Consider the following 540,992-nt stretch of genomic DNA (forward strand, 5'->3'; position numbering starts at 1 on the left):
GTGCGAACCCCTCAGAAGTGGCCACATAGGCTGGCGGTCTCTGGAGGTGTCTACAGAGCTCCTGGCCCCAGCTGGAGGCCAGCTGCCCATCGCAATAGCAGGTTCTGGGTTACTGCAGCCCCTCCCTTGCTTCTCCTTCCCCCGGCAATGAAGCCTTGGGCCTTTGTTCTCAACCAACAGGAGTGTGACCAGAAACCCACCCACAGTTTAATTACAGTCCCACTCAGTGGCCACAGGCTGGCCACCAACCTCACTCAACCTGCTCGGCTTTGGCCCCACGGGGCCTCCAGCCCAGGCCAGCCCAGTGCAGCTCCCCCCCACGTTCAGGGTCACGCCAGCTTTGTTCTCAAAAGGACCTACATCTCCCCTGCCCTAGTACCTTCAGCTCTTGTTCTGCACAAAACATAAATGCTGTGACCCCCCTGGAGCTTGAGTGACCCCGATACAGCACTGCTGCTGTGACAGGCTGCGTGCCAACTCCTAGGCTTTCCTGAAGTCCCCGGAGTCAGATGTGATTCCCAGCTCACTTTTGAAAAACACGATTCAGTTTATTTTGTGTGAGGCACGTTTTGCCTTCACGTCTCTGTTCGTACACCACACTGTATGCTCACAGAGGTCAGAAAGAGGGCACTGGGGACCTGGAACTGAAATTGTGGGTGCTGGCAATTGAGCCCAGGCCCTCTGCAAGAGTCACCAGTGCTCTGCTGAGCCATCTCTCCAGCCCCGCCTCACTTTCTATTGTTCATAAGTATGTGTCTGGTCACCTGCTAAAGTCTGTGGGGGATTATGTACTCAGAAAATTAGCCACCCTTGTCAGACAGAAGGAAGCACCATCATAAGGTTGTGTCATTTACAGTCCCTTATACCTTCCCAAGGGCTCCTACCAGGGCTGTAGGTGGACTATTGCAATTTGTTCAGTGACGATCTGGTTGGTAGGTGACTTTCCAGCTGAAGGTAGACACCTCAGGAGCATGGCTTCCGCTTACAGCAAAAGCTGGAGAAAAAGAAAGAATGGGATGTCACCAGAAGCCTGGCCAAAAAGAAGCAACTAAGGTCCTCTTTGAGTCCTCTCAGGCATTTGCAAGAGAGAGCCCATGGGTTGCCATAACCTCTGCTCAAGTAGGCCTGTCCATCTCAAGGGCAACCCGGAGGGCTGGACCTTAGAAAAGTTTTTGTGTTCTCCATGAGGGAACCATCTTGGGTCTCTCCTTTCCCTCTGGAGGAGGCGGACTCGGCCCCCAGTCTCCAGCACAGTATTTTTCAAACAGGTGAAAACGCTGTGGACAAATGACCACCTGGTTGTGGCCAAGGGGAAGCCCCGGCGTGTGTCCCTAGGGGTATGTCACTGGCGAAGGCGTTGCATGCAACCTGTCTCTCCATAAGCTTCACCCTGACCCTTGGCCTGGGCAGTGGGGACCAGGCCTCAGAAGCTTGGAGTGAGGGGGCCTAGAAGGGGGGGTCCGGTCCCAGCTGCCCAGCTATGGGCACTAACAGGCCACGCCAGGGGCTGCAGAGATGGGAGAGACCACCACCTGCTTTTCCTTGTTTTGTTTTCAGGGCACTAATTACTGTGCTGAGCTTGGAGCTGCCTAATGAGGCCGTTTGGATTTCCTGTTGTTCTGTCTTCCCAAGACCCTTAAAGGGCCAGCATCAAACTGGGAATATGCCCTGGGTGGGACAGCAGTCTCACGGGGTGAACACAGAAGGACTATCTCTGGGCTCAGCCTGGGCAATGAGTTGAGGAACCTGTTCCATTCACTGTTCCCTTACCCCCTAGGAGTGCCCACCCAGAAGTGCCCTGACCGGAAACAGGAGCCTAAGAACCTTGTGGTTTGGCCAGGGCTCAGGGTGGGGTGAGGGAGGCAAGAAAGCCAGAACTCAGGAGGAAAGGCCGGTGATGTCACCGGTGCCCAGACTGTGAGAACCACTGCAGCACCAGGCAGGAGGGAAATGCAGTGACGTCCTGTCGTGTGCCCCCCCTTTCCCACTGAAAATAAACACTTGTTGTCTGAGAAACCTGAGCCACTTCTGAAGGGCAGACTGCACACCAGGCTATCCCTAATTCAATCTCTCCGTACCATAGCAGCACGGCCTGCAGAATGCGTCCAATTCTTTTGCACTTTGTGGTTCTCCTTGGCTACCCCTAAGAAGCCAGGCACTGGGAATGTCAGGGAGTTCATTCACATGCATACCACAGACTGCAGATAGGCCAGTAGGCAGGTGAGGAGTCTCCATCTGTCTGCTTGAATCTCCCTCAGATCTGAGGACCTATCTGGGCCGAAATGTCCAGGCTGCAGATTCCCCTGGGTACCTAGGAGGCCAGGCCTGCAGCACCCTCCCCTACAGACAGGGTGACGACATTGTTGTTCTTATACTACATGGCCTTCCGCCTGAAGTTCCGGCTCCTAAATGGTGGGAATAAGGGTCCCCGGGACAAAGCCGGCCTGGTTCCCGCAGCCACCTCAGAATGGACGGAATCCCCATTGTGTATGGTCGCCCCATGCCCGCCCTCACTTACCCTCACCGGACATGCCAACAAACAGCTCATTGAGCCTGGGGAGGGGCCGGAGAGACAACAATGTCCCCCAGAAAGCCATGGTAGTGAGCTCAGCCGGGGGTGGAGGCTATCATGGAGGGCGATGATCTCAGCCTTGGGTGAGTTGGCCAATGTGACAGGCTGACCTGAGCCTGGCACCCCAGTGAGGCTGAGAAAGGCTGACCCTGCAGCCTCACTCTGACTGCCCCACCCCCATGCTGGGAACGGACCAGGACGTCCCATATTCTTTTTTTTTCTTTTTTCTTTTTTTTCGGAGCTGGGGACCGAACCCAGGGCCTTGCGCTTGCTAGGCAAGCGCTCTACCACTGAGCTAAATCCCCAACCCCCAACCCCGAGGTCCCATATTCTTAAGCTGCACCTGCCCTGAGTGCCAACCAGGTGCAGCTGGCAGGTCCTTGGAACCCAGGGGGGATTGTCTTAGGTCCAAGAGACAGGCGGACACTTCCTTTGCTGTTCCATTGCGGAAGACATCACGGGGGTCCAGACCAAACGGCTCTCCCAAACCAGCTGCCCACACTGATCACAGTAGAACTTGCAGATCAACCAGCAAATTGTACTTTCTATGACCAAAGCTTCTAAAGAGACTGGGATAATCTTGCAAAGTGTTGAAACCTGGCTGGGAGATAGTCAAGCCCTTAAACAGCACAGAACAGGTCTAAGCGCTCCCGAGAGCTCACCTAACACTAAACATGTGTAGAGACACAGCCGCAGGGCACTCTCCCAAGATACTTTTGTGGACTCCAGGCTTGAGTTAACACTTTCTCCTCTGCTGCCCAAGGCTCACTCACCAAGAGGACAGCCTTTGACTGAAATAGAAGGAATTGGGGTGCTCCAGTATGTGACCAAGCTGCCTCCACTCTACAGAAGCTGGACAAACCAGAAGCAGGTTTGAGAGTTTCATTTGGAATAAAGGGGGAGTGTGTCTTTGTGGGTGAGAGTTTGGAACAGTGCCTGCCTGAAAGGCATGGGGACTAAACCCAGAAGGTCACTGGGGCTCTGGCATTTTAGAGAATCCAGCCATGCAACCATGGAAGCTGTCAACTCGGGAACAGACCTGGGCACTTGGATAAATTTGGTCCCCAGCCTCAAATGCAGGAAAGTTTTGTGTCTTTGGCCTCTCTGCACCGCCCCACTCCACTAAGGGGTAGCCATCCAAACACATCTGCTCAATGGAGGCTGAATTCACCTGCCTTGTGAGTTTCCATATTCTGATCACCAAGCTCATATCCAACCTCACAAGTTAACTCTCTGTCCTCTACCCGACTCTGCCAGCAACACCTGCTTATTTCCCCTCTCATTCTGGGCCTCCCGGCACCCTGTTAGGAATGTTCTCCTTCCCTCTTTCCAAGGACAGCTCTCGGGCTGGAGAGATGGCTGTGTGGCTAAGGGTGTTTGCCGCTCTTCCAGAAGACCAGAGTTAGGCTCCAAGCATCCAGGTCAGGAAGCTCACAACTACCGATCCAGGTGCTCTGGTACCCTTTTCTAGCACCTGCATACATGTAGGAAGCACGCACACAAACACAACCACGTAAGTCAAATAAATAAATATAATAAAGTTCTGAGGTTTGGTGGGTTTTTTCCCCAGATCTAGTGTAAACCCTGCCTCACCCACAAATCTTCCTCTGAGACTTGGTTCCATCAGGCTACCTACCACATTCTTTTTTTTTTTCTTTTCTTTTTTTTTTCCGGGGCTGGGGACCGAACCCAGGACCTTGTGCTTCCTAGGCAAGCGCTCTACCACTGAGCCAAATCCCCAACCCCTTTTTTTTTTTCTTTTTTTTCCGGAGCTGGGGACCGAACCCAGAGCCTTGCGCTTGCTAGGCAAGTGCTCTACCGCTGAGCTAAATCCCCAACCCCCAGCTACCACATTCTTTTTCTTTTCTTTTTTATTCTTTTCTTTCTAGTTTTCTTCTTTCTTCTTCTTCTTCTTCTTCTTCTTTTTTTTTTTTTTTTTTTTTTTTTTTTTTTTTTTGTTTAGTTTGTTTTTGCAACATAGCTTCTCTGTGTAGCCCTGGCTGTCCTGGAACTCCCTATGTAAACCAGGCTGGCCTCAAAGATCCACTTGCCTCTATTTTCCAAGTGCTGGGATTAAAGGCTGCCCTTGGCTTTTATGTGGGTTCTGGGGATTCAAACTCCAGTCTCCTGATTATACAGTAAGTACTTTACCTGCTGATCCACTTTTCCAAACTCCTACATTCCCTTACCTGTGCTTCCGTCTTCTTTCCCCTTCCCATGAATGCAAAGTCACATCCTGCATGCCCTTGTGGCCTCACGAGGTAGCTGTCCTCTTGAGGTGGCTTTTGTACCTAGTCTTTCAGTGTATGTTTCCTCCCGTGCTTGGACTTCCACACATGCATATGAACTCAGTGGGGCCTCAGGAAAACAGACCACAAACCCATAGTACCATGCTCTGTGTATGTGTGTGAGTGTGTGTGAGTGTGTGTGAGTGTGTGTGAGTGTATGTGAGTGTATGTGTGTGAGTGTGTGTGACTGTGTGAGTGTGTGTGACTGTGTGTGTGTGACTGTGTGAGTGTATGTGAATGTGTGTGACTGTGTGTGTGTGTGTGTGTGACTGTGTGAGTGTGTGTGAGTGTGTGTGAGTGTGTGTGTTCTACTGTGGATTGAACCCAGGGCTTCATGCACACTAAGTACATGCTTTACCACTGAACTACACACCCACACTCTTGGTTGCCCTCTTGATGGATTTGTCTTAGCTACCAGAGAGCTACAGTGACAAGAGGAGGTATCAAGGCCGTTGAAGAGCAGAGAAGGTGGGCAAGAGGCACATGGAGGTTCTCAGATGCCAAGATAACTCCAACAATGGCTGTGCTCCTGGGACGGAAGCAGGGCCCTGGGAGAAGGGTAAGCGGCTGCAGAAGTGTTGCGGTCTTGCTATTTACTGCTGAGTACACAGTGTTAGCTGCACATAATGGAGACCCTGAGTTTTCACCACAGCTTAAGTATTTCAGTACCCAAACCTTGATTTTTCTTACAGTAGTACTCACAGGGCTGCAGGAAACAAAAGTGGCATCTTTGGCATTTTCCTTGTTAGTGGGCAGGAGGTTCTCTGTTAACCCCAGACAGGTCAAGTTATTCATTAGCAAACATCAGTATGCAATTCTCATTAGCTCCAGGGGAGAGTTCAACTTGGATTAGTGACTGGGATACACAGTGTAGACACTCTGACACAGGAAGTCCTCCCGTATGTCTAACCTAAATCCTTCCTGCCACCACTGAAGCCCATTTCCTCTTATTCTGACTGTGCTGAGAGAAAGGGAGAGCTGGCCACTGTGTTCTGCTTTAGACCCATCACCTATATGACTGTGGCAGCCAGCTCTCTCCTTAGGTCTCTCCAGGGAACAGTGACCTCTCGGCTCAAGCAGCTGTTCAGAGTTGGCACCTGTCCCCAGGCCCTGTCCCCAGTCTCTTTCTCTTTATGTGAGAAATATGCAAAAGTACTTCCTGGTTCAGGTCTAACCCTTCCTTTCAGGAGACTGTGGGGCACTAGGGCTGAGTAAACCCCACTCCTCGGTTCCTGTTGGTAGACAAAGACAGGGGTGTGGCCCTATCCCCCACCTCGCTTGTCCTGGGTGGCAGTTGGGATCAGAGATCAGAGATCATGTCAGGAAATGAGAAGGCAGAGTTGCTTCTGAGAGATGAGTTGGGCATTCACAGAAGAAGGTGTAGGACACAAAAGTACCCAGGGACTCTGAGGGGTTGGGTAAGGATGAGCTTGAGAACTAAGGGAAACTTGAAGTACAAAGGAGTGTTGTGAGGAGGCAGGAGACCTGGACAGCCTTGCCCTAGGAAAGGCCTCTGGGGGGGGGGGGGCAGTGCTTTCCCTAGGGGGAAAGTAAGCCTGTAGTGAAGATCAAAGGGCCAGCCTGGCTAGAGTAGAGGTCAGCCAGGCAGGGTATGGGTCAGCCTGGCAAGGGTAGGGTCAGCCTGGCAGGGTATGGGTCAGCCTGGCTAGAGTAGAGGTCAGCCTGGCAGGGTATGGGTCAGCCTGGCAATGGTAGGAGTCAGCCTGGCAGGGTAGGGGTCAGCCTGGCAGGGTAGGGGTCAGCCTGGCAGGGTAGGGGTCAGCCTGGCAGGGTAGGGGTCAGTCTGGCAGGGTAGGGTCAGTCTGGCAGGGTAGGGGTCAGTCTGGCAGGGTAGGGTCAGTCTGGCAGGGTAGGGGTCAGTCTGGCAGGGTAGGGGTCAGTCTGGCAGGGTAGGGTCAGCCTGGCAGGGTAGGGGTCAGCCTGGCAAGGGTAGGGTCAGCCTGGCAGGGTAGGGGTCAGTCTGGCAGGGTAGGGTCAGTCTGGCAGGGTAGGGGTCAGTCTGGCAGGGTAGGGGTCAGTCTGGCAGGGTAGGGGTCAGTCTGGCAGGGTAGGGGTCAGTCTGGCAGGGTAGGGGTCAGTCTGGCAGGGTAGGGGTCAGTCTGGCAGGGTAGGGTCAGTCTGGCAGGGTAGGAGTCAGTCTGGCAGGGTAGGAGTCAGTCTGGCAGGGTATGCCTGAGCAGATGAAGCAACGTCTTTGGAATCCACAGGATGAAGAAGTCAAGCTGAGAGGGTGAACCGCTCCCCTCCACCTGCCACATTCTTCAGCCCAGATTGCATTGGATGCAATGACCATTTGAACACTGAAGAGCACACATCAGGAGGCCTCCAGCCTGACATGTGTTTTCGGTTTGAGATTTTTTTTTGTTGTTGTTCTTCTTCTTCTTCAAGACAGAATTTCTCTGTGTGTAGCTCTAGCCTGGAACCTGCTTGTAGACCAGGCTGGCTGAACTCACAGATGTGCCTGCCTCTGCCTTCCAAGTGCTGGAATTAAAGGCATGCACCACCACACATGGCTAGGACTTTTTCCTTAGACAGGATCTTATTATATAACCTTTGGTGGTCTGGAATTTCTTCTGTACGCAGAACAGACAGGCCTTGAACTCATCTGTTTGCTTCTACCTCCCAATTTTATTTTGATTTTTCAAGTGTTTCTGTGTGTGTGCCATGTGTAGATCCCTGAGGGAGTTAGAAAAGGGAGTCAGATATCCTGGATCTGGAGTTATAGACAATTGCAAGCTTCCTAACATGGGCCCTGGCAAACACATTAGGGTCCTCCAGAAAACTTGAAAGTGTTATGCAATTAAGGATGGCCTTGAACTCCTAATCCTTCTTCTTCTGCCTCCATGTGCTGGGGTTACACTACTTCTGGTTAAGCCCGTGGTCCCTCAGTGAGGTAGCCCTGAGCCTTCCCCTCCTGTCCCATGCCTCCCTGCTCATTGGTAGAGTATGGACAGGAAGGAACTGGGGAAGGGGAAACCAGGGCTCTGGGCAAAATGCCATGGAAGTTGCCTTAAGCCCCAGCCTCCCCTCTGGCTGGAAATACCCGCTGGCTGTGTTGTTCCTGGACCTGGCTTTCCAGGCATCTCCTGGGTTTGGCAGATGTGGCTGAGGCAGCTGGGGGGACGTCGTCAAGTTGGCCTTTGCTACCAGGTTTACCTCAGTTCTGCCAAGTCTGTGCCCGTTCCACCTTCTTTCCTTTTAACCAGCACCGAAGAGGCCATAAGAAAGCTTCCTACTCAGTACACACAGTCAAAAACAAGCTTCTGGAATCCTTGGCTTCTCCTCTCAGGCCTACTGTCTCTGCAGGCTCTAGATGCTCTTTTTTTTTTTTTCTTTTCTTTTCTTTTTTTTTTCGGAGCTGGGGACAGAACTCAGGGCCTTGCGTGTGCTAGGCAAGTGCTCTACCACTGAGCTAAATCCCCAACCCCGCTCTAGATGCTCTTAATGAGAAAGAAAACTCCCCTCAGTTCCAGGCTCCATGCGCTCTGGGAAGGCCAAGGAAACTATGAAACTATTCCAGGCCCTAGGTGCCTGGGACCCTGGAAGAGGAGATGGGAGACCTTCCTGGCCTTAGGAGAAACCCAAGCAGCACTCTACCATGCCCAGTAATCCTGCCCACTTGGGCACCCTTTATATAACATATGTTGGGTCATCAGGCATGAGCAATCAGCCAGTGGACAGTGAACCCAGGAGGTGGGCTTTCGTAGAGGCATGAGAAAAGCTGGGCCCCTCTGGGTGGCCGGCACCCTCACTAATTAGATCATCCAAAGGTGACACCTCTTCCTTTCTGCAGATCACAGTTCTGAAAGACCAACATCAGCAGTAGGGTTGTCTCGGTGAGAAGGTATCCTCTAGAAGGTCAAAGTCTAGGCAGCTATTCTCCGGGTTGTTCAGGCAAGAACCTTATCACAGGCCTACAAAAAAGGCCCTGAAACCTTGACTTTTCTCTCTCTGCTCTTTCCCCTCCTCCAATCTGCTCCTCTTGCCTCTTCCCTGAGGAGTTTGTCTGTCTGTCGGCCTTTTCCTCTGCCTCTGAAATTCATTTGTGCCCCGCCCCCAAGGTGGCCTCGGGTTGTCTTCATATTGCCTAGAGGGAAAGAAAGGAACTAAATTACTCTTTGAGTCTTGCAAAATGCCTAGTCCCATACAGTCCTTCACACTCCCGGGTCGCTACTATTAGCACGTTGCACAGATAAAAGAACAGAAGTGACTGTGGTTAAGTTTCATGGCCAAGTCCGAGTCATACTCATTCAGCAGACTAAATGGCTGACACCCCAAACCACCTCAGTGCTCTCCTTGCTCAGTCCTCCTCTTCAGACTTCAGAGTCCATTGTGACTTAAGATACCACGCTCCTCTTCTCTCCCTAGTCCTCGGATTTTATCATCAGTTCCTGCATCCTGTTCCTTCCTTGAAGCCCCCCGGCTAGTCCTCCAGGCCAATGCTAAGTCATCATCTTCCTCTCTCCTCCCTCCGCCTCAGGCATCTTCTCTGGGGAATCCACTCTGACCCTGGGCAAAAACTCCTAGTACGCAGTTTCTCTAAGGGGCAGTAGGGAAAAGTGCGCCGCGCTGCGGGGCGCTGCTTGCTAAGCGGGAAACCGGTTCCTAACCGCTGGCGCCCCTCAAGGGGAGGGGAAAGGGCGGAGGTGCTTCTGCGGCGGCATCTGTCCGAGGCGGGCGGGAAGCTGCTGCATTAAATTGTAAAATCGATTTATTGACCGGCAGGTGCGAGCAGCGGCAGATGGAGAGCAGCGCTGCCGGGGCGCATCTGCGGGGAGCGGCGGCATCGATCCTGGCCCCCCTCTGAAACCGTTCGTCTTGGGCCTTTCTGTCGGTTCACTCCTAAAAGCAGGGCCAAGGTCCGAGAATCTGCGGCGCCTCAGTGACTAGAGTAGTTCATTTCCCTTCCCCTACCCCCTCCTGGCCTCAGGGCCCGAGCTGCGCCCCCATGACTGCCAGGCTCTGCCAGCCCCACTGCCCCAGTTGGCACGCGGCGGGCCAGCCTGACGCGTGGCAGCGCCCTGCGGCAGATGAGGCACGCGCCGGCCTCATTTCAATGTGAATGGATCGAATGAAGCAGCCATGTGGCAGCAACAGTTTGCAAATCTCCCCGCCTTCTGTGCAGCTCCCCGGCCGCGGCTCCCAGCACGTGGCCCCTTCTCTGCAGCGACCGCAGCAGTGTCTCTCAAGGCTTAAGTGCCCCGCCCCAGGCAGGCCTTCTTCCCCGCCCCCAGCCTGTCCTGCGGGCGCAGTATCCTCGTCTCTACCCGGGTGCTGTGTGCCAGGTCCAGATCGCTGTCCCCTGGGAAGGGTAGCGGGCGAGAGGAGAGATAACACCGCGCTGGAGGTCTCGGAGCTGCTCTGGTGGCCCTGGGGAGCGCTCGTAGGCTTCCAGCTGGGAAGGAGGCCCGAAGCCACCAGTAACCTGTGGCCAGTTTGGGGACATGCCTGAAAGACAAAAGTTTTTTCCAGTTCCGGGGGCTGGTTCTGCATAGTGGGAGAAACTGAGAAGTAACACGCACAGTGGCCAAGAGGAAGGAATACTAGAAGCAGAAGACTTGGAGGGAGAAAGGCTTTGCCTGGCCTCCCCACTATTCTGGCTTCAGAGTTGGGAAATGTTGAGGGTGCCGTGGGGTTGAGAAGTTGTGCGCCCAAGAAATGGCTGTAGTTTATGGGAACCCAGAACCACATGGCTTAGAGACCCATGGATCATCTGCATCAGGGTCAGAGTCAGCTGTCCCTGACTAGAGACTATGTGCTTCTGTAGTGGCCGGCTACTACTAGCCTCACAACCTTCCATTCCTCTGAGTAACCAGAAGGGCATTGTCTTTCTTCCACCTGGAGAGTCGGATCTTGAACTCCTAATTACGGAATGACAGAGAAGGGTTCCAGCTGTGTGGTCTGCAGAGACACCGGGCACATCGTCTTGAACCCTTCATGTCTAGCAATGTGGGTAAAGTTTGATCCCAGCAGATGGGAACTCGAGCAGGGACCCAAGACTAAGTAAGGGTGGTGTCTTGACGAGGAATATTGTAAACAGGTGCTTCTGGGGAAGAGAAAAAAAATAACACCTTCCTTCCTAGGTCATAAATTGTCTAAGTGGATGATTCATATTCTCAATTTCTGAGGAAAATCGTGACTCCAACTTTTGTTTGGTCCTTCACTATTTGCTAAATATTTTGGCACATTAATGTGTATGAGGATAGACCACTTCCAAGAATAATAGATATCCCGTGTGGAAGTAGACGTCTCCCCTGAGAGTCAAGCAAATGCCAGCGTTAGAGTTTTTACGAACTCTCAGGCTAGGATTTTGAAAGCTAAGAGCCATGTGAGGTTGCAAGCCCAGCTCCAAGAAGAGAGGGAGCACCCTCTGGCATTCTGGGCAGGTCTACAGATGCATGGAGGATGCAGAAAGAGAGGATTTGGAAGAACACTTGCCAGGACCGCCGGGAGGTACGCCCCAAGCTCCCCCTCCCTCGGGCCTGGGACTCGGCTTGCCCCTAACCTACATTAACTCGCTAGTGCAGCCTGGGCCCATCTGCCGGCCCCCGCCTCACCTCGGTTCCCCACGCCAACCCGCTCGCGCCAGATGGTGGCTGGGAGGGGTGGCCGTGCGTGGGGGACCCCGGAGCCTGTCGCCTCACCTCACCCCACCCCCACCCCACGCTCACAACATCATGTTTCTCACCCCCCCCCCTCCGCAATGCTCCATCACCACCACCCAAGTCAAAAAATCAGACCATGTTCATCATTGGCAGCTGTTGGGCTCCACTTCCCCCTACCACGGCCTCCCTGGGGCTGGATCCGCGTCCTTGCTCTCCTCAACCCCCGCCCGCACTGATCTTATCGTCCGACGACAGCCAGCCATCACCACGCGGGCGGGCTGACAGCTGAAGCCACAGGGCCCCCACCGCCCTCAGTGGAGAGGGAGAGAGGGAGAGGGAGAGGGAGAGGGAGAGGGAGAGGGAGAGGGGGAGAGAGAGAGAGAGAGAGAGAGAGAGAGAGAGAGAGAGAGAGAGAGAGAGAGAGATCTAGCACCCCCAAGACTAGGAGAAGCCAGCCCTCCCCGGTCTGCGGCCTCAGGGGAGCACGATGGGTTCTGGGAAAGCAGCTGCAGGGTTTGCGCTCGGAGGCCACCCGGGAGAGGCGCGCGTGCGACATGGGTGAAACCGCCCGAAACTCAAACAACTCTGTGCGCCTCCAGTTCCACCCTACATCCTGCCCTGTGCGGAGAGATCTAGGCCCGTTCAGCCTCAAGCTCTCTCACCTTGTCTCTCAAGTAGCCTATGGAAATTCTGGAATTAAGAGAGTTTCCTCCCTATTCCAGCGGAGCTAGGGGACGCGGGTGGGGGCCAAGATGGGGCTATGGAGCCCAAGCGTGACCCAGGTGAGATAGGCACTGAGGGAACGACTAGAACCTCATTACCATACAGCTGAGGACGCCCCCTCCCCACTACTTAGAGAGCCACTCCCCCACCTCTCTTTCGGACCACTAGTCCTGGCTCTAGCAAGAGCCAGGAGGGAGTGGGGGTAGGGGACAAAGAAAGAAGGCACGCGCTGGGCACGCCCCGCTGCTTGAGAGTGACACGCCTACCAGGTGCAGAGAAGACCAGAGTCTTAGACGCTTGGCCCTTTGCCTTGCTTGGAATGGCCACGGAAAGGTTAACGCGTCCGATGGCTTCCCTGCGGTGTTGGGGACGCGTAGTGGGTAGGCACACATAGGCTGGAGGCCAGCGAGGCAAGAGCCTACCTAAAGTTTGGGAAGGAAAAGGAGATCCAAGTCCCCCGGCGCTTGTTTTCGCTTTCCTAGTTTAAGTTTTCCCCACCTACTAGAGAACTGTAGGTATCTAATGCCTGGATCAGGTGCACCGCCTACGGGGACCCCTTAGAGTTTCCACCCCCAGGACCATTCGGGAACCACCTCACCTCCCGCCGCATCTCTGGGCTACCCTTCTAACCTCTGGTGGCGAGGGTCTCAGCCTTTAAGCAGACGATCTCTAAGGGCTGGTCGCCGGGCACGCGCAGAGCTGGGAGCCCAGAAGTTGGAAGAGGGGCGGGGACCTGCGCCCTACTGGCTGGCTGACAGGGGGAGCGGCGGGGGCGGAGGCCCCCTCCGGTGGGTGCTGGGACTGTAGCCACTAGAGGCCTGGAGGGGAGGGGAGAGTGACCGTGAGTCTGTCTGACTGACAGGCTGCGAAGAGGAGCCAATATATATAAGAAAGGCTCCGGAGCGAGCAGGTTTCAGTAGCGGCGCTGCTCGCTGGCCAGGAACCCGTGGCCAAGAGCCGCAGCCAAAGCCTCTTGGGTGCAGTGTACTCCCGCACTAGCCCGCTTGAGACCCTAGGATTTGCTCCAGGACACGTACTTAGAGCAGCCACCGCCCAGTCGCCCTCACCTGGATTACCTACCGAGGCATCGAGCAGCGGAGTTTTCGAGAAAGCGACGAGGGAGCAGCGTCCCGAGAGGAATCAGCTTTTCAGGAACTCGGTTGGCAGACGGACTTGCAGGAGAGCGACATCCCAACAAGCAGATTCAGAGCCCCCGAGTGGAGAGGACACCCCAAGGGATGACGCCTGGGTCCCGGAGCGCCTGTCGCTGGGCGCTACTGCTGCTGGCGGTCCTGTGGCCGCAGGTAATGTCCCGCGTCCTCTCCGCCCCCTCCCGCAGCGCTCCGGGCTTGTGTCCCGGCGCCAGCTGAGCCTGACCGCCCTCCTCCCTCCTTCTCTCCGTCCCTGTGCAGCAGCGCGCGGCGGGCTCCGGCATCTTCCAGTTGCGGCTGCAGGAGTTCGCCAACGAGCGCGGTATGCTGGCCAATGGGCGGCCCTGCGAGCCCGGCTGCCGGACTTTCTTCCGAATCTGCCTTAAGCATTACCAGGCAACCTTCTCCGAGGGACCCTGCACCTTTGGCAATGTCTCCACGCCGGTATTGGGCACCAACTCCTTCGTCATCAGGGACAAGAATAGCGGCAGTGGTCGTAACCCTCTTCAATTGCCCTTCAATTTTACCTGGCCGGTAAGCACAGCCTAAATGCACTGAAGGAAACAGAAGGGAGAACCGGACACAGAGCCCCTTTCCTAAGCGCTCCCCGGAGAGCCCCAAGGGCTCTTTCTCTCTTGCCCCCCCCCACCCCCGTTCTCTCAGGGGACCATCCCGGAGAGGCTTTCATTAGTCTTTCTTCCCAGTTTCTTCCCTTTCCTTCTCCACAGTTCTTGGGATACAAATTTCATTGCCAAAGCCCCAAGGCTGAACTGCCCGCCCACCCCGGCTCTCACTTACACTCCCGCATCCCTCATCCCTCCCCTGCCTTCTCATCTCGCGCGCTGCACTGCTTGAGCACCAGTTATGTTGACCCGAGCTCGGTAACTGTATCCTGCAATTAGATTAATTAAACAGGCTGCTGCGAGGCACCCCCTCCTTTCCCGCTCTACTCATATCGCTATCTCTATGTCCCCCACCCTCCTTTTCCTTCCCAGGGAACCTTCTCACTCAACATCCAAGCTTGGCACACGCCGGGAGACGACCTGCGGCCAGGTGAGTATCTAACTAACTCCTCAGCCACAGGGGGGCGACATCACACAGCGCCGAAAGAGTTAATCAGTTCTAGGTGGGGTGGGGGCCAGGACGCTTAGCTTGGCCCGAGCTGCGCCTCGCGCTGGACGCTCGGATTCCGCTCACTGCCTGGACTCAGAGCACAATTGCGTTTCCTGCGGGTTATTTTTGGCGTGGGAACGCGGGGAGCACGGCGGTGAGAAAGGCCGAGGCTGCCAGCGCCGCTGACGGGCCCCTTCCTGTATTTTACACCTTTTGCGAATTCCGCTCCTTTGGAAAGGGAATAATGGCTTTGGGATGTTGTTCTGACACAGAGGAAAAGGATATTTCACCAGCACAACAATTCTCACTTTGAAAAGGAAAAAGAAAAACCATTACCTACCTCTAGAACAGAGCCCCCGAAGCACACCAAAGAACCCTTTACTCCCAATTCTCGAACCAGAAAACCTCCCCCTTTACTTTTTTTCTTTTTTCCATTTTGACCTCTTTTCCTCTTTCCCCTCCGTATCTGCCTCCACAACCCTAGGATATCTTAACATCCGTCTATTGTACCTTTTTTGAATGCTATCGAGCCCCCTGCACATGCACACACCCAGGGAAACTAAGTAACAAGATTCTGGGACCCTCTGGCCCCTGCTTGCTGGCAGGTGGAGTTAATCTGGGTAATTAGTTAGAGTGTTAACTGACTACCATGGTCACAGCTAAAGAAACAGTTGGCAGCAGTCAACTCTTGAGTCAGGTTCTCTGACCAGAGCCTCTCTCTATAGAGACTTCACCAGGAAATTCACTTATCAGCCAAATCATCATCCAAGGCTCCCTTGCTGTGGGTAAGAATTGGAAATCAGATGAGCAAAATAACACCCTCACAAGACTGCGCTACTCTTACCGGGTCGTCTGCAGCGACAACTACTATGGAGATAGCTGTTCTCGCCTGTGCAAGAAGCGCGATGACCACTTCGGACATTATGAGTGCCAACCAGATGGCAGCCTGTCCTGCCTGCCGGGCTGGACTGGGAAATACTGTGATCAGCGTAAGCAGCCAGGCCCCCGCTGGAATAGAAGGGATGGGATTTTCCCAAGAAAGCACTATCTAGGTGTCTCAGTTTCCCTCCGAATGGGTCTGTGCTGCCTACTAGCTGGCTCTCAGGACCACCTGGGGATGGCGTACCCTTGCCCTAAGAGCCTCCTCCCCGGTGTGCCTAAGCCTACAGGGTCCATATTCTTCATTCCCTCCAGCATAGTGCTCTTCCCCTTGTCCCTGGTTCCCTTTAAGATAGCCATGGCTCCTCTTGGAGGCCAAGTGAGCCCCGGAGAACAGGAGATTGAGATTGAGGCCTCAGAGTCCATGGTGCCCCAACCTCATCCAGCCTATGTCTTTTCTTTAGCTATATGTCTTTCTGGCTGTCATGAGCAGAATGGCTACTGCAGCAAGCCAGATGAGTGCAAGTAAGTGGGGACAGGAAACGGGGAGGAGGGCTCCCCTGTGAGCAGGTCTCCCACCTTACAGCTTCCTTCTTGTCTTAACAGCTGCCGTCCAGGTTGGCAGGGCCCCTTATGCAATGAATGTATCCCCCACAATGGCTGTCGTCATGGCACCTGCACCATCCCCTGGCAATGTGCCTGCGATGAGGGCTGGGGAGGTCTGTTTTGTGACCAAGGTGAGTGAGAGAAGTAGGGATGCGGTGGCAGGGCCTGAAACTAGAGATGGTGACTGAACCCCTTTCTTGGTGGTCCATAAGTGACTTTTCTATTATTGGTCAATGACAAGTCTCCAGACTGTGTGTGTGTGTGTGTGTGTGTGTGTGTGTGTGTGTCCGCGCGCGCGCGCGCGTGTGCATGCGGGGAAGGTATGAGGTATGGAACTCAGGGTGTCTCACATATTAGGCAAGCACTGTACCTGTGAGCTCTACCACAGCCCACTCATGCTTTTAAAGGCTCTTTACAATGGACCTATAAAGGGATGGTGGGACATTCTTCTCCAGGCCCTGAAGAGCGAGGGTGACTAAAGAGGCCAGGGCTAACAGCTTGGCAGCCTGCAGCTCAAACTCATAAATTCTAGCATGACTAAAAAGAAAGGGAAGCTGAGCTCTGTCCCTCTTTCTGCCTTGTAGTTACCTATTAACCCCCGAGTGTTTGCTCACCTTCCAAGGCTGTTTGAGCAGCTCTCCCCTAAACAGCTGTGTGGTGGGGTGTGCTCGATGGCCACCCTGGGCTGTGGCCAATCTGGGCCTCTAGGTAGAGGGAACATGGAACTGCCTTTTTAGTGTGGCCAAAGCCACCTGCCTTTCCCCAGTGACACTTGCCAGGCAGCTGCCCAAGCTCACATGGTCTCTACCTGATATTTGAGGGTTTCCACTCTTGGGCCCACATAGGAGTCTTTGAGCTCCAACCTTAGAGAAGGGACCTTTTCTTCTACATCCCTGTAGCCAGCTGCATCCTCCCATTTTCAGGGTCAAGCACTGTGCCTGCTGCCATGGCAACACCACATGGACCTGGAGAGGATGGGGAGTGGGTTTGCCAAGCTGGAAAAAGCTTGCCTAGGTCCTGACTTGTTGCCAGCATGGAATTCAGTCCATTCAGCCCTTATATGTTTTTTATGTTCTCTCTCTTTCTCCCTCCCTCCCTCCTTCCCTCCCTCCCTCCCTCCCTCCCTTCCTCTCCTCTCCTCTCCCTCTCCTCTCTCTCTCTCTCTCTCTCTCTCTCTCTCTCCCCCCCCACCCCCGACACACAGAACTTCCCTCCTTTTTCTGCTACACACACACACACACACACACACACACACACACACCTCTTTCCCTTTCTGTCATCCACATTTGCTCCCAGGTGACACAACCATATACTCATTGTCCGCAAACATAACCCTTACAGTCCCTCTGTTTGCTTTGTCTGGCTCTCCCTCTTTGTTTTTCTCCAACAAGAAAACAAACAGCTATCATTCAAAATACACTTTTTTTTTTTTTGGTTCTTTTTTTTGGAGCTGGGGACCGAACCCAGGGCCTTGCGCTTCCTAGGTAAGCGCTCTACCACTGAGCTAAATCCTCAGCCCCCAAAATACACTTTTAACACCTCCTTTAGAAGATGCCTGGTACTGCCTATGGTGGCTCTCATCCCTGCCCCCCTACTCTGTTCACTTGTTGGATTTTAATTCCTCCTTCTAGTCCTTCCAGGCCTGCACCTCCTCTGTAAAGCCTTTCCCGACTTCCTCATTGGCTAGGGGCCTCCTCTTGATCCTGCTCTGACTGGAAGTGTTTGTGAGCATACCTAGCAGGACGCTGACCAATTGTGCTTTGTTTCCAACATTTGTTATATGTATTCAGTCTATATGTAGTTTCAGATGATTTAACACTCAGGATTTCACTAGCAGAGAGTGGAGGGATGCTTGGGCCTTAAACTTTTGAGTTTAAGCTTCTTTGGGCCAAATACAGGGTGGCCTTGCATGGAGGTGGGAAGAGTTCCTGGTCCCACTCAGCTGGTTCCTTCCTGTCTCCACAGATCTTTTTTTTTTTTTTTTCTTTTCTTTTTTTTGGAGTTGGGGACCGAACCCAGGGCCTTGTGCTTGCTAGGCAAGCGCTCTACCACTGAGCTAAATCCCCAACCCCTGTCTCCACAGATCTTAATTACTGCACTCACCACTCTCCGTGCAAGAATGGATCAACTTGCTCCAACAGTGGGCCGAGGGGCTATACCTGCACCTGTCTCCCAGGCTACACTGGTGAGCACTGTGAGCTGGAACTCAGCAAGTGTGCCAGCAACCCCTGTCGAAATGGTGGCAGCTGTAAGGTGAGACCCACATCAGCCCAGTAAGGCACAGGTCTAACCAGGTAGCATCTAGGCAGTCATTGCTTATGCATGCATGGATGGGCACTCTGGACAAGCAGAGGCTAGGCACCAACCTCGTTTATCCTTGTCCTCTCCCCAGGGTCTAACTTTAGCCTGTTTATGTTCTTTCTCCAGGACCATGAGAATAGCTACCACTGCCTGTGTCCCCCGGGCTACTATGGCCAGCACTGTGAACACAGTACCTTGACCTGTGCGGATTCACCCTGCTTCAATGGAGGCTCCTGCCGGGAGCGCAACCAGGGGGCCAGTTATGCCTGCGAGTGTCCCCCTAACTTCACTGGGTCCAACTGTGAGAAGAAAGTTGACAGGTGTACCAGCAACCCCTGTGCCAATGGTAAGCCCTTTCTCTCACCTTACTATCCTGATGAACTGGCCCCAGGGTCAGAGAGCCTGAGAGAATCAGGAGGAGAGAGACCTGTCTGCTGCTCTGGGAAGACTGACTGAAATGGGCTCCTCTGTGCTTTGGAGTGTGAAGAGCTTTATGCATTAAGCAGGGTAGGGCTTTAGAGAAGGAGGTCAGCAATGGGTCATAGGTGAGGGTTAGTGTCCATCCGCCTGATTTCTATTCTTATTTCCATGGATGAGCCTTGACCTGATGAGGCTAGCTTGTGACCTTCTTGAGCAAGCCTTGAATTAGAAAGAAGGATGTTGAAGGCTTCACATCCCTTCTCAAGGAAGGCCAGTGATGGTTAGAGCTCTGTACCTTGAGGCCTCATCTTCCCTCACACTCCCCTAGAATAAGTGTAGCACAAAGAATCTGGAATACCCAGAGCTTTTTGATAAGTTAACAGAACACGTTGGTAATCTTTGTACACTTAGTCAGCAGGTGATGGTCTATGAGACAGGCAGGCAGCCACTCAGGAGCCAGCAAGGGGCTGGGAGTGGCAACACAATCTGTTCTCACTCAACTCCCTTGAGCCACAGTTTCATCATTCCTGAATGGGAAAATGAAACTAAGTGTCTTTGGTGCGAAGATTAAGTTAAATTGTAATTGCACCTGCGGGATAGTGAGCGCTTCCTGTGTGTGGTTCTACCTTGTGTCTTTCCCTACCTGATCCTCAGAGCTGCCTGTGAAAGGATCAAATTCTCCAGTTTAGCAGGTGAGGAAACCAAGGCTAAGGGATCAGGTAAAGCTACAGGTGTCGGATCCCCGGCTAGAGAGATCAGGCCAAGCATATCTGTCTTACCCTAAATTCTTAAGATGCCAGTAACTATTATCCAATAGCCTACGGAAGCATGGAGAGCAAAAATCACGGCAATCTCCAGGGCTTTGGAGCCTTTGCACAGTTCTCTTTGTAGAGAGCTCTATGTTCATGCAGGCTGAACACATGGAGGTAGAAGAACTCATGGATGAGGCCTCATTCCCTTCACCGGGGAATTCACAGGCTATTGCTGACTTAGGACCTGTGTCCTTACAGGAGGTCAGTGCCTGAACAGAGGTCCAAGCCGGACCTGCCGCTGTCGACCTGGATTCACAGGCACCCACTGTGAACTGCACATCAGCGATTGTGCCCGAAGCCCTTGTGCCCATGGGGGCACTTGCCACGATCTGGAGAACGGGCCTGTGTGCACCTGCCCTGCTGGCTTTTCTGGCAGGCGCTGCGAGGTGCGGATAACCAACGACGCCTGTGCCTCAGGACCCTGCTTCAATGGGGCCACTTGCTACACTGGCCTCTCCCCAAACAACTTTGTCTGCAACTGTCCTTATGGCTTTGTGGGCAGCCGCTGCGAGTTTCCCGTGGGCTTGCCACCCAGCTTCCCCTGGGTAGCTGTCTCCCTGGGTGTGGGGCTGGTGGTACTGCTGGTGTTGCTGGTCATGGTGGCAGTGGCTGTGCGGCAGCTGCGGCTTCGGAGGCCCGATGACGACAGCAGGGAAGCCATGAACAATTTGTCAGACTTCCAGAAGGACAACCTAATCCCTGCTGCCCAGCTCAAGAACACAAACCAGAAGAAGGAGCTGGAAGTGGATTGTGGCCTGGACAAGTCCAACTGTGGCAAACTGCAGAACCACACACTGGACTATAATCTGGCCCCAGGATTCCTGGGGCGGGGGAGCACGCCTGGGAAGTATCCTCACAGCGACAAGAGTTTAGGAGAGAAGGTGCCACTTCGGTTACACAGGTAAGCCACACCTGGAAGTCCAGAGCTTGGCCACGAACCCTTATGTAGTTTGACTGGGTTTCACAGGCTGAGCGGGAGACTGGCATCAGGCCCTGGCTACTTTTAATCAAGTAAGATCGTGGTACTGACAGTAAGATACTCCAGCTACATTTCTATAGGGAGCCAGGCACCATGGCACACACTTGTAGCCCTAACTACTTAGGCTAAGACAGGAGGATGATAAGTTTGATGCCAACTTGGGTAACATAGCAGCAGATCATGTCTCAAAAACACTGACATGGCTCAGAGGGCAAAGGCATCGCTGCCAAGCCTGCTGACTGAATCTAATCTCCAGGATCTACACATTAGAACGTGTCCTTGGACTCCCACAATGCAGTGACACACACACACGCACACGCATGCACACACACACATGCACGCACGTGTAATCATTTTTAGGAATTCTGCTAGGGATCCTTTACTAGGGAGGTCTTTCTCATTCATTCATTCAGTCTTAACTCCCAAACACAAGTGTCTCATGACTGCCATCTTTCTGCAGTACAGCTTGTCTCTAGTGACAACACTGGCTTTTTTCTAGGCCTAAACTTTTATAGATTGACTCCTGTAGCTCCCTTAGGGCCTAGTCTAACTCCCTGCCCCTGAAGGCCAGCATTGGCATCCTCAGCTGATGTCTCTCCCCTGTACCACGGCAGCACATACCCTTTAACTCTCTGGGATCTAGACTAACACCTCCTTGAGCTCCAGGCTCTCCCCTTCCTACTCCCTCATTCTTTTTTTTTTTTTTTTTGGTTCTTTTTTTGGAGCTGGGGACCGAACCCAGGGCGTTGCGCTTCCTAGGTAAGCGCTCTACCACTGAGCTAAATCCCCAGCCCCCTACTCCCTCATTCTTACCTGCCTGTCTTATGTTCCTTCAGTGAAAAGCCGGCATGTCGAATATCAGCGATATGCTCCCCCAGGGACTCTATGTACCAGTCAGTATGTTTGATATCAGAAGAGAGGAACGAATGTGTCATTGCCACAGAGGTGAGTTGTGGGCTGGCCTTCCCTGTCAGCATGTCCCTTCCTGCTCTGTGTGGATGGAAAAAAAAGTGTCCTGGTCACTAGCAACCTCAATCCTGATGGGGTCAGTCAGGGATCTCTTCCTTGGTATTTAATGGCTCTTGGGTACCCTGCTGGCTCCATTGCCTTAGAAGGAGTGATACAGGAGCCAGGTGGTAAGCCTGACTTGGTAGCTATACCATCGAAAGGGACATAGTCAAGGAGCCAGAGAAAATTCAGATAAAACTATCAGGAGCTATTTCCCATTTGCTTTTGGGTGAAAACAGTTACCTGTGTCTGCCTTTCTACTCACTTCCTCCATTGAACCCCATTCTCCCAGACACTTGTGTGTCCTACAGCAGAAGACTGAGGTGCTATTTCTCCCTCAGCTGTGTCTCCTAGGGAGGCCCAGAGCACCTCTGGATCATTGCCTATCCCCAAGATAACCAATTTTTGCATTTTCTCTATGTTCCCCAGGTATAAGGCAGGAGCCTACTCAGACACCCAGCTTCGGCCCAGCAGCTGGGCCTTCCTTCTGCATTGTTTACATTGCATCCTGGATGGGACATCTTTAGTATGCACAGTGCTGCTCTGAGGAGGAGGAGGAAGAAGAGGAGAAGGAGGAGGAATGGCATGAACTGGACAGACTGTGAACCTGCCCAGAGTCGAGCCACTTCTGCACACCTTCAGGAGTCTGTCTGGCCTCAGATGGGCAGCGCCATCAAGGGAAGAGTCAAGGGGCCAGAGGAACATCAGTTGAGCTGATATCTAAGGTGCCTCTTGGACTTGGACTTGCTCTGCCAACAGTGGTCATCGTGGAGCTCTTGACTGTTCTCCAGAGAGTGGCAGTGGCCCTAGTGGGTCTTGGCGCTGCTGTAGCTCCTGTGGGCATCTGTATTTCCAAAGTGCCTTTGCCCAGACTCCATCCTTACAGCTGGGCCCCAATGAGAAAGCAGAGAGGAGACTTGCAAGGGACAGGCCTCCTGTAGGCAGAACAGCCTTGGAGTCTGGCATTTAGCAGGAGCTACCCTGCAGGTGAGGAGAGCCTGAGGGGGCTGGTGTGAATCTCGCCTCTGACCACAGCAGGTGGGGTGCCACCTACAACCTCTGGGCGAGAGTTGGTCCTCTCCCTGGTCCTGGTGCCTCTGGGCTCATGTGAGCAGATGAGTTTAGGGCCCCCTTTGCCAGCCAGGGGTACAGGCCTAACTGGGGAGCTCAGGGCCTTTATGCTAAAACTCCAATAAGGGAGAGAGGGGTGGTGCTGTGGCCTAGGCCCTTCCTTCCCTCATACCCATTTCTGTGCCCTTGAGCCTGGGCTCTACCAGTGCCCACTGCTGCCCCGAGACCAACCTTGAAGCCGATCTTCAAAAATCAATAATATGAGGTTTTGTTTTGTTTTGTAGTTTATTTTGGAATCTAGTATTTTGATAATTTAAGAATCAGAAGCACTGGCCTTTCTACATTTTATAACATTATTTTGTATATAATGTGTATTTATAATATGGAACAGATGTGTACAGGAATTTATTACTTCTTGGGTCCTGTCTTTGTAATAGCAGAGTAGGGATCTTTTCCCTGCCTTCCTATCCCAAGTTCAAAGCCCTTTTCTTTTCATTGTCGAATGGCCCTGCTGGAACCCTAGGGCCTGTGCATGCTCGGGTTAGGCATGTTATGTGGAAGGGTGGTGTCTCAGTCCAGTCTTTGAGGAGCCTTGCTTTGGTCACCTGATCCCCAGCCTAGGTCAGCCTTCCTATGCCTGATGACTTTATGACTGGGTGCTACTACTCCACTTTAAGTTCCACGGGGCTATTTTCCCCTGACTGGAATCTCTTTCCCTTTCCCCCAAGCCGGAAAAGAAGCTATGGGTGCTTTGATTTTCTCCCATTGAGGAAGATTTTCTCATTATTTATTCAAAAGGATTCTTTTATTAGATAATGAGTGAAGTCCCCTCTGGCTACTTCCTCCTACCGCCGGGGCATTTGGGTTGCACTGGCACCTGCACTTCTGAGTCTAGTGCGGAATTGGTTTGAGATGAGGAATGGTAGGGGATTTGCCCTAGGTTTATCTTTCTTGAAGTTGGCAGAGCTGAGGGGACTGGTGAGGCTACAAGAAGGGGAGGAGTCAGAGCCTTCCCTGAGTCTGTTGCTCAGGCTGAGACACTAATGAGGGAGTTTCCAGTCTACTCCATGCCAAGCTTCCTCTAAGGCACAGGATAGTCCCTAGGGTGCTGATCCTCTCTCTGCGGCCACTAATATACCCCATGTCAAGCAAATTTCGGGGAAAACAACAACAACAACAACAACAACAACAACAAAAAGCCAGCCCTAAGCCAGTGAAAAGCTTTGCAGAGGCTCCCAGCCTGTTTATAGTAAAGCAAAACAGACCCTACAGATGCCTTTCTCTTAGTGGAATCCAACTCTGGGAGACGAGCCACTCCCCAGCCCAGGCTCCAGCACGGTGAACAGGATCTGGGTGCTTACTGGAGTCCCGGGAGTATGCACACGTTCCACGGCTTGGTCCTTGGTCCCTGTTGCTCTACTGCACACACAGGGTATCAAACAGGAAAACATTCAGGGAACGGTTCCCACAGCCTGAGCCGACAGCAGGGGGAAGAACAACACGACCTCACTCTTCCTGCCCAAAATGAAACAGGAAAGCGGCTCCTAGGCTCTGGGGGGGCGGGGGAGGCTGGGCTGGGACAGAAGTGGAGATGACGAGGCTCCCATGTGGGGGACAGGTAGGACACCCGCAGGCCTGCACGTCCACACCACTAGGCTAGGCTACATTGCCAGATGGTCAGAGAAGAGCCCTGGAGGGGTCCTGGTGGCTGGCTCAATCCATTTACTACCTCTGATACCATAGCCAAGGAGCTGAGAGGGGCTTTCTGGGGCAAGTTGGAACGGGTGCAAGGGACTTAGTGTGGTATGCTTGTGGGGGCTCCAACCTGCAGCTCATGCCAGGCCTTCTTCCCAGTAACTCAGAAGTGGCCCCAGTTCTCACTTGGAGTGTGAACGAAATGTTATTTTCTCCCACCACAGAGGTAGGATATTTAAGGGTCTCTGGATCACCCCAGAGTCCAAGGCACTTGGCATTCAAACAAGATTAGACTCTCAAGAGCCTAGCAAACGCTCATCTTTGTATGTTTTATAATAGAATTAGAGTTTAGCAGTTCCTCAGTAGCTTGGAGTTACAGTCCTGCCTAAAGAATTAGTCTGACCTCCTGGTGACCCTCGGGCCTGAGGACAGCTGCTTTTCCAGAGCTTGTTGGCTGGTGACCACCTGGAGATCCTTGTGCTCTGGGTTGGGAGGGGCTGCAGTCATATACCTCTCTTGGCTAGCCTAGGCAGAGCCACAGTTGATCTCATCTGGGGGCAAATGACGGTACAGTGATTCCGACCCACTTCTGCTCAGGCTAGTTGAGGCTACTAAACTTAACCAACGTGTACAGTGTTTCACCTCTGCCAGCGGCCCCACAGAACCCTCCTTTGGCTTCTCTCCTCCCTGTTATCTCCACGTGGGTCTGCACCATCTGTGGGCCCAACCCTCCACCCCCGTGTGACCTGCTGCATTCCGGGAAGGAGATGGAAGTGATTCACTCAGGGAACTGTGACTGTCCCTTCCCGGGGAGGGGATGCTCCTGGGAGACCCCAGAGGTCTTTTCCCAGGGGCCGCGCCCACCACCCCACGCGTTCCACTGTGGCCTAGACCGGATTGGGCAGAGGAAGAGGCAGGTGCGCCGCCCGCCCGCCAGGGTCAGCCCTCCACCTGCCGCCACTGCCGGGCGCCCGAGAGCGCTGCGGCTCCCCGCCCTCTGCTCTTTGTTACAGCTCGACTTCCTGTTTGTGGTCGCCGACCCCGGCTTACTTCCCGGGCCGGGAAGCCGCTGAAGGCCACGAGTTTCTCGGGGACACTCCCACTGGGTCCAGCCGCCTGCCTCCTCCGAGTCCCTCCCCTAGCCCGGGAGCCCGCGCCGGGCCGTAGCCGCGGGAAGCAGGAGCCTCGGCGGGTGTCGCGGCGGGACGGCAGGGTGGTCGCCAGACACTAGAGGGCGCTGCGCGCCTGTCGAGGCTGTTGTCCCTCTGGAGGCTCCTGAGACCGCTCAGACCGAAGCTGGGGTCCAGTCCAATAATCTTAAATCAGCTTGTGTCTCTGTCCCACAGAGCTCGGTTCTGGTTCTGTATTGCTAAGCTCAGGGAATAACTGGAAGGAACCCAAGGAGATGCTTTCCTCCAAATATTGTCCTGATGTTCAGAAAGCAAAGACTCTTCACCTGCTTGCCGAATCCCCATCACCTTCCGGCCATCACCTGCAGGTGGTCATTTTTTGACCTGGATGGAAGAGAGCAGGTCTGAAAGTGTTTGCGCTAGTGGCTAAAACTAAACCTCCTTCCAGCACCATCCCTCACTGCCAAGTGTTCTGGGACATCCATTTTCTCATCGCTCTTTGAATTCCTATATTTAATATAGGCCAGACATTTATGGCAAAGCATAGTTGCTTACCTGAAGAGACTAACCAATTTTTTTTAAAGATTCATTTATTCATTTATTATATATAAGTACACTGTAGCTGTCTTTAGATACACCAGAAGAGGGCATCGGATCTCTTTACAGATGGTTGTGAGCCACCATGTGGTTGCTGGGAATTGAACTCAGGACCTCTGGAAGAGCAGTCGGTGCTCTTAACCAGTGAGCCATCTCTCCAGCCCAAGAGACTAACCAATCTTGAGATGCTAAGTATTCAGTTATTGATTGATTGACTGACTGACTGACTTACTGACTGGTTGAGTCAGGGACTTAGATTAGGCTGGCCTAAAATTCTTTAAGTAGCTAAGGATGACCTTGTTTTGGGGTTAGGAAAAAGGGATAAATACAATGGAAGTCACTTTTTTTTTTTTATTCTTTTTTTAGGAGCTGGGGACCGAACCCAGGGCCTTGCGCTTGCTAGGCAAGTGCTCTACCACTGAGCTAAATCCCCAACCCCGGAAGCCACTTTTAATAGTGAGCTACAGTGGTTTCAGTTGCAAGCTGCTGTGACTTCAGGATTGTGTCCTACAGAGGACGAGAAATGAAAACTGGGTACTCCAGAGCTCAACACTTGAACCAACACCATTAATCAGAAAGAAAAGCAGGGTACAGTAGTGCTCAACTTTAACCCTAGCACTTGGGACAAAGAGTGAATGAGTTCTAGGCCAGAAGGTCCACACAGCAAGTTCCAGGACAGCCAGGACTACACAGAGAGAGACCCTGTCTCAAAGACTCACACAATAACTATAATGAGAAAGAGAGACAGAGACAGAGAGAATCACGAGGGGTTTCAAGAGAGGACATTGCCTGGGTGACAAGTGCCGGGGTGAGGTTATGTGTTTTTTGAATGTTCACAGAGCAAAGAAAAGAGTAATAAGTGACCCCTACCTTTTGCTTGTGCACAAGATGACGTATTTCTTTCTTGGCATTAGAGCGATGTTGTGAAACACTACAGCTATTGAGAGCTGTTATCAAGTGAAAGGTCTTTGGTTTGGGAAGCACCTGCCAACAGAGGGACTTTGATCCCCGGAACTTCTATGATGATGTCAGAGTCTTCCCCAGGCACTAACTGCCTAACTTACCCTTTTCTCCTGTCTCCTTCATCCTCATCTCTGGTAATCCTAAACGACCTTGGGAGGAGGTAGAGCAAAAAGATCAATGGAATTACTTCAGGCTGAGGAGGGGCGTTGACTATTGACATCAGTTAGGACCCCATGGTAGAAGCTAGGTCCACCTCAGGTTGTGTGGATGTAATATGTATTCCAATAGTCGTATTGTTGTTCTGCAGCCACATCATAAGACCACACACATATCGAAATGAGTATCATGTATGATAGGTCATACAGGAAGGACCAAATCCTGTGCACTCTTCCTTCTAGGATCTGACCTTGCCAAGAACCTCGAGCCATTAAACAAACCTTTTCAGTGTATCTTTGGTTTTTGATAGTTGTTTGTCTTCTCCCCCTAAAGTTCATATTGTTAACAAGTAACAGATTTCATTAATAAGACTGCAAGTATCACTCACCTGAGCAGTGAGAAAGTCTAACGCCTTTGCTTGTTTGTTTGTTTGTTTGTTTTAATTGTATGCATATGGGTCTTTTTACCTGCATGTATGCCTGTGGACTACATATGGGCCTGGTGCCTGCAGATGCCAGAAGAGTGTGTCAGATTCCTGGGGACTGTAGTCACACATGGCTGTGCATAGTTAAATGTGTTCTGGAAATCAAACTAGTGTACTCTGAGAAAGAAGCTAGTGCTCTTAACAACTGAGCCATCTCTCCAGCCCATCTGGTTTGAATATCCTTGGCTCAGGGAGTGACACTATTTAGAGGTGTGGCCTTGTTGAAGTAGGTGTGGCTTTGTTAGGGTAGGTGTGTCACTGTGGGCGTGGGTTTTAAGATCCTCGTCCTGGTTGCCTGGAAGCCAGGACTATTGGACTTCAGATGAAGAGGCAGAACTCTCAGCTCCTCCTGCACTGTGCCTGCCTGGGTGCTCCCATGCTCCCGCCTTGATGATGATGGACTGAACCTCTGAACCTGTAAGCCAGCCCCAATTAAATGTTGTCCTTATACCAGTTGCCTTGGTCATGGTGTCTGTTCACAGCAGTAAAACCCTAAGACACCTTCCCTTCAGTTTCGAAGAGAATTTAGGGACTTGAAGGCCCAAGGAAAATGTAGGACTTGGGAGAGAGTATGAATATTTAATTGGAATTTAAGTAGTGAAACTAGTAATTGTGAAGAAACTCTTAAAGATAGCCCCAACTGTCACAAATGGATCTGCAGAAGAACTTTGGGATGTAGTGAATTAGTCACATTTAGGGCGTCAGCTCACAGGAGAGAGTACTTGTTTTAGAAAGGATCCCAAGTTAGAAAAGCCTTCTGATGGAGGAGAATTTGGACCTTCATGGTCTGCATATGAGGGAAGACATTCACTATGCTATACTAACCAGGCCAGAGAATGAAGAACATTAGGTAAAGACAGAAGCCAGGGATTAAAAAATAAAAGCTGGGGTTGGGGATTTAGCTCAGTGGTAGAGCACTTGCCTAGTAAGTGCAAGGCCCTGGGTTCGGTACTCAGCCCCGAAAAAAAGAAAAGAAAAGAAATAAAAGCTAACGCCAGAGGTGGGGCCCTACCTGAATCCGAAGTGTTTTGCTGGAATATTGCTCTGTCTGAATAGCCCAGAAGGATTCCAGGGACCCCGTGGGCTAAAATCTGAAGGTCTGCTCTGGGAGACAGTCATCCACATAGATAGGGTGATGGCAGGTTGAGTGTCCACAAGGTTTAGAACAGATTCCTAAAGTAAAGCAGTAGGCATAGTAGACAGAATAGCCAACCCAGAGCTCACATCTTCAACCATAAACATTAAACACCCAGAGAGAGAGAGTGCAAATCTTTGAACTCTCAAAGCTTTCCCGCAATGGCATACTTCTAGCAATGCCACAACTCCTAAACCTCTCCAACAGCACCTTCAACTGGGGCCTGAGTGTTCCAGTGTGGGAGACAATGGGGGGCACTTACCATTCAAACCATCACAAGGACTGTCCCTGAATCCCTGGGGGTGAGGGCAGCTGAATAACCTGGGATGCACGGTCATCAAAGGCAAACAGCTATTGGGAATAGAAATATAGAGGTGTGTGGAAAAGGGCGCCCATTAATCCATTTGGAGTTCTTGGGGATCTGGGCCAGGAGATTATATGATTACAGCTTCACTTGTAAATCTGAGGTCCTGGACTTGTCCACATTCTCTGTAAGGTTTCTCCCTGTTATAGGGACTTTTACTAGTCCTGCTGTTTTAGCTAGGGTATGATACAAGCACTGTCCTGCTTTAGATCTTCTTTAAAATGTTATTATTATGTTATTATTATAAAATAATATTATTATTAGGTTGTTTTGTTTTCTTTTCTGAGGCAGAGTTTCTTTGTTTATTATGTTGTTATTATTATTATTATTAGTGGTAGTAGTAGTAGTAGTATTGACATAGGGTTTCACTATGTAGCTGTAATTGATCTGGAATTTGCTATGTGGACAAGGATAGTCTTTAACTCACAAAGATCACCTGCCTCTGCCTCCCAAGTGCTGGAATTAAAGGTTACTACCCTTGGCTTTATTTTTTTAAATGATATACATGCATGTAGATCTGGGTGGGCATATGTGTACCTGAGTCCAAGTACCCACAGAGACCAGATGGTATTGTAACACTGGGAATGGCCTCCATGTTTGAATACTTGATCTCTGTTGGTGGAACTGTTTGAGAAGGATTAGGAGGTGTGGCTGTGTTGGAAGGGGTGTGTTAATAGGGTTGACTTTGAGGTTTCAAGCGTCTCCTGCCATTCCCAATGCTCCCCAGCTACTTCCTATTGTGGATCAAGATGTGAGCACTAGATGAGAGCACTTGGCCTTTTCTGTCACCATAACCTTGCTCCACCATCATAGACTTCACCCCTCTGAAGTCATGAAGCCAATTCAATGATTTTTTTCGTTCTTTTGTTTTCTTTTCTGAGGCAGAGTTTCTTTGTGCAGCCCTGGCTGTCCTGGAACTCACTCTGTAGACCAGGCTACCCTTCAACTCAGAGATCCTCCTGCCTCTGCCTCTCAAGTGCTGGGATTAAAGGCCTGTAGCATCGCCATTGGCTTTCTTTTATAAGTTGCCTCAGATGGTGTTTTGGTTGTAGCAATAGAAAACCTAGTGTAAGTCCCTACCCCGAGCTGGAGATACAGGCAGTTGTGATCCTCTTGGCGTGGCCTCTGGGACACAAACTCAGATCTTCTGCAGGGATGGTAAGCAGTGTTAACCTCCAGCCAGCTCTCCAGCCTTGTGCCCCAGTGGTTTGTTTTTTTTTTTTTTTTGGTTCTTTTTTTTGGAGCTGGGGACCGAACCCAGGGCCTTGCGCTTGCTAGGTAAGCGCTCTACCACTAAGCCAAATCCCCAACCCCATCTCAGGCACTTTTACGAAGGCATGTAAGAAGAGGAAATGTGACCTGGTTTCATTCTGACACAAAGAAATTTAGGAGAGGAAGAATATTTGACTTACAGTTCCTGGATATAGTCAACTATTTTGGGGAGGTCAAGTCAGGAACTCCAGCAGCTGGTCACATCCCATCTACATCTGGACAGAGAAAAATGGTTGTGCCCACACTGCCTGCTTTCTAGCCAGCTTTAGCTTTCTACCACCAGGATTCTCTGCCTAGGGAATGGTAATACCCATAATGGGCTGGGTATTAATTGATATATCAATTGACAATCAAAACAATTCCCTAGCCAGGTAGGTGCCTTTAATCACAGCACATGGGAGACAGAGGCAGAGGCAGAGGCAGAGGCAGAGGCAGAGGCAGAGGCAGAGGCAGAGGCAGAGGCAGAGAGGCAGAGGCAGAGGCAGAGAGGCAGAGGCAGAGAGGCAGAGGCAGAGGCAGAGGCAGAGGCAGAGGCAGAGAGGCAGAGGCAGAGAGGCAGAGGCAGAGGCAGAGGCAGAGGGAGAGGCAGAGGCAGAGGCAGAGGCAGAGGCAGAGAGGCAGAGGCAGAGAGGCAGAGAGGCAGAGGCAGAGAGGCAGAGGCAGAGGCAGAGAGGCAGAGGCAGAGGCAGAGGCAGAGAGGCAGAGAGGCAGAGGCAGAGGCAGAGGCAGAGGCAGAGGCAGAGGCAGAGAGGCAGAGGCAGAGGCAGAGGCAGAGGCAGAGGCAGAGGCAGAGGCAGAGAGGCAGAGAGGCAGAGAGGCAGAGAGGCAGAGAGGCAGAGAGGCAGAGAGGCAGAGAGGCAGAGAGGCAGAGAGGCAGAGAGGCAGAGGCAGAGAGGCAGAGAGGCAGAGGCAGAGAGGCAGAGGCAGAGGCAGAGGCAGAGAGGCAGAGGCAGAGAGGCAGAGAGGCAGAGAGGCAGAGGCAGAGACAGAGGCAGAGGCAGAGGCAGAGGCAGAGGCAGAGGCAGAGGCAGAGGCAGAGGCAGAGGCAGAGGCAGAGGCAGAGGCAGAGGCAGAGGCAGAGGCAGAGGCAGAGGCAGAGGCAAGTAGATGTCTGAGTTTGAGGCCAGTCTGGTCTACAGAGCAAGGGCCAGACCTACAGAGAGAAACAAACAAAACAAACAAACACCCCCCAAGCCCCACCAAACACACACACACACACACACACACACACACACACACACACACCCCAAAACAAACAAACAACTAAACTAACAACAACCAAACCAAACAAAAATGGGCTGGAGAGATGGCTCAGCAGTCAAGAGAACCTGCTGCTCGTGGAGAGAACCTGAACTCAGTTTCTGAACCCCGTATTGTTGCTCACAGGCATATGTAACTCTAGTTCCTCGGGGTCTGATACCCCTTCTGGCTTCTCTGGGCACCAGGCACATATATGGTACACATATATACAAGCACGCAAAACACTCATATACATAAAATGAATAATTATTTTTGAGATAGGGTCTCACTACGTATTTATGGCTATCCTGGTACTCACTATATAAACCAGGTTGGCTTTGAACTCACAAATATCCACCTGCCTCTATAAACCAATCTCTATAAAACCAAAAAGAATGCCGGGAATACAGCTCAGCGGTAGATTATTTGCCTGGCATATAGAAGCCCTGTCCAGACCAGTCTGTGAATTTCCTGCTAAGAAGAGAGAATAAGAAGGCTAGAATTTGCCTCTATTGAATCAATTTAGCCTGATCACATTTCTAAGCCACTCAATTCTTCAGAGCTGAGTCAACAGAGAGACAGCCTGTGACGCTGCCCTGTATACAATGGAAAGTAGTAAATTTTAAACAAAAATAATTAGTCAACCATGCATCAGACGTTGGTTAAAGGGCTTCAGCCCTCGTTAAGCCCACGAGGTGAATGCCATTCCTATTATTTCACAGTTAAGGACGTGGATGAGCAGAGACAACATACTTAGGGTTATACATATGGAGTGAGACTCAAACCCGAGCTCAGAGCCTATGCCTGGGCGGGCTGGGCATCCTACTGACATCAGCAGTTCTATAAGGTAACGTTACCCTTAAGCATGATTAATTTATGAAATTCTTTATCTCTGAAAACAAATGCTTCTCCTGTCTCAGATAACCGTGCACGTTAGCCACGGCTGCTGATCCAAGTGTCTGGAATGGGAAGTGCTTGCTTTTAAGAGAACAATAAGGAAAAGTTAATTTGGGAAGATCCGAAAGAGGAAGCCGCCAGGTGCACATCATGTGCCCGACACATGTGACTCTGCAAAGTGGAGGTAATGCTTCGGCCATCATCACCTCCAGGGAGCTGGTGCCTCTGTGGGCATGACATCAGCAGCCCTCCTGAAGGTACCCTAGATGGAAAGCTGAGATGTTTGCTACATGAATGGCTTACTGCCTGGGAGAGGATGTTGACAGAGAAATAAGGACTGGGACTGGGCAAAGGTGACAACAGGAGGGCATTGAAGATTCCCCTTAGCCAACTAGTGCTGAGCTTGAGTTGAGTGAGATAATACCCTGGCCTTCAAGGTAAGAGCAAGTGTTTGATCCCTTCCCTCCTCCCTCCCTCCCTCCCCCTTCCCTGCCCTTCCCCTCCCCCTGTTCCCTCCTTCCTTCCCTCTCTGCCCTGTCCTTCCCTCTCCCCTCTCTCTCCTTCTTCCCTGTTCTCACTAAGTCTGTGGATCTTCTGCATGCTATCACTGGATTCACTCCCCTGGGCCTTCAGAGATGAAAACATTTTTGGGGAACTCTCACTTTAATGGAAGAAAGATACCCAAAGATTCAGTAAGGAGGCTTGGAGCTAGGCCACCTGTGTTTAGACTCAGGATCTGTAACCACACTATGCCGCTGTGAGTTGTATGTCCGACTTTCCCGTGTCCTTATCTGTGAAATTATATTTACCTTCTAACAGAATGAAGAAGTTTATAATTCTTTTTATTTATTTTGAAACAAAGTCTCATTATGTAGCCCTGGCTGGCCTAAAATTCCCTGTATAGACCAGGCTAGCCTCAAAGCCACACCTGCATCTGCCTCCCAGGAGAAATTTATAATTAGAATGGATACTGCCAGGCACATGGGAAAATAGCCAATAAATTATTGTTTCTGGTATGTAAGCAGGAGCTGCAGAGGATGGATAAACAGAGTGACTAAGGGGTTGAAAGAACATAAAGCAAGTATCCACCTCTGTCTGGATAGCATCAGCTTCAGGATCTTTGGTTGGGTAGGAAGAGGCCTGAAGACCAACATCATGGAGGCTGTGTTCCCCAGGGGATTGAGACACATGTGCCTTTTCATTTAATTATACATTATAGTTGAATTTCCATGCTAGTAAGTACAGGCACATAGAATTGTTTCCAATGGAGTCACTGGTTTAATAGGCTGTATCAACTTTATGTTACTACCTGTGGTTGGATGTTTAAGTGTTTCTGTGCATGTGTGCCTGTATATGTATGTCTGGTACTTTGTGGGTTCTTCTTCCTTCCACCCTTCTTTATCCCCTTTCCCCACTTTTTCAAACCCCCTAACACGAGTAAGAGAGAGAAAAGGATACAGGGGAAAGGGGGCAACATTAGCCTTGAACTCCTTCCTGCTGACAAGTTCCTTGGGGGCAAGTTTGATCTTTGCTGTCAAGATGTCTAATCTCTTCTTCTCATTTCTTCTGCACAAACCACCATCCAGTCACCCAGGCCCTTCCACCCGGGCTCCAGCATTTACATATCCTCTGAAAGTCCCCAGAGTTCCAAATGTCACACACTTAAGGAAACTATCTGGAGCTGGCAAAATCATATCTCTGCTAGAGCAGGAGGCAAATCATAGTCACCTGCTGTGAAGCCGCGCCATATCCCCACACCTGGGATTAAAACAAAAGTGTATTCCTGTAATATTTCTGTGTTTTTTAAAAGAAACCACTATTAAAATTTTCACTGCACATTTCTGCCATGTGAATTGAGCACAATTTACTTAAACATTTAACTAATTTTGGATAGTTATGTATTTCTTCCTTTGGTGTTTACTACTTACTCATCAGAAGAACATTAATATTTAAAAGTTATTATTATTATTTAAAATTTACATTTCAGGATGGCATCCCCATACTTGGAAGGCAGAGGCAGAGGCAGGCAGATCAAGTTCACGTTTGTGGTCACTGTGGTCTATGTAGGGGGTTCCAGGCCAGCTGGAGGTTCATAGTGAGACTCTGCCTCAAAAAAACAGAATACATTTCAGATCGGAGGTGTAGCTCAGTTGGTAGCATGTTTGCCTAGCATATACAAAACCCTGGGTTTCATCCCAGAATTGCACAAATCAGAGTTGTTGACACACGTCTGCAATTCAGCATTAAAGGTGTAGAAGCAGGAAGATGAAAGGTTCAAGGTCATCTTCAGCTACGTAGCAAGTTCATAACAGCTTGGGACACACACCAGATTCTGTTACAACAGGCAAAAACAAACAGAAATGACATTTCAGGACCGATGAGATGGGTCAGTGAATAAAACGGCTTGCCACAAAGCTTGATGACCTAAATTGGCTCTCGGGGACTCCCAAAAGTTGCCCTGTGACCTTCGCACACGCTCAAGTGTATATACTTACCCACACACACAAAGTAAATAAAGAACAATCATCTCGTCAAACATCACCTATGCTTAACTGCAACACCCACATCTCACTCAACACTAGTATTAGATGTCTCCACCATTATTCAGGCATTTTTTCCCCTGACTTGTTTATTGCAAAAGGATTTCACACAGTAGACCAGGCTTACTTGGAACTCACTATGTAGCCAAGACTAGCCTCAGACTTGTAGCCCCAGACTCCTGCCTCAGTTTCCACAGGGCTGGGGTTCCGGTCCTGAGCCACCACACCCTGTGTTTTTTTTTTTTTTTTTTTTTTTTGGTTCTTTTTTTCGGAGCTGGGGACCGAACCCAGGGCCTTGTGCTTCCTAGGTAAGCGCTCTACCACTGAGCTAAATTCCCAGCCCCCTGTGTTTGTTTTTAATAGTTTTACCATTGTTCATGTGACTGTGCATGTCCTGCATTTTTGGTTTACTATGCAGTCATCCGCATTTTTACTAGAATGTCTTCATAATCTGTACTGATTTTCAATGAAGTTAAAAAATAGCCTTGTTGTTTTGAGACAAGATCTCACTATATAGCCCAGGCTGGCCTTAAATGCACGATCCTCCGGCCTCAGCTTTCCCATGTGCTGGGATTACAGATGTGGGCAATCGCCCTTGGCAGAACTAAACTTCTTTTAAAAAAATCTTATCTTTTTAAAATCCCAACCAGAGTATCAAAAACAAAGTCCAAATTTTCTGCCATCTGTCTCAAGACCATGGTGGAGCAGAGGTGCCCACTTCTGAGCATTCTCGAGAGCTTTTCCAGATCTCTCCATGCAAATAAGCACACACAGTCTGCTGCTTTTCTGAGAGCTGAGAATGAAACTCAGGGCTTCACACATGCTAGGCAAATATTCATCTCAGACTTTTTTTTTTAAGTTGAGAAATTATATTAGGTTATCTTACAACCTGTTTTTCATGTAATTATACATCATAGCTAGTGTTTCAACGCCAGTAAGATGGCCGCGTAGAATTGTGTCTAATAGCTTCACAGATTTAGTTAGGTGTACCAACGTTGTTATCATATATGGCTGGATACTTGCTTTCTCTGTGTGTCTCTGTGTACTTCTGTGGCGTGTGGATTGACAACTTACTCAATGCTTAACTATTTTTAGGTATTTAAGGATTTCCTCCTTTGCTTTTGCTGCCATAAATAACAAACATTAAAATATCAGGCACATGGCTTTTGTTCATATTTTTGAACACTTCCCTGGGGTGGAATGAGGGGGTCACGGTTTTTTTTTTTTTTTTTACTGATTCATATTTTCAACAATGCATCAGTTTTCCATCTCCCACCCAAGGTGGTGAGGGAAGATTCTTTCTTAGGGGCTATTTTCTGTAAGAAGCGGCAGAGAGGGAGTACTAAGAGGGACTGGCAGAGAGGAGGGGAAAGAGAGGGGAGAATAAACATGATGGACCATGGTGGCAACGAGGAAAATTACCACATACTATACCACTTTTCTCAACAATTTTCCATTCGGAAAGGTAATGTGTGGTCCTCATAGGGAACCCAATCCTGGGCCAGGCATATCCCATAGGTATAAAGCACATTAGTGTGAGGACATGTGTTCTATTCCCACCAACAGAAACAAACAGAAGTTCTTCCAACTTTTAAGAATATTTTGCACTCCGTTCATCCATACATTTATTTATCTAGAGACATGGTCTTGCTTTGTAGCCCATGCTGGCCTGAATCTCCAGGTCTCTGTACTCAGCCTCCTTAACACTTTCTCTGAGTTCCAGGATGCATAGTGAATTCCAGGTCAGCCCAGCTAGAGGTGGACACACACACACACACACACACACACACACTAGAGAGAGAGGGGGGGGGAGGCAGAGAGATAGAGGAAGAAGGAGGAAAAGGAAGAGGAAGAGGAGGAAGAAGGAAGAAGGAGGGAAGGAGGGAGGGAGACACTTTGGGGATGAATCGGCCCTGTTTTTATAATTTTGGGGTTAAATAAATAAACACACTGACAGTTTCCACTACCAGGGAGCTCACTCCTGTTCTTCATCCAAGTGAAAGGCCTTCTGCTCTGTTTCCCTTTCCCATTGAGAGATGCCCAAGAGGGGCAGCCTCTTGCTGCTGCTTAGGGAGTCAAACTCTGCCTCCCCTCCAGCCTGCAGTTTGGGGTGGCACTGGCTCCACCAGGTGCAGAGAAGGTAAGCTGTTGGGGAGACAGCTCCTGAAACCTGCCAGTGGTGGCTCTTGCAGGGTTCGGGCCAGAGAGTAACTGCCAAGGAGACAGCTGGTGCCGGACTGCCCACGTCGGTGCCAGGACACATATCCACTGCCTGGCAAGAAGCTATGGGAAAGGGGTTGAGGATTTAGCTCAGTGGTAGAGCGCTTGCCTAGGAAGCGCAAGGCCCTGGGTTCGGTCCCCAGCTCCGGGGAAAAAAAAAAGAAAAAAAAGAAAAAAAAAGAAAGCTATGGGAAAAGGCTGTAGCTGCGCTGCCTTTAGCTCTCTACGCTCTCCTTAACCAACATTCTCCCAAACCTTGGTACCTACATAAATTGACCACTGATGCAAGATCTTAAGCTGGAGAGAACGAAACTCATAGCCTTGGAGTGAAAGTGGCACTCTTCTCTTTGTGGCCTTGCACCACCGGTGCTGGCAGCCATCCTCAACATGACTGCTCTACCCTAGGGCAGTTTTGGCTTTTCTTCTAACTCGCCTGAACTCTGGGGTCTCACATTTGGCCCAGGCGTAGCCCTCACGTGAGGCCTGCAGGCTTGTACCACCCAGCCTGACTCAGCTGCAGCCTTTGCAAAAAACCTTTACCACCCCGTGACTCAGTTTCTCCAACTGTTCACGTGGGCAAGAGCGTGAGGCACCACAGTGGAATGCGGAGGGTGCTCAAAACAGCTTCTCTGCAGTGCGTGCTTTTAGGCGGGGCACCAAAGGCAAGAATTCATGCCACCCAAAGCATTCTTTCTGGTCGTGCCCTGCACCGGCCACTGCTTTGGGCGCCAATGATTCTGCCAGGTGCACTGCCGGACCGCGGCGGAGACAACGGTCAGACCATTGACAGGGCCTTGCGGGGAGACGGCGGGTGCGCGCGCCAGTTCCAGGCCGGTTTCCAGTACCCGCAGCCTGACGCAATCTTACGCACCCTTGCTGCATGCCAGTTCTGGGGAAACCTTCTCCGCCGTTGCATCACTCCTGCTAGGTCTGCCATGGAGGAGGAGCCGAACCAATCAGCACGCGCGTTGGCCCAGGGGCGGGCTGCTCTGGTACCCACTCGGAGGGCGGCGCGGTTAACCGAGAAGCAACATCCAAAGGTGATTGGCCAGAAAGAGATTTGCCCCGCCCCAATCACCGGGACAGCTGGAGGCAGTCAGAGGGCCTTCCTGGCCGGAGGGTTTAAAGAGCGCCTCTGGAGGGACCACTCAGCTGGAACGACCGATCGGTGCCAGGCCAGGTGTACGCGTCCGTCGGTCCTTCCGTGCCCGTGCCGGAGACCAGCCCCGGAGGCCGCCCGGGCCCGTCCCTGCGCCCGGCACCATGAAGCAGGAGTCCGCAGCCCAGAGCACCCCGCCTCCTTCACTGTCCCCTGCACCATCCGCGCAGCCTTCCTGGGAGGATGGCGACCCCCAAGCCCTGTGGATTTTCGGGTACGGCTCCCTAGTGTGGAAGCCTGACTTTGCCTACAGCGACAGCCGTGTGGGCTTCGTACGTGGCTATAGCCGACGGTTCTGGCAGGGAGACACCTTCCACAGGGGCAGCGATAAGATGGTGAGCATCCTTCTGTACCCAGAGGACTGGGGTGGGGTTGGCAGGAGAGTGGGCACCCAAGTCCTGGAATGTCAGGGACCCTGGGTTAACTAAGGGAAATGTGTAAACCTGGTTTGTGGGGTTTTTTTTTTTTTTGTTTTGTTTTTGTTTTTGTTTTTTTCCTTTTTTTTTTTTTTTCCCCGGAGCTGGGGACCGAACCCAGGGCCTTGCGCTTCCTAGGTAAGCGCTCTACCACTGAGCTAAATCCCCAGCCCCCAGGTTTGTGGTTTAAATGTGTGTACCCAGGAATCAGGTTGGTGAGTGCACCTGTGGATTCTTGAGCTGGGCCACCCACTGTTTGTCTCTTCCATATCTGTCCATCACTCCACGTCACTAGATGAAAGGCCTTCCCCAAGGCTTGGGACATGGGCTGGCGCTCTTGGCTGTTGACAGAGACAATTACTCTTCCTCCTCTTCTTCCTCTCCCTCTTTCTCTTCTTCCTCTCCCTCTTCCTCTTCTCTTCCTCCTCTTCTTCCTCTCCCTCTTCCTCTCTTCCTTCTCCTTTTCCCCCTCCTCCTCGATCTTACCTACTTCTTGCTATGTGGCCTCAAACTTATGACAAACCTCCTCCCTCTCAGTCTCTGGAGTGCTGGGACCACAGGCTCAAGTCACAACAGCATTAAAGCTCAGTCCTCCCCCCCCCCCCCCCCCGCTCTCTCTGTGTCTGTCTCTCTGTCTCTCTGTCTCTGTGGTGTGTGTGTGTGTGTGTGTGTGTGTGTGTGTGTTTGTTGCTGGAGATTGAACCTAAAAACTTGATAGGCAAGTGTCCCTGCCACTAAGGTACATTCACAGTCCTTTTGGAAGTGCTAATATCTAATTTGTCTTTTTCAAAATCTTGCTTTCCTGTCTAGCCTGGCCGAGTGGTGACCCTCCTTGAAGATCATGAGGTAAGTGTTCAGTCAAGAGGGGAATCCTGGGATCCAATATATCAGGGTGCAGAGGGTCAGAGCTCTTGTGTGGGATGAGTGAAAGTACAGCCTAGCTCACTCTGTGCTTGGAGAATCACCTGAGGGTCTTGTTAAGATGGATCTCTGTGAGTTCAGAGTTATTCTTGGCTATGTAGTGAGTCCAGGGTTAGCCTGTATTATATGAGATTTTGTCTCCAAACAAAAATCAAGGGGAATAGGGTGAAAGGTATTGCTTCTGGGCAGCTCAAACAAGTCAGTTTTTTAAAAAATGTAATGGAGAAATGGCTCAGCAACCAGAAGCACCTTCTGCTTTTCCAAAGGGCCTAGATTTGATACCCAGCACCCACACAGTAACTCACGATCTGTAGCCCCAGGCCCAGAGAATCAGACTCTTCTGGCCTCCAAGGTCAACAGGTCTCCAGGCACACATAAAATTTCAAAATTACACTTATTTGATGTGCACTCATGTGCGCGTGCTACAGGTCAGATGTGGAAGCAAGAGGACAAATGTAGAAGTAAATTCTTTTCTCCTACCATACCTGCCCTGTCCCCAGGATTGAACTTAGGTTGTCAGTTCATCAGGCAAGGTAGCAACTACGTCTACCCCTTGAGACAGCTCCCCACTTCCCCGACCTCTATCATGGAACACAGGTGTGGAGTGTCTAGGCAAACATTCTAGAATGAAGGTGGGACCAGCAACGAGCGCTGTGACTGACTGGAGGTGTCTCTGTCTTCCCCCAGGGCTGCACTTGGGGTGTGGCATACCAGGTTCGAGGGGAGCAGGTGAGCGAGGCACTGAAGTACCTGAACGTGAGAGAAGCTGTGCTTGGTGGCTACGACACTAAGGAAGTCACCTTTTATCCTCAAGACACCCCTGACCAACCCCTCACAGCACTGGCCTATGTGGCCACCCCACAGAACCCTGGCTACCTGGGCCCTGCTCCCGAAGAGGTCATTGCCACACAGATCCTTGCTTGCCGAGGCTTCTCTGGCCACAACCTTGAATACTTGTTGCGTTTGGCAGACTTCATGCAGCTCTGTGGGCCTCAGGCACAAGATGAGCACCTGGAAGCCATCGTGGATGCCGTAGGAAGCTTGCTGCCCTGCTCTTACCTCTCTGAGCAGCCTCTGGCACTGATCTGAGGAGCCTTGCTCCTGCAAGGAGTGTCCGGTGGATACTGGTGGACATCAGCATGCAGTACTTGAGATAGACTTGATGGACCTAGAGAAAGCTGAGAAGGCATGGCGGGTGGCCAGGGGACTTTGTGTCTTATACCCCTGCCTGCTTACTAGCCTCCAACTCTTCCTTCATTGACCCTGACTTATTACTTGAAACTTTATTTATTGCACCATGTTGGTGTGGTGGGCAGGGCAGGTGGGGGACCTGCCCTGGATGTGGGCCCTGCTGTGCGGTGGCTCTGCCCTAGTCCTCTGGTACCAACCAGAATCCCCCCACCCCCATTGCTGCTGCTAATCCCACACTACCCAGGCCCCCACAGCCCCAGGGAGCCTCCAAGAGCCTTGATCCTCTGTCCACCCAGAGTACCCCAACCCTGGTAACATCACCTGCCCATGTTCCTGGCCTTTTGGATGAGGGAGAGCAGAGAAGGAGGCGAAGTAGCTCTTCAAGGACCAAGGTCCAGCATCCCTCGTCATTGACCGAGTCCAGGGCAGAGCTGGATCCTATGCACAGACACAGCATCCCCATGTTTTCATTTCCTTATCCCTCTGTCTGTCTGCTTGTTTGTCTGGATCACTTCCTATAGACCCATTGATCTGTTCCTGGGAAATGTCACTACAGGTCCTTGTCTGTTCTCCGTTGACCCACACTGTCATCCATAAACTATCTTTAATTACCTTTGCCGGAATATGGTTGGTCTCTGTACAGGGCTTGGGAAAGTGAGGGGTAAACCTTGGAAAGGCTCCCAAGAATGGAAACGCCTCTTTCCTCTCTTCAGCCTTCTCTCAGGGCCTAGGCCATGGGCCATTCTAGGACTTGGTATACACAAAGAATGCCTAGAGTTCATCTACAAACCTGTGAGCAGCAAGCTTGCCCCTGCCCCCGGGGGGGGGTGTCCTATGCCTCATTTCCCCCAGCTGTCAGGAAGACTGGTTTGTTGAACTCAGGCTACACTTAACCTCCATCTTTAGGGCCAGCCACTGTCTTTTTCCGAAAGCCAGTTCAGATCATGGGCTCTTATGGAAGGAGCACTTCAGCTGGGGTATAGCAGTGACGACTTCTTAGGCAATGCCAAGGGAAGCATCCTATGGCCTGAAATTGATGTTCCTTTTCTTCCCAGTGTTTCAAGGGGATGTAGTATGGCTTCTGATCCTGACCTATCAGGTCACCCACAGTGGTCCCTTTCCCCCTGCACCTTGCTACCCCTGCAAGTCCCTAGATGTTGCTTATCATACCCTGGGGACACATCACCACTCCCAGATCTTATCCTGACCAGGAGTTTCTCTATCGGAAGTGAATGACCTCCTAGAGCCTCTCCTAGTTGATTGCCTTAACAGCAGGACAGTCTGAGTGCAGGCTAGCCCCTCCCCTTACTGCTCAGTGCCAGGGAAGGAAGCTCTCAGAATTGCTCTAAGCTGTATCTTTAGAGGATGCTGTCTATAAGTGGTGGATGGGGCAGGCTGGGTGATACATGTGCTACTGTTTTTGTGGGCAGTGCCCCATGGGTCTGGATGTGTCTATCAGGGTCATCTCTGAGAAGCTGGGCAGGCCGTGTGCCCGGGAAGAGCGCCATGCTGCGTTGTGTTGCCTGTGTTTTGACAGCCTCATGTCTTGGCTGCTGAGGAGAAAAGCGTGGACTATAGCCACGTTCTTCTGGGAACCCAGTCAGGACAACACAACAGGAGGCAGTCGGTGTCAGGGAGCCCTTGGCAGCCATACCCCGGTCCTCCTGGGGCAAATCAGGACGCTCTGGATTGGAAGGCAGCAAGTTAAGATATGACTGACAGCACACATGGAATACAATTCTGATTGTTGTTTGGGTTGTGGTAGCAAAGATTGAACCTAGGCACTCAAGGCCCTTATAACTTGACAAGTGCTCTACCACTGAAACACATTTGCCTTTTTAAAAATGCAATTTACTTATTTTAATGTGCATTGGTATTTTGCCTGCATGTATGTCTGTATGAGGGTATTGGATTCCCTCGAACAGGAGTTTACAGGTAGTTGTGACCTGCTGTGTGGGTGCTGGGGATTGAACCGGGATCCTCTAGAACAGCGGCCAGTGTTCTTAAACACTGAGCTATCCCTCCAGCCCTACCTTTTCCTTTGAAACAGGGTCTTAGTAAGTTGCCTGGTCTTGTACTCACTCTGTAGCTCAGGCAGGCCTTCAACCTACAATCCCGTGCCTTAGTGTCTGGAGTGGTGGAGGTTGCAACCCTACCCCACAGGGCAATACTTAAGCTACCATTCTTCCAGAACTGTCATGCACAGTTCTCAGGGTATTGATGATGCAGCATGAAGGAGTCTCCCTCAAGGAATCTGGAGTCTAGAACTAGTGGTGACAAGTGACAATTTTTTCGTAAAATGTGACTACCTAAACAGGTCCCCTGACTCAAGTCAATGGATGTCAGAGAAGGCTGTCTGGGTGAGGGAGTCCAGAAGGGACCTCTGGGGACAGTGATTCATGGAACACTGTGTGCCTCAGGGGAGACAAGGTCAGATGGGCTAGCACACAGAGGTAACATGGGGCTAAACAGGTGGTAGCCCAGATGCTGGCCAGTGGGGTGAGTTGTGTCAGGCTGTGGCTGCACATTCCTCCTGAGTCAGTGGAGGGCCCTGCTGGACGTGAGCAGGAAAGTGGTGTGCATAACAAACCCTGCTGCCTGGTAAGATTGCTGGCTGGAGGTAAAGGGGGCAAGCCACATATACAGGAGTGGATCTGAGAGCTTAGAGTTAGGCCAAGAGGAGTAGGTGCTGGGTTGGAGGAAACAGAGAAAGGGACGACAAAGAAAAGAAAGCAGCTCAGGGGGCTGGGGATTTAGCTCAGTGGTAGAGCGCTTACCTAGGAAGTGCAAGGCCCTGGGTTCGGTCCCCAGCTCCGAAAAAAAAGAACCAAAAAAAAAAAAAAAAAAAAAAGAAAAAAAGAAAAGAAAAGAAAGCAGCTCAAATGCAGACTCCACTTCCTCCCCTAGACTTTGTCACCTACACTAGGGAACCTCAGGGATGGGAAAGCAAGATTGGTAGCAGGCACTGGAGTCAGGGGCAACTAGGTACCCCAGGAAATCTGGCTGCCACAAGGAAAGAGAGACTTAACTGAGGGTATAGAAGGCACATGAGTTTCAGGCCCTTTATAAACAAAACAGAGTGAGTATAGAGCCAGTCACGAATGGCACATGTCTTTAATTTCAGCACTGGGGAGACAGAGGCAGAAGGATCTCTGTAGTTCAAGGCCAGCCTGATCTACAGAGCAAGTTCCATATCAGCCAGGGATCCACAGAGAAATCCTATGGAGAAACCCTGTGTCAACAAACAAACAAAAAAGGGATATAGACACTAGAGATAGAATCTAGGACCAGCGAGATGGCTCAGGGGTAAAAGCACTTGCTGGACAAGCCTGATTAGCTAAGTGCCCAGAACCCAGGAAAATATGGAAGGAGAGAACTGACTGGACAGAGCGTCCTCTGACCTCCACATATGCACACACAGACACACACACATACACACCACCATGCACGCCCCACACCACACACACACACACACACACACACACCATATACCACACACACACCATATACCACACACACCCCACATTTCACAGCACACATATACACATTCCACACTATATACACACCACACACTCATACACTCAAATACACACACACACACATACTATACATTCACACACTCACACACACACACCACATCACACACACACAGAGACAGGAACATACACAAATACCACATCACATCACATACCACACACATCACACACCACACAATACCACACACAGAGACACAAACACACACACACAACACCACATATCACACACACACATCATATACTCACACAACCTTCCCACAATAATAAACATTTTTAGAAGGAAATAGAAATGGAGAAGTTTAAAACACAGTTAAATTGCAAGTAAGAACAGGAAGCCTGGAGAGATGGTGTAGCAGGTTAAGATGTTTCTCACTAAAGCTGGTGATCTGCGTTCAGTGCCTGGAGCTCACATGGTGGACAAAGAGAACCAAATCCTGAGGGTTGCCATTTATTTGTTTGTTTTTGTTTTGGGTGCACATTTTTTATCCCAACATAATATTTTTATTAATTATTTGGGAATTTCACACAATGCACCCCAATCACACTCTCTTCCATTCCTCCCAGGTTCACACTCCCACCCTTCAGCCCTTGTACCCTAAAAACAAACAAACAAAACCCAAAGCTAACAACAACAACAACAACAAAAACCGAAGCTGGGCAGTGGTGATGCATGTCTTTAATCCCAGCCCTCTGGAGGCAGAGACAAGCTGGTTTCTGTGAGTTTACGGCCAGCTTGGTCTACAGAGCTAGTTCCAGGACAGTTGGAGCAACACACACTTTCGAGAACCCTGTCACAAAAAACCAAGACCAAACAAACAAACCACCAATTCCCATTTGTTTTGCCCATATATTCATTGGAGTATACAACTCTCAGTGGCCTTCCTGACCCCCAACGCCCTGCCAGGAGCCATCAACTGTGAAGAACTACACTTAAGCATCTTTATCACGGTTTTTAAGTACTCTCTTCAATAGCTTCCCCCTTTATTTTGGGGGAAAGGCAGGAAGAGGTTATCACAGAAGCCTTCGATGTCTCTCTTTCACTATTATGAGTATTCAGTCATCAATATACTGCAAAAGAAGCTTCTTTGCCCATAGCAGTCAGGGGCAGCTGGGATCATGAACATCAACCTGGTCCCAAAGGAAGCATGGATCATGGACATCAGTATAACATCCAGCAGCAACACGAACCACAGACATCATCAACACAACATGTGGAAGCAGCACAAATCACAGACATCGGTATGGCCCCTGGAGGATGCACAGACCACAATCAACATAGTCCAAGGCAGCAGTGACAGCACGGACCTCAACTACACCAACATTTCCTCTGGCAGCAGCATGGACCACAGAAGTCTTTCCAAGGAGATTGAATCAGAAACTGAACAGAAGTGGAAACTTCTGGTTTCTTTGGAAAGTCAGTTATGTCAAATGATGTTTTGCTGAAGCAGACACAGGTGAAAGGATGTTTTGCCATAGCAAACACATGAAAGGACGCACAATATTTAGAAGGAATGTAAATATGACCCCACGGACACTGAGAGGGCGAGTATGGTTTCCCTTGCTCTGCCTCACTCATCTTCGCTGACAACGCACATGCATTGGTTCGCCTTACATCGTGTTGCTGAGCTTTGCTTGTGCTGACTTCATAGAGAACTTCTCACGAGGTTCCTGTAGCTTCTTGCCACTTCCCAGGACCTGGGCTGGTTGTCGAGCCTCTCAGTTCCTTCTAGATTGAACTGCCCTTGCTGATTCTTGTGTGACGTCTGCCTAGTGCACTGGGCTGCAGCTGCTGATTCGTGTTTGGTGTTTGCTAATAGACTGGACTGAGAACAAGGAAGAATGGAATCTCCAATTTCTAAACAGATCCAGTTCCCCCATATCCGAATACCATTTCTTTTCCACTACCCCTGGTGAGTGGTGGGCTAGAGAAGTTGGACCCTTACTAAAGTAAATTGAGAAAATTTGACCCTGTACTGAATCATTCTTCATCTCATTGTTGCTCAGAGGCAGGGTGTCTGTTGGCAGGAGGCTGGTGTACATCACCCTGCCCTTACTCCCCACCTGCACTTTCTGACACCCAGGCATGACCACTGTGCTTGCAGACCTTGGGCAGTGATGTAGTACAAAAGTTTGTCCTTTGATTTCCACATGTGCATTGTGAAATGAGAACACCCACAAGCATTCACTCATGCATACACTCACACAAACACTAAATAAACATAATACAAAAATCACACACACACACACACACACACACACACACACACAAAATTTTAAAAAAGAACAAGAACTAAGGATGTTAACACATCTGTGATACTAATACTCTGTAACTAAGGAACACAGGCCCCAGGTGGGGCTTGGCAACAATGTGAAACACTGTTTCAAATCATATCTTGGGCACATAGGGAGATCATCTCTCAAAACAACAATAACAAAACAAAATAAACCAAGAAAATAAAACCAAAGGCCTGGGATTATGGTTAAATGGTGGAACATATGCCTAGGTGTCTAAGGCTCTGGGATCATACTCCAGCACCAAAGTTAATAGAAACAAACAGGCACACACATCAGAAGAAGGGGTGGGGGAGGAAGTCAGGGAGAAGAAAACTGTATTTTCAAAATCACTTTAGAGATAAGAGAGGCATCTTTGTTGTATTTCGTGCCTACCAGCACAGCCCATTGGCTTCCTGCCTGCCTCAGCCTTCACTCTGTTGCAAATTGTCATAGGTTGTGTAGCCTGTGTGGAACTCGGCTACACTCCTGAGGAAATTAGAGGCAAAAAAGACTTCATAAGTTCCCTGATAAGTCTTTAAGAACCCCTAGGGGCTCCCAACCCATACTCTGAAATTTTCTGATGGAGGAACATTAAGGACAAATTCTTTGTTAAAAATTATTTTATTGGGGTTGGGGATTTGGCTCAGTGGTAGAGCGCTTGCCTAGCAAACGCAAGGCCCTGGGTTCGGTCCCCAGTTCCTAAAAAAAGAACAATAAAATTTATTTTAAAACATGTATTAGGCATATACAGCCACCCAATTAGACAAGATGGATGAAGCAAAGAAGTGCAGACCGACAGGAGCCGGATGTAGATCGCTCCTGAGAGACACAGCCAGAATACAGCAAATACAGAGGCGAATGCCAGCAGCAAACCACTGAACTGAGAATAGGTCCCCCGTTGAAGGAATCAGAGAAAGAACTGGAAGAGCTTGAAGGGGCTCGAGACCCCAAAAGTACAACAATGTCAAGCAACCAGAGCTTCCAGGGACTAAGCCACTACCTAAAGACTATACATGGACTGACCCTGGACCCTGACCTCATAGGTAGCAATGAATATCCTAGTAAGAGCACCAGTGGAAGGGGAAGCCCTGGGTCCTGCTAAGACTGAACCCCCAGTGAACTAGTCTATGGGGGGAGGGCGGCAATGGGGGGAGGGTTGGGAGGGGAACACCCATAAGGAAGGGGAGGGGGGAGGGGGATTTTGCCCGGAAACCGGGAAAGGGAATAACACTTGAAATGTATATAAGAAATACTCAAGTTAATTAAAAAAAAAAAAAAAAAACATGTATTAGGGACTGGGGATTTAGCTCAGTGGTAGAGCGCTTACCTAGGAAGCGCAAGGCCCTGGGTTCGGTCCCCAGCTCCGAAAAAAAAAAAAAAAAAAAAAACCAAAACATGTATTAGCCAGACAGTGGAGGTATATCCCTTTAATCCCAGCACACAGGAGGCAGAGGCAGTTAGATCTCTGAGTTTGAGGCCAGCTTGGTCTACAGAGGGAGTTCCAGTATAGCCAGGGCTACAGAGAGAAACCCTAAACAAACAAATGATCAAACAAACAAACAAATACAGGTGTCACTAAGTAGCTTTGACTGGCCTGGGACGCCCAAAGGTCTGCCTGCCTTTGTCTTCTGAACGAATTGAAAGGGCGTGTCACCACATCTGGCCACAGCAGATTGCTTTTGGTTACTTTATCATTTGGAAGACACTTCAGGTGGGAAGATGGAGTGTCAATCTTGGAATTTCAGAGTTTTCAGGACCCTCCTCAACCATCCTGCCCATTCCTGTAGGGTGTCTTCCCGGAATAGCCATTTCAGTGTGGCTTATTGAGTCTGCAGGAGGCCAGAGGCCCCTTGACTGCCCCTGTTGGGGGCCAGACAAACAGCTTGGGGACCCAAAGCTGCTTGGTTCTGGTAGGGCTTTGGGAAGTAGCAGGGCTCACATGTGGAGGAGACACAGAGAAAAGGAGGGAATCTATAAACTGACAACATGTCCACTCCATGGTATGATTAAGTGGAAGTTTTATAGATTGAGAGAGAGAGAGAGAGAGAGAGAGAGAGAGAGAGAGAGAGAGAGAGAGAGAACAGCCAGAGGCATCTGGAAGAGATCAGAATAGGGGCTAGAAAGATGGCTCAGTGTTTAAGAACATTGACTGCTCTTCCAGAGGTCATGAGTTCAAATCCCAGCAACCACATGGTGGCTCACAACCATCTGTAATGAGATCTGATGCCCTCTTCTGGTGTGTCTGAAGACAGCTACAGTGTACTTAGCTACAATGTACTTATATATAATAAATAAATAAAACTTTAAAAAAGAGAGTTCTGAGTAGACTGAACAGACTGGATATGGATAGGCAGGACCATCTGTGAGAGAGGGGAGAACAGCAGGAGCTAGAGAATAGAGGAGCAGTGTGAGAAGCTGGAGCAGAGAGAGAATCAGACAGAGAGAGAGAGAGAGGGACACAGAAAGAGAGAGAGAGAGAGAGAGAGAGAGAGAGAGAGAGAGAGCCAGGCAGAGGCAGAGAGAGACAAAGAGACAAACAAAAACAGAGAGGGAGAGAGAGATGGAAGGGGAGACACACACAGAGACAGACAGAGGGGGGAGGGAGAGACAGACAGACAGAGAGAGGGAGGGAGAGAGCACATATCAAGAATAGCAGGGTTATAAGAAGGATGAGTAGCTGTGGGGAAGGAAGCCTATGATGAGCTGGAGAAAGTTTAGGGTAGGGGTAGAGGTGTGAAGGGCTAGGATGCTAGCTATCTTGGACTTTGATGGACCTGATAGGGAGGTGGAATTCTTCAGCCCCTGAGGGGCCAGATAAAGCTGGGATGTGATAAAGAAGGAAGAGATGTTTTCTCTTTTTAAACAGGGAAGTTGTGTTTTCTGGTGATGTGTTTTCTGTGTGTTTTGGTTTTAGTATGCTTTCTCTTTTTCCTTTGTGTTTTTTGTTGGTTGTGTTTATAGTATGGAGAGATGCATTTCGGACAGGAGTTGGCAGGGATGTATTGTGACTGACAAACCAGGCAAAGGCTGGTGTGAACTAAATGAGAGTTGAGGCCCAGAGGTGGTGAAGACCCCTGCCTTTCAGCCTGGCTATGAATGTGAGGCAAGCAGAATGGAGGAGACTGAGGACTTCAAGATGTGTATGGATGGGGGACACTGCCCAAGAGGGTCATAGACAGGAGGGAGGTAGTGACCACATTGACTTTTGCACCTTTTCTTTCTTTTTTTTTTTTTTTTTGATTTTTTTTTTTCGGAGCTGGGGACCGAACCCAGGGCCTTGCGCTTCCTAGGTAAGCGCTCTACCACTGAGCTAAATCCCCAGCCCCGACTTTTGCACCTTTTCAGAACTGACAGTTATTGGGAAACTTCTCTGGGTTACCCACACTGAACCACTGACAGGATCCCATTCCTTTGGGAACTGTGTTTTCCCAGAGAGTGTTCAGACAAGCAGACGGTGTGAAGAGAGCCCATAGATGGGAATACATCCCATCTAAGCCTGGTTCTGAATAGGGTCCTAGTAGGCAAAGCCTAAGCCTCACTTTAGTGCCTAAGACTGAACTAGGGGTGACAGGGCCATAGAGAGTCCCTGAGGGGCAGAGTGGGAGCTCCAAGCACAGCCTCCTGCCAATGGCTGGTGACCACATATCCCAGTGTGGCCATAGTCCTAGTTTACTCGATTGTCCTGCAGTAATTATTACTTTGTCCTCAAAAGTATCCCAGTTTAGACAGTTAATAACATGGTGGCTATAGACAGCTAGATCCAAACAGAGCAGCTTTATTAGAAGATTCAGATGTTATCAAAGGAGGTTGGCCAAAGCCAGCATTCCAAGGTTATCCTGTGCCCTCCTACCCACAGTTGAGGGGGTCCAGCTCAGGACACTGTTGGGGGTGGGGCCTGGGAAGGCTATTCTCCTTCCTCTTATACAGTTTGCCTTCCTTCCTCAGGTCCACTCCTGGCCTCACCCCAGGCATTTCCTGGGTTATAAGGAGGACAACACGCCCTCCAGATTCAAGCAGTATACAGCTTCCATCTTGTATTCTTGCTGAGGCCATTTCAGGTTTAACTAGATTTTGATCTCCTTGATGGAGAATCCCATGGAAAATTATCAAAAGTCTATTCTAACCTAAGGTCGAGATGTCCCAGCTAATTTATTTCTGTTAAATTGCCTACTTGAGCTGAAGGACCCCCTTCCAGCTAACTGCTTATCTTAGCTTCTGTGAACCTGCTTGCTTGTGAAAACCGCTTCCAGCTGATGAGTAAGATACCATGATGTGGTTTTTGCTCCACACTGGGGCTGCACTACATGTGGTCCTGAACACCTGAGTGTAGTCTCAGCTGACTAGAATAAGACTTTCAGTTGGCTATAAACCATGTCCGAGTGGTCATCTCTGGTAGTTGGCCTGTAACAACCAGCCCTCCCTAGTGGCACCGTTTTTACCTGGGCCTCCCTTTTCTCACATCTCTTCTGGTCTGCACTGCACACTGCTGGCTCTCACTTTTCCTGTCTCTGCTCCTCTGTCTGCACTTTAGTCTTTATTCTTGGCTTTGCTCTGGGTGCAGCTCACTTAGCGCTCTTCTCTGGACCAGTGAGCTTTTAGCCCAAGGGAGACCTCCTGTTCCAGACCTGACTGCTCACCTGCCTGCAGATGCTCTGGCCCTACACAGACAATCTCCATATCTCCATGATCTCTATATCTGCCCTACCCTTGCTATCCTCATACTTACCCCATGACCCCAGACTGCCGCTGAGTCCTTTGAAGTCATCCACCTTCATAGTTCTTGTGTAAACTGAAGACATGACTGCTCCAAGGTATTGTTGGGGGGAAGGTTTTTATTATAGATATGGGGGAGAGTAAAGCCTGAGATATCTGGAAAATTCTAGAACAGAGAGAGAAAGAAGTAGATGGAGCATGACCAGCAGATTGGACCCAGGCATGAGAGGAGAGGGAAAGGGAGAGGGAGGGAACAGGAGGAGGGCAAGATAAAGGAAGACAAAAAAAGTCACTGCACTGGCTGGTTTTATGTGTCAACTTGACACAAGCTGAAATTGTCACAGAGGAAGGAGCCTCCCTTGAGGAAATGCCTTCATGAGATCCAGCTGTAAGGTATTTTCTCAACTAGTGATCAAAGAGGGAGGACCCAGCCCATTGTGGGTGGTGCCATCCCTGGGCTGGTGGTCTTGGGTTCTATAAGAGGGCAAGCTGAGGGGCTGGGGATTTAGCTCAGTGGTAGAGCGCTTACCTAGGAAGCACAAGGCCCTGGGTTCGGTCCCCAGCTCCGAAAAAAAGAACCAAAAAAAAAAAAAAAAAAAAAAAAAAAAAAAGAGGGCAAGCTGAGCAAGCCAGGAGGAGCAAGCCAGTAACATCCCTCCATGGCCTCTGCATCAGCTCCTATTTCCTGACCTGCTTGAGTTCCAGTCCTGACTTCCTTTGGTGATGAACAGCAACGTGAATGTGTAAGCTGAATAAACCCTTTCCTCCCCAACCTGCTTCCTGGTCATGATGTTTGTGCAGGAACAGACACCCTGACTAAGACAAGGACTAAGAGAGCACATGGCCAAAATGGCAGTGTTATATAGGAATGAGAAGCTGGGGGAAGGGAAGCCCATGAGCTAGAGAAGTTTAGGGTAGGGATCAGGTCAGAAGAGCCAAGGGTACTGAACCTGGTGGCCAGCATGTGCTTTAGTGTGCTAATAGGCACCCCTGATAGCCATTTGTTCTTTTGGACCTGACAGTTCTAAGTTCAGTGTATTTATTTTCTGATTGTTCTACCTACAATCTACCCACTCACACTGTCAGCCTCTGATAGCTTCTTCTGTCCCTCAGGACAAAGCCCTAGAATCTGGTCTCTGCTCCCCCTGTGGCCTTAGCCTCCTTTGGTGCCTGCCTAATCCTTACATCATAATTCAAGCTTCCTGGAGCCACCTCCCACTATCTCTGACCATCCAGCTCTTCCCAACTCAAATGCCCTTATGCACCTTCACCCACTGCTGTACCCCTCAGCACCCACTCTGGTGCCACTCCCATCACCTCTGCCTGCTTCTGCCTCGGGCCCAGCACTTTGGATTTAACATGATCAGCTCAGTTCTGTCTGCGCTAGGTAGAACAGTCTTGAGAGTCGGAGCTGCGTGCCCTCGGTTGAGGCACAGCACTGACTCACACAGCGAACCTGTGAGAAATGACCCGGCTGAACCCCAAGGCATTTATTTATCTATCACCTTGGAGGGAAGGGGTGCATGGAAAGCTCACACAGATGCAAAGACTCTGAGGCTGCCTCTCTAGGGTGATGTTCAGTCTGAATGTCATGCCCAGCTCAGGAATGTGGGTTGGAAGCCACAGGGGCAAGGGCAGACTAGCCAGGCATGGGTAACTATCTCCTTCAGTCTGCGGGAGGCCATGACCTTGATGCCCTCGGTAAAGCAGACCAAACCTTACTTACTGTCCAAAGGGCATGACATCCCCCAAACCCAAACTAAGGGCAGACTCATTGACCAGGTCTAAAACCGGCTCAATCCAAGCCGAATTGTATAGGACTTCTGGCAGTTCCATAAAAGCCAGCTCTCCTCAGAACTTGTGAAACAGGTTCCTGCCAGCCAGAAGGAGTCATTTCCCTTGACTGTGGCAGAAGGCACATAGGCTGTCCATTGACTGAAACCTGTGGTTGCCTACCAAAGTCCTTATAGCCTTCAGGCTCCCTCAGTTCCTTCCAGTAGGTACTTGTTATGCATCTAGGAGCCCAGCTAGCCTCCCCACCCTTCTCACCCTGCCTTCTCCTGCTCCTCTGCTAGACCCCAGGTTGTTCCAGGCCCCCTCCTCCATTTGTAAGAGAATCCCCTGCTATTCTCTACCCTCCCTCTCCTCTGCTATTCTACCCCTCCCCCTTCCCTGACCCTGGCCATGTTGTCTCTTTGTCTCTGCTCTGGACTCTCCCAGATGCCTCTGGATGTCCTCTCTCTTCTTATCCACAATAAAAAAACCTTCCCCCAAATTATGGAGCTGCAATTTGAGTGGTTCCTTTATTGTGCCTGTGGCTGAGTCTCCGTTCATGCCCAGAGCGGATCTTCTGTAGTAATTACCGCTTTGACTCTCTGACTGCGGCACCATGCTGTCTTTTCCCCTGTCCTATGTAGCCTGCTGGTGTCCGGGGAGCAGAGGATTCAGGTCAGTATGCATCCAGCCTGTGGTGGCCTCATCACAATTGGAACCTGAAGCCAGCAGCAGTCATGTCCCCAGCCCTGAGAGGACAGGAGAGGGGGTAGGGCACTGTCTGGGATGGACACTGGGTCAGGGTGGAGTCGCTGCTGAGCTGGTATGGAATACCGTGTCATTCATCCCTGGCCCAGGGCGCCTCAGAGGAGCAGACCAGGGCACCGAGTCCCAGGGCATGGAGTCTAGGAGGCATAAAACAACACCAGTGCGCGGCTGGGGCTCTCTTCACTCTCGCACCTCTGTTTCCTCATCCTGAAAGTCTCTTCCTTTCCAGGTTGGGCTTGAGTGACTTGTCGCTTAGATGTCCCCTTCCCTGGGAAGTTGTCCTTGAATCTCAACTTCCTGCAACCACCCAGGTCTGGTCTTGGCTGTCACGTGTCCCTGATACTCGTTCCTTCTCTTTGTGCATCGCTCACACCCTGTTTTGTTGTTACTGTGGGTGAACTATAGGACCTCGAGTCTGCCAGGAAATATTCTACCACTGAGCTATGCCTGAGCACTCAGTCCTTCCTGTTAATGGTGGCTCCTCAGCAGACCATGAAGCATTGATGGGGGAAGACTAGATCTGTCCTGTCTAGCCTGCACACAGTAGGGGCTCATGTCTTGTCACATTGGTGGGTGGAAGGCCACTTCGCCATCTCTTGAAGGCCCCCAGTCAGTACCGGGTCCATTGCTGTTTAGGGTAGGGAGGGGCTGGAGGGGCATTCTAGGCTGCCACTCAGAAGATAACCATGCAGCAGAGGTAGGCTGGGTAGGGTTGCAGGAGGAAGGGAAGAGGCAGGTTTACCTAGAGCATTCCCACTCTGCGTGGGCCTGGATCTCACCCTGAACGCCAGAGACCATTACTGTTCAAATGCAGAGCAAGAATATGGACTGAAAATCTAGAAATTCCTGCTTTAAGGTGTCTGAGTTTTGTTTTTGTTTGTTCGAAACAAGGTTTCTCTGTGCATCCTTGGCTGTCCTGGTGTGTGCTTTGTAGATCAGGTTGGCCTCAAACTCAGAGATCCTGCCTGTGTCTGCCTCCCAAGTGCTGGGATTAAAGCTGTGAGCCACCACCACTTGGCTAAGCTGTGTTTGACAAGGCATGTTTCCTGTCTGTCTGGGCATCTCAAATATGAACTGAAAAACAGGGTCAAAACTAGTTCCTTTAAAATCTCAGTGGCCTCTTTCCTCCCCTCCCCCTACTCCCAGGAAAGATAAGGGCTCTAACAGGGTGTGCAATGAGATGTACCTTTAGTTCTTGTTACTAAGGAGTATGAGGCAGCTTGGGCTACATAGAAAGACCCCCCCTGTCTCAATAGAATGAAGAGAGGCAGGAGGAGAAGAGGGAAGAGGGGAGGGGAGGAAGAAGCAGAGAGGATGGTGGCTTGGGTATGTGGTCCCTGCATTTAACAGACATAACGGAGGATAATGAGTTTGAGACTAGCCTGGGCTACAAAGTGAAACAGTTTTCTAAAACCAACCAACCAATAAACTCCCATAAGAAAACAAGCAGGGCTCCATTTGGCCTCTGTAGGTCTTGGCTGGGTATGGTGATGCTCACCTTATCCAACAGTCAGGAGACAGAGGTAGGAGTATTGCTACAAACTCAAAGCCAGTCTGGGCTAGATTAGCCAGGCCTCTCATGAAACAATGTCTCAAAAGAACAAACAAAATGAAAACAACCCCTGCCACACAACCAGGTATCTAGTCTTTGGCCAGGTTCTTCTGGGCTGCAATGTCCTTAGCATCAGAAGAAAACTGCTAACCACAGCTGCTTTCTGTTTTGGACTGAGATATCCCGTTAGGGGAAAACACTGCACCCTTCAAACTGCTGTGCAGACAGATACTGATTACTTCCGTGCCAATGAACTCTATAATCCATCTCACTAGTGTGATGAGGGCAAGAACTGGTGTGCTCTTGTTACTGCATCCTTGGTGTCTCAGAGGCTGGCCTATCTCAGGCTCTCAAAGGCTGTGCTGGATAAATGGGTAAGAGTTGAAGGGAACACATGGCTACGTGAATAAATGAATCAACTTGCTTAGCAGGGCAGACGGTTTTGACCTGTGTGGTGGGAGAAGGGCAGGGAGAGAGGTGGCAGGGCTCACAGGACTGGAGCGTTCTCTGGGCTTCCCAGGCCCTGGCCTTCCTCTGCTCGTCACTCCCAAGCCCAGCTGAAGAGGAGGGCTGCCAGAGGCTACTGGCTTGTTTATCAACAGCACAGTTGTGGGTCACCACACAGCCAGTAGCATCTGATGCAGCTAAATATAGCTCTCAGACCACACAGCCAGCTCCTAAAGGCCACATGCACCAGGGACCACACCGCTCATCCTACTGGGTTGGGCCCTGGACCTTGTCCTAACCCCGGAACCCTGTTGTCCCCAGGGAGCAAATAGCCAATCCAGATCCCATCTGAACGTCAGTGGGGGGCTGAGCCCATATGGATAGTGTCATTGTGGACAGAGTCAGAAGATTAAAGGGTTCAGCTGTGGGAGAGAAAAATGGTTCATCTCCTCTTGCCTGAGTGTTTGTTTATGAAGAATATTTATTAGCTAGAGATGACATTTTACTTTTCAACTATTTATTTAATGTGTGTATGTGGATTCTTTAAAGATCTATTTATCCCTTTTTATTTTGTGCATATGGTGTCCTGCCTGCAGGTATGTCTGTCTACCATGTGTGTGCTGTGCTTATGGGCGCCAGAAGAGGGCATCACATCCCCTGGACCTGGAGTTTCAGTTGTGAGCCACCATGTGGGGACTGGGAAGTGAACCTGGGTCCATCTCTCCAGCACCTATCATTTTATTAAATAAAGATTTATTTTTTTTTCTTTTCTACTTTTCGGAGCTGGGGACCGAACCCAGGGCCTTGCGCTTGCTAGGCAAGCGCGCTACCACTGAGCTAAATCCCCAACCCCAATAAAGATTTATTTTAATTTATGTGCATGAATAGTTTTTTGTTGTTGTTGTTGTTGTCGAGACAGGGTTTCTCTGTGTAGCCCTGTCTATTCTGGAGCTCACTCTGTAGACCAGGCTGGCCTCAAACTCAGAGATCCTGCCTGCCTCTGCCTCCTGAGTGCTGGGATTAAAGGCACGCAGCACTGCCTGACCTACTATATGAATGTTTCACTGCATGTATGGATCCACGCACCCATCCCAGGGAAGTCAGAAGAAGATGGCTGCCCTGGAACAGGAGTTACAGGTAGCTGTGAATCACCATGTGGGTGCTGGAAACTGAGTTCAGGGCCTCCATAAGAGCAGCCAGTGCTCGTAACTGCTGAGCTCTCTCTGTCCCCTATTACTTTATTTTTGAGGCAGAATCTCATGTAAACCGAGTTAGCCTTGATCTTACTGTGTAGCCTAGGGTGGTCCTCCTGCCTCCACTCCCAAAGCCTTAGAATTACTTGTTTTTGTTTTTGTTTTTTTTGGTTCTTTTTTTCGGAGCTGGGGACCAAACCCAGGGCCTTGCGCTTCCTAGGCAAGCGCTCTACCACTGAGCTAAATCCCCAACCCCTACTTGTTGTTTTACACTATGCCTAGTTTTATGTTGTACTAGGGATAAACTCCAGGGCTTCATGCATGATAGGCAAGCAGTTTGCCAACTGAACCAGATCCCAGGCACTTGGTTGATGTCATTACTGTACACTGTAAGTAGAGGCTAAGAGCATTGACTGCTCTTCCAGAGGACTCTGGTTTGGTTCCCAGCACCCATGTGGCAGCTCACAGCTGTCCACTTCCAGGGTTTCTGGACCTCTTCTGGCTTCTGAAGGCACTAGGCAATGGTGATGTACTCATGTTTATTCAGGTAAAATACACATAAAATCTGTAGTCCTGGTTGTCTTGGAACTCATTCTGTAGACTAGGCTGGCCTTGAACAGAGATCTGCCAGCCTCTGCCTCCCAAGTGCTGGGATTTAAGGCACCCCCACCCTCCCTTTAAGGTTGTATGTATGCAGAAAAAGCCCTGCAGCACATTTCTGCAATCCTGCCATTCTGTGAAGCTCCTCCATTTTGACTGTTCCTAAAACTAGTTTGGCTTCCCGAGCTATAATAACTTATCCAGGTTCATGACCTCCTTGAAACCTGATTATCTTTACCCATGATGTATCTTATTTCCTCAGCTATCCCTAGCAACGGTCCATCACAGGCCAGCGCCTCCTCCTTGCCCTGTAACATCTCCAGTCTATATTCTCCTATCTGCTCCTTTCCTCACATGTCCATCTGCAGGTGAGACTCCTCCTCATTCACTGCTCCCCCAACACCCTCTTCTGTCTGTTCCTGTCCCCGCTACCTGCCCCTGCAAGTTGTCCCCAACATTTCACCCACCTTCCTGACAAAGCCAAGCCTTTCCTGCTTCTCCCTCACTGGTCTTCTGGTCCTCCATCTACTCCTCTTAGCCAGCTCCACTCCATTCTTCTTCTCCAAGTGGTTGATACCTGACCACCCCTGACCACCCCATGCCTATCCACATTCCCTAGATGTTTGGAATTCTTTGTATTTAACCCTGACTCCCATGAGTGAGAATTTCAGTATCTTACTCAGTCCGTTGATCTGACCTTGCATGGTATTTATTTACTTCACCTTTTTCTCGAGGACAGGATGTCTGTGCCAACACTTCCTGCTCTGATTCCTTATGCTCAGAATGGGGATCATCGCCCCATTCGTGCTGTGTTATCCTATGCTATAATCCCAATTGGTATTATCATGCCTCCTGGCAGGAATGGTAAAAGCTGCCCTTTGTGGTCTACTATAATAAAAATCAGAGATTACTCAGGGTTGATGAGACTCCAGCCTTGATTTTCACTTGCTTATCTGAAACCATGATTAAATAGACTATTTACCCTTGGCAGGGAAGAATCTAACTGTCAGTACTGATGATGGCTGGAAAACAGCCCCGAAGGTCAAAGGTCGGCCTCATATCTCTTAAAGAGACCTTATAAGAACAGGTTTGAAGCCTTTAATAATAGAAAGCAGGACAGTAAACCATGAGTCCCAGTGAGATTAAGCTAAACTAGAGGCAAACACTCAGATAACTTAAAGACATGATGTCCTCCACACTCAAGTCTAGCCTACGGAGGGCCTAGTTTAAATGCAGCCTGCTAGGACACTGGGCAAGAGCCTCCTCTTGGCCACCTCAACCCTGCCTCCTGTGTGGTGAACAAGGACACTGATAATCAGGCTGTACTCAGAGAGACGTCAGTTCCCCTTATGAATATATCTGTTCTTCCAGGTTCCAATCTCTGACCCGGGCTTGGCGAACTTGCTGGCACTGACAATTACTGGGAGCCGAGGAGGCCCAGGAGTTGAAGCCCCTACTGACTTTATACTCATGGAGCCCAGGGCAACACTATAGTAGCTGGTAAAGTTCTTTTTATTATTCAAAAAGCTTTATGTGTATGGTGTTTTGCCTGCATGTATGTTTGCGCAGCATACGCATGCTTGTGCCTATGGAAGAGGGAGTCAGATGCCCTGGAACTGGAGTTACCTAAAGTTGTGAACTGCTTTGTGAGTGCCGGAACCGAGTCCAGGTCCTCTGGAAGAGCGGTCGGTGCCCTTAGACACTGGCCAACTGTCCGCACATGAGCGAATTCCTTAGTTTTGTCAGAACTTGCTGGACAAACCCAGTTCTCTGTTATGGTAGAAGACGCTCCTACCTAACATAAGCTGCTCCGTTGCCGTGACCCGACAAGTTTGGGTGATGTTTTGCCATTCCTTCCTGGTCATTCCCTGTAGCCCCTGCCTCTCGGGATGGACACTGTGGAAGAATTTCATGCCTCTATCAATTTTTATCATAAAGGAAGGACGTTTTCCCCTCCTATACTCCATCTTTTCCCAGGAGGCTCTTATATCTACCCTCTTGTTAATCCCTGGTCATTGCTTCTTTATATATTTTTTTTTTAAGATTTATTTATTATATATAATAAGTACACTGTAGCTGTCTTCAGACACACCAGAAGAGGGCATCAGATCTCATTACAGATGGTTGTGAACCACCATGTGGTTGCTGGGATTTGAACTCAGGACCTCTGGAAGAGCAGTCAGTACTCTTAACCACTGAGCCATTTCTCCAGCCCCCGCTTCTTTATATTTTTAATATTAAAGCATAATTACATCATGCCTCCCTCCCCCCTTTCCTCCAACTCCCCCTCCATATTGTTATACCTATAAATATATGAATGGGACCCACTCAGCCCATTTGGTATCCTTGCATGTATATGACTCTCTCCTACCGTTCATCTTCAGCTGTGCCTGACTCTACCACCCCCATGTGTTTAAACCGTAGGACTCCACTCCTTTTGAATGCCTGGATCAATATTGCCTTGGCCACCTCCTTCCAGCCTTCAGAGACTTGAACCTACAGTATTCAATCCCTCCAGCCCTACTACCAGCTACTAGCAAAGACCCACTAATTCTCGCTCCAGTACTCCTAATGTAACAGTCCAACACCTAGTCCAAGAATGATGGCCAATGAACCAAACTCACCTGGGTCCTAACACCCTTTTATTCTATGTTTCTCCGTCCACCTTGCATTTCTCAGTCCTAGATCTCAAAATGCTTTCTGTACCTTTTCCCTTGACCCTTCTTGTCAAGACTGTCATATTTACCTGGACATCTTTGCTCCACACAACTGAAATTCTCCAGAATTTTCAATCTGGAGCCTGATGCATCTTCTATCTTTCAAGCCCTTGTCTTATTTCTGCCTGTCTCTCCACAAAAGGCTAGAAGAGAGAGCCATCCTCTGGCATGCTCTCAGTAAACACCTTACTTTTCTTTCTGCTATGGAACAGGCCTCCTTCTCTACACATTCTATGTGGGACACCAGCCTCTGCTAACCTGAGACTTATCTCTCCATGTTAGGCCCTGTGTCATCACCTCCCAATGTACTATCTGCCCCTAAGTGTCTAGCAAGGGCTCTCGGATGGTTTCCCTTCCAATCTACCAAGCCTGAGGACATATTTCAGAATAGATCTGGAAACAGGACTTTTCCCACATGCCACTCAGTGTCATGGTGATTCAGATGTCTTCACTGAGGTGGACACTTCTTAGGCTATAAAGAAGCCCTCTCCCACTCCGTCTGCGAGAGCACAAGAAGTCATTACTGGCCCTTCTGTCTCAAATCCTTCATTCTGGCTTGCCTTCCTCTCTGTAACCCGGCAGTGTATCCTGCTTTTCTTCCTAAGGTTAACCTGCCTATTCCTGTTGTTTGCCTGGTGTCTTCCTTTTGACAAGCAAGAAACCCCTTAGCACTGTTACAGAACAGGCTTATCATCCCTGTGTACTGAAGCAGGACCATGAGTTTAGAGGTAGCCTGGGTTACTTAAGAAGGCCTTATGACCTTATCTGAAAACCCAAATGAAACCAAACTATCACCATTAACAACCTCCCCTATCTAGCAGCCAGATGGTCACTGCAGTAGCAGCCAGGAGGACATCCAACTTGCCACTAGGGTAGAGAAATGGAAGCACGTTGTGGTGCCGGCTTTGAAGAGCAGAAGCCAGCAAGGAAGAAACGAGGAGACACAGGACCTCTACCAAGCCTCTTTTTCCCATTCACCTCTGTTGACACTTGGTTCTGGGGCTGCCACTTAGGTTGCTATGTCTAAAGCTATTCTTGGGGCTGTCTGTCTGACACAGCCTTTGTGGCAATGGGTGGGCCATTCATTCCCACAAGGTCTGAAAAGGCACAAGTTCCCACTATTCAATCTCTCAAGGTCTTTCCGTAGAATCTATTGTTTCCTCATAGCAGAAACCTGGGCACAGCCAGAGGCCCTGCTTCCTTTACCTGTCCTCTCCCTCTAAGGGATGTGAGATGCATTGTGAACATGGCCAACAACAGGCTGCTACTTGGACTGTAGGGTTGCATCACCCAGGAGCTGTCTCAGAGAAGCACAGTGAGAAGCCAGATTTCTCCATGCCTATGAGGAAAAACCAGGAACGCTAAGAAAACTGACCCTGAAGGAGTTTGGTGGTCACAGTAATGGCTTCACCATGCTAGGCATACAGGGTGGTCCTATAAATGACAGTAATCGGACAGGTTGTGTCTGGGCAGAGGTCACAGTACTCAACAACACATGGTGTCGGTAGAACCCACATTGGACTGTGATGGAGGAAACAATTTAAAATAAAAACTAAAAGAACAAATTCAGGTGTGCTGACACACGCCAACATTTGGGGTCTTGGAAATTCAGATTTATACTTTTTTTTTTTTTTTGCAGTAGAATCTATTACTTAAGGTTCCAAGGTAGGCTGGTATGGTGGTGTACTTGGAAGCTGGAGGCAGGAAAATCAGGAGTTCAAGGCCAGTTTTCTCTATTTAGTGAGTCTGAGGTGAACTTGAGGTACCAGAGCCTTGCTTCAAAGAACAAAACCAAAACCAAAACCAAAATGGAAGAAACCAAAACAACAACAAAAAAGACTGAAGGCATGACTTTTTTTATCGCCTTTTCTACTCAATGGCTGAACTCTTCCGGCAAAATCCTTCCTTGGCATTAAAAGCAGAGTGGATGTATGCAATGTGACCAGGATGGGCCAATCTAAACATCTGTAAACCTCTCCAGAGAGTTTCCAATTATAAATTAAGAACGGATGAGATCTGCTTCCTAGGGCCTGATGGTCTGGTGCAAGCAGCTCATGTGAGAGCCACCAGTGAGGATCTGTGATGGACACACACCTGAAAAACCAAGGCTTGCGTGAAAGACACACCCGGCTAATTGCTCAGTCTGCATGGCCCACATAGTGTGCCCAGCCCAAAGTCCTGGGCACAAGCCAGTCCAGAAAGTTTCATTTAAACCCCAGGTAGAGCCTGTCAAAACAAGTGCAGCGGGGTTGGGGATTTAGCTCAGTGGTAGAGCGCTTGCTTAGCAAGCGCAAGGCCCTGGGTTTGGTCCCCAGCTCTGAAAAAAAAGAAAAAAGAAAAAACAAACAAACAAACAAACAAACAAAAAAAACCAAGTGCAGCACAGACCTGGTCTCCCAGGCTGAATATTCATGACCTTAAAATCCATTTATGTGGCCTTCCTGGCTGACTCCTGTAGTCACGTGAAACTGACCAACAGGCCCACTTTACAGAGCCAGCTCATGTTTTATCCTGGATTGGGCTCTGAGGCTTGCTGAGAAATGCACCTTTTAGCCCACCTGGAATTCTCTCTAACCAGGTTTTGTTTGCTTATTTATTTAATTATTTCAGTTTTTCAAGACAAAGTCTTTCTATGTAGCCCTGTTTGTCCTGGAACTCACTCTGTAGACCAGGCTGGCCTCAAACTCAAAGAGCCATCTGCTTTGCCCCCAGAGTGATGGGATTAAAGGTGTGTATCTTGGTTTTGTTTAAGGAACCCCACACCCCCCAAAACCTGCTCCTGGAAAGCTGGGCTGTTTTTACATAGAAAACAAGACATGTTTTGAAAGTGAGGAGATGGGGTAGGAGACACTTATTGTGTTCAAAGCCTTTTTATTGGAAGATCACAATACTCTAACCAGGAAAAGGAGGCAGGTGTATGAGAACTGAAGCCATGAGACAGCCCAAACACTGGTAAACAGTAATACTGTAATGTGTTTGCAGTTCCCAGACTAAGAACTGACATCAACACGTGGGTGAGGTTACTCGGAGTCTCAGCTATCAGGTCTAAGAGAGGCAGCCACTGTGGGTCTAAGACCAAGAGGAATGCACTGGTGGCTTTATTGAGATGGAAACCAGAGAGGCCTCAGTCTGATGGGCTAGTTGACTTGAGAAGTTATAAAAGCCACAGCAGGGTACCGTTCATTGGGAACCTTGTGCCACTGTTTGAGGCCCTGGTCATGTTTACCAGCAGGAAAACAGGACCCAGGGTATCAACAGTGTTACTTGAAAATGAAGGTCTGGGGGTTGGGGATTTAGCTTAGTGGTACAAGCTTAGCAAGCACAAGGCCCTGGGTTCGGTCCCCAGCTCTGAAAAATGAAGGTCTGTCTTTAGTAATGGAACAGAAGCTGTCTAATAGCCAGTCTGTCTACATCAAAATATATGGGGTGGACCAAGGCTAGGGAATCCTGCTCAAAGGTGATGCAAGAACATGTGAGTATTGTCAGTTCAATCTCAGAACAGTGACTGCCAGTCTAGGCTGGTACCTAGTGTCCTTTTCTCAACTGACCAGGCAGCTGTAAAAAGTAAGAACATCTGGAATCCTTAGGAACTCACTTTACTGATTTCTTCCATGTTTCTTACAGGTACTAAACTCTGGGACAGTGTTGGTATTCAGATTACCACTCTCTAACTCTGCTTTGTCCAGGCCAGGCATGCTGTGACTGAACCATGAGGAACCCTCACCCCCAGGGCAGATACTGCAGGCCAGGGACTTGGTCCATCCTCTTTTGAAGGGTGGAGACAGATCCCAAGTGCAATTAACACTGCTCCTGATCACACCCTCAGTACACTCCTTGTTCCACTGAGGTCCTCTTTGGTCACAGGAGAAGGTAGGACTCTGTAATGTTTTGACCCTGTCAAATCTCCAACCTCACTACTTTGTTTGTACTGCAAAGTACAAAGGCAGCTGCAAAGACCACAGACACTTTAATTTACATAAAATTATCTCACTCCATTTTATTTAAGATTTTTTATCCAGTTAGTAAAAGAAAGATGTGTCTCTCTTTATACATATGTACAAGTTCAGTTATAAAAATAGACAGCACATTCAAAGAGAAAAAAGGCTTGGCATTTTCTGATTCCCTCTAAAGAGCATCTGTACACAGGAGTCAGGGTTTGGGTAGGGGAATTTTTATGATTTAAATTAAATGATTCCCCTACACCTACTCCCCCCCCCCAAAAAAAAAGTGTTTAAAAAATCAATCTATCTAAACTCAATTCCGCGATTTCAGGTGTGCAAATTAGAGGCTGGCCCGCCCAGAAGCACCTGTTCCACCAGGGACGTCAGGTGGAAAGCCCTCCCAGCCGCCCCTCTCCCCTCTCAGAGGGCAGCAAGCTTAGGCGAGTGGGCAGGGCAGGGAGGGGTGGTGCCAAGCCAGCTCCCTCCCCATTTCACTCCTGCTGTCCCTTCTTTCTCAGTGCAATACAGACAGTGCATACAGCCAAGCAGGGGCTGAAGGGCAAAGCCAGGGAGGCTGTGCATTCAGGATGGGCAAAGGGGCATCTGTAAGAGGGTGGTGAGGATGTCCTGCTGATTGAGGTGGTTCCTGGTCTCTTTACTGGCTTCTGGGAAGTCCCTTGAGTGGGAGCTGCTGCTACTGTTGCTGGTGGGACCTAAAGCTCCCCTGGTGTGAACCGTGCTGGACAGTGGAGGAAATGCTGGGAAATGCCTGTGCCTCTGCTTGCTCCAGCCTCTGTCACCCTCACTCACAGCTACCATCTTCTCTGGCATTCCTTGTGTTCTTCAGTGATGACACAGTGATGACACTGTGGCAAATAGGGCTGAGAGACCCAGGCGTGCTCCCAGACTATGTGTACCAGGGAATCAATTCCTCCTTTCCTAGCCCTGAAGGAAACCATAACCTTTAGAGAAGTCTCCACTGGGGAAGGCTCTTCACAGCACCCATGGAGCCTTCATGAGGGACATAGTCAGAGCTGAAGGGATGGGGATGGAGACAGTGTGCCTGAGCATCTATAAAAGGGGTTGTGTCAGGCCCTTCCCCAGAAAGAGGTTAAGAGTACGGCTGCAGAGTACATCTAGGATGCTGTGGGGCCGAACCCAGGATATTCCTTTGGAAACAGGTGATAAAAGTGCTCACACCAAACACCTGCCTGTCCTCTCCTGCTACAACTGGTCCTTTCCACTCTCCAAATAGGATGCAAGATGCCACACTGGGCAAGCCATCCAAAGACCACCTATGGCCCAGGACTGCAGTCCCTGGTTTGGTTGAAGGAAGCTAGAGGGCAGAGATAATTACCATGGTTACCGTCCTCCAGAGGGATTGGTGCCTTTGCCCTGTTTCCGGATCAAGGGGTCTGAGGCTAGGCTGCTGGTCATGTGGAGGCTTTTAGGAGTCCCAGGAATATTATTTCCTTTGTTCAGAGGGGAACTTAAGGGAGAAGAGGCGCTTGAAGGTCCAAAGTCTGCAAGGCCAGCAGGTCGGACAATGGATGTCTGAAGAGGACTGCTTGCAGAGATTCCTGTAGGGATGGAGGAAAACTCAATGACCCTTAGTACCAGCTGTCAGCCTTGGGAGTCCCAAGTTTAGTCTAAATTTGGGCTGGAGGAAAGGGGTGGGAACCCTCTGTCTGCTGCTCCTTGCCAACATCTCTGAGGTGTATTTGCCTATTTTTCTTGTTAATTGCCTTTTGGCAAGATGGCTGCATTGTTAAGAGATAACAACATACACTCAGCCCCACCTACATTATCCATCCAGAGAGGAAAGCACACTCTTTAGGCTCTGGAGAGGGCACATGTCTGATGTGGAAGGCCTGGGTTGGACAGTGAGAGCTCTAGCTCACTAGGCCACTAATGCTGTCTTGTCTTCTGGAAAACACCTGGATTCAGTTGCTTTTTATTTACTGAGATAGTATTATCTTTACATAGAGCTGACTGTCTTGGAATGCACTCCGTAGACCAGGCTGGCCCTGAATTCACAAAGATCTGACTATGCCTGCTTCCTGAGTGCTAGGATTAAAGGCATGCACCACCGAGGCCCCACTGCTGCGTCCTTCATTTCACAGAAGCCACTACTCTTCAAGTCTGGCCAAGGCCACCTGTTTTCTAAGCTCTATCACATCAAGGACTTGGGCAAACCTCTTATCTTTGGTGTTAGTTCCCTGGACAACAGTGAATTTTCCTTACCTACTGTGAGACAAACATACCTATTTCTTATAATACACTGTCTAGTATGTTTGTTCTGTCTGTTTGCTTCTCCTCTTTTTCAGTAGCCCAAGCTGGTTTTGTCAAACTTACTATGTAGCAGAGAATAACCTGAAGCTGCCTGCATCCAGCAAGTTCTGAGGTGTTCTCCACCATGGCTGGTATGTTTCTTCTGTGTTCCATGTCAGGAAGACCTCTGTGCTCACATACAGGTCACTTCAGGATGAGTCCTCATTTTTCATTCCCAGCTCTCAGTTTCTGTGGGTTTTCCTTAGGCCAGTCTACCTCCTTGCTTCCAGTGTTCCTCTGCCTGCTTCTCTGATGTGCATCCCATTGCCTCCCTCATGGATAAGCCCCGGCATAGCGGCTTGGATTACTGGAGTAACTACTATCTTTCAGGGAAAAAAAAGAGCTAAAGGGCTAAGGAACATCTGGGTAGGACACTGCACTTATTTCCTTAGTGAGCCAATAAATGAAAGCAGAGACGCTGCAATGGGAGAAAGGAGAGGTGAATACGCTTTACTAAGCGCTCACATCTGGCCAAGCACCTTCTGTAGAAGTATGCCTTTCCTTTAGCCATCAGAAGCTCAAGGTCACTCACCACTGTCTGCATTATGACAACAGAGCCAGCTTCAGATACATTAAACTCTATCATAAAACTTAACAAACAAGGGCTGGAGAGATAGCTCGATTTTTTAAGAGCCACCGGTTGCTCTTCCAGGAGACCGGGGTTCAATTCCCAGCATCCACATGGCAGCTCATGGCTGTTTATAACTCTAGTTCCAGATGCCCCTACACTCTCACACACACACATATGCAGGGAAAACATCAATGCACATGAAATAAAAATGAAAACAAGTCCCCAGCTCCGAAAAAAAGAACCAAAAAAAAAAAAAAAAAAAAAAAAAAAAAAGAAAACAAACAAGCTCCCCTCCCAAAACCTATGAGCTTTGCTAAGCCCACCTGAGATTTTTGTTTGTAGCGGGGCAACTCTGGCTGGCCTAGAACCTGCCTTTTGGGTGCTGGGATTATGACTGTGAGTTACCATATCTACCTGAGGCCAGACTTGGCACAGAGGAGGGAGGCAGCTCTGTAGTGGGTTCTTTCTTCCTACACTTGGATGGCTTGCATTCTACCCTTAACCATCCTTTCTATGTCTCCATCACAGTTGTGCTACTTCTCTACAACTGTGACGAGTCCTTCCTCACACGTGCATTCAGCCCTTAGCCACCAGGTTTGCCATGTCTTCCCAACATTGACTTTCATCGCTCCTTCTCAGTGTCACTGGGTAATCTGCTCAGTGAACCTCAATATGCTGTGGTGGTTGTCAACACTTGCATTTGTCTGAATCCTTTCTCACATACAATCCCAATCTCCATTCTGAACGATGCTCCACAATTCTTACAGCAGGTCCATGGTTCCCCCTGCTTTTGATCTGTAATCACCAGTAAGTCTGCCTCTTTCCACTTATCTGTAAAGTGCTTATAAACCACTCTATGACACACTTCTCTTCTGGCTTGTTACATCCAAGGGCATGCGTGATCTACCAGCTCTACTCCTCTACTCCTATGTACACTTAGGTGTGCACCACCTAAGGCAGTGGCTCAGGTAGCTGGATGAATGTTAACTATCCTTGTTTAGATTACTGAAAAACAAATGTCTCAGAAAAAAACAATATCCAACTAGAATTAAAAGGGGAGGGGGGCTAGGAAAACTGGGTTTCAAGTGCAGCCCCTCCTTCAGTTCACTCTGGCCAGAGCTACAACTTCATAGACAGCAATTTCTCAAGAGCCCCAGGCTGAGTCAGAGCTGCTTGGTCCTAAGCTGGTCTCTGGGCTTTGGCATAGAGTATCCTGCACACTCTACCTTGTAGGATGCTAAACCGATTCTAGGTCCTTGACCACAATCTGCACCAACCTTTAGACACATTGTACCCGTAGGCGGCATAAGCAGCTGCAGAAGCCGCTGCAGCCCCTGCTTTGGCTCCTGCCATCGCAGCAGCGCTGCCTGCAGTGGACTTGCGGCTTCGGCCTTTCCCCGCTCCTTTGGCTGTGCTTCCTGAACCCTTGGGGCGGCCTCGGCTTCGAGCTGAGTGACCACGTCCTGCAGCTGGCACTTCCTGAATGGAAATTCCTGTGGGAACAAATAACCAATAGGGAAAAAAATAAATCTTTAAAATGCTAGCAAATATCCCCCGATAGGGGATACTGGCTCTCAAGGGGTCCTTTTTTGTTTGAGACAAGGTTTCCTAATGTTCAGGCTGGACTTTTTAAAACTCCTGATCTCAAGTAATCCTCCAATCTCAATCTGAGATCCTGAGTTCTGGGACCACAGGCACAGGATCTGGTGCCTGGCTCACCGAGACCTGAGGACATTTGGGGCTGTCTTTTAACATACCTATGCTCTTCCAATTGTCTTTCCTTCTCAGGAGTGCTTCCACCATGGTTATTATTTTTTATTCTAGCCCCTTACTAAATGAACTCCAAGGACTTGCTGCAGGAATTAAAGCGTTTCTGCCTTAAACAACCAACCTCTATCTCTATTTAAAGAGAGAAAAAGAAAAGGAACAAATCAAAGCTCTGGGCACTGATTCCAGGCTTGGGCATGTTAGACAAGCACTCTACCACTGAACCCCACATCTAATCTTATGTAGAAGGTTGGTTTTTCTGTTTTTGATTTTAAATATATATTTTGAGATGGGGTCTCATTATGTAGCCACGGTTGGTCTTGACTTCATGATCTTTTTAATCCGCCCTCTTCACAGCCTTGTGCTCAGTCCTATTTTCAGGCTTTAAAAAATTAAGGTTCATCAAGAAGCAGGAGTAACATTGGATCTCATGTAACAACAAAAAAGGAATGTCCCCAAAACTAACTTTAATGAAAAACTAGCAAAATAGAGGGTTTGGGGAGATGGCTCTGCTGGTGAAGTACCTGCCATGGGAGCACAGAGACCTGAGTTTGTGTCTCCAGGGCACTGCAACATGCGTGTGCGTGTGCATGTGCGTGTGTGTGTGTGTGTGTGTGTGTGTGCGCTCGCGAGTGTGCAGGGATGGGGAGGGCAGACAGGTGGATCCTGGGGCTCGCTGGCCAGCCAGTTTAGCTCAAACAGTGAGCTTCAGGGTCAGTGTTCTAACACCAAAAGAACTGGACAATGACAGAGGAAGACACCTGATGTTAACCTTTGGCCTCCAATACAAATATATACACCCCCAAATGTGCACACATACCAATCAAGAAAGACACCCACTGTCAACCTTTGCCCTCTACATGCATATGCATGTACCTACACAAAATTACACACTTGAATACACACATACACATATTCATACTCAATATTCATACTCAATATGTAAAGGGTTAAAAAAAACTAGTAAAAATAACAGTGAAATACTAAAGACAGAATAAGTAGAAAACAAATACAAAAACTTTACAAAGTTCTTATTTTGCTTTTCCTGAATGTTATCTATTCCCTTTGCATGGAAAGACTATTAGAAAATTAAAATCTTTTTGTATATTCTACTCTTGGAAAAAAGAATAAAATTCCTGTATCTGGGTTCATGAGATGGTTAGACAGGTAAAGACTGTTGAGACCAAGTCTGATAGGCTGATTCAATCCCTGGGATCACAATGGAGAATCAATTCTTGTATCCTGTCCTTTGACCTCCATGCTTTATGCACACACACAATAAATAAAAATGTGCCAGACGTGGTAGTACATGCCTTTAATCCCAGGATGTGGGAATCAGAGGCAGATGGATCCCTTATGAGTTTAAATACAGCCTAGTCTACATAGCAAATGCCAGCACTATGTGAGAGACCCTGTCTTTAAAACAACAACAACAACAACAACAACAACAACAACAACAACAACAACAACACCCAAATCAGGAGAAAAAAGTAATAAAGAAATATCCCTTATCTTAAAAGGAAGTGGAGCTCACTAACCACCAAAGGAATGCTTCCTATTAAGTAGTGGAGCAGGCTGAAGCTATGTGAGAGAGTAGCACCACTTACCATTCACAGTGTCTGACACAGAGCCTGTTATGGAAGCAGGAGAGTTGGTGGCTCTAGACTGAGGCGCTGAGGAGGCTGGGTCATCCACGATGACTAACATGTCACTGCTGCTCTCATCAGGGGGAATGGAGCCAGTGTGAAGTTCGCTGCTGATTGAGATCTGGAAGCAGAAGGGCTGAGATTACTAATAACTTCAACTGGCTGTGTCCTTAGGCTCGAGTGAGAACATGCTTTGGGGGACATGTCTGTACTTCTCTCTCCTGTCTGCTTTCAGTGTTGATCCTGCGGTGGGTTCTGAGAGTCAGCCTGTCCTTATGCAACCCTTTTCCACAAGGCTGGAAGTGAACAGCGCCCAGCACTGTGCCCCTGCTACAAGATCAGAACGCAGCCCCACTGCTGTGATGTAGAAATGCAGGAGGAGGCTCACCTCACTGAATGGGCTGGGCATGGCTGAGTCTACACTTATGAAGGAATCGTCTCCATCAGCAGAGAGGTTGGAATTGTCAGCAGCAGGAACAAACGGGATCACAAGGTTCACACCCTCTTTTCTCCTCTTCCCATCCAACTCATCTTCCTTTTTTTTCTGGGAATACAAAGGTCAGAAAATGCATAGAAACATGAGCATTTGCTCCAAAGAGAAAAGTGAGACTAAAACTCAAAAATTATAGGCAGAGTCTTGCTACATGGCTGTGACTAGCCTGGTACTTGTTACGGTTCCTGGAGTGGCCTCATCATCCTGCCCAAGCCATAAACACACACCTCACAGCTGACTTGAGACAGTTATAGTTTAAGTTGTCCTCAAATTTTCTCCATCATCCTGACAGCATCACTATGCTGGCTCAATTAATTTTGTGTGTGTGTAACTGAGGACTGAACAAAGGGCTCTCACTCTCGAGGAAAGTACTCCACCACCGCCACTGCTCAAGCCCTGAATCTTGAAGTGAAAACTTACAGAGGAGGAGGAAGGTATACCATCCCTCTAGACAGCCCATTTCTAGGCTGGCTCATTCATTGACTAACCGACCAACCATATGTGTGCACATGCATGCACTGCATTCCCGTGCAAGGTGAAGACAACTTGTGGGGATTGGTTCTTCTTTTTTTTTTTTTTTTTTGGTTCTTTTTTTCTGGAGCTGGGGACCGAACCCAGGGCCTTGCGCTTCCTAGGCAAGCGCTCTACCACTGAGCTAAATCCCCAACCTGGGGATTGGTTCTTAACTTTCCACCAATTATATAAATCCCTGAGGTCAAACGCAGGTCATCGGGCTAGGCATCAAAGGCCTTTAACCTCTGAGCCCTCTCACTGGGCTTTTGAGACAGCCCGTTTTGACAGCTATTACAGGGTTAAAGGTGTACAATACTATGTAGCTCCTGTTGTCATTGTGCACTTTCCATTTTAAAATGTTCATCTTGAATAGGAGAGGTGGCTCAATGGGGAATGCTGTTTGCTACATAAGCTGGACAGTGCCAAGTTCCATCGCAGAGTCCATAGAAATGTAGGAGAGCCAACTCCACACTGCTGTCCCCTGAGCCTCCCACACCCACTGTGGCATGTGTACACTAACACTCACACACAGAAGAACTCTTAATTTCTGCATCAGTCTATGTGAGAAAGCCACTTTTTGTTCTTTGACAGGTTCTCTGCCTGTTCTCCCTTCTTCCCTCCCTCACCAATGCATTTTTAAAGGCACAGGGATGATACTCAAATCCTTTAACACGAAGCTAGACAGACCCTCAGACCTAGATATTGTTTCTGAATGTTAAACTATTTCATCTTAAGTAGTGTTAAGTAATGGGTTGGGTGTGAGAACAGAGTGGGGAAAGCAGCCTGACAGGGAAGGGGCAGAGGTGTCAGCCCAAACAGGAGGACGTTCCTTCATTTTTAGAATTTCCAAGACTATAAAAGAAGTGACTAAATGTATCCCCAGGCTAAAACTAGCTCTTCACAAAAAGGGGCTCTAATAGACCAGCCAACCAGCCTCAGGATGCCAGCCATCAAAGGTCTATCATCCAAGGGATCTAACCCCATCCTGTTTGTTTTTGGGAACTGTCTCATTATGCAGCCATGATTGGTCTGGAACTCAGAGAACTGCCTGACTCTGTCTCCCCAATGCTAGGAGTCACCATGCTTGCCCAGGTTCTTTTAAAAGAGCCTATGAAAGAAGTCAGGCACTCCTGAGGCAGAAGCAGGAGGATATTTTGAGTTCCAGGCCAGTCTGGTCTACACAGTGAGCTCCAGAACAGCCAGGGATACTTAGAGACCTTGACCCCAAACACATAAACACAGTTCTATAAAGTTCTATGTAACATTATCACATTAGTCATCACAGTTATCACTGATTGTCCAGTCCAACACTAGGGCGTGTGAGAAGGGAATACAGCTCTACATTTGACATTTCTACCCCATCAAATGTCTACTAGCACAGAACTACTTCAAATAACACAGATAACAAGACAGCTCAGCAGATAACAGATAAAGTGCTTGCCTGCCAATCTGGAGGACCTGAGTTTAATCTCCAGAACTTATAAGATAGAGGGAGAAAACCAACTTTCACGAGTCATTCTCGGATCTCCACATGCAAGCTGTGGTTTACTTAAAATATGTATATGTATGCATGCATACATGTGTGTGTGTCCACATATATATGTCACCCAAAGGGTTTTTGTGCTTCTAAAACTTATTCCAGGCCCTGACAGTCGCCATGCAACCTGTCTGGAGATACCTTTTCTGCGTACTTCTCCCGCTTGCGTTTGCGTTCTTTCACTCGGTTACTTTCCTCCTGCTGCCGTTTCTCTTCCTGCCGCAGTCTCACTATCAAGAAAATGTAGCAATCATAATCTTTATCCTCTGAAACTCTGGTGGTTCCCAAGGTATAATTTTTAAGAAAAACGTTTATTTAAGAAAGATATTGATCTGGGTGCACACTTTAAATCCCAAGGATCAAGAGACAAAGTTAGGCAGATTTCATGAGTTCAAGGCCAGTCTGGTGTACAGAGCTAGTTCCAAGACAGTCAAGGAAAGATACATAAAGAAATTCTGTCTCAGAAAAAAACCAAAACAAAGCAAAACCCAAACAAACAAACAAACAAACAAACAAACGCCAAACAATTGTTTTCCTAAATAAGCAACAATAGTTATTGGTGTCTCAACAGCTTTTAGGTTCAAACTTGGATTCTACTTAATTATGTGGCTTCCATGTCTTCTCTACTTGAAAAGAGATTATTTTGAGATGTGGAAGTGAGAGTCGGTCGGTCGGTCGGTCGGTCGGTCGGTCTGTCTGTCTGTCTGTCTGTCTGTCTGTCTGTGTCTCTGTCTCTCTCTCCCTCTCTCTCACCTTGATGTACACAGCGCTCACTCATTCTGTAAATCTGGGGAGGGCAGAACTTTGGCTGCCAGAGTACGTACGTTTCTTCTCCAGTTCTTCATCATCTAGAAGGAGGCTAACCACCTCTTTGGGTTTCAAGGTATCTGGTTTGAAGTTCCCACCAGAAATCACCATGCGCTGAATCTACACGAAGGGGATTAAAATGTCATCTCCATGTGTCCTTTCCCACACAGCAGCATCAGCATCAGAATCATCCCTGTGAATCAGCTCCAAAGGGAGGCTTTGGCACACTAGTTCTTGTTCACTGAACTGGCTCCTCCACATTATTTGTCCCAAAGAAAGGACAATTTGAGATTTTTTTGGGACAAACCAAGGTGGACTCTGAAATGTCACCCTTCCTCCTCCAAAGCTGAATATGCCAAACACAGGCCTTTCCTGGTGTCAGTGTGCACAGGAGTAGTACAGGCTCCCATGCTTACTAAGAACACTAGTTTTGCCATGCCTAATGAAATATAAGTCTTAAATAGTTTTGGTACAGTTACTGTGACTACTTTCTGTCCCTTCAGCATGCTCACCCTTCCTTCCCAGTGCTTACCTCACTCTTTTCCTTGGCTCTCTGCAGAATACGCTCCTCAATTGTGCCTTTACAGATAAGCCGGTACACAGTGACCTGCTTTGTCTGCCCCAAGCGGTGGGCTCTATCCATGGCCTGCTGGTCTACAGTGGGGTTCCAGTCACTATCGTAGAAAATCACCTACATAGACAAGAAAAGGATGCAACAAAAACGGATGTACTCTGAGTGCAGGACAGAAATTCTGAGCAGTAGCGCCACTCTTCTACAAAACTGATGTTATCCATGTCCAATTTCTTTCTATGATGTAATGATGAGAAAATGAGTTCTTAGAAGACCAAGCTATATGTTTGTTGCTCTGAAAAAATAGGCATGCCCTTGATCTTTCCACAGATTTCATTGAAAAGGTGAAACTATGAACTAGAGAGATGGCTCTGAGGATGCGGACCTAGGACAGTAATCTCCCGTACCTTCGGTTAAGGGGACATGACATTATCGAGCCTTTATGGCATGTGCACACACACGGTTAAAAAATAAAGAAAATTTAAAAGGCAGTGGTGATAGCAATTAGACAAGAGTGCTTGTATGTGCCTAAAGTCCCTGAAACTCAGGAAGCTCACATGGAAGGATCACTATCAAGACCAGGTTGGACAAAACAGCAATAGTCTCTTAAACTAATATAAACGATAATATCAATAGCTAACAGCTACATCTAGTATTAGTAAGCTAATATATCATTAATAGTAGACTGGAAGTGCAGCCAACATTCTAAGTCAGTAACCTCTCCGACAGTATCTCTATGGCCTGTACCTCTATTTTAGCACTGGGTATGCAGCCTGATGGCAGAGCACACACAGCGGGTGTTCAGTATGAACAGACCTTGGTTTGATTCTTGGCACTGGGGGAAAAAACCCTTATTTTTAGTTGAAGAGATTAAGGCATAGAAGAGTTAAATAGAATTTGTCTAAGTATGTAGCGGTGAATAGTTGATCTGCTTTTGTTCCTGGCTGGTTGTGTGTCTGCACTGAGCGAGGAGCAGAGAAAACTCATCTCCAAAACCTTTTTTATGCTGTCTTTCCTGGTGAATACTACTTTTCTATAGTGAGATGGATCTCATGTACCCAAGCTAGCCTTGAGCTTCATATGTAGCTCAAGGGGTTGGGGATTTAGCTCAGTGGTAGAGCGCTTGCCTAGGAAGCGCAAGGCCCTGGGTTCGATCCCCAGCTCCGAAAAAAAGAACCCAAAAAAAAAAAAAAAAAAAAAAAAAAAAAAAAAAAAAAAAAAAAAAAAAACCATATGTAGCTCAAGGATTCTTTCTTGAGCTTTCTTGAATACAGATTCTTTCTTTAGCCTCTACTTGCCAAGCATTAAATATTATTCATAGGCAGTTTAACTGTGCACTTATTTTAGGTTGGAACAATTCTCTTATTCTGTGCAGAATTTGGATTCTGCGTAAAGATACATAAAAAGCATCAACATTTAAAATAAATCATTCCATATTTGTCTGTGAACTGCCATGTAGGTGCTAATAATCAAACCTGGGACCTCTGGAAGAGCAGTCAATGCTCTTAACCACTGAGCCATCTCTCTAGCCCTTGTTTTCATTTATTGATACAGGATATTGCTATATGGACCAGGTTAACCTGAGCTTACAGTGATCCTTTTGCATCCTCCTCATGAGTGCTTGGTTATAGGCGCACTGGTGATAGGGTCTATTACTTAAGCACCCCACTGGTTCTTTTGTATGATGTCCTTTTTGTCTTGCTTTTTCGTGCTATTTTTCTATGTAGGCTAGGTTAGACTTGAATTCACTAAATAGTGTTGTGATCCTCCTGTTTCTGCCTTCTAAGAAGTGTATTTCACAACACATGTCTAGTCTTGCCTTAAATGAGGTACGATTGTTCAATTGTGGCATAGGTTAGATGCTGGGGGTGAGGCTATAAAGTGCTGGCAAAAGCAATCAGATCTACAGACCTGATGTGGAAATACACAATGTCTGCCACTTGTAGAGGAACACTACAAATTTTACCAGAAGACACATTAGAATTTTAAATTGAACCTAAAGATTTCAGACAAATCTACCCATCTACCTACCTACCTACCTACCTACCTACCTACCTACTTTCCTACCCACCTACCTACTTACCTACCTACCGATCATGGCACGAGGGATCAAACCCTGTTATATGCTGAAAGCCAGGAGAATACACTACCAGTGAGCTACATCCTTTATTTCTGTGAGACAGAGTCTTCCTATACAGACTGGTAGGCCTAGAATTTGCAATATCGACAAGGCTGGCTTTGAATTAAAAATGATCCCTTATTTCATGCCCCTATCATGGCTATTCAGAAAATCCGTTTCCGTTTAACATTTTCAGAAGAGCAAAGTAAGGAAATACAAACTTAAGAAAAAGGAGACATACAGGGAACTGGAGGTGGCTAATATCAACAAGATGTTCCTGTTCTTCCAGAGGTCCTGGTTCAATTCACACAGCCCACGGTAAGCCACAGCTCACAACCTTCTGTGACTCTAGTTCTTCTCTTCTGGCCTTTTCTGATACCAGGCATGCCAGTAGTGCACAGACACAGACAAGCAAAACACCCATACACAAAATAAACTATCTCAATATCAGTAATATCTAACATATGCAAAAATGACACTCACACGGGATGCAATCACAGTATCCTCAAGTGCCAACTTTACAGTAGAGATGCCTACGCCATGAATCAAAGATTTCTTTAACATCTGCATTGTTCCTAGACATCTGAGTGGCAACCAAACCATGATTTAATTTTGGCTCCTCTAGGCTCATAAACAGAAGACTAAAGCTTACTTTAAGCTAAACTTAAAAGATGTAAGTAGGACAAGGACACACACACAAAAAAACCCCAGGATATTGCTTAGAAAAAAAAAATCACAGGAAAAATACTGAAATATATAGAGAATAGGTTAAAGACAGACTAAGAATGAAAAGACAGAAATACAAAGCAATATTGGAGTCACCATTATGTGAGTTGGTGGGGGAGGGGTGTGCAATGATACTCAACTGAGACAGAGGGCACCCATATTTCAGGCTTCTGGTGAGACATTCTAAACACAAACAAGTTACAATTATAGTACCAGAGCTGATCTAGCCAGGGATGACGGAAGTATATCACGCAGAATGTACAGCCCAGTGATGACTAAGGTGAAATCTATGAACAGTACCTTCAGGAGCCTATAAACACCAAGCCAGGCAAGCATGTGGGGAGGCTACGAAGAGTCAACCTGGTGTTGAGGGGTTGGACTATACAGGACAAGGGATGAGGGAATGAAATGGAAAACAGGAATATTGGGAGAAGTTGGACCAAGAAAATACACGTTACTCTAGTCCCTTGGGGAAGCTACAAGCTAATTCCATTGGGCACAGGTTGCTACTAAAAGACAAAAGTGAATTCTCTCTCCACACAAAAGCATCTGAAACAAGTCAGACAGAAAGAAAAATAAACCTGGGCAGTTTTATTGTAACAACCCCTCCCTAAACAGTCACATATACCTTTACTCCAGGAAGAAATACAAAGAACAACATAAATCACCTGTCATTCATTACTGTTAAAATCATGTTTACTAACCAAGTAGACTAGAGAGCTCCCAATTTTACAAATACATGCTTACAAACACTTCCTTGATCAGTAAGACATCAAGTCTTTCCTGAATGAAACACAAAGTATAAATACATCAAAAACAAAATACCTGTTAAGCACCCAACTCAACCAGCTTCCTCCATCACCTTCCTCCAACCACCTTCCTCTATTGGTTAATAGAGATACACTGGTTTCTCAGACAGTGTCCTATGGCCTGCTAGTTTATGTTGCTTTCCTTTCTTTTACTTTATTAAAAAATTAATAAAGCTTATTATGTAGGTACATTCTTTTTTTTTTTTTTTTTTGGTTCTTTTTTTCGGAGCTGGGGACCGAACCCAGGGCCTTGCGCTTCCTAGGCAAGCGCTCTACCACTGAGCTAAATCCCCAACCCCGGTACATTCTTTTCTAAAAAAAATTTTTATACTTATAATGACTGCAAACTTGGTACAAATTTAATAATTTAAAAGAGTCCTATGTTGACATTTTGCTGCTTTGTGGTGGCTGATACAACGAACATTACCAATAGATTTTGTTTTGTTTGCATATTTAATGTGTTTTTAAAGCCAATTTCTTGTCCAATGTGGCCTAGAGAAGCCAACAGGTCCTATCATAGACCAAACTAAAGACAAGCAAGCTAAGAAAGAAAATACATTTTTTTCTTTAAAAATTATTGTTTAAAGGATTTGTGTATGATTATTTTGTATGCATGTTTATCTGTGTACCACAAGCATGCCTGGTACCTGAGGTCAGAATAGAGCATCAGGTCCCCTGGAACTGGACTTTTAGACAGATATGAGCTGCTATGTGGGTGCTGGGAATCAAACCCTGGTCCTCTAAAGGGCAACCAGTGCTCTTAACTGCTGAGCCATCTCTCTAGCCCAGGAATAATTATAAAAAGTTAATATGCTCAACTTCTGTAGAGATCTTATCGAGCCTCACAGTCTTAATTATTTATAATGTGATGATATCAAAACCTGTCTCCAGCTGTAGCCTTTCTTTTGAGCACTGCCACGTTAAGACTAAGACTCTTGTTTATACCACTTCTACCTTTCCAATTACGGTGTTCTCTACATTCTGTCCAGTCCTATCCTAGAAGCTAGGCACTTGAGCCAGGCATGTAATTAGTCCCAGGATTTGGGAAGCTGAGGCAGAGGGGAATCAGTGTGGCTCTAGGCTGAAATCCCTTCCAAAATAAAATGCTAGCCCATGTTAATCCTTTGTTCAAATTCTTGTACTCCCCAATCTCAGTCTTACCATGGCCTATCAAGCCCTGCATGATCTGCCTGTGTGGTACATATATTCTACCTTCCTCTTTCACTAATTCTGTCCTATCTACTCTCTACTCCTTGCTGTTGCTTCATTTTGCCAACCAGGTCCCCATCCAGCACCTCTAGCAAGACGGGTTCTCTATGAACCCCAGAATGTCATGGAACTCACTCTGTAGACAGGGCTGGCCTCCAACTCACAGAGATCTGCCTACCTCTGCTCCTGAGTGCTGGGATTAAAAACACGTGCCACCACTCCCCGTGCTAACCAGGTTCTCAATCAGAGCCCTATACTTATCTCCTCTGCTTGAAGTGCTTTTGCCAGACTCACTCTTGGCTTGCTTCCTTACTAACTTCAGATCTCAGCTCAAATTTCACCCATCAGAGAAGCCTTAATATACCATATGAAACATGGGTCATCTACCTCTCTTACTGTTTGTTGTATTTTTCAACATAACACTTAAATTAGTTCTTGGAACTATTTACACTATATCAATTACCACACCTAGCAATGTAATTACTAGGAGAAAATAAAACTTCATGTTATTGAACATTGAATTCTTAGTGCCTACAACAGTACCAGGTTCTTGCCTGATATGCAGTAACCACTTGTTAAATGAGTGAATGGACATATGCAGGAATTGGCCCGGGTGTTAGATGCAACATGACTGACAAGTAAAGGAAGGGAGGCCTAGGAAGGACTGTTGACATTGGACTGGGATTTTGAAATACAAATGTAAGTTTACTAGGTAAAAAGGGAAGCTCAGGACGTGAAGACCTAGTCTCAGGTAACAAACACAGTGTAATAGAGTAATGGTGTACTCTAAAAATTACACGCCAGCTCTTCTAGGCAGCAAAGAGATTTGGCAATCAGGCTGGCATAGCAGAAATGGGTTATAAGGGATGGGGCTTGTAAGCTGTGGATAGGACCTTCAAGTAGCATATTAGTTAGGAAGGTTACAAACTGTATTAGAGTGTCAGTAGAGCCAAGAATGGATTTGGATCAGAAGGTATATGGCTAGGGAGTGGAATGAGATCAAAAGGTTAGTTATGAAAAATTGATGTGTGTGTAACTGTTAGTACTATCGGACAGAAATAAAAGAAAAAGAAAAAAAGATAAAAAAAAAAAGGGGGGGGGGACAAGGGCAAATTTCCGTCATGTTATAGGACAGATGTCAGCAGCCACATCAGAGTAACCACATCACTATAACCACATCACTAACACACATCACCATAGTCTGCCTTCCACACTTATGCCAACAGTCCATAGGCCTTCATGCCCTGTCCCACTTGGTAGTAAGCACGACAAGGTTGAATTTTTGGGTGACAATTAGCATTCTCTTAGAATCTGAATTCTTCTTTGAGCACAGGTACTAACACAGTGCAGCCAACTCCCTTCAACAACTTTTTTGAGGATGCTAAGGCTGTAAGAGGACAAAGTGGGTCTAACTTAGGAGTGGACACTAAGGTCCAGGATCTAACTGCAGACCTGGCGCTATGAACATCTTCAGGCCTCTTCATCCTGTGCCTCATTTCTCTACAATTTCATGAACCTGTTCCTTGTGCTTGTGAGAATTTCAATGCTCAGATTTCAGAGACAGACCACAGTAGCCACACTGAGTTACAGTGAGAACTCTCAGACTTTGGATTCTTAAACTCAGAAATATTAGGCTGCTTCAGACTGTCCACGGCAGATTTGCCTCCTGCTTTAGCAGAGGTGTGGGTTTGCCAGCTGCAGATCTGCAGATAGTTTCTGCGACTGTGTGACATTTGGAATTCTGGGGAACTTTACAGAGGGGGTATAAATGCTAGGGCCACCATAGGTATGGTAGGTGACTGCTCAGGAGGGTTGGCTGTGGTCTATAAGTAGTCAAAGCGGTCTGTTAGTGCTCAAAGAAGAAACAAGAAGAAATTAGATTAAGGGATCTCTCTCCCCTCTCTCCTTTCTTGCCTATCTAGTGATAGGGGATGAAACCACTGAGATAAAGGTAGGAAAGCCACAAAATAGCAAAGACCATCTATAAGCAATAATTAATTTAAATCGAGATATCGTTACATCTCTGTCTTTCTTTCTCTTCTATCTAGTGACAGGTGGTGAATTGGTAGTGGGGTAGGGGTGGTGACAGAGTTAAAAGGTGGGAAAGAGATCTGACCTAGTGGCAAAAACTGGCCACACTGAGTGCCATTTTCAGAGTCATGTCTTTTATGAAACATTTCTCACTTCACATTTCAATCTAAATGTTACTATGACTGCTACTAAATTTATTGGAATCCACGGAATAATGCTAAGATTCAAAAGACAATTTCTATTCTGTTCCCTTTTAGAGGCTTAAGTATTCTTATCAGGAGACTGGGCATGAAAGGATGAAAATTTGCAAGAATATAATTAATTTACTTTATTTTATTTATTATCAAGATCACTGTTATCCAAACAGCTCTGGGAAGCTTGGATCACAATTTCTACCATTACCTTCTCAAGCAATGAAATCAGGCACTTCAGTAATAAAAAGCCCTTTCTTATGTTCAGTTGTAGCTCCTTGGACAAATCCAACTGGACTGCCTGGTCAGCAGCCATTTCCTGTTCACTTATTTTCATGATATATCTCAATTGTCAGGAAAAGTGCTTGACACATAGTCAGCAATTAATCAAATCAATGTGTACGAATAGGAAAAACCAAAAGGACAGGTAACATGAGTGATGAATGGCATATTTACAGTAGAGACCCTCCATGGTCTCTCCTCACTTACTGTGTCAGCAGCTGTGAGATTGATGCCCAGTCCTCCAGCCCTCGTGCTTAACAGAAACACAAAGATGTCGTTCCTAAAGAGAAGGGGGAAAGACATGTTAGGAGGGAAAAGAAAGACAGAATGAGGAAACAGAGAAATCTCTAAAATTACAATCTAGGGCTAGAGAGAGTGCTGGTGCATTCTTGAGATACTACTGTGCAAAGGTATTCTGTCTTTAAAACTCAAAAGGATGGCAGTCATCTTGAAATCTGTAGATGCTTTTGCTGCCACACTAATATCTCGCTGATAACCAATAAAAGTAGAAACATGGAGCAGATATTATAGAAAAATGTCATTATAGAAACAGACCTTGAGCTATACAATATTATATGCATATTGTTTGTTTTGTCTTTCTTGTGGTACTCCTGAGCACCAAACCCAGGAAACTGTACATGTTTGGCAAGCAGTCTACCTCTGAGCTACAATTTCAGCTCAATACCTTTCTCTCCTCTCTTGAGACACTTTCTTGTATCTTTGGCTAGTCTAGAACTTAGTACGAAGCTGAGGATGACACTGGATTTTTGGTCCTCTAATTTCCATCATCCAAGTGCTCAGATTATAGGGACATACTGCTAAGCCTAGTATACCCACATTAGCTGTTCTTCCTCCTCCTCTGCCTCATTAGGAGACCTGGTTTTAACTTTGTAACAATGGCTAGCCTGGAATTTGCTATGTAAGACCAGGTTGGCTTTGTATTCATAGAGATTTCCCTGCCTGCCTCTGAATGCTGGGAATTAAAGGAGGTAAGCACCAATGTGCCCAGCCTGGTTTTGGTTGTTTCTGTTTATGTATTTGTGTATGTGTGTATGTACATGTGCCCGCATGTAGGCACCACATTATGCACTGTGTTCTTCTATCCCTTTTCTCCGTATTTTGTGAAGCAGGCTTCCTCAGTGAACTTGAAGTGCATGGACTGGCTAATAAGCAGCAGGGATGCTCTTATCCCTGGTTTCCCAGCACTGGGATTATAGGCAAGTGCTTTCATACCAGGATATGAACTCAGGCTCTCATATTACTAACTGAACAAGCTCCCAGCCTCCCAGTAGCCCCATTTTTAATATTTTCTTAGGACAAGATCTCTTTATGTAGAGCAGGCTATCCTCAAACTCAAAGTTCTGTTTGCCTCTGACTCCTCTGAGTGCTGGGACTGAAGATGCACACCTTTAAGATAGTCCTATTTAAAAATTATTATTAAGAGTGAGAGAATGGGGATGGGGACAAAAAAAAAGAGTGAGAGTGAGAAAGTGTGTGTGTGTATATAAATGTATATATATGATGTATACATGTATCACATGCATGTGTGTGTAAAGGTCAGAGGATGACTTTTGCTCACTTTGCCCTAGGTTTCAGAGAATGAGCTCGGGTGATCAGACACACTTGGCAGGGGCCACTTCACCAGCCTTCAATTTTTAACTAGTCAAAGCATTACTAAATTATGCAGAGGTAAATAAATCAGAAGAGAAATATTATTCATTCATTCTCTCTCTCTCTCTCTCTCTCTCTCTCTCTCTCTCTCTCTCTCTCTCTCTCTCTCTGGTGCAGGGTTGCATACACATGAGCGTACAGGATCATGTGTACCATGTCAATGAATAAGGGTCAGAGGACAGTTTTCAGGGGTTGAAGTTCTGGTTGTTAGTCTTGGCAAAACAAAAGCTTTTATCTTCTGAGCTATCTAGTAGCCACCAAAGCATTCACTTTAAGATGACACAACTCAGAAAAATAAGCATCTATTGGGAATTCAACCTGTGATGACTTCAGTACCCTAAACTAATTTAGGACTAATCCATGAAAGATCTTGAGACTGGACTTAATTTTGGATAAGGCCACTGGGCCCTAATATAGAAACAATTCGGTATTTTGATTCCTCTTACATTCTAAGTCCTTTTAAAGAATTATAAAGCAGCACATGCTATATCATTCACTAGGCAACAAAGTATTTGACAAATAAAAAAGGTCTTTTCATTGAAAGTTTATAAACTAAGAGGTGTCAACTGTAGCCTAGTGCTTGCAAACCCACCTCAGGTTACATTCCAGAACAATTGCAACAATCTATAAAACAGGTTATATATTAGAAAAACATGAAGATCCCATAAGTCAAGTTGCTAATTTCTTCCTATACATAGTAGTGAAAAGCACGAATAGAGATCCAGTAGATATGGCTTTCTTCAAACTGCAATCTACACTCATATTTTTCTAAAGAAAAATTTTATTTTATGTGTATTGGTGGTTTGTTTGCATATATGTTTGCACACAAAAAGAGGGCATCTGGTCACATGGGACCATGGTTATAGATGGCAGTTAGCTAAGTGGGTGCTAGGACAGACCCTGGACCTCTGAAAGAATAGCCAGTGCTATTAACAATGGAACCATCTTTCTAGCTCCAATAACTATCTTTGGTTATGAGGTTAGTAGACTCACCTGGACTGCATTTAAGAAAGTGAGCGAGAGAAAGAACGAACAGCTACAGACCAGTCTAGTTCACTGACATAAAGGAGAGCATAAATGTGAAATTTCAGATACAAAAGCACTGAATCACAATTAAAATGAGCTTTAATCCATGGGTTTCAGTAAAAAGGTGTGGTGACACATACCTGAAACAGAAGGATCTCTGTGAGTTTAATGCTAGCCTGGTCTACAAAGCAAGTTCCAGGCCAGCTAGAGCAACACAGTCAAGACAGTCTCTATCACCACCCTGGTACCCCAAACCCCTAAAAGAAAACAAATAAGAACAGCCCACTGACATGAGAGCTCTTACCCCTTTAGGCTGTTCTTCTTTGATAAACTAATCTGACTTCTGAAACTGTTTCCTAGACTACATTGTTAAAACGAGTAACTGATAACATATTCACAGACATGACTCTAAGTGAAGAAACTTGAAATAAGCACTGGGTTAACCACTAAGTTAGATAGGCCCATTATGTGCACTTAGAAAACCTGACTTTCCTAGAGGTACACCACAGACATCAAAGTATATCTAGGGGGCCCTAGTTTGTCAAGGTTCAAAAGCTCTGCATTCCCAAAAAAGTTTTACCAGTTTATCCTTGAATTTTACTTTATTACCTTTTTCATAATTAATTAATTAATTTTGGGAGGGACAGTGTCTTGGTATATTTATTTATTTATTTATTTTTTTGGTTTTTTTTTTTTTCGGAGCTGGGGACCGAACCCAGGGCCTTGCGCTTCCTAGGCAAGCGCTCTACCACTGAGCTAAATCCCCAGCCCTGTCTTGGTATATTTATAAAGAAAGAATGCACTTGCTGGGTGGGGCATGGGTCATGCCTTTAATCCCAGCACTGGGGGTGGGGTGGGGGGGGTGGGCTCAGAGGCAGATGAATCTCTGAGAGTTTGGGGACAGCCTGGTCTACACAGTGAGTTACAGAACAGCCAGAACTACAAAACCCTGTAAACCAAGGGAATAGAGAGAGAAAATATACTTGCAGTTGTGGTAGTGCAGGCCTTTAATCCTAGCACTAAGGAAGCAGAAGGAGGTAGGGTTTTGGGAGTTAGGGCCAGCCTGGTCTACATAATGAGTTCTAAGCCAGTTAAGGCTACATAATAAGACCCTGTCTTTAAAAAAAAAAAAAAGGAAAAGAAAGAATTACACTTCTAAGACATGTATTTCAGAGATGGAAGGACCGTTAGAAGCTCAATAGCTCATTTTCCTTATTTGATGTAGGTTCTTACTATGTAGCCCAGGGTGGCCTTAGACTCTGATTAATACTCTTGCCTCAGTCTTCTGAGCACTGGGATTACAGTTGTGGCCACTGTGCCAGTCTTTCTATTTTCCTATTTACTGTGATTCATCATCTGTTTCAGTATTGCAGAATTTTACTTAACTTTTAGCATCATTTTTATGACTAAAATACAAAAGAAATAACAACAGTAAAAACTGAGGCACTTTCTAGTTTATAAGCATATTTCCCAAGGATACAGAAATGTAAATGGAAACCTGTGATCTTACAGATCTTGAGACAACAATAATAACAATAACAACAACAACAACAACAATAATAAAGTTTTCAAATAAAAATTGACTAAGGAGCTGAGTGGTGCTGGTGAATACCTTAAATCCAAGCACTCAGGAGGCAGAGGCAAGAGCTTGAGGACAACTGGTCTACAGAATGAGTTCCAGGACAGTCATTACAGAGACACCCTGTCTTGAAAAACAACAAACAAAACAAAAAGATGGGTTTTTAGGGCCCAGCTGATGTGGAAAGAATGCCTTACCGTTTCACTTGAGCACTGAGGCTGCCTTGGTTCCATATAACTTCCTCCCCTGTCCTGATGCCTATGTGATATCTGCCAAATGCTTTGGGCTTTTAGCTGGTAATGCCCTAACAAGTCTAGTATCTGAATCCCAAGGGAAAGTAACTGAGTATGTGACAGGAAGTCCAGCGGAAGGAAGCTGGGAAGGCTAAGAAAAAAAGAGCAGTGGAAAGACTACACACTGCTCATGGAGGTCTGAAGATGTGAGACCTATATGCAATAAACATTTGTAAACAGGACCCCCCCACACACACAGAAAAATTCACACATACCCTTAAGTAATATAAGTAAAATAAATTAACACAAAAACTTAGCAATACAAGTGTAGGATAAAATTTCCTTGACTATATCTTACTCTGGCGCCCAGACTGGTCTCAAGATTGCCTTGGGAGCCGCTGCTTCCAAATGCAAGAATTGTAAGCATCATGAACAGCTCGAGTGAAGATGCTTCTTTTGATATCAATTATGTACGGAAAATCTGGGTACAATTAATGTAATTTAACCACAGAAAATAAGGATTATACAAATCTTGAGTTGTAATCATCAAAGAAGTTAGTTTCACTCTAGACTATATTGTCTATTTACCTACAACCGTACTTGGACTTAATACAGTTAGAGATACAAGTCAATGTTTTAAAAGTTCTGATTAGACAAAACAAAATTCTAGAAGGCAACAGTGTAGTTTGAATGCCCTCTAGGGGCTGGAGAGAACTCACACTCCCTGTTTGCTGGCTGCTGGAGTGTCTATGGATCTATGAACCAACGTTGCAGGGACACGCCTTGGCCTCATTCTCACTCTCTTTAAATGTGCACTCATTCTAAGTCCCCTTTGCACCAAAATACTCAACCAGTGTGAGACATGAGTGGATGGGAGCAAAGACTTCTCCAATAAAGGAAAAGGCACAGTGTCAATATGTAGAAAACAAACAACACAAAACTCACCTACAATTACCCCCACCCCACCCCCACAGCCCCGTTAGGGCTACCCTAACAGCTCAGATAACTAGGGTAGAAGGAGATGAGTGGGGAGCCATCTGTTAAAGGTCAAGGGGCAGAAGGAAGGCAGGCATAGGGCAACTCATCATAGAGCAAAGACCTTGTGAATGGCTCCTAGGATAACATACTGGTCACATGTTCTGAGCACTGCCAGGACATCCTGGCCAAATAGTCTTTAGTCTCAGTGAGACTTTTTCCTGGAAGGATCCCTCATAAATAAGTCTTGTATGAAGGGAATGTAAATGGCTTTTTATAGGCACTCTTGTTTACTCTGGCTGACCTTTGAGCCACAGGGCTTTTGAGTTGAAACTACATTTTTTTCTTTTGATGTCTTTCACTAATAATAATGAAAATATTTGGTGAGGCATGCCTTTTGTTTTTTGTTGTTGTTTTTTTTTTTCCTTTTCTTCGGAGCTGGGGACCAAACCCAGGGCCTTGCGCTTGCTAGGTAAGCGCTCTACCACTGAGCTAAATCCCCAACCCCATGCCTTTTGTTTTGAAAACCACCTGTCTTTTTCTCTATTTTAAGATGTCATTCAGACTTACAGGTTGAGAACTATCTTATGTGATAGTTCCCTTTGAAGCCACAGGAGGGTACTGGAACCCCTGGAACTGGAGTTAAGGTCAGTTAAGGTCACATGTCAGTGCTGGAAACTGAACCCAGATCCTCTGTAAGAACAGTATGTGCTTTAACAGGCTTCAGCCCCAACAGGAATGTTTTCAAAACTACTGGCACTACTGGGCTTGCTCAATTAACTCTTCTAAGTTCATTAGGAGATTAGCTGAGAATGATGGTTCATGCCTGTAATTCCAATACTCGAGAGGCTGAGGCAGGACAATTACTGGACTTGAGCTGCATATCAAGATGCTGCTAACAACAACAACAACAACAACAACAACAACAACAACAACAACAACAAAAACTAACACTGAAAAAAAAATGGCTGAAGAGATGGCTGGGTAGCCTGAGGAGAAGGAAGTCCCTACCATCCACCTGAAGATCAGGGGACAGTGACACACCTCTGTAATCCCAGTATCCTTACACAGGTAGGTCCCAGGGCTTGCTGGCCAACTGAGTACCTAAGAGCAAACTCCTGGTTCCTGGGAAGACACCTAACATTGACCTGTGGCCTCCACACCTCTCTCTTCCTCCTTCCCAATCTCCCTATTCCCCCAACCAGGTCAGCTAGAAAGCTATAAACTCAGTCACCAGATTTCAAAATTTTAGAGATCTGGGGGTAATTTAGGATAGAGTGAGAGATCCTGCTTTAACAAGAGGATCTGCCACTCAAAGAGCCTGGGTTATATGAGAACTTGACTCAAGAAAGCAAACAAACAAGTAAAACAATAAATAAACAAAATAAAAGAAAGTAATAAATACAAATAGCTAGATATTTCATTCTCTTCTCAAGTATTAAAAAGATAAATACTAACCAGACATATAACTAAAGTCCAGAGTAGTTCTTTTTCACACTGTAAAATCAAGATTATTTCCCTTAAAATCTTTTCTCAATTTTTAAAAATGAGGCTAGCCTTAAAATGGGCATGGTGACACACATTTTTACTCCCAGCACTCAGGAGGCAGAGGCAGGTGGATCTCTATGAGTTCGAGGTCGGCCTAGTCTACAGAGTGAGTTCCAGGACAGCCAGGACTGTTATTTACAGAACAAAATGCAACAAAATGAATGTGGTTACCCTACATGTAAGTCTGTGTACCAGTGTATGCAGAATCCAGAAAAGGGTCTCAGATACCTTGGGACTGGATTTAGTGGGACAGGACTTAGAAGGCCACTGTCTGGGTGCCAAGAACCCAACCCAGGTCCTCTGGAAGAGCAGGAAGTGCTTAAATTCTGTGCTATGTCTCAAGCCTTTTATCGATTTTTTTTTCAATTCTCCAAATGTAAGTAGGAACACTAAGAATGGGGTTTAACAGACCTGTCTGCAGAGGAATTTGGCTTTCTCTTTGAGGAGAGCAGTCATTGGAATCTGCTCAGCACAATGAGAAGCAGCACACAGAAAAGTAATGGTTCTTGTGAACTCCTAACACTTAATCATGTTGTATTTGGAATTTCATAGGCTCATAGCAGCTGGGAGAGAAAGTACTACTGAGAGCTATGAACAGAATAGATTGAAAGCTACTGCAATTGTCATAATGTTCTGTATCTACAATACTAGAAATCTCATAGGAAATAAACTATAGAAACAAACTAAAAATCAACCCTAAGCAAACTCTCAGATAATTCTCTTATTGTTGTAGCAGCAGTGCCTGTAATCCCAGCACTACAAAGGTGGTAGATATCAAGGCAGGGCATATCAAGAGTATAAGATCAACATAAACTACCTGTGACCCCATCTCTGTCCTCACCCTAAAAAATAAAACACCTTTACTTTCTAAAACAATAGGCCCTGATGAGTTGAGCGTGCGTGCGTGCGTGCGTGTGTGTGCATGTGTGTGTGTGCATGTGTGTGTGTGTGTGTGTGTATGTGTGGTCCCGCATGCCTATAAGTCTAGCACTCAGGAAGAACTAAAGAATAACTGCAAACTCAAAGCTAGCCTGGTCTGCAGAACTACTTCTAGGGCAGCCAGAGCTACATAGCCATATCTTGTTTTATATCGCTATTCTTTCTTTGGTCTGAATCACTGTATACAGATTTAGTCAACTCTTTGAATTGCAGGCACTAGCTAGATGTCTTGCTATTTAGCTACTTGTGGTAGTTTGAATAGAAATGGCCGTATAGACTCACGTATTTGAATGCTTGGCCCATGGGGAGTGGTACTAGGCCGTGTGGCCTTGTTGGAAGATGTGTGTCACTTTGGGGCTGAGTTTGAGGTCTCCTATATTCAAGTTAAGCCTAGTGTGACAGTGTCTTTCTACTCCCTGCAGATCATGATGTAGAATGCTCAGCTCTTCCTCCAACATCATATCTGCCTGCAGGTCACTACATTTCTTACCATGACAATATGTACTAAACCTCTGAAACTGTAAGCCAGTCCCAATTCCTTTATAAGAGTTGCCTTGGTCATGGTGTCTTGCCACAGCAATAGAAATCCTAAGACACTACTTTTGTTCAATCAGTGACCCTCCAGGTTTAGTCAGTCAGTAGAGAGCAATTTGGTGAAGAAAACATGTAGTGTCGCTATCTGACTTCCGCAAGGACATAGGAACACATATAGTAAACACACACACACACACACACACACACACACACACACACACACACACACACACACAGAGTAGCGATTCATTAATAGTTAAGATTATTGGCTTAAAAAAACCAACTCATCATTTAAAACCCTAGAGGAAAACTGAAAGAGTTTTTGTCATACAAATTGATATTACCTGGTCTGAAAGTCAGCAACCATGTCCCGTCTCTCTGAGATCTTAGATGAGCCATCCAGCCTCATGTAGGTATGTTTCCTGTATACCATATATTCCTGCCAACCAGGATAAAAGGACACAATAAACCTGATGCCAATCATTACGTTCTAATTCTCAAGCTTTTGGGCCACTTCATCCATACCAGACTCAAGTCACTATACACAGAATGGGGAGGAAATGGTGATACAAGTATAATTAAATGAGTTTATTGTTCCTGAAATTCAAGATCAACCTAGCATCTCAATTTCAACTAATCCAGTCCAGATTTCTAAGGGCTTTATAAAAACGATCTCCCCCAAATAAAACAATCCCCAAACTAAAATGGCTTTTCAGTCACTAAACAATTTTTCATAGGTATGAACACAATGAGTTTCTTTTCAGTATTTGGAAGGTGGTGGTAGGAGGAGGATCAGGAGTTTTAAGAACCACCTCAGCTACAGAGCAAACTCAATGGCAGCCTGTGCAACAGAAGAAGCAGGTAGTCTCAGTGTCCTCTTCTCAACCAACAGTACCAAGAGCCCCTCATCCTCTGGTTTCACACTCCATGTTACCAGTCTGTGTACAGTCAAGCAGATGTTGAAAATATGAAATGGGAAACAAGAAACTAATAAGGGTTCTACTTATGAGATCGGGCCTTACTATGTATCCCTGAAACTCTTGTGCAGACCAGAATGCCCCTGAACTTAAAGAGATCTACCTACCTGTGCAATGGTAGGATTGAAGGCTTGTATGTACCATACCAGGACAATTTATACTTTTTAGATAACTTTGGTATAGTTATTCATATTTTATTTTATTATTAGCTACCAGTATTCTCTTGATATAACTATCTTAGGTACGTACAGAAAAAAGTAGTATGTATGTCTCAGGTACTGGGGAGTCTTAGAATATATCTATTAATAACCGCAGCAAAGGTAAACTGGAGGTTCAAATCTACTTTTCTCTACTGAAAAAGCCAGGCCTTGTGGCACAGCTCTGTAATTCCAGCTACTTGGAAGGCTAAAGTAGGAGGGTAGGTCCAAGGCCTGCTTGGGATACTGAGTGACTAAGACCAGTCTAGGCTGCTCAATGACATGGTATTTTACAGTAAGAAATTGAAAAGATAACCAGGGTTGTAGTTAAGTGACTATTTCAATCCTCATTACTACAAAAACTAACCAAAATCAAGAGGCCAGTAGTAAGTTCTACATTTTGGAAATATTTATATTGGTTTCCTGTGGCACTAATGACCTTTGCCATAGTGTAACTTTCTCCAAAATAGACTATATAGTAGGACAAAAAGTAAGGCTCAACAAATAGAGAAAAACTGAAATAATTTTGTGTATAGTGTGTGATCACAATGGAGTAAGAACACAAGTCAGCAGCAAATAAAATCCCAGTGAATGTACAATATCAGGAGATTAAACAAACATTAATGAAGAATAAACAGGTTCTTTCAGGAAATCAAGATGACAACAAGATGACTGCAGAGTTGCCTCCAGTGAAGAGAACACACTGCTCTCGTAAGGATTTAAGTTTGGTCCTCTGTACCCACATAGAGAGGCTCACAATGATGGCCTGTAATTCCTGCCCTAAGGGATCGCACACTATCCTCTGGCCCCTTGGCAACTTTGTTCATATGTACAGACCCCTTTCCTCCACGTATACATAAAAATGAAAATATTTAGAACAATTTGACCCTGGAAAGTCAGTTACTTCCTCTTACAAAGGACATAAAATTCTCTGAATCAAATGGAAATAAAGGATCCACCAAAACAAAAACTTAATGCAAGTAGTCCTAAGAGGAAAGTTTATGTAGCTTTAAGTGCCTACATTAAGAAATCAGAGTTCTCTCAGAGAGATGTATCTTAGGACCCACAACCATCCTCAACTCCAGATCCAGGGGGATCCAAAGCCCTCTTGTTACCTCCTTGGGCACCTGGCATATACATACATGCATAGTCCCCCAAAAGAAAGACTTTTGCCACCTTTAGTAAGCTCATTGTGTATTGCTCTTTTAAAAAAAAAAAAAGAAAAAGGAAAAACTGTATGTGTGGTGTTTTCCTTGCATATATGTCTGTGAACTACATTTGTGGGATGGCAGTGTAGTGGTTGGATCTGAGAGAGTTGTGAGCTGCCATGTAGGTGCTGGGAATTGAACCTGCAGAAGAGCTGCCAGTGACATTAACAGCTGAGCCATTTCCTCTTTGTAATTCATAACAGCTGGCAGTCACTACTTCACCGTGACCTCCCCAAGTCCTCAGGATGAAGCAAGTAGCTCACAGGAACTAAGAGGAGCCTTACTGTAGATCGTACTTCCCTTGTCTTAGCTGTTGACATCACTTGGTCTGAGAGGAGGGTGGGAGGTACACCAGTCCATTTAGTTGGACTGCTATTAGAACCTTACTGTATGTAAGATTTACACCATCAGACATGGCTGAGGATATCACTTACTTAACATACATAAATAAAGCCCTAGGTTCCACTTTCTGAACTCTATGTTGGGAAATGTGAGACTGGCATGAACACCAATCAATCAAAACATATACACCAGCGGCTTAATCACCTCTCTTATGCTAGAACTTGTTAGGAGTTTCCTATCATTTATAAATATGTGATGTCATAAAACAAATCAGAAAGTTTGTCAAGTTAAAAATTAAAATCCAGGGGTTGGGGATTTGGCTCAGTGGCAGAGCGCTTGCCTAGGAAACGCAAGGCCCTAGGTTCGGTCCCCAGCTCCGAAAAAAAGAACCAAAAAAAAAAAAAAAAAAAAAAAAAAAAAAAAAAAAAAAAATTAAAATCCAAGCACTATATAAAATCTAGGACTTAAAGAGATAAAAATACTTCAGTTGTTGCTTATTTTATATATATATATATATATATATATATATATATACATATATATATATATATATATCTTTCTTGCTAAAATAAGTTGTCAAATTATTAAAAGGAACCTGCCTCCAATAGATAAACTCACTACAAAATCCACCTTCCAAAAAACAAACAAACAAAACCCCCAAAAACAAAAAAACAAAACAAACAAAACAAAAAAAAAAACCCCAAAAAACCCTCTAAGCTTCCCACCACTTTTTAAAATAATGTTTATAATTTGTGTTTGTGGGTGTGTATACGCGTGCATGCATAGATGTACCATGTGAAGGTCAGAAGACAATTTGTGCATTTTCAACCATGTGGGTTCTGGGGACTCAACGAACATCTTTAGACTTGGAGGCAAGTGTCCTTATCTGCTGAGTCATCTCAATGGCCCAACCTAACCTTTTATTGTATTCATTCCTTCTGTTATTACCAGGGTTCTTATCCCCTTATTCTTAGATAGAAATGGTCACGGTAATCGCTACTTAATTACTCCTTGAAGCAGCAGGCTGCAACATAGAACCTTTCACATATTAAACCCAAGTAAAAAATATGAGCTGTTTACATAGTTCTGATTACCAGATACCTTAGCCTCCTGCAGCTTTCCTATAAGAGACTTCTCTCTGTTGGCTTGTGATTATTTGTTCCTATTCTATTCTACGTCTATGATCTCTCCCCCTTCCACAAATAAGTCATTATTCAGACAAGAAAATAGAGAGAACCCAAACATGTAACTAACTAAACAAACAAACAAAAATATACCACAAAGTTGTCTTTGATGGCTAACAGTGGTGAACCATTGCTATACATTAACATTACTTCAGTTAACTTTAAATTTTAAATATACTAGTTAATTCTCAGACCTTATTCCAATGTCTGCAATATATAGTCAAGATGAGAACCATTACATTTAAGTCTGCTTGAAGAGCTGCTCCCTAGGTTTTTATATAAAAAACCGAATCCTCAATCCTGACTTCTATATAGAATTCAAGAAACTACCAAGCCTGGGAGCTGCTTTAAAATTGTGGAATTTCTTTTCTAGTAAAAAGTATTCTGGGGTTGGGGATTTAGCTCAGTGGTAGAGCACTTGCCTAGCAAGCCCAAGGCCCTGGGTTCGGTCCCCAGCTCCGGAAAAAAAAAAAAAAAAGTATTCTACTTCCCAGCTAGGGGAGAAATAGAAGTCCTCTGCATTATTAGGGGGTGGGGCACCTCTGCTCCTTCTATAGAATATAAAACCACAAAAAGCTGATATTAGTAGGGACACCAGATTCCTATCAAAATTAAATGTCAAAGACTCCTAGGTCCCCAAGGTTCCTTCTCCTACCTCCAGCAGGTCTATCATTCTGGTCATCTGAGAGTAGATAAGGACCCTATGTCCTTGAGACTTGAGCCGAGTCAACAGGATATCAAGGGCATACAGCTTTCCACTGTCAGTGATGAGGCTCTCCTTGCCTGGTGAGAAAAAAAAAGGGGGGGGGGGAGATGGAGGGAGGAAACTATTTAATTGAAGCGACAAATCACTCACTACAAAGTTGTATGCAGCCAGAATTTCTATTATCAGGATTGCTTGTCTCATGGGAACAGGGACGTGCTCTAGAAGCAGAATGGAAAGCACTGTTAAATCCTGTCTCCCAGGGGGAGACAGCCTTTCAGCTGACAGGACTATTAGATGTTTGATGCACAGTCTTACTGAGTGGACACCAAGGATACAAAGTTATTGCCAATGACAAATAAGTCCTGTGTTGTCAGTAACCTGGAATCTCTACTCCTTTGTTTACTTATCTCTAGAAACTTGTTTCTTCCAATTCAGTGCTTGTTTGTTTCAATGAGACTCATGAATGCTTGATCCTGTTAGTGAACTCTTTTGGGAAAGATTAGCAGGTGTGGCTTTGTTAGAGGAAATGTCACTGGGAGTGGGGTTTGAGGTTTCTAAAGGCCACGTCAGACCCAGTCTCTTTCCCTCTCTGCTTCCAACTTGTAGGAAAGAGGTGAGCTCTCAGCTACTGTGCCAACACCATGTCTGCCTGCCTGCTGCTAGGCTATGCCAGGCTGATCATGGACTTAGATTGTAACACTGTAAGCACCTAATTAAATGCTTTCTTTTATAAGCTGTATTTGTCATGGTGTCTCTTCAGAGCAACAGAATAGTGGCTAGAACAGTGGTTCTATCCTGAAAGCATGAGAATGTATAGAGATACGGACAGAAGTCTGGAGACAAGGTAAACACCAAGAAAGGCAAATAAATGTGTTCACCTCTGAAACTCTTCAATACCCAGCTATCAATCCCAGGGCCATGTGCCCAGTATGTGCTCTTTCAATAGGCCCCACTCCCAGGATTTCAGAAGGAACAGACTTTGAGTTTCTGTGAAATGAAAACTGCTTTCACTCACTAACTTGTGTTTTCTCCTTCCTCTTCCCATATAAAACACATTTCAGCCAGAGATCTTTTAAGAACATTTAACTCACAAGTTTTCATCTTATCCATTCAGTACCATTCACTATCATATCCAGGAAGGAGAGTTTCCTGTTTGCAGACTGTTCATAAACATGCCCTGAACAATTGCTACAACAGAAGAGGAAGAAAGGAGGCTTGAGGGGTTGATTAGAGCATGTATGGAAGTGGCTAGGGAACACAGAAAAAGAAAAGAAACAATACAGAGAATGTTACACTGGCAACTGCCTACAAAAAGTAAAAGAGACAATATGAAGTCAAACTGACTATCCTTAGTTCCCCAGTTAAAGCATGCTCTTTCTTCAGAACTGCAAAGGCCAAGTATTGAGAGGAGTCCAAGAGTTCTCAACTGTCATTCTTGCCACTATTTGCCAAGTACACAATTATTGTCTACACTGAACAAGAACGGATGTGCTGACAGCACCATAACAAATCACCAGCTGCTCTGTTTTGCTACAAAGCTATGGGTCCTGGATGTTTACTCCTCTGCACTGCAGCCCGCCTTTTCCCACCTTCGGAATGCTGCCAGGACACACTGCCCGCCCTCCCTCCCTGCTGCTGTGGCCCACACCTTTGTTCAGCCTCTTTGTTTGCTCCTGTTTAGATTACTGAAATGCTCTTCTCTTTGCTGTCTCCTCACCAGCACAATCAAGTGACTGCAGCGGGACAGGAGTAAGTGCCGAGCTTTCGCCCTGGCACCAGACAAGGAGGCCAGTGGAAATTCCTAGTCTGATTCGGCAGCCATGCTTTCCGAACAACTCAGAAGTTCCCTTCTCCTCACAATTCCTTCTCTAGGGCATGTCAGGAGTCTCGATTTTGATAGCTTTTAGTATTTCCCAGTTTTCCCTTTTTTAAAACCATACATTTTTCAGTCACTAAAAGGGAGTGGGCAAGCTAAGCTCTCTACATTCTTATAGCCTGCTTATGTCCTCTCTCCACTCAGACACACCCCTTCAGAACAAACAGTAGAGTACACACAAATCTGTACGGTGTCTAGAATCTGTGAGGCATCAAGTGACTTTGTAATAAAAGATTTATTTATCTTATGTGTATGTGTACTGGCTAGTTTTATGTCAACTTGGCACAAGCTAGAGTTATCAGAAATCACAGAACCTCAAGTTGAGAAAATGCCTCCAATAAAATCCAGCTGTAATGCACTTTCTTAACTAATGATTGATGGGAGAGGGCCAAGCATATTGTGGGTAGTAACACCCCTGAGCTGGTGGTCCTGGATTTTATAAGAAATTAGCCTGAGTAAACTATTATGAGCAAGCCAGTAAGCAGTACTCCTCTATGCCCTCTAGGTTCCTGCCCTGCTTGAGCTTCTGACTGACCTCTTCCACTGATGAACAGCAATGTGGAAGCATAAACCAGCAAACCCTGTCCTCCTAGGTTGCTTTGGTCATGGCGTTTCATCACAGCAATTCTAACCCTAAGAAAGCATGACTATTTGCCCGTATGTATGTATGTATGTATGTATGTATGTATGTATGTATGTATGTATGTATGTATGTATACATACCATATATGTGCATGGTACCTATGGAGGTTAGGAGGGCATTGGAAATCCTGGAACTAGTGATTTGGACTTTTGTAATATGGGTGTTGGGAAGTAAACCTGGGTCCTCTGTAGGAGCTGCAAATTCTCTTAACTTGGCAGCCGCCTCTCCAACCCCTTATTGACTTTAAAACTATGCTGAAACAGTCTTCACACTTCCTGCTTCCCAGAATTTCTTTAGTTTGGTAACTAGGATGAACTGATGCTAATATTAGAAAGGTGAAGAGGTAAAGACACACATGCACACATATACACAAGCACACATGCACATACTGAAACATCAAGTATTGCCTGATTGTCACTGAGGGACGTGAAGGGAGTTGGACAAAATCTGGGTTGTTTTGCTTCTGTGGTGCTGGGGTCAAACACAGGGTTCATACATACAAGGTGAGTGCTATACCGGTGAGCTACATCCTTAGACTCATTTGTCTAAGGACTGAAAGAAAAGGTCCCAAAGAAACAGACTTGAACCAAGAGATTGAAACACTAAAAACAACCAAAAATATCTGAGTTCTTCAGTAAGTGTGCTACATACACAGAGCAAATCAGTGTCCAGAATTTGTCCTCAGTGAGATATGTAGAAAAACAAGGCTTTTTTTGCTGTCCACACTGGTATCTTTTTTTTTTTTTGGTTCTTTTTTTCAGAGCTGGGGACCAAACCCAGGGCCTTGCACTTCCTAGGCAAGCGCTCTACCACTGAGCTAAATCCCCAACCCCCACACTGGTATCTTTGGAGTCTGGTATACATCATTTAATTTTTAAGAGCTACCAAGGTATGATGAACAAAAGCACTCCCTGGGGCAAAGCAAGGCAAAGGCCAGAAACATAATTACCTAGAAATCAAGAAGATTCCATTCAGTTAAACCCAGCCTCAGCCCTTCCTTTAAAATAAGACCTCAGGCTGGAGAGGTGGCTCAGCGGTTAAGAGTACTGACTGCTCTTCCAGAGGTCCTGAGTTCAATTCCCAGCAACCACATGGTGGCTCACAGCCATCTGTAATGGGGATCTCATGCCCTCTTCTGGTGTGTCTGAGGACAGTTACAGTGTACTCCCATACATGAATAAATAAATCTTCAAAAAAAAAAAATAAGACCTCAAATGATCTTGAAACAATCAGAACTATCCATTCTCTCAAAATCTTTCCTGCAATCCTATGATATTCACATTTAAAAATGGGTTCTTACTGTCTACAGCCTAGGACCCTATTCAATCACAAGACAAAAGATTAAATATCTCTTCCAAGGAAAGAAGCCCTCTGAACAGCTAAAACCTGCAAAAGTAATCGAAGTATGAAATTCATCAATTTTTGTTCAGTCTTCCAAAGAATGCAAAAGACTCCACCTTTCCCAGGGAAACAAAAAATGTAAAAGTATAGAAGAGATAAAACACAGGTTCAAATGATACCCTCCCTGCCCCCACCCCACCCCAGCTAGCCTACAGAGTACAATGGGGTCGGTGAGGAGCTTGTTGGTTCTCACAGTAAACAGCCAGTGAGGCTGGTGCTTTTTATCGATGCGAAAAGAACTCAGACACTTCCTGCTATTTAAACAAGGTCCATTTTTCTTTCAAAGAACAGGAAAAGCCACAAGAGATTCCCACAGCGCCAGCAATAGGCCTTCTACTCCTATACTGGGAACCAAAGAGCCAGAGTGAAGGAAGAAGAAACGCAGTGCATCTTGCTTCTTTTGGTACCTATTCTTCACTCCATCTGTGTGTCTGCAATGTCCACCCTGTCTTACTTCATGCTTGGGCTTTCCCTTAACTTCTAAACACGGTCACCTACTGCTTTCCTGTATTCTAAAGTCATTTCCAAGACCATATGCAATGTAGCTTTCATATACCCAGTCAGACATCTTACAGTCAAAGCACTCCAAAGGCTACCAACAGGATGACAAAGCCTTCAACAAGAAAAAAGACAAATGGGCCCTCCATAATGGAATCCAGCTGTCACTTATACTAGATGCTCCCTTTTGAGAGTATAGTCCCTAGTATACATCCATTAAATTTCAATAATAATACAATCAAGATCGCAGAGAATTTGGACCACCAAACTAACACTGTAGCAGCACGCTGCACGCTGCCAGCAGGTGTAAAGTGCATCGGTCTGTGAACCCTCTGTGTTCAACTTCCTTAAGTGCAGCCTCACTAAAGCAAAGATGAGAACCTAGTTTCCTTTCCACCCTGGACCTTGACCCAAGGGGGTCTGGGAATCTGCTAGTGTTCTGGCACAAAACACACTGTTTTTCCTCTTGATATCATTTACATCTCTAGACCTTGTGCAGGACACTGTTTATGCTACTTAACTAGGCGCTCTGGGAGTGACGACATTCTCATTCATTCCACTGGCAACGGCACAAGACAACTGCACTCACTCGACCTGAAGCTGTTCCTAAACTGTGTGGGGGGTTTTCTTTGGGGGTGGGGAGGTCTCTGGTGGGAATGGAATCCCAGCTTTGTGCATACCAGATAAGTACTCACCCCAACCCTTTTAAAAAGTGGCCGTATACTCTTCTTATCAAAGGAGAGTACTCAAGAACAAATCTAGAAACATTTTTTTTTCTTTTTTTCAGAGCTGGGGACCGAACTCAGGGCCTTGCGCTCTACCACTGAGCTAAATCCCCAACCCCCTAGAAACATTTCAATTACCATCTTTGCACTCAAGACACAAAGTACTCACACTTTTAACCTATAAATTACAAGTGAGGAGAGACAGAAATCTCAGGAACTCTGAATTCCAAATAATAAAAACTATCACATGAGCTTGCTCTCCCATTCTCCTCTTGTCAAAGCTGAAAACATGTTCCAAAGAACAGAAAACTCACCTGGGATTCTGATGAAAGACCAGCCGTTCTGGGGCCTAATGCTCAACAGCCCTCCAGCTGGCTCTGGGAAGAACTGGGATCTGCGATTCAGCCAATCCGTAGCCAGCTCAGGAGCCCCATTCAACAAACACTGCTTGGCAGCCAGACTCCCTCCTTCCTTCAGAACTCCTCTCTCATACTCTGCACTTCTGTCATTACAGTAAGAATCCAACGGCACTGCGGTGACCTGCAGGGAAAAATTCGCCGACAATAAAATGGTTCTTCTGCCATTTTTTACACACATCAAGCCTTCGAGGGAAATCAACTTTTTTTCTTCTGAGCCAGGATCTCATGTAACTCAGGCTGGCCTCCAAATTCTCAGGAAGCCAGGGATGACCTTGAATACCTGATCCTACTACTTTCACCTACCCAGTGTGGGATGACAGGCAAGTTTCAGGCTTGTGAATGCTGAGCTTTATCCCTATGCCCAGAACTCTGAAATCAGATCAAGGTGAATAATCTCAGACTGCTGGCTTTAAAGTTCCTCATCTAACCAAGTAAGATGATGGCAAAAACTAACTCTGAGAGGGTCTCTGGGTAAAATGCTAATCTCTAATAGCATGAGCCTGCAATCATAAGATACAAAAAGAAACTGGCATGTGTAGATAAAGTAGGAGTCTAGTCTGGCAATATCTACTCTCAATATATATTTACCACCCACTCATTACTAGATGTGGTTTGCAAGTACTATGGCCACTCATGACAGATGGCAGAAAGGGAGCTGGAGACAGACAGCCATCATGAAAGGACTACAGTGTTTGACACATCTGAAGCTCTATTCAATGCTTTCATGGCAAAACTTCTTTGTTTCTCAATACTTTTCATGGATAAACCTAATGGAAAAAAGGGGAAACCTTTTTTCAAACCATGCTGGAGGAAAGAAAAAGGAACATAGGGGACAGAAGGAAGCAAACATCAATAAGCAACATATTCATTTCCTGGCTAGAGCAGAGACTGCGTAAAACTCTTATGTCATCATGTAGTACATCCTTATGAAACTAAAATGTGGCCTTCCCAATGGAAAAAGAGTGCTTTGCCAATTTAGAAACACAGGTTTGTTTATCTGTGATGTCACGTGGTAGAAGACTGTTAAACATAACCTCTTGTTAACAAATAAAGGCTAGAGTAATCCACCAGTCCAACATGATGAAAAAACTAAAAGCCCATTCATGGTAAGCAGTAAATAAGACAAAATTTAAAAGCAGACAAAGAGATGGGGAGGCAGGAGGTATGAAGAGCTCAGGCCGGGGTGTGGGAGGGATCAGAGCAAGGCCATTGGTTGTACCAAACTAGGCAGCTCTATTATTTCTCAGAAGACAGGTTGCTAGGAAATCTGCTCTGGTATGAACTGTTCGAGGAGTGAACCTCAAGCTTGGATATGCTCCGTGATGGGAGCAGATCACAGAGATGATGCTAGGAGGGGGAGCCAATAAATACCCTGGCTGAGGAATCGGAGCTACACAATACGGCTGCATGTGGAACCAGTTGCAGATGCTTCTAAGAGTCACAAGGTACCAAGACAGAAAAACAAAATAAACAGCACTGGCTGGCAGCCAGAGAGGAACTGAGTCTGTTATGAAACAGTGCCATCTATGGCTCAGCTGCAAAATTACCTAAGGTCAGAGCAAAGGGCCAAGCTTGGTCAGGGTTGAAATGTTCCTGCAGACAAGTCTAGGAGACCTTACTGCTTTTCTTTCCTTCAGAGTATTTTTGTTGTTGTTTTCCTTCACACTCACTTTATCTTTCAATAGCTATTACACAGATGGAAACACAAAGCAGGTTTACAAGAACTGCATCTCTATGAAATGGTTTCTCTACTCAGCAGCAATCCAGCAGACTCTGGGCACGAACAGACATCTACCACGTAGGATGTTAGTCACATCACCTCAAAATATCTAACAGCTGTACTTCTATAAAATGACTAAATGTTTGACCTTAGGGGAAGGTTCTGCATATATTCAAACACCATGGGCTCCAGAATGAGTAAAATTCTAAATTTTTTCTTCCTGACTGCATCACCCTCTCCAAATGGAGACTCAACTCACGGACTTACTCATGTTAGATAAACTTTCTTCCACTGAGCTACATTCCTAGACTCTATGGTTTTGGGAAGCAGATCTCACATGTAGCCCAGCTAGCCTGAAACTCATACTCCTTCTGTCTTAGCTTTCCCAGTTCTGGGATACTGGAGAGTGGAAACTAACATTGGTATATTTTACACTAAAACACAAATCCTCTACCTTCTCCTGACTTTCTGAAATGAAACATAACTCAGACTTTGGGCCATAATCTCAAGATGGAAAACCAGACGCTAGATGCTCCGGATGAAGAGCAATGGAAGGCGAGTGACGCAGGCACATTTCTCTCCTTGCTAACGACTCAGATCTAGGCGCTCTTAGCAGTTTAAAAAGCAAAACTTTCCAGTTATAAACTTTCACCAAGATTTCATTTTTTGCTGACATCCAAGTCCAAGGCTGAATACAAGGCACACATCTTCTTTTTTAATGTTTATGTTTTCCTAACATGTATGTATATGCACTATATGCGTGCCTAGTGTCCATGAAGTCAAAAGAGGCTAACAGAGTCCTTAGAACTGGAGTGATCAGTAGTAAGTCATCATGTAGGCGCAGCGAGTCTAACTAAAGGCCCAATTCTTAACCATTTATTTAAAGTTTTTGAAAAGCTTTGGTGCTAAGCCCTGGTTCAATATACATGTGGACTTGTAGAAAACAATGGTCTAAATATGTGAATGGTATATTTTAGAAGTCTAAAAGAGCAAAAAAAGTACATTTCTACTTAGAATAAATCCTACTCCTACATTCACTCCAGCTTAGACACCTTGTGCTGACTTTGCAAACTGATGGTGTAGGTACAGGGCGATGAGGCATGAAAGACATTCCTCCCTTCACCCAGTGGAAATATGCGCCGTGTCTAGTTCAGGCATGTCTAACCTGTGCCTGCAGGCCAGATGCATTCATGGACAGCTACAAATAAAACACAACTCTTTTTGTACATGACAACATCATATCACAATGTCTAAAGGTTGTGCCTCTTGCAACTTGCCCACACAAACCCCACGCCTTGCTTCACTAACCTCCTAAGTTCCTGGAGTTTGAGGAGACGCTTCATCAAGCATTCAGGGTGTCCTTCCTGACATGCGTGCTTCTGTTCTAGCTGTGGGAGAGTGACTGCTCCAAACATTTCTGGGCTTTGGTAAGATGAATACTCAGGCTCTTCCTTATTCAACTAACCATGTACAACTATTTCTCAGCTATTGATAAATAGCTCCTTCCTTAATGGCAGTTATCCAAGAGCATGAACCAGAGAAATGACTTCTAGCATTGGTAGGTCAGTCAAGGATCCAAGGATACCAATTTCTCTCTCCTCACCAAATGTTTAAGCTCAATAGAATGAACGGCATCTTATGAAATGTCACTTAACTTGGCCCTAGGGCTGATACAGAAGATGAAGCCTCGTTATATTTGTATAAAATATTCAGACATGTTTAGAATTTATGTCCTCAAAAAGATGGTATAATAATTCCTATTTCAAGTTCAGCACATGCTACATGATAAAACTACAAGCGTGAGGCAAGTGAATGTATGGAAAAGAGGGTGGTAAAGACAGCACATTTACCGTGACTACAACTTCCTTCAAGCTTAACTTTTTTTCTGGTGTTAGGGGTAAGGTTGGAGTTAAGAGTTTCTCTGTGAAGCCCTTACCGCCCTAGAACTAGCTCTGTAGACCAGGCTGGCCTCAAAATGTGTGCACCATCACTGCTAAACCACATTTATTATTCTTTAGAGAAAGAATGCCATCAGACATGGTAGTTCAGACTTCTGGCTAGCCCCTGTAAAAACACTGTTTTCTCTGTTCTTCTCTCCTTCACTCCTTATGAGACAATGCTTGACTTGAACTCACAGCCTCTTGCTTTAACCACCCAAATGGAAGGGTGATGAGGATGTAAGTCTTCACACTTCTGGCCAGGACTGGACTTTACTATTTTTTTGTTGGTTTAAATTTCTGATCTTGGGAAGACTGTTTTTGAGTAATGTTGGTCATAGAGATTTGGAAACTCTTGAAATATAACAGAATTTTTTATGTGCATAAATCAATTTTTAGTAGTTTTAATTGGCTTTATGACATACAGGAATAATAGTTTTAGCATTCCTCTTTCAGAAAACTAAGCTTCCTCTCTTAGGATCTTGGTGCAGAGATCAGGTTAAAAGAGAATGAAAGCAGCCAGGTAGCAATGAAGCCTGAGGCTGCTCTCTATACAAGAACTTGGCTTTAGGTACTTTCTATAAAAAAATACGTCTCACTAATCAACTATAATTCTAAGATTTCTCCAGAGAAACCTGAATACTTTCTCCATAAATACCCAGCAAACAGGGCTGAGTGTGGCATAATAATTAGGTTCACACAGCACAGGACCTCAGACAGAAATCTAAGCAGGCAGCAGCCCACACGATTCACATCACTGCTATTCATCTTCCTTTACACCCCTTGTCAGACTCTCTGTTTGGTACTTTTTTTTTTTTTTTTTTGGTTCTTTTTTTTTTTTTTTTCGGAGCTGGGGACCGAACCCAGGGCCTTGTGCTTCCTAGGCAAGCGCTCTACCACTGAGCTAAATCCCCAACCCCTGTTTGGTACATTTAACAAAGTATGCAAGCTGATAAAAATAATGGAAGGTAAATGTTTCCAAGGAAGACCTAAAACAACTTCTTTGGATGGAACTGTGAAAACTTGGGATGGGTTAAGCAACAAGATCAAAGCACAAAAGGGAAGGAGCTCTTTGGCTAACTATTCTTCCTGGAGAAAAGAAAACAGCAAGGTGGGAAAACAGAAATGTTTTCAGTGTCTTTTCTCTGAACACTGAGCTTGGTCACATCACTATTCTGCCTTTCTTCCTTCACATACCTCTTCTGGAATATGGGAGAATTTTTGTCTGGCTATAATCAATGAGGAAAGGAAGGAAGTTGAAGACATAGACAAAGTACTCAATCCAGTAAATCAAAGTAAACTTTTCAGGGCCTTTTGTCAGCAATCTTGGGAGTATTGTGATAATTAGGGTATGGGAAGACAGAAACGCTCAAAGCTGAAAACAACAGAAATACCACCAGCTCCCGCCACCCCCCAGAAGTTTAAACCACTGAACGGTTAGGACAAGCACTAGCTGCTGTTCAGGTGGAGCCCACCTGGGAACCATAGTCTGAGCAAGGCTGTTGAGGAGGTGGGAACCACCACACTAGGAAACTGCCTGATCCTGGACTGTACAAAGATAAGGCCAAATAGAATCTTCAACTAATTGAGCCACAATTCGATGAGATCCTTAATAAAACTTCAAAGCAGGTGACAATGGCTTCCTTTTCCCTGATCCTGCTAAGGACTGATGTACCTGACAGATAGCTTATTCCATTACAGTTTACAGTCTCTAACCACGCACCATGTAATAATCTGCAAATCTACACATTTCAAGGTGAGAAGTATTGTCTTACTTGATCATGGATGCTCTCCTATTTTTAATATTCTTTGACATAGGGTCTTACTTTCTATGGAACTCACAAGATTCCCACATCTTGGGATCAAAAGTGAATAACCATACCCAGCTCTTTTCTTCTTTCAAACTAAGACTGACTTGTTTTTCAAAATCTGAACAGCAGAGAAATCGTCCCCTGGGTACTAGCTAATTTTTTACAGTATAGTCTATTTCATTTCTTCCCTCCTGTGGCACTTACTCGTGGACTGGCCACACACAAAAAGGATGGCAGCTCAGTGAGGAGGCAGCAACGAAGTGAGGAGGTAGCTGATCTCCATTGATGGACAACCTGGTCTGAGTAGCCACTCACTGCTTTACAGTGGCTGCTGAAAACAAGAGACTAAAAAACAAAAAAACAAACAAAAAAATAGTGAAAGGACAATTATTGTTAATAAGTCACATACTATTCAACTTGAAGAACTTTATCTAAACAACCATTTATTAGAACCAAGCAAGCAATATGTAGTTGAGGCCCCACTGATTTCAAAACGTGGTTTTATTAGAATACAGAAACAAGTGTCATTTCTTTTTTATTTTATTTTACTTTATTTGTAATAAGTACACTGTAGCTATCTTCAGACACACCAGAAGAGGGCATCAGATTCCATTATAGATGGTTGTGAGTCACCACGTGGTTGCTGGGAATTGAACTCAGGACCTTTGGAAAAGCAGTCAGTGCTCTTAACTTCTGAGTCATCTCTCCAACCTGCAAGTGTCATTTCTTTTTTTTTTTTTTTTTTTTTTTTTTGTTTTTTTTTTTTTGGTTCTTTTTTTTGGAGCTGGGGACCGAACCCAGGGCCTTGCGCTTCCTAGGCAAGCGCTCTACCACTGAGCTAAATCCCCAACCCCGCAAGTGTCATTTCTAATTCTACTTTCAGAAGAGATATTTCAGACAAAATACTGCGTGCACTAGGTGCTTTGTTTTAACTACAGATGCAAACCCAAACCATGATGAAGACTATTTTCATCTCAATTTTCTCTTAATATAAAATCAGTTGCTAATAGCATCATGTAGTTCTAGCAAAGATGGTTCTTTTTGAGACAGTGTAGCCTTTGATGGTCCAGAACTCTTTATGTAGACCAGGCTAGCCTTCAATTCAGAGATCTGCCGCTGCTTTCTTAGTGCTGGGATTAAAGATGTATGGTACAATATCCTGCCAATAGTGACTCTTTTGAATCACTTAAGCTGCACTATGCAATCATCTCTGGCCAAGCTATAAGTCACTAAGTAGCTAAGGCTGGCCTCAAAACTTGTGGTAATCTTCCTGTCACTGTCTCCCAAGTGCAGAAGATACCATATACCACCACATGCTAATTGTTTTTCTTACTCAAACAGAGACAGGAATACAAATGTACACGAATAGAAAACAACCTCTCTTTAGCCTCCATCAGACAACCATTTAAAAACTTTAGCTACCAAGGCTAGAGAGAAGCTCAGTGGTTAAGAGTTACTAGCTGCTCTTCCAGAGGACCTAGCACCCACGTAGCAGTTCACAACTATCTGTAACTCCAGGGATCTGACAACCTCACATCAATGCACATGAAATAAAATGAAACGAATTTTATACATACATATATACATACATACATATGTATATTATAACTACCCATTTAATCTAAAAAAAAAAGCTGCCTAAAAAAAAATTAAAAATACTAATTATTTCCTTGGGGATATTGTGCTTACCTGGCATGCATGAGGTCACATATATTCAAACTGCAGCAACAAATAAAGGCTAGGTATGAAGGAGGGAGACTAGATATTCGAGGTCATTCTTGGCTATATAGTAAGTTCTAGGTAAAGTTGAGCAACATGAAACTGTATTTTTTTTTTGGAGCTGAGGACCGAACCCAGGGCCTTGTGCTTGCTAGGCAAGCGCTCTACCACTGAGTTAAATCCCCAACCCCGAAACTGTATTTTAAAGTATAAATTCTTCATTCAAATTATTATATCAGAGACTGAGAATATAGCTCAAGGTTAGAGTACTTGCCTACTACAAACAAGGACTTGAGTTCCATTCCAGGAACAAAGAAAACTTACTATATTTCTATTGTCAAATCAAAAAATTCTATTTTATGAGGTTGTCTTGAGGCCTTTCCCTGCCCAATTGACATAGGACTCTTTCACATGAACCCTTCTGCCATCTTCTTCCAATTAAGGGCTTTTGTAAAGACAAAACTTACTCATGTAATCCAGGAGAAAAAAATATTTTAAAGCCAAGTGTGACAGTACATGCAAAAATTAGAAACAATGTCATCAACTCCACAAGTGTGCTCCAAGCTAACTCTTCTAAGGTAAGGAAGGAAGTGAGGCCTTTGGGAGATGAGAGTGAAGACTATCTTAGCAAGCTTTCCGGTCCAGCTAAGCCACTCCATCCACAGATCCTGTAATGTGGGATGCTACGAAATAGCAGGACCCAGTGCCACTGCAGCCTCCACACCAAAAATGCTTCATCCCTGGCTATTATGGTAGATGCATCAGTCACTTTATCATTGGATCTTCATTCTTTTTTTTTTTTTTTTTTTTTTTTTGCTTCTTTTTTTTCGGAGCTGGGGACCGAACCCAGGGCCTTGCGCTTCCTAGGCAAGCACTCTTCCACTGAGCTAAATCCCCAACCCTGGATCTTCATTCTTGATTCTGTCGTTTACTTGTACTAATTTTTCAGTACCGGCTGGTAATCTAAATAGCAATTTGGATGAAGATCATCTACAAGACAACTCGTGCACTGATTTAACATCATAAAAACAAGGAGCAGGATCACAATGGTTAAACACTTCAGGCGGTCTTTGCTCATTCATGCACGGGAGCCTATTTTATAGACTAAAGCTTCTGAGTTATCAGGATCATCATTGTAAGAAATTCCCTTCCTGTGCAATAGAACATACACATCATTATCTGCTTTCATGAGCCACTCACTCATCATGTTCTGAATACAGCCATGAAAAGACGTAGCTATTTTTAAGTGGAGGTTGACTGCCTGCACAGGTTGGCCTGTGTGTGCACAAGTCTCACTCATGTTCTAGGATGGGTTCCATCTATAGTACTCACAATTGAGGCCCCTAAGAACAGGATTGGAGGTGGACACCACCACATTCACCAGCATCTTCAGTGGTTTCTTTTTTTTTTTTTTTTTTTTTTTTGGTTTTTTCGGAGCTGGGGACCGAACCCAGGGCCTAGCAAGTGCTCTACCACTGAGCTAAATCCCCAACCCCATCTTCAGTGGTTTCTAGTCACAAAGGTACCCATGGGGCTTTGACAAGCCTAGTCCCATGCAGTTCTGACGTGCTTTGTCTTTTCTATAGATGTTGAGGTCTTTGCAACACCCACCAAGTACTTCTAATCTTTTAATATCAACTGTTCTTTTGCAAGCTGGTCTCTGCACTAAAGTTTTGTCCCTTTACATTTGTATCTACTATCACCTGAATGATTGATATGAAGATTATACAGCTGTCACCCTTTACTAATGAACACTGACAAGTTAGGTACACTACCTCAGAAGTTTAACTACTGTAGAGACAAGGACTAAAAATGAAGCCATGGTTGATTTGTATTGTTTGCTGTTTTCCTGATTTCTCAGAAGTGTACTGCTGACAATAGTAGTAAGTCCTCTTACGCTCCTGGGATTGGAGGAGACCAGGGGCCTATCCTGCTCATTTCAGGAGTAGTTCAGGACTGGTAGTTGGGATAGCACTGGCATGAAGACCATCTCTGCATAGGTAACTGAAGTAACTCAACAACTAAGCTAATGGCGTTTGAATACTTAGGGCATCTTAACAACAGTTACACTATCTTTAAGCTATCTTTATTTTCAGTATTCTCATACAGTAAAGCTCAGCAGAAATTGATTATATTTACAGACTATAAATACATAAGAGAATGAACATTTTCTCGAACTTCTTCCTTCCAACAATGTAGTTATTATTAAGAAGGTGATAAAAGGAGCTGGAGAGATCGCACCAGCTACTCCAGTCTTCCAGAGGACATGGGTTCAGGCCTGCCTGCCTGCCTGCCTGCGTGTGTACTTGCTTTTGCCTGCATTTGTGTATGTGAGTTTTGCCCTCTTCTCGCCTCCATGTGGCACATGCAGGCAAGAACACACACAAAATAAAATAAAACCTTTTAAATAACAGGATGTCAAAACACATCAAAAGGAATCAATAAAATATCGGGCTGGTGGGGTTGGGGATTTAGCTCAGTGGTAGAGCGCTTGCCTAGGAAGCGCAAGGCCCTGGGTTCGGTCCCCAGCTCCGAAAAAAAGAACCAAAAAAAAAAAAAATATATATATATATATATATATCGGCCAGCACTTGGGAGGCAGAGGCAGGTGAATCTCGGAGTTTAAGGCCACTCTGGTCTACAGACTGAGTTCCAAAAGTGCCAGGGGTACACAGAGAAACCATGAATCGAAAAACAAGCAAACAAAGAAACACACAAATAAGCCCCCCACCAAAAAAAACCAAAACAACAAAATGAACGGAAACATCATCAGTCCCTTTCCAGAAAAAAAAAATCTACCTAGCAGTGGAAATAATAAATGCACACATCTATCTATCTATATCTATCTATCTATATTGTTTTTGTTTTTCAAGATATGGTTTCTCTGTATAGCCCTATCCTATAACTCTCTCTGTAGACCTGGTTAGTCTCAACTCAGAGATCCACCTGCCTCTGCCCCCCAAATACTGAGATTAAAAGCATATGCCACGGGGTTGGGGATTTAGCTCAGTGGTAGAGCGCTTGCCTAGGAAGCGCAAGGCCCTGGGTTCGGTCCCCAGCTCCGAACCAAAAAAAAAAAAAAAAAAAAGAAGCATATGCTACTAAACCTGGCAAAAGTTATATCTTGTCTTTTACAATGTCTCTGTGTGTGTGTGTGTGTGTATGCGCAAGTGTTTGTATTTAGTGTAAACATATGTGTAGGCAACATGGGCCACCATGTATGAGTAGATGTCTTGCAGGAATCTGCAGTTGTTGGTTCTGGAGCTAGAACTCAGGTCCTCAGGTTTCCCAGCGAGTGCCTGTACAGTCTCTGTAGCCCTGTTAAAAGCCTTACATACTCAATTCTTTTAAGCTAAGTGGTTCAGAGAAACCGGGGCAGTTTTAGATTTTGCAATTTAAAAAATTTACCAAATAAAGCCAGACATGGTGGCACACTCCTTTAATTCCAGCACTCGGGAGACAGGGTCAAGCATTGAGTTTGAGGCTAGCCTGGTCTAAAAGGTGAGTTCTAAGACAGCCAGCACTACTACGCAAAAAAAAAAAAAAAAAAAAAATCCTAGACAGACAGACAGACAGACAGATGAACATGCTATAGCTAATATAGCTAATACCATGACATTTGTTGCTAAAGACAGTGTTAAATGGCAATTAATAAGGATACTTAATTTTTGACAATCATCATTTCTGACCAGGTCTTTACTTGGATATAGCTTAAAAATGATTCCATCTCAAAATAGGGTATTTCTTATAGTTTTCAGCTTTAAATAAAGACTTTTAAAAATTCTCCAGTACACATTACCGCCTACCAAACAGCTCTGAGGACACACACCAACAGAGCTTACATTCATAGCTGAACACACAGTTACCTTTTACTTTTTCCCCGTGGGCATAAATAAATATTGACCATATGGAGTTTCTTCCTCTGACTCTCCCCACAAAGCCTAAGAGTAAAATTGGTTTTACCCTATACTGAATATATATCTGAAATCTGTATTACATAAGAAACTGTTTTTATTATTCTTATCTACGTGAATGCATGCATTTTTGTTTTATATATATATGTGGGTAGGTGTAGACCAGAAGTTGACATTCAACTGTCCTCCAGCTTTCTTTTCTGCAATGTGTGTGAGTGTTGCACAACTTGGTGAGTCTAGTTGTTTCCTCCCATCATCTGAGGATTATACTCAGATTCTTGAGATTCAACTCAGTTTCTCAGGCTTAGGAGCAAGCCCCCTTTCCACTGAACCCACTTGTCATAAGCACATTACAAACAACCTCTCCCACTTAATCTGGATCTGCCTTACACATACACCTACCAGAAGGAAGAGGAATGACAAGGAGAGGGTGGGGAAGAGGACAAGAAGAAAATAAAGGAAGACTACATATAAAGGGATGGTGAACATTTTCTTCTATAAGTCTGTACATGCAATTTTTGCTATACATGTACATACTTATCAAACACTGATTTAACTTTTATTTTCTTTATTGAGACAGGGTAGCATAGGCTGGCCTCAAGCATTATGCATCAAAGGATGGACTTGAACTCATTTTTTTTTTCCCCTACTCTTTTTTTCGGAGCTGGGGACCGAACCCAGGGCCTTGTGCTTGCTAGGCAAGCGCTCTACCGCTGAGCCAAATCCCCAACCCCTGGACTTGAACTCTTGTCTCCACCTGCACAATACTGGGATTTGGTATGTGCCATTATGAACAGCTAGCACATTCTTGCCTGAAAGCCATGGGCAAATTTCAAAGCCCTCAGACATAATATGCTACATACATTTTTGTGAATTTACACATGGAACTCAAGCAAATAAATCCTAACCAAAATAAAAAATGGGCAAACGGCAAGCTACTACAACAGCTACAGGCCTATTTTTATTTTTTATTTGAAGACTGGGTCTCACTAAATTGTCCAAGCTGCCTCTGAACTTGTAGTCCTCTTGCTCCAGCCTTCTACACTTCAGACACATGCAGGCAAAACTCCCAACATATAAGATAAAAATAAAGGAATAATATAAAGAAAGCAAGCCAAGCGGTTGTTCACCACAGCAGAGTTATATACAGAGCATTTAAACTGGAAAGCATACACATGGTAGACTGTAACTCAGTACACAGCACAGGCTCCTCAGGGGTACTTGAGGACATCTATGCACAGAGAGTGGCTTACCTTTAACAAAGGGCAGCTGCAAAGATTGGGGAAGGAAAGTGGAAAATCAACTCCAAGAAGAAAATCCTTATTTCTCAGATATCTCTGATGACTCTCCCCATCTGGCTCTCCCCAAGAGCGCAGCTGATGGAGCCTGTAGGAGGCTTTCAGAGATAGGAAAAGAGCTAACCACCTGAAACAAACAGAAATGTGCATTCTCAGTGCTCCTGGGAACTTTGGTAGCTCACAACAAGGATCTATCTCATTATCATAGATATTAAGCATTTTGGAACAATTCCTTCCAACATTCAGAAAAGGCCATTTCATACTTTCACTCTATATATTTCTTGACATTTGTTTTTAAAATAAAATGCTTTATGAAGTTACAACAAAAAGTAAGCAAATACAAAAATATTCAAAACACATCTCTATTTCAATAACTCTTAGCATACAAACCATCTTATCGGGGAGACAATAATTCCTAATGAGTTATCTATTACATTAAAAGCACCATAATGAGGGCTGGAGAGATGGCTCAGCAGGTAAGAGCACTGACTGCTCACTCAGAGGACTCAAGTTCCATTCCCAGCATCCTCATTTCTTGGCAATTCACGCCTGTCTATAAAACCCTCACACAGACATACATGCAGGCAAAACACCAGTTAACATTTTTTAAAGAGTTAAAAATAAATTTACAAATATAATAAAATCAGTGAAAGCCATTTTGAAAACAAAAGTACAGAACTAAATTTCCCAGAATGCTTGATGTAATAGCAAACATATCTACAAATACCTATATACAAACACAAATAGAAAAATAAAAGTAATTCTTTTTATTTATCTATTCTATATAAGTACACTGTCACTGTCTTCAGACACACCAGAAGTGGGCATCAGATCCCATTACAGATGGTTGTGAGCCACCATGTGGTTGCTGGGAATTGGAATCAGGACCTCTTTAGAGCAGTCAGTGCTCTTAACCGCTGAGCCATCTCTGCAGCCCATAATTCTTTTTTATTGGTGGGTGGGACAAGGTCTCATGCAGCGTAACCTGCTTCCAACACCCAATACTCTCGCCTCAGCCTCCCCAGTGCTTAGATTACAGGTATGTATCACCATCATTCCTAGTTCATAAAAAATTACTAATGGGGGAAAAAGGCCCAAATGATGTAATACTAAATATCTAACTTCACATTTATCACATTTTGTCCCTGTCTATTCCCAATGCTCTTCTATCAAACAGTAAGCAAACTTCTCACCTGGCCAAAAGTCCCTGAAGCATGAGGTTTGCCATTTCTGCTGGCGAGACATCAATAAATCGAAGGAAAGAAAAACAGCTTCCTTCATTAATACCTGGAAAATCAAAGAACAATACTGACCCTTAGGGATCCTGTTTCTGCCACCATGTGCAGGTTTACAGAGGGCTACCACAGGCAGCACTTACCTGGGTTGCAGAGATTTGAACTCCAGTCCTCACATTAGTGTAGCAAATGCTAATGTTCCATTCTAAGCCACCTCCCTAGTCACTAATTTATCAACCTTATTTTAATCAAAATAAAACTCCAAACCATTACTAGTTCAAAACAAAATCTGTCTACAGGCAAAACCCTGGTAAATCCCAGATACACCTTCCTAACAAAGATCAAAACACCTACCTTTTCTATGGAAGAGAGACTGCTGGATATAGTCTGGTGCAAATGGAGAAAGAAGAACCTTCAACCACCTGTAAAACAAGTAATTAAAGTAACTCTCAAGGGAAATAAAAATATTGGAAAGTTAGCTAAGCTGGAGGCTCCAAAATAAGAAAAATCTTTTAAGACTATTTCTACACATAAAAAGTTCTTTGTCATGTAACCATGCAAATCATGAAACAATTGTCAGAAAGTTCAGAATCGTTACAATAATGTAAATCTCTCATTATTCCACACATTATCAATCCTAAACTAAACAAAAGCACAACTCTGGTTATTTTCTCGTGTTCAAATCTGTTAAATAATCTTCAATTTTAGCTTCATTGAGTCACATTGATGAATAATTTTGTAACAAAGCTTTGAACTTTCAAAGTCCATAGCTCTGAAAAGCTGGCATACAGATATTCATTTAAGAGCACAACAGAAAGTCTAGATTCCAGAAGCACATTAGCTAAGTGATTATTTCAACATTTTTAAGCAGAGAGAGTAAATTTATAAAAAGTAATAGACTCAGTTCTGCAGTAAGTGTGACTCTAAGTCACTTTAGTATACAAAGGCATTTTAGTATTTTACCTGTTGACTTTTGGTGCAAATACACACCTATACAGGTAGGTAATGGAAATGGCTAAGGTGCTTAAGGCCATCTAATGGGAGCATTAGTAGCATTCCAACTCCCCCCATAAGCACCCTGAATAGTTGTTCACCATTTATTAAATATCTCTTTATTGGACACTCATATATTCATCATATGAATCATAAATTTACCTACTGCACTAGGGATAAAGCTCTGTAGTAGACCATTCACTTTATAAGCATGAGACCTTGAGTTCAATCTCTAGGGCTACTAAAAATAAATGTGCCCACTCAGCCAAATTACAAAAACACTCATCATCACCAGATGTTAATTATTTGCTCACCTATCTCGTGAATGGTTGAAGACCCTGATCTGTCCATGACGATAGATAAACTTTGAAATTTCATATGGCTTTAGGGAAATATGAAATGGAGACCACGTTTCTTGCCGTTCGAATAACTCTGGGTGATTACACACCTATGAAGAGAAATGGTAAGACAACATTGTCATTTGCGGACACCATTGCTGAATGCTTAACTTCCTGAATATTTACCTTCCCATTTTCATCTCCAGTGGTCTATTTGGAATCAAGCCTAGAGTACTTTCCACGAAACAGGTCAATAAAAACATCATCAAAGCAAGTGACTAAGTCTTACCTTCCTGAATTGCATGACTAAATTCATGAGGCTGCTGGTGGTGTTCTGTGCTTGTTGTGTAGAGCCCATCGAAGACTGCAATAAGTCCTCAATGGAAATTTTATTCTTTAGTGCCTGATATAAGAGCTTTTGTCGGCTGGTCAATTGGCAGTACATTAGAATCTCAATCTAAAAAAAAAAAAAAATTTTTTTTAAACAAAACATTTTAGGTGAAACCATCATTCTTCACAGTACTCTCCAAACATACTCACACCTACATCTTACATGCCAACTGTGAAAGGACTCTTAGTGTACAACAAGCACCATGTGGTATATCAAGGAGAAAGAAAGAGGGATTTTTTTTCTACAATGCACTAAATTGGTTAACAGTATTATTCATTTGCTCAAAGATGATACCTGACTTTTAAAAAGACCAAATCTATAGGGCATGATAGTGCATGATTTAATCCCAGTATGTGGAGTTCTGCAAAAGCAAGAAATGCTCCATGCTTTGGGCCCAGCTTCAGCCTGGTCTACACAGTGAGATCTTGTTTCAAATGAAAATAAAACCATAGAGAGATCTGCGTGAAACTATTTGTTTCAGAATACATGAATTAGGGATGGGCACGAGCTAATAATGACTTATGCTGTAATATGTGCACAAGTGGAGTTATTGTATTATTCTATTTTTGCAATGTTTCAAACTCTCCATTTGTATGGCCAGGCATGATGGCTCACACCTATAATCTCAACAGGCAGGAAGATCATTCAGAGTTTGGTCATCCTATACTACATGAGTTCCAGGCTAGCCTAGCTTACAGTGTTAAGACCCTGTATAAATATAAAACAAAACCAACAGGAGGAGAGTTGTTAACAAAAGGAAAAAAATGTTACTTTGCCTTGGTTAGGTCCCCTATGACTGTTCAAATTCGAAGATCTTTTTTAAAAAATATTACTTATTTAGTGTATATGAGTACACTGTACCTGTCATCAGACACACCAAAGAGGGCATCACATCCCATTAGAGATGATTGTGAGCCACCATGTGGTTGCTGGAAATTGAACTCAGGACCTCTGGAAGAGTGCAGCCAGAGCTCTTAACTGCTGAGCCAACTCTCCAGCCCTCAAAGATCTTCTTTATCAAACTAATTATCCTTCAACTAAATATGTATCAAGGAAATATCCTACAAAGTTTAAGTTAGTATCTACTAAGGTTCAAACTCAGTAAGATTTTATTTCTTACCTTGTCAGACAATTCATTTTCTACATCTTTTTTGATTCTTCTCAGCATAAATGGCTTCAAGATCATGTGCAATCGAGAGAGTTGATCTGAAACAGGAAGTCCACAAATAATGCACTATATACTGATTGAAGACAGTCAAAACAAACATTAGCTTCCTCTCTCCAACACCCTCCAAATGCCACTGAGCTCGATGATTTGCTAAAAGAATAAACTAGGTCCAAAGTAGAAAAACAAGCATCTTACATAGACTGTTTACATTAAAACACATTTTTAGAAATTTGGGAGATTGCATCAAGATCAACTCAAAGCTAAAAGGAACTTCCAGTGTGTACTATGTAGTTTTTATCAACCTGAAATAAAGTAGCATCTCCTGGGGAGAGAGAACTCCAACTAAGGAATTCTTTCCCATCAAGACTGGAATGTGAGGACATTTTCTTTTCTTCTCTTTTCTTTTTTCTTTTCTTTTCTTTTGAAACAGGGCCTCACTGTGTAGCTCTGGGTATGCTGGAACTCCCTCTATGGATCAGCTTGGCCTTAAATTTAGAGATCCACCTGCCTCCTCTGCCTCCTGAGTTCTGAGATTAAAGACATACACCACTACACATGGCTGCTTTTTCTGGATTACTAATTGATTAAGGAATCCCCAGCCCACTGTGGACAGTGCCACCCTGGGTAGTAGTCCTGGGTAAAACAAGAAGGCGGCTAAACAACCCATGAAAGCAAGTCAGAAAGCAGTGTTTCTCCAGGTCTATATTTCAGTTTCTGCTTCAAACTTTCTGCTTCTGCTCCTCTTCTGAGATCTATGATGGCCTACAACTGGGACGTATAACCCATGTAAACCCCTGTCCTCCCCCAACTACTTTTGATCACGAAGTTTTTCCACAGCAACAGAAAGCTAACTGGGACACTGTTTCCCCAAAATTATACATATAGAATTTATTTATTTTACTGTGTATAGGTGTTTGGCTGTATGCATGTCTGAGCACCATGTATATATGTAGTGTTTAATGTGGTCAGGAAAGAGTGTCATATCTCAAGTGGAGTTAAAGACAACTAGTGGCTACAAGTGCATTCTGGGAATTGAACACAAATCCTCTTGAGGAGCAGCTGGGGCTCTTAACCAATGAGCCATCTTTCCAGACCCTACTTAATTTTTCTTATAACTAGTAGATGTCAAGTTATGTCTATACAAAGCTATTGACAAACAAGGTTAAAAATGTTTGCAAAAGAAACAAATCCTAGGGCAGATGAAATGGTTCAATAGATGAAGATCCTTACCAAACAAGCCTAGTGACCTAAGTCTAAGTTCCCCAAAACCCACATAGGGGTAAAAACAAAGAAGAGAACAACTCCATAATTGCCCTATAGCCTCCACAAGCTCACTGTAGTATATACCTTCCCATCCAACAATTAGAAAAATTAAAAGAAAAAAATTTAAATCCTAATATAAATGAAAATAAGAGATAACCTCTCTGATATTTGACTTTTTTTAATAAGAAAAACAAAAATAAAAAACTATGACCTGTTATATATAATTTCCCTATGAATATAATTTTCATGGGATGTTTCCATGGTAATGTGGTGGTTTGAATAGGTTTGGCCCCATAGACTTCATGTGTTCCAATGCTTGGAGGTATGCTCTTATTGGAGTAGGTATGGTTTTGTAGGAGAAGTAAGGCACTGTGTAGGTGGGCTTTGAGGTTTCCTAAACTCAAGCTATACCCAGTAAGACATTCTCCTTCTGTTGCCTAAGGAGAAAGATGTAGAACTCTCAGCTCTTCTAGCACCATGTCTGCTTGCACGCTGCCACACTCCCGCCATGATGATAATGAACTAAATTTCTGAAACTGTAAGCCAGCCCCGATTAAAGGTTGTCCTTTGTAAGAGTTGCCTTGGTCATGGTGTCTGCTCACAGCAATGGAAACCCTAAGACAGAATGCCTACAAACCAAAATGAAGTATTTTTATTAAGCTTTATATATCTCACTTAGATTAGACTGTCTAGAGTGGTGTTCTATTCTTTTTTTTTTCCAGAGCTGAGGACCGAACCCAGGGCCTTGCACTTGCTAGGCAAGCGCTCTACCACTAAGCTAAATCCTCAACCCCTGCTCTATTCTTTTTAACACAAGAGCATTTAGATACTTTTTTTTTTAAAGATTTATTTTATGTATATGAGTACTGTGTTGCTGTCTTCAGACACACCAGAAGAGGGCATCAGATCTCATTACAGATGGTTGTGAGCCACCATGTGGTTGCTGGGAATTGAACTCAGGACCTCTGGAAGAGCAGTCAGTGCTCTTAACCAGTGAGCCATCTCTCCAGCCCTAGCTTTTTCATTAACAGTATATTAACTACTTTATAACAGTTTTATCCTCAACTCTTGTAGGAATCCTGAAAGAGAAATTCTTCACACAGAAAAAAATGTACATAGTTGCCCATACTAATAGATGGAAAATAAAATTCAGAGCCAGGTGTGGTGGCTCCTACCAGTAATTCCAGCTCTTGGAAAACTGAACCAGGAAATATCTGTTTGAGGCCACACTACATAGTGAATCCCAAGCCATTCTGGGCTGTAGTGTGAGACCTGGGTTACAGAGTCTTAAAACTCCACACAAAAAGAGGAAAGGCACAGCAATACTTACTCTCATCAATAGCAGATTTGTTTTCAGCATGACTTTCAATGTCTTTGGAAAACCATTCATTAAATTCTTCATGGGAATCAAATAGTGTTGGCATAATGAAATGTAGCAGAGCCCAGAGCTTAAAACAAAAGAAAAATATCAAACAGATATGGTGCCATAAAATGATACTGTATGACTACATATTAAGGTTTGGGGAGTGAATTAACAAATGAATGTGTGTTTATGAGACAGAAAGGATAAATGAATCCAAACACATGCTTGCTCAATGAACCCAAATATGTAACAAAAAAATGATTTCTCAATTATTTGCAAACTGTAAATTTAGAAGTACATGCACTGCTGAGATTCTGTAGTATAGTTCTAAAGATGACAGTCACACAGCTGACTCCCCAGCTGACCACAGTCTGCAGTAGTATGAATAGCCGCTAAGAGCCCTTGAGCACGGGCTAGACAATTACCATTTATGAGGCTCTCTTGTTGGTCCTATGTTTTCATGAATAAAGTTTTATGGGAACATAACATAGCCATGCAATTACACTCTACTTATGACTGCTTCCATACTGCATAAACAAAAACAAGCAGTTGTTAACAGTGAAATGTACTGTCTATGAAATGTAAAATACTATTTTCTCTTTTAGAGAAAGTTTTCTGAATCCTATTATGATGAATTCTAATGAAAAAAATTGAGGCCCTTGGGGTTAGAGACTATTATTTTCCAATTCTAGAGTAAAAAGTTATCTGTATTAGATGGGAAACATTTCCTAATGTACTCAATATTTATTAAGGAAACAAAAAGAAACACAATTGATAAACAGTAAGGAAATAAGAATGCTGCCTACAAGACACTTAGGAAGCTACAGTCTAATACGGCTACGTGGTGAATATTATTTGTCTAAAATGGTAGGAGTCCAGTGTGGGTACAGGTGTCTTACGAAGATATACACTATTACCTTGAATAGTACCTACCTCTGCCATGGTATTCTGAATGGGGGTTCCAGTCAACAAAAGCCGATTCCGACACTGGAATTGTAAGAGAATCTTCCAACGAACACTGTTCAAGAAAACAAGTTATAAATTATATGTTGGCAATATGTCTTTCTGTAATTATACTAAGGCCCAACATTTCTAAAAAATGCTCTCCAAATATATTTAAGAATTACGTACTGTATCATGCACACAATCAAAAATTCTTTAACAAAAATGAAGATAAAAATCCCAGAATTGTGAGACTCATCAATACCATTGGAATTATAGCTTAGAGGGGAAAAAAATCCAAAAATAGGTAAGATGGGACCTTTACAGTTTCCAACTGTTCTTATCTTGGGAAAGGAAATGGAAAAGGAAAAGGGAAGGGAGAAGGAGGAAGAAGAGAAGGAAGAAAAACATCAACAACAAAATAATCAAAACAAACAAACAAACAAAAAACCCTAAACTCAGTCAGGTTGTGGTGGCATATGCCTTTAATCCCAACACTCAGAGGCAGGTGAATTTCTCTGAGTCTGAGGACAGCCTGGTCTACAGAATGAGTTTAGGACAGCTATGTCTACATGCCTACACAGTGAAATCCTGTCTCAAAAAGACAAAACAAAAACAAAATCAAAAAGTCATCTATTTGGAAAGCACATATCTAAAAAAACAAAGTGTCAAAAGTCTTACTCTATGCTTCTGCAAATCACATGTGGAAGGGTGGATGTGAAAGGAAGTCTTTTCTTAACCACAGGCAGGTGGTCTCTCAAAGAGTACAACATGAATGAATGTCCTCATTAGGATTGGACATTTCATTTACCCATTACACAAACCTCTAAGAGAAAGTCCTGCAGGTTCACATGAGAAACACAGCATATGCAATGTAGAACAGCACCGAGTCACATTATATACATAAGCACTATTATAATAAAAAGACTCCTTGAGGGCTAATAACCATTCAAGGACTGGAGGAAAAGTGACCAAAAAGAGATGACCTCTAATACTCATGGAGTTAATAGTCTACTTGCTGCTCAGAGTTCTTGTATAAAAATCATCCCTCAAAGAAAAGGCCAAGATCCTTTCTTATACAGAATTTTCTTTAACAACAAAAGTTATAACCATTATCTGAGGAAATTAATATTGAGGAAAAATCAAAATATTCTAAGCATGATATTTGAGTTTCAAAGAAAAAATACAAAGAATTTCTCCATTCTGGCTAGGCAAATAGCTCAGGCATAGACCATGCTATGTCACATTCTGAAATTCTGGCCCTTGCTGATTTATGAAGACTGCCACCCATGAGGCTGGTTTCTGTTGTGCATATCACCTGGAGCTACTCTTCAGTGCCTGAGCTTCATCCAGTACCATGTACTGCCACTTGACCCGCTGGAAATACTTGACATCCTGGACCACCAGCTGGTAGCTAGTGATGACCACATGGAAGGGAGCATCCTGAGTATATAAGGTCTTCTACAAACGTAAGAAGAAAATAGGGAAAAATAGTACGTCAAAGTTTTCAAGAACCATTTTTTTATGTACATATGTAAGTATGAGTAAGTTCCAGGGATTGAATGTACATTATCATGCTTGCTCAGAACCCACTGAGCCATCTCTCCAGTAGGTAATAAAGGAGGCCTGGAGTTGTGGTACCCATCTTTAATCCCCGCACTGGAGAGACAAAGGCAGAAGGATCTCTGGGTTTGAGGTCAGGCTGGTCTACAGAGTGAGATCTTGTCTTTAAAAAGGTAATAAAGTGGGCTGGAGAGATGGCTCAGCGGTTAAGAGCACCCAACTGCTCTTCCAGAGGTCCTGAGTTCAATTCCCAGCAACCACATGGTGGTTCACAACCATCCGTAAAGAGATCTGATGCCCTCTTCTGGTGCGTCTGAAGACAGCTACAGTGTACTTATATATAATAAATGAATGAAAAAAAAAAAAAAAGGTAATAAAGTATGAACACTCCTTTAAAAAGAAGAAGAATAGATGTTCTTCCGTCTATGTGACTGAAAGATGCAGTGAGGTAAAATGCAAATGTCCAATGTTTCTGAAGCATTTTCAATCAAATAATCTACAGTCATGAAAGAAAAGGGAAGGCAGGACTGAAGAGATAGCTCACTTAGAGCTTGCATAGTGATGCAGAAATCACTTGTAACTCCAGTTAAAGGGGATCTAATACCCTTCCCTCCAGCCTCTTAAGGATCCTGCATATATTTGTTATACATATGCCCACGCAAATACACATTAATTTTTTTTTAAAGAAAATAGGTCACTTTTATTTGCCCCATATCCAAAAATGTATTGTAGATTTTGTATGCATGAGGAATTTACTCAAGCCAAAGAGAACAGTAGACCGAGAGAAGAGCAAGAGAGCGAGAGCGTGGGGAGGAGGGGGAGGGGAAGGGAGAGGAAGGGGAGGGGGAGGGAGAGGAAGGGGAGAAGGAGACTGAAATTACCTGACTCCAGAATCTCCGGATAACTTTTCTATCATGAGGATTTCCCCAATATGGTAGCACCTGGAAAACAGATCAATACATTATTTTGTTCATGAGAAGAAACTGTAAGCATTATTAATAATGTTATTCTGAATGACTTAATAAGAAACTAGTAAGAGCCAGGCAGTAGTTGCCCACAATTTTAACCCCAGCACTTGGGATGCAGAGGCAGGCAAATCTCTGTGATTTCAGGGCCGTCTGGTCTACAGAGTGAGTTCCAAAACAGCCAGGGCTACAGAGCAACCCTGTCTCAAACAAAAACGAAAACAAAAACACCTCTGCAAATCACATTTTATGAAAAAAAATAAAGAAGTTGTAACGAGAAGAAGTCCTAGTCATAGCCATATACATTTTTCAGACACCAACACCAAATTCACTCAATTCCCAGACCTCAGCATCAGAGATCTGTGTCTGATATGATTCAGTCATAACCCTGAGTAGAACCTTCATCTAACACGAAAGTAAATACATTTTCAACAACCTAAGAGAAATGGCAATAAAAACAATGAAGTAACTGTACTGGGCTCAGCAAACCCTTTGTAGATTCTAAGCTTTGCAGTACATGTGGTCCCTGAGGAATCGACTCAGTTGTTTTAAGACTATAAATCAATTAATGACACATCAACAGAATAGTGTGATTAGAGAACAGTGATATAAATATATATATATCTAAAAGACACATATTTGAATCCCATGTTGCGTACTATGAGGTATGTTTTATTCAGTAACTTAAAACAAACTGTACAATCTAATCTTAGTTTACAGACCACATAAAAACAGGTTTCTAAATGACCAGAAATACAGTATGACCCAGTAAATCAGTTTGGGCATATGCCTTAAAATAATGAAAACAAGACATGTTATTCAAACAAAAATATACATGAATGCTTTATAACTCTGTGGCTGAGAGCAGCTAAAAGGTGAAAAACACCCTAAAATCCATCAACAGATGAGCAAGAACCAAAATAAAATATACAGTGAGTTTTTTACCTATTAAAAAAAATGAAGCATTGATATGTTACATTGTGGAAACCTGGAATTTTTATGCTGAATGAAAGAAGCCAAGCAAGTAAGGTCATATACTGCATGGTGTCCAATTATGTGATGCATTTGGCAAATAAATATTTGTATTTTCCAGAGGATAGAGGCAAAGGGAAATAAATTATTGCTTAGTGGACATAGGTTTAAGGGTAGGGCAAGACAGTAGGGATGAGAACAGTGAGAGTTGTAAAACACAATGAATACTTAAAGCTACTAAACCAAACACTGAAATTTTTACGAGAGCAGAATTTTAATAACTTATTTCATATGTATGTGAATGTGCATATATCCATGTGTGAACACTCATGTGCCACAGCACAGGGGGCAAGTCAAAGGACAACATGCAGAATTCACCTCTCTCCTTCTGCCGTCTGAGTGCGAGGGACTGATTCAAGTCTCTAGACTTGGTGGCAGTGCCTCCACTTCTTGGTCTAGCCTGCCAACCCTGAACAATGGTATGTTTTTGGTTTGACTGGGTTTTTGAGACAAAATTTTGCTAAGTAGTCCTGATTGGCCAGGAAATTTGCTACATAAATCAGGATGGCCTCAAACTTGTGGCAATCCTCTGCTTCAACATCCTGAGTGCTGAGATGACAGGTATATACACTCTCTTGGGAAAATGATACATTTTTATGGTATGAGTATTTTTATAATATAAGTTAAATAGAAAATCCAAGAGCAGACACACATAAGACTAGGATACCAGATTCTATTTTATACCCCATATACTAACATTAAAATGAAATTCAAGAGAGAAATATACAAGATGAAAACTGAAATTGCGCATGAACGTTCAGCCCTAGGCATTAATGAAAGGAGAGATCTGGATGAAGTCTGAGAGCAGTGGTTCTCAACCTCCCTAATGCTACAACTCTTCAATACAGTTCTTCATATTGTGGGGACCACCAAAAATACAGGTATTTTCATTGCCACTTCTTAATGTATTTTGCTGCTGTTATGAATCATAATGTAAATATCTGATATGCAGGATATCTGATATGTGAACTCTGAAAGGGCTGGTTGACACAGATTGAGAAACTGCTGCCTTAAAGTAACACCATGCTGCCATCTATTGGCCAGTGGAGGAGCAGCTCAAAGCTTCAGTGGCTGTACAGAAATTAAGAACTATTTTTTGACATTGTATTCAACATGTATCTAGCCATTATTTGAAAAGAAAGACCAAAGAATTATTTCCATTTTTCATATGCCTAAAATTTCATGAGAAAATTTCAATTGAACCAATCTCATATCCTTATAGACCTGAAATTAAGTCTGCATCACATGTAACAACATTATAGCTATGGGCCAACGTGTTCAACACAAAAACTATTTACAAGTGTCTAGTCTACATCATACCTAAGCTGATACAACACTTCCTGATCTTTTGAAGCAGGGCTTCATGCTGGCCTGAGACCTACTCTATAGCTGAGGATGCCCCCAGCCTTAGGTCCTTCTGCTTCCACCTTCCACGTGCCAGGAAATGGGCCAGCACCAGTTTTATGAAGTGCTAGGTGTTAGGGATCAAATCTGTGGTTTCATTTATAGCAACCAAGCAGTCTATCAACTGGACAGTATCTCTAGTCCAGTCAATCTCATTTTCTCCTCTCTGAATTAGTTAAATCAATTTTTGCACTATCTATGTAGCCATTATAAGCTGAGCTAAGACTAACTTTAGAGTATTAAGAAAAATGAATTATTATGAATAGACTAAAATACAATATAAAATTTAGCAAAATCTACTTTGAAACAAGATAGCTATTTCTATCATCTCACCTTGATCATCAATTCATATGGAAAACACTACAAATAACTTAAACTGAATAAAGATGTATAGGCCCCCTTATTACTGTCATAAGTAATTTTTCTAAGAAAGGATTGTAAGGCAGCTGGGAATGATGACTCATACTTTCAGCACTTGGCAGGTTGAGGCAAGAAGATCAGGAGTTCAAAGTCATCCCCAGTCATTCAGCAAGTTCAAAGCCAGCCCAAGTTACACCAGACTATGTCTCAACAAAACAAAACAGCTAGATGTCATGTTTCACCTAGAATCCTATCAGTTAGAAATTGAAGGAGGCTGACTGCCTACACAAGTTCAGAGCCAGCCTGGACTATCTAGAAGATTCTAAGACAGCCTCCTGGAGTACTCGGGGTAGAGTATAATTCTGTCTCTAAAAGAGAAGAAAATAAATCAAATACAGATAAAAGGGACTGGGTAAGTAGTTCACTTTGTAGAGTGATAGTCTAGCATGCACGAAGCTCTGTGATCGATTCCTAAAACCACATAAACCTTGTGTGGTGGCATACTTAGAAACACTGGCTATATAACAAGTTTGAGGACAACCTATGACACATAAGACTGTATCAAAGGAAAAAAAAACATGGAGGCTGAAGCGATGACTCAGTAGTTCAGAGTACCTACCGCTCTTGTGGAGCACAAGCACCTGTAACTCCAGTTCCAAAGATCCAACTACCCACACATAACTGTGTACACTGCACATTTAAAAATAAAAATAAAAAGTGAGATATACATTTTTCACCCCAGCAATCTGGAGACAGAGAAGAGGAGAATGAGAAAATGAGAAAATGCCTCCATAATATTGGGCTATATACCAAGTTGTAGTAGCACATGCTTCTAATCACAGCCTTCCAGAGGCAGGGACCAGTGGATCTCTCTGAGTTCAAGGCTAGCCCAGTCTACATAGAGAGCTCTAAGATAGCCAAGGTTACATACAGAGACCCTATCTCAAAATTAACAAGATTGGGTTGGAGAGATGGCACAGCGGTTAGGAACACTGCTCTTCCAGAGGTTCTGAGATCAACCCAGCAACCACATACTCTCTTCTGGTGTGTCTGACAGCTACAGTGTACTCATAGACCTAAAATAAATAAATAAATCTTAAAAAAAAAAAAAAAGTGAGATTAGTCTTTTCTAAGCAAGTCTGTACATTATTGTGTTGATTGATGTGGGAGGCCCCATCCTGCAGGGGGCAGTGACACACCTTCCTTCACCTGAGTGAGTAAAGCAGGCTGAGCAAAACATGAGAACAAGGCACATTTCCTGCCTTCAGATTCCTGATCAGAATTCTTTAAATGATGGGATATAAATCTGTGAGCTGAAATGAGCCCTTTCTGCCCGTGCTTTCAGTCACAGTGTTTATTACAGCATCAGGAGTCAATCAGTAAGGTGGCAAAAGAAGCGACAGAAAGCTTATCTTAAAGAACAAGAGCAACTTTACCTTAAATTTAGGAACAAATCTTGTAAACTCCTGGTGCCAATTATTAAGTGTAGAAGCAGGTGAGATTATTAAGAAAGGTCCCCAAATGTTTTCTCTCTGCAACAGAAAATGAGGTCAGCCAGCTGTAGGAAAACTGAAGCTATTTAATCCTAAATAATAAATTAATGACAAGAGAAGTTTAAAAATAGGAATCACTTTAATAAGAGAAACTGTACCTATCTCCCAAGTGTCTACACATATGGATTCAACGAAAAGCAATGTAAGTATAATAAAGACACACCAGGGAGGTAAGTACTAAGCAATAACTCTCGTGACTTCATTCCTAAAATGTGTACAGCATACTGATTCACTTTATTATTTTCTACTATTCTACAATTTCACTGCTATTAAATTAGAAGAATGTTAATTTTTCAGTGTATATTACACATTTTCACATTTAATTCATTTAATTTTCATAAAATCTGCCAGGCAATGGCGGTGGCAGCAGTTCAGTCCTTTAATCCCAGCACTTAGGAGGCAGAGGCAGGTGAGTCTCTAAGTTCAGGCCACCCTGCTCTACAGAATGAGTTCCAGGACAGCTACAGTTATACCTAACTAAAACCTGTCTCAATTAAAAAGAAAAAAAAGGAGGAAGAGAAGGAGAGGAAGAAGAGGAAGAAGAGGAAGAAGAGGAGGAGGAGGAGTTCTGCTACTTTGATACACTACCACAAGTAACACTGCTTTTAAGTGGTTCATTGTCAGTGGTGATATAGGCCTTGAATTCCAGTACTTGAGAGAAAAAGGCAGGCAGATCTCTGGGTTGGAGCCCAGCCACATCTATACAGTGAGGTCTGAGATAGCCAAAGCTACACAGAGAAACCCTATCTTGAAAGAGAATTGAAGAGGAGAAGCCTAAATTCAGATGACAAATCTATCTACTCACCTCAGCCAGATGGGCCAGGAGGGCAATGCTCTGTACAGTTTTACCAAGACCCATTTCATCAGCAAGAATTCCATTAATACCCTGAAATACAGGAAGTGAGGGATGTATGGTCAGCACCTGACTGCACACACAGAATTCATTTCACTTCATGCCAAAGGAGCTAACAAAGATGGTAGACCAAATCAACCAAGATTGATTGGAGAGATACTCAGTACCAAGACTACTCATTAATCACTACTGCAATGGTTTCTTTTGCCAACACTACAGTTATATGTGTGATTCATGATATATTAGAGCAAGACTAAGGCCAGTTCTTCACCTAACGTAGCACATATCAAGCAAATAATGCAGTTTACCAAGACAACCGAAAGCATACCTTACACTGGCTACACACAGAATCGCAGTTAGACATATGGTTACCTTTCTGACTCCACCATGACAATGAAGTCTGAAATGGAGAGGTGGCTCAGCGGTTAAAGGCACTCACTGCTCTTGCAGAGGATGCAAGTTCAGTTCCCAGGCCCACATGGCTCACACCCAGCTCTAACTTTGGTTCTAGGGATCTGATGCCTTCTTTGACCACCATGCAGACTGCATGCCTGTAGTGTAGTTACATACAATACAGGCAAACATTTATACAGACAAAATAAAAATAAGAAGTAAATCTTAAAAAAAAAAAAAAAAAGCTAAAGATAAACTCGCTTCACAATTACATTAATCAAAAGAAAAACAGATAATAAAAAGAATAGGCTTGGCATAGTTCTAAAATTTACCTGTTCATATAGATTTGCTAACCAGTTCATGCCTTTCAGCTGGTAACCTTTCAACTTGCCATTGAAAATAGTGGGTTGTGGAATATCCTCACCGGCCCGGATAGATGGATTCGCTAAGCTATAACTCTCTCCAAACCCAGAGCCAGACTTGTCTGCTGCCCTAAGAGCAGCTGCCCGACTTTCCTTTGCATCTTCATCAAATGACCTTGTCTGAAAAATAAAATATGTCAAGAAACTTAATAATAAAAAAGGCAAAATTCATTAACATATTTTACACTATAATAAAAAATAGAAGTTTCGGGGTTGGGGATTTAGCTCAGTGGTAGAGCGCTTGCCTAGGAAGCGCAAGGCCCTGGGTTCGGTCCCCAGCTCCGAAAAAAAGAACCAAAAAAAAAAAAAAAAAAAAAGAAGTTTCTACTATCTTATTGAGTTAATGTAACAATTATATTAAAATGTTTTTATTAACATACTAAGCTACATTACTCACTAATTAGAAATTTTTGTTACAAGTTTTGATAACAAGAGTTTGAGTATATAAGAGATTATGCTGACCATAATTAAAGTACATGATCTACTTGAATAGAAACTGTCATTATCAAAGTCGATGCTTTGTAAAATATAAACATGCCTAGTAAATACTAAAAGCAAAACTGGCTTAAGTTAATTGAAGAAATTGTGTCAAGGTGAAATTTGGGTCTATTCTGTTTGTTTGTTTGTTTGTTTGGTATTTTGAGACAGGGTCTTTCCACTTAGCTCTGGCTGTCCTGGAACTCGGTAAATAGACCAGACTGGCCTGAGAATTCCTCTATAGTACAAGTGCTTGGATTAAAGGTGCATACCACCACACCTGGCAGTGTCTACTCCTAAGCCTGAGAAAGTAACAGAGGGCTCCTCTGCTGTACACTGAACTGCATTGGCTTCACTCATTTCAACCCAACTGCAGTTTCTAATTAATTTTATTAAAGATCACTGGCTCAAGAGCTAGAGAAATGATTAAGAAGAGCACTGGCTATTTTGTAGAGGACCTGGATTCAGTTCCCAGCACACACACGATAGCTCACAAACTACCTTACTCCAGTTCCAGGGGACCTGGCACATTCTTCTGGCCTCTGTAGACACCAATCACACACATTTTGCAAACATATACTTGCAAGCAAAACACTCATGCACACAGGATAAAAATAATTTAAAAAAATTGACTAGCTCAGAAATAACAGGACAAATTACTGCTTGAGTGAACAAAAGCAGTTACTTAGTTTTCTCAAGGCATAAGACTCTTGACAATCTTTTTCATTAAACAACCCATGATTAGTCAAGAGGATACAAAACAACAAAAACCAGTTTGAGGCTCAACTCTAAACCTCTCAACATTAATAATAATAGAAATTCTATACAAGTGAACGCTTGCAATTCTGCCATCCCAAGCTCTTAGAACTATTCTGAAGCAAGACGGGGCTCAGTGGGTAACAGCACTGGCTGTTCTTCCAGAGCACCTAGTTCAATTCCCAGCATCCACATGGTGGCAATAACCATCTGTGACTGAAGTAAGGAAAGCTTTTACCCTATATATAGTCGGAGTCTCTCACACACACTCACCCATGTGTACACAGAAAGCCTTCACCCTACACATAGAGTGTCACACACACTAGCCAGTGAATTCAACTGAAAACAATGAACAGAGACTAAAATAAAGTAAGAATAAAGAAAGAACATACAAGAAAGAAGCTAGCACATTTCCCAAGACAACTACAATATGCCTTTCCTTTCTTTCCCCTGCCTTTTTTTTTTTTTTTTTTTTTTTGAGCTGCATCTCACTATGTATCCTCAGCTGGTGTAGAACTGATCTTATACACCAAGCTAGCCTGAAACTCATAGAGCTCTACCTGACTCTGCCTTCCTGACTGCTTGTGAGTGCTGAGATCAAAGATATGGCCACCATGCCCAGCCTGCCTCTTCACTTAAAGACTTACTCGAGCTTGGTGAATATGGTAAGCATTTTCAGCATTCTTCAGGGCCTGGGCTTTAAAATGGTTACTATCTGAAAAGAGAAAACATGTAGATTATTGCACTTGGTATTATTACCGTCTTCAAAGATTTATCCCACACATAAGTGGATCCCCAGTTTCCCACTGTATTTATCCTAAGGCTAACAAAGGACGAGGAATGGGCATGAATCTAGAAAAAAGTAAGGCGTGGTGACATACAACTTCAATCCCAGCACTTGGGAGGAAGAGGCAAGCAGATTTCTGTAGGTTCCAGGCCACTGGTCTAATGCAGTGAGCTCCAGGACAGCCAGACTGAGACTCTATCTCAAAATAATTAAAAAAAAAAACAAAAAACAAAAAAACTACAACAAAAATAAACAAGTAGAAGAACCTAGAAGTAGTTGTGGATGTCTCTTAACTCCAAGAGTGAAAGCCAGCACACAAAACCCATCTGGGAATTAAGATTTATAATCTCTCAGGCCTAGGGTTTCTTAATAAATTGAGACCAACTATCAGGATAGGCAAGACCAACATGCAGATCAAAATTTTATGTATGTGAAGAGAAAGCAAATGAAATCTATACATGTGCTAACACTCAAAATACTCTGAAATATTTCCATTCTCCTGCACTTCTAGGTCAACACGATCTTAATTACTACCTTGTAAAAATACTCTTAGCATGTAACTGAAGATGACTTCCGACTTCTGATCCTTTTGCCTAACCCTCTGAAGTGTGAGATCACTACCACCTGGTTTATGTGATGATAAGTATCAAGCCCAGGACTTCATGCAGCTAAGCAAATACTCTATCTCCCCATTTTAGGAGATACTGTGTATACAGTCACTAAAACTAAACAGTTCTAAATTCTTTTTATTTAGGATTTCTTTTTTAGGATTTTGTTTTGTTTTCTTTCTTTTTTTAAAAAAACATTCATATATATATATATATATATGTATGTATGTATGTAGGTGTGTGTGTGTGTGTGTGTATGTATGTATGTATGTATGTATGTATGTATGTATGTATGTATATGAATACACTATAGCTGTCTTCAGACACACTGGAAGAGGGCACCAGATCCCATTACTGATGGTTGTGACCCACTATGTGGTTGCTGTAAACTGAACTTGGGACCTGTGGAAGAGCAGTCAGTCCTTTTAACCACTAAACCATCTCTCCAGTCCAAGAATTTTAACATACACAACTCTGACTGGAAAAATGAAGGCTAACTGCTTCCTCTACTTCCTGACCCAAGACTTACCATAGTCTTCCTGGGTGATGTTAACCACCACTCCTCCACCAATGTCGATTTGTCTCTGGGTAGAACTATCTTCTAGTTTCCTTAAAATTTCTTCCTGGATTCCATCATGGCCCATATCACGTTTCCGACTCATGAAATGAGCATACAACTCTGTCTGAGTGATTAAGAAGTTGAGTTTTCGCTGTTGCCTCTTGGCCTAAAGTAGGGGGAAATTGAAGACGGTAAGAACATCCAAGTTATAAATTATATGTAGTCAACAGAATTTAGCAAATCTTAATAAAAGCCTCCATATAATTCAAGACATTTTTACTTTTAAAAAGGCAACTATTGCTAATAAATAACACATAAATACACAAAAACATAAATTCAAAAGAAAGAAAAGGGAACAGAAAGGAGGAAGGATAAAAAGAAGAAAGGGAGTAAAAAGAGAAAAGGATGACTAAGTGACCAGAAAAGGCTCCAAAACTCTACTCTGAAAAAGACTCAGGTTATATCTGAAACCACATCCTCTGATCCCAACTCTCTCCTTTTCTTGACCTACCTTTCCTTCATTCATTCCACCTGCTTTACCTATGTCAGACAATTACTTATTCTCTACTATTAGACATACAAAGCCTAGCTCAGTTGAGAGACATCCCATTCATCAATAGTAATGGCTACAGTTTAAAATGGTAGATGGAAAAGTAGATAGGTCTCAGAAAACTGAATTGCTCACTGTCCCTATGTAACACAGCCTGGAACTCCAGTTCCAGGGAATCCATTGTCCTTTTCTGGCCTTTGCATGCATGCATGCATGCATGTGTGTGGTGCACATATACATAGAGGAAAAACATCCACCCACATAAAATAAAATGAGAAAAAAATTAAAACAAAGAAAGAATACAGAAAAGGGCTAGAAACTCAGGAGGCAGAGGCAAGCGCACCTGGGAGTTTGAGGATAACCTGGTTTATATTGCCAGTTCCAGGAAAGCCAGAGCTACTACCTCAAAGACGCAAAGCAACAAACTTTAGTGCTTTGGTACTACAGATTTTAGAATTTGTATGCTTCTGCCTGGCAGTGGTGGCACATGCTTTAGTCACAGCACTCAGGAGGCAAAGGCAGGCGGATCTTTGTGAGTTCAAGGCTTTCCTGGTTTACAGAGTAAGTTCTAGGATAGCCAGACTACATATAGAAACCCTGTTTCAAAAAGCAAAACCACACCAGACCAAGAAAAACAAACAAACAAAAAAAACCCCAAAACCAAAACAAACAACAACAACAACAAAAATATGTAAGCTTTTGCCCCACCTCCCGCATTTCCTCATCCAACTTCCGCTGCTCCAAAGCTTCCTTCTCCGCTCGTTTGCGGTGCTCCTTCTCCACCTTCTCATACTTCTTCCAGTACAGAAGCATCTCCTTGGTTAAGCGCCGGGCACGAGGCAGGGTCTCCTTACAATTTTTCTGTGCTTGCAAAGCAGCGCGGCGCACCTCCTTCATGCACTGATGGGCAAGCTGCAAACAGCATCGTTATTGTACCAGGGAAGAACCTGATTCCAAGAACAGTTCTGCCTGGACTTTAAATCACTGTCCCACAATGCTGCAAAAGAGCTAACTATATCTCCTTCTCCCCTGCTTTGATTAATGCCCGTGAATATGACTCAGACCCCTGAGGTTAATATTCTAATTAAGATACCTATCCACATCTACCACTTTGGGTGAAACAAAGTACACTTACTATTGTGGAACTCTGTACTCTATGCATGAAATTCCCTTACTGTATTTATTAGCTTGAGACTGTCACAAGACTAAACCATTGTGACTTGTTCCTTTGTGAAAGGTAGGAAGAAATTATAAGGCAGCAAGCACATGAGTGAGGGAAGAGGCAGCTACTGCTGTGGCTACCTAAGCAGTGTGCAGGAGACCCCGTTGCTGTGAAGGATATATAGTTAACAACTGGGGGTGGGGTAGGGGAGGGCGTGGCTTTTCTTTGGTGGTAGTCTATCTTTAAGTTGCCCATGTACCTTTAAGTAACTCCAACTAAACTAAATGGTTGACCAGTCCTCGGTACCCTAACTGGGATAAGCATATTTCTTCATATTTCCCCAGAAAAAGTCATGCAACAAAAAGACCTGAAATTTACTGGGAAGTTGCAAAGCACTATTACCACATTGATAGTAAAAATAGCCATCACTGCTCTTTTTTGACATGTGAGGCATATTGTAACATGTTTTAATGTATCCTTTATTCACAAAAACTCTACAGAAGCAGTGTCATCACAATCTCTACTTTACAGGTGAGGAAATAGAGGGGCTGAGAGACTAGTCTGGCAAATCAGACTAAAACTGTTACCCCATCCAATACTTACCACAAGCTATTATTTTCCTCACGCCCACCTTTCTCTTTGTAGTTCCTATTACTGTGTGTGTGGCAGATGAGAGTACAGGTGCACATGTACATGGTACACGTACGGATATGCAAGGGCAACTGTGGGGAGTCAGCTCTTTCCTTCCTTAAGTGGTTCCAGGGACTGAATTCAGGCTGTCAAGTTGTCCACAAAGGGCCATTACCCACCAAGCCATCCCTGTGAGCCCCATCATTTCTTAAATGAAAAATCTGAGCCCAGATCTTAAAGAGCCAGAGATTAATTTGACACAAAAAGTTCAAAATATCAGAAATATAAGAACAATTTTACTTATTAAACAGAATAGACTACCTAGATGTTTCTTTATATACTATCCAGTTCATGATCAATAGATCACAACATGTGAGAGTAGTGAGAATAAGCCCAAAGGAGAACACACAATAGACAAAATAGAAAATGGAAAAATGTTACCTTTCGGCTATTTGTAAGAAATAAGTTTCGAGCTGAAGACTTCTGCTTGTTAGCCTAAAACATTTGAAAGTAATATTTAATGTTCAATTCTAAGTAAGACTGCATAGCCTTTATTTAATTCCTGAAGAAATGAAAAATGTCAAGTACATACAAGACAAATTCCTTTTGAAAGTCACTCAGAGGCGCTGTCTGGCATACCATAAAACTACTAAATACTGGAACAAGAAGCTCCTGTAGAAGCTGCCTTTAATCTTATTTTAGTTCTACTTGTGTACATGTGGTATATGCATGTGTATGTGTTTAAATGAGCACATATCTGCACATGTGTGTTGGGGCTAGCATTAGACATTGGGTACTTTGCTCTATCACTTTGCTACTTATTTTTTGACAGGTCTCAATAAACCTGGAGCTCAGATTCAGCGAGACTGAGTGGCCAACAAGCTACAGAGATCTTCCTGTCTCACCTCCCATGTACGAGGATTATAGGCACATACCAACCACAATGCTTGGCTTTTTACATGAGTGCTGGGGACTAGACCTGACGTCCTTACACTATTGCAGGAAGCAGTTTACAAACTGAACCATGTTTCCAGCCCTTTAAATAATCTGTACACTTCTAGAAAGAATTTATAAGGTTTAAATGGAGTAGGATACTATAACCTGATTCAAGCATGTTGCCTTCTTGGGCCAATGTGCAAAGCTGAAGGCAGCAGGGCACCCAGATATGAGAATCATTATAAGAAACATAAACTCGCTTTTCAGTTTGGTGTACTAGCTCTACCTCCAACAAGAGCAAACTACTGCTACTATTCCTCAGATTCTGACCACCACCCAAGCCTTGTCTTCAAGAAAAAATCCCAAGGAAACCCAACATAAGGTGACCTAGCAGTTCCTCCCCTGGGCTCTGAGTCTTCCTCTCCCATTTAAAAGTAACAATCCTTCGGTAAAGAACTCCCAACCAGCGCTGAGGGTGGTGGCGCCTGCTTTTCATCTCATTACTCAGGAGGCAAAGGCAAAGGGGTCTCTGACTTCATAAGTTCCAGGCCAGCAAGACTGTGTGTGAAACCATGCCTCAAAAGTAAATGGTCAGCCCGACTGCCGATCATGCCCATTTAATTCTGGACAAGACAAAAGAGGCAGCGTTCTGCCTATTGAATCTCCCTACCATGCTAATAAGGGGTTTGAAGTCTCAGGATAATAAGAATGTCTTGAAAGCAATTCTAAAGTGATCACACCTCAGGGGATTTTTTTCAGCCTTCTCTCAGTAACTTCCTCTTACTAGTTCATATGTTACATTTTTCTCTTCAACAACAATTTCAACTATTCTTCCTGAAAAATCATCTATCATCAAAGGGCACTAAGGCAGATTTTTTTCAACTACGAACAGATCACACATAGATCAAACTGCGGATGGCATGCTTGCGGGTGAGCAACTCCGCCCACTCTACGTCCTGCAGAGTTCATTTGGTCTTTAGTTTTACATACTACATTGTTTTCTTTCAGTACATACTCTCTGAAAATAAAAATCATGGAGACACACACTTAGCCTCTACCTCTAAAAACTGACTCTATTACATAACATAGGTAAATACATGTTTGACTTGTTTCTGTTACATCTGGCCCTTCTCTTCTTATCTCTCATATCCCCATCCACCCACATGCTGGTCAGTTTTATTTACTTTGCTTACTTCTGGGGGTTGTAAGAGACATCACAAATATCCCTGAATATCTACAAGTGGATGCAGTCCCCATTCCTGTTACCTTGTTCCCATCCCTCCCTTTCACCCCCTCACTCACTCCCCCATGCACTCACCTTTGGTAGTTCCTTTTTCACAATGCTCAGCCACACTTTCCTGCGGCGAGCATTGAGCTGTTCAATGGATAAGTGTTTCTTCTTGGTTCCAGGGGGAGGTGCATCATGAGAAAACTTAGCAAAGACTTTGGTCTGGTGATGGTGGTGCCGTGGAGATTCTTCAGAGGAAAACTCCTCATCGCGCCGTCTTTTTTTCTTCACTTTTTTCAACTTGGCTGCAAAGGAAAGAGATGCTCACAAGGCTGGACAGAACCAGTGAGTAAACATTCAGGAGCTCTGCTCACTCTACCAGAGGCAGGCAGTGTTCTTCCTTCCTGCTATCAGGCCAGTCAATAGTCGAAGAGGAGCATCTCACTAACTTAAAAAGAACACTGGACATTGACATTACCTTTGTCAACATGAAAACTGAGGTTAAAACTCAAAAAACCAAGTGAGCTGGACTCCACACTGTGGAACTGTTATAAAGCTAAATCACTGGCCTCAACTGACACTCACAGAATCGAAACCTACTTCCAATTCATGGAAATGCAAGACAACTAAAGAAAATAACAGGAAAAAACAAATAGCAACACTTTACATTGAGAGGGAGAGTGGAAGATAAGGAGGGTATGGAAAAGAAGGGAAGACTAAAAAAGATGATTTTTGAGCAGAATTCTTATCTTCAGGGAAACAGAATCTGCCTTGCACAGATACCTTAAAACTCTGGTCCCATACCCTTCCTGCTTTTCCAACTGCTTAGAGGTCAGAAGGAAAAGAAGACATTTCCTGGCAAACATGCAGAAACTACAGAGGTGCATCAGGAGTGACTCACCGAACCCCGACAACACCGCTATAACTCATCCCGCTCTCCTGTCAGTCTTCACACTTCCCCAGGCATAACCAACTGCTTCTCATCCCAGAATACTCTTAACAATGGCAGAGTGTACAAGATAAAAGGAAGGAGACTATTTTTGTCTAAACCTTTGTGCAGCAACCTATAGCTATAGTTTTGTTTCTTGAGTTGGAAGGGAAGGAGGAGGCTGTAAGACAAGGTCTCAGGGAGCCCAAGGTGGACTTAACCTCTATGTAGCTAACGAGAACTTGCTCAGCAGACTCCTGCTTCCACCTACCAAGTGCTCATTATAGTCCATAAGCTTGCAGTCTACAGTTCATAAGTCTTTCTACGTCTGTAAAAGCCCACACAATAAATGTAAAACAAGGTCAATAATGTCAGTAATTAGAAAAAAGTGACTATAGTTTTATAGATAAAATTTTCTAATACACTTAAAGTCAAAAAAGTACCACGCACAATTCTGAAATTAAGAGAGAATAAATATACTTACCTTTAAGCTTCTTGTCTTCCTTGAATTTCTTTTTTTTGGGTCCAAGCAAGTGGCGCTGTTGCTCATAGAAAGGGTCGCATGTGGAGAGCAGGCCTGCACTGTAGTACTGGTACTGCTGCAACTGAAGCAGGCAAACACTGTGATGGGTCTGCCTGCGCCACAGCGCAGCCTTGAAGTCATCTTAGTTAAAAGAAGCTAAGACAGAGGGAATCATAGCTCCTACACAGTTTCCCACAGAGACCAGTAAGAAATCAGTACATCAAAGAGAGTTTCTTTAACTCAGAAGCCAGACAGACTCAACTGCTATGGACAAGACAGACTGTTGGAAAGAACTCCGTAAGGGCCTTCGGGAATCTGAATTCCTATCACATCTTTTCTTTTCTACCTTCTTCAACAGACATTCATGTAGCCCAGGCTGACTTGAACTCCTGATACTTCTGCCTCCACACTCCAAATACTAGAAATGCAAATATGTCCCACTACACAGCAGATACACTTTTGGGGTGAAATGAGTTACTTACAAAAGGACTTCCCTGTAAATTGTAATTTCAACATTCAGAAAGTGGAGGCAAGGAATTCTAAGTCAGCCTGAGCTAAATAAGACCTCTTAAATACAACAGAAACCTAAGCAAAAACACAGTAACGACACCACCACCACCAAGAGGTAAAGAGTTGTTTCTCTTTAGGAGTTCATCAAAGCCTAGAAAGACACCAGCAGATAAAGCTATTTGACACCAACCCTGAAAGCCCAAGTTCAATCCCTGGAATCACAGGATGAAAGATGCTTGAGAGCTGCTGTCCTGATATCCACTGCACCCACGCATGTGCTGTGGCAGACACATGCCCAAACACAAACTAAACAACCAAGTGTGAAACAAACACAACAGGAGCTTATCATTAAGAAATAAGCCATACTTCTACCACTAATAGGTTTTCAGATTTATTAGGTCCCTGATGTTAGCTACTTTGGCTTTTATTCTTTTATTTGCTTCAAATGTTTTTCTTGTTCTGTTTGAACTGTTTCAGTTTACAAGTCCCATTATGTAGCCTTGGCTGGCCTGAAACTCACTATGAAGACTTGCTGGTCTCACACATGCAGATGCCATCATATCTTAGGCCTTCAGACAGTTTCTAACAGTCATCTCAGTATTTTCACCCATCAACAGTTCTCTCAACAACAGTTTATTATTAAGGATAGCACCTATTATTTTGCAATTAACATTAAAAAAAATCTCATTTTTTTCATCCAACTGGTAGTAAATCTGTCAAAACATTTCATTTCACCTGACTCTCTAATCCACATTAATTTTATTTCCCACGTAAATTAAAAATCTGTTGGACTGTTTTCTGAGATTATTACATGGAGTAACATGGAAGACTAATATAAAGCTCTCTGGTTAGCATTAAAATTAAGTGAGCAGGCATCAAGCTGTACACTTAAAAGTCTCATGCATATATGTTTTATTTCAATTAAAAAAAAAATCAAAGCTGATCATGCCTGTGATCCCAATACATTAAGGCTAAGACAGACTGACTGCCATGAATTCAAGGCCCACCTGGGCTACAGAGTGAGACATGTCTCAAAAAAAGAAAAATGAGTGAACATACAGAATGCCTTGGCATCAGGTTTCAAGAACATTGTGAGAATCAAAATTGTTAAGATACTCCACTGATCTGTACATTTATGTGTATTACTCAAGGTTCTCTGAACTTTCAACCTTAATACTGTTGGAAAATTGTTAGCTCATTTGTACAAAAGGCTATATTTCTGGCAAGAATAAGAATGTTTTAGTAACAAGTGGTCAAATGGTTATCATTAAACCTATCATCACTGGACTGAAAACTTGAACAAGTAATTGTATTGGTAAAGATATATATACTGGAAGCCTCACAAAGGTAAGCATAGTGTCACATGACCCAGCAACTTCCCAGCCAAGTATACCAACCAGGAGAAATGTAAACATCCACCCACACAGAAACCTATACTGATCTTAATAATAACATAGAAAAGCACCCAAAGTGGGAGAAATCAGTTCATCAACTGAAAAACAAAAACACAATGTTTATAAATAAAAGGTATTTGGCAATAAAAATGAATGAAGTAGTAATATGGGGCACAACATGAACAAACATGTAGTGTACATGTTACTAAATGAGAGAAGTCGGACAAAAAGTACCATGTTATCTGATCTCATCTGTATGAAATATCTAGAATGAATACATTTACAAGAACACACATGCATGAGGCTCTGCATTCCGTCTCTAACACCATCCAAAAGCCAACAACCAGAGCTGAATGCAGCTGCGCAGCAGCACTTGGAAGGTGGAGATGGGAGAACAAGGAGTTCAAGGTCACCCTACTATATAAGACCAAGGTTCAATAGATACATAAAATAAAAATTAGTATCAAAAAACAAGGGAGACTAGTGGTGTCTGGCATGAAGAAGAACAGGATGAGAGGCAGAAGCCAAGGTATAAAGGTTTCTTTCTGAGGAAAGTGAGGAAAGTGTTCTAGAACTGAGACAGTGATGACGAAAACACACACTACGAATATACTCAGAAAACATTCAATCACCTACTTCCAAAAGCTGGATTTAGGGTATGTGAATCCTATCACAACAAAGCTCTCAAGAGTTATTGGATAGAAGTTTAAATAGTGTGGTTGTGAGTGTTCTCTTGAAACTCTCACCTCCTTATCTTTACTATATTTATTTTGGTGAAGTTTCTTATATTTGTGTAATCGAAGCATGTTGTGAAGTTCTTCTCTGCTGAGACTGAGTTCTTCTTCTTCATCATCATTGTCTTCACTCTGAGAATCTGCCTCACTGGACTCATCACTTAAAAGAATGCTCTAGAAAAGGGGTGAAAATGGAATATAACTTTTGCTGTGAAGCAATTTCTTTTACAATCTAATTATTTTTTCCCAGATGCTAGAAAAATGGCCAAAACAGCCAGAGTATAGTCATTTCTGATTCTTACACTAATCTTTATTAATTTAATTAAAAAAAACCCTAAATGTTAAGGATATGAAGGCAAACAAAAAAATTAGAATATATCAATAAGGAAAAAGAATATAGCATATAAAGGAATAAGGACAAAGCAAGGTGTGATGGCTAAAGGGGGAGGGAAAAAACTCAAATATCCAGTAGTTCATGAATGGATAAATAAAATGCAGTGCATTCAGATGACTAGGCCCTAAGAAAAAAGAAGTACTAATAATTACCACACATAATAAACCTCAAAGCATTATACCAAGTGAGAAAGCCAGCCACAAAAGCCCACTACTATGATTTAATTTATATGAAATGTCCAGAATGGGCAAATCAACAGAGATAAAATAGATTAGCAGTCAGCAGGGACTGAAGGACTCTCAGGATGGGAGTGGCCGCTAATGAGCACAGGGCTTCTGTATGAAATGATGAAATGTGCTGAAATTAGACAACGGTAATTCCCAGAAGGCTGTGAGCATATTAAAAGCTACGAAGTTACACAGTTTTAAAGCTTACATGTTACAGTCAGTGACTTATATCTCATTTTTTTTCCCTCTGAAACAGTTTTCTCCTGTGTAGCCTGGCTGTTCTGGAACTCACTCACTCTGTAGACCAGGCTGGCCTTCAACTCACAGAGAGCCTCCTGCCTCTGCCTCCCAACTGCTGGGAGTAAAGGCATGTGCCACTGCCACCTGACTATATCTCAATTTTTATTTACTTGTTTTATATGTATCTGGTCTGCCGGCATGCAGCTATATGAACTCTGTGCGTGTTCAGTACCTGCAGGTGTCAGAAGATATCAGACTTTAGTTATGGATGGTTGTGAGACACCATGTATGTGCTGAGAACAGAACCCAGGTCCTCAGCAAAATCAACTAGCGTTCTGAACCACCTTCCAGAGCCATATCTCAGTATTTTAAAATGTGAAACTAAATATAAAGGTTTCTGTAGGTCTAACTTCCTAAAATCTTTTGGAAAGAAGGCAAGTTAGACTTTAAACCCATGAGTTCTAAAGAACATGGTAGAAATAGTAAAGGATCTAAGGCATTTTGAGCTTATAGCAAAAGTAAGTTGTAAATCAATTGTTTTGTTTTGTTTTTTTAATTAAATGTTTGTACATACTAAGTAGAAAAACCTTTTTAATAGAAGAAAAACCACTCTCTATTTAATTTGGCCATTCACAGTTAACAGTGTAAATATAAATGCTACACCACTCTACCTGCATATAACTGTGACCTGAGTAACTGTGTCCCTAACAATGGGACACACAACAGCATGCAGGCCTACAGATCAGGTTCTAATCTTACCTCTGCCACCAAGTCACTGTACACCAGCCACACTAGCTTCTTCTCTCCAAACACACCAATTTGCCTTTTTAATAATTCCTGTATATGTTTCATATGCTTAAAGGCTCTTACCTTTGACATTTACATGGTTCGCTCTAATCATTTAGAAATCTGTAGAAATGCTATCTTGAAATTGTATTTACTTGTTTACACTCTTACTTATTACCTCCCTCATTTAGAATATGATACAGCGCAACCTTATCTCCCTACGATAATAGTACACGGCACATGGATGCATTCTAAGCATTTGTTCAATGAAGTACTCAAAAATTCATGAAGACTAAATCAACATTCCTGATTACAAGGTAAGCCAATGAAGAGAGAATCTTATCCAATCAATTTCTCCTCTTTTCTCAGTGTCTCATATTAGTGAAAAGTCTACTAAAAATTACTTTGTTGAATACTCTTCAAAAAACAAATTCCAGTATAAAATAACTATCTCTAGAAAACTGTTAATATTCAGAATAGTCCGATAACTTTCCTTCTAATTATAATCTTAGTAGGTTATTTGGACTGGAAATGTTCTGTCTTATCTCTTACCTTTAGCCACTTTCTGCTTTTCTTCAACTTAGAGAAGTTATATAAATTCCCCTTGTCAGATTTTGATTCTGGATAAAGAAACATAAAGAGTAAAAAAAAAAAACAAAAACAAAAAACAAAACAAACAAACAAACAAAAAAATGAAACGCTGACTGCCCCCAAGAGAAATGCAGCTGCAGAGGGCTCCCACTCCACACTGACCTGACTGCAGAACTCCGTTCAGTGAATATGGGTTCAACAACCCAGAACTGCTTGCTCCAGAAGTTTCGCCAAGCAATGAATTTGGTGGTTCTTCTTTTACTTGTATTAAGGGATCCCCAGACTCGGGCAATAAGGGATTATTGTCATCCAGTCCATCTTCACTGTCATCACTATAAATGGAAGAATAGTAAGTCCCTATGTAATTAAAGGCTAGACAACAAAACATATTTTGAGCCAAATGTGATGCCTATAGACCTAGTACTTGGTGAAGACAGGAGGATCAGGAGTTCAGGATCAGTTGAGATCATTATGGGCTACATGAGACTCCTTCTCAAATATATATACATATATGTGTGTACATAATCTAAGTAGTCAGCAAGATGGCACACATACCTTTAAACCTTTAAAGCCAGTGCTCCAGGGGTAGAGGCAGGAGATCTGTGAGTTCTAGGCCAGTCTCTGGGCTACATAATGAGACCATGACTAAAAAAAAAAAGAAGAAGAAGAAGAAAGAAAGAAAGGAAGGAAGAAAGGGAGAGAGAAAGAAAGAAAGCAAAGAAAAGGAAAGGAAAAGAAAGAAAAAAGAAAAGAAGAGGAGAGGAAGGGACAAAGTTTAACCTTAAATCCTAAAGACAGGAATCAGAAATGTAATAAAATATTTTAAGAGGTAAAATAACACACCTAGAAATATTCCTGTTGAAGATGGCTGATGTCTGTCGCAGAAAATGGTCCAACCGCAAGGCCCTCTCCAGGTACTGAAGATAAAGGGGCTTTGCCAGCTCAGTGCAGCTGCCATCGTCCCCGGCACCCAACTCCGAGGCCATAGAACAAATCTGTCTTCATGCACGAGGACCTCCAACTGCACAGCTGCAGAAAGGAGATAAGTAAAAAAAAAAAAAAAAAATCCAAGATTATTCCTGTTCCCCTTCTCCTGCATACTTGCCTTCAGTACAAACGGGAATCAGGCTCTCTCAAACTCAAGACACTGAGACAACAGACCACAGAAAATTCATTAGACACTGCCTTCTAATGCAAGGGCAAATTTTGGAAACACTATCATCAACAGCAACACAATTTATGAAGCACTGTCTCAAACAACCCTGAGATTTTATACTCACTTCCTGTTTCTCCTCCACTAATTCCAAGAATGAATTACAATTAGCAAAGTGACGTGCTGACCGTATGCCCTGAGCAGAGCAGTACTTGTTTTCAACATCGCCTTCATTTTATATTTATATTCATTCATATGGTTAAAGTATCCTACTTACCAGAAGAACATATATATTATCAAAGTATTCTATAAAATCTCTCCTCAGAACTGGAATTAAAGTTTTGGTGGTTTATTTGTTTGTTTGTTTTGTTTTTTTAAAGCAGAGGGATCATAGATTAAGGAAAAGTATAAACTTCCCCAAAGTGGAAAGACTCCAAGGAGAAATATCTCCTTTTAAAGTCCTGTTAGACTCATTCCAATCTTTAAGTGAAGAGTACTACTTCAAAGTTTATATTGACTTACACTGCCATTTCTAAGGATGGAAATTACTACATTGACAAAGCAATTCACCACTGACTGGCCTGCTCAGAGGCTCTACATAATCCTGGTTATACTCTGACTGTATGTCAGCTCCTCATAATAGCCTGATGTCCGTGTTTAGTCAACTTAGGTGCTCTTGCACACATACACACACTTAGAAAAAATGTCTACGGGTTGGGGATTTAGCTCAGTGGTAGAGCGCTTGCCTAGCAAGCTCAAGGCCCTGGGTTCGGTCCCCAGCTCCAAAAAAAGAAAAAAAAAAAGAAAAAAGAAAAAGAAAAAATGTCTACTAGTGTGAGAATTTTTATATTATAAGTCTGTTGTTACTAGTTCAAAGTTGCAGAGCCTTCCTAGCTTGTGAGAGGCCCTAGGTTGGATACCTAGCATCAGAAACTTTAAAGTCCTAATTCTTTACCACCAACCTCTGCTACAAATGACAAAACCAGGAAGTACCATCATTAGGCTGACCAGTCTCCACTAGGATATTTTATGCTTTCTCCCTTCACATCTAGGTTTGAACTCTAAATTATTTGGTCACTTTATCCTGGTAAATAATCATGAAGCTCTTGATTAGGAAGAGATAACTATGTATCAACACCAAACTAAGGAGCAAATACAAGGAGAAAAACTGGCTTGCCTTCAAAGAGCAAAAGTAGGTAGAGGACTCAACCACATGGGTAAGAAACATTCTGCTTAGTCTAAGCCTTAATCCTAAGGCAGTGTTTCTCAACCCTCCAATGGTGCAACCCTGCAATACATTTCCACCTGTTGTAGTGACCTCAATCACAGAATTATTTTCATTGCTACTTCATAGCTGTAATTTTGCTATAGTCACACAATTACAAATCATAATGTAATAATATCTAAGTTTTCTGATGGTCTTAGGCAACCACTATGAAAGAGTGGCAGCTGCACTGAGCTGGCAACTTCCTAACCTCCTCAAAGGTTGAGCATCTTGCCCTAAGGGTTCTCTGTAATAGGGAAACAGTTTAGCAATTTAATAAGCCATAAGCCTCCAGCTTACTCCAGTGTACTCCAGCTTACACAATGTTCCTAAGATAAAAATGTAATGCCTACATTTTAAAAGTGCAGAACTCCTAGCTAAAAAAGGTTGTCCTTTCCACAGTGACAAAGAAAAAATATACTGTCACTCTATCAGTATATATGATCATATATTTTCTTAATCTTTCCTTTCTCCCTTAATGAAACCTGCATACTATTTCTCAAATGAAATATACAGTCATTCCTAAGTTTACACAGGACATTGATTTTAGAATCATGGCAAGACCCATAGCAATAGATGCATTCACATTAAAATGGCACATGATCTGCTTATAACCCTCATATATCCAATTTACTGTGGACCTCTCAGTTTCTTTTATTTAATACACTGTAAATGCTACACAAATATTTGCACTGTATTAGGATGTAGGTAACAAGAAAAAAGTCTATACATGGTCTAACTTTTCCAAGTACTTTTGAATGGAGATAATCTCCAAAACAGGCTTGAAAATCAGGCATGCCTAAAAGGAAAAGCACTGAAAACTGCAGCATCTCAGCTGGAGATGCAGCTCAGGTGCAACAGTGCTTGTCATGCATGCATAGTCCTGTTCAATCCCTAGTTGTCACACATGCACAGTCCTGTTCAATCCCTAGTTGTCACACATGCACAGTCCTGTTCAATCCCTAGTTGTCACACATGCACAGTCCTGTTCAATCCCTAGTTGTCATGCATGCACAGTCCTGTTCAATCCCTAGTTGTCATGCATGCACAGTCCTGTTCAATCCCTAGTTGTCATGTATGCATAGTCCTGTTCAATCCCTAGTTGTCACACATGCACAACCCTGTTCAAGCCCTAGCACTAACTACACAGACTGTACCATAAGCCTGTAATCCCAGAACCAGCAAAGTACAGCAAGAAGGATCAGAAATCCAAGGTTATACTCAGCAACACAGTGAGTTCAAGGCCAGCCTAGGGCACATGGGAACATATTACAAAAAACACCAAACAGGGCTGGTCAGATGGCTCAGCAGATAAAATCATGTGCCCGCCAATCTGACAACCTGAGTTCAATTCCAAGAATATACATGGTGGAAGAAAAAAACTCATTTCCACAAGTTGTCTTCTGTCCTCCATAGCTGTGCTATGGAGTGGGTGCACACAAACACACGTTTGCAAATAGACAGACACACACACATACAAACATACATACATACATACATACATACATATTAATTTATAAAAACTTGGGGTCTGGAGAGATGGCTCAGTGGTTAAGAGCACTGGCTGCTCTTCCAGAGGACCTGTATAAAATTCCCAGCAAGTAAACGGTAACACACATCCACTAGAAGATCTGATGCTCTCTTCTGGTGAGCAGATGTACATGCAGACATAACAACCATATGCATAAGATAGTAAAGTTTTTTTTTAAAGAATTTAAAGAGGGCTGGAGAGATGGCTCAGCGGTTAAGAGCACCAACTGCTCTTCCGGAGATCCTGAGTTCAAATCCCAGCAACCACATGGTGACTCACAACCATCTGTAATGGGATCTGATGCCATCTTTTGGTGTGTCTGAAGACAGCTACAGTGTACTCATATATAATAAATAAATCTTAAAAAAAAAAAAGAATTTAAAGAATGTCACTATAAAAAAACCAGGGCGTGATGGCACACACCTTTAATCCAGCACTTCTAGAGGCACATAGATCTCTGAGATTTTGAGGCCAGCCTGATCTACAGAACAAGTTCCAGGGTACAGTGTACTTACATACATAAAAAAAAAAAAAGAGGGGTTGGGGATTTAGCTCAGTGGTAGAGCGCTTGTCTAGGAAGCACAAGGCCCTGGGTTCGGTCCCCAGCTCCGAAAAAAAAAAAAAAAAGAATAAAAAAAAAAAAAAGGGGGGGGGGGTTGGGGATTTAGCTCAGTGGTAGAGCGCTTGCCTAGGAAGCGCAAGGCCCTGGGCTCGGTCCCCAGCTCCGAAAAAAAGAACCAAAAAAAAAAAAAAAAAGAAAGAAAAAGAAAAGAAAGAAAACCAAACCAAACCAGGACAGCAGCAACAAATCCAAATGGACAGGCACATCAAAGGAGCACACCAATGGGCAACGGGAATCCCAATAGCAAAGCCAGAACTTGGTGCTGTTAACAGCTACCATTCCTTATCTATGGATCTCCATTCTGTATCATATATATTTCCTGCATCAATTCTATAATTGGTCATTTCTTTAAAAAAAAAAAAAGATTTATTTATTATATATAAGCACACTGTAGCTGTTTTCAGACACACCAGAAGAAGGCATCAGATCTCATTATAGATGGTTGTGAGCCACCACGTGGTTGCCGGAATTTGAACTCAGGATCTCTGGAAGAGCAGTAACCACTGAGCCATCTCTCCAGCCCAGTTATTTCTTCAAGCAGCTTTAGTTACTGTTCTATTGCAAACAAACAACCACAAATGATCGAGGCGACATATAAAGAAAAGCATTTAAATGGTGACTTGCTTACAATTGCAGAGAGTTAGTTCATGATCATCATGGCAAAGAGCACGGAGGAAAACAGGAGGGCATAATGCTAGACCAGCAGCTGAGAGCCTGTATCCTGATACAGAGGCAGAAGCAGAAAGAGATTGAAACTGGACCTCGTGGGGGTTTTGAGGCCTCAAGCACCCAACCAGTAATACAAATCCACCAAAAACAAGGTCACACCTCTTAATCCTTTCTTTACAATCCTCCAGCTGGGAACCAAACATTCAAATATACGAAGCTATAGGGGCCATTCTCACATTCTCCTTAGAACCACAACACAGCTCTTTTTCCTTTTATTGAAGATAAAACATCTAGGCACTAGCTGGGTAGTAATAGTGTACAACTTTAATTCCAGCACTTGGGAGTCAGGCAGTTGCATCTCTTCAGTTAGAGGCCAGCCTGGTCTACAAAGTGAGTTCCAGGGCATTCAGGGCTACACAGAAAAATGCTATCTTAAAAAAACCAAAGAAAGCTGGAGAGATGGCTCAGTGGTTAAGAGCAATGACTGTTTTTCCAAAGGTCTTGAGTTCAATTCCCAGCAACTCCACAGTGGCTCACGACCATCTGTAATGGGATCAGATGCCCTTTTCTGTCATGTAGGCATACATGCAAATTGAGCACTCATATACATAAACAAATTTTAAAATCTTAAAAAAATTTTTAAAAGAAAACGAAACAAAAAAGATCTAGGCACTAGGTATGTCATTATGTAACTTACTAATACAGCATGGATGTGTTATATATGTCCATATTAAACAGGGCATGTATCTCAACACTCTAAGTATAGTAATCTGTATTAAGCTAAGCAAGTTCATGCTAAAATAACCCTCTTTCCTTGCTTGCCTATATATTCCTACTGCAAAGCTGGGCATGATAGCACACACACCTTTAATCCCAGCACTTGGGAGACAGGGATAAATGGATCTCTGAGTTCAAGGTGAGCCTGACCTACAGACTGAGTTCCAGAACATCCAGAGCTACACAGAAAAACCATGTCTTGTGGGGAAAATGATCTCCATTTCAACAGTGTACAGCCTGTGTCCAATCACTCATTCAGTTAATTGTCCAACTGTAGTATGCATGCAACCTGCAGCCCTAAGAAATACAACCTTATCAACTGTGAGTGCCCTGGGAGCCAGCCAGGTGGCTTAGTGGGTAAAGGCATCTGCTGTCAAATCTGACAGCCTTAGTTCAATGTTAAGGATCCAGAGTGAAAGGAAAAGAACTCCTGAAGTTGTCCTCTAATGTCCCCCCTGACACACACACACACACACACACACACACACACACACACACAAATACAAAAATAAACCAGGGCATAGTAAAACATGTTTGTGAGTATCGGGTTTATCTTTATTCCTTTGTACAGCTAAGTTTGTGCATAATGTGAGTGTGAGATGTGTCTGCGAGGGGCATGTGAACATCAATGCTTTACTGGTTTAGGGATCAAAGTTACATTGACAGTTTGTTTGGCAAGTGTTTCTGTCAACGGAGCCATCTCAAAAGCCTCTCCATCTTACTGTTGAGATGGAGTTCTCACTAAACCTGGAATTTGCCATTTAGTAGCTTAAGAGTGTGGAGCTTGGTCTGTAGCTGTGTATTGTAATGCTGAATGCAGTACCAGAAGGGATAGGCCCATGAGCCGAATCTCATGTTTACCAACCTTTGTGATGCAAACCTTGCTCCTGAATTTAAAACTGTTTTGAGATTTGGTTGGTTGCATGCATTATAATGCTAAATACTGGCCTTGGTTGACTGGGGACACTTAGCTGAAGAGATGTCATGTATCCTTGTCCCCCAAGTTATCGCTGATTGGTGAATAAAGATGCCTACACTGGACAGAAGAGAGATAAGTAGAGTTTTGGTTCCTAGGCTGGAGATCAGGGTCAGGAAACCAAGAGCACAAGAGAAAAAACACGGCTTTGAAGGCTGGCCAAATGGAGTAGGAGCAGCCCAGGCAGAACATGGACAATTATAACGGGGTTATTGATAGGGAAGTAGATACTAACAGCTTAGAGGGTAGATAGCAGCTCTAAAGGTGTATATAAAGGCTTTGTGTCATTTATCTCGAAACTAAAGGTTCTTTTTTTTTTTTTTTTTTTTTTTTGGTTCTTTTTTTCGGAGCTGGGGACCGAACCCAGGGCCTTGCGCTTCCTAGGCAAGCACTCTACCACTGAGCTAAATCCCCAACCCCGAAACTAAAGGTTCTTAGGCAGGGTAGAAACCCCTGATTAAATATTTTCTACAATACTAGTGGACCAGCAAGTCTCAGGAATTGGGCTGCATCAACCTCCAGCACTGGGACTCAAGTGGACTCCTCTAGACCCATTTTTTTTTTTTTAACTTTTAAACTAAAGTAGTAGAGGTCCAAACTTGGGTCATCACGACCAAAGACTTTACCCATGGAGCCATCTTTCCATCTCTCTCTTCTTTTACTAAGATATGTCCATATATTTAGGCTCTCATCAGTCTACAATCTTTCCTGGGAACCTTAGAGTTTATAAAGTGATTTTTTACTTAATTTGCACATATTTACAGAGCACAGTGGCTCATGCTTGTCACCCCAGCCTCTAGAAGCTTAGGTATACAACTAGACTAACAGCCACAGATTACCAATGTCCCTTCAGTATGGCAGTGCTCAAGAAACTGCTGCTGGGAAGAGCCAAAGGCACTAATGAGCAGACAGTAAATGCTGGGTAAATTGAATATGTGTTCACAAACCATTAAATATAAAATGCCATAGTTTACTGGCCAGATCTGAACTAGGATTAGATCACACATCTGTGATTTTATAATCCTTAAATTATATCAGACCTATTCTTAAGCCTAAACTACCTTCTGTTCTAGTAAATGTAAAGAACTACCTGCTCTTTATTTTATATGCGACTATTTCGTTAGAGTGTATGTGTGTAAACATGCTCATACGCTCATGGCATGAGTATGAAGGCCAGGGGGTAACTAACAGTATTGATTTTCTCCTTCCACCATGTGGATGTAGGGAGAGGATCAATTTGGATTCAAGCCTTCACCCACTACCCCAACTCTCCAGCCACAGCTACCACTGAAGGCTATCAAGCGTTCATCTTTTAAGCAATTTTATTCTCCAAGATTTGTTTTTACCAAATTTACAATTAATATCCTATTTCAATTTGAAGATAGAATTCAAAGCCTCACACATAGTAGCTAAATATTCTACCACACCATAGGAGTCACATTTCTTCATCTTTATATGAAAATCCTACTGTTGCCTTCATCATTTCCTAAAACCTCCCTTTATGCTCAATCTGTTCGGGGTTTTTGGTTGTTGTTTGAAATATAAACACAGGAAACCATAGAAAAGTTTAGGGGTAAAACCAGGAATAGTGGCTCATATCTGTAATCACTGCATTAGAGGTAGAAGTATATAAAATTCAAGGTCATCCTCTGCTACATAACAAATTCAAGGCCAGCCTAGGCTACAAAGGACCTTGTCTAAAAAAAAATGATAGGAAACCAGGAGGTGGTAGAATTAGTTTTGGTCCAGCTTTTCAGTTAACATTCGAGATGCCCAAAGAAAGGTGCCTTGTCAAAGTCACACAGTTAGCTGGGCGGTGGTGGTTCATGGCTCTAATTCTAGCACTCAGGAGGCAGAGGCAGAGGCAGAGGCAGAGGCAGAGAGGCAGAGAGGCAGAGGCAGAGGCAGAGGCAGAGGCAGAGGATCTCCAAGTTCAAGGCCAGCCTGGTCTACAAAGCAAGTTCCAGGACAACCAGGGTTATATAGAAACCGTGTCTCAAAAAAAAGGTTTTTGCTGTGAGTGTGTTTTGGTTCGGGCATACTACAGACTGAAGCAAGAGTTACTGAGCTGCACTTCCAGACCTACACATACATCTTACAATTTTAATTTTTTCCCCTTAAACTTTATTTACTGAGTATGCACATAGGAATTGGTTCTCTCCTTCCACTGCAGGTTTGGGGATCTAAGTCATGCTGATAGAACACACAGCACACACTCTTGTAAGCTTGGACTTGCAAGATGTCTGGTCGGGCCGAACTATGCTTTTCATGATCTTTGGAATGACTTTCCACTTTCCATCAGCCTTTCTGACAACATATCTGAACGACATTCGTGGGATAGGATACAGTGGTCACCACTCGTATACTGTTTGATCCTATAGATGTTTACTCTTTGTTTTTCTATTTCCACATTTTATTCTACTCAGCAACTAACTTCAGAAAAGAAAAGCCACCACATGCAAAACTGGAGTAACTCACTTGTTAACGTACATTGGTGTTTTACCTGGATGTATGTCTGTATAAGGGTATTGGATCCCCTAGAACAGGAGTTGTGATCTGTCGTGTGAAGGCTGGGATTTGAACCAGAGTCCTCAACTGCGGAGCCATCTCTCCAGCTCCATCACTTGTTTCTTCACAGGATAAAAGAATATTCTGCGGGGTTGGGGATTTAGCTCAGTGGTAGAGCGCTTGCCTAGCAAGCGCAAGGCCCTGGGTTCGGACCCCAGCTCCAAAAAAAAAAAAAAAGAAAAAGAAAAAGAAAAAAAAAAAAAAAAAAAGAATATTCCTAGCAGCATTTCTGATGGTTGGTTTGTTTGGGACAGGGTCTCATGATGTAACTGCTGCATTCTCTCTGTACACCAGGCTGGCCTTGAACTCAGAGATCCACCTGCCTCTGCTTCCCCTGTGCTGCGATCAGGCTGCACTATCACAAGTGCAGAGCTTTTGCAGCATGACTTGTAAAGATGCATACAAACTGCATACAGAAAATCCATGTTCTATACATCACCACATAAGCAATAGCTCCCTCATGTGGAGCAAATTGAGTGTTACAGCCATTGCTGTGCTTAGCTCCTAAATGAAGACGACTAATATTCACTGATGTGCTCAGTACTCAACACATGATTTAATTTCAGTTGTAGAAATTTTAACTTCTATTTTACAGATTAGATCTAAACTCAAATTTTAATAATGGCTGCTTAATTTATAATCCCAAGTAGAACTCATGAGGCAAATATAGGAAGCTCAGACTCCAAGTCACAGGCTACAAAGTGATTTTAATTCTATGACAACAAAACATCAATCTTATATGTAATCTTCCAGCTGCCTTTTTTTCTTTTTTCTATTTTTCGGAGCTGGGGACCGAACCCAGGGCCTTGCGTTTGCTAGGCAAGCGGTCTACCACTGAGCTAAATCCCCAGCCCCTTCCAGCTGCCTTTTAAGCAGTAAGGTGCATTGGTGCATCTCCACAGCTGCCACAGGCCCCTTTCAGGATAACCCTTATGTAAAACTTGCACACTGAAGAGTCAGGCTGACTTTTTTTTAAGAGCTGTTTATGGTTTGTTTTTGTGGTTTTTTAATACATTGGTGTTTTTGCCTGCATGCATGTCTAGATGAGGGTGTCAGATCTTAGACTTATACAGTTGTGAGCTGCTGTGTGGTTGCTAGAAATTGGACCTTGGGACCTCTGGAAGAGGAGCCAATGCTCTTAACCACTGAGTCATCTCTCTAGCACCAAGCTGACTCTTAATACCTTTATTTAAAAGGCCTCAGCAATCTGAATCCAAGCAAGCCATCAAAATGAAAACATGTAGCTAAAATGGTAACCATAAACTGAGGAGCCTCCTACACCACCCAAGTACTGGGATCAATCTTGCAGTTTTCTGGGATTGTTTTGTTCTGTGTAATCTTATGTGTGAATGCCTAGTGTCTGTGGAGACCAGAAGAGGGCATCAGATCCCCTGAAACTAGCATTAGGGACAGTTGTGAGCTGCCATGTGGATGTAGAGATCTGAACCTGAGATTATCTTTTGCTTTACTAGTACAGCAAGCGCTCTTAATCGCAGAGGCACCTCACCAGTCCCAAACAATGGTTCTTAAAACAGGCTTCACTTGGCATCCTTACCTAACCTTGAACTCATTTCTAATCCAAGCTGGCCTCCAACTCTAAGCCATCTTCCAGCCTCAGCTTCCCAGGAGCTGGAAATTACAGGCACTCACTGCCACACCCAGCTATTAAACCCAAGTCTTCTAATTTGGGGCATTGAACTCAGTGACCTTGAACTTTTGGTCTACCCGCTGCTATCTCCTGACTGCTGGGATTAAAGGCGTGTGCCACCTCTTCCATTTTGTGTGTTAATATGGGTCAAATCCAAGACTTTATATTTGGTAGATAAGCACTCTACCAACTGAAGTGTATCACTGGACCCTAAATACTATCCTACCACATTCTCTCTAAACTATTACTGGCTCTCAGTAGAAGATGACCTTGAATTCCTGGTTCTCCTGTCTCCACTTGCCAGAGCTGGGATTATAGCTGTATGCCACCATATCCAGTTTACAGAAATGTATTTTATAAAGAAACCTAAAATTTTCCGTAAGACTTTTATTGCTTTTTAGTTTGCTTTGAGGATGGTGGCTGTTTTTTCAGTGTATCCTTTGGCTAACATGGACCCTATTAGATTAAACTGGCTTCAAAATTACAGTGATCCTCCTGCTTCTACCTCCAACTTAAGGTTGTAGGTGTACACCACAATACCCTGCAAAACCATACAACCTCACTGTTGGGGTACTGAATACCAGTGTCCAGCCTTCCAGGCAAATATGCTAATCAACATGTTAAGGAGGAGCCATTCAATGTGACCCTTTTGGTAACACCCATCAAGTTAAAAATTCAGCTGTATAAACTCAAGATTCAATTGCTCATCATGATACAGATTTTCTTAGGGGGGGAAAAAAATCAACCATGAAGAACCATGATGTAGATAGAACCATGATACAGATTTTCTTAGGGGGGTAAAAAAATCAACCATGAAGAACCATGATATAGATAAAGACTGCCTCCTGTATAAGGTCAGCCAAAAGATAAAAATAATAGAAAATAAATTGAGAAGTCTAATATGAAAACACTGAATGTGATCCATATTTTAATAAACTAGAGGAAAAAGAGTGAACTGTATGGCATGCTTTTATACATACATAACTAACAAGGACTGGGATCTGCAGATGGGTTTCAGAGCACAGTTCTTACATTTATGTGTTTATGTGTCCTGACACCCTTTGCAGTCTAATAAAACCTGTTGTGTTAACCACTTCTCAGAATAACAGACGTCAGTTCTCAATGCTGCAGATCAAATTCAGTTCCTTGTGCACAATAGGCAAGAACTATATGACTGAACATAGAATATATTTTTTTGTTTGTTTTGATTTTTCAAAGCAGGGTTTCTCTGTGTATCCCTGGCTGTCCTAGAATTCACTTTATAGACCAAGTTGGCCTCAGACTCAGAGATCTGCCTGCCTCTGCCTTTCAGGTGCTAGGACCAAAGGCTTACACCACCACATCTGGCTCAGAAAAAGACTTTTAAATGTATAAAATATAACATATACTTAAAATTCTTATGATTTAAAAAATTAGCTTTTTATCACTGAGTTTATTAACAAACAAGTAGAGGTAATACAGCCAATAAACCCTACAGTGTGCTGCCTACATTAAAAATTGAAGAAAATGCTTACATGTTAAGATATAAATTGTTCCCACCCAAATTCAGAACCTTAATAACCCTTGCCCTCCCCTAGAATTGAAACCGTAACTTAGTGATTTGAGCCCTTGCCTCCCATACATGGCACCCAGGTTGAATCCTGAGTACTGTCAGATCAGGTGGAATGAGGAGAGTGAGACAGATAGAAGGAAGGAGGGAAAGAGGGAGAAGCTACAGAGTCCTGGACAATATCGAAGGTATCATTAGATAAGCACCAGTGGTTTCCATAACAAAATTAGGACTGTTGACTATTAGGACATGTTCAAAGGAAAATGAACCTGAATTCCTATAGAAAGAGCTGGTGACAGTTTAGGGAAAACCTGGAAGTACAGTTATGATGATACTGGCTTTGGGCTTGGCAATATAGTTTCAATGGTAGACTGCTCATGGCCCTGATGGTTTTAACCCCATCACCATATAGACTGGGTCTAGTGGCGTATGTCTGTAATCCTAGCTCTTTGGAGATGGTGGCATAAAACCAAAAATTCAAGTTAGTCTCCACTAACAGCCTGGGCTACAAGAGATTTTACTCAAAAAAAAAAAAAAAAAAAAAAAAACAAATATGTTCTTTAAAATATTTCTGGGAAATTAAAAGAGAGAACACTGCCACTTACTGGCCATCTGGTTTTACCGAATATTATTTTGTCATCTGTAAAGTTGAGATAAATACCAACCAAATTTAGTGAAAATTCAAAAGATAAGGCATTTGCCTTGCTAACTAGTTTATTTACTTGTTAATTTTTTTTTTTTTTGGTTCTTTTTTTCGGAGCTGGGGACCGAACCCAGGGCCTTGCGCTTCCTAGGTAAGTGCTCTACCACTGAGCTAAATCCCCAGCCCTTATTTACTTGTTAAATAAAATTATATATACATCTATTAATATTTAAATATCACTAAATATATTTATTTATTTAAATTTTTTTCAAGACAGTTTCTCTTCAAAGCCCTGGCTGTCCTGGAACTTACTCTATAGACCAGGTTGGCCTCAAACTCAAGAGATCTGAGCCCAGCTCATTTACTTAATCTAACTAGAGATGTCTGAAGTAACCCAAGCTAGCTTTGAACTTAGGATCCTTACGTGAATGGTTCCATGCCTAGTATTATTTGCTGGGGGATCAAACTCAGCATAACAGGCAAGCACCTTTTCAAACTACATCCCCAACACTAACTGGCTCTTAATAGGATCTTCATAGTGATGCTTCATCTCATCTTCTGAATGCTAGCATCTCTTCAGGGGTGGGAGAGATGGCTCGGGGGTGAAGAGCACTGACTGCTCTTCCAGAGGTTCTGAGTTCAACTCTCAGCAACCATATGGTGGCTTACAACCGTCTGTAATGAGATCTAATGCCTTCTTCTGGTGTGTCTGAAGATAGTGACAGTGTACTATGTATTCAAATTATAGGCATGTACTACCAGTGTACTCTACCACTGAGGCACACCCCAGTCTAGTCAGAGAATTTTTTTTAGTCACATTCCCTATCAAAAAAAAGAAAAAAAAAAGGGGGCGGGGGGGCTGGAGAGATGGCTCAGCGGTTAAGAACACCGACTGCTCTTCCAGAGGTCCTGAGTTCAATTCCCAGCAACCACATGGGGGCTCACAACCATCTGTAAAGAGATCCAATGCCCTCTTCTGGTGTATCTGAAGACAGCTACAGTGTACTCATATATAATAAATGAATAAATCTTAAAAAAAAAAAAAAAAAAAAAACCCGGGGCTGGGGATTTAGCTCAGTGGTAGAAGGCCCTGGGTTCGGTCCCCAGCTCCGAAAAAAAGAACCAAAAAAAAAAAAAACAAAACAAAACAAAACAAAACAAAAAAAAAAAAAAACCCACACCTATGTTCAAAACTTTTTTGAGAACTGGAAAGATGTTGTTAAAGAAGCAAAGACACTTGCCTCCAAATTGGATGACCTGAGTTTGACCTCAGGAACCCACATGGTAGGAAAAAAAATGACTCCCATAAGTTGTACAAACTGTCCTTGACTTCCACACGAGTGATATAACATGTACACATAAATACACATACTAAATAGAAGTAAATATGTATGTGTGTTGGTGTGTAGGTATGCACACATGTGTGTGTGTGTGTGTGTGTGTGTGTGTGTGTATGAAAAAATATAAAAAACTTGATTTGAATTCTTCTCCAGATGTAGAGCAATAGTTCTTTGGGACAAAAGATCCTTTCATAGGGATTGCCTAAAACCATCAGAAAACACAGATATTTAAATTACAATTCATGGGGTTGGGGATTTAGTTCAGTGGTAGCGCACTTGCCTAGCAAGTGCAAAGCCCTGTGTTCAGTCCCCAGCTGGGGGGGGGGGGGGGCAACTAAATTACAATTCATAATAGTAGCAAAACTACAGTTATGAAGTAGCAATGAAACTAACTTTTATGATTGGAGTCACTTCTACATAAAGAACCCTATTAACCGGTTGAAGCATTAGCAAGTTTGAGAAGCACTGCTACAGAGGAAAGAGAACAGTAAACTAAAACAATGAAGTTTAATCCCTTAAAAACAAAATTCATTTTAGAATATAGACAGATACCAGGCAAAGTGGCTCACAGCTGGGACTGCTGAAAATCTGAGGATGCCATGGTTCACACAGTAACTTCCAAGACACCTTGGGCTACATTATGTGACCTTGCTCTACCCCTGTCCCCCTCAAAAAAGATATGTATGCAGATTTTACCAGGCACACATTTACTGACAAAGACACACTCTGAGAAATGTGACCTTGAGCTATTTCTGTTGTCATGTAAACATTATACAGTGGGCTTATATGAATACATAAGGTATAGAAACTATTACACTCCTGGGCGATGTGGCAAAGACATGGTCCTGTTCGTAATTCCAAAATGCAACTCATGAGTACATAGTGATTATTCAGTACCCTGGAAGCTGGTTCCAGTGCTGCTCTCCTACACCACAACTGAGAGAACCCAAATGATGTACTGTCTGACATAGCCACATACTTTAAGTCACCGTTAGGTTATGTTTAAGTGTGACACTTAGATAAGCATGATATAAATAGTTGTTTAGGGAATAGTAACGGAAAAAAACTGTTTCTGCTCAGAACAATCATAACCACCACAAAGCCAAGGACAGAGCACAGAAGAGTCAATACAAAGTGAACAGTGCTCAGACAAGTCTGAGGGAAAATAGGATTTGTGAGCGGGTGAGGTAGCCCACAACAAAGTATGGCTACGAACCACTTCATAAGCCTGTTCATCAGAGTGCTAGGTCCGAAGCAAATTCAAGTTCTGCTTTTTGAAAAATTTTGAAGGTTTTAGCCCAAACCTGGTTAAGTACAAAGATGCAGAAGCCAAAAAAAAAAAAAAGATGCAGAAGCCAATGCCAAGAAACACCAATTTAACAATCTCAAATTGTTATTTTATAGGAAGAGTGAGCTTCTGAATTTCCAGCATAAAATAAAACCAGGTAGCCCATACCTTTATTAGGAGGCAGAGGCAAGAGGATTTTGAGTTCAAAACTACCCTGGGCTATGTAGTGAGACCCTGACTCATAAAGCACCAGAATGGGGGCTGAGACATTTCAGCATTAAGAGTGCTTGTTGCTCTCACATAAGAGCAAGGTTTGATTCCCAGCACCGACATGGTGGCTCACAACCACCTTTAACTCCAGTTTGAGGAAAACTGATGCTTTCTCCTAACTGGCCTGCACTGGCTCCCATATACACATGGGTACATCATACACTCAGACTCACACACATATGAATAAAATATATCTTAAAAAAAACAAAAAGGTAACAGCAATAAAAGAAAAGCAGCAAAGTTTACATGCTGTACCATATGTGAACCTTGAACATGTTACATTTAAGCAGCTAGTGAAACGTGGGTACATATTTTAGCATCCCTTTATGTAAAATAGAAATGTCAAGGGGGCTGGAGAGATGGCTCATTGTTAAGAGCACTGACTGCTCTTCCAGAGGTCCTGAGTTCAATTCCCAGCAACCACTTGGTTGCTCACAACCACATGATGCCCTCTTCTGGTGTGTCTGAAGATAGCAACAGTGTGCTCATGTACATAAAATAAACCTTTAAAAGATGGAAACGTCAAGCACAACGCGTCTGCTGGGCATACTGTTGCACACCTTTAGCCCCAGCACTCAGGGGGCTTAGGCAGCTTAGGACAGCCTGATCTACATACTTAGTGAGTTGCAGGACAGCTAGAGCTGCATCATGAGACCCTGTCTCATTTAAAAAAAAAAAATCTAAAATAGATTGTTACCAAGTGCTGTGGAAAGAGGGAAAGCAGTGATACCTTCTTTTAAAGTCACTGTTAAATGGTGGTGATAGTTGTGCAACTCTGCATATACTGAAATGTTCTGAATTGTGCCTGATTCACCTGAGCTGCAATCATATCTGATAAAGGTGTTACTCCTTTGGAGAAAAAGCCAGGGATGGAAGTGCACACTTAGAATCTCAGCACCACGGAGGCTGAGGCAGGAGGATATCAAGTTCTTGGCCTTCCAGGCCAAAAACAAAAAACAAACAGGAAAAAGAGGAAAGGAAAAAAAAAGAAAGAAAGAAAAGACAAGACCGGAAGGAAGCATCAATAAACCACAGTGAAAATGAGGAATGTAAATCATGTATCAGTAACTGGGAAAACTAAGCTGATCACCAGCGATGTTTTAAGGAGTTGAACCTCCAAATTCCTTCCCGCTTCCTAAGAAGTACAAGAATGTAAATCAAAGAGTCCTGAGCACAGTCGATTCTTAACTAAAATAGTTAAATGCCTTCTTCGGCAATATCCAACTTCTAAACTGTAGGGGGCTTCCATCCTCCCGTGATTACGGAAGTAGTACTTTTCATCAGTAAGCTCAAGAAGGAATTGTCAAAGTAAGATGACACTCGCTTAGATGCACTGCGAAGGGGTGTCACAGACTCATTCCTAAGTCTGTGCACGTGTCAGCCTGTCCCCATCTAACACCAACTAGCAACTTGCATCATTTCACCCGTATCGTGGCTCGCTCTCCATAAACTGATACTCTATCAAGTCCATAGATCTCGTTCGTTTAAATTGACAGGCAGAACCCTCACCCGGTTCCTGGTCCAGCCCAACAAGCCTCCGCCCTGCCCCTCCCCACTTCCAAACCCACACACGTGTTAGACCGACACCGCCCCACCGGGTCCCACGTGCACCTAGTCTAACACTCCCCACGTGTGGGTGCTCCACGGGCTTCCTCGGGTAACTGAGGTCACCCATAACCCCAGAGCTCCAGAGGTACGACAGAAAAGCCGAGGCCCAGGTCTCTGAGGTCCCAACCCTATGGGGAGTGTCCACACCCATCCTCTCTACTAACCCCAACAAATCCAAGGGCCGGGGGCGACGGCCCCTTTAAGAAGCGGCCCAGTCGTCGCCCACAGAGAGGGGCGCATAGGGGCCTACACTACACCCCCTCCGTCCACCCGCCCACCTCTACTCAACCTCACCTCGGGCCGAGGGGCCCCGCCGCCGCGGCGGCGGCGGAGGGGGGGCGGGGTGCGGGCGGGGTCCGGAGGGGGGGGTCGCCCCGCCGACTGTGGAGCCGCGGTTCGCTCTCTGAGGCCGAGGGACGGTGACTGCGTTGGACGGGAACGCTCCTAGCTCGCTCCCTCGGCGGCTCCTGGGACCCCAAGATGGCGGCGGCGCTGAGGCGGCTGCGGGCGCTGGGCCGGCGGCGGCGGCGGCCACTTTCACTCACTGAGAGGAGCGGAGCAGGGACACGGGGAGCCATGGCGGGGGGGAGGAGAGGCGCCATAGCCAGGCCAGAACAATCGAGCAGGTACTCGGCTGGCTTACCCCCGCCCCGCCCACGCTCACTGCTAGTCGCTAGCCCGTGTCCACCGACAGTGCCGCTACGGTCGGCCCCGTGCAGCTTGTACCCCGCCGCAGCCGCCTGACGCCCCGCGCGGACCGGGGTTCTGGGGGAGACCCTCATCTATACTATCTGAGTGCAGATTGGTCGGGGCTGGGACTGGCGAAGATTGCCGAAAGGCGACGGGGAGGAGGAGGATGTCATCGCTGGAGTGAGCAAGCAGATCTCGCGGGAGGAAATGTCGCGAGAGCTCAGCGGCCCTGCAACCGCCTAAGAAAGGTTACTTTTTCCGGAAGTAACGTCAATGGAAACCGCCCAAGGTCCTGGGAATAATTTTGATCTTGCCGGTGGGAGGGGCTACCTGGCATTCCCTCTGGAAGTTTTCTCCAGGTAGTGGGGCCTACCCTGAAACCAGTTTGGGCAGGGGCAAGTTCTTGTACATGCCAACTTGGAGACGTCTCCTAGTCGTCTTCCCTGACGACGCTGTCCACCTTCGGCGCAAGATTTTACTTTCCATGCACTTTCCTTTTAGCCAGTGGGGTGAGTTGCCCTGCCTACACTTGAGCAACCGCAGGATTGGGCGGGGCGGGGGGCGGGGCGGGGTGGTTTTGTTATTTTATCTGAGTTTGTGGACCCAGTCTTTCTAGCTCATGCAAGCGTCTAGCTCAGGGAAAGTCTCCTGCCTCAGCTTCCCGAGTACTGAGGTTACGTGTGCACCATCATGCCATCTTCTGTACTTAATCCACTGGTTTCCAAGACTGTAAGGAATTGTTAGACTTCACCCTTTTCGTTTTCTGCAAAAATCACCTGTTGGCTCAATACCTGTTTTGTCTGTATTGTGCCTTGAGCAACTCCCACTTGGGTCCAAGTTGCACCTTTTGGAACTGAACTACTTAAAGACTAGACAATAGAAAAAAATGCTTTTTAATTTTCTTTTAATGTCTCTTGGCCTCGATATGCCTTAAGTACAGGAAGGAAAAAAAGTCCATAAACAAGACATTAAATTTTTACAAAGTTTAACAGTAACACTTATTTAATAGGAAGGTCTGGCGAGACAGCTCAGCAGATAGAGGCGCTTGTTACCAATTCTGACAACCTGACCTGAATACCCACATGGTACAAGTAGAGAGCTGACCCCTGCTTATTGTCCTCTGACTACCATATATGTCCTCTGTGATATGTTTTTTTATTACAAAAATAATTCTGCAAGTCAAAGCAAGCCCGTTTTTAAAAAAGAGAAGACCTCCAAGAAGTCTTACGTTATTTTGCCAAAATAGCCTGCTCGTTACTGATACAGAAATTTTTATTTTGAGAGGTAGAAAAGCCGCATGTCCTACTGGGAAAGAACTGCAGATGCTCAAAAGTGGCCCCCTCATCACAAGCTCAGCTGCAGGGAGAACGGGTTAGAGAATTGTTCGGATGTTCTTCCCCACATATCAGGTGCCTAGTTGGGCAAGGTGCCACCAATGCTCATGAAGGGAAAAAACAAAACCGAGTTACATGGATGTGTTCTCTCTTTTCTACTTCTGATCAATTTAATTGTAACAGTACCAGCTGTATCAAGATAATTCATCCCAGATGAAAAATGTGTTTGCCTCCATTTTGGCTCCTAGCACCTCATTTGGGCTGATATTCTGACACTCCTGAACACTGTGCTGAGAGCTGAAACCCAAGGGCTCCATCTAGTGTGTCCAGAGTGATTCCTGCTAGAGGCAAATGGATCTGCCCCTACAGTACATCCTGTATGGCTGGCTATGGATTGATCCTTGAAAAGTACAGAAGATAACTTCCTCATGGGACTTAAAGGAAGGGGTGGGAGGTGCTAAACTGCACACTCTTGACAAAACATTGTAGGCTAATCAAAAATCTCTAGTTGACCCTTCAAAATATTTTGGCAAATTATCAGATGTACTGGTGGTATCTAGATCCCAATGGTGAGAATCTTACACACACATAAGACAATAAACAAGTTTTATCAGTCAATGTGTTCCTAATTGTAAACAGAAAACTACAAATGGTGGTTGGTATTTTAAGAATATTTTATGGGATAAGGAGATGGCTCATCAGTAAAAGAGCATTTGCTGGTCTTGAAGAGGACCTGGCTTTGGTTCATAGCACCCACGTGGTGGGTCACAGTCCTCTAATAATTCCTGTTCTGGGGAATTTTCTGGCATCCCGAGATTAGGCATACATGTATGTACATATACATGCATGCATGCAAACAGTGATACAATTTTTAAACATTGTTTTCATGGTGCTTAGTAGAAATGACTTTTAACAAAACAAGTTTACTGTGACGGAAATCAAGCACAGGATTCCAAACAGCTGAGGTAAATAAAGTGATGGGCCCAGCTTACAAGAGCATTCCTAAAAGCCTAGAGTGGAAACAAAGGATTAGAAGAACCCAAAGGATGGAGGCAGTGATCAGCCCCCTTTAAGAAGTCAGTGCAGTACTGTAAGGGAGAAGGTTACTGAGTTAGATTGCCAAGGGTAGGGGAGACTGCTCCATGGGTAAGAGCACTTGCTCTGCACACAGGAGGCCATACATTCAAATCCCTAGCACCCACATGAAAAAATAAAGCCCCATACAGCTGTACATGTCTGTAATCCTAGCACTGGGGACACAGGCACACCTCAGGAGCTCACTGGTCAGCTGTACATGTCTATAATCCTAGCACTGGGGGACAGACAGGCACATCCCAGGAGCTCACTGGTCAGCCAGTGAGCCAAAAGCTTCCCATTCATTCAGTAAGAAGCCCTATCTCATTCTGATAAAGTGCAGGCTGATAGACTCCACATGATTCACACCGGCTAGCATGTCTGTGTGTACACAACACACACTATACAAACAAAACGTCAAGCTGAAGGATCTAATAAAAGAATTGGAAAAACAAGGTTAAAACTCTACTGTTCGAATCAGACTCACAAGGTGGAATTTCTAATGAAGAATGAAAAAACCCAACAGTTCTCTTAGATCTCACGTGCCCATCAAGAGAGAAGACAAGAAGAAAGAAGACCTCCAAGAAGCCTATGTTATTTTGCCATATTATTATTATATTTTGGCAGGGTAATGCTAGGGATCAAATCCAAGGCCCTGAGCATGTGCTCTCCCACTGAGGCACACCCTCACAATGGACAGATCACATATGGTCACACAATCCTCTTGCCTCTACCTCCAAATAAAAGTATGGGCTATCTGGTTTTCTTTTATGCTGGAAATTCACAAGCTCCTCCTTCTATAAAACAACAATTTGAAATTGTTAAGTTGGGGCTAGTAAGATGACTCAGTGGTCAGGACTGCTTGTTGCTTTTAGGACTGGAACTTGGTTCCTAGCACCAGTATTGGTTCTTAGCACCAGTATTGGGCAACTCAAAACAAACCAGCTCCAGGGTATTTAACACCGTTTTAGACATTCGTATACATGCAAATACATGTAGCATGCATTTAATTCTAGCACTCAGAAGGCAGAAGCAGACTTTCAGTGTTCCAGACCAGTTAGGGCTATATAGTGAGAGCCTGGATTAAAAAAAAAAAAGTATATATCTTTTAAATGACCTCCATATCCCCCACATTGGTTTATGGTACAAATAACAGTAAGGAACAAATTACTTTTCTCATGAATATGTGAACTTTCCTAAACACCCATCTACTGATGTTAAAAAAACAAAAAGTGAGAGATGTTTCAGTGGAAAAAATTCTTGTCATGCAAGCCTGACAACCTAAGGTGAATCCCCAGGATGTGTGGTGGAAGAAGAGAACAAACTCCTGGAAGTTGTCCTCTGACCTCCCCATATGTACTGTGACATGTACACATATGCATTCAAACATGTTAGTAATAAAACTATAAGGGATTTGGAAAACACCTTACCCTGGCCTTCTCTAGTGTTTGAGATGCAGCCTTGGTGATACACACTTTAAGCATAGCTGTTTTTATATGCCTGAATACCCAGTTCCTCTACTTGACATGCTCATAAGACAGTAGTAGGTAACTTTTTTACCAGGCTGACTAGGGGTAGGAGTTTGACCTGAACCTGCCTGTGCCCTACAGATGTTCCCTGCTACAGAAAAGCTCCAGTCTTTTAGAGGACTAGGAGAAAACCTAGACCAGGTAAGAGAGGTCATAAAGCAGCCACAAGGCAGTACACACACTACAGTGACTGCTTGGGTAATTCTAAAGGAAGGCTGTGAAATACCTAACCTCAGGATACTGGTAAAAGAATGTAATCATTTCCGGCAGATCTCTTAATTTAAAAGTTAGAAGATCAAGCAGTTCTTGAGATACCATCCTCTTCTTTCTACTGCAAATACTAAATTATCTAAAATGGTTTGCATCAGGACTCTAGGAAAATACTGAAGGATTCCTGCCCATTGTTCTTGTGCCTTACATTCCCTTAACCACCCTTTCAGAACACGTTAGTATATTACATGAGATATAACGCATCCCTTTAAAAGAAAAAAAAAAGCCTCTTGGGGAGGGATTATTGCTCTTGAGTGGCAGAACCCCAAAACTCAAGCCAAAGGCTTTTCTTGGACTATGCATGCATAAGAGTCTAGCCATCCAACTACAGTCTTTGGGAGGGCCTAAGGGAGACCTAAGGGACTATTAACCAAAGGTCTCCTACAGAGTGTGTATGTGTTAAAGGACCAAGGACGCTGCCAGTGAAAATACTCTTCAGAGTTTAAATTTCTTGGCTTTAGGGAACATAATTGCTGTGAGAAACAAGTGCAAATCTGTCAAAAAGTCTGGTAAGCACTTAGGATTCGGATTCTCCAGGGGCACACAAGTTCACTTGAGAAGTTCACTATGTGTCACCCCTATGACAACAGTTGGGTGACGTTCTGGGGCTAGCCAGAGGTTGCCATGGAATTTTTTTTTCTGAACATGTAAAGGGCAGAGACCTACAATGGACTAAGAAATGCCTGCTGTCAGTCAAAGGAAAAGCCACTAACTCAAGAGATCTGCCTACCTTTGCCACAGGCCACCACTATCTGGCTTTTTTTTTTCTCTTTAATTTTAAAAACAAATTTCTAATAAGTTTTGGTCCTTTTGTACATGGGAAGAGGGAAGTACTTTTTTTAGTATTATCCACCACTTTTGTTATTGTGTGGTTTCTCAACACATTTAAGTCAAACAAAAAAGGGATAGCAATACCTTGCCTCACAGATCTATATAATGTTCTCCAGAAAGCAGAAAAGCTCACTATGGGACAGTGCATACACAGTGTCCAAAAATGAGGAAAAAGAATGTCATGTGGTGGTGCATGCCTTTAATCCCTGCAGAGGCAGATTCAGGTGAATCTCTGAGTTCAAGGCCAGCCTGGTCTACATAGGGAGTTCCAGGACATTCAGAGCTACATAGAGAAACCCTATCTCCAAAGGAGGAGGACGAGGAGGAGTAGGGGGGAGAGAAGAAGGAGAAGAAGAAATGAAACAGTGAAACAGGTTCTTGTCTGACTTCAAGGGAATTGAGAGGATACCAGACCATCCCTCTATCCTATTAGGCTTTCTTTTTCTTTTTGATTTTTCAGAACAGGGTTTCTCTGTGTAGCTCTGGCTGCCCTGGAACTTTCTCTATAGACCAGGCTGGCCCCACTATCACAGAGATCTGTCTCCAGGGTACTAGGATTAAAGATGTAAGGCATCACCGCCCAACTGACTTTAATGTGTCTGGATGTTTGCCTATATGTTTGTGCACAATGCACATGCAGTATCTTCAGAGGTCAGAATAGGAGTCAAGATCCCTTGGGATTGGAGTTACAGTTGTGAGACACAGCATAGGTGCTGGGAATCGAACCCTGGTCCTCTGAAAGAACAGCCAATGTTTTTAAATGCTGGCAGCTCTTTAGTATTCCCTCCTCCCTTTTTATTATTGCACATGCTTTCTTCCTGCAAAAGCTCTATATAACTCTATGCAATGCCCATTAATTTCAGTAAAGCACTTTGAATTAATACCTGATTAAGTGTTCCAGTAGACTGGGACTGACCCCACAACCATTGAGGAAACAAGACATGGAACTGTTCACTATCAGTTTAATGGATCAAGGACAATGTGGTGCCAGACAAGCTGCTGTCAAGTTTGTAAGATACCATTTGAAGGACTCCCCCTCCCTTTTGCCCATCCTGCAAGCACCTAAGCACAGAATGCTGAATTTGTGGTCTCCTCTAGAGCTCTTGAAGTTGATTAAAAACAAAGCAGTTGAGTAGATAAGACTGACTGCGGGTGTGAATTCCCAGTGTTCACACTCAATGGCTTTAACAAGAAGCTACTCGCCTCAGGGAATATGAATATTAAATATACTCCTGAAATTTTGTCTGATTTACAAGACATTGATGAAACAAAGAAACTGTAGGGCTGGAGAGGTGGCTCAACAGGCCACAGCACTTGCTGTTCTTGCAGATGACTAGAGTCAGGTTTCCACTCAGACAGCTCACAACTCCTCTCGCTCCAACTCCAAGAACTCCAACAATTTCCGGTTGCTATGGGCATTTGAGAAGACATTGACAATAAGAAAGCTGTAGTTCATTGCCTAGGACACCAAAGGAAAACAACAAAAAGAAATAAAATGGCTGACCAGGCTGCCTGCCTGGGAACCATAACCCCTGAGTCTCTTTTTTAACTTTGCAAGTTATTTCAGTATCATTCCCATTACACTCCTTAAGGCTTAAGATATGTGAGTTTTTTATTTAGCTTTACTGGATGTGGACACTTCACTTTAAAAAAAAAAAAAATCCTATGGCTGGAGAGATGGCTCAGTGGTTAAGAGCACTGACTGCTTTTCCAGAGATTCTGAGTTCAATTCCCAGCAGCTACATGGTGGCTCACAACCATCTGTAATGGGATCAGATGCTCTCTCTCTTTTTTTTTTTTTTTTAAAGATTTATTTATTTTATGCGTAAGAGTACCAGATGCTCTCTTTTGGTGTGTCTGAGGACAAAAACAGTATGCTCACATATATTAAATAAAATATCCTTTTAAAATCCTGAAATACCTACGTTGTCATTAAAAGATCATCTCTACATCTGGACCACCTCCATGTATTCCTGATGAGCATGGGAGCCCTCACTTCTCAGACTGTACCCAACACATGGTTGAATTGCACGGATGTCGTTCTCTGTGGTTTAATCTGACTTGGACTGAATCCTTCTCAAATACTAGAAAGAACAAGGACATATAGAGCAACAGATGAACGGACCCAGTGACATTCTGCTGACTTCCACTCATCCTTTACCCTTGCAATAATTACAACTTAAATACAGCTGGATGTGATGTGATGGCCAAGGCCTTTAACACAACCCTCCGGGTGGCAGGCAGATCTCAGCAAGTTCAAGATCAGCCTAGTCTACAGTTCCAGGCAGACAGAGCAATATCGTAAGACCCTGTCTCAAAACAAAACAAAACAAAACAAACAAAAAAAAACTTTAATGGACATGATATAGAAGGAACTCAAAGTGACAGGGTTGGTACTATAAATAATTTGTTAATAAATTTGCTGCACAAAGTTAGAATCCAGTTAAGGAAGCTGCATAGAGTAGATAGTAACACGCCAACTAGGCCTGTTAGAGATTAGTGAAATTGAGAGCACTAGGATGGATGGATGCTAATGTCTGTTCAGCAAGACTGACTTCCAATTGGGCTCCATTCCCACAACAAAGGGATACTACCCTGCTTAACAGCTGGCCATTAGGCTCACTCCCAAAGGATGCCGCCCAAAAGAGGCAGCACAGAGGGTCAGCAATTGTTAAGTCCTGGTCTACTGCTAAATCCCCTGTGCTTTTATCAGGAGGAACATAATTCTGCCTCATGGGAAAAAATGAACTTGGGTAACAATTATTCAAACAAGCAAACAAAAGTAAAGAAAAACCCAACAGTGGTGTACTTAAACACTTTAGCCAAGCTTGGGAAAAAAACAGAGAGAGAGATTCTGGCAGTATTTTTACTGTGTAAATCTCCCATCTGCCCATGTGGCCAGACTTGCAGATTCCTGTCTGTTTAAATTTTTCAAAGTGGAGCCAGGACCTGAAAGGGAAGAGAGCATCTATGGCGTGTACAAGCCTAAGTACGGTGTGTGGATAAAGTTAGTAAACTCTTCTGGCCGTGGCTGGCTCCTTTCTAAGCCCTAGTAGGAACCCATCACATTCTATATAAAGCAGCCCCTTTTCCTTTACTAATCTCTTAAGTGTTCATAGTGATTTCTCACTGGGAAGGCATATTAATATTAATTCTAGAACAAATACACCTCACAAGTCTCTGAAGTAACCAAAGACTAGAAGATGTGTGACCCAAATAGAGATTGAAATTTTCTCTTTAAAAAGGCAATAGAGGGGTTGGGGATTTAGCTCAGTGGTAGAGCGCTTGCCTAGCAAGCGCAAGGCCCTGGGTTCGGTCCCCAGCTCCGAAAAAAAGAAAAGAAAAGAAAAAAAAAAAGGCAATAGAGCTGAGGATATAGCCCAGTAGGTACCATTCCTGCATGCACTAGTCCCTGAGTTTTTGTTGTTTGTTTGTTTGTTTGTTTGTTTGTTTTGGTTTTTCTAGGCAGGGTTTCTCTGTATAGCCCTGGCTGTCCTGGAACTAAATTTGTAAACCAGACTGACCTCAGTCTCAGAGATCTACCTGCCTTTGCCTCCCGAGTACTGGGATTAAAGGTGTGCACCACCATACCCTGCAACTTTAATATCTTAACACCTCTCAAAACTAGGCATGGCAGTACACACTTGCAATTCCATTACTGGAGAGGTAAAGGCAGGAGGATAGGAAATGCAAAATCGTCTTCAGCTACATAATCAACTCAAGGTTAGCCTTGGCTACATAATACCCAACCCCCGCACACACTCACAAAAAGAAAAAAAGGTCATCCCACCACTCAGGACTGAGACAGGAGAATCTTAAATTCAGCACCATTGTGAGTTTTATATGAGAATCTATCTTTAAAAAAAAAAAATTTTTCAAAGTCAATAGCCAGGTAGGTGTGGTGATACATGTCTTTAACCCCAGATCTTAGCGGCAGGAGGATCTCTGGAAGTTTGAGACCTGCCTTGTCTATTTATTGAGATCTAGGATAGCTAGAGGAACATAGCATAGAGAGAACTTGTCTCATATACATGTTAACATATAAATGCTGGAGAGATAGTTCAGAGGTGAGAAGAGCTTCCAGAGAACTGGAGTTGGGTTATTATCACCCATGTCCAGGAAGCCCACCACTGTCTGTAACTCCAGTGGCCTCCAAGGGCACCAACACATGGCATAAACTTATATATACATAAATAAAAATAAACTTAAAATCTTTAAAAGGCAAAAAACAGCTGACTTGACCCTTTGGGAGTAGCATAATTGTGTTTAGCTACATGTTTCTCTTTCCCTTGAAAACTAACCTTAATGGTTTCTGTTTACATTTACCTTGTTGCTTGAGCCTGTGTATACATAGATAACTCCAAGGGTTATCTCCCAAACCCTGCCTAAAACAAGATATGTAAGTGATAGTATCTTTCAAAACTTGTTGATTCATGATCGCACTGACCTCTTGGCTTTATCTCTGTGTTCTAACAAGTTATCTGATAAGCTGGAAAGGTGTTGAAGAACCTTGTGAGTATCTGTGTGAGTCTCTGAGTATCTGTGTGAGTGTCTGTGTATATGTAAGTGTCTGTGAATAGCTGCAGAAGAAGGAGGGCATGCCAATGGGCTCTCCGGCCAGCTGCTGTCAATCTGTCCTCTCTAAGACATAAGTACTCCGCCAACACCAAAGCTTCTCAAGAACTGAGGCTGAAGATGTAGTCCAGAGGTAGAGGTCTTATCTAACATGTATAATCCTCTGTGTCTGAACACCAGCACCAAAATCCCAAAACCAAACCTAGGTACTTATACACCAGGAAGGTAGATCTAGGTGTACTCTTCCACCTACTCTCCTGTAGAACCTTGCCTTAAGGAGTAGTAGAAACACAAAGAGTTTCAAATCTGTCACCTTTGAAATTATGGCTAGTGAAACTGCCTGAGACAACTCAGGTGGGGTGCAGGGCAGGCAGAGAATAGAATGTTTAGCTAAAGAAACCTTCAACAGCCAGATTGCTAAGGTCTAGACCATAGCTTGGCCAAGCCAGGAAGGCTTTTTTTTTTGTTTGTTTTTTTGTTTTGTTTTGTTTTGTTTTCTTTTTTGAGACAGCTGTTTTCTCGCCTAGGCTAGCCTCAAACTTTTGATACTCTTGCCTCAGTCTTCCAAATACTCCAGGAAGGCTTTGAGGACGAGAAATGGCTCAGTGGTTAGAAGCATTTCCTACTCTTCCAGAGGCCCTTGAGTCCACATCAGGTGGCTCACAACCACCTGTAATTCCAGCTGCAGGGGATCTGACAGCCTCTTCTGGCCTCCACAGGTACTTTCTAGTATGTACACAAACACATACACACAAACACATACTTAAAAACTTTTTTTTATTTTTATTTTTTTTTCTTTTTTCTTTTTTTCGGAGCTGGGAACCGAACCCAGGGCCTTGCGCTTGCTAGGCAAGTGCTCTACCACTGAGCTAAAGCCCCAACCCCAACTTTTTTTTAAATAGAGAGTTGTGCTATAGCAAATAGTTCTTGTTGTAATTACAATATTCATGGTTTTTTTTCATCTTTATTAACTTGAATATTTCTTATTTACATTTCGATTGTTATTCCCCTTCCCGGTTTCTGGGCCAACATCCCCCTAACCCCTGCCCCTTCCCTTTTCTATGGGTGTTCCCCTCCCCATCCTCTCCCCGCCTCCCATTACTGCCCTCCCCCCAACAATCACATTCACTGAGGGTTCAGTCTTGGCAGGACCAAGGGCTTCCCCTTCCACTGGTGTTCTTACTAGGCTATTTATTGCTACCTATGAGGTTGGAGCCCAGGGTCAGTCCATGTATATAGTCTTTGGGTAGTAACTTAGTCCCTGGAAGCTCTGGTTGGTTGGCATTATTGTTCATATGGGGTCTTGAGCCCCTTCAAGCTCTTTCAGTCCTTTCTAAGTTTCCTTCAACGGGGGTCCCGTTCTCAGTTCAGTGGTTTGCTGATGGCATTCGCCTATGTATTTGCTTATTCTGGCTGTGTCTCTCGGGAGAGATCTACATCCGGTTCCTGTCAGCCTGCACTTCTTTGCTTCATCCATCTTGTCTAATTGGGTGGCTGTATATGTATGGGCCACATGTGGGGCAGGCTCTGAATGGGTGTTCCTTCTACCTCTGTTCTAAACTTTGCCTCCCTATTCCCTCCCAAGGGTATTCTTGTTCCCCTTTTAAAGAAGGAGTGAAGCATTCGCATTTTGGTCATCCTTCTTGAGTTTCATGTGTTCTGTTCATCTAGGGTAATTCAAGCATTTGGGCTAATATCACAATAATCGTGTTTTAAGGTTCAAACTAACCTGGGGAATATCTGAAAACATGTTTCCTGGCTTTATCAAACATCCCCCAGGAGGACTAGGCATGATGACAAACACCAGTAATTCCAAAACTTGGGAGATAGAGGAATGGAGAGCTCAAGGTCATGCCCACCTACAAATCAAGTTTAAGGCTAGCCTGAGCGACTATAAGAACTAGGCAACAGGGATTGAGGATTTAGCTCAGTGGTAGAGCACTTGCCTAGCAAGTGCAAGGCCCTGTGTTCGGTCCCCAGCTCCGAAAAAAAGAAAAAAGAAAAAAAAAAAAAAAGACCTAGGCAAAAATGACTTCCTCACGGTTGTTTTCTGGAATTTTCAGGGCACTGAGTCTATCTATTCTTGGCTACTTAAGTTGAAATGTTAATTTTACTGACCTTATTTGTGACTTCCGTTATAATTAAATGTGCTTCAAAATGTTCAGGAAAACAATGACTAAAGAAACTAAGCAGTGATTCCACAAAACCTTTAATTTTTCTGCAAGAAATATTGAGCACATCAAATTCATGTGAAATAGTTTCATTCCTCCACTACAAGTGCACAACCACCTCACATTTATCAGCTACTTCTGTTGCTGTGATTAAAATATCATGACCAAAGCAACTTAAAAGAAAGAGAGGGTTTAGTGTAGGCTTACGGTTCCTGAGGGAGATGAGTCCTTCATGGTGGTGAAGTGGTAAACATTGTGGCTGGAGTAGCAAGCTTAGAACTCACATTTTGAACCAAAAGCAGGAATTGGAGAGTGAACTGGTAATGGTGTGTGACTTTTAAGTCTCAAAAGTTGCCTCCAGGAACAATTTTCTTCCAGAAAGGACACACTCCCTAAACCCAGACTAACAGCACCACCAACTGGAGACTGAATATTATGTCTGAGCCTATGGGTGACATTCTCATCCAAACCATTGCACCATCCCAGAAGAAGGCGGCCTATCGGTCGTTGTCCCTCATCCTTCAAGACTGAAGAATTGGAAATGGATTGGGGTTTGTAACTGGGCTCCATAATGAACTAAACACTAAGACCTGGCGGCAGATCCTCGTAACCCAGCACTTGAGAGATGCAGGAACTGTTAACCCCACTGGAGAGAACAAGACCGCTACCACAAGGTTAAGCCAGATTTAAAGCAAACTTTATTAAATATCTGCCAGGAAGATGGACTCTGGCCAGGTCCATTCCTGGGTTCCCAAAAATGTTGAAGAGTCACATTTTCTAGAGGCATAAAAAGCAACCCTGGCAGGGGCAAGCTTACATTCTAACATACTTACTGCCTATGTTCCTCTGTCTACATCCAATCAGGCAAGTGAACAACATCCTGACATATTTCCTGCCTATATGTGACCAAGCACATTGAGTGCAGCTGAGTCAAACAATTTTGTTTGGAGGAGCAAAAGTGTGTTGGTTGCTCTCTCTCATAAAGAATTGCCACCAGCATTTCGGGAAATGTCTGTCATTGGGCAGGGGGCTTACAGGTTAGAGGCACTTCTCTTCCACGAGTTTCTCAGGCACAATAATTAAAACTTAAAACAACTTTGACTCTCAAAGCAAGAGCATCTTCAGCTAGATAGCAGGTTGAAGCTTAGCCTGAGCTCTGTGAAACCCCCTTCTGATTCTGGGAGGGATATGTAAGATGTGCACCTCATAAATGTACCTGTGAATATGGAAGAATGTGTTTTGTTTGGCATGTTATCCTTAGGGAGCCCATGGTAGAAGATGGAATATTGGTTCAGAACCATTCTTCTTTTCTTGTAATCTTATTTTTACCAAACTCCTAAATCAGATTTGGTGCTGGGTGAGCTGTGAGCACACCGAGCTTGACAGAGAGGAAACGGAATCAAGCAGTCAGGGCGTTCTGGAGAATGTCTTTAATCCTAGTACTCAAGAGGTCATCAGAATGACCTGATTCAGGTAGGAATATGTGAAGTATGTACCTCAGTCCCTTGTCCAGGGGTCCCAAACCAAACACTGAATATTATATAAATTATGTATATATATATATATATATTAATAAAGCTGTTTTCTAAGAGTTTTGAATCTTTTCCACTCTAAAGTTGATTCTCGTTTCCGTTTTTATTTTTAGTTCTGGGAATGGAACTTGGCCTACCTAATGCTAATGTTTTAGGTAAGCAATCTCCTACCAAGAAAAGTTAACATCCCAAACAAAACTCGTTCTTCCTGTGTTCAAACTAGCCACACCTTGACTACACTTCCCCATCCAAATTCCTTTAATTATGGATAGCAAGTACCTGTGTGTATGGATAGTATAACCTGTAGGCAGGTTATACATTGTTAAGAAAATACCCACTGTATAATGTTACTCCCACATAATAATTAGTCTAGGGCTCCCCATTAGTCTCAAGAAACCAGAACACCACAGGTTATGTGAGGCGGCATAGCTAGCTAAGAAGGCTGTGTGTGGGCTTTAGCATCGCAGGGTTCTACGAAATGGAACCTTGTTCACACCAGCACAGTGAGTTACTGAAAGGTATAATTCACTTGATAGGTGGCTATCTTAATCAGGGTTACACCATGACCAAAGCCACTTGGGGAGGAAAGGGTTTATTTGGCTTACAATTCTACATCACTGTTCATCCTGAAGGAAGTCAGGACAGAAACTCAAACAGGACAGGAGCTGCCACAGAAACTATGGAGAAATGCTACTTACTGGCTTGCTCCTCATGGCTTACTTAGCTTGCTTCCTTAGAGAACCAGGACTATCAGCCCAGAGGTGACATCACCCACAGTGGGCTGGGCCCCTCCCACATCAATCACTAATTAAGAAACTGCCCTACAGGGGTTGGGGATTTAGCTCAGCGGTAGAGCGCTTGCCTAGGAAGCGCAAGGCCCTGGGTTCGATCCCCAGCTCCGAAAAAAAAAAGAACCAAAAAAAAAAAAAAAAAAAAAAAAGAAAGAAAAGAAAAGAAAAAAGAAAGAAAGAAAGAAAAAGCAGCTCAGTGGTCACTTACTCAGCATAGTACAGAGGGGGCAGGGTAGAAGAGGGTTAGACCTCCCTGAAGTTACAGATGTTCTTTCCTCCCTTACAGTGCAGCCTTCAGCACTGTAGCAGAAAAGCACTTGCTCAAGGTGATCCATAGACTTCTTGTTTTAAATTCACTGGACTGTGTTTTTTATGGCTTTGAGGAGCTGGGAATTGAACCCAAAGGCTCAAGCATAGTCAACATGCATTCCACCACTGAGTTACACTCACAGCTCCATACAGCTGTCTCTGTACTCAGCATACACTGGTCTGGAACTAACCACCAGCTTGCCTCTGCCTCCCACACTAGGATGACGGCGTACACCACCAGGTTTGTCTGGCTTTAAAGTTAAATCTTCTTGGCTTCAGTTTCTGCTGTGTTGGGCCAGAGTTTAGGTCTTTCTAAAGATTAGCTAGCAATTTTGTTCGGAGCTAGCTTTGGAGGTTTCTGCCCACCGCCATGGATGAGCCATCCGAGAAAGTCGACCCAGTCGTGAACCCAGAAACTCAGATGTATGATGGATCTCAGAGGGAAGATGAAGGGGACTCACCGGATGATTCAGAAATCCTACAACCAGAAACACTAGTAAAGGTCATGAAAAAGCTAACCCTGAACCCCAGTGCCAAGCCGACAAAATATCATCGTCGTCAAAGGGTTCGTCTCCAGGTTAAGAGCCAGCCTGTGGAGAACAGAAGTGAAAGAATCATGAGGGAAGTTCAAAGCGCCTTTCCCAGGAGAAGGGTCCGCACACTGTTGTCCGTGCTGAAAGACCCCATAGCAAGGATGAGAAGATTTGTTCGGATTGAGCAGAGACAAAGACAGCTTGAAGGAAATGAGAGACGAGATGAGCCATTCAGATGTCTCTGCACTTTCTGCCATTATCAGAGATGGGATCCTTCTGAGAATGCTAAAATCGGGCAGAACCAGAAGAATTAGGGCAGTTTGAATTGTACACCGTCCTTGCCGTTAACGGTGTCATGCAGCAGATGTGAAAGCTGTTTTTTTGTTTAAGATTAAACTTTTCTTGGTGCTGGGGAAATCTCTTCTAATTGCTAACCTTTAAATTATATAGGATGTGTGACATTTGGATTCATGGGAATGACAGATTTACCCAAGAATTGAGCATGAGTCAAAGCCTGGTAGTTTGATTTAGAAGGTAATTGGAATAAATCTTTTTATTTTAGATTTTCTAGTTTGCAGAGAAATTTGTAATAAAGGCAAATTTGTTATCTTTAATAAATACAGAACAGATTAGAATGAAAAAAAAAGTTAAATCTTCTTTGTTTCTTTCTTCCTTCCTTCCTTCCTTCCTTCCTCCCTCCCTCTCTTTCTCTCTCTTTCTTTCTTCTTCCTCTTCCTCTCCCTCTTCTTCTTCTCCTCCTCCTCTTCCTCCTCCTCCTCCTCCTTTTTCTTCTTTTGGACAGGGTCTTTCTGTAGCCTTCACCTTCACTATCCTGGAGATCCACCCAACTATACCTGCTGATTGCTGGGATTAAAGGGATGGGCCACCACACTCAGCCAAAATGAAGCATTTCTTAAATGCATTAGTATATTATATAGGCTAGCATGGATGGCACTCTGTTTGAAATGACATGAAAAAACACAGGGGGTTGAGGCTACACCTCAGTGGCAGAACCTAGCATATGTAGAACCCTACGTTCAATCTCCAGTACTTTTAAAAAGGGGGGAGGGGGGTTGGGGATTTAGCTCAGTGGTAGAGCGCTTGCCTAGCAAACGCAAGGCCCTGGGTTCGGTCCCCAGCTCCGAAAAAAAGAAAAAGAAAAAAAAGGGGGGTGGTAGTGCACACATTTAATACACAGGAGGTAGAGGCAGGTGGACCTCTGTGGGTCTGAGGCCACCTTGGTCTCCAAAGTTCTAGTTCAGCTAGGGCTACACTGTGAGACCTTGTCTCAAAAAGAAAAAAAAAAAGGGTTGGGGATTTAGCTCAGTGGTAGACCGCTTGCCTAGCAAACGCAAGGCCCTGGGTTCGGTCCCCAGCTCCAAAAAAAAAAAAAAAAAAAAAAAAAAAAAAGACAAAAAAATCAGGGATTTTACACGCACCCAATTGCCTTGAACTTACTCCCTCTTGTGTAACTAAAATTTTTAATCCCTTGGTAACCTCCTAGTTCACTGCCTGAAACTTGATAGGTGAACTGTGGGGCTCAGACAACAGTCTAAGATGTACTGGTCTCAGCCGGTGATGATAGTGCATGCTTTAGGGACTTTGACTGCTGTAGTCTTTTTTTTTTTTTTTTGGTTCTTTTTTTCGGAGCTGGGGACCGAACCCAGGGCCTTGCGCTTCCTAGGTAAGCGCTCTACCACTGAGCTAAATCCCCAGCCCGATAGTGCATGCTTTAATTCCAACAGAGGTGGGCAGATCTCTGTGAGTTCGAGGATAGTCTGGTGTACAGAGTGAGTTTCAGGACAATCAGGGCTACACAGAGAAACCCTGCCTCAGAAAACAGCAAAAACAACAAGAAATATATATATTCAGTCTCTTCCTTGTCTGTAGAGCTGACAGTAATGAAAGTTCACTCTTTCTAGAAAAAAATATTATATAGATACTTGTGCGTGTGCGTGTGCGTGTGTGTGTGTGTGCACGTGCGTGTGCGTGTGTTTATATTGTAGTGGTCTCTTCCTTATTCAGATGGCTAATAGTAGTAAAAGTTCATTCCTTCTAGAAAAAAAAATGTTTCTTCCTTGTTAGTAGGGCTGATTAAATAGTGGAAGTTCACTCCTAGAATCAAATGGCTCCTGATTCAACTGCCTGTGACTTTAAGTCAGTTTGAATAAACAATCAGGAGTATCCAAAGTCTTCTATTAAATTCTTCATTATTTCTTCCTCTCCATTCTTCAGAACTTATAATCAAATTTAGGGTATTCCAGAATGTGCAGTCTATCATAATACCTGAAAAACAAAACAAAAAAATATTAGAGAATCCTGGGGAAGGTCTCTGAAAAATGGTGGGTTTTGTTGGTTTTTTTGTTGTTGTTGCTGCTGTTTACTGATTTGCTTGGTGGATTTCTAATTTTCATTTTATGTGTATGGATGTTTAACTTACATGTATGTTAATGCACCATGTGTGTGTGTGGTGCCCAAGGAGGCTGTGTTAGACCTGGGTCAGGGGTGGGGTGGGTTGGGGGAACATTTCCAAGAAAGTCTTATTAAAGCAAGCTGTATTTAGAAGTGTAGAAGGGACTGACGAGAGGAATTCCTATCCCGAAGTCGAGGTTTCAAAGAGCAGCCAGACCCTCGATGTCTTTTGAGGGCCCTTTTAAGGAGACGGGTTAGGGTTGATAGAAAACAACTGCTGAGATAATTGGCTGTTAGCACCTGGACAGATAGAGTAGGGACGCAGGCTCAAGGCCATCTGTAGGGTACATAAGCGTGATAGTAGCGCCTGGACAGAGGAATGGGGGACTCGGGCTCAAGGCCGTCTGTGGAGTAGATAAGCATAAGAATACATCATGTGCGGGGCTGGGGATTTAGCTCAGTGGTAGAGCGCTTACCTAGGAAGCGCAAGGCCCTGGGTTCGGTCCCCAGCTCCGAAAAAAAGAACCAAAAAAAAAAAAAAAAAAAAAAAAAGAATACATCATGTGCAAGGGGAGTCACCTACCACAGATGTTCAGGGAGTTAGCAAGGCAAAGGGGTGAGTATACATCATCAGTTACAAGTTCAGCATAGGGTGAAAAACAGGTGTTTGCAGGATAATTAGGCTATAATTGAAAGGCATGGAGACTTAATATCAATGTATAACATGTGGCCCCTTAACAAGGTGGCTCCTGTTCTGATTCCACATCTGGAAGAGGATTTTAAACTCCTTAAGACACACTAGAGTTTGAGAACAGTGGATTGTGAAAGAGGAAAAAATAAGTAGTCAAATCACAAGAAATAAATTAGATACCTTTATCAGTAAAAGCAACACACAGTTTTAGGATGACATTAGAGTCGGAAAGGAGGCAAGACAAAGCATGTAATGAATTTGTCGTGAGTGAAGAGCGAATGTACAAAAGTTTGAAAATATTTTACAGGTCTGACTTCTTGTGTCCATGATGTGATTTGGTCTTATTTGTCTTGAGAAAGTGTCTAATAGTATTGCTCAGACCTGTAGGCTCTAGTCCCCGAGTAGCTGAGAGGACAGTCACATTGTCCCGCATTGAGTTTCCAGGTTCTTAGTGTCTAGTCAGGAAAGAGTAAATGTGCAGTTTGTAAACACAACCAAGTAACTTTATTCAAAGGGAAGCTGTAAGCATAGGTCCCATACAGACCACATGCTCTGAGACTACTTTTGGAGTCAAAAGGAAGGGAGGGATGGTCACTAAAGGGTATTGTTTGAGTGGTTCTTTATTTTGATTGACAAATTTAGTTATGTAACCACTTTTCTGCTGCTCATGCTTGACTGCATGATTACTCAGTTATACATAGGCAGAAGTAGATAAGTAGGAGGTTCTCCCTAAAAGCTCATTCAGAGAACAGTTTGCTATGCTGCACATTCGCTCAAAACCAGAAGGGTATGTGTGTGCATATTACATACGTACAGGTCAGAGTTTCAGTCTGTGAAATGTATTAACAAAAGAGACCCCTAGTCTAAGAGAAATGGAGTCCCAGGTTGCTACCATATACTTCACCTCAACATGCCACCATGCTTGACAATGAAATTACATTAATTATGCTTTATTATTGTGTTTATTTACTTATTAAGATAGGGTTTCTCTGTGTAGCTTTGGCTGTCCTGGAACCAGCTCTGTGGACAGGTTAGTCTCAAACTCCGAGATCTGCCTGCCTCTGCCTCTGGAGTGCCGAGATCAAGTGTGTACCTCCACTTCCCAGCTGTGGTTTCAGTTTTTGTGTACAGTCTGTGAAGTGGCCTTCTAGGACAGAAGGCGTATGGTGGCTCATCCTTCTACTCTCAGCCCTCAGGAAGCACGGCTAGTCAGATACCTGTGAATCTGAGGTGAGAAAGGGATAAGTAGTGAGACTCCATTTAAAACAAAACAACCTAAACCGAGAGGTCCTAAGCTCAGTCAAAGGGATGAGGGGGTTGAGGGAGAGGGTGGTGAGGGAGCTTAATGAGTCAACAAGCACTGAGCTAAGACTTTGACATTTTTGTTGTTTGTTTGGTTTTTTGGGACAGTGTTTCTCTATGTGAATCTAGCTGACCTGGAACGCTGTAGACCAGTCTGGCCTTGAAGTGACAACAGAGATCCCCTTGCCTTTGCGTCTCTAATGCTGAGATAAAGGCGTACACCACCACTGCCCAGGGTGACTTTCACATTTTTAAATATATCTTAAACTCTGGCCATGGTCAACATGTTTTCTTTTACCTCAATCTTAAGTATTTCAGACCACACATTACACATATCACACACACACACACACACACACACACACACACACACACACACACCACAATGGTTAAGGAGGCTGCAATAGGATGTTTCAAAGAGAACCAATTGAAGGCCAGCAGAAGGCTGATGGACTGTAAAGGAATCTCCATGGGGGGTTTGATAATGAAAGTTGGATATCTTCTGGAGGTCCCACCCCAGACTCAAGCCTGGGAGGTCAGATTTGAGGTTAGCCTCAGGGTCAAGTTAGTCACACAAGCAAGGTGTGGGACTATAGAGGCTGAAGAGGCAAAAGATAGGGCTGGGCCAGAAGAATGAATAGACAGCAATCCCAGCTAGACTATCAGGTGAAGATATTTGGTGACTGAGTAGGCTGGGTCAGCATTGGGGAGACAGAGCCAAGCTGAGATCCCTAAGAAAGTCAGGAGTTCTCTGCCTGTCAATCCTCCTGACACACGAGTGATCAGATGACAGATTGCAGGATTAGGTGCCTTCCTCTTTGTAGGGTCCAGGTGAGGGTGTGCCATGCTTTTCTCAGTCAAGTGTTTTCAGTAAACCCTCAGACCTGTTTTTGCATGTTTGTGGGTGCAAGGTACATATGTATGCAGGTACATGTGCTTGCATGGGTGGAGGACAACTGCAGACATCTACTACCTTTATATTTAAGGCAGGATCTCTTGTGGGCTTGAAATTCACCAAGCAGTCTACACTGACTTCCCAGTAAGCACCGGGGATCTGCCTGTCCCTGCTCTCTTCTGGGATGACAAGCTCCTGGGCCGTACCCATACCCAGCTCCTGTCACTTGGATTCTAGGAGGATTCAGGTCCTCCTCCTGCTTGCTTTGCAAGTACTTTGCTGACTGACCTTTCTTTCCAGCCCCACTTCTAGCTGTTTTTTTTTTTTTTTTTTTTTTTTTTTTTTGGTTCTTTTTTTTCCGGAGCTGGGGACCGAACCCAGGGCCTTGCGCTTCCTAGGTAAGTGCTCTACCACTGAGCTAAATCCCCAACCCCCTTCTAGCTGTTCTTATATGATTTTATTTTTTTTAAATGTTTTTATTTATTTATTTATTCATTTATTATATATAAGTACACTGTAGCTGTCTTCAGATACACCAGAAGAAGGCATCAGATCTCTTTACAGATGGTTGTGAGCCACCATGTGGTTGCTGGGATTTGAACTCATGACCTCTGGAAGAGCAGTCGGGTGCTCTTAACCGCTGAGCCATCTCTCCAGCCCCTTATATGATTTTAATACACCAGTGTACTGATACACTCCTGATTGATTCGGATAAATTCGTCGGGTTGCATTTGTCTCAGTTTTAGGGACAACTTATGTATCTGCCTTGTGGATGATAGCAAACAAAAGCTGGTGTTTACATGACCAACAAGGTACAGTCATCTGTCTCTGTGTTTGTATTCAAAATAGGGTTCAAAGCTGTTTGTAAAATGGAGTGTCTCAGGACAAGGCAGAGTCTGAAAAACCACTGTTCTACACACTATGGAGTAATGTAGAACACAACCTGATGACCACCTCTAGATTCCGAAGAGCAATTGCTTTGTTTTTTGTTGTTGTTTTGTTTTGTTTTGTTTTGTTTTGTTTTTGGGACAAGGTCTTGCATGTAGTCTGAGATGACCTGGAACTCAAAAAGATCTGTATGCCAAGTGCTGGGATTATGTGCATGCCTATGTGATATGCAGGCAGCATCATATCCAACCACACATTAGCTTCCTGCAAACCCCCAAGGCTACCAGCACATGTAGCAATTTGGACTTTCTGACCTTTTCTATAATTTTTATTAGTGCATCTAATGTTATTATATTTAGTTGTTTCCAAATCATTTTTCTGATGTGTATGACCCTTCTTTTCCACTTGTATGACAGTTCCCTTTGTTATTAAGAAGCTCTGCAGTGGAGGGGCTGGGGATTTAGCTCAGTGGTAGAGCGCTTACCTAGGAAGCGCAAGGCCCTGGGTTCGATCCCCAGCTCCGAAAAAAAAAGAACCAAAAAAAAAAAAAAAAAAAAAAAAGAAGCTCTGCAGTGGGGTTGGGGATTTAGCTCAGTGGTAGAGCGCTTGCCTAGCAAGCGCAAGGCCCTGGGTTCGGTCCCCAGCTCCGGAAAAAAAAAAAGAAAAAGAAAAAAAAAAAAAAAAGAAGCTCTGCAGAGATGGCTCAGTGGTTAAGATCATTGACTGCTCTTCCAGAGGTCCTGAGTTTGAATCTTAGCAACCACATGGTGGCTCACAACCATCTATAATGAGGTCTGATGGCCTCTTCTGGTGTGTCTGAAGACAGCTACAGTGTACTTATATATAATAGATGAATAATATTTTTTAAGAAAAGAAGCTTTTCAGGTTTTTTAAAAAGATTTATTTATTTTATGTATTTGAGTACACTGTCCCTGTCTTCGGACACACCAGAAGAGGGCATCGGATCACATTGCAGATGGTTATGAGCCACCATGTGGTTGCTAGGAATTGAACTCAGGACCTCTGGAAGAACAATCAGTGTTCTTAACCACTGAGCTATTTCTCTAGCCCCAGCTTTTTGGTTTTAAGAGATCCCATTGGTCAATTATTTATCTTCTTTCTTGGGCTACCAGAGGCCCATTCAGACTTCATAAGTTAGCCAAGTATGCTTTTCCAAAAGTATTTATTGGATGCATATGAGAATTAAGTTATCCATAGTCCTGTTGGAACGAAATTGTGTTGTATGAGCCTCAGTTCACAGTGACCAATGATCCTGAGCCATCAGTTTCCAGTTTTAACCATGGATTAGGTATTGGATGACAGATTTTGGAAGGTATATACATAGTCTGTGAACGTTTATGCTTGCTTCTGAGTGTGCACTGTGTGCATGCTGGTGCCCAAGAACGCTAAAAAGAAGACATCAAATTCTATAGACTTGGTTGCTAAGATTCGAACTCAGGACCTCTGGAAGAGCAGTCAATGATCTTAACCACTGAGCCAGCTCTGCAGAGCTGGAGTTATAGACAGTTGTGAGCTGTTCTGTGGGTGCTAGACCATGAAACTGGGTCCTCTGAAAGAGCAGTTACGTGCTTTTAACCAGTATAGACATAATTTTTTTTTTAAATATATTTATTTATTTTATGTATGTGAGTACACTGTAGCTTCAGACACACCGGAAGAGGGCATCAGGTTTCATTACAGATGGTTGTGAGCCACCATGTGGTTGCTGGGATTTGAACTCAGGACCTCTGGAAGAGCAGCCAGTGCTCTTAACCACTGAGCCATCACTCCAGTCCCCGACATAATCTTTTATCATCTGTGGTGCCTGCTCCTGCTCTGCTCATATGAAGTCCTGTGGCCCTGAAACCGTACATACAGACCTTAGTGTGATGTTTAAATGTGGTATGTGTTGTCTCCAATACTCAGATTGCCCCATTAGTCTTTGTGCTTTGTGTTTCAGTGCAGGTGTCCCTATTGCCATAATTCTGTCTGTCACGGTCCTGCCTGCCATCTTATGAATGTTTAACACCCTACAACATTTACGAGTGGCGTTGTCTTTCTGTTCCTGTTGGTTTTCCCTTGCTAACTGTCCAACTCTTGTTTCTAAATTCTTCTATTTGGTTTTATTTTTATGTGTGCACAGTGTAAGTAGTTTTATATGTGTGAGCATATGCACATGTGTGCATATGCAGGTAGAAGCCAGAGGTTGACACAGCATTTTCCACTCTCACTTCCCATCTTATCTTTTATGTCTTGTTTTGAAGACAGGGTCTCTTATGAAACCCTTATCACCATGGAGATCAGGATGGCCTCAAACTCACAGAGAGTCTCCCAAGGGCTGGGGGTCAGAGTGTTCACCCACACCACCGGTTCCCCCTTAAGACAGGGTCTCTAGTGAACCCAGAGCTGGACAATTTTCTAGACTAGCTAGCCATTGAACTTCAAGGAACTGCCCATGTGACGGGCAATATTGCTTGTCAACTTGACAGGATCTGGGATTACCCACGAGACAAGCCTCTGGGGTTGGATAGATTAGGCTAATTTGAACATGCCTATAAGTTTGATTTTATTTTCTTCCTTTTATTTTGTTTGTTTTGTGTTGTCGTTGTTGAGACAAGGTTTCTCTGTGTAGCCAGCCTTGGCTGCTCTGGAACTTGCTGTGTAGACCAGGCTGGTCTTAAACTCAGAGATCCATCTGCCTCTGTGTCCTTAGCGCTGGGATGAAAGGCGTGTGCTGCTGCTGCCTGGCTAAGGTTTTTCTTGCTGATTACTGGGTGTGTGTGTGTGCACAGTTGGGGTGGGGCAGGGGCACATGAGCCATGGTGAACCTGAGGAGGTCAGAGGACAACTTGGTGGAGTCAGTTCTTTCCTTCTGCCTTCTTGTGGGGTCAGATGGAACTCAGGTGGAGGGGTTTGTTTCTGAAATGCAACTACCCACTGACCCGCCTCACCAGCCCAGAATGTTCCCGATTACATTAACCGAAGTGGGAAGGTCTACCCGGAATGCATTTAACACCTTCTGTCTACCCGGAATGCATGTAACACCTTCTGGCAGCTCCCGGAGAGGACCAAAGGAGAAGCCTTTGCTCGCTCACTCCTGCTCACCTCGCTGGCTAGCGCATCTTCCTTGCTCACGGGTTTTATCTAGCCTGTTGCTGCTACTGGCATCCTTCACTGGCATCTGTTTCTTCAACCTTTCAGCGTGTACCAAAGGCTTTCCAGGAATTGTCTGATTCTTCTGCCCCAGCCTGAGACTAAGGCATCCGACCTCATGGACTGAGCAGTTACAGGTCTTAGCCTCTGCAGTGTACAGGATGGCCGTTGTCGGACTAGCTAATCCATATTGTGTAAAACAATCTAATAAATCCCCTTTTAATATATGTTCACTTTATAAATTCCATCCCTCTTGAGAACCTAACTAATGTAGTCTATCCATCCTCAGTGCTGGGGTTATCGATGTTTGTGACCATATCTGCTTTTTACCTGGGAGCCGATGATACAAACTCAGTTCCCCATCTTTGCCTGGCTTTACTGCCTGAGCCATCTTTTCTAACTTCTATTCATTGTTTCTTTCTCTTCCTATTTTATCACTTGTTGTTATATGATCTACACATGACAGAATTAAAGTCATAATTTGCCTAATGAATCTGGGAAGATAGCATTGAAGCTGCTATCTTTGAAGTATTTAAATAGTCTCACAAATTTACATTGTTTGCTCTCCCATATAAAGGTGCTGTGTTCTCAGCTTTCATTACCTATGCACATTGCAAGAGCGTATCAGACATCTCTGTTGTTACACGGTACTTCCCATTATATTGATTTACTTTATGAATGACTTCTATGTCTGGTTATGTGCCTGGGATGCCCTCTAGAAACTTCTATAAGCTACAGTTGATCATTATAAGCCATTAGGGATTGTGTGTGTGTGTGTGTGTGTGTGTGTGTGTGTGTGTGTGTGTTGTCACATGAGCTATAACATGCACATGGAGATCAGAGGACAACTTTTAGGAGTCAGTACTTGCTTTCTATGTTGTTTAAAGCTGGGCTAAGTTACAGCCTATTGTGGATTGCCATGTGGGTGCTGGGAAACAAACTCAATCCTTCTGCAAAAATAGCAAGTGCTCTTAACCACAGAGCCATCTCTCTAGCCCCTTTCCTCTGAGAGGATCTTGCTGGCCTGGAACTTGTGATTCTCCTGCCTCTACGTTCTGAGTGCTGGGATCACAATTGTGGGTCACATGAAACATAGTGAGACATTTTCTTAAACAATAATAATAATAATTAAAAAAAAAAAAGGTCCAGGTGTGGTAGCTCTCACCATTAATAGCAGCACTTAGATCTCTGGAAGCACTTAGATCAGCAGGAAGTAGATCTCTGTGAGTTAGAGGCTAGGCTGGTTTACATATCAAGTTCTAGGCTAAAATCTACAGCATGAGACCCCCCCCCTCTTAAAATGAATCTGTTAATTAAAGAAAAAGAAATTGGAAATTTTATTGAAATTAATGGCATGTATTCAAGATTTTTTTTTTTTTTTTTGGTTCTTTTTTTCGGAGCTGGGGACTGAACCCAGGGCCTTGCGCTTGCTAGGCAAGTGCTCTACCACTGAGCTAAATCCCCAACCCCTCAAGATTTTTTAAAGTTTTGACTACATATAGATATGAAAATGCTTAATTCTGCCACTGGGCAACAACATTTTGAGAAATTCTTAAGTAATTTCTAATCACAAGAATATTTCCAGAAGTGACCTTGATAAGTCAGACAAGTCAGTTTCGTTTTCCTTTTGCAGCACTGATTGTGAAAACTCTTTTCCAATTCCCACTCTGGACTCTGGCCTGACTCCCTTCTCTTGCTAAGTTGAGCCATCTGGTCCTGCATCTTTCCTTTGCAAAAGTTACATTCTGTTATGAAATGCTTCCTGTTTGCTCTGTGGCCCCACAGTTGTAAGCACCAGTTGCCTGGTGCCCACAGGATTTCATACCGATGAGGACCCCACCTGGCACCATTTCTACACCTTTTCCTCTAACGTGGCTATACTATTTTGCCTTAGCCATGTGACTCTCTTGACAGTCTGAATACACACCACACTGTCTTCCTGTTTATCCTTACAGTGTGCATGGGTCAGTCAGCCCGGGTTCCTGGATTCATTCTTGTCTTCTTTTAAGATTGCACTCTGCCTCAGTGAAAGTATGGCTCCTTACAGAGTCCTGACCACATTTTTCTATGATGCTGTTAACACCAACTCTTTCTCTTTCCCTTTTGTTTGTTTGTTATTAACAAAGGGTCTCAAGTGAAACGCTAATTGACCTCAAACTCAATATCCTGTCTGTAAAGCACTAGGGTTCCAATCATGCCACACCACATTCACCCTGGCCTTGAACTTCCTATGTGGCTGAGGATGACCTTAAACTTCTGAGACCCTTGCACGTTGCCACCACACCTAAATTTATGTGGTGTTAGGAATCCCAGTTCAGGCTTCAGAATACTAGGCAAGCATACTGTTAGCAAAACTACAGTCCTACCCTCTCATTTGCATTTAACATAGTTTAAAAAAAGCAATATATACATTTTAAGATTCAATGTCCTTTGAATTCATATAACATTACACGTTGCACGTCAGGCCAGGTGTGACGATTGCTCGCCCCTTTATTTTGAGATAGACTCTCACTGAGACGAAGCTCACCCTTTTGGCTAACCAGGGTGACCAATGAGCCCTGGGCTCCTCCTCTCTCTGTCCCTCTAATGCTAAGGTGTCAGACATGTGTCCCCACACATGGCTTTTATGTGAGTTCTGGGATCCTAAACTCAGGCCCTCACTGCACATCTCCCTGGTCCTACCCCATAGCTTTTTCCATACAAGGTTTACTCTCTAACCCAGGTTGTGTTGAAATCTTGATCCTCCACTCTCTTAAATCCTGGCTCACAAGTTTCTACCGTATACTTTATAAAGCTATTATAATCATTTTCATTTGGTTTTTTCCTGTCCATGGATTTTTGTTTTATTAGGACATCTTGTGTAGACCACACTGGAGTCAAACTTGCTAAGTAGCAGAGGCTGGCCTCAAATCCTGATCCTTCTGTCTTATTCTCCAAAGTACTGGGACTCCAGGTGGCACCAGCATGCCTGCCTAGAGTTAACATAATCTTATTAAGAAAACACAAAGAGTAAACCAGTAAGCACCACTCCTCCGTGGCCTCTGCATCAGCTCCGGACTTCAGGTTCCTCCCCTGTTTGAGTTCCTATCCTGGCTTCCTTCAGTGATGAACAACAGTTGGGACAGAGGAACAGACAGAAATAATAGAGCTTCTGAGAAGAAATGGCAGAATAAGATCTGTGAAGAAGAAACATTGTGGCGGAGGGTGAGAAGGGGGTGGACTCCACCCCGGGACTCCTGGTTTCTGAGTCCATGGAAAGGAGTTTCCACCAGCGGGGAGAACTGGAGAAGTTAAATCAATCCATGGATGATATCAACAGACAAGAGACTAAACCTGAGGATGCATGCGGGAAATCTGATCTGCCTGGTTGAGGCGACCATAAAACTAGAGGAACTGGTGAAGAAAATCAGCAAAGCTATGGAGGTCTCAAAGCCCTACTGGAAGGCCCACAGGGTGGGCGAGGCAGGCTCCGCTGGAAGCGCAGAAAGCCGCACAGGACTTCCAGAGGGTCACTGAGGGGCTCCATGCAGCCAAGGAAACAATCTCCCTGGCTGAGCAGAGGCCATTGAGGATGACATATGGCAGCTTGACTCTGTTTGGCAGGAAATGCTGAATCATGCTATTCAGGGGGTCATGGAGGCTGAGCAGGCCAAGACAGGGAGCGAGCTAGTGCATAAGGAGCAGCAGCCAGGTACAACGCTGCCATGGACCGCACGTGGCAGCTGGAGAAGAAACTCAAGCCATCAACAAGCCCAAGCCTGGGGTTGGGGATTTAGCTCAGTGGTAGAGCGCTTGCCTAGCAAGTGCAAGGCCCTGGGTTCGGTCCCCAGCTCCAGAAAACAAAACAAAAAATAAACAAACAAACAAACAAAAAAAACCCCTACAAGTCCAAGCCTTATTTTGAGCTAAAGGCAAAGAATTATGTGCAGCTCGAACAACTGAAGAAGACAGTGGATGACCTTCAAGCCAAGCTGGCCCTGGCAAAAGGCGAGTATAAGGCAGCCTTGAAGAGCCTGGAGAGGATCTCAGATGAGATTCACGAGCAGCATTCCAAAGCCATGAGGCCTCCAGACTGTGGGGCGGGGGCAGAGGGTAGCGTCACCTCAGTGGAGAACCTGTCTGCAAGCAAACCTGAGCCTGGTCCCTTATCTATGGCTTCAGAAGCCTTTGAAGATGACCACTGCAGCAAGTTGGTGTCTGAAGATGACTTGGAAACCCAATCTGTGTCCCTGTCAGAATTCGGGATGATGTTCCCAATACTGGGTCCTCAAAGTGAATGCAGTGGGGCCTCGTTCCCTGAATGTGAGGTGGAATGAAGAGACAGAACATAAGGGGCCAAGAATAAAACGAGTGACAAAAACCAAAAAAAGAAAACACAAAATGACACAAAGAAAAATTATGTGTCAATGTCAGTCATAAGGATGATTAGCAAATTTAATTCAGTATTAGATTAAGTGAACCAACTTAGGAATCGAATCTTGGTTTAAATATTTGTAAAATTCATCCTAAACCATAATACAAAAAGGAAATAATAAAGCAACCATGCCAGTAAATATAGAAAATGAGTTGGTAAAATCAGGTATCCGCTTATCTTTATTAAATCTCTTGGCAAATTGAAAGAAATGCTTTATTAGATAAAGAAAATTCTTAAATAAAATGAAACAAAAATCTCCCATGTGCGCACTCACTCTCTCTCTCTCTCTCTCTCTCTCTCACACACACACACACACACACACACACACACACACACACACACACACTCACACCCCTGCTGGTTTTTGAGGACTTGGCCTCACTCTCACTGAGTGTTTCAGAAGAGCCTTCAACTCACACCAGCCCCTCCACTTCACTCACTGCCTCAAACAGAAAGTTTTCTTACTTAAAAAAAAAAATTAGGGGTTGGGGATTTAGCTCAGTGGTAGAGCGCTTGCCTAGCAAGCACAAAGCCCTGGGTTTGGTCCCCAGCTCCGAAAAAAAGAAAAGAAAAAAAATTAGATCTATTTATTTATGTGTATGTTTTTTCTTTTTTTTCTCTCTCTCTCTTTTTTAAAAAAGATTTAATTTATATGAGTACACTGTCACTTTCTTCAGATATTAGATTCCATTACAGATGGTTGTGAGCCACCATGTGGTTGCTGGGATTTGAACTCAGGACCTCTAGAAGAGCAGTCAGTACTCTTAACCACTGAGTCATCTCACCAGCCTGTGAATGTACTTTCTAAATATACGTATGTGTACCATGTGCATGTCTGGGGCCCTCAGAAGTCAGAAGAAGACATTGGATCCCCTGGAATTAGAGTTATGGATAGATGTGAATAGGTGGTGTTGTGTGTGCTGGGAACTGAACCCTGGTTCTCTGCTAGAGCAACAAGTGTTCTTAACTGGTGAGGCATCAATCTCTTCATCACTGTCCTCCCCTTCCCCAATAATGTTTTCTTACGGAAATAAAAAGCAAGTCAAGGAAGCCTTCCATTCATTCCCAGTTTCCTTCTGTAGAATACTAGAAGCCTCAGTCATCAAAAATCCAAGAAAAAAGGGATGAAGTTGTACAGTTTTCTGTTTGATTTTTGAAACACCACCACCCAGGCCTCAACCTTCTAATTCTTGTGCCTTACTTAGTCTTCCCAGTGCTATAATTATAGGCATGTGCCTCTACACCAGAGTACAAATTCTGTAATTAGGAATAAAAATCATTATTCATAAGTGATATGCATGTGTAGAAAATATGAAAATATTAAGATTGATAGATTTTTTTAAAAGACTAAAATCAAAATCAGTGTGTAAGACAATTGAATTCCTATGTATTTGGAATAAGCAGGTAGAGAATAAAATTTTTAATAAATACTATTTAAAGTATCACCAAACAAAATGCAATATAGTATCCTTGATTGGATAATGGGACTGAAAAATACATTATTGGAAAAACAGGTGGAATCTAAATAAATTCTATCATTCAGGTCAGCATAGTTTATCAATGCTAACTTCATGATGGTTATAGATAGTTGTAGGATATTAGGGGACATGAGTGGAAAGGGTTCCAGGAACTTTCTGTTCTTTTTTTATCTCTTCTGTAAATCTAAAATTATTTCAAAATAAAAAGTACCTAGAAGTTATCCTAACAAAGCTGTGTCAGAGATTTATGGGGAAAATGTTGTCAGGAGATATTAGAGAACGCTCCACATGAGGAGAGATTCAAACCAGACTCATACTAGGAGTTCAGGATCTCCTCAGTGCTGATTATCTCGAGAGTCATCTGTGGATTCACTACAAGATCAATCAGCACTTAAAAGTTTTGTGGGATTTATGAGCTTAACATTTTTACAAAAATACCTAAGGCCAACTAGGCACAGTGGCTCACAAGAATTTTTATATTTCTAGCAGTTCTGAGGCAGAAGCAGAAGGGTCAGGTTTGAGGTCATCCTCCACTACATAGAGAGTTTGAGGTCAACCTGGACTCTATAGGATCCAAGTTTAAATGCAGTGCTGAGAATCAAACCCAGGGTTTTGCTCCTGTTAGGTAAGTACTGAGCTCTATCCCCAGTCCCTGGACTGTGTTTGGTTTGTTTAGGAAGCTCCTTTGTTTCAGACATAGGGTTTTAGGGGACTGGAGAGTTGGCTTGGTGTTTGAAAACACTGGCTGCGGCTCCCCTGAAGGATCCAGATTCAATTCCCAGCACCTGTACGGCAGCTCACAGCCCTCTGTGGCTCTGGTTCCGAGGCATCTGGTGCCCTCTTCTGGCCTCCTTGGGAACTAGGCATACACATTGTATCTGCAGGCAAACATTCATAACAGAAAATAAAGTTAAAAAATTTAAGTTGAGAGTGAGAGAGAGAAATGGAGGAGAAGGAAGAAGAAGAGGAGGAGGAGGAGGAGGAAGAGGAGGAGGAGGAGGAGGAAGAGGAGGAGGAGGAGGAGGAGGAGGAAGAGGAGGAGGAGGAGGAGGAAAAAATAGGATTTTTTTTTAGATGACCTTAAACTCATGATCTTCCTGCTCTCCAGGTATTCATACTACGCCAGACTGGCTCAGACCCTGTGATCCTCAGTTTGCCTTACCATGGCTCCTGGGGCATTTATTCCACTTGAGTGGCTTGGCTTGGCCATGCTTTGTCTAAGCAGAGTTTTAAGAGCTGTGGTGTGGGAGCTGGAGAGATCAGTGGTTAAGAGCACTCACTGCTCTTGTGGAGGATGGGAGTCCACTTCCCAGCCCCCACATGAGGCAGCTCACAACTACCTGTAACTCCTGCCCCAGTGTTTTCCAACACCTCTGGCCTCCATGGACACCTTCACTCACATGTAGAAACCCACAGACAACGCACATGCACACAATTAAGAGTAAAATTTTAAAGAAAATAAATGAGCTGTAATGTGTTCCTGCCAGAACCATTGTTTCAAAAAACCATATCTTTTTGATGTGCATTGAGACACATACCTTAAATCCCAGCATTCAGAAGCACGTGGGTCTCTGTGAGTTCCAGGCTAGCCTGGTCTACAGAGTGAGTTCTAGGACAGTCAGGGATACACAGAGAAACCCTGTCTCAACAAAACAAAACAAAACAACATATTTCCCATGTAGAGTTTGCTTCTTCAGGGCTGGTGAGATTGCTCAGTGGGCAAAGCATTTGCCATGGAAACCTGACAACCTGAGTTCAATAGCTATAACTCACAGTGAAAAGAAAGACCAGATAGCCACAAATTCTTCTCCTTCCTCCCCAAGAGTGTGTGGCCTGTGTGTGCGCTTGCGCACACTCACACTCAAACACACACGCACACACACTAATAATAATAATAATAATAATAATAATAATAGTAACACTGATAATAACAATAATAATTTAAAATTGTATATGTTTATGTGTATGAGAGTTTTACTGGCATGTACTCACTACATTCATTCCTGGTGTTTGAGGAGATCAGAAGAGGGTATCACAGTCCCCTGGAACTGGAGTTATAGCTGGTCGTAAGCTGCGCTATAGGTACTGAGAGTCGAACCTGGGTCCTCTAAACTAGTCCTCTAAACTGCTGAGCCATCACTGCAGCCTAAATTTTTTTTTAAAAAAATGTAATTTTTTTTGGTTTGTTGAGACAGAGTTTCTCTATGTAGTCCTGAAACTCAATCTGTAGACCAGATTCTGTCTCAGAGATCTGCCTGCCCTCTGCCTCCTGAGTGCTGGGAATTTTTTAAAAAATTTAAAAAGAAAAAAAATTTAAAAAGAACTTGCTCCCTCAGCTTAAAATGAGAAAACATAGGAAAAAAAAGTCTACAGATTTCAAGAGCAAGAAACAGATACTTGAGTTCCTGTTTATTTGGAGTGTGTGTGTGTGTGTGTGTGTGTGTGTGTGTGTGTGTGTGTGTGTGTGTATTTGTGTGCTGTCTGTATCAGGTGTCCTGCTGGCTCTCCACCTTATTCTTTGAGCTACCATCTGTCATTGGACCTGGAGCTGGGCTGGCAACCAGCAAGCCCCAAAGGTGCCCCTGCCTTCCCTCCACACTGCAGTGGGGTTACCGACCACAGCAGCTACACCCAGCTTTAATGTGGGTGCATGAGCTTCTGGCTCAGGTCTTCATGCTTGAGTAGAAAGTGCTTTTACATTGAGACATCTCCTCTCTGGCCTCGTTTGTCTGATGCTTCTGTTTTATGTGTGACCATACGTAAGAGTCAAAGGACAACTTGCAGGAATTGGTCCTCCCCGATCATCCTGTGGATTCCAGGGTTGAACATCAGGGTTGGCTGAAAGCCCTTTTGCCTATTGAGCCATATGTTTGGCTCCTGTTTCTTTTGTTTTAAGTCGGGGTCACATGTTGTGTAGGCTAGACTCAAACTCACTACGTAACTAAGGATGGCCTTAAACTTCTCATCCTACTGCCTCCACCTCACAAGTGCTGGGATGACAGGTGTAGAACGCCATATTCAGTTTTACATAGTGGTGGTGATTGAATTCAGGCCTTTGTTCATGCTAGGCAAGTGCTGTACTAACTAAACTGTATTCTCAACCCTAAGAAACAAATGTTTGTTACTATAAGCCAGAAACTTGAAAGCTGGGTACTGCCTCAAAACTAATACATACGATGTGGTGTAGTCATGTGTGGCATAATAATATTTACACTAGTATATGTGTGTGGTATGTGCACACACATGTGCACATGCCTGTGGAGCCTTTTCCCATTGCTCTCCACCTTGTTAATTGAGGCAGGGTCTCTCAATTGAACACCGAGCTTACTGATGTGACTAGTCTGCCTAGGCAGTTTGCTCCAGGGGTCCCCTATGGCTCTATTCTGAGAGAGTGGTGGGATTACAGACAGGTCACCAGACACTTGGGTGGGGTCTGGAGAGCTCATATGCTTACATAGCTTTTTAACCATGTCCTAGACCCTGTAAGAGTACTTTGTTTTGGCTTTTGAGACAGAGTCTTCTTTTGCAGACTGACTTGTCATCCTCTGCCCTCAGAGGATGTGCTCCAGTGCAGTGCTCATGTGTACAAGATGCTGATGGTGTAAGCAAACCTTCTATGTGGATAGGCTTATAAGTTATGCATAGTAAAGAATATCTAATAATAAAAAATAACTAGGTTATGGAGTTGTGCATGTGGTATAAAACTTTTTGCTATTATTTTAAGGGGTGCTCATTCTATGTCTATATAGAAAAATAATTGTGGTGTATGGTAGTAAGTGCCTATGATTACAACACTTGAGAGGTAAAGGTTAGGTGATCAGAAGTTCAAGGCCAGCCTGGGCTACATGAGATCCTATTTCAAAAACAAGAAAACAATCTGGGCTTTGTGGTGCATGGCTGTAATCTTCAGCTTTTGGAGACCTAGGTAGAAGGAATGGCCCATGAATTTTGAGTCCAGCCTGGTCTACTACACAGCAAGTTCCAGGTCAACCAGGCCTACATAGGGACACTGTATTAGTCACTTTTCTCTTGCTGTAGTAAAGCACCAGGACCAAAAACAACTTACAAATGAGTTTATTTTGGCTCATGGTTCCGGAAGGCTCAGAATCCATCCTGGCACTGTGGCATGACAGCAAGTGGTACTCCTAGAAGCAGATCCAGACAGCTGAGAGGTCATAGGGAAACCGGAAAAGCAAACAGAAAGATCAACCTGCAAATGGAGGAAGGCTACCAACTCTCAAAGCCCACCCAGTGACACATTTGCTCCAGCGAGGCTGCGTTTCTTTTTATTTATTTATTTATTTATTTATTTATTTATTTTTTTGGTTCTTTTTTTCGGAGCTGGGGACCGAACCCAGGGCCTTGCGCTTCCTAGGCAAGCGCTCTACCACTGAGCTAAATCCCCAACCCCGAGGCTGCGTTTCTTAAACCTCCCCAAGCAGCATCAAGGACTAGAGGATGGGTGTTGAAACAAAAGTATTTCTCATTCAAACCCCTGAAAACACTGTTTAAAAAAAACAAAAAAGAAAGAAGGGGCTGGAGAGATGGTTCAGTGGTTAAGAACACTGTCTGTTCTTCCAAAGGACCAGGGTTCAATTCCCAGCACTCACATGGCAGCTCATAACTGTCTGTAACCCCAGTTCCAAGGGATCTGACAGCCTCATACCACTGTACATTAAATACATTTTAAAAAGGAAAGAAAACGATAGCTGGACTTGCTGGTGAACAGCTTGATCCCAGCACTCAAGAGGGCGAGGTGAGCAAATCTCTGTGAATTTGGGGCCAGCCTGATCTACATAGTGAGTTCAAAGACAGCTAGGGCTAAGTAGAAACCCTGTGTCAACAAACAGACATAAAATAAAGCAAAAGCAAAAACAAGCTAAACCAGAACAAAATCCATTTTTGTTCTTTCCATCTTTGCTCTGGATCTTCACACAACCGGGAACTCACCTCATGACATATCTGTAGAGCCTATCCCTCCCAGGTAGGCTACGCATAATACAACATAGAAAATCAGCCAGACAAAGACACACAACATTCGTCAAAATCATGTTCAGTAAAGGAGCCAGGCACAAAGAAATGTGATGGGGTGGGGCATGGTTTTTCAAAACTAGGTTTCTCTATGTAGTCCTGGCTGTCCTGGAGTTCACTATGTAGACCAGGCTAGCCTTAAACTCAGAGAGATCCACCTGATCCTGCCTCCTGGTGCTGGGATTAAAGGTGTATACCACTACCGCCCAGCTACAATGTGACTTTATATGTATGACTTTCAAAAATAGCCAAAATGGGCTGGAGAGATGGCTCAGTGGTTAAGAGCACTGATTGCTCTCCAGAGGTCATGAGTTCAAATCCCAGCAACCACATGGTGGTTCACAACCATCTGTAATGGGATCTTCTGGTGTGTCTGAAGACAGTGACAGTGTACTCACATAAAGTAAATAAATCTAAAAAAAAAATAGGCAAAACTATTTTTGCTGGGTGCATTTTTTAGCTAGAAAAGCAAAGGCCTATCCATGGGATATTGGCCTTGGTTGGGATAGGGGTGTGGAGGGAGCTGAGATTGTTAGTGGAAGTAAGGTGAGGGGCTGGGGATTGTTCAACAATTAAGAGTGTGTACCTCTGGCTGGGGATCCGAGTTCAATTTCCAGCACCCACATCAGGAAGCCTTCAATTGCCTGTAGCTCCTTCTCAAGGTGATCTGATGCCCCCTTCTGGCATCTTCCTGTAACTGCACTCACCTGAGCATACCCATATCCCTCCATATCCCCACAGTACACAAGCATGGATATATTTTTAAATTTACTGAAAAAAATGTTGTAAAGGATCAAGAGGAGATTCTGTGGCACTGGAATATTCTATTTCTTGAACTGAATGCTCACTTCAGTTTTTTTCTCTCCAAACAGTAGGCTTTCATTCTACATTGCTTCACAAAATGGAAGGTTTCTGATTTGTTCCCCAGCGTTGCTCATTTGGGTCTCTACTTCTTCCTCAAGTGTTTCCAGTCATTACCCTCACCTGGAAATCACTACAGGCGTTCCCAATGGAGATTTCCCAGGACCTCAGGCCACACTGTGTTGCCCATAACTCAACACGGTTGTATCTAACACTTTGCTTCTTCTATTGTTCCTGGAATTTTTAATCCAAAAACCCCCCAGAAAACCACTCACACCAGTCTGGCAAAGCCCAGTATTTACAGTTCAGCCTACTGTTGGTAAATCACAATTTCTCCATTCTTTGAAGGCTTATGAGTTTTTGACTTTTAAGGATCTATTTAATTATTCTGTTTAATGTTAAGACCATAGTTGTGGTGGTTTCCAAAAGCTAGCTGCCTGCCTGCCTGCCTTTCCCTTCTCTTTTCTTCTCCTTTCTTCTCTTTCCTTCCTTCCTTCCTTCCTTGATTTTTTCTTTTCTCTTTTTTCTTTCTTTTTTTTTGAGACAGGGTCTCACTGTGTAGTCCTAGGTGTTCCTGGAATTCACAGATATCTGCCCACCTCTGTCACCTGAGTGCTGGGATCAAAGTCATTTATCACTATGCCTGTCCTGATGCTTTTTTTTTTTAAAGGTAGTGTCTTACAGGTCTAAGCTCCTCTTGCTGCAGGAGTCACTGGAGTGTGTTACCTTATAACTTCAGAAGTAATTTTTTTAAAACATTTTTTTTTAAAGATTTATTCATTTATTTTTATGTACAGCATTCTGCCTGCATATGTGACTGCAGGCCAGAAGAGGGCACCAGACCTCATTACAGATGGTTGTGAGCCACCATGTGGTTGCTGGGAATTGAACTCATGACCTCTGGAAGAGCAGTCAGTGCTCTTAACAGCTGAGCCATCTCTCCAGCCCGTAATTTTTTTTTTTTAAATTCAAGTATTGTATTATTTTCTCATTCCCCCTGATTTCTATTACTTGTTCAGCACCTGAAGCACATATAGAAATGCAGGAAAATTACAATGACATTTTCCGGGCCGGCCTCCAACTAGCAGAGGGTGACCATGAACTGCTGATCCTCCCTGCTTCCAGCTCCTGAGTGAGTTACAGAAGTGCACTTCTACATTCAGTTTAACATGTGCTAGGGATAGAACCGGAACTTCACATGTGCTAACAAGGACCCCTCCAGCAGAGGCAAGGCCATGGCACCCTGCGCTTTTACATTTCAGGAAAACAGTAAAAAGGAATACTTAACCCCAAGCATAAGAGAAAACAGGACTAATGCATGCCACTCTAATATCCCTGCTGTCCTTTTAGCTTAGCAGTGAGTCACACAATTTTCCTGTTTGCATTTCATCAAGACTGGACCTTCATTTTCTGATTTAAGGGAATATTTCAATACACAGCTTTCAGTTGTCCAGCTTTGATTTCCCAATCCTACTTGTGGGTCATTTTCCTCTAATTGCATTCCTTGGATATCACTCCAAAGACCACTTCCTTTCTTACGCACACAACTTATTAGCAACTATTATTATTGTAAATTCTCTTCATCTTACCGCAGTGCACCCCTCCTTCCTCCAGGGAGCAAACAGACAAATGACTGATGGACTAATCAGTACTTCAGGTGTCTTCTTACATGTGCTCTTCAAAGGTCGGGTGGGGGTTGAGCAGGGGCGCAGGCTTTTAATCGCAGCCCTTGGGAGGCAGAGACAGGCAGATCTCTGTGAGTTCCAGGACAGTCGGTGCTACATAGTGAGACCACTTGAAACTTTCCAGAGAGAGAGTGTGTGTTTAAATAAAGTTTCTTTGATGAAACTTGAACTCACCAATTGACTGCCTGACCAGTGAGTCCCAGAGAACCACCATGTCCAGCTTTTACATGGGTGCTGGGTTCCAAACTCAGGTCTTCATGCCTGCATGGCAAAACCTTACCCACTGAGCCATGGCCTCAGCTCCTGGTACTTGGGTTCTTTTTCCCCCTGGCAACTGGGTCCACACCATGTAGTCCAGACTTTGTATTCTCGGTGAGTGAGGGCTTGGCCTGCCTGCATGTCTATGTACCACATGCATACCTAGTACTCAGAGTGGCCAGAGAAGGGTGCCATGTGTCCTGGAATTGGAGCTACAGATGTTTCTGAGCCCCACGTGGGTGCCGGGAATAGAACCTGTGGCTTCTGAACAGTAAGTTCTCAGAATTCCTGCTCTATTTCCTCAGCCCCTAACTCTGTATTCATTCCTCCTGCCCCATTCCCCAAGTGCTGGGATTCCAATCACCACCACACACCATCCCTTTTCCTTTTTTCTTTTGTTTAAGATTTATTTTATGTGTGAGTTCACTGTTGCTCTCTTCAGACACAACAGAAGAGGGCACACTGGATCCCATAACAGATGATTGTGAGCCACTGTGTGGTTGATGGGAATTGAAATCAGGGCCTCTGGAAGAGTAGTCGTGCTCCTAACCACTGAGCCATCTTTCCAGACCTCACATTATCCTTTTTTTTTTTTAAAGACAAAAATCTTAGAATATACCTATAGCTTTTTTTTTTTTTTTTTTTTTTTTTTTTGGTTCTTTTTTTCGGAGCTTGGGACCGAACCCAGGGCCTTGGCGCTTCCTAGGCAAGTGCTCTACCACTGAGCTAAATCCCCAACTCACCTATAGCTTTTTATAATGTGCACTGATTTATGTCATCCAGTCACTGTGTAGTAACACACTTCTAACTTTAACTATTGACCCAATTTCCCATCTCCCCTCCCTACCTCAGGATCTGGAATCCCAAGTCAGATTATTCAATGACAGAAAGATTTATATTGGCACTCACTCAACAGCTGAGTAGTTCCTGCTCCCTCCAGTTCTGCAGTGGCCTTGATTCTATTTCCAAGTTTAATTCTCTAAATTTCCCATCATGTCTAAGAGCCACCCATATTTCCAATAAATTCTTTTTTTGCTTACATTAGTTGAGTCAGTTCTTGGCTTGAGGGAACACACACACACACACACACACACACACACACACACACACACACACACACACACACAGAGGAACATATTGATGCTCTCTACCTCTTTGCCTTGCCTTTCACCGTTGTATTGTATGTTTGGTCCTCTCAACAGGGAAATTCTTTTCCTGCCACAGAGCACCCTCCTACCTCTCAAAGAGCTAGCCCACACACTTCAGAACCAGTACAACTGTCACCTCCTCTCTAAATCTTTTCTGCCTCTCTCAGCATCAGCACAAACTGGTATGCCTTGACCGCTAGCTGTGATTTTACTTAAACATTTTTATTCATGTCTCCTACAAGACCCTAAGGGTTTTTGGTTTGTTTTGGGGGATGGGACGAGAACTTGCATCTGTCACTGATGGGTTGAAAGTCAGGTCATCAGCCTTGGTGGTAAGCACCTTTGCCTGATGAGCCGTCTTATACCCCCCCCCTTTTTTTTTTCTTTAAAGAAAATATTTATGGGGCTAGAGAGCCGGCTCCACTGTTAAGAGCATTGGCTTCTCTTCCAGAGGACCAGGTTCAGTCCCTCCCAGCTCTCACACCTGTCAGCAGCTCCAGTGTCACAGGATCCGATACTGTCTCATGATTTTTGTGGGTACCAGGCATGCATGCAAAGCAAAACACTCATACATACTAAATAATAATACCAATCTATCCTAATAGAAAGGATTGATTCAGTATGTAGCAAGAGAACAGTAGGTGGTGTCTGGGGAGATGGATTAGCAGTTAAGAGTATTGGCTGCTCTTCTAGAAGACCTTCCCAGCATCCACATGGCGGCTTACAACCATCTGTAACTCTAGTACTAGGAGATCCAGTGCTCTTTTCTGGCCTCCTTAAAGCACTATGTGCATGGGTTACACTGGCATACATACACAATAACCCTACCCGTATAAAATAAATAAATAATTGACAGAGAACAGTATCTAAGTAGTAACTAGAGTCCTACCTGCAGTCCCCCCCCCCCACCTCCTCTTCCTGAGGAACACCAGTGACAGCTGTTAGATGTAAACAGCTGATGGGATCATCTGATGACAATGTAAACAGAGGCCGTTCGTGAAGCCTAGGGCTTTGATACCTCCACATTGCATCAGTAGCCTCAGTGACTACTTCTGCATTCCTGGGCTCCCAAATTCCCCCAAGTGCATTACTGTTTACAACTTGAAAGGCACCTGACAGCTCAAACCCAAGCCCTTCAAAAAGGAACTCTGTACTAACAACAAAGCAAGGCCAACAGCCCTGAGGGACAGTAAGTTCCAGGAAGGGAGAGGAGGGAGAGCTCTCTTTAATGTGAGACTTGGGATGTAATCCATACCTCACTTTATTAATTCTGTTCTCTGATAATGTCATATATGTATCTAAGGGATTGTGATTGATCCCCCCACTGTCTCTCATCTCTCTCCCTATCAGCTCCTTAAACAGATTCATAGCTTTTGGTCTTTTTTGAGACCCGTTTAGTTTAACCAGGGCCAACTGTGTGACCACTGGTTCGGAACTACCCACTGGAGCCTGGTGGGGTCACATTAGTGTCACTAGTTGTGTACTAGTGACACTGATTCCCTGCTCACTCCGTCTGTCAGCACTGAAGAGTAGGCCCGAGGCCCTCCTCCACCCAAGTTCACTGACAGACCGGTTCTTATTCAGATGTTTTCTTTTCCAAGACAGGGTCTCACTGTGTACTTCTGGAACCAGCTCTGCAGACCAAGCTAGTCTGGAACTCAGATCCACTGGCTTCTGCCTCCTAAGTGCTGGGGTTAAAAGGGTCTTTTTTCTTACTGTAGGTGACCGGCCCATTCTTGTGGAGTCTTTTGCAACTGTTTTGCGTTTGTGCTGCCATGGCTGTGTCTTGCCCAGAAGAAGGTAATTGTAGCCCTTCTGTCCCTGGCTCCTGAGCCTTAGAGGAAATGGTAGAAACGTCTTGTTTAGGGTTGGGGTCCAATGCCCACCTTTGCTTCCTGCTTTTGTTTTTGAGACAGGCTTTCTCTCTGTATCCCTGGCTGTCCCGGAACTCACTCTGTAGACCAGCCTGGCCTCGAACTCAGAAACCTGTCTGCCTGTGCCTCCCAAGTCCCAGGATCAAAGGTGTGTGCCACCATTGCCTGGCCTTCCTCTGGTTCCGGAGAGCACATAGTGTACCGACATACATGCAGGTAACACTCATACACATAAAATAAAAAATTAAGAACATTCACTTTAAAATCTTTTTTCATGGGCTCCTGGAGAGATGGCTCAGTGGTTAAGAGCACCGACTGCTCTTCCAGAGGTCCTGAGTTCAACCCCCAGCAACCAAATGGTGACTCACAACCATCTGTAATGGGATCTGATGCCCTCTTCTGGTGTGTCTGAAGACAGCCACAGTGTACTCATAAACAAAAAATATATAGAAAATAAAAATAAAACCCTTTTTAACTTAGAGCAGTTTAGTTTGATTTTTGAGATGGGTCTCCTGTGCTTAGGTAGGCTTTGATCTCAGTACACAGCTGAGAAAGACCCTGAGCTTGGATCCTCCTGCTTTGCCCTCTCAAGTGCTAGGATTGCAGGGACAGCCACTACACCCTCCTTTGGTTCTGGAAATCTGAGAGGGAAGAGTAATTCCTTCAATGACACTCATAAAACAATTGATTGTCCAATGCTGATCCTGGACTGTCTCTGCGTCCCCAAGGTGAACCAACAGTCCCATGACAGGAGACTGACAGATTTTTAAAAATTAGTAGAGTGTCTTCCCCATGTAGCCTACATTGGTCTCAGACACCCACATAACCCCCCAAGTGCTGGGCTCAGAGGTGTGCACCACTGTATCTAGCTAGAATACAGATTTCTAAACAAGACTCTAGACCTAGAGGTTCAGATATTACCCTCAATTACTTATACTCTCAAACAAAAAAAGAGAAAAAGAGATGATCTGATACCAAAGCAGGTTTATTGACTTGCGAGCACCCCATAAATGCCCTCATTTCAGGCTGTTTTTTTTTCTAAGTGTAACACCTCTAGGCAAACTACAATGAACTCAAATTTTACATTTACCAGAAGGAAATAACAACAAAGAAGCTAGCACTCTGCTCTCTTAAGATGAATGAAATATAAAGGAAGTTGGGGGAATGCCCCCACAGTGACATCACCTGTTCTCTGCCCCTGATGTGATGTGCAAAAGTGCACAGTTCAAATAAGGTTTTTTTTTTTTTTTTTCAGAGCTGGGGACCAAACCCAGGGCCTTGAGCTTGCTAGGCAAATGCTCTACCACTGAGCTAAATCCCCAACCCCAAGGTCTTTTTTTTAAAGATTTATTTATTTATTATATTTTATATATATATACTGTGTACACTGTAGCTGTCCTCAGAGACACCAGAAGAGGGTATCAGGTCTCATTACAGATGGTTGTGAGCCACCATGTGGTTGCTGGGATTTGAACTCACGACCTTTGGAAGAGTAGTCAGTGTTCTTAACCACTGAGCCATCTCTCCAGCCCTCAAATAAGGTCTTAAGGAAGAGCGGTACTTGTGAAGTCAACAAAATACATTTCTAACCTGTATGTAAGGGGTTTTTAGATCTACTTCAATCTAAAGGTAAAACAGAACAAACCCAAACAAATAAAAGCATACACCTTCTGTCTGCTGGTGCTGAACTGGTGGTGTGTGTAGCCGCCCAGCTCTCTGCCACCACAAGAGCTGCCCTGCAACATTCCTAAACCAGATCCTTCCAGGCGCTGAGCCGAGCTTCGCTTTAAATCCTCTAAACCTAAAGATGAGAAGTCCGTATCAGCTACCGGGACTATTTCCTCACACAGTCGGAATGACCTCACCCATTGCTGCTCTTAGGACCCTCCTGATCCAGACAGCGGGCTTCAGCACTAAGCCTAAGGCCACCATTTTCCCCTGAAGCCTGTGGCTGAGACCTAACCAACTGACCCCATGAGAAACTCACAGGGACTCTGGCCTCAGTGACAATCCTAAAACAGATTTAGAGACGGACTTATCCATGAATCTGTCTTCTCCAGGGCTGGACAGGGTGGAAGTGCAGAAACCACAGCATTTTCGGGAAGATGGGAGCTTTCACTTGGTGCTTCCCAGGCTTCCTGAGAAAGAGAAGGCGACACCAGAGTGTCTTCATTTGAGCTTGTTAAAGCTCCTTTATTTTCCACCAACAGCAACTGTTCTATCTCCTCTTTTAAAGAAAACTGTGACTGAAATGCCTGTCTGGGAGGCAGGGACTGGGCTCTCGGGTCTTCTGACCCAGCTGGCTCCCCACACACTGGTTTGCTCTTTTCGCCTTCCTTCCAGGGAGGTACGATTTGTGACTTTTCTGTGGTTTGTTTAGACTCTTTATCCAAATAATTCTCATCCTTATGAGAGTCGTGACATATAAAGCGAGGAACCCGGTCTACACCAGACGTCTTACAAAATAAGAAACCCTGGATGTGCTCCTCTTTCCCCACTGTGCGAGCCCCTGGCTCCTTTGGGTGTAGCAGCGTCCTTATGAGGAGGCCCTGTGCGTTCACTCTGTACTCCTTTGCAGCTCTCTCTCTGCGCTGCTTCTGGAAGTCCTGGAGTTGAAGAAGCTCTGCAGGCAGCTCCATACACGCAGGCTAGGAAAGCAGAGAGACACAGGTTTACAAAGACCTTAACGTGACCCTAAAATCCCTCAGGATAGGCAATGAGTGTATTTAAATGTGCTCCTGTAGTGCCCTCTAGTGTTCTCAATATTATTACCATTTAAAATTTTTGATTGTACGGTTTTTGAGTAATTTAAGTATTTAAGAAAATTAAAATCTACATATATGTGTGTGTGTAAATATAGAAAATGTGACTTTCCCAGCCTGGCTTCTCTTGGCTTAGAAGGTGCACCCTCTGAAAAGCTATAATATTCAGGTATAGTCCCTGTGCACATGAGCTCTGGTGTGTGTGCGCCTTAGCTTATGATTGTACTAAATGACTTTTTCTGTGTGTCACTGGGACCCCCACCTAGACTTAGTACAGGGTAGATAAGTGGTCTACCTCTGACCTACATCCCAAGTTCTAGATTACAGGTCAATCCCCTCTCCAAGTATGAATTTTTATTTTTTTTCTATTCTTTTTTTTTCGGAGCTGGGGAATCGAACCCAGGGCCTTGCGCTTGCTAGGCAAGCCCTCTACCACTGAGCCAAATCCCCAACCCCAAGTATGAATTTTTATAACTTTATATCTTCAGTATCTTTTTAGGGGGAAGGTTATCATCATGTAGCCCACAATGATATTAGACTTACTATGTTGCCCATGCTCGCCTGGGACTCGACATGCCCTGGCCTCAGCCTCCTGAGGACTGGAAATGCAGGTGTCCACTTTAGAATATTCCTATGTTTTGGGGGGAGTTTGCTGCTATCTGTTTTAAAACAGGTCTCATGTGGCTCAGGCTGGCATAGAACTCACCAGGTAGTACCAGATGACCTTGAACTTCTGACCTTCCTGTGAGCGGGGATTACAGGTGGGAGCCACCATGCCCAGTTTACGTGGTTGTAGGAGTCAAACCCAGGACTTTATGCATACCAGGCAAGAACTCTACCAAATGGTATGTCCCTAGCTCTACTAACTTACTATTTTTAATATAAAGATCTGTCTTGAATATTGTCTCATATTATCACCTCTAAGGGCTGTATGTGTATATCATTACTTCACTACTGAACCTTGATGAACCTTTCTTTCTTCATTACAGAAATACTGAAATAAAGAATGTGTTAGCGGCTGGGAAGATGACTCAGTGGTTAAAGTGCTTGCTATAAGTGTGTGAAGACTGGATCTCGAGCATCCACAGAAAGGCCAGATGTGTGCTGGAGGCCAGCCAGTCTGGGTGGACTTCAGGTTTAGTGAGAGACCCCAGTTCAAAAGATTAAGTCGTGGAGGCTGATGGGATAGCTCAGTGGGTAAATGTGCTTGCTACCCAGCCTGATGGTCTCAGCCCTGAGTTTGATTCTCAGGACCCACAGTGGAAGGAGAAGACCAACCCCTGAAAGCCCACACACATGCATGCAAAATAAATAGATGGATGAATACATAAATAATTGTACATAATTTTTTAAAAGGTAAAGTGGAGAACAGTGAAAGGAAACACATGCGGATGTCTGGCCACCATGATCTCAAGCATGGACTAGCACTCCACACACAGGTACAGACACAGATACACCACACAGGCACACAAGTTCAGGGTCAATCTCAGGTCCGTAAGACTTTGTCTCACAAAACAAGGAGTTTGAGAAACGCTCACTGGTTAAGAGCACTGGCTGCTCTTCTGGAGGACCCAGGGTTTGGTTCCCAGCACCCTCATGGTGGCTCACAACCATCCATAACTCCAATTTCTGGGGATCTGGTGCCTTCTACTGGCCTCCATTCATACCATGTGTATGTGAATGCGCATGCGTGTGTACACACACACACACACACACACACACACACATGCTCTCTCTCACACTCACACACACACATGCTCACTCTCTCACACTCACACAACACTCTCTCTCATACACACACAAACATGCTCACTCACTCTCACACTTTCTCACACACACATACACACACATTCTCTCTCTCACACACACACACACACACACACACTCTCTCACACACACACATACACACACACCACACACCATATTCTCTCTCTCTCTCTCTCTCTCTCTCTCTCTCTGTCTCACACACACACACACACACACACACACACACACACACACACACACACACATCTTTTAAAAAGGTAAAAAGAGTGATCTAGGTAGTAGCTCAGCTGGCATTTTACTTGCCTAGCGTGAGTGAAGCCCTGAGTTTTATATGTGCCATTACAGCAACAGGGCATGGGGCACCTCCCTGCAGCCCAACACTGGGTGTGTGGGGGCAGAAGGATCAGGAGCTCAAGGTCATCTTCAGTTACACAGCAAGTCTGAGGAACACTTGGGATCCATCAGTCTGTGCTGGGGGAAGATCTACCATAAGGCTGCCACACAATAGCTGCTTTATCTGTTGTGAAGAGTGGGTATCAGTCAGATCTGGTATCACAAGACTGTAATCCCAGCTGCTCAGGAAGGAGGCAGGACAGACACCAAGGCCATCCTAGACAACTCTGTCAGGCCTTTGCTTAAAACAAAAGTTTAGAAAGGTCTGTGCATGGACTTCATTGGTAGAGAGTTTGCTGAGAAATGTGAGTCCTGTGCTTGATCTCTAGCACTGCAAACACATAGCCAGTCACACAGGCAAGTTCCCAGAAGCAGTAGGTACCACTGTGTTCAAGGTGAGGAGAGGCAGAGAATACACCCAGAAGGCTGTACCTACCTCTGTGCCGGCAAGCCGGTCTGCAGACCCATCCCGGTAGGTGTTCAGGTACGCATCCACCAGTGTGGTCAAATCTGACATCACCTCATCCAGGAGCACCAGCCGAAGGGGAAGCAGGTAGGCTGTTTCCAGGGCCAAGATTTTCAATAAAGAGGGTGGAAGGGGTCTTGTCAGCCATACTTCTGGATTTTCCTACAGACAGCAAAACAATTTTTAATTAATACTAAGTAAACTTTAGCTGGGCAGTGGTGGTGTGCCTTTAATCCCAGCACTCAGGAGACAGTGGCATATCTGAGTTTGAGGCCAGCCTGGCCTACAGAGTGAGTTCCAGGACAGCCAGGGCTACATAAAGAAATTCTGAAACCTTGTCTAAAAAACAATGAAAAGGTAAGATTTTTTCTAGAAAACGACTGTTTCCAGTTGCTTAAACTGTCATTTTCTTCTGTTGCTTTCTATTTTCACATATCCACGGCCTTCTGAGCAGGTTCCTGCCTCCCCACACCCAATATACAGTGTCTGTGAGTCAGAGAACAGTAGGGCTGGGAGGGAGGCTGGCATCTGGACTTCTTACTCCAGGTTGGAGGGAGCGAGCCAGTCACAGAGCTTGCCCATTGTGTCTAGGATTGGAGGGAGGGCAGGGCTCAGCTCAGCTGTAGAGCACTTGCTTGCCATAAACAAGGTTCAGCTCCAGCCCTGCAGGAAAGCGCTGGGACAGACAGACTTTACCATATGACCAACCGTAGGTAATAAATACAGTCACAACCCAGGTCTGCACAGAAGGATATTATGCTCTAAGGGAAACTGATAATGCGTTGGGAAAAGCAACTAATGTGATTTGGTTCTGTGTCTTAATTCAAGTACTTTTACATTTATAACCAACAAATCTGGACCCTGGCTTCTGTCCACTTGAATCCACAGACTGCTCCTTGCTGGCACAGCTAAGACTCTGGCAAAGCTAACCACGTCTCTATCCAACAGGGTAACAGTCCTGTGCAGAGCACACCCGAAATTTAATAACACATCTTTCAATACTTACCTGAATCTGTTTCTGTCTCTCTTCTAAAAACAAAAGGTATTTGGGGGCAACTTTAAGGTGTCTGATTAAACACTCCTGCAAAGTACTGATACAGTTTGGAAGAAAGCCACCCGTTTCCATAGAAAACTGAAGGACATCGGCTACCTGGGGTATGAAACAGAAAACAATCAAGACACAGAGAAGGATCTCACGTCAGAGGTATTCTGAGAACTCATCTGTAAGGGCTGAGATGTAGCTATGCTGGTACCATACGACCCAGCATGCCCCGCACCCTGGGCTCCATCCTGGCGAAAGTGAGGTTTTCTGGTGCAAGTCTATAGGTAATTCCAGTACTTGGGAGGCAAAGGCAAGAGGATCATCATCTAAGACCTGGGGAATTAGAGGCCAGCAGCCTGGACTACATAAGATGTGTGTGTGTGTGTGTGTGTGTGTGTGTGTGTGTGTGTGTGTGTGTGAGAGAGAGAGAGAGAGAGAGAGAGAGAGAGAGAGAGAGAGAGAAGAGAAGAGAAGAGAAGAGAAGAGAAGAGAAGAGAAGAGAAGAGAAGAGAAGAGAAGAGAAGAGAAGAGAGATCTTTACCATTTTCCCCACAGTCATGCCATGGATGCTATAGGTAAATTTAAAGTAGGTCAACCAACGTATTTTGACAAGAAAATAATAAAGAAGTTAGGTAATAACCGAACTCTCTGTTGTGTGTCTTCTCTTCTTGCTTGGCTGCTTTACAGTTATTACACCGTGGTCGCGGGCAGGGCTGAGGCAGCCGCAGAGCTGTCCACTCAAGGGCTCTTCATTACTCACAGCCACTCTGGCAGATTTTGGTAAAAGGAACACAAACAACACTGACAATTGCTATACTGGGCTGGGGAGTGGCTCAGTGAGTAAAGCACATGCCAGTCATGCCTGAGGATCTGAATCAGAGCTCCAGAACCGTCAGAAAGCAACCTGTGGTAGCACTGTGATCCCAGGACTCCTGGTGCAGAGACAGGAGGAGTCCCAAAGGCTCACTGGCTGGCCAGCCTGGTGGATGCAGTGAACAGCAGGAGAGAGCCCATACCCACGGCCGTGTCCTGACCTCCATGTGTGCACTTGGTGCCTCTGTGCCTGCACCTGCACACCACACACAACACTCACACATGGCATAAATAAGAGTTAAGAAAACCTGCACTGAACATTTATCTGTTGCCACAGGCTACATAGTGACCCCAGTGTATCTCTGTCTACCCTGGCTATGGTAGAGCTTGACAGTGATCCTTGTATGTAGAAGTTGTAGGCAGGATCTGGACTTCAAGGTCATCCTCAGTTTAGAGGCCAGTCTGTGGCATGAGATTCTGTCTTTAAACAGAAAAACAAACAAATAACCCCCCCAAAAGAACATATCACTTTCTTTTTTTTTTTTCTTCTTTCTTTCTTTTTGGTTTATTTTTCGAGACAGGGTTTTTCTGTATGTATCCCTGTCTGTTCCGGAACTCACTCTGTAGACCAGGATGACCTTGAACTCACAGAGGTCTGCCTGTCTCTGACTACCAAGTGCTGGGATTAAAGGCATATGCTATTACCACCCAGTCTTCTTTTTTTTTTTTTTAAGATTTTATTCATTTATTATATGTAAGTACACTGTAGCTGTCTTCAGACACACCAGAGGAGGGCATCAGATCTCATTACAGATGGTTGTGAGCCACCATGTGGTTGCTGGGACTTGAACTCAGGACCTCTGGAAGAACAGTCGGTGCTCTTAACCACTGAGCCATTTCTCCAGCCCCAGTCTTCTTATTATTTAAAGATGTATCTAACTTTATTTCATGTGTGTGAAAGAGGGCACCATATCCTCTGGAACTGGAATTAGCAAGCACGTGGTTGCTAGGAACCAAACTTATGTCCTTTACAAGAGAAGCATATATATGTGTCTATGTTAGTGTGTGCATGCATGTGCACAGACGTATTCATCTACGTGTGTAGGTCAGAAGGATACTGGGAGTCATCTTCTGTCACTGTCTGACTATTCTTTGGGGGCAAAATCTCTTTCTGAACCTGGGGTTTGTGATTTCTCAGCTAGGTTGGAAGTCAGCAAGCCTCAGTGACCTTGTTGTATCTGCCTCAGCTAGGTTGGAAGTCAGCAAGCCTCAGTGACCTTGTTGTATCTGCCTCTCTCAGAGCTGAGGTTACAGGTGTTTACAGGGGCACTCAGCTTGCTACATGGGTGTTAGGATCTAAACACTAATCCTCAGCATCATACAGCAAGCATTTTTAACTGCTGAACCATTTATGCAGCTCTGCATTCTCCCATTTTATATATAAATTATATATGTATATATAATTTTATATATATATAATTTTTGAGCTAGGGCTTTATGTGGTCTAGGCTGGCCTTGACCTCACTATGTAGTTGAGACTGGCATTGAAATTCTGAATCCCCTTGCCTTGTGATCCTGAGTCTTCCTGCTTGCTACCTACAGAAGACATACTTTGAGGAGGGAGGAATGAGCCAAAAGGCAATGAATGTAAGTGGTTACTGAAAACTGCGACAGACACAGAAGATGAAAACTTAGTAGTTCAAGGTTATCTTTAGCTACATATAGTTTGAGGTCAGAGCTACATGAAGCCCTGTGTAGTGATCTGAATAGGTTTGGCTCCCACAGACTCAAGTGTTTGAATGACTGGCCTACAGGGCATGGCACCATTAGGAGATGTGGCCTTGTTGGGGGAAGTGTGTCGCTGCGGAGCTGGCTTTGAGGTCTAGTATATGCTCGAGCTGTGCCCAGTGTGGTGTTTTCCTTCTGCTGCCTGCAGATCAAGATGCAGAACTAACTCTCAGCTTCTCCTCCAGCACCTTGTCTGCCTGCCCGCTCCCATGTTTCTCGCCATGATGAGAATGTCCTAAACCTGTGAAATGCAAGTCAGCCCTGATGAAATGTTTTCCTTTATAAGAGTTGCTGTGATCATGTTGTCTCTTCACAGAGACAAAACCCTACCTAAGACACCCTGTTTTGGTGGACAGTTGCAAAGTTGAGGTCAGATTAGGCTACAGAGCAAGTTTCCAGACTTACAGAAAAACCCTGGCAATACTTTTTTTTTTTTTTTTAAAGCAAAGGAGCAGAGACTCCCTGAGAACCTTTAAAAAATTCTTGCTGACACCTTGTCTCTTACTCAGTAAAAGTGATGTGAACCTTCTCACCTATAGGAGAACTTATAAGAACTATAGAACTATAAGAACTATAAGAACTTATAAGAACCAAAAAAAAAAAAAAAAAAAAAAAGAAGGCCCAAAGGAACCACAAACATAAGAAATGGACATAAGAAATCGTATGAACTTTGTAAGTAGATACACAAAGAGTAAAAATGGGCCGCATATTTAAATAGGACATTGAAATTTTAGGAATTAATCCTCAAAAATAATAATCAATCCCCAAAGGAAAAAAGACCAAGGAAAGGAGGGAAGGGAAGAGGGAAGAACAGGAGGGAGAGGAGAAAGCACCACTGTGACCAGTGGCTTTAGTGTCTAACAGTCAAATCTGAAACCAGAGGAGGTTTAAGGGCAGGGTTAGGCATTTCTCAGTTCTTTAAGGTCCCTTGCAAGAATCAAATCAGCTCTCATCAAGATATTATTCTGAGCCATATCGGTTTTTTTCATCTTTAAGAAATAATTTATTGGGGTTGGGGATTTAGCTCAGTGGTAGAGCGCTTGCCTAGCAAGCGCAAGGCCCTGGGTTCGGTCCCCAGCTCCGAAAAAAAGAAAAAAAAAAAAAGAAATAATTTATTTAGTTTGTTTTATGTACCACCTGTATACCTGGTGCCTGCAGGGGTCAGAAATGAGCATCAGCCCCCCTGGAGCTGATGAGTGTGTGGGTGCTGGGACCAAAGCTCAGGTCCTTTGCCAGACCAACAAGTGCTCATAACCACTAAGTCATCTTGCTAGCCCCATAATATAATAGCTTCAACAACCTGTACCCTGAGGCACACGTTAAAGAAAAGACATGATTATTCCTTTCACATGAGGTCAATTTAAGTTTCTGAATGTCGCGCCACACCGACCTTCCTTCTTACTTTTATAACTCTGAGCAAAGAGAGATGACGTCCTCCTCAATGATTCTAAGTAACTTCTCCATACAATTTTTATAGCTCAACAAATGTTCTCACAAGTTATACACATAATTCATGTGAGAAACGGGCAGGAATGGGCATTTTTCTTTTTTCTTTTTTTTTAAAGGGTCTCCCTCTGTAGCATTGGGTGATGTAGAGCTCTCTATGTAAACCAAGCTAGCCTTCAACTCACAGAGATCCACCTGCCTCTGCTTTTCTTCCAGGAGTGAAGACATGTGCCACCATACATCTGCATGGCCATTTCTCAGATAGAGAATCTTTTCCACTAGGATCCCTGTGTGTTGGTTTGACTCCTGCATTCCCCCTCATACCTGTGTGTCAAAGACATTGCTCAGCATGATTCCATACTGATGAGACAGGCAATCAGACAGCCAGCGACAATCGTGGATAACCTAGGGGGTCAAGGAGGGGACAGGGCTATTAGACCCTGGCCATAACCCCATTACCACAGGAGTCAGTGTCTACACTCACCTTTAAGATTCTCTTGTCTTCTAAGATCATCTGAAGTCCATTGTTGAAAGCACGGCTTCCCAGAAGGAAAATATCAAACAAGTAAACTCGGCTGTTTGTGGCTACCTACAACAGACACCACCACAGGATGAGGACAGAGCAGAGGACAGGGGATAAGGACAGACCAGAACAGACCTGAGGACCAGAAATACAGGACATGGATGAAAACGCCAAACACCTTCACTGTTAAGCTGGCAGCGGACATTCAAATGGTACTCAGGAAAAACAACTTTTTTGTTTTTTGTCAAAGTCAGGGGGTTTTTGCTTGTTTGTTTGTGTAACCCTGGCTGTCCTCAAACTCACACTATAGACCTGGCTGGTCTCCAACTCAGAGATCCACCTGCCTCTGCCTCCTGGATGCTGGGATTAAAGGGCTATGCCGCTACTTGGAGGCTTTTTCCCGCAGACTGTGTCTCTTAATGGAAACTAGGCTAGACTAGCTGGCCAGTAAGTCCCAGGACCTGTGTGTTTCTGCCTTTCCAGTGCTGGGATTACAAGCACATTATACTATACTTGGCTTTTGAAGGTTGTTGAGTTCTAGGTATAGCATTCAGGTCCTAACAACTGAAGTATCCTCCAGCCCTTAAACACAATGTTGACTAAAAAGTAAATGTGCCTTCATCACTCCCTGTCCCTCTTGACAACTGTCCTTGGTGGTGGCATCTGTACTGAAGACAGGGATGTAGCAACTGAGAAGACTGCAGGGAAAACTACTGAGGGCCCATGAGATGGCCGAGCTGGTAAAGGTACTTGCCACTAACACTGAGAACCAGGGCTCAATCCTACAGATGTACACTACACGGTAAAAGAGACTGACTCCTGCAAACTGTCCTCTGACCTCCACACACGCTGCCATATCCATATACTGCCCCAGCCCCAAATAGATACATGGAATTTTTTGACTTTACATTTTTAATATATTATGTGCATGAATAGTTTGCCTCGTGCATGTCTGGTATCCTCCAAGGTCAGATGTGGCCACTGGATTTCCAGCAACTGAAGTTACAAGTAGTCATGAGCTGCCAAGGGGTTGCTGAGAATTAACCAGGTTCTTCTGTAAGAACAGTAAGAGCTCTTAACCCTTGATCCATTTATCCAACCCTCTCTTTAAAGAGTAACTGAGAAATGGAAGAATGGAATTCCTAGGGCTCAGGCTGTATGCCGCTCGGTGAAAGACTGGGTATCTAGAATGTACAAGGCTCTACAAGTACTAGGTTCAACCCCTAGTACTTCCAGGAAAGAAAAAGAAACCAATAACGGACCAAAGTGAGTTACAGACTAGTTTGTGAGCGGCGGTAGTGGCTCATGCTTTTAATCTCAGCACTCTGGAGGCAGAGGCGAGTCTCTAGTCTACAGAGTGAGTTCCAGGACAATATATATATATATATGTTTATATTTTTATATATGTTTATATTTATATGTGCATATACACATATATGTATAGACACACACACCTGAACACTTGGGGAGTGGATATAGGAGGAATGAGGGGTTCAAAGGCTAGCAGGTATACAAGTTCAAGGCCAGTCTAGGCTATATAAAATCATGCCAGAAACAAAACCAAAGAAAACATTTTAGTTTTAAAAACTCTTTTACCTGAAGCCAACAGAGTTTCCCATGGCGACACACATTAGCTCCTTCAGCAGCGACACTCAGGACACTCTGCTTCTTAATGTGGAGCATCTGTTAAGAAAAGGAACACACCTTTAGTCCCAGCAATTGGGGGTCAGAGGCAAGCAGAGCTTTGAGTTTAAGGCCAGCCTGGTTTACAGAATGAGTCTAGGACAGCCAGAGTTACACAGAGAAATCTCGTCTCAGACAAACACAAAAGAAAGAAAAGGTTTTGGAGGAACAGATGTCTTTTTTGATACTGTGAGGCTAAAAACCATACCTTGACAAGTGATAAATACTGGGTTTGGGGGAAGGGTTGAGAAAGGGTCTCATATCTCAGGCTGACCTCCAACTAAGTTATGGAGCCCAAGCTGGTCTTAGCCTCTTGATTGTCTGTTTTTAACTACCAATGTGCTGGGATCATAAGAATGTAGCAAACATCTAGTTGCTTAGATTGTACGTGTGTGTGTGTGTGTGTGTGTGTGTGTGTGTGTGTACATTCTCTTGTGAGTATGTGTGTATACCTGCATGTGAGGACAGAGATCCGTAGTCTGGTATCTTCCCCAGTCACTTCCCACTTTACATTTTTTTTTCGATCTACTTGTTTATTTCATGGATGTGAGTAAACTGTAGCTTCTTCAGACACACCAGAAGAGGGCAGCAGATCCCCATTACGGAGGGTTGTAAGCCATCATGTGGGTGCTGGGAATTGAACTCAGAACCTCTGGAAGAGCAGTCAGTGAGCCATCTCTGACTTAACCACTGAGCCATCTCTCCAGCCTCCTCACTTTACATTTTTGAAGACAGTTTCTCAGTGAGGAGCTCACTGGTTTGGTTAGACTAGCTGTCTAGCAGCTCCAAGAATCTTCCCATCTCTGCACTCTCAGGACATGCTCTGGGAATGAACACACACACACACACACACACACACACACACACACACACACACACACACACCAGGCCTGGTGGTATCTGTCTTCCAGGCTACTTGGAAACTAAGGTGGGATTGAGTTGGAAGACAGGCTGAGAATATTATGGAGACCTTGTCTCTGAATCAGAGACCCCTGCACACCCAATTATAAGTTTATATATCCAACACAAAAGTCGGTGACTCTCCTGAAGTCCATCTGAACATGAGGACAGTCATTTCCGTTTTCCAAATTCATTGAGATAATACCTAAACACCATCTGGAGCAGTCTTTTGAAAATGTAAGTCAGGAGCAGGGTGTGGTGATGTACTCCAGTAATCTGAGAGAGGTGGAGACAGAAGGCTTAGGAGTTCTAGGTCAAACTCAGCTACATGGGAAGTTTGAGGCTGCATGGACCATATGAGACCCAGTCTCAAAAATCCAATTGCTCACCCTAAGGTCAGCCAGTCTGGTATGGTAGGGTACACCTATAATCTTACTCTGGAGGCACTGAGGTAGGCAGATCTGTGTTCAAGGCCAGATAGAGGCATTCTCGAAAATAAATAAATAAGTCAGGGGAGATAACTCAGTGGGAAAGTGCTTGCCTTACAAGCACTCATGACTTTGAGTAGTTCTAGGCTACCCTGGGCTAGCTCTGACTGAGCAGACCTGACGACCCGTGTTTGGTATAAAAAGGTTGGTGCAGTAGTGCATATCTGTAAGTCCAGCATTCCTACTGTGTGATGGGTGACAGAGTCAGGATAACCACACAGAAGCTTTGGGTCAGTTACCTTGAAGCACACAGCACAGTGGCAGAAACAAGAAAGAAACTGCTTCAAATAGTAGGAAAAACTGATCCCGAAGGATGTCTGCTGACCTCTATGTACATGCCATTGTACTCATGCCTAAGCATACACAGATACATAGGTGTATACATACATGGTTATATATACGTATACATATATATGCACAGATAAAACTAAAGTAAAAAACACAAAGCATCTGGTGAGATGGTTCAGTGGATGAAGGGTGGCTGCTCTCACAGAGGACCTGGGCTTGATTTCTTGTACCTACACAACCAAGTCCCAGAGAATCTGATGATGTAACAGGGTCCCAGATTTGGTAGGTCCCAAGATCTTACTTAGCACAACTGATTCATGGTGGATACAATTAGACTGTAAAACTCAGTATGTAGTCAGGAGCACCTGCCAAAACTAAAAAACAGGTCTAATCTATCAAATCCCACAGTTAGAGAAAGTCTCTAAATATACTAACCTTGCTTTTTGGCTTCTGCAGTTGCACTTCTAGCTAACTGTTCTTGTTAACTGAAATATGTCAACCCAAGACATAGTTTTGGTGCTTAAAAGCTCACCCTGAGAAAGGCTTGGGCTGTACTGGGATCCTGCACACCCAGTGTAAGTCATCACCTGGCTAATAGAGACTTTCTATTGGCTTAACCCCATGTCAGAGCAGTCTTCTTTGGCGAATACCCCAGAACAATGCCCTTCTCTGAACTCCAAATACACTACATGGATGTGATGCACGAACACACATGCAAGCAGAACACCCAAACACAGAGTATTTTAAAAACTATTTAAAAATAATAAAACTACCAAAATACTCTGTTACTAGGGAAAACATCAAGATCTGAAAATCAACTTGTAAGATACAGAGAGGATATCTATACAGACCACACTGGGAATGACTGACCGTACTTACCGCAGCACCAAACTTCTGCTGGAACTGATCAATGACCGTATACGTCACCTCCTCTTCCTCTACAAGAGAAAGATGATATTGAATGTACTTGTCTTCCTTGGCAAGAAAATGGCCCTCCTGTTAATTTTAGATATACTCAAACCACACAGCAAGCATCTTTACCCATTGACCATCTTGCCTGTTCAAGTTAAGCACTTTAAAAAGATACTTCATAACAAAAAGTAACAGTTTACAGTAAATGAGTCCTGGAAAAGGAACAGTACCCACATGGTTGGAGTTCTCTAAATCTTGCTAATTATAAATATATTTTTTGAGATGAGATTTCGTGTAGTTTTGTAGTTTTAGTTTTCAGGTTAGCTTTGAACTCACTAAGTAGTTGGGGATGCTCTTGAACTTCTGATCTTCCTGTCTCTACTTCCCCAGCGTATCACCATATCAAATGACAATGGGGATGGAACCCAGGTCATTGTTAATATAAGGCAAGTGTCCTAGGACCTGAGCTACATCCCTAGACCCTAACTTAAGATTTCTTTTTCCGTGGTTGTCTTGATTTTGGGTACTATTCTATTGTTGTGAAGCGACACCATGACCAAACCAACTCTTATAAAAGAAAGCATTTAATTGGAGGCTTGCTTACAGTTTGAGAGGTTTGTCCATTATCATCATGGCAGGAAGCAGACAGTCACAGTGCTGAAGCAGTAGCCCAAAGGGGACACACCCCTCCAACAAGGCCACATCTCCCAATCCTTCCAACCAGTTCAACTGGGAACTCATATGTTTGGAAACATGTGAGAACTCTAGAACCAGTGGATCTGAATCTCTTCTGGATTTCATGGGCACCTTCACTCACGTACACACAGACACAGACACAGACACAGACACACACACAGACACACACACACACACACACACACACACACACACGATTAAAAAATAATGTTGTTTAAAAAAGATTTATCTTGGCCTGTTCAATATAATTCAGTTAAAGACTTGGCAGCAGGTGACATGACTTTAATCCCCAGGGTCTGCATGTTGGAAGGTGAAATTGTCCTCTGACTTTCACAAAAGAGCCAAGGTGTGCATACGTGGATCCACAGGCACCCCCTCCCCAATCCTTTATTCCTAATCTCTAACACTATGTGTGCAAATGCCGTGATGCTAGTGGACAATTATGAAAGGCATCAACCCTCCTCTCCTTCTTCTTCTGTATGTATACAGGCTTTCTGGTTGACTTCAGCTGGTCTCAAGATGTTAAAGATGACTTTTGGTTGATCCTGAAGTTCTCTGTTAGTCTCAGACTTCTTTAGGCTATGCTTTTTATTTTTGGAGACAGGGTTTCATTAAGTAGCCTATGCTGTCCTCAATTTACAATCTTCCCAACAATACACCACCTAAGTGCTAGCATACTGGATCCTGGGCTTTTATTCAAACAAGTAGACCAAAACTAAAGGTTACAGTAGATTTTAATGCTGGCTTACCACAAATTAGAATCAGCCAAATAAGGAGCCTCACCAAATGTCCTTACTACCTTGACTGATGTGGGAAGGCTCACCCAACTGTGTGTGGGGTCTTCTGGTAGTTAGAAGAGTATGTCAGAAGGGAGATTACTGTGTCTTCTGCTGGCTTGGTTTTCCTTCCTGCTGCCAAGTTAATCCACTCTGTTGCTGCTGCTCCCTCCACTGCTATCTGAACCAACATTGCCTAGGTTCCATCATGAACTAGGAATGAGAGGCTCTCCAGGAACCTTCTGGGTCTCCAGCACCAGATTAGGACTACTGAGGCATCCTGCCTTGTAGACTATGTAAACAACATTTGTAGCTCCCATGGCAGTGAGACCCAGCCATGGTGGGATTTCTCCAACTGTGGAAGCATTTACTCAAGGACCCAGTAACTAAGGGCTTTCAACTTCTCAGGAGTGACTTAGCTGTTGTTACTGATTGGTTCTGTTTCCTCTAAAGAACACTGACTAATATGTTAAACTGCTGAGGTCTCCAAAACATCTTCTTTTCTTTATTTATTATAAATACACTGTCTTCAGACACACCAGAAGAGGGCATCAGATCCCATTACAGATGGTTGTGAGCCACCATGTGGTTGCCGGGAATTGAACTCAGGACCTCTGGAGGAGCAGTCAGTGCTCCTAATCACTGAGCCATCGCTCCAGCTCCTCCAAAACCTTTTCTACATGAAGTTTTCCTCGTCTTAGTTTACACAGCTCCATACTTGCAGGTGCTCAGGCTCAAAGCCCTAAAATCATCCTGGATTCCTCTTTATCCTCTCCCCACTCTGTCTAATTTGCCAGGTATCCCATGTGCCCAAGTTTACCATTCATCTGGGCACAGTACTTCCTGTCTACACTACTGCCACCATTCTTAGAATTGGTTCTTTGACTACCTCACGTACGTGATGACACATACATCCCCACACACAAATAAATATAGTTGAAACAAAACAAAACAAAACAAAACAGGGTGGTGGGCACACCTTTAACCCCAGCACTTGGAGGCAGAAGCAGGCTCAGCTCTGTAAATTCAAGGCCAGCTTAAACTACAGATGGAGTTCCAGGACATCCAGGGCTACATAAGGCTATTAGCCCAACTATCAAGATGATAAGTAAGGAGTACTATAAATTTGAGACAAAAAAGAGATTATCTTAATTTTAACATGCTCCTATTCATTCATGTTTTGTCTTTGCCTTGTTCTAAGTACCTATATTACAGTGAAATTCCCTCTTAAACAATATTATCTCTTCACAAAGCTGTCTAGATTTCTTTCTTTGTGCTGTTGGTTCTTTTTTTAATGGTCTCCTTATAGCCCAGGCTGACCTCAGCCTCAAGATTCTTCTGCCTCAGAGTCTCTTAGTAATGGGATTAGAGGTGTACACTACCAAACACTTTATTGTTATTATTTTTAATGAAAAACCAAAACAAACACAAAAAGCTCTTCAATGCTTTGCCTTCTTTCTCCCTTCAGAGTCCCTTTAAGGATCTATAAACTCTTCAGTATCCACCAATCCCACCTTATTGCTATAACTTCTTTCTCTGCTCCAGATGTAATGATCTCCTGGCTGACGCTTCACGATCTAGGCGTGTCTTCCTCTAAAGCCTTTACCTTTTTCTTTTCTCAGTGTTAAACACATTTCTCAGCAGGTGCTGTGTCTTCATGCCTATAATCTCAGGCCCTAAGGGCTCAAGGCATGATTGCTGAGAGCCTGAGGCTGGCCCCGGCTCCTGAATAAATTCTGGGCTACAGGAGTGAGACCCTCTTACAAAACAGCAAAACCCAGCCAATTTAAAAACTGGGCATGGGGTTGGGGATTTAGCTCAGTGGTAGAGCGCTTGCCTAACAAGCGCAAGGCCCTGGGTCCCCAGCTCCGAAAAAAAGAAAAAAGAAGAAGAAGAAGAAAAACAGAACAAAACTGGGCATGGTGGCAGGTGGATCTCTGTGAGTTCAAGGCCAGCATGGTTTACAGGAGTGAGTTCCAGGACATCTAGAGCTACACAGTGAAACTTACTTTCAAAAACAAAACACACACACACACACACACACACACACACACACACACACACCCCAAACAATCGCAAAACCCTGGAGAGGTGGCACCTTTTTGAATCCTGTCACTTGGAACTTGATGTCAATCCGGACCACATGAGAAGTAGCACAGCACCCAGCTCTGTCTGCAACTAGACAGTGACTCAAAACAAACAACAGCATCCAAGGGCATCAAGCAGCTCTATGCTTTCACTCGTTCCCTGGACTTCATGCACGTTGCTACTGCAGTAATACCTGCCCTTGACACTCAGCAACTTTGAAGGCACATAATCCATGTGCTTACTGTCCTGCTATTTCTCAGCATTGGGTAGGAAGTACTAGCATTCTATATATTTTACTCATTTTTTCCTTTTTCTTTCTTTTTTTTTTTTTCTGGCAACAGGGTCACATATACACTAGGTTATCCTCAAACCTGCTGTGTAGCCATGGCTATCCTTGTACTTACTTTAGGCTATCCTAAAACCAGCTACATAGCCATGGCTACCCATGACCTTACTCAGGCTATCCCAAAACCACCTATGTAGCCATGGCTATCCTTGAACTCTTGATCCTCTGGCTTTCACTTTTGGTGATGGGATCACAGGAACTGCAGCACCACACAGATTTCCCACTCCTTCCTTTTTCTTATTCAACATCTCTTGTATCAGAGCTCAATGTGGGCAGCATCCCAGTCCTGGCACACTGTACGCACACTCATGTCAACTAAACATGTAGTTTATAATGCTTATCTTAATTCACAAGTCTTATTGTGAGCCACAATAAAAATATTCTGGCACGCACAGAGTCTCGGCACTCACCTGATGGGCAGTACTTGAGGTCACTGAGGAGAGAGCTGGTTGGCACCTCTGGTGCAGGTGAGGCAGGCTCACATACATTTAAGTCTTCCTTTTTCATTTTCTCCATTCCAGCTCGTTCTGTATTTATGCTATCCTTACAGAAAAGATCACATGCAGGTGAACTGTCCTTTGTTACCGATGCCAGTTCCCTACTTGTTAACAGGAGGACTGTGGCCCATCTCTACACTGCTCGCACTATGTTTGAGTGCTGTCTAGAGCTGGCCACACTGGCCTGCTTGTTTTTATTTCCTTAGCTCACTTGAGAAATAAGCAGATGGAGCTTAATCTTTTCTTTTCCTCTAATGTGCTCTCTTGGAAAACATCATAGTGAAGAAAACTCATAATACCTAACAGAGTTCACCTTTTCTCCCGATGCACCTTCTGCTTCATCCATTAGTTCCACTGAAAAACAACCAAAAGATTTTCAACAGTTTCCAGCTGGAGAACCATTAGCCACTCCATCCCACACAGCATGCTCAACTGAATGCTATAAACAGGGGTTGAAAGTGAACCATTAGTCACTGAGCCTTTTATTGGCCAGTGACAGAGAAATCGGGGTTTAAAGCCTACAGATTCCCAACGTTGAGTCCTCAGGTTTCCTGGTCACGAAGCAGGATCAGGAACTTCTCTCTGCTCTTTTCTGCCTTGTTTTGTTTAAGTTTTGTGGTGCCGATGTGTTATTTTCATTGATTCTATAGGGTTTTTGTTTATATTTTTGTTATTTTGAGACAGGATCTCATCACATACACCTGGCTGGACTCACAGAACTCTGCTTGCTTCTATTTCTGTTTTCCATGTGCTGTGATCAAAGGGGTTTTGTGTGTGTGTGTGTGTGTGTGTGTGTGTGTGTGTGTGTGTGAGTGTGTGTGAGTGCTTGTGTGTGTATCTGGGTGTGTGGTGTGTTTATATGTGGTGATATATATGTATGTGTGTGCAAAGGGGCACATATCCACAAACAAGCCAGAGGGGGGCAGTTATCTGGCCCCTACATTATCACTCCCTGCCTTAGTCCTTTGAGACAGCATCTCTCACTGAACCCAGGGTTGGGCTGGTGTCAGCACAGAGATACTAGTGTCTCTACCCCCAACAGAGCTGGAGTTTCAGGCCTGCAAAGCACCCCGACCTCAGGTCTTCATGATCGTCCAAGCAAGCAGTCCTACCTCTGAGTCTCTCCAGCCCCGCAGACTTCATCTGCATTCACCTCACTCCTAATGCACTTCAGCCAAGCTAATTACTGATAACTCACAGGCTCTGGCATCCATTCTTTGATACCAGGAAAGACAATGACAGGTAGGGCAGAAATCCCAGAACTGTGAGAGAAATATTTCAGACATTTTTAAAACAATTTGTTGTTGTTGTTGTTGTGGTGGTGGTGGTGGTGGTGGTGGTGGTGGTGGTGGTGGTGGTGGTTTTCTTGGTTTTTTTTTTGTGACAGGGTTTCTCTGTGTAGCTCTGGCTGTCCTGAAACTCACTCTGTAGACGAGATTGGCCTTAAACTCAAAGAGCTACCTGCCTCCCCATCCAGAGTGCTGAGATTAAAGGCATGCGCCACCAGTGCCTGGCTGAAACCAATGATTTTTAAGCAGGATATGAGTTACACTAAGTCTAAGATAGGCTGGACTCACTGTACGGCAAGCCCGAGATCTGCCTGTCCTTGCCTCTCTGCCTCTCCAGGGCAGAGATTATACAGTCCTGTTTTTACATAGGTCTAAGATAAACTCATGTTCTCGTGCTTGCAAGGCAAGCGTCTATGGGCCTGGGTTCAGTTCCCAGCACCACATGGCAGTTCTCTTTTTAAACTGGACATTTTTTTATTTATTTACATTTTGTTATTTTTCTCTCCCCCTCCCCCCACACCCCTGGAGCTGAGGGCTGAACCTGCTTGTGCTAGGCAAGCGCTCTACCACTGAGCTAAATCCCCAACCACACATGGCAGTTCTCAACTGTCTGGGACTCAACACCCTTCCTCTGGCCTCCTTGGGTACTGCACACATTTGGTACACAGATATAACATGTAGGCAAAACACTTACACATACACATCAAATTTTAAATAATTAAAGTTAAATAAAATTACATAAATACAAGTTGAAACTATGGCATACAACTTTATTCTCAGCCTTCAGGAAGCAGAGGCAGGAAGATCTTTGTTTGGGGCTAGCCAGACCCAGAGAGCAAGCTCCTATACATCAATGCTATGACTCTGTCTCAAAAAAAAAAAAAAAAAAGGTCATATATACAGTACTAAAGACAAGACAAACTCCATTTTCTTTCAGATACCTGAATGAAGCAGAGAAGTGAGTTTCCCAAAGCAGATTCCAATTGGCATCCAGGGAACACAAAACTTACCATTCAAAATCTCATGCCCGAAAAACATTTTCACTCCTGGGACACTTCGGCCTGACTCTATGTTCTTCACTGTGATGGAAAATAACCCATCTGTTTAATAACACATAGTATTTTCCCCATAACTCCAAGAAACTGTGAAGGCTCTTAAAGTTAATGAAATATGAGTTTTATAAAACCTTTCTTCCTCAAAGAAGTGCAGAGTCAGCTAAATTACAAAGTTACACTATATGACTGAGTAATTTAATAAACCTCAGAATGTTCTAAACAAACAAACAAACAAGAACTTTTAAAGAGCTAGGTGTGGTGGCACAGGCCTTTAAATCCAGCATGAGGGGGGCAGAGGCAGGCAGATCTCTTGAGTTCAAGGTCAACTTGGTCTACATAGCAAGTTCCAGGCCAGCCAAGGCTACACAATGAGACACTGCCAAAATGGGGGAAAAGGTCAAGAAAAAAATCCCCAATTGCTGGGATCAGAGACCTGTGCCCTTCCACTTGGCCTCGGCAGCACAGTGGCTTGAACATCATGCTCTCTGTGTGGTAAGCAAGCACTCTACCAACTGAGCTACATTCCCAGCCCTGGTTTGTGTTCGTGACACAGGTTCTCATGTAGTCCAGGCTGGCCTCAAACTCATTATGTAGTTGAGACTGGCCCTGAATTCTTGACTTCTGGACTTCTTTTTGTCTGAGACAAATTAATCCTTGACATCAGTGATATTTTTCCCCTCTGTTGAAGCCAAAAGTAATTTCAATAACAAGATTAATTTTAATATTCATATAAACAAAATTAACCAAAGTCCCCAAGTTTTAAAACTAATATTAAAAATTGTTGGGGCTGGGGATTTAGCTCAGTGGTAGAGCGCTTACCTAGGAAGCGCAAGGCCCTGGGTTCGGTCCCCAGCTCCGAAAAAAAGAACCAAAAAAAAAAAAAAAAATTGTCACCACAGGGCTAGAGAGGTGTTTAGCATTTAGGAACCCTGAATGTTCTTCCAGAGGACTAGGGTTTGAGACCTAGTTCCTGAGGATCCTACATCTTCTGGCCTCTGTGGCATGCAGCTGAAACACCCACACACATCAAATATATAAATAATGATAGAAGAAAATTTCCACTATAATGCCAATGAAAGTACAGAAGTGAGTACCAACCAACACAGGCAGCCACGTTGCTCTAGCAACAGTCCCCACAGTCTAACGGTCTTCTGCCGCCTTTCTTTTTTTTTTTTTTTTTTTTTTGGAGCTGGGGACCGAACCCAGGGCCTTGCGCTTCCTAGGCAAGGGCTCTACCACTGAGCTAAATCCCCAACCCCCTGCCGCCTTTCTTTAAATAGGATCAACATTGCTTTCCCAGCTTCTAGCGCTGCCCACAATCACCCCCTACACTCAGCTGCTAATCCCTTGAGAGAGGAGGGGAACATGACAAATAGTCAAACCGTTTTTCAGGACAACAATCTTGTTAGGATCCACATGCTGGAGCACGCCCTCAAAGATGCCAGACACCAGTGTGAGCTTCACCCTTCTCCACAAAATCTGGTTGAGGAAATGGTAGTCACTGCTGGCATCCATGCTTTTTCATTCCAAAGTAGCCTTCAGAGTCCAACTTCAGCATCCAAACACTTGAAAATTAACAGAGAGATCATTATTTTGAAAAGACTATTTTGATTGGGGTATGGTGGTACACCACTTTAATCCCAGAAGACAGATGTGAGGGGATCTCTGTGAATTCCATAGCTCTGTCTACATAGCAAGTTTCAGGCCAGCCGGGGAGACCCTCTCTCAAAAACAAACAAACAAACAAATGAACAGTTTTGAAAGTTTGGTTACTTAGCTTTTCTCTAAATTTTTTCCTTTTCTTTCCTTCCTTCCTTCCTTCCTTCCTTCTTTCCGTTTTTTTTTTTTTTGTTTGTTTGTTTTTGTTTTTTGAGACAGGGCTTCTCTGTACAGTGGTGGAACTTGCTCTGAAAGCCAGGCTGGCCTCAAACTCAGAGGTCCACCTGCTTCTGCCTCCCAAGTGCTTGGATGGAAGGTGTGTGCCACCACTGTTGCTCCACTTATATTTCTCCAAATATATTTCTATAGCAGTGGTTCTCACCCTTTGGGATGGGGGTGTAAAATGACCCTTTCACAGGGGTCACAGATCATATATCCTCTCTGTGTGTGTGTATTACAATTCATAACAGTAGCAAAATTATAGTTATGAAGTAGCAACAAAAATAAATTTATGTTGGGCAGTTACCACAACATGGGGAGCTGTACTAAAGGGCCACAGGTTCAAAAAGGTTGAGAACCATTGCCCTAAGGGATAAAAGAGTAGTTTGGTTTTGTTCACAACTTGAGATTGCTAAGAATAACCACAGCAAATACAATTTTATTTATTTTTATTTTATGTGTACTGGTGTTTTGCCTCCGGGTACGTCTGTATAAATCAGTTTAGTACCTGAGGAAGCCTGAAGGGGGTGCCAGATCCCCCGAAACTGGAGTTATTGTTGGGAACTAAAGCTGTATTTTGGGCAAGAGTATTATTAAGCTTGGATCTATTTCTCCAGTCCACAATTTTAATTCATATGTAGGAAACTCAAAATTATAGGGCTATGGGCAAGGTGAGATTGGCTTCTGTGTTTATAAAATGGACATGGTTAATGAATTACGTGGAAAGGACAAGGTGGAGAGACTGTAGAAGCCAGAGGGGACAGATGACATCATGGAAACTGTCTTCCGGACACAGTGGGAATGAAGAACATATGAGCTCATGTGGCAGCACGCACAAGGCCCGCACAAGGCCCGCACAGGCCCAAGCCAATGGGGTCCAGTGTTTAGAGGCAGACTTCAACACAAGCTCCCATCACTGACTAAAACTTGATCTCCAATTGACAACTGCTCACAAAGGAAAAATCAGTGTCTCCTAAGGAGTCTCACTGGATATACAAACTAGTCAGGGCAGGCCCCGTGTCCAGCAGTAGTTAACCTACACAAAATGAACTCATTTTTGGAAATGTTTTGTCTCAGATTGCTTTACCTGGGGCTTTTTTAAAACCTTACTAGACTTCTGCTTGTGTATTCTGGTTTCCAATTTTTGTGTTTTATTTGTGCATTTGTATGTTATATTCTGGATTATTTGCTTTTTTTCTTTCTTTTTTATTTTATTTTATTTTTTTGAGGCAAGGTCTTACTATGTAGCCCTGGCTCTCCTGAAATTCACTCTGTAAACAAGGCTGGACTCTATCTCTCAGAGATCTGCCTGCCTCTGCTTCCCAAGTTCTGGAATTAAAGGCACATTAGTTTCCTAAAGAGAGAGAGAGAGAAAAGAGATGGAATTGGGAGTGTGGAGATGTGGGGAAGATCTGGAAGAAAATGTAGAAGAAACTAATCAGAATACATTGTATGAAAATTTATTTTTAATTTAAAAAAATGGGCATGGTGCCCCTTTCTCATAATAGCTAAACACTTATTTTATTAAACTTTACTTATTTTATTAAAATCAAGTATTATACAATAGCACTGGCTAGCATAGATTTCGCTATAAAGACCAGCCTGGTGTAGAACTTATAGCGATCCACCTGCCTCTGCATCCTGGATGGTGTGATTAAAGACGTATGCTGTGTTTGGCTTTCTACATGGGTGGTAGAAATTGAACTCGGGTCCTCACTGAGTCACCTTCCTAGCTCCATAGTATTTCTGTCTGGTTATGTTAATGATACTGAGGACCAATCCTGGTGTCTTGCGCAGGCTGAACAAGCACTCTATCACTGAGATATATCCTTAGCTCCAGTACTGTGTCTTTAATTTTAGAAGTTTTTATATTCATTTACTTTACATATATGAACACACTGAAGGTCTCTTCAGACACCCCAGAAGAGGGTGTTGAGTCCCATCACAGATGGTTGTGGGCCACCATATGGTTGCTGGGAATTGAACTCAAGACCTCTGGAAGAACAGTCAGTGCTCTTAACCTCTGAGCTATCTCTCCAGCCCAATTTTAAAAGTTTTAATTTATTATTATTATTCTTTTATGTTTTTGAAGCAAGGTCACTGTGCAGCCTTGGCTGGCCTTGAACTCACAGGGGCTTTGCGTGCAGGGATTAAAGACATATACCACAATGCCCGGCTGCTTTTATTATTTGTTTTGTAGGCATTGGTATTACTTGCATGTATGCCTATGAACCATATGTATGCAGTTCCCTCGAGGCCAGAAGGAGCTGAAGTTACAAATGGTGTGAGTCATCAAATGGGTACCTGGAACTGAACCCAAGTCCTCTGGAAGAGCAGTCTTTAGTCCCAGTATTCTAAAATTCTCCAGTAAAATGCTGAGATTTGGGCCTCACATGCTGGTGGACACCCTCTAACTCCAGTTTCAGGGGATAGGATGCCCTCTTCTAGCTTCCACTGGTGAGAATACAACACACACAGACACACACACACACACACACACACACACACACACACCCCTACCTCTCACTTGAACTTGTATACCCAAATACTATTCTTTTTTTTTTTCTTTTCTTTTCTTTTTTTTTTCGGAGCTGGGGACCAAACCCAGGACCTTGCGCTTGCTAGGCAAGCGCTCTACCACTGAGCTAAATCCCCAGCCCCCCAAATACTATTCTTAAAGGTTAAAACAAATCAGAAAAAAAAAACATAGCAAAGAAAATTTTGTTACTGGTTTTGTGTGTGTGTGTGTGTGTGTGTGTGTGTGTGTGTGTGTGTTTACACAGGGTTTCCCCAAGCAGCCCTAGCTGGCCTGGAATGCCCTATCTAGATCATACTGGTCTTAAACTTCCAAAGGTAACTTCTGCCTCTGCTTCCTCAATGCTGCAATTACAGACATCAGGTATCAGGCCTAGCATAGGATTTAACTGAATACAGCCCTCAAGATTTAGACTAAAAATTAGGAAGGAAAAAAAGGTCAGGATGAAAAGATGAGCTTCCAGACTGACTGAGAAAGGGATTAATGTATGTGTCTAACATCAAGATTTTCATGCCACAGTTATGATCTCAATGAGTAAGTCAACCGGGGTTAATTAGGAAAACAACTGAGTCAGACTGGAAATTTAGTAGGCAGGGAGACCTTGGGGTACTCAGGCTGGGCTGTAACAGCCTAAGTAACTTTGAAGCTAGTAGTCTGAAGTGATTTAAGAAAGGCACTAAGATATTTAGGTACTAAGCTGGTTCTAAACAAAGGAGTGAAGGAAGCAGACAGGTGAAGCCACAGGAAAACTAGGGCTTTACTTCAGAGGGTGTACACTAACATGTGACTTTTTAACTTTTTTCATCAGCACAAACAAAATACCAGAAGAACGAAATGCACCTGGCTTTGATCCCAGACCTTGGAAGGCAGAGGCAGGTGAATCTCTGTTAAGAGGTCAGCCAGGGTCACATAGAGACTCTGTCTCAAACAAAAGAGAAAAGAGTAAAATGCAAGATCTCCTCTAAAGCATAAGTCTGTAACAATAGCCTTTTTAGAGGCTGAGACCAGCCAGGGCTCTTCTGGAAAAAAGAATAATTTCTCTACTTCTAGAAAGGGTTTTATGGGCTCAGGCTGTGCAGAAACTCCTAATTCTCCAGCCTCCACTTCATGGAATTACAAGTATGGTATCCATGAGTGGCAACAAATCTCAACAGGATTTCCCAATATTGCCTAGGCTGGGCTCAGCTTGCAACTTTCTTGTTTTCACCTAACAACTGCTGACTTATGGTTTAAAAATCCTAATTTTTTAAAAAGGATTTATTTATTTTATGTAAGTACACTGTTGATGTCTTCAGACACGACCCTTGAGGAGGGCATCGGATCTCAATACAGATGGTTGTGAACCACAATGTGGTTGCTGGGAATTGAACTCAGGACCTCTGGAAAAGCGGTCAGTGCTCTTAATTGCTGAGCCATCTCTTCAGCCCTAAAAATCCTAATTTTTAAAACAAGGAAGAATCTAAATAAATAAACGACCGCCCGTGATCTATCTATTCACAATCTCTCTCACCTCCAGGGTCTTCTGTCCCCACGGCAAAGAAGTTTGGGAGATTCCGACCTTAATTCTAGTCAAATGGTGAGTTCCTTATACTGAAGAGTGACTGATGTAAAAAAAAAAAATCTGAGTGTTATCCTGGCACAGCTTTGATGCAAACAGTAAGAGAATTCGCAGTGCCAACCACTGAAGCCACAGAGTGGACTACGCCCTCGCCCTAGGAGCGAATTACTTGCCTCTTTCTGGAGGAGCCAATCAGCGAGCAGCCTCGAGCTGGCTCCCAGCGCCCCCTGCGGCCGGGGTAAAGAGCGCAGAAAAGATGCAACCAATAGCCTTGCGAACCCCGGGCGGCTCCCAGCGCCCCTCTACGGCCAGGGGAAGAGGCACAGAAAAGATGCAGTCCATAGGCATGCGGGAGGGGGAGTTGGGGGGGGGATTGAGGGTGCCAAGGAGACTCCCAACACTATTCTTAGGACCAGGGGAGTGAGAGTGGGAGAGGGAGAAAAGGGTGAGGAGAAAGGAGGAAGAGAAATGAGAGAGAGAGAAAGAGAGAGAGAGAGACAGACAGACAGAGAGAGACAGAGAGAGAGAGACAGAGAGAGACAGAGAGACAGAAAGACAGACAGACCGAGCGTGCGGAAGCGAGCAGGAAGAGTGCATAAATCTCAGCTGAACTTCTCTGGGGATCCACCTTAGGGTTTTCCCACTGGTTTTGTGGGTTTTGTTTCTCTCCTGAATCCCTGTCACTTGTAGGGTGAGATTCCTGGTGCTTGAGTCTTGTGAGAAACCTGTCAGCTACTCTAGGGAGTCTGTCTCTGGTTTGTCTAAAAACAGAGGAGAGGCCGCACTGCCCTTTAAGTGCTGTCCCTAGCGCCACCGTGGTATTGTCGCTTTAAGGCCGGCGGCATCCCTGGTTCCGGGGGCGGGGCCTGCCTCCCTTTGGACTCCAGCAGCCGCCCGGCTGATTCATTCCGGGCACGAGCGCCAAGCTTTGACGTTAGCGCCTGCGCAGGGCGCGGCCTCACTCCGGATTGGCTGGTGTCGGTCCGCCCTCCCCCGCGCGCCACCCCTAGTTTCCCTCCCCGGGCCGCAGGAGAAACAGTGCCCTCTCCCTTCTTGACCCCTGGCCCTTCCCTCCCTTATTCCCTCTTGCCGCCGCTGCTTCTGGCGCTGCCGCTCCCGGAGGAGCTCCCGTCACGGTGATGGGGTCTCGGGCCTCCACGTTACTGCGGGACGAAGAGCTCGAGGAGATCAAGAAGGAGACTGGCTGTGAGTTCGGGTTGGGGGTGGGAAGGCGGCCCGGTGCCTACGGCTGGCCTCAGTAATGACAGCGGTTGTCGCTTAGGTCTTGATCTGGGGTGCGGTGACTTTGTTGGGAGGGTCCCATGCAGCCTCCGGTGCTTTGGGTAACCGAAGGCTAGAGTACCCGTACGTTCATCTGTAGCTTCTTGGAGCCGGGATTTGGTTCCTCTGGTGCTGTCTTGCCTCAAAAGCCCGGAATCTCGATCCAACAACGGAGCACAAACACCACCACTCCACTCTTGCTCACAAAAATCCGCGCATTTTCCTCCTTTAATCGTTCCCCTTACAGAAGCATCCTGAACAGCAGGTAAAGCAGAAACAAATCCAGGAAATCTGAATGGTTTCTGGAGAAAACGTTATACATCTCAATGAGGTTTCTGAGAAAGGAGCTAAAACTACTAAAATCACACAGGGGGAAAAACTCAGCAAAGAAGAGCATAGAGTAAGGCTTGTGACCGGGAACTGAAGACCTCTAAGCAATCAAGAGTCCAAAAACCCGAGTGAGGCTTTTTAATCTGAACCGTTGGAGAAAAACCACAGATACAGTGATCAAGGTTTTAAAGACACAGTGAAGACATTTGTCCTATTTTCCCATACATTGATATCTGCTGTGTTGCTGTACCTTATGCAGTTGATATCGAAACTGGATGTACTCCAAAATCTGAATTTGTACCAGGAACAGATATATATATGTGTGTGTGTGTGTGTGTGTGTGTGTGTGTGTGTGTGTGAGTGTGTGTGTATGTGTATATATATATATATATATATATATATATATATATATATATATATTCATTCTAGTTTCTTCCTGGTTAACCCGGTTAACCCGAACAAAGGAGCAACAGGGCTTTAGGAACTGAGAAGCACTGTGCCTTTGAAAAGCCCTTGATAATGTATGATACAATTGTATTGCCTCAGTGCTTTCTTAGCGCTCCTTTGTGGCTCTCTTTTTCGTAAGCCGTGTCTTCATGGTACCTGTCTTTGATGATAATGTGAGCAAATAACACATTGGCAGATAGTACCAAGGGGTACAGGGAACTACAGAATTCTCCAGGAATGAGTCCTTGGGTAAATTAACAGTCATCCTGGCTGTCTGACAAGTTAAACTTTCTAGAGTATTCAGGTTGGAAGAGATGTGATCTAGCCCCACCCCCTGTCAGGTTGCTTTGCTTTTACTATCCCTTATGGCCAGTTTTGAATGATTGACAGAGAATACTTAGCTTTTTATAGCTTTTGTTTGGCCACTCACCTTTAAGGACATTTCACGACTCACGGCTGGTTCCGTGAGTAGAAATATACACAGTTGGATTCAGCAAGCATTTACCTCTGACCCCACTTGTAGATGTAATGACTTCTTTCCATTTATGTTTGAAACACAGAGTCACATCATGGGGAAGTATAGTGAGTATGGGACAAGCTATTATTTTGTTTTCTTCTGTGATCTTACCTTGTAGCCCAGACTTGCTTAGGAGTCACTACGTAAACTGGGCCTGGTGGTGCCCATACCTTTAATCCCAGCAGCACTCCAGAGGCAGGAGAATTTGAGGCCAGCCTGATCTAAATAACAGGCTCTATGGCTAGGCTACAGAGGGGAACTCTTGTCATGAAAAACAACACACAAAACAAGACAAACAAACAAACAAACACAAATTCACTACATAGTCCAGGCTGGTTTCAAACTCATGACAGTCCTGCCTCAGCCCCCAAAGTGCTCGTGCTCAATTGGGGAAAGGTTGTGTTCTCTTCAAAATGAATGGGACAGTGATGTCATTCATGATTTTCATTAGTCCTGGGTATAGTACTGAGTTGTTTTACCTTGTGACTCACGGACAAACCTAGGTGATCATGAAAGAACTATTATCCTGGTTACCCAAGAATAATTCAAGTATGAGAAAGATTCCCTACATTCCCACCAAAACCAGTGTATATATTTATTAAAACCTAATGAAACAGAAAATAATGAGTTTTAGCAATGCCTGTTTATGCTAGGTATTGGGAGCAGATGATAGCAAGATACCCACAACCTGGCCAGGGAGATAAGCCAGAGACAAGTTGTGATTAGCATCAGGGCATAAGGAAGCTAAAACGGTACAGCACCCCCCTTTCAGTATTTAGGGAAGATGGTCTTGAGCTGGCCTTGTGGGGTATGGGAATTGGGTCTTGATACATGAATGGATTCAATTTTTGATAAATTAAGGTAAGTTTCAGTGGCTTTCAGCAACTATTACCCCCACTTAGCTAAAATGTCATTCCTCTACCCTAGGGATTGAACTATCAGTATATCTAGGTAGCACCCATCAGCAGAGAGTTGTTGTTTCTTCTTCCTCTTCCTCTTCCTCTTCCTCTTCCCTTTTCTCTTCTCCTCCTCGTCCTCCTTCCTATTTCTCTTCTTCCTCCTTCTCCTCCTTTTCCTCCTTCTCTTTTCCTCTTCCTCTTCGTCCTTCTCCTTTTCTCCTCCTTTGACAGGAACTTGTGTAGCCCAGACTGGCTTCAAATTTGAGATTCTATTGTTCAGCCTCCTAAGGACTGGGACTACAGATGTGTGCAAAACTCCCAAAATGCCTTTGATCCTAGTACTAAGGAGGCAGAGGCGGGCAGATCTCTTGAGTTCAAGGCCAGCCTGGTCTATACAGCAAATTCCAAGACAGCCAGGGCTACACAGATAAGCTCTATCTTGAAAAAACACACACACAAAAGACCAATGTAGCTACTATTTAATGCTTAGCCACTAAATACTAGGAAAAGTAATTCTGAGTAAGAATTACACAACTTTCATCATCTGTAAAACAAAATTAGTAATAATAACTTAATTTTAGAATTCTTATCATGATAAATGAAAAAAGTTCCTTAGAATGCTGCTGGTATAATTGTCATGTAGTTGCTAGCCATTTTTTTTTTTTAATTTCCAGGGGGTTTTATTTTATTTTGGCTTTTTGAGACAAGGTCTCAAATTCTGTGTCGTCCTGGCTGTCCTGGAGCTTGTTATGTAGCCCAGGCTGACCCTGACCTCACAGAGATCTGCCTGTCTCTGCCTCTGGAATGCTGTAATTAAAGGCCTGTGCCTCTGTGCCTGGCTCTCTCCAGGGTTTTTAAATAGCATGTGTGGGGGAGGTAAACCTGCCCCTTCATGTCTTCATGTGAGTGGATGTTAAAGGAAAACTTAATGGAGTTGTCGCTATTCTACCTTTGATTCTGGGGATTGAGCTCAGGTTGTCAGGCTTGTGAAGCAAACACCTTTACTCAGGGGCCAAACTACGATTATTTTGAACCATGGATAGAATCATCTTTGCATATGTTAGAAATAAAAACTGTTTATATCCTGTCTATGGCTATCTAACCAGAGGTGAAGGCATTTTACACATTGCTTATTTTTAGTGTACTTTAGGAATTAAACACTAACATTATTCTGTCAATCCCAAGGAAGTAAAACTAAAAGAAGACATAGCCTGATGTTTTATTTAATTTTGAGGCTGCCTCACTCAAAGCAATCCCTCAATTTTTCTGAGTGTTGGGATAGTGAGTATGTATCACCTTGCTTTGCTGAGGTTTCTCATAGTTTAAGGTACACTTTGGGGGCCAGAAAGATGGCTCATCAGTTAAGAGGATCCCAGTTTGATTCCCACACCCATATTGGGTAACAACCACCTGTAACTTCAGCTCTAGAGGATCTAATGCTTGTGGTCTCCAGGGTGCCCTCAATGACATGCACAAATACATATAGTTAACATTTAAACAAAAATAAAACCAGATGTGGAGGCAGAAGCAGGTGGATCTCCAATTTCTAGGCCAACTAGGGCTACATAGTGAGACCCTGGCTTAGAAAAGAAAAGAAGAGAAGAGAAAAGAAACACTGTTGTCATAAAACACCTACTATATTTAGCCTTTGTTCTGTCACCCTCTTTCACAATTCTACATTTTTATAAGTCAGCACATTTGAATAAAAGACATTGGAGGGCGGTCACAGTATCTTAGGAATCTATGTAATGACCCTTAGTACAATTGGCCATAGGAATAGCCTTGTTGTGGATTGCCAAAACCCTTAACTTTGAGCAAAGGTTCATGCCAACTACATTATGGGGAATGAAGATTGGTTTATTTTTAGTTTCTGCTCTATGGTGTGTGTCATGTGGGTATGGGCAGGGTGTTGAACAGGTTTAGGAAGTGAGTTGTACAGACCAGTGAGTTTTTGTTTGTTTGGAAGGGTGTAGTGATGATATGAAGGGTGTGGGTTTTTCTCCACTTCCAACAGAGCACAGCCTGAGGAAGGTCACTGCTTGAGAGTAGTTTCTTGAAATTGAGCTTCTGGGTGCTACTGCCTCCTTCTGGGGTCCCTTTCTGGCTGGCCTTTGTCGTAATTTTGGGGGAGTCTGGGAGTACAGAGGACCCATTCCTCATTTATAAGTTATACTGTGACTGCCCTCTAATGTCTTTTATTCAAATGTGCTGACTTATAAAAATGTAGAATTGTCCTATTGAGTGGGAAATGAAGAAATAATGCCTTTTTTTTTTTAGATTTATTTATTGATTGATTTAATGTATGAGCACACTGTCACTGTCTTCAGACACACCAGAAGAGGGCATCAGATCCCATTACAGATGGTTGTGAGCCACCATGTGATTGCTGGGAATTGAACTCAGGACCTCTGGAAGAGCAGTTAAGTGCACTTAACCGCTCAGCCATCTCTCCAGCCCCGAGAGATAATATCTTTGTCAGGCTTGAAATAATTTGTAAAGTTCTATACCCTTCTAGTTCCTGTTTCTTACTAGAAAGGGGTAAGAACTGTGTGTCAAGATAGAGAATGGAACCCTGGAACTTATTTTTTTTTAATTATTTATTTATTTTATGTATATGTGTACACTGTCGCTGTCTTCAGACACGCCAGAAGAAGGCATTGTACCCCATTACAGATGGTTGTGAGCCACCATGTGGTTACTGGGATTTGAACTCAGGACCTCTGGAAGAGCAGTCAGTGCTCTTAACCATTGAGCCATCGCTCCAGTCCCCTACCCTGGAACTTATAAATGAGGAAGGGGGTTCAGAACACAGACTACTTGAAATTACGTAGAAAGGCACTGACCCTAGAAGCAGCTGCAGAGATAGAAGCCAGATTTTCTGAGGTTAAGCAGAAAGACATGCTATAAAACAGCAATACATGTATGTACTCCATGCAGTGAATGCTTGTGGAAGCGCACAAGCAGGTAGGATGCCTCAGCTTTTGTGTAGCAAAAGGTAAACTTACTTTGGTCTGACCTGAATGAAAATCTGATTTTTATACCAGTTTCAGATGTGGTAGTTTATTTATGCCTTTAATTCCAGCACTAGGGATGCTAAGACCAAAGGGTTCTGAGTTCAAGGCCGGACTAGACTGTATGCCAGAAGGCTCCTTGTGTAAAGGTTCTTGCCACCAAATCTGACACCAGAGTTTGAATCCCAGGACCTGCATGGAGGAAAAAGAATTGACTCCTTTGACCTAATATGGGCTGTGGCACAAATACATGTATACACATGTATACATGTATACATACACACACATAAATGTTTTAGATATTTTTGTTCATTTATTTATTTATTTTGGTGCTAGTGATTGAACCTAGAATCTTGCTTTTATGCATGCTTGAAAAGATTGCACCATTAAGCTCCACCTCCGTCCTGATTTTTTTTTTTTTTTTTTTGAGGGGGATGGAGTTGGGTAGCAGGGTCTTACTATGTAACCCTGGGTGGAACTCACAATATCGACTCTTTGGAAGTTGTAGATGCTTTAGCCCTATTTACTTTATCATGTCAGAAGAGGGAAGCATGTAACTTGATAACTGCAGTACTATTGTCCCTCCTAAGAAAGTTAGTAGTGATTTCCTATTAGCTACTACTCAATAATCTTCAGTTTACCCTCTTTTGAGAAGACCCATTTTGTTCGTTGTTTGCTTGGACTTGTTTTTTTATTGGGCTGATGTAGAAAGCCACAGCTTGAACATGCTCTGATCACTTCCGCTGAGGTCTGTCCTCATTGTTTTAGAAGACATATGTTTTTGGTCTCTTTGAGTTATTTTTTGTTTGTTTCTTTGTTTTGTTTTTGTTTTTCAAGACAGGATTTCTCAATGGCTGTCCTGGAACTTGCTCTTTAGACCAGGTTGACCTTGATTGAACTCAGAGATCTTCCGTCCATGCCTCCTGAGTTCTGAGATTAAAGGTAGCATAAACCCCCACCACCTGGTATTCTCTGTTAATTCCTAGGAGTATAGGTTAGACCTTGGAGTCCTTATGTTGGGAAAATGTCAGGGTACGAAACATTAAAGGAATGGCTAGGGGTGCAGGCTCCACTCTGCAGTGTGTCTCCAGAGCTGCTGTGGCCTGCAGTTGTCCACTTTAACTCAGTCGTCTTGCTCATTAAGATGAGTAAAGCCATGACAAAATAACATGGCCTATCTCTGTTACCTTCGCATGCTCCCCATGCCAGTCTGTCTTAGTGATCAGCATGTCCTTGAAATACCTTCCTATCCTGAGGAGGCAGACTTGATAGACAGTTCTGAACTCAAGGTTAGCAGGATCTTTTCAGTCTTTCGGTGTGAAATAGTGTTTGTTCAGCAGAGTAGACTACAGCTTCATTCAAGACATGTCCCTATTCACAACCATTCTAAGGGGAACTGTCAACTCCTGAGATTCCAAGAATGTTATGAGTGTTTGGTGCCTGTCTGGTTAGCTTTGCGCCTTCAGTGAGTTTGTTTTTACTGGAAGCATACCCTGCCTTTATTCCTGCAAGTTCTAATACTTTTGTGTGTGTGGACCGTGTAGCTCCTTGAAGGGTAGATTGAAGCCCAGTGTGGTGGTCCATGTATATAATACTAATACTCTGCAGACTAAGGCAAGCTTGCAAGAATGAGGCTAGCCTGTGCTATAGAGTGAGTTCAAGATCAGCTCTAGACTTTGGTTCACTTTGGAGTTGCTTTGGTCATCTGTTAGGGTTTTTTTCTTTTTGTTTGATTTTTTTTCAGACAGGGTTTCTCTGTGTAGCCCTGTCTGTCCTGGAATTATCTCTATAGACCAGGCTACCCTCAGAGATCCACCTATCTCTGCCTCCCAAGTACTGGATCATTTATCAGGGTTTTTATTTTTGTTTATTTTGTTTTTAATTAAAATAAAGGTTTTTTGTTTTTTGTTTTTGTTTTGTTTTGGTTTTCGAGACAGGGTTTCTATGTGTAGCCTTAACTATCCTAGAACCTGCTAGGTAAACCAGGCTGGCCTCCAACTCATAGAGATCCACCTGCTTTTGCCTCTCAAATGTTCGTAGTGAGCTCCAGACATCCAGACTAGTTCCCTGTTCCAGTGTTGAAGTGCAAACTAGTTTGTGTAGTACTGCTGTGTGGGTGCTGGTAATTGAACCTGGGTTCTCTGGAAGAGCAGCCAGTGTAGTTAACCACTGAGCTATCTCTCTAGCCCCCTAACAGCTTGATTTTCAATTAGTAATTCATAGTCTTTCATATTGGTGTAGAGTATATTTAAAATATATAAAAATATATTTATTTTTTACTATGTTTCTGTGTCTGTTCAAGTGATTGCTGGTATCTTTGGAAGCCAGAGGTATTGAATCCCCAGGAACTGGAGCTACAGGCAGTTGTGAGCTGCCCAACATGGGTGCTAGGACCAAACTCAAGCTTTCTGGAAGAGCAGGATGCATTCAATCACTGAGCCACCTTTTACATTCTGGTACTGGATTCAATACTAATAAACAGTGCTGGAATTAAAGGTGTGCAAAAGTGTACCACCACCACCCATTTATTAGTTTTAAGAGTTGGATTAGATCGTGACATTTACCTTAATTTAAAAATTCTGTAAATTGGGCTGGAGAGATAGGTCAGTGGTTAAGAGCACAGTTTGCTCTTCCAAAGGACCCAGGTTCAGTTCCCAGCACCCACATGGCAGTTTACAGCTGTCTGTAACTCCAGTTCCAGGAGATCCAATATCCTCATATAGGCAAAACTCTAAAGCATATTAAATAAAAATAAATAAAATATTTTTTAAAAATTGTATTAAACTCTACACATTACACACACACACACACATACACACACACACACACACACACACACAAAAGAAATGTCTAGTAAGGGTCATTACAAACTATTAATTTCATAGCTTTAGCATAGGAGATTGGGGACTTGGGCATTAGGAAGATGACATTGTGTATTGTTCCATTTACATTTTTTCATGTGTATAATCTTAAAATAATATATAAATATATAACACTTTAATATATTAAAGTTAATATAAAATAAAATTTGATTGTTTTCCATCTTTAAAAAAACCAATAATCTGTAATGTAAGACTCTCAACATGGGTTGGATTTAGCTCAGTGGTAGACCGCTTGCCCTAGTAAGTGCAGGTCCCTGGGTTTGATCCTCAACTCCGGGAGGATGGGGGAGAGGGGTTTGGGGGTGGGGGGAAATGACACTCTGAACACTAAAAACTTACTCAGTGAATTAAATAGTTTTTTTTTTTTTTTTTGGTTCTTTTTTTTGGAGCTGGGGACCGAACCCAGGGCCTTGCGCTTGCTAGGCAAGCACTCTACCACTGAGCTAAATCCCCAACCCCTCAGTGAACTAAATATTATAGCTCCTTAAAACTCCTTCAGGGGCAGAAAAGACGTCTCAGTGGTAAGAGCAGTTGTTCCACAAGCAGGACCTCAGTTCAAATTGCCAGCCTCATAGGCTAGTTTGCACTTCAGCACTGGGCCGTGGAGCGAGTCAGAGTCCTGGAGCTCACTTAGACAGCCTGGCCATTCAGCCACAGTGTGAGCCTCCAGTGCAGTGAGAGGCTCAGTTCCAAGGCAGCTGGTTGCAGGGCGATAGAGGAGGTCCCGCTCTGGCTTCTGCATGTGTGTGCATGGGTATAAGCATTCTCACATACACTAACTACACATACCCTACTACAGATAGACTACTCTAAGCACACTTAAAACCAGGATTTATAAGGTGGCTCAGTGGTTGACTGCATCCTGCTCTTCCAGAAGGCCTGAGTTTGGTCCTAGCACCCATGTTGGGCAGCTCAACAACTGCCTGTAGCTCCAGTTCCTGGGGATCCAGTACCCCTGGCTTCCAGGGGTACCAGCAATCATGTGCACAGACACGGAAACATAGTAAAAAATAAAATGTTTAAATATTTAAAAACTCCACACTAATATGAAAGACTGTGAACTAGTAATTAAAATTAAGCTGGCTCAGCGGTTAACTATAGTGGCTGCTCTCCCAGAGAACCTGGGTTCAATTCTCAGCACCCACATAGCAGCTTAAAATTGTCTGTAACTGTTGTTCCAGGGGATCAGATACCCTCATACAACATACTTGCAGGCAAAATACCAGTGTATATAAAAACAAATTAATTTTAAAAATTAAAATGAGAAAACTAAGTTGTTGGACCTAAAGTATACAAACAAATGATACTAGGAGGCACATTAAAGAAATAACAAACAATGTTGAGATGGAAAACATAGATTTCTTTTTTCAAAACTTTTTAGGAAATGTAGTTACTCTTTAACTGACTTAGTTTTGCTCAACTGAGGAATTCATTACAAAAGTACCTTTGGGGGCCAGATGCCAGACTGGGATAGATTCCTAAAGAAAGTGGCTGTGACTGGCTCACCAAGAAGAAGGTGGAGAGAAGTTAGCACAGCAGTGTAAACTGTCCCCTCAGGCTCTTGTGTGGGAATGATGACATGATAATAGTTAACTTGGGGTGGTGTCCTAACGCAGGCACTTTGCCAAGCATTTTCCTTCCATCCAATCCTCACAGTTCCATTAGCCCCTGTGGCTTCATGAGAGGAATCAGAATCCGTCTGCCTGGCCATTACAGGTGTCTATTCTTTACAAAGCTGCTCCTACCTGTGTGGCTGGTACTTATGGCCTTTAGCAACTGGACTGCCTGGGTAGGAGGAGTTGTGCCTCCTCTGCTCTGTTCTCTACACACCTTAGTTATTAGAGCCTGTTTCAAGGATGAAGCTAATGCCAGAGGTCATAGGTGCCCTGGTGTTCTGCCCCACCATTCACTTCCTGTTTTACTTCCTGCCTTGTTTATTTAGTTTCCTTGTTCCCCATGCAGCAGGTCCTGTTGTGTGGCTTAAGCTTGGAGAGAACAACCTTCAGATCCACACTTCCTTAATCTTTAATGCCTCACAGGTGCAGCTGAAACAAAGTTCGGACTTGTTACCCGCTTTGAGGCTGTCGTCTTTTCTACTACGGTTATTCTGTTTTTCCCTCTTGCCTCTAATCTGCCAGGAGACTAAACTGTTTCCCAGAAGTGCTTTTGCACTTAGAGAGTCGCTTTGTACACCTGCAATTGTAAACTGCTTTTAGTAGTTAGCTCATGCTGGATTTATTCAAGCTAATCCAGAATGAGCAGCCTTTGGGTCCTCTTAAATGTCACAGCGTGATCACTTGGTTGCATCAAAAAAAGTTGATTCCAGGTTGCAGGATCTGTCACCCAGTTAAGTCCTAAAGAGGTGGTGATACTGCAGACGCTTGGTGCAGAAGGAGACCAGACTTTAAAAACAGAATTGTTTGATGTGCCACAGTATTTAGTTTGACTTTGTTACCTATTTAGAAATTCCAGTCTGAAGATGGTGGGGGAGGGGGGAAGAGAGAGAGAGAGAGAGGTATGCATGCTAGGGATCAAACACAGTCTTGCTCATGCTTTTAAACAGGTACTCTTCTGCTGACCTGTTGTGCACTTTACCCCCAATACTTAAGTTCTTTAATTCTCATTGTTTTGTGTTTTTAAAGCTCTGTGTGTGTGTGTGTGTGTGTGTGTGTGTGTGTGTATGTGTGTGTTGGTGATGAGTTCAGATCTTCATGCATGTGAAGCAGAGCTCTACCACTGAGCTACATTCCTAGCCTAATACACTCTTTTTTTTTTCTTTTTTTTTTTTTTTTCGGAGCTGGGGACCGAACCCAGGGCCTTGCGTTTGCTAGGCAAGCGCTTTACCGCTGAGCTAAATCCCCAACCCGCCTAATACACTCTTAATTAAGCCTACACTTCATTTTAAGAGCCAAATTTCATTGGTTTTGATTTAGTTTGTTATCTAACTCCTCTTATTCTTTAGTTTTTTAAATTTGCTGTTTTGACATCTTGCACAGCTCCCCATCTCCCTCACACTGAAGCATGCAGTGGGGGTGGGTGTAGTGTGAATGCATGTCTATTTCTTCAGTTGGGACTGATTTTCTGCCTTTTAGTTTCCCACAGTCAGATCACACGCCTGTACAGCCGCTTCACCAGCCTGGACAAAGGGGAGAACGGAACTCTCAGGTGAGCACTTCCTTTCCTTCCTTCCTTCCTTCCTTCCTTCCTTCCTTCCTTCCTTCCTTCCTTCCTTCCTTCCTTCCTTCCCAGACCAGGATCCCTAAAAGCCGACTACATTCCAAGGGTAGCCACACTAGGGGCTATCTGTATTCCAAGGGTGGGCATAGTAGATCTCTTGGACTTGGAAGCAGGGACCATTTTGGCTGTGGTGTCTATACATCATTGGTATGTATGTATGTATGAATGTATGTATGTATGTGTATGCATATATAACTTATTTAATTTCTTTTTTGTTCATTGATGTTTTGCCTATATGTGGATCTGTGTGAGGGTGTCAGATGTCCTGAAACTGGAGTTACAGAGAGGTGTGAGCTGCCATGTGTTTCTGCTAGGAATTGAACCTGGGTCTTCTGGAAGAGCAGTCAGTGCCCTTAATCACTGAGCCATCTCTCCAGCCCTGATAATTCTGTTGTTTTTGTTGTTGTTGTTGTTTTGGTTTTCCAGAAGAGGGCTTCTCTGTGTATCCCTGGAACTCTCTGTAGACCAGACTGGCCAGGAACTCAGAGATCTACCTGCCTCTGCCTCCCCAGTGTTGGGATTAAAAGTGTCTGCCACCACACCTGGCTTCCTGGATTGTTTCTTATCATTTTGTTAGACAAGAGATACTAATTTTGGTGAGTTGTGTAGACTCTGTCTTATAGGACAAATCATGTAATAATTTTTGCTACATTAAACAATCCAGACCCTAGTAATCTTTATCCTTTTTTTATTTTTTTAAGATTTATTTGTTTTATTTAATGAATACACTGTGGCTGTCTTCAGACACACCAGAAGAGGGCATCAGATTTCATTCTAGATGGTTGTGAACCACCATGTGGTTGCTGGAATTTGAACTTAGGACCTCTGGAAGAGTAGTCAGTGCTCTTAACTGCTGAGCCAACTCCAGCCCAGTAATCTTTATCTTAATCAATTATGATTGTTAAAAGAAATCAGTTTTCTAAATGATCAAGGAAGACTAAATCCAGAGATGCTGTTCTAAGGCTCTGCACTCAGTGTGCTAGGTAAGTCTCTGTCTGTCTCCAGATGTGGTAGAGATGCGTTAGCTCGGTTCATTGACCATGTAAAGTTTAAACCACAGCAGGAAGTACGTGAAGATTCTTGAGCAGAATAGGAATGTTTCATATGCTGTCATTAGCATTTGCTCTGTAGAGAGTAGAAGAATGTGTGTTGTCTTCTGATAATAAACTTCTTGAAGGCAGGAATGAGATACAGTCAAGTTTCTGGGTTTTTCTAATGTATTTTTTACATTAGTTTATTGTGGGGGGTGGTAGGTGTTGGAGGGCGCTTGGAGAGGAGTCATAGGACAACTTGGTGAGATTTAGTTCTCTTGTTTTTAACCATGTGGGCTCTGAGGATTGAACTGGTGTCATAAGTCTAGGTAATATGTACCTCCTGAGCCCGTTGTGAGCTGCTGTGTTGGTGCTGGGACTTGAACCCAGGTCCTCTGAAAGAACCTTAAGTACTGGGCCATCTATGTAGCTCCCAACTCCTCATACTAACATTTTGTCATGTACTTGGGAGAACATTTCCTACAACAAAGATTTAGATCAACACAGGTAAAATGAGGACTGAAAATACAGCTCAGTTGGTAGGCCATTTGCTTAGAACCTACAAAGCTTTGGGTTTAATACCCAAAGTCTCACAAATTAGGTCTGGCCACACACACTGGCACTTAGGAGATGAATGCAAGAGGATTAGAAGTTCAAAATCATCTTTAGGTCTGTAGCAAGTTCAAGGCTAGCTAGTGGTATCTGAGATACCATTTGAAAAAAATTAGGGCTAGAGAGATGGCTTAGTGGTTAAGAGCACTGGCTGTTCTTCCAGGGGACTCAGTTCAGTTCTCAGCAACCACATGGTAGCTCACAGCTGCCTGTAACTCCAGTTCCAGGGCATCTGACACCCTCATACAGGCAAAACTCTAATGCACATTAAAAAAATTAGTAATTGAAAACTTCATTCTGTGGTGCATTGTGGCATTAGCATTTAATCCTAGCACACATTAGGTAGAGCTAGGAAGATTAAGAATTTGAGACTGTTCTGAGCTACACATGCTAAGTTATGCTGTTTTCTAACAATAATTGTATTTTGGGCCAGTGAAATAGCTCAGCAGGTGAGACTCTTATTGCCATCAACCTGAGTTTGCTTCCTGGGCCAAGTGGTGGAAGGAGGGAACTGACTTCTAAGTTGTCTCCGAGCTCTGCCCTCAAGAGATGAATACATGTTTTAAAGGGGGCAGAATTTGATCCAGACATGGTAGTACCCAATTGCAATCCTATGGCTTCAGAGGATGCGGCAGGAAGATTAGGATTTGAGGTCAACCCGGGCATGGCCATCAGGGTCATAGGGACAACAGCTTGCCTACTAGAGTGAAGCAAAGGGCTCAGTGGTTAAAAACACCGACTACACTCCCAGAGGGTCCAGATTCTGCTGAGCACCCACAGGACAGCCCATAACCATCTATTAACGCCTGTTCCAGTTGGATCTGACCTTCTGGCATCCTCAGACACTAGGCGCATACCTGGTACACAAACATGCATGCAGGTAAAACGCTCATCAGATAATTTTTAAAACTTAGTGTTTTAATGAAGTACTATCTCGAGGCAGTCTATTTCAAATCTGTCTCCATTCTATATAGTTGATATATGGTATCCTTTACAGGAATTTTGCAGTCTTAAAATCATGTATAGAGTTTACACATTCATCTCTTGTTTTTGTTTGTTTTTACATGTATTTACTTGTGTGTGTGCACAGAGGTCAGAAGACAACTTAAGAGAGTTAGATCTCTGGAGCTGAGAGATGAGCAGCAATTAAGAGCACTGGTTGCTCTTGCAGAGGACCTGGGCTAGATTTCCAGCACCTACATGGTGGCTCCTAACCGTCTGTAACTCCAGTTCCAGGGAATCTAATGCTCTTCTCTGACCTCCTCAGGTACCAGGCATGCATACATGGTGGTACACATACACTTACAAAGTAAAGCAAACCCTGAAGAGCTGGATTTCTGCCACCTCGTGGGTGTGGGAGATTAAACCCAGTCTTAGTGGCAAATACCCTATGTGATGGCTCTTGTCTTGTATATTTTGTTGTTACTGCTTCCCCACTCCATGTAACTGTGGATATGCATGAATTTATGTGTGGATGTGCATATACTTCTGTGTATGTAGGTGTGGAATTTATAGATCATAGGTTCACATTGGGTATCTTCTTTACTCTATATGTTCTTACTTTATTTTTTATACAGAGTTCTTACTACTTACCCTTGGCTGGCCTGGAACTCACTATATAGTTCAGGCTGGCTTGTGCCTGCATCCTTAGTGCTGTGGATTAAGACATGAGCTATCTGTTCCAGACAATCTTTTTTTCCCCTCTGTGTAGCCCTGGCTGTCCTGGAACTCACTCTGTACACAGGTTGGTCTTGAATTCAGATCCGCCTGCTTCTGCCACCATTTCCTGGCCCAGTCTTAATTTTAATATAAGGTCTTGATGAATTTAGAACTCATCCATTCTGTTAAGTTGAGTGGCCAGTGAGCTACAGGGGTCTACTTTGTCCACCTCCCCAGTGCTGGCATTACAGATGTGCACTGCCATATCTGACTGTTTTACATGGGTGCTGGGCATCTGAACTCAGGTTCCTAGTCTTGTGAGGCAAGCACTTTAATGACATGACCATCTTTTTTTTTTTTTTTTTTCTTTTTTCTTTTTTTCGGAGCTGGGGACCGAACCCAGGGCCTTGCGCTTGTTAGGCAAGCGCTCTACCACTGAGCTAAATCCCCAACCCCATGACATGACCATCTTACAGCCCCTGTTGTACTGTTCAGTTCTCTGAGACAGTCTCATGTATCCCTGGCTGTCCTTGAGTTTATTACATGACCAAGGATGCCTGAGAATTTCAGGTACCCTTCCCTCTGCCTTCCCTCGTTGAAACTTCAGGCATGTGCTATTTCACCCAGTTCTTGTGGTGCTGGGATTGAATCCATGATTTCTTGCATGCTCTACAAGCACCCTGCTAACTGGGCTGCACCTGAGCTCTGCTCCTACAGTTCGTCAGTTTCCTTTGATCCATAACAGTCTTCTCTACCTGCTGGGTTGGGTTGTGGTGGTCACCTTAGTCTGCTGTAGGTGCTCCCAATGATAGGAAAAGTAAATCATGGACAGTTTTGTATTCCTCACATGGGATATCCAAGAAATTCTAGAGAAATACTGAGCATTATTTTTGAAACAACAATGTTCAAAACTTTTAATATGGGCGAGGTATGGTAGCAAATGCATGTAATCCCAGTACTCAGGGCCAGAGGCAGGGAAACCCATGTGTTCCAGTCTGGGTAGCCATGCCATAATAAGATGCATCTTAAATATTAAATATTAAATAAATATTAACAAGTTAATATGGGGAACTTTTTTTTTTAACAAGAAATAGATTTTTACTTGAAGTCCTAGATTTAAACCATTTCTGCCCTTTCATTGTGGCAAGGGCAAGTTACTTTGTCTGATCCAATTCCTTCAGCTCTACAGGGCAGAGGTAAAACATGGCATAGGAAAAGAGAGTAACACTGTATCAATTGGGGGTGGAGCAACACAAGATGTTTGTATGAAGAATGGTATCACAGCTGCATGTTTATGTGATGCTGATTGCTCTTACCATGTTTAAGGTTAAGTCTGCTTCATTTCCCTGCCTCCGTCCCTCTTCCCTCCCATCTGTTGATTTGTTAGTTTTTTGGGAAACCATGGGAGGGTCTCACTATAGTCCAAACTCTGCTAGGACTCGATTATAGTCAGCCTGGCCATTGTGCCTTGTGCTTAGCTTCTTGAATGGAAACACTCTCTTAGGAGTTTCCTGCATTTCATGGGTGTTTTAGCTCTTCCCGAGCAAGTGTCTTCAGGCTCCACCAGCCTACACTGGAGCTCTGTGGTAGTTGATTGTGTCTATTTGCTATTCTCAATGCCAAATAATTACAAAGTGGTAATGTTCAAGAAATCATTCACTATGAAACAAGCTAAGTATTTGCTCACTGACATAACCTACTTGCTGGGCTTCCTGGGAAGTACCAAAATTAAATCTTGCTTCATTCATACCTGAGTTGGTGCAAAAAACAGTTGGCAGATATTCTAGTTACTTGAAGTAATTCCAGGAGGCAGTTTTCCTGCTGGGTTGTACTCTGTTGGCTTCAAAAGAGTCCATTCCAAAGGCCAGTGTCTCTAGCCTAAGGTGATTCTTTTGGCAGCCGGGAAGATTTCCAGAGGATTCCAGAACTTGCCATCAACCCACTGGGGGACCGGATCATCAATGCCTTCTTCTCAGAGGGGTGAGTGCAACACTTGGTTTTGGTTCCTTCCTTTGTTGTCTAGGCTATATTGATTGCTAATATACAATAATTACAGTAATGATAATAATAATAACAAAATAATATAGAATAGATAGTTGTCGTCTCAGATCATGGTTGCCCAGAATTAAATTGGGCACCCCTAATTTTCATATATAGATTCCTCTGTATTTCGCCCAAACACAAAAGATTTTTCTTGTGTTTATTTTTGCTGGAACAGGAATTGGGGATGATTGTGAGCTGTTATGTTGCTGAAAATCAAACCCAGGTCCTCTTAGTGATAAAACAGCTTAGGGAGGAGAGGTTTACTACAGCTGACAGTTCCATAGCACAGTCCATCTTCAAAGGAGATCAGGACAGGAGCTCCAGGGTGGAGCCTGAGGGCAGGAATCCTGGGGAATGCTGAGTACTAGCTTGCTTAGCTTTCACTTTCTTATACTATCCGGGACCTCGGCTCAGGAGTAGCACCACCCATAAAGTGCTGGGCGTTCCCACAGCAATCAGTTTGAAAAAAATACCCTGAAGGCAGCTGGGGCAGTGGTGGCACACACCTTTAATCCTAGCACACAGAAGGCAGAAGCCTTCTGATATCTGAGATATCTGAGTGTGAGGCCTGCCTGGTCTATAGAGCTGTTCCAAGACAGAGAAACCCTGTCTCAAACAAAACAAAACAAAGCAAAACACTCCCCAAATCCAAAGGCCTGCCTTACAGGCCATTCTGAGTTCTTTCTTTCCAAATGAACCCTTTGTCAAGTTGATCAAAAAACTAGCCAGTACACACATGTTCCACAGTCATACATGCAAGCAAAATACTGAGACACATTTAAAAAAAATTTTAATTGAAAAACAAACTTAGGGTCAGTTAGATCAGGAAGGCAAGAGCAATGACCAAGACACTCAGTCAGAGCCCGCTGAACTTGCAATCATCTGCTCGCCTTCATTTGTGCCTCTCTCGCCTCCTGCACCCTCCCTCTGGTGTGCTTTTAGGGCCCGCAGAACATTGCACCCTGCCCAGCACAGCTCTCATACTGTGCTCTAGACACAAGCCTTTGGCAGGAGAGTATTTCACAGTCATTTTGTCAGCTTCTTTTTCAGAGCTCCTCAGTCACCATCAGTTACCTGGAGAAACAGCTTGTGGAAGTCCTTTTCTTCTTCTGTTTTGTCAGACATTTATTTTGCATCTATGCAGGACAGTTTGCCTGAGTTCCCCCCATCCCCCACCAGTTGGATTCAGGGGAGAATTCAGATCACCAGGCTTGGCAAGGGCCTTCCACTGAGCCCTCTCACCAGTTTTTGAAGTTGATTTTGAAAGGCAAAGCCATATCTCCTTTGACTCTGGTGGTTTCCCAGCATCTTCTCCAGTCAGCTGCCAGGGCTGTAGCAGCCTGTGTGGTGGCGCCTGTGGCTGCCTGGGCCCCTGCTTCTTACCAAGTACTTACCTGGCTCCCAGGTGTTTGTTTCTTCTGGCTTAAGAAGGAAAAAGGTTTTCTGTTTTTTTTGTTTTGTTTTCTTCAGACTGAAATTTGATAGTAGAACATAGGTGTTTCATTCTCTGTTGCATAAACATTGTGCTAATAACCTTAATTTTTTTGCCCTGGTACAGGATTTGAGTCTTTCCATATTGCTTGATTGCTCAGAGCGTACGTTTTTTGGCAGGTGCTGTCATGCTGCACGAGGTGTGTAGCTGCACGAAGGAAGTCAAGGTCCCCTTTGAGCTAGTGTTTCTTTGATCTCACCCATTTGTGGGTCTCCGAACTGTACTATCTACCTGACATTTAAGATACACTACCTGTTACTTGGACACAGAGACCAGAGGTTTACTTTTCTTCTTAACTCTTTTATTTTATTTTATTTTATTTTGGTTCTTTTTTTCGGAGTTGGGGACCGAACCCAGGGCCTTGCACTTCCTAGGCAAGCGCTCTACCACTGAGCTAAATCCCCAACCCAACTCTTATTTTTGAGATGTGGTCCTTTGCAGTGTAAAATGAGCTCAAATTCAAAATCCTCCTACTTCTGCCTCAAAAATGTTGAAATTACTTAGCTAAGACAGGGATTTTGTTTTGTTTTGTTTTTTTGTTTTTTGATACAGGGCTTCACAGTGGGTAGCTATGGCTGGCCTAAGAGTAAATAGGTAGACCTACCTTGGTCTCTGAGTGCTAAGATTAAAGGCATGCACCACTATGCCTGGCAGGATTTTTGTAGGCAACTCTGGGAAATAGGCCACCTGATACTGCTAGGATTGTTGTAAGTAAACAAGTCTTATGTGTTTTCCTTTAACTATTAAAAAACTCATTTGCACAATTTTAGAATTATTTTCTTTTAGTTGCTGTTTTATTTTTGTTACAGTCTCTTTCTCTTTTTCTGTGTGTGTGTGTGTGTGTGTGTGTGTGTGTGTGCGTGCGTGTGTGCGTGCGCGCGTGCGCGCGTGCGTGTTGGGCATGCCACCGTGAATATGCCACCAGAACAACTTTTAGGAGTCAGTTTGTTTTTTTCCACCTTGTGGTTTCTGGGGATTAAACTCAGGGTTGCTTGCCAGCATCAGCTACCCTGAATTTCTGATCCTCCTCTCTACTTTTACTGAGCGGAAACAACTATAGGTACACCACTATGACCAGTTTATGTAGTGCTGAAGTTCGTGTATGCTAGACAAGCATTCATATTCTGAGCTACATCTTCAGCCTAAAATTGCTTTTCATTTTTTTTTTTTTTTGATATAGAGTCTCCCTGTTCAGCTCTGACTGGCCTGAACCTGAAGAGTTGCCTAACTTTCTCCCTAGAGTTACCATCATGTGCACACCCTCCCTCCATCTCACCTCCCTCCCAAATCTTATGTAGTCAAGAATGATCTTGATCCTGCCTCATCTCATGAGTGCTGGGATTATAGGCATGAACCACTACAGACTCAGTGTACGTGGTATTGGAGAGTAAGCACAGACCTCATGCCTGTCAGGCAAACACTACCAACTAAGCTTATACCTAGCCCCTTTTTGTTCTTTTCATAAGAAAAAAAGTATTGCTTGTGTCCTTGGCTTGCCCAGTACTCTGTCTGTCTGTCTGTTTTTGAGACCAGGTTTCTATATGTAGTCCTGGCTATCCTGGAACTCACTATGTAGACTAGACTGGCCTCAAACTCAAGATCAGCCTGTCTCTTCTTCCTGAATGCTGGGACGAAAGGCGTGCACTAACACTGCCTGGCTGACCTACTACTTTATGTGGCCTAAATTGGACTTAAATTGGAAGCAGTCCTTGCTGTTTCTGCCTCCTGAGTTCTGGGATGTCAGGTATCTATTGCTATGCCTTGCGGTATTTATCTTTACTGCAGAGATGCTTAAGATTTAAAAAAAAAAAAAAAAAAGCCAGGCATTTCAAAATTTCAGACCAACCAGGATTGCATAGGTGAGATCCTGTTTCAGCAAAACTGAAAGGAAAGAATGGGGTGGGGGCTGGAAAGATGACTAATCAGTTAAAAACACTGGCCTCTCTTTTAGAGGACTCAGGTTTGATTCCCAGAACCCACGTGGAAGCTTATAACTGTAGCTCCTGTTCCAAGGAGTCAGATTCCCTTCTCTGACCTCCACAGTCAACAGGCGTGCAAGTGGTACACAGATGTAAATGTAGGCAGAACACTCATACCCATAAAATAAAACATCTTTAAAAAGAAAAGAGAACCACAGGGCTGCCTAGTGTAGCTGAAGCCCTGTGTTTGATCCCCAGGACTAGGAGGAAGAGAGGGAGTAAAGTCTAGCACTGGGGAAGCTGAAACTGGACTGCTGGGAATGCAGAGCCAGGCTGGCTCCAGAGGCAGACTGTCTCAGAACAACAAATAAACAAGCAAGATGTCTAGAATGTGCTTTAAAATTTAAATGTCTCTAGGCATACTTTATTGTGGGTTGAAAGAGTAACATGCTGGTTGTTCCAGAGTTCAAAGCAGAGAGAGTTTAAGTACTGGCGTTCATGTGTAGTACTGGGCTTTACTTAAAATTTAGTTTTTAGATATGTAAGTAAATTCAATTGATAACTCTGACCATAGTTAAGTTCTTTTCTTCTTTTAACCTAGTTAATCATTTAATAAGTGAAAATAATATACCATTTCACACTACTAGGGTGAGGCTTTCTAGATGGAGATACTGTAGAAGCCCAAAAGTATTATGCATGTATCTGGGAAGAAAGCTTGCTGAGTGGACTTTCATGCTACTCAGGATCAATGTGTTGACCATTTCTTGAGTCCATAAGAAACAGTCACCATGGGGTTGGGGATTTAGCTCAGTGGTAGGGCACTTGCCTAGAAAGTGCAAGGCCCTGGGTTCGGTCCCCAGCTCCGAAAAAAAGAAAAAAGGAAAAAAAAAGAAACAGTCACCATGAATCTATATAGTTTAGTGGTATAGTGGTTACCTAGCTTGTGGAAGACCTTGAGTTTGATTCTGAAACACTGGAAAAGACAAAACATACAAACAGAAGACTCCTACCCTGACTGACATGGTGTTCTGTTATATTTCCTAATCAGAGAGGATCAGGTAAACTTCCGAGGATTCATGAGAACTTTGGCTCATTTCCGACCCATTGAGGATAACGAAAAGAGCAAAGATGTGAATGGACCGGAACCCCTCAACAGCCGGAGCAACAAACTGCACTGTAAGGAGCGTCAGTCATGTGGCTTAGCATATGTCCTTCCCTCTCCCCATCGTCCTTGTGGTCTGCTACTCCTTTTTCTTTTGTTTTTTCAAGACAAAGATTCTCTGTGTAATATTGACTGGAACTCACCCTGTAGACCAGGCCAGCCTCAGACTCAGAGATCTGCCTGCCTCTTTTCACTTGCTCTCAACACTTACAAAAACATTTACTGCTGAGTGGTCAGATCATGGAGCTAAGCTAAGTTGGAATTCTTGAATTACCATTTTTTTGCCCATGAGACTTTGGGCAGGTTATTTGAGATCTTGGGGTGTAGTTTTCTCTGTGTAAAATTAGATATTAGCTCTTTTCCTCTCTTCTCTTTTTCTCTCTCTTCATTTCTCTCTTCCTTGTCTCTGCCGTCCCAATAAACCTCTTCCACGTGGAAAAAATGAGATATTAAAGGATTTTATAGGTCATTTCGATAGCTCATTCAGGGATTTTGATTGCTGTTAGAGACAGGATCACATGATCCCTAAGTTAGCTCAGACTTACTATGTAGCTAAGGCTGGTCTTGAATTCTTGATACTACTGTCCCCTCCTACATGCTGAGATTACTGGCACGTACCGTATGTACCACCACATCTTATATTTAGGGGACATGGGCTAGAACCCAAGGCATAATGTGTGATAGGTAAGCACTCTTTTCTTTCTTTCTTCCTTCCTTCCTTTCCTTCTTTTAGAATTATTTATTTATTTAATATATATGAGTACACTGCAGCTGTCTTCAGACGCACCAGAAGATGGCATCAGATCCCATTATAGATGGTTGTGAGCTACCATGTGGTTGCTGGGAATTGAACTCAGGTCCTCTGGAAAAGCAGTCAGTGCTCCTAACCACTGAACCCTCTCTCTAGCCCATAAACACTCTTTCTACTGAGCTACATCTGTAGTCCCAGGAAGAGATTCTTCATGTTGTAAGTGCTTCAAGCAGTCCATTGCATATACTAGGTGTACCTGCCATTATACTTCCTTTATCTCCTGTATGCCAGTCCCTGTAGAAGGTACTAGAGTTGGGAGCAAGACCCCAGGCCCTACCTGTGAGAGTTAGTGTTGGTCCTCCATCTATTTCGGAATTTCATAGATTGTAGATTTTGCTAAAGTACCAGTAATGAATGGCGCTTTCCCGTGCCCGTTGCCTCTTGCCTTCCTTTTTTTCGATACTTACTACATTTCCCTCTGCCCTTGTTGGACTGATGCCCAGTCCCTTACAACACTTTTCCAGGAAGCTGAAGTTGAATTTCTACTTTTCTTTCAACACAAGTTGATACTGAAATTGCGTGAAACTGATTGAGCCCAACCCTGCCTCGGAAGAGTGCATGGTGGCGCCCAGAAGTTTGTGATTACAGATCAAATGGAGCTCCCAGTGATTTACAGACACTAGAAGGTTTAAGATATTAGAGCAAATACAAGTCAGCTGGAGCATAGAGTGCTGCACTTACATGCAGTTGACAAGTATCTCCTGAAGTTTCAGTGTCTGACTGTCGGCTTTGTCCATTCATCTTCTTGGGAGCAGTGTGAGTTCATTTTTGTTGGCATTTATGGTGCAGTTTGAGAATCACTAAAGTATATCTTGTTATTTAGGTCAGAGGAGATTTTTGAACAAAAGTCTAAAAGACTGTTGAACTTTACCCCCACATTATGGTGCTTAAAGAAGAGCAAAAATTTCAGTAGAAGCAAAACTGAATACAGACAACAGAATCCTGTTAACTACCCTCATGGTTATTATAAACTGTACTAATGAACCACGCTTTCTTCCTTCAGGACCAAGTACCATTTGCTTCATGCAAGGCCTTCTGCGGGTGGTCAGTGTTTTTAGTTACTAAGTTTTTTTTTAAAGATTTATTTATTTATTTATTTATTTATTTATTTATTTATTTATTATGTATACAGTGTTCTGCCTGAGTATGTGCCTGTATGCCAGAAGAGGGCATCAGATCCCATTACAGATGGTTGTGAGCCACCATGTGGTTGCTGGGATTTGAACTCAGGACCTCTGGAAGGGTAACCAGTGCTCTTAACCGCTGAGCCATCTCTCCAGCTCCTATTAAGTTATTTTTATTTCTTTTATTTTTTATTTTTTTGAGATAGGGTTTTTGTGTATAACAGCCCTGGGCTTTATAAACTTTTTATACCAGGCTGGCCTCAACTCACAGAGATCTTCCTATGTCTGGGGTCAAACGCATGTGCTGCCACAACCAGCTTACATTATTTTTAATGTTTTTATAGACAGTCTCACATTGTAGTCCAGGCAAGTCTCAAACTAGGTAGACTTTCTCAGCCTCTTGAGAGCCACTAATGTAGCCATGATTAGTGGTTTAGCATATGTTAGTATATGTCTGCCTGATCTTCATACTATAGTACAGACATTTTCTTGTGGGTCTTGAGACCAGGAGTTAATGAATAATTAGGAGAATCAGTTGTAGCATGGAAGCTGAGAAAGGCACACATGGTCAGTGCTAAGTAGACACTCTCTCTCTTGGTAGGCTTGGTGACATTTCCCCTCTCTCTATCTCTCTATCTCTCTATCTCTCTCTCTCTCTATCTATCTATCTATCTATCTACCTATCTATCTATCTATCTATCTATCTACCTACCTATCTATCTATCTATCTATCTACCTATCTATCTATCTATCTATCTACCTATCTATCTATATATATATATATTTGTTTGGGCCAAGACAGGGTCTCACTATGTAGCTCTGGCTGTCCTAAAACTCACTGGTTGGCCTTGAACTCACAGAAATCTGCTTACCTCTGCTTCCAGAGTCTTGAGCCGTTTTCTTCGGTGTGAGTCTGCTGATGGAGGTTGGATCATGTTTTTATTATACATTAAATAACAGGATGTGATATTCGGTCAAAGAACCATCTTAACCTTGAGTTGCTGAGGACAAACGGAGACCCTGGCGGAAGATGCCATGTGAGACTGATGTAACACCCAGAATTACACCTACCGGGCAGGAGACATTTTGAGAAAAATAATTTTTTCTTTTCACAGTCATATATTTCTTTATCTATGAATCCAAGGGTTAAAAGGAATATTCGACAAGAACCCCTGTCCTTGTTATACCTTTTCCTGAAGCAGATTTGTCTGTATAGGAGCATTGATTGCTCTTTTCCCTTAAAGGCAAGGTCTCACTGTGTAGCCTTGGCTAGCCTGTAATTGATATTTGGACAAGGCTAGCCTCCGAACTCAACTGAGATCTGCCTGTCTCTGCTTCTCAGGCGTTAAGATTAAGGGATGCGCCACCATACCCTCATGACCATTTCTGTTACAAGCAAACACTTCCTAGAAGCTGTAGACATGACTCACAGGTAATAGGACGAGCTGTTCTTCCAGGGGACTCATGTTCTAATCCCAGCACAAACACGGCAGCTCACAACCACCTGTAACTCCAGTCCCAGAGAAATCCAACAGCCTCTTCTGGCCTTATGGGCACCAAATGTGCACATGATGCACAGACAAAATATGCAGCAAAAACCCATACATATTAAATAAATAAACATTAAAATTTATTTTAAACAATGTTTACTTCTGAAACTGGGTATGGTAGCATATGTGCACAATCCCAGCTTTTAGAAAGTGGAGGCAAAAGCATCAAAAGTTCAAAGGCATCCTCAGGCTGGCAATGGCAGTGCACACCTTTAATCCCTGAACTAGGAAGCAGGGCAGGTTTATGGACAGTCAGGGCTACACAGAGACCCCCCTGTCTCAAAAAACCAAAATCAATCAACCAATCAATCAATAATTACGAAGTCATCCTCTGCTATGGAGGGGAGTTCAAGGCCAGCTTGGGATAGAGACCCTGTCTCAAACCAACAAAGACAAAGCAAAGCAGGGCTCGGGTTTGTGCTCGGTCCCTGCTACAGGCCAAGGATACCTTCAAAGCTGGCTTCGTCAGTATAGCATGCACATTTCCAGAAAAAAAAGTTAAAAAATGTGTTTATTTGAAATTTCTTCATATCTGCAATTACATATGTTCCCTACTTGGCAGTCATTGTGAGGCCTTTTCTCTCCTCCTCCTCCTCTTCTTCCTCTTCTTCCTCCTCCTTTTTTTTCTTCTTCCTGGCTTTGTGAAAGTTCTTTCAGAATTTTCCTTAGTTAGGGTAAAGTGGAGATTATTGGATATAGAGTTTCAGATTACAGGTTGAAAATATCCTTGATGGGACTGGAGAGATGGCTTACCTCTTAAGAGCATTAATTGTTCTTCCAGAGGCCCCAGGTTCAATTCCCAGCACCCACATGGCAGCTTACAACTGTCTGTAACTCCAGTTCCAGGGTATCTGACAGCTTCACACAGATAGACAGACATGTAGACAAAACAGCAATGCACATAAAGTAAAAATAAACAAATCATTAAAAATAGAAAATATCTTTGCCATTGGTTCACAACAATATGTATATTTATAACATTGGTGAAATATAATCTTAAGTGGTAAAGATCACAAAATTTATAATTTTACTATATACACAGAGAAAAATTAGCTGGACACAAATATGTCTATTATTCCACCTGACTAGAAGACTGAAGCTGGAGGATTACAGATTCAAAGCCAGAAGACAGATCCAGACTTTGTCAGAAAAAAGTAGTTAAAAAGGGCCAGGAATGTACAGGGCCTGCATGATCTTGCTTTTGGTCCCAGCAGAAAGATCTCTGAGTTAGAGGCCAGCCTTGTCTACATAATGAGTTCCTAGTCTACCAGAGCTATGTGACAGACTCTCCCTGTCTCAAAATGAATGAGTGAATGAATGAATGAATGAATGGTCATGGTGATGACTTATTGGGTAGAGGTACCTGCCACCAAGCCTGACAACCTAAGTTCAAATCCTAGAGCCCACATGGTAGAAGGAGAGAACAGAGTCTCACAGGCATGTAACGTGTTCTTTGACATGCATGCCTGCCTTAGTACCTGAATGAACACACACACACACACACTCTCCCCCCACCTCTTAAATTTTTAAATAAATAAATGAATGAATGAAAGTATTTATTGTATTGACTGGGCATAACACCATAGGCCTTTAATCCCAGCACTTGGGGTGAGGCAGGAGTTCCTGTGAGGTCAGCCTAGTCTGCCTGGTGTGTTCCAGGACAGCCAGGGCTACAAACCAACCAAACAAACAAACAGACAAATGTTTATTGTAATAATGACTGGTAGGCTTCAGCTCCTTCAAAGTTCTAGTATATCTCTGGGATCCGAAATGAACTGCAGTTCCCCAGTGGGTTCTTGTCAGCATGCAGTGGGGTCGCTGCTACTCTCTTTCGGTGTAATGTGTTTTGTTGCCATGGCAATCAATTGTTTTAGGGCAGGGAGAGAGAAAGATGGTGATGAAGACAGAGACAAACTGATGGAGACTGTCTGGGTTAGGGGAGGACCTAGTACCAAAGGAATTAGGTCCATGGGTGTCTCGTTCAGAAGCTGTAGAGGGGCTGTTTTGAAGGAGGTGACAGTGGATTTGGAAGCAAGTGAAACCACACTGTATGGCATTGCAGTAGTAAACACCAGGTATGCACTTGTCAAGACTCAGGGAAACCTGCAAGAGGAAGTTTAATGTATCCTGTGGACTTTGGTTAACAATGCACCAGTAGTCCTCTGTTTGTTTTATCCAGTGCTCCATATTTAGGAATGTAGTGACAATGTTAGGAATGGGACAGGGAAGGTTTGGGCCACTTGGGAACTCTCCCCTCTTAGTCTTTGTTTGAAAAGAATCAACTACTTTGGCTCTGAATTTGTTGCTGCTACTCCCCACCCCACTTCCTGCTAGCCCTCCTGCCTCCTGGGCATGCTGGAGAGCTTCATGTTAGTATGCACCCACATTCAAGTGAGCAGGGCTTCTTCCTCCGTCTTTCCTGCCTTCCTGCCTTGAGATCGGATCCCTCACTCAACTTGAAGCTTGCTATGTGCTTACCCACTGAGTCATCGCCTCAGTCCTTTTGTTTGTTTGTTTTAGTTTTTCAAGACAGGGTTTCTCTGTGTAGTCCTGGCTGCCCTGGGCCGCAACCCCTCTTTAAAAAAATTATTTTATTTCTGTGTGTGTTCACATGCACCGTGTGTATGTATATTAGAAGGCTTTGGAGCCTCTGGAAATGGTGTTACCCAGTAGTTGTGAGCCTCCCAATGTGTTTTCAGTTCTCTGGAAGAAAAATGAGTTTAAGACCAGCCTGAGTTACATAAGAGCCTATCTGGAAAAACAAAACAAAAAATGGGGGGGGGGGGAGGTCAGGTATGAGAGTGTAGAAAAATCATCATCCTGTTTGCCTGTACAAGAAATTAAGAGCTAGGCATGATGGAACATGACTTTTTAACCCCAGAATTTGGGAGGCAGAGACAAGGGATTTGTTAGTTCAAAGTTCAAGGCAACACTGAGACCCTGTCTCCAACAACAAGAAAAGGACTGGCAAGGCAGTGGCAATGGTGAGCAGTTGCTGCTCTCCCAGGGGACCTGGGTTCAGTTCCCTTTTATTTACTTTTGCTTTTGAGACAGGGTCTCATGGAGCCTAGGTTGGCCTGGGGGTACCCTGTGTAACCAAAGTTGGTCATATATACCCTGATCCTCTGAGACCTACCATGTTCTTGAGTTATAGATGTACATCACTATGCCTAGCATGGCAGTTCCCTTTTGAAAACCAAAAATTGAAGTCAGGCATGGTAGAGTCAGGCCAATAGTCTGCATCAGGAAGATTGCTGTAAATTTGAGGCCACCCTTGGCTACATAGTTCCAGATCAGTGTAGGCTCTAGAACAAGATCCTAGCTCAAAAGACATAATACATAATAATGACAGTGATTTACCTGAATTCAGTCATATAAGAGTCGCTTCTTTGATAAGTTCATCATTTATGCCTACAAAATGAACAGTGTTCTCAAAGCACTGTCCACACAGTAGGTCTTAGTCACGACAAAAAACTGAATAGGTTTTTTTCTCCTGAATTCTCTTTTGTGTACTGACATGAAGCAAGGTTCTTTGTATAGCCTGCTTTCTAAATGGGTTATGTATTGTTAAAGAGAGAAGCTTGAGTCCGGAGGAATGGAGAGAGGACTTAGACTAAGGACACTTGCTGAGGCGTGGATGTTAGGAGCTCCACCCAGATGACAAGTCTGGTACATTGTGCACAAGCATACTTCCAGCTCAGTGGGGTGGGGTGGTGTTTATAGACATCAGAGTCTTGTTGACTTCATTTGGAATTCCAGTTCTTGCTGGGCACTGTGATATCTGTAATTCCAACACTTAGGAAGCAGAGGTGCAAAGATCAAGAGTTCAAGGCCAGCGTAGCTGAGCATTGAACTTAAGACCAGCCTCAGCTAGATGAGAATCCTGTCTCAAAATGCAAAAACAAATAAAAAGAAATCCAAGTTCTTTACTAGAAGGAAAAATGGGCTTTGAAATTTGATGGAAGACCTCATAAGCCCATCTTCCTAAGCTGTACTGAGCCCCTGCCGTGGTCCTTGTGTGGCTCTTTTTGGTTTCATTAAATTGTGAATGACTTATCTTTTATTAATTTTTCTGATATCTATTTCAAGCTAGAGTTTCTTTGTGCAGCAGCCCTGGCTGTCCTGGAACTTGATTGTCCTTGAACTCACAGATATCTGCCTCCCTAGTGCTGGTGTTAAAGGCATTCACCACTAACACCTGGCCCTGGTAGGACTTTTAAAGACACTGAAAGATATAAGAAATTGAGACTTGGGGCTGGGGATTTAGCTCAGTGGTAGAGCGCTTACCTAGGAAGCGCAAGGCCCTGGGTTCGGTCCCCAGCTCCGAAAAAAAGAACCAAAAAAAAAAAAAAATTGAGACTTTCTAGTCATGGCAGGGCACACGTTTAATCCCAGCACTTGGGAGGCAGAGGCAGGCAGATCTCTGAGTTCCAGGACAGCCAGGGTTATACAGAGAAACCTTGTCTCAAAAAACGAAACAACAACAAAAAGCCTTACTGGGAATGGCACTTGTCTTGGGAAATCTGTTAATTGGCTATCATTTCTGTCTATTATCCTTGTGTGTTCAGCTTTGAGACAGGACAAAACACTACAGATTTCTCTGTCTTCTTGTGTTTTCATACCAGTTGCTTTCAGACTTTATGACTTGGATAAAGATGACAAGATCTCCCGCGATGAGCTGTTACAGGTATGTGGGAAAGTTTGAGAACAGTGTGTATTTTGGGTCCTGACTTTATTTTTATGGGCAGCAGTTGTTCTTTCTTTTTAGTAAACATTTCCTTTAATCCCTGCCTTGGAAAGAGTGCTGTTGCAGATAAAAGACAGAGGAGAAGACCTGGAAACACTTGCTGTGGGTCACTGAGTCTTCACAGATGGGTGGTTCTGAGGTGCTGAGTGACGTAGGGAATAAAGTGTGACTGGTTCACACAGCTCAGTTGTTGACAGACCAACTTGTTAGCAGCAATTTAATTCTAAGGACTCTGAAGTAAATTCTTCTGTTTAGTCTTTTGGATAAGGTTTTAGTCAAGGGACGGCTGTAGCTGCCATCCCCACAATGGTTGCTAGCTGCAGGGGATGCTTCCCTGTGTCCCAGCTGTGACAGGTGATTTCACAGTTTGCATTTCTCGACATCTCATTCTCTTTTTATAAGTTTAGGACAGTAGGAAACTGTCTCTTCATTGAGTCTAGAAGACCTCAGATAGCTAGGACATTGAGGAATTTCCATCAGGCAAGTTCTGTGTGTTTCAAGATATATCTAAAAGGAAAAGTACTTTCTGCTCTTAAGTAAATCAGAACTTGTTTTCTATCTTCAACAAACTTAGAGTTGAAGCCTACCCAGATCAGATTAAGGACCAACTCGGCCTTCCTACATTTCAATGAGAAAATCCAAATCAGGAGGCCAGTGGTAGTGTCCCCTGGCCCTTGCTTTAAACAAAACAAAGCAAAACCATATATAATACTTACTTACCCTTTTGAGAATGTCATACGTGGTTGCGATATGCTTCATCACCCACTAAGTCCAGTGAGTGCTGCTATGTGGACATCTGCGTTGGACCCTCTGTTGGAACATGGCCAGCCTGCTAGTAGTAGAACAGCCCATTCCTCAGCAGCCACCAACCACCCTCGCTATAGGTGGGGGGTCCCATGTGCTCCTTCCCACCCATACTTGATGTTGACTTTGCCTTTTGGTTTTGAAGTGGGAATAGCTTTTGTTCAGTGAGAACTATACTGTTGTACTGAAAGTTACACCCATGGCCTTTGAGGGCTGAAAAGATCGGAGCAGCCATTACAACTTGCGTGTTTTCATCCTGTGGTTCAGATGTGGCTGCCAGAAAAACGGTTTTGAAATGGAGAGTTGGTTTATTTTCTGTTATTAGGATTTGTAAGCAATTGTGTGCCATGGGATGAGAAAGTTACTATGGGACGAAGAATGGCTTTGTCACAGATGTACTCCTGGATTGGTGAGGTATCCAGGCAAGGAGAGAGCAGTTTTCCAAAGTAGGAGAAAAGAACAAAGTTTGTCTTTTTAGGCACTATAATTTCTAAAGAATTTGGTGACTATGTATCCTGTTGTGTGTCAGTTACACTTAAGTAGAGATGGTTGCTCTATTCACAGACCCATTTTATGAGGCTAGCATATCTCGGACTCTATAAAGGCGGTATGAGAAAATTTTCACCTAGACTAAAACAAAAACAAAAACCACAGTCCCAGGGCTGAGAGGCAGGCGAGTGAGTGGTTAGGAGCACTGGCTATTGTTGGAGAGGACTTGGTCACATTCAGTTCCCAGCACTCACACGATGACTCACAACCACCTGGAACCCCAGTTTAGGGGATCCAGTACATTCTGGAAAGAGGGCTGGGGATGGAACTGAGTAGCAGGAGGGTCGAGTGGCAATGTGCAGTACGTGGCAGTGTGCGGCCCTGGGTTTCTTCGAGAAGACCACATACTTATAAAAGGGGAAGAACATGCATAAAAAACTAAATAATAGGAATAATTAAATAGCAGTAAGTTTCCATTCGTTAGTAACTTCCAAGTGATTGATAAATGCTGAAGTAGACAGATGGAGGAGACCCTGGCCTGGGGATCGAGCCTGGAAGATCTCTGCCACTGGTTCCTGGAACCTGGGGAAACCACTTCTAGGCATCTTGCCCACAAAACATTTGATAAAGTATTTTATTACAAACCGCTCTTGCCCACCTCCCAACACGAACACACACACACATACACACTCTCACTCTAATTCTCTATGTGTGTATAAACCTGGGGATGGCGCCCAGGGCCTCAGACAAGTTAGGCAGCATTCTGTTCACCATCCTCTCCACAGCCCACGCTCTTAACATTCTCCAAGCAAAGCACCTCAGAGACTGATCGAAGGGAGAGCTTAGGAGGCCGCCATTTGAGGCTTAATTTGTCTGCTTGGTATTTCCCTGGTGGAAGTGCCAATGACTTTACCCAAATGATACTTAGTAATGTAACCTCTTAAAATTTTTTTAGTATTTAGTTTATATATTTGTGCATGTTACCTGCATGTGCACCTGGTATGTACCATGTCCACGATTGGTTCCCAGGGATGCCAGAAGAGGGTAATTCCTGGAATTAAAATTACAGACTCTTGGGAGCTGGAGACATGGCTCAGAGATTAAGAACACTGCTGCTCTTCCAGAGGTCCTGAGTTCAATTCCAGCAACCACATGGTGGCTCATAGCCATTTATAATGAGATCTGGTGCCCTCTTCTGGCCTGTAGGCCTATATGCAGACAGAGTACTGTATACATAATAAATAAATCTTTAAAAAAAATTACAGCCAGTTGTGATTACCATGTAGTGCTAATAATCAAACCCTCTGGGAGGGCAGCCAGCACTCTTAACCCCTGGGTGATAGCTTCTGTGTTTTAAGAATTGATGGATGGAGGGGTTGGGGATTTAGCTCAGTGGTAGAGCGCTTGCCTAGGAAGTGCAAGGCCCTGGGTTCGGTCCCCAGCTCCGAAAAAAAGAACCAAAAAAAAAAAAAAAAAAAGAATTGCCTAGATAGGGGGGTGGAGAGATGGCTCAGCGGTTAAGAGCACTGACTGCTCTTCCAGAGGTCCTGAGTTCAAATCCCAGCAACCACATGGTGGCTCACAACCACCTGTAATGGGATCTGATGCCCTCTTCTGGTGTGTCTGAAGACAGCGACAGTGTACTCACATATATTAAAAAAAAAAAAAAAGAATTGCCTAGATAATAAGGTAAGGATTTCAATTCTCTAGCTGGTGAATTTGGAGCAATCACAGAAAGGGGGAAGTGAGGTGGCTTTGTCGCGAGTCCCCTTCAAGGCTCTTGATCTTGTAGGTACTGCGAATGATGGTCGGAGTGAATATCTCAGATGAGCAGCTGGGCAGTATTGCAGACAGGACCATCCAGGAGGCTGACCAAGATGGAGACAGTGCCATATCTTTTACAGAATTTGTTAAGGTCTGTCTATCACCTTTTGTTTTTTTCCTTTTAATTCTTTTTTATTAATGCATTGATTATATGTAATGGGTGTCCTATAACATTTTCGTACATGTATACTTCTGATCATATCCACTGTTCCCGCCTGCTTGCTGGTTTCCTTACTGCTCTCAACTCACCTTGCTCTTCATGTTTCGCATCTTTTTGGAGGGTGATGATAAGATTGAATTGTTATTTACAGAACATGAGGAACTTATGAGTGGCTACACTACTGAAGAAAATGGCTTCCCACAGCCATTAGCTTCCTGTGGGTCCTCAGTGAGATGTGCCTGTATGGGACTCTCCTCCTACCTCTTAGCTTTATGTTAAATCTACTGCACAGGAGGGAAGGTCACCCATTATTTAGAAAGGTGATCAGAATGGTCATAAGCTTAATGATACACTGTTTCTGTTTTTTCAACCCCAGGTTTTGGAGAAGGTGGATGTAGAACAGAAGATGAGCATCCGATTTCTTCACTAAAGGGCAGAGACCAAATTATTCTTGCTTTCTAGTATTTAAGAACTGAAACTTCCTTCTGTCCTCCAGCCCCACCCCATCCTGTCATCCCCCTTTCCCAGAATACTACAGCTCCTGCATGACAACCTGAAGTCTCTCCTGTCCATACAAACTTGCCTTTGGTGTATAAACAGGGCGTTACAGAATGGTACCCTGTCTATTTCTGTTCGGTATCCACCCATCAGTCTTTATTGTAAGTACCAACTTCCCCTGTTCTACTGCTCAGTGCCACGCATCCGTCCTGTCTGAGGAAAGAAACAGGGACTCATGTCAAGAACCAGCCAGCAAAGCTCCCACTAGATGGGACCATATCCATGCTGCCTTCCCTTCATCAGCCCTCCATCATGGTCCTGTGTGCTGTGTCCTGTGTCCTGTGTCTGTTTCTTCCTACCTCTCTGTCATCCAGCCTTCTCTCCATTCAGTCTTTCAGCTGTCCTCCTGTCGTTGAGATTCCCTGCATTCTACTTGACTCTGGGCTCTGCTGGTAAGCCTGTTTCTGATGTGGCAGGATAGTTAGTGGTCTGGTGATCTGTATCTACCTTCTGATGTGGGATATTGCCTATCCAGGAGCTATTGCTCTGTCGTCACAGGGCTTATGAGCAGACATGTTCTTAAAAGGTAGTCATGGTGAGGCTTGTAGAGCCATGTCTCCTAGGTGGCTTCCCAGGTCTCTCTACCTCTGACTTTTTATTTTCAAATATATTTATGTGGCTTTTCTGGGTACAGTGTTGACATTCAGAAAATAGTCTAATGCCTGCCAGTTTGCTTCTCTTTGGGACATTGTCACCACCCAAGCGGCTGTTCTGACAATATGGTAGAGGGCCTTCTTGTGTTTTCTGACAAGGATGGGCACCCTGGAGAGCTGCCCACATTTGCTCCACAGCATGGGTTATGCCTCAGTGTTCTGTACACTTGAAGATTCTTCACATTTCCAAACAGAAAGACTAGTGTTACAGAAGTGCCTGACTTACCTCAGTCCTAAAGAATTAGATTGTCCTCAGTGTCTTAAAGTTTTGCACAAAACTCTGAATGAATTTTATACTTGGCAAATTTTAATGCTGGAAGATGTATAGTCAGTTCATAATCCTGGTCCAGGCACTGTATGCATCGAATGTATTGTCTCATGAGCTTCCTAATGACACGACCTTCCTAGCTCCTTGTGAATACTATACTATGCAGATCCCTCAGAAGCATGGGACCTGGGACTGGTGGCACCAACTGAGGTGACATTCTCTGCCAATGTCAGCTTGATTTAGATGTCACTGAATCAAGCTGCTTCCGCCCTGTGTTCCTGTGAATCTGCTCTTGGCTGGCTTTCTCTGGTGTTGCCTGCTTGCTTGCTTGCTTTGTTGCTTTGGAAGGCTATCCAAGATATGTAAGCAATTCTTTAGGAAATAAATTGCTGTTAACCCAAACAAACAAAAACACTGCAGACGAGATGGGTAAAGGCGAGCAGTGGGGGCGTGGCTAGGACAGATGGCTAGGGTCTACATGAACTGGGGAATTCTTTATGAAATATGTCAGACTTTGTGATCAAATGATGTGATATAAGAATTGTATAAAGGGAATAATTGTCTGATACTTATCTGTTTGAGAAGTACTTCAGAAGCATCTTGATTTAATTATTTAAAGTTTCTAAGATTATGCCCCCCTTGGCTGTATAGCAAACTGTTTTTATCCACAGTTGTGCCTTATTGTCCCATTAAAATTGTATTCCTCAATCCACCAATAAATTAATTGTCATTAAAACAAAAGAATTTGGTTTTATCTGGTGTTTTTTAACAACCTTACGTAACTCATGTGTCTCCCTTGCTCAGATTTATGCTTATAGTATCAGTTGTAGGTATATGTCACTGCTGCCTGGGCCTGTGATGTACAGATATTCATCTAGGCGTTCAGTTTGCCAAGAGGCACAGTGTTTCAGCTTTGGCCTCTTCATATGAATTCTAAGGAAGATCTAATATATTTTCTGTATTTCTTTTTTATGTCCTTTTTTTTTTTTAGGAGCTGGGGACCGAACCCAGGGCCTTGCGCTTGCTAGGCAAGCGCTCTACCACTGAGCTAAATCCCCAACCTCCCCCCCCCCCTTTTTTTTTTAAAGACAGTCTTATCTGCCTGACTGGCTTGGAATTTGCCATATAGATTAGGCCATCCTCAAAATTTCAGCAATCCTTCCACCTTAGCTTTCCAAGTGCTGTGCTTACAAAATGTGGACCCAAACACCTCCACTGAAGTGGAGACATAAGGATCAGGAGCTTCATTCTGAGTTTGAGACCAGCCTGGACTGCCTGCCAGAGCTGCTCTGATGGAGGACCAGACACATAAACAATAGCTTTATAACTATTCCTAACTCCAGGGTCAAGGAATCTGGCTCCCTCTTCAGGCTTCTCATGGTATGGGATGTGTGTGCATATATACATGCACCAGGCAAAACATTATACATACACAGAAAATGCAATTTTTTTTTTTGGTCTTTTTTTCGGAGCTGGGGACCGAACCCAGGGCCTTGTGCTTCCTAGGCAAGCACTCTACCACTGAGCTAAATCCCCAGCCCCGAAAATGCAATTTTTAAAAAAGGAAACAACCCAGCATTATAGATATTCTAGTATAGATCAACAAATCTTAGCAGTTCACTACCTCTACAAATTTCACAACAGATCTAAAAAAGGGTTTAAAGCCCAGTGCGGTGGAGTTAGTTGGTGATTCTAGCACTTAGAAGACAGAGACAGGAGGCTCAGGAACTCAAGGCCATGTTCCAAGTGTGAGGCTAGCTTATGCTACAAGAGACTGTTGGAAGTTGGCTCAGCAGTTAACATCCTACTTTTACAGAGGATGAGAGTTCAGTTCTCAGCATCCATATCGATTGGCTCATGGTGACTTCAGCTCAAGAGAAATCCAATGTTCTGGTCTCTGCTCACATGAACACTCAAGTTAACAACTTTCACACACACACACACACACACACACACACACACACACACACACACACACACACACACACAATTAAAAATAAAGTCTTCAAAAAAAAAAAATCAAGGTTAGCCAGGCAGTGGTACATACCATTAGTCCCAGCATTCAGGAGGCATAGGTAGGCAGATCTCTGAATTCAAGGCCAGCCTGGTCTTCAGAGTAAATTCTAGGACATCCAGGGCTACACAGAGAAATCTTGTCTTAAAAACATATATATATTTGGGTTGGGGATTTAGCTCAATGGTAGAGCGCTTGCCTAGCAAGCACAAGGCCCTGGTTCGGTCCCCAGCTCCGAAAAAAAAAAAAAAAGAAAAGAAAAAAAAATCAAACATATATATATTCAAGGTCTAAGATGTGTTGGTGCTTATAGGCATTAATTCCAACAAAAATCTACATTTTCCTGGAGATACTAAAAAGAGAAATTTAATGTTACTGTATATTATTCAGATTGGCTCATACCTGAATATCTGAAGGAATCAGTGATTCCTGACTGATTTTTTTTTATGACCTTGAAATCAGAAATTTTTGTTGGTACGACCTAGAAGCTTCTGAGAAGTATGCACTGTGGAAGAGCCCTTTATGTCAGGATGTATGTAAGTATGTATGTATGTATGTATGTATGTATGTATGTATGTATGTATGTATGGTTTTATTTATTTGTCAAGACAGTTTTTCCTCTGCATAGCCATAGCTGTACTGGAACTTACTCTGTAGGTCAGACTGGCCTCAAACTCAGAGATCCTCCTGCCTCAGCGTCCCTAGTGCTGGGATTAACGGCATGGGCCACCACTGGCTAGCTAGCTTTCTGTCTGTCTGTCTGTCTGTCTGTCTGTCTTCCTTTCTTTGTTCCTCCCTTCTTTCCTTTGTTTCCTCTCTCTCTCTCTCTCTCTCTCTCTCTCTCTCTCTCTCTCTCTCTCTTCTTTCCCTATGAGACAGAGTCTTACTATGTGCCCATGGTTGGCATGGAACTCAATATCCAGATCAAGCTACCCATGAACTCAGAACCTGCTTCTGCCTCTGGAGTGAAGGTGTGTGCCACCATTCCTGGCTGTAGTGCTCAGTTTGTTGAGGGAAAGAGTTCTCTGTCAACAGTGAAAGAACACATTTCTAGCTGCTATCAAAATAGGTTTTGTTGGATGTCATTTAGGAGAATGGCCATGGGAACTGTCATTATTTGAACAAATTTTCTCAAAATTGAATTGTTTTCAAAGAATGAATATGCTGTTTTAGGTTCTTGTGTGCTGGCTGCATCTTTTGGTAGAGAGGGAACTGAAGCTGCCTGGTACTGGTATTTGCAGAGATGAGTGTTCTGTGGATGCATTTGTGTGGTCGCCACTGGTGACTCTGATAACCTTATAATCACCAAAAATTCAGAAGTAGACTAAAAGATGTTTTGTACAAAAAAGGGTGTTGTGTCCAGCTTGGGTCCCGGAACCCAGACTAGGGGCTTCCAGGGAATGAGGAAAGGACAGATACATGAACATGTACAATAAAGTATGATAAGGCAGGGTTCTGCATGGCTATCTGCAACCTAGAACCTTGGTATGGTAGGCTAGCACAGGTGAGGGTTAGCTGGTCTCTGAGAGAGGTGTCTAGTCAGCAGTTTCAGACTGTAAGTAGACTGTAAACATCTGGGAAGAGAAAGCACAGATGCTATTCTGCACACCCAAGTTCGTCCCCATGGACACTTGTTTTTAGGATGCTTTGCCATTTCCATATGGATAACAGCTTTGCAAAATTGTTCATGTCACAGCACATTCCCTGAGGACTTCAATCATTCAGACCTTTCGTCATTCTCTGGAGGAAGGAAAGACACAGGCGGCAAACTGCAAAAGGGCCAAGGGTAGACTTCAGAGACAGTCCACTTTCTATTTGGCAGTATTTCCCCAAAGGATTGCATAAGAAATGGCAGTTTGAGACACTGGGAAGCAATTTGAAGAGCACCGTGATAAACTGATGAGGAACTGAATATGTTACATCAGTCTTCCACATACTTCAAGGCCTGTTATTTGAAAATTGTTTTATATGTATGAGTGTTAACTACATGTATGCATATACAATATACATTTAATGCTGATGGAGGTTAGAAGGTTGGATCTTCTGGGACTTGAGTCATGGATGGTTGTGAACCACTGTATGGGTGCTGGGAACTGAACCCAGGTCCTCTGTAAGAGCAACAAGTGTTTATAATTTCTGAGCCAACTCTCCAACCCTGCAAAAACTATTAGACCATTACCACAACAAAACCTTCTAATGTTAACCTCTGTCTTAGTTCACTCATCAGTCGCTGTGATAAGCACCTATCAGATCTTATTTGGGGAAGGAAATGGCTTATTTCAACTTACAGGTTTCATACCATCATCAAGAGAAGTCAGGGCAAGAACTGAAGAAGAGCCCACAGAGCAACTGCTTGGCTTCTCTTGCCATGACTTGCTCATCTTTCTTCCTCACACAGCACAGATCCACCCATCCAGGCGTGGCACCATACACAATGAGCTTGGCCCTCCCACTTCCATCATTAATCAAGGAGATGTCCCTACAGACATGTCCACAGGCCAATCTGATGGAGCTAATTCCTCTGTTGAAGTTCCCACTTCCCAGGTAATTCTGGATGTGTCACATTGACAAAACTAACTAGCGCATTTAAAATTTAATTTTAAAAAAGAAAATAAAGAGGATGGAGGACACAACTTGGTTGGTAGAATGCTTGCTTAATGTGCAGAGTTCTAGTTTCCAGACCCAACACTGAATAAAGCCAGGTATGCTGGCACACGTCTCAGCATGGGAGGTGGAGACAGGGGCATCAGCACTTCAAGACCACCTTTTAAATTTTATTTTGATATGTATGAGTGCCTGCATGCATATCTGTGTCATGTGCATGCAATGTCCATGGTGGCCAGAAGAGGGCATCACGTCTTCTGGAATTGTGGTTACAGATGGTTGTGAGCCAGCAGTTTGCTGCTGGGAAATGAGATGTCCTGTGTACAAATAGGCAGTAAACTTAACCAATGAGCCATCTCTAGCTCTTCAAAGTCAGTTTTGTTACAGAAGATCCAGTCTTCAAAAAAAGTGAATAAACAAAAGTATGTTTGTATCAGGTCAGTGACCTGGGCATAGTGTTATTGATATCATTTGTAAGGTTAAAATTAAAGAAACTTGGTTGGATTATAGTTGAATATCATATACAAAAAATGTAGAAGACCAGACTTAACAATACTGGAGAAATCAATTTCTAGATTTACTTACAGTGAATCTTGGCAAGTGGTGGCACATGCCTTTAATCCTAGCACTTGAGAGGAAGAAACAGGCAGATCTCTGTGAATTGGAGGCTAGCCTGGTCTACAGAGCAAGTTCCAAGACAGCCAGGGCTACACAGAGAAACCCTGTCTTAAAAAACGAAAAGTTATACTTAGTGCAGTGCTACAGTAATTAAGACCGTGTGGTATTCTTCAGCCCTAATTTGGGGGAGTGGGGAGTGCAGAGGGAACAGGGTTTTTTAATATGGTCTCAGCTATTCTGGAATACCACTCTGCTAACCAGGATGGCCTCAAACTCATAGAAATCCACTTGGCTCTGCCTCTCCAGTACTGGTTTAAAGGTGTGTGCCACCACTACTCCAGCCACAATTCTTTTTTTTTTTTTTCTGTACGTTTTACTTTATTATGGTGCAAAAGGAACAAAGAGTCAATAGAAATCGTACTTCAGACATTGAATCTCTTCCAGACAAGTTCCAGCCCCAATTTTTTAAAATATTTATTTATTCCATATATGTCAGTACACTGTCACTGTCTTTGGACAGACCAGAAGAGGGCATTGGATCCCATTACAGATGGTTGTGAGCCACCATGTGGTTGCTGGGAATTGAACTCAGGTCCTTTGGAAGAGCAGTCAGTGCTCTTAACCACTGAGCCATCTCTCCAGCCCTCCAGCCCCAATTCTTAAAAGTAAAAATGTTCAAGAAAAATAAAAACTATAAACTTAACCAAATCAGTTGGGATTGAGATGGCAGAGGTGGGAGGATTGCTAGAAGCTTAAAGTACATGCTGGAGAGATGGCTCAGGAGTTGAGTCCTTTTTGCTCATGTAGGGATCCAGGCATGAGTCTTAGCTCTGACATGATGACTTAAATGATCCCTGACTCCAGATCCATGCAATCTGACATGCTTTTCTAACCTCCTCAGGCACCAAGCAAGCAGGTACATGCATAAATGCAGGCAAAACATTTGCTTACATTAAATATAGAAAATGTATTTAAAATCAAAATACATGAAAAACATGGATACAGATGTAATAAATAGATGTAGCTCTGATGAGTACTTGTCTTATGTGCATGAAGTCTGGGTTTTCACCACACACACACACAGGCAGGAGAATTACCCACCTATACCCCATATAAATAGGAAGGACACAGCACCATGGCTTGATGGTAATACCCCTGCCCACTGTCATCTGAACCCCTGGTTAGGTGACTTAAGGAGGGACAAGACTATTTCTGCCATTTCTTTGGGCAGCACTTCAGCTTCACACGGGACCCATTGCTTGATATTGCTCACTTAAATCCCTGTTGTCTGTGCAGCTGTCTGTCCCTATTCAGTTCTGCACCTCACCGTATTCCTGCTCTGAAGCTCACTTGTCCCTCAGCTGGCTTCAATATGCTGTGTCTTTCTAAATGAGTTCATTAATATCTAACTATGGTGACTTTTCCCATCTGTATCTGCCCTGTCTGGATGTAGTAAAACCTCATTGAACAGAGGTTTGTTCAGTCCTTTACAGGCATTCTGTAGTATATACAATATACATATACATACTGTACAGTGTAATGTGTGACCTGATGGTAGCTAACACTCAACCTGTTTTTTGGGTGGAGGACATTGTTCTTTACTTGAGATTCAGGACATAATCGGTGTGGTAATTCTGGCTACATTGCAAATTTGAGGCCAGCGTGGGATACACAAGGTTTCTGCCACCAACCCAGCTATAAAGGGAAATCAAGGCTGCTTGGTAAGTTTCAGCCAATAAATCAATGTAGCCTGTGAATTTATCATTATCCAATAGGTTCTAACATTCTAATAATATTATTCAATAGATTCAATAAACAACTGTATTTTGTATGGCATAGCATCCTTACCACAGAGGGAAGCATAGGAATTTGGATTTAATAAATGACCTAGTGATAACTCCGTTGTTTGGAAAGCACTGCTTACCCAGAAGAACATTTGTCATCATCTGTAAGAATCACTCTGTTGCCTTCACTACCTCTCCTGGAAACACTGCTAAAGGATTTCTAAATCCTACAGCTGGAAGAAACAACAAATGCCATTTAACATTTTCTCAGTCAGCAGGCAGGCCCTCTTAAGGTGAGGAAAACTACACTACTGTATTGACCTTTAAACAGCAGGCAGCATTCAGTCTAAATGGGTCAAAGTCAGAAGAACTGACACCATGGAAATTGTTCCTTTGGGTGTAGTGTTAGTCCGGGGATAAAAATCCTTTAGACCAAGAGAGGAATTACTAGGAACAGTATATGTTAACAGTAACGATAATTTAAAATAGGAATTTGGCCTTGCCGCTCTATCTTACTAAAAAGTGAGACTGCCTCCGTGCGGAATGTTTTTCCTCAAGTAAATTATAATAACCCTTTTCCTGGTTAACTTCAACTGGAGCACTAGGTTCCAACAAAAAAAAAAAAAAAATAGAACCAGAGAGGGATTGATTGATGTACATTCCAGCCAATCTGTGTCGGAAAAAGAGCGCGCGAGCAAGGTGCTGTCCAATCAGCACCATGAGGCGGGGCGGAGCCATTCGCGTCTCCGCCCCCTGGGCTGGCGGACAGGAGAAGGAGCGAAGATGGCGGAGTGAGGCGTGCCCCGGGCAGCTGGCCTACGGGCCCGGGGCAGGCCTCCCGCGGGGAGCGGAATACTTGTCCTGGACTGTGTGAGGTGAGTCGAGAGGGCCGTCTGTCTACCGGGCGACGAGCAGCCGGTGGGGCGGCACAACCCGGGACCGGGTAGCGGCGAGCCTGATGAGAGAGCCGGCAGGGCCTGGGCCTGCAGGGCTTTCCATTAGCAGCCGGGTCCTCTCGGCCCCGCCGCCTCCCGGTACGTGGCGGCGTTCTTTCCCTACGGGCGCTCCACGCCCTTCCTTGTGCCCTTCGCTTTGGCCGCTGTGTGCTTTACCCAGGTTCTCCGAGTTGCACTCACACGGGCTGTATCTGGAAGCCTCTGGGATCACCTCTCGTTTATTTTTCTAAGAATATCTCTGTATTGTTTGTAACATCCACAGTGACCCTTTATCGAAGGCGTCATCGATTAAGGTGAACAGGCCTGTTGCAACTCTAGGTATTTTGTGTCCCTGGAGCGTTGACCTTGAGATTTGCTGTAAGAGGTTCCCTCTGGTATTTTCATTTGAGTATATGTATTACAGATAGGCTCTTGCCGCCTTTACCTCATACTCGCACCAGTCAAACTTTTATGATCATAGTAAGCAGCCTTGTCCTTGTACGTCCTGATAATGTCCTTATGGCGCATTAATTTCGGCAAACAGGTCTCAGTGGAATTCACCGGTGTTGGTTTCTTACCAAGAATCAAGGGAGACACCTACAATGCTCCTTTCTTTCTTCCTTTCTTCCTTCCTTCCTTCCTTCCTTCCTTCCTTTTTTAGAATTATAGTTTTAGAAATATTGTTAGACTCTCATTTATGTAGTTGGTGTACACTGTTGATAGTGTAGTCTTATCAAGATATTTGTATTTGATTCTTGTTAAATTATGGGCCATCTCTTTGTAATTGGGAGCCCCCTTAATTTTATTGGTAATCAGTTAAATTCTAGGCAGATCTGTGCTTCTGGTTTCTGTTTTGGTGAGACATATACTGGGCGTGTTGGTGCTCAGGGCCAGAATTTACTTCTATCACAATCTTGTTTTAAAAATAAACTGGCACATTAGTGAGAGCCAGTTCAAATGGAAGTATGATAATATGAGTGGATGTTTGTGATAGATTATATGGTTTCTGTTAGCCCTGGATTTAGCAGAGCTGAGGGCAAAGAAGCTTAGAGGGTCAAAAAACAAAACAAAAAAAAAAAAAAAAACCAAAAAAACAACAACAAAAAAAAAAAGCAAAAAGCAAAACCCCTTCTCTTTAGCAGGAGTAGTTTTTGTTTTTTTAATCTGATCCACAAGTAGAAAAAAACAGGTATGAGCTAGAGGAAAGGAATATAACATCCTTCTTCATCTCAGAGAGGAAAATGTAATTGCCCTAAAAGCAGTCTTTTGCACCAAAAGACAGCTATAAAGTACTGGAGATTTCCTGCAGAATTACACATTTTCTTTCCCCTTTAGAAAGACTCCATAAATTCAGAGAAGATGGTGTTATATAAAAGCTTCAGAACACCTCCAAAAATGCTGATATTTTTAAACACTAATTCAAGTACAAGTATATAGAAAATAACATAATGATTATTCCTTTCGAATACTTGTGAGAGTAAACTTTTTTTAGACTAGTTTGGTTGGAATATCTTTGTATACTTAATACTTGCAGTATCAGTAAAGGATATGTAAGTCCTTTGGTGGTTTGAGTGGGAGTGCTCCCCATAGACTCTTATGTTTGGATCTGTGGTCCCCAGTAGGTGGACCTGTTTGGAAACAATTAGGAGGTGTCTATCACTGGGGTCAGGCTTTGAGGCTTCAAAGACTCAGAGCCAGTCCTATTGGGTCTCCCTCTGCCTCCTGCTTGCTGTTGAAGATGTGAGTGTGCCTTATCTATTCCTGTCACCATGCCTTCATTGGACTCTAAAAACTGTAAGCCCAACTAAGTGATTTTTTTATGGATTGCTTTGGACATGGTGTCTTATCACAGTGATAAAAAAGAAACCAAGATACTTACCATTATGTCCTTTTCATTTTAGGAACCTGTCACACAAGGTGGATATCTTCCTGACCTTAGGTGCTTTTATATTCAGCTCAACATTCTGAACTCAGGACTTGGCAAGTAAGTAGTAATGGGATAATCATTCCAAATACTGTTGTAGCAGCTTGAAAAGGCCTCCATAGAAGCAAATCACTAAACTAGTAACAGCAACAGACAACAGAGATAAAAATGAGTACAAACCAGACACCATGGCACTGCCTTTATTCCCAGCTCTTGGTACTTGGGAAACTGAGGTGAGGATTGAACCATAGCAAGACATTTGTTTTAATAAACAGAACCCATGGGGGTTGGAGAGATGGCTCAGAGATGGCTGACTGCTCTTCCAGAGGTCCTCAGTTCAAATCCCAGCAACCACATGGCGACTCAGAACCATCTGTAATGGGATCTGATGCCCTCTTCTGGTGTGTCTGAAGACAGCTACAGTGTACTCATACATGAAATAAATAAATCTTAAAAAAAAAAAAGATAAATAAAATCCACAAGACCTAGTTATCGATAATTATTACCTATTGCACATGTGTGTGTACACACACATTCACACACAGAGAGGACCATACTACTGACTTCTATTTTGTTTTTTAACCAAAGCAGTTACAATGTATAAGACGATAAATCACTTAACCTAACCAGTAATTGTCACTGTGTACAGAAAACATGTAGATTTAATCAAATTGAAGAATATAAAGTGATTAAAAAATAAGCGTTGCTGAGCACTAAGTTTGCGTGTATGCATGTACATACATATGGTTTGCTCTGGAAGCTAGACGTCGATGTCAGTCGTCTTCCTCATGTGTTCCCCACCTTATTTTTTGAGATAGTCGTCTTACTAAATCTGGAGCTAACTAATCCCAGCTAGCAGTCCTCCCATGCACAGGGAGTATGTGCATGTGCTGTTGCATGAAGCTTTGACATTAGGGACTGGGATGCAAGCTTATTTGAACAACATGCACTCAACTGTACGGTGGCTTTCGAGGAAATGGCCCCCATAGACTTACAGGGAGTGGCACTGTTAGGAGGTGTGGCCTTGTTGGAGGAAGTGTGTCATTGTGGAGGCTGACTCTGAGGTGTCATGTGCTCTAGCTAGGCCTAGAATGAGTGTCTCCTTCTGCTGCCTGTGCATCCAGGTATACAACTCTCAGCTCCTTCTCCAGTACCGTGTCTGCCTGCATGCTTCTTTTCATGCCCATACTGGACTGAACCTCTGAACTATGTAATTCAGCCAGCCCCAATCAATATTTTCTTTTATAAGAGCAGCCTGGTCCTGGTGTTTTCTTCACAGCAATAGAAACACTAAAACAATAAGCTGTGTTCTTGGCTGCCACTTCAGTTCTATTGATTTCATTTTGAGGTAGTAAGGATCAAAACCAGGAGAGGCAGGCAGATCTCTGTGAGTTGAAAGCCAATCTGCGGGCTGGAGAGATGGCTCAGCGGTTAAGAGCACCTGACTGCTCTTCCAGAGGTCATGAGTTCAATTCCCAGCAACCACATGGTGGCTCACAACCATCTATAATAAATAAATAAATCTTAAAAAAAAAAAAGAAAGAAAGCCAATCTGCTCTATATAGAGAGAATATACATGAGTCTTTTTGCCTGTGTGTATGTATACCATATGTATGCCTGGTGCCCATGGAAGTCAGAAGAGGGTGTTGGAACCACAGAAGGCTATGAGAGGTCATATGGGTGCCAAGAACTGAACCTGGCTCCCCTGGAATAGCAGCCAGTGTTCTTAACCACTGAAGCATCTCTCCAGGTCCTGCTGTGGTTTTTGTTGGCTAGTTGGTTAGTTGTAGTATGATGGAGTCTCTTTGTCAGCCAGCATAGCCTTGAATTCCCAGTTCTACTCCAGCATTTTAATTACTGCTATTATAAGCATATGTCCACATGCTCAGTTTTGAGTACTAAGAATATTTGTATTTTAATTAGTAATTTGTTTTCCTTTTTGTAACAGGGGTGAAACACAGGGTTTCATAAAATGTTGGACAGATAGATATACAGCTTTGTGTGTGCTTTCTTTTTAGTTTGAAGATGTATTTATCTTATTTTTAATTATCTTTTTTTGAAACATGGTCTCACTCTGTACCCCAAACTGTCCTGAGACCATGGTCTCTACCTCAACACCTCTCAGATTGCTGGATTACATATATGCAGTCGATCTATACCCGTTTGTTTGAGATTTTGTTGTTGTTATATATTTGAGATGGGATTTTACTTCTTAATTATGGTTGCAACTTTATATTAATCAGGGTGGTCCTGAACTCACAGAGACTGACCCATATCTGTGAGCCTCTGCCTTTGTCTCCCAAGTGCTGGAATAAAAAGCGTGTTATGGGGCTGGAGAGATGGCTCAGCGGTTAAGAGCACCCGACTGCTCTTCCAGAGGTCATGAGTTCAATTCCCAGCAACCACATGGTGGCTCACAACCATCTGTAAAGAGATTTGATGCCCCCTTCTGGTGTATCTGAAGACAGCTACAGTGTACTTATATATATATAATAAATAAAATAAATCTTTAAAAAAAAAAAAAAAAGCGTGTTATGCCACTTTTCCCTTCCCCACCTGTACTTTCCTAAGTGACAAATACCTGTCAGCACAAAGTTTCATAGCCATTATATTATTTTCCTAGGCATTATATAATTATCTGTACCCCGTGGTGCTAGGGTCCAAACCTAGGCTTGCACATGCTAGTACACACTGAGATACATCTCCATCAAACTGCATGGTTTAGAACAAATTTGCTGTCTCGATGTTCTAAAGGTTGCTTCCCAAAATGGAGGCAGAGTTAGGGTCATCCTCAATCATTTCCCAGGCCTCTGATGGACGTTGACTTGTGGCAACATAACTAGTGTTCACATTGATTTCTGTGTCTGTTCTCCACCTCATACTCTTTTTTTTTTTGTTTTGTTTTGTTTTGTTTTGTTTTGTTTTCTTTTCTTTTCTTTTTTTCAGAGCTGGGGACCGAACCCAGGGCCTTGCGCTTGCCGAGCAAGCTAAATCCCCAACCGCCCACCTCATACTCTTGTGTGTGTGTCTGTGTCTGTTTTTGTTATTTTTGCTATGTGTTCTCAATATGTTTTCTAGAGAGCTTTTTATCAACTACATTTATTTCTTTGTGTGTGTGTGTGTTGTGTGTGTGTATGTGTGTCTTTATGTACTCACCCACACATATAGAGAGAGGAAGAGGCTTCTCCAGTTGTAGGATTATATAGACTTATGCCAAAAAAAATTTTTTTGGTTCATCTCATGTTTATGAATTTTTCCCTACGTGTGTGTGCCATGTGTTATGATCTGCCATGTGTATCAATGTTGGGAACTGAATTAGGGTCCTCTGACAGCATAAGTGTTCTTTTTTTTTTTTCTTTTTCTTTTTTTCGGAGCTGGGGACTGAACCCAGGGCCTTGCCCTTGCTAGGCAAGTGCTCTACCGCTGAGCTAAATCCCCAACCCCAGCATAAGTGTTCTTAACTGCTGAGCCATCCCCACAAAATTTCTTTTTGAAGGATAGAAAAGATGTCATTTGTTTGTTTGTGTTAGTCTTCGACATAATTCATCCTGCTTTTCTTTTTTTTTTGGTTCTTTTTTTCGGAGCTGGGGACCGAATCATCCTGCTTTTCAATGCTGTAATTCTTATGCTCCAGCCTCAGTACTACAGGCTGCAAGTGAGCACATGCTAAAGTATTTGTGTGCACATGTGTGTGTGTGTATTAAATACTGATCGTGTGTGTGTGTGTGTGTGTGTGTGTGTGTGTTAAATACTGATCGTGTGTGTGTGTGTGTGTATTAAATATTGATCGTGTGTGTATTAAATACTGATCGTGTGTGTGTGTGTGTGTGTGTGCGTGCGTGTGTGTGTGTGAATACTGATTTCACAAGTAAGTTTATGTAAGAGTGCCTGTGTTGGTCTTCCTATCTTCCATTTGATTTGTCTTTCCAGGAATTTCTACGTGGACTGCTCAGTGAGGCATCCTGATTCTTCATCCAGTTCCTTCCCCCAGTGAGATGCGGATGTCTTTTGACAGATTACCTCCATGGTGTAGGATGCTTTTCTTTTACTTCTTGTCAGACTCAACACAGAAAAGCCCTGAGGATGCAGCTGTCCTGTTGACTTCAGGAAGAAAAGAAACAACTGACTTGGGTCTTCTGTAGTTTTTTAATTAGAAAGACACTGTTTGCAAGTAGAAGGAAGATGTTGAATTTGAAACAAGTGCTTAGGTTGTGTGGTGTGAATTGTTTTCTTTTTAAAAGATCCAAACAAGAAGACTGAACAAATACCAATGAGGGTGACTTCAGGGTTTTTTTTTTTTTTTTTAAGTCTTCCATTTTTAACACTATTATAAGCACAGTTGACACTGCAGTAGTAAATTCCAAATTTTAATATAATTTGAGGTGAAAGAAATGTTATCTAAATTCTGGCTCGCTCTTTGACAGACTTCCTGGACAAAATCAAGAAACGATAAAAGCAGAAAGGCATGACACCAGGTTTGGTTTCGTGTGGGAGTGAAACTGTTAGAGTTTTATGTGTATAAATCCACATTTTTAAACAAGCTTTTTCTCTTGAAGAAGAAACCTGTTGTTTATTAGAAGGCTTTGATAATCTTACGTGTTTGGGTTTTGTCTGTTTTCCTTTGCTTTTTCAATCCTTCTCAGGAAGAACCAGCCGGGCCTGTGGCTAGTTCAGAGTGGGAAGAAAACGTAGGATGGGGTGATGCTCACCTTGTTCTGCCAGGGCTTGGGAGGCCAAGACAGGAAGATCAGATGTTCAGGACCAGCCTGGACATCATGAGACTCAAAACCAGCAAGAAAACAGCAGAGCCCAGTAACACCCTCTTTTATATTCCTTTTGTGGAATCCCATGTAGCATGTGAGACTTTGGTTTTCCATGTGGCTATGACAGGAAGGGAAGTGGCATATGTGGTCTTTCGGTTAAGGTGATATTGCGGGCCCTGTTATGTAACTTGCCTTCACCTTTGGACTTACAGGAATGAAGGAAAAACTAAGGCTTGGCATATAAATCCTTTTCTCTAAGAAAAGCAAAGTTGTCTAATGTAGCATCGTCAGACTTTTCAACATTTTTACATTATATAGTTGCATTTTTTATAAAAGTATGAATAATTTTCTTCAACCCAAGATGGGTACTTGGACAGATTTTTTTTTTTTTTTAGGTGATAATGTAATGTTATATTGAAATTCTGGGACTCAGGTAACTTTTCCCAGTTTGAATTGAGCTATCTTACCAGAGAATGGACCTCAGAAGCAATGGTCCCAGTCCTGAGGTTGGTTCGCTATCATCTCAGAAGAGATTTGGGATCTGAACAAAACTTCAAGTAAGAGAAGCAGATCCAATAAGTGTGGATATAGTTGCTAGTCACTGTAGATGTAAAGGAGATTGTGGGGTGGGGGTGGGGATAACTGGAGAAAACTAGTTCCAATAAGATATAAAACATTCTTTTCTTCCTTAATAGTTACGTTATAAGGAACTATTGTGGAAACATCTCCTTGCTTCCCAGTTAATGGAAGTCCATTATATGGGATGCCAGGCGTTTACATGAGAGGGTCCCAGTGTTTGCAACGGCTGCCAGCACAGAAGGAGCTTTAGCTTGGTAGATGAGTTAGGAACAGATGCTGTGGGAGCTGATTCTGGAACAGTTTCTAGGTGCTTCAGTGCTGTGAATTTGAGTCATAGAAACAATCAAAGTTAGGAAATGTTGAACATTCTTGGTTAGTCAGATTGGACAACATATTTGAATTTATACTAAAAGCTTTTTCATAAATATTTATTATAAATAACCTATTAATGAGAGCAAATAACGATAAAACACTAGAGAAATAACAAGTTAAAGGTAACCTAAATTGCTGGGCTTGATCGCCCACACTTGTAACCACAGTGTTGTGGAGATTGAGGCAGGAGGACTGGCCACAAAGATCAAGGCCAGCCTCAAAATGAAACAAGAATATAACCCCCATTTTTCAAGTGCCCCAACCACTTACATTTTTATTTAGAAGACAAAGCCAGCTGGTGATTGAGAGCCACTCTTAGATGCCCGCCCCAGCTGTCTGTCCTTCACCTTGCCCTCGGGCAGGCACTGCCTAACCAGGGAAGTGTCACCCATTTGCTCCACACCTTGAAGTGAGTGTACTTTGTCAAAGATGCTCCTGCATCCTGCATTGTCAACACCAAATGGTGTTCACAGCACGAGTGGATTCCAGCCCTAGTTGCCTGGTATGTGGCACATTTCCATTTATAGTTTTACATGGGTTTTCTTAAAAGCAGCAAAATTACCATGTTAGAACTGTGCCTCCATCTATAGCCGTGCCTCCTTCCTTCTCCATGTAAACTGGCAGTTTTTCTTTTGAAGTTACTAAACAAAAACGGGATATGTGCAATATAAATATATATATATATATAATGTATATTTTAATACTTGTGGACAAGTGTTACAAGTTGTTTAAGAACAACAAAATCACCAATGTCTTCCATTTTGAGATGTGTATAGTTTTGTAATCAGTAGTGCTTGGTAGCATATTGTAGTGTCATGTTAGGGGTTAGTGCATGAATTTAGTATAATTTTAAACTACGAGATGAAATATTGATAATAACCAGTAGTGTAAAAAGTGTGGAAAATCCTAGACCTTTTTGTGTATGAATCTATGGTAGCCTCCCTGGGGATAGGAGATAAAGACCAAAACAACTAATGTCTGAACAGAAATGTGGGTTCACACTGAGAAACATTGTGCTTGGGGGAATGTTAAGCCTCTAACAGGTCGCTAGAAATAGTTGCCTTTGTAGCTCTTCAGTCCTCAGAGCAAGGCCATGGTTCATGGTTGTCTTGCTGTCTCAGTTTGAAGCTAGCTTGTTCTTGTATTGACTTTGCATTGTATGTCTTGGGTTTATTTTTCCTATTTTGTGTCTAGAAAATTTCTGTTTGCATGTCTGAGATGCTATGCCGATTGCTTTGGAATGTTTACTCTGTGGCCATTTCCTTTCCTGATTGCAGCATGTGTGCTGATTGCAGAACCTTGTCAGCAATTTGGAGTATTCTGTGCTTTGACCAGTTCCACATCTGACTTGGGTGTTGAGTCCAGTCTTTCTCATAACTGATAGCTCAGTGGGGCCCATGTAGGTTGACAAGAAGTATGTTGGCCTCTCCTTTTGCTTTGTTCTGAAAAATAAAGTTTTCTGTAAAATGGAATTTCTACCTCTAAAAGCTGCCTAGGAAATGTGGGAGTAACCATTCTCTGGAGAGTTGTGGGTTGATTGGTTTGGGTTTTTTGTTTGTTTGTTTGTTTGTTTTTTAATTTGTTTGTTCCTGAGTTGTGGGTTGATTGGTTTGGGTTTTTTGTTTGTTTGTTTATTTTTTAATTTGTTCCTTTTTATAATTTTTAGAAATAGAAGTCCTGCTGGGTATGGTGGTGGATGCCAGTAAACTCCCAGCATTTGGGAAGTGGAGGCAGGAAGATCCAGAGTTCAAGGCCATCCTCTGCTCCACAGTGAGTTGGAGGTCAGCCTGGGATACATGAGGAAAAGAGAAAGAGAAGCATGTGCAGGGTTTATTAGCGTGTATTACATTAGTATGATAGTATTGGATATCCAGGGAGGTTTATTAGCGTGTATTACATTAGTATGATAGTATTGGATATCCAGGGACCCAGGAATAGACCCTCATAGGATAGTAATCACTCTTCACTCAAGTAGGTGTTAGTGCCTAGGAGAATCTGCTTCTAAGAAGATTTAAGAAACAAAGAGGAAAACTTGAAAATGTAATGCATATAAAGTAGCACAGTGTACAGGAAAGGACATTCCTGCTGCAGAAAACAAAAGCCATAATGAACTAATAATATGGTTAAGAGGTGGAATTTTGTAGCAATAATAGTTCCGTATATATGGTGAATTGTGCTCACAAAGCTGTGTGGTTGAGTGGTTGGTTACTGGTTGGGTTTGTGGGGCCCTACAGTTCTATAGAGCTTTGCAAAAGGAAAAACACATCCTAATTAAAAGGCATTTAAACTATGAATGTATGTGAATATATCTGTGAAAAAAGTATCAACTTTCATATATGTGTTAAAGATCCTATTTTGTTTCTCCAGAGTTTACAGCTGTTGAAATCTTTCTAGTGCTTAATCTGGAATCCCAGTGAAGCCAACCTGTAGGGGTCTTGCTTAAATTGTTTGTATTGATAGTCATTTACTATATAGAATGTTCTATGCTTTATTCAAATAATATAACCTTTATTCATTGGGTTTCTGGCTACTGTTTCAAAAGGAAAAGTTTGTTTTATATGTGATTGGTGTGCCTCAGGGGCAGGGAGCCACAAGAACTTACTGTTTTTTCCTTGTACTTAAGCTCAAGGATTAAAGGTGAACAAAATGACTGGCAGTGCCCAGGCAGGGGGTTTCTGAGCATCTGGTAAATGTGTGTGATAAGCTCATGGCCAGTGTGCATATTCTTTCAACAAGAATCCAGCAGACTCCTTCCTTCCTTATCTGAGATGTAAAATGGAACTAGGACCACTTCTCTCTTCCTCCTTTACCTCATGTCCATTGTGGCCACTTAGCCCCTTCAACATCCCTGGAAAGATCTGGGTCTGTGTCCCTTTGTTTTCCCAGGGGAAGAAAAGTGAAAGAGTAGTTTTATAGATCTAAGACTCTTATTTTATTATAAGCCTAAGGATAGGGAAAAGGCTGATTGAAGTGTAGTTTCTCTCTAGATGAACTGTGCTGTCCATGTTAGCTTTTGGGACAACCAAGCAATATTCAGAACACCTGCATGATCATGGAGATGTGACTAATCCATCAGAGATTCCTTTAACAGCCATTTTATGGTTCTAAATGCAAAAATATGCTACAAGATTTTGTGGTCTCAAAATATGTGGTTAATTAGTATTCAGTCTTACTGTAGTCTCTTGTTTACTCTTTATGTACCTGTGATATGCAAAATATGAAAAGACGCCCTAGCCTTCAGGAGTTTACATTCTCATGGTGCTGTAGGTGCAAGCATACCGTCTCTAGTTTATTCAGAACATTGCTTGGCTATGAATTATACCATTTTGGAAGAACCCCTTGGCCAAGAGTTTTAAAATGCAGAGGGCTGTGTTGAATTTCAGGGCATTACTGCTTGTGTTTACACTGTTTTAGCTCTGCTCCTCAACCCTCCAGAGAGCTGTTCATTAATACAAATCAGAAAAGAAACCATTCTGCCCAAGTACCCTCACCACCCTCCAGCTCTCAGTAAGTGGCCAAGAAAACTTATTCCATAAAGACTATCACCTCAGTTCCTTTTTCCCAGGGCTTTACACTTATTTACCTTCCAAGGGCCAGGATTTCTAGCTAAGCCTTTTAGAACCAAACAGAAGTCTTAAGTTTAGCTTTTTCATGTATGACTTGTTTTGAAGCAGCATCATAGTAGATAACAGCGTATCTGATTGCATCTCTGAGGAATTTGACTGACATATTTAGTTGAAGCTTTGCATGTATCATTGCTTTATCCCAAGATTCTGAATCAAAGGGTTTGCATGTTTATTAAAACCAGGCCTGATTGAAAGTGTAAGCAATAGTGGCAGGCCCATAACTGATTCTAGAATGCTAACATTCTAATGCATGGTTGAAATTTTTCATTGTTAGGTAGTTACTAGTAATTTTATATATGCATTTATCAATAATGAAGCAATAGATACTTAAACCAATAGCTTGGTTTTATTGTTTGAATTATTTTTATTTTTTAATTAAAGATTATCTTGCTTCCATTGAAAATTGGAAGTACAAGATAAACAAGGGGCAACCACAAGACATTCAAACTGTAAGGAATACAACAAGCAGTGCTCACTCTGTTTCCTAGCTCTATTTATTCCCAAGCATGTTTGCAAATAAAAGATAGACTAAGCATGTTGAACAAACAGTTGTAATCAGGATGGTGCAGGGTTTCAGAAGAGTGGGAAAACAGGCTAAGTGGAGTCATCATCCTTCAGAAATAACAGTGTTCTGTGCAAAGTAACTAGCTGAGGGACTTGTCTGATTAGGTTTATATAGACTAAGTTTAGGGTTTCTTAAATCTATAGATTGAGCCAGATTCATGGTCTGCAGTCCCTGAGCAGGCAGGAACTGGCCTGAGCGCCATAGGCAGACTCCAGCATCAGTGTGTACATACTGCCATTCAGTAATGAGGCATCTGTTCTGGAAGGTGCTGGCTGACCATCTACAAAATCCCCACACAAGGTTTTGTAGAGCTGCAGTTTGGCTTCTCAGATAGTGCCTGTGGCTGGATCTGCAACTGTAGAACTGGAGTTTTCTTTACATGAGTTGATCAAAATGTGTAACTTGCCTGAAACTTGATTCCTGATGAATAGGAATTTTCTTCTTCCGAAAAAGACATTTATTTGGGTGAATGAACATTGGTTTGTTACAGTAGTGAAAGAACAGAAGTGTACCTACTGGCAGAACATTTACCTGAAAAATGGGTTCAGTTGCCAGCACTACAAAAAAAACTAATGCTGGTAGTGTAAGAATTTCTTGACTTTGAAATGCAAGTTACAAATGGTTTTGACAAATGATGAGAAGTATTTATAATTTCTGAAAGACCTAAATAGATTTCAAGTAGAACTGATTCACTGGGTTCAGTCCAATTTACATGTTATATGACAGAAAAATAGTTTCAAATTTAACTTTAGCTGTGGTACTTTGCTATGGATGTTGACTAGAATGGAAACTCTCAACCTTCAGAACTGAATTTCTGAGTTGTCAGTGTGATGTTTGCTTTCCACTGAAACACAGGAATTGAGGTGTATGACGTATCCCAAATAGAAGAGTTCTTTGCCACTTACTGATCCCTCTGCCGGCCAATAAAGATGGAAGGCCAGAGTTCTTCCTTCTACTGCCCTCTTCCTAATAGTCACTGAAGTCAAGATATCATTCAGCAATATGATTACTGCTGATTTTCCAAACATTTTGACATCTTTGGGAATGGTGTGCTGTATCCTTAATTTAAATGTTCTTTTGTGCTTAGGACATAGCTCTTGAAGAACACTTGGACTCTGGGGCCAGTCCTCATCACTGACACCCTATCTCAAGGATCAGACAAGTATTCTGTTAGGGTGTTATCAGTTCGTAAACAACATTACTAGTCCGGGCATTAACCTTACTTAAACTTAAGCATCCTTTTAATGAGAAAGATTAAGAACAGTAATCTACTTGAGAGTGCTGCGTTTTCTGCCCTTCAAGCATAGGTGTCACTGTTCACTTGCCCTTGTATTCTATTGGGCCACCAGTGTATGAGGTGATGTTGAAGAGCTTCACTGAATGTTTGAAGCACTACAAACGGCAGCTTCTTAATCTATGCATCTTTGGGAGTTGTGAAGAAATTTGTGTTCTTGGAAAAGGAACTGTTTTGAGAGTCTGAAACTGCACCTGTATGTATATATTGTTAGCAATAAAGCATGAGCAGAGAATGCACTGAAATTTCATTGTGTGTTGTTAATTTGAAATGGGTAATTTCAGATAATGTAAGTTACAGCGGGGAAAGAAGACTTTCCATGTTCCCTTTTAAAAGTAGGCTTTAGTTTTCTGTTTTCTTTCTAGTGTTGGGCTGGGGGTGAGGTTCAGACAAGGTCACTTTGGCTAACCTTGAATTCACAGATCCCTCTGCCTCAGCCTTGTGTGCTAGGAGTAAAGCTGTATATCATCTCAGTTTTTATTTTGTCTGGGTCTTACTTGGTTGTGGTGGTTTCTGATCCTATTGCCCAATGATAGCATAACCATCTGAAGAGATGGAACATCACATCTTCACTTCACCGTGCTCGTTTCCCTCTTCTGCTTCATGTGAGTAAGTTCTTGGTTTCTGGTAAGATTCTAAAAAGAATCATGGTCAAACTAATCCACTAAGTTCTTCCTTCCCGTGAGCAATTTCCAAGTTTGTTTATTTTTCATCTAAGACCACAAGAGATACAATTCCGTGTACATGTGTTGCACTTGGCTCTAAGAGCTGGGTCATGATCCCACAGGTATTGGGCAAAGGGCTACCAGGGACAGTTTAGTTTGAAAGCCAGACTTTCTCAGGATTGACCTTCACTGTCATGATGAAGTTACAGATCCTTTGGGGCAAACCAGTGACAGCAGCACACCAACCACTTGTTCCACTGTCATCCAGCATCCTTATTTCTGCTCCTGAAGCCCCCTCAGGTACTAAAGTTTGCTTGGACCATTCTGCTTTGTCTTTTTGTACTTTAGCCTGCACATTTATTCCATGTTTCTGGTACAGGAGTTTATACAGGAAGAATAATACTAAAGCCAAGAGCCGAAGTCATTTTTAAGATATACTAGTTTGGATACCTAACAAGGTTTTTTTTTTGTTTGTTTGTTTGTTTTTTAAATATTTATTTTATGTGAGTAAACTAGCTGTACTCAAATCAGACCCACCAGAAGAGGGCATCAGATCCCATTACAGATGGTTGTGAGCCACCATGTAGTTGCGGGGAATTGAACTCAGGACCTCTGGAAGAACAGACACTGCTCTTAACCATTGAGCCATCTCTCCAGCCCACCTAACAAGGTTTAACAGTATCTTTAAAAAAAAAAAAAAAAATTGGGTCATAAAGTAGCAGATACATTTGTTGTTAAGCCTGACCTGGGTTTAATCTTCACGACCAGCACTGTAGGAAAGAAAGGACTGCACACAAACACATAGAATGTATGTAAACAGATCCCAAAGTGGATGTGGTGGTGAATATCTACACTCCTAGCACTTGGGAGGTGGAGACTGAGGGAGCACTTCAGAGTCTTGACTATGTAACTGGTTTGAAGCTAGCCTGGGATACAAAACTATCTAAAAAATAGATTCCTATATCTAACAGAAAGGTGTCCCTCACTCCCAGGCAAAGAAACATGTTAAAAATTTCAAGATAGGCTGTTGTCAAATAAAGAGAAACAGCTACTAGGTTTTATTACCTGACTGTTAAAGAACTTGAGGGTTTACAGCACTTAGATGAGCAGCATTTACTAGGGCATCACACACAGATCCTGGCATCCATACATATGGCAAGTACTTTCCTCAAACCTTATATGGCACGACCTTTATATTTTTGGCTTCCTATGATTGAATATTCAGTTCTGTGTGATAAGGACCTCTGTCAAACCTTGTTAGAACATCAACATATTTATGGGGTGTGGGAGGGGGCAGGTCTTAAAATTCTTTACAGGATCAAGTGGGATTGTAAAATGCATCACAGGGGGCTGGGGATTTAGCTCAGTGGTAGAGCGCTTACCTAGGAAGCGCAAGGCCCTGGGTTCGGTCCCCAGCTCCGAAAAAAAAAAGAACCAAAAAAAAAAAAATGCATCACAGCATTCCTTTATAAACAAAGCATATTCTGAAAGAAATGTATCTTTTAAAGTTTTTATTAGCATATATATACACTGGGTTTTATGTTCTTTTCATATACATATATATACACTATACTTGGATCATATTCACATCCCCTCCCCCATCCTATTCCAAAAAGTTACTTTTCCCATAGCTCCCCTTTGCTTTCATTTCTTTCGTATGTGTGTGACCCAGTAAGCTTCTTTAGGGCTGTTTACCTTGACAGAAGAAAATGTCTTTCTGCCCCATTGACCATCTCCTCAGGGAACTAAGCCTCTGAGACCGTGTGAGCCACACATAAATGTTAATTTAAAAGAAAAAGAAATACCTAATTTAGAAATAAAAAAGGAAGAGACAGCAAGCTACTTGAGCAATTAAAGGGGCTGAGCTACCAGCCTGACAATCTTAGTTCAATCCTCTGGACTCAAAGTGCAGGACATAACTGACGTCTGCTCGTTGTCCTCTGACTTCGACATGTACTAATATTTTATTTTTAAAGGAAATGTTTGCCACAAAATATTTACTGGACACACACATAAATATCTTAACACAAACCTACTGTCCACCTTAATCTGCCTCAAGCTCAACAACTTAATTTTCTATAGAAAGTCCCATCTAAAACGGCAAATCCGGAAGTTAAGAAAAAGTTATTAGATGAGAGATGTAGCTAAGTAGAAGAGCCTTAACATACTGTGTATGAGGCCCTAGTAACATACACACGATGACGTAAGTTTTTAAACTTTGATAAAGTATGTTAATGTTAAGTTACATATGTGTTTTAAAAATCCACAGTCGAGCATGGTAGGCCACTAAGCACTCAGGAAGCTGAGGTAGAATTGCTACATTGGAGGCCAGTCTAGGCTACAGAGAAAGATCCTGTCTCAAGAATTATTCAATGTATTATGAATTTATTTATTTATTTTTTTGGTTCTTTTTTTCGGAGCTGGGGACCGAACCCAGGGCCTTGCGCTTCCTAGGCAAGCGCTCTGCCACTGAGCCAAATCCCCAACCCCGTATTATGAATTTATTAAGTCCCGGTCTGTGAGGCTGGAGAGATGGCTCAGCAGGTAAGTACACTTACTGCTATTTCAGAGACCTAGGGTTCAGTTTCCAATACCCTTAACTGCCGATAATTCCAGTTCCAGGGGAGGGATCTGACAGCTTCTGCAGGCCAAACAGGAGTGTGGTGCACATCTTTAATCTCAAAATCTAGGAGGCAAAGACAGGTAGATCTCTGTGCAAGGCCAGCCTGGTCCACATAACCTTTCAAAGTGGGGATTACAAATGAGACCCTACCTAAAAACAACAGCAAAAAGATACAAATTGTTTATTGTGCATGCATTCTATTTCTTAACTGTTACTTATTACATATATATTTGTTGTTTTGTTCCAGACAGGGTTTCTCTATGTAGGCCTAGCTGTCCTAGAACTCACTCTGTAGATCAGGCTGGCCTTGAATTGAAAGATCGCCTACTTCTGCCTCCAGAGTGTTGGGGTTAAAAGCATGCACCGCCACCATCCAATGTACATATCTATTTTACATAAACAAAAATGATGTCTTGGTGACATTCTTCTTTAATTCTAGCAGAGGAAGCAGAGGAATGTAGATCTGTATAACTTTAAGGCTACCCTGGTCTACATAGAAAGTTCCAGGACAGCCAAAGCTATAGAGAGAGACCTTGTTTCAAAACAAATAAACAAGTATTTATAAGTATTCATATAACTGGCACGTAGAAGTACCATCTCTATTAACTCCATTTCTTTATCCAGGCCATCTGTTCATTCTGTTCGTCAGTGGACACAAGGGACACTGCATGCTAATTAGTTATTAGTAGTGAAATACATTTTCAGAAATAAGCATTATGGAATCAACATAGTAAAATAAATTTAAAGTAATAGAGTCACGTGCTGCAGGATCTTTGATCATTCTATGAACCCCAAGATTGTGTTGTTTCCTGAAAAACAAAACAAAACAGTTTCTAGTTGTGGTATGGCCCAGCTCGCGCGCACGCACACCTTTGTTCCCAATGGCTGGAATAAAGCATACATACACACCCTTAATACACACCTTTAATCCCAAACCAAGGTAAAGTTAGAAGTATAGAAGGAAGCACCCATGTTTGAAAATAATATCTGGGGGGCTGGAGAGATGGCTCAGTGGTTAAGAGCACTGACTGCTCTTCCAGAGGTCCTGAGTTCAATTCCCAGCAACCACATGGTAGCTCACAACCATCTGTAATGGAATCTGATGCCCTCTTCTGGTGTGTCTGAAGACAGCTACAGTGTACTCATATACAAAATAAATAAATCTTTAAAAAAAAAAAGAAAATGATATCTGATTGAGTGGCCGACAAGGTGACGAATTGGAGAAAGACTTGACAGAATAGAATATACCCTACTCTAATGAGGAGAGAAAAAGGAAGCTACTTAAGGGGCAGTGCAGAGAGAAAAGAAGATGTAGTTTTACAGACAGGTTGAAGAAAGAACAAGCTAAACACAGTTAAAGACAGAGGGAGCCAGAAGATTAGAACATATTGCCATAACATAAGTTAGTATGAGGTCAAGCAGAGCAACTCAGAAGCTGAGAAGCCAGACTGAATCAGTCAGCATGGTGAGCCAGAAGAGCTGAGCTGACCAGCTGGAGCTCAGAAAGAACTAGAAAGGGTGAGCTTATTCAGCAGCAAGTCTCAGAGGCTGAGAACATTCTAGATCTAGGTAAGACTGTATACAGGCTGGAAGCTTCCCGAACTAGGCCTAGGTTAGCAGATGGACGCAGTAAGCCTTGGAGAAGACAGCTACATCAGGCAAATAAAAGTTATTACGGGGGCTGGAGAGATGGCTCAGTGGTTAAGAGCACTGACTGCTCTTCCAGAGGTTCTGAGTTCAAATCCCAGCAACCACATGGTGGCTCACAACCATCTGTAATGAGCTCTGATGCCCTCTTCTGGTGTGTCTGAAGACAGCTACAGTATACTTCTATATAATTACACAATAAATAAATAAATATTTAAAAAAGTTATTACGGTCACAGCTTATTATGAAAAGGAAAAACACTGACTCCCCAAAGCAGGAGTGGGCTGATGAGCTGGGGAAATAGGCTTGAAGGCATATTCTCAAACAATGTGATGAGTACAGATAGTGGGACATGTTCTTAGGAACTTTAGGGAGGCCTCACATCCATAACACAGCTAAGGATTGCCTTACTCTTGTGATCTTCCTTCCTGTATTTCAAGTGTTGGGATCACAGGCATCACCAGATCTGACAGCCCTCTGTTCTTAATATTTAATATTATTTAAAAAGTTAAAGACCAAGAGGGTATGGTGGCACATGCCTTTAATCCCAGTACTCTGGTGGGGCAGGAAGATCCTTGTGAGATCTAGGACAGCTAGAAATACATAGTGAGACCCTGTCTCAAAACCAAAATGCCCCCCATCCCGCCACCAAAGAAAAAAAAGAAAAGACCAATGGGAACTAGAGAGATGGATCATGGATAAGTGTTAAGAGAGCTTCCAGCTTTTGTAGAGGTTAGTTCCCAGCACTTAACAACTGCCTGTAATTCCAGCTCTACCGAATCTCATGCTCTCTTCTGGCCTCCATGAGCAACAGCCCACATGTTCCAACCATACACACACACACACACACACACACACACACACACACACACACACAGAGAGAGAGAGAGAGAGAGAGAGAGAGAGAGAGAGAGAGAGAGAGAGAGAAGGGGGGGCAGGGAGAGAGAGAGAAGAGACCTTAAGGAAAGAAGAAGGAAGAAATGACCAGAGCACTTCGGGTGTTGAAGGAAGTTCTGTACGCTACCTTGCTTGTTGCTTGTTCTATTTTCCTGGTCAGACTGAGGAGGAGTCTTTTCCTTCAGAACCCTCAGCAGTGAGTTTAAACGAGAATGCATCAGCATTATCTTCTCTTTCAGCTGAGGAGAGACACAGATTGAGGACATCTTATACTCAACCCTTGATTTGCTGCTTATAATGTTACCAGACTTAAAATAAAACAAATCTAAAAACAAAACAAAACCAAACACACTTAAAAATTGCCTGTATTAAGGGAATGGATATAGCTTAGTTCTAGGAGAGCCTGTTCTACATAGTTAATTGAGACAAGTGACAAATACATAGTAAAAATCCTGTCTCCAAAAGGGAAACCCAAAATGAAAATGCTGTGTACGTAAGTAACTATACAACCAGGTTTACCTCTGCAATCTTTTCTGGTAAAGGTACATTGTAAATATCCATCTCAGATGTATTTACTATGGCCTTTGTTTTTAACAGATAGCTAGAGAGAAAATATATAGAGAAAATATTAGTACCATTACCAATGGACCAAACTTGCCCTCTAAAATATCTGTTGAGTAAAACCTTCCTTATGGTTTGAAGCAGCATGGTGTATTTTACTGGAAAAAAAAATATCAATTAAAACCACAAACTCTGCTTGAACCTTTGCCATTCTCAGTAACAAAACTGTCTCAGGAAAAACTAAAGACAATCCAGAATCAGATGGATAACCATCATTGGTAAAAGTTTACAACTTTTACCCTGCAGTACGGTGCAGCCTTGACGCCATCACTTTGAAGGAATGGCAGGTGGGCCTCTGGGAATTGAAAGCTGGCCAGGACTAGATGGGGAGTTCCAGGTCAGCCAGGGATATTAGAGACCCTGTCTCAAAACAAAATAAAACACAAAATGAGAAGGAAAAAAAAATAAGAGGATGCTTTTTAATGCTTATTTTTCTTTTTAAATATAATTCTAAATAACAATAACTTAGGGGGAAAAAAAGAAGCCAGGCATTATGATTTATGTCTTTAATTCATCAGGGTTCTCTAGAGAAAAAGAATTTACAGAATCAATAATGTCTCTTTATATATACATTGTAATTTTATACCAGTCAGGCCAAAGAGCCAGACCTACTCAAAGCAAACAAGCAAAAAAACAACAAACAAACAAACAAACAAACAAAGACATGAAAAGGAAGTAGAAATTTACAGTATGTTTGTTATTTAAGTATAATGCCAGGACACTGTTGGAAGTTGCGTGAATAACAGGAAAGCCAAGTGGCCACTAATGGTCTCAGAGTTAAAGGAGACTTTCTTATAAATGTTGTTTTGGCTTACATAAATCACTACAAACATCTAAGTACATTAAAATATGTTAGTATTACATTATTGTTTGTTTGTTTTTCAAAACAGCATTTCCCTTTGTAGTCTTGGCAATCTGGAACTCACTCTGTGGACTGGGCTAGCTTTGAACTCAGAGAGCCACTTGCCCCTGCCTCCTGAGTGCTGAAATTAATGGCATGTGCCACCATGTCTGGCTAAGTAATCTTAACTTCTGAGCCATTTCTCCATTCTTTCAGTTTCTTGTAATAAAATATCTTAGATTAAATGTTTAATTAGTAAGGAAGATTATCTGTGAACACAGAAACTGTGTACTAGAAAAACCTGTTTCTGGTTGTGGTGTGGCTCAGCCTTAGCACACACCTTTAATCCGAGAGCTGTTTATTGTAAGCAAAGTCTGAGTAAAGTAACTGCAGATCAAGACGTGCAGCAAGCAACCATTGACAGGAAGCGAACATAGGAAAAACCCATAGAGTCAGAGCAGGGGTCAGCAGGACAGATAGAGAGAACAGGAGTGGTGGCTCACACTGTTAATCCTAGCACTCCAGACACAGTTTGAGACAGTGAGTTTGAGGCCAGCCTGGTCTAAAAGCAAGCCCAAGCAGCCAGGGCTATTACACAAAGAAACCCTATCTTGAAAAACAAAAAACCCAATAAAACAAGAAAAAAAATTGAGAGAAAGCAACCTAAGCACTGGCATTTGTCTTTCTGCTTCCTGCTGCTGATACAGCATGACCAGCATCTCCTCCATGGACTTCCCACTGTGATGGACTGTGCCTTCAAACTGAGCCACAAGAAGCCCTCCTTTCCTGAGCTTGCTTTTGTCAGGTATTTTGTCTTGTCATGAAACAAGTAACCAACACAGGCCTTATTTCAAACTCCTGGGGTAGAAAATCTGATTGGCTTCCTTGGGATGGAGATATATAAAATCTCCAAGTTGTCTATATTGACACTATTTTGCAAAAGCATACCTTCCAGAATTTTCCTTAATGAAAGAACATTCTTAAATTAATCCATATTAAGACACAGTACAATAAACCATCTAAAATAATATTTATTTAAAAATTATATTTTATCCCTATGCAAGTATATATTATAATAAATAGTGCCTGACCTTTTGTATCTTCTTTGGTTATAAACACCTGGACTTTCCTAGCATCTTTTAAAAACCTTATTTAATAAGTAATGTCTCTACTCACCACAGCATTTTATCACAAGAAAGGCAGAAATGGCCTCTCAAGGCAGCCAGAGCAGCACGGGTAGAATATAAATGGAAACCAACAGGAGTCCCACAGGAGTTACAGAATAAAAGGTTGTATGTGCTGGTGGGAAAGGAAAGAAGCAGAATATAAAATAATGAAAAGCTAAAAGAGAAATAAAAATAACTACCCTCATCAGGTATAGTGTTGGTATCTGTTACTCTAACACCCAGAAGCATAGGCAGGAGGAACTCAAGTTCATCGACCTGATGGACTTCATCAAGTTCACTGGCTCCCAAGGACAGCCTGGGCCATATAAGACTCTTGTTTGAAAGAAACAAAAACAAAGAACATAATTTTTGACCAAAAACAAACTAAAAACTTTTAAAACAAAACAATACAATCCTCAAAACTAATTTTGGTACTGTCTCTGACCACTTGTGTAATTCATGGCTCCCTACCTAATAAAGAAATTTACTACTGTCCTTAAGATGTTTTGGGTTTTTTACTCCCTTATAGTCAGTTAGCATCATATAGCTTGCTAGGCCACTGGATCATGAACACCAAAGGACTTAAGGCAGTTACTTCCAATATATATTGAAAATACAATTGTTTCTCCATTTCCTTATATAGAATAAGGTCGATTAGGTTTTAATTTGTATTCATTATAAAAGTCTGTCAGTCTGGAAGACAACAGGACATAATATCAGGCAGTGGAGTGGAATAAAGATTTTTCTTCACTGTCACTCATTCCTTAAGTGCTGGGATTAAAGGCACCACCATGCCTGGCCAAAACTTTAAGTACCAATAGACTGTAATCCAAAAAAACTTTTTGAAATAATTTATAATAAGTGTTGTGTCACATACAATACAATCTAACAATCAACTACTGAGTTCAAAGATAGTAAAGAATGTATCTCAAGACCTCAAGTTTACTAGTGAAAACGACCATTTACCTCAGTTAGGATACACACAAGCAGAACCACACAGTGGGGAAGTCAGGGCTGCACTAACAGCAGGGAAAGGTACCTACAACCAAGCTTGACAGTGTGATCCTGGGTCTGGACTCCTCAAAGGTGTCCTCTCACCCTCATTAGTGTACCTTGGCATGTGACTACACAATACACACACTAAATAAATAAAGGTAATAAAACTATTTTTAGATTATAATGTGGAACAGAAATCTCATTCTCTTCTTTTAACTTGTATGCATTTTTGAAGTATTTATTATAGATCAACTCTAGCACCTAATACAAGATAAGCAAACATAGTACTTCTAAGCTATAGCACATCTCCAAATGTATGATTAAGTTTTTGTTTGTTTTTCTCAGACAGGGTTCCTTTGTGAACCCTTGGCTGTCCTGGAACTAGCTCTGTAGACCAGGCTGCCCTTGAACTCACAGAGACCCTCTGCCTCCCTAGGGCTGTGTTAAAAGTCGTGTCCTACCACCACCAGGCTTATAATTACAGTTTTTAATCAGGCTTTTTAAAAAGATTTTGGGTGTAGGTTCTGATGCTTGTGATCCAACACTTGTTGGCAGAAGCAGAACTGTAAGGTCAAGGTAAGACCATTACTACCAATATCAAAAGTAAAAGAATTTGTGATGTAACTAGATCAAAAGTGTCACTTCAGGGCCAGTGAAATGACTCAGTGGGGAAAGGCACTTGCTACCAACCCTGAGACACGGAGCTTAATCCTTCCATCCAGCATGGTGAAGGCAAGACTGCTTCCGGTTACCTCCGGGCCTACATATGCATGCTCCCATCGCATACGCAAACATATTCACACAAAAAAAGTTTTCAATGTAGGAGGATCACAAGCTTTAGGCCAGCTTAGGTGACATAGTGAGTTCCTGGCTAGTGAGGTTATTGAGTGAGAGAGCCTATCTCAACCCCTACCCCTAAATGCTTCTGAAATACTGTATGAATTCAAAGTATTCTCAATTCAACAATGTCCACATCCTAATGGTCCATTACAGCTGGTAGTGGTTACAGTACTGGACACATGTGACCATCTACATCAATTCTGAGTACTTCTGCCTCTTGCTCCAAACAACTTCAATAGAAACAGGCCACTCCTTCCTGGTCCCCTTTGAGAGAAGGAATTCCTATAAGGATAGGAATGTGTCTTTAGTTTGGCAAAGTTGAATGGAGGTATGGCTACAACTTAGCTTGGCCTCACTCTAAGCCCGAGTTCACTGAGTACTTTATTGCTATAGGAAAAACATTAACAAACAAAGATGCAGAGTTTTCTATAGATTACTACAGAATTAGTCTTGTCGTGATTTATATTATGTTTATATATTTACATTATAAGCTCCAAGTTAAATAGTCCTAGTTATCTCACAGACCTTAAGACCTACCCCCAACTTTAACTTTCATTAAAGCCAGGTTAATATGACTGAAACGGGTAAAGAGTTTATCTTTCAAACATACTGTATGGAGAGAGTAAACATGCCACAACACAAAGTTTCTTTCTTGTTTACAACAGTTACGTACTCTTGACCATCATTAAATCCGGAACAATACAGATCCACCTCAGGAATTCTCCACACGTACCTGGATTTGAGAGAACCTTCTATGCCAACCAAAAGGGGCTCTAACAAAACGACGTTGTTTGTGACTCCTGGAAGACAAACCGGTTTTGAAAAAGAAATACCTCCCACCAGATTCATCGGGCCATAAAAGTTAACCAAGTGGGGGCTGTGCCAAAGGCGCTGGCTTAGCTCAGGCTAGGTTCTGTGTTTGAAGCCCAACTCTGGAAAACAAAACCAGGCCTCACTCCCCGCTCGGGTACTAAGCCACATCCCCCATCTGGCTCTGGTCTGCCTTCCTCAGATGCAACCCTCGCCTCACTCACTGGAAAAGGCCAGGGCGCCGAGGAACTTCGATAGGTCCCAGGCGAGGTGCACAGTGTCGCCGAGCACCGCGTAGCAACTCGCGCAATGAAACACCGCACATCTCTCCGGCTTCAACCACGCAGGCAGCCGCAGGTCGACAGGTGACGCCTTCACCTCAGACCCGGAAGACCCGAGAGGGGAGAACCCTTCCACCACCTGAGTGTCCCACTCCATGGAGGAAGAAAAAGGTGTATCACAAGAGCCACTACAGGACTGGGTCTCGACGACAGGGAGACCGCGCGGCGAAAGAGTCGCCATTTTTCGAAACCCGCGCCTGTTTCACGCACGTCCCAGGTCCCGCCCAACTGTTTTGCTGTGCCTTCATTGGACAATATTCCTGTAAGACACGCCCACAATACCCAGTGTCTGCCTATTAGGTTTGCGGAGTAGCTGTCTTCAGCCAGTCACGCTACTGGCCCTCATAGGAAACCCCACCCTCGAGGCAGTTCAACCAATGGGCGTACAGCATTCGTCATTTAAACTGAGTATAAAAGTCTGCTTGTCAACGTCTTGGGTGGCGCCAGTTTTGAACGGTGCTGTTTTGAGTCGTGTGGCTGTTTTTCTGGGTATCACCGTGATTGCAGAACGTGATGACCGTCCCCTCTGCAGAGGAGCTGGACTCCTTCAAGTACAGCGACCTGCAAAATTTAGCCAAAAGACTGGGCCTCCGGGCTAACCTGAGGGTACGGTGCTGACTGGCGGGGCGGGCGGTTGCGGGCGGCTTAGAAGAGGCTCGGGGTTTGGGGAACAGGGCACGAAGTGACTGAGAGGGAGTCCCCGAGGAACGCTGTTTTGGGCGAGTAGGCAGGTTTTGTTCACAGTGACTGGAATTTGTTAAATGAAAGAAAAGCCATGTCTGTTACTTTATTTGGAGGCTTTTCTCAAGAACTCATAAAGGCCTCTTAATGGAAATCCTGGTACCAGATGGGAAACGAAGGCTCATAGGATGTGATCAATGTAATTTTAATTTCTATTCCAGTTATTAGGCAGTTAAAGAAAAACTACTTCAAACTACTACTTACTGTTCAGTAAACCGTGCCAGTACCTTCACTCTCATGAGCTTATAATATGCTTGTCCACCAAGATCTACTATGATCATCGATACAGTAATCACTATTGTGATGGTGGTCTTTTTCAAAACCGAAAAGGTCTTTGAATCCCGAGTTTGCAAGGTACTCAGAGAAAATGTGGTGATTCATTGTGAAATTAGGCTTGCTATATTGGAGCTGAGATTTCCCACATGTATATGCCAGAGATTTGTACAGCAAACTGATATTTTCACTAAATGTCTAATCAGTTGTCACAAGTGTTTTTAAATACTTTAAACAGAATAATGAGGCCATAGATAATACGTTTTATCTGGCTGAATGGCAGTGAAGAGCACTTGGAAGTGTTTCTGAGTTTAGTACTTAATGGCTCCCCAACTTAGTGAATAAAGCTTAGTCTTTCAGGTTTTTACTATCTGGATAGATTCTCCTCCTCCTCCTCCCTTCCCTTCTTCCTTCTCCTCCTCCTCCTTTTTTTTTTTTTCTTTTCTTTTTTTTCGGAGCTGGGGACCGAACCCAGGGCCTTGCGTTTGCAAGCTAGGCAAGCGCTCTACCACTGAGCTAAATCCCCAACCCCCTCCTCCTCCTTTTTATGAAACAAAGTCTCATTGTACTGCCCAGGCTATCCTGGAAAATAGTGTATAGTTTAGAGTAGCCTGAAACTCCCCTTCCTCCTCTGGCCTGACTAATTGTTTATCAACTACACCTGTTGCCTCTAAGCTCATTTGCATCTGAGGTGATCACCACCATCATACCTGAGCAGCCTATCCTACCTCAATTTCGTAGTTTGGGTTTTGCTTCACAGACCCTGACGTGTTCTTTATTTCTAGCTTACTTGGTTTATAAACTCTTTTTCCCACTAGTCCCCTGAGAGCTTCCAGCAGAAGACTTGTCTGCTTTGCTCACCAGTCTTTAGCTCCTAGAACAGTGCCCTGCACAATGTAAGAACAGTTTGTTTATTCAGTCGATGAATTAATGCTAATGAATAACACTTGTACTTCTAGTCAACTTGAGCTTCTCCCCATTTTATTTGACCTGCTAAATGTCTTCATTTGCTTGTACCTCAGAGCCTCACTTCTCAGTACTGCATCCTCGGTGAGATGGTATGTTAAGAAACCATATCCTAGTCAGGCAGTGAGGTGGCTCATTGGACAAAGGTGTTTTATAGCCAAGCCTGGTATTTTGACCCACATACATAGTGGAAGAAGAGAATTAACTGTGCAAAATTGTCCTCTAAACTCCACACCTGCAGGGTGGCACACTCATGCACAGTTGCATGCGTGTGTGCGTGCATGCAGACACACACACACACACACACACACACACACATAAGTAAATAAGAATTTGCATCTAGCTGGGCATGGTGGCACAGGCCTTTAATCCTAGCACTAGGGAAAGAAGGCAGACACAGGTGGATCTCTGTGATTTTGAAGCCAATCTGGTCTACATAGTGAGTTCTAGAACCACCAGGGTCACAAAGTGAGATAGGATTTGGGTTAGGTCCATTGTAGTAAATGAGAGCCATTTTATTAACAAAGTGAGATACAGTTTTGAAACAAGCAAACAAAAGAAAGGAAAAGAAAAGAAGTCGTTTGTAATTTTGGTAAGCCTTACCTATAATCCCAGCATTGGAGAGGCAGAGACAGGAGGATCGTGAATTGAAGGCCCTATGTCAAACAAACAAGATGGCATATGGTTCAGCTTGTCAACCCTGAACTAAACCCTAGATTAGGTAGATCTCTGAGTGTGAGGCCAGCCTGGTCCACATAGTGAGTCATAGACCAGTCAATTCTATATGGTGAAACCCTGTCTTTAAAAGAGAGATCCAGATGACCTATTTGAGAGGGAACTTTGGGTTAGGTCCATTGTAGTAAATGAGAGCCATTTTGTTAACAGTTGTCTCCATGCAGAGGAGTCCAGTACAGTTGAAGCTGTGGCTTGGGCCCACCCTGTACTTAAAGTACAGAGCAGATTTCACACTGGCCATTCATTCACTTCTGGTAAATGATAAATTGTATGAGAAGGAGAGGCAAGCTCTGAGGCTGAGCCTGTAGGCTTTTTCTCTCCCTCAGTGATGCAGATACAGGCCAGATTAGACCAGATTAAAAGTAGACAAAGGCAGATTTATTAGGAGGCAGATTTCAGGTGGTCTCGCTGATCTCACAGTGGAGGAGTCAGTGAGGAACTGGGATTGTATCCATGCATGGTCAAAAACTGGCTGGGGACCAGGTGGTTGCTGGAGACTAGGAGTGTTACCCCAAAATCGTCTCTGCAGACGAGGTTGTGGGAAGTAGGACAGATGGGCATTTCCAGCTTGTGCAGGGGCAAGCAGGTTGTATTTTTATACTAAGAGTTGTGCATGTATAACAATATTTTTTAAAGGCCATGAATTTGAGAAAGAGCCAGGGCAGGTACATGGGTACCTGGAAAGAAGTTGGAGGAATGAGATTGGCTGGGAGATGGGCCGGGGAGAGCATTATGTAAAAATAGTTTAATTAAAATTTTTTTAGCCAGGCAGTGGTGGCACATGCCTTTAATCCCAGCACTCAGAGCTGAGGCAGGTGGCTGAGGCCAACTGGGTGTACAGAGTAAGTTCAGGACAGTCAGTGCTGCTATACAGAGAAACTGTCTCAGAAAAAGAATTTTTAAGCCACCGGTGGCTTAATCCCAGAATTGGGTTCTGTATATTAATCACTTTAATCCCAGCACTCAGAGCCGAGGCAGAGAGAAGCAGAGCTAGTTCCAAAACAGACAGAGTTATACAGAAACCTAGCTTGAAAAGCCAAAAAAAAAAAAAAAAAAAAAAGAAAAGAAATGAAAAAGAAAAAAGTTTAAGGTTATTGTATTAGTTTAAAGTTAATTTTATTATTTCATTTTGTTACAAGATCTCACTATGTAGCTCTGGCTATCTAGAAGTCAATTTGTAGATCAGGCTAGCTCAAAGTCACAGAGCTCAGCTTACTGCTATCCTCTGAGTGCTGGGATTAAGGGGATGCATCATTATCCCAGCTCACAAAGTTTGTATTTATTGCTTGTGTATGTAAAGGTGCTTTGTCTACGCGGATGCCTGCAGACCAAAAGAAGTCATTGGATTGTGAGCTGCCACGCGGTTATTAGGAACTGAACTCAGGTCCTCCGGAAGAGCAACTAGTGTTCTTAACTCCTTAGCCATCTCTCCAAACTCCTAAAATTAAAAGTTAATAAATAAAATTATTCTTTAAAGAGGTTTGGCCCTCAACTGTGCACCTGGGTGTAATAGGGGAGAGTAGAACCTAACAAATGTACTTGATTTTTGATTGTTTTATAATAGGGTCTCACTCTGGCCTGGAAATCTAAGGGGATTGCTATGTCTGACTACACTTGATCTTTTAAAAAAAAGGAAAGCCAGTCAGAATAGTATTTCTCTTCCTGAAAAGAACAAGGGAAGCTTTCCTAGAATAGAAATTGAGGCTAGGAGTTCTCTTTCCCAAAGACTTGTAAGACCCTCACTGTATGCTACCACTTGCCCACAGGAGAAACTGGGCCCAAAACATTTCCCTAGTCAACGAGGTGTTCCCGCTCCCTTACGTCCTAGAAGGTTGCACCTGTCATTGCATTTCAGGCTACAGTTCTGCTTTCCTAAGCGTCTAGTTGGCCCACTGCCCTGATGCCAACTTTCCAGAGACTGCTCTCTGCTGCAAGGATGAAGTTTATATTCAAAAAGCCTTACAAGGCACGTCCAGCTAGCAAAGTCGTGCTTTTGACTACTTTCCCAACTCTTTTCTCACCTCCTCTCCATTAGTTGTGTTTTAGCCATGCTGGACTTGGTTCTTCATCATCTGTCCTATTTTCTTTCCCTTGCTTGTTTCTCCATTTTGTTCTTCATGATTGAACCTCTTCTCCATTTTCAAGATCTCAGCAGCCCCAGCCAAGACATCTGCCCCAAGCTGGGGCATCCCATGACCTGCTGATGTCTGTCCTGTGGAGCCCATGAGAGCCAGAGCTTCCTCACACTTACCTCCCTGTGTTGACTACGTGCCTTTTTCTCTACTGACTTTGTCACTGGAGTGTGAAATCCATTTGTACCAAAGCTACTGTTCTAGTCGGCCTACTGTTCTAGTCGGCCAGCCTGACCAGAGTGCATCAGTAAACAGAGGAAAGAGGTGTTTGGCAAAGCTTCTCTGCTCATTTGACTTTGACTGTATGATGAGCTGGCTGTTCTTTCTACAGGCAGACAAGTTGTTAAGAGCCTTGAAAGCACACCTGAATCCAGAAACAAGAAGAGAAAATAAAAATCAGGTGAGTGATGTTCTTGACTGTAGTGTCTTTATTTAAATTTATTTATTTTATGTATATGATTACACTGTCACTGTCTTCAGACACACCAGAAGAGGACATCAGATCCCATTACAGATGGTTGTGAGCCACCATGTGGTTGCTGGAAATTGAACTCAGGACCTCGGGAAAAGCAGTCAGTGCTCTTAACTGCTGAACCATCTCCCGACTGCTTGAGTAATGTTCTTTCTCACTTACTAGCTAGTGAAACAGAAGTGTTTGGTTAGTAAACAATTAATACTTATCACTGATAATTTAAGGTGTAGGAAATGGTAAGGAGCCTCATGCTTATAAGCCCAACATTGGGAGATGGAGCCAAGACAGGTTACTAGAGAGTTCTAGGCCAGACCCTGACCCAATTTCAAAAAGACAGAAAGATATGATGGTTGTTATTAGATGATGTTATTATCATATGTAATATGACAGGGAGTGAGTTGTCTCATAATTGTCTCATCATTTGCTGTAAATGAAATACCATGTTACCTAATCAATAAGCTGTCTTTAAGCAAATGCAGAAACACACCTGAGTATCATGACACGCGCTCACACTCCAGCGTTCCAGTGACTGAGCAGCACATTCTTGAGTTTGATACCAGCCTAACTAATGCAAGACCTTGTCTTAAAAAGAAAATAAAAAGCCAAAAAACAAGGAAAGCAAAATTAAAGTATAGGTTGTGAGACAGAAGAGGCAGCAGGACAGGAGTCGGGTAGAAACTAGACTTAAAAGTCACGGGGTTGGGGATTTAGCTCAGTGGTAGAGCGCTTACCTAGGAAGCGCAAGGCCCTGGGTTCGGTCCCAGGTTAAATAGAAGATCTGATTTTTCTTTTGTTGTTGTTTTTCGGTTTATTACATGGGAATAGGATCTCTGAAAGAGCAACAACTGACCTTAACCACTGAACTATCTCTCCAGCCCCATTTTCTTAAACTGTGTGTGTGTGTGTGTGTGTGTGTGTGTGTGTGTGTGTGAGAGAGAGAGAGAGAGAGAGAGAGAGAGAGAGAGAGAGTGAACGTGCTTGTGAATGCCTTTGGGAGCCAGAAACTCGAGTTCCAGGAGCTCGTGAGACGCCTGACATGGGTGCTGGCTCCAACCTTCAGTCCTTTGCAAGAGTAACAAGTGCTCCTAACTCTCAGCTGTCTCCAGCTCCATCTTTAAAAATTTTGCTTTAGTTTTGAGACAAGGTCTCTTGTAGCCCAAAATGTCCTCAAACTTGCTATGTACTGGAGGAATGTACCACTATGCCCAGTTTTGAAACTTGTGCTATTCATATTCATCTGCCGATCTCCCCAACTGGTGTATGTGACTCTAGCTGGCCTTGAACTCTCTGTGTGGACTAATGTGGCCTGAAACATCTGCCTGCCTCTACCTCCCAGAGCTGGGATTTAAGGTTCTAGCCACCATACCTGGCCTATTTGCTTTCTAATTGATATTCCCTGTTGTCTTAAGGCCTTCTATCCTGAACTTATTTTGTGCTAGTTCATAGGTCTACAGGTCTATCAGGATGCTCTCCCTTGTCTCTGTTCTTTAGCCAGTTCCCTTTGTTTGTATTCTCTACCAACTCTTCAGTTCTTCAAGATGTTCATGAACTTTGTGTATTTGAGATTATACTACTTCTGCAACACTTCACCTCTCCCTAAAGTTGATTTATTATGAGTGTTTTACTTGCATATATATATATTATATATATGTATATATAATATATATATATATGCACCATGTGTGTGCCTAGAAGTCAGAAGAGGGCATCAGATCTCCTGAAACTAGAGTCACAGTTATGAGCTGCCATGTAGCTGCTAGAAATTGACCCCAGTCACCTGTCTCTCTAGGTCTATTGATTGATTGATTGATTGATAATGTCTTCCTGTGTAGCCTAGACTGGCCTCAAATTTGAGACCACTGCTGCCATTGGGCATTCAAGGGACCTAGGGCATAATGCACTCCTTCCATCTAAGGATCTGGTATATCCACCATATGGAAAGCTCCATCCTTGAAGCTGAATCAATGGCTCAGTGGTTAGTACTGGCTGCTCTTCTAAGAAGACCTGGTTCAATTTCCAAGACCGACATGTCACTCCCTGTCACTCCCTGTCACTCCAGTTCCAGAGGATCCCATACCCTCACACAGGCATACATATATGTAGGGGGAAAAATCCACTTAAAAAAAAAAGCTGGGTGGTGATGGCCCACATCTTTAATCACAGCACTTGGGAGGCAGAGGCAGGTGAATTGGTGTAGTTTGGTCTACAGAGTGAATTCCAGGACAGTCCCAACTACTCAGTGAAAACCCTGTCTTTAAACCCCCCCCAAAAAAACCCAATAATAATAATAATAATAATAATAATAATAATAATAATAATAAAAGCTCCTTCCCACATTCAAGCTCCTAATGAACAAATAACCCAGACAGCAAGCATTTATGGAAAAGTCACAGCCTGAACAACACACTAAGATAAGTAGGAGAAACAGCTCTGAAGAATAGAGCTCGTATAGAAAACCTTATAAAGAAAAACACACTTTACCGTAATTTATTGAGTGAACCCTCCATAGAATCAAGATAGGTGAATAAAACAGAGATGATTCAGTTAAGACTATACAGAACAGCATGGCCAACTCTGATAACAGAAAACAGGAAGAACAGGGTGTAGCCGTACCGGCATCATCCCAGCACTAGGGAATCTGAGGCATATTTGAGTTCAAGACGCTCTAGGCTGCATATCAAGGCTCCGCTTCCAAAAACAGCAGAAGGCAGACATTGAGAAGCAGGGCACTGTGGCTTAGCTCAGTGGTGGAGGGCTGGCTCAGCGTTCATGCTGCATTTCTCAGCACTAAGGGAAAAAGGCTAAGCTGGATAGGGAGTAGAGGAGGAAATAAAGATGTTCTTACCTACAGTTTACAAGACATATTGCCTGTGACAGAACAACATCTGAAGGTGAGTTTAAAGGAGGCACACTGACAAAGTGGTGAGAGAAGAGTTCAAATGAGCCCCATTTTACACACAAGCCCTAAGACTGTGAATGGCCGTGCCAGGATTCCCTAGAGACAACCGGACCCCAGAACTCAGCTTTAGCAGCGACTTTCAACAGCAACGGCAGGAGAACCAATGGTTTTCATGGTTGCTTTTGTGCATAATGCTTGCCCCATCTCCAAGGTCAAACTCTGGGTGTTGGACATAGTTGGTGAGTGTTTTACTACTGAAATACATACTTTCCAGAGCTTGTATTTAATATTTTAAGTCATATATATATTTATTAAAAAAAATTGGGGCTGGAGAGATGGCTCAGTGGTTATAAGAGCACTGACTGTTCTTCCAGAGGTCCTGAGTTCAAATCCCAGCAACCAGATGGTGGCTCACAACCATCTGTAATGAGATCTGATGCCCTCTTCTGGTGTGTCTGAAGATAGCTACAGTGTACTCATATATAATAGATAAATCTTTAAAAAAAAAATCAAACATGTGGGTTACAGGAACCATACCTATAACCCAGGAGGCTGAGACAGGAGGATCAAAAGTCAAAATCTGCCTGAGTAACTGTTAGACTGTTCCAAAATACAAAGTGAAAAAAGGCTGGATGCTGTTCACCCCTAGGCACTTAGGAGCAGGTGGGGCGTACCGACATTTGATCCCAAGTACTGAAAAACAGAGGCAATCCATCCAGATACTTTGTGGACTGGGAGAAAAACCAAGTTTATTTTCCTTTCTACTACAAATATAAGAAATAGAGCTAATATCATTAGGCATTCGATAATGAAAAGAACCTTCCCCACTATTCTGACATGTTAGCCTTGACATAACATATAAGCAGGTCTGTTTGGATGTTCTCCTTCCTGACCATCCTGTATTCATACTGTAACTTTTTACTTAGGCTTAGGAAAACACTAGTGCTAGTTCTTTATCTGTGACAAGTTCCTTAGGCTTAGGAAGCAACTGTCAGTGCACATGCATGCAGGATCTGGCACATACGGTCTCCTCTTCTCCCAGGATGAAAATCAGTCTTCTGCATTCTCCTACGATGAGACTGAGACACAAGTCACCAGTGAGGAGCAGGCTGAGACGGAATCAGGTAGTCATGTCACCAGAACCAGGAGGAGGAAGCGCAAGACCATCCATGGAATTCCTACCTCCCAGGTGAATGGAACTGTGCACTGAAGAGAAGCCACCAGAACGACCACCGTCTACCATAACTGGCACCTTTTAGTGAGCTTCCACTTACCTTCCCTTATGACGCCATTTGTCTGGAGGCTCCTCAGCAGTAGAGGCCTGTGTCTGCTGTGCTCCCACTTTACCCCTGACCCTAGCACTCAGGAAGAAACTACTAGGATTAAGTATAAATCAGATGCCCGTTTAAAGGGCTGGAGAAAGATGAGGGCTGGCTCAGGGATTAAGAGTGCTTGCTGCCAGGCTGCAGAGATGGCTCAGCGGTTAAGAGCACTGACTGCTCTTCCAGAGGTCCTGAGTTCAATTCCCAGCAACCACATGGTGGCTCACAACCATCTGTAATGAGATCTGGTGCCCTCTTCTGGCCTGCAGTCACATGTGCAGGCAGAATGCTGTACATAAAATAAATAAATAAATCTTTTTTTTTAAAAAAAAAAAAAAAAGAGTGCTTGCTGCCGTGCAGTACCAGACATGGTCAGACATGGTCCCATGCACACCTGTAACTCCAGTTCTGAGGGGAGTGTAAACAGCACCTCTGGCTTGTAGTCTAACCTCCAAGTTCAGTGAGAGCTCCTACCCTAAAGGAACAAAGTAGAGCATAGTAGAGAGGGCCCCTCCCCGCAGCCCCACTCCCACAATGACTTCCTCTAGCATTCATGCCATCATATAAAAATTGATTGACTAGTGTGAATGCTCGTGTATTGTTCAGAGTTGGTCTGCAATAAAGATGAAAGAAAGAGACCAACCTGAAGTGTAGCCTTAAGTTCTCTTTCTCTCTTTTTTTTCTTTTTTCTTTTTTTCGGAACTGGGAACTGAACCCAGGGCCTTGCCCTTGCTAGGCAAGCGCTCTACCACTGAGCCAGATCTCCAACCCCTTAAGTTCTCTTTCTTAATTTGCTCCTGGCCTGGTAATCGTTCTGTGCTTAGTCTTTCAGTAGTGTGTGATCATGTTAAATAACTAGGGACTTCCTCATTTGCCTTCATTACACTGGTTTTACTCTTGTATCTTTTTTTTTGGTTCTTTTTTTTTTTTTCGGAGCTGGGGACCGAACCCAGGGCCTTGCGCTTCCTAGGCAAGCGCTCTACCACTGAGCTAAATCCCAAACCCCTTTTACTCTTGTATCTTATTCAAATGAAACTTCTTCTTCCAGGCATGAAGGTGTACAGCTATAATCTCAGTGTGGGGGAAGCAGAGGCACAAGGATCTGAGTTTAAAGATCGTTGGTACTACATAGTGAGACGGCAGCAGAAATAAAATATCATTTTTACCACATAATATTTCTCTTCTCTCCCTCTTCCTTTCCCTCTCCACCTCCCTTTCTCCCTCCCTTCTCCTTCGACACAGGATCTCACTGTACAGCTCTGGCTAGGCTGATCTTCAATATCTAGACTGGCTCAGCTTAAAAGCATGAGCCACAAAAAAAAAAAAAAAAAAAAAAAAGCATGAGCCACCATGCTAGGTCTCTTGGTGGTGGTGGTAGTTTCTTAAATCAGAGTCTAACTCTATAACCCAGTGAGTCTTAAACTCATAGTAATTCTCCTGCTTTAGCCCAAGTGTTGAGATTATAGGTATGAACCAACGTGCCTATCCTAATTTCTTATTTTTTTTTTTTCCTTTTTCTTTTTTTTCGGAGCTGGGGACCGAACCCAGGGCCTTGCGCTTCCTAGGCAAGCGCTCTACCACTGAGCTAAATCCCCAACCCCAATTTCTTATTTTTTGCTTTGTATTCTTTTAATTACTTTTTCTTAATTTCTGGGGTTTTGTTTTTGCTTTTTTGAGGGGGCCAGGGTTTCACAATGTAGCTCTGACGGTTCTGGAACTCACTTTGTAGAACAGGTTAGCCTTGAATTAACTCACAGAGATCCACCTGTTTCTGCCTCCCTATTTGTTGTGTGGCTGAGATTAAATGTTTATGCCACTATGCTCAGCCTTAATTTTTTTTTATTTAATTTTTCATTTTATTTTACAAGTATGAGTATTTGGCCTGCATGTATATCACATACCATGTGCATGTGTGGTGCCCTGGGAGGCTAGAGAGGGCATTGGATCCCCTGGAATCAAGAGTTACAGATGGTGACCCACCATGTGGTGTCAGTAACTGATATGCTGCCTCTCTAGCCCCTTAATTACATTTAAAAATATTATGTGATTTGTTGGGAGGGGATGTGGTGGAGGCTGGAGGTGCGTGCCATGGCTTGCATGTGGAAGTCAGAAGACAACTTGATGAACTCGGTTTCCTCCTTCCACCATGTGGGTCCCCACGAATCAGTAGGTTCAGATCAGATTTGGTCTTGGGTTAATTTGGGGTACTTCTTGTTCAGAGACCTTTCACTGTTGCCAGGCTTTTTCTGGCTGCTGGGTGATGTGTTTATTTGCATGACCCCACACATCAAGAAGCTGTGTCTTAGTCTCAGTTTATTATCCGTAAGTGAACAAATCTTTCCATTCTTCCTAGTGACCTCTAGTACCTGCTTTTGAAATTATAATTTGGAGCCCTGGGTCAAGCAGATGCTCAGAAGTCTTATTCCCATATTGTTCCTCTGACCAACTCCCCCAACAACACACACACCCCTTTTTCATACCCTTTTTAAAAGAAGGTAGCAGTTATTCTCTCATTTTTTTTCTTTCAAAATTTGTTGCAGGATCATATGGAGATGAAAAGAAGAGACAGCACTACATTCCAAAATCAGGAAAATCAAGACCTCAGAGCTACTGAAAAGGTTCCTTCTCTGCCAGAGCAAAGGCCAGAAGATGGGAATGCAGCTTCCTCAGAAGAAGGAAAAATAAACGGTGTGTGCTAACATTGTCAAACTAAAATTGCCAGGGGGATCGTTTGTATTAGTTTCCTAGGAATGCAAGCCAGGCAGTTTAAAATACAGAAATTGAGCCATGCATGATTGTATGCCTTTAATCCCAACATTTGGGAGGCAGAGAAGGTGGATCTCTTTGAGCTCGAGGCCAATGTGGTCTACATAGTGAGTTCTAGGACAGCCAGGAGAATAGAATAGAGAGAAGGCCCTGTCTCAAAAAAAAAAAAAAACAAAAAAAAAAAACAAAAACAAAACCAGAAAATAAAGCAACCCCCCCCCCCAAAAAAAAAAGAAAAGAAAAGAAAAAGAAGGGAATTGATTGCTGCTTAGATTTGGGAGCTGCGACACTTAAGACAAACCGTCAATAAGCCATACTTTTCTGAGGCACTGGGTACCTTGTTTGCTTTTGTACCTTGTAGTGGCTGTGCATGTCTGTTGTTCCTTGGCCTGGTGCCATGCTCTGCTCTCTGCCTGTGTTATCACATGACGTTTCTCTTGTTCATTTGGCCTGTGATAGATTCTGAAACTGAAACTTAGGCAGGCCTCGAACTCCCAGCAGTCTTCCTACCTTACCCTTAAGAGTTGTGGGGTTAAATGGCTGATACTCTTCTAAGGACACTGGTCTTACTGCAATACTACCTGCTAAACAACCTCTGTTTGACTAAATATCTCGAGACCCTGTTCCTGGAGGGATGACATCACAGATGCTAGAGTTTGGAAACTAACTCATCTTTGGAGGACCATAGTTCATCATAGCCACACTTGGAACATTCAAGTTGTTTTTTTCTTTTAGAAAGTGGATGATGGGGTTGGGGATTTAGCTCAGTGGTAGAGCGCTTGCCTAGGAAGCGCAAGGCCCTGGGTTCGGTCCCTAGCTCTGGAGGAAAAAAAAAAAAAAAGAAAGTGGATGATGATGATGATGATGATGATGATGATGATGATGATGATGATTATATAAGTACATTGTATCTGTCTTCAGACACACAGAAGAGGGCATCAGATCTCATTACAGATGGTTGTGAGCCACTATGTGGTTGCTAGAATTTGAACTCGGGATCTCTGGAAGAGCAGTCAGTGTTCTTAACCACTTAGCCATCTCTCCAGGCCACATTCACATGTTTTTTTTTGTTTGTTTGTTTTTGGTTTTTTGTTGTTTTTTTTCTTTTTCTCGGAGCTGGGGATCGAACCCAGGACCTTGCGCTTTCTAGGCAAGCGCTCTACCACTGAGCTAAATCCCCAACCCCACATGTTTTATAATTAAAGCAAAACCTAGAAATAAATGAGAAGGCCACCAAGTTTTATTTGACATTTGCTGTTTGGTACTAGGGTCAGACCCAGGAGTGTGAGCGGCCAGGCAAGTGCCCGGTGACTGAGCTTTATCCTGAGCCATGACATTCATCAAGGCCAGAAAAAGAGGTTTCTGCAGAGTTTGGGAAGGTCATTCTCTTGGTGACAAGAGAGCCCACTTTGTTCACATTAGCCTTTCTGCAGAACTCAACTGATACAAACACTTGCCTGCTTCTTCAACTAGGCGGCTTACAGGGAGGGGTGACACCCACTTCCACAAAGTGAATACCTGTCTTTTTTCAGTCTTCCACATCTCTTTCCTTAATTTCAACATTTGGGAGACTGAGAAGGTGGATCTGCAGAGTTCAAGGCTGGTCTAATCTACAAAATAGAATAAGTTTCAGACCATTCCGGTGGGCTTAGCAAAAGATTATGCTAAAAACAAAACAAAATAACCCACATTTTTCTGAAATTTTCTCAACTAATAATTTTATTTTCTGTTTCTTTGTTTTTAATTATTTTATAGGTTGTTTTACATTTATGTGTATGAATATTTTGCTTGCAGGTATATATGTTTACCAGGTACATGCCTGGTGTCTGTGGAGTTGAGGAGGGCATCAGATCCCCTCCAATTGGAGTTATAGATGGTTGTGAGCCACCATATGGGTGCTGGGAGCTTAAATCCAAGTCCTCCAATAGCAACAAGTGCTTAACTGCTGAGCCATCTCTCCAGCCTTTTCAGTTAGATTGTAGAAGGTTAGAGAATTGAGTTGGCCCTTCCTGACCGCACTTCGTACTTGCCGTTTTATTCCTTAGGAAGCCTGCCAGTTGTCCTGGGACATCTCTGCCTGGCTCTTGCTGGGAGGATTTAGGGAGGTGATGGCCTATTACAAGGACCAATAGAATGGTGCAGAATGTCACTCAGATTTCCCAACTGTTAACATTTTACAATGTTTTTCTTTTTTTTCTTTTTTTTTTTTTTTTTTTGGTTCTTTTTTTCGGAGCTGGGGACCGAACCCAGAGCCTTGTGCTTCCTAGGTAAGCGCTCTACCACTGAGCTAAATCCCCAGCCCCTTCTTTTTTTTTTTTTTTCTTTTCTCTTTTTTTCTTTTTTTCAGAGCTGGGGACTGAACCCAGGGCCTTGCGCTTGCTAGGGAAGCGCTCTACCACTGAGCTAAATCCCCAACCCCTACAATGCCTTTCTTAGTTTTCACTTCTTCCCTCTCTCACTCCTGTCTTCCCTTACCCGCCACACCTCTTTCTTTCCCCCTCACACATGCGCACATATACACACACACATACTTTTTCCCTGAACTTTGAGAGAATCTGTAGATGTGTGCCTCATATATATTATGTGGGATTTTGGATTGAGGGATGTATGTGTTATTTTATTGTTTTGATTTCTTTTTTAAAAAACATGGTTTCATCTAACCTACACTGGCCTGGGACTCATTATGTAGCCAAGGATGTTCTTGACTCCCCATCCCTCTGCCCCAAGTGCTAGAATTATAGATATATGCTGGTTTCCATGCATGTTTCTTACAGAAGAGCTTTCTTACACATTGTACAAAGAACATGAGTCCAGAATGGATCTTTCAACATTAAGAAACTATGACTTTGGGGTTGGGGATTTAGCTCAGTGGTAGAGCACTTGCCTAACAAGTGCAAGGCTCTGTGTTCGGGCCTCAGCTCCAGAAAAAAAAGAAACTGACTTCTCTGTCTGGTGCGGTGGTTAACACTTGAATCCCATCATTCAGGAAGCAGAGAAAGACAGAGAGATCTGTATGTTCTCGAGGCCAGCCTGGCCTTCACAGTAAGTTTCAGAACTAAGGCTACATAAAGATGCCTCATCTTGGATTAGGGATTTAGCTCAGTGGTAGAGCGTTTGCCTAGCAAGCACAAGGCCCTGAGTTCGGTCCTCACCTCCAGAAAAAAAAAAAAAAGATAATAAATAAATTAATTTAAAAAAAATGCCCCATCTCAAAAGAAGCTTACTTGGTGTGTTTTCATTGAATAATGCCTGTAGTTTCTAAAAAAGCTATTTAGACACACTTCATCTCTGTGATACCAAATAAATAACAGGTAACAAGAAGCAGCAGATAAAATAATTTACGCTTTTCTGTTTCTTTGTCTAGTTTTGATGGTACTAAAGATGGAACCAGGCCATATACTTGCTGGGCAAATGCTCAAATACATGAGCGACATCTTGAGCCCCAGACAGATGTTTCTTAGAAGTTTTTAAATCTTTGATTATTCAAGTCAACATTTTAATAGAAAAATGTCTTTTATTTATTTTATATTTGCCTTCTAGACAAAAAGGGGCCTTTGGAAAAAAGATCTCTGTGCACGGATGGGTTTTCTAAACTTGGGAATAGTAAAAGAATTTCAGCCACTACACCAAGTAAGTTTGTACACAAACAGACCAAGCGGGTTGCCCTCCTTTAGACTCTTGGTGGATCGGCAGTGGCTCACAGCAGCTAAAATCTCACATGTGGGAACCAGGTTCCTGGCTTTAGGATTGTGGGATCCTCAGACTGATTTTCTCACTGTAAAGGAACAATGGTTGTACTTCAGGCTTCGGTGCATTGGCATGTAACTTGAGAATACTTAGTACCTAGCACATCAAATATCACGCAGAACGGCTTCAATAAATATCTGATGAAATAGCAGGTACGTGCTGTACTCAGCACTTGGGAGCCAGAGGTTAATGGTTTGAAGGAGCCCGTGTTATAGTATGGCAGAATTCTGTCTCAATACATCAAAAAGACAACAATTTTCTCACCTGCCTTATCTTGCTTGACACATAGATTATTATATATTTATAATAGAATAGTGTTCATCATATATTAGAAGTTCAGTAGTTGGGGATGGAGAGATGCTTCAGAGGTTGGAGCGCTTGCAGAAGACCTGAGTTGAATTCTCAGCATCTATAGCGGCTCACAACCACCTGTAACTCCAGTTTCAGAGCATCTCACTCTTTTTTCTGACCTCCCTGAGTAAAAACACATTCATATATATAAAACAATAAACGTAAAAAGGAAAAAGAAATCCAATAGCTCAGGATAGAGTTTGACAGGCTACTCCCTATGTACCTTGATTAGTTCTAAATCTTTTGACCTAAAATTTTTGCCTTTTTGGATTTTTTGACACATCGTCTTAATGTAGCCCAGGAGGTCACAAACTCAACTGTGTATCCAAAGCTGGCTTTGAATTTTTAATCTTCCTGTCTCTTCCCACTATGCATTGTGTTTACATGTAGGCATGTGACACCACATTCACCATGGCTTTCAATTCTTACAGGGATGAAAACAAAATGAGACAGAAACCATGCTGGCCTCACATTTACTGCCTGAACCTTCATGGAGTCTTTAACTCCATGCTTTCTCAGCAAATAAACTGTCAGTTTTCACAGACTAGAGGAGTTGTATCTCAAATGGTAGAGCATGTGCTTAGGAGGCCTTGGGCTTCAATCATCACACACACACACAGACACACACACACACACACACACACACACATCAGTCAGTCAATCCATCTATTCTGTGATGATTAAATAAAGGCCCTTTAACTGGGGGGGAGACAAAGCTCTTGTTCTCCAAACCAAGATGTCAGGGCTTAGTGACTGGGGACAGTGAATGTCTGATGATCTCTAACAGGAACATGCTTTGCCCTGAGTTTCTGAAAGCTGAGTGTTCTGAAATTAATGTTTTAGCTAAGATAATAAGTTGAATGTCAAGAGAATAGAGAGAATAAGTGTTGATTAAAAACACAGGGAAGGTTAAAATGGATTTTTATCTTACTACTTCTCATAATTTGGAATGTTCTAGACTTTAAGAGGCTTCATGAGGCTCATTTTAAGAAAATGGAATCCATTGATGAATATATGGTGAGAAAAAAGAAACACTTTAAAGAGCACGATTCACTTAATGAACTAAAGGTATGCACGCTTTTATTGTTGTCTCACTTTGTTGTGTGTGTGGGTTTGTGTTTTGCCTGCATGTAGATACATGAACCATGCACCTGCCTGGTGCCATGGAGACGGGAAATGGGTTGAGCTCCCTGGAACTGGAGTTACACATGGTTGGGAGCTGCCATATGCATATGAGAATTGAACCCAGTCCTCTGAAAGAATATTTGGTGCTCTTAACCACAGAGCCATCTCTCCAGCCCCATCTTGTTCATTTCTTTTTTTTTTGTTTTTAGAGACAGGTTTTCTCAGTGTAGTCCTGGCTGTCCTGGAACTTACTCTGTACAACAGGCTGGCCTTGAACTCACAGCGATTATCCCATCTCTACTTTCTGAATGATGAGATTAAAGGCTTGAGCCCCCCAGCTGGCTGCTATTACTATTACTATTATTATTTTTTTTTTCTTTTTTTTCGGAGCCGAGGACCAAACCCAGGGCCTTGCGCTTGCTAGGCAAGCGCTCTACCACTGAGCTAATCCCCAACCCCTCTTGTTACTTCTTAAGTTCATTTTCTTAGACTGAACTACTTGTCCTGGTTGTTGTTCCTTTTTGTTTCGCAGTTCAGGCTGTCCTTGAATTGTCAGCAACTCTCGGTGTCCTTAGCACTAGGATTTTAGGCATGAGCTGCCACACCTACCAAAGTTTTGATTTTTAAATAATTTAACAATATGGAGAATATAGCTACCATCAAATGACTATGTAGGTAGATGGACTTATTTGGGTTTTGACACATCTTTCTTAAAATTGCTTCCTCCTGCCCTCAGAATCTTTAAAACCCTCTAAAGACTGTATCCTTCCACGTTGTGGCACTTACCTTTAACCCAGTACTTAGAGAGCAGAGGAGGCACGTGAGTTTGAGGCTAGCATGAGCTACGTGGGGAGTTTCAGGTCAGCCAGTGCTGTAGAGAGAGACGGTTAGGGTCCAAGAATCACCAGAGAATGATACCCCAGACTCAAACAGTAGCCAAAAACAAAGAGCATTTATTCAGCTGAATTTTCTGCATGCAGGAGTCTCCCCATTTGGGATAGAGACACCCAGTGAACTCACAGGCCATAGTCAGTTTATCATCAGTTAAGGGAACTCCAGGGAGGGTGTGTCCTTTTTCCTTGATTGGTCCGCTCTATCTCTAGGGCACTGACTGACTCTACAATTGGTTGGGTTCTGAAGAGTTCCCAGGGCGTTGCTAACTCATTCTAGCTACCTATTGTCACTTCAGGCCAGATGACAAGGTGCCCTCAAGTTGGCTGCCTGTGGCTGACGACAGGGTCCTGGATCCAGGTTCTCGTTTCTGGGAAACAGAAACTTAGGCCTAGTCTCCCAAACTGCCAGTTTGCAGACTGTCGTGGAGTCAGCCTGGCTCTAGCTCAAACCTCTCAAGACTCTTTTAGTATGTGTGTGTGTTCTTACAATTTATTGGGGGTTTTTTTGTTTTGTTTTGTTTTGTTTTTTTCTTTTTTTCGGAGCTGGGGACCGAACCCAGGGCCTTGCGCTTGCTAGGCAAGCGCTCTACCACTGAGCTAAATCCCCAGCCCCTATTGTTTTATTTTTTAAGGTTAGGTTTCTTTGTGTAGCCCCTGACTGTTCTGGAACTAGTTCTGTATAGACTAGGCTGGCATCACAGAAATCCACATACTGGGATTAAAGGTATGGGCCACCACATCCTGGCACAAAAAATTTTAATTGAAAAATAAATGTAAATAAAATATGTTTGTATACACACAAAATAATACACACACATAGGTAGGTAGGTAGGTAGGTAGGTAGGTAGGTAGGTAGGTAGATGACCTTATCCATGTGGCATGTGTTCTGTGTGCCACATTCATTTTGCCTTACAATGAGAATGAATTAATTTCTGGCTCTAGCTTTTTTCTCCAACAGAGGGAGTCATACTGGCTGTCTTAAAGGGTTCCTATAGTAACAGTCCCCTCAGGTCTTCAGTCCAGGTTTTGTTGGTCTCAGTGCTCCTTTAAGTGAGAAAAGCTGATGTAGCCACGCTTAGCTGAGTTAGACACATTATGAATTAATAACATCTCAGGGAGTCAGGGCTCTGCTCCCATAGTTGAAGGTGCCTGACAGGGCTGAGACACATTCATGTGAGGACGTGGTCTGTATAACTTGCTATTTTTCAAAACAGATATAAGCCAATTATAGCACTAAACATTATTTTTAAGTATTAAGTTAATTTCTAAGAGGACTGAAACCCGGTGGTGGTAGTGCGTGTCTCTAACCACAGCACTCAGGAGGCAGAGGCAGGCAGTGTCAGACAGCGCTCTGTGAGTTCTGCAGCACAGGTTACAGAGAAAGGGTAGCCAGGGCTACACAGAGAAACCCTGTCTCAAAAACTAAAACTAAACTAAACTAATAAATTAAAAAGACAAAAGGGGACTGAGTAGAGCTGGAATGACTGCCCAGCAATTAAGAGTGCATGACCTTGGGCTACAGAGATGGCTCACTGGTTTAGAGCACTGGCTGCTCTTCCGGAGGACCTAGGTTCAATTCCTAGCACCCAAATGGAAATTCAAAACCGTCTGTAACTCCAATTCCAGGGGATCCGACACTGTCTTCTGCCCTCCCTGGGCATCAAGCATGCACATGGTGCATTACATACATGCAGGACACCTGTACACATCACATTGTCTACCAGTTAAAGAAAAAAAACATGTGCTTTGCTGCCCTTCCAGAAGATTGCTTCTTCCTTCTCTTTCTCTCTCTCTCTCTCTCTTTTTTTAAAGATTTATTTATATATATGAGTACACTGTAGCTGCACACAGACGCACCAGAAGAGGGCATCAAATCTCATTACAGATGGCTGTGAGCCACCATGTGGATGCTTGGATTTGAACTCAGGACCTCTGGAAGAGCAGTCAGCGCTCTTAACCACTGAGCCATATCTCTAGCCCCTCTCTCTCTCTCTCTCTCTCTCTCTCTCTCTCTCTCTCTCTCTCTCTTTTTGTTAGATTTATTTATTTATTTTATGTACAGCATATGTCACTGCAAGCCAGAAGAGGACACCAGATCTCATTACAGATGGCTGTGAGCCACCGTGTGGTTGCTGGGAATTGAACTTATGACCTCTGGAAGAGCAATCAGTGCTCTTACCCGCTGAGCCATCTCTGCAGCCCCCCCCTCTTTTTTAATAGTTAATTTTTATCTTGAGAATACTGTTGTATAGTAGTCTAAGCCTTGAGATGTCTCTTGGTGAGGCTGGCCTTGGACTCCTGATTGTCTTCACTCCGCCTTCCAAGTGGTGGGATTACAGGGATACACCACTTGACTTGAGAACAACCTTAAAGTCGTGTGTGTGTTTGTGTGTGTGTGTATGTGTGTGTGTGTGTTTGTGTGTGTGTGTGTGCGCGCGCGCATGCGTGCATATAAGTACTTGTTGGTCAAAGGGCAGTTATGAGGGTTGGCTCTTTCCTCTCCCATGTGGCTGTGGGGAAGGAACACAGGTCTCCAGGCTTCTGCCTTTACCCACTGAGCTAGAGCTAGCCTGCTGGCCTGAGACCAAGATTTTAAAATGGTGCTTTTTCTTCTTTTCAAAGCAGCTTGACAAAAAAGTGACCCCAGTTCCACCAAGAGGGAGACTCTCTGTACTCTGCACTCCTGCGAGGCAGCGGTGCTCACAGGGCCACTCAGCAACTAAAATGAATGTCAGGTAAAAAGATTTTCTCGTAAAGGGGTTACATGGGTGTGCATACACGTGTGCACATTGGGTAAGTCCAGGGCCGTGGGTATGTTAGACAAGGTATACTCGTAGTGTTCAGATATGCTTGGTGAATATCCTGTGTGTGTCTGTGTGTGTATGTTTCTGTGTCTGTGTGTGTCCGTGTCTCTGTGTGTAAATAGGTTTGTTGGATAGAGGATAGCCTCCAGTTGTCATCACAATCCATTGTTATTTTTGGAGACAGAGTCTCCTGGAACTTACCCAGAAGGCTAGTCTAGCTAGCTCATCAGCCCTAGGAATTCACATGTCTGTACTTCCCCAGTCCTAGGGGGAAATACTATTTATTTCAGTGATGAAACACCACAACCAGAGGCAAGTTGAGGAGGAAAGGTTTTCTATTTGGCTTATACTTCTATATCCCTCTTCACCCTTGGGGGAAGTCATGACAGAAACTCAAACAGGGCAGAAACCTGGAGGCAGGAGATGATGCCACAGAGGGGTGCTGCTTACTGGCTTGCTCCTCATGGCTTGCTCAGTCTGCTTTCTTATGATCATAGGACCACCAGCCCAGGGGGGTGTCCCCACCCACAGGTGGCTGGGCCCTCCCCTCAGTCACTGATTAAGAAAATGCCCCATAGCTGAATCTTATGGAAGCATTGTCTCAACTGGGCTTCCCTCCTTTCAGATAAATCTAGCTTGTGTCAAGTTGATATAAAACCAGCCAGTATCACTAAAATACATGTCTGAGTGGAGAGTGCTCATTGATACCACTCCACCAAATGAGGTCCTTGGAGGCAAATGCTGCCACCAAACACCTGGTGATGGTCCAGTGGCCTCACTTACAAACTTGACCTTGATTACTGTCAGGACAAGTGTTCACGTCTTTCCTCCATTATTGTGTTCAGGTTCTCAGCTGCTACTAAAGATAATGAACATAAGTGCTCGCTGACCAAGACACCAGCCAGAAAGTCCCCACATGTGACTGCACCTGGGAGTGCTTCAAAGGGCCAGGCTGTGCTCAAGACACCAAAGTTAAAGACCACTGAGAGGAATTCCACTGCAGGTAAAAGAAAGTTCTTCTTTAAATATGTAACTTCCTAAAATTAAATATGCCTTTCTCTAAAGTCTCTAAATATGTATAAAGTCAAGTGCAAAAAAGTGATAGAATATTTTTCATTTACCCTGGTGAAGGAAATGCCAGAGACAAACACACACAGCTGCTCAGGGTCCATTCTACTGAGAAGGAGACTTGAGACAGTGACCCTTCCTGAATTGCTTTCAGCCCTTCTAGGACTCAGAGATAAAGACAAGGATCTTGGAAATCAACCTCTGTGGTCTTCCATGCCTTTGATAGGAACAGGATCCCAAAGCCCAGGCTTCTGGACAGGTTGTGGAACACAAGGGAAGATGTTCTCAACATCCTGCTTTACTTAGATGCCACCTCTAAGTCCCATTAATGGGTTTTGGTTTTCTTCTTTTTGTGATCCTGGGGATTGAACCTGGGAACTTACACGTGCTAAGTACTTGCCTAACCACTAAGGTTTATTTCAACCCTGCACAGGTGTAATAGTGATAGCAAGGTTCAAATGAAAGTGTACACCTCAGTAGTAGAGATTTACATATTATGTGCAAGGCCCTAGATTTGATCACTGGTGCGCATGCATGCACACACACACAGAGAAACACACACATACCAACATACACATACATACACACACACACACACACACACACACACACACACACACACACACACCAAGAAGATTCTCCTTACAGAGCTAGAGAAATGACTCAGCAGTTAAGAGTACTGGCTATTCTCCCAGAGGGCCTGAGTTCAACTCCCAGCAACCACATGGTGGCTCACAACCATCTGTAATGGGACCCGATGCCCTCTTCTGGCCTGCAGCTGTGCATGCAGATAGAGCACTCATTAAATTAAAAAAAAAAAAAAAAGATTCTCCTTACAGTCTCCTTGAAAACATCAATCTAAGAGCTTTGATTATACAAAAATATTACCACGTTCCTAAGACCAGAGCAATCAAAGTTTCAGATCGAGGAGAACTTCACTGGTGATGATAATTAGTGTGGAGACAGAGGGTTCTATATGGATTACCAGTCTAACTGAATAAGAAAGAAAATTAAGGGGCTGGGGACTTAGCTCAGTGGTAGAGCGCTTACCTAGGAAGCGCAAGGCCCTGGGTTCGGTCCCCAGCTCCGAAAAAAAGAACCAAAAAAAAAAAAAAAAGAAAGAAAATTAAGTTGAGGGCTAGGGAGATGCCTTACTGAGTTAAAGCATTTGTCTTTGAAGCACAGGACCTGATTTCAATTCCTAGGGCCCCTGTCTAAAAGAAATTTGGATGTAGTAACACATTTATTATAATCCTGGTGCTGGGGAGACATAGAAAGAATTAACTCCCTGGAACTCAGCAATTGGTGAGATCCAGGCCATTGTGAGAGACCATTTCTCAAAGAAAAAGGGGACAATAGCTGACCACAGAATGTGTTCTTGCTTTCCCTGTCTCTGTCTCTCTCAGACACACATGCAGTGCAGAGATGAAAATTGTAAGTTTATGGAGTTCTCCTGGTTGACCTCTCCTCTGGCCCTATCTTAAGCCTGATCTAACAAGCATTCTGCCTAGCATTCTAAACATGAAGAGAAGGCCTGGGGAGGGGTGATCAGGAAAAATGGTTAGTGTCATTTTACAAAGGGCTGGAGTCTGAAAGCATCACAATGACAAGGGGGTTCAAAAGTGCTCAGAGATAAAGACATAAAGCCCAGACCAAACGGTTACCTCATTCTGCTAAGAAATTCAGGGTCTATTAAAATAAGATGTTACTTTGGTCTACTACCGCATTACCAGATTTGAATTTTAACTTTTTCTTTTCCTGTGACTTTATTAACTCATGAGAATGTTTCAAGATTCAAACCTATACAGTTATCTTAACAATGGTTCAGTGGTATGGATATAGTTCAGTTTGTCCCCTAAAGACATGAGTACCTCCAGAACACATTGTATTCTGTGGAAATACAAGAGTTTCCTTTAGACACAGGATCTCAAGGATGTGCCCCAAGTCTGGTTCCCACCACCCAACTCTGACCTCCCGCTTTTGAGACATCACCACAACAGAGAACTTAAACTCCTTTTTGTGACTGGCTAACGAGGCAGCTCTTGATTCAGCTTTTCCTTCACAAATGCTGACATTAAACATGACTGAGTCGCTTCCTCTGTGGAGGGGAAGAAATATAAATGTGGTAGATATCTGCTGCTCCACTATAGCAATAGGCTTGATGAATTATACCATCCTCATTTTAACTATGATGTAAACATTTACATTACTAAATAATAATAACTTTTACTAATAAATAGAGCTACAAATCTTTTCACCCATATATAATTGGTTCTTTTTATTTATTTGAGACGGGTTTCACACTGTTCCAGTCTGTCCTGGAATTGACATGTGTAGTCCACACTTGTCTCTACCTCACAAGTCTTCTGAGGGCTGGGACTATAAATTATAAATGTCTGGCTTAATTAGTTAATTTTTAAAAAAATATTTCTTTCCATTTTGTGTATTTTTTTTTAATGTGTGAGTACTCTGCTGCATATACATCCACATGCCAGAAGAGGGCATCAGATCGCCACCATGTGGTTTCTAGGAATTGAACTCAGGACCTCTGGAAGAACAGACAGTGCTCTTAACCATTGAGGCATCTCATCAACCCCCTGTGTATGTGGTTTTTTTTAAGACAGGGTTTAGATGCGTAACAGAGAGAGCCCTGGCTGTCCTGGATTCAACTTGTAGACTAGGCTGGACTCGAACTCACAGAGCTCCATTGGCCTCTTTTATTTGGGCTTTTTTGTTTTTGTTTTTGTTTTTTTTTTCAGTTATTACTCCATTCAAGTTGATGACTGAAGCAACACAGACTCCAGGTTCTAGTAAGAAACCGATATTTGATCTCAAAGCAAGCTTGTCTCGTCCCCTCAACTACAAGCCACACAAAGGTATGTGGGAGAGTCTGGAAGGGCAGAGCTGCTAGAAGACTGAACAGTTCTGCATTAAAGATACCAAAAAGCTGGAGGTGCATGCTGTGTGCCTGTGCGTGCACATGAGTGTATACTACTATAGTGTATGTAGTAGTAAAGTGCTTCTGGCAGGCATGAGGCTGCGAATTTTATATCCAAACACTACACGACAAGAGAAAAACACTCTGTGACTTGTTGGAAGTCCCTCCATGTAAATGTCTGTCCCTGTCGGCTCCTGCACCGACAGTGTGTGAATATCGGGTGTAGGTCTGCGGGATTGAAATAAATCAAGTACACAGGTCATCCGTTTTCAGCGAGTGCCACCAAGGCTTTACTGAGATCTCCTTATATACCCCAGGCAAAAGCTGAGGAAAACAACAAGGCAGGTGAAAATCCCCAACTAGGAAAACAGGAAAAGTCTATGTGGTGAAAGTTCCGGCCCAATCAGGGGCATAAACAACTTCTTAACAACAACAAGCAGGAAGGCTCAGTGGGGAGGAAGGGTGCCATGGAGAATCCCAGCCCCAAATCAGGGGCTAAGAGCAGCTCCCAGAGCAGCTCCCAAGGGTGTAAACAACTTCTTGCTATAGCAGGCTAAAAGGCTCAGTGAGGGGGGAGGGAAACACCAAGGTAGGGCCCAACATGTCCCTGCTTCCACATGAATCCCTGACTTAAAAGATTTTCCATTAGGCAAAGAGCAATCGATCTGCTTACACATTTGTTAACCAAAAATATAAGTTGTCAACAGAGCGATGTCAGCTTAAAATAGCCTGTGTGAGCTTTTCATGCTTGGCTATCAAGAACAGAGTGAGGGGTTGGGGATTTAGCTCAGTGGTAGAGCGCTTGCCTAGCAAGCGCAAGGCCCTGGCAAGGCCCTGGCAAGGCCCTGGGTTCGGTCCCCAGCTCCGAAAAAAAGAAAAAAAAAAAAACAAAAACAACAACAACAACAAAAAAAACCCAGAGTGTATAAGTATCTGAGTCTCTGCTCCTTCCTTTGTTTTGAGACAGATCTTCTAGTTGTCCTCAGATTTGCTCAAAGCCAAGACTGACTGTGAACTTCAGAGTGATGGGATCTTTATTTTATTTTATTTTTTTAGAACATTTTAGTTCTACTCTTAGCAGTTTTATATATCACACTCACTTTATTTTATGTATGGGATTTTTTTTTTTTTTTTTTTTTTTGGTTCTTTTTTTCGGAGTGGGGACCGAACCCAGGGCCTTGCGCTTCCTAGGTAAGCGCTCTACCACTGAGCTAAATCCCCAGCCCCTATGTATGGGATTTTTGTTGTTTGATCTTTATTGTGGTGTTTTGTATTAAGAGTTGGGGTTTATTGTGCCTCGAATTTAGCGATGGGTATAGTTCATTTTGGTGGCCGAGGTAATGTGGCAAAAGCGTGAGGATGGCCCATCATGGTATCACAGTAGTTATGGGTAAACTCAGTTCAACATGGCAAGAAGAATGCTGCAGCAGGAGCATGAGGCCAGCCAGCACACTGTATTGTATTGGCTGAGAGCAGAGTGTTTTTTTCAGACTGCGTCTCACTCACTGTATTGCCAGGCTAGTCTGAAACTCTTTTTATCCCAGCATGCCCTTGAACTCATAGCTATTCTTTTCCTTCAGCTTCCCAAGATGTGGAATTAGTAGTATGAGGCACCATGCCCAGCTATAAAATGCACTACGGAAGCCATCATCTCTTACCTAATTCTAACTGTCTCACTGAGTCTTGAGGATGTTAAAGAAATGGCTCGCACTTCTTAGCACTTAATACTCTTGCAGGGAACACAAGTTCCAAGCACCCATACCAGGGAGTTCAGAGTGGCCTACACCTCCACTTGCAGGGAAGTCAACAGCCTTTTTTGGCTTCTGTGGGTAGCTGCATGCACGTGGTACACATAAGACTCGGCAGGTACACATAAATTAAAACAACAACAACAAAAACCCTTGGAGCGATGGCTCAGTGGTTAAGAATATGTTTTACTCTTCCAAAGAACCCAAGTTCTATTCCCAGCACCCATATCAGGTAGCTCACAACTATCTACAACTACAGTTTGTGGGGATCTCACAGCTCTGGCCTTCAGTAACACACACAAGTGGCTACACTCAGACACACACATATACAAACGACTAAAACTTCTTTGAGGCTGGGCAGTGGTGGCAAATACCTGTAATCCCAGCACTTGGGAGGCAGAGGCAGAGCAACTCTGTAAACTTAAGGCCAGCCTGCTCTACATAGATTGAGCTCTAGGACACCCAGGGCTACACAGAGAAATCATGTCTCAAAAAAAAAAGAAAACCTTTAAAATATTAAGAACATTAAAATATTAAATTTGTCTTTTAAAAGGAATACTATTTTGATATTTAATATAATATTTACATAATTGTAAGATAAATTATTTTGTTGTTATTGCTTTATTGGGACTGTTGTTCAATTAGTTTAAAATTATCAAATTTTTTAATTAAAATTTTTTTAGGGGTTGGGGATTTAACTCAGTGCACTTGCCTAGCAAGCGCAAGGCCCTGGGTTCGATCCCCAGCTCCGAAAAATAGAAAAGAAAAAATAATTTTTTTTTAAATTATGTGTACCGTCTGTGTGTGTGTGTAAGTGCACTCTCCCAGGGAATCCAGATGTTGTCCGGTCTCCTTATATAAACACAGAAACAATACAGGGGTTTTATTATTATTAAAACACATTTTTTAGAGGAAAATATGGTATACATTTGAAATGTGAAATCAAGATTCACTGCAGAAAATACATGTAAATATCTACAAAATGGTAAAAATGTTGATAGGCAGATAGGCTCAAAGATGGAGACAATGGAGCTGTGAATGAAAGATTGTTAACACCCCTGTTTCTAACCTAGGAAAGCTGAAACCTTGGGGCCAAGCTAAAGAGAATAATTCTCTGAATGAATGTGTGAGCAGAGTTACCCTGCACAGGAAAACTTACAAACAACCTCCTCTCCAGACCAGGTGAGCACATGGCTACCTCACAGTGCAGGTACTAACTTCCAAGGTACCAAAGCTTGGGGGATGGAATTTGAAAGCTGTCTTAGAAGCAGAGTGCTCCATTCCATTTTGTGTTGTGATAACCAAATGTTACAGAGAACGAACAGAGTTTACTTTGACCTACAGTTCTGGAAGCCTCAGGTGCTGGTAGAGCCTTCTGCTGTGTCACAAGATGGAGGGTAACATGGGTGCACTGGAGAGTGAAGGAGACTGTGAAGACTAGGCAACAGTAGACAGTGTCGTGCTGTCTTCCCAACAGCCTCCTCCCGGAACACCTAATTCATTCCTGGGACTTGGCATTAATCTCTCCCAAGAGTGGTGCCCTTAACCTAATTTTATTCCCCTCTAGGCCCCACCTCCTAAAGATTCCACCACCTCTCAATACTGTTAGAGTGGGGACCAAGCTTGGACAAACCTTATTCTAGCCACAGTAGATGAGTCCCCTTTCGAGTTAGTCACTTTTAGACCTTTCTTTCAAAGCAAACAGGGGCCCTGGGATACAGGATAGATAGCTTTTTGTTGTGTTTTTGGTTTTGTTTTCTTGAGACAAGGTTTATATCCCTGGCTGTCTGGAATTCTGTAGAGCAGGCTAGCCTCAAATTCATAGATCCTCTTTCCTCTTACTCCTGAGTGTGGGATTTAAGGCGTACACCATCACCCAGCCACGACAGTCTATCTAAAAACATACATTTTGTTAAGTATTTTCATCTCTAGCAAAATAGATTCCAAAGTGGGTTTACAATGCACCCCAACTACTGCTTACCCAGGCTCCCTAGGTAATTGAAGCGTGTTCTTTTGGGACCTGCCTTCCCAACAGCAGACAACCTGTGCTCATGGATGGCCAAGTATAAATTCTTCACCCAAAGCAAACTCTAGGCATTATAAGGAGTGAAGCCCCCAACACAGGCCCAAGCTAAGCATAGACCTTAGAGGAGTCTAGGTTTGCGGCCTGGGACTCCCTGATACAGGCTTCCTAGCATCTGCCTCTTGCCTATATCCATTTCCCTTTTCTCCCTTTGTGATAATATGTCCTACTTCTAAGAGTGAGACTTCTCATTCAAAACCAATTTTTTTAAAGTACCAGTGCTGAATTCAGTCACCCAGGTGTCCCCTGATTCTTGTTCCCTGTGTGACTTCAGAATGCTGAGTTAACTGACTGGAGCCTTTGCAGACAATGCTGACAAATTGGAACCCTTAAGAGTCCGGTGCCCTTTAGGTGCCATTTAACTAGATGTCAGGTCAGCAAAACATTGTCTACAGTGTCTGTCAGAGCATCTAGGTTGAGCCTAACACGGAACATGTCTGTCCCTCTTAGGGAAGAACAACGGAAGAGACATGTGCAAGAACGGAAGGAGAGAAAAGAAAAGCTTTTGGAAGCTCGAAGAAACTTGGGTGTGACTAAAGCCCAGTGACCCTGCTGTCCCTTTCCTCCTCATTCTCCTTTGTATGTTTTTATACTTTCTCTACTTCAATCAAAAGCTCTTTTCTGTCATAACTTGTATAGTGCCTCCTCTGTGCTATATCTGAGAATACATTATCACCTTAAAGTCCATAACTGAAGTGACTTTCACTTAATGTCCTGTACAACTCCAACTTTTAAAGACCTGTCCTTGTGATCTTAAGAGCTTTTCATGTCAAGGCCCTGCTAGTCCCGATGGCGATGACCTGCATCCTTTTCTGCACAAGAGTCCCCTGAGCGGCAAGCTGAGGCAGAAGCTCAGTGTGAGAGAGTAAGATGACGCTCCCAGGAGAGGGAGGCTGGGAGGCCACATTTTTGTTCAGTAGCCTGGAAAATCTATTAGTCTTATTGAAATTATATTTTATTTTGATAGGTAAAAAGTTTTAGCTTATAAGAGCCTTGTTCTGACATTTCAGGTATTTGCCAACTGTCACTCATTATAATCCTAAACTAGAAAACCTCTACGCTCTCTTAAATAGAAGCCACAGGGCAAAGGGTGTGCCTCAGTTGTACAGCACTCAGCTATCACACACCTGCCCCTGAATTTGACTCCTGGTCCCACCAAAAACAAAACCGAGAATGGCTGCCGTAAGAAAACCTCCTTGGCAGACTTAGACCTCACAGTAGGAGAGGGAGCTGACCTTCTGACCTTGCTCGGCCCTGTAGAGACTCTGAGTTGTGTGTAATGATTACAATGTTCATAAATAAAAATTTTCACTGTGATAGGTTCCTTGTTTTAAACATGAGTTGCCTAGAATCTGGATGGCCATCTCACACCTCCTCCACCCACTTCTCTCCCACTACTGAGACAGGGGCGCATGTATTCAAACTGGCCTCAAACTCATTTTGTATCTGAAGATGACCTTAAACCCTTGATCCCCCTGCTTCTACCTCTCAGGTAAGTGCAGAGTTAGATGTATATCGTACCTGGCTATAAAGTGTTCTTTGGGGGGCTGGAGAGATGGCTCAGTGGTTAAGAGCACTGACTGCTCTTCCAAAGGTCCTGAGTTCAAATCCCAGCAACCACATGGTGGCTCACAGCCATCTGTAATGAGATCTGATGCCCTCTTCTGGCGAGTCTGAAGACAGCTACAGTGTACTTAAAAAAATTTTTTTCTCCCTTTGTTGCCTCATTTTGAATCTTAAGCCTTGCAACTTACTACCAGAAATAGTAAGATAACAAGGTTGATAGTCACCACTTCTATTTACATACCCTATAAATCAGTAAAGCTGAGCTGAATGTGGTAACATAAGCCTATAGTTCAGTGCTCAAGAGGGAGAGGCAGGAGGACCAGAAGCTCATTTTCTGCCCCAGTCACATGAGACCCTGCTTTTCAAAAACAAACATAGGACTGGGTGGTTTGGCTTGGTTGTAGGGCTCTTACCTAGCATGCACAAGGACCTGGGCTTGATTCTCAGAAAAAAAAAAAAAAAAAAAAAAAAAAAAGCAAAAAAAAAAAATGAAGACTGGATGATGGCCCAGTGGTTAGGGCCTGTACTACCTTTTTTTTTTTTTTCTTTTTTTTTTTTTCTTTTTTTTTTTTTCTTTTTTTTTTTTTGAGACAGAGTTTCTCTGTAGCCCTGGTTGTCCTGGAATTCTCTTTGAGGTGTGCACTGCCATGTCACCAGCAGGTATATACTCCTGCAGAAGACTCTTCAATTTTTAGGACCCAAGTCAGGCATCTCACAACTGCCTGTAACTCCAGCTAAAGGGATTCCCACACTCATCCTCTTGTGGTCTTCGTGGGCACCCAGTACTCATGTGCATATGCCCACATATACACATAGTTTTAAAAATTAAATCTTAAAAAAAAAAAGTGGGGCTGGGGATTTAGCTCAGTGGTTAGAGTGCTTACCTAGGAAGCGCAAGGCCCTGGGTTCGGTCCCCAGCTCCAAAAAAAAGAACCAAAAAAAAAAAAAAAAAAAGCATTAAATAGGGTTTTGGCGGGAGACAAAACACTATGACCAAGGCTCCTTACAAAAGAAAGTGTTTAATTTGGGGCTCATGGTTCTGGGGGTTAGAGTCCATGACTGCTGTGGCAGGGCACATGGGAGCAGGCTGGCACACATGGTGGCATGTTGTTGGTGCCATAGTTGAGAGCTTACTTAAATCCTTATCGACAAATAGGCAGAGAAAGCAATGAATAACCTGGGCTTTTCCAAACCTCAAAGCCCACTGACAGTGCCAAAACCACCTCACTAAAGCCTTACCTCCCAATTTTTCCCAGTTCCACCATCCAATCATCCAAGGATTCAAATACATGAGCCTACGGGAGCCATTTTCATCACACAGACACAGGGGCTCACACTTTAGTAGCAAGTGCCTCCTCAGTACTTGGAACTAAGAGGCAGGATTGTTGTGAGTTCCATGCCAGCCAGAGCTATCTAATGTGGCCCTGTCTCAAAACTACAAAAACTGCTTTAATTCCTAAAGAATTTATTACACCCCAATAGCACCTTAGGCAATAATCAAACCTTTAGCACATGGGCCTTCGAGAGATGCTTCATACTCAAACTGTAGTTGAAGACATCTACACTGAAAAACTATAAAATGTTGCTGAAACTAGAGATCTAACTTAACATTTTCATGTCTCTATAACAGGTTAAAATGAAGACATTCAAAATTGATCTATAAACTGAGTACTTTTTTTTTTTAAAGACAATTTTCCTGTGTATCCCTGGCTCTCCTGGAACTCTGTAATCCAGGCTGTCCTCAAACTCACAGAACTCACTCTGAGCTAAAGCCATGCCCCACCACTGCCTAGCTTGAATACAATTTTTATCAATCCATTTTTTTCTTTCTCTTTTCTGTGCTGAAATAAAATTCATATGGAAATACAAATAATCGAAATCTTAAGAAATACAAAGGTAGAACACTCAACTTTACAAGGTACAGCAATCAGAGTTGTAGTTCTGTTACAAAGATAAGCGTAACAATAACATTATAGTCTGTTTTTGGCTATCTGGCACTAATGAAGGTTCCTGGACTACTTTCTGTTTTTAAGCTTTATGTATTTTGTATGTGCTCTATCTACATGCACCCTGGCATGCCAGAAGAGGGCATTAGCCATTACTAATAGCTGCGAGCCACACCATGTGGGTGCTGGGAACTGAACTCAGGACCTCTGGAAGAGCAGTCAGTCCTCTTAACCACTGAGCCGTCTCTCCAGTCCCATACATCTTCCTTACAAGACAGAGCTTCTCTATGTAACCCTGGCTGTACTGGAACTTGCCTCTATAAGAGCAGGATGGCCTTAAACTCAGATCCAACTGCTTTTGCCTCTCGAGTGCTGGGATTAAGAGCTGCTACCACAGTCTGGGAAGAATAAATCTTTGTATCGTTAGGGTCTGAAATCAAAACAACCCAGCAGGCACAAGAGTCCAGCAAAACAAGATATTTATTTGGATTAGGCAGCAAAAACAGACTAGTCAGGGACAGCAGCACAAACGTAGCAACTGACCGCATCTTCTAATGTTCATCTTAGTATTTACGCAGATGAGAAAAATTTATTATACTCAATATAACAGAGTCTTTGAACTTCAAAACTATTAACATCTGTGCCAAGTTACCCCATCAACCAGAGTTTAGGGAAAGGCGACTTCCTTAGGGGCATGTCTTTGTGGTACACTTAACCCTGTTCTCATTGGTTGGGTTATTCGACTTGCCTAACATTCATGTCTCAACTTGCCAACCAGGATGTCAGTTACCCCAGAAGGTTTTGGTAACTTAAATTTTATTTGACCCCTATTCAAAATAGAAGTTTTATTCAAAATGGGTTCAGTTTGGTTCCTTCTTACAATAGAACTATTTATATAAAAATGTAAGAGTGATCGTGGGTGAATTGAAGAAGACTTCTTAGATATGATATCGAAGAAGCTAACTGTAAATAAACTTTCAGCCAGTGGATTAAGGTATTTGCTGCTAAACCTACCGATGACTCACATCTGTCCACTCACTTTCACATGTGCCCCTAAACAAAAGAAGTTTAATAAAGTTTCATTTTTTGTTTAGACAGTAGATTGCTATATAACATGGCTGGTCTTGGGGTCACAAGGCAGGCCTAAAAATTATTTTTAAGAATTTTAAGATGGCTTTTTGAGACCTGGTGGTGCGTGCTGCCGAGCTTTGTCCAGTCTCCTCTGTCCTGACTCACTGCTGTTGGCTCCTGCTGAGGAACAAGTCGATCAGGAAGCCTCAGCTGTGGCATTTAAAGGTACCGGAAAGACACCTGTGGAGCCGGAAGTGGCGATTCACCAAATTCAATCACGCTCACCAGTCGATATGTGAAGTCGCTGGAGAAGGTTTGAGCAGAGGCACAAAGGAGAAGAATCTGAAAGTGAAAAGACCGGTGTGCATGCCTACCAAGACACTGAGAATCACTACCAGAAAAACACCTTGTGGTGAAGGTTCCAAGACCTGGGATCGTTTCTAGATGATAATTCACAAGCGACTCATTGATTTACACAGTCCTTCTGAGATTGTTAAACAGATTATTTCCATCAGTATTGACCCAGGAGTGAAGGTTGAAGTCACCATTGCAGATGCCTAAGTCAACTGTTTAAATAAATTGACTTGTTTAGAAAAAAAATTTTTTAAGATGGATTTGTTGGCACAGTTCTATAATCCCAGCACTCACGAGGCTCCAAAAAGATCACAAATTCAAAGCCAGCCACGAAAATGGTAGGAAGTCATGGACAAAATATTCTATAGCAATCCCAGTACTTGAGAGCACACTGAAGAATCAAGAGGATTGCTGCAAGTTCAAAGGCAGCCTGGGATACACAGTAAGACCCTGTATCAAAGTAACAACAGAACAAAGATGGCTCAGTGGGCCATGTTTCTGCCTTGAATACTCTGTAGCACACACCTATAATTGTAGCTACACAACAGGGAAGGCGGAGAAGACACTCCCTAGCAGTTTGCCAGCTCCCTAGCCTGGCATACAAAGTTTCAAACTAAGACCTTCCTCAAACAATGTGAAAGTTGAAGCTGAACCTCTGAAGTTGTGTCCAGGCAGTAGTGATGTAAACCTTTCATTCCAGCACTTAGGAAGCAGAGGCAGGCAGACCTCCGAGTTTGAGGGCAGCCTGGTCTACACAGAAACCCTGTCTGGAAAAACCAAAAAACCAAAACATCTGAGCTCTACATGCATGTCTTGACATATGGATACCTATACCACATTCACATACACAAAACACGTATTGGTGAGCGTATGAGAAAACTGGAGCATTATTTTCACTGATCATGTAATTCATGGTGCAAATACTCTTTCCAAAGGTGATTTTGCACCTTTGGAAAACAGGCCCAGAGCTGTTCTCACTCAACAAGCTCTGTACCACTGAAACTACACCCTTCATTTGGACATAGTCTCATTAGGAGGCTCAGGCTGGCCTTGAATCCATTCTATAGCTCAGGCTGACCTTGAATGTGTTAACCATCTGCCTCACTCCCACAAGCATCTAGGATTGTAGACCTACCTCCAGGCCTAGTTTAAAACCGCCACCCCTACCTTTATTAAAGTAATGTTTAAGTGGTGGTGCATGCCTTTATTCCCAGCATTCAGGAGGCAGAGACAAACCCTGTCTGGAAAAACAAAGTTTAATATTTATGTGTGAGTGTGTGTATGTGTGAATACAGGTGCCCACAGAGTCCATAAGAGGATGATTGAATTGCTAAGTAAAAGATTGGGCTTTGGTCTACAAGAGCTGAGCTGTCTTGAGCTCTCTGGAGAACTGTGGAGCAGAACAGAAGGCTGTCAGCTTGTACCGTAGGATTGATTTCGAGTTGATAGTTTTGCTGTTCCTAAACACCCCTTGCTGAGGTTGCTCTCCAAGCCAAGGCTGGTCCTTGGCACTAGGGTGCTCTGGCTCACAACGGTCTGTACCTCTGGTTCCACAGAATCCAACACCCTCTTCTTGCTTTCATGGGCAACTGTATACACGTGGTGTACAGACAATACAGGCAGGCAAACACAAACACACATGAAATTAAAATAAGCCTGTACATTTTTTTTAAAGATTTATTTATTTTATGTATATGAGTACACTGAAGCTGTCTTCAGACACACCAGAAGAGGGCATCAGATTCCATCACATTTGGTTATGAGCCACCATTTGGTGGCTGGGAATTGAACTCAGGACCTCTATCTAGAAGAGCAGTCATGGGGCTGAGGATTTAGCTCAGTGGTAGAGCGCTTACCTAGGAAGCGCAAGGCCCTGGGTTCGGTCCCCAGCTCCGAAAAAAAGAACCAAAAAAAAAAAAAAGAAGAGCAGTCAGTGCTCTTAACCATTGAGCCATCTCTCCAGCCCAAGCCTTTAAGTTTTTTTCACTTAATATATGGATGTATGTCTATGCACCACATGTGAGACTGGTACCATTGGAGGCCAAAAGAGGGCTTCAGAACCCCTGGAAATCAACCCAAAATGCTGGGCTGCCATATGGGTGTGGGGAAGAGAACCTGGGTACTGTCCCAGAGCAGTCAGTATTCTTACGTGCTGAGCTAGCTCTATAGCTCCCTCTGTGACATTTTTAAATGAATGGTGTTCTTTAGCAACCATAGTCTGTCTGTCTCTCCTATCAGCAATAGTTATGCAAGCCCCTGAAAGTAAGAACTACTAATCTCATGTCTTTGGAAGGCAAGCAATTTCCCACTGACTTTTATCTTCACATTGTTTAGCAGACTCTTTTCTTCAAAGGTCAATTAGAAAACAAAAGGACAGTGTGGTAGAAGACCAACCACAGTTGCACCATTTCCTTATTTGAAAACTGTCTCCTGGGGGTTGGGGATTTGGCTCAGTGGTAGAGCGCTTAGCAAGCGCAAGGCCCTGGGTTCGGTCCCCAGCTCCGAAGGAAAAAAAAAAAAAAAAGAAAACTGTCTCCTTACACAGGACAATCTCCTATAGGAATTTTCCCAGCTAATGTGTTCCTTACATTGTGTTTCTATTAGCTAAAGCCCTGGTTTCAAGCTGGGTCCCAAATACCTGCTCTCTTAGCAACAGCACCTAATGATAAGGAATATATAACCACACTCATTACTACATTAAACAAATGCTTATTTGCGGACAGGAGTATAGCTCATGTCTGTCTTGCACACGAGGCTCTGCATTCAATTTCAGTTTCCAGCACAGCAGAAAAGCTGAGGGGAGGTGGTAGACAAAGGTCTTATTTCTGTTTTCAGTATGCTTCCTTTTATTTTAGCTTTACGTAAGAGCTCAGAAGAACTTCCAGGAGACTCCACTGAGAGGCCATGCTGTACTTCCTGTCTTAAGTAAGTACTGAGTGGGGCAGGGCAGACAGAAAGGTTTTGCGTGTTTTATTTATCACCACTACTCACTCTAGTTTTACTCAAATCTGTCCCCAGTTCTCTATTTGAAAAGTCTTGGGTTAAGATCTGGAGAATTCTCATAAGCAAATTCTTCTGTATGGGCTGGATCAGTAAACACACCAATGAAATCTATTTCCAGAAAGAATGGTCCATCCACCTTATCAGACAGAGTGAATCCTATAGAAGAGATCTAAAGATAAAATAAAAGAGATGGATTAGAACCTCATACACTATGCACACTGTTCTTCCTGAATCACTAGTAGGGCCTCCCAGCACCAGCCCTTAGCATGGCATACTTGTCATTTGCTATAATGAACTATAACAAGACTGCTTTCTTCTTTTCCTTTCTTCTAGACAGGGCCCTGAACTTGGTATATAGCCACAGCTGGCCTTCAACTCCTGTTCCTCTTCCTTCACCCCTCAAGTGCTGGGATTTAGAGGGGTGCCCAGCACAACTGGGTGATTACTTCCCCCCACCCTCTTCCCTGTCTCCTTTAAGTAGTCCACTTAAGAACGACACAGCTTGGCCTCTCAGTGAAGTCTCCTGGAAGTTCTTCTGAGCTCTTATGCAAAGCTAAAATAAAAGGAAGCATACTGAAAACATCCCCAGGACAGAGGTCCAAGTCCACTTCTGTCCTAATAGAGGAGCCTGGGCAGGAATTTTAATCTGTTATCTGCCATTCCTGCAAAACAGACTGAGCTGGACCTCACTACAACTGTCGTACACTAAGGAAGGCCTCATTCTGAGTGGAAACCGTACCTTGTCCAGTATCAGTGGGCCCTGTACATCTCGTATCCTTCCTTGATTTGAAAAGAAAAATTTGGAGAAAGGAATCTGAAAAAGAAAGACTAGTTATTTCAGAGCTAGAAAATGAACATTTGCAGCATTTGTTGGAGCCACAATGATAAAAGAATATTTAATTTCCATATCTAAGTATTTTACATATGCTAAAAGCTATAGTCCCGGCTAACTCTGGAGACTAAGGCAGAGGACTGCCTAAATTCACTGTTCAAGACTAGCATGAATAACATAACAAGACCACATTACAATAAGTAGGAAAACTAGTAAGTAAAACTTTCATGTGTAAGAATGGCTAGCTCTTTGGATTAAACCACAGTTCTCTGAGGTGTTCTGTTCTTACAATGCTGTAAACCTGGAAGCACTATACTACTTTACCTTAGACCAAAGACAGTAAGCAGGCTGAGCAAGTCATCAGACACATGCCAGTAAGCACTGCCCCCTATGGCCTCTGCACCAGCTCCTGCCTCCAGGTTCCTGCCCTGCTTGAGTTCCTGTCCTCACTGCTTTTGATGATGAATGTTGTAAGGAATTGTGAGTGGAATACAACTTTTCCCCACAACTTGCTTTTGGTCATGGTGTTTCACCACAGCAAAAGTAATCCAAACTAGGATACATACATACATACGTAATTTAGATTTTTAAATCAGCCCTGACTGTCTTAGAATTTGCTATGTAGGCCAGGCTGGCCTCACACTCAGAGAGCGATGCCTGCCTTTGCCTCCAGAGAGCTGGGATTAAAAGCATGTGCTATCATGCCTGGCTTATCTTTATTAATGAAAAAATGAAGTCATTTGGGGCTGGAGAGATGGCTCAGCAGTTAAGAGCACCGACTGCTCTTCCAGAGGTCCTAAGTTCAATTCCCAGCAACCACATGGTGGCTCACAACCATCTATAAAGAGATCTAATGCCCTCTTCTGGTGTGTCTGAAGACAGCTACAATGTACTTATTTATAATAAATGAATAAATTTAAAAAAAAATGAAGTCATTTGTCTTTTAAATTTTCCCCCAAGGTGCTCTTACTTCTACTCAATCAGCCTCTATTTTATATAAGAATTATTATTATGAAAAAGAAAACCACAATGTAACCATAATATCAATAGATCCCATTTCCCTAACAGTGAAGAACTGAAATTTTACCTTGACTTCCTGCCAGTAGGGTCCCCCACGGGTGAACATGAAGTAACTGTACATCTGATTTTTCCTCTGGATAAACTCCGTGTCTTGCTTAATATTCACCATCCAAGGCCGGCCATCCCCACGGACTCGGAGATACAGAGTATTGAACTGGGACCAATCATAAGACAGCTTCCTCTCAAAAGCACCCTGAGGAACAGCAAAGCAAGCTGTTTAGTTCATTCTGCTCTGTGAGAAAAAGTGAGCCATCACCAAGTCAGCAGGGTTGTTTAATGTGGGGGGAGGAGCATACACGGGTGCCAGAGGACAATTTTTGTTAGTCAGTCGTTCCTTTTTCCATGTGGGTTCCAGAGACTGAACTATCATCTTCTATCGGTTTAGCAGCAAATACCTTACCCACTGAGCCATCTTGCTGACCCAATATGGCATCCTATGTATATTTTGCAAAATAAACCTGCTCATCATTATTCTAGTACAAACATACTGACTTCTGTTTCTAAGGTAATGTTCGAGGCAGGATTAACCTAGAAGAGTGTTTCTGTAGAGCAGCCATTCATTTGTGTTTACTGAATGGAAATAAATGTACTCCCTCCCTGGTTAAGGAACAAAGGCTTCTGGGTGGTTTATTTTATGACAAATGTATTGCCTCATCAAAAGCCAAGCTCAAGTTCTGTAAATCATGAGGCTGAAAAGATGATCAGTGCTTCTTGCAAAAGCATATGGACCCAAGTTCAGATCCCCCGCACCCACATACAAACCTAGGTGTGGCTGCGTCTACCTGTAATTCCAGTCAGAAACCTTAGTAAAACAAAAGAAACTATGTAACAAAAGAACACACACCTTTAATCCTAGGACTTGGGAGGCAGAGGCAGGTGGATCTCTGTGAGTTCTAGACCAGCCTAATCTACAAATCAAGTTCCCAGACAGCCATGGCTGCACAAAGAAACCCTGTCTTGAAAAACAAAAACAAACCAAAAAGAATCAAACTGAACCAAAGAATGAGCAAATGAAAGGAAGGAAAGAAAAAGTAAGAAAAAAGAGAAAAAGTAGTAAAACAACATTGTTTTCTGTTGTTTCATAATATGGAGTACTGATTGGACATAGGGTTCTGAACAAGCAAGCACTTTACAGCTCTGCTGTGTCTCTAGTCTTCCTTTTGCTTTGTAGTTTTCTGAGGATATCTTGTGTATCCTAGAGCTCCCTACATAACTCAGAATAACCTTGAACTCCCAATCCTCCTGCCTCCTCCCAAATGTAGTGAGTACAAGAATTCATTACTACACCCATGGTTTTTATTCTGAGGGATGATTCCCCTTATTTGCATAGATGGGCCTGAACTTAGTAGCCTAGGCAGGCCTTGGTTTGGCAAAACTACTGCTTTCCCACACTGCTGGGATTACAGGTCTGCATTACCAGGCCCAGAATAGGCACTCCACTCTAATGTCATTTCTGACAGGGTTTTGGGTGAAGAATCCTGAAACTGGGGCTGACTATGGCTGATACCTGCACAGAACGCTGAAGGCCCTGGGTTTGATCACCAGTGCAGAATAAACATGAAGCATGATGGTGAGTGCTTGCAATTCCATCTGCTAAGGCAGCAGGCAATGGAGGAGCACTTAAGCCCAGGAGTTCAAGACTAATTTAAGTAGGGGTTGGGGATTTGGCTCAGTGGTAGAGCGCTTGCCTAGCAAGCGCAAGGCCCTGGGTTCGGTGCCCAGCTCCGAAAAAAAGAATAGAAAAAAAAAAGTAATTTAAGTAACACAACTACAAAAATTCCAAACCTGCATTATACATTCCTAGGGTTGGAGAGCAGATGGTAAAAGATTGAAGAGTTCTCACTATAAGAGAGGGAGTTACAGTTGAGAGATGAAAGGCTAGAATGAACCACGTGGTACTAGAGTTGAGAACAGTAGTGTGTATCCATATTTGGCATAACAGACACAGGGAAATAACAGATGTGTATACACATTCATTAGACATACATATGCAACTGTCTGTTATTTGTACGTACATAGTGCCACACCCAGATTCTTATATATGTACTGGAGACCCAAACTCAGGTCCATAATGTCAAATATGAATATAAGTACTAGACATGGTGGCACACCCCTTTAATTCCAGCATTTAAGTCAAGGCGGGAGTATCATAAGTTCAAAGTCATCCTCAGCTACAGTTAGCTCCAGGCCAGCCTGAGCTGCATGAGAGATCCTGACTTAAAACCAAAGACAAAGGCTACATACAGGGTGACCCTCCTTTAGTGCAAGCTGGAGATGACAATCTCCCCAGATACCTTTCAAAGTCTATCTTCTCAGGATTCTCAGATGCACTGTACTTCTCAATCCCAAAATAATGCCCTCAAACAAGAAACCACTGTCTCCTTTTACACTAAGGCCAAGTAGTTACTTATCTCTATATAAGACAAGATGCCTGTATATAGCAAAACAGATGTGTTCACTTACAGAAGATCAAGTGTCTGTTACAGTTCATACTACAATCAAAGTCATAAGAAAACAGGCCTCGCCTACCCTTGGAATCCTGGAGATCATCGCACAGTATCCACTTTGGTTACTTTCCCCATCCTGAGGCGCCTCAGAGCTCAGAGTTCCATAAAGGAGGGCACTTCGGTTGTTCTTGCTCATTTTCAAGAATATTTCACTTCTACCTCCAATTGTCTTATCAGAAGTCAGTATCCACTTATCCAAATCTTCTTTTTCACGAAACTGCCAGACAACCCTGGCTTGTTCCATTATGACCTCATGTAGTGGGCGGCCATCTGGACCTCTCACATGAGCCACAATTTCATCCTTCAAACGTCTAAAATGTTCCATTGCTTCATCTCTAATTGCTTTATCAAAACTAACTTCAGGTGTCCTGTCAGGAGAAGGTACATCCAAAGCAACTTCTTTGTGGTCATGTCCTTGTAAGCCTTCTTCAGTCTTTCCCTGCTGGGAGACTTTGTTAGCAGAAGCCACTTGTTTCTGAAGACTACTGGAAGAATAGTCTACGAAGTGATTACCCACAAACGGAGGTACTGCAGCCCTTGGCCTCAGGAAGTTTCTATGAATATAAGTACCTATCAGTAATTTGTGAATAGAAGCCATTGTAAGAAAAAAGTAAAAAATGTGCCTGGGCTGAGAAAACAAGCTTCAGTAATCAGCACGATTACACCTATAACAAAAGAAACACCAGTTATCAGCAGAGCAATGAATAAGTGCATTAGAAGTTCAAACTCAACAGAGACCATGTATTATGACATATTTTTCCCAATTTATTCAACAGTGGTTATTTATTAGAAGAAGAGTAAAAAAAACAAAACAAAACAAAAAAAAACCAGAACTAATATAGCTAAGTCTGGTGACACATGCCTGCAACCCTAGCCCTGGAAGACAAAGACAGGACAATCAGAAGTTAAAGTCATCTTCAGCTGCATAGTGAGTTCAAAGCCAGTTGGCCTACATGAGATGTCACTATACAAAACTCCCAGCACGATGAAAGCATAGTCTTAGCTTCAGAGCTGACGACTGACCCCTAAACAATTCAAGTGCAGGCCACAAGGTACCTTAAGAGGTTATGTCAACTTTAAAGCAGATCTCCCTTGTGTTTTTTAAAATTATTTATTTTATGTATGTGAGTACACTGTAGTTGTCTCCATGCACACCAGGAGGGGGCGTCAGATCCCATTACAGATGGTTGTGAGCCACCATGTGGTTGCTGGGAATTGAACTCAGGACCTCTGGAAGAGCAGCCAGTGCTCTTAACCACTGAGCCGTCTCTCCAGCCCCAGGTTTTAATTTTTTTAATTAACTCTTTTTCTTATAGATTTTTAAAGAAACAATAGGTTCTAAGAAGTAAAATACTCAAGTACTTCAGTGTAGAGCCGGGGCCATGTGACTTTGGACATTAGTACTTCATTTACAAAAAGAGGGCTAAAGTGAGCATTACGGAGTCAGAAGATCTAGAGTGACCCTTGGTTGTTTACCCATTAGGTCGTGAGTATTCAAGTAGTGAGGTCCAGACTACTAAACCCAGTAAAGCACTTTGCCCCCACGGCCAAGCGGTGGTGGCACATGCCTTTAATTCCAGCACTCTGCAGGCAGAGGCAGGCAGATCTCCGAATTCAAGGCCAGCCTTGTCTACAGAGTGAGTTCCAGGACAGTCAGGACTACACAGAGAAACCCTGTCTCAAAACAAAACGAAACAAAACAAGCAGTTTGCTCTCCCAGAAACCAGCTGGTCTTTTGAGCACTCTCTTTCCTCAGAAATTAGGTCCCTGTTGGTGCCGAGTTTCTTCTGAGGATCAGATGGAATGACAACCACAAGGTGGCTCTCTGACTCACTGCACTTCAAGAAATTCCCCCAAGATCTTCATGTCTAACAAATGTGCAGGCCCAGGCCCACCCTGCAGTTAGTTAGTATCTGAGCACCTTCAAGGCAGACCTAAGCAGGGCTTGTGCTGAGAGACTGTACCCTCAGCCTTAGCAGACACTGTAAGATCAGGAAGTCATCTTGGCTACATAACAAATTCAAGTTCACTCCCAGATATATAAGATCCCATTTTGAAGAACCAAAAAAAGTAAGAAAGAAAAAGAATGAAGAGATGGGAGACCTAAATAATACCACCACATTTAAACTTCACTGTTAATATTTACAGAGTTTCTGACATCTATTATCTCATTTAATCCACATAAGAACCATGTGAAACAATGGCTAACAGGATGGCTCAGTGGGTAAAGATGCATGCGAGCAAGCCTGGCAACCTGAGTTCAATTCTCAGATCCTACCTAAAAGTGGAAGGAGAGCGTTAAAGTCACAAAATTGTCCTCTGTTCCCCACACAGACATCACACCACATGTGTCCATACAGCTATCATGCATACACACAAGTAATTTTTGAATTAAAAAGAAAGAATCCCGGCTGGAGAGATGGCTCGGCAGTTAAGAGCACTGACTGTTCCAGAGGTCCTGAGTTCAATTTCCAGCAACCACATGGTGGCTCACAACCACCTGTAATGGGATGCCCTCTTCTGGTGTGTCTGAAGACAGCTACAGTGAACTCATATACATAAAATAAAAAAATAATTCTTTTAAAAAATTACTCTGAAAGAAAGACAGAAACAAACAAACAAACGAAGAATCCTGTGAGGTAAATAACCAGTGAGGTATGTCCTCTCTGTAGGAAACAAACCAAGAGACTTGCCTAAAGTTACAGTGTCACCCAGTACTGAGACTGGGACTAAACCCCTGGCCTTCAGTCGACTAGACACTAGCAATATTACTCGCACAGTTCTAATGACAAGTATCAACTCTGCCTGTAATCCCAACACTTAAGGAGTGCACCAGAAAGGGAGATCCTCCCTCCTATTCCAACCTACCCTGGGCGGAAATAAATTATCTGATGCTAGTTTCTTTGTCTTTCTTCCATCCTAACCCCAGAGATACATCGAAAAGGTATATAATAACAAAGATCTATGACCTTTGAGCCTGTCACCCTATGGGTAAGTACTTGCCAAGTATGTGGGTGTTGTGCTGTATGTGTGGAGGACAGAAGACAAGTGTGTGAGGTCAGCTCTCTCATTCCACTTCTCTATAGCACCAGAGAACAATTCTAAACAAAAGACTACAATATCAGCACATGGTGAAAACAAGCACATACAACAAGAGTCTCTCATTTGAAAGGAGTGGGCGTGGGAAGGTCAGCAGTTAAGAACACTGACTGCTCTTCCATGCAGGTTCAGTTCCCAGCCCCCACATGGCAGCTCTCACCTATCTGTAACTGCCACTCCAGAGCTTCTGACATGCTTACACAGACATACATGCAAGCAAAACATCAATGAACATTAAAAAAAAAAGGCTAAAAGGTGTGAGGGAGGGGGCTGGTAAGATGCCTTATCAGATGAAATGCTGGCACTCAAACTTGAAGACCTAAGCTGGATCCTGGAAGCCATATGAAGGTGAAGGAGAGAACTGATTCCATAAAGTTACCCTCTGACAACCGCCTAATAATAATAATAATAATAATAATAATAATAATAATAATAATAATGATGATGATGATGATGATAAATTTTAAGTCCTCAACAATCTAGTCCACCTGTTAGCTGCTTGAATCTATATCAAAGTGTTACTCATGGCCAAGTATGATAGAATATGCCTGTCATATAGTTTTGGAAAGCTTGGGCAGGAACATCCTAAGGTGAAGGTTAGCACGAGCTACACAATGAGTTTCAGGCCAGCTTGGGTTAAACAATAGACTGTATGTCAGACTGAACTACAGTGAACCCCCACCCCACCTTGCCAACCCAAAAGAAGCACCCAGGCCACTTTAACTAAAACAAAGAACTTGTCATGCTTCTGATAAGCCCCTCTTTTCTCATCCACACATCACAGAGGTCCCCCCCACCTCTCTCTCAGATCACTGCTCTTGTCACAGGGCCACATTTTTTTACTCCCCACTCAGCCTCTAGAAAGACACCAATTCTTTTAACCAATTAAAACCCTTCGAGTACCTACAGGGATAGCTCAGTGGAGTATATGCTGACCATACATGAAGCCTGGGTTTAATCCCTAGTACCAAACAGTTAACAGATGATAGACAGATTCCTCCTGAAGCTCCATGTACATTCACAATAAAATCTACTTCCTACTCTAGACCAGGTCTCCTTGGCCATCACTCCAACTTCACCTCTATGAATTCATTGTGTGTTTCCATCAGACAGAATACTTGTGATCCAACCAACACCTTTTGGACTACACACCTTAGTTAATTGCTTCTCTTAGGCCAAGAATGTTCTTTGCTGATTTTTCCCAAATAACAGATCCCTTGAGATTTAGCTTAGCCATGTTACACCACGGGGGCAAAATTGTTCTTGATTATCCAATTCCACCTAGAAGTGTCCCTATGAATGAATTATTCCCAACGAATGCTGGCTACAGTTTACTGACTTTTTCATTTGTCAATGTCCCCCAACCCAGACTGTAAGTACCTTAATGGTTGACTATTCAATGCTGTATCTCCAGGTCCCAGTATGATGCTCAGCATTCTGGAAATTTAATATTTTTGAACAAGCAGCTCCACATTACTTTATCTCTGTCACAAGTGTGAGGGTTCTGAATCTTATGGCTTTTACCACACCTATATAATTCCCTCTAACAAGGGGCTTCTTAAACTTTATAGTCCCTTTAAATCATCTGGCAATTTTGATAAAATGGGCTTCTAATAAAGTAGACACAGGTCTTGAATCTAATCCTTCCTCAACCTAAGTGTTAGGATTACAGACATTTGTTACCATGCCCAGCCAAATAGATTCTGTCAGTCTTTTTCTTTTTGGTACGAGCCCCATGTGACCCAGGTTGATCTTGAACTCCTGATCCTCCTGCCTCTACCTTCCAGGTGAGGGCTCATCAGCTCATGGAGAACACCTTTTAAATATCAATGTCCTGGTAAGATTTGGGTGCAACTTACAAAACCCAGCTCTTGGGAAGTAGAGAAACAAGGATCAGGAATTTACCATTTTCTGATACGTAGAAGGTTCAAGGGCAAGGTAGTCAGCATGTGTCCCCTTTTCGAAGAAAAAGAAAAATTATAAAAAGAAAAAATTTTAATAGGGGAAAGGACTTAAAGTAGTAAGAAGGTAAAATGGTGGGTTATGAGTAACATTATTAACCCTGTTTTCGAGACATTCAGATCTTATTACTTTTCTAACAATACTACAACTTCGTGTTTTGTTTAGTAATTTCTTGCAAGAAACTCAAACTCAGTAACCAGGTGACATCGGTCCGAAGCTAACGGTGAGTTTTTAATAGGGTGTTCACATCGCTCCTAGTACTATGACTGTACTACTATGTACAGAAACGACTGTTAATCTAGGGCTTACCATGTGCCAGAAACTATTCTCCGTGTGTTTTTATTGATTTCTCACAATAATCCTGATCCTGAGACGGGTAACTTCTAGTATTATTCCAATGACAAAGACTAACGAAAAGGAGACTCCACAATTAAATTATTCGAGATCACAAACCAGAGACAAAAGTCACTCTGAAGACCAGGCGTTCACCTCTCGGCTGGCGGAGTTAACCACGTCCCCAGCCTCCGGAAGCTAGGCGCTCCCGAGGAGTGACGGCCCCTCAACCCTCACCTGCCAGGACTCTTCCCCGCCTCCTTGTCCCTGAGTTTCCCATCTAGGAGAAGGGTCAGCTTACCTTCTCAGACCCCCCACATATGGCTTCCGGCCAGTCCTTCTGTTTTCTCCGCCCGGTTCTCCACGCTTCCGGTGCAGGTCCATCTATTTTTCCCGTCCGGCACCAAACTAGGTGTATAGAGTTTCAGGTCGTACAAGAGTACCAAAAGGTATCCTAAAGCATGGGACAACCTGAGGCTTTTGGTATTCAAAGTTCCCCAGCGGGTTCGCTTTCTGAAATTTCCTGTCCTTTGTGAGCGAGCTCTTCGCTCTACTTCTTGTAATCCGCCCTCATATGTAAATATCAATCCTTTTATTTTTTCCTTTTTCTTTTTTTCGGAGCTTGGGACCGAACCCAGGGCCTTGCGCTTCCTAGGCAAGCGCTCTACCACTGAGCTAAATCCCCAACCCCTATTTTTCAAGCAGGATCTCCGCACTACTAACTCCTCTTCACTTGCCTGGCCACTTGTGTGTCTTCCCTGTAGTCCCTTGAGAACTGTCTGCTGTGTGACTTCAGAAATCCACTTAACTGCTTCTGGAGAGCCACTGTACACCTAGATAGCAACCAATCCAGGCTTTCCTCAATCGTGCCCCCCACATAATCCACACAGGAGAGCTGTTGCATACGTTGTGCACACTTCAATTAAAGTGTTTTCCAACTTGGGGTTCACAACCTGTGTCCCAAGTCAGCTCCCATCACCCATCCTCAATAAGTCAATTAAAAGAGCCAAATTAAAAATTAAAAGCAAGACTAACATGGTAGCCCACACTTTTATTCCAGCTCTGGGAAAGCAGAAGTATTTGGATATCTGGGAGTTCAAGGCCATAACTCCTGGTAGCTATCTAAGTATAAGTATATAAGTATGAAGGTGTGTGTGTGTGTGTGTGTGTGTGTGTGTGTGTGTCTGCCACAATCCCTCTAATTACATTCAACTTTCATCCCATGGAAAGGTTGAGGTCCCTTAAAACAGTCTCTGCCTTTTTAGTCTGTCTTCCCACTAATTTTTCCTATAAAAACTGTGAAAATCTTTCCCAGAGACAAGTCAGGGGTTTGTTCCTTCTTCCTACTTAAGATTCCTTGGGAAGCTCCCATTTCTTTGAGGTTCTTTGTTTAAATCATCTGATAGATTGAGAGACGCAAAGTATCTCTTTAGAGTATCTTTATTTTTGCTAGGCTAGTTCCTGTGCATATGTAAGTGCAACATGTGTATTTGGTACCCTCAGGGGCCTGAAGGTATCAGAACCAATGAATAGTAGGCACCATGTGAGTGTGAGAACCAAACCCTGAAAGTATTCTTTTTTTTTTTCTTTTTTTTTTTTTCTCTTTTTTTTTTCTTTTTTTTTTTTCTTTTTTCCAGAGCTGGGGACCGAACTCAGGGCCTTGTGCTTGCTAGGCAAGCACTCTACCACTGAGCTAAATCCCCAACCCCCTGAAAGTATTCTTAACCACTGACCCATCTCTCCAACCCTCATGAGCTGCTTTTTACCTCTACTTGGTGAAGCAGAAAATCAACTTGGGACTTTGTTTTGGATTCTTGAGAAAATAGGATCTTTGGTAAGTCTCTCTCATCCAGGCACAGGATTTGCCTTCCTGTTTACCTTTGGACTCTTTTGAGCAACCTGGGGTTCTTCTTTTCAACCATTTGATGCAGTTTCTGTTCATGATTGGTCTTGTCTTTTGGGCTTCTTTTATTGAACAATATTAGGTTATTATTGCTAAATAGAGAAACTGTGACCGTTGCAGTGGAGGAGAGAGAGATCAATGGTTTAGAGAACCTGACCTTAACTCAGGTAGGGACTACAGAGATAGGGAGAAACAACTCTGTTATTCCTTCAGTGAGAGGTTTCCAGGAGACATGGTTAAGTACCCTATGTCTGGGGCTTGCTTTTTCCCTGGTGTGATCTGTGTAAAAGGAGCCTGCCAACTCTAGGAAAGAACATGGCTTATTGAGGATGGGTGACTGGACCTGTCTCAGGACACAAGTTGTGGCCCAGAAATTTGATAATAAAAAAACAAACAAACAAAGAAAACTAACAATATTTTATTTTAATTTTTAGCATTGATTGCTTAGAGGCACGGTAGCGTGGGTTTATAAGCCTGAACTCAGGTTATAAGGATTGATGGCAAATACCTTCCCCCACCCCAGCAGTCCTAATGGCCCTGAGTACAGAGATATGCTTATCCCCATTGAGACCCAATTCTCAGAAGTTCCTCCCTTCTCTTGCCTGCTATGCTTCATGAGAGTTAGCTGAGCACTGGAGTCTCTTATAGATTACATGCTAATGTTAGCTAGACATGCTCTTCTTAAGGATATCCTAATCCCAAATCCCAAGGAAAGGTCCTAACTGGAGTAGCACTTGCTAGAAATATTGACCACAACAAAATCCAGACACAAGTCACTTGAACTGACAAAGAAATATTGATCATTTATATCTTCCTTAGATCCACAGATCTGCAACCCTCACCAATATATGTGAATGAGATAAGATCTACATGGGCTTTGCTCAAGAAGAGGCTGCTTTTTGAAACGTTAGACAACCATGCACATGTTTATGGGACTCAAGGCAGGACAGGGAGATGGGAAATTATGAAGACATGGCAAGGTGAAGGAGGTTCAACATAATTAACATAATTAACAAAGTTGATTAATCCCTCCCTTCTTCCCTAATAGTTGTCTCAGAATCTCAGTAGAAACACTATTTACAACAAAAATAAAAAGATAAATAAAAAATATTTTTAAAATGTGCCAGGTCTTGTGTGACTTCGCTTTCCTGTTTTACCTCATCAAATTATAACCCCATGGGAGGCACCTCCACAGCCACCCTTTAATCTCACTTACCAAAAAGGGAAAAGGCAGGAGGATTTTCATAGCAATCCTTTCATTTAGAACTTGAAAGCCATTAAAATGCTACACATGTCCAATGCTAAGGCGTTTAATTAAGACTCTCCTGTGAGAGTACCCAAATGGGGGTATATCTTTTAATAGGGTCTTACTATACAGTCCTGGCTGGCCTTGAACTCACAGAGATCTACTTGCCTCTGCCCCTTGAGTGAACTTGGATATGCCTTATTCTTTCCTAAGTACTTTATTTCTCTTAACCCATGTCTTAGTTGGGGTTTCTATTCCTGCACAAAGCATCATGACCAAGAAGCAGGTTGGGGAGGAAAGGGTTTATTCAGCTTACACTTCCACATTGCTGTTCATCACCAAAGGAAGTCAGCACTGGAATGCAAGAAGGTCAGGAAGCAGGAGCTGATGCAGAGGCCATGGAGGGGTGTTTCTCACTGGCTTGCTCCCTGCCTTGCTCAGCTTGCTTTCCTATAGAACCCAGGACCACCAGCCCACGGATGGCACCACCCACAGTGGGCCCTCCCACCTTGATCACTAGTTGAGAAAATGCCTTACAGCTGGGTCTCATGGAGGCATTTCCTCACCTGAGACTCCTTTGTGATAATTCCAGCTTCTCTCAAGTTGACACACAAAACCAGTCAGCACAAAGCACAATTTAAAAATCTATATTAAAATATTTTAAATTGGGGTTGGGGATTTAGCTCAGTGGTAGAGCGGTTGCGTAGCAAGCGCAAGGCCCTGGGTTCGGTCCCCAGCTCCAAAAAAAAAGAAAAGAAAAAAATATTTTAAATAAAAAATCCATTGGAATAGACCTGAAATTTCATTTCCACTTTAAAGCAAAAAACCTGATTTGAGGGTCCCTAGAGATTAAGAGACCCCCCCCCCTCAGACTCTTGCCTGTGACTGTGTGGGATTGTGTCTCTGTTCCTGTTACCACTAACATAACCCATAAGCCTTCAGTTGGAAAAGTTGATAAAATGCAAGAAATAAGAACCTAAGCCCATGTTGGAGAGATGGCTCAGAGGTTAGGAGAACTGACTATTCTTCCAGAGGTCCTGAGTTCAATTCCCAGCAACCACATGGTGGCTCACAACCATCTGTAACCATCAATGGGATCCAATGATGTCTTCTCATGTGTCTGAAGATAGCAACAGTTTACTCATACACATAAAACAAATAAATCTTTTAAAAAAAACCCTACAACCCTTTGGCTTGGTGGTGGCAGTGTATACCTTTAATCCCAGGCCTCAGGAGGCAGAAGAGGAGATATTTGTGTTTGAGGCCAGCTTCATCGGTAGAGTGATTTCCAGAGCTACACAGAGAAACCCTGTCTCAAAACAAAACAATAACGATAGTTAACTCTTTGAGAGTGAGAGTGTAGCTTAGCTGAGAGGCTTGTCTAGCATGCAAGAGAGCCCCGGGTTGACTTGCCTAGTACTCACGGTGCCCTCTTGTCATCTCAACACTTGGAAGGTGAGATAGGAGGATGACTCTGAGTTCAAGGCCATCATGAATGTCTCACTGGCTCTAGTTGTCATAAAATTCGTTGTTAGGTATATAAATCAGACTGATCTTGAAATCATAATGATCTCCCCACCTCTAGGATTACAGTTATGTATCACTACATCCAACCTTCAAAAGATGGCTTAGTGGTACAGTTCTTAGTTGACACAGTGAGTTCCAAGCCCTGTCTCACAAAATAAAAACAAAACCAATAAATGTAGAAACTGGGTTTGGGGTATAGGCCCAAAATCCCAACTACGGGGAAAGCAAAATAACAACACAAATGACAACGTGTTTGATACTAGAATTAATGTTTAAGTTGTTATTCTATTGGTGAGCATTTGCCTAGCATTATGAGATCGTGCATCCCATCTTTACCACTGTATAAATGTAGCCTTGTGGTACAGGGCAGTAGGAAAGTCAATAGCTCAGCTATGTACTGAGGAGGAACCCACTCTGGGTTACAGTTTCTTTCTCTTAGAAAAAAAAAGTTGCTTGGGAATGGCTATTTGGAAGCCCAAAGCAGAAGCATCACATGTTGGAGGTCTGTCTGAGTTGAAGATGAAGTTCAGCTGAGTAACCCTGGAGACACTTCTCTCAAACTAACAATTAAAGAGTGCTGGGAATATAACTCAGTGGTAATGCAATGGCCTAGTCTATGAAAAGCCCAGATTCAATCCCCAGAAACATAAGATAAATTATATAATATACATACACAGGTTTTATGGGATGTTGGAAGGAGAGTAATCATTATGGAATTGGGCAACAGGGAAGTTTTAAAGTCATGGCATTTTAACAAATATCAGGACACTGCTGGGCATGATTGGTAGATGCCTGTAGTTCTAGAAGCTCAGGAGGCCGGGAAATTTAAAAGCAAGGCTCCGGGGAGTGGCATTATTAGCTGTGGCCTTGTTGGAGTAGGTGTGTCACCATGGCTGTGTGTGTCCTTGCTGCCTGGAAGCAAGTATTCTGCTAACAGCTTTCCGATGAAGATGAAAACTCTCAGCTCCTCCTGCACCATGGATGCTGCCATTTTCCACCTTTGATGACGATGAACTGAACCTGTAAGGTAACCCCAATTAAATGTTGTTCTGTAAGAGTTGTCTTGGTCATGGTGTCTGTTCACAGCAGTAAGATCCTACAAAGACATTGGACGAGAGAGAAAGCTTCAGACCACCTGAACAATTAGAGTCTGTCGTGGTTTGAACAGGTTTGGCCCCATAGTTCTATAGTCTGATGCTTGAACATATGAAATGGCACTATTAAGAGCTGCCACCTTGGAGGAAGTGTCACTGGGTAAGAGGGCTTCGAGGTCTCCTAGTCTCAAACTTTGCTTGAGTGTGGAATCACAGCCTCCTTCTGGCTGCCTGTGAAAGACAAGTCTCCTCCTGGCTGCCTTTAGATTAAAATGTAGACCTCTCAGTTCTTCCTGCGCCGTGTCTGCCTGCACAATGCCATGCTTTTTGTCGTGATGATAACAGACTGAACCTTGATATTGTAAGTCAGCCCCAATTAAACGTTTTGATTTATAAGAATTGTTTTGGTCGGGGTTGGGGATTTAGCTCAGTGGTAGAGCACTTGCCTAGCAAGCACAAGGCCCTGGGTTCGGTCCCCAGCTCTGAAAAAAAGAAAAGAAAAGAAAAAAAAGAATTGTTTTGGTCATGTTGTCCATTCACAGCAATGAGCCTTTAACTAACACAGACCCTGTCTCAAAATAAAGATTTTTTTGTTTTGTTTTCTATCACAATGTCTCACTGGCTCTAGTTGTCATAAAATTCGTTGTTAGGTATATAAATCAGACTGATCTTGAAAACATAATGATCTTCCCACCTTTAGGATTACAGTTATGTATCACTACATCCAGCCTTCAAAAGATAGCTTAGTGGTACAGTTCTTAGCAGATGTGCACAAGATTCTAAGTTCAAATTCCGGTACCAGACACACAGAAGAAAACAATCTCAGGACACAGGCACTTTTTTTTTTTAAGATGTATTTATTTATCATATATAAGTACACTGTAGCTGTCTTCAGTCACACCAGAAGAGGGCATCAGATCTCATTACAGATGGTTGTAAGTCACCATGTAGGTGCTGGGATTTGAACTCAGGACCTCTGGAAGAGCAGCCAGTGCTCTTATGGTTAAGAGCCATCTCTCGGGATTGGGGATTTAGCTCAGTGGTAGAACGCTTGCCTAGCAAGCGCAAGGCCCTGGGTTCGGTCCCCAGCTCCAGAAAAAAAAAAAAAGAGCCATCTCTCCAGCCCTTGCCCATGAATCCTTAGAGGACCATCTGTAGATGGCTTAAATGTCAACAGATTTCACTTGAAGACAATCTTTAGAATTCATTGACTATATTATAGCTTTTTCAACAATCCTGTGATGAACAATACACTTAAAGGGTCCTTACCAGAGGCACCAGGCCTAAGGGTGCCTAGGAATTCAGGAGTTTGTGGTTTCTGTGGTCCTTTTGGATAATCTTGGCCATGGACTTGGTGTGAGAATATGCTGGGAGCAGATGTCTAGGGTTTACTGTTAGGTAAAACTCTTCAGGAGTAAAATAGTATTGGGGTCTTACTTAGTTTTCTTCAATGTAATCTTAAACATCTTTTCGAGTAGCTAGCAGTAGACAGTGTTTTCTTTCTAGGGATGGCATTGCATTAGGTATATGTTAGTAGGGTTTCTATTCCTGCACAAATATCATGACCAAGAAGCAAGTTGGGAAGGGAAGGGTTTATTCAGCTTACACTTCCATGTCACTGTTCATCACCAAAGGAAGTCAGGACTGGAACTCAAGCAGGTCAGGAAGCAGGAGCTGATGCAGGGGCCATGGAGGGATGTTTCTTACTGGCTTGCTTCCCCTGCCTTGCTCAGCTTGCTCTCTTATAGAACCCAAGACTACCAGCCCAGGGATGGCATCACCCATAATGGGCTGGGCCCCTTCCCCCTTGATCACTAGTTGAGAAAATGCCTTACAGCTGGGTCTCATGGAGGCATTTCCTCAACTGAGGCTCCTTTCTCTGTGATAATTTCAGTTAGTGTCAAGTTGACACATAAAACCAGCCAGTACAGTATACATATATATGTTATACATACATATATATATATTACATACATGTTTTACACACACACACACACACACACACAAATGAATGACTGGGTTTTGTTATGTAGCGTAACCTACCGTTAAAGGTCTGATGAGTGATGGGGCTGTTACTATTTTGAGGCAGGGACATTTGTTATTGCTGATTTTAATAATGAAGATTGAACCTGGGGCTTTGCATATGCTTCTAAGCACGACTACTGAGCTACACCCAATACTTTGTCTTCCTCCTCATCTTCCTCTTCCTCCTCCTTTTCAAGACAGGATTTCTATGTGTAACAGTTCTTGCTGTTCTGGAACTTGATTTGTAGACCAGCTGGCCTGGAGTGCAGAGATCTGCCCACCTCTGCCTCCCAAGTATTGGGAATAAAGGCATAGGCCACCACTGCCTGGCATTTATTTAGATTGATTGATTGATTGAGACAGGGTTTTGGCCTTGGACCCATTAAGCAGCCTTAGGTAGGCCTTGAACTTGTGTTCTTATGTTCTTCCTGTCTTAACCTTCCAAGTGTCTGGAACTATGGGTGTACAATCATCACACCTGGCAAGGGATGTGTACTGTAGTTGAGAAAAAACAAAACAAACTTAGAGAGTCAAAGTGGGATAGTGAGCAAGAGAGCAAGAATTCATCAACTTAGCTAAGATTTGAATTCTAAAGTTGTCTATCAGAATGAATGAACTGGACTCTAAGACTTGAGAACAGCTTCAAATTGTTACTGTTTATACTCCCTAATAACATAAGCCCTGCTGCACATAAATGATATATAAAAATACACTTCCAGTGTCAATCTTTTTGTCAGATGACCTCAAATTCAACAGACATAAAACATTTCCTACAGCCCTCTTCCCCTCCAAACCTCTTACATTTTCTTATCTTTTTTTTTTTTTAAAGATTTATTTGTTTGTTTTATGTAAGTTCACGGTACACTGAAAGATCGGGTTCCATCACAGATGGTCATGAGCCACCATGTGGTTGCCGGGAATTGAACTCAGCACCTTTGGAAGAGCAGTCAGGGCTCTTAACCGCTGAGCCATCTCTCCAGCCCTACATTTTCTTATCTTGATAAAGCTTGCACTTACCTTCCTAAATCAGAATCTGCAACCCCCGCCTCCTCTGTGCCCCAACTTATCTCAAATCCTAGAGATTCTACCTAGCAAATAATTCAGAACCCATCTGTCTCTCTATTCTGTTTCTTCCAGTGTTGAACACATTGTCGTCCCTTATCAAAGACACAGGACAGTCAAGCTAGTTTGAAACTCCTTAGCACAGCTCATTAAGTTACTGCTTTCCTCCCGGGCCACTTCCCCGCTCATCTCACACCCCGACACCTGCTGCTTCCCTACAATGAATCTGAGTTCTTCGAAACTAATTTTATTATCGCTGGGATTGTCTTCCGTAGTTTCTGGGTCGCAGTTCACTAATAACAGCCCAGGCATGCGGGCTCCGGTTCCTCCACCCAATCTCTCAGCAATTTCCAGGGGCTGTGGTCTGTGTGGGTGGTCCCTGGGGTCGTTTTCCAGGGCTGGAGATGCATGAGCTTCCTCAGAGTGAATCCTGATCTGGCTTCAATTTTGCTTCAAGTAGGGAACCCCTGGGCAGCGAACACAGCAGAAGCTTCCGGACTTCAGGAAGAGACCGCGCCGAGATCCTGTCCGGAACCCTCCGGCGCATGGCTCCGCCCCTCGTCTGCGTCGGAGGTGGGGCGGGGCGGGGCGCCAGGCGCTAGCGAACGGCGTGCGCCAGGCGGGGGGCGGGGCCAGGGGCGGAGCGGAGCGCGCATGCGCGGTCGCCTTTGTGTGGGTCGAGCGGCGGCGGTGGCGGCGGCGGTGGTGGCGGCAGTGGCGGTCCCACTGGCAGGCGGGCAAGAGGGGAGTCCGGACGGCGTCCGGCGTGGGAGCCGGGGGACCACCATGGTAAAGAAGCGGAAAGGCCGTGTCGTGATCGACTCGGATACGGAAGACAGCGGCAGCGACGAGAACCTGGATCAGGTGAGGGCAGGCCGCGGAGGCGCGGGCCGGCAGAGCGGGAGGGCTGAGTCCTGGCCACGGGAGCTGGGAGTCGCCCGGCCCGAGCGCCCTGCCCGCTTGGTTGTCCGGTCCTCTGCTGTAGTCCCTTCCTGTCTCTCCGCTGAATCTTAGGCCCTGGGAACCTGGGCCGGGCCTGGAGACCGAGCCCCGAGGACTTGGCGCCTTGGGCCGGGAGGCGGGGCAGGGATCGGGCTGATGGGCCTCGGGGTTTGGGGTACTGGAGGGGGCCGCTGTCTGCTTGGGCCGGATCGGGGCGTCATGACTTAAGGCCGGGAGATTCAGGCTGGGCGAGATAGGAAGTATCGCCCGCCAACCCCAATGGCTGAGAGATTTTGGAGGAGGTGCAAGGGTGAGCATGGGGCGGTGGGAGGGAAAATTTGTCTAGAAGGTGTGGACTCTGGAAGATGAAGTTTTTCAAGCCAGGCATGTGGACATAGTAGGGACACCCATAAATGTTCCAAAGAGCTTCCGAGGTTCCTGGGCTTGAGGGGAGACATCGCTGTAGTCTCTTTGATCTGCGGTCATTTATGTTCGAAATGGGTTTCCCGTTGGGATGTCAGACAAAAAACAACAACAAAAAAAAAAAAAAAAAACAAAAAAAACAAAAAAAACCCCCAAAACTCTTGGGAGGAGAAAAGAGGACAGATAACTGGAAGTTGTGAATTGTAGGGCAGCAGAGAGAGACTGTGGCCCAAGCTCTTAGCCTTTTTTACGCAGCAGCATAGAATTCTTTTTCACTTGAAGATCTGAGAATTGGGATTCATTTTCACTTGAGGATCTGAGAAGTATTGTAAGTAACTTGTGATCTTAGCGTCTTGGAGTACTCCGAATTGCTTCTGTACTTTAAAAAACACTGCAGGGAGGAAACTGTTCGTGTAGCAGTACTGTAATGCTATCAGGAGATTCAAAGATGATTTCCTCCATGCTTCATGAGTAAATGACATAAAGGGAGGGTTGGCAAGATACAATAGCTTTATAAAAGGAGTAGATAGAGTACTAAACTCAGAATCTGTAACTCTGAATCCTAATTTCTTTCTAGCCATTTACCTTTGGTCTCCTCTGTAAAATGGAGATAATAACATCAGCCTTGGGTATTGAATGGGACAGTTGCATGAATCACATGTTTATAATAAAAAATGTTGGTATAAACTACAAAGTTTTTATATAAAAACTTTCTTGGGAGTCCTTAGTAATAGACTAGAGGTCTCAGAATTAATCAGGATTTGAAAAGGGAGGACTTACCTGGTCTACAAAATGAGTCCAGGACCTGGTCTGTCACTGAATTAAATCAATTCTCCTACCTTGTCCTCTTAAGTACAGGGTTACAGACATGCGTCACCACACCTGCCTGAGAGAGAGAGAACTTTAAAAATGGTGGTAGGAAGGTAGGAAAGTGAGGGGCCAGTAGAAGGACTATCTAAGGACAGGAACCCCTGTTTAGGGGTAGGAATTGAGTGAATAAATTGAAGGTATTTTTATTGAAAGTCTCCTAAAAATTCACCAAAGATGTGTTGCTGTCTATAAGAAGTTTTATTTGTAAATTTTTAGACTGGCAGAAACATTAGAGTCTGTATCATACTTCTGCCCCTCTGTTTTGTGGTCTGTGGAATGTAGTTGTAATCATTTATGTTATATCTGGGATAAATTAGATACCTCAATAAAATGCCCGATTTACATTGTCACATTTTCAAGTCATGGTGAGTTGACCTTATTTTTCCACTTTCCATTCGAAGAAAACGAGATTAAAGAAGCTAAAGTAATTCACTAGTAAGTAGTAAAATTGGAAATTAACCCATTTAAAACCATACTGTTTCTGCTATATCAGGTTAGTATAGTCTTAGTTTTTCATAATGCAAAATGAAAAAATGTGGGCTGTTAGGAAATTACTATTTTGATTTGTTTATTTTTTTAAAAGATGTCTTTTTTTTCTTTTTCTATTTTTCGGAGCTGGGGACAGAACCCAGGGCCTTGCGCTTGCTAGGCAAGCGGTCTACCACTGAGCTAAATCCCCAGCCCCAAGATGTCTTTTTTTTAATGTGTATGAATGTTTTTCCTTCATGTGTATATCGGGACCGTGTGTGTGCCTGTTGCCCACTGTCTACAGAGGCCAGAAGAGGGTATTCGACTCATTGGAACTGGAGTTACAGTTAAGAGCTGTCATGTGGGTATTAGCTCAGGTGTTCTGCAAACACACAGCAAGTTCTTGTAACAGCTGAATCATCTCTCCAGAACCTTGGTTTGTTTATGAGGAAGGATCTTGCTGGGTTTGAACTTAAGTTCGCCTGCCTCAGTGTCCAGAGTGCTGAGATTACAAACTTGAACCATTACCACATCCAACTTCATGCTCAGCTAGAGAATAATGGTTCATGGCCAATTTCCATGTTGCTAAAACTAATGTTTTTAAGGTTCACTAAATAGAGTTATCAAATCAGTTAGAATGTGTTTGGGGTGCTTGATAAAGCCCTTTTAAGGTATCTGTTTCCAAGAGGAATGAAGCAAACTACCAGTTAATCTGACCTTAATGAATTTTCCCACAGAATTCTGGTGAATGATTGGGTGGAGTGCGTTCATTGGTGGTAGAGATATTTTACCTGATTTACAAAGAATATTTCCAGGGGCTGGAGAGATGGCTCAGTGGTAAAAGCGTCTTACTGTTCTTGCAGAGTACCTGGGTTTGTACCCCAATCATATGTACCTCTGGTTCTAGGGAATCAGATCCCCTCTTCTGACCTCCACAGGCACTAGGTACACGTGTGGTACATAAACATATAGGCAAAAACACTTATACACACAAAATAAAAATAAATAAATTTTTAAGAAAGTATTTCCAAAATAGGAAGTGAAGGGGGCTGCAACTTTAGGTCAAACTCGGTCTAACTCTAAATTTCTCTTTGAAAAAATGTGTAATTTCTAAGTAGTACCAAAAGTATTTTAACAATAATTTTGCCTCCCCTTCAGTTACTTGTTATAGCATGTTTTCTATCGGATGAGAACTGGATCAGTTCCTTTCCTTGTACATCCGAACAGGGTCACTAGTGCCTCCTGGGCTGTTTTTTGTTTTTGTCTGTTTTGCTCTGTTCTTGGCTCTCTGTCTCAGGTGACTTTACCAGAGTGTTCTAGAAGAAATTTATAGTCAACCTGATTTAGGAGCTTAGGAAACACAACCATCGCAAACTGGATCTTTCCTGACCAAGCCCGGCCTTGGGCTGTGCTGTCTACTGCTGAGTTCTCATTGGAGGTTTGACACTGGGCTTCTTCATGATCCTTGAAGAAAGAACAAAACATGACAGATCTGCAAGTGTCTTAACAGAAGAGTGGTGCACAGTTAGTAAGGATGCCCTGCCCCTGAGTTTCCTAGTTAGGAATCTAAGCCATTATGTTGGAATTGCTGTAGCACCTCCAACTTAGTACTTATTGAAGGGGAGGTGGTGCAGTGTCAGAAGCCAGCTTGGCTTCCTTATGTAGAATATAGATTGACTGTCACAACCCAACACCATGTATGATGCATATGTAACGTTTTAAAAAGGCACACATGATCAAGTAAAATTTATGGGGGTATGGGGCATAGTTCCTACCTCTAATAAACCAGACCCCAGAGACTAAAGTCCTGGATTCTATATTTGTAACAGGTACAGGCCAGGCAATTATGATTCATGCTCACCATTGAGCCCACAGTTTGTATGCAAGTTCATCATTCTTAGTAAGATATTGTAGCTAGTTGGGGAGAAAAATAGCTGCTTGTGTTTCCTGTATTGTATCCAAGTTAAGGGCATACATGCAACCGGAAGAACTTGACAGATAAAGTACCAAAGCTGGTAGCTCATATAAATCTCTAACACGAATTTATTGGTGGATAGTTTTTGATTTTTGTTGCTGCTGGCATTGAACCCAGGCCATCATGCATACTGAATACATGATTTGCTGTATACCCAATCACTAGAGATGCCTTTTTTGTTTTTTTCAATTTTTTAAAAGATTTAAATATATGGATATTTTGCCCGTATGTATGTTTAGGTACAACACTCATGCCTGGTGCCTGTAGAAGATTTAAGAGGGTGTTGGGTCTCCTGGCTCTGGAGTTTCAGATGATGATGAGCTACTGTGTTGGTGCTGGAATTGAACCCAGCTCGTCTGAAAGAGCCAGTGCTCTTAACCACTGAGCAGGATCTCCAGACCTAAATATTCTTTTGTTTGTTTGTTGAGACAGAGCTTCCTGTGTAACCCCAACTGTTCTGAAACTCTGTCTGTAGACCAGGCTGGCCTCAAACTCATAGATTCACTTGCCTTTGCCTCAGGAGTGCTAGGATTAAAGACACCAAGGACAGCGGGATTCTTTGTCTTCAGTCAGTCATTCTTGAGATGTGGGGTGTGTCTGTGTGTTTGTCTTTTTCTGTATATTTAGAGATGAAGTCTGATGGAGCCCAGGCTGGCATTAAACTTAGTATGACAGCTAAGAATGATCCTGCTGCCTTTGTTTCCTGAGTACCTCTGCTCCCAAGTGTAGGGCTACAGGTGTGCACCACATCTCCAGGTGCTGGAGATGGAATTAAAGAGATTAGGCAAGCATTGTACCAACTGAGTCTATATTGCCAGTTCCAAAACTCTGATCTCAATTTGAAAATTTGGAGAGGTAGGTGTGTGTGTGTGTGTGTGTGTGTGTGTGTGTGTGTGTGTGTGTGTGCGCGTGTGCGCGTGTGCGCGTGTGCGCGCGTGCATATGTGTGCATACGTAAGTGTAAGTAAAATGCCAGGAATCAAACCCAGAGCATTACACGTGCTGGGCACATGCTCTGCCACTAAGTTACACTTCTGGGCCTTGGAGGCGTTTCCTTTTGCATGTAAACTGATAGTGACTTTTATTTTGGCCACGTTATAGTTTTCCTGCTTTTTTAAGTTGTAGGATACTTGTCATTGGTGCTTTACTCAGCCTTAACCTGTCATGGAAGCTCACAGCTGTAATCCTAGCACTCAGGAACCTGAAGCAGGGGGAGCAAAAGGTCAAGGCCAGACGAGACTATATAACAAGACTCCCACATCCGTCTTCCTGCTTTGCCTTTTCCAAAATTGTTTAGGTATATTTATACTAAAATGTTTTATAGTCTCTCTCTCTTTCTTTCTTTCTCTCTCTCTCTTTCTTTCCCTTCCTTCCTTCCTTTTCTTTCTTTGTTATTGTTTCTGTTGAAAGTGTGTCACTTGTAGCTCAGCTGGCCTGAAACTTCTGACAGTGTGTCTACCTCAGGCTTGCAAGTGTCAGGGTTACATGTGAGCCACCATTCCTGTTTTATAGAACTTTGTCGTTCTTTGTTTCTCATCAGTTTGAAGTGACAGCAATGAAATTTGTCTTTGAAGATGATGTGGTGGCACAGCCTGTAATCCCAGCCACTCTACTAAGGCCAAAGCAGGAGAATCATAAGTTTAGGACCTGCTTATAAGCTGAAGGCTAGACTGATTGGGCTACCTGGTGAAATAATTTCAAAAGGCAAAAGAGAGCTGGAGATAAGATTTAATGTTAGGTGCTCACCTAGCATACAGGAGGCTTTAGGTTCCAACCCCCATACTACAAAATAAATAAATAGATAAATAAAAAATAGACTGTCCTTTGGTATATTTACTTTGAATAGATCCACTAGATATTTTCTAGGACCTTTGTTTAGCATATTGTATAAACCATTGATATAAAGTATCCTATAAATGTTTCTCATAAAACTTGGGGAATTTAAGTTAGGCTTTTACTTAATTTTTTTTTTTTTTTTTTGTTAGTCAGAGGCAGATTCTGAAGCCTGTAATGAATGTGAGTGGCAGTGTTAACTCGTGGACTTTTAAGTTTGTATAACAATGTTAACTGTAGCTTGATGCAGCTTATTTACTAAATTATTTTCACTTGGCTTTTATTTGGAAATGGTTGGAGAAGAGTGAAGTCTCTTGGCAGTTCTCATTACTTCTATGTGTGTTTCTGTTTGCCTGTCCGTCTGTATACCTGTGTGTTCATTCCTTTTTTCTTTTCTTTCTTTCTTTTTTTTTTTTCGGAGCTGGGGACCGAACCCAGGGCCTTGAGCTTGCTAGGCAAGTGCTCTACCACTGAGCTAATCCCCAACCCCCTGTGTGTTCATTCCTGAGAGCAAACCCAGGCTCTACCACTGATCTCTAGCTCCAACCCCTATACCACAGCTTTTAAGGAAAATGCAAAGCCCCCTTAATGATCTTTCTGTCTTGTCTTTGTTTGGGTAGGGAGTACATGCGTGGAAGCCGAGGATGTAAGTGGTTCTCTTCTTTCACCATGCAGGTTTTAAGGATCTGGGAACCGAACTCAGACTATCAGGCTCGGAGGCCGTATGTTCCCTTTTTTGCTGAGCCATCTCACCAACTCAAAACTCATTTGAGACTGGGTCCCTCAGTATATTTAATGTTCAGTGAAGAGTAGAGATTGTTATTTTTCAACAGACGAGTTAGGCTAGATGAATGAAATGGAAGTGTTTGCTGCCTTCAAGGGCCTCACAGGGAGAGTCGGCAGAGAAAGGGCAAGACTTGGATTGCAGGGCTGGGGATTTAGCTCAGCGGTAGAGCGCTTGCCTAGCAAGTGCAAGGCCCTGGGTTCGGTCCCCAGCTCCAGGGGAAAAAAAAAAAAAAAAAAAAAGACTTGTATTGCAGGTTATGAAGAAGGACTGGTATGTGTAGGCTTTATACTGGCCTGATATGGATGACATTTAAGCTGAGACCTGGAACAGATGTTAGGAAAAGGAGATTAGGAGACTGAAGAATAAAGGGGAGGGTATTGTGTGTTCATTTTTGAGGAACCAGTGTGTACACAAGAAGCTAGGTAGAAAAGACTGATTGCCATTATGAAACTGAAAGAAACCCAGAGCGTGTGAAGAGGTCTATGCATGTGAAACTCAGGGGTTTTTTGGTATATCTTATTGTGTAATGCAGGCTGGCCTTGAATTCAGAACAGTCCTTTTCCCTTAGTCTCCTAAGTGCTGCCATTACAGATGCAAACCACCAGATGTAGAAACAGAAAATGTTTTAACTCTGAAGATGGAGAAGTCAAGTTGTCTTAGTTTGGGTTTAATTGCGTGAACAGGCACCATAACCAAGGCAGCTCATAAAAGACAACATTTAAATGAGGCTGGCCAAGTGTCCATTGTCATCATGTTGAGAAGCATGTCAGCATCCAGGCTGGCTTGACACTGGAGGAGCTGAGAGTTCTATATCTTGTTCCAGAGGCAAACCGGACACACTGCTGCAGAACCTCAAAGCGCACCTCCACAGTGATGCACTTCCTCCAACAAGGCCACACCTCCTAATAGTGCCACTTCCCATGGGCCGAGCATATTTAAAGCACCATACAAGGTTATGGTTGACAGTAAGAGTAAAGATGAACTTGAATAGAAAACTTAAAGTTGGTTGGATAGTACTGTTCTGATAAACTTGTGTTTCATTTATCTACATAATCGATGTGTAACTTTTTACTGTAAGCTGGGTTAAAAACGAATGCTTAGTCACATGTAATACATATCTAAAGTCTCGTTACTCTCAACAGTCATATAGTGAGATTTTGTCTCCGAAGACCAAGGGGGAGCCCATGAGATGGCTCCGGTAAAGCCTCCTGCTACCAAGCCTAATGACCTGAATTCAGTCTTTGGGACCCACCTGGCAGAAGGAGAGAGCACCATCTCCTGAAAGTTGTATTTGACCTTCACACACACACACACACACACACACACACACACACACCCGAGAAGGAGAGATTGAATGGTAAACCTTTATCAATTGACTAAATTTAGAACCACCTACAAGAATCCAGTCCTGGTAGCATACACCTGTAATACCGAACTTGGGAGGTAGAGGCATGAACTCAAAGTCATACTTGGCCACATAGTAAGTTTGAGGCCTGTCCGGCTCCATGAGAGTGTTTCGGAGAGAGTTAGCTGAGGCAGGAAGCCCTACACTGAAGTTGGGCAGGACCATCCCGAGGAAACGAGGAAGGCAGCAGAGCCTTCAGCAAGCCCCTCCCTCTCTGCCCAGCCTACTCTGGCATGGGTGTCATGCCAATTCTACAGTATTTTAGACATTTCTAGAGCTCCATATTTTTTTCTATTTGAAATAACTTTGCTGGGAATTTGAAGGGAAAGTTGCCATATTGAGTGCTGATTATGTGCAATTTTTTTTAAAGGTTTATTTATTATATATAAGTACACTGTAGCTGTTTTCAGACACACCAGAAGAGGGCATCAGATCTCTTTACAGATGGTTGTGAGCCACCATGTGGTTGCTGGGAATTGAACTCAGGACCTCTGGAAGAGCAGTCGGGTGCTCTTAACCACTGAGCCATCTCTCCAGCCCCGATTATGTGCAATTTAAAGGATTGTTCCATTGCTACTTTGGAAATTAGTACTTCAGAGGGTTTTGTTTGTCTGATGAGATTGCTCAGTAGGTAACAGCACTTGCCCCAGATGACCTGAGTTCAATCCCTGGGACTCAGATGGTAGAAGGAAAGAATTAACAGCAGCACATTGTCCTTTGACCTCCACATGTGCACCATGGCATGCATGTGTATATAGGGGCATGCTGGCATGCAAACATACACAATAAGCCAACAAATGTGATAGGAAAAACAAATAAACCCAAAACTTAACAGAAAAAGAAGGATTTTGGAGACAGGGTGGTCCAGAACATGTACCAGTGACTTTGAACTCTGATCTTTTGCATAATCTTAGGTACTAAGATTATGAGTGTGAACCACCATGCCTGGTTATGTGGCATGAGGATTCAAACCTTACATTCTAGATAAGCATTCTGCCGGCTGAGCTCGCTCACGCCCTCTCTCTCTTTCTCTCTCTCCTCTCTCTCTCTCTCTCTCTCTCTCTCTCTCTCTCTCATTATTGGGTTTTTGGGGTTTGTTTGTTTGTTTGTTTGTTTGTTTTAATGTGTGCATTCATGTGTGGGTTAGAGGACAACTGGGAATTGACTCTCTTTCCATCACATGGATCTCAGTGATAGAACTTTGGGTGTCGGGCTTGGCAATGAGCATCTTCACCTCTTGAGCCATCGCTTCACCACACTCCCACTTTCTCTTCCTTGCTCTTAATAAATAATCAGTGCCCAGTATTTGAATCACATTCCTGTGCCAGTGTCTCTGTAAAAGAAATAATACCAAAAAACATTTTAAATACAAGATTCTGGATTGTAGTTCTTTTCTTTGGACCTCTTGGGTCTTCCAGTTCTCTTCATCCCAGTGGCTACTTACTTTGTCCGGCCACCGTTACTCTACTCTGCTCAGAATGGAATGATCCTCAGACTAACTCCTTAGCACTTCCACCTCGGTCCCATGTACTCCCAGAAAGTCCATAGTGGGTAGATAGGTTATTCCTTTGCTTCAAACCATTTGGGGGTTTCTTGCACCTTCAAACAAAATCCTTACTCTTGACCCTGCTTTGCAAACCTCTGGTTGGCTCTCTTTTTACTCTGACCCACCTCATTTTATTCCCTCCCTGTCTTGCTTGCTTAAACATCAGCAACAGTTTCCCTTTCAGTTCTTTGAGCCAGCATTATCAGCTCCATGGCCTTAGCTATCCTGGAGGGCTCCTCTCTTGCAAGGCCCATATACCCTCCTTTTCCCTCTAAAGGTTTCTAACTTCTTCAGAGAAGTTTCTCCTACCCTCTCTCTGTACTGCATATAGCCCCGTGTTCTTGATTCACTTCCTTCTTAGCACTTAGCTTTGTCCATACTGATTTCTGTATTTTCTTGACTATCTCCTACTCTTGTCCTTAAGTTCCATGAAGTTGTGGACATTTGTATCTTTTCTTTTTTGTTGTTGTTTTTTTTTTTTTTTGTTTTGTTTTTTGGTTCTTTTTTTTTTTTTTTTTCGGAGCTGGGGACCGAACCCAGGGCCTTGCACTTCCTAGGTAAGCGCTCTACCACTGAGCTAAATCCCCAGCCCCATCTTTTCTTTTTTTTAATTTTAAAGATTTATTTATTTTATTTATATAAGCACACTGTAGCTGTCTTCAGACACACCAGAAGAGGGCATCTGATCCCATTACAGATGGTTGTGAGCCACCATGTGGTTGCTGGGAATTGAACTCAGGACCTCTGAAAGAGCAACCAGTGCTCTTAACCTCTGAGTTATCTCTCCAGCCCCCCATTTGTATCTTTTCTTTGCTGTCATTTACCCTATGCTTGGAACATAATAGGTGCTGGTAGTAAGGTGATGAAGCATTTTAGTTTGCCTGGGCTGAGGTGATTCCATGAATGCAGAGAGTGGTTTCATTGCTAAAAATCAGGGTAGTATCAGGGCAGATAATACCTAGCTGTTGGGTATTAGTTATGTTTGTAGGATTAAGTAAAAAAAAAAAAAAAGCATCTTAATGACTTTTGGAACCTCATGAATTTTATTCATTTTTATCAATGCTATCCTCTCTGTTTTGTTCATTTAAATTTGAGGATTATGCCCTAGTACCTCACACACACTAGACAGATGCTCTACTACTAAGCTTTAGCCTCACTCCTTTCTCTTAAGACAGGCTCTCACCATGTAGTGCTCATTGGCCTGGAATTTGTCACGAAAGCAAGGAACCCACCTGCCTCTGCCTTTCACGTGTTGGGACTAAAATTTGTGCTGCCACCACACCTGACACCTGGCTTACTTTAAACTTTGGGACAGTCTTATTGAACTCTTGTAGCTCAGGAATTCCTTGAGTTTAAGATCCTCCTGCCACAAACTCTCTACTATCTCAGATTATCAGTTCATGCCATCCAGTCCAGTCTCTTGCTTTATTTTAGGTCTCAATTTATGCTCTCTAATTAAATATGTCCTTTGAACAGTCATTGAAAGTGCTATGGAAACTAAATGAGGCATCTCTTGATGCTAGACCTGTAGTAGATTGGGCACTGAGATTACAGTAAGCACATCTGTGGTATAGATCATGTTATCACCTCACACTGCATTCTCCTTAAGACATGTCAAGATAAAGGTGAAGGTTTTCACTGGATGAGAAGAAATACGGGGAAGGTAGTGAAAGAGATCACTGGACATCGTGTGATCACCAGCATGACATCATGGAGTGGTATAGAGAAAGGCAAGATGATGTGCCCTTTATATGTGAACCTGTTTTGTTTTAAAGTAATTCCAAATCAGAAAAGATTTCAACTTCTAAATGAATCTAAATAAATCACTCTTAATAATGTCTTCCTGTTGAGGTGAAGAGATGGTAACAGTTAAAAGTACTTGCTACTCTTCCAGAGGACCAGGCTTGGTTCTCAATATCCCTGTCAGGTGGTTCATAGCCACCTATGGCTTTAGCTCCAGGGAATCTGACACCCTCTTATGTCCTCTGCAGGCATTCATACACAGTGGCACACAGAGCTACGTCACATGTAAATACAAATAATAATCTCTTCACGTGTGCATTATTGTAGAGACCTTTCATTGGCACATCGTTGTGGCCATCTGTACCTGCAAGCCCTCATTAGGATCTGAAGGACTAAGTCATAGAGTAGTTTGGGCAGGAGATCCCCCCAAGTAGCATTCAATACTGCGCTCCAGAAGTGGAGAGGGCAGATTGTATACTGTCAAGGTCTTTATTATGTCCACTCTAGTATAGCTAGTATTCTGCACAAAGCGAGAGTGTGATTATGTGATACATTGGCTCACTGATGGAAAGCCATTTGTTCGGTTTGCCTGGTTTTTTGGTTCCAGGGTCTTGTTCTCTAGCTCAGGATGGTCTGGAATCCCAGGCAGCTTGTGTCAGTTTTCCTCCTTTAGTCTTCCAGGTACTGAGGTTACAGATACATCTGCCATAGAAGGTGTGTGTGCACACTTGTGTATAAGTATGTGCCTGCACAGGTTTGTGGAGGTCAGAGGACAACTTGAGGTAGTTGGTTCTGTCTTTTCATCAGGTACTGGGGATTGAATGCAGTTTTCAGGCTCAGTGGAGTGGCTGGCTCCTTTTTCCTGCTGAGCCTTCCTGTTAGCCCAGTTTCAGTAGTTTTCATGAATGTACTGTTCCAGGGTAGGATTTGATTGCCAGCTATAGTTAAAAGTTCATTCCAGTAATGATTAGATACTTCTTAGGGAGAAAGGAGTACTCAGCTTATAGTTTTGGAGGCTGGAGGGCAACAGCTTGGACAGACTCAAGCTGCATCACATCATGGTAAGAGACATGAATGTGTTTGTCTGCTTACAAAGCTGTCAAGTCAGGATTCAGTCATGAAGTTGTAGCTTCCCAAAGCCACACTTTTGCGTATCATAGTCAAATCAGATTCATTCCTCTTAGTACCATCAAGTAATTCTTTGTGGGTTATACTACTTAAGAAACTGGGTGTTGTGGCACATGCATAGTCCTACCACCTTGTAGGCAGATCTCTGTGACCTCCAAGCCACCCAGGGCCAGACAGTGAGAGTCTTGTCTCAGAATGGAAGCAAACTACATTGAGAGTTTAGGAAAACAGAGCACATTCAGACCACACCTCAAGTGTATCCACATTCCTGTTGTTACTGAGTTGATGTTACAACTGGAGTTCTACAGTATTCTAGCAATGCAAGATGTTTAGCAGGTGCCTGCTGCCTAGCTTGATAACCTGAATTAGATCTCTGATACTGGTAGGTGACAGTTCTGATGGACGGAGGAACTGACTCACAGGTTGTCCTTTGACCTCCGCATCCTTACTGTGCATATGTACACACATAAATAAATGTAATAGAAATTTTAAGGTTAGGCAGGCAGTGGTGGTGCATCCTTTAATCCCAGCACTTAGAAGGCGAGGCAGTCGGATCTCTTTCAAGTGTGAGGCCAGCCTGGTCTGCATAGTGAGTTCCAGGAACTACACAGAGAAACCCTGTCTCAAAAACCCAAAATAATAATAATAATAATAATAATAATAATAATAATAATAAAAAATTTAAAGTTTGTAATTTTGCATTTAGGGCAAAAGGTAATAAATAGTAAAGGTGATAAACAAATTCATATACAATCCTGTTTTTAGATTTTATTCAAATGAAATAGGAACTATGAGCATGAAATTGCCCACTAATGGAAACAGCCCAAGTGTTAATAAACTGGTAGGTGGTAATACACTGAGGTACATTCGTCAAGTGGAATGAGGTTTACTATTAAAAATGGACAAACTGGGGGCTGGAGAGATGGCTCAGCAGTTAAGAGTACCCGACTGCTCTTCCAGAGGTCATGAGTTCAATTCCCAGCAACCACATGGTGGCTCACAACCATCTGTAAAGAGATCTGATGCCCTCTTCTGGTGTATCTGAAGACAGCTACAGTGTACTCATATATAATAAATAAAATTTAAAAAATGGACAAACTGGGACTGGAGAGACAGCTCAGGGGTTAAGAGTATTTAGTATTTAGTATTTAGTACTTAGTATTCTTGCAAAGGACCCAAGTTCGGTTCCCAGAACCCATGCAGGCAACTACCAGCTGCCTCTAGGGGATCTGATGCTGCCCTCTTTTGGACTTCACAGGCACCTGCACTCACATGTGCACAAACTCACAGACACACATATACACATAATTTACAATAATAAAATAGGGCTGGAGAGATGGCTCAGTGATTAAGAGCATTTGTCTCCCTTGCAGAGGATCTGGATTTGGTTCCCAGTACCCATATGGCATCCGTAGCTGTCTGTTATTGTTACTGTTCCAGGGAATTCAAGGTTCTCTTTAGATGCCCGTAGGCACCCATTTGCTGGTATGCATACATGCATGCAAGCAAAACACTCATGCCTGTAAAATAATCTAAAAAAAATAAAATCTTTAAAAAAAAACAAAAAGACACACTAGATGCCTCAGTCCTACATATAACAGGGAACAGAATGATCACAGGTGGTAGGAGGAGGGAGGGAGGGGGGGGAAGGGGGGCAGGAGGAGGGAGGAGAGGGGGGAAGGGGGGCAGGAGGGAGGGAGGAGAGGGGGAAGGGGGGCAGGAGGAGGGAGGAGAGGGGGAAGGGGGGGCAGGAGGAGGGAGGAGAGGGGGGAAGGGGGACAGGAGGGGGGAGGAGAGGGGGAAGGGGAGCAGGAACAGGTATTGGAAGGGACAGGAGAGAAGTACAGAGGGTCAGAAAATTGAATAGAAATACGTAGCAGAGGGGAATGGAGAACTAGGGGTAGCCACTAGAAAGTCCCAGACTCCAGGGAAGTGAGAGGCTCCCAGGACCCAATGGCAATGACTTTGGCCTGTCCAAAGGAAAGACAGAGACAAAAAATGGAGCAGAAACTGAAGGAGAGGCCGTCGAGAGAAATGGATCCCTAGGGGATCCATTTCATCTGCAGACACCAAACCCCCACACTATTGCTGATGCCAAGAAGCACTTGCTGACAGGAACCTGTTATGGCTGTTCCCTGAGAGGTTCTACCAGCACCTAACCAATACAGATGCAGATACTCACATTGCCCAGGGACCCCAATGGAAGAGCTTGGGGAAGGATTGAAGAAGCTGAAGGGAATAGCAACCCCATACAAAGAACATTATCAATTAACTGCACCATCCAGAGCTTCCAGAGACTAAACCACCAATGGAAGGAGCCAGGACTCCAGATACATATGTAGCAGCGGATGGCCTTATCTGACATCAGTGGGAGGGAAGGGAGACTTGATACCCCAGCTTAGGGGGATGCTAGAGGGGTGAGGTGGGAATGGGTGAGGATAGAGGAGCACCCTCATGGAGGCAAGGGGGAGGGGGAGGGGATGGGAGTGGTGGAGGGGTAATTGGGAAGGGGGGGATATCATTTGAAATGTAAATGAGTAAAATGATTTTAAAAAACAGACAGACTACTGTTTACATGTTACAATATGGATGAATGTCAGATGTAGAATTCTGAATGAAAAGCTATATTCATACCAGTGAAATGATGGGGAAGATCCTTGCTGCCAAGCCTGGTAACCTAAGTTTGATCCCCAGGACCCACAAGGTAGAAGAAGAGAGCAGACACTTAAGTGTCTCCTCTGACCTCCACCTACTCACCAAGCCACGCCCCAGTCTTCTACACACACACACACACACACACACACACACACACACACACACACACACAGACAATTTACAACAAAAAATAAGCTACACTCAAAGCAGCTACAAACCATATGATTCCATTCTTGTACCAGTCTCTAATGGGCATATCTATCAAGATGGAAAATGTAAAATCGTATCTGTGGTTACTGGAAGAGGAGAAGAGAGGAGGGGGAAATTTAGAGGGATAGTGGGATCCTATATATTGATTTTGGTAGTAGTAAACTATGTGTTTGCTGGTTTCTTAGAACCATCTATGTGGGTCCTTTTGTTTGTTTGTTTGGATGGCTGGTTGGTTGGTATTTTTGGTTTTTTTGAGACAGGGTTTTTCTGTGTAGCCCTGGTGTCCTGAAACTTGATTTGTAGACCAGGTTGGCTTCAATGTAGATCTACCTGACTCTACCTCCCAAGTGCTGGGATTAAAGGCATATTGCCACCATGCTGTTATTTTTAAAGCATTAAGCACAAATATTATACTATACATTTGGTCTATAGGAATTACCTCTGGTCAAAAGATGGGTGTGGGTGTTCTTATGACTTCTAGCCTGGTCAGAATCTGTGCTTGTTCTCCAATGACATGAGAAGAGTGACAGACATCTCATGACTAATTATGAAGAAGAAGTGTGCCAGCTGCTAATCTCAGAAGGTCACTTTCTCATTCTGACCAAGGAAGGACAGTACTCCTGAAATAGAAAGAGACTGGCAGAAGAAAACAGGTGCTTTGTAACCATCTAGTACTTTAAAATCTGTCCTGCACTTCCCTTTTAATTGCATAGTACTCCAGCCATCAAGGGTCATTACTGCCAGTATCAATTAATTGCACTTTCTTTGGCACAGTAGAAAATGTTTTAGACTAGTAAATCATGACTGTATTAGGAGCCAGGATTCTATTGGCAGGTTCAGATCCTGTACTCTCATGTACTAGCTATTACTAAGTGCATTATATAGCTTAGTGACGTTAACTTGCCTTGCTCTAGATGCTACTTTTAAAAATGTGTGTATAGAGTTGGAGAGGTGGCTCAGTGGTTAAGAGCACTGGCTGCACAATCCCAGCACCCACATGGCAGCTCACAACTCTATTACTCCAGTTCCAGGGCTTCCAACATTCTCACACAGACCAACATATGGAGGCAAAACACTAATGCACATAAAATAAAAATTTAAAAAAATGTGTGTGTAAAATTGTATGTTTGGTGCATGTGTATAGGCTGGAATATATGGAAGTCAGAGGACAGCTTCATGGAGTCTTTTCTCTCCTTCCACTTTGACGTGGGTTCTGAGCACCAAACTCAGGTCATCAGACTTTTGCAGCAAGTACTGGGCCATATCACAAGCCCTCTAGATGCTTCTTTATCTTTAAATGGGGATGATAACAATATCTTTAAATGGGGTTGTTGTGAAGAGTGTCAGATGCTGAGAGACTTACCTAGCCAGTAAGAGCAGTCTCATTGTCAGCTGCTGCTGTTGTTATTGCAGGGAGTGGAACCAGTGACCCTTGGTCGTGTCTTTTTTTTTTTTTTTTTTTTTTCCCTTCTTTTTTCTTTTTTTCGGAGCTGGGGACCAAACCCAGGGTCTTGCGATTGCTAGGCAAGTGCTCTACCGCTGAGCTAAATCCCCAACCCCGGTCGTCTCTTTTAATAACTGGACTGACTAGATGGGAGAACTAATGGGAAACCAGGTGACAGCAGACAACCACTACCACCACTGCCACTATTACCACCACTATTACCACAACCACCCCCCTTTGTATTTAAATCACCAAGACAGGGTAGAGGAAGTGAATGGGAGTTGGGATTGTTGGATTAAAATTCTGGCCAGCATCCTACTTACTTTGTGACTTTGGACTATATACTTCAAAATATGCCTCCTTTTTTTGGTTGTTGTTGATGTTTTTTGTTTTACATTTTCAAAATGTAAAATGACCTCAGAAACTTACAGTTTGTAAGCTTATTAGATAGAATAGCCACAGATGCTAATTTTACTATGGAAGACAATAAAAGATCCTTAGAATAATGACTATCTGCCATTTAAAACATGAAGCAGATCCCCTTTGTAAACATAGTTGCTGCCATTCGGTATGGGTGGTCAGTACTTAGCAGTTTAGAGAGGAATCTGAAAGTTTGAATGTAGCTCTAGTCCCATTTCCTCTGTTTCATTCCCTCAAAGGAGGGCAGATTTCGGAGCTTAAGTTTGTGTGCAAATATTGGCGATCTGTCTCTGCTCATGTGCTCAGTGCTTATGGGTGTGTACTTCCGGTGAAAGCACAGGCACTGGAAGAAAAGATCATGGACAGAATGGGCATTCCATTATACTTTTCTGTTGAGCAAAACTGATGCAACTATTTCTGCCCAATTAGGAGCTCTTGTCCCTGGCAAAACGGAAGCGCAGTGACTCTGAGGAGAAGGAGCCTCCTGTGAGTCAGCCTGCAGCCTCGTCAGATTCAGAGACATCCGACAGTGATGATGAGGTGGGTGAGATGTAAGAACTTGGTAGGAAAAAGAAATTGTGTGAGCAAAGCTTTAAATTATGGTGGCCATTCTCTATTGTAGAAGGGCCAACCATTAGTCTTTTTCTTTTTTTTAAAAGATTGATTGATTGGTTGATTGATTGGAGTGCTTTATCTCTATGTACACTTGCATGCCAGAAGAGTCATCAGATCCCATTACAGATGGTTGTGAGCCACCACGTGGTTCCTGGGAATTGAACTCGGGACCTCTGGAAGAGCAGATAATGCTCTTTACCGCTGAGCCATCTCTCCGGCCTCTCTTGTCATTTTTTAAAAAGTCATCTTTTAAATACTGCTTTTATGTTAGAAAACAAATTCTAAGTAAGGCATTGTAATGCATGTCTATAATTTCAGCATTCAGGAAACTGAAGCAGTAGGATCAAGAGTTCAAGGCCAGTCTGAGTTATATAAGAGAAAAATTATACAGAAAAAATGTATTTGCCATATTTATTTTAGTGATAAATACTTTGAGACACAAAACTTTCTTTGGGGAGATTGATATGCCATCCCTAAAAGTAATGGTATTGATTTTACAGGAAGGTAAAAAGCAAGTCAGACAACTGATGTTGTCTAAACCAAGGCAGTTTTCTCAAATTGTCCAGTAGCAAAAGCAAAGCTTTGAAAGACCCAGACTGTGGGTAAAAGACAAGGGATAGGTGTTCTCGATTGACTTGAAGAAATTTCCCCTGTGTGGCTTCCTGTACTGAGTGGGGGAGGGAGACAGAGAGGGAGAGACTGTCCTTTTGTTCAATCTCTTATTCTACAGTCTAAGAGAATACTTTTAACAGTGAACTTAAAAATGTTTATTTAATAACATGAAATTTAATTAACATAAATAGTATTTACCACTTCTCATTGTATATACATTGAATGCTTGCATTCTGATTGACTATAGTAATATTCTCTTAGTGCTAAATAATTCAATAGACTTTTGTCTACTGAAAGTAAAATTGTTTTCTACAGCAAGAGGTAGTAAATTTTTACTTTTTTTTTTTTTTTCAAATAATCATTCCTTTTGTTTACATCTCAAATGATATCCCACTTCCCAGTTACCCCCTCAGGGAAATGTGAGGCTCCAAGGACCCACAGGATGTCCCAGGGATGACTTTAGCTGAAGCAGAGAAGAGGGAGATGGATCCTGTAAGAGACCTCCTACAGAAGATAGGCACGGCCCCCGGTCAAGGGATGGGGACACCCACCAAGCTCACAGTTTTTTGTTTTTTGTTTTTTTTTTTTAAAGATTTATTTATTTTGTATATGAACACACTGTAGCTGTCTTCAGACACACCAGAAGAGGGCATCGGATCCCATTACAGATGGTTGTGAGCCACCATGTGGTTGCTGGGATTTGAACTCAGGACCTCTGGAAGAGCAGTCAGTGCTCTTAACCACTGAGCCATCTCTCCAGCCCAAGCTCACAGTTTTTAACCCAGAAATGTTCATTCTTTTGCCAGTGCTGATCTATTACAAAATTTATGAGGCCTATGAACTAATTTAATTTTGAGTTTTGTGGCTTTAGTGCATTAACAATGCAGAAAAATCTTTGATTAGTTATTGTTTGTTTTGAGATGATGTCTTCCTCTGCTGGAGCCTTGATTGGCTGGGAATTGACTATAGAGCTGAGGCCAGCTTTAAACTCCTGAGCCTCCGGTCTCTACCTTTCAAATTCTGGGGCTAGAGGCTTGTACCACCACACCCTGCTCTTCATCCTCCCTGACATCCTCAGGATTAGAGCTATATTGTGTGTTAGAGTGCATTGTGTCCTGGTACATCTTATGGTTAGGATTCCCTTTGTTCTAGTTTACCTTAGCCAAGCATGGTGACTTTAACATTGGAAAGGCTGAGGCAGGAGGATCTTGAATTTGAAACTAGCTGGAACTATATATCAAGATCCTCTCTCAAACAAAGAAAAGCAAACAAAGCTCTTTGCCTCAGCTATTTATATATTTAGGGGAGGAAAAGCTTGACTGTTAGGTTGTGCTCTGTCTACCGTGGAAAGGAATTTGGAGTGGCTATTCCTTCTCTAAGATTGTTCTTTTAAGTTTTTTTTTTAAATTGTATATCTGTGTGTGGATATGTGCACTTGAATGCAAGTGCCTGCAGGGGCCAGGCGACGGCATTAGATTCCCCTTAGGCTGCAGTTACAGGTGCTTGTGAACCACCTGATAGTGGGACTGAGAATGGATACCAGGCCTTTTCAGAGCAGCAAATCATTGTTAACCACTTAGCCATTTCTTCAGCAACCCATAAAATGTTCTTAACTACTACTGTTCCCCCCTCCCCACAGGCTTATTGTAGCTCTGCGTGATTGATGGGGAAGTTCTGTGGTAACTATTCTGAAAGATGGTCTTTCCACCTAGCCCAGTACAGAGCACTTCATAGTTAAAGCAAATATTTTATTACTTTGGGTAGTTAGGAGGTAACATAAAGTCTTTTTTTTTTTCCTTTTCATTTTACCCTGGCACTGCTAGAGAACTGAGTGATAGCACCATGATCCAGAATTAGGCCTGCTGTAGATAGTTTAGGTTGAGTAGGGCATTCATATTTCATGAAATGCAAAATTTGGGATAGAGACTGTTGTCTTTTTCCTTTGCCATAATGAATGTGCATACCCATCTGTCTGGGGAAAAACAATACTGTGCTATATTGTTTCTACTTTGATTTTTGCATCTTTCCTGTTTGCAAACCAGCCTTTAAAATTTTTTTGGTTGTTGAAGTGCCCATCCTCAGTGAGATAGAACAGACCTGTGCCAGAAGCCTTCTGGAGGTTTTAAAATTTGCTCCTTTCTTTTTTGTCTATTTGTTTATTAGTAAGTTTGATGCAGCCCTCCCAAGGACTGGGATTATAAATGTGAGCCACCATACCTGGATACTTTTGTCATTAGTTAGACATGAATATATGTATAAAGAAATATTTTGATCCTCTTAGATTTTATAGTACAGAAAACTGATGAAAACAGTTAAATTTTTTTTAAATTTTTATCTATTCTGTATGTGAATGAGTGTATTCTCTGTGTGGGTACCCTTACCATGATGCACAGGTAGAGGTCAGAGGACATCTTACAACAGGAGTTCTTTACTTCCTCATGTGGTTCAGGAATTAAACTCAAGTCATCAGGCTTGGTAGTACATACCTTTACTTGCTGAGCTACAAACCAAGAACAGCTAATTCCAGTGGGAGCTTGGTAATGGGGCCACCGCTTTTAATCCAGCACTTGGGAGGTAGAGGCAACATGATCAGGAGTTCAGGTCATTTTTGCCTACATATAAAGTTCAAGGCCAATCCAGCTGCATGAGATCCTGTCTTGCAAGGGTTTGGTGGGGGAGTTGAAAAGTAGTTTATACAAGGATTAAAGCACTCTGATGGCAGAGCAAGAGAATAGCTACCTGATTGCTATAGAGATGGGAAATGGAGAGAAATTATGAGTTTCCCATTTAGAGGAAGATCTGTGCACTGGACAGTTAAGTGTAAGACCCCATCGGTGAGGGAATAAGTGGATGTTCTGTGTGTGGTATTTTTTAAGGGGAAACCCTGTTTAGTAAATATATTGATGCATTATTTGGGGTAAAGAGTCTTTTCTTTTCTTTTCTTTTTTTTTTCTTTTCTTTTTTCCCCTTCTGGGGCTGAGGGCTGAACCCAGGGCCTTGAGCTTGCTAGGCAAGCATTCTACCACTGAACTAAATCCCCAATGGGGTAAAAGAGTCTTGAGATACAATAAAAGTTAGCAAGGCCTTTTCTGTTTCGTATAGACCAAGCCTCAGAAACTGGAAAGAGCACTTCAGTGGCTGAAGGATATAATGCTCTGATTTCAGCACACGAAGGGGGAAAGGATGGAGAGAAACAGCCTTAGTGGCAACTCTGATTTTCTTTTCTTTTCTTTTTAAGATTTATTCATTTATTATATATAAGTACACTGTAGCTGTCTTCAGACACACCAGAAGAGGGCATCAGATCTCATTACAGATGGTTGTGAGCCACCATGTGGTTGCTTGGATTTGAACTCATGACCTCTGGAAGAGCAGTCAGGGCTCTTAACCAGTGAGCCATCTCTCCAGCTCCCGGATTTTCTTTTTTTAACATAAAATAGTATACTGAATTTTGTAGAACAAGGATTAAGTTTTGTTTTAGAGACAGGGTCTTTCTATGTAATCCTGACTGTTCTTGAACTTGCTGTATAGACCAGGCTAGCCTCAAATTTACAGAAGTCTGCCTCTGCCTCCCGGATGCTGGGATTAAATGAGTGCCTGCCACCACTCCATGTTGTTTTGTTTTGGCTTTTTGAGACAGGGTTTATTATGTTGCAGGCTGGCTTGATTATGGCTCACTACGTAGCCAAAAAGGAACTTGAACTATTTTTATAATAATTTTTACTTTGGGGTTGGGGATTTAGCTCAGTGGTAGAGCGCTTGCTAGGCAAGGCCCTGGGTTCGGTCCCTAGCTCCGAAAAAGAAAAAAAAAAAAGAAAGAAAGAAAGAAAGAAAAAAATAATTTTTATTTTTAATTATGTGTATGTGTGTGGTGTATGTGTCTGAATGCAGTACTGGTAGGATCTAGAGACATCAAATTTCAGTCTGGAACTGCACTTACACCCCTCATGTGGTAGGTGCTGGAATCAGGTCCTCTGTGAGAACAGTGTGTACTTTATTCAATGGGCCCTTTCTTCAGCCTAAGTTGAACTTCTGATCTTCATGTTTCTGGTTATGATCTGCTGGAGATCAAACCCTCGGCTTCCCGCATGCAAAGTAAGCACTCTACCTACTGAGGTCCTCCCACAGCTAGAACACAGCTTATAATGAGATTGAAACCTTTGTTGTTCTGTTTCCTTTTAGTCTCATGTTACCCATAGTAAGTGTCAAGTCACTGTGTCACTTGTATTTTCTATATAAGAAGCAGACACAGGTTAAATGCTTTGCTCTTTTCCAATTCTTTTGACCCAGTTCCAGCACTGTTTGTTACTAGTCTAACTGTTATTCTTGAACACTATTTACTTGAAATGCTTTTATTTCATATATAAATTTAATTTAGAACCAGTATGGAGACCCATGCCTATAATCCCTGTGCTGAGTGTTAAGGCATTGGCTATGTAGTAAATTTGAGGCCACCCTGGACTATATGAGACCGGGCTCAAGAAGGGGGTGGGAGGGGAGGGGTTGTGGGGAGGTGTTTTAGCTCAGTTTCTGCTCTGTATTCTAAGACCTAGGTATGTAGGTATTTTTGCTTCTTAGAGATGCTGTCTGAAATCTTGAAGTTTCTTTGTTCTCCTGCCTTCAGGATATTCACAGTACTCAGTATGTCAAGGGTAGCCAGGTCTGAAGCAGCCACTGCCATCCTGTGTTCCATCCCATCTTTTGTCTGAATGTTTGGAGGGATGCTGGCTCCAGGCTGCTTGTAACATCCACACACCCTCAGGGTGGTATGGGATAGTAATAGTGCACACCTTCTGGTCTGTTATTTAACTGATGCCCGTTAAGCTGTCACCTCAGTGAGAGTCAGGCTGTAAGTGTTTTATTGAATAAGAAACATCTTCCCTCTAGCCTTTTTCTTGTGCTTTCTTTGCTGCATATTTATATAATCACTTGCCTGATGTTATGTGAGGCTTACAGTGTGTACGAGAAACCTGACCTACAACCCAATCCTCCTTTTTTCTTTGGTGGTTTGTGGGTAGTTCTTATTGGGAATGCTCTGGCCTCTCTACTCAAAGTTCAGATGTGGACCAGGGCCTTTACACTGACATAAGCTTGCATTTACGCTTCAGTTTCTCTGATCCTTGTAATCGTCAGGGAAAAAAGTAAATAAAACACCAAAGTTCGGAAATCATGACTAATTAGATACCTCTCTTGGGCCTCATAGTATCTAGAATAACAAATACAGAGCCCTCCTGTCACCCAGTTCATATAAAAACCCCATAATGCTAAGGATCTTAGAGACCATCTGGACTCCTGTATTCCTCAGATAAGAAAATAGAGGCTTGGACTCTTGACAGGTAGCAACCGAGCTACCCCTTCACTACTGCCTCAGTCCCCAAACAAATTATTCCTTTGCTTCATCCTGGCTGGAGAAAACATCAGAACTTCAATTCTGTCCTGCTTGTCCTCACTTCCATTTACTGTTTCAGTCTGACAATGAAAGTGAAAGACTTCATTTGTCCTCTTGGGAGTCAGGAGAATGAGGGTTTTGAAGGGACAGGTGACCAGTCTTCAGCATAAAGGAGGAATAAGATATTTCTGTATCATTTCTCTTGCCACAAAGTCTTGACTATCTTCCCTTATACTCTATAATAGAGGCTGTGTTTTGGGAGAGTGGGTATTGCACCAATATTTAATATATGTGTTTAGGTCAAAAAACAGGCGTATCTGATTTATAGATTTTAGTGTAAGACTGCAAATATGATCTACTCTCCAGGGGCCAAAAAGATCTTTGGATGGTTATGGGAACTCTTTGAGTCTTCCTGAAATCCTCAGACTGTAAGTATTTACCTTTGGGTAGTAGAAATGCAGATGATTCCCCATGTAGGTGCTGGGAACTGAGCAGAAGGCTTTGTACTCCACCAAGCTTTCTTTCATCAGGTACGCACCTTCAGCTGAAAATTTGGTTTTTAAAGAGTTTTTATTAAGTTTTTGTGTGTGCATTCATGTCCACCTTCAGCTGGAAATTTGGTTTTTAAAGAGTTTTTATTAAGTTTTTGTGTGTGCATTCATGTGGGCAGGCACGAGTCCTAGCACACATGTGCAGGTCAGCACAACTTTTAGGAGTTGGTTCTCTGCCCCCGCTGTGTGGGTTCTTGAGACTGAACTCAGGTCACTAAGCTTGGTGTGAGTTCCTCACCACTGAGCCCTCTCACTGGCCCCAGCATTCTAATTCCCCTAAAGGGTCACTGATCCCATTGATTGGCTATTTTCCTTTGATGTCATGGAGGCCACTAAGTCAGGCTGGGGTGGGGGTGGGGGTTTGAAAATTGTCGGAAGAAAGAAAAACCCAATATCCTTTTTCACATTTAAGTTTAGCAAAAAGCCCTCTTTTAAATGAGCATTTAAGTTTCTTCTGTTTTTCTTCCATTTTAACCCTTGTCCTTTGTCCCTCCCCATAAAGCAGTATCTTATGCAACAGATGGGAGGCAGTTGCTAGTCTCACACTTAGGCAGAGAAAAAGAAAGGGAAGGACAAGGAAGCCAGGGGCCTCACTAGTAGTATGACACTACTTGAGGTGGTTTTTGCTCTGGTCAGTGCCCACCTCCCCAGGGAATCCAGAGCTTGGCTCTGTCGCACATTAGAAATCCACACCTGTAGGCAAGAACAGACCTAGCCACTCTGGCTCACATGTGACCCTGGTAGCTCAGCTTCTACTCTAAACCGGCTCACATTTCTGTTGAGGAGTCCAGAGTGCCAAGACACTGTTTGGGAAAGGTGGATTGAGGCCATTTTTCTAACAGAGTACTGTATGCACTTTTGTGCTATATCTTATAACAGGAACCAATGGGCCGATATACAGTATTGATTCTAATATTGTCTACACAGAAAATTGATGTAGTTTTAGCTCAGTTAACAAAAATTGAACATGTGGACTGTTTTGAATTCTTTTACACTGACTTGAAAAATCATTTTCCTTAAGGAAATGCTTGAAACTTGAGGTTTAAGAGAAAATTTCAGTTTCTTTCTAGATGATGATCTAGGTGTTGAAATGCCAATTTACTTATACCAGTCACTATTCACTTACACATATTTTATTTCAGAACATACGGTTGTTTTATTTTCATTCCCCATTAAATGAAAAAGTAAATAGCAATTAAAGTAATTGTATCACAGGTATAACTCAGCCCTCAGGAGGACTGCCAGTGTGAGACCTTGTAGGAAGACTTAGTCTTTAAAAACAGAACACATCATCTTCAACAGTGTTTTTATCAAGATGGAGTAAGAGTGTGGGTCTTGGGGACAGCCTCCTTGGGAAACTAATAAGATGGCTACTTCTCCAGTTACCAGAACGACAGAGACCGTCCATCATAGATGTACTGATCGTACATGAACTAGGTTTATCTCCTATTAGTGTAGGAGCAAAGAGGCTGTGATTTTGCTAAATAGTAGAGATTTTAGTTTACAGACTTGAATAGTCTGTGCTGATAGAAGGGTGATCATAATTCAGTACACATTCCTTGTAGAATGACAATTAAAAAGTAGACTGCAACTCATTTTTGTTTTTCAGCTAAAACCATTCTAAAACAGCAGGTGAAATATCAAAAGCCTTTTTGGCCAGAACTCCAAGCATATGCTGCCTATTGTTTTAGTGACCAGATTTCAGGTTCCTTAAGTTTAGAAGTCCAGAATCTCATGGTTTAATGAACTACTGTTACAGCATAATCCAGATTACTTTTTTTTTTCCTTTTTTTTTTTTTATATTTTTCGGAGCTGGGGACTGAACCCAGGGCCTTGCATTTGCTAGGCAAGCGCTCTACCACTGAGCTAAATACCCAACCCTCCAGATTACTTTTTAAAAAAATATGTATGGGTGCTTTGCTTGCATATAAGCCTGTGCAACACTTGGGTACCTGGTGCCATGGAGGCCAGAAAATGGGTTTCCTAAAATTGGACTCAACACATGGCTGTGGTCTACAATGTGGATTCTGGAAACTAAACCCCAATTCTCTAAAAGAGCAGCCAGAACTCTTAACTGTTGAGTCATCCCCAGTCTCCAGTCTTTATGATACTACAGTCAGTAAAGTGCCTGCTGTGCGGGCCTGAAGACATCAGTCTCAGTTCCCTATCACCACATAAAAGCTGGAGGTGCATGTCTATAACTCTACCACTGGGGGCAATGAAGACAGATGGATCTGCAGCTCACTTCCACCAGTATCAGTGAGAGACCCTATCTCAAACACTGAAGTGGAGATCAGTAGGAACACAGACATTTGACATTGACCTTTGGCTTGTACATGCACAGGCATACAGACGTTCTCACATCCACATGTACTGTGTACTACCCACAGCAAAGTAAACACCAGGAAGCAGGATACACCAGGAGGCCACACTGTATTTATGAGTTAGTTCTCTGTTCCAAATCTAGTTCTGTACTAACCAGCAATGGGACTTGGTGCTTGTCTGTGTGAATGAATTAGGTCCTCTGCCAGTATGGACTCGTAACTGTTGAGCTGTCTCTCTAGCCTCACAGTCCACTTTCTTTTAAAAATAAGATTTCAAATTTAGACTTAACAGTCTAACTTTACTTACCACTTTCTTGGAGTTGCCAATGCTATTCAGCCAAAGGGTGACTCTTGTCCTTTCTCCCCTTGTGTTTTTTGTCATTTTCTTCTGCAGAAAGTTCTCTGTATCTTCCTGAGACCACATGAGTGGTCTAACCCAGCATGCCAGCCCTCAGCATCTGATGCCCTCTCTACTACAGAATATAGGAAAAGTTGTTTCCTCTTAGTTTAATGTTTGTTTTTAAAAAACAGTCTCACTATGCAGCTCCAGACTAGTTTCAAACTCAGAATCCTCCTGCCTCCCCTTCAAAAGCACTGGTATTATAAGCATGTATATCACTTCATGAAGTGCCTAGTCCTATTTCAATTTTCCTTTTTCCCCTCCTTATAGTGGACATTTGGGAGCAATAAAAATAAGAAGAAAGGAAAAGCCAGAAAAGTAGAGAAGAAAGGAGCCATGAAGAAGCAAGCCAACAAAGCTGCCTCCTCGGGCAGCTCAGACAGAGACAGCTCAGCTGAGAGCTCAGCCCCCGAGGAAGGTGAGCCCAGCACCCAGCCCAGCAAGAGTCGTGAGAAGGGAAAAGGAAGGGGCCTGTGGGTCTTTAATACCGAAGGGTTGGTTAGGCTGCTGGAGTGTAACCGTAGGTCTCCTGTGTTAGGCTCCTCTCAGTCTTGAGTGCTTCCTCTTCTTTTTTTCTCGGAAATTCTTGGTCTGACTGAGAAGGAAAATCTTTGAAACAGATGCCAAGTCCCATAGAAAATATTCCTCCAAGAAGATAAGTCAGAAATTCTGCTGTTTTTGTCAATACTAGTTTGACAGCTCAACTTGTTCAAGGAGTAGAATAGTAAACTTTTATTTATTTTATTTTATTTTTGGCCAAAAAAATGGCCTAACCTGGTTTTAAACACTTGTCTATGAATACAAGCTAAATCAAATTCTGGTATAACTGATGATTTAATATCCATTAGTAACGTATGCTGTCTTTTTTACTTTGTTGTTTTTGTTTTTGTTGTTGCTATTCAGGTCTAACTGGCCTTGTCCTCTTTATGTAGTCTAGGTTGACCTTGAACTGGTGGTCTTCTGGTCTTAAACTTTTGAGTCTGAGAAAAGGAAAAAAGAATGCAGAATTATCAAAATCTGTTGGATGAGTTTGAGTTAGTGGGGAATGAGATAGTCATGTAGTCTAAAGGCATTGCCTAGTACATACTAGCCTTTATACAGGGAAACCTGGGGTAGCATCTAACCAAGTGATCCAGATTATCAGTGCCAGTAGCCACGACAGGAGTTATACTTCTGGTGTAACACTTAAAGGGAAGACAGAGAAGAGTTCCCTAGGGGCAAATCATGCAGCAACACCAAGGCCTAGCATAGGTCCCCAGCCAGGACTGCTCAGCAGGAGGAGGAAGAGGAACAGCAGAAGCAGGAGGAGGAGGAGGGGGAAAGTGACTTTTAAAAAGCTTTGGACTGTAGCTTGGTGGCAGCCCACTTGTCTGTCATGTTCAAAGCCCCAAGTTTGATCCACAGCACCATGGAGATAGGGACAGCAAAGAACATAAAGTAACTTTTGTAAAATGTTTGCCAAATTCATAACCTAAATTGTTTTTTTGACAGAGCAAAACAACGAAGCCAGATTAGGGGATAACTTGCTATTTAAATTTAAACGAAATAAAATTCATATTTAAAATTTAGATTCTCAGTTGTACTAATATTTCAGTTGTCTATCAGCCACCTGTGGCTGCAACCATTCAAATGAAGAATTATTAATTTATAAAAAACAGAGGCTGAGGTGGGGAGATGGCTCAGTGGTGAAGAGCAGTAGACTCTTACAGAAGACCTGAGTTAGTTTCCCAGTAAATCGCAAGCACCTGTGATCCAGCCCCAGGAGGATTTGGTCTGATTCCGTAGCCTCTAAAGGCATTGCATTTGTGCACATTCCCACACAAAGACACATACATACTTCTAATTAAAAATAATAAAAATAGAATAAAAATGTCAAAACAGATTTATTCACTCATGGCATAAAGACTGAGATGTTTATGATAGGCATCGAATTGCAGCTCTCTAGCTGGTGGGCACTCTACAGACTCCAGAGGTAGGCAAGGAAGACAAGCTTTTAATCTCAATGCTTGTGAGGTAGAAGCAGGACAGACTGACTGGTCTATGTAGAGAGTGCCAGGGCAGCCAAGGCTACACAATAAGATAGGGCTTATTAATTAATTTTTCCTGTTGCTGTAATAAAATAAGGGAGACAAGGTTTATTTTGGCTCATAGTTTGGGATATAGCCCATTCACAGCAAGCAAGGCATGGTGGCAGGAGCTTGAGGCAGCTGGCTGTAGCACCTCTGCTATCAGGAAGCAGAGAGAGAAATAAATGCTGGTGTATAACTCCTTTTCTTTGTTTTGAGCATCCAGGCCGTATACTCAGGGAATAGTGCCACTCACTTTCAGAGTTGGTTTTCCCACCTCAGTTAACCTAGTTAAGATACCCTGTCATCGGCACACCTAGAAGCTTATCTTGTGTGTGACTCTAGATCTAGTCAAGTTGACAGTCTTCACTATCATGCAGTGTAAGCTTCACACTATAAGTGTTTTCATTACTACCTCACAGAGTTCTGTTAAACAATACAGTAGGCTTTAATTCTTCAAAATTGTAATGGCGTTGACAGACAAAGGCTAATTTATGCTTGGTGGTACACCCCTCTAGTCCCAGCTGCTCAAGAGGCTAAGGCAGTACAATCATATGAACCCAGAATTTGGGGGCCAACTTGGAAAGCACAGTGAGTCTCCAACTCAAAACAAAGTTAACTGGGCTTGCGTGATGACTCAGTAGTTCACGTTGCTTGCCACCAAGAGAACTTTAGTTTGATCCCTGGAGCCTCAAAAGTAGGAAAACACTGATTCTGACCACCATACATGAGCCCTGACACACACACACACACACACACACACACACACACACACACAGAGAGAGAGACAGAGAGAGAGAGAGAGAGAGAGAGAGAGAGAGAGAGAGAAGCACATGTAATAAAAAATTAGGTAATTAAGATTAAGAAATATAGCCGGGTGGTGGCTGGCACACCTTTAATTCCAGCACTCAGGAGGCAGAGTCAGGTCGATCTGTAAGTTCAAGTGTCCAGCCTGGTCTACAGAGTTCCAGGATAGCCACAACTTCACAGAGAAACTGTCTCAATTTGACTTTCATGCTCTCTTTACTTAGATCATTTGTTAACACTGCCTATACAACTTCACATATCACTCCAGTATTCTTTAATGACGGTTGGCCTTTATATTTCTTAGTTTTTTGTTTTTGCTTTGGTTGCTTTGGTTTTAGTTTTTTGAGACAGGGTTTCTCTGTGTAACCCTGGCTATCCTCAAACTAGCTCTGTGGCTCAAGCTGGCCTCTAACTCGCATGGATCTGCCTGCCTCTGTGTCCCAGGTCCTGGGGTGAACCACCACCACTCAGCAAAACTTGGCATGTCTGTCTGTCTGTCTTTCTTTCTTTCTAATCTATATATCTTATCTATCTATCTAAGTATCTATAGGTTGTTTTTATAGGTCTGTAATTTTTTTTTCAGAGTAACCAAGTTGAGTTGAAAGATGAGTATGACAGGTGTCACAGGCCTGTAAACCCAGAACTCGGGAGGCAGAGGCAGGAAGAACATGCGTTTGAAGATGTCATAGCAAAGCCCTATCTCATAAAGGAAAAGATTGTGGTCATTTTTCCAGCCTAAATTTCCCTACCTGTTTGCATTTACCAAAGACAGATGGAGGAGACATCCCAAGTGGGTGGAAACGGCTGTGTGCCTTTCCTGTGGGAGAGCCAAGGTGCCCCGTGGCAGGTGTGATCTTTTGCTGGTTTCTCCGTGCAGGTGAAGTGTCAGACTCTGACAGCAACAGCTCCTCTTCCAGCTCAGATTCAGACTCCTCGTCCTCGGAGGATGAGGAGTTCCACGATGGCTACGGAGAGGACCTTATGGGAGACGAGGAAGACAGGGCCCGGCTGGAGCAGATGACGGAGAAGGAGAGGGAGCAGGAGCTCTTCAACCGCATAGAGAAGAGGGAGGTGTTGAAAAGAAGGTAAGGCTGTTGCCACCCTGTGCACTCACTTTTGTTTCTCACCGTTTAAGATTTTCTCCAGCTTCACAGTATAAGGCTTTACCCATACAATTATTTTTCTCATTTATTACAATTTTTGATAAATTACATGTGATGCCAAACACTTCCTTTCACAGGAGGTCTTGGGCCACAGGCCTCCAAGTAATGACCCAGACACTTTTTATTAGTTCTGAGAGCTTGGACTGAGCTTGGCAGACTGTCCACTAGCTCATCTAAGTAAATCTGACCATCCATCTCTGTTCCACCATGTGGCTGGTTAGTTACCTCTTCTTCAGTCCCCCTCTTGTTCCTTCTTCCTCTGTGTCTGGCTGGCAAATCTCCCAGCGCTCTCTCTCTTTCCCAGAGTTCCTGTCTCTGCCTGGAAGTCCAGCCTGTCCTCTCCTGCTTTGCTATAGGCTGTTCAGCTCTTTATTAAACCAATGGAGAACATGTTTACAAAACACCAAGATAGGTGATTCTCCACAGTGCACATAAGTGATCTTTACACAGTACATAAGAAATTATCCCAACAGTGCTTTGTGAAGATGGTTTTACCAAACTGCAACGATTAAGATTCGAACATGTGAGACTGGAGAGATGGCTCAGCGGTTAGAGCACTGGCTGCTCTTCCAGAGGTCGTGAGTTCAATTCCCAGCAACCACATGGTGGCTCACAATCATCTGTAATGGGATCTGATGCCCTCTTCTGGTGTGCCTGAAGACAGCTACAGTGTACCTATATATAAATAAATAAATCTTTAAAAATAAACATATTTGGGCATGCTTGAATCAGGCTAGGGTAGGCTGTATGGTGTTTGGTAGGTTGGGTATAGTGAACGCATTTTCAGCTTTCAGCGTTTCAGCTCCCATTGGACTGAGATGCAGTTCTTTAATAAGCTGACGGGAATCTGTTCATACGAATGGACAGTTGGAAATGTGATTGTTAATGTGATGTAAACTAACTATCCAAGGGTCATATTTATGCCTTCTCTACTAATGTGCATTATTCAGGAGTAGACTTTTTGTTGGCTTGTGGTTCTCGTGATGGAACTGAGGGCCTCAAGTGTGCCAAACAAGATTTTCACTATTGAGCGGTGTCGTCTTTTTTGACTTTTAAGACAAGTTTTCCTAGATGTAGTGGCACACGCCATTAGTTCTAGCTCTTGGGAAGCAAAGGCAGGTGGATCTTTGAGTTTCAAGGTCAGCTTGGTCAACATTGTAAGTTCCAGGTCCGCCAGAGCTACTTACTAAAAAACAAACAAATATACAAAAGGTAAATAAATGTAATTAATTTTTACTTACTTTTGTTTTTTCAAGATTGGAATTTTTTTGTGTAGCCCTGGGTGTCCTGGAACTTAATTTGTATACCAGGCTGGCCTCTGCCTCCCGAGTACTGGGATTAAAGGCATGTACCACCATCACCTAGTATAATTAATTTAAGTAAAAAATTAAGTATATTATTTTACTTCTACTAGACAAAAATTATTGAGAATCATAATCTTGTCTTGACTTTATATTATGTCTGTGCGCTTGTTTTGTGTATGAGTATGTAGGTACTCATGCCTATGTGTGCTTCTGTTTTTCTCCCTTTAAGAAGCAGGTGATGTCGAAGGTGGTGGCAAAACTCCTGAGAGCTATGGAGTTCTGTAACTCTGGAGCAGGATAGTGTAGCCACTCCGAAAATTCTCTTCAGCTTTCATTGCTGTTTTGGAAAGTTTTGGGTTTTTGGATTTCTTTTTTGTTTTTGGGTTTTTGTTGTTTCTGTTTGTTTGGTTTTGGTTTTTAGTTTTTCAAGACAGTCTTTCTCTGCATAGCCGTGGCTGTCCTGAAACTATTCTCTGTAGACTGTCTGGCCTTGAACTCTCAGAGATCCCCTACTTCTGCCTCCTGATTGCTGGGATTAAAGGCCTTTGCTACAACTGTCCAGCTTCTTTCTTTTATTATTATTATTACCATTTAAAAAAATTTTTGTTTGGTCTGGGTGTATTATCTACATGTATGTCTGTGTACCATGTAAGTGCCTGGTGCCTGCAGAGGCTAGAAGGGCATCAGATCACCGGGAGCTAGACTTATAAATGGTTGTGTCGAGTTCTGGCAGGCCAGCTGAGGCCTGTGGACCTAAGCATTGAAGAACCATTTCTCCCATCCCTAGAGACAGTATCTTGCTTTGTTGTCCTGGACCACCTGAGCTCAAGTAGCCCTTACACCTCAGCAGTGACCCCCCACCCCCAAGTAGGACACATGTACATACATTCTGTGCTCATTCACTTAGCGTATTTTTTAAAACAGTCCAGGCAGCATATATTGGCACTTTATCCTCTGTCAGAGCTGAGTAGCATTTCGGTATACATATATGCTGCAGTTTGTTGGTGAATTTGTTCAATTGCCATTAAAATTGTTCTTGCCTTGTTTTCTAGTACGTATAATGCACTGTGTTAGTTAGGAATCCCATTGCTGTGAAGAGGCATCATGACCAAGGCAACTCTTACAAAGGCAAACATTTAGTTGGAGCTTGCTTATAATTTGAGGTTCAATCCATTGTTGTCATGGTGGGAAGTGTGGCAGCATTCAGAGTTGTACATCTTGCTCTTAAGCCAGCCACAGTGGGTGGAGCCTGAGTATAGAAACCTCAAAGCCCCTCCGCCACAGAGACACACTTTCTCTAACAAAGCAACACCTCCTCCAACAAAGGCCACACCTCCTAATAGTGCCCCTTCCCGTGGACCAAGCAGAGTCAAACCATCACGTACTATACCACATACTATAAATGCCAGTACTCAAGTGCTTGAGTACCCATTTAGTTAATTTGGGTATGTTCTGCTGCATTTTCTTTTTTTTTTTTTTTTTTCGGAGCTGGGGACCGAACCCAGGGCCTTGCGGTTGCTAGGCAAGCGCTCTACCTCTGAGCCAAATCCCCAACCCCGTTCTGCTGCATTTTCATTTGATACATATTTATTATCTTTTTTTTTTTTCCTTTTTTTCAGAGCTGGGGACCGAACCCAGGGCCTTGTGCTTGCTAGGCAAGTGCTCTACCACTGAGCTAAATCCCCAACCCCTCATATTTATTATCTTTATTGAGATAGATTCTCATGAATCCAAAGCTGGCTTCAAACTCACATAGCTGAGGATGACCTTGAACTCTGATTTGAATGTTTTTTCTCATGTTCATTCCAAATTAATGCTTTTGAATAGGTTGGGGGTTTGTTTGTTTGTTTTTACTTGTTTTGTTTTTAATTGAGTTTATTTGTATAGTTGTTTTGCCTGTCTGTTGTGTACCACATGCATGCTTGGTGTTCACAACACAGAAGAAGCCAGAAGAGAGGGGATCAGGTTCTTGGAGCTACAGACTGTTGTGAGCTGCCATGTTGGTACTGGTAATCAAACCTGGGTCCTCTGGATGAGCAGGCAGTGCTCGAAATCACTAAGCATCTCTCTTTGCCCCACAGACAACAACTTTTTTTTTTTTGGAGCTGGGGACCGAACCCAGGGCCTTGCGGTTGCTAAGCAAGCGCTCTACCACTGAGCCAAATCCCCAACCCCCAACAACTTTAACATACTTATTAGGCAGTGGAGTTTGTTTTAGGAAGCAAAACAATTATTTTTCTGTGTATCTAAGACTCTTCTATTCCAAAATGTTGAACTCCTTTCCTTACTTCTTGTCTTCTAGCCAATAGAAACCAGTCTTTACATATATGTTATGGCTTTTTAAAAACCAAACAAATATTATCTTTTTACCAGATTTGAAATTAAGAAAAAACTAAAAACAGCCAAAAAGAAAGAAAAGAAAGAAAAAAAGAAAAAGCAGGAAGAAGAACAAGAAAAGAAAAAGCTGACACAGATTCAAGAATCTCAGGTAGGAGGTCATCCCCAGAGCACAGCTGTTGGTGTGGAGCGTATGGTACAAGAGATGGGTAGTAATAGCCTAGGCTGGACGGCAGATGCAGGAGATAATCTGCATCTACACCCTGGAGATCTCATTATCCTCTGAACATCATTTCACCATCAGCTACACTGATGAACTCCTTAGGACTTGTTCACTCAAGTCTGACTAAATAGGGACCCACCAGAGTGTGATTATCCCTGGAGGGTATGTTGGTAAACTTCCTTCCCCAGGTAACCAGCTAGATTATGTTTATTCAGAAGTGTATCACACTAGACTCGGTATAAATATAGTTATAAAAATGTATAAAAGTTAGTAATCTCTGCATCTGAAGATATCAACAGATATTAGATCATAATATGGAGTGCTGTTCCGGGAAGTTTACTCTGATAATTCATTAGTCTATTTTTTTTTTTTTTTTTTTTTTTTTACTGGGATCTTGCCTTCTCTGTGTTGGAACTCAATACTTAGACCGGGTTGGACTCAAACTCAAAGAGATTCTCCTGCCTCTCTCTTTCAAGTGCTGGAACTAAAGACATGGGCTTAGCCAAGTGTTTAAGTTTGTAGAGTCTAATTCTCAAGGACCCCAAGTGTTGATTGTTGGTGTAGAGAATCTTACCCGGACGGAGTAAAAAGGATGCCCTGCATACCTCCCTAGGTTACCTCTCACAATAAAGAACGGCGTTCCAAGCGCGATGAGAAACTAGATAAGAAATCTCAAGCCATGGAGGAGCTAAAAGCAGAGCGCGAAAAACGGAAGAACAGAACAGGTGAGTGGGGAAATGAATGATGTTGGCTTGTTTTCCCTTTTGTTAGCGCTATATTTTATAGAAACTTGCAGACATAATGGCAGTGGTCTGGGGAGCATCTTTGATTCCATTGTCCAGGCTCTGCTTACTCCATGTCCTTGTTAATGTGTAGTTCCTCTTTCCATCAGATTGTCTAAAGTGAATATCAATAATGCGTGTTTTAACTGTAATAATTCAACATCTCTTATAGACAAGAGCCCCAGTGTTATTTCTTTTTGTGGGTGCTGTAGATAAAAGCCAGGTCCTTGTGCATGTTAGTCAGGCCCTCTTCACTAAGCTTTATTCCTAACTCCAGGACTCACGTGGGGGTTGTTTGTTTTAGCTGAAAACTGTATCTCATAGTCTATGCTGGCCTTGAACTCACCACAGTGAATTCATCACTCACTGTAGCATCAGATCCTGTAAAAGTGGGGATATAGAGAGTTGCAAGCAACTCTGTGAGAGCAGTAAGTGCTCTTAGCTCTGAACTGGCTCTAGCGCAGGGCTGGATAAATGCCTCCGTCGTTAAGAGTGCATTCTGTACAAAAATGAGGAGCTGTAGTTTGGATCCCAGTACCCATATAACAAACTGGACATCTTGCAAATGCCTTAGACTCCAGTTCTGAGGACTCCAGTGCCCCCTTGACCCCTGCACACAAGCAAGAGCATGCACCTACCCACATACTTGTACATACACGCACGCACGCGCACACACACACACACACACACACACAAATCTTTTTTAAAAAGCATTGAATTTCTCGTGCTTTAATATATGCTCAGTGTTTGTCTTCCTCTTCAGCAGAGGTCCCTTGAACCTTGTAAGTAGAGTATGATATAAATATCCCATTTAAGTCTGAGTATTCTGCAGTACTCTGTACATGGACCAGTTGTGGGGATTTAGTCTCAATATCTGTGAGAATCACCCATGTTTTCTTTTTTTTTTTTTTTTTTTTTTTTGGTTCTTTTTTTTGGAGCTGGGGACCGAACCCAGGGCCTTGCGCTTCCTAGGTAAGCGCTCTACCACTGAGCTAAATCCCAAGCCCCCCCCCCCATGTTTTCTTATAATCTGATACAACTGTTGTTCTTCCTAATCAGCCAACTGGTTATGGCCCCTTGACAAGACCCCAGTACTCAGTTCTCAAATCCTTCCCTCTTGTTAAGATTTATTCCCAGGAGGAGACATAAGCAACAACCTCCTCCTCTTCCTCTTCCTCTTTCTCCTCCTTTGCTTCCTCCTCCTCCTCCTGAGGCCCCAAGGAGGCATCATGATCCCACCAAACTTTACTCTAGAGAATCAATGAATTTATTGGGTTTCCTTACAAACATGGTTGTATTAGCCAGGATTCTCTAGGAATAAAAGAACTTATGTCTGAATATATGTATAGAAAGGGGATTTATTAGAATAACTCACAGGCTGTGATCCAGCTAGTCCAACAATGGCTGCCTATATAGAGAAGGTCCAGGAATCCAGTAATTGTTCAGTCCACAAGACTGGATGTCTCAGCTGCTCTTCAAAATATGCTGGAATCCTAAAATAGACTCTAATGTCAGTAAAGGAATAGAATTAAGGACAGAAGAAAGCAGGCAAAGAGAGTTTCTTCCATAACCTTTATATAGGCTTCCATCAGAAGGTATGGCCTAGGTTAGAGGTGGGTCTTCTCACCTCAAAGATCTACATTGGAAATGGATCATCCAGGGGCTGGACAGACGGCTCACTGGTTAAGAGCACTGACTGCTCTTCCACAGGTCCTAAGTTCAATTCCCAGCAACCATGTGGTGATTCATAACCATCTGTAATGGGATCCAGTGCTCTCTTCTGGTGTGTCTGAAGACAGCTACAGTGTACTCATGTAAATAAAATAAATTTTTTATTAAAAAAAAAATAGATCATCCCATTTCAAATGATCCTATTAAGCAAGAAAGCTTGCACAGGTATGTTCAGTCATTTGTGTTTTAGTTAATTCCAAACATAGTCAAGTTGACAATAAGAATAGTCATCCCAGTGGGCAAGGTGTGACTTTCAGGGATGTGAGTGTCCCTTCCCTGAAAGGCCATATCTAGCAGGGATGAGCGCTTCCCTGAATAGATGGAGCAGCCCTACTCTTCTAGTGCCCCACCCCATATTATAGCCCCTCCCTGAAGCCTCATACAATTAAAGCAAACATTGCATACAACAGGTGGTGTGAAGTTAATAATCTGGTAAGGGTCGTGTGACCCTCTTTGCCCCTCCATGAGGGATGTATACAGTCAGAAAGTCCATATGGGATAATCCTTTCACAAGGGGATGCAGCTGAACTCCCCAAAGGGGCTTTTGCTTGTCTCTTAGGGTAATCATACACAACACTCCTTTCTTTCTCTCTCTCCGCCCAAGTCAGGAGTGAACTGGGGACCTCATACATCTTAGGCAATCAAGTGTTCTATCATTGACCATTGCCTATGCTTTCAATCTTTTAGGAGTGGTGGGATGCTGGAAATGGAACCTAGGGTCTCCAATGTGCCAACTGTGGACTCAGATATCAACCACATCCTGAGAGTATGCCCCACCCCTGCAGTTCATGTAGCTTGCTTTCTTTTGAGATTTGGAATTACTCATTTCTCTTAGCAGCCCTTTCTGCTGAGAAAATAGAGACTACAGTCTGCACAGAAGAATATTCATTCAACTGATTATTCTCTCCGTTTTTGTGCCTTTTCAGTATACAGAGCTAGGATTTTGGTTGTTTTTCTTTTGTGGTTTGTTTGGTTTTGGTTTTTTTTTTGTTTTTTGTTTTTTCTTTTTTTTCGGAGCTGGGGACCGAACCCAGGGCCTTGCGCTTGCTAGGCAAGCGCTCTACCACTGAGCTAAAATCCCCAACCCCGGTTTGTTTGTTTTAAGCATAACATCAAGAAGTTAGTTGTAGGACTGAGGAGAGACTACATTAAGAATACTGGCTGCTGTCCCAGAGACCCTGATTTCAATTTCAGTACCCACATGACTGTATACAACCATTGTTTCTCTACTTCAGGGAATCTGATGTGCTCTTCTGGCCCTGCAGGTACACAGTTCATAGATGTACATATAGGCAGAACAGCCATACATATAAAATAAGATATAATTTTTATAAAATTAAAGAAACTAGGCATGGTAGCAACATACCTTTTTTTGTAACTGCTTGAGAAGCTGAGATAAGATAATGGTTTGAGGGTTGGGGATTTAGCTCAGTGGTAGAGTGCTTGCCTACGAAGCGCAAGGCCCTGGGTTCGGTCCCCAGCTCCGAAAAAAAGAACCAAAAAAAAAAAAAAAAAGATAATGGTTTGAGCCTGGGTTTTTGAAACTACTTTGATTAACATAGCAGGATCTCATTTTTAAAAAAAAAGAAAGAAAAGATTATATAACTGTATAATCTTTTTTTAAAAAGATTTATTTATTTGTGTTTTTTTTTTAAAGATTTATTCATTTATTATATATAAGTACACTGCAGCTGTCTTCAGACACACCAGAAGAGGGCATCAGATCTCATTACAGATGGTTGTGAGCCACCATGTGGTTGCTGGGAATTGAACTTAGGACCTCTGGGAGAGCAGTCGGTGTTCTTAACCAATGAGCCATCTCTCCAGCCCCTGTATAATCTTTTGATTTTCTTTTTGGAGACAGTGCCTCCTATAGCTCAGGCTGGCCTCAAGCTTGCTATGTAGCCAAGAGTGAAAGAATGACCTTAAACTTCAGAACATCCTCTTCTACCTCTCGAGTACTAGGGTTACAGGCATTTCCCCCACAGCTGGTCTATTTGATGCTAAGGATGGAACCCAGGGCCTTATCTGTGCTGAACAGGCACCCTAATGGCCTAGCTACATATTTATTTTGTGTAACAACTTTATTGAAAAAAAGCTTATAAAATACTGTTTACTCATGAAAAGTTTACAATGCAAACAGCTTTTATTAGGTAGAATTCACAGGTCTGTCCAGTAAAACAGTGGTTTTTATGCACTTAACCATAAGAAACCCACAATTTCTCAACCTAAGGCAGCCACTCATCTGCTTTCTAAATATTTAATATGCATGAAATCATGTATGTATAATTTTTTTATGCCTGGCTCTTTTCTCAACCCCCCCCCTCCTCCCTCCCCCCCTTCCTTCCTTCATTCCTTCCAGACAGGGTTTCTCTTTGTAGTGCTAACTGTCCTGAAACTCACTGTGTTTAACCAAGCTGGCATAGACCTCACAAAAATCTGCCCATCTCTTTCTCCCAGATGCTGAGGTTAATGACATACACCACCACACTAGCTGATGACTCTTTTTATTTGTTTTTATAACCTTTTGATATCATATCCAAGAAATCCTTGCCAGATCCAATGTCATAATTCTCTAGTGATTTTCTTTAAGACTTATATAGTTTAGTTCTTAATTTAGATCTTTGCTCCATCTTTAGTTAATTAGGTCTTTGATCATCTACAATGAATTTTTATAAATGGCATAAAGGGGGTCAATTTATCTTTTCCTTGTTATATTATTCAATTTTTCTAACACCCATTGTTTTCTGTTTGGGTTTTTGTTTTTGTTTTTGAGTTTTGTTTTGTTTTGGTGAGACAGAACTTCTCTGTGTTGTTGAAGTTGTCCTGAAACTCACTTTGTAGACCAGGTTCATCTGGAACTTAGACATCGGCTTGCCTGTCTCCCGAGTGCAGGAGTCAAAGGCATGTGCCACCACTCCCTGGCTCCCGCACCCATTGATGGTAATTAGTACTCTTTTTCAAAAAAAGATGGTAAGAGGACAGGAGAGCTGACTTGGCACTTAAGAGCACCTGCTGCTGTTCTAGAGGATCTGTGTTTGAGTCCCAGCATCCACATCGTGGCTCACAACCACAAGTAACTCCAGTTCTAGGATCCAGTACCTTTTTCTGACCTTGTTCTGAGGGTTACTGCACACATGTGATACATATACATACACTGGGATTACAGGTCTGCATCGTATCACACTCACACTCAAATCTTTTTTTGGGGGGGTTAAATTACTCATTACAGTTCATTTCTGTATAGTTATTTATCAAATGTAAATTTTGCTTTTGGTGTTTAAAAATAGCCTTTAATTATTACTTTGTCTCATGAACATATAAATTATAAAATCCATGGTTCCAAATTTGTATCTTCTAACAAACATCTATAGGTAAGGAGGGGAAACATTTATATATATATATATATATATATACATATATATATATATATATATATGAATATTTTTTTGTTTGTATATGCATATCTGTGCACCTGGTGTATGCCTAGTGCATCAGATTCTCTGGAACTATAGTTAGAGATGGGTGTGACCCACTGTGTGAATACTAGGAACCTAGCCAGGATCCTCTGCAAGAGTAATCAGTTCTCTTAACCACTGGGCTATCTCTCCAGTCCCCTAACTCAGTTTCTTACATGTTTAACAACAATCAACACAGACGTCTATGATCTCTAATATGATAATTTCTTCCACTGGCAAACTAGCAACTGATTCTATACCAGACACCAACTAAGCCTCTGGTAATTCAGTTCAGCACTGAACCCATTCTGTCCACAAATTGAACGCTCAGTCCTCCCACGAATGTCCAGGTTCTTTTATCTGTGCTTCTGAGCTATGGGCCAAGTCCTGCTTCCTTTGAATTCAGTTAATTTGCTACAGTGTTGCACAGGACTCAGGCATACTTAGGTTTGTTTGTGTTTTTGTTTGAAACAAGGTCTTTTTTTTTTTTTAAGATTTCTTTATTTTATTTATAAGTACCCTGTAACTATCCTCAGACGCACCAGAAGAGGGTACTGGATCCCATTACAGATGGTTGTGAGCCACCATGTGGTTGCTGGGAATTGAACTCAGGACCTCTGGAAGAGCAGTCAGTGCTCTTAACCACTGAGCCATCTCTGCAGCCCTGAAACAAGGTCTTAATTGGTAGTCTGGCCTGGAACTCTGTGTGGTTGTAGATGACTTGAATTTGTAATCCTTGTGTTTCCACTTCCCCAGTGCTGGGATTATGGTATGTACCATCATGCCTGGCTAGGTTATCAACTTTATTATAAGAGCTATTACAAAAGATACAACTGAAACGATTCATTAGGTGGGACATTTGCTAGGAAGCCCTAGCGCTCTGGACAGGTACCCTCTAGGAACTTCTCTGTTCAGGCACTCTGTATCCTATTCTATGGAAGGTTTTTTGTTGTTGTTGTTTGTTTTTGAGGCTTCATTACAAAGATTGAGCAAATCAATTGGCCATTGGTAATCTGCTTAACCTTCAGCCTCTTTCTCCTGAAGATCTGAGTCTCAGCTCTCTAATACTGCCTTGGTCTTTCCAGGGACCAGCCCCTGTCCTGAAGCTACCTATGGGCTTGCAGCCACCAGTCAACTCATTAGCATACTAAAAGACACTATCACTTTGAAGATTCCATGGATTTTAGGAGTTGTGTGCCAGGAAAGGGAATGAAGATGTATTTCGTAATGTCACACAAGGTATATTAAGGGGAAGTTCAGCTTCCATATCCTTCTACTTGATGCCTTGCCCCCTTCCCATAGTGGGCATCACTTAAATGTTTCATATACATACCAAAGGGATGGGGTGTCACTCAGTTGGTAGGATGCTTTGCTACCAATGCACAGAGCCCTGGATTCAACCCCAGACATGAATGCACCCCTCTACTCCCAGCATTTGTCTGGGGTAGATGAAGCAATAGAATTAGAAGTTGGAGGTTATCCTTGGCCAAGTAGCAAGTTCAAAGCCAGTCTAAAATATATCAGACCCTGTTTCTCTATATATTTTCTTCTCTTTTTTTTGTGAGCATAAAAATAATTCATAATGATATTTCTCATCATCCATTAATGGGTAACAAACTATACATACATACATACATACATACATACATACATACATGCATGCATGCATACATGCCTTCTTTTCTTCTTTTTTGTAGCTGTGTAAGTTTTGTATTCTGGAGGTTATTCCTTGTTTGAGGTTTAGGGAGTTTCTTTTTTGTGTGTTGTTTGTTTTTGTTGTTTTGGTTTTTTAAGTACTAGAGAAAGAATCCATTCTATAAATATGTATATGAGAAATTTTTTTAATTTTATTTATTTTGTGTTGGTATATATGAGGCACATATATACAGTTTACGTGGAATTCAGAAACATCTTTTGAGATTTCATTCTCTTTTTCTACCATGTGGATTCTGAGGGTCAAACTCAGGTTGTCACGGCTGGATGACAAGCACCTTTTGAGCCACCTCCCCAGCCTGATTTTTATTTTGAGACAAGATCTTACTTATTAAAGTGCCCACACTGGCCTTGAAACTCACCTTCCTCCTGGCTCAGCTTCCTAAATAGCTGGGGTTCTAGACAGACACCACTATACTGCGCTCTACTTCTATTCTTTCTTTATAGCTACTAGAAGACAACCATCTTTTGTGACTTAAATTTCATTGCCAGCTTGGGGGAGTGACAACATTCACAAAGCTCTCATCACTGAGAGGAAGACCTCTATTAGAATAAAGCTTCACTGTTTGTCCCACCTTCATGCTGCAGTTGCTATGTAGCTGCAACATGGATCTGAACCAGAAGTCTGCAGTGGTTACCAACTGGTCCTTTAAAACTCGCTTTGTCACTCAAAAAGTGATAGTGCCTTTCTTCCTTTTTAAAAATATGTAATTTTAGTTATAAGTATGTGCATGTGTCTTTGTATGACAGTACCAGAAGAAGGCACCAGATCCTCTGGACCTAGAGTTAGAGTGGTTATGAGCTACCTCATGTTGGTGCTGGAACTGAATCAGGTCCTCTGGGAGAGCAGTAAGAACTGCTAACCACTGAGCCATCTCTCCAGCTCATCTCTCCTTGATGTATGCTTTTTGACTCATTTTTCACAACTTTACTGAGATTAAAGTGGCATGGGTAATTGAGTGGAACTCCCAGAGTTCAAGGCTAGCCTAGACTTACCTCATAGTGAGTCTGTGTCAAAAGCCAAACTATGCTGGTGGGATGGGTCAGTGGTTAAGAGTGCTTGCTGCTCTACTGTCAGACATGAGTTCAGTTGCACACGTGTCAGGAGATTCTTAAGTGCCTATAACTCTAGCTTCAGGGGATCTGACACCTTTTGTCCTCTTTGAGCACCTGCACATAATAGATTTTTAAAAAGAGAAAAACAAAAGATAATTATGAGTTCTCTTCATTCTTCCTGCCTGAGGTCAAGCATCTTAAGTATAGTAAAGACCACAAGGGAACCAGCAAGATAGCAGCTCAACAGGTGAAAGCAATTCCTAGATCCCACATGATGGAAGGAGAGACCTGACTCCTGTATGTTATTCTATGACCTCCTCATACACATATACATAAAGGAAGTAATTAAAACCTTTTCTTAAAGAGAACAGGGACTGAATATATATAGCTCACTGGTGGAACACTTGCCTAGCATATAAGAGTCCCTGGGTTCAATCCCCAATATGTGGGGAGGGTTGGGAAATTTTAGTATAGTTGGTAACCCTATCTATCTATCTGTCTGTCTGTCTGTCTGTCTGTCTATCTATCTATCTATCTATCTATCTATCTATCTATCTATCTATCTATCTATCTATCATTTATTTATTTTGGTCTGTGGGATCTGATCTTGGTTCCGGAATGCTTAACTGTGTTTTACCTGAGTGTGACTCAGGTTATCACAGACCAATCTAGAAACAATAGATTGTCTGCTTAGGTCCTTTTCTTTGTTCCAGTTCTTTCCAACGATCAAAGATGAGTCGGTTTCTTGTTTGTGGAGAGTAAATAGGTAAATATTTCCTTTTTTGTTCTAGCTGAGCTCCTTGCCAAAAAACAGCCATTGAAAACCAGTGAGGTCTACTCTGATGATGAGGAGGAAGAAGACGATGACAAGTCCAGTGAGAAATCAGACCGCTCGTCCCGAACGTCATCATCTGATGAAGAAGAAGAGTAAGCAGTCTCTGTTTGGATCTAGCAGGCAGAAGTAGAGTGAAAGAGTTTGTTTATTTCAAATTAAAGGTTCCATCATTAAGGGAAGCCAAGGCAAGAACTTGAAGCAGAAAATAAAGGAAAAATACTGCTTATTGGCTTGCCCAGTCTGGCTCTTGGCCAGCCAGCTTTCTCATATAACCCAGGACCACCTGTCCACGGATGGCACTGCCCACTGCCTGGGCCCTCTCACAGAAATTACCAGCAAGAAAATGCCCCACAGATATCCCCACAAACTATTCTGATTAAGGCAGTCCCCTCCCACTCCCCAATTTTGAGCCCCTCTTCCTAGCAGTGCCAAGTGACAACTGAGATTAGCTGTTACAGAGGATTCTTGGAAGAGATGCTTAATATAGGTGTAAAGACTGCACTTGTGGCTTGATTTAGTATCTTTGAATTCTGCATATCCATTTCTCCTGCCTCTGGCTCCTGGCTGCACCCCTGGCCATTTCCCCTGGGCCTAGTAGCTATGAACTGACTGTACATCCCCTCAGACTGGTCTGCAGCTGCTTTTCTGGGATAGAGCATCAGTCAGGGCAGTGTGTGTGCACTGTAGAGTAGACTTTATATACAGATATAGTCTATATAGATTAGACTCTCATTTGATCCTTTACTTCATCTGCTAAGTTAGTTGCATCCTCTTTGGGTAAGTATTGAGAATCTGCTGTCTGTCTCTCTAGTGATTTTACAGTGAATACTGTTCTTTGTTTCTCACAGGAAAGAAGAAATCCCTCCGAAATCACAGCCAGTCTCCTTACCCGAGGAACTGAATCGGGTTCGGTTATCAAGGCATAAGCTAGAACGCTGGTGTCACATGCCCTTCTTTGCTAAAACTGTCACAGGATGTTTTGTACGGATTGGCATTGGAAACCATAATAGCAAGCCAGTTTACCGGGTTGGTATTCTTCCCTTGGACAATTTTCCATATTTTAAATATAATGATTGTCTACTGGGAGTGGGAGCTGCTGAACAAATCTGTTATTCTGCCACCATGTGACTGAATTAGTCAGCTTCCCTTATAACTCGGAAAAGTAGCCCACGCCTGTACTTCCAGCACTTGGGAAGCGGGTATGAGTTTGAAGCCAGCCTGGGCTCCAGAGTGAAACCCTGTTTCAAAACAGAAAAACCAGGTTTGGTGGCACACACCTATGATCCTAGCACTTGAGACACAGAGGCAGGAGAATGCCACAAGCCAGTCTAGTCTACAGATTAAATTTTAAGACACTCAGTGCTATTATGACCCTAAAGAGTTAGTCCCAACACTTGGGAGTTAAAGCCTGGTAGATCTCTTAAGTTTGAGGGCAGCCTGGTCTACAGAGAGAGTTCCAGGATAGTCAGGGCTACACAGAGAAACCCTGTCTTGAAATGCCAAATAAAAAGACCTTGAAGGAGGGTGTGGTGAAAGAGGTATATAAGGGAGCCAGCTGCCGACGTCCCTGGATTTGGGTGAGAGAAGAAGAGGCTCATAGTTCCCTTGAGAGCATGCCAGTGACCCTGGACATGGTAGCGCTTGTCTTTATTCCCAGTACTGCAGAGGCAAACTGTTCTGTCCTACATAGGAAATGCAAGACCACTTTGTGAGAGTCTCAAAAACAAGACCAAGCCAACAAAATCTCCCGGGGGTTTCTGCCACCTTCCAGTATTGCCAAGCCAACAACTTCAAGACTTGAGCACATGGACCTTTAGGAGACACTTAGGAGCCAGACTAGCAGAAGAGGAGCTGAATTGTTAGAGAGGAGCTCATACAGCAGTGAGAGTCATTCACAACTAACTAAAAGTATACTTGGGAGCCCAAAGAACTGGTGTGCTTGAATTTAGAATCATCTTCTCACTCCCTCTCAGCATGAAAGGGAGAAGGAACATTCATGACTTAGCTGGTCTGTCTTAGATAATAGAGTTTTGTTTGAGAAATGTGAATGAATTTTGTCAGTGTATGAAAATCACCATGTTGCATACCAAGTCACCTAGACCCTAGGGAAGAGAGAGAGTGACGCCGACTGCCCTGGCTCCTGCAGTCCACCCTGTTGCTGTGGTTTGGGCCAGAGCCTTGCTGCTTTAGTTGTCCTGTTCCCATTTGTTCTTCAGGCTGGATCTTACTGCATAGCACACATTGAACTTGATCTTTTTTTTTTTTTCTTTCTCCCTAAGAGAGGGTTTCTCTGTGTAGCCCTGACTATCCTGGAACTCTCTCTGTAGACCAGGCTGGCCTCTAACTCAGGGCATCTGCCTGCCTCTGCCTCCTGAGTACAGGGATTTTACCCATGTTGGTTGCAGTTGGTGTTGTGTCTGCTTGCTTTGTTTTCAGTTGTCTGGTTTTAATATAGTACATTACCTGTGTGAGTGCTAGCAGCCATGAAACTCCCCTTCATGCACTTCCATTAGAGTGACTAGACCTTGGCCAGCGTGCCACACATGCACCATGCACATGTGGTGCTTGCGGTCAGAGATGGAGGCAAAACAAGCTCAGTGGGTCTGAGGCCAGTCTGGGCGACATAGTCAGGTCATGGACAGCCTGAACTCCATTCAAATGGTGTCTCACTAAAAAACAGAAAGAAATTATGCTTGGCAGCTTGGACCTCAGCTGGGGAGAAGGCTCGGTGGGTAGAGTGCTCCTCCATAAGCATGAGGACAGGCGTTTAGGTTCCCAGTGGCAGTATAAAAGCTTGGCTTGGCAGAGCACAGACATAACAACTACCCTGAAGGTTAGAGACAAACGGGTCCTAGGAGCTCACTGGCCAGTCCAGCCGAAACACCACTCTCCCAGTTCAGTGAGGGACCTCATTTCAAAAGATAGGTGGAAAATCATGGAGGGCACCTGACTTCTGGCCTCAGTGTGAAGGAAAACACACAGGCAAGCATACCTACTCACAGTGCACACAGAAAGGTTTTTGAAAGATTTATTATGTATAGTGTTCTGTCTGCATATACACCTGCAAACCAGAAGAGGGCACTAGGTCTCATTACAGATGGTTGTGAGCCACATGTGGTTGCTGGGAATTGAATTTAGGACCTCTGAAAGAGTAACCAGTGCTCTTAACCTCTGAGCCATCTCTCCGATCCACATACACACAAATTTTAAAACCTTAAAAAAAAAGTATTGCTATGTGTAAGAGGTATGTGGGGGAAATATACATGCTTAGTGTGTGTGTGCGTGTGCATGTAGAGTTCAGAGGACACTGTTGAAGTTGGTTCTCTTCTTTCACTTTCATGTGAGCTCCAGGGAGGTTGCTCGACTTGCATCAAGTAGCAAGTCCCTTTCCCATTGAGCTACCTTGCCAGTCTGCTTTTTTTTAAAAAATTACTGTTGTAAGTGACATAGTGTGTGTATGTGGAGGTCTAAGGGCAACTTAGGAAGCCATTTATCATTTTTGTCTTGTTTTGAAGTAGTCTTTTTTTCTGCCACCCTGTGTACTCTAGGAGACTAGCTGGCTCATGAGCTTCTAGGTCATTCTTTGTCCCTGCTTTGCGTCCCCATGGCAGTTCTGGAATTACATATGTGAACCACTACATCTGGCTTCTTTGGGGGGATGGGATAGGGTAAGAACCCAGGTTCCGTGTGGAGCCCTGGCTATCCTGAAACTCACTCTGTAGATCAAGTTGCCTCTGCCTCCCAAGGGCTGGGATAAAGATGTGCTTCAAGCCCAGCTTTCATCTGACTTTTTATAGCCTCTAGATATCCACCTTGGGTTGTCAGGTAGGCTTTTGCACTTAGCTGTTTTGCCTTCTGAGCCATTTTGCTGGCCCAGTTTTTTCCTAAGGAAACTTAAATAAGAGCCACGTCTAGTCTATTGCTGGAAGCCTAATGTCCTGGGTGTTTGAGAAACAGCCCAGAGGATCACCTGAGCCTGCCGTTCAGAACAGCCCGGTCAACGTAGTTAAAACCTGTCTCATAAGGAAGGGAGGGAGGAGAATAAGAAATAGGGAGTGTGGGGTTGGGAATTTAGCTCAGTGGTAGAGCGCTGCGCAAGGCCCTGGGTTCGGTCCCCAGCTCCAAAAAAAAAAAAAAAAAAAAAAAAAAAAGAAATAGGGAGTGTGTTTGTCACTAGGCCTGCTCACCTGAGTTCAATCCCCAGAATCCACATGGTAGAAAGAGTTGTCCTTGAGCTCCACTCAAGTGTGCCCTGGCAAGAACATTAGTGGGGTGGCATGGGGGTGAAATGGTCCAGTTTATAAATGCACTTGCTATCGAACCTGACAAATGAGTTTGATCCCTGAAACCATTACAGTATGAGAGAATTGACTCTCAAAAGCTGTGTTCTGGCCTCCATGCTGTGGCATATGTATGCTTCATGTAAACATGCACATAAGTAAATGTCTTTGTCTGTCTGTCTGTTACTAAGGGTAGAGTGCTAGGAATGTTATTTACTTAACCTAGCATGTTCAACACTCAAAAACAACAGAGGACCTGTCCTTTGTCTTTCCTATAATGGCCCCTCCAGACTGACTGCCTTTCTCCTGGGCCTTGCTGTCCCTGAATGAATACAAGGCTTCCCGCCTTCCCTGTCTGACTTCCCCCACGAGACAGCTCCTGTGCACTCCTGCACGGCTGTGCTGTGTTGAGGTAGATTGTCAGAAGGTGCGCAAAGCTGTGCACGGGGACTTGACTGGTGTCTTTGTTCTCTGTCGTAGGTGGCTGAGATCACAGGTGTTGTGGAAACTGCCAAAGTTTACCAGCTGGGTGGTACCAGAACAAACAAAGGGCTGCAGCTACGGTAAGATACTTGTGTGCCAGGCATACCCTGACACACCCTCCTAATCCTGGCGCTCTAGTGATGGAAGCAGGAGAAGCACTGCGAGTTCAAGGCCAGTCTGATAGGTATCCTGAACTCCGGGCCACCTAGAGTTGCCTAAGGAGATGTGTCCTTCCTCATCTTCCTCTCCCCCTCCCCCTGTCTTTTTTGAGATAAGGTCTTTCTGTATACAACCCAAGCTGGTCACAAACTCATAATCCTGCCTCCGCCTTCCAAGGGTTGGGATAACTGATTTGTAACACCAACCCCCAGGTCTGAAAGGTCTTTCTGTGGAGACTTGACTTCTTTTTGATCCTGGAACTTCTCCTTTAACAAGAATGTTTGGATTCTAGGTTTATTTTCCTTGTCGGTGAAATGGAAATGTCATTTACTCAGCACGTTCCCCCAATTTCTACTCAGTGCCTGGCACTCTTCTTGACATTAGTATAAAGGAGATGACAGATACTCATTCCCATTCCTTTCCTCCTGAACCGTAACAATTTTAAAGAACCCTTATCAGAAGGTATAAACAGGATCACGGCAGTTAGCAAGTAATAGATATACCCACCCCAAATCCTCATCCCACATCCCCCCTGGTTCGTTTAGAAAGTGTTTGGGGGCTGGCAAGATGGGTCAGAAGATAAAGGGACTTGCCACCAAGACTGGGGATGACATGAGTTCAGTTCTGGAACCATGTGGTAAGAAGGTACTAATCTTGCAAGGTGTCCTCCATCACACACATTTGCAATTGTAAACACACATGCGAACACACACAAATAAGCTTAATATTTTTGTTTTAATGAGTAGGCTGAAGGGCTGGAGAGATGGCTCAGATTTTGAGTACTTACTGCTTTTTTTTAGAGCCCCTGGGTTCCATCTCCAGCACCTACATGGTATGGCTTATGACTACCTATAACTCCATTTATGGCCTCTTGTGGGCAGTGTCTATTTAAAAAAAATTTTTTTTCTAAAGAAATCAAAAAGAGCTTGTTGGGCTAATAAGTGTTTAGATACATCTCTAAGAGTATGGTTACAGAGTCACCAAACTTTTCCAAGGCACTGCTCAACAGAAACACTGGTCTTCTGTTCATTCTGGGAACTATGCAGACTTCATACTCCTGATACTGATGGGCTCTGGAGAATTTATAGTTAACAGACTTCTGAAGCACTCACCAGTCCCCCTAGGCTTTCACTGTTCTGTAAGCTCAATCCTGGATGCCCATTGAAACAACCTCTGGGAGCTGGTTTTGTGTCTGGTTCTTATTCCCAGAAATGTGGGCTTAGTTGGTGCTTCAGCGTTACAGTTCTCATGTGTCCTTGGTGATTCAGAGGGTAGCCTGGATTAAGACCCGCAGATGCAGATAATCTACACAGTCTGGTATGGTTGCCTAGCTGGTTACAGTCAACATGCACATTCTTGGAAATGCTGTCTCTCTTTTATGTAGGCATGGCAATGACCAGCGAGTGTTCCGTCTAGAGTTTGTGTCCAACCAGGAATTCACTGAAAGTGAGTTCATGAAGTGGAAGGAAGCGGTAAGCGGCTAGACTGTGGGGTGAGCAGTTGTTCAGAAACAACTTCCCCTAAACCCCTTATTGATCACTTTTTCTTCTATTTTGGTCCAGATGTTTTCTGCTGGCATGCAGTTGCCCACACTAGATGAAATCAATAAAAAGGAATTTTCTATTAAGGAAGCCCTCAATTATAAATTCAATGATCAGGACATTGAGGAGGTAAGAAGCCTGAATCTCAGAGGCTGGCTGTTCTTTAAGATCCAGTATGGAAAAGGTCAGACTTGTCATTTTTCTGCAATCTGAGACATTAAAGGGATTATTGCTCTTATTATTGATACTTTATCAAGCCTTTCCCATACACTGTCATCTACAGTGAGCCTATATAGACTCAAGTCTATTAGGATGTGTATTCCCCTAGGCTTGGTTCTTATAGAACTTCCTTTCTCCTAAACATTTTGGTACAATTCTTCAATCTCTGTTCTCTTGGACAGTGGCTAGCCTTACAATTCCATGCCTTTATGCTGCTGCTGTTTGGGGGGTTGGGGGGAGGCATGCTCCTTTAGACTGTTCCAGAGTCTCCATGACCCCAGAAGCCCCATGGTGTCCCTTGGAAGGAATTTGCTCACCCTCTGGTATATGACACTGCTATAGGACAAGTGGTCCCCTTTAACTATCAGCTTACCTTCAAAATGGTCTCATTTAGCATGTCTACAAATGTAGTTTGGGAATACCTCACTGCTGGTGTCTCTTGTCTGGTACAGATTGTGAAAGAGAAAGAAAGGTTTAGAAAAGCTCCACCAAACTATGCTATGAAGAAGACTCAGCTGCTGAAGGAAAAGGTGAGGACTTGGCGCAAGCCCTTTGCCTGACTTGTTGATGGAGAAATCACACTCATCTGCCCATCTCTGCTGCAGACTGAGTGCTTGCAGGACTGCAAGAGCAGCCTGTGCTCTGTGGTAACCAAACACTGCATTCTTGAGAACCCAGGCAGCTTCCTTCCTGGAAATGCAGTCAACCTTGTTTTCCTGGCTTCCTGTGTTTTCTATGCCTTTGTTTTGTTTGTATTATGAGGCCCATTATAACACATGGTTTCCATACCATCCATCAGGATGGGATGGGTGTAGCTATGGAAGTTCACTTATATGGGCCTATATTCTTATTTAAAAATTACTTTTGAGGAAGATTTGGTATATAAGTAGCATCTTGATTAAACATCATTTAAAAATTACTTTTTAGGAAGATTTGGGGCCTATATTCTTTTCTTTTTGGTTCTTTTTTTTTTTCGGAGCTGGGGACCGAACCCAGGGCCTTGCGCTTCCTAGGCAAGCGCTCTACCACTGAGCTAAATCCCCAGCCCCTGGGGCCTATATTCTTAAAGGTTAATGTGGCATCATCAACCCTCTGGGCCCCCGAGCTAGGTAACTAATGGAAAAGTAAGTGTTCCTACTGGACAAAAAAACAAAACAAAAACAAAACAAAAAAACACGCCTTGTCTTTATAAAGTGTTTCTTTCATTATTTCTTCACATTTCCTATCACTGGTTTATTATATGAGGTGCCTTACTGTGTTGTATGAGATATTTAATAGGGAATCCGTAACAGGCATGTTTCTGTGTAGGCCATGGCTGAGGACCTGGGAGATCAGGACAAAGCCAAACAAATCCAAGACCAGCTAAATGAGCTAGAAGAGCGGGCAGAGGCCCTGGACCGCCAGCGGACCAAGAACATATCTGCTATCAGGTGTGTTACTAATCCTTTTTTGCTAAGGACGCTGTCCTTGGCTAGCCTGTAGCCTTATACATTGAATGCACACATACCCCATAGATCTCTGGGATGCAGAAGTTCCATCCTGTCCCACCCCTCTCACAGCCCACTGACTGACCCCTCTTACTTTATAGCTACATCAACCAGCGGAATCGGGAGTGGAACATTGTGGAGTCTGAGAAGGCTCTGGTGGTGAGTTTTAAACTTCACATGGATTACTAAAAAAAAATTCTACCTAAAGCAGCAGGAGTTCCAGCCTGATGGCACTCACCTATAATGCCAACACTTGGGAGACGGCAGCAGGAGTTTAAGGCCAGCCTCAGCTGCATTGTTGTTCAGAGCCAGTCTGGGTTATTTAAGGCCCTGTTTCAAAAGAAAATTAAATAAAATTAGGGCCAGTGAGATGCCTTAGCAGGTAAAAGTGTTTGCTGTGCAAGCTTGGTGCCCTGAATTCAAGCTCTAGAACCCATAGAGGTGGAAGGAGAGAGACAACTCAAAAAAATTGACCTTTGACCTGCACACATTCATCATTGCAGACATGCCCCTCCCCCAGATAATAACATAATTAAGTTAAAAGTAAAATCTTTTGTATATTATCCATGTCTGTTTTAAATTTTTTGAAATCGTATGTATACTTAGCATGTGTGCACTTTCCACATCCGCTTACGGCATTTGTAACCTGTGATACAAAGTAACAGTCTTCTGTCTTGTTTGCCCTTACATTGATATTTTTATGATTGTTGTACCTCTATCTGTTTTATTGAGGTGTGTGGGTGAGTTTGGTGGTTGCTTCTGTATCTGTTCTGTTAGGGGATGTTTGATTGTTGTGCTCTATCTATTTGGGGGTGGTAGTGTGCTGTGTCTATTTTGATAGAAGAGGTTGGGTTCTTGCTCCTCTAGCTGTTGGGGAAAGGTGTTATTCCTGTACCTATTATTAGGGGAGGTTCCATTGTTACTCCTGTATCTGTTTTGTTAAGGGGAGTTTTGGTTCCTGTTCTTTTACCTATTCTGTAGGGGGTAGGGGCTAGTTGTTGCCCCAGAGTCTATTCTTTTGGGGTTGATTTTTGTTCTTGTTCTGCAGAGCTCAGCCCAGGTCTTATGGGTGCTTGGGAAGCGTTCTCTCTGAAAAGGATAGACAGCCTTTGAATGTTATTCACATGTAAGCTGAGGATGAACAGGAGGAGGGGGAGGAGAGCTCATGCATTCTTTCTGTCGTAGGCTGAAAGTCACAACATGAGAAACCAGCAGATGGACCCGTTTACCAGGCGACAGTGCAAACCCACCATCGTCTCCAATGTGAGTGCCTGGAGAGGACCTAGATTCTAGGACATAGAACGAATTCCATTAGGAGATTAATAAAGAAGTTAAAAATAATGTTTTTCTAGCTGTGATTTGCTTGCCTCAAGCTTGGTTCTGGATTCCTTCTTTTTTATCTTTCTAGAGAGCATACAGGTGGTAAAAACCTAGGAGCTAACCCTCTGTACCAGGCTATATTTTCAGTGCAACAGATTATTAGCATAGGATGAGTATCCCTGATCCACAGTGCTTGGTATTTTTAGACTTAGAAATATTTGCACCATCTATTGAGCTATCTCAGGAATGAGACCCAGGTCTACAGAGTAGATGTATATCTGAGGATGACTTTAATCATAACTTTAGTACTTAAAATCAGATGTGGAATTTGTGGCACCATGATGGTACACAAATTTTTAGATTTTGAAGGTTTTGGACTTTCATACTACAGAGTGCACAGCCTATATATGTTGGTTAGCATTGAGGCCTAGCTGGGATGTTTTAAATGTGCTTTTCTATTGACTTGACCTGCTAATGGATGCCCTGTAGTACTTGTATGTTAGTGGGAGTAAACAGAAAAGAATCTGGCATGGGACTCTGAATGTTAAATAGCCTTTAAAGTAATTTATGGATTTTTCTCTTCCAGTCCAGGGACCCAGCTGTTCAGGCTGCCATTTTGGCCCAGCTAAATGCAAAATACGGTTCTGGAGCGTTACCAGATGCTCCAAAGGAAGTGAGCAAGGCAAGTACAGTTCCTGAGGTTTTGGAGCTAGACTGCAGGCCGGGACCTGAGCAGGCTGCTTGCCTTTGATTGGCCTAATGTTTGTACACACAGGCATTCGGGGAGTGCTCATAGTCGGTCCTTCTCTTAGTTAAGAAGTCGTTATTAGTTTATTTAAGTTACTAAGAGTGTAATCGCTGGTACTGAATTGTGATCAATCCTAAACTACTACTTAATGGACCTTGACTGTGTCTTCAGGTCACTGCCTTCTGGACTTCTGCAGCAGGTTTTCTCAAGTAGAAAGTGTAGGGAACCATTAACAAGTAAGGGTCAGACAGTTGTAGCAGTGAAAGCAGAAATGGTAGTCAGGAGAGGCTCATTTATTAGTTCTTTGTTTCTTTGTTTTGTTTTCCTGTTCCCTCAACAGTCTCACATGTGCCCTTGGCTGGGCTTGCACTTGCAGGGACCCTCCTGCTTGTGGGTCCTCAGTATTCAGGGTATGAAGAAACAGTTACTAAAAGTTCAAGTTTGGAGGCCAACCCGAGTTACATAAAGCCCTGGGGGTGTGGTCATTTGGTAGAGTGTTCTCTACTGCAGTATGCACAGCTCAACTTGAAACTGGGGAGTACGGGGGTGTTTCATGCCCATAATGCTTCACAAAGAAGGTAAAGGCTGATGTTGAAAACCCTCAGATGTTTCCTTGACTAATCCATGAATGCCTTGAAATCTTGGGTCAGTAGGGGGACGGTTATCTTAAGCCCACCCTTTCAACTCATGCCATAGACAAGCTTTGAAGCCTATAAAGGCACCTGAAGAGAAGGCTTCCTCATCTATGGCCTCTCCTGGTCTGAGTTGGAGATTATTACAGCTTAGTTGGAGAGGGTGTGCCTGGCAAGCTCACTAAAACATGTGTGTGTGCACACGCATGTGTTAGTTTACTTTTAGAAAAAAGTGTCAGTCAAGGAGGTGGGAGGCTAGGAAGATGGCTCAAGTCAGTAAATTCTTCCCTAACATGAGTTGGAGATCAAGACTTGAGTTTGGGGCTGGAGAGATGGCTCAGCGGTTAAGAGCACCCAACTGCTCTTCCAAAGGTCATGAGTTCAATTCCCAGCAACCACATGGTGGCTCACAACCATCTGTAAAGAGATTTGATGCCCTCTTCTGGTGTATCTGAAGACAGCTACAGTGTACTTAGATATATAATAAATAAATCAAAAAAAAAAAAAGAACACCTTATTTAAAAAAAAAAAAAAAGACTTGAGTTTGATCCCCAACCCTGTGTAAAAATGCCTAGCCTAGCTGGGCCTAGTGACACACCTTTAATCCCAGACTCAGGAGGCAGAGGCAGGTGGATCTCTGTTGAGTCCCAGGCTAGCCTAGGCTATAGAGAGTGCTACCTACAGTAGCCAGCACTACTCAGAGAAACCTATCTTGAAAACTAATGCCTGGCATGGTGGCTTATGTCTGTGACTACAGAAGAGACAGAGGAGGGTTCCCAGGCAGCTAGCCTAGCCTAATGGGTGAGCTCAAGGCCAGCAAAAGATCCTGTCTAAAAGGAGATACGTAGCTTTTCTGAGGATCACACCCAAGGTCATTGTGTGGCTTCCACATGTATGTTGCACACATGTGTGTACTTCGAAAAAGATAGGGGCTCATTATGAAATTCACATGATCTTGAGCAAAACCTTTGAACATCAGTGGCTACCGTTTCTTGAAGACTTTGCATTTTACTTTTTTTTTTTAAGTTACATGTAATAATGTTTTGACTGCATTTATGTATGTCCACTGCATGATGTACTTGATGTCCTGGAAAGTCTGAAGAAGGTTTCTAATCCCCTAGAACTGGAATTACAAATGGTTGTGAACCATCATGTGAATGTTAGGAACTGGATCCTACAGCCCCTTGCATTTATGTCTTAGGTTTTGTTTCCTTGTCTCATTGCAGGGACAAGGAAAGGATAAAGATTTGAATTCTAAGTCAGCCAGTGACCTCTCCGAAGACTTGTTCAAAGTCCATGACTTTGATGTGAAGATTGACTTACAAGTCCCAAGCTCAGGTGGGTGTGTGTTGTGCTCAGAGGAAGGGCCCTAAGGACCAGATAGATTTGTGAATCTCTCAGCTTGGAGTCTTGATTATTTGAGGGGGTTGGAGGGGTCCCTACTTCATCTGTGGTCCATAGAGCCAAGGTCAGATAGGCCACAGGTCAATAAGACTTCCTGAAGAAGTGAAGCTAAAATCAGATCTGTATGGGTCCTTAATTTGCCAATTTGTTTTTTCCCAGAGTCAAAAGCTTTGGCCATCACCTCCAAGGCCCCACCAGCCAAGGATGGAGCTCCAAGGAGATCTCTGAACTTAGAAGACTATAAAAAACGACGAGGGCTTATTTGAGCACTTCCAGCCTGCTGCTTCCAACCCTGCATGCCCTGTCATCGTCCCGCCTTTCCTCTTTTCCTCTGATTTGCCCTCTTTGGGCTGGAGCAGCAGTGGAACTGGGAAGAGACTCTAACTGCCAGTCATTGTAATATAAACCATTTGCTGTATAGACCTTCCTTGTCTGCACCATCTCCCAGCAACCTCAGGCCCCGCCCACGGTGGGTCTGGGTGGGTGGGGCTTCTCTTCTTCCAGGTCTTTAGGTCTGCGTTTGCCCGCCCCACCTGCTTTTGGTTTTTAACTAGCACCGTCCGGCCACTCTGCACATTCAGTATTACCATGGAGCTAGGGTTCTTGCTAGAGCCCCTGGTGGCAGGAATGGCAGTACTCCAGTGTCCTCTTCAGGCTGCCTTGGGCCCGACCATCGAACATTTGGCACCTAACCCTGCAGAGAGTGGGACTGGGCGGCTGCCATCTTCTTCCCTCTCATCCTTCTCTTCTTCCTGTGTCCATGGAAGAGGGATTTTCAAACCAGTTTAGTTTCCAAAAAGTGTACATTTATGGGGAGGGAGGGGGCCTAATTTGAGTGTGTGTGTGTGTGTGCGCGCGCGTGTGTGTGTGTATGCGCGTGTGTGTGTGTATTTTTTATCATTTTTTAAAATGCAGTACTCTTTGTACCAGTCTGTCATGGATCTAGCTGTTTCAGATTTTTTTGAGCTGTACTTGAGCATCTGAAACTGCAAGAAAGAAACTGATTAAATGTGATTCTTCTTACTAAACAGGCCTGACTGCTGTAGCTGTGTGACTTCCCTCCCTGTCTACCCTAGCACTGCCCTACCCCACAGGAAGCTCCCATCCACCCCCCTTGCCCCATAGGCTGTGTTCTGACAGGTGGGCAGGAAACTCATGGCAAGGCCCAGGGGGGCAGCCAGAGTCTCGATCAGTGCCCAGGCACAGCTGTGGCTTCTTGACTGAACGTAGCACATCTCGTCCCCACCCACTGTTCCTCTCTCTTCCTAGTGACTCCGATGTTTGGCAAGAATAACACTTTGTTCTGGTTTTTATGAAATAATTCAACATGAATGTGGAGAGCAAACAAAAAGGTGTAGGTTGCAAATGTTACCAGCATGTGCAGTGGTGCGTGTGCCCGTGTGTGTCTGTGTGTGTGCACATATATGTGGTGAGCATCTATATATTGTGCAGTAGGATGAAGCCAGCAAAGAGGTGTGTATGTTATGAGATGTTTGAAAAGAAATAAGCTGCCTGCTTGATAATCACTCTCAGGTGTAAAGCGCCAACTGTAAATAAAAGTGGCATTTAACAAATTTAACAAATTTCTTCAGAACAAAGTACAGCTGATGATATCCACCAAGCAGTAAGCGAAAGAAACAGCTGGGAGCCGCTGATCTCCAGTGCTGAGGACTCGAGCTCTGCTCTGTGCTTCACTGACTTGTATAAGGAAGGGGTGATGGGAAATCATGGAATTAAGTAGTATTTAAACAAAAATGGACTTACTAGCTCTTCTGATTGAGGAAAGCCCCGGTGTTGTTTCACTTAGTTTACATTTTTACTTTCTAAAAAGCAGCAACGGACGGCTTTAAAGAAAAGCATTGTGACGTAGAATGGGAAATGTGGCCTGTGCCCAGCTTAGGTGTAGCTGTGGCACAGAGTCGAGCACAGGAGCGGTGATGGGCTCATTGCAACCATACATACTTGAAGAGTCCATTGACCAAAGCTCGCTCTAGACGGACTGTGTTGTGTAAATGGGGAATCAGCCTGGGGAACGCCGCCTGCACACTAGCAGGGTCCTGGAGCTGCCAGACCTCTCCTATCATGTCAGACTTGGACTTTTTTCCTTCTTGTTTAAAGGACGTAAAATCATAGAATCCATATAATCTGTGGCGTCATCCTGACCCACATGTAGATCTGTATCTAATATTATTTGGATTTGGACAAGTGTCAATGACATTATGGCTGTGTAATAAAATTTTTATTAAAAATTCCACACACTGTAGCCCCTTTGCCACTCCCCACCTGCAGCTGCTGAGATGCCAAAGCAAGGGGCAGGGAGAAAAGCCCACCAAAGAAGATGGAAGTTAGCCCAGCCACTGCTTGCCTGCCTGCTGACTGCAGCCACCCAGCATCTACCTGCGGTCGGTCTCAGCTAGTCATGGGACATTGGCTTTGTCCCACCCACTGGGTTCCTGGCAGGTCGGTTCTTCTGCTGGTGAATCTCCTCAGTGACCCCTCCATCACCCCAGCTTCACTTCAGTGTTGAAGGGCATAGCACCCAAGACTGTTCTACCCTCTTTCAGTTCTGGGAAGTAAGAGTCAGCGTCCGTATGCCTGGCTCATTGCTGTCTGTAGATCTGTTGTCTGTCTGGTTTCTGACAGGGACAGAGAACATCTGTTTTTGTTATTTTTCTGTGGTTTCCTGATTTGTCACTCAATTTGTAAATAGATTTGTAAATAAACTCGATGACATTTTAACAAGGGATCAGATTTGGTCCAAAGCTTGCATCTTGAGTGGCACCCTTTAAAAGTCTCCAAGAGCTGCTCCTTTGCCCCACTTGAAGTTCTGCATCCCTAGAATGAAAATGGCTGTCTCCGGGGTTGGGGATTTAGCTCAGAGGTAGAGCGCTTGCTAGCAAGCGCAAGGCCCTGGGTTCGGTCCCCAGCTCCGAAAAAAAAAGAAAGAAAATGGCTGTCTCCAACCCTTAAGTGACACCCTCATGATGGTAGTTCCCTGACCCAGTGTGAGCTCCAACACGATTTAACTGAGCAACTATATATGCCTGGTGTGCTGCCTAACCTTAGTGAGAACCGGGTCCTAACAGCTTTCTCATGCCCCAGGCACAGTTCTTTTGCCTACCAGGAAGCCAGGGACTTGAGTCTAACTGATTACCTGCAATCCTGTCCTACACAAGTAAGACCTATGAGGGCTCCCCACTGTGCAAAGGCTGCATCATACTTTACCTTTGTTAGCTAAGCAGCCAAGAACTCTACGGAGATAGTAGACACCAGGGCAAGGCTGCCTGGTGTTGATAAGGTAAACCTACAAGCATATCGAACTTGTCACAACTCACTACTTGACTGTTGGGTGCAGAGAGCCTTTTAAGGCAGAGGATGAGTTGACAATCAAGCCACTTTGTTTTCAGTATCCAGTTTGAAGAGAAAGGGAAAGATGGTCAACTTTATATCAGCTTCTCCCAGGAGAGGAGACTGTTCATTGAATGCCCCAAGAGCTCTAACAAGCCAGAAAGCCACAAACTCAGCTCAAGATAGAATCCAAGACCAAAGGCTGACATGGTCTCCTTGGGCTGTACTGAGAGCTGCAAGGAGCAGCATTAGTAAAAGGTCCACGGTAGTTGTAAGGCTGCTCTAGGCCTGCCCCAGTCCTATGTGGGTAAAACTTTGAATGCAATTGCTTGGCCTGGAGTAATACCCAGTCATTGCAACACAGGCACATCTAGGAACTCCAGTCTGTTCTGCACCTAAGATAGCCAAGGGCCAGAGGCTACATAGCTCATCTCCTAGCACTACCACTTAATCCCTAGAGATAACACGTCTCTGAGACACAGTACCCCATCTTTTAAATGAATAGTGAGCTAGACATGGTAGCCCGTGCCTTTAATCCCAGCACAACCACCAAACTAGCTGTAGCTAAATTGGCAGTTTGCCTGGCATTCACAGGGTTCTAGATGCAATCCCCATCAGCACATGCCTGCAATTCCAACAATAAGGAGGTGGAGGCTAGACAGATAATTCAAGGTCGTTGTCTTCAGCTACATATCTAGTCTGATTTGGGGAATCTTCTGGAGGCCTCACTCCCCGTCCTTATCATTACCTCTGGCCATCCAACATACACCACCATCCATAAACTACCAAGAGTATTGGAACTCAAGCCAGAAAAATAGAACCTCAGCAAACTTCCGGTTCTTCCCATTGAAGCCCCGTCCAAAAGTACGAGTTTCTGTCTATCAGCTTCCCCCTTACCCTTCAATACCTAGCTGAAATTCACCTGGGGGAAGCCCTCCTGGGACTTGTCTTAACTGTGGGGTGCCCTTTCAACTTCCTCTAGCGCATCACTTATTAAACAGTGGAGTTGGGAGCTCAACCCCATCCAGACAGCGCTTACCTGGAAAGGAAGAAACGAGGGGAAAGGATCAAGCTGACATCCTTGATCAAGCAAGACCCTGAAGAAGGCGCCCGTAGCATCAAAATCCCAGGCTTCCGGTCTGTTGGAATCTAAAAACGCGGCTGCGAAGGGTGGAGCTGGCCCATTGGCACTAAGCGCAGGTGTGTCCTAAGGATCTGATGGGTCCCATAACTTGGCAGCCCAGGTAGAAGCATGAGTAGAGGGTGAGCAACAACTGGGATGTATTGGCTGCACAGTCGGTGAGTACCTGTGAGCTCTTGCACGTAGGCGACGTGTCCCTCCCTTCCCCAAGTTTGAGGCACCCCTGGTCTTAAGGGAGGCAGGGAGGTGAGGTCTTGACACTGCACCAGGTGACTCGGTGGCCTAAATTCACCTACAGTGGACCCTAGTCTTTGGGACGCTGAGCCAATGGCAGCTTTCCGGGGTTCCTGCTTCTGATGTTCTGTGTACTCCATCACCAGGACCCCCAAATGGAAGTCAGACCTGCGGGAACTGGGTTCCAGTTGAGAGCCACATTTGCTCTTTCACTAGGAGATGCAGCGAGGTTTCCTAGTGAGCACTTATCATAGGCAGACTCAGCACATCACTAACATACATGGGTGGGGCTTGAGCAGCCTCCAGGAGGTCATCATCTTCAAGTCGCTGGCCGCTACAAAAGACCATACAGTTCCCTATCTTCAGAGACTTATAGGAACACATGCTCCTGAGGAAGAGCAAATCCTGGTTCTGAAGTGTGTCAGGAGAGACTGCTGTAACAGCGCATACACAGGCACGGTGACACATTTTGTTTTAGACAAAAGTGATAGATTATAGAAAGTCAGTCCTGCTATCATCATGGCTATTCCAGAACATTCACAAAGACTAGGCTATCGGTATGGGTATTGCCAGAGAGGAGAAGAAACCCAGAGTTGAGAAGTGTCAGAGGTTGGAGCTGTCAAGGAAGACACCCTGTACTTTTATTTCCCCTTCCAGGACTGTCCTTCCCTACCCTACAATTGAGGTTGGGTCCAGGTTCCCACCAGCCCTCTTTCTAGAATGCCCTGGGCAGAGCCAAACATCAGAGTGACTGACCATTTGAGAATGCTGGAATAGGTAAAGAAAATGAGAGTCCAAATTTCACAATGCTCCCGAGGACCCATTGCAAACAGTGAAGGAAGTCCTGTAGCATCCTATGGTCAGTTTCCTGGATGGCTCCTGTGTGGTTTTCTTCCCAAAAAATGTGAAATAATCACCACCTCCAGTAACAGAGTCATTTTGCTCTTTGCAGCTAGCACAATGTCTGGCTCATTGCAGCTCCGTAGGTGTTTGCTCGGTGAGTGAGCCAGGCATTCCCACAAAACAGTGGAGTCCTGGGGGTTAAGGGCACTGACTGCTCTTCCAGGGATCCTGAGTTCAATTCCCAGCAATCACATGGTGGTAATGAAATCTGATGCCTTCTTCTGGTGTGTCTGAAGACAGCTACAGTGTACATATATAAATATGATAAATAAATCTTAAAAAAAACACATTGAACTCTTAAGCTCATCTCTTAGAAACTCCCTAGGGCATGTGTTGCTGAATGAAGTTTTGTACTAATCCCACCAGAGGAAAATGCTACCTTAATCCTTCCCCTCCCAACACCGAGCTAACTGCACTGAGGAGGACCTGAAGGCTCAGAGTAATGAGTCCCTCATTCAAGAGTGCATGCTTTCTTGTCCTCTCTCTCTCTCCCTCTGTTTGTCTGGAGCTGGAGAGATGGCTCAGTAGTGAGAGACCTCTTCCAGAGGACATAGATGTGATCCCCGGCACCCACAAGCCAGTTTGCAACTCTGTAACTCCAATCCCAGTGGATCTAATGCCTTGTGAGCACTGGGCATTCCCACGTGGTACACAATTAGGCATGCAGGCTGAAGCCCATACACACAAAAAAAGGTTGTTGATTTGTTTTGTTTTTTTTTTGTTTTTGTTTTTTTTTTTTTTGCAGGACCAGATAGACGTGGGGGTAGTGAGCAGTAATTTTGCATCAGCACCTGGAGTGGAGGCAGAGGATAAAGATAAATTGGATGCACACATGTGTGCGTGCCCGCGCGCGCGCACACACACAGATACTCACGCACTCACGCACACACTCATGCACACACATGTACACACATACTCACACACACATGCACATCCCTCGATTTGCTCATTCCATTTCCAGGCCTACCCTTTTCCCATATTTTTTTGTCCCATGGCTGTTGCCCTCCAGGAGAGACAGCGCTCACACATACTGAGTCCAGATGGCTAAGCAACAGGGAGAAGACTCAGGTACCTTAGCTCTCACTATTTGAAGGTATAGGAGAACCACCCCCACTGAGATGCCTCAAGAAAGCTGGGTGTGGTGGTGCATGCTTGTGACCCCAGCCCTCAGGAAGTGGAGTCAAGATTGCAAGTTGAAAGTCAGCCTAGGCCACATAGCTAGATTCTGTATCACAAAGGTGATGGAAAGAAGCTGGAGAGATAGCTCGGTGGCTAAGAGCACTGACTGCTCTTCCAGAGGTCCCGAGTTCAATTCCCAGCAACCACATGGTACCTCACAACCATCTGTAAGGGGATCCAATGCCCTCTTCTGGTGTTGTCTGAAGACAGCTGTACTCATACATAAAATAAATAATTTTTTTAAAAAGATACTTTATTTCCAATGGCAACAGCTGGTCTACGGCCAAAGCAGAGTGACCCCTGTAGCCTAGCTCAGAGCAATCAATCCCTCAAGGACCCCCAAACCTTGACATACTCCTCTATACCCTAGCTCTATGCACCTTGTTCTCTCCCAGTTCTTTTGTTTCTCAGCATACAGGAGGCCACGCCTACTCCATAAACTGATTTCCTGCACATCCCTTCCACTTAAGCAACAAAAAGTGGAGGGAGCTGGGCATGGTAGCTTACATCTGAGGCCCTGGTGCTGAGCCTTCCAAGGCTGAGGCAGGAGGGTTACTAGACTTGGAAGTTTACTATTTATTAGTTAATTATGACCTGTCCAGGCCTTGCCTCAGTAACTTCCCTGTTTTCTGCCTGAGGTAGGTGGAAACAGACTCTTGCTTGGTTGTATAAAAACTAGAAGTCCCTGAATGAACAAAGCCCGTCAGCTGTGGTGGTGCATGTCTATGATCCTAGTGCCCGAAGGCTCAGGCAGGAGGATTGCCCAGAGTTGAGGCAAAGCTAGATTACACAGTGAATTCAAGCTGGATATGGAGGGGCACACCTTTGACTCACTGCTTAGGAAGCAGAGACGGGCAGATCTCTCTAAGTTTGAGGCCAGTCTGGTCTACACAGTGAGTTCCAGGGTGGCCTGACACCAGAATGAGATTTTATATCAAGAAATGTGAGGAAAGGGAAATAGGAAGGGAGGGAGGAAGAAATTTAACTTAACACATGGTGATAGAAATCAGGGGCCTAGTCACTCCCTAGCTGTAGTTTGGGGACATCCCTAACCAGCATTCTGGGATGGAATGCACTGCGACCCCTTGTTCTTAGTTCATACATTCCCTGCTGTCCTTATCTAACCAACAAAATCCACCTAAACAGCACATACTCTTGCTGTTGTTAAGAAACGGTTTCATGTAACCCAGGCTGGCCAGCTTATAACTAATGGATAGATGGATGGATGGCTTGAATCTCTGGTCCTCCTCCTTCTGCCTAGTAGAGTCCTAACAAAGGTAGCATAGGCATTCGCCATCACCCACAGCGACATTCTTTGGTTCCTGCTATGGTACACCTAAGACTTGGGCAAGTACATAATACAAGAAGAAAAAGAATTGTTCTCTCAGCAGCTAGGCTAGACCTTTAACCTACTCTTCTAGCATTGCCCACACACTGCCTGACACACGGGTACCCAGTAAGGCGCTCCTTCTCCCTCTTCCTACTTCCCTCAGTACGGTCCCAGTCTACCCTCTGACTTCTCCATGGAGGAGGCAAGTGTTCAAACTCCTGGTTTCTCTCTCTTTTGCTTTCATTCCTTCCACACTCCTCCTCTTCCTCCTCCTCCTTCCTTCATCAGTCACCTGGAAACCCTTTCTCCCTGCCAAAGGTTCTCCTTCTCCCTCTCAACACTCTCTTCCCCTTCTCCTGGACCCTCTTAAATTCTGGCTGAAGAGAGAAGTCAAGTCGCATACATAACCCTGGGCCTGCCCCAACAATCCCAGGCTCTAGGTGCTCAGTGAGAGGGCCCTCAATCCTTTCAGGGGAAGGCAGAAAATTCTGGCTTCTGCTCACAGTAGCCTTGCAGTTCAGCAGAGCACCAGCAAGCAGGGTCCACAGACCCATCCAGAGATGACGATAACTTTACAGTGTCTGAACTTCTACATCAGTGTCCTCTTTTCAGTGCTCAGTCACAACTCTGGGCCATGTGAGGTTTTCTTCTGTTTACAGATAGGGAAATAGATGGAGGGAGTGTACCTAAATTTCCTTCTAAGGTATGGCGGACCAGAGACACTAGCGGTCTATTACAACACTAAAACACTCGCGTTTTCGAGCATCAAGCCTTTTTCCTTCCTTCCATGCTGGGCAGGGAATCCAGCACTTGCCACAGAGTAAGCAAGTGCTCTATCACTGAGCTACACAGTCAACGTCCATCTCTAAAAGTTTACTCACAGCAACCCTACAACGTTGACAGCTTCCCTGCAGGAGAATCTGCAGTTCAGAGAGGGGAAAGGGCTCGTTTTGAAGCCACAAAGCTTCAAAGAAAGGGGCGTGGGGAGGGGGAGGAGGAGAAGAAACAGCACCACCAGCTAGTGGGGGGCTGGAGAGGGGCGGTGGAAATGCAGGCCAGGACTAGCTCCGACACTTGGAGTCAGGCTCCGCCTCTTGACCTTGTTCTCTGCCCGCTGGGAAGTGGAGAGCTTCAAGGGATGGGGGGTGGAGAGCAGTCTTAGCTCGACCCTGGCCACCGACAAGTTGGGCGCACGCCTTGGGGTGTGGCTTCTTTGGGTGGCTGACGGCCTTGAACTCCGGATTAAGGGGCCCAGGCCAGAGAAAAGCCCCAGAGACTCAAAAGACTTTGACCAGGAAGGTTGGAACACGGAAAAGAGCCCGAGGAAGCGTGTGAAGGAACGGGCGCAGCTTCTTCCTGTGCAGGTCAAGACCTTTGGTTGGCACTGAAGGAATCCCTCAAAAGCCGCGGGAGGGAACAGGGCTCCGGGGCGGGGCAGGTCTCTGCAGCTTCCTTGAGGGCAGGACCATAGACAAGGCCGGGTCCGGACCTGAGTCTGCCTGTGACACTCGGGACACTGCAAGCCTCCTGCAGCAGCGAGGGCCCCCGGAGGCCCGCGCTTTCTCAGAAAGTGAAAGGAGTGGGCAGGGGGCGCGGCCGGGGCGGGGCGGGGCGGGGCCGGGCGGGCGTTGCCGAGGCTCCGCCTCGGGGCAGTCCCAAGCCCCAGGCGCTGAGCGTCTCCAGTCCCCGCCGCGCCGCGGGCTGGTGGGCTCGGCTGCCGCTCCGGTGTCGGGAGATGACCCTGCCCGGACACCCGACGGGCATGGCGCGACCACGGGGCGCGGGGCCCTGCAGCCCCGGGTTGGAGCGGGCTCCGCGCCGGAGCGTCGGGGAGCTGCGCCTGCTCTTCGAAGCGCGCTGCGCCGCAGTCGCCGCCGCAGCGGCCGCAGGGGAGCCCCGGGCCCGCGGGGCCAAGCGGCGTGGGGGACAAGTGCCTAACGGGCTCCCGCGTGCTGCCCCTGCTCCGGTGATCCCGCAGCTCACTGTGACAAGCGAGGAGGATGTGGCCCCGGCCAGCCCCGGGCCGCCGGACCGGGAGGGGAACTGGCTCCCAGCTGCGGGGTCGCACCTGCAGCAGCCACGCCGCCTCTCCACCTCGTCCCTCTCCTCCACCGGCTCCTCGTCGCTGCTCGAGGACTCGGAGGACGACCTGCTGAGCGACAGCGAGAGCCGGAGCCGCGGCAACGTGCAGCTGGAAACCAGCGAAGACGTGGGGCAGGTACGGGCCGCGGGGGCGGGGCCAGCGGGGGCTGCGCGCCGGGGACTCCGCTCCCAGCTCTGCTCCGACCGCTTTGCTTCCCCCGCCGAGAGCCCAAGCCAGGGGCAGGGGACATGGGGATGGAGAGGGACCCAGGACGACCTCTCGCCTTGGTTCTTTTTTGGGGGCTAGGCAGGCGATGGTAGCTGAGCGCTTGGGCGTCTAAAGGAGGTTGAGGAGTACGCGACCCACGGAGCGGGAGCCAGCGGGTCCGCGGGCATACCTGGGTAACTGTCAGGTAGGGCTGGAGAGATCAGAGCCGGGTAGTCTTACCCTGGGAGCCCTGAGAGAGAAAGGGGCGCGTGAGCTTTTCTCTCTCCTCCCCCTCCCGGTGCCGCGGCCCCACCCCCGCCGTTGCCACGGTTTCCCTCTCCTGAGTGGGAGTGGAGCGGAGCTCCTGGCTCGGCTCCGGAGCCGCTGCCGTCTGCTCCCCGCGCGCGCACGAGGCGTGGATGCGGGAAGGGAGGGGCGCGGGGCTAGAATGGAGCGGAACCAAGATCCACCTGCTGCGCCCCCCTCCTCGCCCTGGCCTACTGCTCCTAAGTTACGGGAAGGTAAACTGAGTCTGACAGGAACTTAACTAGTCTCTGTATGTAGTAGTGTAAAAGTTCGCGGGCCTAATTAACCGTCAATATCACCCGCCAATATTAGGTGAAGTCATTATTCGTGGTATGGCCCTCCTTTACTGGAGGTTGAACTCGGGGCCTCAAACACGGTAGGCAAGCATAACCACCACTGAGCTACATTACATCCTCAGCCCTCTATTCATGACACTAATTTGCCAAGTTACAGTGAAACACAGTCTATAGCCCATTTAGGCCTTGTACTTACGATCCTTCTGTTTCAGTAATCTCCCTTGTTTTAACCATGGCCAGATAACTAAATGAACTGCCTGAGGACTGTGCCGCGTTGCTCTAGATTTTACGCAAGCGTTCCTCCAGTGGAAAGAGAGAGACCGGGAACGCCCCACTCTGGCCAGAAGGCCGGAGTCCTGGTGACTTCGTAAGACGCGCGCCCGGGTTGCCTAGCCGCCTTGAGAGAGAAGAGCGCTGAGGTGTGGCCTGGGCCCTCTGGAACCCGGCATCCCTGCACACTAGGACTGGACCGAGCGAGGGAGGCAGTGTAACAACTCCAAGTGGCACTGTGACTCAGAGACTTACAATACAAAAGAGAAGGGGGGGGGGCTCACAGCAGGTTGTCGTCCCCCCACTTCCCATCATCAGGTGTAGGTGCGGGGGCTCAGTCACGAGTCCGCTGCACCCCTAGTCCTGACAAGTCAGAGGATGATCGGGTACAGTGGTCGTCCTTGGGGCGACTCTAGACTACGTACTGAGGCGAATGTCGCCGAGGTTCCTCCAAAACCTTGGCTTGTGAGCAGTGGGAGGACCTCTGAAGAACCTCAACGGTAGAGCGGCCACTCCCCTGCTCTAATCTCAGACACCCTGTGAAGGGCGCGACCCGTGAGAGCTGGGAGGACCCAGGCTGGGGCGCAGGCACACTCGCTTCCCTGTTCCGTCCGCCAGGACCCCCTAAGTGCTCAGGGAGAGGCTGTGCGGGGGAGGACCCGCAGTCTAAATCTGGGTCTAGTGTAGGTAGCTCCCGCAGGGGTCAGGACATCCAGGAGAAGCCCAAACTAGTGGTTCCCTGCAAGTCTTCATCTTCCTTTCCCACCCTGGTCCTCGGCTTCTCCAGGAACCCGCAGGAGTAGGTCCAGATGGCCTCTCCGGGCCCTTTCAAACTCCCAGGTTGTCTCCCAGGCTTCCCAACCCCCAGCCCGCCGGGGCCTCCCCGAAGGCAAACAGCTCGAGAGCTGCAGATAAGCCTGGAGCTGTTGACAGAGGCTGCCCGCGTCTGCGTGGAAGGGCTGGGAGCGGACTTTGCCTCACAGCAGGCCCCACAGCACGCCTGCTCGGGCCGCCTTTTAGGGCTTCCCCCGGTCAGGAAGCAGAGCGACTCCCACTGACCGTTAAGGATGCACCTGGGGAAAGATAAGGTGCCAGCATTCTAGGGCTGCAGTCTAACCAGCCAGCATCTCACACCCGACCTAGAAGGCTCTGCCTGTCTCAGCCAGGTTCTACGACCTTTCTTTTACTTCCTAGTCGCTTGCACAGCCTGCTCGGGGCAGGACATGAAGGGCTGGCCTGGACGCTTTGCTCCCTCCAGCGGTCCTTTTCTCTGATAGAAGGAAAATTCAGGAACAAGAAAAGCTGAGGAACCAAGGGAGAAGCAGGAGGCCTACTCCAAGGGCAGGTGCTGTGACTCTAAGGCCTTGGCTGTCTCCTCAGACATTTGTGGGAGTGACCCTAGCAGAAGAGAGGGTGTGTCGATTCTTTTTCATCTGGTTTTATTGTCTCAATGACTCAGGCTAGGTGAGGAGACCTGGATGCTGTCCCCTGCTGGACTCAACCCCCACACATCATTTTTCACTAATTATAGAGCAGAATTTAGGTTAACAGACTTCCTTTTTAAAAAGCAAATGCCCATGGGAAGGTGAAGTCGTGGGTCACTTATACCTTAGTGCAAATCATTTAGTAAATTTAAATTGATTGCTCTCCCCACCGTCACCACAGGGAGTGCTAGTTTGATAGGACAATTGGAACATTGGGAGGGGGTTGGGCTGGCAGAAATTTCAACCAGGATTGGTGACTCTATAGGAACAGAGTGAATCTCAACCTTCCTAATGCTGCAGCCCTTTAGTGCAGTTCCTCATGCTGTGGTGAACCCCAACCACCATAACATTTTTATTGCTGCTTCATAACTGTAAGTTTGCTACTGTTATGAATCATAATGTAAATATCTGTGTTTTCTGGCGGTCAAACAACCCCTGTGAAAGATTTGTCCCTCCCAAGGGGTTGAGATCCACAATTGAGAACCTCTGTGATAGAGGCAGAGAACGGGAAGACAGAGGAAAAGATGAGGTCTGCTAGCGAATAGGCTGTCTGGATCCATGTGAGGGGCAGATGTCCACAAGGCTTCCAAACAGAGCTTAGACAAGGAAGAGGTCTAAGGCCAGGACACAGCAAGTCCCTACTTATGGAGACACTCATCTGTAATGAAGAGAAGTTATCAGAGGGGCCTCCTTTGTCATCAGCAGAGGACACAGGCTTCTTGGCCTTTGTACCAAATGTCCAGGCAGCCTACGGTTGGTGGAAGCAGTCTCTCCTTGGAGGGAGGGGTGGACCATATCTTCCCTGATGTTATGAGCCAAAATCTTCACCCACCCAACAACCCAAGAGAGACTGTCTAGCAGGCCTTTTGGATTTACTTGTTTGTGAGTGCGTTATGCTCCCTGCAAAAGAAACCATTCTTCAGAGGAAGCTGGCCATGAGTTGGCTTCTATGGCGCTTACAACTGGATCCACATCACTGGCAAGGGAGCTACACCTTGTTATAAGAAGCTTCAGGAGCTGACTATGGGAGGCTCCGCTGAGATGATGGGCAGGAAAGCTCTTTGTTTCCTGCAGGGATAGAATCTGCTGCTGTTTGTTCTACAAGACTCACAAAACCAAGGCAGGGCGAGTGGGGAATGGCTCTATTCCATATCAGCTCAGAGACTAGTCCATACTGTTACCACGCATTAACCAGTCAACCAAGCAGGTAGCATACACATTTTTTTTTTTTTTTTTTTTTTTTTTTTTTGGAGCTGGGGACTGAACCCAGAGCCTTGTGCTTGCTAGGCAAGCGCTCTACCACTGAGCTAAATCCCCAACCCCAGCATGCACATTTTTAAAGACCTATCTCAATGTTTCTCAGCCTGGCCTCAGATTCCTGGTTCACATAATCTTCCTTTTCCAACCTCCCAAGTAGCTAGGACTACAGCCATGCACCACCATGTCCAATGAGCCGGCTTCTGTGAGGCTTCTCCTGAGCCTTCGTCCTTTCACTGAAAGTAGATCTCTGAGTTCAAGGCCAGCCAGGGCTACACACACACAAATAAAGAAACCCTATGTTGGAAAGGGGGGGGGGGTGGGAAGGGAGAGAGGAAGGAAGGAAGGAAGAAATCACAAAACCTCCAAAGGAAGGATGGTGAAGTTCCCTCACACAGCACAAGCTGGTCCTCCCACCAGGATGACTTGAGAACTAAATGTACCCTGGTTAAATTCCTTCTTGCCCCGCCCTCCCTTAAAGTTTTGTTAGGTTTTTCAAACCACCCAAGCCTTTCACCGTTAAAAGTAATAGGAGGAAGGCCCCCTAGGTTCACCTCAGAGGTTAAAACCTTCATAACACCCTCTAGCTATAAATGTTTCACCCTGTAAAAGCATATAAAAACTGCTAGCTGATTGGCTCGTGGTGAGGAAGTTGGGCATAAGTGGGAGTCTGGAACCAGGGCATGATGATGCTAACTTGGACGAGCCTTGATTTCCTCGTGTGGTGATCCAGGTCGTATTCATGCTGTGTAAGGCATCAAGATCACATTGAATGTGAGAGAAGAGGTCCAGGATACTTCTGCTAAATATCACCTTCCTGGAATCTTACTGGACGGTTTGGAGGGCGTTTCATAATAAAACCTGGATTTATTATGCAGCAAAATGCAAACCTTGTATGTATTTAAAGATTTATAAAAGGAGTTTTGAAAGATGTCATGTTTCTAGTGGGCTGCTTCTGGCTACACCCCCAGATCCCTGGGGATTGGACATGTGATCACGCCCTAGTGTGCCATGTTGGGAAAGTGAGAGCAATGGTGACCGTAGGAAGATGAGAGGCTGCAGGGGATGCAGCAGGCAGGCAGTAAACAGTGGGGGGCTCGTGCTAGGGCAGCTGCTACACCTCCCGGAAGAAATGGCACTTGCTTGGATCACTGAGCTAGAAATCGTAGGAAGTCAGGACTAAAAGTAACCTCTCACTCCCTACCAAGTGCCTTGTCACCAACCCCACTTCTTTTTCCAAAGGCAAGGCTTTCTGGTCAATAGAATTCTGCTATTTAAGCTACCTCCTCATTTCTTAGCATTCCCTTTGGCAAGGAGGTTTGTTTCAAGATACATACATGAGCCACCCCCTGAATGTCAAAGAGCAGACACAAGACTGCTGAATTTGGGGTAGAGGGTGGAAATGTAGAGATTGGGTGGAAGGCAGAGTAATGGCCATGAGGCGAGAAATAATGCCCCCAAATACCTACACTCACTGCGGTTTTCTCTGCGGTCTTCTACTTTGCACTCACTGGTCAGACTTTCTGTTTCTTGATCCAGATCACAGCCAAGGATGCCTTGGGCTTTTGGCTTTCTTGTTTGTTTGGCTTACTAAAAAAGTGTGTAGGATCCGGGAACAGCTAGAGGGTCCTAGGGAGCCCCAGGCCATTCTTTTCACAAGCCCTGGCAGGCTGGCCTCCCTTCCCTGGTCCTGTCGGAAGAGTTGATTGTGGTCGGTGTGCCCTCCTAAGTGAGAAAACTAGGTCCCACGTGAGTAAATCCAGTATCTAAATTTGGCTCAATTTTCTCTAGGAGTTGGATGGAGGGAGTCAAACTCAGTTCATTCATTACAACAGTGCTGAAAGCCTAATTGTTTCCCCATTTTACAGATGAAGAAAAAATAATGCACATAAGCATTTTTTAATGTAGATATGCAGAATTTTAGTTCCATCCCTGGCTTATACAAGACGTCACCGTGATCTCACAATCAGCATCAAGTGATTCCTGATATTCACAGAGTTCAAAAATCTTGACAGAGCCTACTCATTAGTAGAGCTAGGTTTAACCCTGAGCCCTCTAGTGCTGAATCCCTGAATGCTTTCAGACTATCCAAGTAGCTAGAAGGAACTTTTCTCTGCCTGTCTCAGTGCCTGCCACACTGGTTCGAATTTTCTTTGGGTAGGCAGCTGAGTGAGTGAGTAGCAAACGCTTGCATGAACAAGTGCTTCTGGTGGGACGGGGCCAAGTTGAATTCCTGCTTTAGAGGGACATTACTGAGATACTGACTCGCAGACCTGGACTTGTTGCTTTCAGAAAAGCCATTGGCAGAAGATCCGTACCATGGTCAACCTGCCTGTCATGAGTCCTTTCAAAAAGCGCTACTCCTGGGTGCAGTTAGCAGGGCACACAGGTGAGCATCATTGCAGCTGGGTGATGTCGCTTTGACAGGAAGGTGTGGGCAGTTCTAACTGGTGACCCTGTGCAGGGAGTTTCAAAGCTGCGGGCACCAGCGGCCTGATCCTGAAGCGCAGCTCGGAGCCTGAACACTACTGCCTGGTGCGGTTGATGGCTGATGTGCTGCGTGGGTGTGTGCCGGCCTTCCACGGTGTGGTCGAGCGGGATGGTGAAAGCTACTTACAGTTACAGGACCTGCTTGATGGCTTCGATGGACCTTGCGTGCTTGACTGCAAGATGGGTGTCAGGTTTGTGTCCCCTCTCTCTTGGTTGGGCAGAATCAATCCGGGAACCAAGGACTGGGATAAAAGCTCACATGCCTGGTCCCTGCCCGCACCTCACAGAACTTACCTGGAAGAAGAGCTGACCAAAGCCCGAGAACGGCCCAAGCTGCGAAAGGACATGTATAAGAAAATGCTGGCCGTGGACCCCGAGGCACCTACTGAGGAGGAGCATGCGCAGCGTGCCGTCACAAAACCTCGATACATGCAATGGCGCGAAGGCATCAGCTCCAGCACTACACTCGGCTTCCGCATCGAGGGCATCAAGGTGGGTCAGGTTCCCCTCACTTTGCATGACCTCTCTTCTGCCCCATCTTCAGTGCTCATGAGCTCCAGCCTCGACCATCCCCAAGAGACACCCTCTGATAGCCATCTCTTCATCCCCAGAGGTTAAGCCCCCGGGGAGGTACCACTGCCCTTTGCATGATCCTCTCTCCCCTCAGATGGGTCCTGGTCTCTGACACTCCTTGCCCACCTCCTTCAGAAAGCCGATGGATCTTGCAGTACTGATTTCAAAACTACACGAAGCAGAGAGCAAGTGACTCGAGTCTTTGAGGAGTTCATGCAAGGAGATGCTGAAGTGCTGGTGAGAGGAGGCCTCTAGAGCCTTGAGGGTTGGGTGCTCTTGTTTACAAGGGTGCCTCTTGGCGAGTGTCCTTACCTGTGCTGTGCCCAGTGGTAGCACTTCCCTTGTGGTACTGTCATTGTTTTTCCTCCTCTCCTATGTGAGCCACATGGTGTCTGTGTCTTCCCCACGACAGTGTTTGTTAGGCAAGTCGAAATAAATGCATGGTGCTTCCCAGAGTCAGCAGAGCCGCCCGCGGTGTGACATTAATCTGTCCACTCTGACTCTTCCTTCCAGAAGAGGTATCTGAACCGCCTACAGCAGATCCGGGATACCCTGGAGATCTCTGATTTCTTTAGACGGCACGAGGTAAGAGGTGGGTGGGCTCAGGACCTGGGTTTGTGCTTTATGAGGTTAAGAATGGGAAAGTGGGGTGTTTCTGGGAAAGGCGGGTGGCCTGACTGCCATGGCGGTCGGCAGGTGATTGGCAGCTCACTCCTCTTCGTGCATGACCATTGCCATCGCGCTGGTGTGTGGCTCATCGATTTTGGCAAGACCACGCCTCTCCCCGATGGCCAGATCCTGGATCATCGGAGGCCCTGGGAGGAGGGCAATCGTGAGGACGGCTATTTGCTGGGGCTGGACAATCTCATTGGCATCTTGGCCAACCTGGCTGAGAGATGAGGCTGGGCCCTTTTCCCTCAGCTTGGGCCAGCTGGTCAGAGATGTGGACCTGTGGCTGCATCCCCACCATGCATGCCGGCAAGAGACTGGAACCCCGCTGGGCGGGCAGTTCACATGGTCCTGGAGGACCAGGTGCCATCCACTAAGGGGGTGTAGTACATTAGGAGCTGGCTTCTACACAAGCCTGTCTCCCAGAGCTGAATGACACTAATTTATAGGAGAGGAAGGAAACAGTGGGCTTCTCCCCCAGCCTTGTCAAGTGACTTTGCACCTCTCCAGAGGGTCCCGATCCAGAATTGTACTTCACAGTTATATAGACTTACTGGTCTAACTTCCTACACTACCATGGACACCCTTCCTAATAAAACTCAAAGATTCAGCTTCTGTGACTCAAGACTATTCCCCTTCACCTCTGGTTCTCTCTTCCTCAGTTCCAGACTCCTTCACATTCACTCAGAGAACTGAAGAATTAGAAGGGTTTTATTATCATCATCATCATCATCACCATCATCATCATCACCATCACCATTACTAAAAACATTTGTAGCACTGGCATGGGTCAGAGGAAAGATACTTATAGGGAGTGGACAATCCAGGATTCCCAACTGACTCCAAAGACTGAGAGTAGCCCAGGCCTTCCCCAAGAGGGTCGAGGATGGTTTCCAGTGTAAAAAGGCCAGGCAGGCCGCTTGGACATCCCTGAAACATGCCTGAACATGCAGCAGAGACTGCAGGGGGCAGAGGCTACTGCTCGCCTGGAAAGGAATCCGAGGAGGGGCCATTGCTAAGGTCAATGTCTGAATCTTCACCCTGGGGGCTCCTTGGGGTCCAGGAGCCATAGGTGGGGTTCCAAATGTTCTGAGGTTGAAGGCATCTGGATGTGAGGGTCTTGAGGCCAGAGGGCAGCTGAGAGCCAAGAAGGTCTCCTCCCCGGCTTTTCAAGTTCTGGGAACTCAGTTCCAGGGTCTTTGGGGATCTAAGACCTTCCAGTGACCTGTTCCCCGGCCCAGAGGCCCCTTCCTCCTCCACAATGGGCCCTGGTTCCATGGGCAAGGGCGAGTTCAGCACATCAGGGTCCTGAAATGGGAGAGTTGGGGGACAGGGAACCACATGGCTACTTTATGGCTTTCTTCCTGCCCTACAGAACCAGGGTAGTTAGAGGGGATCAAAGGGATATTGGGGAGCTGTGAGTGGGGTGGGGGCACACCTGAATGCAGTATTGAATGCGCTCCAAGATGCTGGCAAAGTCAGGGCGGAGCTCAGGTTGAAGCTGCCAGCACTGGGTCATGATTCGGTACCTGGGGAGAGGCAGGAGTTGATCTCTCCCAAAACCTTTTAATAACTCCCTCCCTGGGGGACACTGTTAACTCACACTGGCCCAGGACAGTTCCTAGGAGGGTCCATCCTGTTCCCTGTGGCAATGAAGTCTAGAACCTCCTGGTTGGTGTGTCCAGGGTAGGGCATATAACCTAGTGAGAAGATCTCCCAGAGCAGGACCCCAAAAGACCTATATCAGGTGGAAGGAACAAGCAAGCCCCATCATATGTAGCGTCCCCTGCCATCACATGAGGTGGCATGAAGGGATAGGATTAGCTTCAGGGCAGAAGAGGGGAGCACAGCAGGGGACGTGCTATTACCAGGAGTCCGTCTTGGATGTGAAAAGGCCCTCCAGGAGAGCTTCTGGGGGCATCCACTTCACTGGGAGCAAGGTCCGGCCCCCTTTGCGATAATAACTGGCCCTACGTAAAGAGAAAGTGATGAGTTTTTCGGTGCTGTCAAGCCAGCCTCCTTGAAGGAGCAGTTTTCCCAGTCCCTGCTCACTGGTAGATATCTCTTGCCATTCCAAAGTCTCCAATCTTGGCCACTCGGCTGTCTCCACTGCAGCTAAGCAGACAGTTTCGGGCGGCAATGTCTCTGTGGAACAGACTAAATAGTCATGCCAGCACACCGGTGCTCTGGCTTGTTCTGATTCACTTCTTTAAAGGTTGTGTACAGAGAGGGATGCTCTGAGGGGACAAGTGGGCCAAGGGTCTCCAGAGTCAAGATTGTTTCCAACCTGTGGATAAAGTGATTTTCCTCCAAGTAGTGGCAGCCCTGAGCTATATCCTGGGCCAACTGTAATAGGTCCTGCATGGTCAGAGGTGACAGTTGTCCCTGAGTTGGGCAGAAGGTACATCAGTTCATCCAGATCATAGAACAAATGGTCAGGATTTTAGAAGGTCTGGGGAGCCCAGAGAAGGGCCTTACCGGGTGTGGTCTGCTATGCCTCAGAAAGCTCTTCATGTCCCCACCAGACATCAGCTCCAGCAGAATGAGGCGAGGGGCAGCCTGGAAGCTGAGCCCCACACAGCGTACAATATTCTGATGGCTGAACTTGCTGAGTGGAAATGGTGCATATACCCCGTCACCTGTGGGGAGATAAGCAAGTCCTAGATCCAATTAAAGTGCAGAAAACCTCTGTGCCCTAATGCTGCCTCCCACCACACCCTCCTGCTGCCCTCAGGTGCACCTGATGATGAGAGCCTCCATGAGAAAGTCCAGCTCATCCTGAGGGGAGCAGAGCTCCGGCAGAGTCTGGGAGGGAAAGCAGAACACTCCTAAGCTTTGGCTGGTGCTTTAGGAGGTGATTAACGAAGGCTGTAGCACAGCCCATCCTTCCATAGGCCTACCCCAAGCGGAAGTCCTACCCCTTCTCACCTTGATAGCCACCGGAAGAGGGCTGGAATCCCCAGGAAGACCAATCACTAGTCCCTCATACACTTCCCCAAAGGCACCATGGCCAAGGGCTCTGTAAGAGAAAAAGTTGGAAGGAAGGGGAGGGCATAGACAGACATGGTCTATGTAGGAGGCCATGCCCCTTTGTCTCTCTGGTTCTCACCCCATAAGCCCAGATGACCTTCTCTGAGCTCTCTCTGGGCCAGGGATGCTCTCAGACACAAGCTAATGCTGACACACAGAGCTGGGGCAGAAGAGAGGGCCAGTGTCAGGGTCCTAATGTAGGATAAGGCCTCTCCTTGTGTTAATGCAGACCCTTCTGGGAGAAAGGCAAGCTGTGGGTTCCAGAACAGTCATATTCCCAGGTCTCTGCACCCCAGAAGTGGTGCAAAAGCTGACCCTCTACATGTTACTTTGCCTTTTGGAACTTCCTCTGCACAGGGGATTTGAGTTAGATGCTCTCTGGAATTCATAATACATCAACAGGAGGAAGGATGGGGAAAAGGGCAGGGGTTCGGGGTGCATACCATCGCAGGAGGTGGTCAAGGACTCACCTGAGTAGAGTGACATTGGCTGGGGAAACCTCAGTGAGCCCTTGGGGCAGAGGCCAGGCCTGGGCAGGGCTGAGCCCCACCTGACAGTAATATGGGTTGGGTGCTGTCCTGATGGCAGAGGTTCTCAGCTTACTCAGCTCAAGCTCAGGGCCTGGCAGCCTGGTTCCCCGCAGGCTCTGACATTTCTTCTGGTTCACTGCGGATGAGAAGAGAAGTCTACCATCTACCTACCCATCAGGTCCATGCTGCTGTCCCAGAACACCTTTCCAAAAGTCCAGCACTACTCCTTAAACGCTGAGAGGAATCTACCATTGCTCTGTGGGGGTAAGGGCCATGAAGTCAACCACACTTACCCTAGAACCACAGAGAAGTCCATCACACCTTAGTAGAGAAGGGTCAGCTTGCATCAGTCATGCTAGATGCCCATACCTAGAATTAGGACTCCACACATCATAAGGAGACTCAGCGTCAAGGCTGTCACAACAGCTCCCATCATTATCAGAGGGCTTGTGGTGGTTGGCAGGCCTAGGGAGAAAGAACGTCATCTCCAGGGGGAAGGCTCCTCTGTCCCTCCACCTTTAAGTATTTTTCTCATTCGTCTTGTGTTTTGTCTTTTATTTTTGAGAAAGGGTCTCCCAGTAGCCCAGGCTGGCCTCAGACTCTCAATTCTGCTCTAGCCCACCCAGTGCTGGGATCACAGGTGTGTGCTACCATGTCTGGGTACCCTTAATCTCATCCATGCTGTGAGCCCCATCTCAGTGTTTACTTTCCCACGATGCCACCCACAGTTGTCCTAGACAAAAGCAACTCTCCCTCTTGAGAGCCCCTTAACTATTTGATACCTTCCATAGCAACTGCCATTTTTAGATACATATCTATATCTAAATATCCATCTTGCCTCCCACACTGGCCTACATGTTCTTGACAAGAGACTGAGTCCTGATGCATTTCCAATGCTCTATGAAGACATACCCGTGCATGTGATATTATCCACAGCTAGCTCCATGCCCTCTGGGCATATGCATTCAGCCCTCCAGAGCTCTGCCTGCCACTGGCAGTCTTTGAAAGAGCAGTGACTGCAATTGGGGTGCCTTCGGATCTCCACCTCAACATCGCCCTCTGTGACTCTGAGTAAAAGAATAGGTATGGCAGGGTGGGAAGTGGGGATGGGGAAGGGACATACTTTCCAGGCACATGGCTAATTCTAGTCAGGAGTGTAGAGTGAGCAGTGGTCCCAAGCACAGCAACACACAGGGTGATGTCAGAGCCCTGGGGACTTCTTTTCTGTTGACCGATTTCATTCAGAGACAGACAAAAGCATGCGTGCACATGCTTGTGAAGTCAGAATCTGTATTCTCCTTCTGCCGTGGTTTTGGGTCATCAGGCTTCTTGAGAGGCAAGGGTTTTACCAGCTGAGCCATCTTGCTGGCCCAACCTGGGGACGTCAGTCAAGCCTGGACATTACATCTTCTGAGACCCATGAGCCCTGAGGTGTTTGGAGAGAATTCATAGCAAAGACACTTGGCTAGCAGTTTGGAATACCTGTACTAGAATCACAACTCACGGATGCTTCTCAGATGTTCCTGCACCATTTAAGAACTGGGTATCTCACAGCTCAGAGCAGCCGGTACCTATGTATGGTGTGGATCTAGGGATTGAGGAGGATGGCTGGCCAGGCTGAGAGGCTGGGGTTCAGGGTAAGTACCTGCCAGAGGTTGTAGGTAAAGCTCGCCACTAGGGTGGACGAAGGATATGCCATCTTCCCCATCAGCCCAGAGGAGGTCAGACTCAGAAGTATCACCGCCTAGAGATGGAGAGTGACAAAGAGAAGATTTAACTACAAAAAGGAGACTGGGTTTGGGGGAGGAGCACCCAGCTGCCTTGTGTGGGAAGCTGGCTTATGACTGGCAGGAAAGCTAAGATCTCCCATTGTAAATCCTGTGTGGCCTTCTCTACAGTGCCGCTGCTATACAGCTGCTGCTGAAAGGCTAGAGAAGGGGGTGGGGGATGGGGGACTGACTGTTCTGCTGGATCCCAAAGACCTGGCTTAGCCTGACTAGAACCCTTGTCTGTCTGAGCCCATCCAGACCACATACTGCTCTGTGAAATGAGGGATGTTCAGCCCACAAACTTCATTCCTGTGTGAACAAGGATGTGTTGCAAACTATTTATGAACAGGCCCATCCTGAGAGACCAGGGGTTCTATTTCTTTACATCAGTAGCCCCAAACTCTAGAGCATCTTAGGACCAATTAAAGCAGATGGCCAGCACGTGTCCTGCAGCCATGGGTTCTGGACATCGTCCTTGCTTTTCTTTTTAAAATTAATCATGATAACTAAGTTTTAATCAACAAATAAAAATCGTGTGCTTATTGTGTTTGAGACTTCGAAATGTGCGTGCATCGTGCAATCCTTTAAGCCAATAAACCATTGTTTGTAGCAAGAAATCTCAGAACTATTCTCTTAGGTTGTTGAGACTAGGGATGTAGCCTAGTACTAGAGCATTTCTCTAGCATGCCCAAGGCCCTGGGTTTGACTACAGGCTGGGTTTTATCCCCCACACTGACAGAACCAAAAATATCGGTATTGTCATTACCGTGTTGAACTAAAGATAACTTAAATTGACTCCCTCCATCTAATTAAGTTTCATTTTAATGTGTGACCAACATCCTCTCAGCTTTCATCCCTGAATTTTTATTTCTAATAACTTCTGTGATAAGCGCACTTTGAGAACTACAGACTTAAACCATCCTTGCCCTTAATTTAAACCCTCCCAGCTCTGCATGCTAACAAGACCGGCCCTAAATTCCTTAGACTTTGGCAAAGTAAGGATTTGTTTTTGGAACAGGCACTTGATTTAATTTCATGTGTGATTTGCAATTGATTTGGGCTTTCCTTTTTTGTTTTTAAGTCAGGGTTCCGTTGTGGGTTCTGCTGGCCTGAAACTCACAGAGATCTGCCTGTTTCTGCAGTTTCTGTAGTGATTAAAGAAAGTTGGCTCTTTGTAAAAAACAAAAGAAGACCAGCCTGGCTGGTGGTCGTGCACTCCTTTGATTCCAGCTCCTGGAAGGCAAAGGCAGGCGGGTCTCTGTAAGTTCGAGGCCAGACTGGTTTACAGCGGGAATTCCAGGACAGCCTATCTCGAAAAAGAAATCCTGTTTTGAAACAAAACAAAACAAAACAAGACAAGACAAGACAAGACAAGACAAGACAAGACAAGACAAGACAAGACAAGACAAGACAAGACAAGACAAGACAAGACAAGACCAGACCAGTCTGTAGCCCAGCCTGGCCTCAAACTCACTAGTTACTTAGCTTGGAATCCTTCTGCCTCCAGCACCCGCGTGCAGGCGAGCATGCCACCCCGCCCAAGTCTGACCAGGTCTGACCTTCTAAGAGCACCTGCTGGGGCATGGCACAGTGGAGAGTGGGACATTCCCCATCTCTCCTCTGGAAAGCTCAGGCCAGGCACTTAGGCTCTCCCGTCACATCACCCGGGCTGCCCGACCACCATCGCAACCGGTGCACCTACCCCGGTAGCCGCCGCTGCCGCCGCCCGCCGCGCAGGCCCCGCCGCCGCCTCCGAAGCCTCCCTCCGCAGCCCAGCGGAGCGCAGCCCAGGCCTCCGCGCAGCCTTCGCCGCCCTCGGCCCCTTCCCCGGGCGAGCGTCCGGCCTGCGGAGAGGGGGCCCGCGACGTCCAGCCGCCCCTTACACCTGTGAAGCGACAGCAAGAGGCGGGCAGTGGCGGTGCGGAGCTGCCCGCCTTCCCCCGCCTTTCCCCTCCGGGCGGCGCGCTCACCGGCCGCGCCTCCTCTCCTGCCGCTGCCCTGCGCCGCCGCGCGGGTCTCCAGCCTCTCGGGGGCCGCCTGAGTCCAGCCGCGCTCAGGTCGCCTCCTGTAGGACCTCCCGCCACCTCCCGCCGCCACCAGCAGCGGCTCTGGCTTCCCTGTGCGCAGCTATGGGGCCAGTGGCCGGTCAGGGACCGCGCCTGGGTCCTGAGCCCCGGGAACCCAGCGAGAGAGAAAGAAGGGCCTGGGACACTCAACTGGGGGTCGAGGCGACAGCACCCAGTGCACCTACCCGGAAGATGTAGGTGGCGCCCCCGCCACCCCCGCCCCCGCCGGCCCAGCGTCTCCAGCCTGGGACCCTTTCGCTCCCATCAGTCGTTTCATGCTCCCCAGATTCTCCCAGACAAACGAGCTGGCTCTCGGGGCTCCCCTGGGTGGCACCAAGGTGAAACGCTGGGTGGCACCAAGGGGACCAGGGACTCTCTCCTCCCCCAGCTGTCGGCCAGGGCGCCCCTGTCCCACTCGGCCCGCTTACTCCGGGACAGGCGTCCTGGCCCTGCTGCCCCACAAGGATGTACACCGGCTCCCCGCGACTGAGGAAGAAAACTGCCGAGAGGAAGATGCCGTGCGCCCGTGACAGGTGGTTTCGGGCGCCCTTGCCACCCGCCGCTCCGTAGGCGGAGATCCTGCGGGAAGAGGCTCAAGGTCGGGAAGCCGCGGTCTGGAAGCTTCCTAAGAGACTTAGATGGACTGTGAAGGGACGGGCAGACCGAGTTTGCACTTAGGTTCCACGTGTATTTCAGGAGTGTCAACGGAGATGGCGGGAAGAGTCAAGCCCCCATCTGGAGCCACCGTTGATTAGGCGGCTGTCCTATCGATGGTTAACATAGAAGGACAGACAATGGCACAATGATAGTGACTGACACTAGCATCCCTACGTAATATTTGAAGATAAAGCGGTGGGGCTCTGGGCCCTCCTTCCCTAGACTGTAGAGCCTCAGCCTAGCAGGTGATTGCCACGCTGTCCCTTGCCAGGCACTTACAATACTGGCCGGTGTCTGGCGCCCGCCACAGCTGCACGCCTTTGAGAGGCCCGGCAGCCCCCACTGTCACCATCACGCTGTTTCCTGTGTATGCCCGGTCGCACTGTGTTTGTGTGGGTCCCCTCCGGCCGCTGGCGCCACAGGTGTTAATCACCCAAGGCCCCCGCTTGCCTAGGTGCAAGGGAAAAGAGTCGAGCTCCTGTCCAGGCCTAGGGATCTGGAGAGGGTGAGCCAAGAAAAGGAAGGAGCCTGAAGCTCACCTAGAGGATTTGGGAGGGAAGCCGGCTTCAATCTACTGGGCGTAGGGATGATTCTCTCCTCCTGGGAATTGAGGACCAGCACCGGCAAAGGCGAGGGTGTTAGAAAGGGTGCCTGGAACTCCGAGTTGGAGCAAAGAATAATTCCTGAAAGGTGACAGGGAGAAAGAGGGATTAGAAGAAGATGCGGAATGTGGGAGACGCAGGACATAGATAGCCCCTCAGCGGTACCCTGCTTCCAGCCACACCCCGAATGCCGCCCAGCTGGTGCATACAGAGCCTGAAGCTAGACACCTACCACCCAACTGGGTCACCCAAGACATATGTCACGTCCTCTATTCAAGAGTTCTCACGGACTGACTTGGGCGCTGCACCGCTCCCGGTTGTGCAGCACCCCACCCCTCTTCCTCTACCTTCCTCCCAGGTAGTGCCAAGGCCCCACCTGATTCTGAGATTTGGACACGCTCCGCGCCTTTCTTGCTGCACTCTATCTAGAAGCACAAGGCCACCTTAGAAGGACCCATTGAGACCTGGTCTCTTGCTAATGCGGCCACAAATCTAGGTGTCTCTGGTTGGCTGGTGCTGACTACCAAACAGCACTTACCCGCAGCTCCCAGGCACAGCAGCAGCTGGCGGGAGTAGCCCATCGCCCGGTCTTTTGATCTTTTGGTTCCAGCTAAGGATGGGGGTTGAGAACTCGCTACTCTGGACCCCGGCTGCAGTTTATAGGCGTGTCCAGCAGTCTCAGAGCTATCACCACTACCCCGTCGATTTCCAGCTGGCCTGGAAACACTCACGTCAGACCCGGGAAATAGGAAAAGGCGGGGCATGAGGGCAGCGAGGTCCCCAGGCTTCCGGGAGGAGCCTTGCTGAGCTGAAGGGCTCTCAGTCTCCACACATGGTGCCCCTACAACTAGTATGAGTCCCTGGAAGGAGAAAAAATTGGCTTTACACTATTCCTTTGAGATAGCAGCCTGAATGGCAGTACCATCCTAGTACTTGGCAGTGGCTTGTGTGGGTCTCAGGATAGCATCATAGTGAATGGCTTTATTGGTGTCAGTGTTAGTGTATGTGTATGATCACACATGGGGAGTATGGAGAGTCAGGTTGGCCTCCAAAAATCCACCTGCTTCTGCCACCTAAGTGCTGGGATTAATGCCACCAGGCCTTGCTGGAAGGCGTTATTGCTTATCATTGCTGTGTAAGGCAGAACATCCCAATACCTCAGAGGCATGGCTTTCTGAGTTTGCTGCACACTGTTCCATTGTCCTGTGCACAGCCTCTTATGGCCATGACTGGACGAGGTGTTAGAAAACTTGGGCAGTGTCTGTCACATTTATAATCCAGTACCTGTCAAGTGGACATGGGACCCCATGTTTCAATGTTATTCTCTGCTTTCAAACTGGATGCCAGCCTGGGCTTACATGAGCCTTCCTCTCGAAAAGCTACTAGATATTTTAAAAGGACAGTAGAAGATTCAAGCGCTAGAGCACTCCCAGGCAGTGCAGAGTCGCTCAGATACAGTCCACCACCTGCAAAATCACATGGAAGGAAGGTTCTACAAGCCACAAGACACCCACGTCCTGAGAGAGCCCATGGAAGTAAGCCGTCAGATGGATTGTGTATTGTGCCCTTTATCTTTTGTTCAAAAAACTAATGTTAAGCCAGGCGTGGTGGCTCATGCTTGTAATCCCAGCATTTAGAAGGATGAGGCAGGAGGATTGCTATGAGTTCCCTTAAAACAAAGACAAACAAGCAAAACCTTCCTATCAGAATAAATCTTTTGCAAAGGATCTCAACTGTCTGTAGAAGAAAAAAGCGCTAATTTATTTCGTTAAAGTAATTTACTTATTCAGCCTCCTCCCAACCTCCCCCTTTGAAAGCTCCTAATTTCTAATCCATGGTTGTAAACCACCCAGGAGGCTAAAATCCCACCAGGGTCATTAGCACTATACAAATAAGTCTTGTGTGTTGCCTGCTCCAGTCCTCTGCTAGCCTTCAAGGGGGAAAGCAAGAGTCACAGGAGGATGTTTCTTTTTTTTTTTTTTTTTGGTTCTTTTTTTCAGAGCTGGGGACCCCCCCCCCCCCGAACCCAGGGCCTTGCGCTTCCTAGGCAAGCGCTCTACCACTGAGCTAAATCCCCAACCCCCAGGAGGATGTTTCTTTAGGAGGAGACAACTGAGGGAAGCTGGATCAAGATGAGGGAGAGCCATCCCAATAAACACATACTGGACTAAAAAAAAAAGTTGATGACTGAAGCCTAAATGCTAAAGATGTTTTTACATCTGAAAACTAACGTATGGCCTAGTAGGTAACTAGTTAATTAGTAAATTCTGAGTATCTAATACTAACAAGCTACAGGAGATTTTATAAAAATGGAGAACTCATGTCCCACTTAGTTCTACATCACCATTAGGAACTCTTCCATGGACAGAATTTTGTTTTAATAAGCTAAAGAAAGGAGCTGGCGGTATGTGGGGCTGAGGAGACCTGCAACTGGGGGAGCCAACCTGCAGCCAGAGGATGACAAACCTCTGAAAATCTGGTCCTGAGACCAGCAGGAGTAGGACTCCTCCCTCCCTGCTCTGGGCCTGTATGTCCCAGCATCCCTCCTCTCGCCTCCATCCTCCCATCCATAGCGCCTCTGCCACACCATTGAGGTGGTCAAGTAGCCTAATGGCCATGTTGCAGGTTAAACACCTCTCTTCTTATAAGGTTGTGTCCAGCAGGCACCTGGAATTCCTCTTCGTGCAAGTAAGGCCACAGCACCTTGGCTCCATTTACTCCAAAGCCTCTACCCACTCCCCAAAGGTTTGAAGTTTTTTTTTTTTTTTTTTTTTTTTTTGGTTCTTTTTTTTCGGAGCTGGGGACCGAACCCAGGGAGGTTTGAAGTTTTTGTTCCCCGCAATTAAAAGAGCTGCTCATTGAAGCCTTCTCCTGAGTCTGTTCTCATACCCCTCACAACCGCCTAAGGTTTCCATCACCCACTTCTTGCCTCCACTTCCCTCACAGGCCTCTAGTCTGATAGTGGGCGATCACGTCGCTTATGTTGGCTCACTGGCAGGGCCATACTGAACTTCTCCTGAGGATTTGGAAGAACAGTTATAGCAAATGATAGGGCAAGAAAGCCTGTGTTGGCCTGGAGAGACGGCTCAATAGTTAAAAGAACTTGTTCTTGGGGTTGGGGATTTAGCTCAGCGGTAGAGCACTTGCCTAGCAAGCGCAAGGCCATGGGTTCGGTCCCCAGCTCCGGAAAAAAAAAAGAACTTGTTCTTCAAGAGGGCCAGGGTTCACTTCTCAGTACTAAAATGATTGGTAACAATTGGTCACAACCATCTGTATCTCTAGTTCCAGGGGAATCTGATGTCCCTGTCTGGCTTCAAGGGGTAGCAGACACACACATGGTACACAGACACATGTAGGAAAACATCCATACACATAATGTTGTGTGTGTTTTCAAGACAGGGTTTCTCTGTGTCTTGGAACTCACTTTGAAGACCAGACTAATGCCTTGTACAGTAAAATATATTTTCTTAAGCAAGCCTATGTCAGAATTCAGAGGGAAGGATAATCTAGAAAGTACCAGTGCTGGTGGTTAAGTACACTGGAATTTGGTTTCTAGTACCCACAGTAGGGAGCTCGCAACCACACAGATCCAGGGGATCCAACATTATCTTCTGGTCTCTGTACACATGCCATTCACACACACAGATGAACACACAGTAGTTAAGGACACTGCCTGCTCTTCCAGAGGTCCTGAGTTCAATTCCCAGCAACCACATGGTGGCTCACAACCATCTATACTGGAGTCTGATGCTCTCCTCTGGCAGCAGGATGGAGCAGTCATATACATAAAAAAAAGCCCACTGAGAGTGTAGGAGAATGTACCAGGCTAACATTTGGGTTCCCCGACACCAGCCCTTCCAGGAGCACCCACTCTAGGAGCACTCTCACTGTCACAGACTCTCGGTCACAGACTACCATTCCCAGATGGGGACTGTTTAACTCCCACCTCTTTCCTTGAGATAATCCACCCTTGCTACCAACTCTGAACGAGACAAAACAGTCCAGATCAGTAAGACTAGAAAAGAATTTTATTTCAGGGCGTAGCACAGCAATCACACACCCTGACCTGGTAAAGATGGGAGGTGGTGAGAAGAGCTGTGCTCAGACTGTCCTGGGCCACCGCAGGGGAAACATTGAAGTCACTCCTAGCACAGCCCTCAGAGCTCCCAGGTCCTGAGCTGCAGTATCATAATGTAATATGAGTTCCTTCTGTTCTAAAAGAAGAGGCTCGATGTGCTCACAGGAAGGAAGGCAAGCTTGTGTTTCTCTCATGATGTGCACCGGGAAGCCTCAGGAGAATGAATCTTTAGCTCATCTTTAGTTCATCTTTAGCTGGGGCAAGTGCCCTATGTCTTGAATCCTCCGTTCTGGAGCACCTCTGTGGGCAGCGTCTGAAGGTACTGCTGCCTCAGGCGAGGTAACTGGGGATACAGTTCAAAGCCTTCTGGGAGGCTGGAGTTGGGGAGTTTATAGTGAAGGAGATGCTGCCGCAGATCCTGTGGAGGGCAAAACCCATGAAGTGAGTGGTGAGAGTTTGTTGAGGTTTGGTTCCTTAAACCCCTGTATCTTTCCCTTCCCAATACCCACAGTTCTACCTTGTCTGCCAGTAGCCACACCTTCTGCAGCATACTCCTTCGGGCAGCCTTCACCTCATCCTGGGAGCGTAAGAGGGAGATATGGCATTAAGCCGAGGATTGGTAGCCACCACTGGCCTCACTAACCCTCAGCCCAACCCCAAGTGGCCCACCAGCTCCCTCCGTCCCTCTGAAGATAGATTGGTGACTTACTGAGCTCTTTGGGTCCTGGCAGAAGACGAAACTATTGACATGAGCCACAGCTACAGTGTAGAGGACGGGGCACCAACGTGCATGGAGTGCACCAGTAACCAGGGCCCGGAAGTAGAGCTGAAGGAGAGCCAGGCTGTCTTCAGCAGGCTCTGTGTAGCACTCCAGAGGCACAGGCAGCTGTGACAGAGGGAACAATATGCTGAGGGCCAAGCTGGAAATGTCCACCAGTAGCAGCATGTGTCTGTTGGTCACATGTAAGCAAATCACAGGGCAGACATCAAGTCCTAGAAAGACCTCCTTCTTAGTACATGGATGAAGGGTGGAGGGCAAAGACTGGTGCTGGGCACAGCCTACAGCCTGAGCTCCTTCCTAGGATGCATGAAGCCCTGGGTCCCATTTCCAGCACACACACAAAGTATTGATTTCTTACAAGTATTTAAGGATGCCGAATGCTTGTGATGTAAGGTTAAATGAAAAATTCATTATGCAGTAATTCCAATTTTATAAAAATATAAAAGTATACAAAAGAGACTAGAAAAAATATAAATAAAGACAATTATTACTGAGCTGGGAGTGGAAGCATGTGTCTATCATTCCTGAACACATACACAAGGCTAGGGCAGGGAAATTGCAAGGGAGCGTCCAGCCTGGCTTACATAGGAAGACACCGTCTCAAAACCCTTTTCTTTCTTGAGACAGGGTCTCTTTATATAGCTCTGGCCCTGAACTTCTACATGAACTAGGCTGTCCTCAGACTCGCAGAGATTCAACTGCCTTTGTGTCCCAAGTGCTGGGATTAAATGTGTGTACCACTATACCTGGCTCTAAAATGTTTTTAAATAAAAAAAATATTATGGGTACCTATTACATTTTTAGATATTTTTGTTTTAATTGTGTGTGTTATATGCACACCTGAGTGCAAGTATCCCATCAAATGTGAAGCTCAGATCAGCTAGCAAGCTCTATCATCCGAGCTACAATCCTTAGCACGCTGATGACAGTGTTCGATCTCACCCTAGACTAGAACTCTGTATAGCCCAGGCTGTCCTTAAACTTCAATCCTCCTGCCTCAGCTAAGAGACTAGGGTTATAGGCCTGTGTTACCAGGCCTGGTTTTCTTTACAACATGTGAGCTGACTCTTTAGCCTGACCATTCTTTAGGGCTTTGCTTCATAGCCTTTTTGTAGTAAGCACTTTACAGAAACCTTTTAAGAGCCAAATTCTCCACAAACTTCCAGGGGTTGGTGAACAACACTGAGTCAACCTCTCCTCCATAGCATTTTCTCCTTCAGAGAAGTCCACTCTGATCTTTTAAAAAACTCTCTGAATTCTGACTTAACACACCAAGAATCTGAGTGATTAACAACTATGGTTTTGTTTTTCGGTCTTAGCATATCTTCATCTAGACTGTAGGAGTTCACAAGCAGAAACCAAACCTTCTTAATAACATGAACCCTGCTGTAGTGGTGATACACGCCTTTAATCCCAACACTCAGGAGACAGAGGCAGGATCTCTGTGAGTTTCAGGCCAGCCTGGTCTCCAGAGCAAGTTCCAGGATAGGCAAGCTACAAAGAGAAACCCTGTCTTGAAAAAAATCAATGATGATGATGATGATGATATGAACACCTACTCTCTGCCAGTTTCCATGATAAAAGTCCTTCTATTCCCTGCATCTTGATACTTTCAAAGAGGTAATGAGGTAATGATGCCACTGAAGCTCCACACTGCTCCAGACTGCCCCTAATGTCCAGTGCAAGGGTCCTAGGCAGGCCTGGATAGGCTGAGAACGTACCTGAGCCAGAGGCAGGCCAAGTGCTCGCAATACTCCCACATGCTCCCCAAAGAGGGCAAGGCGCAAGGTGACACTGAACCGGCGCTGCAGAGGAAGGAGGACCAGAGCCCCAAACAAGTGGTCTCCAAATGAGACGGCCTCAAAGTGGTCTAAGAAGCTGGCATAGAGGTCAGGAAAGGAGGTCAGGCCAGGGAGGGGGCAGTCCAGCTTGAGGTTTGGCAAGACTTGGGGCTGACAGAGCCGAGCTAAAAGAGCAGCCACTAGACGTTGTATGGGAGTCTCTCGAAAAAGCTCGCTATCCACCAGGTACACACACATGAGACGTGCCAGGCGGGCAGCAGGGGGCACAGCCCAGAGGGCCTCAGGGCGCCAGCTCTCCAGAACTAGCACCCACTGTAGGACCCGCATGGTGATGCCTACAGTGTCAGCAGCAGGCAGCCCAGAGGGAGTATCTGAAGCTCGGTGGTAGAGATGGATCAGCGGCTGGAAGGGCCAGTCAGTGGGCAGCAGTGGCTCCTTAGGTACAGGCAGCAGCAGACTTGAGACTCGCGGCAGCTCTCCACGGTACAACGCTTGGGAGGTCAGCAGACTGGCTCGAGCTGGTGAACAATGGGCCAGGTAGCAGCTGCGGATGCTGGGGAGATCCTGGCAAGCTTGAACTAGGAGAGCCCCTCGTCTACAGTGAGGGTCCCCACTGTTCCCTAAGGACAGCCCATCAGAGAAGTCAGCTGCCTCTGGACCACCTGAAGCATTTTCCCTGTAACATGATACAAAAGCCAAAACTAAGGGCTAGAATCACAGCATCCAGACAGTGTCCCAGATCTAGGGTTTCTAAGTTTAGTCCTGTGCCTTTCTGCTCCCCTGACAGCCGTTCACACCACAATGCTGCATGGCATTTAGGAGATGGCTCAGAAGGAAAGTTTATGGAAATTTGTATGCTTTCATTTTCTAGCTGTGCTGGGGTCAAGGTGTCACCTTTCCTATTTATTTACTTGTTTATTCATTTACTTAAAATCTACCATTTGTCTATTCATCATTTATCTATCATCTATCTCTATCCATCTATCTATATCTATATGTCAATATCTACATCTGTCTATATTGTTTTGAGGTAATCTCATGTAGTCCGGCTGACCTCTTGAGTGCTACGATAAAGGGTGTGCATCAGTGAACCAGGTCCCTACTTTGAATTAGAGCCTCACACATGCCAAGCAGGTGCTTTACTGTTCAACTACATCCCTAGCTTAGCTTATGTGACATTTTTTAGCCACTGTTATACTGTGGAGACTTATCGTTCTCAGGTGGGGGGACGGTGAATAACCTAACCTCATCTTCACTTTACTGAGGGAATAACGAATTAATTATAACATGTGAAGCTTGAGACTAAAACCTAGGTTTTGTTAAGAGTTCAGCAGCATCCAAAGTCCCAAGCCCCTGAAGCCTGAAGTGCCTGGACTTACGGCAGGAACCCCAGCCGGAACACACAGCTCAGCAGCAGCTCGTGGGCGAGGAATTCACTTCCAGGCAGCAGCCGGCTCAGCAGGACCAGGGCCATAACATGATGGAGGGCAGTGCTGGCAGCTGGCTCTGGCTGCGATGTTGCCTAGGGAGGAGGCAGGGCGGGCACTATTAGGCAGGGAGGCAGCATGGAGGACCGAAGCAGAGGGCATGAGGAAATGACAGAGAGATGGAGGACATGAACCAGGGAACATGGACTACAGCACAGGGGCAGTACAAACAGCACAGGTGGCAGAGAGGCAGGAGGGACCGCAGGGTGGGGCTGGCTCTGCAGAGAGGGACCCACCGCTTTCTGGGCTAGGGAAAGCACCAGGTACTGTAGGTGGTACTCATGGCGCAGGGCCCAGGCAGAGAAGGGTGTGAGCTGTGGCGCAGGTGCAGGAGCCACACACTGGAGAAAGTAGTTCTGGAGTCCTGGGGCAGTCAACACAACAGCCAGCTGAGGGAACAAGTTTGTTCAGATCTGGAAATTGACACTGATGGGTTCTGGGGCTCCCCAGACTGTTGCCCGCTCCTAACCACTCAGAAAAATGAGGCCTCCCTTCTCCCTCTTTCCTACCCCTGCTATTTGTCCCCACGCCTGGCCTATAAATGGACACCTGAGGCTTACCTGTCACCTGAGGCTTACCTGTCTGCAAAGCCCCTTGTGGATCTGGCCCAGAGTGTTGATAAGAGAGAGGAGGGCAGTGAGGAATGGGAAGGGTGAGGCTGAGCCAGCCACACTGAGAGGGGGACAGCCTCCTGCACAGCCTAGTGACACGAGGCTGGGGAGAGCTTCAGGGGTGGAAGCACAGGACAGCGGATTGCAGAGCGGGGAGCAGTCCCTGTGGGGAGAATATAGATGCTGAGGGGACCCTGATCTGGTGAGTGCAAGCCAGGATGTGGCTGTGCAGACCAGTGTTCATGTTCCTCAGAGTACCAAGGGTTGCTCCTGTTGGGAATTTGGGTTTCCTCAGGCTCCTAAAAGCCATGTCCTGGGATGGATTGGGGAGACAGACCCATGAGCCCCTCAGGAGAATGGTCTCCATCCCACACTCCCCCAGCTGCCATCACAGATCATACCTTAAGGAATCCCACATCCTGCCCAAAGGAGGCTGGCTCAGCAGTGGCAGCAAGAATTCATCCAAAAAGCGTTCCATGTCCTGAAGCCAATCCTCTGGGCACAAGCCTGACTGGAGGGCCAAGGTGTTCATTGAGCTGAAGGGCTAAAATACCCATTTTCCTAGCCCTATATATCTGGACCAGTCCCACCACATTACAGGTCTCAAATAAATCTGTTTGGAAGCTTCCACAGCCAGATCTTTCTTAAGGGGAGACAGCCCTGAGTTTGCTCTAGTACACATCTCGGATGCATGAGAGGGCAGACAAAAGCTGAGCTGATGCTCATCAACATGGGTCTCGGAAGCTCCCCTGGGAAACAGAAGTGGGAAGGGATGGGTAGAGTGGAAAGGTGAAGGTCGTACCTGTCAGTAGGAAAGAAACTGTCTGGCATGTGTGGCTCTGGAATTCCACACAGGACAGCCATATTTACACCCAAAGCCACACAAAGGGAGAGGTAGAAAAGGAACCAACAGGGGCTGGAAAGATGGCTCAGGGGTTAAGAGCACTGACTGCTCTTCCAGAGATCCTGAGTTCAATTCCCAGCAATCACATGGTGACTCACAACCATCTGTAATGAGATCTGATGCCCTCTTCTTTTTTTTTTTTTTTTTTTTTTCTTTTTTCGGAGCTGGGGACTGAACCCAGGGCCTTACTCTTGCTAGGCTCTACCACTTACTCAGTGCTCTACCACTGAGCTAAATCCCCAACCCCCTGATGCCCTCTTCTAGTGTGTCTGAAGACAGCTCCCTGGGGAAAACAACTGGCCCATATAAAAAAGGGAGGTGGAGAACCTATAGAGAAGAAACAGGAGGAAGTGTGTAGGATCCAGATGAAGGCAGGCAGGCTGCACTCACCTGCTGGCTCCAGGTCTGATAGTAAGCACCCAAGAACAGAAGGCAGGCACTAGGCACCGGACCCAGGGCATTCCACACATCAGGTCTGCGCAGAAACTTTAGGGTCTGCTTTAGACATGGCTCAACCAGTGGCTTGAGTCCAGATACATGTGTCCAGGTGATTGAGGAAGGGATGGCCACCACACAGGACTCGACAGAGCCACTGCAGGAGTGTCAAAGGGGGCAAAGGTAAGCATCTGGCCATACTCCCTAAACTCCAGCCACCTCCCCCTCTCCCTGTGGAGGAGCACCCCTCTGTCCTGGGGTGGCTGCAGTGCACACCTGCTGACAGGCTTGGAGCTGGCTTACCTGGTGGCCTCAGGCTGTGTGCTAGCTGCCAGGGTCAGCTGGGTGAGCAGAGTGAGCAGAGAGGCCATCCGCTGCATGGACAGGGGCTGCAGGGGATGAGTGCTGAGCTCTGGAGGCAGTGTCTGCAGGGCCCGCATGAGCACTGGGTACAGCTCCCTGGGGAAAACAACTGGCCTTCACTATGCAGAGAGGCATGATCAGGGCACAAAGCACAGTTCTGTCAGGAGCTTCAACCTGGTCAAAAAGGAGCAGGAGGGAGACAGCCCAGGACAAAGACACTTGTGCAAGGCTAGGTCCTGCAAACCTTCTAAGTTACTGCATACTTGGGAACTGACCTCTGACTTCCCCAATATCCTAACGCTATTGACAGAGAATGCTGTTGGCCCACTCTTCCCTAGTGACTCCACACCGGACAGAAATCCCCTCATCATGCTCGGGGTCTTGAGCAAAGGATGTAGTGCAGAACTCACACTCAGAACAGCAGGGCCCTAGAGAAGCCTATCTCTTGCTTTTCCTCACCTGTAAAGGTCACCACCCTGGCCATAGGAGGCAGCCACGGCCCAGAGACGGAAGGCCTCAGTTGTCAGGATCTCTGCTTCTTCGAATGGCAAGGCCAGGTCACGTGGTGCTTCAGCTATGAATCGGCACAGTCGGCTCCTGACATCAAAGCTGCTTAGCTGGAGATAAGAAGGTAAGGGCGTCAGGGTCATCCAGCTAGTACTGGGTCTCTTGGAAACGGGCTCAAGCTGCCCTATTCTAAGTCTTTGTGACGCCACAGGGCCTATAGCTCTGGGCAGAGTTGAAAGAGCATTGGCCCCCTCTTTCAGCCTTTGTCCTTAGCATTTATTTGGGGCCATAAGTGCTCACTTGTCAGACATATGGAAATCAGAGGGAACTCCAGGAGCCACTTCCTCCTCCTTCCATGTGGGTTCCAGAGACTAAACTTGGGTCACCAGCTTGGCAGCAGGCGCCTCTGCCTGTGGAGCGTCTCACCAGCCAGTGCTCTTCCCTTCTCTTTAGATAGTGCTTGCTGGGCACTTCTCTGCTTGGCTATAGGTGATGTGCACCTGTCTGCAGGCAGCAGCTCTGGACAGGCTACGGTCAGGGAGCCCACACCATGTCAGGAGGCCAGGGTAGGCTTACCAGTCGGGCAGCGATATTCCTCCCAGCTGAGGCCAGGACCCTGAGTAGTTTCATGGCAGCAGCACAAGGCACTTTATATAGACTGGGAGCAGGCCCCACCCCTATAGGGGACCAACTGGTCGGCAAGAACTCCCGAACTATGGTCTCCATCAGCCGAGGACACTCCAGGACCTGCGGGAGATAGGAGGAAAGGGAAACAGAGATAAGGTCCATCATCTGGACACAGGCCACGGGCTTATGCCTATCGTCTTGGTACTCAGGAAGCTGAGGAAGGGTTTCTGCGGTCTCAGGCCTGACTAAGCGATACAGCAAGCTCTCAACCAGCTTGAGCTATAATGAAACCCTATCTTAAAACAGCAGCAGCAACAAAAACAACAGTAACAAAAACCATAAAATAAATCAACAAGAAGAGTCCACGGGGGGGAGGGGGGGCGCTGGCTGGCTCTGTCCATTCGTTGCCCTCCTTCTCTGCTCACCCTCATGGCTGACTCCAGGGAATGCCGGGCCAGGCGTATAAGCACAGCCAGGATGTCAAGGACCACAGAGGGCCCTGGGCAGGTCACCTCCAGCACATAGCGGAACCGAGGCAGCAGGTTGGTAGCCAGAAGACCCTAGGACTCAGAAAGAAACCCATTGCCACATAAGGGGGTTACCCAGTCTTGGTGACCTCTCCTGCTCATCAAACCTGGAGGTCAAGGACAGGAATGCAGAGTGCCCTCTACCTTGATGACATCATGTCTGGCCAGGTCGGGTGGAGGGCGGCTTCCTTCCTCAGGGGTCTTTCGATTCACCTTTTCTTTTGTGAGTTCTTCGTCCTCATCTTCATCCTCTTTATCGTCGTGGCTGGGCATCATAGGGAACACTGAAGCTCCATGATACCAAGAGAAGGTGCTGTCAAGGAGCTCCTGCCAGAGGAGGGGTGAGAAAGAAGAAATGGTTCTGGGCAAAGCAAAATCATCTTTCCCCAACACAGAGCAGCAGGGAGCCAAGGCTCTTGGGCTTGTGTCCTTTGAAAGTGGCTGATACCTGCCACCCTATTCTCCACTCTGCCTGCAAAGCCTTAGCAAAAGGCACGCCCAGAACGCAGAGCAGAGAGAGCCCTGTAGCCTCTGAACCCATTCCTATCCCTGACATACCTCATCTCCAGGAGCAACCAGCAGAGCACGAAGAGCTCGGACAGCTGCTGCAATGACGCTGTCTATCCTGTCATCCAGAGAGAAGCGCAGCAGGAAGAGGAAGCCAGCATCCAAGAGGAGGCGCAAGACACTGCCCACTAGACGGTCCCCAAACTCACCAGCCTGGGCCTTGGGTACAGGAGGATGACACTTTGTTGAAGATGCAGAACTTGGATAGAACTGTTGCTGACCCATCACCCTGTTTTTGCCCCATTCCTAGTCTGACCCACAGTAAGGAGGAAAAGGCTAAGATCACAGGATGAAGGATGGGGTATGGCTAGGTAGGACCAGGCCAGCAGTCCACTTACCCTGCCGACGATGTGGGACAACACATGCAATGCCAGTGCTCTCTGCTGGGATACCTGGCTACGGGTCAGGTGGAACAGCTCCTGTAGAGAGTACCCTGCTCTCTGGTGCAGGGACAAAGAGTCAGAAGGAATCAAGACACAGGACAGTGTCTTCTAAATACCCAGGAAAGTACCAAGGGGAAGGCAAGATAAACAAGTGACACCTAGTCATGGCTCCCCTTGGAACCTCAAGCTAATGAAAAATATAGTCCATGCACAGAGCAATGGCACCCACCATAAAGCAGAGGCGGATATAGTAGCTGATGTTTAATTTCTAATCAGAGGACAGGCATGGAAAGGGAATCTGCTCTCAGTGGATGGGTACAGCTTTAATGGTCCAGCATGGAATAAAGGTATGGACATTCTTTGGAGTGAGCCATGCTAGGCTGTGAAAATGGGGATTCCATGTGGAAGCATTAGCAGAGTGGTCCAGAGGAGTCAAGGAGGCGGAGCTTGAGGTCTATGGACTGTCCTGCCAAGCTGAAGAACTAGGACCAATAAGGTGAGCAAAGGAGGACTAGGAAACTTCCCAAGGTAAGGGAGGGCTTGAGTTAGGAAATCAGGATGGCAGCCTATGAGGAGGGAATGCTCTGAGGGAAAGCATGCAAAGCCCGGCTGTTACAACAGGGTAGGGTGCAGTAGTAGGAGCATCCTGTCTCTAAGAAACAGAGTGACAGCAAGGCCACGAGCTGGGGCAGGACACACAGGGCAAAGGCAACTGACCAGGGATCCTATTTTTGCACAGTTGCTAATCATTTGCTAAGAGTCTCCAGTTTTCCTTGGATCCCATGCCTTACCTCTGCCTCTTCTCCGTGGTGGTGCAGGCCCAGATGTGTGGGCAGATCCACATCAGGCTCCAGGAGCTCTCCCTGAAGGCTGAATCGAGCCTGCATTCTCTAAGACAAAGAAAGAGCTATGCTGGGAGCTGCATCAGTTTCTCCACACTCAATCGCCTTTAATCTCCAGCCTTTTAGGATTAGTCTGGGCTCTACCTCTGACTGGAAATAGGGCTCCTGTGGCCTATAGGGCCAGGTGGGGTGACAGGAGAGAAGCTGAGAGCAAACAAGAACTATTTCTCAGGCCCCAGTTCTGGGCAGAAAAAGAGCAACTCCATCCCACATGTTCCCCCTCACCTCCTGTGTCTGCTGCCGCCGGAGCGGTGGCAGGTCCTGGGTCCAGTGGAGCTTCTCCAGCTCTACGGTGTCCATATGGAGCCATTCTTTGTTGGGGGTCATGGGGAGCTTCAGTGCTGGGGAGGCAGAAGCATAGGGTTCCTCAAGGAGCTCAGCCTACTGGAGAAAGCAGCTGCCTCAGGCCTTCTGCACTGAACCTAGCAGCTCCTACCCTCAGCTAGGGCTAAATGGTATGGCTTGGCACCCCTGACAACTGGATGAATGTCTCAACTATAGCGACATAGCTGGTCCTGGCTCCAGCCCCATGCCGACTCCAAAGACTTGTTCTAAGGAGAAGAGAAGAAAAGGAAGAAGTGACAGAAAAGGAATATGGGACACCAAATGCCAAGGAAAGTACAGCAGTACCCTCTGGTGCAGCCCTCTGAAGGAGTAAGGGAAGGGAGACAAAGAAGGGGAGGCAGCTATGCTGCTGCAGTGGGGCAGGGTACAGAACACCTCTACCATCTCCTCCTTCGGCCTCACCCCCACCCCACCCCCACTCAACCTGCCTGGCTGGCCCAGCAGTGCTGGCCCAGCAGTCCTTCAGGAGCAGAGGTTCCGGGCTGTCATAATTCAATTTCCTCTTTTGTTAATCTCTAATGAAATAATCTTGTCTCTGGGAGATAAGTGCTTCCACTGGCCTCTGCTCCTGGTCTGGCAAGTCCCGAGTCCTACACTGGAAATGTCTCCCTTTTCCTGGCTCTACCATGCCTCCAAAACACTGACAGAAAGGGGATGAAACAAGTGCAAAGGCAGGAAGTTGGTCTGCCTTGGGAGGGAGCCTCAGTCACACTTTGCTACCCATTCAGATGTCGGGAGTAGGGATAACAAGACAAAAAAACAGATGTGCAGAAAGACATGCGCCAGCAAATTAGGACCATCTGAGCCAATTTAAAGACACTAATGAAGATGAACATTCCATATCCAAGGGAGGGGAGCATCTCCCCATCAGCAGGCCATGGCCAAGGACACTTTTTCCCACCCTTTTTCTTTTTTAACATTTACTTATTTTGTGTATGAGAAGTGCGTGTGTGCGCATACACTACGGCATGTGTGGAAGCTGTTTTTCTCTTTCACCATGAAGGTTCCAAGGATCTACCTCAGGTTGTCAGGCTTGGTAGCAAGCACACTCCCGCTTTGTAGCCTGTGATATGCAGATATTAGGCTGGCCTCCAACTGACAGAGATCCGCCTGACTCTGCCTATCAAGGATGCTGGAATTAGAAGCATGCACCACCACACTGGGCTATTTTTTCCTCTCTGACGAAATGATGGTGCCTGTTCTCCAAACCTGGGGTTCTTGGCTGCAGCTTGTCCTCCAACTTGTCCTCCAGCTTGTCCCTGGTCCCAGACTCCCCGGTACATGTTGACATGATGGGCTCTTCTTTACTGACAGGAACTGAGGGCCTTTCTGGGTTCTGCTCCTTGGTGGCTTTTGTTTCTGTTTGCTCCCGGGTATGGTTATGAGCTCTCAAGAAGGCAACCAAGCTGGGGTCTAGGAGTAATGGTGGAGAGAGGGTAAGAAGCCAGGGTAGGTCTTGAGACTCCTCCTCATTTGAGACCTGCTGGAAGATTCCCACCTCGGGTGCTAAGGTCAAGGCAAACTACTTCCAGGTCCTGGCTCAGGCCCCTGCACTCTCCTGCCAGTCCACGCCTGTGTAGCACCTGGGGCCTGACTATCGCCACAGCCCCTGCTCTCCACAGTCCTCTGGCTGGGTTCCTATGCTGGAATCTGCTTGCCGCCAGGTCAGATGTGGGAGAAACAAGTGGATGTTGGCTAGAGTCAAAGGACAGTACCTAGCCAAACAACTTCTTTCTTTTCTCTCAGTCTGTACATACATTTACTAAAACCTGAATATACAGCACACAATCGGTCTGCATACGATGTGGAACAAGACTGAGAGGAAGATCCTGTATGCATCACTGCAGTCACACTAGAAGGTGAAGGACAGAGGGTAGAGCACAGCTGTGATAAAGCATGGTGTGACTGCACCAGGAACTTCGGTAGGACATAATGGAGCAGGTGGTTAGACCAGTCGGAAGCACCAGACCCAGTCTGTAGCACTGGATGTACAAGACATGGCCTAGGGTTCTGGGTTTCAACTGTAGCACTCCTCCCATCAATCCATTCTATATTCCTTATCAGCTATGTGACTGGTGGAGAATTTCTCTTAAATTTCTGAGCCTCATTTTTATTTTTCGAGGGTTGTTTGTTTTTTGTTTTAAGTTACTACTAAGGATACGGGGAGGTAGTATGTGTACATATGGAGGTCTCAGTACAACTTAGTGGAATCAGTTCTCGCCCACCTTTTCATGGTCAAAAGGCTTGCTCAGGGAGCCCTTCACCCACTGAGCTATATCATCAGCTTCAAGTTTTACTTTTGAAGAAGGGTCCCAGAGTCCGGCTAGCCTCAAACTAGCCATACAGCTGAGCAGGAACTCTGGTTTGATTCTACTTCCAAGTGCTGGGATTAGAGACATGTACCACTCCAAGTAGCAGAGCCTGCTTTGTTTGTTCATTCATTCATTAGCAAAATGAACTTAATACCATCTCTCTCCCAAGAGTAGGAGGATAGTTTAAGGACAAAGAAATGTATGGAAGTATTAGCATATAGTTCATTAATCTCCAATGCCAGTAAATAAGTAAATACTACAAATATGTCTGCCCTGCAATTACTTGTACAGGATCTCTGCTTCTCCTCAACTCCTTAAGGGCTAGAGGTATGATTAGTGGTAGGGCACTGGCCTAGAATATGTAAGGACATGAGTTCAATCCCAGCTACCACAACAGTCAAACACACACACACACACACACTCACACACACACACACACACTCTCACACACACACACACACACACACACACGCACACACACACACACACACACACAGAGCATAAAGCCTAGCATTCGCAGTAGGCCTTCCCCAACAAGTGGCAGCCCCTGCTTATCTTGGCCCCAGCAGGAAGACCTAACATCCATACCAAGTTGAGCCAGTAACTGCTGCTGCTCCTTCAGGATCTCCTCAGGATCCATGGCTTGTAGTCTTGCTACATTCTCTTCATGGATGGTCTGGACCTCCTGCACAGCCGCCTGGCTCCTGAGCCCCTTTCCTGTGATTAGATTTGGTCTGTGGAAGCTATGGCTCCTCCCAGGAAGCTGGCTGCCTCTGTCCTTAGAGGAGGGTGTCTCACAGGGCACGGCACCTGAAAGAAGTGCACAATCAGTTTTATCCCTCTGCTCTCCTGGCTATACCTACACCCTCTGGCCTCTTCAATAAGGCAACTAGCCCTAGGGACCAGTGATGGCCCTGGAACTTCCCTGGCCACAGAATAGAAACCACACAGCATTCCAGGTGTTCTGGGGAGGCAAGATGGTCACTTCTCATTTATTCTTCTCTTAAGATTTATATGGGAGAGCTGGAGAGATGGCTCAGTGGTTATGACCACCTGTTGTTCTTGCAGAGGACTGGGTTCTATTTCCAGCACCCACATGGTAACTTACAGCCCTCTATAATTCCCAGAGCACTAGGCATGCATGCAAGCAAAACACTCACTGGTATATAACAATAAAAAAAAACCCAAAAAACTTCACACCCTCTACCAGACATTTCTAACCTCTCCTCTTCTTTCATTAAAAAGTCTTGCTATGGGCTGGAGAGATGGCTCAGAGGTTAAGAGCACTGACTGAGTTCCAAAGGTCCTGAGTTTAATTCCCAGCACCCACATGGTGACTCACAACCATCCAAATGCCATTTCCAGGGGATCCAGTGCACTTTTCTGATCTCGGAGAGTACCAAGCACGCCCGGGATAGCACATAGGCCAAATACAAGCAATCATAAAGTAAAACTAAAGAAATCCAAATATAATTTTTATATTTATTAATATTTTGAGTTTCTTTCCTTCTTCCTGTCTTTCTTTTTTTCTTTCAGTTTTTTATTTTGTTTTTGAGACAGGATTCCTGTGTAGCCTTGGCTGTCCTGGAACTCACTCTGTATATAGACCAGGTTGGCCTCGAACCATCAGAAACTCTCTTGCCTCTGCCTCCCAAGTGCTGGGATTAAAGGCATATGCCACCACTGCCCACCAAAAAAGTTTTTAAAGGAAGAAAGACTGAATAAGTAATTGTGCATTTGAGTGGCTAGGGACGTAGCTCTGTTGCTGGCGTGCCGGTCTCCGCTAGGACACAGGAAGCTCTGGTTTGGACCATACCCATATGACCTGACACGGTCACACGTCTGTATCTCTAGCAGTCCAGAGGTGGAGGCAGGAGAGTCACAATTTTAAAATCTTCTTTCAGGGCTGGAGAGATGGCTCAGTGGTTAAGAGCATTGGCTGCTCTTCCAGAGGTCCTGAGTTCAATTCCCAGCAACAACATGGTGGCTCACAACCATCTGTAATGGGATCTGATGCCCTCTTCTGGTGTGTCTGAAGACAGCAACAGTGTACTCACAAATATAAAATAAATCTTTAAAAAAAAAATCATCCTTCGTTATACAGGGAGTTCGAGGCCAGACTGGTATACGTTAATTGACTTTGCCCCACTCTACCACACTAAAAAGAGAATACATTTATAACATTTATAGTCCAGATGACTGAGCGCCATCATTGTCAGTCGGGCAGCACTCACCCTCTGGTGCATCTGGGCTGGGGACAACTTGCTCAGCTGATGGTGCCCTGTTGTCTGACACCCTCCTTGCTGCAATCTCTTGGGCAAAGATGCTCCTTTTACTAGATGCTGCTGGTTTCACCTACAGAGCAAAGAGAAAAAACCAAGTTACCAATTTTTTTTTGTTGTTGTTCTTTTTTTTTCGGAGCTGGGGACTGAACCCAGGGCCTTGCGCTTCCTAGGCAAGCGCTCTACCACTGAGCTAAATCCCCAACCCTTTTTTTTTTTTAATATTTATTTATTTATTATGTACATCATACAGCTTTCTGTCTGCATGTGTGCCTACAGGCCAGAAGATGACCCCAGATCTCATTATAGATGGTTGTGAGCCACCATGTAGTTGCTGGGAATTGAACTCAGGACCTTTGGAAGAGCAGTCAGTGCTCTTAACCGCTGAGCCAACTCTCCAGCCCCTACCAATTTTAATTACCTGTTCTGCCTTAGCTCCTTAAACCAAGGATCTGGAGCAGAGAAAAGAAACTTTCTCACAGAAAGTAGGGCTTCTGGGATATCGTGGTACCCAGTTAAAATCAGCACTCTGAAGAAATAAGAGGAGTTCAATCAAGACACCCTGTGCTACACAGCAAGTTTGAAGGCTGCAATGAGAAATGAGACCTTGTCTGGAAAAACAAAAACCAAAAAACCCAAAAAACAACAACAATGTTCCCTTCCCACATGTTGGAAGGGAAGAACTGACTCCTACAGGTTTTCTTCTGATTTCCATGCCTAGGCCTGAACACATTTACACACACACACACACACACACACACACACACACACACACACACACACAAGTATATGTATCTGTTCTGTAAACAAGAAGATCTGATTTGAATCCCCATAACCCATGTAAAACTGGGTACAATTAGCATGTGACTGTAATCTCAATATGCCTAAAGCGAGATAGAAGACAGACAAAAAAATCCCTGGAAATTCAAAGGCCATTGAAGGCTGGATGTGGTAATATATGCCTTTAATCCTAGCATTTAGGGGGCAGAGGCAGGAGGATCTCTGTAGTGCCTGGACAATCTGGTTTACACAATGAGTTCTAGGACTCCCAGGGCTACAGAGAGAGACCCTGTCTCACAAAGTAAAAGCCACCTTAGTCCAACACACAAAGCTGGAATACCAAAGACAAGCTATTTTAAAGAAGATAGCAGGCAGGAAGGACACATAAGGGGCTTCTCTGACTGCCAGAACAAACATACACAAACTCATGTACACACATCATACACACATACACATACACACCCAAAGAAGAAAGTAGGACTTGAACTGTGGGTAGAACTCAGGATGCATTGCTTAACCAGGTCAGAAAGTACTGGATTCAATTACCAGCAATGCAAAGAGACAAAAAAAATAAAATAAAATAAAAAATTCTATCACTTGGGAAGGCTGAGGCAAAAAGACATTTCTGTGAGTATGAGGCCTGCTTCCTACTGAGACAATTTCAAAAATAAAAAGTGTGTGTGTGTGTGTGGCAGGGGTAGGGGGAGTACAGACAGACAGTTCAGTGGTTAGAAGCATTTGCTTTGCTGCTCTTGCAGAGAACTTGAGTTCAACTCCTAGTTCCCACGAAGTGACTCACAACCATTCATTAACTTCAGTCCCAGGGAATCAGAAGGCCTCTTCAGATCTCCACGAGCACCAAGCATGCACGTCATGGCATACACACATGCAAGTTGAAACACTTACACAGAAAAACAAAATGTCTAAAGAGAGGTCTCAAGAGATGGCTACTTGCTGTTCTTCCAGAGGACCTAATAAATTCAATTCGCAGCACTCTCCTCAGGCAGCTCGCAAGCCCCTGTAACTCAAGCTCCAGAGGCTCCCTTTCCAGCCTCTGTGGGTACCATGCCCACATGCACATACCCACACATAGATACTTATACATGGCTTTCTTAGAGAAAACAAAGGACCTGTTCTTCATTGCCCAGACTAACTTCCTAGGGACGATGCGCTCTGAGAGCCCCTCATTCCCTAAGCACCATCTGTGTTGGATAGTTTTGTGACAACTTGACATAAGCTAGAGTCACCCAAAAGGAGGTCCAGCTCCAAGGCAGTTTCCTAGTTAGTGACTGACAGCGAGGGCCCAGCCCATTGTGAGAGGTGCCACTCTGGGCTGGTGGTCTTGGAATGTATAAGTAAGCAGGCTGAGCAAGCCATGAGGAGCAAGCCAGTAAGCAGTATTCCTCCATGGCCTCTGTATCAGCTCCTGCCTCCAGGTTCCTGACCTGTTTGGGTTCCTATCCTGAGGAAAGTGTAATTGAAATAAAGCCTTTCTTTCCCAAGTTTTTTCTGGTCATGGTGTTTTATGCAGTAATAGAAACCCAATCTGAGACTCCACCTAAGGGAACTCCTGCTTACCTGTCTCTCCTGAGAGCGGTGGAACACAGGGGGGAAAGCCACACCACTGGGCACAGGCAGAGTCACAGTAACTGAACTTGTATCCCGTTCCTGTGGCAGCAAAACACAAAGTGATGAAGATGTATAGGCTTCTCCAGGCTGAACCCTATTCCAGTGGCCTCCATGACCTTCATTCCAGGGGTTCATGAGCCCATGTTGAATCTAGTCTAGGTGGTTCTAACCTAGCCCCAACCTGACTGTGGAGTGTTTAAAGTCTACCTTTCTGCAGCACCTTCCACTCCTAGCCCTTTTCTCCCCCACTCAGCCGGGCTGACACGTACAACAATCTTAGACAAAACAGCAGTGATGTGCTCATCGTGTCTGTTCAGCCTCTCCTCAGGGTCTTCATCGTGAGGCAGGGGGCGGCCAGGGCTTGGTCTAGCTCTCTTGGAAGGAGCAGGAAGCAGAGCCGGGGGCAAATCTGGGAGACCTGAAAGAGAAAAAATGCAGAGAGTGAGATACTCACACTTTCCTGAGGAACTTTCAGGATTGCGGGCAGAAAAAGAATAAAAGACTGCAGCTCTGGGCCCTGGCTTCAGCTGTGATATCTTGGATATGATATATAATATATGATATATAACCTCTCTGAACCTCAATTTCTTCATCTGTATGAGGAGGCTGCAGAGCTGGGCTGCACATCTGGTACCCCAGTGTTCATAAGATCGTCACAAATTCAAAGTCAGCTTGTGTTCAACAGTGAATTCCAAACAAGCTAGAGTCACAGGGAGAGAGAGACCCTTTCTCTCTCTCTCTCTCTCTCTCTCTCTCTCTCTCTCTCTCCCTCTCTCTCTCTCTTTCTCTCTCACACACGAACAAAAGCAATAAAAATAAAACAAAATTTCAGCAACAGAGGTTACATTTGGAACAGAATTCAGCCACCTCAGCATAAAAGTGGGATCCCCCAGGCTGACCCCCTCTCCTCATGCCCATGCTCGAAAGCACTCACTGTCCAGCATCACCACATCCCGATGGTCCTGTGGGGGGAGCTGGTCTGGATGCGCATCACCACGCCTCCTACTCCCTTTCACCAGCTGCACCGCTGGAGCTGCACCAGCCTCGAGGAACTGACTTTGGAAGCGCAGTAGGTCCACCTCAGACTCTCCAGGCTTCGGTCTGGACAACATCATGACCCTGGAGCTGTGAACTGTGGATGACTCCTTCCAGTACTGCGTTGTTGGTGAAGAGAATTCCTCTCATTCACTCCTAAGAGCAACAACACAGCCTTTATAACTGAACACTGGTTGTCTTAATCTTTTCCATGAGTTGATGTGAGCTCACTCTTCATTGGCATTTCTTTTTCCCTCTCTGACGATCAATCTAGTAAAATTATTTATAGCCAAGGCAAGGGTGGTTGCACATCCAAGAAGGTAAAGAGTTCAGGTTATCCTTGGCTATACTAAGTTTAAAGCCAGCCTGAGATACATGAAACCCTTTGTCAAAAAACAAATACGAGTGGGGCATGATGGCACACACCTTTAATCCCAGCACTGGGGAGGCAAAGGCAGGTAGATCTCTGTGAGTTTGAGGCCAGCCTGGTGTACCTAGTGAATTCCAGGACAGCCAAGGCTACATAGTGAGACCCTGTCTCAGAAAAATGAAACACACACACACGCAACAACTAAGTATTGCCAATTTAGGTTGTTTACAATCTGTGGATGACAAAACTCTAAAATTTTTCTCAAATTAAATGATATTGGTAGCAACCCTGTTATATACAAAAAAGCCACTGAATTGTAAGTACACTTTCAAAAAGGTAAATTTACCAGGCATGGTGGCACATGCCTTTAGGGAGGCAAAGGCTAATGGATCTCTGTGAATTTGAGGCTAGTTTGGTCTACAAAGGCCCAATCACAGAAAATAAATGATTAAATCAACAGGGATTCAATGGTTCAACCAATAAAGACATTTGCTGCCAAGACTGAACTCAGTCCCCAACTCACATGGTGCAAAGAGACACCAAGTCCAGCAAGCTGTCCACTGACCTCCACAAGCACAGTGTGGTATGTGTGCCGCCCTCCACAAAATAAACAAGTAATGTAATAAAAATAAAATGTAAATACACGGGCTGGAGAGATGGCCCAAAGAGTTAAGCACTCTGACTGCTCTTCCAGAGGTCCTGAGTTCAATTCCAAGCAACCACATGGTAGCTCACAACCATCTGTAATGGGATCCGATGCCCTCTTCTGGTGTGTCTGAAGACAGCTACAGCGTACTCACACACATTAAATAAATAAATCTTAAAAAAAGAAAGAAAGAAAGAAAGAAAGAAAGAAAGAAAGAAAGAAAGAAGGAAAACATTCCTAACACAAGGGCCAAAGGAGGCAGATAAGGAATAGTACCAAAAGTCAACTGTGATTGGCTATGCCTGTAACCAACTCTAAGCACTCAGGAGGTTAAAGGATTGAGAGCCCCCAAAAAATCAAGAACAAAGTTACCATTAAAAAGCTTTTTGAGAGTCTGCTTTGGGCAGAGGTGTGCAGAAAAGGTTATGAGTGTTCAGGGCTGTAATCAGCACGCAGGCAGCTGAGGCAGAAAACCAGCCCCCAAGGCTACACAGTTAGCTCCAGGTGTAGGGGTGTGTGTGTGTGTGTGTGTGTGTGTGTGTGTGTGTGTGTGTGTGTGTGTTTAGGTGGTCAAGTGTGTATGTAGGTCAGTGGCAGAGTGCTTGCCTAGCATTCGTAAGACCTTGGTTTCTTTTGGAACCTAACTAAAACATTAAGGCCTAGGTAGCTGTTAGCTGGTTAGCCTGCTGTTGTTAGGGAACTTTCTCATATGTTTCTGTTTCTAGAAACTTTCTAATGTCAAGATTGATTACATATTGTTATGTTCTGTGCCCTTGGAAACCAATCATGACAGAAGTCAGTAGAACTGTTTTGTATAGTTACCAACAGTAAGCTTGGACCTGAATCAACCAATCACCCAACAGAACTTCCTGCACCTGTGTATAAGTTTTTATGGTATAAGACCCTCCTGGGCAGGACCCCAACATAAGAGAGATACTTGCACCAACATAAGAAGCTATTTGGAATAAGACTTCCATCTTGAGTAGTGGTCAAGTAAAGTTTAAGTCCCCGAGATCTCCATGGGAACTGAACTCTATTTGGCAGAAAGAGACATATACCTGCGTACTTGAAACCTGGTTGGCAAGTTAAGACACATGAATGTTAGACAAAGATAAGGCAAGTCACCACAGTTGAATACCCCAACCAATGGGAACATTACATGTGTGTAACAAAAACATGTCCCAAGGAAAGCCTCCATCCCAAAATCCTGACTGCTGAAATAACCTTAAACAGATGCTTGTGGATTTGGGGCTTGAAAACCCTGTAGGATCTTAATTCGGGGATATGGTTCAGTTCCCAAATCTGTCTGACTGAGATCAGTGTGAGGCGATTCCCAGCAGTTTCATTGCCCAGTAAAAACACACACAAACACGAGGCTGTTATGGGTTAACAGAAGCATTAGAAATCTAAGTCCGAAATCGAATACTAGCTCTACTACTTACGAGTGTAAAATCAGGCAAATTATTTAAACTATTCCAAATTCTGTTTCAAGACTGTAAAATGCACAAGGCTGAGCTTAGCATTTGGGAAGTGGAGGTAGGAGAATAAGGTGTTTCAATTTAACCTGGGACACAGGAAACCTTTATAAATAACAGCAAAATATTATTGCATGCAGCGTGCCTACCACAGTACCTGTTATATAAATAAACTTCAGTGAATGAAACAGCAAGTCCCATGCTACATGAAGCAAATGTACTCCCCCACAAACTCCAGGGAGTCTGTGGGGGGATTTGTCTAAAATCAATTAGTGCTAAAAGTTACACCTTGAATTATAATAAGGATAATTCCTACAGATTAACTCTAAAGCGAAGGAAGACTAACATTGGATTTGCTGGATTTTGGAATAGCCTCTTACACCGCAGCCTATTGGCCACACGACCTGTCCGGAGACTGCGCCGAAGGATCTAGTTAAGCATCCTGGATCGCCAGCGTCTGTAACCAAGAGACAGCTCGTGAGGCTCGAAATGAAGAACTGTACCCGAGGTCTATGGAACACAAGCTACTTTTATGCAAAGACTCTCAAGAAGGTTATGATAAAGTAACCAGACACCTTGCTTCTGGGTTCTCCACCTGAGTAACTTGAAGCGGGTCCCTGCAAACAGCAACCTACTCGAACAAGACCGGCCTGGGCGCCGCCATCTTAGCCGTGCGGAGCGGCACTTCCGCCGCCGCTAGAGTTCAGCTTCCGCTGGGCAGCCCCTCCTGCCGCGCGTTGGCTCTCCCAGGAGTTCGTAAGTTCCTGCTCAGTGCTCTATGTCTGAACCCAAAGCAGCGAACCCTACGGCATCTAATCTTTACACAGACTCTTGGAACACACGCGTTCGGTGTACTGCAGAACTTGGCCTTTCCACACTCACAGCACGGCAGAGGCAAAAACGGACACAAACGTTCTGCACTCAACACGGTGCTTAACTGCATCCTGTATTCTGACTCCACCGCACTCAGCATACAAAAGTCAGCACACAAACCAATGCGACCTCTCCACAGTACTTTTTTATACTAGAGAGAGGGTAACTGTGAAAGGGGACCCAAAGAAAGTAACTCTCCCAGAGAGCACTGTAAGAATTGGGTGTTAGTGAGAAGACTAAGGAATCTGATTGTTTTCAAGGTTACGTGCTTCCTAAGCTTCATGCCAATCTCTCGGAAATTCAACACCTTATCCCCACGTCCCCTCCCACAAAGTTTTTCCCCTTTAAGTCTAGCCAGAGTCAACCTTTGTAAATCCTTTACCAATCAGTTCTGCTCCCTGAACTTCTGAACTTAGATGGTCTGAAATCCAAGCACCGACACTGACCACTTATGGAGCAGACTGCTGCGATTACTACAAGTTCTTTCAGCCTTGTGATATGGAAGGCATGAGTAATTCCAGCACTTGGGAAACATATTGGAGGATGACGGGTTCAATGTCTACCTGGGTTACACAGTGAGACCCTGTTTGGTTTTGTTTGTTTGTTTTTCAGTTTTTTGAGACAGGGTTTTTTTGTGCAGTCCTGGCTGTCCTGGAACTCACTCTTATAGACCAGGTTGGTCTCAAATTCAGTCTCCTGAGTGCTGGGATTAAAGGCGTGTGTTTGTTTTTTAATATTTATTTCCTTTTAAATATACACATTTTTGCCTGTGTGTACATTTGTTCATTATGTGTATGCCTGGTCCCCTGAGAAGTCAGAAGAAGGAGTTAGATCCCTTGAACTGGAGTTACAGATGGTTGTGATCCACCATGTGGTTGCTGAGAATCAGACCCAGGTCCTCTGAAAGAACAACAGTTGCTCATTTAAAAAACAATTATAGGGCTGGAGAGATGACTCAGTGGTTAAAAGCACTGGCTGCTCTTCCAGAGGTCTTGAATTCAATTCCCAGCAACCACATGGTGGCTCACAACTATCTGTGATGGGATCTGATGCCTTTTTCTGGGTCTGAAGACAGCTTACAGTGTCTCATATACATAAAAGGTCTTTATTAATAAGGTCTTTTAAAAAAAAGTTTATACTATGTATTTATAAAGTGTGCGTTTTGCCATCTCTGCAGCCAATGCCCTGTTTTGACTAAGTAAAAAACCCCGTATGTTGGGATGGACTGGATAGACTGGCTTCCCTGTGAGTGTGGGTCTTTGTCTTTGTCCTCCATTATGTTCAGCAATGAGTGTATTGCTGTGCACATACTTATCCTTAGTAGATCATAGTTTGAGGCCACCCTAGGACAGCCAATGTTAATTCAGAGGTTTAGAACTTTAGCAGTCATCAGAGTTTACTAGGAAGATGTTTACACACACACACACACACACACACACACACACACACACACACACACTAATTGCCTAGAATGATGGATACAAATCTATGTAATCCTTCACAGAATCTCCAGGGCTCAGTCACATCTGTAAACCTCAGCTATTAGGCAGCCTTCAGACTTCAATCTGTAGTAGACTAGACCTACTAAGATGTTCCGGAAGTGGGGGGAAGAGCTGATACAAAGTAGCAGAATGAAAGTTAGGAGGAAACCACAGCCCAGAATGAAAGGATGGATCCTGGTGATTTCTCTACCAACTAACTGCATCCCAGCCTGGTTTTGTTTTTTGAAACTTCACAAGGTTAAATGTAGCTCAGGCTGGCCTTACATTTGCTGTGCAACTAAGGATAACCTTGAATTTTCAGATCCTCCTGCCTCCACCCCACCAGTGTTGGGAGCTGCTACACCCAACGTTTACTGATAAATCTTAGCATCACTAAAGAAGACAGTTGCACACAATTACTCTCTTGGTGTGATGCTCAGAAATACAAATATCTAAGGATTCTTTTTTGTTTGCTTGCTTTTGCTGTTTGAGACTGTTTCTGCTTTTTTCAGTCTGTAGCCCCAGAACTCTGCAGACCAGATTGGCCTAAAACTCACAGATACCTGCCTGCCTCTGCCTCCCAAGAGCTGGGGTTAAAGGCATGTGCCAGCACACCTACCACATCTTGTCCAAAAAGATCAGAGTACAGTCAAGCATTATGACCTAGAAATACTAGCAATACAGGAACATAATATACAATGACCCAAGAATACAATTAGCTAAATCCAATTGTGGATAATTGTGCCAGTGGCCAGTTTCTTTTATTAACTGCATGTCTAGGAGAGGAGGGAGAATCTTGTAGATTTAAAATTATTTAAGAAGGGCTGCAGAGATGGCTCAGCAGTTAAGAGTACTGTCTGTTCTTCCAAAGGTCATGAGTTCAATTCCCAGCAACCACGTGGTGGCTCACAACCATCTGTAATCGGATCTGATGCCCTCTTCTGGTGTGTCAGCGACAGGGTGCTCATATACATTAAATAAATAAATCCGAATTTAAAAAGTTTAAAATTATTTAAGGAACTACCTTAAGGTAAATATGTGGTTCTTATTCATATATTATTGTTACTGCTTCATTAAAACAGGGCAGCTCAGGCTCCCTTGGAATTTACTATGTAGTTGAAATTCTTGGAAATTCCCTTACCTCTGTGCTGGGATTATATCATAAGCCACTAAACCCACTGGCTTTTTGTTTGTTAAAGATTTATTATCATTTTAATGATATTTCTGTGTAGGTATCTGTAGACTGTTGTCTTTATGCAGGTGAAGACAGGCATAAGATAAGGCAAGGTCTGTGATTGGGCAGTGAAAAAGTAAGGTTGGGACAGAGGTTTTGTAAGGCAGGAGAGAGGAGACAGAGGGGAAGAACCACGATGAAGGCAGAGAAAGATGACCTAGATCCATGTGGCCTTAAATGGCCACAGGTAGTTATGATTATTTTTATAGGACAATTTGTCTTATCTAGGCAGTTTATATCATTTTCAATTAGTTGTGAGTTTATTGTGCAGACATTTTGTGGAGTTTGAATTTACTGATATAAATCTGATTGCTAAATTACAAGCTTACTGAGTTTTGATTTCAACGGGTTCCTGGGAGTCATGACTATAACCATTAGGGGGTAGATGCTGGGAATGTGAGCAGAGTCCACAGCAAAAGAGTTGCAAGAGCTCAGATTGTAGCGGGCAGCAGCATGGGATGAAGATTGGGAGCTTGGCGGATGAGACACTTTGCCGACTGAGATGAAAATACTCAGCAGATGCCGCGTGGCCCACTGGTGCTGGCTCTAGTGTCAGATGATAGGATTACATTTTATTACTACTTATCAAAACAGGTATCTTTTGAGGGTATGTGCATGTGAGGGTGGATGCCTATGGAGGTTGGAGTTGTTCGATAGTGGGTGCTGGGACTTTCATAAAAGCTTCTGGAAGAGCAGTATGTGTTTGTAACCACTGGGCCATCTCTCCAGCCCTAGCCTAGGCTGGCCTCGTGTAGACCATGTTCAAAGATCTGGAGTATTTGCCCTGGCAAGACTCTTGAATTTCTTTAAAGCATTTTTTCATTCCCTCTCCCTAACTTCTTCCTTCTGTCCTTAAAAGGAAATAAATCAAATTCAGAAATCTCTATCCTTTATTTATCTAGTGGTTGGAGGCAGGCAGCTTTTATTGTCTGCTGCTCATTGCCTTCCTCCTAGCACCTGGTCAGGGAGCCGCCAGCCTCTTTGCACAGCAGGGGCTCCCAGCTTCTTGGTGGCTGTGTTCCTTTGTTCTAGTTTCATTGCTTTCATGGGAACCACAGCTCCACTAGCTGAGAAACTATCTCTCCCCTCCACCTAGACTTATATCAAGTGTGTGTGTGTGTGTGTGTGTGTGTGTGTGTGTGTGTGTGTGTTCCATTCAAGAATCTTTAAATAATTTTAAGAGTGAGTTCTTGCCCCCACGTTGTGTGCCATTCTGTAGGGGTAGTTTTGGCTACACAGCTTTGGCTCCCAGCAGGCCACCCAGGTCATTTTAAAATGCCTTGGCTAGCTCAAAGTTTGGGCAGTTCTAGTCCTCCCCTCAGCTAGCACACATTTCCTCATGTAATCCTGGCTTTTTGCCCTCTAATTCTATATTCTATCTTCATTGCCTTGGCTCTTTCTGGGTGGCTCCCTAGTCTTTGCTGCCCAAGACTCTTCTGGGCAGCCCTTCCGGGGGCTGCAGTTCTTCTCACCTACATTTTGGATGATTTTCTTTCTGCAGGTCTAAATCTGTTTCATTTACAGTCTCCCTCTCAATCATGGCTATTCCCTTCTCCTTTCTCCCAGTTTCTTGCCTGTGCAAACCTAAAGGTTCTAATACTCTCTCACCACCCAGCCATTGGCCTTTGGCTCTTTATTGATTGATCAAAAATCAATTGGGGACAAGGACCTTTAGCTTTGGACAAAAAGATTCCTGATTAATTCATAGCATTAAAACCAATTCCCAACAGTTTTGTTTGCTTTTTTTGTATGTTTGTTTTATAAGACAGGTTTTCTCTGGGTTAATAACCCTAGCTATCTTGAAACTCACTCTGTAGACCAGGCTGGCCTGGAACTTACAGAAATCCCCCTGCCTTTGCCTCCAAGTGCTGGGATGAGCTACTGTGCCCAAGCCCAAAATGTATCTCCCAGGCTAGCCTCCAACTCCTGGCCCTCTTGCCCCTGCTTCTTTAGTAAAAATACATCAAAAATACCAGCCCATGTTACCACTACCAACCCTGCTCAGGTCTCAAAATTACCCATCCTACTGACCAATCACTCTCTCACCTCTACCTCATAACTGGCATTATAGGCTTGAGCTGCCAAGCCTGGTAATATGTAATATTAACAAGGCGTATTTTAAAATTACTAACTAATATTGACCACCAACTTTACACAGACATAGTCATTTTCTCCCCATACATTCTTTTTCTGCCCTGAGATCATATCAAGCATGCTATATTATATTTAGTTTCTATGTTTGCAACAATTTCCTAAGCATGTTGGGAGTTGGAATTGCTGAGGACTGAAGCCAGGGACTAGAACATGCTAAGTATGCCCTTAACTACTGAGCCACATCAGGGAGCAAAGGCATAAGGGCAGGAACAGTTGAGTGTCCATATTGAAAAGCTAGTCACAGTGGTGAACACACTTTTAAGTGTGGGAAAGCAGAGACAAGCATATCTCTGAGGCTTGCTATCTAACAAGTCTAATCTACTGGGTCACTTAGATACCCAGCTGAGAAAAAGAAGATAGAACTGGGCATGATACATGCCTTTAATCCCAACACCCCATAGGTAGAGGGAGGCGGATCTTAGAGTTTTAGACTAGTCTGGTATATATTATGAGTTCCAAGTCTACAGGCAGGGCTATATAATGAATGATGTCTCAAAAAGGGATTGGAATGTGGATGGTACTTGAGGAATAACATCTGAGGTTGGCCTACACACATATATGTACACATGGGAACATGGGAACAAATGTGTGCTCGTGCGTGCATGTACACACACACACCGCAAAATAAGTAAATAATTAGAAATGAAAAAAAAATCCTTACCAGAACACAAAGAGAATCAGGAGCCCTGCAAGATAGCTCAATAGGAACTTGGCATGCAAGCCTGAAAATCTGAGGCTTGAGGCTTTACTTGATCCCCAGGACTCAAGTAAAATGGAAAAACCAACTGATTCCACAGAGTTTTCTTCTGAGGACTACATACAGGCTGTGACACAAGAGCCCTTCATAAGCCCCCTCCCCACATGATATACAAGCACACATTCGGAGCTGAAGACCGAACCCAGGGTCTTGCGCTTCCTAGGCAAGCACCCTACCACTGAGCTAAATCCCCAACCCCACACATTAATTTTTTAAAGGAAAAATAGGACACAAATACACATTCAAACATACAATGCTTTCTCCCAAGGGCTCCCCTCCCCGGTTGAAGTTGTTTTCAAAACATGTATTTATATTTATTGTATATATGAGTGTTTTCCTGCTTGAATGAGCACCACATGCATGCTCTGTGCCCAAGGAGGCAAGAAGAAGGTGTTGGGTCTGGGGGCTATGAGTTGTCTGTGGATGATCGAAACCTGATGCTTCTGCAAGTGTCACTTTTAAAAAAATATGTATTTCCATTTTATGTACATTGGAGATTTGACTACACGTATGTCTGTGTGAGGGTGTCAGGTCCCCTGGAACAGGTATTAGAAACAGTTGTGAGCTGGGAAATGACCCCAGGTCCTCTGAAGAATAGGCAGTGCTCTAACCACTGAGCCGTCTCTCCAGTTTCTTCTGCAAGTGTTCTTAACACGGAGTCATCTCTCTCTACTTCCACATTTGGACCTAACCTCCTATCAGAAAGTCCAACCTTACCCCTTCTCTTCTTATTCCTAAATCTGTTTTGGGGAGAAATCTGATCATTTGAGGCTTCCCTGAGAGTATAAGGGAACGTCTAGTTGCCTCTGGGAATATACCTTTCTGCTTCATTTTCTGTGGGGCAAGGAGTGGCATAATCTTCTGCTAAGGATTTAGTAGGCATAGCAACAGTTTCTAGCACCCTTGGAATTCAACTATAGGCATTATTTTCCCTACCAAACCCCAAAAAGCAACAAAGTTTGCCTGTAAAGAGATAATGACAATAGTCTGTGATCTTCCTCACCCCTTGAGTGGGGCCTGCCAACACTTGTGAACCAGTAGTTAGAGGGAGAACAGGTAGTCGGTTATAGGTCAGGGTGCCATGCCCCCATAGCTCCCCTTGGCTCCTCTCTTTGTGGCAAGAGAGACCTCAGATCTAAAGAAGCTGAAACAGCTGTTTCCTGGGACGCTGGAAATTGGCATCAAATGCCTGCTTCTGTGAGCAGTGGTAGGTGTATGAAAGTTGCCTGCACATTTGTATGCCTGTCATATCACGTGTGTGCCTGGGGCTTGAAGAGGTCAGAAGCAGATGTTAGATCCCCTGGAACTAGATTTATAGACTGTTATGAACTATTGTGTGGGATCTGGGAATCAAATGAGGGGGCCTTCTACAAGAGCAACAGTTCACCTAAACACCAAGCCATTTCTCTATTCCCAGTTTTTAACATTTAATGGAGTAAGGAGACGCTATGGTCTAACTTTGACCTGTCCACAATATGAGTCTGCCACTAGCCCCTCCTTTCACAGTATTGTGTTACCCATGCAATAGCTTGTTCCTCCCCTGAGAGATGGAGCTGGCTCTGGTTCCGTCCAGAGGACAGGAACTCCAGGGATAGCTGCTTCTCTGTTAGGTCAAATAGATTTCCTGCTGATTTGATTACTTTCCCTGCAAGCAGTGCATTTACAGGAGGAAAGGAACTTTTGCAGGCATGCATTCGCACAGGCATCCATCCTCCTCCAGCCACACATACACAGACACACACAAGAACACACTTTCTCCCCAGCCACCCACAGAGCGTCAGTCACATTTAGAATTTGCACAAACGCACACCCTCCCTCATACATCACAATGCACACCCTCTCAGCCACCTACACATCTCTTCCACAAAAATCACACCTGCTCACATACCCCTAGAAGCACATTCCCATGCTATGATCAGAGAAAGAGAGAGAGGTGGGGTGGGCACTGAGTGGGTTTAAGAACCAAGAAACTAACCACTCTTGCATAGCAGATAAAAAAGCAGACCAGAATCCCACAGGTTTCTGCCTGCCACTTTGGTCCTGTAAGTAGAAATCCTGAAAGCCAGGAGGGATACTGGAGTGAAGTTAGGGAGAAAACACAGAATCAGGATGCCCTTCAGGGAAAGTATGGTAGGATTTCCCTTCAGGGGAAGCAGACACATTACCTGACAGGATGGTTATGTGTCTCAGGCTTATAGCTAGAATGAGGAAAGCCACATCCGTGACTTGCCTAAGAAGCCAGTTTGACTGATAACAAAGTATAAACCCTTGGGCTAGAATTCCCTATCAGCTCAGGAGTGAAGAACAGGAAGTAGGAGCTGAGTTTGGCCTCTGGATTCAACGTCCTCCCGGAATACGCTTTGCAAGGTTAGCTGAAATAAAGAGAAGAGTTCTCTTTACTGGAGCCTTGAAGTTCCCTCTGGAGAACAGATAGGGAAGGTTTCTTGAGAAGTGAGGGGTGACAGTGTAGAACAGTGTAGCAGCTTAACCCGTCTGGCTGCCGTTCCAGACTGTCTGACACTCCAAATTCCAAAGCTCTAGAAAAGAGCAGGCTTGTGTGCTTTTCTTTTCTTTTCTTTTTTTTTTTTCCCTTCAGGAAAGCGTCCTGGAGCCATTCAAGAGTTCCCAAGAAAATTGGCAGAGCGCTCAGCAGGAAGTCAGGCCCCTGCTATCCAACTGTTGACCAGAGTTGCCAAGTGTCTTTCTATGCTGCCGCCTGGGGGCGCCCCCAGCTGGGTCTGCGGCTGCAGCCAGCAGTGCTGTTATCATTAAGATAATTAATAAACAAGCACTGATGGGCCAAGTGGAGGAAGAGGGAGGCTCCTACTGCTCAGGAGAATCCCTGGAAAGATCTAGTGAGTGCATGGGACATCTCACTGGCTAGTTCTTTCTCCCAATCTGGGACCCCTGGAAAGGACCTTGTGGGTTGGCCTTCAGGGAGCAAGAAGAGGTGAGGACAAGAAGAGGACTTGGCAGGTGCGATTTGGAACCAGCTCTGCATCTTCCTGACAGGATGTCTGTGGGCAGGCCACCTCCAGTGATTACTGGTTGTGGAGCATGCAATTATTCATTCCTTTAACAAGGATCTGCCTATTTATTTATGGAGTGCCTACTGTGCGCAAGGTGGTCTACTAATAATAGCAGATGTTTCACTAGCTAGCATGAAGACAATGCCAATGTTCACACTATGTCCCAGAAGCGGGGGGGTGGTGGTAGAAAGAGGAAGCAAGTAGGAAGAATGACAGCCCCCCAATACACGGCGATTTGGCTTTGGCCTTCGTAGTCTAGTGTGGGGATGGACACCTGAGAATTACTAAACAGATCTTGGAAAACTCTAGATGGACGACAAACTGTAAAACACGTTGGGAAGGTAGGCTGGAGAGAATGGTCTTTCGATAGAATAGTTGGCGATTAAAGGGAGGCTAAACTGGGTGAAAAGCTCAACGAAAGAGGTACAGGGATGCTAGTAGATCCTGAGGGAGCTGTCACAGCCGTCTTGGGGACACACGAGGGTTGCTGTGTTTAGTAGGTGCTTTGTGTTCTGAGAGGGCTGTGCGAGAGTCTGAGGTCAGGATTCAGAACAGTGTTGGGGTGTGGCAGGAGCTTGGAAAAGCGGGGTTCTGAGGAGAGAATCCGGGGTGCCGCTCTGGAGACTGGAAAGTATTTGGGGAAAGGAGGGGCGTGGCCGGGTGCCTGTCCAGGGAGCGAAGCAGGTCCTCCGTAGCGGCAGCGGAGTGGCCGGGACGCGGGTCGGGCTATGCGGTCTGGAGGTGGGCGGGAGGTCGGGAGGTAAGGGCCGAGGTTAGCGCTCGGCTTTCGACACCGGGGCTGCGCGCGGGGGGCGGGGGGGCGGCACGAGCTCCGCGGAGGGCGGGCGGGCCGGGAGGAGGCGGCGGCTCGCTGAAGAACATGAATCAGCGGCGGCGGCGGCGGCGGCTGTGGAAGGAGCACGGTGGCCCAGCCGCGGCCCCGGGGACTCCTCGCTGCTGACGGCGGTGGCCGCGGCTCCAGCCGGCCGCGGGTACGGGACGCCCCGGCCGAGCGCCGCCCCCCGCCCCTCCCGCGAGCCTCCCGCCCCTCCTCCGCCGCCCTCCACTCGGCGCTCGCGGGCCGGGCCCGGCATGGTGCGGCGTCGCCGCCGATGGCGCTGAGGCGGAGCATGGGGCGGCCGGGGCTCCGGCCGCTGCTGCTGGCGGGGCTGGCCTCTCTGCTGCTCCCAGGGTCCGCGGCCGCAGGTAGGGGTGGCCCGGGAGGCGGCGGGAAGCGGGGGGCTGATAAGTGGCACGGCTGAGGGGCGAAGCCGAGGGACGGTAGCGGGCGAGACCCGGGCCTGGGCCAGCCAGAGGTTGGGGTCGGTGGCCGGGGCTGGAAGGCCGAAGCTAGGACGCAGCGGGTGTGGGCTGACAGACCTCCGGCCGCGGCCCCCGCCCCCAACTTTCTCGCGTCCGGGGCTGGTTCGGTGCAAAGGAAGGGAGTGGGGGGTGTGGGCAGCCGGGGGTGCTTAGGACTGTATTTTCCCGCCTCTATGTTCCTAGTTATTTGCTCCCTTTCCCTTAGTCCTGAGGACCCATTCTGCCTTCCGCACACCCCCGAGGTCCCACTTTGAAACTACAGGGTCTGGGTTTGAGCACCCAGGGCTGAGAAGGTGCTGGATTCTAAAATACCTCTGGCCGTACTCTAGTTCCTGTGGCCCTTGGCGCTCCCGGAAACCCGAATGTTGAATAGCTTGGGTTGAGTGAAGGTTACTGCTCCTTGGGAAGATTAGCTTTACGTGGCCACATAGCCACTGAGGCATTTCCCTGAGACAGAAGGGCAGTACCTTTGCCCGCAAGTTCACACCGCACACATCTGGAACTGCTGGGTGTAGTAGGGGTGTGAAGCTATGTCTCCTTGTCCTGTGAGGGTGAAAGGGTAGGATTGAGACGGGCTTCTTCGGGCTTCTTCGGCAGCAGCCAGCCAGCTAGCATTTTTTTTTTTAAACTGAGTTCTTTGCCACATTAGCCTCTCAAGGAAGGGAAGATAAAGAGTGGAAAGTATTTGCGAGCTTCGAGCTTCGAGGTTCGTATTTGATGCTCAGAGAGCCCAGGAATTTACCTAGGGTGACACAGTAAAGAGCAGAGAGAACAGGTCTGGATTTCTTTCATGCATATTCTTCACCTGCCCATCTGTTTAAAAACATGCCAGGAGGGTGTGCGTGTGGGCGTGTGTTTATGTGTGTCCACCCTTGCCTGAGGAGGGTAAGAGTCTAATAAGTGGGCCCTGTTGATGCTACAGTATCTCGGAGGGGGGGGGGTCTTGGGGCTTCTGCTTAGGGCCCCACCCCTCCCTTCTGCCCTCCATCTTCCTAACACCCGCCCCAGCACACATTCAGGTATTAATAGAGCAGGCGGCTGCCAGGAAGGCTGCCATGTGTTTGATCTGACGTGGTTTTGTAGCCATATGTTCTCCACTTCAGGGGAGCACTCCCTCCTTCCTTTCCTCAGCCTCCCTTCATTTTACAGGGTGGAGTCAGGGATACTGGCAGCAGTTCATGGGCTTGACTGACACCCTGGGCAGAGAGCTGGCAGCCTGTTGCACTGGTTGGGTAGAGCAGTCATGCCCAGGATGATGCCTGCTCCGGGAGGTGACAAGTCTCCACGGTTTCAGCTCGGTTTGCCTTCTGGCGATTGGGCACTAGGGAGCTATGGGGAAGAAGTCCTTGGTGCTAAGGGAACTGAGCAATAACAGGAAACTGGAAGTCTTGTCATACCCTCTCTCCCAGCCTGGGTTCAGGTCACCGTCCTCCCCACAGAATCCTGCCTCTGCTTCTTTGGTGCTGAGAATGAACCTTCTAATATAGACACTGCTTTCTAGAAGAGAGTGAATGGGAGATGTTCCCAGAGAGAAGGGCTATTTCAGTCATGCAGACACATCCCCTCTCCCATCCTTCAGGCCTGAAGCTCATGGGAGCCCCAGTGAAGATGACAGTGTCTCAGGGGCAGCCAGTGAAGCTTAACTGCAGTGTGGAAGGGATGGAGGACCCTGACATACACTGGATGAAGGATGGCGCTGTGGTCCAGAATGCAAGCCAGGTGTCCATCTCAATAAGCGAACAGAACTGGATTGGCTTACTCAGGTGCAGGACTGTGGAGGAGGGAGTGGGATGACAGCTGGGGGACAGACAGCCTGTGTCCTGAGAACTGAGGCTTTGTTGATGTCTAGAGGTCTGTGGTCTTAAAATTTGTCAAACTGTGGAACCTTCTAGAAAACAACCATGATAAACCCATTAAGTCTGCTCAGCAGAGTTGCCCCCCCCCCCCCTTTTCCCTCCAGACAAGGTTTCACTATGTAGCACTGGTTGGCTTCAAGCTCACCCTCTCTTTGTGTAGACAAGTCTACTCTCAAACTCACAGTCAGGTCTCAGGCTCTAGGGTGATGGGATTAAAGGATCTGGCTCTCTTGACTCTGAAAAGTAAGCCTGATATCCTGTTTCCACAGCCTAAAGTCAGCGGAGCGGTCTGATGCCGGCCTGTACTGGTGCCAGGTGAAGGATGGGGAGGAAACCAAGATCTCTCAGTCAGTATGGCTCACTGTTGAAGGTGAGAAGGCAGTACTAGCTGTGTGGGCCATTTAGCTTGGAGCTAAGACTAAAACTCTGCAGAAGAGAGCTCAGTTTAAGCCCTACTGCCTTCTGTGGCCTAGGCCAATGGTTCTCAACCTTCCCAATGCTGTGACCCTTTAATACACTTCCTTACGTTGTGGTGACCCCCAAACCATATTTTTTTTGTTGTTGTTGCTACTTCATAACTGTAATTTTGTTATCATTATGAACTATAATGTAAACATTTTTGGAGCTAGAAGTTCGCCAAAGGGGTCTCCACCAACAGGCTGAGAGCCACTTCTGCAGGTTCATCCAGACCTTATAGGGACCCTACCTGCTGGAACCACGGAGGCTACTAGGACCCACAGTTTCTGACGTCCAGTCTGTTTCAGCCTTCTGTCAAGCATTCAAACTGTCAAGCATTCATCAGAAGCTGGACCTTGTTCTGCCAAATGGACCTACCAAAGGGGGAGGGTTGGGGGAGGGGAAGGAGGCTCGCAGCTGCTGGAGCTCAGAGCTGTGCAGCCCTGGGAAACAAAGTGACTAAGAAAGTAACAAAGGGCCCTGAACCGGAGCTGGGGCCTGCCAGCAGAACTCTGCTAAAGCTCCACCCACTCCCCCTCCTAGGGTACTCCTCCCCCACGTCCCAACCCCGGCCTCTCCGGTACTCTGAGACGGACTGTCAGAGCAAGTCTGGGAAGGGACTGTGGGGGCTGGCAGTAGAGTCTGCCTTGCCTAAGGGGGCAGCAGAAGAGGAAGATGAGGAAAAGGAAGCCCATTCCGCCCCCTCCTCACACCTGATAACTGTCTGCAGCTGACCCATTCTTTAGGGTCCGGTGGTGACTACCCATTACGGAGTACTTCAAATGGAAATGAACTTGCGATTTGAGCAGTAGGAAGCTAAGAGGTGGCAAGGCTAACTCCCCTCACTTTTCCTCCCTAGGTGTGCCATTCTTCACGGTGGAACCAAAAGATCTGGCGGTGCCACCCAATGTCCCTTTTCAACTGTCTTGTGAGGCTGTGGGTCCACCAGAACCCGTAACCATTTTCTGGTGGAGAGGACCCACTAAGGTTGGGGGACCTGCTTCCTCTCCCTCTGTTTTAAATGTAACAGGTGAGCAGCCTCAGGAGGGGTCTTTGAGCCAAGAGTGAGCTGGGTCAGTGCCCTGGGGGTGGGTGGGGCACCGTAGTGTTGGGATCTGCATAAATCTGAGTTTGTCGCTTGAGTGTCCAGAGCAAATCCCAGTGTCAGGGTGCGTGAGCCGTACCGTTGCTAAGCTTGTTAGCTGGATGTGCTCTGCTGGCTAGGTGGGCTGATTAGGTGTGATCCTGCTGTGTGGTTAAGGAGGGTGCTGGGGCCTCCTTTCCGCGCCCACAACAGTCTGGTCCTTGCACAGCTGGCCATGAGAGAGGAACTATATGAGATCAGGGACACCCATCCTCCCCCTCCCCAGGGAAGGAGCCAGAAACCAGCCCACGCAGAGCTAGGGAGGAGTGTCTGGCAAACTGGGAGAAGACTCGGCTCAGGCTATAGAAAGTGAAATGGGGGAGGGTAAAGGGGAGGAGGAGGCCAGCACAAAAATACAGGGCCTCCTCACCTGATGGGCCTTTCTAGAAAATTTCCTGAATCACTGTATCTGTTCATATCCTATACTGTTAGACCCCAAGCGGCCACACTGCACATTCTCCTAGATTTCCCCCAAGAACTTGAGCTTATCCATCACATGTTTGTGAGATTTGCTGATCTGTGAAACTAAGTGTACGGTTTCCAGATGAGTCTGAGCATGAAAGGGAAGTCCCCAGGGACTTGCATCTTGATAGAGGTACTGTAGGACCTGCTGGTGCCAAGGCAGGATCTGTTCAGAGAGGGGGAGGCTGCTTCGCAGCTTCCAGCTTCCCTCCACATGTGCGTGGTTAGGACCCTCAGGCAGTCAGCCCTGTAATAATAAGCACTCAGTGGAACTCCTACTGCACGTACCACACTGTGCTGGGCACCATGGGGAATGGAGGAAAACAAAGAATTGAGGATGGTTGGGTAGACAAGACACAGACGTGGGGAGCTGAGTCTCCAGTGATGGGGCAGAGAACAAAAGGGCTCTGGTGTGCATAATCAGGGAGTTGCCAGAAAAGGGAGGTGCCCTGTGCTGCTTGTGGGAGGTGGGATTAAGGTGGGAGGCGCAGTTACAACATTTTTCCGAGCTCTCGCTGTGCACAGTGCACTTTAAGTCTTACTTTAAAATTCTCCCATTCATCAGATGGGGAAACGGCACCATCCAAGCCTTTTAGACTGCAAAGTCCTCCTTCCAGTTCACCATACCCCACTGCCCAACCCCTTCCTTTGGCTAGAGGGATTTCTAAGATGTTCTGGCAAGAACCTGAATTGAAGTCCCTCTTTCCTAAACTCAAACTCGGTGGGAGTGGCTGCTTGGGGGGCTGACTAAGGTTTTCTGGCCCCAGGAGTGACCCAGCGCACAGAGTTTTCTTGTGAAGCTCATAACATAAAAGGCCTGGCCACTTCCCGACCAGCCATTATTCGCCTTCAAGGTAGGGGGACACAGGCCGGGGTGGAGGGGGTGGGGGTGTTGAGAAAGGGCAGGGGTGGTCTCAGCCAGCTGTCTAGCAGGAGAACTGGCTGGCTTTTCAGCGTGCAGTGGCTCTGCAGGAATCTCCAGGTGAGGAGTAATTGGCACAGCTCCCATTCCTAGTGGGAGCACCTGAGACCCTGCCACAGCTGAGACAGAAATAGAATCCTGACGTCACAGCAGATTTCCCATCACGAAGCAGAGTCCCAGGGAGGGAGGGAAGGAAGGAGCCAGCGGGAGATGGTCAAGGCTTTTATTCAACCTTGTTTCTGTCTTCTGTAGATGGAATGGGGGTGGGGCAGCAGCCTAGCAGAGAGGGTACCCAAAGTGTTGGTGCCGAGAGGAGGAGGGAGGGAGGAGGGAGGGACAGAGGAGAGAAGCCAGTATGCAAAGGCACTTATCTGAGGAAGCTGGGCAGTTGCCAGTTTCTCCTCTTGTAGTCCCAGAACACCCCTTGCCCTCTTATTCTTTGGTCAGGCCCTTTGTCTGGGTAGCCAGCCTTTGCCCACAGCCTGGGCCCCCTCCCAGGTATAAACAGTGCCCTACTGGTGGCTGGTTTATGCCCCACATGCCTTGGATGGGCTGATTAGTCTTTAGGAGGTGCTCCAGGCCTTGGGACAAAATCAAGCATTGACTCCTATGCCTTTCTCCCTCCCCTCATATTTTCACTCTGTGCTGACACTAAGTCCCTATCCACAGCACCGCCTGCAGCTCCTTTCAACATCACAGTAACAACGATCTCCAGCAGCAACGCTAGTGTGGCCTGGGTGCCGGGTGCTGATGGCTTAGCTCTGCTGCACTCCTGTACTGTACAGGTAGGCTGAGCCGTGCACACTTACTAGGCCTGCCTGAGAGTCTGCGTCTGCAGCTCTGTTCAGATGCTTCTCCTAGTCCTTTAAGTTCAGTGGCAGACACTGCAGACGGGCTGCAGGCCTGTGACTTCTTTATGCTAGGAAGCGAAGCATATCCAGAGCAGGCTTGGGTGTCTAGAAGAGTATTTTCTTTCTTTCAGTCTCTCCCCCCCATCCCCGCCCCAATGTTAAGAATCAAACCCAAGTCTATCACATACTAGGCAAACCCTGTACCAGCACGAAGATCAAAGAGTTTTTCTTTTTTTTTTCTTTTCTTTTTTTTTTTTTTTTTGGTTCTTTTTTTTCCGAAGCTAGGGACCGAACCCAGGGCCTTGAACTTCCTAGGCAAGTGCTCTACCACCGAGCTAAATCCCCAACCCCAAGAGTTTTTCTTTTAACATAGCCGATATTCCTCCCTCATACATCCTGCCACTGCACCTAAAGAGAACAAGAGGACGAGAAAGGGTGCCAAACCCTGGCGATTTTAATTAATTAATTAATTTTTCTGTGCTGGAAATAGACACAAGGCTTTGCACATGCTAAGCAATCACTTCTGTGCCTATGTATTCCAGTCCTTTAGTAAGAACCTTTGAAACTTTTCTAATCATGTCCCCTAGACAGGATGAGCCCTCTCCTGGCTTCACCCTGGCCACAGCCCATTGTCCCAAGGGCAGAGTCTTCAGGGCCAAAGGACAAGCTTATCTGGTTCATCCTCACTGCCACATAACACTGTACATTCAGAATGTCTTGCCCTGGCTGCTCTGGGTCTGAGTCTAAGGCCTGAATGGGCCTCTTCTCTGGTCCTTCCTTCCAAAGGTAGACCTTGCTATGATGTATGTACTTCTGTGTCTAATGGCAGCCACTGGGGGTTGATGGTGGGGAACAGCCAGCATTGTTTATATCCATGCACGGGAAGCCCACATGCTGAGGGCTCCTTCCTGAGGCCCAGCTCTTCCAGGGTTCTGGGGGAGGGGGTTGTTCTGGAGATGTAGCTCAGCTGGTAGAGTGCTTGCTTAGCAGCTAGGAAGACCTGGGTTCTGTCCCCAGCACCACCTAAATCAGGCATTGTGTTACCAAGGACATTCTTAGCTGTAGAATGCATTCAAGGCCAGCCTGAGCTCCTGAAACCCCCTTAGAGGAAGGGAGAGGGTCAGAGAGACTATGACAATGAGAAGCAGCTAGACCAAGAGTAGAGCGCAATGGAATGGCACTTGTCTGGCTCACATAAAGCCTGCATGTGGTCCCCAACACTTCTGAGTAAGTAAGTAAATAAATACGTGTGCTGGATGATCTTTAATGCTTAAGTACTGAACCATGGGGTATGAGGATTGTGTGTATTGAGAGTTGGGGATGCCAAGGATTGAACTCAGCTTTTTGAACTAATGTTGAGTACTCTGCTACTGAACTTGTCTCCCCAGGCACACACACACAAGCCTTCGGTTGTATTCTTGTTCTGGGCCCCTAAAATGTAAGGAGAGAAGCCAGCTCACAGGGCTCTCTGCCCCCCATTCTTCTCACTCTGAGAAGCTCTGAGCTTTGGGGCAGCAAGTAAACAGAGATGGCAGGTACTCTGGAACAATCAGGCACTAAGTACAAATAGGCAAGCATAGGTTTCTGGAGTTGCTGAGACATCAGGAAAGTGATACTAGCCTGGCATAGTGGCACATGCTTTTAATCTCAGCCCTCAGGAGGCAGAGGCAGGCAGATCTCTCAGTGTGGGGCTAGCCTGGTCTACAGAATGAGTTTCAGGACAGCCAGGGCTACACAGTGAGATCCTGTCTCAAAAACAACAGCAAAAGGGACACCTGTCTTGACTCCCCCACTCTTTGCTGGGTATTGTACTCAGTGCCTTCCTTGCCCGAGAACAGTCTACTACCTGAGCTTATACTCGGCCTCAGAGTAAGTAGGACTTCTCTAGGAGTAGCAGGCCATTCCAAGCAAAAGGAATACTATCTGCAGATACAGAGTGTGAACCTGCGATGGTCTTGGGGTGGAGACAAGTTGGGGCAGTTGTTTGCTGACAGACTTGGAGGAAACATTTGTTCAAGCTCCCATGCCATCCATACCTATCCCGTCTTCCCTCTCATCTCCGAGACTTGACTGCTTATCTAATCATCGCTTCTGTGCTGTTTGTTTGTTGTTTGTTTGTTTTGGTTTTGGTTTCCGAAGGTGGCACATGCCCCAGGAGAATGGGAGGCCCTTGCTGTCGTGGTTCCCGTGCCACCCTTTACTTGCTTGCTTCGGAACTTGGCCCCTGCCACCAACTACAGCCTTAGGGTTCGCTGTGCCAACGCCTTGGGCCCTTCTCCCTATGGCGACTGGGTGCCCTTTCAGACAAAGGGCCTAGGTAAGGAACTCAGCAAGAGGGGCAGGACTGGAGAGGGAAGGCATCATTCATTCAGCAGCACTTATTGAACACCTACTGCACACCACTTTGTATTTAGTTCTTATAGGAGGACTGCTAAGCAAACTGGAAAAGACAGGATAGATACAACTCTTATTCATTGGTTGCTTGATCTCTTGACTAGAGGTTCAATCCCCCAAGACCCCTAGAAAAGAAAATATCCTGCTGGGATCTGACAGTGTAACCAAGGCTATCCATAAAGCTCAGACTAGAGAACTGCAGAAGTTAGTTTAAAAAGAGAACTCATGTTTTAAGTAAGTGTATGAATCTGTTCATTCATAAGGCCCCTGGGCTCTGGGTTGGAAAGGCCTGGGTGACAGGCAAGAGTAAGACCTGCACAATTAAAAGGAGCCATATACATATTTCGTGGGAAAGTGCATCAAGGTAAGGGCACAGCAAGTCCTAGGAATCTGCTCGAAGTTCTCTGCCTGATAAGGGAGACTGGGAGGGAAAGGCAAGCAGTACCAGGGCGATGAAGAGTCACACTGTAGAGATGTGGGGGCTGGGCTGCTTCTGTCCTGCCTAGGCTTTTCTTCCAACACAGAGTTGTTAGCAGCTGGGAGGCAAGCCCTTTCCTCAGCCTCTGCTTTCTAAGCTGTTCAGCTCTTGGTTGGTGTGGGATCATGATGGTAGGGAGGGCAGGGAATCCTAAGAGCTTTCTTTCTTTTGGTACAGCGCCAGCCAGAGCCCCTCAGAATTTCCACGCCATTCGTACTGACTCAGGCCTTATCCTGGAATGGGAAGAAGTGATTCCTGAGGACCCTGGGGAAGGCCCCCTGGGACCTTATAAGCTGTCCTGGGTCCAAGAAAATGGAACCCAGGTAAGAGAGACGATCCCTTCTGCTTCCCCTACTGTGCTGGAGTGTCTGCCCCGAGACTTAGAAAAGCTTTAGAATGTCCATGGAGGGTCTGGCACTCCTACAGACAGTCAGAATACCCTCTACCTCCTGGCAAGGGCAGCTTCCTGTCTCATTGGTTTGTCTCTCCATTGGGATAGCCCTGTGGCCACTTTGTATGCAAATCAGGAAGCCTATCCCGGCCCTTGCAAGGGGGGGGTGGTGCAGAAGGGGGGCACAGATAAGGCTTTGTCCACAGTCCCAGCTCGACTTCCTGTCATCTTCTTGCAGCCGCAAGGCTTGTTTGTGTTTCAGAGAGGCCTCCCCCACTCAGTCCACGGCAGGAATGTGGTGACTCCCAGGGGATTGTGTTCTATAGCCCCTCACACTCACTGCTCCCCTAAAATTCCCTGATTCCTTAGCTGAACTTTCTTCTGCCCTCCCAGCCCAGCTGGAGGCTTCCTCAGGCTCAGTGTGAGGGTGGGACTTTTCCTGGCTACAGGATGAGCTGATGGTGGAAGGAACTACGGCCAATCTGACTGACTGGGATCCCCAGAAGGACCTGGTTTTGCGTGTGTGTGCCTCCAATGCAATTGGTGATGGGCCCTGGAGTCAACCACTGGTGGTGTCTTCTCATGACCATGCAGGTAAGGCATAGGGCACAAGGCTTTCAGGGATTACACCGACTGATTGGAGGAGGCTAGTGGCACCGGTTTTTCTAACACACTCGCGCGTGCACACACACACACACACACACACACACACTAAGGAGTCAAGCAGTGGGGATGAGAGTAGGGTTGGTGTTTCGGTCTTGGTTTTCCTCTCTTTGCTTTGGTTACACTGCAGATGATAGCATGATAGCAGTGAGAGCCTGTCACTGCTCAGGTGCAAACTCTTGAATCTTTAAGGTCTTTTTGATTTAACACCCTGCTTGGGCTTAGGGAATCTTTTGGGAAGGCTAGGTGAGGGGGCCATCCTGGGACAGTTCTGAAAGGACATTTTGGTGTCAACCCAGCTCATGACATTGCCTTTCCCTCTCACAGGGAGGCAGGGCCCTCCTCACAGCCGTACATCCTGGGTGCCTGTGGTCCTGGGTGTGCTCACCGCCCTGATCACAGCTGCTGCCTTGGCCCTCATCCTGCTTCGGAAGAGACGCAAGGAGACGCGGTTCGGGTAAGGAAGTGGGACTGTGGCCAGTGAAGGAGGCGGTAACACGGGGCCTTGTAATTTACCTGAAGTCCTGGGTTTCTCTTTAGGCAAGCCTTTGACAGTGTCATGGCCCGAGGGGAGCCAGCTGTACACTTCCGGGCAGCCCGGTCTTTCAATCGAGAAAGGCCTGAACGCATTGAAGCTACATGTGAGTGCTGGAGCAGCATAAAAGGAAAAAGACAGGCTACCTTTTACCAACTCATTTATCCAGCTAAAGTGCCTGAACCTTGATAAGTCCTGGAGTAATGAAAAGGGACACCCTAAATTGCTTGTGGAGTTTAATCGCCACAGTTGTGGAAGATCCAGGCGCTGTGCTGAGGGCGGAGAGCTGGGGGAGACAGTAGGCTGGAGTGTGGGTTTGACTGCAGCTCTGCTTCCCTTTCACCTCCTCTCTGCAGTGGATAGCCTGGGCATCAGCGATGAATTGAAGGAGAAGCTGGAGGACGTCCTCATCCCAGAGCAGCAGTTCACCCTCGGCCGGATGTTGGGCAAAGGTGTGGGGGTTCTGGGGGACCAGCATGAGTTTGCTCTCTCTGAGTGGGTTGTTCCATTTGCTTCCAGGGCGTGAATTTGGGTTAGTTCCTATAAACAAGGTATACATATGGGTGCCTGATTTAGGGATAAGGAATCATCATGGTTAAAGGCAAGGAGCCATTCCCAACACAGTCTCCTCTAAGAGCCTTCCTTAACTAATGATTTTATGACCGTATGAAGAGTAGCCTGAGAGGGAAGGGCACAGGGAGCCTGAGGTGTCTTTTTTTTTTTTTTTTCCGGAGCTGGGGACCGAACCCAGGGCCTTGCGCTTGCTAGGCAAGCGCTCTACCACTGAGCTAAATCCCCAACCCCGAGCCTGAGGTATCTTGCCCTGTCCGTTGGTTTCCTGCCTAGGAGAGTTTGGATCAGTGCGGGAAGCCCAGCTGAAGCAGGAAGATGGCTCCTTTGTGAAAGTGGCAGTGAAGATGCTGAAAGGTGAGTTAGACAATAGCATTCGTCGGGGTAGGGAGAGGGGTTAAGGGAGTGACTGATCTGGAGCAGGCGCCACTCTGCCTGAGATTCCCCAGAAGCTACTCAGCACGAGCAGGGATGCTGACTGCACCACGTGAATAATTCAAGAGCATGAGCCCACGCAAAGATCCATGCCCCAGCTTTGCTCCCTGCCGTCAGCGGTGACGGTGTTCACCGTTCACTCTCGTGATTACAGCTGTGATTGGTGCAGCTCCTGAGCTGCCAAAACCTACGGGAAAGGCCAGCTTCCTAAAGGGAAATCTCGGCCCGGGGAGGCTGAGGTAGGGGATTGTTACAAGTTTGAGGCCAGCCTGGCCAATATAGTGGGACCTAAAAGAAGAATTTAAAAACTCAAACCTGGCCCTGGGTTCGGTCCCCAGCTCCAAAAAACAAAACAAAACAAAACAAAACAAACAAAAAAAAAAAAACCTCAAACCTGGGCTAGAGAGATGGCTCAGTGGTTAAGAGCACTCTAGAGGTCCCTAGTTCAATTCCCAGCAACTACACCATGGCTCACAACCTTCTGGTGTTTCTGAAAACAGCTACAGTGTACTTATAGACATAAGATAAATAAATAAATCTTAAAACAAAACAAACAAACTCAAGCTGGGAGTGGTGATTCTAGTACTGGTGAGGAGTAAGGTAAGGCAGAAGGATCACAGGTCTGAAACCAGGCTGAGTGAGCCCTGGATCAAACAAACAAAGGATAAAAAAGTGAAGTGGGAATTGTTAGCAGGCAAAGGAAAAGTTAGAAAGCACCAGCCCTGGCCCCCTGTGAAGCCCAGGGCTTCTGTAAGTTCTAGGAGCCCTGGGTGGGCGGCAGTGAGTGGTGAGTCTTGTTTCCATTCCTTCCCCTTCCTTTCTCCCAGCTGACATCATTGCCTCAAGCGACATAGAAGAGTTCCTGAGAGAAGCAGCTTGCATGAAGGAGTTTGACCATCCACACGTGGCCAAGCTTGTTGGTGAGCCCATTTGGAGGAGGCAGATATAGAATAGGGCTAAAAATATGCTCCACCAACGTGAGAGGGTAGCCTGGAGGAGAAAAGTTTGGCTACCCAGTGAGCAAGCAGGTAGTTGGTGAGGTCCTGTCTGAAATCTGGCTGGAAGGAGCTGAGCTCCAAACTGCTCATGTGGGCGGAGGAGAAACAGAGGAGGTAACACTCAGAGCAAGGGCCAGCAGGCCGAGCAGAGCCCTTCATGGGTAGTCCCCAGGCAGGAGTAACAGTGCCAGGGCTAGAGATGGAAGCCAGGAGGTAGGGAGGGCCTGTGGCAGATACCTAGCTGTCCTTAGGTCTTTGTGTGCCCAGTTCTTGACTTTCCCTTGTCTCCCAGGAGTGAGCCTCCGGAGCAGGGCTAAAGGTCGTCTCCCCATTCCCATGGTCATCCTGCCCTTCATGAAGCACGGAGACTTGCATGCCTTTCTGCTCGCCTCCCGAATTGGGGAGAACCCTTTTGTGAGTGCCTCAGGTGGGGGTGGCCAGGAGGAACTGGGTGGGAGACCGATCCCTGTAAAAGGGACAGAAGCTGGGGAGAAGAGGCTTGCCGAAAGGGCAGGACTCAGGGAGCTTATGGAGAGAGGGGTCAGAGCCTGACTACAGTTAAAATGGCTTCCTTTTTCCTCGAAGCCCTGCTGGGAATTTTAAATCAGGCAAAGATGTTTTTGGGGGAAGAAATTTGATTCTGCAGCTCTTTGGCAGGCTTGCCACAGCTTCCTTAGAGGGTCCTATCTCCTTTTCAGTGGTTATTATGATAGTCTTTAGGCTTTCAGGCCAGAGAATTTCATTCATTATGCCCCACACAGAGTGGAGAGCTTCAACCTGATCTTGTCCTGTCTGTCTACCAGAACCTGCCCCTCCAGACCCTCGTCCGGTTCATGGTGGACATTGCCTGTGGCATGGAGTACCTGAGCTCCCGGAACTTCATCCACCGAGACCTAGCAGCTCGGAATTGCATGTAGGAATTCTGGTGGCCTGATGGGTGGGAGACAGCTAGTGCCTCCTGGCACTTGCTGATGTCACCTCCTGCCTTGGATAGAACCTCCTATGCATGGGGTTAATAAGACTCTGAGCATGGGGAAGACTGAGTCTGTCTCTCAATACCCCTCTCAGGCTGGCAGAGGACATGACAGTGTGTGTGGCTGACTTTGGACTCTCCCGGAAAATTTATAGCGGGGACTATTATCGTCAGGGCTGTGCCTCCAAACTGCCTGTCAAGTGGCTGGCCCTGGAGAGCTTGGCTGACAACTTGTATACTGTACACAGCGATGTGGTGAGCTGGGTGGCCCAGTGGGGCTTGGTAATGTGAATAGGGTAGATTAGTGTGTGGGTGGATGTGCAGGACTCCAAAAGGACCACTAAAGTTCTGCTCTTTGAGCTTTAGTTGTCTAGCTATGAGACCTTTGAATCCCAGGATGCGGCTCTGCTTGGCTCAGGAAACCCAGTAACATTCCTCCCCAACCCTCGTTCTGTACCAGTGGGCCTTCGGGGTGACCATGTGGGAGATCATGACTCGTGGGCAGACGCCATATGCTGGCATCGAAAATGCTGAGATTTACAACTACCTCATCGGCGGGAACCGCCTGAAGCAGCCTCCGGAGTGCATGGAGGAAGTGTGAGTACCCTGGGTAGTGGGTTATAGAAGGAGATTTGGCTCATGGCTGCTACTGTAGCAGGTCTTCCAGGATGAGCTCAGAACCTCTACCTTACTTTTGTTAGTCCTTCTTTTGGGCCTCGTGGTTGAATGTGAGGATTGATCTCTACCTCATATTACATATTTTCCCGGAAACTCCCTGTTTTCTTTCTCTCTCCCCCTCTCATTCTCCCTCTACCCCCTTTCTTTTGTTTTCTGAATGGGAGAATGTTGAGACAATGTCCCTAGGCTGCTCAGGTTAGCCTCTAAACTCTGGAGTCCCAGCCATGAGCCACCATGCCTGGCTATTACCCCGTATTTCCTGCCCCTGGCTTTTCCAGTCTGAGTGAAACAGGAACCATGAAAGGCAGAGGAGAGAGTTGAGTGGCAGTCCAGGTTTCCTTGTCACCTTTTGGGAACCTGGGTCTATAAACCTGGGTCTTGTAACCTGTCTCTTCCCACAGTGCTGCACAGGGCCTCAGGAAGAACAAGCAGCCTGTGACTGACTGACTGACTGACTGACTGACTGACTGACTGACTGACTGACTGACTGACTTTTCTTGACCAGGATAAGCTGGGGAAGGAGCAGGGCTTCTTCCTTGGTTTCAGCTTCCCCTTGAAGAAGAATCCTGAGATCCTGGGAAGAAGAAAACCAATCCTTTTCTTTGCTACCAACCCAAAGTACTGTGGAGCAGGGCGGGACTTCAAAATAGGTTAAACAAACCCTTTTGAGAGGGTGACATAATTGTCACTGACCTAGCTGAGCCCTTTAGGTATTCTCCCAGGCAATCCTCTGTTCGCCCTATAAGGAGAAGGCTTATTTTCTTCATTTTGTGGATGAGGAAATAGGATTAAAGAGGTTAAATGACACGGCCAGGGACACATGACTATTATGTGAATAAGTTAGCACTCAAACCCAGATCCTTGTGGCTTCAGTGTTTATGCTCTGAACCCTGAAATCAACTGTGTTTGGTCTGTTCTAGTATTACTGCCTAACTCCAATCAACACAGAGTAGAGTGGTCCAGGGAACTAAATACACGTTCCTTTTGTGATTTGGGGGTTGGGTCTCCAGAATGTTGCAGCCATGAGAACACATAAAAGCTGAGCCTGAATGACAGTAGTCTTCTATCGGCGGTGGGTTTGAAGTGCCTGGGCCTAGGCACCAAAAGAAAAAGAATTAAATCATTTACTTACTTATTTATTTATTGTGGTGCTAAGAATAGAACTTCGGGACTGTATGATAAACAAGTGCTCCACCGCTGAGCACAGCCAGCCCCTCCGCTGAGCACAGCCAGCCCCTCCGCTGAGCACAGCCAGCCCCTCCGCTGAGCACAGCCAGCCCCTCCGCTGAGCACAGCCAGCCCCTCACTCACATTTCAAATGGAAGTTTAAGTGTAAGCAGCAGCAGAGCTCATTGTTGACGGTGAAAGCTCAGATCTCCTTGTGCCTGCACTGGTCTCAGCCCTCTTCTAGAGCTGCAGAAGCTGTGTGCGCTGTGAGGAGCAGTAGGGACAGACCCTGGCTCAGCCTTCTCCCAGACTGGAGCTGCTGTTGTCAATGAAGGGTGGGCGGACACTGGCCTCCCACCAGGCAGCCTGTGAAAGGGCGCCAGTTGGCCTCTAGCACAGCCTTGAGAATTATATCCCAGTCTGGCCATACACTCGTAGTTGTGGACCATTCCCACAGCCTGCCTGGGGTCTGGCATGATTCTTCTGCAATTGGAACCCTGATTAGGAAGGCTTTTTGTGAGATAGTACTTGGGGCTTTTGCCATGGACAAAAGTCAGGCATTGTTTATTGCACTTTGTTTGAAACCTTCCCCACAAGGGGAGAAGGGTGTGTGTGTGTGTGTGTGTCTGTGCACATGCAAACAGTGAGAGCTGTAAGAGAATTTGAAGGATAGAGAAAGAAGTGCGGCAGGGTATTCTTGGCAGAGACAGAGGACTGGAAACTTTCTGAAGATGTACATGAGTGGGTGCTGCCTCACATAGACTTGGGACAAAAGAGGGAATATACATGTCTGCCCCCTCAAAAGAACCCTGAGTCCAGGGTCTGGGATATGATAACTGAGTGGGAGAGTACTTGCTTAATATACTCTAGGCCCTAGGTCAAAAGACAAGAAAAACAATCCTGACTCCAGTCTTTTTGTGTAAGACAAAAGTACTTTTATTTTAGTCCCTTCCTGAGACAGCTCAGAAAAAAGCTGGGCACTGGCCTCTGTGGCTTCAAATCATAGTTATGTGACTTTGGGGAATTTGTTTGCAATGGTCTCACTTATCTTAGACCAGACTCAAACCAGCTGTATAGCTGAGAGGTACTTTAGACTTCGAATCCTCCTGCCTCCACCTCCCAAGTGCCAGAATTACAGCAGTGTAGCAGTTATGAGGTAATGGAGGTCAGACCCCGGCCTTTGTGCACACTGGGCAAGCATCCTACCAACTGACTGCATTCCAGTCCTGTTTTTTATTTATTTTTTATTTTTTTATTTTTTTATTTTTCTTTTTTTCGGAGCTGGGGACTGAACCCAGGGCCTTGTGCTTGCTAGGCAAGCGCACTACCACTGAGCTAAATCCCCAACCCCCTGTTTTTTATTTTTTGAACCAGGGCTTTGCTGTGTTACTTTAGCTGGCCTCATACTCAAACTGTATCTTAAGCCCGCCCCAAACCGGTGCCCGTCCTCTGGGCTCCACCCACCGAGTGCCAAGGTTACAGCTGTGCATCACATGAAAGCCTGCTCTGTTACTTGCTACTTCATTAGGGATTTTTTTGCATATTCTTTATTATTTTTACTATTACTAATTTATTTCTGTCATATCCCGATCGCAGCTTGTCCTCCCAGTCCCTCCTCTCACCTTCCGTCCCTCCCTCCTTCCATCCCCCTTCCCTTTCTCCTCAGAGAAGGGGAGGCCTCCCATGGATATCAGCCTACTTTGGCTTATCAAGTTGCAGTAGTATTTTTTTAAAGACTTCTTTTTAAACTGGGCGGTGGTGGCCCAGGCCTGTAATCCCAGTACTCAGGAGGCAGAAGCAGGTGGTGAACTTGGGTCCCTCGCAAAGGCTCTACTAGGAACTGCTGAGCCACCTCTCCATGCTTTAATTTCCGTATTTTCAAATAGGAACCGTTCCGTGTAGGGCTGGCAGGGTGGCTGAGCCAGTAAAGGTGCTGCCAAGCCTGAAGGGTTAACTTTGATCCCTTGGACCCATGTGGTAGAAGGAGAGAGCCGGTCCCTGAAACTTGTCCTTTGACTTCCAGCAAGTATGCTGTGGTACATGCATGAGCATGTATGCATTTATACACACACACACACACATACACGAAATGCATGCATTTTAACCCCATGCATAGTTTTTCTTCTACAGTAGTGTTAGTTAGGGAATTGTTTTCCCAGCCTGGTAGTGGTGCATGCCTTCAGTCCCAGGACTAAGGAGGCAGAGGTGGGTGGATCTCTGAGGCCAGCCTCGTCTACAGAGTGAAGTTCAGGACAGCCAGGGCTACACAGAGCAAGCCTGTCTAGAAAAACCAGAAAAAAAGGTTGTTTTCCCGTCTCAGTGTCTATGACTAAGAGGTCCTCTGCTTTGTGGCTACTATGTCCCTTTCTTCTTCCTACCTCAGGTATGATCTCATGTACCAGTGCTGGAGTGCCGACCCAAAGCAGCGCCCAAGCTTCACATGCCTGCGAATGGAACTGGAGAACATTCTGGGCCACCTATCTGTTCTGTCCACCAGCCAGGACCCCTTGTACATCAACATTGAGAGAGCTGGGCAGCCTGCTGAGAATGGCAGTCCCGAGCTGCCCTGTGGAGAGCAGTCTAGCAGCGAGGCGGGGGATGGCAGTGGCATGGGGGCAATAGGTGGCATCCCCAGTGACTGTCGGTACATCTTCAGCCCTGGAGGGTTGGCCGAGTCACCAGGGCAGCTGGAGCAGCAGCCAGAAAGCCCCCTCAACGAGAACCAGAGGCTTTTGTTGTTGCAGCAAGGGCTACTGCCTCACAGTAGCTGTTAACCTGCAGGCAGAGGACAGCTGGGGCCCCCTGGCTCTGCCGGCCATTGCGCTGGCTTACTAGGCCCCGTCTGATCACAGCCCAGGCAGCAAGGTATGGAGGCTCCTGTGGTAGTCCTCCCAAGCTGTGCTGGGACCTGGACTGACCAAATTGCCCAATCCCAGTTCTTCCTGCAGCCGCTCTGGCCAGCCTGGCATCAGTTCAGGCCTTGGCTTAGAGGAGGTGAGCCAGATCTGGTTGCCTGAATGCAGGCAGCTGGCAGGAGGGGAGGGTGGCTGTGTTTCCATGGGTACCATGGGTGTGGATGGCAGTAAGGGAGGGTAGCAGCAGCCCTGTGGGCCCCTACCCTCCTGGCTGAGCTGCTCCTACTTTAGTGCATGCTTGGAGCCGCCTGCAGCCTGGAGCTCAGCACTGCCCACCACACCTGAGTTTAAATGCCAGGTTTGCCCCTCTACGTCACAAAGAGATGTCCTTGTATTGTTCCCTTTTAGGTGACGATTAGGAAGGGATTGGCACACTTAGGTCCTTAAGCCCCATGACAGGAAATGGTGGGATATTCTCAGGTCCGAATCCTCATCACCTTCCTGATTCCCCACCCTGCCATGGCCTGGAACTGACTGGGTGGCTGAGGGATGCACGAGGACAAAGACTACCGAGATCCGACTCCTAAAGGCAGGGTCTGAGTCTGCCAGATGGAGGGGGTGCTAAGAGGTTGGCCCAGGAGTCAGGCATTTCAGGACCCCTCTAAGCTTCTACAGTCTGTCTGAGCATGCTACCAAGCCCCCAAACATCCCAGAACTAACAGGCAGTTTTGTCTGAGCCCAGCCCTTCCACATGGTGACCCTTAGGTCTACCATCCTCTCTGAATGGATATCACTTGTCCCAAGTCTTAAGAGAGAGATACACCTGATGGCTGATGTGGGTAAGAAAAGTTCCTGGAACCAGGGCTGGGGTCTAGGCACCGCACTGCAAACCTCCTGGAATGCAGAGGCAGGCTCTTGGGCTGTTAGGAACATTTCCAAGCTATTAAGTTGCTGTTTCAAAACAATAAAATTGAAACAAAAAAAAAGAATCGAAGCTTTGTTTTGTTTTCTAAATTACTAATATTGGTGGTTCAGACTTTCTGTTGTTTTGAGATAGGGTCTTAAGTAGGTGTCCCCGGCTGGTCTGGAACTCACAGAGATGGACCTGCCTTGTCTAAAAAGGCATGTGTGACCATGCCCAACCCAAGGCTTTGCCTTTTAAATGTTTACTTTTTCCCCCTTTTGATCACAAACAATGAAGCATCTTTGCATAGAGAGAAGTCTAGAAAAGACATGCCACAGAGTGTAGACAGTTATCTTTATAGAGTATGATTAAGGAAACCTTTTCTTCCTGTTTCCTAAATTTTCTGAGTTAAACATAACGTGCTTCTCATAAGCAGACTAGACCCCAGTAACTCGCCATGTTAACGATAATATATAATCTTTGTAGACAACTGTGAAGGTGTAGAATACCTGTAATCCCACCACCCAACAGTAATAACTCCCACTGGACTTTGGGAAATGCAAACATTTTTGACATTTAAGTTGGAACAGAAGCTTTCTGCACCCACTGCCAAAATTTCCTTGGGTCCTCATCTCTTCACCCCTGAGGGAGCCTGGGAATCAGTAGTCAAAGAAAGGTGAGCCTCTTGAAGATTAGAAATCCCAGAAACAGAGTTCCTTCCCAGTATTTCCACCTGCAACCTAGTTTCAGTGTGAGCACCTGGGCCTCTGCAATAGGAGACATGCACATCATGCCTCTGCTGGGGTGGAAACTGGGAGAGGCAGAGCCACAGCCCTGCTGGCTGAGGGCAATGGAATGAGGTAGGCCCTTCCTGGAACAAGTGTCCTGAAAAACCTGTTGCTGGTTCTACAGATCAGGTTCCCACATAGCTAATTAGACTTGAATTAAATGCCATGCAAGTAGCTTTTCAAATATTTCTTGCTGTGATTAGCTTTAACTGTTTAAATGGTGTGTGTGTGTGTGTGTGTGTGTGTGTGTGTGTGTGTGTGTGGAAGAGAGAGAGAGAGAGAGAGAGAGAGAGAGAGAGAGAGAGAGAGAGATTAGCTGAGAGATAACAAACATTGGGAGTTGTTGACCAGAAGTCCCTGCTTCTCAAGTAATTCTTTGTGAGGAACCTGGCATGTGCTAGATAACTGTGGCTAGGCTCTTCCAATACAGTGTTCCCAAAAGTAAGTATTTAACCTCTATGCTCTAGGACAAGAGAGAGGCAGAGGGAGGATTCTCCAGGAATGAAGTAAATGGGAGGTTAGCTGAGCAATGACCTCTTCTCAGCATTCCTGGGAGCACCTTGAATGGGCAGCCAGAGGTGTTTGTTTGTTTGTTTAGTATAGAATAGAGTTTATTCAGGGCATGCAGAGGGGAGTTGAGAGGGTAGTAGAGACAGAGAAAGGCAGAGAGAGAGAGAGAGAGAGAGAGAGAGAGAGAGAGAGAGAGAGAGAGAGAGAGAGACCCTGACTCAAAACAAGTGTGTTACTACAGTTTTCTTAATTTCTTTGTTTTGTTTGTTTGTTTGTTTGTTTCACTGTGTTGCTCTAGTTGGTCTAGGACTCACTATGACACCAGGTTAGCCTAAAACACAAAGACTAACCTGTCTGTCTTCCTAATGCTCGGATTAAAATCCTGTGCCACCACTCCCAACTCTTCCCTGCTTTTAAAAAATCTTTCTCTTTTTCTTCTTCTTTCCCAAACAGGGTTTCTGTGTGGAGCCCTGGCTGTCCTGGAACTCACTCTGTAGAACAGGTTGGCCTTCAACTGCCTCAGCCTCCCAGATGTTGGGATTAAAGGTGTGCTTCACCACACCCCACTCTATACCTGACTCCTTTTTTCTCTTTTTTAAAGATTTATTTATTTACTTATTTAATGTATATATGAGCACATTGTAGCTGTCTTCAGACACACCAGAAGAGTGCATTGGATTCCATTACAGATGATTGCAAGCCACCATGTGGTTGATGGGAATTGAACTCAGGACCTCTGGAAGAGCAGTCAGTGCTCTTAACCACTGAGCCATCTCTCCAGCCCCCTTTTTTCTTAGCAACATCTCACTATGTAGTTCAGGCTGGTTTCAACCCCAAAATCCTGCTAACTCCACCTCCCATGTGCTGGGATTACAGGTACACAGGACCTCATCTGGCTTTAGCTTGTGTCTCCAAGGTGCTCACCATTTACTGTAGGCATAGCTGCTGGGAAGGACTAAGGACTAAGGACTCCACGGACTAAGTTCTATTAGTAATTACGAAATGTGCAGTGAGTTTTTGTTTTGTTTTGTTTTGTTTTTGTTTTTGTTTTTTTTTTTTTTGTTCTTTTTTTCGGAGCTGGGGACCGAACCCAGTGCAGTGAGTTTTTAAAAAGTCTTTATTTACATGATTATCTAACAATATAATACAAATAGAAAAGCAAGGAGTAAATTTAATCTCTGTATTTAAAGTTTTAATTTTTAATTTTCTTATAGTATTTTTATTTGTTATTTGCATAATTACAGAAGATTTGAGTTTGAGCTTGCAGCACCCATGCGAGTTGTCTCACAAGAGCTTGTAACCACAGCTTCAGGGAGATCTCATGCCTCTAGCTTTCTAGGGTGATTGCACTCACATGCACAAGCCCACAGTAACATACAAAAATATACACAATAAAGAAGATACATGCAAGGGGTGGAGAGATGGCTCAGCAGTTAAGAGCACTGACTGCTTTTTAAGAGGACCTGAGTTCAAGTCCCAGCACCCACATGGTGACTCACAACCAGATCTGTAACTCCAATTCCAGAGGATCCATCCTCCTCTTCTGGCCTCTGAGCACTGGGTATACATGTAGTATAAAGACATACATGTGTACACGTTAAATTAAGTCAAAGTACTGGGAAGGCCTGCAGTGACCCTGGGCCTCTCCTGAGCCTGCTGAACCTCTGACTTCCAGGGCTGGGAGGATGAGTTGGAGCCCATTCAGGGGCTGGGTCACACACAGGGTCACATGCAACTTCTCTTTGCCCAGGCCTTGGCAGGGAAAGGCTCTGCCGGGTTGAGGGGACACCATTGTCTTTGTCCTCGGCGTGGCAATTCTCCAGCTGCGAGTAGAGCAGGCGCCCAGTTGATTAAGCAGAGCTGCAGGCCTCAGGAGAAGTGACCCATGTGTATCCAGCAGGAGCCCTGGATTTCCAAGTCACCTCGGTCAAGCTTTTCAAGCACTGAAGACCAGCCACTCCTTTGTCACAACTGTCAGAGTTTGCCTCCCCTGGTGCTTTAAATTCATCCCCTAAGTGCAGACTTGATCAAGAGGAATACAAATGAGCCTGTGCTCTGTTTTTTATGCCCAAAAGCTTATGTTCACAGAAACTGTGGAAGTCCGTCTGCACCTGGAAAGCAGGGAGACAGGAGACTGGCACTCAGCCCTATAGGTGGCTGGTGAAGACAGGGATCAGGTGGTCAAGGTCTTCCTTGGCTTCGTAGCAAGTCCAAGTCCAGTCTGGGCTACTTGAGACCCTGTCTCAAAACTAATCAATTAACCAACCAACAAACCAACCAACCCCAAGAGAGATGGGGCTAGTGGCATAGGCTCACAGTGTCAGCTATGCATTTAGAGGCAGGAAATTCAAGGCCTTCCTGGTCTACAAAATGAGTTCAAGGGCAGTCTGGGTATCTATACTGTCTCAAAATAAGAAATAGGATTTAAAAAGAGAGGGAGGAGAAAGAGAACAACAATGCAGTGTCTCTGTCTTGTTCAGGCTGGCCTCAACTCCTGAGTACAAGCAACTCTTTAGCCAGGCAGTATGAACTACAGGCACGAACTACAATACAGCACCCACCCAACTCCCTAAGATCACAGCACCCACACAACACCCTAGCACCACAGCACCCACACAACACCCTAGCACCACAGCACCCACACAACACCCTAGCACCACAGCACCCACACAACACCCTAGCACCACAGCACCCACCCAACACCCTAGCACCACAGCACCCACACAACACCCTAACACCACAGCACCCACACAACACCCTAACACCACAGTATTGTTGAGATTATTTTAATCCCAATTCAGGGTTCCTATCCTGCCTTAGACTATTTAGTTCCTGGATTAAAATAACCAGGCTTTCTCTATGTAGTTCTGGCTGTCTTGGAACTTGTTGGCCTTGAACCACTTGAACAGATTGGCCTTGAACTCACAGGAATGTACCTGCTCTGCCTCCGAGTGCTGGGATCCAAGGTGTACGCCATTGTGTCTGGCTCTAGGCCCTTGTTTCTGATAGGGTCTCATAGCGCTCACTTTTGTCGTGTAACCAAGGATGACTTTGAACACCTGAATTCTAGGATTACAGGTGTGTCCACATGTCCAGGTTTTTGCAGTGCTGAGGATCAAACCCAGGCCTTCCTGAGTGCTAGGCAAGCCCCCTACCCTTTGAGCTATCTTTTCAGTTCTAAAGCTTTCTTTTTACAACTGAATAATTGTCGCCCTGGGCAGCAGTCAGTAAGTTGTCTTATTCCTCCAGGTTTATTCTGCAGGGCAGGATGTCACCCCAGTCCCTGACCACTGAACGTGGCTTTAGCTCCCGCTGCCTGGAGGACTTTCTGCCCTCTGTGCCTGGCTGTCCCCTCCCCATCTTTACTGAAGCCTGGAGCTTCAGTTCTGTCCAGGATTCTGTATTCCCATTTAGTTGAAGGCCCCAGAGATGGCAATCATGTTTTTTGAACTCAACACTATCATTCTTGTGTGTTCTTTTTGTTTTATCAGCAGTTGCTATGCAATTAGAGTGGGGAGCAGTGGAGAGGGCACCCAAAGAGTGACCTTTCAGAGCCACTTGATTCAAAGTATCCCACTGAATGTCTATAAATGCAGAATGAACTGGACAAGTTACTGTGAGGGGCAAAAACGAGGAAGGGATGGTTCCTGATCTGAAAGGGATTAGAATTTGGGGAAAAACAGTGTCCCTTCAAATACCACCGCTTTATCAGGAACAAAATGCTTTACTAGGAGCAGCTGAGATCTGTGTGGCCCCCCCAAGGGACAGTAAGAGGTTCCTAGTGAGGGCCTGGGGTAAATATCTCTGATGGAATAGCTTTGAAACTGATTTTATAGACTTGGTGAGAATGGACTTTAAGGTTTGAGGACAGCACCCCTGAAATTGGAGCCTCATAGGAGAGGGACCAGATGGTTAGAGGTTAGTTAAATAGGCTGCGGAGAACCTAATTCCGATCCTAACCCTACCACTCCAGAGGTGTGAGCCCGGACATCTTATTTTCTCTCATTTATAAAGAGGAACACAGTATCCCCATTCTCCAAAGGTTGTAAGGAAATTATTGGTATATTTTTGGTATGTAATGAAGCAGGTAAAGTCATAGAAAACTCTCAGTGAATGGTAGCCAGGAGTAGGGAGTAACTTGTCCAATAAAGCATTTGCTTCACAGGCATGAGGTCCTAAATTCTATCCAGAGAGCCCAGATAAAAATGTCAGCTGTGGGGATGCACGTTCATAATCGCAGGGGCTTGATCATCTAATCGCTAAGCTAATGAGAGACTGCCTTAAAGGAAGTATACAGCTTTCTTGAATGATACCCAGGGCTGGCCACTGGCCTCCACAGGCATGTGCACACAAATGTACCTGAACACTCACATGCTTATGTATGCTTGTACACACACGCAAAAGCAAACAGGGTCTGAGAGCTGGTTAAGAACATTTACTGTAGGGGTTGGGGATTTAGCTCAGCGATAGAGCGCTTGCCTAGCAAGTGCAAGGCCCTGGGTTCGGTCCCCAGCTCCGGAAAAAAAAAAAGAAAAGAAAAAAAAAAGAACATTTACTGCTTTCCCAGAAGACCCAGGTTCAATTCCTAGCACCTATATGATAGCTTACAACCACTCCAGTTCCAGGACATCTGTAGTCCTCTGCAGACACAGTCTATGGTATACAGACATATATGCAGACAAAATACCCATGTACATAAAATAAAATAAATGTATTTAAAAGACCAAACAAGCAATGGTAGTTAGTAACTACTACTATTATTATAGAGGGTTTTAATTGTCAAGCTGCCAACCTTTTAAACATTTTCCTGAAGTCAGAGAGTGTGCTTAGTATGCTGTTTTTCTGGACCAGTCCCCAGTGCCACAAAGCAAACTCAAGATGTCTGCTTCCTAATCTTAGGAACCTATAGTTATGTTAGGTTCCATCAAAAAGGGAATCAAGGTTGTAGCTCCAGTTAAGGTTACAACTTTGGTGATGCTGTGATGGGAAGATTATCCTCTACTAGATGGTAGGTCTGGTGGAATTCCAGAGACCTTATGAGAAAAGGGACACCAGAGAGATGGCCGTGGGCATCCTTCACATTTCTGGATGTGACATGAGTGGTAGAGAGGCTATAAGCCAAGGAATATGGGGAGCCTAGAAATAAGGTTTATGGGAAGGATTAGTTTGGATTGACCTCTTATACTGAATTAAGGGAGCCAAGCAAAATGGATTTACTCATGGCAGCTCTCTGCCACCAAACTGAAACTAAATCCTGTAGAGGAATTTTAATCCAGCAACATGGCTGCTCTGGCAAGGGATCACATCGAAATGCCTAGGTCTGTGGGATCCGGCTGGAATACAGACATCCCCTGGGTTCCAGTATGACCTGGCACCACACACCTTTAATCCCTCTGGGCAGAATATAGACATGCCCTTAGTATAAACCTTTAATCCCAAACGCTGAGGGTAAAGTTAATGTGTAGAAGGGAGCAGCCATGTTTGAAGGGCAGACAAAGTAACCAGAGAAAGATTTGACAAAGTGAGTCAGGGATAGGATATGACTGTCCTCATGAGAACAGACAGGAAAGAGAGGCCGTTTAGGAGCAGCACAGGGAGGGTGCAAGGAGTTGAGTGGAGTTGAGTTTGGTGTTCTGTTGAGTGAGTACAGTACAGTGGCGTTGAGTTCATTCGTTTGTGGGTTCATGCAGAGGGAGTTGAAGCCAAAGAATAAGAAGCCAGAAGATTAAACATATTGCCGAAGTTGGTATGAGGCTAAGCAGACAAATCCAGTCAGAGCTGAGAGAAGCCAGTTTGAATCAGTCAGCTTGGAGAGGACTTTGAATTAGAACAGCTGAGTTGAACCAACCAGCCAGAGTTCAGAAAGAACTAGAAAAGGTGAGCTGATTCAACAGTAAGTTTCTGAGATGACAACAATTATACCTAGTGAATAAACGTTACATTTAGAAAATTCTTTATTTTTTGTGATGTAGCTGGGAATGCCTCCACCTCCTGAGAGCTGGGATCATGGTATATCACCAAGTTTTTGTGGTGCTAGAGATCAAAAATAGTGCTTTGTGCATGTTAGACATATATTCTACCGGCTGAGCTACATTTTCAGTCGTGTTTCTGTTTTGTTAATTACACAGACTGAAGGAGAAAGACCACCAACCCAAACTATGGCCAAATTGAAGCAAGTTTTTTTATTTGTGTACGTGGGCTTCCCCACCTACTGGGCTCAAGAAGTCAGCAATGGACATGGGGACGATAAAGCTTTTATAGCTTAGGGGTAGGAGGTTTCCAAATGTGGGGACTTGGCAGGCGAATGGGTGGGATTATAGAAGCAGAGCATCAGTCTCACGAGTTCTTCCTAACGGCCTCCCTAATCAAAGATGAAGGAGGAAGGTGGTCGGAACGACTTTCAGAAACAGAGACACGGTTGCTGTTCTCTGAAAAAGCCGTATACAGCCATTTCTATTTAAGGTGGACCTAGTTGGGTTTGTTGTTGTTGTTTTTTGTTTGTTTGTTATTGTTTTCTGAACGATTTATTTATCTTATGTATGTGAGCACACTGTAGCTGCCTTCAGACACCCCAGAAGAGGGCATCAGATCCCATCACAGATGGCTGTGAGCCACCATGTGGTTGCTGGGATTTGAACTCAGGACCTCTGGAAGGGCAGTCAGTGCTCTTAACCACTGAGCCATCTCTCCAGCCCTTTTTAAAAATTTTGTTTTGTCTTTATTATAAAATGACTATCAAGCCTGAGATGGAAGCAGGCTGGTTTATCAGTTCATTTTGGGTAGGTTTTGCCTTGTAGGCTGGCCTGAGGTAGTTGGCCTGCCTTGGCCTTTGGACTGCTGAGATTATAGGCAGCATGACCAAGCCTGGCTGAAAGTATTCTCTGACATACCTGTCAAGTAATTAGGAAAGAAAAGTACAGCCAAGTTCCCCAAATGCCTGGTTTGAAACAGCAGGAGACTTGAAATGTCATCCTCTAATGTGAATTCAAGACAAGCTTGGGACAGACTCTTGACTCTTTAACAACAACAAAATATCCCTCAGGGATGGAGAGGCAGGTGAGTGGTTAAGAATGCTTCTTGCTCTTTCAGAGAACCAGACTGAGGTCCTAGTACCCAAGTTGAGCTGCTCAACTCCAGCTTCAATGGACACGAAGCCCTCTTCTAGCTTCAGTGGCCATGTGCATCCATGTGCGCACACACACACACACACACACACACACACACAGAGAGAGAGAGAGAGAGAGAGAGAGAGAGAGAGAGAGAGAGAGAGAGAGATTTAAAAAGAAATATTTTTGCCAGATGATGGTGAGATGGTGACACATGCCTTTAATCCCAGCACTCAGGAGGCAAAGGCAGGTGGATCTCTGAGTTCAAGGCCAGCCTGGTCTACAGAGTGAGTTCCAGGTAAGCCAGGGCACACAGAAAAGCCCTGTCTCAAAAGGAAAAATATATTTTAACCTTTCTTTTGAGATTATAATATGACTGTATCATTTTATACCTTTTGTTTCCTCCTGTACCCCTCCCCCTCCTTGTTCTCTTTCAAATTCATGGTCTCCTCGATACCCTGGAAACAGACTGGGATCAAAAGCATGAGCCAGTACCACCTGGCTCTCTTTTTCCATCAATTGTTATTGTGTGTGTGTGTGTGTGTGTGTGTGTGTGTGTGTGTGTGTGTGTGTGTGTGTGTGTTCCTAAGTACAAACACAACCTTCCTAGTCTGTCTAATGTCACCTGCATGTATGCTTTCAGGGCCGACCATTCAGTACTGGACAATCAGTGGCTGTGCTCTTCCCTGGGGCAGACTATTTCTGCCACCCCAGCACTCCTCAGTTGCCTGCAGTCGTTGTGTAGGATTCTGGCCATGTGAGTCCCCTGTCGGTGTTAGCTTGTCCTTTGGTGTCTTCTGCTCCTGTTTAGGCAGTCATTCGGTGAGACTTTATGGGTGTGGCTTCTGACTTTCCTAAGGCATACAATCTCACAGCAAACTCCCTGTTCTCCGGCTCCCTGTACCACGATGATCTCTGAGCCTTAGAGGTACAGAAATTGTATTGTATATGCAATACTTGGGAATTGGGCTCCACAACTCTGTACTTTGATTGGTTGTGGTTTCCTATAATAGCCTCTATCTTTTGCAAAGGATATTTCTTGATGAGGGGTGAGGACCTCACTTGCCCGTGGGTATAAGACAAACATTTAGAATGAAGTTAAGGATTATACTGGTTTAATAAAGAGGCAATTGTAGGTTTTCATCCAGTGCCCACGGCTTCACTAGCACTGGTAGTTGGCTAAGTTTCCAGTAGCAGGCCTAAGGTCCTAAGTAAAATTGAAGAGCTTTGGCTATCACCGAGGCATGTGAGTCACTACTGCACCTTTAGGATTATTGGGCTATGCCCGTTAGTGTTGTAGCTCACAGGCATCACGTATGGATCGGACTCTTGGTTGCTTTCCTCTTTTGGAAATGACGCTTTTTAAAAAAAAAATTTTTTTTTTATGTATATGAGTACACTGTAGCTGTCTTCAGACACACCAGAAGATCCCATTACAGATGGTTGTGAGCCACCATGTGGTTGCTGGGAATTGAACTCAGGACCTCTGGAAGAGCAGTCAGTGCTCTTAACTGCTGAACCAATCTGGAAATGGTGCTTTCTGGTACCATGAAAGTTAGTCCTCAAGAGGAAGCCATCAGGATAGTCTCAGCTCAGAGTATCTGGGCCCTTTATTGGAAATCCACAGTCATTAGAAGTATGAACTTAACCTTTTACCTCTGGGAAGCAACCCAGGGCAATAGCCATAGCCTATAATGTTTTACCAGTCTGGACGACCCTACCCAATGACTCTTTTGAGTTGAGTGTTTTTCATGCCTGGTGTTGGGGTTTTGCTAAGATGCTCTATAGCCATTGAGGGGAGCATTGTCAGCCCAGATGGGAAAATCTGATTTAAACTACATATGTGTATTTATACACTGACTTACAAGTACTATGTATTTTTTGTTGGGTAGTTAGGAGTATGATTCCTTATGATGTCTTCAAACATCCTGTTAGTTTGTCCCTCCCTTTTTCCTCTATATTTACCCTCTTCCTTATTAGAGCCCCCATGATAAATCTTTTTTAAAAAAATCTTATAAATCAACCCAATCGTCTTCCTTTCAAACCCCACAACTAATAAAACCAGGGCTGGGTAGGCGTCTCAGTGATTAGGACACTGGCTGCTCTTCCAGAGACCAGGTTTTGATTCTGCAGGGTGATCCACAACCCTCTGAAAGTTCCAGGGAATCTGACACCCTCTTCTGGCCTCCCTGGGCACCAAATCTGCATCCGGTGCAACAATGTGCCTGCAGGCGAGTCACCCAAACACATAAAATACATTTTTAAAAAATCCCCCAAATGTGTGAACTTAACTTAGAGTGGGATAACTACCTCTTCCTCTTCTTCCTCTCTTCCTCTTCCTTCTCTTCCTCCTCCTCTTCCTCTTCCTCCTCCTCTTCCTTTTCCTCTTCTTTTTGGTTTTTCTTTTTTTTTTTTTTTTTGGTTCTTTTTTTTCCGGAGCTGGGGACCGAACCCAGGGCCTTGCGCTTCCTAGGTAAGCGCTCTACCAGTGAGCTAAATCCCCAGCCCCCCTTTTGGTTTTTCAAAACAGGGTTTCTTTGTGTAGCCCTGGCTGTTCTGGAACTAATTCCGTAGACCAGGCTGGCTTAAAATTCAGAGATCTGCCTGGCTCTGCTTCCTGAGTGCTGGGATTAAAGCTACCACTGCCCAGCAGGAATTGAAATATTTAAGTCATGCTTAGTTTAGAGAGCAGGGAGTATGAAAACAATGCATATTAACAACTTTTTAAAAAAGACTTATTTGGGGTTGAAGAGATGACACTAGCTGCTCTTCCAGAGGACATGTGCTCAATTTCTAGTACCACATGGTAGCTCACAACTGTCTGTAACTCCAGTTCCAGGGCATCGAAGGGATGGCCTATTTTGGTGTCTTTGGGTACCAGGAATTTACATGGTATATAGACATATATAGACATACATAGACCATAAATATATTCAAATCATCAAACACACAAAGTTAAAATTGAAAAGAAATATTTACTTTTTTTTTTAAAAGATTTTATTTATTTATTTATATGAGTACACTGTCGCTGTCTTCAGACACACCAGAAGAGGGCATCAGATCTCATTACAGATGGTTGTGAGCCACCATGTGGTTGCTGGGATTTGAACTCAGGACCTCTGGAAGAGCAGTCAGTGCTCTTAACTGCTGAGCCATCTCTCCAGCCCCGAAATATTTACTTTTAAGCATTTATTTTTTTAATTCTGTATGTCTGTGTGTGTCTGTGTGTGTCTGTGTGTCTATATACATGTGAATATATGCCAGAGCCATCATATGTCCTGGAGATGGAGTTATAGGGGCTTGTCAGTTGCCCATAGTAGGTGCTAGGAATAAAACTCAGGTCTTTGTAAGAGTTATATGACTTAACTACTGAGCATTCTCTCCGTATTCTACTTTTAATTATGTGCATGAGTCTGTGTATGTATCTGTGTGTGGTTATGTGCATATGCACGTAGGTGCCTGTGGAGGCTAAAAGAGGACAGCAGCTTCCCCGGAACTCAAATTGCAGGTCGATTAAAGTAGGTACTGAGAACCAAACCTGGTTCCTCTGCAAGATCAGCAACCGCTCTTAACAACCAGCCAACTCTAGAGGCTCCAGATTAACATCTAAAAAAAGAAAGAAAGAAAGAAAGAAAGAAAGAAAGAAAGAAAGAAAGAAAGAAAGAAAGAAAGAAAGAAAGAAAGAAAGAAAGGAAGGAAGGAAGGAAGGAAGAAAGGAAGAAAGGAAGGAAGGAAGGAAGGAAGGAAGGAAGAAAGAAAGAAAGAAAGAAAGAAAGAAAGAAAGAAAAAGAGAGAGAAAACCAGATAGCCAATTGTGCACAGCGAAGACAGGGTAGAAAGACTGAGGCACTCAGCATCTGAGAGCTCAGTCAGTCTTCTAGTCAGAAGGTCTGCCACGGTTGTGATGTGCACGCCTCTCTTGGTATCAGTTCCTTATTCTCTAAATAGCTGGGCTTAGATATATCTTGAACCCCTGACTATAGTTAGTTTTTGTTGGTATCAACCTAGCACTTTTCCAGGAATACAAGTATGTCTTTGTAATAGAAAATATAAAAGTGTCCCGTCTGACCCTTCTATGCCTTACTTACCAGTTTTACTATGTGTTTCCATCTGACCTCAGATTGGATCTTGAGATCTTCCTGCCTCAGCCTCCCAACTACTGGCATGATGTCTGTGTACCACTATACTCAGTTTACTCTGATTTAAAGTAGATTTTACCCAGCACCCAAGTGGATCTCTGTGAGTTCAAGACCAGCCTAGTCTACACAGTGAGACAAACCAAAACAAAAAACAAAGCAGACTTTGAACTTTTGATCTTCCTGCCTCTACTTCCCAAGTGCTAAGTTAGAGGTCTGCTCCATCAAGCTTGGCGAGAACTGTTAGTTTAGGAGGGGAAGGTGGCTCCAATGCTCTCCAAGTATGAGAACCTGATTTTTACTCCCAGAGTCCACATAAGAAAACACCAGGTAGGGTTATAAACACTTGTGATCCTAGGGAAGCAGAAGCTGGCTGGCTAGCTCGCCTAATTTATTAGGCAAGTTGCAGACTAGAGACATGTCTCAAATACTTAAAAAATTAATAAAAATAAAAAGGATAGATGGTACTTGAGGAACGACACTCAATATTATCCTCTGGCCTCCCTGTGCATTTGATGAGAGCACACACACACACACACACACACACACACACACACACACACACACACAGGATTCTTTGTCTTTTTTATTTTTTGGAGACAGGGTTTCTCTGTGAAGCCCTGGCTGTCCAGGAACTTGTTCTGTAGAAGGCATGAGAGTCACCACTGCCCAGATGAAAGAATCTTTTTCAAAGCAAACGCTTGCTGTGCTAGGTGTAATGGTGCATAACTCAGGAGTCAAAGGTCCCAAGTGAGCTCATGGTCTCTGTGCTTGTTTAGCATGCACAAAGGTCTGAGTCCCAAACCCAGCCACACAGAAGCAAAGGAAATAATAAATAAACAAGATAAGACTGGACATAGTGGCCCAACCCTGTGATCCTAGCATTTGAGAGATGGAGGCAGGGACATCAGAAGTTCAAAGTCATCTTCAGCAGCATAGCCCATTCCAGAACAGCCTGGGCTACCTGAGTGTCCATCTCATAGACAACCCAAAATAGGTGCTTCTAGAAAAAAATAATCCTGATGTCCCACAAAGGAACACACACACACACACACACACACACACACACACACACACACACACACACACACAGAGAGAGAGAGAGAGAGAGAGAGAGAGAGAGAGAGAGAGAGAGAGAGAGAGAGAGAAGGGGTCAGGAAGCTCTGGCAAGGCTAATTACCTTTGACTAAGAAAAATGTTCTTCAGATTTACAGTTCAGATGGCAAAGCCCATGCTCAGCATATACAAAGCCTCGGGTCTGTTCTTTTAGCACTGAGTGAGCAGCATGGTCATCGATGTGTAATCCCAACTCCCGGCAATCAGACATAGCAAGTCAGTTTAGGCTGCTTACTGTGCTGATTGATTACCTTTCTGTCAGTGTGACACAGCTAGGGTCATCTGGGAAGGGGAACCTCAGTTGAGAAAATGGCTCTATCAGTGGCCTGTGGGCAAGTTTGAGAGGAATTTTCTTGATTAGAGATTGATGTGGGAGGGCTCAGGTCACATGGGCAGGGCCACCTTTGGGCACTTGATCCTGAGTTGTATGAAAAAACAGGCTGAGCAAGTCATGGGGACCAACCATCACTCTTCCATGGCCTCTGCTTCAGTTCCTGCCTCCAGGCTACTGCCTCCAGCTCCCTTCACAATGCAGTGTAAGCTGTGAGGTGAAATGAATCATCTTCTCTCCAAGTTGCTTTTGGTCATGGTGTTTAGCCCAACCCCATGTTGAAACCCCAACTAAAACAGTTATGTAGCAACTTTGTGGCCAACCTGGGCTACATGAGAGTCTAACTCAAATAAAATAAGATAAAATAAAATAAATGAAAGAAAAAATTCCAAAGGAAAGGTCATTCTTATCTTTTTTCTTTCTTTTCTAAAATATTGTTTAATTAATTAATTTATTTTTATATATTTATTTAGGTACACAAAAACCCCCTAACTCATCCTATCTTTTTCAATGTTTTAAAAATTTGTTTTTATGTATATGTCTATCTATCTGCAGGCCAGAAGAGGGCATCAGATCACATTACAGATGGTTGTGAGCTAGTAAGTGGTTGCTAGGAATTGAACTCAGGACCTCTGGAAGAGCAGTCAGTACCCTTAACCATTGATTCAACTCTCTAAGGCTCCCCTCCCTTTTTGTTTTTGTCTTTTGAGACAATGGCTCTCTATGTAGCCCTGGCTGGCCTGGTACTCAATAGATAGACCAGGCTAGCCTTGAATTCTCAGAAATTACCTGCCTCTGACTTCCTAGTGCTGGAATGAAAGGTGTGTGCCACCATGATCGGTTCTTATTTTTCAAACACCTTTTATTTTTCTGTTTAGTTCTCTCTCTCTCTCTCTCTCTCTCTCTCTCTCTCTCTCTCTCTTTTTCTCCTCTCTGGGGTCAGATGTGGTTGTTGAGAGTCCTCTTCTTCTTCCTCCTTTTCCCTCCTCCCCCCTCTTCCTTCTTCCTTCTTGGAGTTCTGCCTGCATGTTTGTCTGTGAAGGTGTCAGATGCCCTGGAACTGGAGTCACAGCTGTCATGTGCTCCTCACTGCTGAGCCATCTCTCCAGTCCCAAGAGTCTTCTTCTATTACTTTTTGACTTATTTCTTTGAGACAGAGCCTCTCCCTAAACCTGGAGGTGATCTATCTATCTATCTATCTATCTATCTATCTATCTATCTATCTATCTATCTATTTTTTAAGTAAACCCCAGAGATCCTCTGGTTTCCATTCCCAACACCCCAACACCCAACAGCTCTGGAGTTACAGGCATGGGATAGATCATGACAGGCATGGAACATGGGTACAAGAAACCTAACTTGGGCTGGAGAGATGTCTCAGTGACTAAGAGCACTGACTGCTCTTCCAGAGGTTCTGAGTTCAATTCCCAGCAACCACATGGTACCTCACAACCATCTGTAATGGGATCCGATGTCCTCTTCTGGTATGTCTGAAGACAGTGACAGTGTTCTCAGATCCATAAAAAACAAAAAAATCAAAACCTAACTCATGTTCTCAGGTTATACACAAGTGCTCTTAACTATCAAGTCATCCGTGGCTGTCAACTTATGACTATGTTTGATTTTTTGGCCATTCATGGACAGAACCACCAATGCCCCAGGCAAACAGATATGAGCTAGGAGCATCTTTGTTTCTTCACTGTGTTACCTTCGGTTATAGGAAGAGCATGCTTCTTCAGTTAGTTTTTTTCCTGGGTTCTGGAGTGTCTCCCTGTCTCCTTGGCATCCATGTTGTTTATACTTTGCTTTGGACAGGGTTCTGAGAATTTCACACTATATCTTATCTGAGGTTTTGTTCTGAAAATGGACTACACAGTCTGAACTGGCTTTGAACTCAAGATCCTCCTACCCCAACCTGCTGAGTGCTAGGGTTACAGGGGAATGATGTAACACTGTCCCAGGTTCTCTATCTCAGAGAAGTCGGGAACTTCCTTTCTCCTTTGTTGGGATTATCAGGGTTTTCTGTGGGTTCTCATTGGCTGGAAGCACCCATCTACAGCCCTCTATCTGGTGCTTACAAGTCCTGCTTAAAAAGAAAGAAAGAAAGAAAGACAGACAGACAGAAAGAAAGGAAAAGAAAGGAAAAGAAAAGAAAAGGAAAGAAAAGAAAAGAGTGAGCCAGGAGTGGTACAATGTGCCATGTTATCATTAATCCCAGCACTCAGGAGGTAGAGGCAGGAGGATCTCTGTGTGTTCCAGGCCAGCCTGGTCTACAGAGTGAGTTCCAGGAGAGCCAGAGTCGCACAGAGAGGCCTTGTTCCTAAAAGCCAAATAAAATAAGTAAATAAAGGACTCCGATTGGAAGACGGTAGACTGAGAGCTCCTTTCCTTACGGAGGATCCAAATATCCTCTTTGCTGTGGTTCTTAGACAATCCTCCCTCCCATGATCTGCAGCCTGGTGCTTGGAAGCAGTTCTTTGACTGAGAAGTCGGATTTCCATGCTGAAGTGCTGTTCTATTTTAGCCACATCTTTTCTCTACAAGTTCCATCTGTCCACAGGGCAGCCATTTGTGTGTGGTGGTGGGTTTTGGGTTTTTCACATTTATTTACTTTGTTCGTGTTTGTGTGTGAGTAGTCATGTACCACGGTGTTCACATAACACCCAGAAGACAGCTTTGAGTCAGTTCTTGCCCTCTGCTTTTTGGGTTCCAGGGATCAAACTTGGGTTGTGAGGTTTAGCAGTAAATGTCCTTACCCACTGAGCTATGACCTTGGTTTAGATTTGTAAGGCGGAGTCTCATGTAGCCCAGGCTGGCCTCAAACTCACTTAAGTAGCTGCGGTTGACCCTGCTCAGTCTTTCTGCTTCTACTTCCCAAACTCTGGGACTATAAAGGCCTGTACTGCCACACCAGGCTAGCTGTTTTGCCCACATCCAGAGCACCTGGCTTGCTCAGGGATCCCGGAGGCTTCTGTTCTTACTCTAATTTGGATAAGGAGTTGTTTTGGGTTCTCTTCCTTTTAGCTCAGAGCAGTTCTTTGCTGCAACCCTGAGGCTGATGAATCAGTTGGCTCAGGGATTGCTCATGACTACGTGGTTAGTGCTGTGTCCTTGTCCTTAGCTGTAAATGAATGTCCTTAGAGTAGGGTGAGGGTCTCCATGAGGTCTTACTGCTATCTTTGTACTATTAGCTGTCTGTCTGCCTGTCTGTCTGTGCACGCATGCGAGAGAGAGAGAGAGAGAGAGAGAGAGAGAGAGAGAGAGAGAGAGAGAGAGAGGAAGAGAGAGAGGAAGAGAGAGAGAGAGAGAGACAGACAGACAGACAGAATGGAGGTCAGAGGACAACTTGCAGGAGTTGGTCTTCTCCTGCCACGTTTACATGGGTTCTGAGAATTACATTCAAGTTGACAGTTTTATGTGGCATGCGCCTCTACCCTCTGAGCCATCTTGCTGGCCCTATATTTCATTCTTGAGACAGGGTTTCACATAGCCCAGGCTGGCTTCAAACTTGCTAAATAGGATCAGCTCAAAGATGACCTGCACACTGGAATGCAGTTGAATTTCCAATCCTTCTAATAGTCAGGGCTAGGGGTCCTCACTCCTCAAGCGTTCCATGTATTACAAGTGCGTTACAGTATGCCAGGCCTCATCTTTTAGAATATTTTCAAGCAAGCATTTAAACAGACTATAATCAGTTCTTACCAGCAGAAGGGGCTCCGTAAGATGTGTGCATGACTTAGGCTCAGTATAGCATTTTTGGTACTGTGCAGGAGTAGACATGAGCAGATGGCATGCATGCCTAGGGAATGAAGCAGAGCCCTGAAGTACATCCTTTCTTTGGCAAGAAGCTTCTGGGCTGTCCGTTTCTTGACACCCAGACATAGCCTATATGTTTCCTTGTTTTCAGATCCAGTGCCTTTTTGCTGGCATTCTCCTGGGACTTGACCTGGCATTTTAAAATGAAGCCACCTTGTACCTGTCTGTACATTGAGGCCACAGTCTACCTATTGGGGGTGCTTACAGATTCAACTTCACTTTAGAGTACATAAACAACAGTTCGACATTTCTAGGGTCTTAAAACCAGTTCTGTCTTAGTAACTCTTGGCCAAAGACTGTGTTTCTAGGACCATCTGGACTCCCTGGAGTCGCTGCCAACAGGACAGCAGGGAAACTCCAGACCAGCCCATGCTGACCAGCCTTAGGACACCAATGTGGCTTCCTGGGATGTCTCCCATTTCCCGGTCAGTCACCAGTCCTAGTCTGTTCTGTTGCTTCACAGAATCCTTAAATGGAGCTGTTTGGTTCTTCCAGGAGTACAGGAAGAAAACAGTGAGGAGGAGTGAGGAGAGAAAGCCTGATGCAGAAAAGGGGAAGGAAGTGAGTTGTGCTGAGGGAGGAGGAAAAGGCAAACAGCGACCACACAGCAACTGATGGCAGCAGAGGGAGTGGGAGGGTGGGAGGGAGGCAGAAAGGCAGAATTCTGCACATCATATTAACCTGAGTTCCTAGTTAACGTTTTATACTGATCTATCAGATATGCATGAGGAAATAAACTAGCAAACTCGCAGTTTTAATTAATGATAGAGCCTAGTGTTTCCAAGTTCTCCCCATCTTTAAGGAGAACTTCAGGCTGTCTTCCCAAATCTTTCTGTTGTCTCTGCAACACAGTCTGTGATAGCTATTCCCAGTTGTCGACTTGACTATGTCTGAATGAGCTATAATCCAGAAATGGAGGGCACACTTGTCAGCCACATCTTGAGGCTGGAAGACACAGAATTTTGATCCAGATCTTAAGGCATAGTGGCCATGAAAAGCTTAGGCCCAGGCAAGCCTTTCATCCTTTACCCCCATGGAGACAGAGGCAAGCAGATCTCTGAGTTCAAGATCAATCTGGGACAGAGCAAGTTCCAAGTAAAGAACAGGTGTGGTGATGCACACCTTTAATCCGGGCCATACCTTCTGCTGGAAGCCTACATAAAGACAATGGAAGAAGGAAAGCGGGGTTGGGGATTTAGCTCAGTGGTAGAGCACTTGCCTAGGAAGCGCAAGGCCCTGGGTTCGGTCCCCAGCTCCAAAAAAAAAAAAAAAAAAAAAAAAAAAAAGAAGGAAAGCTCACTCTTCTTGCCCTGCTTGTACTTACTTAGCCAGCCATCTGTTGGAACCTACTGCATCAGGATTCTAGCCTATACAGAAGAGCAGCTTAAACAAGTAGCCTCGTGGGACTGAGCAACTATTAGATTCTTGGACTTTCCATTCACAGCTGCCTGTTGTTGGGTTACTTGGACTACAGACTATAAGTCATTACAATACGTTTTCTTAATATATAGAGACATTCCATAATTTCTGTGACCCTAGAGAGCTAATACATGGTCCATTGTCTGAATTAGGGGGTAAGTAGAACTCAGTGGCTTCCATTCCCTCCTCCCGACCCCAACCTAAGATTCCCTACAATATTGTGGTTGAGAGTCAACAGTTTCTTAGAGGGCAGTTCAGTGTATCATTTTGCTCTCTTGGAACTTCCCTCCTTTCATTCTGCCGGATCTTCTTTCGGTCACGTTGACTCTGGGTGTGTCAATAAACTTTTCCAAATAATTTTCATCTGCCATGGGATGGAGACACTTTTCTAGACTTTCACTAGAACACTGCAAATATGAAATGAGTTTTCATTTATAAAAGACTTTCGAGGGGGCTAGAGAAATGGCTCAGCAGTTAAGGGCACTGACTGTTCTACCAGAGGCCCTGAGTTCAATTCCCAGCAACCACATGGTGGTTCACAACCATCTGTAATGGATCTGATGCCTTCTTCTGGTGTCTGAAGACAGCTACAGTTTACTCATGTACATAAATCTTAAAAAAAAAAAAAAAAGAGGTTGTGACCTTGTTGGAGAACGTATCTCACTGGGGGCTGGCTTTGAGTTTTCAAATGTCCACACCATCTCCAGTTTGTGCTCTCTGCCTTTTGCTTGAAGATCAAAATGTGAGCTTTCAGTTACTGTTCCAACACCTTGCCAGCCTGCTGCCATGGTCCCTGCCATGAGGGTCATGGACTCACTCTGTAAACCTGTAAGAACAAGCATTCTAATATATGAGCTTATGGTAGCCACCCTCAATTAAACCAGCACAGTGCTGTGGTGTGGTGTGGTGGTGAGTGTGTGCGTGTGTGTGAGTGTGTGTGTGTGTGTGTGTGTGTGTGTGTGTAGGAGGAACTTCATCATGTTGTGTGAATAAGTAGTAAAGCAGCAAGAATGGTTTCCTGTCTGATGATGGTCAGATCTTTCTAACTCAACAGGAGACAGGAAAAGCAAAAACGACTAAAGGAAGAGAACAGATTTTTGGTAGAAATCTAAGGACCCCAAGTCTACACAGGTAAACAGTGATGAAGTGATGTGAAATATGGTCTAAAACTCAAGAGGTGAAGGTCTGGGTTTAGTTGGTACCAGAAGATACTACAGTATCTTCAGAGGGTGGGGTTTCAGAATTATATAGAACCTTCCTGAAAAGAATCGCAGAAGCCTCAGGTAGGATAGTCTGGTACATCTTCGCTTTGTGGTTAGTTTTATGGTGCGTATCTGTGGCTAGAAACAGTAATAAGCTGACAAGGAGACCACCTTGCTCCATTAGGAGAGATTGTGTAATGTTGGGAAGCCTCAGTACTTGTGGCTGGTAACAGCCGTGAGCCTTTAATACAATGGTTTTCACAGTTCAAATCGACTTTTAAATTTTTTTATTTAAAATTTTTTATCACATTTCAATTATTTTTTTAAAAGATTTATTTATTTTATGTATATGAGTACACTATTGCTGTCTTCAGACACACCAGAAGAGGGCATCAGATCCCATTACAGATGGTTGTGAGCCACCATGTGGCCTCTAGGAATTGAACTCAGGACCTCTGGAAGAGCAGTCAGTGTTCTTAATTGCCAAGCCATCTCCAGCCCCCATTTTAATTATTTTTTCGTGTGTTTATTTATTGGGCGAGGATGGTGTATAAAGTTAGCATGTGTGAGGGTCAGAGGACAACTTGCAAGAGTTGGTTTTCTCCTATCACATGGGTCACAGAAATTGAACTCAAGTCGTCAGGTTTGGTAGCAAGAACATTTGCCCATGAAGCCAACTCCGTGGCCCTGAATTCACTTCCTCAGCATCGAGTATATTTAATTCTTTTGAGCCTTTGTTCAGTTCTATGAGAAAAACTATAGATTTCCCCTTCCAGAAAAAGACCCAACATTACCAGTAGTCACTCCTCTGAAATTTGTTACAGAGAAGGAAGAACAGGGTACAACTATCAGTCTGATGGACTCCTGTGGGTTCTCAATCTGTCTCTTCCTTTCACTGTGGGGAACCAGGTTTCCCTCTACACCTACTGAGAGGACGTGAAGGATGCCTGCCTGAGTAGTTCTCCAGCTCCTAGCGTCCTGGGTGTTTGTAAAATGTTACCCATTTCCCTCCTTTGGCAGCTAGCTCATCACTGAGGTTCGTGTGAGGATCAAGTTCATCGCTCAGGATGGTGAGGAAAGGGCTGGGGAAAGGAGGCAGCATATTGAATACACTTCCAAAAGAAAATGATTCCTGCAGCACACAGTGCTGGTTGGTGACTGTGCCACCAGGAGAGGTGGTGACAGCCTCCTCCCATTTCAGAAACAGCTCCGAGAGTAGGCGGAGTCACATGACACATCCTTAAACTGAGCCATTCTGTGCTGTATGCTCCTTGTTCACATCTCAGCAACAACGGATTGTTACGTTTCTAAGTTTGAGTCCTGACTGGTTGTTTACGTGAACATCCAGGCTGCCTGGCATGGCATCCAAGCCAGGATTTATCCTATTGAGTCATGAATCCTCACCGGTCCCGCTGTACGTGCACACGTGAACTGGAATACCTCAAGGGAGTTGTTGTTAGGTTGGCTCTTCATCACCATATTTTAATCTAACAAATGCTAATATGTATCACTGAGGAAGTTAGAGCGATGATGAAAATTTGCCTGCAAAGTGTCCTGGATGCAATCTTTCTTTTCCGGTGACTGATGTGTCTGTATAAGGAGCATTTTGACTCTCGAGTGTCGCTGCTTTTCTGTTCTCACTCCTCTAGGATTCTTTGCCAACATACCGCTGACATTTTAGAAAGAGAATAGAGCAGTTTGGCTTCTTAACTTGTAAAGCCTTCTGTTTCCGTAGTGACGTAAATAATTATGGAATATATCAAAAGTCTTCTTTAGACAACGTGGGTTTCTTTGTTTTTGAGATAGGGTCTTGCTTTGTAGCCCAGGCTAGCCTGGAAGTTGATGTGTCCTGTCTCTGTCTCTAAAGTGCTGGTATTGCAGGTGTGTGCCAACAGATGAAGGTCAGATATTGCTTTGAAAAGATGGGTTTGTTACCTATGGGCAGGGGTATAAGAGCAACCTGAGAAAGAAATCCACTAATATATATACATACACACATCCCAGAACCCATATATGAATATTAATTTTTCTTTTATTATTCTCTGTGTTTGGGTATTTTGTCTGCTTGTGCATCTGTGTACCACTTTGTACAGTGCCTACGGGAGCCTGAGGAGGTATCAAACCCCCTGAAACTGTAGTCACAGATGATTATTAACTCCCGAGTGGGTGCTGGGAATCAAGATCCCAGCTCCCCTTCAGGAAGAGCAGCCAGTGCTCCTAACTGCTGAGCCATCTCTCCAGTGCTGTTCTTTTAAAAACTCACTTTATTTAAATTAGCTAATTAACTTTGGTTTTGAAATTGGCTCTCACTGTGTATTGTATTAATATTGTTGTCTTAGAAACTATTCTCTTTGCTTTTTACAAGTGGAGAACCATTTACTTCTTTCCTTCCTTTCATATGAGCATGTGTGTGACTGCTTGTGTGTGTGTATGTATGTGTGTATATGTGTGTATGTATGTTTGTATGTGTATGTATATGTGTGTCTATGTTTGTATATGTGTATGTGTGTATGTGTATATGTATGTGTGTATATGTATGTATGTGTGTATATATGTGTGTATGTTTGTATATGTGTATATGTGTATATATGTGTGTGTATGTATGTGTATGTGTGTATGTGTATGTGTGTGTGTGTGTGTGTGTGTGTGTGTGTGTGTGTGTGTGCATGTGTGTGCCTGAAGGCTTGCAGAAGTCAGTTCTCATCTTCCACCTTGCTGAGGCAGGGTTTCTCTTGTTACTCTGGTAGACTGAGTACTCTGGATTAGCTGGCTCAAGTGCTTCTGGCCAGTTCTCCTATCTCCGAGTCCCCTCTGTAGGAGTGATAGGATCACAGAGTCACACTTCTGCACTGACTTTTACATGTGGGTTCCTGGGACAGAGCTTTTGTGCCGTTATGTGCTCATCCATCTGTCTAGCATTTGTTTGCTTGTTTGCTTGTTTGTTTGTTTAATTCGAGGCAGAGTCTCACTATGTAGTCCTAGATATCCTGGGACTCACTCGGTAGACCAGATTGGCCTCAGACTCAACCAGATCTTCCTGCCGCTGTCTCTTGAGTGCTGGGATTAAAAGCATGTGCCACCACAGTTGGCTAACTTACTATGAGACAGGGTCTTTCTTGATAGTTCAGGCTATCCTTGAAGTCACACTTCCTACCTTCACCTCCCAAGAGCTGGGATTTCAGATGCAAATCACCACTTTAAGTAAAAGAATCCTTAAAGATAGAAAGATAGGATCCTCCAACTTTAGATCCTCCTGCTTCTGCCTTTCTGTGCTGGGATTACAATACAAGTGCTGGGCCTAGCTCCAGGCTCAGTTTGTGTGTGTGTGTGTGTGTGTGTGTGTGTGTGTGTGTGTGTGTGTGTGTGATGAGGATTCATGTTTGTGCCCGCACATGTGGAAGCCAGAGGCTGAAGTCCACTGTCCTCTTTTAATAACTTCTACCTTTCTTTCTGAGACAGGGTTTGTCACAAAACCTGGAGGAGCTTGCCTTTTCTGCTAGACTGGCTGGCCAGCAAGTCCTGGGAACTTGCTTATTTCTGTGTCCCCAGCACTGAGGTTACAAGTGTGTGTTTGACTAAGGTCCTGGGATCCAAACTCAGGTCCTTTATCTACCAGGCCACCTCCCCAGCTGTAAGGTGGAGATCCAGCTCACTCTTCCTTCCTTCCTTCCTTCCTTCCTTCCTTCCTTCCTTCTTCCCTCCTTTCCTTCCTCCCTCCCTCCCTCTCTTTCTTCCTTCCTACCTCCCTTTTTATTTATGATAAAGTTTTGTGTAGCCCAGGCTAAGTTTGATCTTGGTATGTGGCCTAGGATCAACTTAAAGACATCATTACCCTGCCTGCAACTTCCAAGTCCTTTCAATTATAGGTATGCTCTACCATGCCTGGCTATGACTCAGTTCTAAGGCCATTATCTGCCTAGTGTGGTGGCACCTGCCTTTAATCTCAGTACTTGGTAGGCAGAGGCAGAAAGATCTTTGTGAGTTCGAGGCCAGCCTGGTTTACAAAGCAAGTCCAGGGCAGCTAGGGCTGTTAAACAGAGAACCCATGTCTCAACCAACCAACCAACCAACCAACCAATGAAACAAGCACCCGAGGTCCCAGTGTGGTGTCACAAACCTTTGATTCCAGCACTTGTGAGGTAGAAACTCACCTTTACTCCCCAGCCTGGTCTTCATAGTAACTTCAGGACAGCTAGAGCTACACTGTGAGACCCTATCTCAAAAGAAAAGAAAGAAAAATAAAAATAGCTTAGGTTGGCACCATGATGTTCACTAAATGTTAGGCTTCTTGCTATCCCTGGGAAGACATGGACCAACCTGGACTTGAACTCCACTCTCCAAATCCTTTACATAAAGATGGCTTCCTCCTGGCTTGCCCCTTCTCTGCTATTTCTGGAGTCTGTGTCCCACCTGCTTCTTGTTCTTTCCCTCTTTCATTTCCCCAGCAAATCTGTCTCCCGAGTCGCTTGGCCTTTACATTTTTCACGGGTTGCTCTGCTCTGGTTCTCTTTTCTCTTCCCACTCCTAGTTCTCGCTGCTTGAAAAAGGCCTCTGTGTGACACGACCTTACCCTCTTTAGGCTACTGTCCCATTTTTCCTTCCCTTTCTTGCCAAATCCTGTGTGCTTCCATGTATTCGTGACTCCCTCTTGGATTATTCCTCTGCCATCTGGTTCTTCCCAACCCCCACTCCCATGGCTCTGTGGTCATCTATCTCCAGATCTGTACGGTTGGTTTTCTTTTCCTTGTTTTGTTTTATTTTTGAGATAAGGTCTGCTGGCTTCCTGCCTTGGAAAGTACACCTGGCTTTTTTCTTTTCTCTTTTTGATGAGTACTGGGGAATCCAAATGTAGGCACTCATATTTAAGAAGCAAGCCCTTTAACACACATCTCCCAGGCTCCAGCATCCCCCCCCCCTTTTTTTTTTTAAAGATTTACTTTATTTTAATTGATAAGTGTGTGGTATTGAAGAGATGGATCAGCAGGTAAGAGCATTCATTCTTGCAGAGGATCCAGTTTTCATTCTCAACACCCACATGGTGACTCAAACATCCATAACTCCAGGTCCAGGGGATCTGTTGCCCTCTTCAGACACCAAGCACTCATGTGATTGCACAGACACACATGTTAGCAAAAACATTTAAGCTCATAAAATAAGCTATATATATTTAAAATAATGAGGGTGACTCATTTTTTTCTTTAGAAGAAGCCTTTAGGTATGCAGGTGCCTGATGAGGCAATGGATTCCTTGTAATCCTTGAATTCCTTAGGCATTTCAGGCAGTTGTGAACACCCTAATATAATGACAAAACATTTCCTGGGGAGACACAACACACACATCTACTCACCATAGCCAGAGAACCTACAACAGATCAAAGTACAGATGACACCAAAGTCCAACAATGAGTTTTACGGGAGTTACTTACAGAAATATGGGTGAGGGGTCACTTACAGGAGCAGGAATGATTCAAAGACAGTTGCATCACCAAAGCCTACCCTAGCATGGGTGGCAGTTCACTGCACAGCTTGTAGGAAACTAAAGTTGGAGAGTGTCCTTTTCAGGTGCCACAGTTGGTCTTATTCTCTTTCAGGCAGCTGGACTGCTCTGAGACCTTTTTTTGGAGCTTTTCTTCTTGTCTGAGGGAACTCTTAGCTTTTATTGCTTTCACTGGTAAGGAGGGGGCCTAGAGAATCTAGTCAGTTTCAGGAACTTCCTGAAGCTTGTGAGTTGTCTTTGCCTTCTGAATGCTGGAATTACAGATGCTTATTGTCATACCTGTCCAAAGACCTTTTCTTTATTTCTGTTTTTTTTTTTAAGCCATGGTTTTACTATGTGGACTAGGATATCCAGGGCATCACAGAGATCAGTCCACCTCTGTCTCCTGGGTACTGGGATTGAATGCCTGTTCCATAACACCTGGTTAAGTTCTGAGTTTTTACCTATTGCCTACTACTCTTGTGACCTATTCTCTGCTGAGAATTTCTTTGCCTAGGGCATTCCCAGGCTCCATTGCTTTCTTGACATTCTCTGATGTGGTGTGGAGGAAGACTGATGAACATCTTTTTGCTCTGTCTGTATACTCTAATACAAGCAGTGTATTTAACCACTGAGCGATCTCTCCAGAGTATGTATTTCTTTATAGCATTTACTATGAACTGTAATTTTATTTATTTCCATCATATTGTTTGTGATTGATTTTGGGCTTTGTGCATGTTAAGCAAACACCCTACACTCCATCCTTGATTGGCTAAGACAAAACTTACTGTTTTTCTTCTTTAGACTTTACCATCTGATTATACATCTTTGTTCTCTGGGGTCTAAAGGAAGTTCCATGGAAACATTTGAATCCTTTACTTTCTCCTAAATCCTGTATTTAGTATTCTTCAAATTCCTAAGTCCTTCGGGTTCTTGTGTGCAGACTTTAGGACTGTGCCTTTAATACTCAATAAACATCTACTAGTAGTATAACATTTTTTGGCTGGGTGGTGGTTTGAATAAGAATGGCCTCTGTAAGGGTTGGGGATTTAGCTCAGTGGTAGAGCGCTTGCCTAGGAAGCGCAAGGCCCTGGGTTCGGTCCCCAGCTCCGGGGGAAAAAAAAAAAAAAAAAAGAATGGCCTCTGTAGGCTCGTTCTTTGAGTGTTTTTGTCCAGGGGTGGCACTAATTGAAAGGATTAGATGGGTAAGCAGGTATGGCCTTGTTGGAGGGAGTGTATAACTGGGAGTAGGCTTTGAGGCTTCAAAAGCCCATGGTAGGCCCAGGCTCCCTGTCTCTCAGCCTATAGATTAGGTTGTAGATCTCAGCTACTGCTCCAGCATTTGTGTATTGTGCAGTTTTACTCTACCCCCCTTTAGCTCTGGGAGGTGACCGCACTACCAGCCCCTACCTACCTTTCGTTAATCCTTGGACAAAAGACACATACACAGTTGTTCCTTTACAACTTGTCTTCTTGGTACAAGAAATAGCTGGGTGCTATTCTCTCCCACCTGAAAAAAGCATGCCCATATCAATTTCTTCTCTCTCTCTCTCTCTTTCTCTCTCTCTCTCTCTCTCTCTCCCACCCTAAATTTCAGTGGCTAGTCCCATCTAGCCCCTGCCAAACGTCCCTGACCACTCGCCTGTAGTAGTGTCCACAGGCCCCAGCTCCTCTTGAGACCTCACATGGTTGCCTGGTTCTCCACTCTCCAAAGCATGGTGAACCCGTTCTCTTTCCTTGCATCTCCTTTTCCTCACAGGACCTGGAAGTTCTGCCTGTACCTCCTGCCCAGCAACTGTCCCATAGCTTTCTCTGTTTGGTAGACCAAGGACCAAATGGGGAACAGAACCTTAACATTAGAACCACCCCTGCTCCCATGGTCCCTGTCATGATGATATGGACTAAATCTCTAAAACTGTAAGCAAGCCCCCCAATTAAATGATTTTGATCATGGTGTCTCTTTACAGCAGTAGAGCAGTGACCAAGATAGAAGTTGGTGCCAGGAGGGGATTATTGCTCCAGGAGGCCTGGCCATGCAGTTTGTTGGGGGACTATGGAAGATTTGGACTAAAGAATGGTCAAAAGCTCTACATGAAGCTTAATGGGCCAACCTAGTAGGAGCAAGGAGCAAGTATTGAGAATAATGAGCCCAGCTTAAGAAGTTTCAGAGAGGAAGAATATTAGTTAATGGCCTTGAGACTATTCTTGGGATATTTTGGCAAAGAATGTGGCTGCTTTTTACTCTAGTCCTAGAAACCTGACTGAAGCTGAAGAGTTTCAGATTAATAACCTTGGCAGAGAGATTTCAAGGCAGCCTTGAACCCCTAGTGTTGACTGTGTCTTATGGTTTTGAGTGGTCACTCTTACACAGATGTACAATGAAAAGGAACAAATGGAGGAAGAAAAAGCACAAGAATGCACAGCTTGAGGAGGAAAGGAGCACAGGAAATGCAATGGAGCTAAGTCCAGGGCTCAAGGAAACAAAAAGCTTCAAGAAAAGACAGACCCTAGATGGAGTAAGGGGTTGGTGGCTGCCGGGCAAGACCCCACCCAGCTGTTTCCAACTTGTAAAATGGAATTAAAGACAAGTTCAAGCAGTGAAAGAAGTCATCAACAACAGAAAGCTGGTGTAATTGTAGTTGAACAAAGAAGCCGGGTTACAGCCCCAGCAAGCAGCAGAGCTTCTCATCTTCAATCACATGGTTCTGGTTTTAGGATCCAGGATACAAGAAAGTGGTTGTGGAATATCTCCTCTAGCTAAGAAAAGCTTCTGAGGCCAGGAGTGTATCAGGAGTGTCCCTGCATGAAGGCCTACAGAGGCCATCGTGTGAAACAGTGAAGGTGACATTTGGATTACCTTGGAGACCCCAAGATGTTGGAGATGCCAGAGTTGAGGGATACCGTCCAAGGAGGGCTGCTGACAGGGAGTGGAACCAGACAAAGAGGGAGGTGCGTGCTGCAGTCAACAAAGCCAAAAAGAGTTAGAGATCCAAAGAGCACTTTGACATCAGACACAGAGATGCAGAATTGGGACTTTGCCTTTCTGGCTTTGGTTCGTCCGTACTTCCTTCCTTCCTTCCTTCCTTCCTTCCTTCCTTCCTTCCTTCCTTCCTTCCTTCTTTCTTTCTTTCTTTCTTTCTCTCTCTCTTTCTTTCTTTCTCTCTCTCTTTCTTTCCTTCCTTCCTTCTTCCCTCCCTCCCTCCCTTCCTCCCTCCCTCCCTCCCTCTCTCCCTCCCTCCTTTCTTTCTTTCTTTCTTTCTTTCTTTCTCTCTCTCTTTCTCTCTCTCTTTCTTTCTTTCCTTCCTTCTTTCCTTCCTTGCTTCCTTCCTTCCTCCCTTCCTTCCTTCCTTCCTTCCTTTATTCCTTTCTTTCTTTTGGTCCAGTATTTCCTCACTGTGGGAAATACTTTCCCTTTCCTCTCTTTGGGACTGGTAATGTATATTCTGTGATATGGTATGTTGGAGGTATATGATGCACTTTTTAATTTGATTTTGATTTTATAGGGATGTATATAGTTTAGAGATTGTCTTGGGTCTCAGAAGTGACTCTGAATTTCAGACTTTTAATAGTGTTGACACTGTGAAAGACTATGGGGACTTTTGAAGTTGAAATAAATGCATTCTTAAAATTTTTATTTTATTTTATTTTGCATTATGGCATGGCAATGAGCTCGTGAGGGTGAGGGAGTAGAATATGGTGGTTTTAATAAGAATGGCCCTCCCCGGATTTAGCTCAGTGGTAGAGTGCTTGCCTAGCAAGCACAAGACCCTGGGTTCGGTCCCCAGCTCCGGAAAAAAAAAAAAAAAAAAAAGAAGAAGAATGGCCCTCCCCTCCTGGGCTCGTTATTTGGATGCTGAGTCATCAGGGAGTGGTATATTTGAAAGGATTAGAAGGATTAGGAGGTGTGGCCTTGTTGGAGGCATTGTGTCACTGGGGGTGGACCTTGAGATTTCAAAAGCCAATGCCAGGCCCAGGCTCTCTTTCTGTGCATGTGGATCAGGATGTCGCTCTCAGCTACTGCCCTAGCACCTGCCTGCATATTGCTCTCCTCCCTTCCATGATGATATGGACTAAGCCTCTGAACCTGTAAGCAAGCTCCTAGTTGAATGCTTCCTTTCACAAGAGTGGTTAGGTCATGGTGTTTCTTCACAGCAATAGAAGAACAGTGACCAAGACACGAGGTCAGTGTTCAGATGGAGTCTAGGGCCTTGGGCTTGCTAGCAAGTACCACTGAGTTACACCCTCGGGTCCATAACTTGTTTCTGATAATGTTTAATTTTTGCAGATATTTGCAGAGGGGGAAGTGGTTATAGCCTTGAGTTTGTAAATCTTCAGAGGCTACCAAAGGAATGAAAGAGAGACAATAGGAGAGAAGCAGAGAACAGAAGGCAGCAATGGGCCTAGATCTAAGACAGTCCCTATTCCAGGATACAGGAGAATACTTACCAGCAAATTACTGAGAAAAGTCAAAGAGCCTGATTAATTCATCACAACTAACTCTCTGTTTACTGAGAATCTGCTCCCCGCCCAGCGCTTAGTAGTGATCGGAAGATGAATCAGAAGTTGTTTCTTTCCTGAAGGAAGTCAGTGAAAAAGAGAAACATGTAAACAAAAACTTACAAAACAATATGTGATAAGTATTATAATGAGAGTATTCACAAAGCGTTCTCTGAGGCAGAGGAGGTGGTGACTAAGACTCAGCACAGAGGTAGGTAAAGGTGGGCGTCGTGATGACTGGGATTTAGCAGCCTGAGATGGTGACAGGCTGGAAAGACAGCACAGCCTCATGGAGCCTGGGCCCCTGTGAAGTAGCAAATCATTTTGCTTTGCTTTAATGGGAAGCAGAGGACAGTTTGGGAATGCAGACTGATGATGTTCTGTAAAAAGTTTGTCACAGGGTTGGGGATTTAGCTCAGTGGTAGAGCGCTTGCCTAGCAAGCGCAAGGCCCTGGGTTCGGTCCCCAGCTCCGAAAAAAAAAAAAAAGTTTGTCACAGAGTCTAGACTTTATTTTCTACCTAATAGGCTGTCACCAAGATTTGTTTGTTTGTTTGTTTTAACAAAGGATCTATAACTAGTTTGCCCAGAGAGCCTTGACCCTGTCTCGCCAGTGTGACTACCAGTAACTGTCATGAAGATCTATCTCTAAGAAGACGTGAGAATCTAACCATGACCCACAGTTCAAGCTCATGGTTTCTCTTCCTGAGCAAGAAATTAAGATGTTCCAGGAAGACGAGAAACTTTAAAAGCTGCACCAAGCTCTGGTTTGCTTCAGAGGACTTCCCAGAATGAAAGGAGCGGAACACCAGCAATGTCATCGTTCCTGCAGAATCAGGAAAAGGGGACCATCTGCCTCTCATGAGGAGGGATGAGACCCTGAAGACATATGACAACCACTATGTCACCCCCCATGATAGAGCTGAAGTCAAATGATGGCAGGGACCAAACCGGGTGTGGAATACTCACACTGACCTTGCTGGTGAGTGTCCCAAGTCTCAACTTCCCAAAAGTTCAAAATAAAATTGTAAAAGTTAAATACATCATGTAAACTTAAGTTTTCAGTTCAGAGTTTAGATATGGCAGACATTCTAATAACTGCTACCTGATCAAAAAAGTAGACAATTTTCATTCCCTCTGAAAGTCCCTTTGTGCCTTTCTAGGATTGATCTGGGCTCTTTCCCAATGCTATTACCAATATCTATCATCATGTTTTGGTAATCTATTGATTATAAAAGTTCCAGGTCGGGGATATGGCTCAGTTGGTAGAGTGCTTGCCTAGAATGCATGAAGCCCTGGGTTTGGTTCTCAGGGCCAAATAAATCAGACATGGTGGTGGCTCATAACTTTAATCTTAGCAGTTGGGAAGTAGAAGCAGGATGATCACACACATGCACACATGCATGCACATACACACATGTACACATACACACACACACACACACACACACACACACACACACACACACACGACCTAAAACTGATATAGCACTACATCTGCTGGCTATTTTTGTTTTCTTTTCTTATTTTGAGATAAATTCTGAGAAGGCTAGGCTGATCCCATGACAGGCTTCAAATTGGCAGGAAAGGAGACTAGGTCTAAATCTGTTTCCAAGAACTGGGCAATTCCAGGCAAGTCTAGGCCTCGGAAGCTGCCCCAGTACCTGACCTAAGGCAAGAGCAATGGGTCAGCAGCAGTTTCCAGACTTCCTCAGTTATTTCCTCAGCAGCTGTTTCCAGCCCCTTTGCCCCAGTAATGTAATGTAATGTCCTGAGAGATGGAGTCACCTACCCCAGAATGCCTTAATGTGCTTTAAATCAGGCCTGCGAGCACACTTGGTTGTCTCTCTATTCTGGTAATGGGAGACCCCAGCATGCTGGACTTCTACAGAATAAAACACTCTGCATTTACATACTGTTTGAGTCCAGGCTGTCATTCTTCAGTGAGTCACAGGCCCTCACAGTTCTTAGTATGTAGCTCCAACTTCCAGTCTGTCTGCATCAGCCTTTCAAGTACCACAGGCTTTGCCACCCTGCTCGACAATTTCTATTGTATTCTTTTGGTCAAAACCATCACAAACTTAGTAAAACTTCAACAGGTTAGCAAGCTGAAGTTGTAGTTAGATGGTCAAGAATTATGTGTGTGTTGGAGGTGGGAGGTTGGGGAAATGGAAGTATGTATGCCTCTGGAGAATAGAGGTTAGTGTTGGGTGTCTTTTCCTTTTTGTTTTCAGACTAGGTCTGAAGTAGCCCCAGCTGAACTAGAACTCATTATGTAGGCTAGGCTGGCCTTAAACTCACAGAGATTAACCTGTCTTTGCCCATTCCCATTTCCATCCCCCAAGAGCTGGGAACAAAGTCATGCATTGCCATGCCTGGCCCTCCTTGTTAGTTTTTGAGGCAAGGTCTCTCACTGTGCCTAGGGCTTGCCAGTTTTGGCTAGACTAGCTGGTTAGCCAGCCCCTGGGATCTGTATGTTTTGCATTGGGGTTATGGAAACATGCCCAACTTTCACATGGGTGCTGAGAATCAGAATTCAGGTCCTTATGAATCAGGTAAGCATAGGAGATCATGTAGTCTGGGTCCCTATCTGGTTTTGGCTATACATAGCTCCCCCTTCCGCAGTAATGCACTTGACAACTTGGTTCCCCGACCTTAATATGCATACATGCTCCTCAGCTAATAATCTACCTAGCAACCTTAGAGCCCACTGGAACCCTCATCTTCACTGGGCTTCACACAGTGCAATATCTGAACAACAGTATAAATTTCTTTGTCCCTAGTAACAATCATTTAAATAGTTCTAACGAAGTGTATTCCTGCGTGGTATGAAGACTAGACAGGCTGACTCAGCCTGAACTGGTTTGGGGTTCATGCTCTAAGACAAAACTGTGGTTTTATTTTATATTATTTTAATTTTTTTTTTTTGGTTCTTTTTTTTCGGAGCTGGGGACCGAACCCAGGGCCTTGCGCTTCCTAGGTAAGCGCTCTACCACTGAGCTAAATCCCCAGCCCCTCATATTATTTTAATTTTTAAAATGTTAATTTATTTAATGTATGAGTGCTTTCTGTATATACATCTGCCTGCCTGAAGAGGGCATCAGATGCCCCTACAAATGGTTGTGAGCCACCATGTGGTTGCTGGGAATTGAACTCAGGACCTCTGGAAGAGCAGCCAGTGCTCTTAACTGCTGAGTCATCTCACCAGCCCTTATTTTATTTTATTTTTATTTTTTATTTTTTCGGAGCTGGGGACCGAACCCAGGGCCTTGCGCTTGCTAGGCAAGCGCTCTACCACTGAGCTAAATCCCCAACCCCCTTATTTTATTTTTTAAGGTAGGGTCTCTCTATATATCCCTGGCTGTCCTGGAACTCACTATGTAGACCAGGTTGGCCTTAAACTCAGAAATTTGCTTGCTGCTACATTTCACGTTCTGGGATTAAAGGCAGGTACCACCACACGTAGTGCTTATGTGTGTGGAGTGGGTATGTGCACACGAGGATGGATGTTCTCTGAGGCCAAAAGTGTCTGATTCCTGTTGGGCTGTAATTAAAGGCAGTTATGAGCTGCCCAGCATTGGTGCTGTGAATTGAACTTGAGCCTTGGAGAGGGCAGTTGGCACTATTAATTGTTGAAGTGTCGCTCTAGCCCCCTAGCTGTTAAAAAAGCTTAAGAAATATATTTTATTATCTTTTTAAAGATTTATTTGTTTTTATATAAGTACACTGGAGCTGTTGTCAGACACACCAGAAGAGGGCATCAGATCCCATTACAGATGGTTGTGAGCCATCTCCTGGTTGCTGCAATTTGAACTCAGGATCTCCGGAAGAACATTCACTGCTCTTAACCACTGAGCCATCTCTCCAACCCCCAAGAAATATATTTTACAAGCTGGGTAGAGGTAGTGCGTGCCTTTAATCCCAGCATTTGGGAAACAGAGGCAGGTGGATCTCTGTTGGGGGATGGTTTGTGCATTGTGTATTCAGATGCTGATTACTGTACCCAGAGATCTGCTTGCATCTGGACACTGGCACTGTCAATTATCTCCTGTCTTGATGTTGTGTAAAAGTTGCTTTCCATCACTCTGATTGGTTACTAGACAGCTCGTCAGCAAACACCTGGGCGGGAGAGAATAAGGTGGGACTCCCAGTCCCTGTGATAGGATCCCTGTTGGAGACCAGAGAAAGAGGTTGCCAGGAAGGAGTCACAGGGGACTAATCAGTTAGGATTGGGATTAGAATAAACAAGAACCCTGCCGGCTATCACGCAAGATGCTCATTAATAAAATACCAGTTCTCCATGTTATTATTTCAGAGCAAGGGTGAGCATAGAAAAGCCCTGTGCTTTTACATTGAATGCCGAAAGTGGGGCACAGAATCCAAGCTTACATAAAAGGTTCTCAGGTATTAAAGAAGTCCTAGGTGGAAGATGGTTTCCTAGTCGCTTGAGAACAGGAAGTTGTGAGAAGCGGAGTTTTCTCATAAGACTAAAGTCAGTCAAAATCTGGTAAGACTTATAAAGTCTCCTAAGTTGCACACTGGCAATGGTGGCACACGCACCCAGTGCTCAGACAGTGCAGGTAGAAAAATCAGAGGTTCAGAGACTCTTCCAATTACGTAGCAATTCAAAGCCAGCCTGGGATATAGAAGACCCTGTCTCAAGCAAGCAGGCAAGCAGAAGTAAGACAGACACTAAACTACTGTGTGACAAGACTTTCCCTGGGAGATGTAGCACAACTGAGAGTCGTGAGACTTTGGAGTAAAGTCAATAAAGGAAGGAAAGAGCGAGGACTAAATGAGAGGGAAGTGAAAGGGGAAAATTAGAGTTAAAAAGACTTTAAAAACATTAGAAATATTAGAGATTAAAAATAAAATATCTTTCATCTTAAAAAAATGGAAAACCCTGTAGAAGAGGGCACTTGGACCTCATATAGTTTTGTTTCAGTTATCAAATACAAATAGTTATATGTTCAATAGTGATTATAATTTTATATATTCTTCTTAAAAAAGGTCAGAATTAAGCCGATTTATAGAAAGAGAAGACTAGAAAAATAAATGCTAAATTGGAGACCGTAGAATAGAGATTAGAAGATTCTTTAAATCAGAATATACAATCTTCAGAAGAATCCAATCTGGAGCGTACAATGACAGCAAAATGTAAAATAAGAAAAATCCACACAGGCTTGAGGAATTAGAATAACAGTTCATAGAGATGTGATATAATGAGTTAAATGTTTAATTATGCTATCTTAGAGCAATGTCATACAATAGATTATGTGTTTCATTTTGTAAAGTTTGGAGAACTAAGAAGTACATATGTTAATACATCATAAAATTGATACTTACTCGGGGTTGGGGATTTGGCTCAGTGGTAGAGCGCTTGTCTAGAAAGCGCAAGGCCCTGGGTTCGGTCCCCAGCTCCGAAAAAAAGAACAACAACAAAAAAAAAAATTGATACTTACTCAAGATTTCAATATGTTTCTGCCTTGAGTTCCGCAAAGACTGATTCTGAGTTTGCACATTTATTAGAGGTGATAACAATCTTTGACATATTTTTACAGATAGAAGCTGATGATGTTCAATATATGTATCCATTAAAATACAATAATGTTTTAGACATTATGGCATAAAACATGTTACTGGCATATCTCATAATCCTATAGGACAAGCAATTGCAGAAGGAAAGATCTAATGGAACTTTTTTTTTTTTTTTTTTTTTTTTTTGGTTCTTTTTTTTCCGGAGCTGGGGACCGAACCCAGGGCCTTGCGCTTCCTAGGCAAGTGCTCTCCCACTGAGCTAAATCCCCAACCCCAATCTAATGGAACTTTAAAGAATACGTAGAACAGAAAGGGATGTGTGATCTCTCTGAGATAGATTAAACAATGCTTAATTGACTTTAAACTTTTAAAATGTCAATAAGACAGATAACACAGCTGCTGAAATTCACTGAATTTCAGAAAAGACTGCTTAATTAAGTCAGTCTATCTATATGTTAACTTCAGAATTGAAGGCAGGAAATATGTTGTGTTGGGGAAGAGGCTTTGTCTTTCTTTCAACAGGAGAAGAAAGTCTATGGAGTCCATCAAAATTAATAAAGATTGGGTTTGACCAGGAAGAGCTCCTGAAAATGTTGTCTGCAGACATGAAAGAAAAAACTGAGAAGAATAGCAAACAGGTAACACGAATGCTGTTCTCTCTGCATGGGAACAGCTCTGAGTCTGGCTGAGACATGACGTCTCTTCATCTAACCAGAACTTCAGCTAAGCCTAGGTAAAAAAATCTTGTTGGCTATAGAGTCCTCAGGACTCTCATGCCCTATTCAAATGGCATGGATGAAAGTTTATATTACAGATTGGTTATATAGTCAAATTAGCTCACAGAAAACAAACAAAATAAAACAAAAAGACAGATGCCTTACCTGCTCAAACGAAGAACAGAGAATAATTTTTTATAAAGATTTATTTTATTTTATTTATTTTTTAAAAGATTTATTCATTTATTATATATAAGTACACTGTAGCTGTCTTCAGATACACCAGAAGAGGGCATCGGATCTCTTTACAGATGGTTGTGAGCCACCATGTGGTTGCTGGGAATTGAACTCAGGACCTCTGGAAGAGCAGTCTTGCTCTAACCCCTGAGCCATCTCTCCAGCCCCCAGAGAATCATTTTTATCTGATCTGAGCACACTACACATTCCATGCATGTGTTAATGTAAAATGTATATTACCTTTAAAAGTTTATATGTTCTCAGAGCAAAACAACTAGACACCAATAAAGTTAATGCCACCGTGACAAGATTCACCCCTGAGGATGCAGAGAAAGATGCTGAGACACCGAGATATATTTATTTCGCCATCCCCTACCTCATCCAACCTCAGACTGCCTCAATGGCTATTTCCTCAAAACTTGTCTCAGGACAGCTTCAAAGCAGCTGAGCCAGCTGAGCCAGTCTCTCACTGTTACAGTCGGGACTTTAGTTAAGCCCTGCCCTTTCAAGTAACACAGAGACTACATGTGGATTGTTACAGCTAGCTTTGTTAAGTCTGGCCAATATCCCAATCTCCTATGGGCCTCAAAAGACACCATCACCCCGAGATAGCAGGAACCAATTAAAAGAGAATGATGCCTTGGTCCTAAAAAGTGGGGTGGGTGGGTTTTGGTCGTTCATTGGGAGATGAATTTTTGTTGTCATTTAAGAGGGGTCAACCAATCCCTCTTAAGTTGTTAATGGTCTTGGTCAGGGAGGAGACAAATGAAGAAAGTTAGATTCAGGGATTTATTTCTTTCCTTTATGCTTTCTGTTTTCTCTGTTGTGGGGGGAAGAAGAAGGGATGCAAAAGGGAGGATATAGGAATATAGGATAAAAGTGTAAATTATTGAATCTACTTTTAAACTGAAGAACATTAATAAGCCAAATATTTTACACTTGGCGTGAACTTTGAATATTGAGACAACTTTAATATTTGACTTTGTTACTACATACTGGAAATATGTTTCAACACTCTTTTAAGGTATTGTGCCTAGTGCAACTCATTTAAAAATGCAATGTGAAGTTCTAGTCCTTTCAAAAGCTGCTATTACAAACAATTCAGGATAATTAAGAAATGCAAGTTCGGGGGCTGGGGATTTAGCTCAGTGGTAGAGCGCTTACCTAGGAAGCGCAAGGCCCTGGGTTCGGTCCCCAGCTCCAAAAAAAAAAAAAAAAAGAAATGCAAGTTCGTAGTTAATCAACCAAACTTATTAGTCATGTTAATTTAGTTAATTACAGATATGTTTCCTAGGGTAAACAGATAGTAAAGAGCTAGAAACAAGCAATTCAGATATACTATAGATGGTCTTCAAAAACCTCAGACATCTACAGAATATGGCATTTTAAAATGTTTTATTAAGGGGGCCAGAGAGAAGGCTCATTGGTTAAGAGCACTGACTGCTCTTCCAGAGGTCCTGAGTTGTCTCAGCAACCACATGGTGAGTCACAACCATCTGTAATGATATCTGGTGCCCTCTTCTGGACTGAAGGCATACATGCAGGCAGAACGCTATATACACAATAGATAAATACATTTTTTTTTTTAATTTTTTTTTTTTCGGAGCCCCACGTGGGGAAACCTTTTTTAAGATGTATTTAGGGGCTGGGGATTTAGCTCAGTGGTAGAGCGCTTACCTAGGAAGCGCAAGGCCCTGGGTTCGGACCCCAGCTCCGAAAAAAAGAACCAAAAAAAAAAAAAAAAAAAAAAAAAAGGTTTCATTAGGGGTTGGGGATTTAGCTCAGTGGTAGAGCGCTTGCCTAGCAAGCGCAAGACCCTGGGTTCGGTCCCCAGCTCCGAAAAAAAAGAAAAGGAAAAAAAAAAAAAGGTTTCATTAATAAAGGCTGTTTTGACAGTGAGACGTATCAGCTCCTGATAGCACCTCCCATACTACTTCAGAGAAGATGATGGCATCAAAGAACCTCCTTATGGGGCTGGAGAGATGGCTCAGCGGTTAAGAGCACTGACTGCTCTTCCAGAGGTCCTGAGTTCAAATCCCAGCAACCACATGGTGGTTCACAACCATCTGTAATGAGATCTGATGCCCTCTTCTGGTGTGTCTGAAGACAGCTACAGTGTACTCACATATAATAAATAAATAAATCTTAAAAAAAAAAAAAAAAGAACCTCCTTATGGAGCTTCCTCCAAATGTGGCAAGCTAGCTACTGGGCAAGAAGATGCCCTCGCCTCAACTGCAGACGGCATGCCTTTAGGAACTCGATACAGATAGTCAGCAGGAGGTGGTCTAACAATAATGTCACCCCCTTTCCAACTCTCAACTTCATTCAGGGATCTCTTTCCTTTCCTCTCTAACCTTTTCCTTTCTTGCCTAGTGTTAGGGGTTGAAAGGTTGGAATAAACAGTGTGGAAGAAGGAAGAAACCGGAAAGCAGCAAACACTAGCTACAGTTTGGCATCTTTCTGTTGGTTATGGGTCAAGCCTGGGGTGTTACCATTCACCCACACTAGGTGAAGACCCTGCTGCTGAGTTGTACCCCAAGTTCTATTTAGTGTTTGGAGATAGAACACAGGCCAGACTCTCCTAGTGATGGTCCCTTCCCTTGGAACGTGGACCAACGCTCTGAGAAAAAGGGAACAGAACTAAAACAAGGTAGGCTTACTGATGGCAACAGCCCATTAAAATGGAGTCTGTACCTTAAGATTCATAAGAAATTGCCACTGTTTTATGGAGTAAAACATAGAAGCAGAACATGGGTGTTTCGGTTGTCCCAAATCCTAGTCAGCACTTTGACAAGTCCTTTTTAATTTTAGATATTCTGGAGGATGTGAAGTGATATTTCATTGTGCTTTTGTTTTCCCCTGACAATTAGTAGCATTATGAATGCATTCATGTGATCGCCAGCCATCTTTATGACTTTTAAAGAAGGCATTGGTTCAGATTTTTTGCTTATGTAAAAACTATTGGGGCTAGAAGTGTGGCTTGATTGGTGAAACGTGTGCCTAGCGCATGAAGCCCTGGGTTGGATTCCTGGCAACCAGATGTGATGTCAGAATCCTGGTGCTCAGGAGATGGGAGAAGGGGAATGATAAGTCCAAGGTCATCCTTAGCTACATATTGAATTTCAGGCCAACCCAGACTACACAAGACTTTGTTGTCCCTTTCAAATAAAAAAAATTTGGGACTTGATTTGTTATTATTCATAAAAGGTTTAAAAAGTATATTTGGATTTTATCCTTCGCTAGATATATTTGTTGTGAATTCATATTAATGGGCCAAAAGATTCACTATTATTTGTAGTATGTATGTATGTATGTATGTATGTATGTATGTATGTATGTATGTGATAGGGTTTTACACTATAGCCCAGACTTAACTCACTAGCCTTAAACTTACAGTAATCCTTAACCCCCCAAATGTTGGGAGTACTGGCTTGTAATGCCATGCCCAGCTTTCAATCTTATGAGATATTAATTATCCATAACTTGATCTATAAATTCAGTGAAACTCCAATAATAGCACCAGCAGTTTTTCACAGACTTTGACAAACCAATTCTACAGTTTAGATGAAAGTACAAGGAAAGCTAAGAATGGTGATGCATGCCTGTGATTCCCAGCCATTAGCAGTTCTCAGCAAGAGGATCAGGAGTGCAAGGCCAGCCTGGGCTAAGGCCAGCCTGGGCTAAGGCCAGCCTGGACTACACAGCAAACTTGAGGCCCATCTGCAATGATATGTTTGAAAAAGACAAAAAAACATTCCTTAAGTTAGACTTAATAAACTCTTGTTTCGTTTTTTCGAAGACAGGGTTTCAGAACTTACTTTGTAGATCAGGGTGGCCTCAAATTCAGAGATCCCCCTGATTCTGCCTCTGAAGGCACAAACCACTATGCTTTTTTTTTTAAATGGCAGGATCTCACTATGTTCTTTAGTTGGCTTGGAATTCATTATGTTGACGACATGTCTTAGTTACACTCCTATTGCTGTAATAAAACACTATGATCAAAGCAACTTTAACAATGAAGAGCTTAATTGAGCTACACTTCCAGAGTGTCAGACAGAGTCTTTGATGATGGAGCACAGATGCAGGCAATGGGAGCAACAATTGAAAATTCATATCTTACTGTACAAGCAGGAGTGTCTTAGGGGTTCATGGCTGGGAAGAAACACCATGACCACAGCAACTCTTTTTTTTTTTTTTTCGGAGCTGGGGACCGAACCCAGGGCCTTGCGCTCGCTAGGCAAGCGCTCTACCGCTGAGCTAAATCCCCAACCCCCTCTTTTTTTTTTTTAAATTAGATATATTTATTTACTTACATTTCAAATGTTATTCCCTTTCCCGGTTTCCTGTCCATAAGCCCCCCCATCCCCTCCCCATCCCCCGCACAGCAACATTTCACTGGGCTGGCTTACCGGTTCAGAGGTTTAGTCCGTTATCATCATGGTGGGAAGCACGGCTGCATGTAGGCAGGTATGGAGCTGGAGAGGTGACAAGAGTTCAGCATCTGGACCCACAGCCAGCAGGAAGAGAGAGAGAGACTTTGGGTCTGGCTTGAACATTTGAAACCTCTAATGTTTCTCCAACAAGGCCATACTGCCTAAGAGTGCCACTCCCTTTGAGCCTATAGGGGCTATTTTCATTCAAAATACCACAAGGAGGAAGGGAGAGTTCACTAGGGATGGTGGAAGGCTTTCCCAACCTCATGCCTACCTCCAGAGACACCTCCTCAACAATGCTACACTTGCTAATCCTTCCCAAACAGACATTAGTTAGGGATCAAATATTCAAATATATGAACCTATGAAGGCCATTTTCATTGACACCACCACACCAGGATGGCCTCAAATTAGTCAATGTCTTTGGCTAGGACGTAGTGGCAACACATACCTTTAATCCTAGTACTCAGGAGGGAGAGGCAGGAGATCTCTGTGAGTTTGAGGCCAACCTGGTCTACAGATTAAGTTCCAGGACAGCATAGCCAGGGCTACCTGGAAAAACACTGTCTCAAAAAACCAAAATACTGGGGTTGGGGATTTAGCTCAGTGGTAGAGCGCTTGCCTAGCAAGCTCAAGGCCCCTGGGTTAGGTCCTCAGCTCCAAAACAAAACAAAACAAAACCAAAAACCAAAAAACAAAAATACCACAACGCCCCTTAAAAACCAAAACCAAAACCATATCATCATCATCATCATCATCATCATCATCATCATCATAATAATAATAATAATAATAATAATAATAAAACCAACTAACCAAACAAAAAACCTCCCCAATGTTTTTGAAGACTTACTTATTTTATATGTATATGTGTGCACTCAAGTGTATACATGTGATTATATGCCTATAGATGCCAGAGGAGGGCAGGAGAGGGCATTGGAGCCCCTGGAAGCTACAGGTGCTTGTGAGCTGCTGGACATGGGAGCTGGAAACTAAGTCTTTGGCAAGAGAAGCAAGTGCTTGAAGTTTTCCCCAGTCTTACTCAACGTTTCGCTCTGTTTGTTTGTTTCGTCTAGGATCTTGCTCTATAGTCCTAGCTGGCAACTGGTGGCCTTTCCCCTAACGTGGCTTTCTGAGTGCTGGGACTAGAGTTGTGTTCCATCATGACTAATCAATTTAAAAATATTGTGTATGTGTGAGTGTGTGTACATGTTCTCCTGAAGGTCAGAAGAGAACTTGGGGGTTCTTTCTTTTCTCCCACCTTGAGTTCCTGGGATGAACTCAGGTCATCAGGCTGTGTTGCAAGCAGTTTTACCTACTGAGCTGTCTTGCTGACCCTAGATCAATCTTTTTAAAGGAGAGTTTTATTTTGTTTGCTTTTGCTATTGTTTGAGACAGGATCTCATGTGCAGTCCCAGTTGGCTTAGAACTCATTGTGTAGACCAGGCTAGCCCCAAACTCATATAGGATGACCTACCTCTGCTTCCCAAGAACTGGAAGTAAAGGTGTGTGTCACTATGCCTGGCTGGTAACTCATTTCTCTTTCTCTCTTAAAAATAACCCACCTCCCCATCCCCCACCCCGGGTTTCCTCAGCCCAGCTCGGTCCAGCTGGATTCTCGGGAGAATGAAGTTCATGTACAAAGAGGAGCATCCATTCGAGAAGCGCCGCTCTGAGGGCGAGAAAATCTGAAAGAAATACCCAGACCGGGTCCCGGTGATAGTGGAGAAAGCTCCCAAAGCTCGGATAGGGGACCTGGACAAAAAGAAATACCTGTTGCCTTCTGATCTTACAGTTGGTCAATTCTACTTCTTGATCCGGAAGCGAATTCATCTCTGTGCTGAAGATGCCTTGTTTTTCTTTGTCAACAATGCCATTTCACCCATCAGTGCCACAATGGGTCAGCTGTACCAGGAACAACACCATGAAGAAGACTTCTTTCTATGAACATTGCCTACAGTGATGAAAGTGTCTACTGTCTGTGAAGTTGCTGTCCTGGAGGTGGGGGTTCCATTCTACAAAGAGAGGTGGCGCTCCTCCCTTGACATCCAGCGCCTCCTTCAGGCTCAAACACCATCTCATTTCTTCAGGATCTGCACTTAATGTTTGAGGCTGTCTCTCCAGTCCCTCTGAGCAGGAGGGGTAATGGTAGATGCAGCCGCTGTACCTTTCTCTTGCCCCTTGTTTACCCTCCATTCCCACTCTGCTTTAGACTTCTGGATTGTCGATCTCTGTCACATCGGATGATTGTTTTGGTTTCTGTTCCCTTTCTATTTATTTATTTATTTATTTTGGAGCTGAGTATTTATTTTATTTATATATGTACACTGTAGCTGTCTTCAGACACCAGAAGAGGGCATCAGATCTCATTACAGATGGTTGTGAGCCACCATGTGGTTGCTGGGATTTGAACTCAGGACCTCAGGAAGAGCAGTCGGTGCTCTTAACCACTGAGCCATCTCTCCAGCCCCCTTCTGTTCCCTTTCTAACTGCCCACTGGGCTCAGACCCCAATAAACCCTTCCTTTCACTACCTTCTTTTTGGGAGGTAGATGGCAGGGATTGACATTGTTGGGGGAGGTTGGAGGCACATCAATAAAAAGGAAACCACCGAGCTGAAAAAAAAAACTTTGTGTGTGTGTGTGTGTGTGTGTGTGTGTGTGTGTGTGTGTGTTTCTGTGTTTCTGCACTTGAGTACAAAGACTGCAGAGGCCAGCAGAGGGCATCAGATTCCTGGAGGCCAGAATTACACGTGGTTGTTAGCTGCCTGATGTGGTGCTGGGCACCAAACTCAGGCCCCCTGGAAGAACAGCGTATATTCTTAACCAGTGAACTTTATCTCCAGCCCATTAACTCATTCCTTTTTGTCTCTAAATGTTTCCTTTGTATAGATGCAGCATTCTTTAATTGCTTCTGGTTTTGGGCAATTATAAATAAGCTTTCACAAACATCTGTAAGCAGGTTTTTGTGTGGGTGTAAGTTTTCTGTTTCTATGGGTAATTACCTAAGAATATCATTGCTGGACTATATAGTAGGGATATGTTTAGCCTTCTAAGAAAGAACACAATTTTCAAACAGACTGCATTCCTATCGGTAATGGATGAAATGTCCTGTTTCTCCACATCCTCACCAGCATTTGGTGTTTTGCATTTCAGACATTCTTATGGAAGTGCAGTGGTATCTCATGGATCTGTCATCTAATAAAAACTGTGATAGAACACATATAAAATTACTGTTTCACCACCTTAAGTATAGTTTGATGGGATTCAATATATTCGTGATGTGGTCATTTCTCCTGGGAGCTCCTAGAATCTCTGGCATTCTCTCTCACTTTTCTTTCATAAATCTATGTTTACTCTGTTTAAAAGAAAAATAATCATATGCCACGATGCACATGTGTGGGTCGAAGGACAGTGTGAGGTGCTGTTCTTTGCCATTTTCCTTCCTTCCTCTTGAAGCAGAGCTTCACATATTATTTATCCTGGGCTGAGTACTCCAGGCTAGCTTCCTTGGGATTCTCCCATCTTGTTTTGGGAGTGTTGGGATTACATCTGGCTTTTACACAGCTGCTGGGATCAAAATTCAGGTGGTGAAGTTTCTGTGGCAAATACTTTTACCGTGACTCAAACTTTAAAAAAAAATTATCTTTAGTGTGTGTATCTGTGTGTGTGTGTGTGTGTGTGTGTGTGTGTGTGTGTGTGTGTATCTGCATACTTATGGTCTGAAGACAATTTGCAGGAATTTGTTCTCTTCTTCAATAATGTGAGTCCCAGAGATTAAACTTAGGTCTTCAGGCTTGGAAGCAAGGGGCTGTATCTGCTGAGTCATCTTCTAGCTCATAAATTGTTACTGAGACCTCATCTTGATGCTTGGTGAACTAAAAAAATGTCTTTTGTTGCTATTGGTGATTACCCCTAGGACTTTGTGCACGATGGTGAAGCTTTCCCTCTTAGTGATCTACAACACCCTGACAGGTTTGTTTGTTTGTTTGCAGGTGGGGGCTGCTCTATGCAGTCCTGGGTATACCGGAACTCCTATGTAGACTAGGCTGGACTTAGACTCACAGAGATCCTCCTGCCTAGGTTCTCCATTGCTGGAAGGATAGGCTTGCTGCTGAACACACAGCTCTGTTTTGGTTTGTTGTTGTCTTGGAGCAGTCTCTTGATTTCAGACTAGCCTGAAACTGTGCACTCAGAGCTCACCTTAAACTCTTGAACCATCTGCTTCCAAGCGATAGTCACATGACTCTGCCATTGTACCCAGGTCTGAAAGTAGAAGTGGAATTTTTCTTGTTGTTGATACTATTGTGGTTTACAACAACAACAACATTGGCATTAAAGTCATGGGTGACAGCAAACAGTCTTAAAGAGATTATTTGTACACCAACAAATGTAACAACATTATTGACAACATCTGAAAAGTGGAAACAGGGCTGGAGAGATGGCTCAGCGGTTAAGAGCACTGGCTGCTCTTCCAGAGGTCCCGAGTTCAAATCCCAGCAACCACATGGTGGCTCATCACTATCTACAAAAAGGATCCGGTGCCCACTTCTGGCATACAGGTATGCCTACAGACAGAGTACTCATAAATTAATAAATAAATCAATCTTTAAAAAAAAAAGAAAAGTGGAAACAAACTAATTATCCATTGATAGATGAATGAGTATATAAAAATGAATTATATACATAAGATAGGATATTAGCTTTTTGATTTTGTTTTGTTGTTGTTTTACTAGACAGGGTTTCTCTGTGTATTCCTGGCTGTCCTGGAATGGAATTCACTCTGTAGATCAGCTAGCTTGGAACTTACAGAGGATCCATCTGCCTCTGAGTACTGAGTACTGTGATTAAAGGCATTTGCCACCACCTCCTGGCCCAAATATATATATTACTATTTGCATTCAAGTATGTCTGTGCTCATATGCGTGTAGTGCCCAAAGAAGTCAAAAGAGGGTGATGAGTTTGCTGGGATTGGAGTTACAGATTCTTGTGAGCTGTCATGTGGGTGCTTAGAATGGAATCTAGGACCTCTGTAAGAGCCTCTAGTGCTCTTAACTGCTGAGCCATCTCTCCAGCCTCCATTACTCACCTTTAAAAGGAAGTAAATTTACAAGGCATGGTGGTAAATGTCTTTAATTCCAGCACTCTGGAGGCAGAGATAGGAGGGGTTTGAAATCAGTTTAGAGTATATAGTGAATCAAGGCTTAATGTTTGATTTATTTTGAGTCAGGGCTCGTGTAGTTCAGGCTGGTATCAATTTGTAGAGCTGAAGCTGGCCTCGAGTTCTTGATCCTCTTGCCTCTGTCTGCCAACTGCCACCACGAACAGCTTCACTTCTTTTTTTAAAAACATGGTTTATTTGTGTGTATGTGTGTTTATGTGTTTTTATGCCATAAAGATAGATTCTGGAGGCTGGAGAGATGGCTCAGCAGTTAAGAGCACAGGCTGCTCTTACAGAGGACTACAGTTCAGTTTTCACATGATAGCTTACAATCACCTATGACTCCAATTCCAGGGGATCTGGTGCCCTCTTCTAACCTCCACAGGCACCAGACACACATGGTACATATATATATATATATATATATATATATATATATATATATGTATATATATGCAAACAAAAGACTTGTACACATAAAAAACCATTTAAAAAAAGACAGTTATTTAGTCCTAACTGTCCTAGAACTTGGTATGTAGATTTGGCTGGTCTTGAACTCACAGAAAGTCCTCTTACCTCCTGAGTGCAGGCATTAATGCTGTGTGACACCACATCTGGCAACAAACAAGTCTTTAAAACACAAAAAATTGATATAATATCTTAAATGCCTGGTACTTTATTGAGAAGAGAAGGAAAGAACAGGAATGGGAGGGAAAAAACCTGGTGGTGCACACTTTCGATCCCAACACTTGAGAAGCAGGAACTCTGTGAATTCAGGATTAGCCTGATCTACAGAGTGAATTCCAGCCAGCCAGAGCTTCACTTCACAAGCCAATACCAAAAGAGGAGGAGGAAGATGAGGAGGAGGAGGAGGAGGAGGAGGAGGAGGAGGAAGAGGAAGAGAATGTAAGAAGAAAGTTAAAAGTATGGAAATGACTTTGATAATGGCAAATAAAAAGGGCCGCTGGGGGAATATCAAATTCAGCCAGGACCCAAGGGAACTAGAAATGAAATCCTCAGGTCCCTGATTGCCAGTGGAACCAATTCTTATCCCTTATTATTGAAAGAGACTAATGAGATGACATTATGATGCTGTCTAACCCATCTCATGGTTTTAAGGAATTTCATTTGGTATCCAGGAGGCATTGCATTGGTTTTGTTGGAATTGAATTTGGAAATGATGGGTAAGAGCCAAGTGTGGTGGCACACACCTCTAATCCCAGCAGCTGGGGTGGAGGGAGGGTAGAGGCAGGCGGATCTCCCTAGTCTTCATAGTGAGTTCCAGGACAGTCAGAGCTACATAGTGAGAACCTGTCAAAAAAAAAATCACACACACGGATTGCTGACTGGTACAACCATTCTGGATATCAGTCTGGAGGTTCCTCAGAAAATTGGACATTGCACTACCTGAGGACCCAGCTATACCTCTCTTGGGCACATACCCAAAAGATGTCCC

The 540,992-nt window shown here is 44.4% G+C and overlaps 15 protein-coding genes, 1 long non-coding RNA gene and 3 pseudogenes across 42 annotated transcripts; 12 read left to right on the forward strand and 7 right to left on the reverse strand.

Moving 5' to 3' along the window:
- Positions 1-7,489: 7,489 nt before the first annotated feature.
- Dll4l1 (delta like canonical Notch ligand 4 like 1) lies at positions 7,490-13,993 on the reverse strand. Of its 4 annotated transcripts, none has more exons than XR_591627.3 (5): positions 13,290-13,993; positions 12,840-13,027; positions 12,476-12,631; positions 9,165-10,329; positions 7,490-8,968 (listed from the first exon to the last, which is right to left on the reverse strand). XR_591627.3 is itself a non-coding variant. In XM_039106807.1 (5 exons), the coding sequence occupies exons 1-5, from the start codon at positions 13,295-13,297 to the stop codon at positions 8,788-8,790; spliced, it is 714 nt and encodes a 237-aa protein (XP_038962735.1). In that variant the 5' UTR covers positions 13,298-13,993; the 3' UTR covers positions 7,490-8,787. The 4 variants fall into 4 exon arrangements, 2 of the variants coding, with proteins under 2 accessions (XP_038962735.1, XP_038962736.1); XM_039106807.1 differs by having other exon boundaries at positions 10,149-10,329; XM_039106808.1 differs by lacking the exon at positions 12,476-12,631 and having other exon boundaries at positions 10,149-10,329.
- On the forward strand, positions 13,133-22,957 carry Dll4 (delta like canonical Notch ligand 4). Of its 2 annotated transcripts, none has more exons than NM_001107760.1 (11): positions 13,133-13,513; positions 13,625-13,894; positions 14,356-14,413; positions 15,199-15,462; positions 15,817-15,877; positions 15,959-16,089; positions 18,042-18,211; positions 18,386-18,605; positions 19,690-20,392; positions 21,307-21,415; positions 21,908-22,949. In NM_001107760.1, exons 1-11 carry the CDS (start codon positions 13,448-13,450, stop codon positions 21,911-21,913), a joined length of 2,058 nt encoding a protein of 685 aa, NP_001101230.1. In that variant the 5' UTR covers positions 13,133-13,447; the 3' UTR covers positions 21,914-22,949. The 2 variants fall into 2 exon arrangements, with proteins under 2 accessions (NP_001101230.1, XP_006234827.1); XM_006234765.4 differs by having other exon boundaries at positions 13,378-13,513; positions 13,622-13,894; positions 21,908-22,957.
- Positions 22,958-38,318: 15,361 nt separating this feature from the next.
- Positions 38,319-41,540, forward strand: Chac1 (ChaC glutathione-specific gamma-glutamylcyclotransferase 1). The gene is given in 3 exon segments (NM_001173437.1): positions 38,319-38,735; positions 39,627-39,662; positions 40,425-41,540. Coding segments are annotated over 3 exon segments (669 nt in total). The 5' UTR covers positions 38,319-38,504; the 3' UTR covers positions 40,827-41,540.
- A 22,927-nt stretch (positions 41,541-64,467) lies between these two features.
- On the reverse strand, positions 64,468-161,720 carry Ino80 (INO80 complex ATPase subunit). 2 transcript variants are annotated; one of them, NM_001261404.2, is made up of 36 exons: positions 161,584-161,720; positions 144,227-144,412; positions 143,546-143,715; positions 143,345-143,412; positions 141,158-141,319; positions 138,469-138,589; positions 137,147-137,361; positions 135,334-135,387; positions 133,809-134,012; positions 132,521-132,716; positions 131,244-131,311; positions 129,274-129,483; positions 128,501-128,581; positions 127,579-127,674; positions 123,263-123,322; positions 122,137-122,279; positions 120,810-120,894; positions 119,844-119,961; positions 117,203-117,288; positions 115,981-116,148; positions 115,668-115,801; positions 114,715-114,782; positions 114,319-114,412; positions 113,081-113,252; positions 106,399-106,539; positions 100,622-100,847; positions 95,114-95,241; positions 90,895-90,989; positions 82,253-82,325; positions 74,640-74,798; positions 74,125-74,227; positions 73,442-73,530; positions 71,146-71,301; positions 70,719-70,878; positions 68,622-68,837; positions 64,468-66,022 (listed from the first exon to the last, which is right to left on the reverse strand). In NM_001261404.2, exons 2-36 carry the CDS (start codon positions 144,367-144,369, stop codon positions 65,805-65,807), a joined length of 4,680 nt encoding a protein of 1,559 aa, NP_001248333.1. In that variant the 5' UTR covers positions 144,370-144,412; positions 161,584-161,720; the 3' UTR covers positions 64,468-65,804. The 2 variants fall into 2 exon arrangements, with proteins under 2 accessions (NP_001248333.1, XP_038960477.1); XM_039104549.2 differs by lacking the exons at positions 131,244-131,311; positions 133,809-134,012; positions 135,334-135,387; ... (5 more) ...; positions 144,227-144,412; positions 161,584-161,720 and having other exon boundaries at positions 64,473-66,022; positions 132,521-132,661.
- Positions 161,721-165,781: 4,061 nt separating this feature from the next.
- LOC134486429 (developmental pluripotency-associated protein 3) lies at positions 165,782-178,324 on the forward strand. Its single transcript, XM_063285307.1, has one exon. The coding sequence runs from the start codon at positions 176,766-176,768 to the stop codon at positions 177,240-177,242; it is 477 nt and encodes a 158-aa protein (XP_063141377.1). The 5' UTR covers positions 165,782-176,765; the 3' UTR covers positions 177,243-178,324.
- A 1,135-nt stretch (positions 178,325-179,459) lies between these two features.
- LOC134486428 (SH3 domain-binding protein 5-like) lies at positions 179,460-193,110 on the forward strand (annotated as a pseudogene).
- A 10,877-nt stretch (positions 193,111-203,987) lies between these two features.
- Positions 203,988-231,926, reverse strand: Exd1 (exonuclease 3'-5' domain containing 1). Of its 2 annotated transcripts, none has more exons than XM_006234766.5 (12): positions 230,961-231,394; positions 226,419-226,601; positions 224,992-225,060; positions 222,992-223,046; positions 222,606-222,733; positions 218,257-218,315; positions 215,615-215,701; positions 213,980-214,084; positions 213,820-213,900; positions 209,413-209,556; positions 208,377-208,568; positions 203,988-205,666 (listed from the first exon to the last, which is right to left on the reverse strand). In XM_006234766.5, exons 2-12 carry the CDS (start codon positions 226,549-226,551, stop codon positions 205,031-205,033), a joined length of 1,689 nt encoding a protein of 562 aa, XP_006234828.1. In that variant the 5' UTR covers positions 226,552-226,601; positions 230,961-231,394; the 3' UTR covers positions 203,988-205,030. The 2 variants fall into 2 exon arrangements, with proteins under 2 accessions (XP_006234828.1, NP_001101231.1); NM_001107761.1 differs by having other exon boundaries at positions 204,084-205,666; positions 231,178-231,926.
- A 61-nt stretch (positions 231,927-231,987) lies between these two features.
- On the forward strand, positions 231,988-267,259 carry Chp1 (calcineurin-like EF-hand protein 1). Of its 2 annotated transcripts, NM_024139.2 has the most exon segments (7): positions 232,013-232,214; positions 243,468-243,540; positions 248,814-248,894; positions 253,417-253,544; positions 261,641-261,702; positions 264,848-264,970; positions 265,416-267,259. In NM_024139.2, coding segments are annotated over 7 exon segments (588 nt in total). In that variant the 5' UTR covers positions 232,013-232,147; the 3' UTR covers positions 265,470-267,259.
- A 7,050-nt stretch (positions 267,260-274,309) lies between these two features.
- On the forward strand, positions 274,310-287,846 carry Oip5-as1 (OIP5 antisense RNA 1). The gene is made up of 3 exons (NR_130141.1): positions 274,310-274,413; positions 276,375-276,457; positions 280,328-287,846. It is a non-coding gene; the product is annotated as an OIP5 antisense RNA 1 (long non-coding RNA).
- Positions 287,847-289,746: 1,900 nt separating this feature from the next.
- Positions 289,747-299,231, reverse strand: Oip5 (Opa interacting protein 5). 2 transcript variants are annotated; one of them, NM_001346423.1, is made up of 6 exons: positions 298,927-299,231; positions 298,626-298,692; positions 296,067-296,189; positions 293,948-294,029; positions 293,556-293,667; positions 289,747-291,693 (listed from the first exon to the last, which is right to left on the reverse strand). In NM_001346423.1, exons 1-6 carry the CDS (start codon positions 299,222-299,224, stop codon positions 291,662-291,664), a joined length of 714 nt encoding a protein of 237 aa, NP_001333352.1. In that variant the 5' UTR covers positions 299,225-299,231; the 3' UTR covers positions 289,747-291,661. The 2 variants fall into 2 exon arrangements, with proteins under 2 accessions (NP_001333352.1, XP_063140436.1); XM_063284366.1 differs by lacking the exons at positions 289,747-291,693; positions 293,948-294,029 and having other exon boundaries at positions 293,555-293,667; positions 298,927-299,224.
- A 176-nt stretch (positions 299,232-299,407) lies between these two features.
- On the forward strand, positions 299,408-334,967 carry Nusap1 (nucleolar and spindle associated protein 1). Of its 8 annotated transcripts, none has more exons than NM_001399531.1 (11): positions 299,483-299,649; positions 304,222-304,290; positions 308,304-308,450; positions 311,124-311,271; positions 314,890-314,979; positions 316,406-316,515; positions 320,088-320,200; positions 321,115-321,272; positions 324,097-324,213; positions 327,097-327,205; positions 328,557-329,425. In NM_001399531.1, exons 1-11 carry the CDS (start codon positions 299,557-299,559, stop codon positions 328,651-328,653), a joined length of 1,251 nt encoding a protein of 416 aa, NP_001386460.1. In that variant the 5' UTR covers positions 299,483-299,556; the 3' UTR covers positions 328,654-329,425. The 8 variants fall into 8 exon arrangements, with proteins under 8 accessions (XP_008760323.1, XP_008760324.1, XP_006234832.1 ...); NM_001399533.1 differs by having other exon boundaries at positions 320,091-320,200; XM_008762101.3 differs by lacking the exon at positions 314,890-314,979 and having other exon boundaries at positions 299,408-299,649; positions 328,557-334,967.
- Ndufaf1 (NADH:ubiquinone oxidoreductase complex assembly factor 1) lies at positions 332,081-346,545 on the reverse strand. 5 transcript variants are annotated; one of them, XM_006234738.5, is made up of 6 exons: positions 346,161-346,209; positions 345,470-345,520; positions 340,488-341,130; positions 337,966-338,151; positions 336,786-336,860; positions 332,081-336,215 (listed from the first exon to the last, which is right to left on the reverse strand). In XM_006234738.5, the coding sequence occupies exons 3-6, from the start codon at positions 341,061-341,063 to the stop codon at positions 336,066-336,068; spliced, it is 987 nt and encodes a 328-aa protein (XP_006234800.1). In that variant the 5' UTR covers positions 341,064-341,130; positions 345,470-345,520; positions 346,161-346,209; the 3' UTR covers positions 332,081-336,065. The 5 variants fall into 5 exon arrangements, with proteins under 5 accessions (XP_006234800.1, XP_006234799.1, XP_006234801.1 ...); XM_006234737.4 differs by lacking the exon at positions 345,470-345,520 and having other exon boundaries at positions 346,161-346,545; XM_006234739.5 differs by lacking the exon at positions 345,470-345,520 and having other exon boundaries at positions 346,097-346,203.
- On the forward strand, positions 332,398-334,967 carry LOC108350444 (40S ribosomal protein S20 pseudogene; annotated as a pseudogene).
- An 8,813-nt stretch (positions 346,546-355,358) lies between the features above and the next one.
- Rtf1 (Rtf1, Paf1/RNA polymerase II complex component, homolog (S. cerevisiae)) lies at positions 355,359-414,949 on the forward strand. Of its 2 annotated transcripts, NM_001401979.1 has the most exons (18): positions 355,359-355,580; positions 372,994-373,104; positions 382,726-382,873; positions 386,206-386,413; positions 390,169-390,283; positions 390,969-391,080; positions 399,887-400,022; positions 400,779-400,956; positions 404,691-404,773; positions 406,237-406,324; positions 406,415-406,522; positions 407,065-407,142; positions 407,921-408,042; positions 408,201-408,258; positions 409,285-409,362; positions 410,006-410,101; positions 412,026-412,137; positions 412,363-414,949. In NM_001401979.1, exons 1-18 carry the CDS (start codon positions 355,371-355,373, stop codon positions 412,467-412,469), a joined length of 2,148 nt encoding a protein of 715 aa, NP_001388908.1. In that variant the 5' UTR covers positions 355,359-355,370; the 3' UTR covers positions 412,470-414,949. The 2 variants fall into 2 exon arrangements, with proteins under 2 accessions (NP_001388908.1, XP_063140347.1); XM_063284277.1 differs by lacking the exon at positions 372,994-373,104 and having other exon boundaries at positions 412,363-414,947.
- A 7,079-nt stretch (positions 414,950-422,028) lies between these two features.
- Positions 422,029-430,593, forward strand: Itpka (inositol-trisphosphate 3-kinase A). 2 transcript variants are annotated; one of them, NM_031045.2, is made up of 7 exons: positions 422,029-422,556; positions 428,534-428,630; positions 428,706-428,922; positions 429,019-429,223; positions 429,440-429,541; positions 429,818-429,889; positions 430,001-430,593. In NM_031045.2, exons 1-7 carry the CDS (start codon positions 422,074-422,076, stop codon positions 430,202-430,204), a joined length of 1,380 nt encoding a protein of 459 aa, NP_112307.2. In that variant the 5' UTR covers positions 422,029-422,073; the 3' UTR covers positions 430,205-430,593. The 2 variants fall into 2 exon arrangements, with proteins under 2 accessions (NP_112307.2, XP_038961845.1); XM_039105917.2 differs by lacking the exon at positions 422,029-422,556 and adding an exon at positions 422,998-423,149 and having other exon boundaries at positions 430,001-430,583.
- A 73-nt stretch (positions 430,594-430,666) lies between these two features.
- Positions 430,667-437,544, reverse strand: Ltk (leukocyte receptor tyrosine kinase). The gene is made up of 14 exons (NM_001107763.2): positions 437,273-437,544; positions 435,179-435,277; positions 434,446-434,598; positions 433,903-433,998; positions 433,474-433,669; positions 432,902-432,992; positions 432,714-432,778; positions 432,452-432,581; positions 432,261-432,358; positions 432,026-432,118; positions 431,842-431,943; positions 431,577-431,711; positions 431,412-431,502; positions 430,667-431,281 (listed from the first exon to the last, which is right to left on the reverse strand). The coding sequence occupies exons 1-14, from the start codon at positions 437,322-437,324 to the stop codon at positions 430,949-430,951; spliced, it is 1,734 nt and encodes a 577-aa protein (NP_001101233.2). The 5' UTR covers positions 437,325-437,544; the 3' UTR covers positions 430,667-430,948.
- A 5,093-nt stretch (positions 437,545-442,637) lies between these two features.
- Positions 442,638-464,173, reverse strand: Rpap1 (RNA polymerase II associated protein 1). Of its 5 annotated transcripts, none has more exons than XM_006234771.5 (26): positions 464,051-464,173; positions 463,822-463,932; positions 460,884-461,140; positions 460,219-460,367; positions 459,899-459,988; positions 457,493-457,613; positions 455,847-456,068; positions 454,156-454,359; positions 452,827-452,942; positions 452,491-452,589; positions 451,655-451,756; positions 451,308-451,475; positions 450,894-451,076; positions 450,648-450,782; positions 450,172-450,342; positions 449,548-449,705; positions 449,029-449,184; positions 448,681-448,882; positions 447,788-447,897; positions 447,354-447,549; positions 447,012-447,164; positions 446,668-446,810; positions 445,208-445,964; positions 443,415-443,591; positions 443,223-443,282; positions 442,638-443,123 (listed from the first exon to the last, which is right to left on the reverse strand). In XM_006234771.5, the coding sequence occupies exons 3-26, from the start codon at positions 461,062-461,064 to the stop codon at positions 442,974-442,976; spliced, it is 4,203 nt and encodes a 1,400-aa protein (XP_006234833.1). In that variant the 5' UTR covers positions 461,065-461,140; positions 463,822-463,932; positions 464,051-464,173; the 3' UTR covers positions 442,638-442,973.
- Positions 464,174-473,655: 9,482 nt separating this feature from the next.
- Positions 473,656-496,994, forward strand: Tyro3 (TYRO3 protein tyrosine kinase). Of its 2 annotated transcripts, none has more exons than XM_039104341.2 (19): positions 473,656-473,763; positions 475,906-476,089; positions 476,452-476,552; positions 477,498-477,668; positions 479,012-479,098; positions 479,836-479,951; positions 482,157-482,334; positions 483,067-483,212; positions 483,730-483,874; positions 484,271-484,400; positions 484,484-484,584; positions 484,835-484,930; positions 485,325-485,405; positions 486,311-486,403; positions 486,774-486,895; positions 487,285-487,394; positions 487,550-487,709; positions 487,915-488,051; positions 491,683-496,994. In XM_039104341.2, the coding sequence occupies exons 2-19, from the start codon at positions 475,917-475,919 to the stop codon at positions 492,071-492,073; spliced, it is 2,538 nt and encodes an 845-aa protein (XP_038960269.1). In that variant the 5' UTR covers positions 473,656-473,763; positions 475,906-475,916; the 3' UTR covers positions 492,074-496,994.
- A 39,009-nt stretch (positions 496,995-536,003) lies between these two features.
- On the forward strand, positions 536,004-536,362 carry Gabarap-ps2 (GABA type A receptor-associated protein, pseudogene 2; annotated as a pseudogene).
- Positions 536,363-540,992: the final 4,630 nt, after the last annotated feature.

The sequence above is a fragment of the Rattus norvegicus genome, chromosome 3 (genome assembly GCF_036323735.1).
Source record: "Rattus norvegicus strain BN/NHsdMcwi chromosome 3, GRCr8, whole genome shotgun sequence".
NCBI classification, from domain to species: Eukaryota; Metazoa; Chordata; class Mammalia; order Rodentia; family Muridae; genus Rattus; species Rattus norvegicus.

What these genes read in the sequence shown, in the direction of transcription:
- Dll4l1 (XM_039106807.1), bottom strand. An exon ending in TGAGACCCTCGCCACCAGAG is followed by an intron (nt 12,632 to 12,839) that starts GTTAGAAGGGTA and finishes CCCAAACTTTAG; the next exon opens with GTAGGCTCTTGCCTCGCTGG. An exon ending in ACCTGGCACACAGCACCCGG is followed by an intron (nt 8,969 to 10,148) that starts GTAGAGACGAGG and finishes CTTTCCCTCTAG; the next exon opens with GCAATATGAAGACAACCCGA.
- Dll4 (XM_006234765.4), top strand. Translation starts at nt 13,448, where the DNA reads ATGACGCCTGGGTCCCGGAGCGCCTGTCGCTGGGCGCTACTGCTGCTG. An exon ending in TGGCGGTCCTGTGGCCGCAG is followed by an intron (nt 13,514 to 13,621) that starts GTAATGTCCCGC and finishes GTCCCTGTGCAG; the next exon opens with CAGCGCGCGGCGGGCTCCGG. An exon ending in AGGTCTGTTTTGTGACCAAG is followed by an intron (nt 16,090 to 18,041) that starts GTGAGTGAGAGA and finishes CTGTCTCCACAG; the next exon opens with ATCTTAATTACTGCACTCAC.
- Ino80 (NM_001261404.2), bottom strand. Translation starts at nt 144,369, where the DNA reads ATGGCCTCGGAGTTGGGTGCCGGGGACGATGGCAGCTGCACTGAGCTG. An exon ending in TGAAAAAGGAACTACCAAAG is followed by an intron (nt 135,388 to 137,146) that starts GTGAGTGCATGG and finishes CAAATGTTTTAG; the next exon opens with GCTAACAAGCAGAAGTCTTC. An exon ending in AAAATGAATTGTCTGACAAG is followed by an intron (nt 116,149 to 117,202) that starts GTAAGAAATAAA and finishes TTTTTTTTTTAG; the next exon opens with ATTGAGATTCTAATGTACTG.
- LOC134486429 (XM_063285307.1), top strand. Translation starts at nt 176,766, where the DNA reads ATGGATGAGCCATCCGAGAAAGTCGACCCAGTCGTGAACCCAGAAACT.
- Exd1 (XM_006234766.5), bottom strand. Translation starts at nt 226,551, where the DNA reads ATGGATGCCAGCAGTGACTACCATTTCCTCAACCAGATTTTGTGGAGA. An exon ending in CGGGCATGAGATTTTGAATG is followed by an intron (nt 223,047 to 224,991) that starts GTAAGTTTTGTG and finishes GTTGTTTTTCAG; the next exon opens with TGGAACTAATGGATGAAGCA. An exon ending in GCAATGTCTTTGACACACAG is followed by an intron (nt 209,557 to 213,819) that starts GTATGAGGGGGA and finishes TTCATACCCCAG; the next exon opens with GTAGCCGATGTCCTTCAGTT.
- Chp1 (XM_063284499.1), top strand. Translation starts at nt 232,148, where the DNA reads ATGGGGTCTCGGGCCTCCACGTTACTGCGGGACGAAGAGCTCGAGGAG. An exon ending in GATCAAGAAGGAGACTGGCT is followed by an intron (nt 232,215 to 243,467) that starts GTGAGTTCGGGT and finishes TCTGCCTTTTAG; the next exon opens with TTTCCCACAGTCAGATCACA. An exon ending in GGGGAGAACGGAACTCTCAG is followed by an intron (nt 243,541 to 248,813) that starts GTGAGCACTTCC and finishes TTCTTTTGGCAG; the next exon opens with CCGGGAAGATTTCCAGAGGA.
- Oip5 (NM_001346423.1), bottom strand. Translation starts at nt 299,224, where the DNA reads ATGGCGACTCTTTCGCCGCGCGGTCTCCCTGTCGTCGAGACCCAGTCC. An exon ending in TCTTGTGATAAAATGCTGTG is followed by an intron (nt 294,030 to 296,066) that starts GTGAGTAGAGAC and finishes TTTTCTCTCTAG; the next exon opens with CTATCTGTTAAAAACAAAGG. An exon ending in TAGAACAAGCAACAAGCAAG is followed by an intron (nt 291,694 to 293,555) that starts GTAGCGTACAGA and finishes TTTGTTTTTCAG; the next exon opens with GAAACAACACAATCTTGGGG.
- Nusap1 (NM_001399531.1), top strand. Translation starts at nt 299,557, where the DNA reads ATGACCGTCCCCTCTGCAGAGGAGCTGGACTCCTTCAAGTACAGCGAC. An exon ending in AGAAGAAGGAAAAATAAACG is followed by an intron (nt 311,272 to 314,889) that starts GTGTGTGCTAAC and finishes TTTGCCTTCTAG; the next exon opens with ACAAAAAGGGGCCTTTGGAA. An exon ending in ATTCACTTAATGAACTAAAG is followed by an intron (nt 316,516 to 320,087) that starts GTATGCACGCTT and finishes TTCTTTTCAAAG; the next exon opens with CAGCTTGACAAAAAAGTGAC.
- Ndufaf1 (XM_006234737.4), bottom strand. Translation starts at nt 341,063, where the DNA reads ATGGCTTCTATTCACAAATTACTGATAGGTACTTATATTCATAGAAAC. An exon ending in CCTACTGGCAGGAAGTCAAG is followed by an intron (nt 336,861 to 337,965) that starts GTAAAATTTCAG and finishes TTTCTTTTTCAG; the next exon opens with ATTCCTTTCTCCAAATTTTT. An exon ending in GCCCACTGATACTGGACAAG is followed by an intron (nt 336,216 to 336,785) that starts GTACGGTTTCCA and finishes TTTTATCTTTAG; the next exon opens with ATCTCTTCTATAGGATTCAC.
- Rtf1 (NM_001401979.1), top strand. Translation starts at nt 355,371, where the DNA reads ATGCGCGGTCGCCTTTGTGTGGGTCGAGCGGCGGCGGTGGCGGCGGCG. An exon ending in AAGAACATATCTGCTATCAG is followed by an intron (nt 408,043 to 408,200) that starts GTGTGTTACTAA and finishes CTTACTTTATAG; the next exon opens with CTACATCAACCAGCGGAATC. An exon ending in CTTACAAGTCCCAAGCTCAG is followed by an intron (nt 412,138 to 412,362) that starts GTGGGTGTGTGT and finishes GTTTTTTCCCAG; the next exon opens with AGTCAAAAGCTTTGGCCATC.
- Itpka (NM_031045.2), top strand. Translation starts at nt 422,074, where the DNA reads ATGACCCTGCCCGGACACCCGACGGGCATGGCGCGACCACGGGGCGCG. An exon ending in TCCGCATCGAGGGCATCAAG is followed by an intron (nt 429,224 to 429,439) that starts GTGGGTCAGGTT and finishes CACCTCCTTCAG; the next exon opens with AAAGCCGATGGATCTTGCAG. An exon ending in AAGGAGATGCTGAAGTGCTG is followed by an intron (nt 429,542 to 429,817) that starts GTGAGAGGAGGC and finishes TCTTCCTTCCAG; the next exon opens with AAGAGGTATCTGAACCGCCT.
- Rpap1 (XM_006234771.5), bottom strand. Translation starts at nt 461,064, where the DNA reads ATGATGTTGTCCAGACCGAAGCCTGGAGAGTCTGAGGTGGACCTACTG. An exon ending in GCAGTTACTGGCTCAACTTG is followed by an intron (nt 454,360 to 455,846) that starts GTATGGATGTTA and finishes CATTACTCCTAG; the next exon opens with ACCCCAGCTTGGTTGCCTTC. An exon ending in TGTCCCACATCGTCGGCAGG is followed by an intron (nt 451,476 to 451,654) that starts GTAAGTGGACTG and finishes CCTGTACCCAAG; the next exon opens with GCCCAGGCTGGTGAGTTTGG.
- Tyro3 (XM_039104341.2), top strand. Translation starts at nt 475,917, where the DNA reads ATGGGAGCCCCAGTGAAGATGACAGTGTCTCAGGGGCAGCCAGTGAAG. An exon ending in CTCTGTTTTAAATGTAACAG is followed by an intron (nt 477,669 to 479,011) that starts GTGAGCAGCCTC and finishes TTCTGGCCCCAG; the next exon opens with GAGTGACCCAGCGCACAGAG. An exon ending in GAATTGGGGAGAACCCTTTT is followed by an intron (nt 486,896 to 487,284) that starts GTGAGTGCCTCA and finishes TCTGTCTACCAG; the next exon opens with AACCTGCCCCTCCAGACCCT.